We start from the raw sequence: 560561 nt of genomic DNA, 5'->3' as shown, positions 1-560561 counted from the left end.
AGTGGGGTTGGGATGTTCTACAATAACAGAAATAATGAACAATAATAATAAGCTGCAGAAGAGAACAGGTACTAGCATCAAAAAGCTTGTCCTTAAGGCAGTCTTGACTTCCTTCCAGTGAGACACATGTGGCTATGAAATGTTTGGGGAGCATCATGAGGGCAGTGCAACTGTTCATCTCCCTAGCTAACTTCAGCAAAAATTGTGGACTCTGTAGCGTTTTTCCTTGCATTGTTCTGCCAGCAACTTCAACTCCGGCCTTCGAGGGAACCTCTTAGGGATAAAGAACCCATTTCATCTCTGCTCTGCTCATTAGCAGGGGCTCTTGTGACCTGCTAGAGCTAATTGTCCGTAACTGCTTGTGGTAAATTTGTGTCGTCAAATAAGTTGTAGCCCTTGTGGTGAAAGTGGGATGCTTTGCCCACTTAGCTGTCCCAATATTTAATAGCAGTGATAGTTTTTAAGAATAAACCTGTTAAAAGGAATCCCTTATTTCCAATCATTATTCAGAGTTCTGTGGATGTTGGAGAGTTGATCAAGAAGTGACTGTGACATGAAGACCCCTTCAAAAACAGGAATGACTTTAAATTGTCAAGTGTATAGGTATTAACAGTCTCCATTGCTGTCAGAGAATTCCCGGAGGTGAGTATCCATTCAGGTAGCACCAGAAAAACCCACGCACCCAAGCCAGGAGGATTAATCAACTTTACAGGCCTATTAACTGAATCCTGAAAGGGCGGTCAAGGGCAGGCATCTAACAGCTGCACAGCCTATCTGTAAGGTAGAGCCACAGTGTGTCAATCAGCAGCACTTAAGCTTTTTCCTGTCCTTCTGGGATTTTTGTGGCACTGTCCCGAGAAGGACACAAAGCTACATTCCCAACTCCGAGACTTTTTTTAATATTGTTTACAATTCTTTGCATTCTCACCTATATAAAGACTAAAGATTGAGTCACCATCTTATACATCAGAACCACCCCAGTATACTAATTTGCACACTGAAGCATTTTAGACAGGGAAATTCTGCAAATGGTATGTTTGCCACTGTTATTGGGTCTTTATAAAATGATGTGAGCCCACCTCAGTGTGGGGGGACTATTTTTTTCTGCACTCAAATGGTAGATGGGGATGGGAAACATCACAGAGCAGTGTATCTTTTGAGCTGTATACAGAGAAGTATCAACACTGGGGCCTTTACCTGAAACTTTAAGTTTACTTAATACAATTATCATGTGTTAAGCATGCAGGGGGCTTGATGTTATAAAACACGCCGAAGAGGGCACAGTTCTGGCAGAAGAAGCATTCAGTATTATGGTATGTATAGGTGGACACCCTGCCCTGTAGTGGCCCCTGTTGGCCAGGTGTGGTTCTGCAGCAGCCCAGTCTGTATCTCTCCTTTCATGGGGTTCCTTTAAATGCCACACAGGCTTTGATTTTTTTTTCTAATGTCCCTTGTCCCAGTGTCTCTCTTATTGACCCAAAACACATCACAATGCTCAATCTCCCCCGCCCTCGCTGCCGCAGTCTCATCTCTGCAACTCTTCTCTGCTTTGGCAAGCTCCGCTCTCCGCTTAAGTCTTTTCTATTCCCCTGGAGCCTATTCTCCCTGGTTTTCAGGCTCAAGCACCTTCCCTGGTCAAGGTCCTTGTAGGAGATCTGAGTAAATCCTGCTCACGGCAGCTCTTCTAGCTATTTCCTTCAGGTCTCTTTCAGCAGCTCCTTAAATAATCCTTTCCCTTATTTCTCTGGGCTGAGAGAGGGGTACACAGGAAACCACTGTCTGCCCTTTGCCTGATTCATGCTTTTATAAGGCCCAGGCACCTCCCCTTAAGACCATGCAGTAAGGAATCAGTCCAGCTGTGCTGGCCCCTGCTCCCTCCTAAAGGGGCCATCATCCTGTGAGAGGGTATACCTACAGTGCTGACTCGCTGCAGGTTATGCTGTGCGCCTTTGCCCAACCCTCCCTATAATCCGCACTCAAAGCCCTCAGACGCACATAGGTGAACACAGAACCCAAGCTGGCATGCTCCTCTGGAGGTTAGACAAGCGAAACAGTTGACCAGATGATGGTCTAATCATAATGAGATACTGATATCTTGGGGGGTATCTTTGGGTTTTGGTGGTGAAAATAACCCATTACTAAAAGCCAATGCCAGGTCTTTCAGGACTATTTGCAAAGATGTTCAGATTCCTCTCCAGCTCCCCCAGCCACTTCGCATCACATCCATGTCCCTGCAGCCCCCCCACCCCACCCCCTTTCCCTTCCACATCTAATTATTGATCTGTCCCAAAATGTGATATTTATTGTATTACAGATTAAACACTTGACTGAGTGCAGTGTTGCCAGGTAGGGAATTATCAGAGTCCCTAAGGAGCAACATTGTCCATGTGATTTAGTTGAAGATCTCTTACAAATGAGCTGGAATGCATATTGCATTTGAAAACTGCAACAAAACTTTTTTGAATTTTAACCTGGATGTCAGGGAAGCAGGACAGGGCTGTAAGTGACTCCAGCCATGAAATATGAAGAGTACCATACATAGCAAACTTCCTGTCCATAGGAAAAGTGAACTCGTCCCTGTATCTGTTTGTATTGCATATCTATTTGTTAATCAAAGTCAAAAAGAAATATATAAAAGTCTTATCAAGGAACTATTATTTCTTAAAGCGTGAATTCACTTTAGAAAAGATTGCTTAGGCCTTTCTCTGGTTGCTTGCTCTATTATACCATCATTTTTATAACCGTAGCACTGAGCAGCTCCAACCAAGATCAGAATTCCCCTGTGCTAGGCACTGTACATAAACATGGCAAGAGAGTGCTCCTGCCCAGAAGAGCTTACAGCAGAGCTGAAGACAGACAAAAGGCTGGAAGAAAGCCAGGATTATCCCTCCCATTTTACACATGGGGACTTGAGAATTAGAGATACAAAGCTCACTGAAGTCAATTGTAGTCATTTCAGTGGGTTTTAGATGAGGTCCTAAATGATTTGCCCAAAGTCACTGGGCGTACATATACCCTTCAATTAGACACCTGTGGCTGGCCCATGCCAGCTGATTTGGGCTCATGCTAAGGGACTGTTTAATTGTGGTGTCGACATTCTGGCTTGGGCTGCAACCTGAACTCTAGCAACCTCCCAGCTCACTGGGTCCTACAGCCTGGGTTCCAGCCCTTGCCTGGATGTGTACACTGCAATTAAACAGCCCCTTAGCCTGAGCCCTGTGAGTCGAAGTCAGTTGTGGGTTTTTTATTGCAGTGTAAACATATCCTGGAAGAGTCTGTGGCAGAGCTGGAAGCTTTTGAGTCTCTGTCCGGTGCATTGATCACAAGACTATCCATCTCCAATTAATTAATCTGTTTGCCAAACTGAAAGTACTCCTGTTTTGACAATAGCTTTCAAATGGAGCTGCAGTCCTTTCTTCTCCTAGCCCTTTAGAAAACCTGTGTTGGAAATGGAATTCTTTAGTGTGTATTTTATGAAAGGCTCCTAATTCCAAAAAAATCTGTTTGTCACTGTGTCCCAAAGGGAAGCCTACTACAGAAATGAAGTATTCACCTGTTTGTGTGAGATCAGATTTGCATGTGTGCAAAATGCAACAGTTATCAGTCTGAAAACCCAATCCTGAAGAGGAATTATGAGGGGAAACGTCGGCTACAGACCAAAGATTCAAGTCTGGGCAAAGAAACTGATGTTATTTTAATAAGAAAACAAAAAAATGCAGATGGCAATTCACATCTGTGTGCTTCAAGACACTGAGTCTGACTACAAGGGGAAAGCAAAACAAATTAAAACCATCGGAATGGACGGGAGAGTGTGTGGGTGGATCAAAGTGTTGATGGCTTTTTTTTAAGTGAATGTTGTGCTGGAATGATACTGTAACAGCTGACTTAGGCCTTGGTTGACTGAGTCGGGTGATTCAGGTCCCCACCAGCACTAAGCCAAGTTATGATAGACCAGGAGCATTCGACCTTTCCTTTGATTACAGGCTGCATGACTTTTTGAGTTCTTGAACCTGGATACAAAGGACAACAGATGGGAAATTACTTTTTGTAGTGCTAAATAAGCCAATTCAATCATGGTGGATGAGTCTCATTCCCAAGAAGGTGTGAGTATCAACAGAGGGAAAATTTATTTTTTGTACTGACCCAGCCACTCCCAGTCTTTATTCAGAGTCTAATTTGATGGTGTCAAGTTTACAAATTTAATTCCAGTTCTGCAGTTTCTCGTTGAAGTCTGGTTTTGAAGTTTTTTTGTTGAAGAATGGCCACTTTTAAGTCTGAGTGTCCAGGGAGATTGAAGTGCTCTCCTACTGGTTTTTGAATGTTACAATTCTTGTTTTCTGATTTGTGTCCATTTAGTCTTTTGCCTAGAGACTGTCCGGTTTGGCCAATGTACATAGCAGAGGGGCATTGCTGGCAAAAAAGTAATTTTCCCTCTGTTAATATTCACCCCCTTCTTGTCAACTGTTGGAAATGGGCCACATCCACCCTAATTGAATTGGCCTAGTTAGCACTAACCCCCCACTTGGTAAGGCAACTCCCATCTTTTCATATGCTGTATATTTATACCTGCCTACCTACTGTATTTCCCACTCCATGCATCTGATGAAGTGGGTTATAGCCCACAAAAGCTTATGCCCAAATAAATTTTAGTCTCTAAGGGGCCACAAAGACTCCTCGTTGTTTTTGCTGATACAGACTAACTTGGCTACCCCTCTGAAACCAACCACCCACCTCTACGTACGAGTGGGGAGTTCAGCTTTCATGTCCATTTGTTCTCTGCTAAGACTGCCACTGTAGCTGACAGTTGTGATGGTAGTTTTGTGCTAAGGATGCCTTGGAAAATCTATCAGGTGCTTAAAAATGACCTGGTGTGCTTATCTTGATGGCTCAGTGTTGCTACAGGAGACAACTGGTTTGATTCTGGTCTTTATCATTCCAAAATGGCAGGGGCAGAGAGCAATGCACAAAAGTCAAATTCAGTTCTCAAGGGAAGAAATGCCTCTTGTTGCTATGCAACAACCCATGTAGTCAATTTAGCAGTAGCATTGTCACGCTCAAGAGGAAGTCAGTCATTTTCTTGAAGGTCGGTGACTCTGGCAATTGCACAAAGGTCTAGTTAGAAGTGGAGAAGAAAGGAGGCGCTTTCTTTTATTTCAAATATGCTCTCAGAGGAGATCAAAGCTTGTTGACTTCTGTTTCCACCCATTAGGAGGTCTGGCTGTTGTTTATCAGCTGATGTCAGAATACATCACGGAGTTACTGGCTAGATGTGATTAGGGTTTTAATACTGCAAGTTAAATAAGTAGCTAGAAAGTTCTGTTTCCTTACCTGATCTTATTTCCCAGCCATCTTGAAACAAAACAAATTAGCTAGAATTTATTAAGATATGAAGTTGACCCCATCCCAGGAAGGATCATAAAAATAGTGGATAATGGGTGTGCATGGTTTAAAAACATGCTTACTTCAAAACATGCCACGGTGTTCCTTGGAACACCACTCAAGTAACAGTGCATAACTTGTGGTACTTGTGTAACTCTTGGAATGAGGGATAGCAGTTTTAAACCGGATCATCTGTGTATAACCTCCAGATTATGTTTGTTACTCAGCATCACAAGACATTTTATAACTGAGAAAAACCAAGATGAGAACTATGGGCCTGGAATGTGAATTGGGTCATCATGCCAGATGGGAGGGTTTATGGTGGAGGACAGATGTTGCCTTCCTTCCCTGGATGCTCCTGGATTTCTGTGTAGGAGGCAGATGCACTGTTGTAATCCAGATAATGAAGGGAAAATAGCTTTAAAGGATATGTTCCTTTTAACCTTTTCTGTTGTATAAAGAGGGTAGCTATGCCCTTTGGAGCAGGGGATGGTGTAAAGTGCCTATAAATAAGAAATAAAGGTGGGCTTTTATTTATTCTCATTCTGTTTAGTTCGGCATGAAGGAAACTAGATTTTTTTTTTAATTAATTAAAAAAGATAGTCTGGGAATACATGGTGAAAGAGGGTCTGAATCATATTTGCCCTAAAGTCTATTTACACAGCTACTAGACTGGTGTAAAGAAGCCCTAGTGCAAATGGAAATGAGGACCGATGTCTCACGGTCCTCCCTGAGATAATTAACCTGGGCAGGCACCACACCTTCATTCAGTCTAGGATTTAGAGGAAGAGAGAGAAAATAAGTACAATGATCTTCTAGTCATTCTGCAACAGACTGTGTGGGGAGGTTCTAGTTCCAGTGGACTTGAATTTGAACTAGGGAACTGATCCTTGCTTTGAGCCAATAAGCCTTGGGCTTTGGGTGGGACTCCACAACACTTGTTACTTCACGGTTGTCTTCTTCCTATGGAAGCTGGGACTAAGTGGTATTGCAGTATGGTAACGAGCGAGTGTTGAGAGAATGCGGAATTGGTCAGTGTATACTTGGCTGATGTGGCAACTCATGGTGTCGGAAACTATCAGGTGGTTGAGGGACATCTACAGACAACGCATCACCAGACATTGGCAATACCAGGAGGGATGAGCTGGAGAGCCAATGAGAAGTGCAGTGGGGAAAGTAACTGAAATACTTTCCTCATGGATTGTATTTTCCAAATGGACAATCTACCCTAAATACTCAATTACTGAGGGACAGTCTACACTTGTTGCTGTATTTGCTTTCTACAACCAACTCCCTGTATAGCTTTTCATGAGAGATGTACCCTAGTATTCGGATTCTAATATATAAACTGTATTGTTAAATATATTCACCTTAATTTGGGTTATTGCTGATTATGCACTATATATATCTTATGACTTTTAAAAACAAACTCTGTATTTGTGGATAATCTAAGTACTATACCCAGCTGTACAGACACTCTTTTCTCAACCTATGTATTACATGATTTTTTTAACATTCGCTTTAATAAAGTGTGTGTGTGTGTGTGTGTGTGTGTGTGTGTGTGTGTATGTGTATATATATATACACACCCACCCACCCTCCATAATTAAGTCTATGAATTAGTCATGGGTATTTTTAGTAAAAGTCATGGACAGGTCACAGGCACTAAACAAAAATTCACGGCCCGTGACCTGTCCATGACTTTTACTAAAAATACCTATGATTAAATCTTGGGGATGTGGGTGCTGAAAGGGCATGGGGGGCGCTGCTGGGTGGGGTGCCCGGGGCCAGAGGTACCAGCTGCCAGGGGCTGTTAACTGTGACTGCTCTGGCTGGCCAGCCAGGGACCGCCTGAGCAGCTGACCCCTTGGGTCAGCCACACCGGACCCTGCAGAAGTCATGGAGTTTGGGGAAAGTCACAGAATCCATGACTTCCACAACCTCCATGACAGACATGGAGCCATAACCATAATTAAAAGAATTCCTTTAGATATCAATCATTTATAAAGATTGTCCTCCAAGTTTTCTAGTAGATATCAAAGGAGAGTAGGTCATGCCCTGATCTAGCCCAGAACCTGTTATTTCTACAAGTCTAGGTACTTAAATTCCCCCAATTGCTTTGCTTTGGTATCTGAGCACTTCACAAACATCATTAGCACTAGGATCAAATTGTGAATAGGGTGCTTTTTGGTTTCTTTTGGATCCCTGTCATAAATATAAAGGGAAGGGTAACCACCTTTCTATATACAGTGCTATAAAATCCCTCCTGGCCAGAGGCAACATCCTGTTACCTGTAAAGGGTTAAGAAGCTCAGCTAACCTGACTGGCACCTGACCCAAAGGACCAATAAGGGGACAAGATACTTTCAAATCTTGGGGGGAAGGCTTTTGTTGTGTTCTTTGTTTATGTGGTTGCTCTCTCTTGGGACTGAGAGGGGCCAGACAGAAATCCACCTTCTCCTATCCTAATCCAAGTCTCCAATATTGCAACCAGTATAAGTAAGCCAGGCAAGGCGGATTAGTTTATCTTTTGTTTTATGTGAATTTTCCCTGTGTTAAGAAGGAGGTTTACTCCTGTTTTCTGTAACTTTAAGGTTTTGCCCAAAGGGGGATCCTCTGTGTTTTTGAATCTGAATACCCTGTAACGTATTTTCCATCCTGATTTTACAGAGATGATTTTTACCTTTTTTTTTTTTTTTTTTTTAATGAAACCTTTCTTTTAAGAACCTGACTGATTTTTCCATTGTTCCAAGATCCAGGGGTTTGGGTCTTTGATGATTTTGTAACCAATTGGTTAGGATATTATTCTCAAGCCTCCCCAGGAAAGGGGGTATAGGGCTTGGGGAGGATATTTGGGGGGGGGAAGACGTCTCCAAATCGTCTCTTTCCCTGTTCTTTGTTTAAAATGCTTGGTGGCAGCATACTGTTCAAGGACAAGGCAAAGTTTGTATCTTGGGGAAGTTTTTAACCTAAGCTGGTAAGAATAAGCTAAGGGGGTCTTTCATGCGGGTCCCCACATCTGTAACCTAGAGTTCAGAGTGGGGAAGGAACCCTGACGGTCCCTATTTGTCTGTGCCATGAAATCAAGGCACAATGTGGCATGATTGACTGTCTCCAATAAGAACTAGACTGAGGAGCGCTGGCACAGATACTGATCTATGCCTGGATTTACCCAGTGCAAATAGCTTCTCACTTATACACATCAAAATCACTTAAACATAACAGGTGAAGTGGAGGGCAAGACATATTCAGACAATGAAGTCCTACGAGAGACTGTTTGCCCAGTAGATTGCCCATCAGGATTTCACAGATACTGGTTTTATAGATGTAGGAAAATGTCTAGACATATTTCCGTTTCTAGATCTTAATAAGATAACTCTTGCCTAGAGATAAAGTAAATCAACTTAAGGCATCCACTGTGACTAAATGTTTCTGCCAACATATCCATTGCTTCCAAAGAAATAATCAGGTAATAGGCAAAGATCAGAAGCACCAGTACATATCGGTAGAGAACTCGTCACTATTACAACTGTCAAAAAAAAAATCCATATGCCCAATACATTTTATTAATGAAAACCATTGAATGGACTTTCAAGGAAGAGAAGGGATTGAAAAGAGTAACAGAATGTATATTTTCCAAAGAGAAGAATCTTGAGTTGTAACTCGTTTGCTACATGGTATGAAGATTTCTCAAACACTAAGCCTCATAATAAACTTTGCTTTCTTAGCTCTAGAAAAGTTACACACCAGCAAAACTGACTTCAATTATAACACTTCATTACAACAAACAAAAAGCTCCATTCCCTAGAGAAGAATAACATTTTTGGGATGACTAGTTTTGTATGTTATATTCCCAAGTGATCAAGACTGGTCCAGCATTGAACTAATTTTTATTAATTTTTACTTATGAGGATTCATCTGTCAAAGGAAGTCCTTTTTTAAAAAACACTTTAAAAGCCTTGCCACAGATGGAAAACACAGCCATAAGTTCCCACTAGGCTTCAGACATGTCATCATGCAACCGTTAATAAATGCAGCTATTTAAGATCTTATTTGTACTGTGACCCAAAACTGCCTTTCATGGAAAGCAAAAGGTGGTGTTAATGCTGTCATTTATTTAACGTGTGGGGGGAACCCAGCCCCCTGCCTCTGTGAGCTTACCATCTAAGAGGCCAGGGCCTGCTCCTGCTGAAATCAATGGCTATTCCAGCACAAGGGACAGAGGATCCCATCAGTTTCCTGTTCATTATTCAAGAAAGTTAGGTGATCGGAGCTTGCTTTCTCTTACCCCAAGGAAGAACAGTCATAATCTGATATGATGGAGAGCCACACCATACTGCCTGGTCAGTTGCAGTTAGCATTGTGTCAGCTATCTCAGCTCTTCACAATCATGTTCAAATGTGATAAAATTTCCTAGTTAAGACTTGACCTTACTGAGACACCAGCAGTAAGTACAGGCACATAGTATGTAGGGTGACGGTTTATGTTTGGAGTGATGCATACATCTTTGAAGTAGCAAAACCCTTTTATAAATAAGCATTTTGGAACCTACTCTCCTGATTGATTAAGAAAATTGCATATGTCCTATTACCCCACTTCCCACCCTGTTCCCCTTGTTTGTCTCATTTATCTGTTATGTCTTGTCTTTTACATTGTAAGTTCTTTGGGGCAGGGACCATTTGTACAGTGCCTAGCACAATGCCCCCAGCTAGATGGCCTCTAGGTGCTATATAAATGTTAATAATAATAATAATAATGGCTTTATCAAATGGGATTGAGTTGAGCAGTCAATTATTGCTTTTGGAGTTCTGCATTTCTAAGCCACATTTTCCTGAAAATGTGAAGTTTTCTGAAAGGAAACACCCTCCTCAATGCATAAGGTGTAGCCTGAGGCAGAACAGAGGTAATTCAAAAGACACTTTAGCATTGGATTCTGTATAGACAGAACAATATGCTCTAAATATCGTTCTCCAGTTTAACACATGGCAAAAGGTCATCACACCAAATGGAATAGTTGGAGAATATTAGAATAAAAATAGCATTTGTATGGATTCCTTGAGTTCTCTCAAGGGACTTTTATTGTAATTCAGTTTGCCGAGCATTAGCTATTCGACTCTTATCTTGTAGTTGAATCCTTTCCCACTCTCCTCATCAAAATGAATGTGTGCTTACTGTACTGTAGCATACTCTCAGCACCAGTCTGTGTCAACTCACGATCCAGCCTTCCAAATCCATTCTCAAATTCATTTTAACTAAGTACCACACAACATGACAATCAGTAACTTTCCCTCCCATTATAATATAGGAAACTGTCTGATTATGCATGGTGTATGGGTATATATTAAACATACCTCTAAGCACCAGTGTAATTTATAGATTTGTTTTTCAGACATGTTGGCGAATGGATGCAACAGAGGTTTAAAAATTCCAGCAGAACGCCTCTTTCCTCCCCCCGCTCCCCAAGGTAAATTTCAAAACGGTATATACCCTTTTTCCACTTCAAGTTTAATATCACTGATGCAGTTCTCAGTGATTCTTTAAGTGCCAGCAACATTCTTAGCCTTGTGCAGAACAGAGGAAAACCCAATCCCTGCCCAAAGGAGTTTACAATTTAAACAGACGGCACAGATCAGACACTGTGACTGCACTGAGAGACCCAGAGGAAGGGTAGATCTTAGAGCTCTGATTCCAATTCCAAGTAATGATGACATCCTTGCTGGCAGTGATTTGTGGACTTCTTGGAAGAAGTGAGTCTTCAAGGGGGATTTGAAAGATGAAATTAGTGATCTTGGCACTGCACAATACCCCCTGAGGAGCTGCTCTGAAAGCCCTCCACATATGTTCAATGTGTGGGTAGGGACTGGAGACTGGATCATGATCTTTGTGTTTTAGCGCTTTAATACCCTGACCCAGCCATAGTCCTAAATACCACTATACCCTGGAAATGTCTGCTCCAGGCAAAAGATAATCTGCATAGAGGATGGAGGGGCTGTGTATGGATCATACCAGCCAGACCACAGAATTAATACTGGTTTTGCAGTGCTAGTGTACACCAATTGAAAGGGGTGAGATCTTAAGAGCACTGTGATTGGTTCTGACAAAGTTAATCCGTGCTCCTTCATTTGTAACTTTTAAGTTTCCTGTTGTATTGGTTTTTGACCCTTCTCATGATTTCTTGTGGTTTTTTCTCCTTCTATTTATACTCCATGTCACCAAACTGTGCATAAGTTTTGGTTTTCAAACCTAATGAGCCCACCAAAAAAGAAACTATCTTCCGAGGAAACAAGCAACTAAAAATAAACACATGCAACATTTTCAACAAAGGCTCAACCCACTGAAGTCAAAGGGAGTCTTTGCATTGACTCCCTTGGCAGTTACATCCAGCCCACAGCCAGTAAAATAAGGCTGTGAGTGAAATACGTAGTTTGCCATGTTTTCACTATCAGTGATATTTAAACAATCTTAGAAATATTCAGATCATAATGTGATGAGGGCTATGGAAGTACCTGGTTGGATGGGCTGATAGTTAAATAGATTTATCTGGTACACTGAATTTCATGGTAATCTTTCCCCACAACTCCGCTCTACCAGATGGTATTTAAGATGCCCTACCCACTTTTCTCATCTAGGAAATGGAGTTTATTCAATAGGGACGATACACTCTGCACTGTCAGAGGATCGAACAGAGGTGGACCAAGGAGGCTTGGATATGGTTTTGATTTTGCAAAATCTCATTGATCGTAGCTGGAACCCCAATTCTTACAAAATGTGGGGAGGATTTATAAAAGCTTCCAGTTTGGCCCATAACTTTTAGTATCCAGCTATTGCTGAGGCTAAAACAGCTATATATGTCTGTTGATCTCCAGTAATTCTTTGAAAAAGTCTTTTTACCAGACCTATCTCTTTCTGCCAGCACTGTATGAATAACAAACCCTAAACGTATTTTGTATTGCTACTGACACCCCTTAAAAATGTGACCCACAGCGAGAGAAATCAATTCCAGCTGCTTGCAGCATTTTCATAATCCAGAATCTCATTTTACTTCTTCCCAACTGCTCTGATACAACCCCCAGGAAAGGAAAACAATGTCTCTGTGTCGCCTTTCATTGTTTTCTTGTCTCCAAACATGTAACTCTCCAGTAACATCTGAATCACACCTGGTCTAATAAAATAAACAAGATATATATTTTATCTTTGTGTTTTGCTTCTGCCATCCAGCGTTATTTCATAACCCACTGAGTTTATTAGTTTGGTTTTTTTAATGGCATTTCTGGAAATTCTGATCAGATATAACTCCATGGGCCTCAAAGAGCTGTACAAAGTCAACAAATATGCCTACATCCAAGCCAAATTCTTGTCTGAGCAGATATGTTCTATTTTTGCCAAATACAATAATATAACATTTCCACTGTCTTTGCATTCCTCATACTTGGGGATCTCTGGCTTACAAAATTCTTAGTAACAAACTTCATTATTTATCCACTGTAAGTGTGTGGGATATGGATGACCAAGCCAAAGCTCAAGATTTAATTGTACTCAAGTTGCTGATTGATTGGAGGTTTTTTCTTTCACATTTAATTGAAACAAATTTTAAATTAAAGAAACTCTACCAACACAATCAAATTCAGCTGTGGTGTAACTTTAATGATTTGCACCTGCTTTTCACCTGAGCTGAATTTGCCCCATAGGGTTGATGTCCAAATTGATGCTCAGATCCTTTATTTCAGGGACAAATTTCCAAGACCCCAGTTTAACAGTCTGTCCTTGAAAGCCTCTTATACAGATAGTGTCAAATACTGCCCTCAGTCCATGGACACAACTTGCTTTTGATTTCAGTGAGAGTTGCATCCATAGATTGTGTAATCTGGGCCTAAGCATGTTCCTGATAAGTCATGCAATTATTTCTTTTTTTCATTTCAAACTACCTACATCAGTAACTATTTCATTCTGGAGGGTGTTGCATTTCACTGACGAATGAAGAAAACCTTCTTTGTAGTATCTATCTACATTTTCAGGTGTACGCTTTGGGATCTCTCTGGGTGAAAGACGTCAAATATTCTATAATTTATTACTAATCAATCTGTATCTTATGCTATAGAGCATGCTGCCTTTTTTCTGATAACTTAAGGCCTATAAGAAGCCCACTCTTTAGTTATAAATCAAACAGGCTTCAAAAGAAAATGAGTATCCTTCATTTATTGTATGAATGTAGTGCTTTGGGGGGGGGGCATGATAGATAGATAGATATCTGAGAGAGTCCCCTTCCCTGAAAGGCTTAGTCTAAATAGACAAGACAAAGATGGTAGGGAGGCAGAGCAGAGAAAGGTGAAGTGACCTGCCCCGGGTCACATGACTGGTCCATGGCAGAACCAGGATGAGAAGGTTGGTCTCTCAAATCCATCTCTAGTGCCCCAGCGCTTGACCTCCCACACGAGGTAAGGTACAACTCTCTAGGGGCTGACTCTGCAGCCCCTACTCATGTGAGAAATCCCATTGAAGCTGATGGGACTATTCACAAAACTAAGAATTACTCATGCAAGTAATAGTTTCAGGATCAGGCCCCTAGTTCATCCTCCTTTCATTTTCAATAAGGAGGACCTCAATATGCATTGAAATAATAGGACTTCACTGATGACTAGAGTACTGCATGACCATTTATCAAAATAGGAGTGCTGATGACATGGGAAGTTAGATGAAAATATATTTAAGCAAGGAAGGAACAGATTTTACACAGTGTAGTAGCATTGGTGGTATTTCTTTTTGTTCAACTCCTTTCTATTTTGGCTCTTATATCTGTAGGTTATACAATATTTAGTCATTCCCTGTGTTTTAATTTATATATCAGTATGCTAATTCTAATTTGCATTAAATTCATACTTATTCCTCCTATGGAGGAGTTGCTTCAAAATCATAATTCTGAAAGTCTTAGTACTTGCTCACCATTCAGAAAATACAGATTTTCCTTTTTTCCCCACATAGTATTATGAACGACACCAAGCATTTATTATAAGAAGTGCAAAGCATATCCCTCCTTTTTAGAATAGAAACTAAAATGGCAGTTTTCAAAATGAATTGGAGCACCGCCCTATGTATATTAGACACTTATAATTCATTTGTTCTTTAAAATCACTGCTTTGAAAAAGTTAGCATGCCTGAAACTGAAAAAGAAGCAAGAGGATTTTCAAGGAATGAAAATATTATCTTCCTATTATCATCGCTCTTCTGGCATATCAGAATGTTCTTTGCAGGCAATTTAATGTCCATTTGCTACTCTCTGTATTTGATCTAGTCTGTACCTAGATACACAGAATGCATTGCTATGTATTTGGGTGTTTCGAGGTAATTTGTCCAAGACTGCAACTTAAACCATCTTTCATTCTTGTCAAGAGCTTGGGTCTACCTGCTGAGAGGTAGGCGTATAGCAGGTGGACATACAGCTGCCCTCATCTTCCCATCACTAAATGCACTGACCCTCTAGTGCTGAAACCCTGGCCTCATTGTAGACAGTGGAAGTTTGCCATTGACTTTAATAGGCAGCAAATTTCCCCCTGAGACTCCATCACTGCATCTTTTTAATGCAATGACCTGGTAGTGTTTAAAGCATATGGGCACTCTCCAGTCAAAGGCACTCACAGCTTTTCAAGTCATGCAGTCTCTGGTTGGCTGCAACCATTGACAGGTTCTGCCTCAGGCTGGCTTACGCTACAGAAATGCTGCCCTGCCATGGAAGTCTAAAAGCAAATTATGTGCCTGATCCTGCAACCTTTACTAGTGAGTCATCCTTATTCACAGAAATAATCCCATTACAATCAATGGGACTACTCACATGAATAAAGACTACTTGCATAATTAAAAGATTACATCCTCTCTATGCCAGTCACGTCCAAACACCCAGGTATGGTGATGCAAGGAAGTGGACTCTGGCCTGTTGAATTCCTGAGGCTCCAGGGTTGATTGTATGGTGAACTGCCTTGGCTTAGTAGGCAAGAGCTGTCAGCAAAAATGAACAAAAAACATAGAATGGAATGGGCTGTCCGATGCCCTGTCCTTTCATTGCTCCCTCTTTTGATGTAGAAATCCACAAAGTAATCTAGTGTTGTGGGCTCTGCACCGACAGTAGGATATGCCTCTGGAGCAGGAAGGATCACACAATTCCGTTGTATAATGATTTAGAGGACAGAGGCCCCACTTTGAGAACTTCTGTTGATCCCAAGGGACTGATCCTGTAGCCCTTTCTTACATGAGCAGTCTTATCGATTTCACATGAAGAAGGGGCTTGGGCTCTAATACATTTGCCTCTAATACGTTTGCCTAGGTTTTGTTATTTGATTTCGATACAATGGTATGAAATCTGTGAGTGACATTCCTCAGGTAGCAATGCTATAATTTGGCACATCACACCCCTTTGCACTTTATTTTTAATGGAAAATTTTTGTGTTACATGAGCTGTAGAAGTTCACGTCAGTTGCTTTGAGACCTGTCTGTGAGGACTAGTACCAAATAGTCTTGAAATAGTGTTTAATGATGCACTCTAGATTCTGTGGGTCAGATTCTGATACATGTTGAGTAGAATCTTACTTCCTGAGTAGTTGATTTCAGTGAGTCAGCTCAGAGTAAATTACAACTCAGAATGAGTAATGGTGGCAGAATCTGGCCCACTGTATCTGTCATTTACGATTAAACTAACCTCCAATGCCCTTAGTCTAAATACTGCTGTCTCTGTAATTATGTACAAGTGATCCTGCCCATAAACTATACATATACAATGAGTTCCATAAGAACACCTCCTGTTTTTGATGAATGAGAGCCATGGGATCAAATGGATTATTCACATTTTATTGCTCTGCGTTGTTGTAGGGCACTGATTTAAAAACTGACGCTAACCCCTGGAATTAGAGAGCAGCACTTTGAAATCTAATTAAGATAGAAAAGAATATAAAACACAGAAGGAATGATTCTTGCCAAAACAGGTTGATTCACTGAGCTCAACTTAGATTTTTGATTTACGACAAGCTTGCCTAACCTCAGCCTCTATACTATCCACTAAAATATTAAATACAATTATATCAGATGTATCCCTTGTGACATTAAAGAAAATTGGGTCCCACACTGTGGCATACAGTTTAATAAATGTAATTTAAAGAACACTAAAACGATGGCATTTGTTTTAATTATGCCAAATGAAAGCTGGGGTGTACTCTTTTAGAGAAACCATTTTTCTTGTGAAAATGGACCTTTCTGATAAGGTGCTATATGTAATGTGCTGCTTTTAATTACATGGTCCTAAGTAGCATACTGTCTTTGGAAACTGAAAAACTACACCATTTGCTCAAGAAACTCCCTGAAAAAACACAAGAACAAATCCGATGCTCAAATAAATTTGTTAGTCTCTAAGGTGCCACAAGTCCTCCTTTTCTTTTTGGGGATACAGACTAACACGGCTGCTACTCTGAAACCTGAAAAACTAATGTTCGAGATCAGGAACATTATAATAACCAAACAGGCCGTTCATGCTGGTTTAAAACAAAAGCTCTAACTTTCCCAGGAAAACAGTGTTGTTTGTTTCTATTCAAAGAGACTGCATAAAACAGGCCTGATATCTTCCAAAAATAAACAATAACAAAATAAGAGAAGAGAATAATAAACGTTATTTTAATGGTCTGTTCCAGTCACTGCACAAACAACAACATTAAAACCAGAAAACATTAAAACATACAACCAAAAAACAGCTGAAACAAGATAAAAATCCCATAAATAATTACAGCTAACAGCTAGAATACATCAAAAGCTTTTTAAAGGTATTCATACACTCTTAAAAACAGACTGGACAAAAGGGACTTGGGTGCTAAAATTTTTGCCATATGCTTTTTAAGGATTCACTGCTACATTCCTTATTCAGGGAAATTGCCTATTAATTTCAGTTGGAGCATTACAAGTGTAAAGACTGGATGACTGGTCCCAAGCTTGGAAATTAGAAGTGCTATGTATAGTCAGGGCTCCCTGTTCTCTGCAGCAAGCTCAACCTAAATTCTGTGGCAGTTCTGTGGCAACCTTGTGTAATAGACAGGAAATTCTATGGCAGCTTAATTTAAATTTTAAAAGGAAGACCCTTAGTAAATGCAGGTGAATTGCACAATACATAAATAATGGGTGTATTTAGTTTGATTTTATTTTTGGTTTTTTACACTGACTCCGCTCTTTCAGTTTTTACTGAGTTACACTTATTTGTTATCATTACAAAAAAAATTATCGCAAAGTTGTCCCATGGAAGCTGGAGCTTTGGGCAAATGGTTATGCTATTTGGGATTGTGAGATAAGCGTATTAGCTGGTTGCATCTGCTAAAATAATCAGCTGTGACTCGGTTAATTCTGAAACCTAATAATTACAAATCAAATGTCAACATTGTTAACCCAGTGAGATTACTGGAGCAGCTCACACCTATTGGAGTAGAGTTGGTCAGAAAATAGAATTTTTGTACTATGGAAAATTCTGACATTTCAAAATGTGTTTTTGTTTTGAATCAGAGTAAGCCAAAAACTTGTAATTTCCTACAGAAAAAAATTCTACAGAAATTCAGTTTGTAAAACCACATTTTATGTTTGTTTTGTTCTGAAGGTTGGGAGTAAACAAAAGCTAATGCTACAGCTAGAGCTGAGTGGAAAAATTAAGGATTTGGTTAATGGCCAAGCTGAAAAATCAGAAAAAAATTTGCTTATTTTAAACTGAAAAGAACTTCTGTTCTCACCTAAACAAAAAGACATTTTGTCTGCACTGAATGAAAAATGACACTTCTAAATGAATGTCAGTTGGCAATGACATTTTGAAGTGTGTTTTTAAATGAAATGGTTTGTTTTTGAAAATGTTGAAACAGTTTAAAATGTTTCCAAAAAATTCCCTTTTTTAAAATGCAGCTGAAACTATTTGCTGAATTCAACTCTAATTCATGAATAGTTTCAGTTGCCCCAAAACTGCCTTTTTGGCAAATTTATTAGTCACTGAAAAAAATTCACATAACTCTCCATTTTTCTCCTCTACTCTTATTCCATGGCAGGACGGGGAGGCTCTTACTAAAGAAGTGGACCTTAAAAACATTGAATTGTGTTGTTAAATCCTGGTCCCATTGACTTCAAAGGGACCAAAATTTGGTGCTTAGGCCATGATCCAAGAAATCAGGAAATTCAGAGTTATGCTATGCTTACAGTCACAATACACATTATATATACTCTAGACCAGTGGTTCCCAAACTTGTTCCGCCGTTTGTGCAGGGAAAGCCCCTGGTGGGCTGGGCCGGTTTGTTTACCTGCCGCGTCTGCAGGTTCGGCCGATCGCGGCTCCCAGTGGCCGCGGTTCGCTGCTCCAGGCCAATGGGGGCCGCTGGAAGCGGCAGCCAGTACGTTCCTCAGCCCGCGCCGCTTCCAGCAGCCCCTATTGGCCTGGAGCAGCGAACTGCGGCCACTGGGAGCCGCAATCGGCTGAACCTGCAGACGCGGCAGGTAAACAAACCAGCCCAGCCTGCCAGGGGCTTTCCCTGCACAAGCGGTGGAACAAGTTTGGGAACCACTGCTCTAGAAGTAACATTGGTACTTTAAGAAATGTGTGTCTGTTTGTTTTTTAAATAAGTTTAATGGTAGTATTACTGGGTGCAGGCATTGTTGGTGTACGGTTTTGCATCTGGCTGTATGGTGCCAGGCAACGATTGACCTGACCCAATCAATATGACCTTGAGTTGTGTCATCAACAAACTGGTAATTACACAGATAGTGGCTATTTTGCTTTTATTTTGTGTAGCAGAAGATAAAGGTAAGTTGCCTTCCATTTGGGCATTTTACTAGCGTGTCTCTGAATTCATATCCTATTAATACAGGATCATATTCTCACCAGTCCTTCTTAATATTTAATGCTGGCCATAGACCACATGATAATGGTGAGAAGGTCTCTTATTGTGTCAAAATATTTTTCTTGACAATATGGTCATGGGAGACTCCTCCCCCTACCCCCCCCCCCCCGACACTAATCTTTTTTGTTACCCTGTAACCAGGGCTGCTCTGGGGAGGGGAGAGGATTGGCCTATCAAAAGATTTCAAGGGGTGTTCATTTTTCTTCACTGATTCACTGGGGAAATGTCGTGTGCAGTGGCATTCGTTAGCTGCCCAACTCTCATTTCAGGATGGGATTTTCAATGAGTTAAGACCCTAACTCCCATATTCCCCTGGGAGAATCCCGGTGGTTATGTTTAGTGCAGCAGTTCCCAAACCTTTCACCTGCATGACCCCATTTTCTGACTTATTGCTTCCTGCAACCCCAGACAGCGTGGTGGATGCCATTTTAAAATGGCGTCTTCCACATAGCCTGCTCTCGCATGCACCATACGAGTGAGGTCTCACTGCACGGAACACACCATTTTGCTCTACAAAATGGCATCCTCTGCACAGCATGACTTTGCATGCCACAACCCGTCCTTGATGATGCAACCCCACTTGGGGTCGTGACCCATAATTTGGGAACCCTTGGCATAGTGGGAATGAGAAGGGTACACTGGTCATTATAGCAGTGCTGACTATAATAATAATATCTAGCTCTAACAGAGCATTTTTTATCTGTCAATCTCAAAGCACATTATGAAACCCGTCAAGTATCATTAGCCCTGTTTTAGAGATGGGGAAACCAAGGTAAAGAGGTGAAGTGACTTGTTCAAGGTCACCCAGAAGGCCAGCAGCAGAGTTGGGAAGAGACCCTAATAAAATACTTTTTTGGGTGGTTTAGTGCCCCTCTGGTGCTTCTGCCATTGCCTGTGAATTTTAGAGCTATATGAAATTTTTGTGATGAAAGCTGAAACTATGTGGAAACTTGATGATTTTCAGGTTGCATTACAAACCCAAAGGTGTGTCCAGGCTTGCCTGAAAGATTTCATTAACCTTTTCAATCTGGGCCAATTATAATTTTAGTTCAAAATCAAGCAAAATTGTAAATCCTTGTCTTCTCTGGGGATGCTACCTGTTGCAGACAAGAGGTGTCAACAATGGATGCCCTAAACTAGAGCTGGATGTGATTTAACTGCAAATGTAGAAAGGGATGAAGTGCGTATAGAACCATTTCAGAAACTTCTCTGTGGTGCTGTGCTGTTGTTTAAGCACTGCATGGCAATATTTCAGGTATCTCCTAGTGCAAGGGTAGGCAAACTTTTTGGCCTGAGGGCCACATCGGGATTGCAAAACTACATGGAGGAACACGTAGGAAAGGCTGTGCCTCCCCAAACAGCCTGGCCCGCACTCCCTATCTGCCCCCTCCCACTTCCTGCCCCCTGACTACCCCCTCAGAATCCCTGACTCATCCAACCCCCCTGCTCCTTGTCCCCTGACCAACCCCTATCCACCCCCCCCGTTCCCCATCCCCTGACTGCCCCCCAAAAACCTCTGCCCCATCCAACTTCCCCCTGTCCCCTGCCTGCCGCCCCAACCCTCAACCCATCCAGCCGCCCCATGTTCCCTGACTGCCACCCTGGGACCTCCCCGCCCCTTTACCATGCCGGAGCCAGCCACACCACCACGCTGCCAGGCAACAGCGGCGGGCCAGAGCGCTGTCAGCGCGGCATTCTCAGGCTGTGGGGGAGGGGCTGGGGACTAGCCTCCCCAGCCAGGAGCTCAGGGGCTGTGCAGCATGGTCCTGCGGGCCATAGTTTACCCACCTCTGTCCTAGTGGCATTTATCCAATGCTGCAGTCTGCAATCTTTCATCACCTGTCTCCATTGACAGCGGTCATTGGCACAAATACTAGGGCTGTAATTCCAGCACAGGAGTACGTGACACAGGTATGCTCTCTGGCAGGTAAATTATATCTGTGTCCGACCATTTACTCGATATTATACCGAAGGGGGTTGTGTGTGGGATCTGCTAATTGAAATGGTTATTTTGAGATGTTTGTCTGAGCAATAGTTTATGAAATATCTAAAAGCTAGAATATTAGGTTGCAAAGCTGTTGAAATGAGACTTGTCACCTGAAGTGAAGTGGGGGTCTCAGGGCTAACAATCAATGCTGAGAACAATGGACATCCATGGAGACAGCACTTTATTTACTGTCAGTCCAAGTTGAGCTTTAACTGAGCCTTCTCCCTGGTCTACACTAGGAGTTTAGGTCGAATTTAGCAGCATTAAATCAATGTAAACCTGCACCCGTCCACATGATGAAGCCCTTTTTTTCGACTTAAAGGGCTCTTAAAATCAATTTCTTTACTCCACCCCTGACAAGTGGATTAGCGCTTAAATTGGCCTTGCCGGGTCGAATTTGGGGTACTGTGGATGCAATTAGACGGTATTGGCCTCCGGGAGCTATCCCAGAGTGCTCTATTGTGACTGCTCTGGACAGCACTCTCAACGCAGATGCACTGGCCAGGTAGACAGGAAAAGGCCCGCAAACTTTTGAATTTCAATTTCCTGTTTGCATGGTCACCTGCAGCTTGCCACGCTGGCCAGAGCTCATCAGCAGAGGTGACCATGATGGAGTCCCAGAATCACAAAAGAGCTCCAGCACGGACCGAACGGGAGGTACGGGATCTGATCGCTGTATGGGGAGAGGAATCCGTGCTATCAGAACTTCGTTCCAGTTTTCAAAATGCCAAAACATTTGTCAAAATCTCCCAGGGCATGAAGGACAGAGGCCATAACAGGGATCCGAAGCAATGCCGTGTGAAACTTAAGGAGCTGAGGCAAGCCTGCCAGAAAACCAGAGAGGCAAACGGCTGCTCTGGGTCAGAGCCCCAAACATGCCGCTTCTATGATGAGCTGCATGCTATTTTAGGGGGTTCAGCCACCACTACCCCAGCCGTGTTGTTTCTCTCCTTCAATGGAGATGGAGGCAACACAGAAGCAGGTTTTGGGGACGAGGAAGATAGCTCACAGCAAGCAAGCGGAGAAACCGGTTTTCCCGACAGCCAGGAACTGTTTCTCACCCTGGACCTGGAGCCAGTACCCCCTGAACCCACCCAAGGCTGCCTCCTGGACCCGCCAGGTGGAGAAGGGACCTCTGGTGAGTGTACCTTTTTAAAATACTATACATGGTGTAAAAGCAAGCATGTTTAATGATTAATTTGCCCTGGCATTTGCGGCTCTCCTAGATATACTCCCAAAGCCTTTGCAAAAGGTTTCTGGGGAGGGCAGCCTTATTCCGTCCACCATGGTAGGACACTTTACCACACCAGGCCAGTAGCACGTACTCGGGAATCATTGTAGAACAAAGCGTTGCAGTGTATGTTTGCTGGCGTTCAAACAACATCCGTTCTTTATCTCTCTGTGTTATCCTCAGGAGAGTGATATCGTTCATGGTCACCTGGTTGAAATAGGGTGCTTTTCTTAAGGGGACATTCAGAGGTGCCCATTCCTACTGGGCTGTTTGCCTATGGCTGAACAGAAATGTTCCCCGCTGTTAGCCATGGTGAGGGTTGAGGGGCTAGCCACGTGGTGGGGGGAGGCAAAATGTGGCCTTGGAACGAAAGCACATGTGCTGTGTATGTAATGGTAACAGCAAGGTTTACCGTGAAAGAGTGTAGCCATTGTTCTAGAAAATGTCTTTTTAAATACCACTGTCTTTCTTTTTTTCTCCACCAGCTGCATGTGTTTCAAGGATCACAGGATCTTCTCCTTCCCAGAGGCTAGTGAAGATTAGAAGGCGAAAAAAACGCACTCGTGATGAAATGTTCTCTGAACTCATGCTGTCCTCCCACACTGACAGAGCACAGACGAATGTGTGGAGGCAGACAATGTCAGAGTGCAGGAAAGCACAAAATGACCGGGAGGAGAGGTGGCGGGCTGAAGAGAGGGCTGAAGCTGAAAGGTGGTGGCAGCATGATGAGAGGAGCCAGGATTCAATGCTGAGGCTGCTGGATGATCAAACCAATATGCTCCAACGTATGGTTGAGCTGCAGGAAAGGCAGCAGGAGCACAGACCACCGCTACAGCCCCTGTGTAACTAACCGCCCTCCTCCCCAAGTTCCATAGCCTCCTCACCCAGACGCCCAAGAACGTGGTGGGGGGGCATCCGGCCACTCCACCCCAGAGGATTGCCCAAGCAACAGAAGGCTGGCATTCAATAAGTTTTAAAGTTTTAGACTTTTAAAGTGCTGTGTGGCCTTGTCCTTCCCTCCTCCATCACCCCTCTTGGTGCTTCTCTCCTCCACCACCCCTCCTGGGCTACCTTGGTAGTCATCCCCCTATTTGTGTGATGAATGAATAAAGAATGCATGAATGTGAAGCAACAATGACTTTATTGCCTCTGCAAGTGGTGATCGAAGGGAGGAGGGGAAGGTGTTTAGCTTACAAGGAAGTAGAGTGAAGCAAGCGGGGGGTTTCATCAAGGAGAAACAAACAGAACTTTCACACCGTAGCCTGTCCAGTCATTAAACTGGTTTTCAAAGCTTCTCTGATGCGCACCGCGCCCTCCTGTGCTCTTCTAACCACCCTGGTGTCTGACTACGCGAAACCAGCAGCCAGGCGATTTGCCTCAACCTCCCACCCTGCCATAAACGCCTCCCCCTTACTCTCACAGATATTGTGGAGTGCACAGCAAGCAGTAATATCAGTGGGAATATTGGTTTCGTTGAGGTCTAACCGAGTCAGTAAACTGCGCCAGCGCGCTTTTAAACATCCAAATGCACATTCTATCACCATTCTGCACTTGCTCAGCCTGTAGTTGAACAGCTCCTGACTACTGTCCAGGCTGCCTGTGTATGGCTTCATGAGCCATGGCATTAAGGGGTAGGCTGGGTGCCCAAGGATAACTACAGGCATTTCAACATCCCCAACGCTTATTTTCTGGTCTGGGAATAAAGTCCCTTCCTGCAGCTTTTGAAACAGACCAGAGTTCCTGAAGATGCGAGCGTCATGTTCCTTTCCTGGCCATCCCACGTTGATGTTGGTGAAACGTCCCTTGTGATCCACCAGTGCTTGCAGCACTATTGAAAAGTATCCCTCGCGGTTTATGTACTCGCCGGCTTGGTGCTCCGGTGCCAAGATAGGGATATAGGGTCCATCTATGGCCCCACCACAGTTAGGGAATCCCATTGCAGCAAAGCCATCCACTAGGACCTGCACATTTCCCAGGGTCACTACCCTTGATATCAGCAGATCTTTGATTGCGTTGGCTACTTGCATCACAGCAGCCCCCACAGTAGATTTGCCCACCCCAAATTGATTCCCGACTGACCGGTAGCTGTCTGGCATTGCAAGCTTCCACAGGGCTATTGCCACTCACTTCTCAACTGTGAGGGCTGCTCTCATCTTGGTATTCATGCGCCTCAGGGCAGGGGAAAGCAAGTCACAAGGTTCCATGAAAGTGCCCTTACGCATGCGAAAGTTTCACAACCACTGGGAATCGTCCCAGACCTGCAACACTATGTGGTCCCACCAGTCTGTGCTTGTTTCCCGAGCCCAGAATCGGCATTCCACCGCATGAACCTGCCCCATTAGCACCATGATGCCCACATTGCCAGGGCCCGTGCTTTGAGAGAAGTCTGTGTCCATGTCCTCATCACTCACGTCACCATGCTGATGTCTCCTACTCACCCGGTATCGCTTTGCCAGGTTCTGGTGCTGCATATGCTGCTGGATAATGCGCATGGTGTTTAATGTGCTCCTAACTGCCAAAGTGATCTGAGCGGGCTCCATGCTTGCCATGATATGGTGTCTGCACAGAAAAAAGGCGCGGAACGATTGTCTGCCGTTGCCCTGATGGAGGGAGGAGCGACTGACGACATGGCTTACAGGGAATTAAAATCAACAAAGGGGGTGGCTTTGCAAGAAACTGAATGGCCCCCTCAAGGATAGAACTCAAAACTGGGTTTAGCAGGCCGTTGATTTCACGGAGGGAGGGAGGAGAAAATGAATACAAAACAAATCTGGTCTATTTCTTCTTTTGAGCCACTTTATCTATCTTTATACATCTTGCTGGCAGCAGACTGTGCAGTACAACCGCTAGCCATCATCGTCTTCTGGGTGCTCGGCAGAAGACGGTGCAGTATGACTGCTGGCCATTGTCTTCTGCTAGCTGCAGATTAAAAGACAGTGCACTGCCGGTAGGACTGAATCGCCATGAAACGAAACTTAAAAGGGAAATGACCTGGCTGAGTCACTCCCATGTTTGCCCAGGCGCCCCGACCTCATTGAGGTCCGTTAAAAGAGCACCCTGGACTACGTCGATGACGGCTACCAGTCATACTGCACTGTCTGCTGCCAAAAGGCAATAAACTGTTGCTGTGTAGCAATGCAGTATCACATCTGCCAGCACCCAGGAGACATACGGTGACGGTTACCTGAGCGGTCTCCATGCTTGCCATGGTATGGGGTCTGCACAGGTAACTCAAGAAAAAAGGTGCAAAATGATTGTCTGCCCTTGCTTTCATGGAGGGAGGGAGGGAGGGAGGGAAGGGGGGCCTGACGATATGTACCCAGAACCACCCGCGACAATGTTTTAGCCCCATCAGGCACTGGGATTTCCACCCAGAATTCAAATGGGCGGCGGAGACTGCGGGAACTGTGGGATAGCTACCCACAGTGCAATGCTTCCGAAGTCGATGGTTGCCTCGGTACTGTGGACACACTCTGCCGACTACATGCACTTAGAGCATTTGTGTGGGGACACGCACAATCGACTGTATAAAAACGCTTTCTACAAAACCGACTTCTATAAATTTGACCTAATTTCGTAGTGTAGACATACCCTCAGACAGACAAACCCCAGGAGGGCTCTCTGAAGGAGGGGGCCCCTGAACTAAAAAACAATGGCTTGTTGTTTTAAAAGCAGAATAAATGGCTCAAGTTGTTGTTCATTACAAGAGGAGACTCTCCACCAGTGGGGGTGGGGAGGTCTCATGAAAAGTGGATCCCTGCTCTTTGGATTGGACAAGTGCTGCAAGAAAGAATCTTTTGGGGAGAGATACTTTCCTGTCTAATAAGGTAACTAGTTAATAAGTATAGACTGTAGTTTGTGTCTTTCTTTTACCTGTAACCTTATATTTCCAAACCCTTACATTTGCTTTTATTTGAATCTCTATCTCAGGCTCTGTTTTAATAATCTTCAATTTCAATTTACTATAAATCTGTCTAGAGCCTTGTGCTAAAGAAACTAAAAAGTGTTGAACTGAGATTAAATCAGTGTATTGGGGTGCATTGCTTCCCTGGAGGCAGTGGACTGGTGTACATGGAAGATGTCCAGGAGATAAAGGACTGGATACCGGAGTGTAACAAAGTGGGATGTGTAAATTGCCAGCCTGCAGAGCAGAGCAGAGAGAGAGCGTGTGTGGGCCTTGTGGAGCACAGAGTAGAGTGCTTGTGTTGTCAGCAGCTGGTAGTCGGGGAAGGTTTTCCCCTGGTGGTCACAGACAAGGCTCTCTTATGCTGTAAGCATGTGACAATGATTCATCCTGGACACCTCAGGTAACCCAGAAAAGAGTCATGGAGTATATGAGACAAGGTGGGTGAGGTAACATCTTTATTTGGACCAACTTCTATTGGTGAATGATACAAACTTACACAGAGCTCTTCTTCAGGTTGCACAGTTCCAGTGCAGAAGGGCTCAGTTGCCTAGCCAGAATACTGGGCTCTAATTTTCTCTCTCACACACCATTCAGCATATCAACTGATACATGGCAATTGTGACAGGAATGCACGTGTTTTCCAGGCTGAGAGGAGTACAACTGAATCCTCATCAGTGTCTCCTTTCATGGCTTTGGCCTGGGGAATTATTCACCACTTTTCTCCTGTTCTCTTTGTAGCTGCTTTCACCAGTCATCAATACACAAAGGGTGAAATTCATGGCTGTGAAGAGGTTCTACAAAAAGCCTATGCACCGCTCAAAATCCCAATTTGAGGGCTTAATTGGGACTTAAACAGCAAATAGGCCTTCTATGGACTCCCTGCTCAGAGGTGAGTTTCACCCACAGTGAGGAAGAGATACAGCAGTGGAGGAAGAGTGGGATCTTCCAAAAAGACATGTTGTCCCATGTGCCAATAGATAGCAAGGGAGATCGCTAACCTGCACATCTTCATTGTCACTCATCCACACCTGGCAATACTTTACCTATGGTAGCACACCATAATAGTCATCTGTGCAAAGAAGCAACAATCTTTTGGAGGGGAAATCAATGGGAAAAGAGAGAAGCCTACTACTACTTCCACTTCCACCCAAAGCAAATTTGGTCACATAATTTTGCCTCATTCTTTTTCCACAGAGATCTGTATGAACAAACCTTTTGTACCTATGAATGCTCTCAACAAGCGAATTCAAAATGTGTGAACGTGGTGAATCTAAATTCTGAGAGCAGGGCATTTTATGTAGTGATTGCTCACTCTTTCTTTGTCACACAGATTAATGCTGATACATCATTCACGGGATCTTTCTCTTATTCCCAAAGGTAATTATACAAACGAGCAAACTGTAGAGAGACTGTGAATCATCACACTAAGAGCTTTAAAATCATTATGCTGAGTTGTGCATTCCAGTAAGAGCAATGCATGATCTAATTTAGGTAAAAGTTAAAGTTTAATTAGTGTGAGACTGAACTAATACAGAGAAGGTTTTAGCTTTGAACTTAGCTAACATAATTTTGTATACGTGGCCATGTTTATAAATAAAAAAAACAACCCTGTCTCGAGGCTATCTGGAGATTTAAATAGATGTAAACAGTGTCAGGATGAGCTCCACCCTGACATCTGGTGGTGAGGTGTGGCAAGTTGTGGAAAAGAACTTCAGGGGCCGATCTCATTTGCATAGGCACACCCACCCCGCCTAGAATGAGGCCATAGCTGCCCAAATGGTCACTTTGGCTGCTGTGGGATCCCCAGTGTCTCTGTTATTGGGGCAGGAAGAATAAATTGTTATTACCCTGATTATGGGAACTGTGCTTGGAACTGTACTTGGCCTTTTGTTATGATGGAGGGACTCACCATCAACTAAGTGGCACTCGCTAGGCAAGGGTCATGGGTTCCAAAACTGTATGAATTGAGAGAGGCTGGGGACAAGTATTAATACTTGGTGGCATGGGCCCCTTGGTGAGGGCCTTACATGCTAATTGCACTTCCTCCTCTCTCTACTGTGGAATATCAGAGCTAATTTTGATTTCATTAGAAGCCTAGTTACAGGCTGCTGAGCTCACTTTGGGCTAACAGTGCACCAGCACTGAGGCTCCCCTACTACAAGCTGAATTCACCAAAGAGCTGAACTGACTAAGAGCTGAAATCACTGAGTGTTGTGTTAAGTAGTGGGGGAGCCTGAAGATATATTGTGGAGCAGTTTGCGGGACGGCTGGAGTGCCTTGTGGACAGGCTGGTGGAGCAGTTTGCGGGACGGCTGGAGTGCCTTGTGGACAGGCTGGTGGAGCAGTTTGCGGGACGGCGGGAGCTGCTTGTGGGCCGCAGAGCGGAGCGGAGCTGAGCGAAGGAGTTCGTGGGGCGGCTGGCTGAGCGGAGCGGAACAGAGCGAAGGCCTATGGAGCTGTGGGGCGGTCAGCTTCAGATCATGTAAGGTGCCTCTTACCCCCGTTCCATCTCCACCCAGGTTGGGAGGTAAAGCTCCGCAGATAAACTTTCGAACTCTGGGGCTGCCCTGACCAGGGACAGAGACTTTTGGGTCATTGGACTTTTGGGACTTTGGGTGATTTGGGGTTGCTGGACTCAAGAACCAAAGGGAAAGGGGCATGCCCCAATTTGCTTGGTGTGGGTTTTTTTTTGCTCATGGGTTGTGTTATGAATCCTGTTGGTGGTGTTTCCCCAACATAATGCCACATTGTTTCTCTCTGTTATTAAAAGGCTTTTTGCTACACTCAGACTCTGTGCTTGCGAGAGGGGAAGTATTGCCTCTTGGAGGCGCCCAGCGGGGGTGGTATATATTTGTCCCAGGTCACTGGGTGGGGGTTCGAGCCGATTTGCATTGTGTTATTGGAATGGATCCCCTAGATATTGAACCCGGCCCTTGTTGCTGCCAACTCTGACGGGCAGAAGGGTTACATAAAGAAGAAAACATTATCTGACCATATGTCCAGCTATTAAAATATTCAAGATGGTGGTTCTTATTTTGTAAATGGAGATGAAAGAACCATAAAGCGTATGACTGGAGATAGTCCATTTAAAGCACATAAAAATGAATTATGAAATGAAATTCCAACATTTAGAGATTATATTTTTGAACATAATTAAACATATACTGTATGGTCATTAAGCCATGGTTACACATGCACATTTTGTCAACTTCAGAAATGAAACTGGCAAAGAAGCAATTCAAATATTGTGTGCAAGCTCATAAATGTAAGGGTCTGCTAAGAATCTGCATAGCCTCTTAATCATTGCCTGTAGAATCAACCATAAACTTATCAACAATTATTAGACAATTAAGTGGATGTGTTCTGTTCTGTTTTAGGATTCTTTTAAACTCACTACCTTGTGGAACTGTGTTTTTTAAAAAAGAAAGAGTGAACATATTTGATTAAAAGAGAGGTTATTAGACAGCTACTTTCTTCCCATTCTTGCTCTTTTATCATGTGCTCTGTGTTAAACTGAATGGTGTAGCATGACTCAGACTCATCATAACTTCTTCCCTTTTTAAAGAGAGAATTGCCTTTCACATCACCTAGGATTGTGGTTGTTTCAGTACTTTTAAATCCAAGAGATTGTTCAACCGTTTTACTCTTATTGCAGTTATGATGCCCAGCAAATCTCTCTGAAGAGATAAAGAAAACTATGCAAATCAAATTGTCTATAAAATTCATTAAAGTGTTCTTCATAAATTCTCATTTCAACAGAGCAAAATCCTCCTGTAGCTTGGCAGTGGTATTTTTTTTAATATATCAAAATAAAATAATGCTTTTCAAATGGCATTGCCATAAATGTAAAACTGTTCCAGTTTATGGTTGGTTTTATTATGTCAAACAAAAATCCGTCTATTGTGGGTTACAGACAGATTGACTTATAGAAATATGCTTGTAAGCCAAGAAAACGAGAACTAGTAAATAAAATAGTTTTCTCAAGATGTGGAGATGTCACAACTATGTAAATATTCACATTTTGCTACAGTCACAGTCTGTGAAAAAGCAGACATGACGCTGGCAGAACTGGTGCCAGCTCTTGCCAAGGCTTTAGGCTTCAGACAAACATGGATGAACTCATTGCTGGAAACCAGTCTGTTTCACCTGTGTGTTAGTAGGATTAAGGTGGGTATTGGACTTACAATAATGTGGTTTTCTGTTTAGACTTACTTGTAAGTTGCTGCATGCATTAATTTCACTTATAATATCTTTATCGCATTTTTGCTTTGTAATTGTAAAAAATGTTTGTTCTGAGGCCATGAACCTAGTCAGGAGGGATCATCTCCTGCCTATCACGAAGGCCTATCAAAACTAAATGGGCCATTGTGGGACATCACAATACAAAGATTTTAATTGCCCCATCACATCCATGAAGAGGGTACATGCAAAAGGGCTCATCCCATCAGCTTGAATTCTGGAAGAAGGAAATGAAAAATGTTCATCAGCTATTTTTATCTTTTTGCAGTTTGGACTCTCATGGGGCTGTAGCTATGAAACGGAAGGAGAGATCCCCAGGGTCAACTTGAGCTAGCCCTAAAAGACATTCAGAGCTAACAGATTACTACAATTCTGTCACCTTTTGAAACCACAAATGAGTTAGTCTATCTTTGCCTGCTTTAACCTTGTAATAACTCTCATTTTGTCTCAGTTAATAAATTCTTAGATAATTTACTATGCAATTGGCTACAAGTGTTGTCTTTGGTGTAAGATCTAAGGGGTCTTTGATTGACCTGGGGTAAGTGACTGGTCTCTTGGAAATGGGAGCAACCTGAATATTTTGTGATCTTCAGTGTATAGTAACCAACTAACGCTAAATCCAGCTTACCTGGGTGACAAGATAGACTGTAATGTAAGGGGATTGTATGTGACTACATAGTAATACTGGCTATAGTGCTTCAGGAGTTCACATTTGTTTCTGAGTTGGTGAAATCTAATTATAGAACATACTACCAGTGTGAAGTATCTGCCCTGCTTCTTGACAGTCTGCCCTGAGGTTGGCACTCATGGTCATGAGCCACTCCAGACAGCATGACAGCAGGTAATGGAGAGAAAAAAGGGAAATCTGTAAAATGTTAGTGCAGTTCCACTCTGGGCAGTGACCATATACAAATGGTACTTTCATTCTTAATAGGCCTCCCTTTTTGTATTCAGAGTTATACGTCAGCTGACTTAAGTTGTTACTCCTGTTAGTATTGCAGAACTAGTGAGTTAAATGGGTTCTATTATGACTTAAGTTGCAAGTATTCTCTACAGAATTGTTAACTATAAGCTCAGTCCTGCACCACTGAAGCTAATGGGAGTCTGGCCATTGATTTCAGTAGGAGTTGAATCAGGCCCTTAGCCCTGACTGCAGACAGGGACAAGATTTTCAAAATGGTCTAGTGATTTTTTGGGGTACCTCAACTTCTGTGTGCCCAGCTTGACATACCTTGTTATGGGGTCTGATTTTCAGAAGGTTCTTCATACCCTCCATGTGAATATCAGGCCTCTTTAAGGTGTTTCATGTTGAGCTCCCAAAAACCTTTGCCTCTTTGAAAAACTTGGCCAGGCTGTCTACTGTTGGTCATGTGTGAGTCCAAAAGAATCCAGGCTGACTTTCAGATTCCAAACTGAATTTGCTGGGCCAGCAGTTTGACTAAGTAGTATTTTTTAACTGAAAAGCATTGAGAGATATTGAATATGCAGCCCCATGTTACCATTTTTCAAAGGTTTGAAATAGAATTCCATTTTAATATGGTACATGAGTCTTTACCTTTCCCTCTAATTTGCCTTTGCTCCAATCAAGGTTAATTTCCTAACATTCCTTGGAACTTAAGGTCCTATGGTACCATGACACTTCATATTTTACAGTATTTGAATGGAAAACTTGCATCTGTTGTCTCTGTTGTGGCTGTCCTGATCATGAAACAGCAGAAACTCATTTATTCAAATGGAACGACAGACATGGCATTTTTAGGGTAAAAGGGGTTGCATATAAAAGGGGGTTTTCAGTTCAAATGATGCTATTTTAAAACTGAATTTTCAGGAGTGATAGTTATGGGACGGCTTGGAAGGATTAGATTTTTTTACTGGTAAATGTTGATGTGATAGGGTAGACTAGATTTGGAGGCCCTCTGCTGGAGGTCTTGTGGCCCTGCCTCCCCCTGCTCCAGAAAAGAGGAGGGGAGAAGTCCTGCAGGCAGCCTAGAGTAGGGCTAAAGGGGAGCAGCCAATCAGAGGGGTTTCTGGAGCAACCAATCAGGGTCCAGAAGGGCCATATAAAAAGGAGCAGCAGAGGCAGAGCAATCAGTTGCTGCTTGGAGCTTGAGGAGGGAGAACTGGGTTTCTGACTGGCTAGAAGAGCAGCAGAACCATGGACAGGTCAGTGCAGGCAGGCTGAGCTCAGAACCTAGCCAGACTGGGTGAGGGTACAGTGATGGGGCCTGCTGGTCTGGCTGAAGACTGAACCCAGGGAGGGCTACCAAAAGGACACCAACTGAGGGTACCCAAATGGGCCCCTGTTGGGCTGTTAAAGAAAGCAGTGTCTCCAGGAGGGAAGCCTTGGTGCTATGGCCCCATGCCAGGGCCATGAGAAGGAACTAGAAACTGTATACCTGGAAGCAGGGGACAGTGTGTGTGACTTGGCTGGAGGGCTGAGTCACTAAAGACCTGCCAAACAACCATTGGCCGGGGGGGCACCCACAAGAGGTGGGTGCTGCCTCTGTTTAAAACTGAGTGATTGCAGGCATGTATTGGCCAGAAAGGCGGGTGCCAATGCTGCTATGGTCAATTTCACTATACACACACACAAACTGATGAAAAAATATTTCCATTGATGCTACCCATTAAGGTGGGGGGGGGCGAGAAAACAAATCTAATTTCTTAAGCCATCTAAAAGTGGATGAACAATTGCCTCTTAAACTAAATTCAACAAGTCGTCAATGCTTTTGCCAGCAAAAGATTTTTAGAATCTTGTTTTTGCATTATTGTATGTAAATTGCAGCAAACCTCAAGCACACTACAATTTTTTTTATTTGACAGACTTGTTCTATTCCTTATATTCAGGCCTTATTTACATGGGGTAGAGTATCAAACACACAAACAGTACAAGCTCTTTTAATATGCTCTTTCCAGGACAGTCAGAAATCTCATGGAATATTATGCAAGGACAGAGCAACACACATGAATGGCTTCACTGGTTTACTAATCTCTGACCTTAGGTCTATTATACATGCATGTACAGTAAGATAGGATAAAGTGTTGTCAAATAATTCTGGTGTCTTTTTTGGCAACTTCCCTGTCTGCAAAATTGGGATGATAATACACATCTGACAAGAGTATTGTGAGGCTTATTCCACGAATGTTGGTAAAATGTTTTGAGATCTTCAGACTAACACAGCTGCTACTCTGAAAGAAGGCACTGTTGTAATGCATAATATTTTTATTAGAAGTATGGCATTATATTTAAATTACACTATTATAGACTAATCCCACAGACACTTAAACATGGGTGTAATTTACACATGGGAGTAGCTCCATTGAGTTAATGGGATTGCTTCCATGAGTAGAGTTACTTGTGCTTATGCATGGGATTTTCAAAGGAAAATGAGAGAATTGGGTGCCTAATCTCCTTAAACAGAACTAGGTCCTTAATAGGATGCTTTCCCACTAAGATATGGTTTTAGAAGTCCTGTAATCAAGATGATCTATAGCTGCAATTAAATATTTTTCTATCATTCCCCATAATTAAGCTGTATGAAGATAAGCCATCATCACATAATTCACCATGCTAATTAGCAAAAACCATTTTTGAATTGAAGTAAATTAAATCCAGTTCACCTTTACTTTCAGTGGAGTGAGACATTTACAAATTAGGAATTTCTGCAGTGCAACTGTACCTCTGTGGCAGCAAGTGACAGCCACTGTATAAGGCAATATTTAAAAAAACCCCTCTCAAGTAAAATCTTAATAAACCATCAGTAGACCGAAATTTCTACTGGAAGCACTTTCTCAGGCTGGAACGTTTTAATGTCTCTCTGACAAAACTATCTGCAGGAAATGAGGAAACGTAGTCTCCATGCCTTCTTATCTTTATGCCAATTTGCATCTTAATGGCTGAACTGTTTGACTACTCATTCAGCAAAGGAAGGGACTGATCCTGCAGCCTTTGACTGTGCGTAGTTCCAGTCAAAAGGACTGCTCTCCTGAATAAGGGCCTGAAGCTAGTGTAGTTGTTTTGTATCGTGTGACAACTGAATGTTGCAATTTGAAGAAGTTTAAATCACTTTTGGGGGCTGGAAGGCTGGTTTAAAGTCTCTCTGATAGAATTATTTCATGCTTTGCTAATCTAGTTACTGTGCTAGTCAGTGTTGTCAACTCTTGTGATTTATCACTGGTCTTGTGATATTTGGTGTTTTATTTAAAGCCCCAGCTCCTGGAGCTGTGTGATTACATGAGACCCTCAGACTTCCTTTTTTTTTTTTTTTTAAAGCAAGTTTTTAGCCTTCACGTTTGCAAAGAAAAGCTTGAAAAAAGCTTGATCTACATACACCCTAAAGGACCAGAAAGCAAATACCCTCCCCCCACCCCACCAAATGTATAATTTTTAAAATCTCATGATTTTGGTGGCCTGACTCGTGATTTCTGAATGTTTGAAGCTGGTAATACTCCCTGAGCATGAAAAATTAAAAAAAAAAAAAAAAAAAGAGATGCCAATGGGGTGCACCACTGCAAGCGAATGCAGTAATTGACAACATTTGGCATAATCATTCTCTCTCTTCTTTCTGTTTCCAGTTTGAGATTTACATCTGTGACCAGATTTTCCAAAGTGCGCAGCACCCAGCTCTTGGCATGAAGAACCACAGCACCCCTCTCCATCATCATTCCCTGGGAGCTGAGCATTTAGGAAAATCTGGCACAGCTATCAGGGCAACAAGCACAATGGAAGGTGCACTTATAAGGGTGACAGCCTGCCTTTATTTGTGCCTATGGCATCTTGGGCAGCTTTGCCCAGAGAGCCTGAGCGGTAAGGACAGGTAATGGGATGACAGGGATACAAGCATTTGGAGGCAGCTGTGAGAGGGGAAAGGTAAAGAAAATGGAAGAATTTGGAGATGGGAGAGAGGCATTTTCGGAAAGAGAATTAGGGTGAGTTTGGGGTTAGAGAGAGAGGAGAGACCAGAGGCAGAGTAAAGGTGAGAAGGGACTCTTGGGATAAGACTGGAATTGATTAAAGAGGAAACTTGGGAGAGGAAAGGGGGTGGTTGTTCAAGGAGGAGACATTGGAGGAGGCTGTGGAAAATAAGGGAGTCTGGGAAGACTTTATCTGGAGAGAAGTCAGGAGGAGAGAGGACTAGTGGGTTTCAGAGACTGGCAGATGATTGCTGCAGTGCAGAACAGGAGACAGTCTAAAGCCAGATCTACACTACTACTTACTTTTGTATAATTTATGTCATTCAGGGGTGGAAATAAGCCACCCCCCTGAGCAATGTAGTTACACTGACCTAAGCACTGGTGGGGACAGCGCTGTTAGCGGGAGAGCTTCTCCTGACGACCTAACTACCACCTTTTGCAGAGGTGGATTTATTAGGCTGACAGGAGAGCACTCTCCTGTCAGCATAGAGCATCTTCACCAGAAGCACTGTAGTCGCACAGCTGCATTGGTGCAGATGCGCAGATATAGCACTTCTAGTGTAGACTAGCACAGACTTTACCGTACAATAAGAGACAACAAGAGGCCAAAGTAAGTATTGAGGCCCTTTCTCAAGGGAATTAGAAGAAAGGAACTTATATTGGGACACTTCAGGAATGGGTGAGAATCATAGAAGATTAGGGTTGGAAGAGACCTCAGGACGTCATCTAGTCCAACCCCTGCTCAAAGCAGAACCAACCCCAGCCTGCACCCTAGCCAGGGCTTTAAAAACCTCTAAGGATGGAAATTCCACCACCTGCCTAGGTAACCCATTCCAGTGCTTCACCACCCTCCTAGGAAAAACTATTTCACTAATATCCAACCTGGACCTCACCCACTGCAACTTGAGACCATTGCTTCTTGTTCTCAGTGTTGGCAGATTACAGAACAGCTGAGCTCCATCCTCTTTGAAACCCCGCTTCAGGTAATTGAAGGCTGCTATCAAATCCCCCCTCATTTTTTCTCTTCTGCAGATTAAATAAGCCCATTTCCATCAGCCTCTCCTCATAAGTCATGTGCCCCGGCCTTCTAATAATTTTTGTTGCCCTGCTGGCACTGCTGTAGTCTGCTAGACTCTCTCCAATTTATCCACATCCTTTCTGTAGTGGGGGGGCCCAAAACTGGGCCTCACCAGATGTGGCCTCACCAGTGCCGAATAGAGGGGAATAATCACGTCCCTTGATCTGCTGGCAATGGTCCTACTAATACAGCCCAATATGCCCTTAGCCTTCTTGGCAACAAGGGCATGCTACTGACTCATATCCAGCTTCTCGTCCACTGTAATTCCTGGGTCCTTTTCTGCAGAACTGCCGCTTAGCCAATCGGTCCCCAGCCTGTAGCAGTGCATGGGATTCTTCCGTCCTAAGTGTAGGACTCTGCATTTGTCCTTGTTGAACCTCATCAGATTTATTTTAGCCCAATCCTCCAATTTGTCTAGGTCACTCTGAACCCTATCCCTACCCTCCAGCATATCTACCTCTCCCCCAGCTTAGTGTCATCCGCGAACTTGCTGAGGGTGCAATCCATCCCATCATCCAAATAATTAATGAAGATATTGAACAAAACTGGCCCCAGGACTGACCCCCGGGGCACACAGCTTGATACCGGCTGCCAGCTAGACATCGAGCTGTTGATCATTACCCGCTGAGCCTGACTATCCAGCCTGCTTTCTATCCACTTTATAGTCCATTCATCCAATCCATACTTTTTTAACTTGCTGGCAAGAATACTGTAGGAGACCATACCAAAAGCTTTGCTAAAGTCAAGATGCATCACATTCACGGCTTTCCCCGTATCCACAGAGCCAGTTATCTAATCTTAGAAGGCAATCAGGTTGATCAGGCATGACTTGCCCTTGGTGAATCCATGTTGACTGCTCCTGATCACCTTCCTCTCCTCCAAGTGCTTCAAAATGGATTCCTTGAGGACCTGCTCCATGATTTTTCCAGGGACTGAGGTGAGGCTGACCGGTCTGTAGTTCCCTGGGTTCTCCTCCTTCCCTTTTTAAAAGATGAGCACTATATTTGCTTTTTTCCAATCGTCTGGGATCTCTCCCGATTGCCATGAATTTTCAAAGATAATGGCCAATGGCTCTGCAATCACATCAGCCAACTCTTTCAGTCCCCTCTGGTGCATTAGATCTGGCCCCATGGACTTGTGCATGTCCAGCTTTTCTAAATAGTCCTTAACCTATTCTTTCACCACTGAGGGTTGCTCACCTCCTCCACATACTGTGCTGCCCAGTGGAGCAGTTTGGGAGCTGACCTTGTCTGTGAAAACCGAGCCAAAAAAAAAAAAGCATTGAGTACTTCAGCTTTTTCCACATCATCTGTCACTAGGTTGCCTCCCCCATTCAGTAAGGGTCCCACACTTTCCCTGACCACCTTTTTGTTGCTAACATACCTGTAGAAACCCTTCTTGTTACCCTTCACATCCTTGCTAGCTGCAACTCCAATTGTGCCTTGGCCTTCCTGATTACACCCCTGCATGCTCGAGCAATATATTTATACTCCTCCCTAGTCATCTCTCCAAGTTTCCACTTCTTGTAAGCTTCCTTTTTGTGTTTAAGCTCACTAAAGATTTCTTTGTTAAGCCACGCTGGTCGCTTGCCATATTTGCTATTCTTTTTTTTGCACATCGGGATGGTTTGTTCCTGCACCCTCAATAAGCCTTCTTTAAAATACAGCCATCTCTCCTGGACTCCTTTCCCCCTGCCATATTAGCCTCCCAGGGGATCCTGCCCATTAGTTCCCTGAGGGCGTCAAAGTCTGCTTTTCTGAAGTCCAGGGTTCATAGTCTGTTGCTCTCCTTTCTTCCTTTTGTCAGGATCCTGAACTCGACCATCTCATGATCACTACTGCTCAGGTTGCCACCCACTTCTATTTCCCCTACCAATTCTTCCTTGTTTGTGAGCAGCAGGTCAAGAGGAGCAGGGCCCCTACTTGGCTCCTCCAGCATTCTCCAAAAACTTCCTGGATTGTCTGTGCACTGCAGAGAAGGAGGGTGGTCTCACAGAAGCAGGAGAATGTCTGTCGCCCACCCACCTCAAAAAAAGAAAAACCTCTCCAGGCAAAATCACTCCACTAGTAACAACAGCAGAAAGACCTGAGCCTTTAGCGATCACCTTAAAAACTCATTTAGAACTGTATGTGGGGCAAGGGAGGCAGGGTGTACACCACAAATAGGATCAGCAATTCTTACAGGTTGTACAAGGAACAAATGTGAAAATAAAACTGAGTGTCAGACTATGGAACTAGGAGAAAATTGTGTAGGTTTCCTTTACATGTTGGATACCTATTGCTTTCCCATCATATTTTTTTCTTGAAGAGTCAAGAATTGATTTGTTCTACACAATAAAACTCATACTATGGGAAGAATAAAAGCAAAGACTGGCCAAGATTTTCAGAAAGTGACTGGTGGTTTTAGATGCCTCATTTTCTGAGTGCCCGATTTGAGACACCACCCTGTGAAAACCAGGCTGCTCTAAGGCATCTCAAGGTGGGTGCCCAAAATCACTACTCACTTCTGAAATTCTTGGACAAAAGTCATCCCATTATACCTGGATATTGCACATACCATATGCACAACAGAATGAGTTAAAGCCTGAGTTTTGGTGTCTATTCTGAACTTCTTTGCTTTTGTGGGTTTATATGTTCACAACAGGGTCTGAATATACACCCGCTTTATCTCTCTATAACATGAAATACATTTTTAAAAATTATGGGAATACTTGCCAACTTTTAAAAACTAAATTTGCATTTGAGTCCTTGTGACTGTTTTGTTTCAGCTTTTGGCAAAAAGTTCAAATCCATTTTTTTAAGCATGTGCTACTGAACCTCCATTTCCTTTGTTCATTTTCCTTCTGTTCTGACTGTGTTTCTATGTTTAAGATTAAACCAAGAAATATTTGAAGAATTGCTGTACAACCATGGAGACAATGGGTCTAACTAAAAATAAAAATCCAGGTCACATCTCAGGCTCTGACCATACAGCTAATTTTAAAACTGAAAACACGGAGGAAAATTAACAATCTGAAAAGGATTCATACCCTTCAGCTGCATACAAGCTTCTTAGTCTGATTACTATCAATAGGAACAAATATAATATATGCCAATCTTCTTGAATGATGAACCATGATACTAGAAACAGTTATAAATTTGAACATTACTGAGGACATCACAGATGTCTTTTGGATAGTAGGGCATGTATGAGTTGTACTCTGTAAGGTGAGGATGCCCCTTTCTTATCAGAAAACTACAATCTTGCTGGAACCCCTGAACCGATTATTTTAATGTGATTTTGCTTATTAAGTGTGATACACACATTTTGGCAATTTATATATATATAACTTCTGTTATCCTGTAGCCTATGTCAAACATTTCTGTTACAAAGGATAAAAGTTATGGCACCTTTTTAAACTTGAAAAACAACAAAGGAAATTGCAATACATCAATGTGCAGAATAATAGTTAAATGCACAAGATCAAGGAAAATAAGAATAAGGCTGTCTAATGTTCCTGGATCCACTTATTTATGTTTGAGAATGTGGGTAGTGTGTAAGACTGGTTCTGGCAGAGTAGTATGTAATTCATGTGAATGTTCTGCTTAGACTATAGAATGGCAGATTCAGCTTCTGAATTCTTAAAGCTTTTGTGGGTTTAAATGTGATCCTTAACGTTACTTTTAAGGAAGATTTTTGTATTTAATATATTTCCATTCAAGGCACCGTCTCCTCCATCTTAATCCACAAAATAAAAATAATATAGTTAAGCACGTGGAAGCAATGCTATTGCCTTTACAGTACCTCTTTACAAGGTATATTGCTCCTTTTAAGCTCTATGTATTGAACATTTAAAACAAACCATCTTATATCTCACTATTAAATCCTGTAAATTATTGAAACAGAAAGCTTGAACCTGGAGTTAAAGAAACCTTTAGATATGTGTTAAAGAAATGAAGCCCAAAACAACTCCTGCTTCTTTACTTTACAGTAAACTAAAACTAAATATAGATTTCCCCCATCCGCCACCCCCCCCCCCACACACACAGTAAAAAAGGCTAGTGGAGATATATCTTTATGAGGTAATACCTCCAGTTAGGGCAACTTTTAAAACCATCACCCTCTTTTTGCAGAAGGATTGTGAAGTGTATATTTTAGTGAGACAATTAAAATCTTCCTCCTCATTTAAAAACAAAACACTACCACCTTCCCCATCTCTACCTTTCACTCTCATACAGGCCATTGAGAATCTTTCTCTCTGTTTTACATAGGCCAGCCAGCATCTCTTGCACAAGTTAGATAGCAGCTCTCTTTCCCCACAGCCCCAAACACCACCTCTGCACACCTCCCCTCACTTCCCTCTTCCATACCTCTCATTTTCTCAATCCACATGATGGCATTTCAGACAGCAGAACTATAACCACACAGGTATCAAGGACACACTTTCAAGAATCAGGAAATCATGTGGCTCAGATAACATACTGAATAATACATAAAGTTATTCTAACCTTTTAAAGTTATTTAATCACCTGGGCTATGTCTTGACTAACAAAAATAGTGTGTTTTTACCATGGGATTAATAATATGCAAAAGCTATCCTGTTGTAAAATCACAGTGGAGACAAGGCACTCTAGGTAAACTAGGTGTGGTCAACCATGGTCATGGGGGGGTGTTAGTGCTTAGCTGTCTCAAAATAAAAACTACATCTGCCTTCTCTCCACTTGAGAAGTTTAAATCCTATGGGGGGGAGGGGAAACCAACCCCCATTTGTCAGTGAAGATAACCCCCTTCATCCTCGAACCTGGACACTTCCTTGAGAAATAGTAACCAATTCACAAAAAAATGGGGTTGCTCTAAACCTATGATTTACTGCTAGATCTAATATTATCACTTGCAGGGGTCAGCAACATTAGCTTCCTGGAGACAGGTGCAAACACCCCCCTCCCAAATTGAAAAATGCTTAAGACATTATAGCAGGGGTGGGCAAACTATGGCCCGGGGTCTGCATCCGGCCCTCCAGATGTTTTAATCTGGCCCTCGAGCTCCCCCTAGGGAGCGGGGTTCGGGGCTTGCCCTGCTCCGGCACTCCAGCCAGGGGGCGGGATCAGGGGCTTGGCCCACTCCACATGGCTCACGGAAGCAGCAGCATGTTCCCACTCCGGCTCCTACGTGTAGGGGCAGCCAGGGAGCTTTGCACGCTGCCCCCGCCCTAAGCGCCTTCGGACAGGGCAGCGTGCAGAGCTGCCTGGCTGCGCCTCCACATAGGAGCTGGAGGGAGGACATGCCGCTGCTTCTGGGAGCTACTTGAGGTAAGTGCTGCCCAGAGCCTGCACCTCTGACCCCCTCCCGTGCCCCAACCCCCTGCCCCAGCCCTGATCCCCCTCTCACCCTCTGAACTCCTCAGTCCCAGCCCAAAGTACCCTCCTGCACCCCAACCCCTCATCCCCAGCCCCACCCCAGAGCCTGCACCCCAGCTGGAGCCCTCACCCCCCTGCACCCTAACACCCTTCCTCAGCCTGGAGCCCCCTCCCGCACCCTGTACTCATTTCTGACCCCACCCCCGAGCCCACACCCCAACCCCCAATTTTGTGAGCATTCATGGCCCGCCATACAATTTCCAAACCCAGATGTGGCCCTCAGGCCAAAAGGTTTGCCTACCCCTGCATTATAGCAACTCCTAACACCCCTGTATAAGTGTCTAGAACTGCCAAATCTACAAGAATAAGATAGACTGCTACCGCTCTCTGTATAGAATTATCACACTATTACGCTCCGTCACTGCTTTGAAATGTGCAAAGCTAATACAGACTCTTCTCTAATATGTTAAAGGACCATAAATGAGAGGTGGAAATTGAAAGGTGCTCTGTGGATTGCAAACTCAAAGAAGAGTAACTGCGCAATCAGTGGGAGAGAAAGGAAAGACTAAGGCACTGTACATAAGAACAGCCATACTGGTTCAGACCAATAGTCCATCTAGTCCCTTCCGACAGTGACCAGTGCCAGGTGCTTCAGAAGGAATAAAAAGGCAATCATCGAGTGATCCTTCCCCTGTTGTCCACTCCTAGATTCTGGAAGTCAGAGGCCAGGGCCACCCACAGCATGGGGTTGCATCCTTGACAGTCTTGGCTAATAACCATTGAGGGACCTATCCTCCATAAACTTTTCTAATTCTTTTTTGAAAGCCATTATAATTTTGGCCTTCATATCATCCCCTGGCAACGAGTTCCACAAGTGAACTATATGAAGAAGTACTGCCTTTAGTTTGTTTTAAACCTGCTGCCTAATAATTTCATTGGATGACCCTTGGTTCTTGTGTTATGTGAAGGAGTCAATAACACTTCTTATTTATTTTCTCCATACCATTCATGATTTTATAGGCCTCTATCATATGCCCTCTTAGTCATCTCTTTTCCAAGCTGAAAATACCTCAGATCATTTTTGGTGTCCTTCATTGTACCTTTTCTAATTCTAATGCATCCTTTTTTGAGATGGGGCAACCAGAACTGCACGCAGTATTCAAGGTGGGGGTAGGGTTGCCAATTCTGGAGGTATTCCTGGAGGTTTCATCACATGACATAATATTTAAAAAAAATCTTTAATTCCTGGAGACTCTAGGACAATCCTGGAGGGTTGGCAACCCTGGGGGAGGGGAGGAGGGTGGATGGGTACCATGGCGTTATGTAACAGATTATGATATTTTCTATGTGATTCTCTTTTCTAATGAAAAGAACAGGAGTACTTGTGGCACCTTAGAGACTAACAAATTTATTGGAGCATAAGCTTCCGTGGGCTACAGCTCACTTCATTAGATGCATAGAATGGAACATATCGTAAGAAGAGATATATATATATATATATATATATATATATATATATATATATATATACACACACACATACAGAGAAGGTGGAAGTTGCCATACAAACTGTAAGAGGCTAATTAAGATGAGCTATTATCAGCAGGAGAAAAAAAATTTTGTAGTGATAATCAAGGTGGCCCATTTAGACAGTTGACAAGAAGGTGTGAGGAGGATACTTAACATGGGGAAATAGATTCAATATGTGTAATGACCCAGCCACTCCCAGTCTCTATTCAAACCCAAGTTAATAGTATCTAGTTTGCATATTAATTCAAGCTCAGCAGTTTCTCATTGGAGTCTGTTTTTGAAGCTTTTCTGTTGCAAAATTGTCACCCTTAAATCTTTTACTGAGTGGCCAGAGAGGTTGAAGTGTTCTCCTATCAGTTTTTGAATGTTATGATTCTTGATGTCAGATTTGTGTCCATTTATTCTTTTGCGTAGAGATTGTCCGGTTTGGCCAATGTACATGGCAGAGGGGCATTGCTGGCACATGATGGCATATATCACATTGGTAGATGTGCAGGTGAACGAGCCTCTGACAGTGTGGCTGATGTGATTAGGCCCTATGATGGTGTCCCCTGAATAGATATGGGGACACAGTTGGCAATGGGGTTTGTTGCAAGGATAGGTTCCTGGGTTAGTGGTTCTGTTGTGTGGTGTATGGTTGCTGGTGAGTATTTGCTTCAGGTTGTGGGGCTGTCTGTAAGCGAGGACTGGTCTGTCTCCCAAGATCTGTGAGAGTGAAAGATCATTTTTCAGGATAGGTTGTAAATCTTTGGTGATGCACTGGAGAGATTTTAGCTGGGGGCTGAACGTGATGGCCAGTGGTGTTCTGTTATTTTCTTTGTTGGGCCTGTCCTGTAGTAGGTGACTTCTGGGTACTCTTCTGGCTCTGTCAATCTGTTTTTTCACTTCAGCAGGTGGGTATTGTAGTTTTAAGAATCCTTGATAGAGCTCTTGGAGGTGTTTGTCTCTGTCTGAGGGATTGGAGCAAATGCGGTTTTATCTTAGAGCTTGGCTGTAGACAATGGATCGTGTGGTGTGTCCTGGATGGACCCTGGAGGCATGTAGGTAGGAATAGCAGTCAGTAGGTTTCCGGTATAGGGTGGTGTTTATGTGACCATCGCTTATTAGCACAGTAGTGTCCAGGAAATGGACCGCTTGTGTGGATTGGTCTAGGCTGAGGTTGATGGTGGGATGGAAATTGTTGAACTCATGGTGGAATTCCAATGGTTCTGCACAGTGTCAGCTCTTCTTCTGACTGCCGCGGCCCATTGCCCGGATGTTTTCAGAGCTCTAGCCACACGCACCATGACTGATTTTTCAGTTCCACGGAGAGGACAAATCATCCAAGCAGAGAGAGAAGGAAAGACCGGACTCAGGCTGCGCAGCAACCTGCTGCTTTGTCAGGAAATGGGCCCCGGGGAAGCGGCCCCAAGCCGGCCAGCTGATTCCCGCCTGGGCCCGAGGCTAGCGGCCCCAGCGCGGTGTCCCTTCACCCCTGGGACACACCTGTAGAGCCGGGCGTCCCCGCGCCGCGCTGCCCGTGAGCGAGCCAGGCTCGGGGGGCCAGGCAGAGGGCAGCGGCTTCCCCGTCCCAACGCACATGTGCGGGGCGGCCGGCACATGCTCGCTACGGCCGCCCGGGGCGTTGGAGCATGAGCAGAAGCGAAGCGGGAGCATCAGACATCTTGCAAGGTCCGCTTTGCGCAGGGAGCCGGAGCGCCAAGGCAACAAGCAGCCGCCCCCCCCCCCCCGGTCCCCAGGGCGCTGCGCGTCCGGCCCTTTGTGTGGCTGGCAGCCCCGGGGCTCGCTCCTCCTCCTCCTCCTCCTCCTCCCCCGTCGGCCCGGGCTGCCTAGAGCATCGCCCCCCCATCTGCGCCCCCCCCCCCCGCTTGCATTTATCTTAATTCGCCTCCAAGACAAGATGGCAACGCCGGCGGCTGTAAATCCTCCCGGTGAGTAGCGGCGGCCGCCCCCTGCCCGGCAGGACATCGGCGCCGCCCGCCCCCGCGGCCCCTCCGCCCGCCCCCGGCCCCGCACAGACGCGGGTGCCGCCTGGCCGGGCCCTGGGCTGGGAGAGGGACTCGGGGGAAGGAGGAGCAGCCTGGCCGCTGTCACCGAGCCCGGGCGCTACCGATGCGCGGTGCCCCCCCGTTGCCGTAACAGGGCTAGGTGGGCGGGTTGTTCGCCGAGGGGGCAGCGGCCGCGCAGGGGTAGGGAAGGGAGCGGCGTATTGTCATGTGGGGAGGAGTAACCACTGATCAGGCATCGCAGGTCCCGAGGTTCAGCATCTCTCCCACGCCCCCTTCTCGCCTGGGATCCAACAGCGCAGGGCCAGCTTTCTGTGTGGTCCCGTGTGGGCATCTTCTTGGACCCAATTCACCGCTGGGTGTATCTCCATTCACTTACTTGGAATAAGGCCAGGGATACGTTTGGCCCTAAGTTTCCAGAGTTTTATATGGTTCCAAGGCCACTCCCCTGGATGGAGAAAGAGATCACTTATCTCTCTAGAATTGTAAAAAAGAGCTCACTGTTGGTGGATAACAATGGTGGAAAGTTCAGGGATGTAACAGAGCCTGTCTGTTTCAGGCACAGAGCCATTTTCGCTCCTTTAATTTTGATCATAAAATAACATTGAGCCAAAGTGTTTCCGAGACCAGTGGTTCTCTCAACCTGTGGCCTCCTGGGAGTCCCCAGACTATGTCTTAAGATTTTCAAAGGGGTCCTTGCCTGCATTCAAAATGTTTTAGGGGTTCACAAATAGAGGTTCCTATACAGCACTGTGTACCTCTAAAGAGAATCTTGTTAGTTTCCAGTAGCCCATCTACCTAGAGCTAACTCAGAATGCTTACATTGACTTTCTTGGGTAAATGGTGACAAAATTCTACATAAACATAAACAATCAAATTGGGGGGGAAAGAGAGAATATGGGGTTATAAGCAGAAAATAGGTTTGAGTAATATAAAATGAGTGAATTTCATATGAGATGCAATGTAAGAGCAATACTGTGTGTTGTTGAACAGCCCTTCCTTAGCCATACTATAGATAAGGATATCAGAATTTCTACTGTTTTTATATATATATATATAGAGAGAGAGAGAGGGCAAGTTGGGAGGGTGAATGTATAACTGAGCTGTAAAACTTTTGCTTGGAGTCAAAATATTGAAGACCTACATTTTGGCCAATGTGTGTGGTGGGTGGTTTTTGTGTGAGGGTGGGTTTTTTTTTTTTTTTTTTTCCTGTGCAAGTGTAGCCATACATTTCTTAACCGTTTTTATCAATAGAAGGAACTCAGAAACATCTCCTGTGTTGGATTTTTGTGGGGCTCATTCTTAGGAGCATTACTGTAGATCAGGGATCGGCAACCTTGGCACGCGGCCCTCCAGGGAAAGCTGCTGGCGGGCTGGGCTGGTTTGTTTACCTGCAGCGTCTGCAGGTTCGGCCGATCGCAGCTCCCACTGGCCGCGGTTCGCCGTCCCAGGCCAATGGGGGCTGGGGTAAGTGGCGCAGGCCGAGGGATGTGCTGGCTGCCCTTCCCGCAGCATTGTTTAAATGAATGCTCAAAATTGCTTTAATACAGGATGCGAAGTGTCAGTGTGCATTTTATAAAAGGGTGCTTTGCTTAATTAAAAAAATCCTTAACTAAATCGTAATGGGGCAGTTGAAATTCTATTGGGCTCCAAGCAAATGAGTGGCAGGCTTACAAAAATATACAGTGTTGTGATTCTAGTTTTTGATAGTTTAATAATATATGACCAAATTCTTGCATCTTCAATGTGGTTTAGTTAAACGCTGGTTGGAAGCAATAAGAGTTCTGCTTGATTAACGATGGAAGAATTTGGTCCATATTCTTGGGACTGAATGCTACTCTTATTCATGTGTGTATTCACACTGAATTCAGTGGAATTATGTGAGCAATGAATTTGGCTCAGTGAGTGTTTGGTTTCATGTGTTAGTAGAGTAGACTGAGGCCCTTACCCCTTAAGATTAATTTTTAATTTCAGAATTCCAGTGAAAATAGTCAGTGAAAATAGTCAGTGAAAATCAATATTTGATGAAAGGTTATTAAGTGAATGTTATTTAGCTCCCAACCTACAATATCATACGTGTTAAAGGTGAAATTCACTTCACCCACACAGAGTCAGAGTAAATGAGCTTTAGCATATGTGAACTGAAGTAGAATGAGCAGTTGAAATCCACCTTCCCCAATTTAGGGTCAAGGGTGCAAGATTGCATCCTGCCTCCTAGCCACTGTATCAGGCTACATAGTATAATAGGGACCACAGCTTCTCAGTGCTACTTGTACCATTTGCTGGGGCTACTGCATATTTGGCCGCTCCCTCTTCAATACTCTCCAAGCTGACCTATCTGTGACTATCACAAAGTTTCCTGGGGCATGTAGATGTGGAGTCAGGCCTGAGAGGCTGCGCTGTCTTAACATACATACCCTATGTAGCCACAACATAGGCCATAATAGGTGTAGAGATCCTTGTGTTGTACCTCTGTGCTGTGACTGATGGTTACCTATAGGAATTTTAAATATACTTTGTTCATTTTGGGACGCATTCTGGATTTAATTTTTAGGAATGAGACAGGCAGGAGGCAAACATAATGAAGGTGTACGTTGCTTCCTAGGAAGGTTTACAATTACCTATCAAACTTAATTTGCCTGAGCAGAGGTTGCCAGCCATCCTGAAGTGTGAAGAATTGTGTGGTGGTTTTGTGACGTGAACCAGTATGCCCCACTGATGATGCTGAGATGACAGACACCTTTTCACTCGTGAGCTAAGCACAGACCTCCTGAGCTGAAAGGCACATTTACCAGCTGCCCGTTGTAAACTACACCCCCGAATTCTCAGTGTGTGAAAGTTACTGTTGTGACTAGTAAGTCTTTTTAGAGGCATAAAGATAGAGAGCTGCAGCACCATGTTTGAGCTACCAAGGTTTCCACTGTAGCCGTAACATAATACAAGCCACAGAGAATAAACGTGTTTATAGGTATACTGCCAAGCAGTGAAGGCAAACTGAAATGAAAGCCATTGCAAATTTGGCAGTGTGTTGTGGTAGCCTTAGTGGTAGGATTTTATGGCTGTATTTGTTTGGAGCCAGATCCTTAGGTGGTGTAAATTGATGGCAGCTCCATTGACGTCAGTGATAGCTGTGCCAATATATACCAGTTGATGACCTGGCTCATTGTGTTATGGAAGGACAATAGAGCTATTAATTTAAGAGCCTTTAATCATTCTAATTTCTAATTTGAATAGCTTTTTATTCTCATAACAGCTGATAATTTAGGCAGGACATTACACCACACATATTATATGGTAGCTGTAGATTGGTCAAATTCTAGGTTAGTGGAAGAAAATTACCATGATATAGGGAATGTAACATCAGAAAAGGAAACACTCGGTGTTCTGTAATAGTAGATACATCTGACTTTTAAAAAAAGAACAGGAGTACTTGTGGCATCTTAGAGACTAACCAATTTATTTGAGCATAAGCTTTCGTAAGCTACAGCTCACTTCTTCGGATGCATACGATGTAGCTCACGAAAGCTTATGCTCAAATAAATTGGTTAGTCTCTAAGGTGCCACAAGTACTCTTTTTCTTTTTGCAAATACAGACTAACACGGCTGTTACTCTGAAATCTGACTTTTAAATGTGATCTTAGCCAGGAATCTACATTGGGATCTAATAGTACAGAACCTTGTGTCCATGCAGAGTGTGATCTTCCACAGAAGATATCTGGGAAAGGAATACATTCTGCCACTATATTTGCTTTTATGTGGCCTTTTTTTTTGTAGTGGGGAACCCCCCCTTAAGGAAGGTGCTGGTGTCACGGTGTCTGGAGTGGCTCACAACTGTGAATGCCAATCTCACGTCAGACTGTCAGAAAATAGGACAGACATCCAAACTGGTGGTATATTCAATAATTAGATTTCACCAAGCCAGTAACAAGTGTGTCCTCTTGGATCACTGTATTCGTCTTACCATGGAGTCACAAACAGTCCCCTCAGGTTTCTAGCCTACCTTGCCACCCTGACAAACTGGACTTTGTGATACTGGTTGCTATACCAAATATCACATTGCATTAGGTTACTCACAGCCCCAAGACTCACTTACTCCAGCGCAATGGATACTCTCGATCTCACACCAAAGACAGCGTAGGCAGCCAATTTCTCTAATTAACTAACTAACGGTTTAGTAGCTAAGAAAATGAATTATGGAGAGGTTAAAGCAAGTAAAATACATTAACAGGTATTGTAAGTCCAAAATAATAGCAGAGCTGTGGTAATCTGCTGGTTTTCCATAAGTCTTTCAGAGTTATCCAAAATAACTTTGGGAATCTCTGTCTTGCATCTGGAACGCTTCCCTGTGAGTGTCCAAACAACAGGATGCAGGATCATTCCCTGACTCCATAATTGTAGTGTTTCCATACAGAAAGCAAGCTGTCAGTGCTTTTACCAACCTGTGGGTTTCCTTGTTGACGGTGAGCGAGGAATGTATCTTGAATCTTTGACCTCCAGTTATTACACCAATGGCCACTTGCTTTGAAGCTAGCCTCTTCTTTATTTGCATCCCCCAAGGCTTCATCTGCATTTAAGGGTCATTTAGTTACATCATGCAAATGCCTGCCATTAAGAGGAACAGATAAGTGAGAACAATACAACTAACATTCCATTATTTTTCATGAAGTTTACATGTCAAGTAAATTCGCATCTTAATACTAACATAAACATTTGATCTACGGTTAATTCAGTACATGGATATACATAAGGTAATGTGTTAGCATTCAACAGGTTATAGATAAGTGAAGACAATATGAGTCACATTTTCTTTGAACTAAATTAACACTCGAGTGAATTAATACGCTTAACATTTCTTTGCTGTTCACACACAAGCGAATTTGCCTATTGCTGTAACCTGAGCTAGCCTGTCAGTATCACAGCTGGAATTAGCAGCAGCCAAGAAACCTTGATTATAGTTCGAATGGGACTAACTGTCCAGGGACGCAGGCTTCTGCAGGGATTCCCTAGGCTCTGTGGGTATGTCTACATGGCAATTAAAAACGTCTGGCTGGACCATGCCAGCTGACTTGGGCTGGGGCTGTGGGGCTGCTTAATTTCAGTGTAGATGTCCAGGCTCGGGCTGGAGCTCAGACTCTAGGACCCTGTGAGGTGGGAGGGTCCCAGAGCTCGGGCTGCAGCCTGAGCTGGAACAGTTACACTGCAATTAAGCGGCCCTGCAGCTGGACCCCATGAGCCCAAGTCATCTGACACGGGCCAGCCATGGGTGTCTAATTGCAGTGTAGACATACCCTGTGAAGCTTGGGAGCCAGACCTGCTCATTCTGCTATCTGTATTTCTCTGTGTAACTATACACCCCACTGACAGAACAATGTGGGGGAAATTTCATTAGGGGATCCTCAGGTTTTTGTGTTTTTCCACCCCTCCTGCAGGTTTTACCATGGGAGAGGGAAAACTGGCCCTAGCTTATAGGTGTTTTGTTGGCTTGTCATGGTCTGGATGACTAACTGAAGTATCTAAAGCTGTGAAACAGGCTGCAGGTGTGTGGGAAGCTCTTCTGCATTGTCACGAAGAATGAAAGATAATTTATTTCCTCCTAAAATATGGTTGACTTATTAAATGAAGACAAGCTAAATGGGACCTAAGAACCAAAAATTGTGGCAGTGAAGCAGGCTTTTCATAAAATGGTGCTCGCTGTGACGTTTGAACTTAGTGCTGCATCTGTTGGGTCTTTTTTTAAATGTATACGTTTTTGGTATACTGGCTTGTCCACATTGTTGCTTTCAAATAAAATTTTGCTAATTAACCAGAAGTTAAATTCCTGTTCTACTGATGTTTGCTGTCAGCCCAGATACTGTGAAAATATAAATTATGTAATGCAATAAATGTTTGCTTTTTCTGGAGATGGAGTGAGGTCTGGATCACTCGGGAGATTTCAGTTGCAGTTCCAGTCTTGCTCAGTTTGGTAGAGACTGAAAGCTGTAACGTGTTTGTCATCCTGTGTGAAATGTGTTGAGCAAGCCAATTCCTAGTGGCTTGAAATCAGTACATTTTGAGGGTCTGAGCCGAAATGTCCATGGTACAAAGCCACCACCAAGGCTAGCACCACAATATTACCACTTATAAATTTTCAAAACTTCATGAGTCAGGCACCCCGCCCCCCATCACGAGATTGACTTAAAATAATAAAATTAAAAATAAATACATAATAATGTGAGGGTTTTTTTTATTTGCCTTCTGGTTTTTGATCCTTTAGGGTACACCTGAGTTATGTTTTGAATTTCTTTTCAACCATGAGGGCTAGAATCTTAAATATGGTTTATTTTTTTAAAAAGCTCAGTTTCTCGTGTAATCACTTGTTTCCAGGAGCTGGGGCTCCAAGTAAAACATCAAATATCATGAGACTCATGATTAAAATTGTGAGAGTTGTCAACACTAAGGGCTTGTCTAGACAGAAGGTTAGTGCATGGCAGGCTGGGGTGTAAATCTACCTTGCACTAGCCTGCCATGAACTAAGAGTATGTCTACACAGCCACGTAAGCCTAGGGTTAATGGGACTCAAGTCAGCTGACCCATGTTGGGGAACCTTGGGCTTGAGCATCTACATTGCATTTTAACCCAAGTTAAGAATTTTCTGACCCGTGCTCGAACCTCGGTCTCTGGGGTCCACACTGCACCGCACTGCACAGATCTGAGTCAAAGTAAATGCATCTCAAAGTGCCTAAAGCACCCCCCTCCCTCATGTCGACACTCTAGCCCTAGGAATGTGGTGCACTGTGGGGAAAACTCTATTGCCCACCTTGTTTCCTAACTGTGGCAGTGCTCTTGATGGGACTCAGGTGCCATAAGGAGCACATAAACCACATAATTAGCTCCTTTGGTGGCTGTCTCCTTAGAATGACTGTAGTTTGAGAAGGCTTTATACTGAACTATCATCTAATCTGAGAGTTGGGGGTCTCCACCTCTAGGCTGAGTCACAGTGGCAGGAAAATGTCCACATGCACCTTTTCTGAGGCTAATTAGGACATCAGGGGGCAGGGCTGTCAAACTCTTAAAACGAAACTTTGCAGTTCTTAATTGAACATCCTGTTTAAAATATTAAGGTGTTTTGGTTTGGTTGGGTTTTTATTTATTTTTGTCTGTCTGTTTTGAAGTTTATCATAAAATGAAGGTATCAGAGGAGGCACGCACGCCTAGCTGCTGCTGGCTGTGGAGCAGGGAAGTGCATCCCCAGGGCTTGGGGTGCAGTGTGTTTCAGCACCCCCCAGGGAAGTAGGGATAAGGGATCCCCAGGAGGCTGCGGGGAAGTTTTGAGGCTAGCTCCCACTCATCACCCTGACAGTGTACACAGCCTGGGCGTCTGTGCAAACGCAGCCCCTGGGAGGGGGTGGGGGGAGAGTAGAGTGGGGACCAAGTGGCTGCACTGCAGGAAGGGGGAGCAGCCAGAGTGCCGGGGATCATCCCTTCCCCCTCCCCCCCCCCCCCCCCCGCTGTGCTGTCCATGTGGACTTTCAGCACTAAAACTTTGTGTGTGCTTGGTGCTCAAAGTGGGGTAGCTCAAAGCACACTTGGGAGCTTTTAGTGCAGAGCAGCCTGGTCCACTTCAGTTAGTGCATGGCAGGCTAGTGCTGGGTAGATTGACATCCCAGAGCTGCACGCTCTTTGTCTAGACAAGCCCTCCAGCTCTGTTACTGGAATTCTCAGCAGAGAGGCCAAGGACTGAAACTGTGGTGAATAAAGTATTATGTCACCCACATAAGTGTTTTACCTGTTCTGTGTTGAAAGTGAGGAAGACTGGACTTGTGATTAAAGCACTGGACTGGGTATCAGGAGATCTGGGTTCTGTTCCTGCCAGTAGCTTATTGAGTGTGACATTTGGCAACTTACCCTCTGATTCCTACTCTATAAAATGGAGATAAATAATATATCCTATCTCATTATTAGCCCTCCTAATGATCCATTAGATTTTGATCTACTGCTGTTGCCTCTTCTGTAGATGTACAGAGGCTGTTTATTTTTTTTTTTAAGCTGTCCATCTGGCATCTTTTATGAGCATTAATTTTGCCTTTAAAAATTGTTGATTTTTTTTTTTGATTAACCTACTCCAGTGTATTAGGCTTCAGAAATCTTTGAGTCTATATAATACCTTTGAACCTAAGCCCTGGAACCTCTCTACTTTATTGCTACAGTAGTAACACCTTTGCTCTGACTGTAGTGTAGACTAGTCAGTAAACTCCAAAAGCAATTTAACAACATCCTTGGGAATAAACAGAGTGTTATAGTGATGGAGACTGTAATGGGCTTTAAAAGTATGTGGGATGCAAAGAAATTGTGTCCAAGATAATGTTAAAACAGAGATCCTTATTCTCAGCATGCATTAGCTAATATCAGGCTTAGTTAAACTGAAGATCTTTTTCTCCTGTGATATTCATAGCTTTCCTACTACTCAATTGGTTCTTAATTCAGTCATAGTACAATGTATTATTTCAGCGCCTCTTGACTCAATTCTGTGATGCAGTTTAATTTTAAAACTGTCTGCAAAGTAATAACTTATATTAAAAGCATATATTTTTCTGATATTTCTAAATTAAAGTCAGCGATGAATTTCAGAATATAATTTTGATCTTGGATATGTTTGAATATGCATATGAAAAATAATATGGTTAGTTTCAAATGATGCTTCAAGCTTTAATGTTTCACTACACTTCTTAATAAAAAAGACACTTTTGCTGTAGAGATGATATTGCTGATTTTTCATTTCAGTAAGAAAAATATTGTAAGGCTTGGGTAAACAAGGAAAAACAACAGTCGTTCTAAAACAGTCACATGCAAAATAAGGTTATTGATGTAGCCAGTTGCTCGGAGGACAGATCTGGCATTATTTGTCGTGATGAAGACAAATTCAACTCTTTTTTACTTTAATAATTTGTGAAGATAAGGTGTGTGTGGTAATGGGTAACTTTTTAGATTTAAATAATTACAAAGTGAAGAGCATAGTAAATACATTAATTCAACACTAACTTATGAAAATTAGCATGCTAATAAAATCAATGCTAGTAAGGTGAGAAATGATGATCTTGTATTTAAGTCACTGGACTGGAACTTAGGTGATCTGGGTTTAATTCCTGGCTCTGTGGAAGATTTCCTGTCTGACCCTTGGAAAGTCAGTGAATCTTTCTGTGCCTCTGTAAAATGACTCCCTTTTTCTCCCTCTTTGTCTATCTTTTTAAATTTTTATTTAGACTGTATGCTCCGTGGTGCAGGTCCTATCTCTCACTATATGTTCTATTCTCCTTGTCCTCAGTGCAATGTTGCTTATGCAGTTTGGAATTGTTTTCTTTTTCCTAATAATAAATGTAAATGCAACAAATTACACTGGAAAAGCTAGCAGACTAGCAATCCATAACAAATGGAATGTCTGCTTCTAAATATCAACAGGGACTTGTAAGGCCAGATCCTCAGTGGAAATTGGGGTAAATTACATCAGCAGAGGATCCGCCTATTAGAGTATCATTACGAAGGAGTTTCCTAGCTGTGTGGATTGCTGAAGGCAGCCAGTATTCAGATTATACATTGAAAGATAATCTCCAGGTATCTATGAGCCCCTTTTTGAATCCAGGAGAAACCAGTGTTTCTTTGAGAAAGAAAGTGCATACAAAGGAAAATCCTTTGCATTGTAAGTAGGTCTAGATCTAGTACTGCTGAAACGTTTTCATATTCCGGAGGTCTAGGAAGGCCTCCTTTTATTAACCTATTTCTGCAATCCCATCTTCCTTCTCTTTCGTTTGCTTTTTCCCTTTCTTTTCTTTTCTGTTCCCCTGGCCTTTTTGTTCAGATCACTCTCCTTCTTGTCTCACTTTCCTCCTCACTACTCAATTTCCTTTCCATCTGGTACAGCCACTTTGTCAGAGTTAACTCTGGCACTGGGCTCAGCAGCATTCTTGCTTCTCAATTACTGTTGTTTAAACAAATGCTAGTCTTGTACTGTTGCTTCTCTCAAGTGCTAAGACAGCATTTAAGAAAGTCCCATCGTTATTCAGTAGGTAGAGCCAGCAGCCTTCCCTAAGGGAAGGTGAGGCTTTCTTGTTCTAACCACTAACCACACTGCCTTCCATGGAAAGCACTGTTTAAGTGCAGAGTATTATTTTTATTAGTTGGCTCAAGATTGGGAACGTCTGTTAAGTTAGATGTGCACTCCATGAACACATACATTTTGCTGTTTTGCTCAAGGACAGGTCACAATTTTGCACTTTTAAATTACAGATTTGTGCTGCCAGTCCTTCCCTCAGCTAAACTTCAGACACATCTGACAAATAAAATCATATGCAGAAGTTGTTGTCTTTCTCTAATAAAGCCAGAGGAGAGTTGAAGTGTTTAATTGCTGACTCTACTTGTATACATATTGTAAGGCTTTTAAGGTAAGTTGCTCATACAGAACGCCTGGAACAGATAGTAATTAACAACTGGATCGTCATTCGTATGTTAATTACCCTATAATTTGTCTGTTTTTCTTTGCTATTGGTACATGTGCTTGTTTAAATGTTCCTTTACACTTTACCAGTAATATTTGCTTACGGGCAGACTCAAAATGTATCTGTAGAGTTTGACTGTCAGTTACATGCAAATAGTTTATGGGCAGAGACATGCCAACAAATGACTGATGCTGCAAAGGCCTAAAGTACTGCACTGTTATATTACGGAGGATAAAAAACCAAAATCCCTTTCTATTGGATATACAATAAATGAAAAATCTGTTGACGAAAAATGGCCTCCAATTTTGATCCCAGAAATAATTAGGAACACAATTTTGGGGCACAAATAATTACATGTGCATTTTATATCACCTAGATATATTACTGTCTAGGTAGATGGGTAGCTGTCTGAGTGCAGTAAAATGGGCTTGCAGTGCTGTGTGCTTGTAAAGTTGCACCCACTGTTGTATCTGGGTGCAAAATCAGAGGCTGAGGTCCGGCCATATTTAAAAATCAGGGTCAAATTGTTTCAGGATGCAGGGAGAAGTAAAGTAACTTCTTACGATCGGATCATATGACGATTGGGATTAGGGCCTCCAGATATTATGGCAATATAAAATAAGAAATAATAACTGGGTGAAACATCATTGACTGTGTGATCCAGTACAACACCTCCCATCCTGAAGAGGGGCAGTGTAATAAAGTCGTGGCACACAGGAAGGCTGGTAAGAGACTGGTATTTTGTTTTCTATCCCCAATCACCTGACATGAGTCTGGGTTACAAAGCTCATACATTGTCACATGGCAGAGGTCAGTATAGTCCACTGACTAGCTGCTGCATGTAACAGTAGCCACTGGAAAGTGGTTACAGTCATGAAAGTAGCTATAAAAATGGCATTTAGCTACTGCTTCTAACTGTACTCTTTGTGACCTCTGAGTCACATTTGTTTTGTTTACTGACAAAAACAAGTTTTACTCCTCTCAGCACTGCAGAGCCGATACAGCTGTGGAAATAAGAGCTGGATTTTATTTTGTTTCATGCATGCTACAGGATCTTTGTTATTGGTGGTAATGTGAGAACACTGCTTAATTGTCAGAAAGCAGGTTGACCATAAAGTGCTGTCAGCTAGAAAAATCTTGTTTTGAAATGGAAAATGTCTAAGTTCCTAAACACTAAGCAGTAACACATGTAACCGTAACCACAGAAGTCAGTGGATGCTGACCCGTATGACTGGCCAGGAAAATAAATTTCAGCCTGATGAGTGCTGCTGACAGTCAGTAAACCTGGACACCAAGATGTTGTTTTACAAAGTTCACTTTTGAGAGTACCTTTGTGATGGTGCTTGAAATTTCTTGACCGACTGTGTCGCCTTGAAAATGTTCCATGAGTTCTATGGCAACTACTGAGGTGGACAATAGGAAACTAGATTCCGTACCCCAAACTTACACTGACTTTCATGGGACTTTTGGGTGCTGTGAGAATGTGCACCAAATTAGCACTGTTCAGCTAATTTGCCCAATTGTTTGAATACGCTAACACTTTGTAATAAAGAGATGTGTATTGGGCAATGTACAGTAATAGCTAATATAGAATTATAGCTTCTCTGTACAGGGGACACCTGTTCAACACTTTTGGAGGAGCTATTAAAAGCATTAAGTGTTACAGTAACAGAACTTGTATTCTAAGTTAGTATAGAGTGTCAGGAGGTGTGTAACACATTAGCCAAGTGTACTGTGTCCTGCTCTAGTGGCTAGGTGACATAGAGTATAATAGCCTATTACTGCTACCAGCTGTTGAGTTTTTCTCTTTTAGCTTAAATAGTAGAGGCACATGCTTTTAATGGTGGATCCTGGGTACAAATGACTAAACATGGGCAAAGTTAAAGGTGCTAGGTAGGAGCAAAACAGAGCTGCTTTTCTTCACCCTCAGTGCCTTTTGTCTTTCCCCCCACCCCCCAAACTGCTCATGTGGTGGTGATGGTAATAGCAAGAGAGAGAGAGATTAATATAAAATGTGTCGATATGAGAACTCTGAGTGATATCTCAGTTTGCTTTAATAATGAGAACCAATTAACTTCCTCTGTCTTTGTTTTATCATTTCAGCTGCCATTTGTAACATTCAGCTGAAAAACAAATAAATACAGGATTTCATTTTACAGTCATGTAACTTGCAGTGCTGCACCTTGACATTATTAAAATCCCGGTCATGCAAATGTACATGAGATGAACTCAGCTGAATTTTGAGTTTTCATTCCTTGAGTGTGCCTTTGTTGTTTCAGAACCCATTAAGATCAAGAAATATAGTTCCCTCCTTTAAGTCTTCTGCAACTGGCGCGTGAAAAATGGAAATGGTTTTGAAATTGATGCAGTTTTGTGATGGTAGAGAAAACATACTGTAATTTTGAAAAATTCAGAGGATGTTGCTGGATCTGAGTTTCCCAGACATTAAGGAGTTTGCATGCCCTACAGAGAGTTAGGACCCCATTCCACCAAGACTGAGAAGGGTAAATCCTCCCAGAGAAGAGTCCTGGGGGAATGTATGTATGCATGTGCATAATTATAGTTTGCATTTGAACTTTATCGTAACAAGTATTAATAGTTTGAGGGGAGAAGGAAATACTGAAAGCGTTGTTGTTGAAAGTATTCACAGTTGTTTCAAGGGTCATAAACTATAGCAGCAATTGGCAACCTTTGGCCTGCGCCGCTTCCCACCACCCGCACTGGCCTGGAGCGGTGAATCGGGGCCAGTGGGAGGCGCGATTGGCTGAACCTGCGGACGTGGCAGGTAAACAAACCGGCCCAGCCCAACAGGGTGCTTACCCTGGCGGGCCACGTGCCAAAGGTTGCCAATCCCTGAACTGTAGTGTATTCATATAGATAGATTTAGTGAACATTTTCCTTTAGAGATTGTGTGCCACTCTCCTTTTATCAGATTAACTCTGCATTATATGGAAGTCCTGAACAGACCTAGCTCTGGTCTCTATCACAGCAGAAAGGTAAGCTGAGGTACAAAAAAGGGAAAGAAATGCTATACCTGATGTTACCATATTGCCTTCTCCAAACCCATTACACTGGTACAGAATTTAGCCTAGTGGGGCCCTGTTTTGGTTGAGCCCTTTAGGTATGACAGTAATACAAATAGTAGTCTAAGGCAGCGCTGCTGTAAACTCTCTTGTGTAGCCGCTCTAAGCTGACGGGAGAGAGCTCTCCTGTTGACTTAAATAATCCATCTCCAATGAGCGTTGGCAGCTGTGGCAGGAGAAGCTTTCCCACTGACATAGTGCTGTCCACACCAGTGCTTAAGTCGGTATAACTTACATCATGCGGGGGGGTTGGCTTATTCACAAATGTCACTGACATCAGTGACACCGACATAAATGATGGTGTAGACGTGGAGAAGTTTCAAAGCTGAACTTTACTTTTAAGGGAGAGATGTCAGAGAGTCTGGACCTGGAACAAACAGTGTATCCATTTTTTTCCAAAGTGATGGAACAAAATTATTGATATAAAAATTATTTATATTCAGCAATAAGGTGAAGAAGCCTGTTCCACAGCATGCTAATATTTAGAGTGATTGGAATCTTTCCTATGTGGAAACCAGGGTTGCTTTTCACACGTGAACTCATCTGAATCCTTCCCAGACCATGAAATGTTGCTCAGGGCACAAACAAAACTCAGCCATCCATGTCTGTTCTGAACTAGTCTTTGCTAGCCTTCTATGTATGTTATTAAGTTCTACAAGTTTTCCTTCTCTAAGTACTTACAGTTACCCAATAGCTCAGTTGCAGGATTGATATTTGAATCACAACAGTGAAAGCATGACACCAATTGTATCTTTCATTGGTTATCGGTTTTTTGCTGGAGCTTAGGGAGAAAAGATGTAGGTGTAAAACTAAAATCTGCTACTCTGGAAACAACAAGTATCCTTCGTTCCGGGGACGTTAGTTGTTACATTTAGCATATTCACATTCATCACTCTGTATGCTAGATATGTTAGCGATAAGGCAAAACACATATCCTTTAATTGTCTTAACAAAATATACACCTAGGCAAGGGAACACCACCAGTGATCCTTCGCTACTAAACTGCTAGAGCTCCCATGTCTTTTCTAGTTTTAATATGTGTCTTGCAACTCGCTCTCTGCCTACTCATTCTGTCAGCTGCTCACTGCTTTTGAAAGCATTCCAACCTGTTATTCAGTTGTTACAATTAGATTTTAAAGTGAGGGTGAAATATTGAACACACACATACAACATTACCAAGTGGTTCAATAATACTTAAAATACACACACACTTAAAAAGCCGAAAAATGGCACACACGTCTTTCAAGCGTTTGTTCATCTTTATTGTGGAAAGCATGGGATGGCTTGCTAGAGGAGGGAAAACCACTCTGTTTGGTGTGGTTGTGTGATGTATAAACTGTAGAAGACTGCTCCTTGAAATAGGTGATTTAGGCTGTCTTTACAAATAAATAAAATGAACACTGAAAAGGGTCCCATGTCAAGCAGTCTTTCTTCTTGGTGTTGGCACTTAATATTCTTCCCATAGCTCTTTCTTATAAAATATAGCTGAAAACTACAGGTCCTTTGGTATGTAGTTATGGAGAATTCTGCTGTTAGCTAGCACTTGATTGCCAAATCTGACATTTGGTGTGATTTCATGTTTCCTTCATGTTTACATATGTAAAGGCTGTCTTGCTGCTCTTCCAGATATAAATGTGAAAAATTCAATTTTGTCAAGGCTTGTATATAAACATCTAGCTTGTTTGTAGAAAATTTTATTCAATAACATTCTTCGCTTCCAAGTTCAAAGCATCTACAGACTGTCTGTGTACTTCTGGGAACAAGCAGCTTCTAGTGAACGTGACGTAATGTTTAATCTGAATATTTCTCGTTCCATGTTCCCTTAATCTTCCATTATTTTAGATCTTCAGTTGTTTAAAAAGTCAGGGAAAGAATGTCTGCTTAGTGGTTCCGATGGTAAATTGCTAGTGAAACCCTGTGATTGTAATTCTGGAAAATGCAGTAATAGTGGTCTCTAAGGGTAACAATCTCCTTCTGAAAACATAGGAAAGCTTACTTTTAATTTACTTTATTTTAATTTAGATCAGAGTAAACGTTCAGAAACAGTTCTTTGTGATGAAGTTAAGCAGGATTTGAGATTCTCAACATTTGTAGCAAATTCTTGGTAAAACGAATATTTCCCCGGAGATTCTCCTATAACAAGGCTGGCTGAGTTGTGTATTTACTTATAAAGCTCTCCGTCATGTCTTATTCTGAGGGTGTTCTCTTTGGGGCACCAGTTGGAATGAAAGATTTTTACAATCTAAAAATAAAAAAAAAAACCCCCACCCCACCCCTACCATTACCTTCGGAACTTCCAAAAACGGATGGGTTTTTATTTGTTCCTCTTTACTCATAGACATAAAGGGTGTGATACTCAGACAGCAAGGGGGAGAGACTAGCATTCTTAACAGCATAATAAATGTCACTGGTGCAGCAAAGGGCAGAAAAATCATAATCTTCCTTTGGCCAAATTTTTTCAACTGCAGAAAACTTCGACCTTTTTGCGATAATTTTGAACGACTGACAAAGACTCTGAAAAGAGTCAATACGTGAGATGTTAGAGCACTTAATTTTGTAGAATGGAGTGTTTTGGAATCTCCAGTTAGATGTCTGACTGAAAGAATCCACTGCTAAATGCCAGCGACTGCAGTTTTGGGGCAATAATGAAATACCCTTTTTAGGTGACATGTCCAAGCATCAGTCATATCTGAACCCATGATTTCCTGGTTCCCAGCCCTTTCCTGCAGCCTGTAGACTAGACTTTACCGAGGCTTGGTAGAATTCAATGCTTATATAAATTCAATGGATAGTGTTAATATTTATTTTAAAGCATTTTTTCAGTGCTGGATTCTTTTCTGCTTCTTGCTTCATTAATAGAAAAAAATGCCCTCTAAATGCTAATCAGAGGGTCTTTATTTACTGGTGGTGATGTAGGGGGCAAAAGGACACAACTTAATGTCTTGAACACAGGCTGAGTTTGCAGAACTGGAGTTTAAAGCGCGGGGAAGGGCGTGGGAAATCTTTGTAGACTAAGGAACCTCAAACTGGAAATCAGGGGGAGAGACTCAATAAGGAACTCTCATATGGTCATTTTTACGGAGTGACTTTTCTGGCAACTGCACTTTAATTTTCTCTTCAGTTTGACTTATGATGATGAATAGGGATTTGGAAACACACAAAAGGTCAGTTCAGTATCATAACATTAAATAAATATCCCTTACTTGCTGACCAAACAGGATTGCAGACACGAGTGCAGTCAGTAAAATATTGTTTAATGATACAGTAACTTTTGAATACAATAGACACTGGTTAACTAAGCATGCCCAGTGATACCCTAAATATACTGATAATTAAGTATTTGATAAACCCAGCATGATATTCTGAATGAAACTTAAAAGTTGTACATCCCTACTGCATCACAATTTTTTTATTATGCAGATACAACGAATAAGTTTACAAAATCATTTGAAAGATGCAAGTAAGTTATTTGCAATGAATAATTTAAGTGGTAAAATTATTAAATTTTTTGCTTGATCAGTTGCAAGTTGATTATGATTTCATCAAAACTACATGTTCAGTTGTTCGATGAAATTTTGAAAATGGTTTAGCTTTATGGATTATCAGTATTTCTCTGAGTATTTGACGTTCAGTATTCACTATGTGTACTCTGTTCTATTTGATGAAGTAAGTCACGTGATATCTTTTGGTTGTCAGAATGAATTAGTGATTGAGCCAAATTTAAAACTTGGTGTCTACTATACTTTCTGTGAATATTTGTGCCAGTAAAACTGGACTGCAAGGATGCTTATGCAAAGCAATTATAATTGGAGGCCAGGAACGATGAAAGGAAATTCATTTAAAAACACGAATAATTATCAGCAGAAATCTGCTGGCAGTATTCTCCAGCTGAAAGTTAAAATTAGAAAAATTGTTCTGACTCCAGGATCAAGATGTTTTGACAAGAAGTTTGTACTGTATGCAGTTGGCTTAACAGAAAGTATGGGCAGGGATTGTGAACCTACTGCATCTCCAATCATGGAATAAAACTTTCATATGACTTTGGTATCTTGATGGGTGGAGATAACAGCTTGGGGGAGCAATGAAAAGGTTTGGCTACCCAGGAAGGCTGAGTTACTGGTATCTTGCTGCAGTTGGTTAAAATCAATCCCAGTCAACATTTTAAGTTGATTTAGTATCCATTAACTTTAATTCATTGTCTGTTCACTACTATTTACTATGCTTTATGGAGTTAATAGAAATTGAGGGCACTCAGCACCTCTCAGAATGGGATGCTTTGCCATCTTGCTGTGATTTAAACTTTGGAACAGCGCTGAATAATATTGATCTGGCTTATTTTTTTCTTAATATAGCACCATAAATATTCTAAAGGCAACTGTAAAATAATTCTTGGAAATTGACAGCTGAATCTTTTGTATGAACCATATGGCTCTGGATTCTAATGATTAAAAATTGACTTTTGGTAGAGATCTAAATCGACTTCGGTTGACCAAAGTAATTAATACTGACCAAGATGTAAAGTTAAAGGACAGAGATTGATGATGGTGACACTGAAGTTAATAGTGAAGTATTGATTTTTAATAAATAATTTAAAGATGGGTGGATTAAAAAAATAGTCTGTAATAGTGAATAATAAAGTGTTGAACAGTTATAATTGCTTATTTGTTACAAAGCCCAAACGTTTGCTAGGCATCCTCCCAAATGGATAAAAAGACACAATTTCCCAGAAGAGTCTACAGGTCATCTCAAACATGATATAATAGGGTGGAGCGATGTAACAAGACAGTAAGGTGGGATTTGGGGAAGGAGAACAAGTAATTACAGCAGGTAAGACTGGAGATAGAGAGCCTAGAGGAGAATTTTGCTATCTAGACAGAAAATGTCAGATCTTAGAAATGTTGTGGAGGAAAATGCGACAGGATTTGGGCACAGTCTGGATCTCAGCAAAGTACAGTAAGATAATTTTTTTGCTCACACTGAGACAGACTCTGAACTCTATTATACAAGTATAAATCCAGAGTAACTCCACTGAGGCTGTTTGTGTACTGGTGGGAACAGAGACAAGAATCTCACTCACATCATTTTCAAGTAATAAATAATGGTGGCCTCTGGAATCTGTGTGTAATTTTTTAAAATCTAATGCAATATTATTATGTCTAGTTTTAACATATTCTTGTGTTACAACTTCCACTTTACCTCCTGGTGTTTTGCTGTATGTCATCTACTAAGTGTTCCATTTTAAAAAGGAAAACACATTTCCTGTACATGAATTTCTGGTGGAATGCCAACCAAAATAAACTAAACAAACTAACTAAATGAAAACTTTAAATGATGAGTTAACGGATTAAGCACAATCTATCTTTGAGAAAGTTTGAAGAAGAGTCATTACACTTCCTTAGTTTTCCTCTTTGTGCTTATGTGCACAGTTTGGATGTATGTTACATTGCTTCAATTTGTATGTTAATGGATAAAGTCATTACATATAAAATTGAGATTCTATAGATATGGTGCTGCATGAATGATGGAACAATCCTATATTGCATTTGTTAGTTCTAGTAGAGTATGTAAAATTTACGAAAAAAAATTATTAGAGCAACTTTTTCTTGCTGCTCTTGCACACAGTTTATACTTATGCCGTTATTTTAAGCACATTCAAAATATCATAGGGGGAGGGAGAATGATAATTTCTTTTAAATGGAAACGCTGCTTTGTGTGGGAAGCCTAATCTTGTGATGGAGAACATTTGATTAATACTTATTAAACGGGGGAAAATTGATCAAATGATCTCGAATGTCTAAACAACAAAACAAGGACAAATTAAAATATGCATCCCTAAAGATTCCTGTTGTACCTATGTATGGCAATATATTCTGTGCTATGTGAGGGCCTAGGCCAGCGTATCTCAAATGCAGCCACCAGGGGCTTTTCTTGCAGCTACAGACTCCTGGGCAGTGATTGGGGGGACAAAGCAGTGGTCCCTCCCCAAGGGCCACCAGCAGGGGTTGGACCCTGCCCCCTCTGGAGACTCAAATGCTGGTGAAAGAGGCAGCTAGTGAGTTCCCCACCTTCCTGGGGATGTAGGGTTGGGCTCCAGCCCTGGTGTAGCGGGCAGCAGGCTCTGGCTCCGGGGCTCCAACCCCTAGCAGTGGGGCTCACCGCCCATTGTCCCTGGCTCCCGCTGCCTCCGCCAGCTCATTATGCATTCCCCCCTGTCCCCCACTTCCCCCCTACCGACCTCCCCATCCAAGACTTAATTTGTCCCCGAACTTGCCAGGACTGAGTAAGTCTGCTGCTGTGAAAAGTGATATTTGTATGTTTGTTAATATCACTTTTCGCAGCAGCAGACTTACTAGCTAGCAAGTCTTTTTAAAAAAGCAACCAAAAAAAGGAAAAGACACAAGAACAAAAAAGACAATAACCTGCAGAGCGCCTTATTTGTGTTTCTATTCTGTTTAGGTCCAGTAAAGAAGAGAGACAGCTGTATGTTATTTTTGTTATTGAGTCTGCAAAAAAGATTCAATAAATTACAATGATTTGGACATGTGTATGTGCATATATATTTATTTTTCCTAAAGTAAATTAAGTATTTTAGGAAAAATTGTCAGCGTAATCCCCAGCAAGAGTTGGTGGCCGCACTTTGAGGCCACCAAAAAATTTGTTGTGAGAACCCCTGGCCTAGTCCTAGATCCTCAGCTGGTGAAAATTGTCATAGCTTTGTTAACTTCAGCTGAGCTATGACACTTTGCCCAAGTTGAGGGTCTGGCCCCTGTTGTTTAGATATTCCATCAATTCCATGGACAGATTTTCAATGTCAACTTTGAAGCCTCCGCAGATTGGCCAGTGAACTTCACATGAAATCCTTACTTTTGAGAATGCAGATTGGGCCGTTAGCTATGTGACTACCCAATTTACCCATTTGTGAGTGTAACTGTGCCTAGATATTTGACATTCAGGGTATGTCTTCACTGCAGAGCTAACCTGGCCTCTTATTCGATTGCTGAACTTCATTATGCTCCGACCCAAGTACAAAAACCGTGATCCACATTTTGCACTGCTTTCTGAAGGACTGCTCCCATTCTCCAGAAAACAAAACAAAACTCAGAATTAAGACTGAGGGTATGCAGAGTTATCTCGGGCAGTCAGCATCAGGCGGGTCTGAGCATTTGGGTTAGCCTAGTCCAGGTGTGAGTAGCTCTACTCGAGTTACTGTGTCCTCACTGATGCTGCACTCCCCCATGTCTGGGACTTCTGGGGGCATACCCCATGGTTCTTACCACTGGCCAATTTGCAGAGAGGCTGCAAAATTGGCTTTGAAAATCTGTCCCTGGAATTTATGGAATCTTTTAAACAACAGGGGCCAGACCCTCCACTTGTGTCTAGTGTCACAGTTCAACTGAAGTTAATAGAGCACTAAGGATTCTTCTTTATCCTTTGCTCCTTTGAACAACTGAAGTCCAAGCAAATTCTCTTTTAACCATGAGGGTGGCTCGTTGGAAGGTGTGGGCAATGCCCATTGTACGTGTCTGCTGGAGCGTGATGCAAGAAGCGCCTCTTTTCCCAAGCTGGAAGCTGTTAGTATGCTAAGAAGAGAGGGATGAAAAAAATGGGAATGAGGAGAAAAGGATGGGAATAAGAGAAGCGATTAAGGTGAATCAGCGATGAACCATTCGCTGCGGAGGTGGGGAGGAGTCAGGGAGCAGGAGCATATAGAAGCTGGTGCCTACATATTTGTGTGCACATTTTGTATGCAATAAGGTTGAATTTTCAGCCTTTAATCATCACAGATATGTTGGGGATGAACAGAGGGAGTTTAAAAACCAGAAGACGGCCCCCCAAAACCATGATTTAGTCTTTTGAAAGATCCTATGAGTTTTAGGACACAATCATATTTATTTTGGTGGGAGCTGGGTGAGGGGGTTCTGACTCATGATTTTTAAACTCCTGGCATTGGCAATACTGCTCAGCTTCTGTGGTTGGCAACTTCCCCAGTTTACTCAGGTGTTTCTCACTCATCAACTGGGAAAAGAAACCACCCTCTCATTTCACTTCGTCACCAGCACTGATGGCTATTACCGTGGGCTGAATCAAACTGTCACTGCAAAATGTGTTTTTTGGCCAGGGGTGCACTAGAGCATGTTTGGCAGTATAAATCAGGTTCCCAAGTGAAATAAGCTAAATGGTTAGAGGCACTTTTATGCTGGTCTAACTGTGTCTGCAGTAGGGCTTTTGCTGATATAGAAATGTTACAAAAAATCACACACTTCACCAGTGTTACTGTATTGATAAAAGTTTCTAGCATTGACCTGGCCTTGAATTATGTAGTTTTGAAAACTCTGGACTATTACTGTAATTAAAACAAAAATTAAAAATAGTTCCCAGTTTAGAAAAGAGAACTATTTAAAGTTGTGAATGGCCTTTAGTACAGCATGCTACAAATTGCACAGGAAGCAGAAGTAGTACACTTAGAGAAACCTACAGTATGCACGTTTATTAGCACAGGTCACTGTTGCATAGACAAAGGATGCATTTTTAGGGCCAAATGTGGGACAAAATGAGGCCTCAGGCTGCATACAAAAACGTATGTGCAACGGTGGAAATTGTGTGAGCTAATGTAAGTGTAGAATTGCACATAGACCCATTTTATTAAATTTGGCACCTAATTTCCCAGTTTACATTACAAACATCTTTTCTAAAAATGCACTAAAATATTTAATTTCCTTTGGGACAGTTACTTAATGTACACTTTAAGTGTTAGATAATTATTTTTTATGGTTTTTTGGCAATCTGCTGTAATAGTTGTAGAATAATAAAATTTATAACTTCCTCTGTCCTTTTATGAAGCAATTAAAGCAGTTTCTTATCTAAAATTGCTGTTTCATAAGTGAAGTTTGTGTTTCTCATTGTAGAACTTGGCTCTGATACACTGTTTATTTGGTATCCTATAATATTCTAGATTAGTGAGCTTTTATTGGGCCAGGTTCTGCCCTCGGATACATATCCATAACACTTATTGAAGTCAGCTGGAATAGCACGTTCCTATCCAAGGTCAGAAATTGCCATGTAAATAGCTTCATGCTCTGATAATATGGGTTTTGTTTTTAATTTTAAAAGTAGTATTTCATATCCATGCCTCAAAAATGGAGTATCCTTTCACTTGATAAATTACAATTGTAGGCCAAGATTTTCACAAGAGATTAGTTATTTTTGGGTGCTACCGTTTTTGGGTGCCCAGCTTGAGACACCCTCCACCCACCCTCTGAAAATCAGGCCCTATTGATATGTCTCAAGTTGAATACACAAAAATGGATGTACCCCAAAAAATAGCCTAAAGCTTTTTGGGGGCAGGGACTCTTTGGGGTTTCCTGATGCTGCTGATCTACGCTAATGATACTCCAGCTCTCCTGCACTCTTATTAAGGTTCCAGGACTGCACATACTGCCAAACATGCTGTAAAAACAGATCCATTAAGAATTACATACGCACTTGCATTGTTTTACATTTTTCATATGCAATTAACATTCACCTGTGAATCCTAAAGATGATAAAGCTCTTACTTTAAACTTCCCTCAAATGTCCCTTTAATAATTTTATATAATAGAATATGTCATATTATGCACAATAGAATAACAGGAGAAGCTCCATAAAGTACAATGCATCTTGCTGGAATGAAAAATGTAACAAAATCGTGTCCATATTATATACTTAATTTTAAAAAAAAATGTATTAACTATTTTCCAGAACCTATGTGGTTAATTTAGAAAATGTTAGTAATTTTGCTGCAAATAAATTGATCAGTATGCAAGATGGTTGTTGCTGGCTGAATCATGGTCCACAGTTAAGGTAAACAGATCTGTGATGACATTTTCTGAGCAGAATACCAATGCAGTTGCATTTCTTCCCAGAGGTTTCTGATGTTTCTCATATGCGGATAAAATTTCTTTCAAGAAGGTTTTGGTCACAGGAAGGAAATTCTTCTGTAGAGGTGGGATTTATTATATTTATGACTTATTTGATATGATAATTGTGCTGAGTTAAGAGCATTTAAAGGTTATTGCTGCTTTTGCATATCCTATGTAATGATAAATTTTTCTGACCTGTTGTCTATTTAACCTACCTATTAATGGTATGTATGTATAATAATGTTAATAAAGTTGTAAAATAATTGTATTTTAAATTTGTACTGCTGTGTGGAATTTCTCTGGGTTTTTTCTTTCTCTGTAATTAACATGCCAAAGTGATGTGACTAAATTTACAATTAGATTTTACTGTAGGTGTTATGAAATATTCTTCATGGTGGCTATGTTTTCACCTGCCAAGTTCTGAATTCACAAATGTGATTTTATTTTGTTCCTCTTAAATGTGCCTATACTAGGTGGTAAAATCCTTTGTGATCTGTTAGTGGTTGTATATCTTAATTCTTCATGATTTTGAAAACTGTATTTGTCCATTACCTAAAGAAGTTTTTAGACTTTACCTTTATGGAACATCTAAAACATTTTTATCGGTTTCTGTTCAAGGGACAGGGCACGTGTGTTAACCTTAGACAGATTTACTCTGAGATGATTGCCATTTCAGTCAGTTTGTGGACTGGCAGTCAAATCTGTAACATTTATATAACTGGCATCTCTCAGGCATAGGTGCTGGAGCTGGGGGTGCTGCCACATCCCCTGGCTTGAAGTGTTTTCCATTATATCCAGGGTTTACAGTTTGGTTCACTGGCTCTCAGTACCCCCACTATAAAAATTGTTCCAGCACCTCTGCTCTCAGGTTTAGTCATGCACTGATATTTAGTTCTAATGTAACCTATCATATTACAATGACTTGTAAAGGGTTAAAGAATACTGGAAAGAGCATCCTCAATGGTCCCCTAATATTTACTAGCAAATATTGCGCTTGTCACAAGATTTGAAAGTTAAAGCGTTTCAGAGCCCGTTGAAGTCAGTGGAAGGATTGCCATTGATTTCAGTGGGCTTTGGATCGGGGCCAGCATTACCTATGCAGATCATGCATGTCTTGGTCTGAAGCAAAGACTGTAATACACTGACTGAAAGTAATGTTGGGTAATGGCCATTCTAGACGGGAGAGAGCGTGTTCCTTTGGGAGTTTCACAAGAATCAGAGGTTTCTGACTACAGTAGCAGAATCTCCCCCGCAGCTGGATGACACACACTGTGAAGATGTGCAACTGGTCAGTTGTGCTCCTCTGAAATCTGTGTCTGTCTAAAAGCCGTAAGCATGTACTGTAGTAGAGCTGAGATAAAGCTTCAAAATTCAAATCCAGATCTGGAGTCTGAATACTCAGAAGCTTGGGAGGTGTTTTGAATTTGAAATTTTGGCTTAGGGGCCAATCTCTGGTAAGTAACATTCAACTAAAAATAAAATAAAATCAATATTTCCCCCCTACAGTTCAATCCAGTGATCTTACTGCATTAAGATTGCTGAGGTTTAGCCCCTCAGTTGTTGTGTTGTGTTGTACACACTCAGCAGTACAAAGAATTGAAACAGGTTGGTGTAAAAATCACATACATATATTTACAAATCTATTTAGAATAAACCTTGAGACCAGATTTTACCTGATGTTGTGTTTCACTTTGTGGAGTAAATGTAACTTAAGTTACATAGACCTAAAACTTTATTATAAAGGCCAGAACTTGGAGCTGGAATTTATCGATACTTTTTTTTTTAATGTACATTTGTAAAATGTCCTTCATTTCAAAAGATTCCAAAGCACTCTGGCATGACCTACATGCGACACCAACGAAATGCTGCCATATTCTGTAAGTGGGGAAGTGGCAGCAAAGAGGCCCACAGCCATGAATATAATTCTAGACACAGACTCACAAGGCAGATTCTGTCACCCTTACTCACATCGAGTAGTACCGTTCTTCTTGAATTCACGGGACTACTCATGGACTGATGTACAAGTCAACATGAGAACAGCTAGCGGGATCAGGCCCGTGGATGATGGAGATAGAAGAGAAATCTAATCTGTCACTGGAGATTATTCCCTACCGAATGAGTGCTTTCTTGAATCCTAATTTTAAGGCATTTTGATGCTATTTGGCTGATTTTTGGATTACTTTTCTTTTTGTACCCTGTTAATGAAATAAATACCCTGTGAATTTTCTCCTTTTTTTGTGATTAATTTTTATTAATTTTCATAAAGAAATAAACAGTAAAAAAAAAAATAGAAACAGGTAAATGACTCACAGCTTGTCTATGTTACCAATTACCATGCATTTCACAGGATATCCAATAAAATTGTGTAGTTAAACAACTTTACAACTTGACAAAGCTGCAGGACCAGACAGTACAAAATCAGACAATGTTACACAGACATGATGGGGTAACAATTTAAATAGAAGGGTGGAGATAACAGGCAAAAAAGGAAAGAAGCGGACTGAAGGGGGTGGGAGTGGGAAGAAGGAGGGAAAAAGTGGAGCGGTCAGGTGGAATGAAAGTCTGAGATTATTTGAGCTGTCTCAGCATTCTTTATCCTAGAAACTGGGTCCAGATTTCCATTGAAGTTATGTAATTGCTCTCTATGTCAATAAGTTATTCTCTGGCTTTGCTGCTAACTCAGATGGGTCTGAATACCATTGGTCTTATTGGGCATAAGCCTGTTCCTCCATTTTTTGTAACCCTGTGATTTGCAATGCAAAAGCAAATGTCTTACCTTTAAAAAATAGTTTACAACTGAGAAACTTTCTTGTAAAAAAAAAAAGCTATTTAAAGTATTTGCACAGATATTTTTCACTCTACTGTGTCCACAATGTTAGGCAACATTTATGGTCAAACTTCATCTACAAATTTCACTTTGACCATTACTCCTTCACACTTTTAAGTGAGGGTTATGTATGCTTGATATGCCCTTATTTTTGTTTGCAAAAGAAAAGAGTCTTCCCAACCTAAGTAAGAGCCCAGCTCATTTCTTAATACCCGGTGCTGATTAAATACTTCTGTTTGAGTTAACAGTAGCAACAGTGTATGTGGTTGTGTATGAGCCTGAGAGCTGTATTTTTCTGGCACTTTATTGACAAGTACCACACATCAAGCACTTCCATTCTTCTTCGAGTGCTTGTTCATGTTGATTCCATTCTAGTGTGCTGGCATTCTACATAGATTGACCAAAGCCGTTCTGTAAGTCCACACAGTTGTTTGTTGCAGTGACAGACAGGAGAAAGGTTGTCCAGTGTCTGCTTACTGCCAAAGCCAGCATCGTCTCGAACTTGCTGAGTCGTCATGTAATGCGACGCAAACGTGGACAGACAACCAGGTAGCGGCCCGACAGATCTCTGGGGTTGGCACCTATGCCAGGAAGGCTGCCAATGATGCCTATGCCCTTGTTGAGTGTGCCATCATGATCGCCGGCGGGGGCACCTTTGCCAGCTCATAGAGGTAGCGGATGCAGGCCATAATCCAGGATGAGATTCTCTGAGCAGACACTGGACAACCTTTCATCCCGTCTGCCACTGCAATGAACAACTGCGTTGACTTACGGAATGACTTCATTCTATCTAAGTAGAATGCCTGCGTCCTAGAATGGAATGGACATGAACAACAGTTCCAAAAAAATGGGTAACCGTTTTTTTCACAACCAAACAACCAATGCTATAACTGCCCATGCACTTTCAGGCTTTGGTTTTATTACACCAAAATAACTCAGTTTACTCCCATGGAGCTGCTCCCCATTTATACTAATGTAATTTAGATCACTGGCGGGTATCCCCTTCTGATTTTCTGGTGTCCTTTTTTTCTGCTGCACTCCCTCTTCCATACAGCAGAGGGCTCCTGGCAGCAGTACTTCTTGTGGCCTGCTTGTCACATCATTTCTATTCTATGTCTGTAGGTTTCCCTTAGTACAGTACTATGTAGACCTCTCTGAGCCTGTTAGCTTCATCTCTGGTGTCCTTCAGTGCCAGCAGGTCCAGCCTCAGAGAAAGCAGGCTGTCCAGTCACATTTTCCTTGTGACTGTGACTTCCACAGACAAGTACCTCATTCTGTGAGGCTGCATGTTTCTGTCCTCTGCTTCTCTGATCCATCCAACTTCTAATCACCCTGCTCCCCACGGATCTCTAGGATCTGCTTTCTAGCATGTGAAGGAGAAATTATATTGAGGCTCTGATCCTGCAGGGTGACTGTTGGCAAGTCAAGATGGAGATAACTGCTTTGAAAAGGAGTTCAAATCTGAACCAGTTTCCTAGTCAGACTCCCTGGAATCTATAATGTATAGTTTGGCCACATTCTGGGTGGATTTTCCGCACAGTCGGAATCTGGAGTGCATATTTTTGGGGGAGAACCTGATCTCAGCAATGTAGCCTTCGCTCCGCAGGATATTGTGACTCAGTAGTAGTGCCCCCTTGTTAGATGTGTAAACCCTAGTTAACCCTGTATAGTAATGATGCTGTCATTAGGTAGTGAAAGCTCCACTCTGAGGTGTGTTTGATATCCCAGTCACGGCCCTTAGAAGTGCTACCGTCGCTGCATTTATTATACAGCTGGACAGCTAGACCTTACCGTCCCCCAGGATTCAAGATCTGCAGAACTCGCCATGGGTATTTAGGGAAGGAATTGAGTATTGGACAGCGAGCTGCTTTAAGCTATGATGCATCCTGCATTCTAGAGCCATGGTGAAGTCCGTAGTGGTCACGGTCATAATGTTTTGTGTGTGTATATAATGCTGTATTGCTATGCATGCAAGCATATCCTGTCCACAAGCTGTTCCCTACAGCAGGTTTATTTGAGTTGTTTTTATGAGGGGCCTGAAACTCCCCTCTAAGTTTTCAGTTTTGGTATATTGACTTTCTGGGGTTTGACGGGCTTTTGCTTTCCATGCTCATAGTTTCTTGAGGACATGCATGAAAAATTACATGAAATCTGTTGACTCTGGAAGTAGCTCTTTGGTGTGTCTTGTTGGAGATTTAATCTTCCTAGTGAGCAAGGCTCTGTTCTTACTGTTTTTCCTGGATGGATGTGAGTTTCAGGTGCTTCAGGAATTCCTCTTTCAACTGGTTTTGGACTTCTATATGAACGAGTCCATGATTGTGCCTAACTTCTAACCAAATCTCTCCTTTTTTTTTTTTTTTTTTTCTTTCCCCTGGAAAGGATTCAATATTTGGATGAAAAGGTAGCTGCTAGGGTTAATCTCCATTGTACATAGCTCTTTAGAAGGACAAATAGATGTCCATTTCAAAGACCTGAAATACAGGTCTCTACCTACCATGCCTTAAAGTCGTTTGGTTAAAATCATGTATTATTAACGGATGATCAAGATGCCCGCAAAAGGCCATGATGCTTGATGAATTTCCACCACCTGAGCTGAGTGGGACAAGTTCACCATGCTGGAGACTTCAAGGCCATGTAGATTGTCCTTGCCTCACATTTCTGAATGCATTCCTGTGTGGTGATAGGCAGAAGAGACAAAGTTATCCAAGTTGCTTCTTAGTGAGGTCCGCTTCCTCTTAGGGTCTGCTAGCTACATCTGCTGGTTGTTTGGAAACTTCTGCCGGATGGAGAGGACAGTGAAAAGTGATGAGCACTATTTTCCTTCTCTTACATCACCCCCTCCCACTTTGTATTCTGAGGGATCCTCTTTAGGTTGAATGTTGTCAGGTTTAAAAATATCTGAAGGGCTGAGGAATCTACGCTTCTCTATCTTCTGTCTTCCACTAGTTTTTGCTTCTTGGTGGAAAGCACTGTAAGGCTGATTGCATACAGTCTTTCCTAGGATGGGAGAAAATGAAGGCCCCTACAAACTAAATTCCTTGTGAATTATTTTACCTTAGCTTGAAGCTGAATGCTCTTCTCTTTGCATCCTGAGACCCTTCAGCAGTGAAGTTAATGCTTGGAACAACTCATGAGGGGCAGTTACTGCTGATTTTTTTCACATGTGTAATCCACTAAAGTCAGTGGGACTCCTTGAATAAGCAAGGTGAGCTGGTTGGAATGCTGTCAAGGGTGGAATGTACTGTTGGAGCAGTGGCAAGTGCATTTCATAGAATCATAGAATATCAGGGTTGGAAGGGACCTTAGGAGGTCATCTAGTCCAACTCCCTATTCAAAGCAGGACCAATCCCCAATTTTTGCCCCGATCCCTAAATGGCCCCCTCAAGGATTGAGCTTTCAACCCTGGGTTTAGCAGGCCAGTGCTCAAACCACTGAGCTATCCCTCCCACCCGCTGTCTTGTTAGTAGAAAGACCATTCATTAGATGATACTTATTCTATAAATTTTAGACTCTTTTGGGGTCTAATGTGCCGAGTCCATTCTGACCCTCTTACCTTCAACATGTCATTTCAAGGTACTGTATGTGCTTTATTTTGTATCGAAGGAAAATAGTGCTGTACAAACGCCTCATCACACATGAGTGTTCATGTTTCTTTTCTGGTATTAAAAAATAATAAAGGACACTTTGGATTTATTTGAAATTCTGTTAAAATATCCCTTTTTGCTTTAGGGCTGCGTGCTGGTTAAAAGAGCAGTCCTCTTAGTGGTGTGTATTTCAGTGTTTCTCTTAGTGAGAAACACACTGTAAAAGCATACTTATTAGTGTTTTAAAAGCTGCTTTAACAAACGAATCAGCAGAGCAATTGAAGATGACTTTCAGCTATATGTTTCAAATGTGAGGTGATTGTCAGTGTATTTCAAAGATAATTTATTTTCAGAAATAGCGGTTTAGCTTTTATGTTTCCGTTCTTGTGTAACTCTACTATGTCTGTCTTAGGACAGTGTAGACACATCTTTTTTTTTTTTGTTGTTTTAATCCTTGAATGCATTTTTGAAGCATATTATTTTAAGTTCTCTGCTCTGTTGCTTCTTGGCTGAAAAGAAGTTCAGCTAATAAAATAAATGTGCTAGAAGAAATTCCTAGCAGCAGTGAACGGAAACAATGGGACTGAAAATGTACATTTATTGAATAAGGGATTTGAATAAAATATGTCAGGAATGAAGTGCTCTCCAAACATGAAAGAAAATGCTGTTGAAAGAGAGTGGGTTTCTGCTTCCCCGTCACAGTTGGGTTTTTGTGCTAGTCTGTTGAGAAAAATAACGGGATTTCTCGAATAATTTGCTTTCTGTTAAGAAACTTTCGTAGGCCCAGATTCTTCTCTGTTTTAGGGTTGACTTATGGCACGTCCCTGAAGCTGGTGTAGGCTGCTCAGTCTAATGGGATCCGTTTGTGGAGTGGAGGCAGCGTAGCAGCTCTGACACCTTCCTTATGCTCATCTTCTTAGAAGCCCCTGGTTTCACCTCTAGAGTTACTGGTTTGGTTCTCACTCTGTTACGGAACATCGTGGCTATGGCACTGAGTAATGAAAAATGGGAACAACCCTCAATCCCTGTTCCCCTAATCAATAAACTTCCACTGAAGACCTTAAAAATGTTGCTACCAGGGATGGACCAGGTGACCAAAGATGCCTTTGCCAACCCTGATATGTGTGGTTCTAAATGATATTTAAAAAAACCAAACCCCATTACATTTTAAAATACCGGAATTAATATTTAGGGTTGAAGTTTGGAGGAGAATGCATTGGGGGGGAGGGGAGGGAGGGGTAATGAGATGCTGTATGTGTATGTGAGGGAGAACACTTTTTTTTTTTTATCATCCAGTCTCTTTTTTTTTTTTTTCTCTTAATGTGTGCTCACTCTCAGCAGATTCCTCTCCATCCTTCCACAAGCTCCAGCCTACCAGCTGTTTTGGGGGAGGGGAATAGTAATAATATACATCCAGTTTGCACAATCCTTGTACAAAGAAAAGGAGTACTTGTGGCACCTTAGAGACTAACCAATTTATTTGAGCATAAGCTTTCATGAGCTACAGCTCACTTCATCGGATGCATACTGTGGAAAGTGTAGAAGATCTTTTTATATACACACAAAGCATGAAAAAATACCTCCTCCCACCCCACTCTCCTGCTGGTAATAGCTTATCTAAAGTGATCACTCTCCTTACAATGTGTATGATAATCAAGTTGGGCCATTTCCAGCACAAATCCAGGTTTTCTCACCCCCCCCCCACACGAAAGCTTATGCTCAAATAAATTGTTTAGTCTCTAAGGTGCCACAAGTACTCCTTTTCTTTTTGCGAATACAGACTAACATGGCTGTTACTCTGAAACCAATCCTTGTACAGTTTAACAAAACATTTTTGGGTTTTTGTTTTGTGACCACTAGACATTGTGATCTTCGGTTGGTAGTATCTCAGCCACATGCTACAGCAAATGGTCTGTGAAATCTCTATGCTTTAGAGGGAGAGAGACTTATCATTTCTTAAATCCTATATAATGATTCCACAAAGTCCATACATATACTTAATCTATGGGATAGAAAGAAGGGAAAGAACTACATTGTTCTGTTTTTCTAGAGTGTGTTTCATTCTGAAGTATAATAAAATGTTTCCCATCCAGTTGCTGTCTTTGGAAAATAAAAATGCCTTTTAGTTCTGTGATCTCAACATACTTTACTAAGGTGAGTGTTGATATCCCCATTTTACAGATTGGAAAAGTATGGCATAGAGATCGGATTAGCCTGATGTCACACACTGAGGCACTGACAGAGATGTGAATAAGAGCCTAGAGTGTAAACTCTTCCTAGCACCTTGCATATTGGGATATGAATTCTGATTAGGGTCTCTAAATGCTACCAGAATGTAAATAACATCTCCTGAGGCCCAATCTCCTGCTCTAGCCACTAGACCTCATTGCTACCCACAATTACCAGCATATAGGGTTTGTCATACTTTTTAATATTGCATTTGAATATATTTTAAAATTTTGCCTGATCTGGATAAATTATGCCCCAGCACCTAATTAATTTCAGTAATTCTGCATTGATAAGCTTCCTCGCAGGGTATTTTTTAGGTGTTGTGAAAGACTGCTAGGCTTCATTGGCAGCTTCCGTACAGTAGGGAACAAAAGTACAGGGAGCTAATACATAAAAGAAATACACAGGAAGCTGTGTATGCTGTGATTGTCTCTCCAATTGCACTCAGGATATCTATTGACAAAACTGAAGCTATTGCAAGAGTGTAATGAATTTGCCATCATTTGTACAGTCCTTTAAACCACAAAGGATAGATTTATCTTCTTTTAGAAATAAAAGGAAAGATCACTCTGCACTGAGTGTTTTTAAAAGAGCCTTCTGTACATCATTACCTTTCATAGTGGATAACATGATTTTCATTCTGTATTACAGAAATGGCTTCAGATATTCCTGGATCGGTGACATTGCCAGTTGCACCTATGGCAACAGGACAGGTGAGAATGGCAGGATCCATGCCTGCTAGAGGAGGAAAGAGGCGTTCTGGGTAAGTTATTTCATTTTATCAGTGGTGAAACTGAAAACTATTTGCATTCATAAATTAAATGCGTACATGTACTAATATACGTCACAACACTGGCTAGTTGTGTTTTGGTTTTCTTTTCACCATGTATGTTGTAAGACTGAACTTGCTGCTGTGTGTGTATTTTGTTTAGTGATGGGCAAGCCTCAGAAGGTTACGGTGTTATGGATTGGCTAAGCATCCAAAATTCAGGGATGTGGTCTTGAAACCAATGTAAGCACATGACACTTGCTCAGATGAGTAATCCCACTGGTCTCAATGAGATGTCTCATGCGAATAAGTGGAGCAAGATGTGATTCTAGTTGCATAAGGAAATTTATCCAAACCTGCTCGGTCTGAAAATTGGGCTTGGAATCTCCCAACTACATATTTTCTATTTGAATTTCTAATACATTATTTCCATTTTCTGCCGTAGGTGCAGAAACCATAACTACAGCCTCTCTTAAGGTATTTTGGCTTGTCATATCCTGGGCCTGATTGGAAACCAGAAGTTAAAATGTCTTAGTATCTGAGAGAGGTTTGGTTCAAGTTTCCTTTCTTAACATGGCTGGAGGTTTTGCTGGGGAAGAGGAAATTCTTATTTTATCCAGACCATTTTTGCTCATTCCTCACATTGTGTCCATAAGCAGGACAATATATATATATTTTTTAATCACATGTAGTTCTGTGGCCTCTCTCATTGTAATATCAGAGTGCCCTCAACTTGGACTAGAAGTACCTCAGGGTTTCACAGGGGAAAAACGCTTTCTTCCCTAGAAATAACTGCTTTCATAGGCAGATGAAATCCAGATGGTGGTCAGGAGATCGCTTTCCTGGAGATTTCACTATTCTGTTAGGGGAAGGCATATACGCACGCAGATGGGTCTGTCTTACATTTGCCCCTAAATATGGCCATAACAGGGCTCATCAAGAGTAAAGATCGTTCAACTGAGGAGGATTCACTGAGAGAACCCTGACCCAATTCCTGTGAGTTCTCCTCTTGTGATTGCCAGCCAAAGTGTTCTGTCAATTTTAATGGTCTTCTAGGGGAATACAAGAGACAGTAGCTAGGACGGCTGGTCCCACTCCATATGTGAATAAAAACAGGAGGATCTGGACGGTGTCTTAGACCTGGAATTAAATTGGCAGCCAGATGAGGCGTGTGGAGCGCTGGTGTGATATGTTCCTTTGATCTGCTTTACCTCTGAAGTAGGCTTCCACATGCTGAACTAACTGTATGCAGTTGATCTTATTAAATCATGAACTATCCCTTTTGAAAAAGCTACATTTTGTGTTAAAACTGTTGAACACAAAAGCCTTTTTAAGCTTATGCTAAAAAAACAAATTTAAAATCAAGATTGCATATTTTTCTAAAGGATCTGCTCTTAGGACTTATTTTGGGGAAGTTCCATATGGCTTGCATCTACAGGAGGTCAGACTAGATAATCACAGTGGTCCCTTCTGACCTTGGAATCTATGAAAAAAAGAGAAAGCTTTAACATCTTTTTAATGGCTACTTTACAAAGAGTCTGACTTTAAGTCTTGGACTCTTACGTGACCAGACAAATGATCTCACTGCTGAGCAGCAGCCAGGTCAGCTGCTAATACTAATTACTAAGTAGTGACTGCCAAGGATTGATGTTGCTAAATGTGAAGTTTGCTGGTTTTACAAAATATTGACTTGAAAGTTAAATCAAAATGTTGTGGTCCTGAGTTTTAAATATACCATTGTAAGTATCTTTTATATGCAGGAGAATGAGATGGGGGGGAGGTAAAAGTGAGTTATTTAAAAATGTATTTAATTTAAAAATTCTCTGAATTAGATATTGTAGGTTTGCTGCTGTACAGAGGGCACTTTTGTATCAGTGAATCTTAGTTCTAGATTAGAAAGCCCTCCCTAAGGTGGTGGAGAGAGAGCATTTTATTCAGTCTATGTATTCAGACCTTCAGGGAAAGAATGCCTGGTATGTCTGCCTGCTGTGTCTAATGCATTGTACTTTCTCTTTGAACAAAGCTGTAACAAGCATTTAGTCCTTTCCTTACTCTGGTGATGCATCTTTGTACACTTAACTCCTTGGGCACTTTAGAAATGAATGCTTCTGATCAAACACAAAGGAATGCAGCCAGCAACATGGCTTTCTTTCCCAACTTTGGTATCTTTTTGAACATTGTTTTTTGCTTATAATTGCTGATGCACTCTGGCAAAATAATTGTTGTACAGGCTTAAATATATGCCAGGTTAAGCTCATTGTCTGTCCAGAAGGTGTTTCTGCAAGGTAAGGATTCCATTCCATCAGCAGCTAGGAAATATGTTTTTCCTCTCTGTGGATTGTGCCAAACGTTTTGTGGGGAAGAAAAAAAGGTACAAATGCGTAAGATATTCCATTGATGAGGGCAGTAAGAGTATGTAGACTTATTTAATTTATTTTTGTTGCTTATGCTGATTTTTAAAGCCCTTATCAGTGTAGGTACTGGCTATATTTCAGGCCTCTTCTGGGATTTTTTTGGCTGGGTGTCTGTTTCTTTTAGGGCTCCATTGATTTTTGGCCTTAGGTCAGCAAGTGTTTTTGCCTTTGCTATGATGGGCCCTACGGTGTGGAACTCGTTTTCTGCCTGCACCCTCATGAATAGCTACCTCAAACCATCTCCCCAATTTTTAAACATTACCTAAAATCCATTTTCTCCCATCTTTCCCACTCAACCTGCCCCCATCTCCTTTTGTGTTTCTTGCTTGAACATGTTTTTAACTTAAAATGTTACCATATTTCATAATTCGTATATAATTTATGGCACCCAAGAAAGCTTTTGCATGGGGCACTTTATAAATATAATTATTACTATCTGGCCTTTTCACAACAGCTGAATACTGTGTGAAAGAAGAAAACAAGATTTATTCTTCTCTCTTCAGTATGAGAGCCCAGGATAGCATATTTTTAGTTCCTTTTTAAAATGGGAATTTTAAATGAAGACAAAAGGTATTGTTTCTGAAATGATGTCATTTGTCTTCTGGGAAGTTACTTCTGCTGTATTGCTGACATGCAATTTACTCTTTCTGAATAGAGGATCTTATCTGTTGGGGTAAGGTGAGTTTGTTGGAATATTTTTTTACATGCTGTGCTGTGTAATGCTAAAGGTTAAAACTGATTCCTTATCCTTCTGGGTTCTGCCTCATTTTCAACAATATATATTAGTGGAAGGCAACCAGTTAGCATCTCTTACTTTTAAACCCACTGGCTTTTTTTTCAAGATGATCTGAGTTTTTCCATGTCATATAATTAACATATCTCTGCTTTCCACTTCTTCCTTTTTTTATCTTAAAAACAAAGACCAGAGCTGACATTAATTTTGTGCCACATTTTTACAAGTGTTCTATGAAGTTAGTTTAAGTCCTTATTTTTAAAAAAAGCATTGTTTTACATTTGTAATAAAAATGCAATTACTGTGTAGCCTAACAAAGTGATATGTATATATTAAAGTCCAGTATGTTAAAGCCTGATATCACAGTTCTAGGCACTTAGATACGCATGGTATAAATGTCTAGATTTATTTTCTATTTGCATTCCAGTCTCCCACACAATGTGGTAGGTGCTGCTGTACATATGACTGACTGGCAGTCTTAACTCCAAAGAGTTTTCAGTTTAAGAAACTCAGCTCTATCTAGCTGGATAAATACTTGCATGACTAGTTTCACTTATTCCATTGGGATGAGTGCCATGAGTAAGGGCTGCAAGACCAGGCCCTAAATACACTGTTATCAAGTGTTGCATATTCCAATAATAATAAACTGGACCAAACATAATAAAGCTGGGATGTTATGCTCATGGGAAGATCCAGCTCTCAACACTCCCTCCCCACCCCCCCGCCCCGTGTGTTTTGGCTGGGATCTGGAAAAACCCCACCAAGGAAAGAGCCCCTTTAATACCTCTCCACACAGGAAAGGATGGAGGCGCTACACAGTAAAGCATCTCCAGCCCTGATCCAGGTCTCCCCAGCTGGTTTCCCCCAGGGCAGGGGATGTGTAGCACCTGCAGTAAACTCTTGACTCTCTCCATTGCGCTTCAGTAGCCAGTGAGGTTAGGGAAGGATTTGCTTTATAGACAAGGGTCCTGCAGTTGAATCTTCATAGATTGACCCCTGTGCCTGTAAAGAGCTCTTTTGACTTCAGTGGCACCAACGTAGGTGAAAGTGTCCAAATCTATCTCATAGAGCTGGAAGGGACCTTGAAAGGTCATCAAGTCCCGTCCCCTGCCTTCACAGCAGGACCAAGTACCGTCCCTTATTTTTGCCAGATCCCCAAATGGCTCCCTCAAGGATTGAACTCACAACCCTGGGTTTAACAGGCCAATGCTCAAACCACTGAGCTGTCCCAATCAATTGCAGGGACAAGGATCACAGGAGAATTTCAACAAGATAACATGTACATTGTTAGAAATATCTCCCATGCAGCTGGTCTGAGCAAATTCAGAATATTTGGAGAGCCCCCTACTGAAAACAGCATTGTTATGGAAGAGTAGATTGGCCATGAATTAGCCATATATATCTCTGTACAACTAGCCTCGCTGGCCACTGGAGGTCACTGTTGCTCCACAAAAATACAACTGAAAGGCCATTCATTCATCATATAGAAAGTATCGGGGGTAGCCGTGTTAGTCTGTATCCACAAAAACAACAAGGAGTCCGGTGGCACCTTAAAGACTAACAGATTTATTTGAGCATAAGCTTTTGTGGGTAGCCACCAGACTCCTTGTTGATCATATAGAAAGTGATTCTGAAACAGAGCTTGGTAATGAGCAGAAAAGCGCAACATGATTTGCAGTGGAAACATCGATGATGAAATCAGACTTCAACCAAACTAATACAAAACCACATTTTTTTTTCTATGAGACCTTTTAGGAAAGTGGTTTTCCTGACCACTTCCTTTAGAAATGAACAATCTCTCTTACCGTCTGGAAGTATTAATGTGTCTTTTCTAATGAGATTTTCAGTTCTTGTGATTATTTTCTGTTTTTGTTCCATTTGTACATAGATTACTACCATCCAAAGAAATCTTTTAGAGGGCATCTGGTCATTTATATAAAAATTAAGAAGTAAAGTAATATACACTGATGGAGTCTGGTGCTTACATTGTGTAGTTGGTCATTTATATTTTGGTTTTTAGTTTCAAAGAAGTTATTCTGTGCCCAGAACTCAGTGTAGTACTATTCTTTAATATATGTTTTAATTTAAAAAATCTTTTTTTTAATTCAGTGAAACATTTTTTAATATGAAGACCTAAATTGTCTTTGCAGTTTTCTTTTGCCATAGCTATAGCTTATTGCATTTATGATTATAAAAAACTTGAGGGCGTATGGAATCCAGAATTTCCTTAAGTCTTATTGCAGTCAGAAATTTTAGAAAACTTAGAAGTGTTTGTGTTGCCTAACAAAAAGGATTAAAAAAAATAAAACTCTGATTTGTTAATTGAAAGGCATGATAATGGAATACCTACCGTGGATAAGACACTTACTTAGGGCCTGAATCAAATCTCACTTACATTTTTGTAAATTGGGTCTGATTATTAGAGTAAATAAGGTTACATCAGAAAAATCATTGTGCAATCAGAATCAGACACTTAGTGTCTCATTATGCCAAAGGTTCCCCATCAGTAAAGCTCGTATAGCAATGCTTGCCAACCTTTATAAAGTATAGAAATATAGAGATGTAAAAATGCTGTCTGTTTTAAGTAATAGTGTTATTACATGGCTTTGTAGTGGCTAAAAGTCACTAATTCATTTAAATCTAGGTCTGTAGTGATTGAAAGTCATCAGCATCTAAGGGCTGACTGACGTCCTGTGTGAAATGAGTTGGTGATCTTGGTTTCTAATGGACAAGTCCAAAAATCACCACAATTACAATCATTTGGGACTAATTGGCAGCCAATTTTAGCAGAGGCCAAGAAACAATTAGATGTAGAGATTGACCTGTTGCTCCCTCTCACTGTTACATGTGAACTCTCCAGACCTGGGCAAAAGCATGTGGGCGGGATAGTGCGGGGAAGTCTGTATGACTGTTGCCCCCATCTGTATTACGTGGATAACAGAGAACTTCATTATATATCGGCCTGACCCAAAGAAGGTCACTGAAATACATGGAAAGACTCCTGTTGATTTCAGTGGGCTTTGGATCAGGCCTGAGGGCTGCTAATCCAGCACACTTCAAAGGAACTACATTCACTTAAAATTAAGAAGAAAATAGCAGCAGTGCAGATTTTTGTTGACAGAATATTTAATTTAACTCTTGGCTTCTTAAATAATGATTACTTATTCAAAAATTTTGCTTTTTCAGAATGGACTTTGATGATGAAGATGGGGAAGGTCCTAGCAAATTTTCAAGGTGAGCTTTTATAAGTACCTGGCTAAATGATTGGCTTTTTCGATGCAGGAAGACAACTAGCAAACTACTAATATTGACAAAACCACAGTCACATAGGCTGAAATGTGTTTGGTGTCTCCCAATGCTAACGGGTTGGGTTGAATTGCATTGGCAACATCTTCTGTGTCAGCAAATTAGGCATACCACATCCTGGCACATAATAGCCAGTAACTAGGTTGATATCCACTAGATCTCAGCCCATAGAGTGTCAAGCCCTGCAGGAACTCTTTGATGAGCAAATTTTTTCAGATGAATCTGCTTACTGTAGTTGTCGGCTCACAACACTCAGAATGCATTTTGCATCATCATATGAAACGTTACATATATCACAGAAACAATTTCAGATAAGGACATTTGTGACTTTTACTTACAATATTCCAACTTTGAGAGAGAAGCTCTCATTATTCTTGGTTGCTGAATTTGTCTTTCTGCCACTGAAAATAAGTTTCCTATTGGTTGAATGAGTTTTATATTGCTTATGATAGTTCAGATTTTTTAATTGACGATTCAAATATTCTGCCAGATCTTACTTTAAATATTGTGTGTGTGTCTTGAGGAGTAACATAATATTCCAATAAAGTTAAAACAAAAGTTAAGTGACATTGCCATCCTTCACCTTTCATTTCACTTTTGGTTACATTGTTTGCAGTTTCCCATTAGAAAAATATGGTGGGACACACCGTGTGTACTTAGAAGCCCACCACTATTACTCACATTGCAGTTGGAACCATGATAACAGCCATGTTTAATCACAGTTGTCATTAATAGGGTTCTAGAATGGTTTTCCTGCCTAATATTGACAGTGATATTGTGTTAGAACCAAGTTCTAAAACCATGTCATGACTTACCTAGTAAGGTCAACAGTAGCTCTGTTTAGCTAGTGCTGTTCTCAGAAAGGATATCCCAATCCACCTTTTTGAGTGGTATTTTAAAAATGTGAGTGTTAAAGAACTTCACAGACTTTAAGTGCCTCTGGCAGCAGCTACAGAAGTAAAATATTATTATATTGAGCTGATTTGTGCATGCAGATGTCTGTTCACATGCGAAAATGTAGGGTTTTGTAGGCATAGTGTTACATATGCACCTTGCATGACACCACCCATTGCCAGAGCCTTTGAAAATTTGACCCTGTGGGGGTCCTGTTTTTATTTTTGTTGAAGCCAAATTCTTATCTAATGTTAAATTCAGGTGCTCATGTATCTGAAGACAGAATTTGGTGATTAATTGTTTTTAGTGCTCTAGCACCTTAACTCTGTACTCTTTTGAGGGAAAGTGCAACATATTACTTTGTTTCCATCTAATAGTATACACTATTTAGAGACACAGGCACTCTCCATTGAGCCGATCCTTTTCCTTTATGTTTTCAGGGCATGACCACATCCCAGAAGGCAAAGTAAAATAGAGGAAGTAGCATTTTATCCTGTAGTCAGTACAAAATAAGGGCCTGATCCTGAGATTATTGGCGTGAATGGCGACTACAGGTTGAAAGGCTTAAGGCAAAATGCACCAATTCAGTCCTACTTGAGCTCTATTTTGAGGATTTAAATATGACTCCCTGAAAAAGGAAATGTGACTGTAAGACTGAAAAAAACTCGCTGGAGGGCTCATGAGAAAATTTATTACCTACAAGTACTTTTAACTCACTTTAAAAAATAAAAAATCAAGTTAATGGTGACCCTTTAAGTTTTCAAAAAAAAAGAAAGAAAAGATTTTTATTTATACTGTACTTCCCATGAAAGCTTTAAAGGATTAAAGACACTAGTAAATAAGCTGTGGTGCCTTTGTACTTATCGTGGTAAAGCAGCAATTATAATATAGAAAATCAAATGGCTTTTCTTGAGAACTAATGCTCTTTATTTTCAGAGAAGCATTTAGCGCTGTTATTGAGATCTTGACAACCCATAGTTTTTTGTTTATTTGTCTCAACTTTTCAAAAAATAAACATTAATTGGGACCAGGTATTTTGATTTATTTCCAACAGTAGGCTCTTCTTTTAGATATTGTTTTATTTCGTGTCCGCATTAGGAAATACTGATTCCAAATGATGAATATATATTTAGAAAAGAGAGCGAAAAAAAGGTAACATTTTATAAGTAATGTTGCATGCCCCTGACTGCTATTTGGAGAACACTACAAAAAGGATGAAGTCCTAGCTCCATTTAAGACAGAAGTGAAACTCCCATTGACTTCAGCTGCATTGGGATGTCACTCAAAATATTTAGTCTAATTTAATTTATAATACATAACATGATGTGATTTATTATAAATTCCTGCTACCTGATTGACCATATTTCAGTCCTTTCATATAAGAGAAAATAAGAAGTTTTATTGTCTGTATTTGACACTTGAGCATAACTCTATACTTGTTTTAAGAACTCTCACACCTAGTAGGCGTCTATACAGTTTTGCTTTATTTCTCTATACAACCCTCAGTTTATCTGTCCAGATCTTTTTTTTTTTTTTTTTTAAATAGGCACTGTACATAAAACTGGTGCATTTACACCAACTGAAGAGCTGGCCCTGTGTGTATAACTCATGAGTATAACCAGATTTTGGGAGCAGGGGGAGTTTCTAGTGACCTTAGCAAGGGGTCATAGCTACACACATGATCATTAACCACCACCTCTATGGAGAAAGATACTACACTTTTTTGCTATTGCTTCTGATGCAAAAGCAGAATTCCACTTTGTTGGAGGGCATGAGAAGGGCACCAGATGTGGAAGGCAACTTTGCTACATCTGGAACAGAATAGAAAGCACATAGATATGCACTGACACATGTGTTAACGCCTTCATTTGCCTAGAAAATTAAAAGGGCTGTGGGAGTTGGGAGGATATCTTATGCAACCCACTTTAAACTGTTATTTTTCTTTCTTATAACTTTTGGCATGTACATATTTGGGTCTATGTGGAAAGTTAACTTTGCAAGTGTACAGAGCATTGTAGCATATTAACAACTTTTTATTAGTGAAATATTCTCTTTTTATATAATAATCTTTGAATAGGATTAACTGAAAAGAAGGTTTGCACTTTTAAATTGCTCAGGCAATAGACAGAAAAGATTCCTATTTATGTATGATTGATTAATCACGGTAGTAACCCATGAATACTCCTGCTTGTATAGTAGGTTTTAGGCTTCTGTCCTCTGTAGGCTGCAACGGCTAGAATGCAACAAATTATACACGCTCTAGGGAGGTTAGTATCTGCTCAGGTGTAATAATATTTAGCCTTCTGAGATGTATGCACAAGGAAGTAGGTCTGACATTCAATCCAGAAGACGTCATTGGTGATACCTATGCCTTGTGAAATGAAAGACACTTGCACCAAACACAGTATGTTATTTCTAATACAGAGAGGCAGATCGCCATTGACTTGAGTGGAGATATACTGACTTACGCCAGCTGACGATCTGGCCCAGAATCTCATAAAGAATATTTGGTGGAGTGTACAGTGTCTGTATTAAACCTTTTTTCAAAGGTGTCCATAAAATAATGAACTGTGTTTGGATGTCTCTGTCTTTCCACAATTTATATGTCATCACTGCCCTCTGAGTGCCATAGCTAGTGGATGCAGCCTGCTGAAGATGTCCCTACTACAGCTGTGCAGCCAGGACTATTTCATGGGTTACTATTAGTAACAGACTAATGGCACTTTGTACAGCTTCCTCAAGCAATATACAAAAAGGCTCTAATATTTTAAGTGAAACCAGTGGGTCATATTTTGACCTTTTTCATATTAATACACAAAGAGAGTTTTTAACAACTGGTTCCTGGTCATTCAAAAAGTTTCACCAGAGTCCCCTTTTCCTTTCCGTTCCATCATTCCCATAATATCATGCTTCTCTTGGTGTAATTTGTAGTAGTTTGCAATTGCAAGTGTTGTCTTCACCTTCTGCTTTGTATTGACTTTCTAGTTTTGCATAAGCCTTTTGAATTTACTTACCGTATTTTGTTTACAGGTATGATGATGATCAAATCTCTGGTGATAAGGAAAAATTTGCAAGGTAGGCGTGTTCTGTAGAGATCCTCTGCTGAGAGAAAAGAAGGGGGATAGTCGTATCCAGAAATTCTCAGTCTGTGTGCCTTAGCTTAGAGAGCTGGTTATTTTGTTTCCAGGTGGGAAGAATATCAAAGTACTGCTGATTCAGGGAGGATGGCCAGGTAGGAACAAGGAAAATCACATACGTTTTGACCCTTTTATTTTATATGATAACATTCCGACTGATCACAAATTGGTAAGGTTCACTTATCTAGAGCCTGATCCAAAGCCCATTAAAGTCAATAGGAGACTTCCCACCTACTATTGACTTTGGGGACTTTGGATCAGCCCCTTATGGCCAGATTTTAATACCCTCAAAAACATTCTTTAAAAACCAGTTAGGAATTCTAAATCCAGGACTCCATCTTCTAAACTTGTTCATGAAGTTGCCAGGATCTGTGGTCCCTCTTGCTATCTACTAAGCTCAACTTTAGTGAGTTCCAGGTCAGTGTCAGATTTATTTCTTTGGCAGGCCCTTTAGTGACCTATGGATTAATGTAATAATTTTAAAGTTTTAAAATAATAAATAACATGGAATGTTGGATTTTGTCACTGTTTCCATGCAGCAATGGTCCTGTTGTCCGTTGGTTACTCTGTATGGGATTGTTTTTAACTATGCAGCGTGGTTGTAGCAATGTCGGTCCCAGGATATTAGAGAAACAAGGTGGGTGAGGTAATATCTTTTATTGGACCAACTTCTGTTGGTCAGAGAGACAAGCTTTCGAGTTTACACAGAGCTCTCATATCTAACCTCTCTCTAGTATCCTAGGATCAACATGGCTACACCATCTCACTCACAGACAGTTGAGAATCTGAAACAGGTCCTTCATTAGGAAGAATGTGATAAACAAAGTAAACGGTAACCTTAACAAAAGAGAGAGGTTGTAATTTGTTGAACCATTAAGGGCTGACATTGCAATACACTTGTTTGAATTGTATACTCATTGATGCTTTACTCCTAAGTAGGGCTGCGTGCCTGTCATGGAACTCATGGATTCCGTGACTTTCGTGACTTCTGCAGTGGTCTGTGGCTCAGGCCAGCAGCAGCAGTTTGGGTGTGTGGGAGGCGGTTGGGGCAGGAGGTGGAGGTATGGGGTGGCGCTTACCGGGGCGGGGAGAGGGAGGGGTCTCCAGCTCGCACCAGCATGTCCCTGCAGCACCTAGGCAGAGGGACCAGAGGGCTCTGCGCACTGCCAGCGCCCGCAGGTGCTGCCCCTGAAGCTCCCATTGGCTGTGGTTCCCGGCCAATGGGAGCTGTGGAGCTGGCACTTGTGGCAGGAGCAGCGTGCAGAGCCCCCCTAGCCACCCCTCCCTCTAGGAGCTGCAGGGACATGTGGAGCCGGTAGGGAGTCTGCGAGCCCCGCCAACCCTCCCCCCAGCACCAACAGGGGTCCTGGACTGCGCGCTGCAGTGCACTCCCCCTCCGCCCCCCAAACCAGCAGGCGTCCCAGGCCGTGCGCTGCCGCCCGCCTCCCCCACAGCACCAGTGGGGGTCCTGGGCCAACCCCCCAGAGCACCTGCAGCTCCCCAGCCCAAGTTTTATTTAGGGGTATATAGTACAAGTCATGGACAGGTTCCAGGCCGTCAGTTTTTGTTTACTGCCTGTGACCTGTCCATGACTTTTCCTAAAAATACCCGTGACTGAAACGTAGCCTTACTTATCAGGTCCTTATTGATATCAGTGGGAATTGTGAATGTGGAGACAGAACTCTAAAATGTGTTGATTCTGTTACAGTGACTCCAACATGTAATACCTACATATGATACCCTGCACATATGATGCATCTTCTAAAGCAACACAAGCCAATGCATTCCAACTCTTCTAGGTGTTCTATGATCTTGCTTATTTGCTAGAGTATTTCAAAGAGATACATGTTGCAACTGGGATCCCGACCCTAAATTTAAAAAAAAGCTTAGTTGTGAAAAGTGGGTGAAAAGTATTCTGATCTTTGCTTAGTCCACTTCCACGAGTCACTCCCTAATTATTCAGCCCTGAGTTATGCTAAATCAGAATAAATTAATCTCTTCCAATACTGCATGTTGTACCTGTCAACATTACTGGATTCTCCATGTGGTAATCTGCAATTTCACATCTTGTTGGATCAATCAGTTATCCCTCAAGAAAACTCCATACACAGCTCATTGAAATCAGTGGAAGAAGCTGCTTTGACATCTGAAGTGGCAAACACCTGTCCTGGGCATGCTTGTAGGTAGCTACCGCTTTACAGGTACAGTATGTTGGTGCCATGTCAGAAAATAAAGAAATGCACCTCTATGATGCAGTGTAGTTTTCTGGGTTCGGTAGGTCAGTTCCTCAGCTGATGTAAATTGGTTCAACTCCATTGACTTAGATAAAGCTATTTGATTTGCACTAGCTGAGGATCTGGCCCACAGATCCTAATTTATATACAGTATTGACAGCTGGTAATTGAAAAACCCTGAAATGCAACTGGCCAACTCAGTAATATATTTATTGTTATGTGCTGAGAACTTTGGAAATAAAATTTAAATGAGTCAGTGATCCTCCTTGTTGTAGGGTATGGGGAAGTGTGAAGTGGAGGGAAGAAATTTAATTTACTGGATACTTGTTTTTCTTAATTTGATAGGTGGACTGAGTGCAATGTTTTGCCATGAAAATTAATGTCTGTAGGCTAAGGCTGGGGTTTTCAAAGAATGGAAATTATACATCTAACTCTGTTAGACCTCTTTGAAAATCACACCCTAAATCCTGGAGTCTTTACACAATTTTTAACTCAATTATTTATCAGGTAAAATTCCGAAGAACTTTAATGATAGTTTTGACTGAGTAAAAACTTTAAGATGTGGCGTTTTATAATTATAAATGTTGTCACTCATGGAAGACAAAGTAAAACCAAAGCTTCTGATAATGTTTTCTTTTGAATGTTTTTTGAGCACAGTATTAGTATTCAGGAACTCCGGAGTTCTAATCCCAGCTCTAGCTTTCTTTGGCTTCCTCAGACTTCCTTTGTAGCTATAGTCAAGTTATTTAACCTCTGTGAAACAGGGTTATTGTGAAGATGCTCTAGGTATCTGTGAAAGTCTCATTGAAGATAAAAAGCACTATATTAGGGTTGAATATTGTCATAGTTATTTTCTCTTATATAATTACCTGTTCAGTGTCTGGCAAGTCAGGACCTACTTTACCTTTAATATTTGGTTTAGATATTGTATTTACTTGTTATACAAAATATGGTCCCAATCTTGCGCATCCAAATATGGTCCCAATCTGATCCCTGCATCCATACATAACCTTATTGAGGTCTTAGGAGCGGGCGGCAGCACAGAGGTTGAGGTCTGCTGCATAGGATTACAAGATTGCGGTCTATATCGCCATTACAAAATTTTAGTCAGAGCTGTTGCTTACTGTGAACCTGAAGTCCATTGAGGGGCTCCCATTGATTTAATCAGGAGCTGGATCAGGATCTATATTAATACAAGGAACACCTCACTAATGCCCTTATGCTAGGAGGTACAGAACATCTCTTGAAAGGTGGGACTTCCCCCGGAGTTGACAGCCCTCAGCACCTCACGTTCCTTTTTCTGTCTGGTGCTCTAAACCAACTGAGGTAGAATTTCTAGAGGATTAGAGCCAGGAACTGGCAGTTCAAAAATCTGGATTCTTTTCTCTGCTCTGCCACTGACTCACTGTGTGACCTTGGGCAAGTCATATTTAACCATCATGTGCCTCAGTTTTCCCACCTGTAAAATGGGGGATAATAATGCTTACATCTGTAAAGCGCTTTGATCACCTTGGATGAAAGATGCTACACAAGTGCAAAGTATTATTATTATTATTATTATTTTATTATTTATTATTTATTATTATACCAAATGAAAATTCCTATACTGATCTTGTCTTTGCTTTTTCTGTTGGCTTGATCTTTCTTTAAATGTTTAGGGAGAATCACAGTGAAATTGAAAGACGCAGGAGAAATAAGATGACACAGTATATCACTGAGCTGTCGGACATGGTGCCCACCTGCAGTGCATTGGCCCGTAAACCTGACAAGCTGACAATTCTGCGTATGGCTGTTTCGCACATGAAGTCTATGAGGGGCACTGGAAATAAATCTACTGACGGGGCATATAAGCCTTCTTTCCTAACGGAACAGGTAGTTGCTTCATAAATGTTATTTCTTCCGGACTAAATAATCCTATTATTTTGAGAGGTGGGATAGAGAGGTCAGTAGGTTCTTCACATTGTTTTCCTTGCTTCATTAATGAGAGGCACACAATCCCAGGTGTGAACACAGACAGATTTAGAGAAAATTCAGATTTGGATCTGAACTATATGGCTAGCCCCCATCTGTAAAAACTCAGAACTGGAGAGCTTGGATCTGAACTTATGAAACTCCTCCTTAGTTTTCTTTTGGCTATAGGGAAGAAGATGTAACTGGTATTTCAAGGGAGCCCAGGTTCAATCTTATCCACTGGAAAGTCCTCATGCCTGCTGGTATTTTTGAACCCAGAGGGCTGTAACTGATGCACTTTTGCTCTTAACAGTAAAGTTCTTACATATGTAAAGAATGGCTTGAAGCAATGCATATTTCTGTTAGACAGATACCAGCAGCTGCTGAGCTTGCAATGCTCATATCTCTGTGTACTTTTTGTGATGGCTTTGGCCCCTTTGGGGTGTCACTGAGACAGCCTGTTCTGCCAGCCTGGGTCCCCTTTACCTGGTCTTGCTGGGTTACGTTCACAAGCCTCTTCCAGGCAAGCAGACAGGCAGGGCCACACCCAGCTGGACAGAGAGACAGAGATCCGCTCTGGAAAGATTCAGCCTTAAGGGCTTGCCCCAACACTCTGGTGTCCACTCCCTTTAAGGGGGACAAACCCAAAGGTTTTATGAAATTCTCTCCCTCCCTCAATGTGGAGGGAGATATTCCTCCCCCCCCCCGTTAGAAATTACATAAACTGGGTTATATTATAAACAAGCAATAAGTTTGTTAACTACAAAAGGTGAATTTTAAGTAAATATAAGAGGTAACAGAACAAAGCAGATTACTGACCAAGTAAAGCAAAATACGCAAGCTAAGCTCAATATACTTAAACAGGTTACAAAATGTAAATTCTCACCCTAAATGTTCTTTTAGGCAGGTTACAAAGTTTGTGGTTCAGAGTTCCAGTTATATTTCTTTTCAGACTGGACCCCTGTCTCAGTCTGGACTGCACCCTGGCCTTCCCTTCAGTTGGTTTTAGCAGTCTTTCTTCTTGGGCAGACAGGCCATGGAGAGGAGGAGTCCCGTTTGCTTTCCTCCCCACCCTTAAATAGGATTTTCATAAGGTGGGAATCCTTTGTTTCCCAAACTTGACCCCCTCACCCCCTCCCTTCCAGTGGAAATTTACAAGAACTCCCAGGTAATGTTTAGTATCAGGTGACAAGACCACCTGACTCTGTAGTATCACAAAAAGAAAAGGAGGACTTGTGGCACCTTAGAGACTAACAAATTTATTTGAGCATAAGCTTTTGTGAGCTACAGCTCACTTCATCGGATGCATTAGCTCACGAAAGCTTATGCTCAAATAAATTTGTTAGTCTCTAAGGTGCCACAAGTCCTCCTTTTCTTTTTGCGAATACAGACTAACACGGGTGCTACTCTGAAACCTGTAGTATCACAGCATCCATGAGTCAGTGGCAATATGGAGCCCCACAGGAAAGCCAAGCCTTTTCACAGTCCATTGTCCTCGCTGATGGGCCATCCGCCCTGTCTGGCTTTTCCATTGTTGTACCTGAAGTGTTAGCAGTGGGCATGACCCAAAGTAGCATAATTGAAATACAGATACATAGTCAATATTCCTAACTTCAGATACAGAAATGATACAGGCATACGCATTGGATAATCACATTCTGTAAATTATAACCTTTCCAATGATACCTTACAAGACCCATCTTGCATAAGGTACATCTCAGTTGTGTCTTATTCTTATCATAAGCATATTTTCATAAAGAATATGGAGTGAAATGTCACACTTTTATCTTGGGTCTCTCAAAATTTGCTTCTGGGGGACAGCAAATGTTGTCACTTGACTCGTTGTCTTACCTCTGTGTAAGCTTGAAAGCTTGTCTCTCTCTCTCTCACCAACAGAAGTTGGTCCAATAAAATATATCACCTTACCCCCCCTAGTTACTCTTCTTTAGGGCAGACTAGTCACTTTTCATTGTATCATTTTTTATTTTTTATTTTGAGACTTACAGAATGGCTCACACATTTTTTTCTTTTTCCAACTGTGTTAATATTGGATTTAAAATGGGGTCATAAATCCTCCAGAAGTTGCAGCTAATATAGAGGCAGGTGGGCCATTTTAACAAAATCATCCTGTTTTTAGCTGGTGTTTCAGAAATGGATACACTGACACTGTGGTGAAAAATAAGATACATGTCAGCAGAAGCATGTAGTTTATTAGCAGTATTTCTGATAGCAGTTACAGCTCTTTAAGGCAATGGTATCAGTTTACCAGACTAAGATCTCTTCCTTATCACCCAGTACCATCCACCTTCTGTTCAATTTTGTGCACTCCAACCCACAATGGAGCTTGGAATGTCCCTAAACTGTATCTTGCTATCTAAGGCTCCATTGTAGGTCAATGTGTGATATTAAACGTGAGATGTACAGTGGGTGGGCAGCAGGGTCTAGCACAGACGTGCATTGTTTAGGCACCTGTCTCCACGGTAAGTAATAGTCGCAAAAGTTTGAAGCAGCAGCACCCGGAGACCCTTATTTAAGAGACTAAAATATTTAATCAAAACAATAAAGTGGACAGTGAAAGAGACTGGCTTGAGAAACCTCGTTTGTTGCTATACATGTTTCAGTTGCAACAGATTTGGGTGGGTGTTAAGAAGGGAGTCTGAGTAAACAGAAATAAAAGATAGGGCCATGTTTTTCACTCCTCATCAACCATTTTTGCACAACTGATTGCTTCCACCAAAATTGCTACACATTTTTTTTTTTGATACGTGCAAAGAACAAATTGCGCACGCCGGTCAAGCTGTTGGGAGACTAACGGCCCAGGTTGTGCATGCAGCAGTGAGCATTATGCACACAAAAAAGGTAGGTGCTCTTTAACAGGAACACTGAGATCTGTGCATAAAAAGAGGCTGTTTGGAAACTGGCCCTTAGCATTCAAATGATTCAGGGAATGGAAAATGTCAGTAGTGACCCTCCTTTCCTATGTGGAAAAGTTCTACAGAATTTAATAGAGATTAATAATCTTTCAATAATTTTTTTTATTATGTCTTTGCTATAGATTTCTATTGGAAAGTTTAAAAAAAAACTATTAAAAGAATATCATTCCTTATGAGATTTTACAGATTTGAATAATAGCTAAAAGATCATATTACACTTCAAAAGAATCCTGTTGATTTTAATCTCTGTTAAATCCTATAGAACATTTCAATAAGGATGGAATTGCTGTGTTATCTTTAGCATGTCATTCCCCTGTCTGTGCCTTTCTTTATGATACCCACTTCAGAGGGGAGTTACGAGGCTTAGTTAATTTTTCTAAACTGCATTGAGCTCATCAGATAAAAAATGTTGCTGTAGTTACTAAGATTAACAATTTTTGTTTCATTGCAAAATGGGATGCATTGTTATATCAGTACCACATTGAAAATGTGGTTCACTTATTATTTGACCAGCCATTCAAATCACAAAAAAGTGTTGAGTTGAGGGTGACAGATGTATTCTTTAATTCTCTCTTCTTGGTCGCCTTCTAATTAAATCCTGTCTTTGCAAGGAACTGAAACATCTTATCCTTGAGGCTGCAGATGGGTTCCTGTTTGTAGTTGCAGCTGAGACCGGGAGAGTCATCTACGTATCGGATTCCGTTACTCCAGTGCTGAACCAGCCACAGTCAGAGTGGTTTGGCAGCACGCTCTATGAGCAGGTTCATCCAGACGATGTGGAAAAGCTGAGAGAGCAACTGTGTACATCTGAAAACTCTATGACAGGTCAGATATGTCTGATGTGTGCTTCCTTGTATTATGGTTCCCTTCTGAGCTCAGCTGAAGTTCAAAATCCCGATTAAAGCCTAGGTCAGTTTAGCCTTTTTTATCTATGAATAACGGCAATTCAATTCAATGAGATTAGGCTGCCATTGTTTTGCTGGCTGTGCAATGATGGTGGTGAGTTTTTTCATTTATGTGTGGTGTTAGAATCTGCTCCCCACTTATTTGACTTCAGGTTTGGCTTGTAGACACCGCCCCCCTCCCCTCCTTAACTTAGCTGTACCTTCACATCTCTGGCTTACCCAGGTGTGGATTCTGCATTGTTTTCCTTCCTTACTCTCTGATCTTTTTATCTTCTTCACAAATATGTGTTTTCTTTATGCCTGTGTCTATTTTGAAACCTGAAATAATTTTCCACACTTCTGTGTTTTCTAAAAGTTTCATTTGGTCTGTTAAGAAAAACCATATGCAAAAGATTTAATGCTTGGCAGCTCAGAGTCACATGTGGCTTTTTAACAAGACATTTGCTGCTCTTAGCTAGTGTGTGATTTATAACATACTTTGTGGTTTTCTACTTTTCAATTAAAAGATGCATATCTTTATCTTGTAATTGTGGCATGTAAAGCCATCAAGGCTGAGTACCACCAATCGGAGATGTAACCTTCGTTAATAGGGCATAGGCTGTGTTAGAACTAGCAAGATGGAGCTAAATCCCATTTTCACTGAAACTTGTAAAGTAGAAAACCAGAATTACTTAAAGAATGTGTAGGCTTGTTCCTTTTGTCTAGCCATGCAGTATGTGTATATCTGAGGAATACTCAGGCTAAAGAAAAATACTAGAGCTGTGCAAAAACAAGACAAAACTCACATGGTTTTCACTTCCTTAGGAACTCAAACTTCTGACCTTGTTTGCTGGAAGTTTTTCTGTGTTTCATAACTGAAAGGCCTGTGACCCTGTTTCAAGTGAACCTGGGCACAATTTACAGCTTCCATCTCAAAAGAGTGCCAAATTCATGGTTCCATGGGGTTTTGGAGTCATGTGGTTTTGGCAAAGATTTGCTTTATTCAAATCAGAAACTCAAAGCAAAACTCAACTGTGAAAATCCATATGGATCAAAACCAAGAGAATGTTGAGAAGAACCTGGGCAAACTGCTGAGATCCACATAGCTCTAAAACTTTGTGCTTTGTTTAATAAAAATATAGCATACACGCTCCCATTGCATATAGCACTTAATACAGAGCATTCCCTTTTAAGAAGCAATTATCCCAGCGACTCACTTAGCGCTTAGGGGTGGATCTTCAGAAGCGCTTAGCTCTGTTCAGACTGGAGCAAGGTTAGATCAATGCTGAGCACTTTTGAAAATCCAACTCTAAATATATTCATTCAGTTTTAAACTTGTGCAGCTTTTTAGCTGAACCTTCCTTTGCATGGAGAAAAAAACCTTCAAAAACTGAAAACATTTGGGGTCAAATCCTCTCCCTGAAAAAGTCCCTTTGAGCGACTAGATCAGCGTAAAGGGATTTAAATCTGCCCTCAATGGATAGCTGAGGATTCCCCAAGTCCAAGGAAGTTTTCAGCTGGTATAAAATCTGAATAGTTGTCCCTACGCCAGCCCCTCCTGCTTCACCCCGTGGTGTAGGGGCCATGCTGGGCATGGGAAGGTACTGAAGGCGCCGAGTCTAGTGCCAGTACAAGCTGGTGCAGACAAGAGGAGTGCAGGGAACAAGTTTGTCGAGACGTTGTGAACCCGGTTTCTGTGTAGCATTATAGAGAGCCAGTACTTCACCCTTCATATGGCCAATTAAATATCTCTCCAGCAATAAATGCATTCAGCAGCCTGATTTTTACGTGCAGTGCTGGGAATTGCATGTACACATTAGACATGTACTATCACACGCGCACATACCGTTTATGTGCATCTCAGAAAAAAACAATCTTTTAGGGTGTCTCTGGGATCTTAACTGGAGTTTGTATAAGATTAGTCTAATTGTTTTCCTGTATTCCCATCTGTCTGTAGCCATCTGCTGTCTCTTGTCGTATACTTAGATTATAAACTCTTTGGGGCAGGGACTATTAGTGCAGTGTGGTCCTGGTCCATGATTGGGGTTCCTTGGAGCTCTGATAATACAAAGAATTAATGCTACTGCTAATAGTCTAAAGTAAGTGACAATCCTTGTCAAATGTTCTTATGCTGCAGTTTGAGTCTTTCTTTTTAAAAGAAGACACCACTAGTGAGATTTACATACTGTAGTGTTAGTACAGACAGCAACAAACAAACTCTTGAAATTCAGTTTTAAAGTTAAGTAGTTTGATTCTGCAGTCTACCATAAACTAAAATTAGGTATACTCCTTTCAGACTGTCAGATCAGTTTCAATCCATTTGTAAGATGGCATGCTATGGTACTCCAACAGCCATTTTATTGCCCCTTGATCTCGCTCATCCGATGAAGTGAGCTGTAGCTCACGAAAGCTTGTGCTCAAATAAATTTGTTAGTCTGTAGGGTGTCACTAGAACTCCTTTTCTTTTTGCGAATACAGACTAACACGGCTGCTACTCTGAAACCTCTCTGAGTAGTGTGGCCATATATATTCCAAAGTGCACCACACCTAATCTACGCAGTAAGACACCACCTTTTCTCTAGCATGAGCCATGCTGAATTCAGCAGCAGGTTGTAACTTCTACATCAGTGTAATGAAATAATATAGGTAAATGAATGAATTAATTTTTTTTTAAAAGAACCACGCAGAGAAGTGTTTGCCTCAAGCTAGTATTTATCAAACCATTTGGGCAGTCCCTAAGCCTCACTCTGTTTTCCAAGATTACTGTTTTATACAGAACAATGCAAGGCTTGAAAGAGAAGCAAACTGCAAGCCAGCCAGCTGCTTGTTTGATTTTTCCTGCTAAAAGTACGGTTCACCACAGGCAGCAGGAAAATCCCACATCCTTCCATGGTCACCAGCTGTTGAGCAGAGGGGCCACACAGGGAAACAAGGGGATTTTTCAGGTGAAAGTTCAGTTTAGAAAAGTTAAGATTTTTAATATTCTCCCCCCTTCTAAGTGTACATTTCCTAATCCCTGTAAAATACCCTTTTCACCTGTTGAGGTTTGGGAACAGACACAATAGAATTCCACAGAAGCAACTTTTACTGTCCTGTATCAGGTCACATGGCGTAAGCCTCTGGTATGTGCATGGCACCAGGATATGAATGCTCAGTATTATTATTACATTGCTCTGACTTTCCCAGTTAGCCCCTACTGTTAGTGATCCCTGGACACAGAGAGGCTGTTGCACATTGTGAGCGTTTCTGGGTCTACCGTTGGCAAGTACGATGTACAGACAGTGAGAGAGTAAGCTCTTTCTCGCATTTCTGCACCCAAAGATGAAATAAATGAGGGTGAGACTGGGACATGGATGCACAATCCCATGGACCTAAACTATTGATCCTGTCTGCCCAGAGGTAGTGAAAGGCGGCTTCCATCCTGATCCCATGCGAAGAGGAGAAATGTGCAGTGATTTCATTGAAGGACGGTGAATGTGATACAAAGAAATTGTCCTACTGTTCACGACACAAGACGAGACTCCTCAGAAGGCCAGTGACAGTCTGAGGAGAAAACCAAGGCCCAAACCAAACTATTCTGGGCTTCACATCTGGGACATCAGCCCGGTCCCTGGCCAGAAAGTGCCTTCCAGCAGAAGGGGATTCTGAAACAAGGATCCAATCTGCCCAGCTGCATCTTCTCTCCATTACTGTGAGGGCAAGCGCAGCCTCATCCTTGCTTACCTGTGCCTCCCTCGTGTGCATCATGGAGTCTGTACTGTTAGCACTAAATGTGACTAGCAAATATCTTGTGAGGAGTCACTAGGGAAAACAGAGAGGACATGAGATTTCTGAAGTGTTGAGTTTTTAACCTGGTCTAAGTTAGATCCTGCAGCAGTTTAAAGGCATGAAGTTGCAGAGAAAAGTGGGGACTTTCCACCTATGTTTTAGATGACTAGTGACTTCTTCTCAGTGGTTGAGATGGCAGGTATGGAAGAGATAAGTGTGACTAGAAACACACGCTTACTCAGCCCTTGATTCACTTTGTCAGGTCAGTGGTGGTATTTTACAGTCTTCCAAACCATGGGAGGGCAGTGGGCTTGTTGCTGATCATGTAGGCAAATAACTATATGCAAAGGCTCATTAATGTAATGGTATTAGAGCTGCTACAGATATTGCAGCAATGGGCATAATAGAAGTGTCTAATTAAATAGGCAAAAACAAGTCCTAGAGGTAAAGAGGGTCATCTTCCCCTTTTGCACTTCATTTTCCTAGAGTTAGTTGAGTGCTGTATCTATTTTTGGCTAAAGGGAAAATGGTTGATTTCTATGTTGTTTCATATCCATGAGATTTTGGGGGGGGGTCTGGGGATGGAACAGTTGTCTGCATGTTTATTGTAGGGTAATTGATAACATATTGTAGCACCAAGAAAGTATGGATCAAGATGAGCTAGGAAAGGCGAGGACTGAAATGTGATAGTGACAAACAGTGCTCCTAAAGAAGGTGTTTACATGTGCTAGATGAGTGAGTACATTCTGAGAAGGGAAGAAATTCAGGAGAATAATCAAAGAATTTTTCTTTTTTGTTCTTACAAGTATCCAAACAGGAAAAATGACTCTTAACTTAAAACCTAGTTGGTCAGAACTGTGCTCTTGGAGAGTTGTAGCTGATGATACTGTACGGACGCAGGGGACTGTACTATCTGATTCCGGTGTGGGATCAGGGACTACGTTTGTAGTATGTTCATATAGCACATAGCGTAATGGGGCCCAGATCCTCACTGCGATTGTTTGCTATTGTAATAATGCAGGGGGAATCCTCAATTAGCCAGTTAAATTGTCTGTAAGGGGGATGAGATTCTTATCCTCTGAGACTCTAGCACAGGGGTGGACAAACTTTTTGGCCTGAGGGCTGCATCTGGGTATGGAAATTGTATGGCGGCCTATGAATGCCCGGTGGGGGAGGGGGACTCTATGGAGTGTAGCATGGGGGGGCTCTATAAGGGATGTTACCGAGGTGGAGGGAGGGCGGGTTCATGGGATGTGGTGCAGGGAGGGGCTCTACAGGGGTGGTATCAGGGATTCCTAGGGGTTCTGCTGGCAGTGACACCAAGGTGGCACCCTAGCTGGGACGGGTGCAGCCCCTGGGCGGTTTCAAGACTTTCGGGGGGGGGGGGGCCCGTAGGAGACCAGGAAGGGATTGGGCGCACTGATGCTTGGGAGGGGGCTGCCATGTAGGGGTGGGGTTCCAATCCTGGAAAGAGCGCGGTGAAGGCACACCTGCACAGTGTGGCTCTGTGTGCCAGAAGATGGTGCTCATCAAGGGAATTGTGAGTTGGGGGCTGGGGAGTGCCGGGCAGGCAGAGTGGGGCTAGCCCCCGACCCCACTCCCTGGCGGGAGCTTGAGGGCCAAATAAAAACGTCTGACTGGCCGGAAGTGGCCCGCAGGCTGTAGTTTGCCCACCCCTGCTCTAGAAGCCACGTTGAAGTCCTTGAAAGCTAGAGGGATTACTGTCTAAAAATATCCATATGGAGACAAAAGATTACTGCCTCTTTGGAGGCATTTTAATAGAGAGGAATTTCTCTAACCATATTCCACTTGTTGGTCATTTGGTCTGAAAGGGATGCAAACTGATACGTTCAGTGCATTGGCGTCACAGAATGAGCACTGAAGTTTGTGCCTCACAATTCTTCCAATATGAGATTCACGGGCATAGCTGGAGGAAGTATGGGCGAGTAGACTGAGGAGCCTGGCCATCTATTCCTCTTCCTAAATTTGGCTCCAAACTTGTGAGAGAAGAAGCGGAGAGAAAATCAGAAAAATACTAATAATGGCATTTTGTTTTTGAAAAATAAAATTTGTGTGCTTCAAGTTTTTTTTTTTTTTTTTTTTTTTTTAACTTTAGGAGATCAGATCCTGAGCTGTGCATTATGTTTCATAAAAGAGGCAGTTCCCCTTTATAAAATATTCAAGACTTTTAAATACACTGGGTGCCAATGTTCTGCCAAGACTTTAATATAAACTCCATTTGCTTTTAACTTAAAAGGAGGTTTCAAATGATGCTTTTCAATCCAAGTAACTCCCTCATCAGCACTCAGTTTGGTATATAGCAAAGTTGAGATGCAAAGTAGCTATTGTTCATGTTCAGTAACATCTTGTCCAAGAAAAACTAAAGGAAGAATTCTGCTCCCCGTCAACACTTGCAGCTCCGTTTGTTGCAGCATCAGATTAGCATAAACTTCCAGGTGATATCAAAGTGAATCAAGGGCAGTCTGTGATCCTACTTAATTGTTTTAGGGCTAAATTTACAGCCTGTCTAAAAGACCGTCTCTCCCATATTTGTGCTCAAAACTACACCTATAAAATTGAGTGTACTCCCATCGTGAGCACCTGAACTGGTTGCATACACCAGATATGTATCCAATCTTGCACATATCAGTTCTACAGAGAAAAATGATACTATCCAGATATCCAGAAGCTGGAATTAAATATTAGGCTGATATAATGTTTTTATTTAAAAGGTGTTGGGTGGGTGGGAGAATACACCAAAACTGAGTAGGCCCCATTCTTTCAGAATGAGGCTAACTCTGATCTCTCATTAGTGTAAATCAGGAATAGAACTTTGTGAAGGTCAGTGGAGTTATATCAAAATCAAGCTCCTGGTTTGAAATATTTCGTTTTATGAATCATTGATTTGAGTTGCAGGAAAACAAAATATCAAAACCAGAAACTTTTGCACTCATGATTTAACAGTGATTAAGTGAATTTGGTGCTAACTTCTGCTCAGAGAACTCATGTGCCAAGTTTAATCTTGGCACAAATTTTTATAGCTAAATTTTATAACTAGAAGTAGGGCTTCATAACGAAAACAATGACAGACTCTTTAGCTATAGTTGACCTGATAGGTGCCTTTATAGAATTAAAGAAAATATTTTCTATGACAGCTTTTCACAAAAATATTTCTTTAGTATTGTGAAAGTTTATTTGGGGGATAGACGTATGGCTTGGGGAACCTGCCTTACAGACTCTGAAATGGCAAGTTTACCATATGATGATGGCTTCAACAGAAGCATTCCTTTTCAACTGGACATGAAATTGAATATGATTCTGTTACCTGGCTTGCGTGCGCATCTGTATGCAGTCCTGGTGTTGTAGACAGAGTCAGATTGTGAAAATAAAAAAGCTAAATAGTGGCAAAATCAACAGAAGAATACTGTTTGCTAGAAGGCCAACAGAGAGGTGGTAAGGAAGATGTTTTGTACAGTACTGAACACATGGTCAGTGCTCAACAGACAGTAAATAACACCATCTGAGAGAAAAATTCAGGAATAAGTATTCTCTTTTCGAGAGAAAAGGTAGGTGAGGTAATATCTTTTATTAGATCAACTTCTATAAAGTTTAAACTTTACCTTACCTCCTCTCTGTTGGCCTTCTGGCAAACAGTATTCTTCTGTTGATTTTGCCATTATTTAGATTTGAAGTTTAAGCTTTCAGTTATGTTACCTCACCCACCTTGTCTCTCTAAATGTCTGGGGCTACATGGCTACAACAATGCTACATATTCTCCTTTAGATCAAATACTTTTTTTCTGAAAACTTGTGTCAGGACTTTGTGTCAGCTCCTTTTTCTACTTAGTGTCATCTTTCCTGCTCTGTCTTCTGGCTTTGTACACCTATTTTCCTTTGCCCAGACAAGAATGTGTGAATGCAGATGTGGATGTTGTGCATGTTCCTGTTTGTAGACTCTGACTTGATCCAATTCCACTGATGTGAATGGAGAGATTCCTGCTTACTTAAAGGGGAGTTGGGTGAGACCCCTATTCAGTTGCCTGTGGCAAAGTGGGGAAGTACATTTGGAGACCCCTTGAAGCTGTTTGAAAACTTCATGCTGGAAAATCCCGTTTTGTTTACCCTCTCATGGTACCATGCCAACAGTAATAAAAAATAATGATCGATGAATGAAAATGAAAGTCAGTGAACACATCCACTGAAAACAAAATGTAAGAAGTTTAATTTACAGGATGTTTTCTACCATAACTGGAAGGGATCTTCTCTTGGTCCAGTGATAGTTTAGAATTGGCTCAGATTCTTTGGCAATACAAACTAGCCTGCTAAAAAGAAACTCCAATGCTTAAAATTCAGAGGAAGCAAAAAGTTTTCTACTAGAAAGTACAACATGGTGGGTGCCCTTGAATGTCTTCTTTGAATGTTATGGGAATTAGAAGTGGCTCCAGAGATGGACTCCCTTATGGGTTTTATCTGGTGTGGCCAAAGATAAAGCTTTTCTAGATTTCCTTCTGCTTTTAAGTGTCACATTGATGTTAGGGAAACGCCTTAAAGGAACCAAGTTCTGTTCTGGTCAGATAAACATGCTATTGTAGAGATTGTAAGACAATCAGCTAAATCAAAAGCGGTATTGAAGCTGCTTTGGGAATCTCTTCTGTAGCATTTGGTACCGTGGAGTACATGTTTATCAGGGCTGGTTCCGTACCAGAGAGGTGGTATAATGCTGGCAGTGTGTAATCTTGTTTCTAGGGACAATGGTTTATTTCCTTTTTCGATCCTGTGACTGTTTTATGTATACTGTGAAACTCTGAGGCTCCATATACCTTTGAAAGGTTCCCAGGCTTTGCAGCCTGGGAAGTGATGGAGAGTTGAATCAAATCCAGATCTCTCTACTTGAATCATAGATCCTTATCACAAGGTGGCTGGCCTGACCTAATGACAGTATTGGCCAGTGGGCAGATAGGGAGAGCTAGACTTTGTCAGTAACTAATCGCGAATTGGAAGTTATAGTAGTTTACATTTACATAATGCTTTTTACCCGGAAGTAAAGCCATCATTCTTCATAAACTATTTTTATACAATAACAGTGAACTGCGGCCACCTCTGCAGTGGATGCTGGCAACTAAACGGTTAATTGCATGCTACCCAAGAGGAGGAGAAGGGGAAACTTACATAAAGAAAAACACTCTCCTTATGAAAAGTTTCATGAACTCTTTCATGTCCAAGCAGAGCAGTCAGAACCTCAACTCTTTAAATTCTCATTCAAAACACCCCTATGCGTGTAGGTACTCAGTTTATCTTCTTTGGAAAGATGAAGGGATGAGCCAGCCATGCCAGGATTCCAGCCTGTGATTCCAGGGAACTGAGATATTTAAGAGCAGAAGTTGACACACTAAGACATCCCCTCTTGGTCAGGATGTGGACTGTGTTGGAATGCACAGTGGCCACATTCTCTCAGAGGGCAATTACAAAAGTGATTACTGTGAACACTGTGGATTCATATTTCAGCCTGGTTTTGCTGTAGAAGTGTCCAATCCTGGCAAGACATTCTATCCTATTTATAAGTGTGAAATCTGGGGGAGATTTGGCTCATTCTAGCGACACTACCAAATCAGCATGTGATACCTGTTTTTCAGCAAACTCGTGGGTTTTATGAGCCTCGTGGCATATTGTATAAGTAAAGGAATGTTAAAAGCAACAATTTCCATTCACACCCGCCAGTTGCCATTGCTGCTGTTCCAGTGAAAAAGTTGCCTATGGCTTTGTGAACTATTTGTTCTTGTAGCAGGAAAGTTGCTATGGTGCAGATCGCCTTTGAATTTGCATCTTTGGTTAGTTTCAGGTATCAGAGTTAGTGCCTTCCAGATTCACTATGCTCAGTGGTAAGCTTTCAAGTTTAGGCTAGAGAAATGAGGCATTGTCACTTTCCATGATGATCTCAAGCAGATGAATGAGAACAGCAGATTATGTATGGTTAGGCAAGAGCATAAAACAAGAAGTCTGTGCTCTTTGATATCCCTTCAGAAACCATTAGAAAAATGAAGCTCAAACCTAAATATTTTCAGGTGCTGTTCATGCATTGATTCAGCTAGAGCAGCTTGCTGTCCCAGGTGTCCAAGCAGCAGAGTTAACAGGTGAAACCTGCCTCAAATTTTATGATCAGACTAGGATGCAACAAGCAGGACAAGAAAGCTTTTGAATATTCTGTGCCTCAAACTGTAAGTTGTCCATATGTCCTGCCTAACACGCACACTGTAAACCAAATTCTGCCTTCAGTTACTGCCATGTAGCCTCATTGACCTCCAATGAACTTGCAGAGATGAAACTGAGGATAGAATTTGGCTGTGTGTGTGTTGGGTGTATAGGAAAGAAGACTTAAAGGTCTGAAAAAGGAAAAGTTTCTAATTTCCTTGTAACCCAAGAGGACGTTCTACGTGATCACTGCCATGTAGAAGAAGCTAGTCTGGTCTCCAAGAGAAAAGAGACCCCCACAATAATTGACTTTTCAAATGATTGTAATTTAAATGTATGGAACAAGGAATTGTTTGATCTCATTAATTTGTTTGAAGAGAATTTTGTGTTGCTCTGGTCTCTGGGGCTGTTGCTGGAAAAATAAAATTCCAAGTGTTGGAACAAATTAGCTGTGGATAAATCTGTTCATTAAATAACTCCTACACAAATGTAGTGGTCATCCCCATTGCTGTGGGTTTCAGTTCAAGATGATATCACGATTGGGCTACAAGTGTGAAAGGAAAAATGATGATGATAAGTTACATTTTCAAAATCACTTGGCTAATTCTGACATTTGGATGTAAAGGTAGCTAGATGAAGTAGCTTTAACTGAGTCCTCAGAGAGAGCCGCATTGCAGTTTAATAATTTGAGGTGTCCAGCAAATGCATTTAATATGATTTTTCAGAAGGTGTTGAAGGTATTCATGTAAAAGTGAACATAAGAATCATGTGGTTGTTATTTCTTGGTAACATTCACAGCAGATTTCCCACTTGGAAACTGCAATCTATTTGTCTGTTATCACAGATGTTTAAAAGGATCAATTTCAGCTTTTGCTGTTAAATATTTACTCAGACTGCTTTGTTTTGCTTTACTGTGTTCATGGCATGATGAAATATATACAGTTCAGCAATCTTCTTCCTCCTTTTTATAAACTTCTAATGTTTCATGAATACTTAATAGAAATGTCTATCTGAGTTCACTTTTCATTAACCCATTGCAGATAAAGCAGTCAAAGTTCTCCTCCCAGCTCCTTATGGCAGAACTCACCTTCAATCCTCTGTAATCCCTGTATGCTCACTGCTCTCCAGGGGTGTTCCACAGATATTTGGAAAGTGGAACGTTGAACTTGAGATCTTTCCTGTGGAATGGGGAATTTTCTCTCAAACTAACTTCCGTTTGGTACCTTCTCAATGTTGATTATGCTACAAGCTCAGTGTGTGGGGTGGCTTGTTGGTGCACTGACCCAGGAGCAGCCCCACGAAGGAATGGTGCCTCAGTGTGGCACCTTTCCATCCCTAGTCTCCTCTTGTTCCAGAGGAGTAGTTATTTGCTGCTGGTCCCCGCCACCACCTATCTCCCCACTGGCCGGTGTGCTGGGATAGCAGAGGCAAGGTTCCATCCACTCCCTTCCTTTCCCCTAAACTCCCACAAATACCTGCTTGGGGTCTTGAAATAGCAGGCACATAACACCCATTAACTCCTACATGGGATCCTGCACGGGGGCACATGGTGGGGAGAGTTCTTAGTCACCCTCATGTGCCTTCACAGGCAGGTAAGGCAAGTCAGTGTTGCCCAATGTCTGGCTTCTGAGATCTATATATTTTCCTTTTTTCCTGTTGGATAATAGTCCGATAAATAGTAGCCAACATGGATTTATCAAGGAGAAATCATGCAAAACCAATCTTATTCTTTCTTCAACAGGGTTACTAGCCTAGTGGATGGGGGTGAGTGAGCTGTAGACATGATATATCTTGATTTAAGTAAGGCTTTTTACACATTTCCATGTGGCATCCTCATAGGCAAACTAGGGAAATGGGGTCTAGATGAAATTACTATAAGGTGGGTGCACCACTGGTTGAAAAACTGTACCCAGAGAGTAGTTATCAATGATCTGCTGTCAAACTGGGAAGTTGTATCTAATGGGGTTATAGTGGATCACAAATTGAATATGAGCCAATAATGCAATGCAGTTTTGAAAAAGGCTAATATCATTTTAGGGTGTATTAACAGGCATATCGTATATAACTGCTCTACTTGGCATTGGTGAGGCCTCATCTGGAGTACTGTGTCCAGTTTTGCATGCCACACTTTAAGAAATATGTGGACAAATTAGAGAGCATCCAGAGGAGAGCAGAAAAAAATGATAAAAGGTTTAGAAAACCTGACCTAGGAGGAAGGGTTGAAAGAATTAGGCATGTTTAGTCTTGAATAAAGAAGTCTGAGTGGGGATGTGATAAGTCTTCAACTATGTTAAGGGCTTTTATAAAGAGGACGTTATCCATTGTCCTACCATCAGTGGACATGGAGAATAAGAAGTAATCAGCTTACTCTGCTTCAAGGGAGACTGAGGTTAGATTTTAGGAAACACTTTCTACTTATAAGGGTAGTTAAACTCTGGAATAGGCTTCGAAGGGAGGTTGTAGAATCCCTATGATTGGTGGGTTTTTAAGAACAAGTTAGACAAACACCTGCCAGGGATGGTTTAGCTATACTTGGTCCTGCCTCAGCTCAGGGGGCTAGATTAGATGACCTCTCGAGATCCCTTCCAGCCCCACCTTTCTATGATGCTATGTGAAGTATAAAAACTCTCTGGAGGCAGACTAGAAAAACAAGCAGTGTTTTAATTAAGGGAGATTATTTCAAACTAAGCTCAATAGAAGCTGCATAAGAAATGGAGTCCCTTTCTAAATTCCACCCGCTAAGCTCTCTTGTAGTGCACAGAGTGAGACTACTCTCACAATAATGAAACACATGCTAGAAGCATTACATCATGACAACAAACGGCAGATAGTAAGACTGAGGGGGAGACACTGTGACCTTACACTTTCTATGGATTAGTTTAGAAGCTTTTTTTTTTAAACTCTGTTTCATGAGGAAAGAATAACACAAAAAATAGAGCCTGATTCTCCTCTTGCACCAGTGTAATTCCACTGACATCAGTTGAGTTACAGTGTAAGTGAGAGTAGAATCAGGGCCAAAACATTTTATCTTATCTGTCCAATTAAATTTGCCACAGACTTCACATCTGAAAAGTTGACTATAGCTGTCCAATCTTTCACCACATGTAAGATCAACCTTCAGATAAAGTGGGAGTAATAACACTTCAGTAATGCAGAGGCATTTTAAAAAGAGATTTGCAATAGAAAGGGCAAACTGAAGTTTACGTTCATTAAATGGAAACAACAGAAATAACATCCTCTGTGGGTCTGATGCTGCAGCGCCTGGTGCTACAGTTGCTTTGCATGCACTTTAAAGGGAATTCTGTGCATGGAGGCGGTGTAGCATATCATTGTGGAAACTCTCCATTACTACTAATTACTTCTTAGCTGCCAAAGACAGAGCTAAAAGAACAGTAAGCATTCATGGCAGATTCTCCTCTCACCATCCTGTTCTACAGCGTGCTCTGTCAAACTTAGCTTGTTCTGAATTTTTTTTGATGGAAAATGAATGCCACTGTACAGTAGAACCTCCTAGTGTGGTCATTCCCTCATTGTGGCTTGGTGTCCCCCAGCAATTAGTTTGGAAATCATTAGAGGTCATTAAATCTAAACTTGGCTCATGTTGACAGAGAAACCACAGATAAATTCTGGTACCAGATTATACTTTATTTTATTTAATAGAATTAAAACCTGTGAAAATCCTGTAGCCAGGGAAATTACTTGTGACATGATCTTGATGACCTAATAAGAGCAGCATCAGGAAACTGGAGCTCATTTAGCAGCAGTATTTCTCAAGAGATCTTTAAGCAGGCAGATAAAATGGAGGTTGGTAGTATTCATATTAAACTATTATTATTTATTTTATTTTGGTGGTGTAGGAATGCCCATGCAGTTTATAAAACTGAATGTGGTTCACATCTTGTTCTTTGGTTTAGGTTTTAATCTGTGAGTTACAGTATTTTTATAAAGTTACTTCGGAGTGTTCTCCCAGCATGGAATTCCATGTTGAGAAAGCATTTTGGAGTAGCTGTTTCCGTCTCTGGGTTTTGGGTTCCATCTCCAGCTCTGGAAAGTCTACTCTAATGTGGACCTACAGTCATTCATGCCTTGCTCACCTACAGGCTGGGCAGTTGTAATTTTCTCCTACTTGGACTTTCCTTGAAATTCATCTGGAAGCTGTAACAGAACACACAGTACAACTGCCCACCTCATTTTGTATAGGGGAGATGGAATTATTAACCCCTATTATTATTTATTTGTATTGTGGTAGGACCTAGAGCAGTGGTTGGAAAACTGCGGGCCGCACGCGGCCCATCAGGGTAATCTGCTGGCGGGCCGCAAGACAGTTTGTTTATGTTGGCACAGCCACCCACAGCTCCCAATGGCTGCGGTTTGCCGTTCCCGGCCAACAGGAGCTGTGGGCAGCGGCGGCCGGCATGTCCCTGCGACCCATGCTGCTTCCCGCAGCTCCCATTGGCCAGGAACGGCGAACAGCGGCCACTGGGAGCTGCGGGCGGCCATGCCTGCAGACGGTCTATGTAAACAAACTGTCTCGCGGCCCGCCAGCAGATTACCCTGGTGGGCCGCAGGCTGCCCACCACTGACGTAGAGATATATACTGAGATCAGGAGATCTTTTGCTAAGCACTGTACAAGCCTTTAGTAAGTTACAGTTCATGACCCAAAGAGTTCATAGGTTAAATAGCCACGACAGACAAAGAGAAGGAAAAGGAAGGATTACTATCCCATTTTTACAAATGGGGGACTGAGCCTTGGAGAGTTTAAATGACTTGTTTAAGGTCACACCAATATACTGCTTAGCATAGCTTTTGTTCTTCCTACATAAATGATATGATCATTACATAAGTGGGAGTTTTGAGTATACAGTAATGCAGAATTGCCCTTAAAAGATCTTTATTCTCCTTTTTGTTATTTTGTAACCTAATTAGCTTTAAACATGTGATTTGAATCATTTTCTTGTTCCTTTTCAGTTTTGACAGGCTTTATCTGCAGCAAAGCTCACATGTGATAAGTAAAACTAGCCTTTTAAAAATAACGCAGTTGCAAGACTCAAAAAGCCCACATAGTTTCCTTTTTAATTTCATTGTGATGATGCACGTTTGCCCTACACTGTGGAGAATTACGTGATGCAGACTGATTAGTCAATTTGAGGGCAGACATAATGGAGACCTTTTGGCCTTATGAGCTTTGTAAGAAGTTAAATGAGGAAAACATCTGCAATATGGGCTGTTTTACTTCACTTAAAAAAATCCTTACAGTTCCCTTACCACAGCTCAGCTCTTCCTCTTGCCAATAGAAGAAAGAAAAATTTACAAAAACCGCTACATTTCAGTCATATTACTTTTTATTTTTTTTGCTTTTAATTGGTGTTGATATGAATCCACACTTCATTCTGTTGTAAGAATGTCATAGCATGACATTAATTCTTATACAACATCTGTCACAGTTAAATGCGGTAAACATTAACAGCCATACAGAGCTTAAAATAATTCCACTGAGGACTGAGCCAGTGAAGAAAACCAGCTTTTGCTGGCTTGCATTTACATTGTCCATCATGTAGTGATAGATAGTTGAGGAATTTTTCAATTAGTACAGCGGAAAAATGTGCAGTATAGAACAGTGGTTTTCAAACTTTTTTCTCTGGCGACCCAGTTAAAGAAAATTGTTGATGCCCATGACCCAACGGAGCTGAGGCAGAGGGATTTGGGGTGTGGGAGGGGCTCAGGGCTGGGGCAGAGGGTTGGGATGCAGGAGTGAGGGCTTGGGGTGGGGCCGGGAATGAGGGATTCAGAGTGTGGGAGGGGGCTCAGGGCTGGGGCAGGGGGTTGGGGTGCAGGAGGGAGTCAGGGCTCTGGGGTGGGGCCGGGGATGAGGGGTTTGGGGTGCAGGAAGGGGCTCTGGGTTTGAGGGGGGGCTCGGGGCTGGGGCAGAGGGTTGGGGCGCAGGCTTACCTCTGGCAGCTCCAGATCAGTGGCGCAGCTGGGGTGCAGAGGCAGCTCTTCCATGGGGCCCCCCAGGAGCCAGACCTGCTGCTGGCGGCTTCTGGGACATAGTGCAGTGTTGGAGCAGGTAGGGACTAGCCTGCCTTAGCCGGGCAGCACCAATGACGGGACTTTTAACGGCCCGGTCGGTGGTGCTGACCAGAGCCGCTGTGACCCAGTGCCTTACATTCCACGACCCAGTGCTGGGTCACGACCCACAGTTTGAAAACCACTGGTATAGAGTATATGCTCATTCTAAATAGCATATTTAATAGCGTGGATGTTTGATAAGGTGAGATTTCTTTTCACTTATTTGGAGCTAACAGGTTATAGTTGCTCCACTCATTCATTAAGATACCATCTCTATAGTTGTGAAGAAAAATAAATCAACAGTACAGCCTGTATTCTTTATGTATCAAGTAATGAGCATGTGTATTTCTTACTTGTGCTATTTGTGTACAGAGATGGCTATAATTCATCAGGACTCTTTGTAAATCATAATGTGTTAGGCTATTGGGAACTATTATCTGCAGTCATAGAAACTCACTGTGTAATGAGATCTTATGATTTTGTAATGTACTGTGTGCTGTTACTGCTGTCTGCTGGACAGAACTCGAACCGTTAAGCTGTTTCATAGGCCCTATACTGCTCACAGCTGAAGAAGTGTCTCACTTATGTAGTAGGAACCTCTGATTTTGAAGCAGAAGGATATGAGCTCTCTCTGTGCTGCCCCCATGTGGTTCTGAGTTGCCATGGCTTGCAGTACTTTGACAATTGTGCAGTCATACGTGGTCACGGATTTGTTACAATCTGAAGAAAGTTGATTCATTTTGCATTTGTATTTATTGGGATGAGCATTTTTATATTATACACACAATGCTATGGTCCTTGCATCTAACACTTTTCACTAGCTATAATTTTTCATCTTCTTTTTTCATTTGTGTGCTCATTTAATTCTCGGGAAAATGAGAAACTAATAGCATTGGCAGGAGTCAGGCATTACGCCAGTCAAGTTCTACCCTCCTTCCCCCTCTGCCAGTACACTTCAGGGCTGACCCGAATCAACCCATCCCTCTCTCACCTCACCACCTTCACTGTTCAATTTTGAGTCTTTTCTGAAGCAGGGATTGTATTCATGCTGGTTATGGTGGCCAAATGCAAGCATGGGATGAGGCTGTCCCATCAAACTCATTTTACTCATAATCTAAACTAGAATTTGAACCGGCACCTATTGTACTACCCAGAACCTCTTTTTTTCTCTGAATTTAAAATGTGAATGTTTCCTAGAAATAATAATACAAAATAAATATTTAAATAGGCAAAAGCCATCAAGCCCATCTGTTCTGCATGATATATCAATTACGTGAGGCACAGAATACTAGCAGCTCTACATCATGTGCATGGTATGTCTGAATCAATGGAAAGTGGATATTTCAAAGAATGCCACTCTCATCTTGCAGAAGTTGTGTGTGGCAGAGGTTTGCAGTGAGGAAGTCAAGCATAAAAGGTTAGCGCCCGCTCTCTATCTCTTCAGCTTGTCATATTACAGTGTGTGTTGAATGTGTTTTTCATGCCCCTCCCTCCCCCCGGCCCATGTATTTTAAACATAATCAAGAATTCATGTAGTTTTGTCAGAGATTAAAGAGAGAAAAGGGGACACCAGCTCAAGAGGGAGCATAAAGGGGTAGTGGTATAATGAAAAGAAGATTAACAAGGTTCTGCCTGAGAGATCTGTGCCATGACATTGGTATTTGTGTACAATACAGACAATTGTGTGGCTATGTAAAACTTGGGCTAGTCTAAAACTCACCCCAATGTTTGAATGCGTAGCCTGGAGTAAAAATGCTGTTGCTCTTCTTAATTGTACAGTGTTATAAGTCTCTCTTCATCTCAGTGAGGACCAGAGATGAACATTTCTCTTGGATTTATTTTATTAGTTTATTATATTTTTAACATTGTAATATAACCCAATGTGTACTGCTGATATTTGATAACTTTCATATTCAGATATTTAAGAGCTTGCTTGCTTGTTGGTCTTCCTAGGGCCCTATCCTGCAATTGACAGCATGCAGGCTCTGTGCTGCATCCACAGCAAACCCTGTTTCAGTCTCTGGAGCTCCTTGTGAGTGCAGCAGTCAGCCTGTGCACTGTCACCTGCAGGATTGGGGCCTTAGAGTGTAAGTAAGGGTAGAGCCTGTGTCCTCCTGCAGGTGTGCAGACAGTACCTAGCACATGGTGAACATTACCTGCCTACAAATATTAAATAACATACTAATTTCAGGAGCACAACTGATGTGAAGGTGACATTTTCTAAAGGACCATCCTGTTTCATGTGCTCATGGCCATGTATATGTTTCAGGGAGGAAGGAGAGTCACAGAGTATCGTGTTTTTCTTCCCACTTAGGTTAGGAATATATTACTCTTAAGCCAATTTGGAAACACCGAGGATCCATGGGGAAGATGTAAATATATCCTGTTGTAGTAACTTAATATAGCTTAAAGCCCTGGCCGAGCTGCCTTAATTGTGTGGTGGTCTTTACGAATGATTTTAAGAGCGTAACATGTAAACCCTCATTTTTTTTTCCTTTTGATTTTTGTATTAATGCAGTAAAATGATGATGATGAGTCAGAATTAGCTTCTTAGTATCTGATGGTTGATTCAGCTATAGCTGAATCAATCAGATTTAGACCATTTGATCTACCCGTTTGAAACATTGTATTTATGCATTTCAGGCCATATGATCCACTGGTGTAAATCATCACAGCTCTGTTGATTTCAATGGAGTTATCCCAATTTACACTAGCTGAGATATGGCCTTTAATATTTAATACCAGTCGGTGAGTGTGGATAGAATGACAATTGAAAAGTAAACTGGCGATGAAATACGTCAATGAAGAAATAAACTTAACTGGTGTATATCAGAAATCCTCAATACAGTTTGGATTAAGTAACCAAAAGTCAAATTAAAATTGCTGAAATCTAAATTCTGATGTCTGTCACATTTCTCCATACTAGCATATAGTCAACTAAAAGAAAATCTTCTGTTCTGATTGCTCGTCAATGCTCCCAAATTCAGCTTTCTGGAACTTAATTGATCACTTATTCAAAATCAAGAATGAGTAACTGTCATGTTACAGGTCTGATCCTGCTCCCCATGGACTTCAGTGGAACAGGAGCAGTTCTTCTATCACGTTGTCTCCATCCAAACCTTTCATGTTCTTTGATTGAGCTACCGTAATAGAGATAACTTTGTAACGTGCACTTCATTTTGTATCGTGCTCTTGAAATTCTCCCAAGAATTTACTTAGGTTGTAAACTCTTTGGATCAGGGAGCATCGTTTGTACAGTGCCTAGCACAGTGGGGACCTGCTCCTTGATTGGGGCCAAGTGTGCTACTGCAATACAAATATAATAATAATTCATTTCTGACCATTGCTGTTTAGCATGGTAGGGTTGCAACTAGTTTTATTTGAAACTACTCTCCATGCACATAATCTGTAAGATTGGCTCTGTTACCTTTTAAAAGTATTAAAATTCTAATGACTCGCATCATTGTAGAATAGTCTTTTGTCCAGTGACCCTTAAATTCAGCGGTCAGCTTATATTTGGAACCACATCAGATAGCATCAGTCACTTGACCATTAGTTTGCTTTCATTGTTAATCATTTCCTCTTGTTTTCCTGCATCCCTATCCTGGTTTGCTCCTTTTTATTATACCACAATAAAGATGTTTTGGGTTTTCATAAGGATTCTTTTGGTGCAGTATTCCTGTGTTCTATTTGTCTTCCCTGAGCAGCATGTGGAGTATTTTCAAGGAGCACAAAGTCGTCTTTTGTTATGTTGGCCAAACCAAACTTTTAATTTTGTCATTTATTTTATCTTTACAGGGGAAAAAAAAGAATATTTAGAAAATAAAGGGGCTGAGATTAATTGTAAAAATGCTAACTTTGTCCTTTAAAAATGAGACTCTGTGGCCTACTATGTGAAGCTTGATATTTGCTGTTAGTGATGATGTCCAAGGGAGTGTAAGATTTACTACCAGATCAGACCATTGTTCTATGAAGTCCAAGATTCTGCCTCTTGCATCAGCCTATCCCTGATGTTTCAGAGTTAGGTAGAAAGCCCCATTATGCACCTTGCCAACTGTACAAACGAAATCTCTCCAGGCTTAGAGAACAGGAGGCCTTTTGTTTCTCAAGAGGGGTATTACACTGCCATGCAGCAGACCCCAGTCTGTAAGTTGGTCATTGTGAAAATAATGTTGTCTGATGGTGATAATTTTATCTTTGGGAAGAAGGGCATTTGGAAGGAAACTGGACTTGAAGGACGCTCTGTAGGGAGGATTCCTGAAGAAGTAAAGCTGTAACTATCTACCCTGCCATACCATTCTTTTTTGTCCTTAAATTACTGCCTGTAGGAAGAGACACTGTAGGAGCGAGGAATCAAACAGAGGAAAAGAGCTTGCTATGGAATTAGAAATTAGGTTTAGCTGTCTAGTGGGAATCTTATCTGTCTCTCAAACAGAAGTTGGTCTAATAAAAGATATTACCTCAACCACCTTGTCTCTCTCTCTAGGGGGAATCAAATTCACCAAAGAAAGAATGGGAAAAAAGTAAGAAAGCATAGGTTGTGTCTGATTATCTGCTTATAAAATTTTGCATGCAATGTTTAAACACAGAGGGCCAAATTTTTGAAAGGTCTGCAGCTATTTCATAAAGATAGGCTTGAGCCAAAATCCCAGCTTGGAAACCCAATGAACATTGAGAAACTCCAGACTTGGGTCTGAACTTTGTGGCGTAAGTCCATCTCAGATATTCTGTTGTGAAAAAAGGATTGGAGTATCAAAATGGAAAATGAGCTGCTACATACACAAATACCCATTTGCACATGCAAGGGTCAGGTTTTTGTCCTTGTATACAGATGCACCTGTGATCATTATGGGAACATTTTTAGAACCTGATTGAAAATTTGTCACAGTATAGGAGCGTCTGTGGCCTGTATCATCACTGTTTTGGATTGGTTACTTGCCATTCTTATTAGTGGTGAGATCTTTGCATGGCTCTTTCTAATTTTACACAGATAATTAATCTTCTGAACCCTGTCCCTCATCATGCTTATTGACTTTGGCAGCATCTAACAGCAATAGCAGCTGACATCAGGAGCCTGGATTGTATTGTGGTTCACCTTTCGGTATTCTGCTCAATTTTTCATTCATTCTTCCTCTGCAAAGCAAACTACAGTATAATTTAAGCTCTGCAGATACTATAATGATGATGAGGCCCAAGTGTCATTCAGAGCAGTGTTGTGGCTGGGAAGTGGGCACTGTGCTTGCTAGATCTGGAGCAGGGGAAGGATTTAGTTTAAAACTAAAATAAACTACACACAAAATAATCAGTTTACTGCCAAAGCTGATCAGTGATTCAGATGATAATGTTGATGTGTTACCTGTTTTGGACCTTTTCTCTTAAGACTGATCTACGGAATATACTAGAAAAAAAGAGAAGATGCACATAATGTGTATAGTATTATATTACAGTAATTTGTATTACTATTCCACAAAATTTTCTTATTAATCAGAATATTGTTGCTGGCATCAGAATCGAATGTGTTTTGCACATGTGTTTCCTGTGGAGAGATTTTAAATCAACGTATATCACCAGCGAAACGGTATTAGTGTAACAGATGCAGAAGCACACAGAGGGATGAATATTTTATGATCTTATGACAGAATTATCATCAGAATATAGATCTTAGCTGCTCATATGGCATGCAGCTGTGATTTATTTGCTCTGTGCTTGATTGTAATTTGGCATACTCCAGGGTCCACCACGTGAGCAGCTGTAGCAAACTGTAGTTCTGGAGATGATAAAGCAGATGTCCGTCTGTGTCACTGATCCTCGAGCCGTGAGCAGATCTTCAGAGTCCTACATGTGACTATGAGAGATTCATACTTCTGATAGGTACTTGCTCCCAGGTGTAGCAACAGTGACTGGTGATCTATCCAAGCTGCCTGATAAGTGTGTGCCAGACGAAGTGGGGAGTGCCGAGCAACTGGATCCAACAATGTAAAAAATGCCAGGACCCTCATTTCTTAACCCAGTGCAGTTAGGAATGGAGCAAGCCACGTAGTCAAGAATGGAGTGGTGAGAGAGAAGGGGATGAGGCTGTAATGTGGCATTGGTACCTGGTGATGTTGTGTTGATGCAGTCCTGTGTCATCACACTGATAAAATATCATGACAGACATTGTGATACAGCATTAGATCAGCATTTTGTGGCTTTCCAGACCTCATTAGGAGTGCAGATAAAGGCTGAAATCCTGTTTTTTATTTCCTCTAGTGCTCTTGAAAAATACATTTTGCTACACACATCATTCTATCTTCCAGCCTCTTTTACAGTCTTAGGTTTACATCAGTGGCAATCTGAGATGCATGTATCTTAATTGGCACCATTAGAAATCAGGACCTCCCTCTTATAATTGTACTAATGGTGTCTGTGTAGTACTGTCAACATATATAGTACACCGGGGGCTCCAAATGCTACATGGTTCATGTTTTTAAAACTAGCCTCTAAACTTGTGTCCACAGATGTTCCTGCACCACTGCTTGTGTGTACAAACACATTGGTATATGCAGGCTGGGTAGGGAGGCATCTGCCCAGTTTACAGTCATGCATACTCTGCAGCTCTAACATCGCTATAATGATGATTATTTTATTTGTATTACAGCAGTCCCTAGAGGACCCAGTCCTGTAGGAGACAGTTCTTGCCCCCAGAGAGTCTATATTCATGAGCACAATGCTGGAAACTAGTTGAAGGGCAGCTGAAAACTTGGCCTTTTATCTGTTTAATTAGTATTAACCCCCCCCCTTCCCCTTTATTTTAATATTATATATTTATTCATAAACTGTAATAATAAACATTGTTCCAACTATGCAAAGGCTAATAAACATTTGAGTGACAATTGAAACAAACTGCTTGAGAGCTGTGTCATAATATCTATTGCTCAAAACAATTTTCTGACTCACTCCCCATGCGTGTCACTGAGGTTACATGGGATGTAAGTCAGGGCGCGATCTGGCCCATTAAATATTATCTGACACATCTTCTGAAGACATTACAAAGTGAAACGCCAATCTTAAAATTGTGACTTTCAGGTAGCATGCTTTGTCAAAGCATTCAGTGCCAAAGGAACACATATGGGCAATTTTAAAGTTAGTAGCTACCTAGTACTGTAGAGGGTGCTTATATATTTTTGGTATGCTGCTTAGTGATAAAAGCAGAAATATTTCTATTACTTTTTTGAAAAACATTTTTATTTCTGGTTTTTACGAAAAGCTTCACTGAAAGCTCATGCTCAAATAAATTGGTTAATCTCTAAGGTGCCACAAGTACTCCTTTTCTTTTTGCAAATACAGACTAACACGGCTGTTACTCTGAAACCTGGAATTTATATTGGCTATTTCAGTTTAAAAATATTCTTTTCCTTGAAAGCAACTTTTCTCCTCCTTTTCGTGTACAGGGAAGTGTTTTGCTATGAAGGCAAAAAAATCCTAAAGTTGCTTAACTTGATTTGTCTGATGAAATGGATGGGAAATTGTTCTCATATTCACATGTTCTCTACAGTATCTAAAATTAATTATCTGCACTCTCATGTATTGTTTTTTCATCTGTGAATCAGTTTGACTCTTGTATAGAGATTTTTTCCCTCTAAACTTTAGTTATTAATTTGGGGGGGGGGGGGGGGGGCCTAGACTTTGGCTTGGAAAACAGGCCAGTGCAGAAAGAATGGAGAAGTGAGAGACTATCCCCACTTATATCCCTCTGCAAGCTACCTGGACTGTGGAGAGCGGTTGAGCCTTGGCCAGTCCCTCTAGCACATTGGCCAGCACAGCTGAGCTGGGGGAGATGGTGTCATAACTTGCTGATAGCACAGACCTGCATCCTGTGACCACCGCAGGAACTGAGAGGGAATTGTGCCTTAGAGGGGTGTCTCCAAATAACAATGCCTCCCAGGAGTACATCTGGGCTAGTGTGGTTTATGTACCACCCCTTGCTCAAGGCTGTGAAGGCACAGTCCAGCCCTTGGTTAGTAAGAATAACATTCCTACAGCACCAAAAACCTTTGATAGTCAAAAGGGAATTCTCTTTGCTACTTAGTTCTGTTTTTAAAATATTCAATTTTAAAGTGTTTTGTAAAGATTTTACTCCCATTCAAGGATGTGCATGTCTTCAATTAATTCCTGTTCCCCATGGGAATAAAATTATTCTGTGAATCTAAGTATCTGACAGTAATTTCAGGGCTTAATTTGTGGGAATAAATTTATTTCCAAACTAAGTCATTGTGTATTTATGGGGAGACTTTTTTATATTCTAGGTTTTCCATTCATTTTAATACCAACCGAGCTGCATCTTATTTTACGCTAACTAGGTTTGTTGCTACACTATACCAAAAAAAAATGTTGATTTTAAAAAAATAGCCTCTCTATTAAAATTATATAGCCTGTATTAGTGAAAGCTACTGTTCTCATTGAAAAAACTTAGAGGGAAGAGGGTCTTGCTTAATGCTATATGAAGCATTTCTTATCCAGATCGCTGGTTCATTTTCACATTGTGTTAATAATTTCCAGAATTTTTTACCTATCGGATGGCCATTTTGGGGCCCATGTAAAATTAATTTGTGTCAGTTCTTAGCAGGCAAAAGGCAAGATCATGAACTGCTCTCCTTGGTTTTTCTAGGGCGAATTTTGGACTTGAAGACCGGAACAGTAAAGAAGGAAGGTCAGCAGTCCTCAATGAGGATGTGCATGGGATCAAGGCGTTCCTTCATTTGCAGAATGAGGTACACAATTCTCTATTCCTTCAATACTCTTTTTCCTTCTCAGACCTCAAGATTTTGGCCCATTTTGTCACCTCGTTTAAAAATCTGAGATGTACTGTCATATGCTGATTAGACATTTCCAGTGTGCTTGCTTTTGTATTTAGTATCAATTTGCAATCTGCAATTCCTGTAATTAACAAGTAAGTCATTAAATCATAGCTGTACTAGTGTGCTGTATTGTACGCTTTTCCAGAGAGCCTCAGACCATCTTAACCACTGGAGAGTAAGCCGTTGTCTCTTAAAATTTGATTATTTAAATCTAAGCTTCTGGAAAGAAGCCTTCAGAAGTAGACTGGAAACTTGGCTCTGTGGGTTCATTTTTTTTTTGTTTTTTTCCCCAACAAACCAGTAATACTAAAAATAGGTTGAAGACGAGCAGGAATTTAGTTATGGAGTTAGCCAGCTATGTGAGAATTAATCAGCGATCAACTAGTTAATTCTAAATACATGAGTAAATGTTAGATCTGGGGGGGCTGAGGAGGTGGGAGTTATTTCACAACTTTCAAACTTCTGGTAAGTTTCTGTGACTGTTCCGAGGTTTGTTTGCCAAATAACACGCAAGAAAGTGATTAACAGGAGCCACCTGCACAAGGGAGCCTGATCCTGAATGTGGCCTCTTGGTGTCCCTGTAAGAGAAATGAATAGTTGTAGTAGCAACATTAAGTAGATATAATGTGGTGAAAGGTCCATCAATGTGACTTTGAGGGGGACAAGCACAGTGTCGCATTTGCTTCCTGGTTCCAATTTGTATGCTGAGAATAAATTATGCAAAAACACAAACAAACCAAAAGGTTTGAAGGTCAAATCAAGCCCAAGACCAGCCTGTTTGATTAATTTGTATGTGCATAATGTTTTGAACACATAAAGTGACACACATCCTAATTAAATATAATTATTAAATCTAATCAATTCAAGTGTGTGAAGCTGCTTGAGAGCCTTCAGTCTGAGGGTGCTTTGGAAGTGTCATAGTAGTGGTGGTATAAATGTAACAGTCGCTTGCTTACTTTAGACAATATTATGGCTGGCCCTACATGGGTCCTATGGAGGGGTGAAGAAACACTACCACCCCTGCTGATCTACAGAGGCGGCAGCTCTAATTTGGCTACTCGCATAGAGAAGCACAACAGGGAGACTCTAGCTGTGGTGGTAGCATTGTCCAAACAAGGGGCAAATGTCAGCATGGCAGCAGAGTGATAGGACAGGAGGCTGCTCAGCAAGGAGGAAGAGCAGGTTCCAGCATTCCTTTCAGTATAGCAAAACCCCTGCCTGTTTCCTTTAAGGCACTGTCATACCAGCTTCTCCCAGTGCTCCACAATGCTCCAAGCTGCAACTTAGCCCCCTGGTTATAGGGCTAAGCAACAGGAATTACATTTGTGCTTTGGAATCATGAAACCAGTATCATACCCACATCCTCTCATGTACTCCAAGAATATTTTCTTCTATTATTAATTTGTAGCTACATAAAATTCATTAATTCAGGCAAATATTGACTCAGTAAGAGTATTCAGTCTGCTGTTCGTCATTTAGGATGCACCTCTTTATCCTCTGGCCCATGTTTACCGATCATGTGATGAGGTCTTTGACCAGACAGGAGCCAGACGTAATATCTAGTTTACAATTGTTCCCCAGCTTTTCGAAACAGCCATCCAAATCACAGTTACTTATAAGGCCCTGATCCTGCAAACACTAATGTGCGTGAGTAACCTTACACGCGTGTGTAGTCCCATTGTGTGTCTAATTCTAAACTTTTTTTTTTTTTTACTATTTCTTTCTCTTCCTACTTCCCTGGCAGTGACTAGTAAAAAAATCTTAGTGGGGAGGGAGTCTTCGTACCTGAACCCCAATACATCCTCAAATATTGTGAATTATTTGAGGTTGCCATGTTTGCTGCATGATTTCTTCTTTCTTTGCCATATAGTTCCTCCTCTTTGATGAAAATAAACTCAGTTTTGTCTTTTCAAACCATTTATTTGGCTTCAAAGGGATAGTTGCATATGGATGCGCAATTAAAATGCAGTTAGACACACAATTGGAAATACAAATAAATATACTCTGGTATGCAGATCAAAGTTGTAAACAGAAAGTTACTTGGTATCATTAATAGCTGTTAGCCAGGTATTAGGTAGTCAAAGCTGACTTCAGTACAAGTCAGCTGGAACTAGATATGGTCAGGAGTTTTCCAACAAAATGTTTTTTTATTGGAAAATTCCAGTTCATCAATACCAAAGCTTTCTGTAGGAATGTTCTAGTTTTGATAAAACTTCTGTCAAGTTTCTCAAGTCCAGGATGGAATGTTAGGGGGAGAGGGAGAGGCAGAGGGCGCCAGCCACAGACCAGAATAGTTACTATCCCAGTAGTTAGGACACTCCTCTGGGATGTGGGAGACCAAGGTTCTAAACTAGGGATCGGCAACCTTTGGCTTGCCGCCTGCCAGGGAAATCGACTAGCAGGCCGGGATGGTTTGTTTACCTGCAGCGTCCACATCCCACAGCCCGTGCCACTTCCCGCAGCCCCATTGGCCTGGAACGGTGAACTGCAGCCAGTGGGAGCTGCGATCGGCCGAACCTGTGGACGCTGCAGGTAAACAAACCGTCCCGGCCCACCAGCAGATTTCCCTAATGGGCCGCATGCCAAAGGTTGCCGATCCCTGTTCTAGACCCTGCTCTGCCTGATTTGGAGCAGGGACTTGAACCTGACTCTCCCATATTCCAGGTTAGTGCCCTAACCAATGGGCAATTGGATCTTCCTGTCTTTCATGTTGGAACTGTTCCATTCTGTATAAATAATGAAATAATTCATTGGGCCAGAGAAAGAGATTGACACACTAGCCCAGTGTTCAAAACATTCACATCTAAAACCCAGCTTCAAGTCCTGGGGTCTCCCACATCTAAGGTGAGTGACCTAACCACTGGCCTATTGCCTATTCTTGGCAGAGAGGCGGGTGTCTCTTTGATTTTTGAGATTTTTGAAAAGTCAGTTTCATCCCAATGCAGAACAGGGAGAAACTTTGAAATCTCAAAGTTTTGTGAGATGAAAGAATCTTTTTCTGCTTAGCTCTGTTTGGAACACAAGTAGCAGGTAGTCAGATATTGGGCCAATATATATGTACAAATTTCTGGTTTCAGAGTAGCAGCTGTGTTAGTCTGTATCCGCAAAAAGAAAAGGAGGACTTGTGGCACCTTAGAGACTAACAAATGCTCAGATAAATTTGTTAGTCTCTAAGGTGTCACAAGTCCTCCTTTTCTTTATACAAATTTCTGTGACATTACATGGATAGTATATAAGTAGTTTAGGTTTTGTAGATATTTGATGTACCTATTTTATATTCCAATAGAAAGGGTTATACCACATGTGGGTCAGCATTGTGATACATACAATGTACATACAAATGACTAGTGTCTAATACATAAATAATTGGTGAATACACAAGTGTATAGTATGCGAATTCTCTGTGCTAATAAATCCTCTGGAAGCTGGAATTATTTTTGGATGGTTTAGCTGAGGGCCGAAATCGTATGTTTGTCTAGTTTTCGTATTTGTTTTTAAAGGGTTTGTGATCTGCTGCAGCCCTTTTCTGCTTAAACCAATCCTGGGATTCTCTGCTTCGGGCTGTGTTTTCTTCTTGTATTTCTTGTTTAGCCTCATGTTAACTATAGGATTTTCTTTTGTGAGTCAGTAGTTTTCTTAGTGTTTTTTTTATTATTTACACCTTGAAAATAGTTGGGGCACTAAAAAGTAAAACAAACAAACAAAAACCAACGTGGCGGTTATAGTAATAGCAACTTCTTAGGCCTTGTTTACAGTACGGGGGGAGATCGATCTAAGTTACACAACTTCAGCTACGTGAATAATGTAACTGAAGTCGACGTACTTAGATCTACTTACCGCAGGGTCCACACTACGCAATGTCGACCTCTGATCGTTCTACCGGTGACTCCCCTTGCGTTTTTCATTCAGGTGGAGTACTGGAGTCGACCGGAGAGCGATCTGCGGTCGATTTAGTGTGTCTTCACTAGACCCGCTAAATCGACTGCCGATGCATTGATCGCTGCACATCAATCCCCCAGTAAGTGTAGACAAGCCCTCAGAAAATACTTTTCTAAGACACGCAATCAAAAACAAACGCAATATTACTTGAATATATATCCTTAAAAGGGGTTCAAATTGGATTTTTTTCCCCAGGCATTTATATTATCTTTCAAATGCTGGCTTGTTTTTAGGTGTGGAAATGCCCCTTTGGATCATTTACCTCTGAACAGAATAACCACCATGCGAAAAAGATACAGGTGAGTTTGTTTCAGTTGCCACTACAGTGTATCATAATGAACTTTTCTAGTTGTCCATTTCACTAGCGCTAAATCTCCCAGTTTTACCCGAACAAGTCTTTGTATATCAGAATCTGACTCACGCTTCACAAATAGCATGAGATCCCATCAGAGTGGAGTGAGCACAGCATTGGGAGCTCACCACTGAGTTCTAATCCTGCCTCTGTCACTGACTCCTTAGGGTGTACCTCATCTGTAAAATGATACTTACCTATAATTAGATATGGTTTATACAGCACTTGAGCTGTTGAACATTATGTAAGAGCTGTATTAAGTATTATTACTAGTGTAATTGGTAAATTTGTATTAAAAATTGGTACTAGTACAAAATTCTATTGGCTATCAAACATTTTGTTAATATTATTGTTTATTCTCATGTAGGAATGGCCTAGGCCCAGTAAAAGAAGGAGAAGCACAGTATGCAGTAGTCCACTGCACTGGATATATCAAGGCCTGGCCACCAGCAGGTAAAAGTTCCATTAAGGGCAATATAGATAGTACTATGTACAAGACCAAACTGATCTCTAGAATCTATTGACCAACTTGCTAGTTAGACATCTGTGGCTGGATTTTCAAAGGAGACAAAGGGAGTTAGGAGCCTAAGTGCAGTGTGATTTATGTACCTATCTCCCACAGGCTCCTTTGAAAATCCCAGCCTCAGTCTGATAAACTGATAATCTCAGCCAGGTAGCTCGTTGTGTTCAACTTGATTGTGCAACTTTTATTTACTACACTTGCTCGGTTTGGCTTACCAGATCTGGCCAACGGGCCATCAGTACCCTGTTTCCTACACTCGATGTTTCAGAGGAAGGTGGAAAGAACCCATGAACACCTGACCAGATTTGCTCCCTGTGGTGTGCAGGTGATACCCTAGTGCATGTGGTTGTATTATGATATTCTAAAGTTAGCATTGCTGAGAGGTACAGAAAAACTGATCAGACTCTTTGACTGATTTCAGCTGGTTAGTCCATGTACATTTTCCTGCAAATCAGAAAGTCAGTCAGCGTCACTTTTAATGCGCATCCATATTCTCCTCAGTCTTTCAATATACTGCCCTGGTTCTCCACATACGACGGCCATTGATGTACACTGGCAGAGTATCAACTGTCATCTACAAGAGTTGCACTCTCAGAATGAGGGTGCCATATGACTACAGAAGTATAGTCCACAATTTTCAAACTTAGGTGCCTAAATAAAAATGGCTTGATTTTCAGAGGTTTTGAGGACCTGCAGCTCTCATTGAAGCGGTGGAAGCAGCAGGTACTCAGCACCTCTGAAAAACTGGCCAAAGCCAGTGCCTATTTTTAGACACCCATGTTTGAAAATTTTGGCTTCAGTTTAGGTAACAGTACACTCACTTACAAGTAATTTACTGAGTGGAGAATATTACTATCTCTGCATCTTGATTAAGTTATTTTGTTTTGAATGTGGGTTTTTGGGAAATAAGTCTTTACATGCTACTTTGAACAGCAATGAAAAAACCACTCACCTACTGTAATTCAGTATTACAAATGAGAATATTTACAGATGGGAAGAGTCTGAACACAAAGGGAGACTAAATGGAGACCAGTCCAACATCATGAAGGGACAGTTTGACTGGCCTTAGCATTTGCAGAAGTTGAATATTTTAATATTCTTTTTAATATGTCAATTCCTGTTGAACAAGAGGTCTTGCCCTTTTGTGGTTATAGACTGAGTATACCACAAACATTATTCAGGCTACTCCACGGATTAGGAATGCCAAAAATCCCATTACACTAAATCTGTAAATTGTTTGTTTGTGCAGATTTTAACATGCAGCTTTATATTTCTTATTGATTCTGTGCAGATTTATATTTTCAAAGGTTATATAATTATCTCACTCTCTCACACAGAGAGAGAGAGAGAGATACTTACAAAAATTAAAATGATGCATGCTTTTGGAATTTTATCAGCCTTCAAACAAGCATAATTCAGACCACATGTCATCTGCCTGTACTTTGGAACCACAAAGAAGTGTAAAAGTCCCTCTTTGCATTCCTAATGGCTGGTAATAAGATTGCTAAAGCTCATACAATTTAAATTAGTGTACTGTAACTGTCAAAATGTTTCAGTCATTTTTATCTCCAGACAGAGTAAACAGAGGTTTTAAGTCCTGTAACAAAATGTACTTTTTTACTTTAAGCAAAGTTCAGTTTTTAGAGTTTTTCTACTGATACTTTCAAATGCAAGTGAATTAAATGGTCATATGCAAAATGGATACCCAAAGAAGTACACCTAGTCATGCTTAATGGGTTACTTGGGTGGTAAAGATGGTTAATTGGCACCCATCACTGCAGACCGTACACTGGTGAAAAACACTCGTTGAAGTGGACCACAGTGGTAACATGGAATGAAAGCAGGGTCAATGGAGCAAAGTGCAGTCAAATGCAGTACATGGCTTAAAGTAACCTAACAACAATGCGTTCTGTACTGCTGAGGTTATGGGGCAAGTGATGCTGTTTGTTCACAATTTCAGCCTGCGGAAGCACTCTATGTAGAAGTCCAGTCTGTCATTTCGACCGTCAGGAGGAGACCATGCAGAATTCTTCTTCTTGTGTGTTGGTAGAAGGGTTCCTGTGGGTCAGTGCACTGTTCAGTTGTGTGTTGAAAATATTCCTTAAGTTGGAGATGACAAAACTAGGCCACCCTATACCGGAAACCTGCTGACCGCTATACATGCCTCCAGCTTCCATCCAGGACACATCACACAATCCATTGTCTACAGCCAAGCCCTAAGATACAACCAAATTTGCTCCAGTCCCTCAGAAGAGACAAACACCTACAAGATCTTTATCAAGCATTCTTAAAACTACAATACCCACCTGGGGAAGAGAGGAAACACATTGACAGAGCGAGACGGGTACCCAGAAATTACCTACTACAGGACAGGCCCAACAAGGAAAATAACAGAACACCACTGGCCATCACTTACAGCCCCCAGCTAAAACCTCTCCAGCACATTATCAACAATCTACAACCTATCCTGGAAAACGATCCCTCACCTTCCCAGACCTTGGGAGGCAGGCCAGTCCTCGCTTACAGACAGCCCCCCAACCTGAAGCAAATACTCACCAGCAACCACACACCACACCACAGAAACACTAAACCAGGAACCAATCCCTGTAGCAAACCTTGTTGCCTACTCTGTCCCCATATCTACTCTAGCGACGCCATCAGAGGACCCAACCACATCAGCCACACCATCAGAGGCTCATTCACATCTACTAATGTTATATATGCCATCATGTGCCAGCAATTCCCCTCTGCCATGTACATTGGCCAAACCGGACAGTCCCTACGTAAAAGAATAAATGAACACAAATCGGACATCAGGAATAGTAACATGCAAAAGCCAGTAGGAAAACACTTCAGTCTTCCTGGACATTCTATAACAGATTAGAAAGTAGCTATACTTGAACAAAAAAGCTTCAGAAGCAGACTTCAAAGAGAAACAGCAGAACTAAAATTCATTTGCAAATTTAACACCATTAATTTGGGCTTGAATAGGGACTGGGAGTGGCTGGCTCGTTACAAAAGCAGCTTTGCATCTCCTGGAATTGACACCTCCTCATCTGGTATTGGGAGTGGACTGTATCCACCCTGATTGAATTGGCCCTGTCAGCAAACTTGTGAGATAACTCCCTTCTCTTCTTGTGCCAGTATATTTATGTCTGCATCTGTAATTTTCACTCCATGCATCTGAAGAAGTGGGGTTTTTACCTATGAAAGCTTATGCCCAAATAAATCTGTTAGTCTTTAAGGTGCCACCGGACTCCTTGTTGTTTTTGTGGATACAGACTAACACGGCTACCCCCTGATACTTGACACCATGTAAAGTATAAAGGAAATTCTGATAACGAGACCTGCTTCTTCAGTTTTCATTCGAGCAAAACTTGCCGCTCAAGTTAATGGGGTGTTTTATCTAAATAAGGACTGCAGGACTGGCCCTCAAGTGTTGATTTCCAACATGAAATAACTATACTCTTCTTGTGCCTATATGGTCTGTCAGACCCCAAGTCTTTTTTTTACTTTCAAAGAACTGTTAGACTTACATATTCTCTCAGGGTCAGACTGTCCCTAGCCCTTACATGGGTGTGGGAAGAGAAAAGGAGGTGTTCCCACTGTACCCCACACAAGAGCTGGGGACTTCCGTAGACCTTGCATGTGGGCACTTCCAGGAGAAGGCAAAGCTATGGCCCTACATCCACCCTCTTCACACTCTCTTGGAAAGGTGGCCAGGCACATTAGGAGGTGCAGGCTGTACAGTCCCAAAGTGTGGAGCAGCTTGCAAACTCCATGTGCTCTCTGGGGTTAGGGGGGAACATGGTAGTCCTAACTAGAGCTCCCCATGGGGCAATGCAGCACAACACGAACCCTCAACTGGGTAGGATCACAAAGTACATAACCTGGCCATCAGGCTTTGCTTCTGGGTAAGTAACTGTAGGGGAAATGTGGATCTGTTTTTAGGAGCAAGTGGAATATTGGCCTTGTGCAGACTGTCTGCACAGGGGGTGGATTTCTCAAAACTATTCATTTGTCAAAAACTAAATGAAAAAGTTGGTTTTGGAAATCCAGACTCTTTTCCAGGGAGTTATATTATTTGCTTATTGTATGTGATGATGTTTTATTAAACAATGAAATACAGTGCTAAAATATTTTCAATATGGGGAAAAGACTCACTATTTGAAACAAGCTGAGTACCCATTCCAGACTTTGATCCTACATTTGTTTTGTCTGCTGCCAACTGGCTATAAGAACCTGTGCTTCTGATTGCATGAGAAGTGTTGTAACTAATAACCAAACGTACAAAATATACCAATTCTACTTTTTTCCAATCTGTTATTTTAAAATTTAATTTAAAACAAGCATTTGCCTTTTTTCAATTAAAGCATCATATTCCTGGAAGGAAATGAGTTTTATGCAGTCCACGTGATGTTTTCGTAATAGTTTTATTCATCACATAGCAGTGGATGGAAATATTTAGTTGAGAGAAACTACAGTATGTCAGCATGTTACTGGTTTTGCAAAGAATAAATCAAATCCAAGGCCAATATTTTTTCCAAAGGGAAACTACAGGGAAGTCATTGTCATCAGAAGGATCAAATAGATGGGTACCTTAAGGCACTTGAAGATTGAAAATCCTAGTAAACAAAGTTTCAAATAATACAGAATTCTGTATTTCTTTTGGGTGATTTTTTTGTGGGGAGTTGTTTTAGTTTTGTCTTTAGCTTTTTGTCTTGCAATTATTGATTCATTTCTAGTCTTCCAAGTCAGACTTACAGTAACTGTTTAGCCACAAAATGCCAGAGTAGTTAGGTTATTTTAAAATTTTGGCCTGAATCAAAAAGTTTGTGCAAAACTGTTCCTTTTAACCAAACAAAACAAAAAATAGTTGCTTGAATACTCTTTACAGCACTGTAATTGTTAATGCTTATTAAAAAAATGACTCCCTCTTCTTTGGAATTTTTCACAAGTACTTCTTCCCCCCGCCCCCCCATTTTAAGACCCACTGAAATTTTTTTTGGTCCTTATTTTTTGAGGACTTAGATTCCTGCATACACCTATTCAAGAGGTATTATGATCTTTTAAAGTGCCATGCACATGAATGGTACTGTACAGATAATAATAATTGATGGAGGTATAAAATAATGTGTAGCCATGCAATGGTACATCATGTACGTTTTAATTCCACTTTTATGAACAGTCATAAAATATCTATTTTGCAGTTTAATATAGTTGCAGCAGTTCTCAAACTGTGGGTCAGGACAGGGGTCACTAGGGCCGGTTTAGACTTGCTGAGGCCCAGGGTCAAAGCCCAAGCCCGAGGGCTTCAGCCCTGGGCAGCAGAGCTCAGGTTACAGGCCCCCTGCCTGAGGCTGAAGCCCTTTGGCTTTAGATCCCTGGCCTGGGGAGGTGGGGCTTTGGTTTGGCCCGCCCCTGGGGTGGCGGGGCTTGGGCGGGCTCAGGCTTCGGTCCCCCATCCTGGGGTCCTGTAGTAATTTTTGTTGTCAGAAGGGGGTCGTGGTACAACGAAGTTTGAGAACCCCTGATACAGTGAAACCACAAAATCCACAAAGTCATTATTCTGCACCTATACATACACATGGAGTACAGGATTGTGGGGTTGCAGAAGGACAAGAGATAATGGCATTCTGTTGTTAGGACCAAGTTGGAAATTCATCAGGGACTGTTTAGAAAGTCACTTCCTTATGTCCACTGAAACACATGCCTTTACCTTATGGGAAACTGCTTGTTAGCACACAGTGATACTGTTAAATTAAACGTGGCCTCTGGTTGCACAGTGTTCTATTTGTGGTTCATTTTCATGTTTAGCTCTGTTGATGTTAATCGGGACAAACGTAGTGCTACATTTGTTTATTAGTCGTAGCGTATGTTTTGGTGTTGAGAAATAAAGTTTTCTACTGGCTACATGCAAGAATGTGAATAATGTGTTTTTATTCTGTTGATGTTATTAATAGGCCAGTTTCATAGCCTTTCTCCTGGGTACAAATTTTTGGAACGCTTTTGGAATTACTAATTTTTAGGCAACTGCAGATTCTAACAAATCACATTGTGTTAAGAGTTAGATGAAGTAGTGATAGTACCAGTGCATAGATCTTGTTTACCTATCCTTATGAAATCTATGTACATTTAATAGGGAATATATTATAGGGGAAGTACAGATCCCCTACGCACATTCACAGCAGTGTAAAATAGCATCTTTATAACCATCAGCAAGAGAATATGGAAAACAATTTCCATTCAGAACAAAAATAGACTGCATGGAATCCTACCAATAATAGCACCTAAATTACTTTGAGCAGGCAAGCAGGTAATCATTTTGGCATATTTTTTGCTCTAGAAGCTTTGGGAAGGGTTAGCAATTCACTGGGTCATGTACTGATTAATTCCAGGCAGTGAGATTTTTATGCATAGTGTGTCTTGTGGGATAACCCAGCTAATAAAGTTTCCACTGTGTTGCACAGACTTAATGTAATCCACCTCGCAAACAAAAAACCAAAAAAAGTGAATTTTGGAACAACAGCTCCCCTGGCCAACCCTGAGCTCAGTGAGGAATGGCATTTCTTTGCTAGGTTTAATTCTGGAGATTGTTTATGTTGCTTTGGGTTTATTTGGGCAGTCGTGGACCTGAACCAAGTTCCAAAAAGGGAAAGTGTTATTGAACACATCAGCAAAAAGATTATGAGAAATGGAAACCATCCAGCTGCTTAGCTTTTGCCTTCTTTTGTGGTATATTGTGTCTTTAAGGAAACTGTAAGAAAGCTCAGTGAAACTGAGGGAAAATACCTTAAAAATGTTGGTTTTAGATTGAAAACACCATTATAAAAATGAGACCCTTCAGCTAACATTATCCAACCTGACTGCCTAAATTTAAGAGCTTAAATACATATTTAGGCCAAAAATAAAAGTTGTCAGAGGAGCTAAGCGCCCTTAAATCCCATTGAAGTCAGTGGGGAAAAGCGGGTCCTCAGCATCTCTGAAAATTAATCCCCTAAACACCTCAAGGCAGAGGTGCCTCATTATATTTTTAAAAGTATTGGCGGTGGGGCATGCAGCTCAAAATAAGTGACATTGTTGTATTAATAATAATCGTTGAGACCAATAGCTCCTCTTGCTATTTCTATTTCTTTCTTTGTCCATCATGGCTTTTACATTTGTTTTTCCTGTATACAATTCTATTTTCAGATTATTGTTCACAGCATTATGGGGGAGGGGATAATGGATTCTGCTTAACATCTCTGCGGATTGCACACAATCCACAGGTGGACTACTTTTTGCATCTGTGAGGAAATACAGTGTGCGCATGCAAAGGATTTTTATATGTTTTTGGAGCATGGCCTCAACTAATAGCCTGATTCCAGAATTTTATTTGTCAGTGTACAAAGCTTTAAGTACGTATGCTTGGTCCTCCTTTTTCACGATACAGTTACCTCCATTTTCACAGCAGGTAGCCAGATTTTGTCCCTGTGTGTATTTTTAAGCTGCTTTATGCCTTCAGATGACGACTAAATTCAGTACTTGAGAAAGACTTCCACTGTGCATAAACACAGCAGTGAAAACAAAACCAAAAACCCTACACCGTGCCTCTGTAGCTCTTTCTATATTGGTGCTTTATTTTATCCTTGATGCATTCGTGTGTTAATGTCTTTCATTTATGTACAGAGATGAATATTCTTTAGGCAGCATGGGATGTGTAGTTGTAATAGAACAGAGATTGTAATTATATTTGTTATAGTTGGTAGTCATATTTGTTCTACTAAAGGTATTACTTTTTAACTTAACTGTTTTATGGGCCTGATTCTTACTAACATTAAGACCCCTTTGAATCCCGAGAGTGTAAAGGGGCCTTGAAGGAGGTGTAACTGTAATTTATGTTCATGTTAAGAGTTCTCTACTTTGCCAGAGTTGTGTAAGGATCCTTAGTGAAAATGAGACTCAAATCCTGAATTATCCAGGGATCACCTTTTCCAAGTCTGCAAAATAAACAATTTATTTGAAAAATAGTATGGACAAGTGGAACTCAATGTATTTTAAAACTCTGTATTTAATGTGTGATTCCTTTAAAATTTACCCTTAAGTTCGTATACTAGCTTGGACTGTGCATGGGTCAAAGGAAGTGTATGGCTTTTATTCAGGGACATCAAAGAGCTTTACATGTAAAGAAGCTCATTAAGGGCCAAATTAGGATCTTTGCATGCATTAAGAGGAAGGGCACCACATTGGGTAGGAGATGTGGATTCTATTCCCAGCTCTGCTTTTAACTTCTTGTATGAAGTGTCGTAGCCGTGTCAGTTCCTGGATATTAGAGACACAAGGTGGGTGAGATCATGTCTTTTATTGGACCAGCTTCTGCTGGTGAGAGAGACAAGCTTTCGAGCTACACAGTTCTGTCGCGCTCTCCTTCTCACCAACAGAAGTTGGTCCAATAAAAATTATTACCTCACCCACGTTGTCTCTTTAACTTGTGTAACTTTGGGCAAATCACTTTTGCCTCACTTTCACCGTCTGTTGAAGGGGAACAATAAATCTTTTTCTCCACTGTAAAGTTCCTTTGAAATCTACAGGTGAAATCAGAGCTAATTATAATTATCTGAGAGTCAGAATTTGGGCCTCAGAATGTAACCTTTGCTATGAGCAATGAACAAGATGATGACTGAGTATATTGCACAAAATACTCATTATTTTCTTGCATATTCATTTATAGTTTACTATATCTTATAACTGTGAGAAAGTGGAAAATACTGTGTAATGTTCAAAAACTGTGTGATCAAATAACACTTCTTATTAGTAGGAACAGTTTATCTGGAAAACCTCGTCACTAAAATTACCAGTGTTTTTAGGGTTTTTATCCCACGTGCATCATGTTTAAAAAGCTATATCTGGTTCTCCTCTAAACAGTTCAAGATTCCTTGCAGTGTGATTGACTTGTATTAGGAAGTATAAATGTCAGAGGATAATCTCTAAACATGATTGTTGCTTCATAACCGGTAGCTGACTTCGCAATTAACTTCACTAACACATTAAACTGCTTTTTAAGTAATTCATTCTCTGTTGTGTCTTAATGCCAAGAAACATTGGGAAGAGAGCTTGTAAATAGTTTAAAATAAATCAACTGTGTTACCAATAGAAGAGTTTTTCTAAAATGTATCACAGGAAGTGGATAACTCAAAACTTAGATTGAGAAATCTACTTACTAAAGGCTTAACCGAATAATATCTAAACAACACTCATGTAAAGAGCATTTCTGTTTGTGTAACACAAGTCGAAAATAGCCTACACGTATGCTTTGATTTTATTCACGTCTGTAATAGTTAATCCCATTGAAAAACTGAAAACAAATAGAGTTTAATGAAATCCCTATGTTTTTCAATCTCCTGTTTCCTTTTAGCATAACAAAGTATGCTGGATATTTTATAATAAAGGAAACGAATCCATTTAATTCAAAGGCAGGTAGCCAGTCTAAATGTTGAAGTTGGTGTGTAATCCACATTGTACCTTTCTTTTAAAGCTGATATTTGGTGTATGCTATACCAAAGAAAAATGCATAAATTACATCTTGCAGTAATAACCTGAAAAGAAATATTACTCAAAATATTATTGCCGGCATCAGAGTCTAGCGGCTGTTGTGTATGTTTCCCTTTGTCTAACTGAAGCCAGAAGATAGTGACTAGTTTCGTTTGTGAAATTGAAACCATCTATGAAAAAAGGCAAGTGATTCTGTTTTTTCACCTTTCCTAGCAGTAACAATGGTTTTGTTGTTGTTGTTGTTTATTTTAGGAATGACTATACCAGAAGAAGATACAGATGTGGGTCAAGGTAGCAAATATTGCCTTGTGGCAATAGGGAGGCTTCAGGTAAAGACGCTCCTTTATTACATCCACTGCTGCTGAAAATGTTAGTCAATGTTGTAGTACAGTTTTATATCAGATTCTGACAGGGTCTGGTTAGAAGATTAGGGTCTGTACCATGCCACAAAAAGCACAAGGCTATGGTGTCTGTGCCCAGTCAAGTGACTCACTTGGAGTTGGATGGGCTGCAGAAATGATTATTTCTGGAAGTTTCCTGGGTACCTGACGAGGGAAACATCGGGATGGAAATTGTTGTGAATAGATTTTCTCCAGTTGCTGATTTAAAAGGCTAATTAACTGGCTGGAAAACCTGTAGTTGCAAAAGCTCGTTTGAAAACAATAAAATTAATGCAGTCAAGAGGGGCCTAAGTACTTAAATGCTTTACAAAGCATAACTACACACACAAGCACTTAATATTGCTGAAATATTATATGGCAGATCCATGCACAGAAGTCCATTGAAAGTAGTGTAAATAAGATTTTACATCTCATTTGATCAAAACATCCAAATTTGAGGCATTCTATGTGTACTGTATTTTTCCTCCCTTCATCCCTTGCTAATGGAGTCCTAGTGGATCAGAGTTTTGATCTGGACCTGGAGTAGCAGTGGTGAACCTTTTCAATCATAATAAGGAAGCCATTTTTATGTTCCTGTCTGGGAATCATGCCATTAGTAAAAACGTTTGATCCTAATGCATGGTTTCTTGTTGGCCTTCACTCATGCCCATCTGTTAGGATGGCATTGTTCACTCTTAATGGCAGAATGACAGTGTCATTGAAGTGTAGCTGCCAAACCAATATCCGTTCAGATGAGCATCATACTGGAAACGTTACCACTTCTGCAAATAGTGTCTCCTGTGTGATACAATATTTTTGTGGCATTGCTATGACATTTTTCACTTAATCACACTTATGTTCAAAGATAAAATACCTAAATGGTGGACAGAAGGAAATTACGGAGTTTGCAGATGTTACAGCTGCCAAAATAGACTCTTGCCCAGAAATCCCATTAATAACTTGTGAAGTGTCAAAACATCTGTTCCATAAGAGAATAGCCAGCAGGCCCTCTGTGAGTGAAGGCAAGGTCAAGCAAGCAGTGGCTCAGGGGACAAGTTTAATCACAAAGAAATCAAGGTGTACAAATTTTAGAACTGTGCACTCCAAACAGTAAGCCATAAAGTGACAGCTAATCACCTCCCTGCTCTGTTAACTGGTGTTTTGATGCTATTGTGCTACAGAGCAGAGAGCAAAAAGAGATTTTGTACAGATTGCCTTGTGCCTCTTTAACAGACCTGGTTGTTTAGGATGAAAGAGAAAGTCAAAGCAAAGAATTTTCTCACTCTTAGCCCGTGTAGAAATGGATAGAAGTAGATTAACTTGCCTGGCTGCATAGATCTCAAGTAGGAACCTAGAAATGTTTCATTCTTTCTGAAGAACCTTGATGAAAATTTACAGAAAATCTCTGTTTTTCTTTCAACGGTGATATCTGCTGTGCTAGCATTATGCCCTTAACGTTATGTCTGTGCTGAAAGTGAAGGTGTGATTATAGCATGGGGAGGCATACCTGTGTATGCAGTGTAGACATGCCCTAAGAGTCCAATGGGAGAGACCTATGTCACAGTTCTTTGGGAACTTACTTGAGTTAGCTGTTAGAACCTTCTTTGTGAGGCATCTTTGATCGGCTTGTTTTCGTATTGTTCGGTGAGTCCAGGGTGCATGTAATGGAGCGATGTTTTTGTGCTGTGGACTAGACTGAAGCCATTTCAGTTTCATTTTATTTGTGTCCTTGTTTTCTTTATGAACCCTTTAAATAGTTGACAATAAACAGATTGTGTTGTTTTAAATGAAAAAGCAACCTCTACTTATGGTGACTGTTCCTTTTCCGAATTATATTTATCTGATTGTTTGTCCTAGGTAACTAGCTCACCTGTGTGCATGGACATGAATGGAATGTCTGTTCCTACCGAGTTCTTGTCTAGACACAACTCCGATGGAATAATCACATTTGTTGATCCAAGATGTATCAGTGTGATTGGCTACCAACCACAGGTCAGTTGCTAGTTTTAAAACTGAGAGATTGGTGAGAAGTAATTAAGGAAATTCTCTCTCTGTGTTTGCAAATAAAAACGTAACTTCCAAAAGATGCGACAGTTCAGCAGATCTCCAGCTGTCTGTATTCTATACCTTATCACAGTCTGATGTTGTGTCATTTATTTTGCCATACTGTGCACACATCCTTAGAATTAAGAGCTTTCCCCTTAATTACAGGGGATTTCATTGTATCCTTTTTGGATTCATTGGTTTTTAGCACTGAACTGGTTCAAATCCTAGGCAGCTTTCAAATTTTATTTTTCAAATTAAGACATTTCTCTTAAAGCAATATAAATTCTGCTTTGAGAGATTGTTACAGTTGTCAATTTTAACTTCTCTACCAGTTTATCGAACAACAAGCAGACCTCCATTATGAAGCTTATTTTCCTTGAGGCTCATGTCTGCTCCTTTGAATAAATATTAAGGTAATATAATTGGATACTAAATGAGCTCTATGTGATGGCTTTCTCACAGATAACAGCATGTTATCTTTTAATCTCAAAGAAAACAGTTTCCATATGTAAACATTTGTTGTTCGCAGGCAAGACATTTTGTCCTTATCTGATCAATTTATTTTCATATTGATTTGAATTAGCTTTACTGTAAATTTGTCAAACAAAACAGTATATTAAAGTGAATGTAGCTGGATTAATAGAGGATTTCAGTGTCCTCAGGGCTATCAACCTGGCACCTTTTAACAAACATTAAAAATTCACTTAAAACTGTTTTTAAAGGAAAGATATATGTCTTTGCAACAGCCTAAACGCAATGTAGGGCACCAATCCTGCAAACCCTCGCTCAGGTGAGTAGTCCAATTGAAGGTAATGTGACTGTGTGTGTGAGCAAGGATTACTCTCTAAACTAAAACCTTGTAGGATCAGCACACAGGTTTGTATTTTTATAGTTTTATATTGTGCTTTACTAGGATCTTCTGGGAAAAGACATTTTAGAATTCTGCCATCCGGAAGATCAAAGCCATTTGAGAGAGAGTTTCCAACAGGTACTGTCCTACATTTTTTTTTTCTAGTTTCTATGCAGAACCTAACGTTCATTTCTCAATACCAGGGGTCAGTTCTGATATCTACGAGTTGAGGGTGAATCTCATGGGGTAATTCCTATTAATATTAATGTCTGTAAATCCAGTAGTTTAAACTGGATTATACACACATCTTCAAGGTGCTATATTTTCAGAAAAATGGCATTGTTTTAAATGTTCTTTTCATTCTTATTTCTAAAATATAAATGAATATTCAGGGCATGTTTAGAGCCATAGTGTGGCTCCGGACTTGCCTGCCTAGAGCCCACTGATGTCAATGGGAACCACAAGGGGTTGGTTGTCTTCAGCAAGAATATGGTATTTTGAGTTGAAACTGGCTCCATTCCCGTGGTGTTTTTTTTAATTTTTTTTAAACCAAATATTTAAGAGGAAAACATTAAAACAGCAAATCAGAAACAGATACAGGCACACACATATCCAGAGAGAGGAATTGTCACATACACTCAGGGCTGGCCTAACTCCGGTCCCAACTGGGAATGTTACCATTGACTTCTACGGGAATACACACAGGCCAGCGCTGAGTGCTTTTGAAAATCCCATCTGTAATAGGTCCTGTGGTCTAAATTCTCCACTGGTGTAAATTGGCACCACTCCATAAACTTCAGTGGAGCAGTCCCAGTTTTACCCAGCTATGAATTTGGCCCTGTATAAATCATTTAAAGAAATTAAATACAGAATAAAGTAATAAAAGGCACACAACATATGGAAGAGGTTCTCAGTCTGGATTCAGGTTAGCCGTGGATTTATATAGATGATTATCTATTTAAAGCATGGCACAAAACTAATTAAACCCCATAAAACCTGTATGAGGAAGATAATTCATACAATATTATTCCCATTTTATAAACTGTAAATCTGCAACTCAGAGATTATGTCTGTGCTGCAATCAGGAGTGTGATTGCAGCATGTGTAGATATACCTGGGCTAGCTTTGATCTAGCAAGCTTGCTAAAAACAGCTGAGAAGTTCCAGCATCATGGGCTAGCCTCCCAAGTACAAGCCTGCCCAGGACCCTGGGTACATACTTGGATGGCTAGCCCATGCTGCTGCTTGTGCTGCTGCAGTTTCACTGCTATTTTTAGCAAGCGAGCTAGATCAAAGCTATCTTGGGTGTGTCTACACATACTGTAAACAGTCGCACATCTTGACTGCAGTGTAAGCATATCCCGAGACGCCCAATCCAGCTGCTATGGAAGTTAATGAATAGGCACTCAGTGACTTCAGTGGGAGTTAGATCAGGCCAAAAGGGTCTCCTGATGCTGCACTGTTGAAGTCAGTGGGAGTTCTGTCATTGACTCCATTGGAACTATTCATGTGCTTATGGTTATTCATTAGTTTTAAGTATTTTGATGGATCAAGGCCTAAGTGTCTTGTTCAGGGTTCACACAGCAAGCTGTTGGAAGAGCCAGAGATTAAAAGTGTGGAGTTACAGGCCTTGCATCCCAGGTTCAATCCACTAAATCATTTTGCCTCTATCTTCGGTGGAGAATTCCTTCTTTGAATATTCAGTACAGTAGCAATGCAATCCAGGCTATTTCCATCAATGACTAAAAGACAATTAAACAAGTTATCTGTACACCAGATGGTTTTCATTTCCGAAGAATCTTTTTGTTTTTTGATAGAGGTTAAACATTAGCTTTGAATCTTCTTGTGTTATCGTGTTTGTGTGCACTGTTTTAAGACAGTTCAGGTTTTTCCCACCAAAGACTTCCATGCTTTATATATTATTACAAAGTTAATATTTGCTTATTTCAGATCGCAGAGCAATAGATCATTACAGTTTGTTTTGTTATTGGTAGTTTGGCCTTAAGAATTTTTTTTTATTAAAATGGTAACTATTATTTCCAGTGAACTTTGTTTAAAATCCTCGGTAAAGTTGACATTTTTAAATTGCTGATGCTGTCAAAAGCAGGTTGGTGCATAGCAGAGTCAGAGGGATTTGCAGTTGTTGGTTGATTGCCAGAATCCATCTCAGAGCCTTTACTTCCTTGAGAAGATAAATTCATTCATCAGGGTGGGAAAATTAAGCCAGAATGATATGTTCTCAAGGCCAAGAACAACAAATAGAGTTCTGTATCAGAAGGTTCCAGAGGACAGCTATCTAATATCCACTAGGAAAACGTTCAGAATGGACGCTAACACAATTTCTGTATTCTTTACAGTGGGTGTGGTGGTAGAACATTTGTTGATAAAAGGATATGGTTTATTGGATTGAAACTACAAAAGGATGTATTTTAAGTAAAACATTAACCCTGAACTTTCAGTAGGATGAATAGGTTGTATTGTTCTGGGCATAGTCAGTAGGATGAATAGGTTTTATTATTCTGGACATTACTGAAGTTTGTGTCTCTTCTTTATGTTCTGTCTATGTAACCTGGGATCCAGTGGATCACTTTAAAATAGAACCTTTTGAAAAAGTCAGATTAGAGCAATTCTTCCTCTGCAACTGCTTGTCAGCAGCTACATGGAGTAAACACCAGGTTTCTTCCAGGATAACTCCTGTTAGCAAAGTCAGGCTACAGACTACTAATAAACAGACCAATCCGAATGGGTGAGGATTAGGATTCCGCTATGGAGTGCAGCGTTTATTTGCACAGAATCTTCTCCTTTCTTCCTGAGGCGTTACATGACCTAGCCTGCTGTAAAACTGCAGAAAATAATTGCATGTGGCCCAGGTAAGTTTCAGCTGAATGCCTTAGCCAGATTTCAAGAAACATAACATTTCTTCTGAATTAGACCCAGACCATCAGATAATGGACAAGACATAACATGATCACAGTGCAGCTATGTGAGGAAAGGTTCTTTAGACCAGGGGTTCTCAACATTTTCCTTTCTGAGTCCGCCGCGCCCCCTCCCCCCACCACCCCCAACATGCTATAAAAATTCTACAGCCCAGCTGTGCCACAGCAACTGTTTTTCTGCATATAAAAGCCAGGGCGGGCGTTAGTTAAGGGGTAGCAAACAGGGCGATTGTCCAGAGCCCCATGCCACAGGGGGCATCGCAAAGCTAAGTTGCTCAGGCTTAGACTTCAGTCCCACGTGGTGGGGCTCAGAGCCCCAAGCTGCAGTCCTGTGTGGTAGGGCTTTAGCTTTCTGCGCTGGGCCCTAGCGGGTCTAACGCCAGCCCTGCTTGGTGGCCCCCCTGAAACCTGCTCACAGCCCCCCAGGGGGCCCCGGACCCCTGGTTGAGAACCACTGCTTTAGACCTTATTTGTCTAGTTTATTTCTGTTTAAAAGTCAGTTGTACATGTCACATTGAGAGATGGGCCCAAGCCAAAAATTTGGATCCAGATCCGAGCTTTCGAGAAAGTTCATGGGGTTGGGATCTGGGATCTGATGGTCCATTCTGGGATCATCTGTTGTTTCGTCATCAAAGCCTCATTGTGTCCCCTGTAGGACAAAGTTCCACTCTTGTGACAAATTCTTCCTTTATTACACACACACACACACACACACACACACACACACACACACACACACACACACACACACACACACACACACACACACACACACACACACACACACACACACACCACTGACTTCAGTGGAACTTGTGCAGTCAAGGGTAGAATTTTGGTCCTGTATTACCAAACATCCCAATTCTGGTTTAGATATAAGCATGTAGGCCCTACAAACTATTAACTTGTTACTCCGTCTTCATCACAAATGCCTTAAGTTGTATTATAATAGAGCACGTATTCGTGGTGTTCATTCCACTATAAGCATAGCCTGTCTTCCACCCCTCCTCGTGAAATTGTTGGCACATTACCATGCCAATTATTCAGTCTTAGAGATGTCTTTTGTCTTGATTTATTGTTTTGCCTGTTTGTTTGTTTCCAAGTCTCGTCATAAGATGCAAGTCGTACCAAAACCCAGAGAAGCTATATTTCTTCTTCGAGCGGTTGCAGACATATTTTCCTCTCAGTTGTTCATGCCTAGCACACCGGAGACAGACATTTTTCCCTGCAGCAGTACCAGTCGGGGCAGTGTGCTCACCCTATACCTCCTCGTGGTTTTTTGTCTCTGTCTTTCACTTTTCTGTAATTATTTTATCTTGTCCCCGTCACGTCCTTCCTGTCTTTTTCTGGATCTTCAGTTAAACATTTTCCTCTCTGTAGTTTTTGTTCTTAGTGCTGGGTTTCTTACTCAAGGGTTTTCTTGGTAAAGTTTTGTAATGTTCTTCCTGATTTCTAATCTCAGCTTTATTCCTATTACTTTGTGCAGGTTTAAACAGTACATTTTATTTCTGCATTCAAATCTCGTTTGTTTCTTTTTCCGCCCTCTGGAAATTGTCGCACCTGTTTAGTGGGATGACTGTGGAATTTCATCATCTTTATCCTGGCCAATATTTTCCTGCCGGTGCTTATTCATGAGATCAGTGTTTGAATTCTTCCTCTTGGGATTTCTTCAAAGCTCTTAATCATTTATTGGAGAATTGTTGTGTTATATGGGAGTTTAAAAAGCTGGATAAATTCAGTGCTGTTCTATACCACTTTTTTTTCTTTCTTTGTTTGTAAAAATGATGGTACAATGGAGACAAAACCTGAAATAAGCTAATATTTTTTTTGCCTACCTACATGCAGGAAAGAGATAATAAGAAATAGGCAAAATTTAAAAACATTCACTATCACTGCTAAGAACAAGTGAAAGAAAGTCCAACGGAAGATTTGGCTATACAAGGAACACAGGAGCAGAGCCAGATCCTCGGCCCCAGCTAATGAGCAGAACAAAGGAGACTTAAAAATGCCCTAAAGTTCAGTTGACTTCAGTTGATTTTCCAGCTTAAAAAGTGACCAAAGGCCCTGTGGCTATGTGTTCCTAAGTCCCTGTGGTATGCTCTTTCTCGGTGCTCAAGGATTTATGCATGTGACTTCCTCACATGTTGAGATAAGAATGGGTGCTTCTTGAGAGAGGGAATAGATTTTTAAAGAACCTTATATTTGTGTGGTGATGTTCATGGGTATTGCAAGAGGGAGTATATAATGTGTTTGGCGCCTATAGATAGATTGTGTCCGAACATGTGAACATGAGAACAAAGAATCTTCCAACCCCGAAGATAGGCAGATATGACTTGACTGTCCAGACATCAAAAGACATGACTGTAATGAACAGTTGTATGAGCTCCAGCTGCTTTGACTGTGCTGTCTTTCAAAAACATCCAAGGAGAAAGGATGTAGCCTAGAGATATATTGATAGACTTTACCCAGGGGGATATGGGAGGTGGACATTCAGGAATTTAAATGGCCATAGACACACATTCAGACAGAGGTGCTTCAGAATCAGATGCTTTGGCATGCCACGTCTGACAGAAAATTTTAAACATTGCAATGGAAGCGTATCTGAGTTCTAGCATGTTTGAAGAAAAGCAAATTACATTTCCTAAGTATCCCTTCCTCAGAGTTTTTGCTTAGCTATGATGCTAAAGTGTGAGTGGTGCAGTGCAAATATAACAGGTAGCCATGCAGCCAAGTGGAATTGTAAGTGGTCAGACAACCTAATGAAAATTAATGTTTTCTCTTGGCATTTGTTTTGTACATTTTGTAAAGTTTGTTTTCTGATTATTTCTAAACATTCATCTGATAAAAGATGCTGTGGTTTTATTTCTCTCATAATATATTTTGATATATGTTCCACGTTAAAGCCTTGTTGTAATGCCTTCCCATTGGGATAAAGACACAGTCCATTGGTCTTTATATGTAAATTGAAAGAGAGTATTTTGTAATCCAGGACATGTCAGTTTTGTCCTTAGAGGCTACTTGAAAACACAGAATGGATTTGGGTTGTTGGGTTTATATAAAGAATACATCCAAATTGCATCTGTATCTTTGCACAGTTTCAGTATGAAATCTACTAGTTATTGGTGGTGTATTATTTGTTTCTACATCAGGTATCAGTCAGCTGTCTCTAACCTTTACAAAAACTTTTTTAGGTTGTTAAACTGAAGGGCCAAGTCCTGTCAGTGATGTATCGTTTTCGTACCAAAAACCGGGAGTGGATGTTAATCAGGACCAGCAGCTTCACTTTTCAGAATCCTTATTCTGATGAGATTGAATACATCATTTGCACCAACACTAACGTTAAGTATGTGCTTTTCATGGAGTTTGAAATGCCTTTTTTTTTTAAAGAATTTAATCTAAAAACATGCGGTTAAAACCAATGTAAAAACTCAAGGTCAGGTTCTCGTGGTGGCTTATTTCCAGTTGCATTCATTTATCCTTACCCCCAAACTATAGTCGGGTTGTCTACAATACAAGTTCTCACAAATAAATGTTTCTGTTTAACATATATTGCCATATATTATGTGTCATTAGCATATGGATGCAGCACAGATTAAAACAAATAACTATAACTCGTGAAATCAGAAAAGCCCAACAGGCTTGATCCAGCCTCCATTGAAGGCTAGGATAAGGCCTCCAGCAGCACAATATCTGCCAAGAACAGGATAGCTTAGAGAATTAATAATAAGGGTGGCGATTTTCACCTCTTGGTAGCTAGTCCAAATCCAGTTCAATTCAGTTGTGAGACTGGAGAAAAGTTAGCCCAGTTCATAAGGCCAAAGGGAAAGCTGCAGAGCTGCTTAAAGGAATGGCAAGCTCACATAAACAAGTTTCCTGCCTCTTGTGTGCTATAACTGTGTACATGTCCTAGACCTGTTCCTCCTCTCCTTGACTCATCCCTATGACCTTGCAGCCAGTGGCAGTTTGCTAGAGTAACTCCTGAACGGACCATGGTAGGAGAAGACTGGCACTTACTTGGTGTTGGGGGTAAAGGTTACAAAGATGAACAGCTCCTTTGATTGTTTTCTTTGGCAGGCTCACATCAGCAGCTTGTGTTAGGTTGGCATCTTAATGCCTCCCTGGTCCTTTAGAGCCATGTGCTCAAATAACTGTGAGTCTAAATTATTCTGGGCACAATCTGTGACTGTACCCATGAGAGAGGTTTAAGATGTTTAATCCCCAAACTGGTATTGTAGAGTCGCTTCCAAAGAAGTTCTCCTAAGAATCCAGTGCAGCCTAATTCACCGCATAACCTCATAACACAGACTATCAGAGCCAGCAGCTGCAGAAGCTAACGTGAGATGTTTTCTTCTGTTATGGATCTTTTCCCGACAAAATAATAATCTGATATTTTAAAAAGTGCTTTGGACTAAGCTGGGTGGGTTTTTTTTAACAAGTTTAAAACTCAAAGGGAAAGTTGAGATCTATGTTACAGTCCTGTTAGAATGTGTTATGGAGATCTCAAACAGGCACTTAACTAATGTAGATGGGCACTGATAATTTCACTATCACAACCAACTCTCCTCTGGCCTTGCATTTTATAAATATGGTAAGTGTTCTTCCTCTGTTTCAACTATCACCCTATATTCTATCTTGTTGCTTAGGAGAGCGTTTTGACAATGACACAGACTTGGACACTAAGGGTCACTTGAAACCCAGCCTCACCCTCAATATGCCCATTTTTGCATATCCTACCTGTTAGCCTATGCACCAGAGTTTATAACGCTTGTAACTTGGTTATGAGTTAAACTCCCATAGTGCCCTGGGAATCACGCTGAGAAGAAAAAATGCTAGTTTGCTCAGAATTACCAGAAAGATGTAACCTTTACAAGAATTGTTCAGGAAAGAATACTGTTTTTGTAGCGTCCTAACAAACAACTATAATGTTCGCTTAAGTCAGCAAAAATCTGATGTGCCAGACAGATAAACAGATGTTCAAACGTCCTGGAAATTTATGGGCAAAAATAATGTTGTTTAAAAATAAATTCCTCTGTGAAAAAAGAAGACATAAGTTACAATGAAAATATACAAAGTCCTATAAATGTACCAAATTGTAAGCTAACTTCAGAACGGTGTCAAACAGTGTAAGTTGTTTGTGATCAGGCTGCAAAAGGTGTTTGTTTTTTTTTTACAGATTGAGGTATGCACTGTTCTGTTATGCACTGACCTAACACTACTTAAAATAAATGGTTAAAATTGGCTCTGAGGTCTCTTTAGTTGCCAACTAAAACCCTTATTGGTAACATATCAACCGTGCCTGAAAAAAAGGACATTCTACCCATTTGGAGCAAATAAATCTTGTTTATTGAAATCAGGGAGCTGGTTATTCAGCTGCCTCATTTGCACACCCAAATATTTATGTATGGGGGTGGAAAAGATGCACACCCATACTTTTGCACGTAATCATTTGCATACATAAAAACAAGCGTGCAAAATTAGAGACAATTGCTGATAACTGGATGCCAACTGAAATAATTGGCTTTTATTTCCGGAGTCCAGAGATCTAAATTTTGACCTATAAATTAAGTAGTGTTGACTATTGTGCCATATTTTCCTTTTCAAGATACCTTGGCTCCCTAGCACAGACTGAGATGAATAAAATTGTGCTAGTATCTGGATCCTGTCATATCTATCCTTACTTGGTTTTAAAAACAAACCAGAGATGTTTCCCTAATAAGGAGATTGGATGCTGTTAGTTTGACAGATGATGTTTCCACGTTATCTCTTATACAAAATGAAATTGCTAAATATGTTTTGCCTTCCCTCCTTCTTTGGAGAGCTGTGACACAATAAAAAAAAGTCTGTTGGTTTGGGGTTTTTTTAAAAAAAAAAAAAAGCTTGTAAATTTAAGTACTAGATTAGAAGGAACAGAACATCTATCTAGGTTGTGTTCAACTGACTTATTTTTTCTTTTCCCATTTCCTCTCTCCTCCATACACACATGCACAGTGCAATTCTTACTGTTATGGCTCACTAGCTATTGCTATGCTTCACCTGTGTATGGATATATTATTTTCTGGATTCTTTGGGGAAGAGTCTCAGCTTGAGTAAATAGTCACAGCTCTACCGACTTCTGCTCTCTTGCCATTTGTGTATGTATATGACGCTCACCTTCTGAAGGGCAGCTTTTCAGAATTAGCCTCTGATTTGCATGCCCATTTTTTGCATGTCTAATTGTAACTGAATCAGTGGAGGTTCATCTCTTGCATGCACAGATGGTTAATTTGCAAATGGACACTGGGCCCAACAGGCTGATTTACTTGAAGACACAGGGGGTGCATATTCTCTTTTACAGATGCAGTCAACTGTGTATGCAAAATCAGAAACAGGTTTTGATTTGTGTATACATTTTATAATGCATCTAGCACCATAGTATATTGGCTCAAGATTGCTTAAAAATTTGGCCACAAGTATTTGTTTGAGACAAGGGACCAGGTAAACATATGTTTAATTCTATTCTATATTTCGACAATATCCCTTTTAAAATCCTAGTTTCTATGTCTGTCTGTCTATATCTTCACGCAACTGGATATGGCAGTTGTCCACGCAACAAATATTCCCCCTGGGCTTTCTCATTTAAGGAATATCTGGAAATGTTGAACAATAATCGGTTAAAAAGGCATTTACAACTCTGCATTTTCAAACTATGCAGATGGCTTACCTGGCAAGGAGGTATGCGAGTATTGTGAGACATAATTGTCTTTGTCTATGTAGGTCTGGCCAGATTGAAGATTTATACATGCTCTACTTTCTTAAAACCTCTGTGGTCACCTGAAAAATAAGTGGTTAGCCCCATTCCTGGCTCACATGCCTTTTACCTCACCAGCTTAAAAACTAGAATACTGGTTATGTAGTGAAAATGTTTTGATGGTGTGTGCTGTGGCCCTGTTTGCCTACTCAGCCACAGAAACAAGAAAAGAGTGTGTGACTTAGCTTAAATAGTATATTTCTAACCCTTGTTGTTTTATTTTTAGAATTTGCTTTAGGGTGATAATTTTAAAGCTCTTGGAGGAAGGGTTTATCTTGTGAGGCTTTTTTTTTCTTTTCTTTTTTTTTTTTTTTTTCATTTTAAAATTGGTATTCATTTTACTGAGCTGTTAGTTTTAAACCATGTATTTATCTTACAGGCACTCTGACCTGAGACTGATGCTATATTAATACGTTTGATTTGATATATAGATATATGTTGATAAATAGCTATCAGTTGAATTCAGAGAGAAGTCTGTTTTGCCTGCCAGTGATCTCTATTATTAGAAAGGTTTCATTTTGTGTTGCCCAGTGAATGCAGTTTGTTTTCCAAAGAGGACTGTAGAGGGCAGTGGTGGTCATGGTTGTTTTTTAGAATATTGTTTTGGAACTTGAAGCAGTTGACTTTCCCAACTTCGTTTCTGTGTTTAGTACCTTGCCAAAAAAAAGAGAAAAATTAGCTTGGTTTCTTTTGGATATAATCATCCAAAAGAAACTTCCTGCAGAGATGAAGTATTTAACGTTTAGCATTTGTACTGTGTTCAGCTGAAAAGGAGACCGCTACACATCACCTCACCACATCATCTTCCTCTTCAAGTTCCAGAAAAAATTGACTAACATTTATTTAACACACAGGTTGAGGTGCCTTTGAATGAGCCCATCTACCCTGAGATGAATGAACAGTTTCTTAATTTTGTATGCACAGAGAGAAGAAATGGGTTGTTTCCTAACCTTTAGAGATCTTGATGTTTTCATTTTTCATGAGCCTGATTGGATTATTGTGTGTATTGATGAATCCGGGACTTCTGTTGGTCTTGAAATATTTTAGTGGTAGAGTTGCAGTCCTCCGAAGGATCTGGTGCAGATCCTACCAGAGGCAGAATTCTGGCTGAATCAATGGACAGCTCTGGTTGATTACTGCCTCTGATTAAGGTGCAGTAGAGTAGACCAGTTGTGAAATCAGCTGTTTCAGTGAGATTCTATCCCATGATAGTGAAGATAGCCATTGTCCCAGTTACTACTTTGAAAATAAGGTTTTGCTATCTATTACTAATAAAAATGGACTAGGGGTGATATCTCAAGTCTACATCTACTCATTTCTCCCCAACAAGAAAACTGCCCACTCTAAAGTTTGAATTCTTCTTGACCAATTTGAAGCCAGGACAATAAGTTGGTGACTCCAGAGTTTATGCAGCGAGACACCGGTATTCAACTAGAAAATTCTCCAGTTTCAAAAGGAAACTTGTATAGAGTCTTTTATTCCAGTATTTGCTTAGATAAATCAATGTTGGCAATTAAATCCTTCAGGTTCACAGAATATCCTCAGCATAGTGAGAGGTTTTCACAGGGAGTCCCATCGTGAGCCAGGAATTCTAGCAGTTACCTGGGGAATTCTCAGTTGACCCAGACAATATTCCACTTGCTATGTAGGATATCATCTTTTGAACCAGAAAATTCATCTTTCATGGCTTCCTCTAAGCCGTGAATCCTAAAATCAAAAGCAGGGTCAGTTTTGGCTTTCGCTTGCAAACCAAAACAAGAGGATTGAATTTTTCCAAAACCATCCTGGCTTGTCCCATTGTTACACATCTGATCTGGAAATCTAATGACTAAAGGAATCTATATGTAATAATCATCCATTCAAAAGGGCAGCAGGTGAAAGAGTATCTAAACCAATCCCAACAACAAGATTCAACTGTGCCTAGTTTGGCTGTTCTCTGAAACATTGCATATTTTCTTAAAGAGCTAAAACCACATTTGATATTAATACTTGCTAAAAATGAGAGACCCAACCCACTTTTAAAATTAAATTAGAAGTGAGTAGTACAGTTCAATGAACTTAGTACAGTACAATGCAATGCAGAGAAGATGCATTTAAATATTTGTTCTTTATAGTAGTTGGATTTTGTACAGTTTGCCTTGTAAGCAAATATTGATCTAGTCTGGTACTTATTCTGTAGTGTAGGTTAACAAATGCTACTGATGAGTATCTTCAAATAGAGACAGGCGGAGGACTTCCAGGTTAGACAAGTGCTGGCAAACAAACAGAGCTAATTAAGTATGCTATTTTGTTTGACTCCTTTGTATATCTGTGGCTGAATCAAGAGAACACACTTTATACTTAATAGAAGAGACCTAAAGTACTGTTTATTGACACACGCACCATATAGTCAGTAATAAAAACAACTGAAACAATGGAATTAGCTTTCACGTTAACAACACAATTTAATGGGTTTTTATCGTCCAAAGAATGGTGTTTGGAAAAATTTCCCCATATATTTTCAGTGATTAAATTGCTTCCTGGAGTTTTGTTGGAAAAGCGTGTATTTGCTTACTGAATAAATAATCCCTTTGCATACAGTAGTGGGTTTTTTTAGACGTACTCATTTTCTGTTTGATAAACTATTAATGAAAATCCATGGTCCAAGGAATACTTGGGAAATACCTTTTCTGTTTGCGCCACCTGATACAAAAATGATTCTTTATTATATAGTGTATGTCTCCAGCTGTTTGGGATTTGAATCTCTGATTCAAGTTCTTGATAGTAATGGACAGCTTTAAAATATGGTTTTGATAAGGATCTAACTTTTTGGGCCATAGCCCAGAATTTATCCAGATAGTTGAGGTCCATCTCCCTGGTATCTTGAACCCCATTTTTTTCCACCACTACTACCCAATCCATCTGTAATATCTTCCAGCTTGAGGGAAAGGCCCAATGGTTTGCAATTCCTGTCTATGAAGCCTCGTTCTTCTTCAGGAGGAGGCCAGGGGCATGCTACCCCCAAAACACTGGATCTTATTTACAGGTGGCCTACTTTCCTATCAATCCAATTCTGGTCTTGCTGTCACCTCTATCTCACAGTCTTGATGTCTGTCTTCCTGTGAAAAATATCCCTGGTGGCTGGGTATAGGTCATAGTAAGGGTTAGACCACAGTGGATGGGTCAACTGCCTTTGAGCCCCTCATGCCATAAATAGCATCACTAGATGTGACCAAGAGACCAGAAAGGAACCATTAGCAGAACTAGTACAAGCCAAATTTGCCTCTAATTGTCTTAAGCCATCAGAAGCCAAAAAAATCAGATAAATGCTGATACTCTGTAGAAACAGTATTAATTTATGGACGGTTTTCAGCCTGCAACATTTGGTGTCATTGACAAATGTTCCTCTCCCGCCTTAAAGAGGCAAATGGTTAAAACAGAACTGCCCTGAGACTACTCAGGTCCTTCACCTCAGACCAAATCCAAATACTTGTTATGGGCGAGTGAAGTGTTCCTCCACCTCCAAAACCCTCACCTGAGAAATCCCCCAAGGCTCAATCTTCTTCCTTATATTATTCAGCATCTACATAAAGCAGTCAGCAGAGCCATTGAAACAACACAGGCTGAAATGACAGCAGCACCTGGACAACACCCAGCTCTGCGTCTCCTTTATGTTCAGCATAAACAGCACTTGTCTCCCAGCTTTCTCAGCCGCTAGCCAGAATCAGTACTTTGATAAAGATCAGCTGGCTAAAACGCGATCCTCCCACCATCAAGGGCATCTGCCCTCAGATTTTTAAGTCAGTTTGCAACCTTCCTTCCCATTGGTGTTAATTGATGCCCAAATAGCTGTGTTAGTAAAAATGCCCATTTCTGTCTGCCTGCAGCTGGCCCCCTAAAGATTGTGTCCCCTTTCTAATGGTCACAGCCCTGGCTCTGGTATTGCATGCATTTATGTCCTGCAGGCTTGGTTATTGCAGTTCATAACTAGAAATGAAGCCATTCACCTCGAAATAGTTCCAACTGGTACAAAACACAGCAGTCCATCTGCTTAGCCACATAGGTCACCAGAACACACCATCCAAGTGCTCCAGTTTCAGGACTAGCTCCTTATTAAATACAGGTGGCACCTTAGAGACTAACAAATTTATTTGGGTATAAGCTTTTGTGGGCTAAAATCCACTTCACTGGATGCATGCAGTGGAAAATACAGTAGGAAAATATATATACACAGAGAACATGAAAAAATGGGTGTTGCCACACCAACTGTAAGGAGACCAATTAATTAAGGTGGGCTATTATCAGCAGGAGGAAAAAAACCTTTTGTAGTGATAATCAGGATGGCCCATTTCCAACAGTGGACAAGAAGGTGAGAGTAACAGTAGGGGGAAAAAATTAGCATAGGGAAATAGTTTTTACTTTGTGTAATGACCCATCCACTCAGTCTTTATTCAAGCCTAATTTAATGGTGTCCAGTTTGCAAATTAATTCCAATTCTGCAGTTTCTCGTTGGAGTCTGTTTTTGAAGGTTTTCTTGTTGGAGAATTGCGACTTTTAGGTCTGAAATTGAGTGACCAAGGAGGTTGAAGTGTTGAATTTTTTTCCCCCTACTGTTACTCACACCTTCTTGTCAACTGTTTGAAAAGGGGCATCCTGATTATCACTACAAAAGGGTTTTTTTCTCCTGCTGATAATAGCCCACCTTAATTAATTGGTCTCCTTACAGTTGATATGGCAACACCCCATTTTTTCATGTTCTCTGTGTATATATATATATCTTCCTACTGTATTTTCCACTGCATGCATCCGATGAAGTGGGTTTTAGCCCATGAAAGCTTATGCCCAAATAAATTTGTTAGTCTCTAAGGTGCCACAAGTACTTCTCATTTTTTTGCTGATACAGACTAACACGGCTACCACTCTGAAACCTGTCATTAAATACAGAATCTAGTTCATGGTCTTTGTCCTAGTGCTCAAAGCCATCCATGGGATTGGTCCCTAATTATATGGGGGATCATGTCTCTCTCCATGACTGATACCTGCCCATGACAGCTACATTCTACTGGAATCATAAACTTGTCAACATATTAGACTTGTGAGCATAGCAGAAAAAAATTTATGGCAGCAGGACCTACATTATGGAACTCCTTATCCAGAGAGAGAAGAAAGGCCAGTAACCGTACCATGTTCAGAACTAAACGCAAAACTTCTCTTCAAATTGACTTTCCCTCAGTAAGCACCTCACACAGAAAACACACATACAATTCCAAAGATCTAGCCATACCGTTCATTCTGATTTTTTGGGTAGGAAGAGAGAGAGAGAGGTGTTGATGTTGCTTTCTTAATTCTTTGGAGATTCTCCTACTCCAGTCATGGGTGCCATGTAATAATTTAGAATAAGATTTCCAGCTACCTGATTTGTGGATGCAGACAGTTAGTTCAAAGTAAAGGCTTGTGTAAGATATATTTGAGAGGGAAAATCTTGATCCCATTGCAGTCTATGGTGGGGGGTTGCTGTTGGCTTTAGCAGGATCAGATTTTAGCCCTTATGAGGAAAAACTGATTCTGCAATGGCATTTTGCATTATAGTGGTCTGATTTCTGAACTTCTGGGTGTCATAAAGTATTAGCTAATGTAGCTGGCTCAAATATTTGTGAAGTTATTACTTAGGTGCCTAAGGGTTTATATCTTTTTTAAAAACACAGTGGGTAAAGATAAAGGTGCAGAAAATACATTAATGGCTATATTAATTTAAAATATAAAAGATCTATCCATTTCTATAACTACGTTATAGAATTTGTATTATGTATTTTGTAAAATGTTAGTAAGTAAGTTACACTTAGTTAATGCTAATAAGATTATATATTTATGTATTAGTAGTGTCCCTACAAGGCTTCATAGACAATAAATGTGTCTAATTAATTATAGTTTTCAACTATATCTGCTGGTATTTCACTAATTTGGTGTGCTTAAGTAACAGTGCCTGACACTGTGTTTCAGGGATTTACCCAGAAAATTTTGGTAGATTGTGCTTCTTCTTTCATTTTTATTGAATATATCTGAAGTGACTCTTATTCGTTTAAATTACTTATTTCCTTTGTTTTTCATTGTATTAAAAATTACTCTTTTTCTGCAGCATTTGTCCACACATTGATTCTATAAAAGATGTCTTCTAGTAAATGTAAAACTAATTTATTTCTGGAGACCCTCTGCTGTACAAAGCTTTGGGAAAATAAATAGAATCTGGATTGTGATGTAGAGGAGAGTGGAACCAAAATTATGCTGAATGGGGTGGGTTATTAAGAATGGTTTTATATGCAATACATTGTCCTTTCTTTTAATTATTTCCCTGCAAAACTCTTCACATCTCTAATATGGAAGTATCTGCTTTGATACACTCCTCCTCCTCCTCCACCCCAACACTCACATACATTGATATGTGACCAGGCAATGTAAATACCTTGGGGGGGAGGGGGTTATTTAGAGAGAAAGCACAGTCCAGTGGTTCAGGCAATAGCCTAGGACTTGGCAAACCTGCGTTCCATTATGTTCTCTGCCACAGACTTACTATGTGACCTTGGGCAAGTCACTTAGCCTCTCTGTGTCCCAGTTCAAGGGTATTGTGAGGATATATATACTAAAAGATTGTGAAATAGTTTGAGATCTACTGATGAAAAGCACTATATGAGTTATATAAGTAGTAGTAGTAGTATTTTATTATTATTTTGCCATAATATTGCTATAATCTGCACAGGAATCTACGAGATTATAAAACGAGGAAATAATTTTCCCACCTGTTGATTGCTGTGGGCCCGATGCTGCTCCCATTCAAGCCAGTGGGCACTTTAATATTGACTTCAGCAAGTCCAGGAACAGGCCATGCGTATTGCTCTTTGCAGATTAAAGAAGTCTAATTGGCATTTTAAAAATAAATGACATTTATGAAGAAGTTGGGTGTGTAAGGAATGCAGGATACAGCCCAAAACTCCTTGGAAGTCAATGGGAGTTTTGGTGTGCAAGGCATTGTTGATCCTGTTATGCTCAGCAAGAACCGTACTGTGTTTTGAGGTTTTCTCAGTAAGAAATCTTTAAAAATATTTTGGCTTTGCAGGAAATGGCTTGTCAACAAAGACTCTGAAAGCGGTTACATTTGCTATGGGAATTTAAAGGAGCGAGCCAAGCCTCCTTCTCGGTTTCTTAATTATATTTTTTGTAACTCTTGTCATTTCCTCTCGAATTTGCAGACAGCTTCAGCAACAGCAGGCCGAGCTTGAAGTACATCAGAGAGATGGGTTGTCCTCCTATGACTTATCTCAGGTGATATCTCTGGGTGGTTTTTGGTTTTTTTACTGGTTTCTCTGATCTTTGAAACACAAAGTGATTAAGAATCTAAACAAAACAAAAAGACACTGTGGCTATACTTGAGCTCATTGTGTCAAATATGGAAGGGGAGAATTACATTCTTTGCATGTGTCAACAACAGGTACCTGTTCCAAATATACCAGCTAACGTTCATGAGGGTGGAAAGCCAGTGGAGAAGCCAGATGCTATCTTCTCCCAGGAGCAGAATCCTAGGTTTGCTGAGATGTTTGCAGGAATAACTGCTTGTAAGTGAGAGCCTCTGGTATTTAATTTTTAATACTGTCTTTGTAAGCTGTAGTCATGACCTTAAGAACGATTACGTAATATGCAAGCCCCCCTTCATTTTCAGTTTAAACCTATTTTTACCGAAAAATTCCTGGGTTTTACAAAAAGTAGTTTTCCATTTTTTCTGATTTTCTACTTTTCTGTCATTCAAATTTATTTTTTAAAAAACGTTGTTTGGTTAGGAAAATACAATCCGTTGCATGAGATATATGTATTACGATAATACATTAGTCTCTGTGTGTATATACAAAGCTGCCTGTTAAAGGAAGGCTATGTATTAGTCTACAAGATACACACAATAAACAAACAGGCATGCGCGCAAGTTCTGAAGTACATGCACATCTGAACGTACTGATGAATCTCACGCCCACCCACATACACATTCCAAGATGTTAGCAGGTAATGGTTTAAAGATATGACACGCTACAATGGGAACAAAACACAAATCTGTACATTTCAGAACACAAAGTATTCTAAAGTTTTAAGAAGACAAAAGCAGGAGAAAAGGATAAAGCTGAGTGTATGCGCCGCAAGCAGTGTGGCCCAAATATTAAATGTAAATATATTTATAGGGGGGAGGGATAGCTCAGTGATTTGAGCATTGGCCTGCTAAACCCAGGGTTTTGAGTTCAATCCTTGAGGGGGCCATTTAGGGATCTGGAGCAAAAATTGGGGATTGGTCCTGCTTTGAGCAGGGGGTTGGACTAGATGACCTCCTGAGGTCCCTTCCAACCCTGATAGTCTATGATTCTATGATAGGGGAATAGTTCTAAGTCTACAGCAATAAACTATTTATTTATTCAAATGAAAAGTTTCATCTGGGGATTAGAGATATATTGTTTTCTTAAACTCAGAGGTGGCATTGTGTTTTGAGTTCTGTTTTAGTTCTGCAGAAAACCACATTGATGAACAGAATTCCCTGTCTTTCCATCCACAAAAATAAACCCAGATATTTACCCAGAAAAATTAAGTTTTTTGCACTGATTTTCACCTGTTTTTGTTGTTGTGATAATAAACACTGATAAATTCCCAGGCAAAATTAAATAAAATAAAAACTGAAAATGAAGGGCCCTAATAATATTAAACTGTTTTGAAAGAACAAAAAAAAGCGTTGTGGCAGAGAAGTCACTAGGCAGGTGAGTCTCAAAGAACGATGCATAGAATTTGTTGAAAACAGATATTTCCCCCAAAAAGGAAGCTGAACGAAACTGAGAAGGTTTGAGGACAGGCTGATACGCTGTCCAGCTCCACTTAGAAGCCACCCTCTATTCTCACTTAGTAGCCACATCTTTCCCATGCAGTTTTGAAGTAGCCATCCTTTTTTCAAAAAGAAAAGGAGTACTTGTGGCACCTTAGAGACTAAGCAATTTATTTGAGCATAAGCTTTTGTGAGATACAGATCACTTCATCGGATGCATAAAGTGGAAAGTACAGTGAGGAGATTTTATATATACACACAGACCATGAAAAAATATACATTGTAAGGAGAGTGATCACTTAAGATGAGCTATTACCAGCAGGAGAGTGGGGTTGGGGGAGAGAAAACCTTTTGAAGTGATAATCAAGGTGGGCCATTTCCAGCACATTTCCAGGAGTTAACAAGAACGTCTGAGGAACAGGGGGGGGGGGGGAATAAACAAGGGGAAATAGTTTCACTTAGTATAATGACTCAACCACTCCCAGTCTCTATTCAAGCCTAAGTTAATTGTATCCAATTTGCAAATTAATTCCAATTCAGCAGTCTCTCGTTGGAGTCTGTTTTCGAAGTTTTTTTGTTGAAGGATATTCACTTTGAGATCAGAAGGTTTTCTCTCCCCCCACCCCACTCTCCTGCTGGTAGTAGCTCATCTTAAGTGCTCACTCTCCTTACAATGTATATTTTTTCATGGTCTGTGTGTATATATAAAATCTCCTCACTGTACTTTCCACTTTATGCATCCGATGAAGTGAGCTGTAGCTCACGAAAGCTTATGCTCAAATAAATTGCTTAGTCTCTAAGGTGCCACAAGTACTCCTTTTCTTTTTGCGAATACAGACTAACACGGCTGCTAATCTGAAACCTTTTTTCAAAGACACACTTCTCAATGCAACTCATGAAAGGATGTAAACATGTTTAATAGGTCTTCCAGCTTCTAAAATTGGAAGTAACCGTCTTTCTCAGACAGTATATGTCAGTGTGGCTCATTGAGACGGATTGGAGTAGCAATGCTATGAAGACTGTGTAATATTGGCTTACAATTTAAAAAAAAATCTGTTTTTGTAGATGATGTTAGGTGTAATATTTTTCCTTGTTTGTTTTTTAAGTGTTCGCTGTTCTTAACCTTCCCCACTTCCCCCAGAATGAAGAAGTTTTATTGTTTTAAATAAATCAATGCGCAAGTGTCTTGCAGTGAGGGAGGAAATGACCCATTGTGTTTAACTACAGGGGTATAAGGAGATGACCTCACTGTATGAGTTTCTTATGTACAGCTTGACCTTTTCAAACTGTGAAGGCACTGTAACTTCAATATAGACGTGATATTCTGTCTCTTTGTTGCTGAGACTTATGCTATTCCTGTTCATCCTTGTCTGTTTACTCTTAGAGTGAAGTCAGTGTCTGGGGCCATAAAGGGGGTCTGCTGGAAGGTAGCAAGACTCCAACCCTAAACACTGGAACAATGTTTTCCAAGCGAGAACATCTTGCTTTCTGGCTGCTTTATTGGCTAATACTCAAACAGCTCTGAACTGTTTGTGTGACTAGGTCAGGGTTAAGGGTGTAGCAAGCTGTGAGGTGAGCTCAGGAGTTGTCTTCTTGGAAATGCCATTTCACTTTTCATTTTTATCAATTTACAAGCTGTGCTTTTTTTTGGATGTGCTCCCTATGTGAGTATCTCATGGGAGCCATGATCAACGACTCTTTTAATGATAAAAAGGGAGGGTTCTCAGTTAGAGGTGTGCTAAAGTGTCCAAAAACAATATTGACAAACTTGCATGCTGCTTGCAGACACTTGCTTTGTACTGATACTAGACTTCGTTCTGCAGTTTGGCTTATAAAAATAGTTTAGCGCTGACAAACACAGGATTTTTGGGTGCCCTGCATCTGTCGCACTACATCAGCTACATGTTTTATTAAAATAAAAGACCTCATGCTTTACCCATCCATGCCTTCTGAGCAGCAGCCATTTTGAGATACAGCACTGTTTAATGTGGTGCCACCGTTGATCACTAGTGAGCTTTGGGGCAAGTTGGGCAATTTACCCACTCAGTGGAGAGAAACAGGGAAAAGACGTCCCATCCCGTCCCTACCTCCCCCTACCTGTGCTTCCCGCCTGCTTCCTGTGGGAAGCTCCACTGTCCAGGCTACTCTGCTCCAGGCTGTCAGCGGCTTTGGCCCCAATCTCCACTGCCCAGTCCCAGTTGCCGCATCCCAGCTCCCTCTGTGCTGATCTGCCACGGAGCCACCCCCACCGGTCCCAGCAGCAGTGGGGGGAGAAGGGGAGAGGTCCCATTTCTGCTAGGAGGGGAGTGGAAGGGAGGGAGAGATCCTAGCCAATCCTGGCCTCTCCAGTGGAAGGAGTAAGAGTTCATGGTAGGATCTCTTCCTCTCCCTGCCCCATACTCCCCGCCCCCTGGAGGGGCTGGGACTAGGTGAGACCTCTCCCCCTTCGCTCCCACTGTGGCCAAGGAGGGCCTGCCTCTCTCTCCGCCCCCCTCCCGTCCATTGTGCCCCTCGAGTCTGTGCCAGTGGTTGGCCAGAAGTGTAAGGTGTAGAGTGCCCTAATGTGTTGCGCTCAGCTGCCCCATGTAAACCCTGCTGGTGTGCTCTAAAAGGTACCTGGTTTACCAGCATGGTCTATATGGTGCAGGTAGAGCCCAGCACTTGAGAGCACTCTATGGTTGCCTTGTGGCCTGGGTGATAAATCCAGCACCACAAACCCCACAGGGAACCGCTGCTGCCTCACCTCCTGCCAGACCTTGACTGCACAGGCTGCACGTCCACCACAGAGCTGGAGGAGAAAAATGCCCTGCTGCTAAATCCAGATTACGAATCCACCAAATCTACAGCAGGCTGCCCTAGATTTGCTGTGTTTGTGATTTGGATTTCATCTCTCTCCCTTGCTCTCTCTCACTCTCACATTATATATTAAACAAACAGGATGTGTCGGGTTCCCTACTTCGGCGGGGCAGTGCCCCCAGTGCCCTGCCGCTGCGTGCTGCGCCTCTGGTGGTCTGGGTATTGCAGGAGTCAAAAAGGGGGATGTAGGCCCTGGTTGGGGAAGAGTAAATGAGTAACTAGTGAGGGTATGGGGATAGAAAGTAGGGGGATTTTGAGCCTAGCAGACTAGAGGGCACCTGGCAAAATACAGTGGACAGCAAGGGTGCATTTATTGCTGTGCTATAAGGGAAGAGCTGAGAGGCAGAGGGGGGAAAAGACAAGAAGCAGAGGGCTGGATTCTGAGGTGTGACTAGAATACTCAGCAGAGTTCAGGAGGGAGCAAGGTTTCTGTTTAAACCACTCCCAGTCCTCAGTAGCTCAGCACCTGGAAGCTACTTTTAACTGCATCTTCTGTCAGTGGTCCCCAGAAGGTGTTTTGGCAGCTGGTGATAGCAGGAGCATAGGGATACCTTGGCCATCCCCTGTGCCACTCTTGTGCAATTCTGTGACACCTGAGGAATTCCCCTTCAGAGAGGGAATCCTCCAGCTGGCTGAGGTCAGCCAGTTCTAGAGTATCTGCTGCAGCACATCCTGGGATCCATCTGACCCACTCTTTCTAAATACAGAGAGGATGATCACCAAGAGAGGATCAAGTGAAATCAGAGGAAAAGGAGGGGCGTCCCTGGTTTATAGAGTTATCGGAGGTGTGTGGCAGCAGACAGTCATGAAAAGATCAGCAGTTTTTTGCACTTAAAGGTGATGAGGGAAGATAGAGAGGAGGTGGAGGAGGAAAGGTGGAGCAGGGCCTTTACGTTGTTAAAGGGGAATGGAGGGTTGCCAGTAGCTTTGGCAGTTGTAGCTGTATAAACAAGCATTGTAGAGGGGAGGTTCTATAGTTTACTGAGATTTTCAGATCTCTTAGTGGATTCTCAGAGCAGAGACCTTCTGTTCCTTCTCAAAGTACCAGCCGAGATAGTTAGCAAAATATAAATTCAAAGTTGATTCGTGCTTTATCCCAGTCATGGTACTATTAAGAAATCTACTGGTGAGTGTGTATGTTAGAGGGCTGCCTCTGTGCTGATCTGCAGAGGATATGAGTTCTTACATCTCCCCACTGGGGCGGGAAGATATTTTTTAGCTCAAGCTTTAGCAGCTCATGCCTTTAGTTCTGGAGGTCCCTGGTTCAATCCCTGGTGTGTCAGCTGTTAGAATTACACAAGAGAACTTCCTATTAAAAAAGTGAATGGCCATGTTTGCCCTGCATTGTTTTAGCAAATGAAGAGACTGATCACAAGAGTAAATGTGTTTATTACAGTGTAAGAACAGAATATAAAAGTCAATGGCATCTCTGTATGCGTCTCATTTACAGTGCCTTTGTATGATTATGCTAATCTTTCATTCCATTGGGACACAGCCTAGTTCATGGCCTGCTCAAGCCAGTTTGTTGTCAGAGTAAAGAAAGTAAGCTTCACTGTGTCCCGGAGAGATTCAGTTTTGCCTTAAATTACTGCTTACATATCTGATCTGCAGACCTCACAGAGACAAAATTCCTCTGAGTAAAGTGGGATTAATCTGTATTTAAGGGGCTACAGATCAGCCTGATTTGTGAGCAAAATTCCACCATAGTGCCTGGAAGAACCAGGACTATAACTCCCGCTGCTGCTGAGGGGAGTAGATTGTCAGCTCTTTGGGGAAGGTACAGCTTTTTGTTCCGGTTGTACAGTGCCGAACACAGATTAGTCTTAGCTGCTATAGCAATACAAATAGTTAATACCATATTAACAACAATAGTAGTGTTGTCTCACACCCGGCAGATTATCCAAGACCTGTGCACCCCGCTATAAAAAACTGAGGAGGCCTTTTCTTTCGAAGACTGTTTAAAAAATAAATAATAAAAATAGCTCTCCCATACAAGAAATAAGCCTCCAGTCACTGTTACTACAGATTTGTTAGCTCTGCAAGTCAGGAACAGACTTTTCAATGCTGATGTAACCTTAGACCACACTGAATAAGCCCGAATGTCAAAGAAATATCTGTTGTTTGCATCCAGAAGGATATAGTCTCTTCCCAAGGCAAATGTGTAACCTCCATTAACATAAATTCAGTCTCCTCTGGAAAAGAGTTAATGGAATTAATAGAAAATGGTTACCTTTCTGTAGAATTTTTAAGCCAACCTGTTGCATTCTGTAGCAGAGAGAGAGTTCATTATTACATCCTGTGGACTGATTTAAAAATTCCATAGAAAGCACCTTTTGACCTTGGTTTAATTTCCATACAGCCCTATTGGTTTCATCCATACTGGGTTCCATAGGGCCTTCCCATAAGGGATTAAAAAGGAGAATGTTACTCACACCATGTAGTTTGTATACATGTTATTTTCTGGTGAACAAATTGTTAATTTATTTCGTCCTCTCCTAAGAGTTTCTTTGATGGTTTTGTTTTTTTTATAGCGGATAAAAAAATGATGGCCTCTGCGTCCCCAGCAGGAAACCAACAGCTTTACTCTCAGGGGAGCCCATTCCAGCCAGGGCATTCAGGAAAGGCTTTCAGGTACAGTACCCGGGGCAGCACCAATAGCTTCCGTACACGAAAGGGAATGACATTTTGATTCTGTGGAGGCAGAATACAGGTAACGCTAACACATTTCCTGTACAGCGTGAATCATTCTTCCTTTGTGTCAGCTTGGCTCCCACACAAAAGTTCATCGGGAAGAATCAGTCTGTAGGCAAGACCTATCGTAGGTCATTTTCAAACGTGTATAATTTGGGTGTGTGAGTAGCTTCTGAAATATTTTTGAGTCTACTAGCTGATACTATAGGTTTGACAGACTACTTGAAGTTTAGGAATTGGCACACCCTTGAGATTTCTGTAGCCATCGTGGTTAGATTTACTTTAGTATTAGTCCTGTTTTAGTAAAGAAGATTTATGACTGTTCACTAAACGGCCTAGCTGTTAATGAAGCCTACCTGCTTGAAGGCTAATCTGTTCCTCTTTGTTCTCCTGTTGCTTAAAGTGACCGAAGAGAAACTGTCTTGAGCAACTCTATTTAATGAAATCCCAAGCTATGCATGGCAGGTAGCTGTTGTAAATGAGTTTGTCGTTAGGTTAATACTTTGGTCTAGCCAATGTTTTGAAAATGAAGGAACAACCATTCAAATGCAATAACTGTTGGTTATGAGGTCTATGAATTAGAAATTTAATACATGCTATAATTTTATAGAAATCAGTGTGTTCTTAACCTTGTAATTGGCAATGATATCACAAGTTTTCTTTAATTAGATGTTATATGTAAATTGTCAGTAGCCATCTTGACATGTGGCATGTTTTGTTGTTTTGATTTTGTTGGGTTTCTTGGAAATTTAACTGTAGCTTCATTGTAGCTTGTAATCTGCCCCATTAACTAGTGGCATAAAGACAAATGCCTTGATGAGCTTCCCTACTAGGACACCCAACTATGGATCCAGTGTAGCAGTCTGGTGCAGTTCTGTTGCCCCATCTCAGAAAAGATATATTCGAATTGGAAAAGGTACAGAGAAAGGCAACCAAAATGATTAAGGGTATGGAACAGCTTCCGTATGAGGAGAGATTTCAAAGACTGGGACATTTCAGCATGGAATAGAGATAAGTAAGGGGAGATATGATAGAGATCTATACAATCATGAATGGTGTGGAGAAAGTGAATAAGTACTTTTTCACACAACATGCAGTCAACCTGTGAAACTCATAGCCAGGGGATGTTGTGAAGGTCAAAACTATAATGGGGTTCAAAAAAGAATTAGATAACTTCATGGACGATAGGTGCATCAATGGCTATTAGCTAACATGGGCAAGGATACAATCTCTGGTTGCCCCTAGCCTTCTGTTCATTTCCTTTGAAGCACCTGGCATTGGCCACTGTTGGAAGACAGGATACTGGACTAGATGGACCATTGATCTGACCCAGTATGGCCATTCTTATTTTTTTATATCCCACGAGCTCTTGGCCTTTGGGGGCTGGGCAGAGTTGTGGCACACTGCCTCTATGGCTCTGGGCCTCTACTCTCATACTCCAGGTGCAGACCCCATGCCTGACACCCCTCTTGGCAGTGGGGATGCCATCGGATAGTTGCTTAGGCCCAGAAACTAGCACCAGACTCCCAAATAGTTGCATGCGTCTATAGATCCACTGAAGCTGTGAACCCTCCGGTTTCCTATTTCCCTCTTCAGGGACTATATGAGAGTGAAAGCAAGTAATACAGACTCTGCAAAGGAATTTCTAAACACACACACGTTACATTGAGATAGCACAAGAGATATTCAGATCTACAAAAAAACAACAAACCCAGCATACAAACCCCTGCCTCAATTTCTCTACCACTCCAAGAGCCCTTTGCGATTTGGTCGGTATCTTTTCAGGGAATCCAGAATTCCTCCTCACTTCATCCTGCTCAGCCTTGACTGCTTCTGGTCCTGGGTCTGCTCCCTGTCCCTCCTTTCCCCATCTAAAATAGCTGCAGTCCTGTTTGTCTGGTAACTTTCCTCAGTGACTTCAAGTCCCTTATCAGAGACTTCGTGGTTACCAGCTTACCTAGTTGAACTGATTCCTTTGGCTGCAGCTAACTCATTGTCTTATGGTGCTTGCATGTGAATGGGAAACAACCCTTGATTGCTCTGTATTGTTAGAGACTTCTTGGAATCCCAGTCCAAGATGGAGTAAAAAACAGTTTTATAATCAAAATGACATTCACAAAAGCAAAATGGAGGTTGTAGTTTGATACAGACATACATGAATCCATAACAGCAATCTATTCGTTTTTGTAAATTATTCAATAATTTAACACAGAAAGAGTAAAGGCAAAGATAAAAAATTACTACAGAGGCTCCCCCTTTCCACCCCTGGGCAAAACCCAACAACAAATCACTTATGAAGTGCAGTCCATATATGAGATCCAGAACGTTCTTTCAGATAAAATATTGGGATTCATGGATGTATATTTAAGTTTATGTATCAATATGTGTTTTATAGCTAGTATAGTCACTAGGTCCAAAGATTTCCATACAAAGAACACTGAACAAAAAAAAGTATAATTTTCATTATAAGGTTAAAATATTTCAAGATCTGGGAAACAATAAATTGTAACTTACATAAATTCTGTTAGGAATCATTTTTTCCTATTTGTATTTTTCTGCTTTTTTGTTCCAGGGCTCAAAACACTAGTTCGTTTGATTTGTAACTGTGATATCTTTTAGCACCACCCGGAGAAAACAAGAATTAAAAGCAGCTAATCAAACATACATCTTTGTTACATAACACATATTTTCTTCTTTTTACAGAAAGAATGCAACACTGACAAGAAACAGGTTAAAGAATATTTATGAACAGCATCCTTTCAGAAGCCTCGATTCAGGACAGCATTTAAGCATGTGCTTAAGTACCACTGACTTTAAGCACATGTTTAAAGTTAAGTACATACTTAAGTGTGGTCCTGAGGAGAGCTACTTTCCTGAATTGGGGGCCAAACCAATATGGAAAATAATTTAATTACACATCTTTCTAAAATCCTCCCCTTGGTTGTACTCATGCAAGCCCTTTGGATGAGATTGCATGGATCTAACTAAGAAGAATTTGGCGCACTGTGTCTGCATAATCAGTCTGATATTTTAGAATTTCAAAATACCTGATAGTTTTAATACTGAAGTCATGTCATTTTCATTTAGTCCTTATGCAGACAGTCTGGAACAACTTGCCTTAATGGGTTGATTAACAAAATTTCAGTATCTGGCATACAATTTATGCGTCATAAATATTGTATTATCACCTACAAGCCATTTTCTGTTCTTTCCCCTTTAGCTCATCTGTGGTACATGTGCCTGGTGTGAATGATATCCAGTCCTCTTCTTCAACAGGCCAAAATTTGACACAGATCTCTCGTCAGTTAAATCAGAGTCAAGTCACCTGGACAGGGAGTCGTCCACCATTTCCAGGACAGGTGTGTGTTTGATTAAGAGGTTTTTTTGGGCATTCTAATTAAGCAGATTTTACAAAAAGAACAAATCAAACTCCTTGATTAAAATTTGGTAAAATGTACCTTTTATGTTATTTTTTTTTAAAATGGTAATGAAATCAGTTCCTCCATTTCTGATTTATCTGGTCAAAATAGAAAAGCTCAAGGTTGGGTGCTCCTTTGCATAATTCTGAAGGAAAAACAGGGTTATTTGGGCAAATATTTTTGTGTGTGTGTGTATATATATACACACACATAGGGTGAACAGACAACAAGGGTGAAAAATCAGGATGGGGGTAGGGGGTAATAAGTACCTATATAAGAAAAAGCCCCAAAAATCGGGACTGTCCTGTTAAAATTGGGACATCTAGTCACCCTATGTATACATACATGGCCCCCACAGAAATCGCAGTTTAATCCTCATTCCTATATAGATGTGTGTTTTAAGTGAAATCAACAGGACTATGCACAGTTAAGCTTGGGCATTAAGTTTCTGCTGGACAGAGGCCTAAATGGGCATGTCTACACTACCGCTGGGAGCAAGCCTCCCAGCCCAAGTAGACAAACTCACGCTATCTTTGCTCGAGCTAGCACACTAAAAATAGTAGTGTGGATGTTGCAACTCAGACAAAGACTTGGGCTAGCCACTGAACTCAGACCTAGGGGCCAGGTGGGCTTGAGAGCCCAACCTGCCACCCAAACCACAGTCCACACCACTGTTTTTAGCATGCTAGCTCAAGTGGACTAACATGAGTCTGTTTACGCAGGCTGGGAGGCTCCCAGTTAAAATGCAGGCATACCAATTTGCCCAACTCTGCTATATACATCCTGTAGTACATACTGAGAATGACAAGTGATCTGAATACAGTACGATGCAGAAGCCAGTGTGTTAAGTACTGAGTAGCAACCCAATCATTAAATGCTCTTGTTTTAATCTGTTTAAATAAGACTAGTATTAATACTATTTTAATAATAATTGTTTGCATTCAATTTTCTTATATAGTCTATAAAGGCACTTTAAGGTATGCACTCAATCATTTTACCAGCAGCTTAATTATTTCCATATTAGTTTCCTAGTTTCACACACAGGCTGACCAGTCCTCAGTTTGCATCAGTTACTCTGCCATATCTATTCCATATCCTAAAGAAATCAACTTGAAATAATATTTTGACACATTTTCATTTGTATGCCGGATAGAAAGGACATTAATGATTACTGATCAAAAATGTGACATCTCCCCTTAACCTAAACGATCAGCCTGGTCAAGTCTGCATCACCAGAGTACAAATTTAGGGAACTCAGAATGTGTTTTACCATCTTAAAAAAATCAATAAAGTCTTACTGAAGACTGCTTTCATTGTCATAATGGGGACCTTCAAAGCTAAGTTACTTCTTAGCTACTAAGTAAACTGAAGACTTGTATTTTCATCATGTTGTTTGCCTGTTGGGATCTATTTCCCCCCCTCATTTGCCCAAGAGAATAGCTGCACTTCAGTGCATTGATTGCCTATAAGATGCACACCATTAAATGTATCTAGAGATGTTACTGCTTTTAATTTCAAACAGCAGAACTTGTTAAATGCCAGTCTTCTGTAGAGCAGCTGGGCTGGTTGATAGGGGAAAAGGGACTGCATTGTTGGTAAGTGGGTTTAATTACTGGCGCTATCTGCTAGTGTATTTTGTTACTTTGAGTGAGACACTTACCCACTTCTTGTCTCATTTTAACTATCTCACAGGGGTGTTGTACTATTTAATTATTTGTAACATACTTTGAGATCCTTTGAAGTCATTATAGAAGTGTAAAGTGTTATTGTTCTTGATTTAGCTGAACCATCCCCTTTAAGCAAAGTTTGGTTATTTTTCCCCTGCGGTAGTAGTGCTGGGCATCCCCACCAAGTCTCTCATGCAATTGCTGACTGCTTGCTTAAGGCAAGATAGAACATATCCATTGTGTTTCACGTATCCATTGGGCAAGCTGGTTTTCATACTCTAAAATCAGGTGAGAAAACCCAGCAGGCTTTTCAACCTGTGCGGAGATCCAGAATATTCACTTGGAAGCGTCTTGTGCCAGCTCTCCCAATTATCGAAAATCCCGATTATCTGAAGGTATGAGGTATATTCTACAAGGCATTCAGATAACTGGGGTAGTATTAAAAACAGGGCATCTGGCAAATAAAGATTCATTTTTGTATGTTTTTAATCTTTGCTCCTAGTTTCTATGCTCTAATAGAGGTGGGGGAAAACCAGCAGGTAATGAACAATAGTGATTCTCTTTCTGAATGCATGGAGGATATTAATCATCAGGAGAGCTGTTATATTTTCAGTTATAATCTGTTGCTTTCATTAACTTAAATAGCCATAAATCCATGTTGATGGAAATTGAATATGGCTGAGACAGGGATAATATGCCTAATCTCATCGGCAGTGTTTATTTAGCAGTTGATTTTACACTGTTAAAACTTGGGTCTATCATGCTGCTCTGCTGTTATGCCAGCAATGAAAATAACTTCTTCTTTTTCTCCCCCTCACCTCAGCAAATCCCATCACAATCTGGCAAGACTCAATCGTCACCCTTTGGAATTGGAACCAGTCATACCTATCCAGCTGATCCATCATCGTACAGCCCTCTCTCTAGCCCAGCCACTTCTTCCCCAAGTGGAAATGCCTACTCTAGCCTAGCAAACAGAGGTGCAGGGTTTGGTAGGTTTCAGATTATGTATCTCACAAGTGAACATGAAAGTGAAATGCTTGTTATATTTTAATTCTTCGGACCTGCTCCTCTATTCTGAATGTATGCCAAGGTTGAGATTGTCTCTGCCCTTGTGTGGGTGTGTAGGGATTGCCGGGAGGGCAAAAGAGAGGAAGCAAAGCTTCTTACTACTTGACACAATGGACTGAGATGAGTTCAGGGACCCCTCCCTCCATGCTCCACCTCCAGCATCCTAAAGGATGGATGCACTGCACTCCCTTCCTGAGGTAAAATCCCTCCCAAACTTCCTTTTGGGTGGCTCAGCTCCACTCTACTCTGACTCAGAAGAGTCCCAAAATGGCACAATCCAGAACAGGGACTTTTTTTAAACCAACCTGAATGTGAGAAATTGTGTCCTGTCACTGCCGTGTCAACTGCTCCTCTCCCAGGATACTTAATCATTTCTCATTCTGTGCAGATAACCTCTGTCACCCTCACTCTCAGTCACACGCAGACAATTACCTTTGCTATTCCTACTGTGAGGTTAAACAATTCGCTTTATAAACAGCTGGGGGTGTTTCAGTGTGTTTCTGAGCAGAACACTTTACGTTCACTAAGACTAATATTAATGTGAATTTTCTCAGCTACTGTCTAAAGCAGAACATGGCAATAGTCCATTTCTTGTTTTTATTGTCGCAGGAGATAGTAATCAATTAAAGGTCAAATCCTAATGTCTTCACTCATTACTTCTATTTACCCAGGCAATGCTCCAGTGATTTCAAGCTTTCAAGTTAAATCAGTATATTTCTTTCCCCTCCGAGTAAGGCATGGGTAAGAATTGAGTTAGAGACATTAGGACTTGGCCCTATGGGATATGTTCAGGAGCTAAGATATAACCATAGCTTTGGAATGTGTATTAGAGAACAGGGATAGCAAGGGCACCTCAAATTCTGCCTGGGCAGGATTATATCATCATGAGACAGACATTGATTCATTAAAACAAAAAAAAACAGCCTTTTCTATTTCAATAACAACAATTTCTTGTTGTTGTTTTAATTACTAATTAAGAACATAGAACTGGAAGCAGTCTCCTCGGTCATCAAGTCTAGCCCCCTACCCTCACAGGCAACGGCATCATATAACCCATTCATAAACTGATCTAGCTCCATCTTAAAACGAGTTAGGTTTCTTGCCCCCACTCACCTGTTGGGAGATGGTTCCAGAATCTCACTACTCTGATGGTTAGTAACCTTCTTCTAATTTCTACCGAAATTCACTTATGGCCAGCGTAGACCTCTTTATTCTTGTGCCAACATTGTTGTTTAGCTGAGATAGCTCTTGTACCTGCTTGGTGCTTACTCCAATGTATTTATAGAGAGCAGTTGTATCCCCTCTCAGCCTTCATTTTGCTAGGCTAAATAAGCCCAGCTCCTTTAGTCTCCTATCATGACTCTCCAATCCCCTGATCATCTTACTAACCCTTCTCTGTACCTGTTGCAGTTTGATTCTTTTTGATTATAATGGAGAATTAGAAGCACTTTATTGTACATTTGGTCATCTCCCAAAGCTATGGTTATATACAGTCAGTGGAGTGGAGTTGCATGACACAGATGGAAGGCAGAATTGGTGTCTTTATATTTAAAAACAAATAAAAAAGAATGAGTAAAGATATTAATGCCAATCCTTTCTCAAAACTCACTACATTGTTGTACAGTATGCTGCCTGTTATGGAATGCCTGGAAGGCTCTCTGTCTGTAATTTTAAGAAGGTAATGCAGCCTGTAATCATGCATGCTGATAATCTGAGGCCTCAGATATATTTTATACTTTGTAAAAAAATTAAATCTGAAAAAATCCAAGTGCACATTATACATCCTACTTCAGGAACATGAGTAGCATTAGCAGTGTCTTTGAAAGGGCCAGTGCCCATACACATTTATAGCATGCAAAACTTTAGGAGTGTTTTGGAACTGCTCAACAGCACAGCAAAATCAACTTTTTGATATTTTGGGGAGCTATCCAGCAATGTTATTGTTCACTGATTTATGCTATTTCCTTCACAAGCGTCATGGGTTCAGTCCCAATTTTATAGACGTACTTAGTGGTGGCTGGAAGCCCTCAGACTTGAGCCTCATCATGATCATACTTGGAGTGTGTGAAACTCCACAGTTGCTTACATTACTCCATAGATAGTTAAGTAGAATGGTTCAGGATAATTGTGCTGTCTTCAGGTTATGCCATTAGTATGAGCTGTTCCTGAGGCAGTGCTTGAACAGAAAAAAAAAAATCCAATAAGTGAAATGAGAGCACAAATAATGAAATACAAACACTTCCCTATTCCCTTCGACCTATACATCAGCACAAACCTCTAAAACAGTGACCTCAATAGTAATCTGCCTATAAGAATGTATGTAGTCAGCTGTGGCAATTAGAGAGAATATAAAATTTGGATGGATGCTGAGGCTTGAGTTAAGGAATTCTACAGCCAGCAAATGTAACAGCAACATTCCTAAATCCAGCGTGACATGCTGGTAGTTCAGGACAGTCAGTGAATCAGCTGCAGAAGTGTGAGGTAGGCTGCCAGGAACAAAAGGTGAAGAAAGAGCACTCAGCTATCCTTGGCCAAGGTCATATAAAGTTTTGTATACACACTAAGCAAAAGATTTAAAATCACATGGTAATCATAGTCAGTACCTTGTTTACATTAGGAACTGATCCAAAGCCTACTGACGTCAGTGAAGGGGTCTTTCCACGGACTTCCGTGGGCTTTGGATCAAGCCATTAATGCAGTGAGTTTAAAGAAAGTTCCACTCGGTTTCCTCAGCACCGTGTTCTGACTGTTCGAGGAACAAAATAAAAATAATGGCTTGTATTCCACTGAACTTAACTTTGGCCACCCCTTGCAGATATGTCAGGAAGCAGGAATAGCTGCTTCCCCTTACCTAGGTTATCATCACTACCACAGGTGGAATGTTAAAACACTAATTTTTCTTTTTGCCCTTAATGCTAATTTACTCACTCTTTGCTTTTCACTCAACATTGTGAATGAAATTAGACCAGTTTCATGTCAAGCCCTTTTCAGTCTTTAGGCCTCATTCACTAGCATTATGCTGCCTTGCCTGGACTCAGCAGTAGTGCAGTGGGATGTGTACACCAAAATGGCTAACGTCTCGTTGAGTTTATTCCACTGGGCTTTGTACGTTTGTTTATAAGACCTGGACTGGAGACCCAAACTACTTGGCAATGACTGTTCATCTGGTGGGAAATATTTCCTGATCTACATCAGTTTGAATTCTATTAATAAATACAGTTATTCCTTAAAGGAGCAGCCTGAACCTTCTGCTGGCAACCTCTGTCTTGCTGAGCAGAAGGCTCATTTGCCTCACTGAGTAAATTTTGGCATATCGTACTGAGCAAAACTGGTGCAGCTTTCTTTTAAGGGGTAACTTAAATGAACTTTGTTGTGACCAATAGTGTGACTGCAGAATTTCTGAGTCAGCTGAATTATTTGTAACAGTCAGCAAGGGAGTAGTAATTCTCCAGCCCAGATGTGACAGAAGCATGCCATTGCAGTTCATCAGTCTTCTGGGAAACTGCTTACTGTTTGTAGCTGATAGTAGAGAGAGACTGGAGTCAAAGTGGCGGCGTTTGCAATCTTGTACGTTATGGAGCAATGACAAACTGTGGAGTCAGGCATTTTGGCTACTTCCATTTGCCATTCTTTCCATTTTTCTGTGTGGAAATTTTGGTTTGTGGTTGTCAGGAGCCTAAGGCAACGTGGCATGCAGAACCGCATGCTTCTGCAGTAATGGCTAGGAAGTTGGCCAGTGGTTCTGACCTGCAGTAACCTGATCTACCAGTGACCCCCAAATTTTGGATTTGTGTGTCTGAAGGAAAAAAGGCAAAAACAGAAGCAATAAAAGGGAAGTGTTTTGGGAAAAATGGTTCTCAGGTATACTAGAAACATTTTTAATTCACAGAACAAGACATGCAACACCCACTACTGAAAATAAATACATGTAGTGGGCTATTCACTGAGAGATGAGCTATTCACTGGAGCTGTTCACTGGAGATGCACTTTCCCTTTCCTATCTCAGCGTAAGGAAAGCAATGGTGCTGTGCTGTGGGAGCGCCAGCAGTGGCTCAGACACCATTGCATAATGTTAAATTTTGCATTTCCTGGCTTGGCAGCACCAGCCAGAAACTCTCCAAAATATTTTGAAAGATGAAAATCTTGGAAAGAGACTCCACAAACAGCCAGTTTGTTGGTTCCAACGCAAAAGGAAAATCTCCTGGGTGATATCTTATATATTTAGGGCTAAATTCTGCCTACCAAAGTACAAAGAGAAATCCAGTTGACTTCAGTTGGTAAACATAATCCATGAACATACTCGTAAAAGGTGAAGTAGCTAACAGATGCAGAATGTGATATAAGTTTAAGTACCAGCAGAGAGATCCATAATCCTGAAATAGTCATTCTGACAACATTAGTCTTCTTAACATTAAACCTCTTTATTCCTTCAAAACCCAAGTGGACCCGCACTCTTAGGGAACCGTTGGCACCATGTGAACAGAGCAATTCTGCAGTTCTGAGACTAGAGCCGCATGAAGTAAATAGCTGCTATATACCTATAATAACGGAGGACAAAGTAGCTCACCAACCAGCATTCTAAACACATGACTTTTACACTTAAATAAGACAGCAAGACTGGCACCTGTTTATCTTACTATTTAAAAGGTCATGAAACAACAGATTTTGTAAATGGGGTGCTGACATGCTGCCTTTGAATTATATAATCCATCAGATGACAGTGCTCCTTCTGGTCCAGCTCTTGCTCCAAGAGTTTATTAAAGAGGAAGTGCATTAAAATGCCTATCTTGTCATTCTGTTTTTAAGTGAAATGGCTGGTACTTCCTCTCGCTATTAAAGAGAGGCAGGACTGGAGAAAACCCTGGCGTGGCCAGATTAGGTTTCATTACACTCTTCATTATTTCACTTTGTTCTTTACTGTAAGTAAGCATGTTGTCCCTGTCATATTGGTGCAGCCACAGTAATTCACCTTGCTCTCTTTGGTCACTATCTTGTTCCCTTGAGAGCAGTGTCAAAACTCCCCTTGACTTCACTCCCACCGGAACTGGTCCTTGCTGAGTATCTGTGCTATAAAATTTACTTCTGAACATCAAAGTTCTTAGAAAAAGTCTCAAAAAACATATCTGTGCCTTTTAAAGGAACTGTCTGTGTAAATCTGAATCTTTCAGCTGAGAGTGGCCAAAGCAGTGGACAATTCCAAGGGAGACCTTCGGAGGTCTGGTCCCAGTGGCAAAGCCAGCATCATAATCAGCAAAGCAGTGACCAGCATTCTCACCAGCAGCCCAGTCAGACTGAAGTCTTCCAAGTGAGTAGAGTCAAAGATTCATTGTTCTACAGTTGTCACAAGAAAGTCAGTCTTCTTACCCAAACAACAACCTTTGCCAATCATGCCCAGTGTGGAAACTGTGCATGACAAGCACCAACCTTCAGTTTGAGATATGCTGCCCTGGTGTTTATAGTGATGTTTGCTGGGATTAGGGTAGTCTTCGCTAGAACTCAAAGCATTTTTTCTGCCAGAGCACAAAAACGTCTGTGTTTTGAAATGTTTTCTCCTTCCTGCTTCCACAGCACAAGGGCTATGCATTTTAGGGAGAAATCAGTAGGTAGACAGTCCTGGCTAGAAGTCCCTCCTCATACCCTGGTCCAGATCTATAAATCCAGTCAGTTAAACTTCGGTCCAATTCCGCTTGAAAAGTCAGGAAGGAGAGTAGGCTGTTTCTTTAGAGAAGATACTAACTAACGATTTTTTTTTAAATGCTCCAACTATTGAGAAGCCATGTGAATGGCAAATAATCATCTTCAGTTACGTTAGTTATTTTGCAGTATTAATTACTGTTATAACGATTCATGATAGATGAGCATGGCACTTTACAAGCAAGCAAGTTGATATGGTCCTTTAGCCCTTTATAATCTGTTTATCATTTAAATTAGATCAAGAACCCAACCAACAAAAGAGGAGGGTGGATAGTTGTATGCAAGGGAAAAGGGAAAGACATAAGTAAATGAAAAGGCCAGATTCATTGCAAGGCCTTCACCAGTGTAATCTCTGGCGCAGGGCCTCAATAGCAGAAGTTCCCCAAAGGGGATGGAGATTTCAGCAGCACAAGGCAGCTTCAACTTCTCCTTCTCTGGGTGGCAATGGGGGATGAAAGAGTCCCGCGGGTGGCAAATGCAGCATTAGAAATGTGCAGCATTGACCAGGAACACAGGGCTGGCCAAGGCAGGCGGGATATGTGCTTCTTCAGTCCATCCCATCATCTATCTCCACTCTAATGGATCCCGCGAGTCCTCAGTTAGATTTAAAGCTTGCCCTCTCCTGGGGTAAATCCTCATTATGCTGCTCTTAGATGAGGGTAGTTCATCCTCTTGAGGGCAGATGCTTGGAGCCAATATGTTATCATGTTTCTTGTTTGCTATTTAGATTTTGTATTATTATGGTCCCTCTCTTGCTACAAAATCAAGTTCTGCCAGAGCTTGTTATTGTAAGAGCGGAAAGGACAGCATGATCGTTTTCCCAACAGGGGATACCTCTTCCCCAGGCTTTGTCCCTGACTGGGAAAAGGAGGTTCAGTATTCCCTATGCCTCCTGCAGGGACCACCTGTGACTCAGCAGATTTGGGAGCAGTTACCATGAACTCCTCTTATACCAGAGAAATGCTATCGACTTCCACTCCCTTTTTTGAAATACAAGGAGGCTCACTGACCTGGAGGAAAGACCTCCAGGATTCTTCAGCAGAGGTGCAGTCAGAATAAACGTAGCCCCTGCTTACAGCATGCTGTTCAGGAGGAAGTGGATCCTCCACAAATGTGTGCTGGTACCAGCTACATAACAACAGAACTCTGATGGCGAGACTCCCTCCAATGTTCCCAGCATAGCATGTCAGAAATTAAAGGGGGCTGACTCATATTAAGAGACACACAAATCACATATGCTTAATGGCCACTGCTTGCTCATCAGTTCCTTGGCTGCCTAGGTTGTATGAAGGGCGGAAGGGTGATGAGCCTGTGGAGGGCTGAACACCTCCTTAGCAGTGTTGAGCTTCTGCAACTGCAGTTGACGTCAGTGAGGGATGAGGGTGCTCTGCCCTTCTCAGAAGGGTCTTGGAACGTCTTTCTGTTTCACAACACACATTCCCATCATCTGTATAAAGTCCCTTAGTTGATTTTCCTTCATGCCACACTGAAGAATAACTGAGACATGTAGATAGAACCCACCAACACTTTAAAACCCTTCATGTCTTGGTTTCATGAAGGGATGTATGCTACCTACGCTGAGGAAGCATCACCAGGAAAGGCAGAGCAGCACATGCCTTAGTGTGTACTCTCTGTTTTGGTTTGAAATGTCTAACTTGTTGCTGTCAACAGCCACCAGGAAGCAACTGCTACTCCCAACGGCATCCTTGCAGTAGGTGCTATGATTGTCTCTCAGCAGTTGCTGATCCTGTGTCTTAGTATATTATCACAAACCATCCTCTGTAACAAATGGTGTATGTTTAGATCAGTGAAGAATGTGCAGTATGGGGGACAGTCAGACCTGTGCAGAGGCCAGCACAAAGCCTACACACTGCTTAAGTCCTGGTTCAGTCCTTGAAAGAAGACATAAATGAGACTTTAAACAGTACAGAGGGCTCAGGCTAGCCATCTGCATGGGGTGAATTTCACTTTATTTTTCCAGTCTTTGGCCTTTTCTGGTCTTAAGCTAAAAAGATGAACAAAAAAAAAGTTTGTCTCTCAATAGCATATAAAGTAACACTTCACTTTGATTTTCCTTATACAGGACATGCTGCCTATGCCGGGGGATCCAACACAGGGCACTGGCAATTACAACATTGAAGATTTTGCCGATCTGGGCATGTTTCCACCATTTTCTGAGTAATTTACAACGCAAACAAACCCAGTGAAATGAAGTTCAACAAAACCATTTCAGTGTGGTTTTGGTTCTGCTTTTCCTGTATTGCATAACCGTAGAATCTACTAACAAGAAATCATGTTTCTCATATTTTGGATAGTGATAATAGGAGTTTGATCTCTCTCCCTTCTGGTGTGTGAGTGCTGAAGAAGTTACACCACTTGGTGGTGGTCATTGACAGATCCATTTTGTATTTTCTTGTCATCTACCTCAGAGATGAAAAACTTTTGCTTGATTGTGAAAAATCTCTGAGTCCTAAATATCTCAATGTGAACAATTCCTAATGCTCCCTTTGAATGGTAAATTTAAAATAGATAATGAAGTAACAAAGACTAACAGAGAAAAGGTAAGGTGACATCCAGTTACAGGGTCTACTGTTCAGTTTCAATGTCTTGCTCTAATCTTAGGTTTCAGAGTAGCAGCCGTGTTAGTCTGTATCCGCAAAAAGAAAAGGAGGACTTGTGGCACCTTAGAGACTAACACATTTATTTGAGCATAAGCTTTCGTTCTCTGAAAACAGATTCAGTATTCTGATTTCTTTGATTCTTGAGAATTTTAGGTCAGTTTGAATGTGAGATTATACAGCATAATATAGTCCTCTCTGACCAGAAGATTCAGCACCTTTTTTCCCCTCTCTTAACCCAGTTAAACTTGAATATGTGTACATTTTAGTACTGTATGTATATCTTGTGCTGTATGATGTGATTTCCTGTATTGGTAGGGTTTTTTTTTTTTTAACATATGAAATGAGTCCATTCCAGAGTGTACTGAAAGGGGTGACAATGTATTGCAGAACTTAGATATTGCAGGATTCTGCATCACTTTACTTAGAAATAACACTAATTGGTTAATTCTGATCATTCTGATTTATGCCATATATTTACTTATGCAAGCTGTTGTTCTTTTTTTCATTGAATTTATTAAGTAAGACCTATATGTCTCTAATTTTCTCACTACCTGGTTTTATTTTATTTTTTGCCGTCTATTATTACATCCCCCAAAAGATCCTTTTATAAAATTACTGTACAACATATCAAGAACACTGTTTCAGCACCAGTTGCATTTCCTGTGTGTGAACCCCTTTGTTATATCTTGTGCAACGTTACATTTTGACAGTTAAAAGAGGTACCCTGTTACAACAGAATCATCTGGGCTCATTTACTGAGAAAAGTGAGCTAGTTTGTTTCATGTGCCAAACAATGTTGTTAAAACTAATTTGTAATAGGAAACAGCCAGTCAAGCCATTGTCTGCCAAAAACACAGTGGAGTTAACTTGAATTTTTGCTTGCATGCTAAATTGCTGAGCATCCACCTACTTCTGTTTAAACCCACTGTATAAGGGTTTCAGTTCACTGGGCATTTTGGAGACTCGGGCCATCCAGAAGGGTGCATGCTTTTCCAGGCTCGGAGTCTTGCTGCCTGGCTTCTCCATCAGAAACTTCTAGAATTTCTGTTCCTTTATTTCTTTTATCACATTAGTTGAGTTACAGAGATCTGATATAAAATGAAGATTTAGGGCCAAATAGTCCCTGCTTGGGGGGGAAAATCACCCATGGACAAGAAACTCAAAATTTCCACTTGCTGAGCTTCTTTGAAATCCTGTGAAGGTTGCAGCTCAGCCCCCTTGAAAAAGGGGAAGAGGGTCCAGCTGCCTAAACCTGTGGATGCCCTGGGATCCATGCAAATCTCTGGACACCTACAAGAAGCCACGGCCACCCACCCAGAGGCCCAGTGTCTCCACATATTGCCAACCTACATGCTGCCATTGCCTGGCTACTTGAAGCTACCTCTGAATTCAGAGGTGTCTTCCAGCAGGGAGGACTACTGGCATGCACTGTGTCAGCATTGTCTTATGTGGGTAATCACTGGGGGTTCCTTGGGTGGATGACTCCATTGAGAGCAGCCATCTCCCTAACTCATGGCCTGCTCTGACCATGTGGGTCTCATCCAGAGAGACTTCCACAGGCTGGCAGACCAAAGCTAGCAGGCCACAGACACACTGCGCCCAACCCCAATCGTGTGACTGGGGCTTTTCTCACCCTACTCTGCTTTCTGGCCGGTCACAGAGTGGGGTAAGTGGTCTTCAGTGTTCAGTGAGAGTCTTGCCTGCCATTTGTCTCTTCGCTTCATTTTCCAGGGCCAGTCCCTAGCCCTACATGCCATTGGAGGGATGGTTTGTGTATATGTGTCTTTTGCTTGTATTTTTTAATGAAAACTGAATCTAGTTCAAAGCTAGATAAAGAACTGCAGAGGCATCAGATCTCTGGACTGTACTTGTCTCAGCAGAGTCATCCTGTTTTAAAAATGGGCACCTCTTCCCCTGCCCCAGGGGATGAGGAGAATACTCAGCTAGCTGAGGAAACCATGCACTTAAACTATATTTATTTTAATACCTGGATATTGATTCTCTTGAAGCTGCCCCTGCTACCCTTCACTCCCATTGCGCGCACACTGCATGGACAAAGAACTGATCAGTGAGTGAGACTAGAAAAGCTCTGCTCCCTGTACTTAGCATGTCCGTGGAATTCACTGACCCCCCTAAAAGATGCCTGTATGGGTGAGGTGAGACATCTGGGCGATAGGGAAAGATAGTAAAAGGAGAGATGGATGATCCTGAATCTGTGACAGGTCTAACAACGGGGGAAGAAGGGAGTGGCCCAGCAATTTATAGCTCTTTATATACTGCATTGGACATGATACATTCAGGATTTTTTAAAATATAAAAATGAGGATTTCTGTAAAGTGAAAAATGGATTGGAAAATGGTGTTCCTATGTTGCAGTCTACCTGACCGGTTGCTCTGCGTGTATGTATACTTTACTTGTTGTTCCCGAATTCAGTCTAAAATAATGTGTTTATGAAAACCTGTTTTTTCCAGCCCAGAAAAGTTTCTCTACATATCACTGTCTTTTTATGCTATCGGTGTGTAGAAGTAGGCTTATCAGTCAGTATTTGGTAGTACAGTTCGAAGTTCTTTGTTAAAAGATATTCAAGCATGTCTATTTTTTTAAAATACAGTATTACTAGTGCCCAAGGCATCAGTGCAAGGTCTGTTTCTTGTCTTCTTCCTCCCCATCCTTGTGGCCATAAAAGGGAATTACTGTAGTGTTAAAGGCCAGTCTAGAAGAGTGCAAGGCTTTCATCCACTTCACTTTGGGCCACAGAATGCCCCTGTTTATGTTCTGATATCCTGAGCCAATCTTTCTCCCTGTTTCTCCGTTCTCCCTAAGCTCCCCTTCAGCTGATCCCCCGCACGGTATCTTTACATTGCTTTCCCTGCGTTGGAAGGGAAGAGGTGGGTGATCTTTTCTGAGGGTGTTGTTAGTTTCACGCCAGCAAGAAGGGAGCTCTTAAAGAGCATTATGGTTGGCAACCTTATTCCTGAGACCAAGTGAATAGTGCTCCGAGGGCTCCTGTACAATGTGCTGCCTCAGTGCCACTGGCTGACCCTTTTGAAATATCTTCCTCATTCTAATCCTTGTGGCAGCAACGGCTGTTTTAGCACAAGTGGAGCTATAATCTTTCTTGTGTGTCTTGATGGTAATAAAACAACTTACATGTATAATGACTGAAGTTGCTAAGTGCATTTGAAAACTGTCCTTTTTTTATTTGTGCAGTTAACATAAAGCCTGTGGGTCAGCTGCCAGAGTTTGCAGATTTTACGTGCAGATTTTTTTCTACCTGCAGAGCTGTTTTTTCTGACCAGATTGTGTTGCAAACACAGTGTTTCTGAAAACAGTGGGAAATACATAACTGAAGCATTCTGCTTTTTAAACCAAGTGTGCAAGAAGCTACAAATGAGAACGTAACAAGCTGAGGAAGTTACTTCAAGGAGTAAGCTTATAGACTGGGACAATTTTCATATGCTGAGGTATTTACTTGTTCATATAATCAATCCTGTTTCCTGACATTAAGTATTTTACAGGACTGATTGTATTGCATAACTTGTTAAAGGCACTAATGACAGTGCCAACAATTATACTTTAACCAGATGTGTCCATAACTAGCTTTGTTGCCTTCTTTTTCTTGAAGCCCAGTCTGAACCTGTAAATACTTTTTGCAGTACTGCCTTTTTTAACTCCTAATTACTTTTGGCACAGTGTTATATAGTGTTGGATTTACCCAATTGCTATAACATATATTTTTATACATAGGCGTACTCTTTTTCAAGAGTAATACAGCCACTTAATCATTAATGCCTTATCGGTGTCATAATGCTGTTGCTCTTCAGTTGGTTGGTTTGCAAGGTATCCAGTGGGTTAATTTTTAGGTCAGATATTTTCATTTTCATAGCAGTGCTCAAATTGGGGTATAGGGGATTGTGCTGTAGCCCCAGTTTTCACTGTTGCCGATGGTGGAGAGGGAGGTGCATGAGGAGAATGTCCTCCAAAATGGGGAAAAGGAGGGGGAAAAAAGGGAGGGCGTACCATGACTTAAAGTCTATGAGTCTATGACGTTTATGGGGTCACTCTCCTCCTGCTCCAAACTTTGAGCACATTTTCATGGGTTGACAGCTGCATAGATATGGACCAGTTTGCTTAGAGTCGTGCTCTTTTTTAAAAATAATAAACGCCAAAAAAATGGCTTCTGTTGTCAAGTTAGGCACTTGGTTACTTATCTGTTTAAACTCTTTATATTGCTGTGAAATTGTGCTGTGGATAAAGTGTATTTTGTACTTCTGAATGTTCTATATTTATGACTAACAGTTACCGAATCAGTTGTGTGTATGTATATCTAATAACTGCCTTTTTAAATTTCATTAAAATAAAACTGTCATGAGCTGTTATTAATTCATGTCATTATATAAGTAATTTTGATACACTGCTGGCACAAACAGAAGGCTATGATACATCTGGAGCTTTGATATTCATGCTTACAAATCAGATCTTAGTTTTATAATGCTCAGCATAGAAACGCATTTCATAATCCTAGATCAAGAAGACTTAAGCATGTCTTCCTTACATAAATTTTGGCCAAAAGCTACATTTTTCAACCTGTTCTATTTTTGTTCCCCTTAAGCTGCTGCAACTTTCATAGAGGACTTTCTATTGCAAGGGACCCCACACCAGTGTGAAATTAATCCAGCCCTTTGTGTGTATACATACTTCAGTCTCCCATTGTCTATTCACTTTCTTTATGAACAGGTTGGTTAAGCAAGGCTCAGAGTTTGTTTGTGCATTGATGGCACGAGGGAGCTGAGCAGTGAGTTAATGCAGTCATGAACTTTTCGAAAATCATTTGATGCTCATTTTTGTCTAAGAGGATGAGATGGCTCAGGAGATTGGTAATCACGGGTTACAGAAACTTATATCTATCTCTGAGTCACTAGTGCTATAGCAGTTCAGGTCAGCATTATAATGAGCAAAAGTTGTGACCATCAAATGGCTGTTCAGCGGGCTTTGTGAAATGAGTTTGGTGATCTCAGTACAATTCCCAGTGGGCCAGTGTCCAAACATCTCAACCACAACTGTCATTGCCTGGCCCTTTGGCCCACCAGAGAAAACAAGAAGTGTATACAGACTGAATTACCCTCTCACCACTTGGGTGGTCATCCCATGCGAGGGCTGGGGCATGTTGGTGAGTCAGCATAGAGAAGGGGAAGCTTGCATTGCCACTGCTGGTGTTATACCTGTTCTGGGGAAGAAGTGTCAGTAGGGGACCTTTCATGAGTGCGAAATTCACACATCAAAAAATGTTTGCTCAGTGCATTACATCACCTACTGTCATTTCTTAATGGGTTTACATAATTCTTAACAAATAGAAGTGCCTGAAAAGGAAACTTGCAAAAGGTATTTTCCTGGTAGTGGAAGTTCTTTGCTTGTGTTCTTGACTTCCCTCCATAAGCAAGGCTTTTATTTATGCATGTGAGGACTGTTTGCTCAGGAAGTGTTAGTAATGGATTTAGGGTGGAATTTTTGAAAGCATCTAAGAGAATTAGGCACCAACAGGAGTTGGAACCCAAAGCCCCTTAAGTGCTTTTGAACATTCCACTGTTAATCATTTTCGAGCATAGGCATGATGAATGGAGTACTTGGAATGAATGGGTAAGCAAGCGGATTCTGGTGTGGTTCGATTTTCCGATAGTTCCGCAGTAGCACTGATTTGGTTTTAAATGATATTCGTTTGAAGGGGTAATATAATCCACGTTCTTGTTGGTTTAGTCAGATTAGTTGGTCAGAATACTACCAAAACTTCCAAACCTGACTCCCAGACTCATATTTAGACACCTAGATACGAGTGACCTGATTTTCACAGTTCCATCAATATTGGTGTCATGTTTCAGGAAATATTAGTCCATCGGGTTCCCCATTCTCTTCTCCGAACTGGGTGTAACTGGGACAAATAAAGGGTGAATTCCTCCATCCTGTATGCTCCAGTAGTCTGAGCACCTTCCTGGTAGGAATTATGTGGCAGCATCTTTCTACAAGCCTCTGATTCTGTCCTATACTAAATAAAATGGAATCATTTGAACTGTATTAATGGACTTTCTATCAAACCCACAGGTTGATAGAGCATCCTTTCATTAACTCTATGCAAAAATTAACTATCTAATTGTGGACTGACACTAAACACTGGTAATATACAAAATGTGCCAGTTTTTTAAAGTGTCAGCCAAGGGCCCCCACACACAAAATGCACAAGTGTAGGAGTGCCATAGCTATTATTGCTGTGGCAAAATGTAGAGGTCTAAGTATCTGATTGTGCCCACATTGCAGCCACAGTTTGCATGTGCAAATAAAAAAATTAAGCTGCTGTTTAGAACGGTGTCCCAGCATATAGGAAACCCCCTTGTCCCAAGTTAGCTTTTGCGGGTAGAAGGTACTTCTATCCTAGCGCTTATCACAGATTCCCATTTTCAGCTAAGAATGTAGCTTTTAAATAACTGCAACACCCTCAAAAACCCAGATGGATTTAAATAACAGCAGAAAAGTTTGGAGAAGTTGAATTAGTCTGGTGCACCCGACCATCCCTCCCAAATTTGTGAGCTGTTCACAACATTTTTAACCTCATCAGGGTTGCCCATGCCTACTTGCTACTGGCTTCTTCTCCTTGCTTATGGTCCAAAACAGTTAGTTCCATGTGTGGCCTAACAGACAGATAGCTTTTGGTCTTCAAAATAAAATCATAGTACAGTAATTTCCACTTAAACCTGGAATTGCTGGCTAGACACTGAGATGTATTCTCTCTAAGGAACAAACATTTCTGCTACCACTGTGTTTGTGTGGCCAAGCAAATGACTGAGACCACCAGCTTGCAAAATAAACATACAGGAGAAAATCTCCCACCAACATAGGCACAACCCACATTGCCTTCAGAGCATGTATTTGAGGGCAGAAATTGTTTGAAAGTATTATGAGCCATACTTAGAGGTGGAATTTATGCCAAAGTCAGATCTCCTCTCCTCCTTCAAAACTCTCTCCGTTCTCATACCTTTCAACTTACCCAGGCCTAAATGTGGGACAGTGTGTGGCAGAGACCCAAACTGAGGGATACAAAAAATTTACAAGGGCAACAGACCTTAAATGTTGTGGGATTCCTTCCTTAGTGTCAAATGGTTGCTCACTCTGTCTCATGTCAGGCTATATCTACACTACTAGCTAGGGCATTACCCCCGTGGCTAGTAGTGTGTATGTAGCCTTAGTGTCGTGGTTCTTTATTTCTGGTATAAACAGTTCTCAAACCATAGACGCCAGCAGACACCAAGTTTGTGTGGAACTTGTGGACCATATTAAATGATGTTCCTTGAAATGAGGGATGCTTCAGAAGTATCTCTATCCCTCTGCTTCCTGCCTTCCTCCCAGAGCTACATGGAGAGAGATTCAGTGAGTGAAGATGTGGAAATCCTTAGGGCCATTTTGTGATTGGCCTTTGTGTGTGAGGGCAGGATAATAAGGAGCTTCCCACACTTCGCACACCTGACTTGAGAGCCAGTCACAATTGCAGCCTCTGCACTCATGGACATAAGAATGGCCCTACTGGGTCAGACCAAAGGTCGATCTAGCCCGGTATCCTGTCTGCCGACAAATGGCCAATGCCAAGTGCCCAAGGGGTAATGAAAAGAACAGGTAATCACCAAGTGATCTGTCTCATCACCCATTACCAGCTTCTAGCAAACAGAGGCTAGGGACACCATCCGTGCCCATCCTGGCTAATAGCCATTGATGGACCTATCCTCCATGAATGTATCTAGTTCTTTTTTGAACCCTGTTATAGTCTTGGCCTTCACAACATCCTCTGGGAAGGAGTTCCACAGGTTCACAAGGGCCTGACCCTCTCCATATGTGCTGTGGAGCACACACTGCTGCAAAGGGGGTGGCTAGAATAAGAGGCCGCCTGCACCAGCTGGCAGAGCAGGCCAGCCACAATCCCGCCCTGAACTCTCCCAGGGACAGTGTGGCTCTGCACTGCCCCCAATGCAGGGGCCTTGAAGACACAACCTAGCCCTTACTTAACCAAAAAAAACAAAAAAAAAAAGTGTTTTTGGACTTTTGCCTTACAAGGCCCAACTACTAACCGCCTCTCTCTCTCTCTCTCTCACTGATGCCCAAGCACAGGTGTCAAAATGGTTGGCCTTTCCAATCTGCTGGGACTTATCCCACGTGGCTTCCTCTAACAAATAGCACTTAATCATCAAACTCAGCCCCTGAAGATTCACATCTAGCCTGAAAAAGAAAAAAGTTTCTCCTCTTGCTGAAGGCTGTCTGGCCCAAAATGTTCAAGTGAAACAGGGCTGGTTTATTCCAGACAGCCCTGACACTAGAGGATTAAGGGCCCGCAAAGGAAGTTTCTCAAAAAGGATTTTTTTTGTTTCACTTTAGTTTATTACATTTTTCAACTTCTAAAAAATGGCCCTAAGGGTGCTTTCGAAACGATGGAATTCCTGCAAAACTCTTTATTTACTGAGACTCTAAAAAGAAAGATCAAAGTGGTGCAATGCCATTAAATTATAATTCTATTGATTACGTGAAGGTGCTTAAACTAAAGCGGTACTGAGATGAAATTTGTTCAGCTTCTTAACATATTCTTCATGGCCTTCGTGATCTGAGGTCAGTGACCTAATTTGGGAGTTAATGGATATTGTTGCTTCAAATTATTTTCGTTCTAAATATTCATCAGATTATGTTAGTTAACCTAAATTTGCAGATCCTGCTGAGGGAGTGGGGTTCTGCACTGACCTACCAAATCTGACCTGGATATATCTTTTGGCTAATGAAATACAGTAGTAAATTTACAGAAGCAAGTATAATTTGTAGGAATAAACCTAGAAGGAAAACCTAATTCAGCGTAGAGGAGATACTATCAGTTATAGAGTGCCATAGCTGTGCAGAAGAGCTCTGTGTAAGTTCAAAACATGTCTCTTTCACCAGTTAGCCTAATAAAAGATACCTCGCCTACCTTGTCTCTCTCTATATAGGCATGACACTTTTACAGCAGACTTGCAACATTCTGCATAGCCACTAAGCTCACTCAAGGAATTTCTTTTGATGGGCATGTAAAATTTCATTCATTTTTTCTTCATCATTGTGATGGTAAAGGGCAGCTGAGCAGATTTTGTGGCTATGCTGGTAAACTGTCACGATGATTTTGCAAGCCTGCTTTAAAGCCATACATTTTGCTGATTTCTACTGCATTGTATCATTGCGGAGATTACGCTGAGCCACATTAATGTTTAATGTCAGATATTTAAATGTTTAAACCAAGACTCAGCCATCATAAGGCAGCTCATTTTTAGTAGAGCTGGAAGTAACAGAAACCAGATTCTTATTTTGTCTTTCTCCAGCTGTAGAATTTTTTTTTCTACTTGCCCGTCTTCCCAGATTGTATGTTACAGAGCCATTCAAGAAGCTGGAGCTAAGCATCTAGCTACAAATCCATTAACAACTCCTGTCTTCCTGGATTGCTAAGACTGGGCTAAAGATTCCCTCCAGGCTAAAGCTTCCTTGCCATTCAGATCCACAGCCCAGAAGAAAATGTGTCTCTAGAAACAATGTGGTAAAAGGCTTTTTAGAGTTTTCTTATTGTTTTTAAATAAGTAAACATGAACCAAAAGCTCCATTTGCGAGGTTTCCGAAAAGCTTTGTTCATAGCTAACAAAAACAGCTTATTTCCTCTTGTAGACACCTAGAGATGGGGCTGAACCAAAATCCCACAACACTCGCATCATTTGGGCAATGGAGGCAGGGGTGAGGATTTGGAAGCTAGATATTAATTTCACAGCTGGCCTGTGGTCTTAACTCACACATGTGTCAAGCTGTTGATCAGCACAGCTGAGAGTGGTGGAGGCAAAACTAAACCACTTTGGGTATGCCTACTCTGCATGCTGAGCCTAATCTGTCTCAGGTTTGAGCCCAAGCCCCCCTTCTGTCCACACACACATCAGTCTGATCTGGGTCAGCAAGCACTCAAGACCTAGGTCCTAGGACCTGCTAGGAGACTGGGTCAGAGCCAAAGTATTGCTGTGACTTGGATCCAAGCCCTGTCGTTTCTGCAGTGTGAACATAGGTCAAGCTGCAGAGCTCAGTCAGGAGAGCTGCGCAGTGCAGTATGGATGCGTTAACATGGTTGTGAGACCAGGTCCAGCAATTGTAAGCAGTGCAGTGTGGATGCTCAAGCTCAGGCTTGGAAACATAAGCTAGGTCCCGTAGACCTGGGTTTATAATACAGTGTAGACATACCATTTTACACTCTCTCAGATCGTGAGCCAGGTGAGGAGGCTAAGCCATCTCCTGGAGCAAGTGAGAGCAGCCACAGGGCTGCTTAAGCATACACTGATTGGAGTGGACCCCAAAGGACTGTTCTGATGGGCAGGGAACAGCTGAGCACATCACATTCCAGCTCTGCTCCCTCTAGTCACTGTCATGTCCCTTTCCCATGCCCAGGTGTCCTTGACTCTCCTGGTAGTCTGAAGTTGGGGCATGGGTGGCATAAGGCTGGCTATGCTGGCTTTATACCATCCAAGTGTTCGCTCACAGCAGGGCAATCCTCTGAAGCAAAGTGACCTTACGGGGGTAGATGATCAGGCCCCAAATCCTTTAAATGGCCCCAAACAAAATCCCCTGGAGTTGTAGGGGGGTTTCTAATCCAGATCTGCATTTAACAGTCAAGGCCGATCCACCCCAATCTGTTTGAGTGGCTCTGCTTTTTTATTACTCTCCCAGAGAAGAGAATGCTTACGAAGAAGAAACAAACCAGCTGTAGCTTGAATTAAGTATTTTTCCTGGGTACTGTCCAATAATCCATCAAATAAAACCATTTTCACTGCACACTGAAAACACAAGTTTAGCAGTTACCAGCCCTAACGAGTGGGAGAAGAAGCAAACAATGAAGGTGATTAGTGGGTTAGAGAACAATTTAGCTGCCAGCAAGTGCCTCCTACAGTTGGATTAGTTTGATTAGCTGTACCCAGAAGCTATATGGATTGGTTTCCACACAATTATATAATACTGTCTTTCTGGCTCAAAAATGAAGCCTAATGAATAATCTCCATGCTGTGCTATGCAAAATGGAACACCTGATTCAAAGTTACGAGACTCAGAATAACACTATCAGGATGGGAGCATACAACCTCAGCCAATGTCATTCTAGAGGCCCAATTCAGGAAAGCTTAGATCCCATTGACCTCAATAGGATTTAGGCATGTGTTTAAATGCTTTTCTGAATCTGGGCCATAATTATTTATAAATGAGATGGGGCTCAATATAACCACAACTCAAATGCACTGGGCATCTGACATACCCGCTAGAGACAGTCATTCTACAGAGATCACAGCTCGGGAATGAATAAAGAGAATCACACTTGGTAAAAATCGGAGTTGGAACAGTCCAGGGTAGACATCTGTGGTCACTCTGTGGCTTCTGCACTCCCATTGCCTGACAAGAGTTTACTAGCTTGGGAATTAAAATTTCTAGCACCTTAGTGTGCATTTGTGCTTTTTTCCCTGTTCCTTTTGCTTTCTTTTTGTATCATGTGCATATCTAGGTTAAACGTTGTCACTGAAATGGGCTGGCTTTACAGTTCACAAGAACTTTGCAAAACTGCAGTGATTTTTACATTCTTTTGCTGTGAAGAGGAATGCAAGCATGTTGTGGCAAATGTCCAATCAATTATTTAAATTTGGGGCTCAGTTGGTTGGCTGTGATTGGTCATATATACATTATTTTAAAGTCCCTGTTCAGCTGAGTCCAGCCTATGAGAGGTGGGTGTGGAAAAGAATTAAATGGAGCCACAGCTGTCCTTCACTGTACAGATTTAGGGGTATACTTCTTACCCTGTGAACCACACATGGGCCCCACTAAGTAAATCCACTCCAGAAAGTTACCTATTTCTACAGCACTTTGCATCTTCAAAGCACATTACAGACATTAATCTTCACAACATCCCTGTGAGCTAAGTAGGTAAGTATCATTAACCCTATTTTACTGATAGGGAAATTGACATGCAGCGGGATAAGTAACTGGGCCAAGGCTACAAAGCAAATCAGTAGCTGACTGGAATTACAACTTGGGAGTTCCTGACTCCTAGATGTATATTCATTCTACTAGGCCAACTGCCTCAGAGAATCATAGAACTGGAAGGGACCTTAAGAGGTCATCAAGTCCAGTCCCCTGCATTCATGGCAGGACTAATTGTCTAGACCATTCCTGACAGGTGTTTGTCTAACCTGCTCTTAAAAATCTCCAATGATGGAGATTCCACAACCTCCCTAGGCAGTTTAGCCCAGTGCTTAACCACCCTGACAGTTAGGAACTTTTTTCCTAATGTCCAACCACAACCCCCCTTGCTGCAATTTAAGCCCCTTGCTTCTTGTCCTATCCTCAGAGGTTAAGAAAAACAATTTTTCTTCCTCCTCCTTCTAGCAACTTTTTACATACTTGAAAACTGTTATCATGTCCCCTCTCAGTCTTCTCTTTTCCAAACTAAACAAACCCATTTTTTTCAGTCTTCCCTCATAGGTCATGTTTTCCAGACCTTTAATCATTTTTGTCACTCTTCTCTGGACTGTCTCCAATTTGTCCACATCCTTCCTGAAATGTGTTGCCCAGAACTGGCCACAGTACTCCGGTTGAGGCCTAATCAGCGCAGAGTAGAGCGGAAGAATTACTTCTCGTGGCTTGTTTACAACACTCCTGCTAATGCATCCCAGAATGATAGCTGCTTTTTTTGCAATAGCATTACGCTGTTGACTCACATTTAGCTTGTGGTCCACTATGACCCCCAGATCCCTTTCTGCAGTACTCCTTCCTAGGCAGTCATTTCCCATTTTGTATGTGTGCAACTGATTGATTGTTCCTTCCTAAGTGGAGTACTTTGCATTTGTCCTTATTGAATTTCATCTTATTTACTTCAGACCATTTCTCCAGTTTCTCCAGATCATTTTGAATTATAATCCTATCCTCCAAAGCACTTGTAACCCTTCCCAGTTTGGTATCGTCTGCAAACTTTATAAGTGTACTCTGTAAGCCAGTATCTAAATCATTGATGAAGATATTGAACAGAACCAGACCCAGAATGGATCCCTGTGGGACCCCAGTCGTTATGCCCTTCCAGCATGACTGTGAACTACTGATAACTACTCTCTGGGAACAGTTTTCCAACCAGTTTTGCACCCACCTTATAGTAGCTCCATTTAGGTTGCATTTTCCTAGCTTATTTATGAGAAGGTAATGCAGGACAGTATCAAAAGCTTTACTAAAATCAAGATATACCACGTCTACCACTTCCCCACTATCCACAAGGCTTGTTAGCTTTCTTTGACAGGGTATCAGGTTGGTTTGACACTATTTGTTTTTGACAAATCCATGCTGACTCTTACTAATCACCTTATTATCTTCTCGATGTTTGCAAATTAATTGCTTAATTATTTGCTCCATTATCTTTCCAGAAGTTAACAGAAGTTAAGATGACTGGTTTGTAATTCCCTGGGTTGTCCTTATTTCCCTTTTTATAGATGGACACTATATTTCCTGTTTTCTAATCTTCTGGAATCTCTCCCGTCTTCCATGACTTCTCAAAGATAATCGCTAATGGCTCAGATATCTCCTCAGTCAGCTCCTTGAGTATTCTAGGATGCATTTCATCAGGCCCTGGTGATTTGAAGACATCTAATTTGTCCAAGTAATTTTAGATTTCCCTATTTTAGCCTCTTCTGATCCTACCTCATTTTCACTGGCATTCACTATGTTAGACGTCCAGTCACCATCAACCTTCTTGGTGAAAACCAAAACAATGAATTCATTAATCACTTCTGCCATGTCCACATTTTCTGTTATTTTTTCCTCCTCATTGAGCAATGGGCCTACCCTGTCCTGGTCTTCCTCTTGCTTCTAATGTGTTTGTAGAATGTTTTCTTGTTACCCTTTATGTCTCTAGCTAGTTTGATCTTGTTTTGTGCCTTGGCCTTTCTAATTTTGTCCCTACATACTTTTGTTATTTGTTTGTATTCATCCTTTGTAATTTCACCTAGTTTCCACTTTTTGTAGGACTCTTTTTTTTTTATTTTTAGATCATTGAAGATCTCCTGGTTAAGCCTGGGTGGTCTCTTGCCATACTTCCTGTCTTTCCTACACAGTGGGATAGTTTGCTCTTGTGCCTTTAATAATGTCTCTTTGAAAAACTGCCAGCTGTCTTCTATTGTTTTTCCCTTTAGACTTGCTTCCCATGGTATCTTACCTACCAACTCCCTGAATTTGCTAAAGTCTGCCTTCTTGAAATCCATTATCTTTATTTTGCTGGTTTCCCTCCTACCATTCCTTAGAATCATGAACTCTGTCATTTCACGATCACTTTCACCCAAGCTGCCTTCCACTTTCAAATTCTCAACCAGTTCCTCTCTATTTGTCAAACTCAAATCTAGAACAGCCTCTCCCCTGGTAGCTGTCTCCACCTTCTGAAATAAAAAATTCCAAGAACTTGTTGGATAATCTGTGCCCTGCTGTGTTATTTTCCCAGCAGACGTCTGGGTAGCTGAAGTCCCCCATCACCACCAAGTCCTGGGCTTTGGATGATTTTGTTAGCTGTTTAAAAAAAGCCTCATCCACCTCTTCTTCCTGGTGAGGTGGTCTGTAGTAGACCCCCTGCCATGACATCACTCTTGTTTTTACCCTTTTTATCCTTACCCAGAGACCTGTCTCTTATTTCCATCTCAATCTCAGTCCAAGTGTACATTTTTAATATATAAGGCAACACCTCCTCCCTTTTTTCCCTGCCAGTCCTTCCTGAGCGAGCTGTACCCTTCCATACCAATATTCCAGTCATGTGTATTATCCCACCAGGTCTTTGTGATGCCAACTATGTCATAGATGTGTTTGTTTACTAGCATTTCGAGTTCCTCCTGCTTATTCCCCATACTTCTTTCATTAGTATACAGACATCTAAGATACTGATTTGATCCCCCCCCGCCCCCCCCAGTTCTGTTTTGTCTCTCCTTTATCCCTGCTACAACAGCCCATGCAGGTACAAATACATGAAAGGATGGGGGGTTGCTTTACCAAGTGTGAGGTCAGTCTAACGAGATAAATCAATTAACAGCAGGATACCAAGGGAGGAAAAATAACTTTTGAAGTGGTAAGAGAGTGGCCCATTACAGACAGTTGACAAGAAGGTGTGAGTAACAGTTGGGAGAAATTAGTACTGGGGAAATGAAGTTTAGGTTTTGTAATGACCCAACCATGCCCAGTCTCTATCCAGGCCTAATCTAATGGTGTCCAGTTTGCAAATTAATTCCAGTTCTGCAGCTTCACGTTGGAGTCTGGTTTTTTTAAGTTTTTGCTGAAGAATTGCCACTTTTAGGTCTGTTATTGAGTGACCAGAGAGATTGAAGTGTTCTTTTACTGATTTTTGAATGTTATGATTCCTGATGTCAGGATTGTGTCCATTTATTCTTTTGCATAGAGACTGTCCAGTTTGGCCAATGTACATGGCAGAGGGGTATTGCTGGCACATGATGTCATATATCACGTTGGTAGATGTGCAGGTGAACGAGCCCTTCATGGTGTGGCTGATGTGGTTAGGTCCTATGATGGTGTCCCTTGAATAGATATGTGGACTGAGTTGACACTGGGGTTTGTAGCAGGGTTTGGTTCCTGGGTTGGTGTTTTTGTTGTGTGGTGTGTAGTTGCTGGTGAGTATTTGCTTCTGGTTGGGGGGCTGTCTGTAAGCAAGGACTGGCCTGTTTCCCAAGATCTGTGAGAGTGAGGGATTGTCCTTCAGGATAGGTTGTAGATCCTTGATGATGCACTGGAGGGGTTTTAGTTGGGGGCTGAAGGTGACGGCTAGTGGCTTTCTGTTACTTTCTTTGTTGGGACTGTCCTGTAGTAGATGACTTCTCAGTACCCTTCTGGCTCTGTCAGTCTGTTTCTTCACTTCACCAGGTGGGTATTGCAGTTTTAAGAATGCTTGATAGAGATCTTGTAGGTGTTTGTCTCTGTCTGAGGGCTCGGAGCAAATGTGGTTGTATCTTAGAGCTTGGCTGTAGACAATGGATCATGTGATGTGGTCTGGATGAAAGCTGGAGGCATGTAGGTAAATATAGCGGTCCGTAGATTTCCAGTATAGGGTGGTGTTTATGTTACCATCGTTTATTAGCACTGTAGTGTCTAGAAAGTGGACCTCTTGTGTGGACTGGTCCAGGCTGAGGTTGATGGTGGGATGGAAATTGTTGAAATCATGGTGGAATTGCTCAAGGGCCTCCTTCCCATGGGTCCAGATGATGAAGATGTCATCAATGTAGTTCAAGTAGAGTAGGGACGTTAGGGGACGAGAGCTGAGGAAGCGTTGTTGTAAGTCAGCCATAAAAATGTTGGCATACTGAGGGACCATGCGAGTACCCATAGCAGTCCCACTGACTTGAAGGTATAAATTGTCCCCAAATCTGAAATAGTTGTGGGTAAGGACAGTCACAAAGTTCAGCCACCAGGTTTGCCATGATAGTATCAGGGATGCTATTCCTGATGGCTTGTAGTCCATCTTTGTGTGGAATGTTGGTGTAGAGGGCTTCTACATCCATAGTGGCCAGGATCCATAGGAGCTAACCAGCTGCGTAAACATGTTGAGAGACAAACTCGAATGCCAAACTGCTAACGCTGTGAAGGTTGCTTCACATGAGTCACAGCCCATTTTGTTTTTAGCCAAAAATCCCTTCTCCCCCCTACATGATCATTTTGCAAATACATCCCAGGCAAAAATTAAAAAACAGGGTAGAGAAGTAAAGAAAGGAAAAACAAAAAAATACCTCTTTGGTATTCAGGGCTAACAGTGACCTCCCCAAGTTAAATTCCCTTCATCATCAGTCCTACCAGACTGAACTTTCTGGACTGGCTTTATATTCATGGATTATTTCCAGTGATGGATGAACTGATGTTAGGAAGGCAGAAAAGCAGTGCCTTTGAAAAAACAGACGGTCTCTGTCTTCTCAAAGCTTCGTGACGTATTCACCGTTGGTGTTGAGAAAACACAGCTCAGCTGATTTCAATGGAATTGTACTCACTGACTCATTCAATGGTGATTGGGGCTCACTAGTTCCATTTCAGGGGAAAAAAATCCAAGGCTAATCCATTTTTTCCTTTCTATTTTATAGTGTCTAAGAGCCCTCTGTTTCCACTTCTTTACAGGGGTTCAGGCGTGGTCAAATAAAGAAATCCCATTCATTTAAAATCGCTCACCATGAAAATTAAAGCAGTACACTTTTTGGAAGCTTTTTAAACTTCAACTTAGTGGTCAAATTTGAGCCATTCTGATATCGTATTTCTGTGCTTTGCTTACACTCTAGAAATACAAAACTCTGGAACATCCACCATGTGGCAAATCCTCCAAAACAAGGGAAGGGTCCTGTTCTGAGACCCAGTGAAGGGGTGGGGGGCTCACAGCTCAGACTTCAAACCCAATAGGAAGGCCTACTTTGCTATTTTTAGTCCTGTAGCTCAAGACTGAGTCAGCTGACCCAGGCTCTGAGACTTGCTGCCGCAAGTCTTGGGTAGTTGTTTGTTTGCAGTGTAGCTGTACCCTTAAGTCACCTTGTTCTGCCTATGCATTGCAAACAGCATGTCATCTTATCCATATGTATTGTATGTGGCACCCAGGTGACCCATTCCATATGTACAACAATAATCATGTATAATACAAGCCATATGTACAGTAACACCATAGCACTGGGAGGTAAACTCAGGCCAGAGTTTTAGCTTTGAATTGCATTCCTATTCTTGATTTAAATCAGACCCTAATATTTTCTAGTAGTAGTAATAATAATAAGAGGAAGTACAGCCAGTGCCATGAGTACAGTGCTATAATGTACACACATTACATATTATAATTGAATGGGGGAGAAATGGATATTGATATTCTTAATTTGCTGTTTTCTTGTTTTATTTGATGCCTTTTATGAGCATTAAAGCTCATTTCTCAATTTCAAACTATTCATATATAGGGAGAGACCCTTTCATCCTCGAGGAAGGTGCAGCCACTTCTGGGGTGGGTTGTGGCTATTACAAGAGTACCAAAAGCGTTGGTTTTTAGATAAGAAATGAAAAAGAAACGTACAGCTATTTAGGGTTTACCTCCGTGTCCTATGGGTGCTCCACTTTCCTTATTTTGGATATGTTCTCTCTTCTGGCCCTGTGAATAATCCAACTCAGTGAATTTAAACACATCAGAAAGCTGGCTCAGCTAGAGGCACGGTGAGCCCTAGCAACATGTTACAGACCTTGATTCAGCAAAGCACCTCGGCGCATGCTGAAATCCATCCCTAGTCAGCAAAATACCTCTTAAGAATGTGCTTAAGTTTTCAATGAGATTTAAGCACGTTCTTCATGGTAAGTGGTTTAAAAGCAACAAAGAAAAGAGCAGCATTATTTTTGCTTTAAATTCAAATTAAAATATAATACATGAAGGCAAGCAAGTGCAGATTGACAACACGTACAAGTGCTTATGTGCAAATGCTAGAAGTTTAACTACTAACTATATACTAATTATTGACTAACTATATACTAATTATTGGTTGAAACTGTAGTAAAGAACAAAATTATCAGACACGGAGATGAACACGATATGTTGGAGAAGAGCCAACATGACTTTTGTAAAGGAAAGTTGTGCCTCGCCAATCTACGAGAATTCTTTGAGGGAGTCAACAAACAGGCAGATAAGGGTAACCCAATCAATACAGTATACTTGGACTTTCAGAAAGCTTTTGCTTTCTTAAGCAAAGTAGGCAGTCATGGGATAAGAGGGAAGGTCCTCTCATGGCTCAGTAACTGGTTAAAAGATAGGAAATCAAGGGTAGGAATAAATGGTCGGTTTTCACACTGGAGTGACATAAAAAGAGGGACTCAGGCTATGCCATATATTCATAAATGAGCTGCAAAAAGGGGTGAACAGTGAGGTGGCAAAATTTGCAGACAACATAAATTACTCAAGATAATTAAGCCCAATGCTATAACTGCAAAGATTTATAAAGGGCTCTCACAAAACTGGGTGACTGGGCATCAAAGTGGCAGACAAAATTCACTGTTGATAAGTGCAAAGTAATGTATGTTGGAAAGAATAATCCCAACTATACATACAAAATGAGGGATCTAAACCAGTGGTTCTCAACCAGGGGTACGTGTACCCCTGGGACGTGTGCAGAGGTTTTCCAGGGTGTACATCAGCTCATCTAGATATTTGCCTAGTTTTACAACAGACTACATAAAAAGCATTAGCGAAGTCAGTGCAAACTAAAATTTCATACAAACAATGATTTCCTTATACTGGTCTGTATATTATACCCTGAAATGTAAGTACAATATTTAAGAACATCAGAACAGCCATTCTGGATCAAACCAAAGGGCAACCTCGCCCAGTATCCTGTCTTCTGACAGTGGCCAATGCCAGGTGCCCCAGAGGGAATGAACAGAACAGGTCATCATCAAGTGATCCATCCCGTCGCCCATTCCCAGCTTCTGGCAAACAGAATTGATTTATTTGATCCAATTGATTTTATTTTATAATTATATGGTAAAAATGAGAAAGTCAGCAATTTTTCAGTACTAGTGTGCTGTGACACCTTTGTATTTTTATGTCTGATTTTGTAAGCAAGAAGTTTTTAAGTGAGGTGAAACTTGGGGGTATGCATGACAAATCAGCCTCCTGAAAGGGGTACAGTAGTCTGCAAAGGTTGAGAACCACTGATCTAAACTAAGTGTTACCACTCAAGAAAGAGATCTTAGAATCACTGTGGATAGTTCTCTGAAAACAACAGTTCAATATGCAGCAGTCAAAAAAACCCACAACCCTTAACAGAATGTTAGGAACCATTAGGAAAGGTATACATAATAAACAGAAACTATCATAATGCCCCTATATAAATTCATGGTATGCCCACACCTTGAATACTGCGTGTAGTTCTGATTGCTTGAGCTCAGAAAAGTATATTAGAATTGGAAAAGGTGCAGGGAAAGGCAGTGCAAATGACTAGGAGTGTGGAACAGCTTCTATACAAGGAGAGGTGAAAAAAACAGGGACTGTTCAGCTTAGAAAAGAGACCACGAAGGGGGGATGTGATTGAGGTGTGTAAAACCATGACCGGTGTGGAGAACGTGACTTCACAGAACACTAGAACTAGGAATCAACTGATGAAATCAACAGGCAGCAGGTTTAAACAAACAAAAGGAAGTATTTCTTCCCACAGCACAGTAATCCTGTGGAACTCATTGCCAGAAGAAGTTGTGAAGCTCAAAAGTATAGCCGGGCCCAAAAAGATTAAGTTTATGAAGGATAGGTCTGTCGATGACTATTAGCCAAGATAGTCAGGAATGCGATCCCATGCTCCAGATGTCCATAAACTTCTGACTGCCAGAAGCTGGGACTGGGCAATAGGGGATGGATCACTCAAAATTGCCCTGTTCTTTCCTTCTGAAGCACCTGGCACTAGCCACTTCAGAGACAGGATACTGGGCTAGATGGACCATTGGTCTGACCCAATATGGCTGTTCTTATGTTCTTAGTTCACCTTTGAATGGCTTGCCCTCGGTCATACTGCAAATTAGAACCAAGGTTGCCATTTTTTGCTCCTACCAGTAGGCATTACTGTCTTAAACGAAATAGAATTTATAATCACTAAATGTATGGGATTCAGCATATATTATCAATGCAGTTAACAAGTAACTGAGTTTCAGTGATTGTGCTATGTGTATTCTGGCTCATCTAAGATAGGTAAGTACATTATCCACAGGAGCAGATTGCCACCGCACATTTCAGCTTTTGGATTTTGCTAGCAGTCATGTTATTTTTTATGTTGTTTACCAATGTAGCATAGTTCACCTAAATATGATGTTGAGGTCCCCCTCTACTTATGAGTGGCTTGGTTTCCATTTGTGTTCAGTTTCTATGCTGTTGATTGGAAGGTAAAAATAAGTAGCAATCTTCCTCCATGTAATTTACAACTGATCGGTATTTGTCAACATGGGATTCTCAGTGCTCACTGGGGATTTTTTTCAGTCTGCAGTCAGAGAGAGAGAAAGAACCAGGTGAAAAAGGAGTCAAGTCCAAGCAACACAAGAGTGCAAACAGTGCTGATTCATAATAAAATAAATGGTGTCCAAAATGGCAGGTGTGTAAACAAAGCAGCAAAACCTGATGCTCAAGGGAAACATGTTAGGGTATAATATAGTGAAAGTAAAAATAAAAAGTGCCAGACCTGAGAGCAGATTGTTTTCTCACAAAGCAAGGCACAGTTAGGGAAATCATGTGGCTAATTACTTTGTATCTGGGTTTCCTGCTTGGGTCATCCCATCACTTACTCATGGTTTACCTCCCTCATGCCCCTTTTTCTGATTTCTCATTGCCCAACTCTAATTCAAACAGGAGTTAATTCCGGGAAGTCCTGTGGTGTGTGTTACACAAGAGGTCAGCCTAGATGATTACAATGGTCCCTTGCCTTATGAATCTATAAACACAATGGATATAGAATACACCCCACCGGAGTGCTGTGAGGATTAATGAGCTAATAATCTCTGTTTACAGGGAGTTGAAAGGGGAAATGGAACTATAATGCCAAACAGTATTACCACTGAGACTGGACAAACTTTGCTCCCCTTACCCAGCTGAGCAGCCCAGTGGATAGCAGTAGGGTTGTTCAGCTGAGTCAGGCAAGTAGGATAGGGCCCCTAGCGTATAGATACTTCACAAGTGTAGAGGGAAGTAGGCAGAAGTCACAGATGGGGGCTAAGGAAATTGCGAAGTGTTTGATTCCCAAAATGACTCTGTAACAAATGGATATTTATTGATGGTTTTAGCTGTTGAATGACACTCATGCATATAACTGCCCTCCACATAGTGTATGGACTTTTTTTTTTATTTGCTATAATATCTGAATAGTCAAAATAAGAGACCATATTCTGCTCTCAGTTATTCTGGTATAAATCCAGAGGAAGTGCATTGGGCCAGATCTTCAGCTGGAGCTATGCTGATTTATGCTGGCTGAGGAGCTGGTCCTGTGACGTTAGCCGAGTAACTTTGTGAAGCTCTGTGATGGGGAGTCCACCCCACACAAGCCATGAGCAGGTTGATGTGGGCCTGACAGGGCCAGGTAACCTTAGATGGCCACCTGGAGAGGAACTAGGGCTTGATAGGATCTAATGGCAGATGAAGTGCACCGGGGGGAGGAGCTAGGCTAGGATTATGAGCCAGGAAGAAGCTATAGAGAGGGAGTTGTCAGTCACACTCTGGGAGTAGAATGGTGGTAAGGAAAGTATTGGGAGGGGGATACTAAATCCTGGGCTCCTAGCCCTGAAAGAATGGTCAACTCAGAGAAGTTATGGGGGAGAATAGGAAGAAGCCCAGGGAAACAGCAGTGATGAGTGGGACTGGGCAGACCTTAGCTCCTGGTTATAAGGTCCCTGGGTCCCTCAGTGTAGAGGGAGGGCCTGGGTACTCCTGCCAGCCACTGGGAAAGTTGGGACCTGGAGATGTGGAACAGAAGACTGTCTGAGGCAGCATTTGGACAGTTTGTCTAGGGGGACAACATAGTGATGTGACTGGAGGGCTGAGTCACAAAGAGGGAGTACCTTGAGTCACAGAGAGAGAGAGGGAGAGGGACCACAGTGCCAACAACTGATGGAAGGTAATGCCAGCTAAGGCAAAATCTAATTTCCAGACCTGGCCACAAGGAGGCGCACCTGAGGTGAGTGGACCCCTTGACAAGCCCCCATTTAACAAAGTACTTAGTGTGTGTTTAACTGCAAGCAGTGCTAAAGTCCCACTGAAGTTGACTTATTGAACTTGGGCCTGAGAAGAGGAGGCTTTGGGCCAATGACTCCAGTGTGTGTTTGTTTTGAAAATGTGACTTCCTGAAGGACTAGATGGGATGGGAAAACTAAAAAAATCACAGTGCTTTTTTCAAAGCATGACGTTTAAAAAAAAAATCCCCAAACTAAAACTTGGCTACTGTAGTAGAGCAACAAATGCTACTGAGGGCCTGATTCTTGGCCCAGATCCAGTGGCAGAAAGGGGATGAAAGGCTGGCTTGAACAGCTAGCTTGGTATCCCTCAAACAGCCCCAGGCCACCCTCTTCTGGACCCCAGGCATATGGTTCTATCTAGGGTGGAAAGAGTCAGGAAGCGAGGAGGTGATTTCCGGGTGCTGTGTGTGTTCCAATAATCTTATTCCATTGGCCCAACATGTACAAGTTAGAGCAGCCTCAGGGCACTTCTGTAATACAAATAATAATCAGCCGTAATAGGTAATATTGTCTTTCTATAGCTTTTGAGAAAATATGTGGGCCAAGTTAATGGAGTTCCAAGAAGGATGAGTTTGACCATCTGTTCCCTTCATGTGGTGTCACAGCCTGTGGGCTGTGCATGTTCTAGTGACAAGTGAACAAACACAAAGTCCCTGATGTGATGTTAAAGGCTCATTTGATTTAATTAAAAACAGAAACTGGCTATAAATCATCCTCTATCCCTGTCCCTCATTAATTTTGTAGAACAGTGGCAACTTACTATGAGTATATTAAACCAGTTAGTGGAATTCCCAGTCCTATGGCTGGACTTGGACCACAGCATAGATTCTAGCCAGAACCCACTCAAAGTGACTTCAAAAGAAGCCTCCACAATCAAGCCGGTAGCAGCTATGCTAAGGCTTTCTCCAGCTGAAATGGATCCTACGTACATTAGCTTCCTCCAGCTTTGGAAAGAGTCCTTGTGAGATGCTGTGGAGCCAATCCTTGTCATCGGTGATACGGCTGGGACAACCACATGCATAGACACTAGGGAGCCACTAGATTTAAGCTTTCTTTATTACATATTTGTACAAAAGCACTTGAGCTCTAATTAGAGGAGGCTAAAATATCCACTGTGACAGACCCAGACCAGTGGGATACAGGAGTCTGGTAGAAGGCAAATATATTGGCCACTGGGTGAACAATTTTCTGTTCCCTGAGTGACCAGAACAATCAGGAACTTGCCAGAACCAATTAAGACAGGCAAGCTAATCAAGACACCTGGAGCCAATTAAGAACTTTCTAGATTCAATTATGGAAGGCAGGCTAATCAGGACACCTGGTTTAAAAAGGATCTCCCATCAGTTAGTAGGGGGCGCACTAGGAGCAGGGAGTGAGAAGGTGTGCTGCTGGAGGAGTGAAGAGTTCAAGCATGATCAGGCTTCAGGAGGAAGATCCTGCAGTGAGAATAAAGAAGGTGCTGGGGGGAAGGCAATGGGGAAGTAGCCCAGGGAGTTGTAGCTGTCACGCAGCTGATGCAGGGAACATTGTGGACAGCTGCTATCCACAGGGCGCTGGGCTGGTACCTGGTGTAGAGGGTGGGTCCGGGTTCCCATCCCCCCCAACTCCTGATCAGACACCGGAGGAGTTGAACCTGGTCTGTGAGAAACACCAGAAGGGAAAGTCTAAATTGGAAAGGGATCTGCCTTGTCCGCAACCCACTAGGTGGGACACAGAGACTGCGGAGATTGTTCTCCGTTTCCCCCATGCTGTCCAGTGGTAAGGTTAGCTGAGTGAAAGGCAGGTTTGAGCCACTGGCAAGAGTGGCCAAACTGAGGGCTGCGGTGAATCTCTGAGGCAAGCAAATCCTCCAATAAGCGCAGGACCCACCAAGGCAGAGGAGGGACTTTGTCACACTGGTGTGAGAAGTGGGATCGGGTGTATCGCGTGGCGGAAGAAGGAGGGTGTTTTTTAAAAAAAAAAAAAAAAAGAGGGAGAGGGTTTATTTTATTTTTTTCACCACAATGGAGGACGTAGTGCGGGCACTGATACAAGCCACGGCTGCCCAGCAGGAGGCTACCCGTGTCCAGGCAGACACCCAACAGGAGGCAGTGTGGCTGCAGCAGGAGACCAATCGCTTGTTAATGGACCAGGCCGCTCAAGACTGGGCTATGTTGCAGGAACTGGTAAACCAGGTGAAAGCTCTTACAGAGCTAAACCGCAGCCATGATGGGATGCGGGTCATACGGGCCAGCAATTGGCTGCAGAAAATAATGCGGGAGAATGACATAGAGGCATACCTCCTGGCCTTTGAGAGGACAGCCATACGGGAGTCTTGGACCCGAGAACAGTGGTCTGGCATCCTTGCCCCATTCCCGTGTGTGGCCTATTATGATATGTCTGAAGAGGCTGTGGCAGACTACCCCCAGCTGAAAACAGAGATCCTGGCCAGATCTGGGGTAATGGGCCCAATGGTATCACAAGTGGAGGTACCAGGACAACAGAACTTTGCGTTCCCAATTATATGACCTCATCCATCTTGCACAAAAGTGGTTATGAACCGAGTCTCGGAGTCCAGAAGAGATACTAGAGATTCTGGTCATTGACCAGTACATGCGAGGACTATCGCCAGACCTTCGCACCTGTGTAAGCCAGAACGACCCCTCCACCTATGACGAGGTGTTGCACTGGTAGAGAGGCAAAGGACGGCAAGGGAACTAACCCGAACAGTTAAGGAAGAGGTGCCCCGGGTTAAACTAGTGGCACCGACCCCCCAGATCTCAGGCAACTGAGCCCCGAGGAAGGCCCAAGTGGAAAAAGAGAGGGACTGAAGGCCCACCGGAGGCCACCAAAAGTCAAAGCACTGAGGGCGAAGAGGATCGTGACGTTAGACTGACCAAACCGAGAGACCGGGGAACGCCTAGGGCCCCATGTAGATGTTACGCTTGCGGGAAGTGGGGACACATAGCTGCACAGTGCCCCAATGCTGAGGAGTCTATGCAACATAACCTAGGCAACCAGGAAAACCCATGCTCCCTAATTCACATTGTGGGGCTTGCACTAAGCCCCCACAAATATACCAGGCCATTGAGGTTAAATGGAGTAGAGACCACAACACTGATAGACTCGGGGGGCGCCATCACGCTCATCTCAGGAAAGCTTGTGAAACACAGTCAGTTACTACAGGCAAAACGCACAGGGGTGACGTGCCTCCATGGGACAGTTAGTTACTACCCCACCATCCCGGTAAATGTTGGAAATCCAAGGGAAAGCTACAGAGGTAGAAGCAGGTGTAGTGCTGAAACTCCCTTACCCATTGCTCATAGGGAGGGACTTCTCAGGATTTGATGATTTACTCCCAGTAGGGGGATTGGAGAAAGGGGAGGACCCTGAAGCTAGTGAGGCGTCCACAGTAGACTGTCAACTCCCAATTTTCTCCGAAATTTCCCCAGACATTTTCTCCACTCCCAGGTGGGGCAGAAAGACAAAAAAAAGACAGAAGGGCAGCTAAGGCCTTGGGAATCCAAATACTGACCCAAAGCCAGAGGGTCGCTCTCATAGGTAGGCGGACCTGGGCAGTTGAAAAGGAGGCCGTCCAGGAGGGAGAAGCACCTGAGCCAGACCCCAACCCTAATGCGTCCGAACCAGCAGAAGCAGAGACCCATCCCCTAGAACTCGGGCAGACCAGCCCCGGGAGGGAACATTTCAAACGGGACCAAGCTGAAGATCCAAGGTACGACAACGTTAGGAAGGAGGTAACAGATAGATGGGGTCCCCGTGGAAGGAAAAACCCAGGGACCCAGCCCCTACTTCATTATAAAAAAAGGATTTCCTGTACCGGGTTGCACCAGTACAAGGACAGAAGGTAGAGCAGCTCCTAGTGCCTCACAAACGCCAGAAGGCCATATTAAGCCTCGCGCATAGCCATCTTTTTGGGGGGCATTTAGGGGTAGAGAAGACCCTGGCAAGGGTCCTATGAAGATTTTTCTGGCCCGGAGTACACGAAGAAGTGCGGAGATACTGTGCCTCCTGCCCAGAGTGTCAGCTGCACAGTCCCCCAGGTAGATTAGATCTACTCCATATTAGTCCCATGTGAAGAGGGGATGCCCCCAAAGACTGCCTTACCTATCAGAGGATGTTCAAAGAGTGGTGTTGCTCACGTTCTTCTTCCTGGTCAGTGGCCAAGTCCCCTCTAGCAGGCCAAGTGGTGGGAGACCTCAGCATAATTAGTCATAATTCATAGACTTTAAGGTCAGAAGGGACCATGACCATCACAATCATCTAGTCTGACCTCCTGCACATTACAGGGCACAGAACCTCACCCACCCACTCCGGTAATAGACCTCTAACCTCTGGCTGCATTACTTAAGTCCTCAAATCATGATTTAAAGACTTAAAGTTACAGAGAATCCACCATTTACACTAGTTTAAATGTGCAAGTGACCCATGCCCCATGCTTCACAGGAAGGCAAAAAACCACCACGGTCTCTGCCAATGTGACCTGGGAGAAAACTCCTTCCTGACCACAAACATGGCAATCGGATAGACCCTGAGCATGTGGCAAGAGCCACCAGCCAGACACCTGAGAGATAATTCTGTGTAGTAACTCAGAGCCCTCCCCATCTAGTGTCCCATCACCAGCCATTGCAGATATTTTCTGCTAGCAGGTGAAGATCAGTTACATGCCATTGTAGGCAGTTTCATCACACCATCCCATCCATACATTTATCAAGCTCAGTCTTGAAGCCAGTTGGGTTTTTTTTTTTTTTGCCCCCACTGCTCCCCTGAGAAGGCTGTTCCAGAACTTCACTCCTCTGATGGTTAGAAACGTTCATCTAATTTCAAGCCTAAACTTGTTGATGGCCAGTTTATATCCATTTGTTCTGGGATCCACATTGGTGCTTAACTTAAATAACTCCTCTCCTTACCTGACCTTTATCCTTCTGATGTGTTTATACAGAGTAATCATATCTCTCTTCAGACTTCTGTTGGTTAGACTAAACAAGCCAATCTCTTTGAGTCTCTTCTCATAAAATAGGTTTTCCATTCTTGAGATCATCCTAATAGCCCTTCTCTGCACGTGTTCCAGTTTGAATTCATCTTTCTTAAACATGGTAGACCAGAATTGCATATAGTATTCCAGATGAGGTCTCACCAGTGCCTTGTATAATTGTAACAACGCTTCCCTATCTCTATTGGAAATATCTCACCTGATGCATCCTAGGACTGCATTCGCCTTTTTCATAGCCATATCACATTGGCAGCTCATAGTCATCCTGTGATCAACCAATACACTCAGGTATTTCTCCTCCTCAGTCACTTCCAACTGATAGGTCTCCAGCTTATAGCAAAAAATCTTGTTGTTAGTCTCTAAATACATGACTTTGCACTATTAAATTGCATCCCATTTCTATTACGCCAGTTTACAAGGTCGTCCAGCTCATCTTGTATGATATTCTGGTCCTCCTCATTGGAAATACCTCCCAACTTCGTGTCATCCACAAATTTGATTTGCACACTCCCACTTTTTGTGCCACGGTCAGCAATAAAAATGTGACATAAGACTGGTCCCAAAACCAATCCCTGAGGAATTCCACTAGTAACTTCCCTCCAGCCTGACATTTCACCTTTCCATCTGACTCATTGTAGTCTCTCCTTTAACCAGTTTCTTGTCTGCCTTTCAGTTATCATATTAATCCCCATCTTCTCCAATTTAATAATTTCCCATGTGAGACTGTATCAAATGCCTTACTGAAATCCAAGTAGATTAGATCTACTGCACTTCCTTTGTCTAAAAAATCAGGTATCTTCTCAAAGGAGGAGATCAGGTTGGTCTGGCATCATCTACATTTTGTAAAACCATGTTGTCTGTATGTTATCCCAATGACCATTCACCTGCATGTCCTTAACTTCTTTCTCTTTCAAAAATTTTTTCCAAGTCTTTGCATACAATTGATGTCAAACTATAAGGCCTGTAGTTTCTTGGATCAACTTTTTCCCCCCCTTTCTTAAAAATAGGGACTATATTAGCAATTCTTCAGTCATAGGGTATGACTCCCAAGTTTACACACTCATTTAAAAATCTTTGCTATTGGGCTTGCAATTTCATGTGCCAGTTCCTTTAATATTCTTGGTTGGAGATTATCTGGGGCCCCCGATTTAGTCACATTAAGCTGTTTGAGTTTAATTTCCACCTCAGATGTGGTCATTAATTCTACCTCCATATTTTTGTTCCCATGAACCGCCCTGCCAATACCTCTAAGCTCTTCATTAGCCTTATTAAAAACTGAGGCAAAGTATTTGTTTGGGTGTTGGGCCTTGCCTATATTATCTTTAATCTGTACCCCATCCTCGGTGCTTAGCGATGCCACTTGTTTCCTTGTTTTCTTTTTATTTATATGGCTGTAGAACCTTTTACTATTGGTTTTAATTCCCTTTGCAAGGTCCAACTCTGCTTGGCTTTTGGCAGTTCTCACTTTATCCTTACACTTTCTGACATCCAACAGGGACCTCGCCTTGCTGATCCCTCCCATCTTCCATTCCTTGCAGACTTTCTGCTTTCTCTTAATCACCTGTTTGAGATGCTTGCTCATCCAATCTGGCCTGCAGCCCTTCCCTACATTTTCCCCCCCTTGCTTGGGATGCAGGCTTCAGATAGTTTCTGCAGCTTTGACTTAAAATAATTCCAAGCCTCCCCCACATTCAGATCCTTGAGTTCTTCAGTCCAGTCCACTTCCCTAACTAATTCCCTTAAGTTTTTTAACATTAGCCTTTTGAAATCAAGACCCTTAGTTGCAGACTTATTTTTGTTTATCCATCCATTAGCTCATGATCATTCAAATCAAAGTTGTTCTCTACAGCCAGTTCTTCTGTGAGGTCCTCACTACTAACTAATACCAAATCTAAAATGGCATCACCTCTTGTTGGTTCAGTGACTATTTGGTGAAGAAATCTATCAGCTAATCACATGCATCAGCCAATGTATATTACGCGTGTTGCTAAAACAAAAGTTGGTGACAAAGCAAATACCTCAGGATTGTGTGAAAATGGATTTCCCCTTGGGAAATGTGAATGTATTAACCCAGCTGAGGTAGAAATGGTCCTAAGCCACCATTTTGATCCAGATCCGGGTCTGGCTTTACATCTCCAAAATTCCAAGGATATTCAGAGCCATGCCATCAGTTCAGCTCCTTATGGAAATGAGGGACAGCGGCAACATTTGGCTTCAGATCTGGATGTCCCCAAAGTTCAGGCTTATTTTGCCCTAGGATTTTGATGTGGGGCCATCTCTCACCTAAATCAAGGCAGATTTGATTTCTTTCTCTTTAAGGTAAAGAGTGGGTAATGTCTGTTTATTTTACTGGTTACAACCTATAGCTGTAACTCAGGTAGGCATATAAGCAACATGTATAGTAAAGCATCTCCCATTATTTACTAAAGTCTGGACACAGTGAAGGAGAGCTGGGGACTCCTAAGAGAAAATAATACAGACATGAAGTTTTATTTCATTGAAATGATTACTATCTGCTGTCTCAGCCTCAGGAAACTAGGTGGTGACTCCATAAGAAAGGCGCACAAAAAGAAAGGATAAAATGGCATGGCCCAGGAAGGAAATTGGATACATTCCCTGAAAAGTTGTTCATTCAGACTTTGTTCAGACCTCATTACCATCTGACAGCCCCGTGCCCTGATCTTAAACTGCAGTAGCCCTAAAGCTGTCTAGTTTTGCAAAGAGCAGGTAAGTTCCAAAAAGTGTGAATGCCCCTTTTGGATCTCAAGCCATTTCTCACTCATGAGTGAGCGATTGTTGGTAACAGACATTACAAAAGTCATCACACACTGGATGTCAAGTATAGTATAAATTATAGAGGGACCTGATGGCCCATTTATTTCACTGCTCACTTGAGTGAGGTTGGCGGAATCTTTCCCTTAGTTGGTGTAGGAACAAGTTTGCAGATTGGCTGACGAAAGGACAGTACTTAATATCAATACACTTTTTGCAGGGGGTTTTTCCCTAAAGGATATTATAACGCAGTTGCCAATGTTCACAAGGGTAGTAGAAGATGATGGCAATTATTCATGTTTATCAGGGCATATAAACCCTGGAGCCCTATTCTCCCTCCAGAGGATGCAAGCTCAATGGGAGTTTCTTGTATCCTGAGAAGGCTTGAAACTGATCAAATTCTAGGCAGCCCCCCCCAGCCCTTTCAGAACTTTTTGTACCAATTGATTAGTTTTCCTGAATTAAGCAACCGTTTAAAAAAATGCAGCAGTAAGAGAGAAAGAGGAAATTTGGAGGAGAGGATGAGGCTCAGAGAAGAGAAACATAAGACAAAGAAGAGCCAGGGTTGGGAGATCCAGCCAAGCCAGTTGTAAATCCAAAAACATGTTTTCTTTATTTTACTCCTCACAAACAATTAACATCATCTATTTATTTTACAAATATGTTTCTGCTGTATTGAGTCATTTCATTGGGGAGAAAAATAGGGGTTTTTCCCCCCCAGTGTTTTTATAATGAAATATCCACATTTTTTTTAAAAAAAAATTAAAAATCAAGAGATTTGCAAACTGCAAGCTTCCTCTGGATTCCCTCTTTGATCATATAAACAGGTGCCCATATTGGGTGGCCTATGCAAACTTGCAGAGAAAGTTGTAATACCCGCCAAAGCATTAAATGCTGATTGCATTTTCACTGTAGTTACACAGGCAGACTGATATGTTTTCCAGCTTCTAGACGTCACTTGTATCAGTGAGACATGCCTGTGTGCTTGCCAATGCACTGGCCTTTTGCCTCGTTTACACACAAACTGTTTGGCAGCAATTGCTAATTTACTAAGCTGCATGCAGTTACAGTGTGGTGTACTGTGGGCAATACTGGCTATCTGCCCCAATGCCTGAATGTCATTGATCTTGGGAAGGGTTCTGGTAACTAGAAGATTGGAGCTCTTTATCTCTGAGCTACAAATGAAAAGCTGAGAATAAAACATTTGAACCATGATCTTTGGCGGTAAAATTAGAAGTCTGCAATGATGCCAATTTACTAGACCTTAGTGTATAATCATAAGTAACAAAAGAAACAAGGAGCCATGTCAGAAACCGGGCCAAGAAATGTGCCGTTCAGTGCAGTAAAAATGTGCAACATGGTGTGTTAAGTGTGCTCTGCCTTTTTAGAATTATACAAAAACCAACCACGTTAGTGGAAAAATCAATAACAAGACCTTTGAAAATCCCAATTCAATCACTCAAAATCATTGCATATGTTCCTCCTCCAGTGGCAAAACTTCCATTCACCTCAATGGGGCCAGCTTTTCACCCAGTGGACCTTGTTTGTTGGGAAAACATTCACATCCTGGATCATTCTACACATTGTTCTCCAATGTACAAGTGTATCTTCAGGAGGAGTTTGTACACTGTGTGGTCTGGTACTTGTAGCCCACAGTGTATGTAAAGTGACAAATTTGGCTTTTGAGTACAGCAGTGTACATTAGCTTAATTCCAATAGAGCGAATGGAGTTACTCTGGATTTATATGGGTTTATCTCACAACAATATTTGGCCCCAAATAATCATGCCACACAGTAATAATGATAATTAACTCAGTGGGTGGAAAAAGAAAGGAAGATCTCACTGTGTTCTAATAAATGGCCTGATGAACATCAAAAGGAAGCTACTGCCCCAGGAGACTTTTAAATGATGTGCTGTGCCATGCATGACGTATGCGTGCCCCAGTTTTCTGTATCACCTTCCTTTCTTTTGTATCCGATGTTGACTGTGCTAACAATCAAGTATACTTTGACCTAGAGTCTTGTGCAAGGTCTGGTAACATCTGGAAACAAAGTATCATCATGCTAGTTAAAATCAAATAATATTCTGAAATGCTAACCTTGAAAATTCAGCCAGGCAATTCATCAGTCAATACCAGACATTTGGACCCTGCAGTCTGTCTTACTGTAAAGTGACTTAATATCAAAATACAAGAACCCATTATCAACTAGTTCTAGTGTTTTGTGTGTTACTTTTTAAAAAAATACAGTACACTGGTGAGTAATTTCCTCAAGCTATGACATCAAGTGGCTGTTTTTCTTACACGTTGTTTGTTTTGATGAGTAGCCTTTAGGTGGGTATTCATGTATCAACTATTCTCTTCCTTTGTGAATTGTGGTTTTTTGCCCAGCAGTAAATCCAATTTCCAGAGGTAATCGGGAAACAACTCCTTCCAAACTACGCAAAAGATCTACTGCGTTTCCTGCACCCTTTATGTCTCTAATGCTAGGGGTTGAGTAATAGTTGGAGACATCAGTGTCTTCCATGTGCTGACAATTGTTGCACAGAAGTTCATAAATTAACCTTTTTTAAAAAAAAAATCTGTTGTGATTTGTATGAGACTGTAATGAAAATCTCTTCCACTAAAAGCTTATTCTTTATAATAGCAGGATGCATTCTGTTTATGCATGTAATCATATTGTTTTCCAGCCGCAGCATATGCTGTCCTTCCTGTCAGTATTGCACATATAACTAATTCATTGTTTATTTACAGATTTCATATACAGTATAGACTTTCTGATAACTTCTGTGTAAAAGAAAAATATCTCTGCAATAATCTAGCATGATCTGTAAATTTACTGGGTACAAGCACTAGGGTGAAATTAGGGAAAAGTAAATGATAAAAGATGTATTGTTCTATTACTGTTGGCAAAGCAATGTATATTTAGGGTCACAGCATGCCCCTGATGGATGTTCAGAATGTCTCTTGACATCAAATTTTGGCACAGGTTCTGCAATCTTTTCGCTAACAAATTCCCAGTTACCTAAAAGGTAGTCACATGGAGCAACAGCAAGATTTAGCCCACAGGATTCTGGCTGTGGGATTATGAGATTATGCCCCCTGTTAATGATCTGCTGGAATTCTGCCATCCTCCAAAATATAAATATGGCAGCATTAATGTTGATGACTGTGGCTACTTCCCTACCTAGATTAATTTGTATATTTCATGGCTGTCTTCTTGTCTAGGTACGTGGATTTCTTCACATCAGGCTGTACTAATGAATGTGGAACAGATTCTGGGCTCATTTACACCAGGGTCAACCCAAAGTAACTCTTCTGAAGTCAGTGGATTGGATTTACACCAGTGTAACTGGGATCCAAATGTTCCCCAGAATAACTACCTTTGGGTTCCCCCCAACCCCAGGTCAGGCAAATGCTGAGCTGACATCGTCCTAGAAGCAATTAGCATTTCAATCATCTTTGTGTTTCAAGAATGTGTTTCCTTTAATATTTAAGCTGTAAAAGATGACAGGCGGTGCCAGGTGCATGGGATCATCTCATGCCTCAGGATTTTGTGAGGCTGTCAGGAGAAGCTGATAGCCTCCCTCATGACCTAAGAATGGCATTATCTCAACACGACTTTGTTAATAAGGGACTGGCAGGGGTTGGGGGCACACAGCACTGCCAGTGATGTCATTGGGAATTGCACACATAGACCAAGAGCATGATACGGCCCAAGTAAATTCACTGTGATATCAGAGGTTTCTATTTGAAAACAGTGTGTATGGATTTTGAGCTTCATTTCTGTTTCATTCAGCCACTAGAAGAAGCCTCAGTAACACACCAATAGCCACACCCTGTGAGGTTACCATACTCCATAAACTGAGCTGTCAGGCTTATTTTAGACTTTCTTGAGCGATACCCACCATCAGACACTATGGATCAAATTCTGGCCTCAGTTACACCAGTGTAAATCTGAAGTATCTCCACTTCACTCAAATGAAGTTAGTGGTAAAAGAGAGATCAGAATGGGCCAAATACATTTAGGTGGAAGCCGCTATAGCTCCCATTAAAGTCTTTGGGTCAAAATTCAGAGGGGATATAACTAGTGCTGTACGGTACACATGCAGGGGTTAGGGAAGACTAGTGAGTAGCAAAGCAGCAAATCTTTTACCAATCTGGCATTCAGTGGGTATTGCAGAAAAAAACCCTGACGGGATAGGGGTATGTACAATGAGGCAACCCTTCCCATCCCATTAATTTACATGCTGCTGTTGTTTTCCTGATATACCACACCTTCCCGCTTGAATATAAATCACATCCATTTTGCACACCCACTGCATATCAGATTGGTGGACATTTCATTCCTTTACCACTTACACCCATTTTCCACCTTCTTTACACCCTTGACCTGATCCTTAGTAGGTATAAATCATCAAAGCTTCACTGACTTTAATGCTGGTTGAAGTTCTGGCCTCCTGTGTGTAATTTACGCACCATTTAGGTCACAGATGGGCTTGATGTTCTTCTTACACTGAGGACAGTGGGTCTGAATCTCTCACCCCAGGTTATGGTTGACTTAAATGAGAATTACTTGCTGGAAGGATAAGGAAGGCTCAATGGAGTTACATCCATGCAAACTCCTAGTGTAAATGAAATAGGATCAGGCCCTGTGAATTTGCCCCATGCTGCTTTAACTCAGATTTTTTGTTTGAAAAGCTTTTGGAGTAGATGAAAACAGCATGTCATAGCCCTGTAAAGATGGTCACATGTTGGCTGCATCAAGCTTTCATGATACACCAATGTGGCCAAGATGCAAAAATAGTCTTGAAAATTACTAAGAACAAAACAGCTGCAGATTATGCCAAAGTGATGGAAATTTGAACTGTGTGAAATCATGGAATTCCCACCCCATAAAATTTGCCTTCCTGCCAAATTCTATTTGCTTGCTTGTTTGCTGGCTTGTGCCTCATAACCAAGTTCATGTTTTGCAAACGTTTCCATTCTGAAACCACTTTCCCTTCAGAATGGCTAAAGTTTTGCTCAGAGTTGTGATCGCTGTCATGTGACTAGGTCTCAAAGTCCTGATCCAGTAAAGCGCTTGTGCAACTTTAACTCTGTAAACAATCCTCTTCACGTCAATGGAACTACTTAAATATTTACAGTTAAGCACATGCTTAAGTACTTTTCTGACTCAGAGCCAAAATCTGGCCAATTTCTGCAAGTAAAATGCACAAATATCCCTAATTTCAACATTGTAATGGTGTGTAAGCATATGTATAAATTGCAAGCCATTTCCTCATTTGAAGTATGAGAAGTAACAGTGATTTGTGAAGAAAGATCCTTCTGTGGAAGGGACACAGGGGACTTGAACTTGAATGATGAGGGTCAGTCACAGAAATTGAACACAGTAAACACATACAATATTTAGTCCATTCCCTTTCCAGTGCAGGATTAATCTCTACAGTTTATTCTCCAGTGCTTTGTTCAATCCAGTGTAAATGACTCAAGCAAGTGGGCTTTCTCCATTTCCGTTTGAAGACCAACCCATGTCCAGCAGAGTTTACTGGGAGGAAAACAGTGGGTTGACATGGTACACAGGGGTGTGTTCAACTGTACAGGAAGAAGCAGTCCTGAAAACGCTGGGAACGCAGTAGAGGGTTTTTTTTTCCCACATTGGGAAGATAATGATTATTAGAATGCAAGGAAGGAAATTTGGCTTTATCCTGCAGGCCTGTACTTTGATTTCAGTAGGCCTTTTAACACGAACATGGATTTGCGTGATAAGGACTATAATTTGTAATTTAGAATTATTTGTGTTCAAGATATATTTCACAGCTATTTTTTTAGAAGAGAGAAGAGAGGGAGAGAAGTGAGGTGATAACAGGCCAGAGCATTGTGTAAATTAATATTGAAACTAGGCAGTTTTAAAATAATGGAAAGAGAATTATCTATGGTGACATTTCAAGATCTGTTCCATGGATTGATTTAATTTTATCATCACTTAGTGCAACCAATAAGTGCATTTGGAGGCATGCAGCAAATCAGTTGTAGTAGTGAAATTCTTTGGGGTAGTGATCTTTTCTTTTCTCTCTAACATATTGAATTTTGATTCTACAAGGGAGAACATTGGTGAGCTAAAAGAAAGTGGAAATCTTAGTGGAATTAACATGTTTTCACCATCCATCCCCAGAGTTATAACATAGTATTCAAAGAAGATTACAAAGCTTAATTCTTCTTAAACAATATTCTGTAACGGATCCTATTATTTTATTTAAGAAATCAGGGTGACATTGTGCTAGCTGTTCATACATATAGCCATACAATCCCTGCTTTAAAGAGTTTGGGGGCTCAGAAGAGTTAATTGGGACTACTCACATGTAAAGTGAAGCCCTGATATGTCTGGAGCAGAATCAGGCCTCGCATATGTAAGTGTTTGCAGAGTCTTAACCTCAGTGCACAGGCCCGATGATGTGCAGTTCAAGACCTGTGCAATGTTTACATTTGTCTTCACTATTCCATGAGTGGAATCCTGCCTCTTTTATGTGTCCTCCTGATTTTGTCTGACCTCTTTTTCTCTGCTTCCCGCTTTTGTGGTACTTTCCCCTCGAGCTGGAAGGGAGGAATGTACAGTAAGTGCAGCCAAGTCATAGAATCCTAGAATATCAGGTTTGGAAGGGACCTCAGGAGGTCATCTAGTCCAACCTCCTGCTTAAAGCAGGACCAATCCTCAACTAAATCATCCCACCAGGGCTTTGTCAAGCCTGACCTTAAAAACTTCTAAGGTAGGAGATTCCACCACCTCCCTAGGTAACGCATTCCAGTGTTTCACCACCCTCCTAGAGAAAAAGTTTTTCCTAATATCCAATCTAAACCTCCCCCACTGCAACTTGAGACCATTAGTTCTTGTTCTGTCATCTGCTACCACTGAGAACAGTCTAGATCCATTCTCTTTGGAACCACCTTTCAGGTAGTTGAAAGCAGCTATCAAATCCCCCCTCATTCTTCTCTTCCGCAGACTAAACAATCCCAGTTCCCTCAGGCTCTCCTCATAAGTCATCTGTTCCAGTCCCCTAATCATTTTTGTTGCCCTCCGCTGGACGTTTTCCAATTTTTCCACATCCTTCTTGTAGTGTGGGGCCCAAAACTGGACACAGTACTCCAGATGACGCCTCACCAATGTCGAATAGAGGGGAACGATCACATCCCTTGATCTGCTGGCAATGCCCCTACTTATACATCCCAAAATGCCATTGGCCTTCTTAGCAACAAGGGCACACTGTTGACTCGTATCCAGCTTCTTGTCCACTGTAACCCTTAGGTCCTTTTCTGCAGAACTGCTGCCTAGCCATTTGCTCCCTAGTCTGTAGCAGTGCATGGGATTCTTCCATCCTAAAGGCAGGACTCTGCACTTGTCCTTGTTGAACCTCATCAGATTTCTTTTGGCCCAATCCTCTAATTTGTCTAGGGTCCTCTGTATCCTATCCCTACCCTCCAACATATCTACCTCTCCTCCCAGTTTAGTGTCATCTGCAAACTTGCTGAGGGTGCAATCCACACCATCCTCCAGATCATTAATGAAGATATTGAACAAAACCGGCCCGAGGACCGACCCCTGGGGCACTCCACTTGATACCGGCTGCCAACTACACATGGAGCCATTGAGCACTACCCGTTGACCCCGACAATCTAGCCAGCTTTCTATCCACCTTATAGTCCATTCATCCAGCCCATACTTCTTTAACTTACTGGCAAGAATACTGTGGGAGACCGTGTCAAAAGGTTTGCTAAAGTCAAGGAACAACATGTCCACTGCTTTCCCCTCATCCACAGAGCCAGTTATCTCGTCATAGAAGGCAATTAGATTAGTCAGGCATGACTTGCCCTTGGTGAATCAATGCTGACTGTTCCTGATCACTTTCCTCTCCTCTAAGTGCTTCTGAATTGATTCCTTGAGGACCTGCTCCATGATTTTTCCAGGAACTGAGGTGAGGCTGATTGGCCTTTAGTTCCAGGGTTCTCCTTCTTCCCTTTTTTAAAGATGGGCACTATATTAGCCTTTTTCCAGTCGTCCAGGACCTCCCCCGATCGCCATGGGTTTTCAAAGATAATGTCCAATGGCTCTGCAATCACATCCGCCAATTCCTTTAGCACTCTCGGATGCAGCGCATCCGGCCCCATGGACTTGTGCTCCTCCAGCTTTTCTAAATAGTCCCGAACCACTTCTTTCTCCACAGAGGGCTGGTCACCTCCTCCCCATGCTGTGCTGCCCAGTGCAGTAGTCTGGGAGCTGACCTCGTTCTTGAAGACAGAGGCAAAAAAAGCATTGAGTACACTAGCTTTTTCCACATCCTCTGTCACTAGGTTGCCTCCCTCATTCAGTAAGGGGCCCACACTTTCCTTGACTTTCTTCTTGTTGCTAACATACCTGAAGAAACCCTTCTTGTTACTCTTAACATCTCTTGCTAGCTGCAACTCCAGGTGTGATTTGGCCTTCCTGATTTCACTCCTGCATGCCCGAGCAATATTTTTATACTCTTCCCTGGTCATTTGTCCAGTCTTCCACTTCTTGTAAGCTACTTTTTTGAGTTTAAGATCAGCAAAGATTTCACTGTTAAGCCAAGTTGGTCGCCTGCCATATTTACTATTCTTTCTACACATCGGGATGGTTTGTCCTTGTAACCTCAATAAGGATTCTTTAAAATACAGCCAGCTCTCCTGGACTCCTTTCCCCTTCATGTTATTCTCCCAGGGGATCCTGCCCATCAGTTCCCTGAGGTTGTCAAAGTCTGCTTTTCTGAAGTCCAGGGTCTGTAGTCTGCTGCTCTCCTTTCTTCCTTGTGTCAGGATCCTGAACTCAACCATCTCATGGTCACTGCCTCCCAGGTTCCCATCCACTTTTGCTTCCCCTACTAATTCTTCCCAGTTTTTGAGCAGCAGGTCAAGAAGAGCTCTGCCCCTAGCTGGTTCCTCCAGCACTTGCAGCAGGAAATTGTCCCCTACACTTTCCAAAAACTTCCTGGATTGTCTGTGCACTGCTGTATAGCTCTCCCAGCAGATATCAGGGTGATTGAAGTCTCCCATAAGAACCAGAGCCTGCGATCTAGTAACTTCCGTTAGTTGCCGGAAGAAAGCCTCGTCCACCTCATCCCCCTGGTCTGGTGGTCTATAGCAGACTCCCACCACGACATCACCATTGTTGCTCGCACTTCTAAACTTAACCCAGAGACTCTCAGGTTTTTCTGCAGTCGGAGCTCTGAGCAGTCATATTGCTCTCTTACATACAGTGCAACTCCCCCATCTTTTCTGCCCTGCCTGTCCCTCCTGAACAGTTTATATCCATCCATGACAGTACTCTGGTCATGTGAGTTATCCCACCAAGTCTCTGTTGTTCCAATCACATCATAATGCCTTGACTGTGCCAGGACTTCCAGTTCTCCCTGCTTGTTTCCCAGGCTTCTTGCATTTGTGTATAGGCACTTGAGATAACTTGCTGTTTGTCCTGCTTTCTTAGTATGAGGCAGGAGCCCTCCCCTTTTGCATTCTCCTGCTCGTGCTTCCTCCTGGTATCCCACGTCCCCACTTACCTCAGGGCTTTTGTCTCCTTCCCCCGGTGAACCTAGTTTAAAGCCTTCCTCACTAGGTTAGCCAGCCTGCTTGCGATGATGCTCTTCCCTCTCTTCGTTAGGTGGAGCCCGTCTCTGCCTAGCACTCCTCCTTCTTGGAACACCATCCCATGGTCAAAAAATCCAAAGCCTTCTCTCCGACACCACCTGTGTAGCCATTCGTTGACTTCCATGATTCGACGGTCTCCACCCAGGCTTTTTCCTTCTACAGGGGGGATGGACAAGAAAACCACTTGCGCCTCAAACTCCCTTATCCTTCTTCCCAGAGCCACGTAGTCTGCAGTGATCCGCTCAAGGTCATTCTTGGCAGTATCATTGGTGCCTACATGGAGAAGCAAGAAGGGGTAGCGATCTGAGGGCTTGATGAGTCTCGGCAGTCTCTCTGTCACAACGTGAATCCTAGCTCCTGGCAAGCAGCAGACTTCTCGGTTTTCCCGGTGGGGGTGGCAGATAGATGACTCAGTCCCCCTGAGGAGAGAGTCCTTGACCACCACCACCCACCTCCTCCTCTTTGGAGCGGTGGTCGTGGAAACCCCATCCCTAGGACAGTGCATCTCATGCCTTCCATTCGGCGGAGTCTCCTTCTGTTCCCTTCCCTCAGATGTATCATCTAGTCCACTCTCCGCATTAGTACCTGTGGAGAGAATATGAAAACAGTTGCTTACTTGTATCTGCTCTGCTGGTCATGGATGCTCCCCTTTCTTCTTCTGGCAGTCACATGCTGCCAAATTTCTTTACCATCCTCCTGTCCCTGCTGCGCAGCCTGCTCTGAATCTTCAGAACATTGTGCCCGTAGAAGCATATCCTGACGTCTGTCCAGGAAATCTTCAGTTTCTCTCATGCAACGCAGGGTCGATACTTGTTTCTCCAGACCTTGAACCTTCTCTTCCAATATGGAGACCAGCTTGCACTTTGTACATACAAAGTCGCTTCTGTCCTGCGGAAGAAAGACAAACATGGCACATCCAGTGCAGGTCACAACACTCCCCATCCATATTACCTTCCTTCTACGAGCTTCCTCAGGAGTTGTAGTAACTACTCAGAGAAGCTGACAAGATCTAAGCCTCAGCAGGCTCTCCCTGGGTGAACTCCCAGGCAAACTCCCTCTGTTAGCCTCTCTGCTGTTCACCGCTCAGCTGGTTCGTAGCTGACTGGCTTTTTATAACAGTCAGGCCCACTCAAGGCTCACCTGGAACAAAGCACTCCCAATTCATACTTTTCAAACAAACAACCAATCAAGCACACTGTCAAAGTGTCCCCAAAATAGACATTCAGATACTCACCAACACAGCCTCCCTAATGCAGTCCTTAGAGTACCTCCTCTCTGACAGATCCCAGGCAAACTCCCTCTGTTAGCCTCTCTGCTGTTCGCCGCTCGTCTCACATTAATAATGTTGTTTGGATTGACCAAGCAAAGGGTGCTCAGGGGAAAGTACCATTAGTATCCTCCAGCCTCTTTCCAGCAGTGTCTTCGCTGCCAAACTTACATCTCCCCATGATACCGCAACATATTGCCATTAGACCAGAATTCATTTTTGCCAATTACTTCAGACACCAAATGCCCAACTTGACTCAGATCGGTCAGATTACCTGTGAGAAGGAGGTAACTCATCTTGTTAACCTGACCAAATTGGTCCCAGAAAGTCTGTTCTGCAAGATGCTGAGAGACCTCATCTCCCATGGAGCTTATAGGATCCGGTCCCCTGTTACCTACTGATTGTGACTTCAAGTGCCAGTGCAATCTATCTGTTAATTGCCCTCAAACACAGTGTAATCCTCACAAAATTCTTGCAATTACTCTGGATTCATGGGTGGAGGTCAATAGCAGACAGATACATGCTTTGGATTTCATCTACTTGTACAAATCACTAATCTCTTCTCAGTAAATTACCAAGTAGTTTATCAGTAACTTGGCATTAGTCTTAAAAACCTCAAGACTCTGAACTGAAGATGGTTATTTCTATTTGTATTTCTGTATTTGTTGTTACTACTTTATTTAGCATGCTGGCAGGTTATCAGAATTAGTTTTGTTTGGCAGAATCTGTGGGTTCTAAGCACTTGAGGAAAAAATAATCACACTCCTTACGTGATGCGTTTCAGTAAACAGTGATTTCAAAGAAGCAATAGCAAACCCTTTAATAACACCCATCTGGCATGAAGATGCAGAATAACTATTAAGCTGATTTTTCTCTATTTCCTCTTTCACTCATTTTGCCTTGTCTGGTTATGTATTTAACATTAATCCATTATCACCCCAAACTTGGATGATTTTTGTGGCTGTTTGTTATCTTCCATATTGCTGTTGTTTAATTTCATTAACGTTACTTCACCAGCAAATGACTGTGAACATCTCTATGTTAGCATATCCACTCACATGACAATAATGTGACTCAGAACACTGAATACCACACTGTATTTTACACTTCATTCAACTGCACAAACTCCAAAAGACAATCCAACAGAGTTACACAAGGGTTAAATTTGGCCCTAACATCTTCTAGGTGAACATATTTTTCCTCCCAAGATTTTCATGTAATAACAGAAATAATGACAGACTTCCCTATCCTTCCATGATTATAGCAGCCTGAATATGGCACTATTATACCTTTGTTTTAATAGCAGAAAAGAATCAGGCTCACTCTCTGTAAGAGACACAAGTCTTACTACAAGCTTAAGCAAGGGAAACAGTTTGCTTATGTGTTTTAGCAAGGTCTTTCATTGTTTTCAGCCCTCAAGAGACAGTAGGTTCAGAAAATAGAAAAGCTACTGGCACCTCCTACCACTTTACACTAGATTGGGATAATTTGTTCAGCTTTTCCAGCAAGTCAACAGAACAGTCACAGTTGTACCAGGTTAGAAGTCCTTTCAAATAAGGACACAGGACTACCCGGTCAAACCAGTGGTCCACCTTGTTCAGTGTGCTGTCTCTGACAGGGACCAGTACCAAATGCTTCAGAAGAAGGTGCAAAAAAACCTTGTAATGAACAATTTATTGACTAGTTTACCCACACAGGAAGTTTCTACTAGTTTCTACCCAGACAATTTAAAAGTTCTAGAGGGTTTGTATCCTATCTGATTCAATAGTGGCAGTTTCCAATATCCATATAAATGTCTAACTTTAAAAAAAAAAATCATTCTAAGCTCCTGGCCTCACTTATATTGTTATAGGCTGGGTTAAACCTTGCTGAAAACAGTGGGTGTAACCACCCCTTGTTACTGATAAATTTAAGAAACAGTTAAGTTTCTTTATGGACTCTGAAACAATAGCAGCCTCCACCCCAAACACATGCATGGCACATGTGAGCAGAGGGTTTTTTCTAGATATTGGTTTGTGAAGGTTTATGTTCCTGTAGAAGAAAGATCACAGATGGAGACAGAGACGGAAGCAACAGATACATAAAAGTACTTTGGCACCTAAATCCAAGTTTAGGTTCCACTGAGAACCATAAAACTCCTGCTCGGCTGCTGTCTAATTCTGTAGGCACCTAAATTCACTCAGGGCCGAAAATGTGCTGTAAAAGTTCTAAAGGGACCTAAGTTTCTGCCCCGGGCATGCACACTGCTGCCTCACTTTAGATAGCCAGGTGACTGTCTTCCCTCAGGCCCAGAGTGATCCAGGAACCTGATAGAGGGAAGATAGAGGAGCACATAACTTGCCGATGGGGCCCAATCTGGAAGGCAAGCTCGGCGGCCCCTACTGGATCAGGTCTCATTCAAAATCTGGCTAGAGCAAAGAGTCACTGGAGTCGGATGAAGGGACCTAGGGTTACCAACTTTCTACTTGCACAAAACCAAACACTCGAGCCCCACCCCATGCCCCGCCCCTCTTCCGAGGCCCTGTCCCCACTCAGTCCATTCTCCCCTCCCCCCCGAACGCTCGCTCTCCTCACCCTCACTCACTCACTTATTTTCATCGGGCTGGCTCAGGGGGCTGGGGTGCAGGAGGGGGTAAAAGTGCTGGCTGGGGGTGTGGGCTCTGGAGTGGGGACAGAAATGACAGAAATGAGGAGTTCAGAGTGAGGGAGGAGGCTCCAGGCTGAGGCAGTGGGTTGGGTGGGGTGAGGGCTCCAGCTGGGGTGTGGGCTCTGATGTGATGCCGAGGATGAGAGGTTTGGGGTGTATGAGGATGCTCCCAGCTGGGCCCAAGGGGTCGGGAGGGGGATCACGGCTGGGGCAGGGGGCTGGGGCGTGGGGGGGGAGTGAGGGCTCCAGCTGGTGGGTGCGGGCTCTGGGATGGGGCTGGGGATGAGGGGTTTGGGGTGTAGGAAGGTGCTCCGGTCTGGGACTGAGGGGTTTCTTCAAGGGCGGCAGGGGGGATGGTAGGGGGTCCTACCATTCAAGAGGCTCCTAATTTCTCAAGTGGCGCAAGGGGTTGGGGGATGATAGGGGATCAGGGGTGTAGATTTCAGGAGGCGCTTACTTCAGGAGGCTCCTGGCAGCAGCGGCATGTCCTCGCTCTGGCTCCTACACGGAGGTGTGGCCAGGCCGCTCTGTGCGCTGCCCTGTCTGCAGGCACCACACCTGCCGGTCCCATTGGCCGCAGTTCCCAGCCAATGGGAGCTGCAGGGGTGGTGTTTGGTGCAAGGGCAGCATGGAGAGCCCCCTGGCTGCCCCTATGCCCAGGAGCCGGAGGGGGGACATGCCAGCTGCTTCCTGGGAGCCATGCGGCACGGAGGCTAGCAGAGAGCCTGCCAGCCCTGCTGCACAGTGCCACCAACTGGACAGTCAAGAGCTCGGTCAGCAGAGCTGACCAGAGCCACCATGATCTCTTTTCAACAGGGTGTTCCAGTCAAAAACCAGACACCTGGTCACCCTAACGGGACCCTGGGTCTCCAACCTTCCAGGTGAGAGCCCTAGCCACCAGGCTACAGAGTCATCCTTGGTCTTGCCTAGTGACTCTTAGTAGTTAGCCAAAGTGGAACAGCTTCAACAGAAGAGATTGGTGGAGCCCCACAGCAGAATATTCCATAGCTAAATGGTTAGCATATGCTTCTGAGTGGTGGAAGACCCCTGTTCAAATCCTTTCTCTCTACCAGACAGAGGGGGGAATTGAGTCTCAGTCTCCACATCCCAACCATTGGGCTACAAGTTATAAGGGTGATAGAAGCAGCCCCACCTCCTCCTCTGGCCCTCTTGTGCAGAGTGATGCAGGTGACTAACTCGTTCTCACAAGAAACAACTTAGAAGCCTAAGCCCCCTGGCTCTGGGAGGGGGGTTCCTGGCCGTGAAGCACAAGCAGAGCTAGGCACCTCCCAGCAACCCATACTTAGGTGTCTATCTCCAAGAGAGAGGAGGTGCTGAGGACACACTCTATGCACCCTTATCTCCGATTGACTAGTTTAGGTGAAACTCTCCACCTAGTGTGCTGGTTTTTGTGGCTAACATTGTAAGGTGTCTGTCTTTCCCAATTTATTCTGTAGGAAGCCTAGGAGCCCAACTCAGGCTTTATGAATCGCATTGTTATTCCTGTGATTTTCTAGGCACCTAAAAGTTAGGAGTTGTGATGCTGACACAACACCTAAATCCCTTTGTGGAATCAGGCCACAGTCACAGAGGCACTGATAGTAAGATGCTGAAAAAGAGAGAGAGCTTTTGGGTTAAGTACTGGCGGAAAGAGGCTTGGAACTGTGAATGAAGAAACTATCTCCTGTTGTTTGATTCCTCCTGTATTGAAGGGAACAGGACTTCGTACATCCTTCATAAATAGGATTACATCAAATAAATACCTGACCTCCTCATCAATTTCTCCTAACAGAAACAACCTGCAGGTCTCTGAATTTTGGTTAATCATTCACGTCAAAAAGGGGGTAACGATATTTTGTGGAAATGAGTTTCACAGGCTAATTGTGTCCTATAGAAAGCATTCCTTCTTATCAGTTTTAAACTTGTTGCTAGATGTACATAATTTGTAAAGCACTGGAGATCTTTCAGGTAAAAGGTGCTATTTAAAGTGCTATTCAGGTAAAAGGTGCTATTTAAACTATTACTCCCTTGATGTTTCATAGATCTATGGATCCATGAATTCATAGGATCCTCCTGAGCTGTGGCACAGAGAGAAAATGCCATCCATCAGTGCTAATTCTCTGCTATAGCAGCCACAATGCTTGAGCCAAAGAAGCTGTTATTCAACCCACTCATCCCACTCACCCGTGATCTATGAAATTCCTAGGATGGAGGAAGCTACACTAGGGACTTAAAACTGCAGTCAAAAGCAAAAAGTGTGTTGTGGTATATTTAGCAAATGGTAATGCTAACCAGAGAAAAATATAGAGAGCGGGTAGAAAATGAGGAGGAGGAGGTGAAAAATCCATTCATTCAGTGGGAAGTTATCTAGCATTTAAAGACATAAACAATCTTCCCTGAGTGTGAGCCAACTCAGATTCTGTTGTGTAACTGTATAACAAATATTGTGGCTGGAGGTAGATGCAACCAAGTGTCTAATACTCACTCTGTGGCTGCCTCCACATGTAAACCCTACAATAAGCTCTTGTGCTTTATGACAGCTCTGGGGTGCAGCTCCTCAGCTGGCGTGAACTATCACAGCTCCACTGAAGTTATAGGATCTGCTGAAGTCAATGGAATTATGACAATTTACACTAACTGAAGTTCTGCCCTCGGTCTGTTTAGCTGGTCATTTGGTGGAGGAAGAAAAAGAGAGGCAGGAGATGTTTGCACGTACCTCATAGTTGTTAATTAAACTAGAAAGACACCAAAAGCTGCAAAGTTTGTCTCCAGATACAAACATCCCCATAATTAAGGGATCTTCACATCTGGATTTTAGTTTGACCTATTATATAAAGATGAGAGTCAGAGGATGTTTGGATTTGGGGATTTTGGTCTAGCTCCATCTCTGAACTAAATAGCACAATACAGAACAGAACGTATGACCTTACTACTTGAAACACTGGTCTCTACCATTTGAGCTAAAGAAGAATCCCCAGTACAGTGAAGTAATAGGGCTTATAGAGCATCCTGTTTGTAGGCCTGTTTCTAGGGTCAGCCAGCTACAAAAACTTGGGCAAGTCTCAAATTCCATCCATCCAATGAAATGTTAAATGGGGCATAAACAGACCAGCCTGGAGGCATTACACAACAGTGTAAGACATTTTCCATTTTTCTCCTCCCACATCTCAGGCAGACTCATTGAGTTAGTCAGGTACAAGACTTATACGGATTCTGCAGAGAAACTGTAATGCAGGTTCCCTTGTTCTATGTGTGGGGCTGCCCCTAGTGTAAATTGGGTGGTCTTGCACTAGCCAGTGCGGGTGTGTACTTGTCACCACTGTCCTCTATGTTATGTTCATGACATACACTCAGAGAAGTTAGATAAAAATGTAACGTACTCTTGCTGGAAGGTTGCAACGTAACACAACTTTATTTCTTAGAATTCAGAAGAATAACACACAAGACACCCCCCCCCCCCAAAAAAAAAAGAGACAAAGCAGGGTACTCCCTAAAAGAGAGGCACAACTTACCCCAGCTTACTCTGGAGTATTTTCAGACTGACTGCTGCTGGGCCCAGATCCTAACCTGCGAGCAAGTTCAGGGGAAAACCCCTGAAATTTAAAGGGACAGCCTACAATTGTAACACAGTTTTCAAAACACCACACACTACAGGATAGAATGTAAGGTAACTCAAGTTTCCGTGAAACACAGAACCCTCTGTTGCCTTATCTGCAAATAGGCTAAAAGCCATATAATTGCTGATGGCAAACGATTCTTCTTTAGTTCAATATTCCCATGCAGCGCAGAACAGCATCAGAGATACACAGTGCAGATTGGAGCAAAGACTTTCACCCTAGCATGTGTTTAGTTGTGGTTTCCCCATATAAAAGAGAAAACAAGGCTGGCACTATCATTTGAGCAAAACCCTTTAAATGTCTGTGTCATTCAAGCAACAGTAGGATGAACTCCCAAGTTACTTCAGGTCAAACAATTCCATATTCTGTAACGGTTTGCAGACCTGCTGAGGAGTTAGCGAATTGTATGCAAAATGCTAGGAAGGACTCAAGGCTTTCCAAGGTCCGGGGCAAGTCTGTGAAATTTTTTGTGCTTTTCAAAAGCCAATTCTAGCAAGTAAGCCCATTTCCCCTAAATTACCGCACATACAATAGCAGATGTTGTACAGCATGCTCTGGGGGGGGGGGGGGAGTAATTTCCCCACTACTTTCCCATCTGATGGTAAGTAATATTTGTTTATTTTATTTTATTTTTGTGTGTGCTGAGATGAGTCAGAAAGAAGAGAAACCTTTCATCCCTTTAGGAGAGCATCAGTATCAACGTCTGCCATTCTTTCTGTAATCAATCAGCTCCTGGAAACTGGGGGGAGGAGTTCAGGAGCTGAATTTTGCTGTTCAATAGTGACACCTGCTGACTGCCCGGGAACACCTTATTGGAGGTCTCAGAAAACACAGTTCAGCCCTAGTGCGTGGCAGACAGCCATGGTGATGTGAGTTGTGTCTACAGAGGTGTGTGTGTGCGTGTGTGGGAGGGTGTTGAATAATGAGCATACTAAGTGCTTGATAAAAGCACAGAGCTGATAAAAGCCCCTGCAATCAGTGCTGTATCTGTTTGCAACTCTGCATGTGCTACATGTGTAAACCATATTGCGTTGCTCCTCTAGACATTAGGGACCATAGCTGGAGGCCCTTACTCAGGCAAATCTCCCAGGACTGAGTAAGGACTTCAGGATTTGGCCCTGCGCAGAATGCACAATTGCAAAGATAGCGGCTGGGAATTCAAACTTCTACAGCAAAACAAATGGTGAGACAGTGCAGCTCAGCATCCACTGTAAACTGCTCTCGGTTGTTCAGAACTCACACAAAATCATTCCCATTACTGCCAGAACTTCCTCTCCCTCTCGCCTACTGCTGCCACAACTTCTGTCACTGGGGCCAGAGGGGAATTGTTCAAATGTTCAGCAGCTCTCTACTCCTCCCACCCCCAGCAGCTGCTTCTCTCACTGGGGCCAGGCTGCTCTAGAGTAGCTCTCCAGGCTCTCAATCCTCCCCAAGCCTGTGTTCCCCCTGGGGATGGGGAGATTTCCTGCAGCAATTCTTCTCTCTTGGGCAGTCTGTCCTTTCCCTTCAGACTCTTTTTGCCCAAAAGAGCATTAATGGCCTTCCTTTATCTGCTCCCCTTGAGCACTAAAATGGAGACTCAACAGGAAGGACAGCAGGTCATGACTCCCACTGAGGCCCCTCTTGCAGCCTGCCACAGAAAAGGCTGAGGAGGAAGGGGGAAAGGGAGGGGAGACAGAAGCTGGGAATGGGTGACAGAGGGTGGATCACTTGATGATGACCTGTTTTGTTCATTCCCTCTGAGGCACCTGGCACTGGCCACTGTCAGAAGACAGGACTGGGCTAGATGGACCTTTGGTCTGACCCAATATGGCCGTTCTTATGTTCTTATGAGACTGACTATCACAGGTCAGAACGAGAGTTGGTGATGAAAGTCTGTCGGGCAGCACACGTCTTTAGTGTGAATCTGGTGAATTTGCATCTCAGATATACTTATGTTTCAATGAGTCGAGCAATTGTCTTTTTATTAGTAGTAATTGGTGATTTTCTGTTTCTTATTTGAGGAATCTCTAGTCACCAGGTTTTCAGTTATTTTGGGAAGAAAATATACACATTTTTTAGACTAGAAAACCCCCAAATCTACTTTTTTTTTTTTGCACACACTTTTTAGAATAAAACTTGAGTTGATGACAGTAGATTTACACCTAGCAGAATTTGGCCTAAAGTTCAAATGTGGAATCTAATTTTCCTTGCTTTTAAGCATCTAAATGTCAGTGCAGCTGTTTCCACAAGAGTCAGCAAAGCTTTGTTGAATCTTGATAGACAGGAGTCTGCGTAAGCCTAAATGCACACTTCTGTTTAAATTACATGACTGTAACATATGAATGGAAGCCCGAGACTCATCTCCACTGACCGTAAAAACCTCCTGGAGCTGATTTAATGATGAAATGAAACAGAGTTATTCAGCATTTTCTAAGAAGTGGGGGAAATGAAATGGTGCAAAAAAAGGTAAGCCAATTGTTGTCTCGATTTTCTCATAAAAACAATGTGACATATGAATGTGACTTCCACAGTTCTAAGCAATAAAACAACCCATTCTCCTAGTTTTGTGCTCTCAACAGGTAGGGTGTTGGCTGTTACATGCAGGTACAGAGATCGGAATCTGGTCGTTGAGATCCACCACATATATCTAACAGAAAAAGGTTTCCCTATTTTTATGTGAGCGCAAGCTACACTAACAACAATTCTGGCTGTTGTTGACAAATCAGGCCATCCCCGATAACGAGCTGACATCTAGATCTAAGAGTGCTTTTAGTTTTCACTGTGGGTTTGTATTCTCTAGGGACTTAATTCAGGACTTGTCTTCACGTACAGTGCTACAGCGGCACAGGTGCATGGGTACAGTGATGTCACTGGAGCACTTTAGTGAAGACGTTATGCCATTGGGAGAACCTGAAGTCTTTAAACCATGATTTTGGGGACTTCAATAGCTCAGATATGGGTTAGGGGTTTATTACAGGAGTGGGTGGGTGAGATTCTGTGACCTGCATTGTGCAGGAGGTCAGACGAGACGATCATAATAGTCCCTTCTGACCTTAAAGTCTATGAGTCTATAACTTCTCCCATCAGCATAGTTAATTCATCTCCCCAAGAGGCAGTAGCTATGCCAAGGGGAGAAACCCTCCTGTTGACATAGTGCTGTCTATATGGGGGTTAGGTTGGTATAACTACATCACTCAGGGGTGTGGATTTTTCACTCTCCTAAGCAACATAGTTATACTGATATAGGTCTGTAGTGTAGACCTGGCCTTAGTCACAGCCACAGGTTTCCGCTTAATGTGCTCTGTGTTCACACATCCATGCGCCTCTGTCAGTGTTACACTGCTTCATTGCCACCACTCCTGAGCTGTGGAGCAGGAGCAGAGGTAGCTATTAATGCTATTGACCCCGTGGTAACTGAAGTAAAGACTTGTAGCCACAGGCACTCACAACAATTGAGACATGATGGTCCTCCAGTTCCTTCCCCTAGGCCTTCTGATTGGACCTGGATAGGGCCCTACCAAATTCATGGCCATGCAAAATGCGTCACAGACTGTGAAATCTGGTCTCTCCTCATGAAATCTGGTCTTTTGTGTGCTTTTACCCTCTACTATTATTAGTAATTATTTACCCTCTACTATTTCACGGGGGGAGACCAGCGTTTCTCAAACTGCGGGTCCTGACCCAAAAGGGAGTGGCAGGGGGGTTGTCAGATTATTTTAGGGGAGTCATGGCATTGCCACCCTTACTTCTGAGCTGCTTTCAGAGCTGGGCAGCTGGAGAGCAGCGACTGTTGGCCAGGTGCCCAGCTCTGAAGGCAGAGCCCCGTCAGCCGCAGTACAGAAGTAAGCCTGGCAGTAGCAAGCATGCCAGCCTTACTTCTGCGCTGCTGCTTTCAGAGCAGGGCAGCCGGAAAGTGGTGGCTGCTGACTAAGGGCCCAGCTCTGCAGGCAACAGCCTAGAAGTAAGGGTGGCAATACCATACCATGCCATCTTTACTTCTGCGCTGCTGCTGGCGGTGGCTCTTCCTTCAGAGCTAGGATCCCAGCCAGCAGCTGCCTCTTTCCAGCTGCCCTGCGCTACCAGCAGCAGCAGCATAGAAGTAAGGGTAGCAGTACTGCAACCCCCCCTACAATAACTCAGCGATCCCCCCACAACTCCTTTTTCGGTCAGGACCTCTGAAATTACAACCCCATGAAATTTCAGATTTAAATAGGTGAAAATAATGAAATTTACAATTTTTGAAATCCTATGACCATGAAATTGACCGAAATGGACCCTGAATCTGTTAGGGCCCTGGACATGGACTATCAATCTGCCTCCATTTAGCTCCCCCCTCCTCTCTGCTCCGCTTCCTGCTTGCAGTTTTTCTTGCTTCACACATCCCCAGTGTTTGATACAGCAGAACAATATCCACTAACAAGCCACGTATCAGCATGCAGCCACCTGGCCACACGTTCAAGTGGGCAGACACATTGTCCCACGACACCCTGAGATTGAAGAATGTGTTGTGCTGCTATGAATCTTGGGATATGTGCCCGGGTAGCTGCACTGCTTGTCCCGGCCAGATACAGCACCAGTGAGGATGCAGGGCAGGACAGCACGGTAATGTGGTTGTGTTATTGCAGGTTAGGCTACCATGGGTTGACGTACCCTGTGGTTGCTTACCCCATGCTTAACATGCAGTGAAGACATAGACTGTGCATTCTCGCTCTCCTGAATCTACATTCTACATTCAGATCTATTTATTTCTCACTTCTCTTGTTCTTGAGATTTTCACAAACACTTCCTCCCAATTCTTCTCAGTCTAGCCTATAGATTTGTAGTCCCTTAAGTTTCATTTCCAACAGCATTGCCTACATTCTTAGGTCTGTCCTTTGTTGCTAGGATGCACGGCCATCCTCTCTCACCACCCCTGAATTACAATTGTGTAGAACCAGGGCATGACTCCAGACTGCTGTTCTCTTGAGCACTAAGCCAAAAGAGCAACTGCTTTGCTAGACTGGGGCTTATTAAACTCTTAGCTCCCCTGCTTGTTATGGTATGTGGCCATAGGCTGTAGGTACTAAGGCATGCTGCCCATTTTCAAAGGTGCAATGAGCTATACTGCCGGCAGAGTGCATTGCCCCAGGCCCTCCTAAGCTATCTTGTCCTGTGTCAGCAAGATGCCTTAAGAAGACCTCTCTACAGAGCTAGTCCTGCTCCTCCTCCCCCCACCCTGTGCAGCTCAGTAGAGCAAGGAGAGGATTTTGCTTTAATTGAAATTCCTGTCATCAGTACAGATAACCTGAAAAAAGATATTGACATGAAAAAAGCAATCAAGAGCCCATCTTTAAAATGCCAGTTTGCCTGTGACAAGCACGAAATGCAGTCACTGCAAATCAAGATCTAAACCCTATTGTATATCACACAGCTGGTCTTTCCCCCTCCCCCACCTCTCACTACAAGTTCTAATGTTTGCACATCTTTGTCTTCCCGTTGACATTCTTCTCATACTGTATTCACAGCAAGTCTGAGGATAGCTGGGTTTTGATTAAGCTCTTGCAAACCTCAGAGAAAGCTCTTTTAAGCTCCTGAACAGTGTACTTTATCTTGGACTTCTACCCTTGAAAGAAAACAGTTATACAAATTTTCTAAATAGTTTTTCTAGTATTTTTTCCTATTTAACTCATTCAGATAAAGTGTGCTACGCACTTCTTTCCAAGTAGATGCTTGACCTTAGTGTTACATGTATTTACATTGCATCTGAAGATAAATCTCTGTGATTTTGTAAGAGTCCATGAAGGAGAAGCAGGAGATGCAGATGCCCTCTCCTGCCACAATCCACCTATAGCAGGGATTCTCAAACTGGGAGTCGGGACCCCTCAGGGGGTCACAAGGTTATTACATGGGGGGTCGTGAGCTGTCAGCCTCTCATCCCAAACCCCGCTTTGTCTCCAGCATTTATAATGGTGTTAAATATATTAAAAAGTGTTTTTAATTTATAAGGGGGGGGGTCGCACTCCGAGGCTTGCTATGTGAAAGGGGTCACCAGTACAAAAATTTGAGAACCACTGACCTACAGTATATACTCTAAGGACAACCACTAAAATTTCTAAAGAGTGGCTATGTTTTAAAACCACATAAAGTCAAACTCATCCCTAGGGTGATTGCATTGAAACTCATCTAGCATTACATCATGGGTGAATTTGGCTCAGAGAAATGGTGGCATCCCCCAAACTAACTAAGCATCTCTCTCTAGTGGTTGCTCAGCAACATTTCTTTTGCATTATAGGGTGATCTTGCCTCTCCAGACACATTTAAATTGCATCTCTGCATTCTATTCCCACTGACTCAGTGCATGAATATAGTACTGGTCCTGTGTTTTCTGTCACTCCACTGCATCCCGGCTTTAGGTTTTTGCTCTGGCAAAATAACTTGCAGAACACTACACAGTGGGAATATTGGCATTTTTAGGCAACTGACTCAGGAGTGGTACCGAGTTGCTTGTAAGCCTGAGCCAGGAGCTCAGATGTTATGGTGATGGGAAGCACTTTAAAAGAGAACAGATTACTTCACTCATTCTTGGATGGCAGTGGAAGCTGCACAGAAGGGGATCTATTTTTAATGTCTGCCATTATTGTTTATTTTAATATGCTTTTTTTCTTTCATAATGCTTTCTTTCTTTTTCATAAGAAATCAGCAGATTCAAGAGAATCACACACCAAGGCAAACCCCCACGAGGTCTGTCTCTCTTCACATGATTCTATCAGTGCAGTGCATTTCTGTCTGGTCTAACTTACATCCCTCTTTTTATCAGATGGGCTTGAACCGTGAAGTTTGGGTCCAGATCTGAATTGGACACAAATGTTCATGAAGGTCCAGAGTTGGGATTATAGCTCAGACCCTTCAAGATAACTTTGCCCCATAAAGTTCTGATCCAGATTGCGCCTTTCACAGATTTTAGGCGTTCGCATCCAGCATTCTGGATGTGTCCATTTCTATTTTATAGCAGAGCTTTTAAAACTATCCAGTTCATGTCTTTCACTTTCCTTCTTCAGGGAAGATATTGACTTCCTACATTTCATTCAGATCTAGTCTATGTGGCCTACATTTCCAGAAGTGACTACATTTCAGGTGCCTCAATTTTGGGTGCCCAATTTGATACGCTTTAAAGGAAATGGATTATTAGAAAGTGCTGAGCACCCACACTGGAAAAATCAGACCCTTTTAATGGTTAACACATTTTAGTTCTGTCTTTGTAATGTGTCCAGAACCATGGAATCTAGCAACTAAAGTTGTGTTATACACATTGGTTTAACTTAGTTTGAGGTTAGAAGAGTGTTTTCTTTGGTTTCAGTTTGCATGGGTTCATGCAGCCTGAGTTTTGTTTTGGGGATTAGTTGAATCCTCAAACTCTTAAAATGAAGCTCATTGGATACCTGTGCTTCCCATTTGTGTAATACAATTACAGTCTTTTCACCATGAATTGGCCAAAGTTCACGCATAAGGTTCTCAAACTTCAGAAAGCACCTAATCCGCATTTCAAGTTCGTAATAATTGAAATCAGCTGTTACCAATCAAAAAAGAGATCTTGGAGTCACTGTGGATAGTTCTCTGAAAACATCTGCTCAATGCTCAGCAGCAGTCAAAAAATCTAACAGAATGTTAGGAGCCATTAGGATACTATAAATAAGACAATAAGTATCACAATGTCAATAGTTAAATCCATGGTAGACCCACACCTTGAATACTGCATGCAGTTCTGGCTTCCCCATCTCAAAAGAGAGAAATTAGAATTGGAAAAGGTACAGAAAAGGGCAACAAAATGATTAGAGTTATGGAACAGCTTCCATATGAGGAGAGATTAACAAGACTGGGACTTTTCGTCTTGGAAAAGAGATGACTAAGGGGGATATGACAGAGGTCTATAAAGTCATGAATGGCATAGAGAAAGTGAATAAGGAAGTGTTATTTATTCCTTCACATAACACAAGAACCAAGGGTCACACAATGAAATAAATAGGCAGCAAGTTTAAAACAAACAAAAGGAAGTACTCCTTCACACAATGCACAGTCAATCAGTGGAACTTGTTGCCAGGGGATATTGTGAAGGCTAAAACTATAACTGGGTTCAAAAAAGAGTTAGATAAATTGATAAAGTATAGTTCCATCAATGGGTATTAGCTAAGATGATCAGGGATGCAACCCCATGCTCTGGGTATCCTTAGCCTTTGACAGCCAGAAGCTGGGAGTGGATAACAGAGGCTGGATCACTCAATGATTGCCCTGTTATGTTCATTCCCTTTAGGGCACCCGGCATTGGCCCCTATCGGAAGACAAGATGCTGGCTTAGATGGATCATGCATAGTCTGACCTAGTCTGGCTGTTCTTATGTATGTGACACAGTTTTGGGTGTTTGATGTGAACTGTTTGCCCAGCTCTAACAATTACATTCTTTTGCTGGGACAAACCAGGTGTGATTATTGTGTACGATAAATATTCTACACATTACTGCTGCCAGGCATCTTCTCTGACCTCATGTTCACTGTTTCTTTGCCTGATCTTTCTTATATCTGATGTTACGAGAAAGAGGAACGGGAATGGCAAGTATTCTGCCTTTGTAGCTGGCAGGACAGGACCAGAGGAACACAAAAGAAATAATAAATATCTAGATAAGAATGATGTGTTCTATTTGTTACTAAGGGAAGTAATGTAACTGTCCTGTTGACAGCTGTTTGGGGGGCTCACCTCCACTCTTCCTGTGGCCTTTTACTGCCACCTTCACCAGTAAATAAATCTGACAGAAGTTCCGCAGACACAAATTTTCCAGTGGGCTACATCCCATCTCTAGGGGATTTAAACAGCTACCCAGTTATTAAACCCCAGCACATATCACTGCTGCAGGTCAATTATTAAAGTTCAGCAACGAAGCTGTGCTCTTTGTTCAGTGAATCTTAGTGTCGTGCTAGTTACAATGCGCAGCAGTGGGAACATCTTTATTTACAGATCATTACAAAGACAAGCTCTGCAGTAACAAGCAGAAATATTTGTTTTTCTTGAGTGTTTTCACAGTATTTGGTCAAGTAAAAATTATGCAGACGCCTGCTGGGTGGAATATGAAAGAGAAAAGAAACAAACCCGGGCAAAGGAAATGCTGAGGGAAAAAGAGAGAGAAAGCACAAGAGGCAAACTGCTGAGCTAATAGTACTAAGAGGAATACACAGAGGAAAGATCCAGTAAAGCAGCTCTTCAAATAACAATTTCAGCTTTTGAGAATTGTAAATGTTAGCAGGGCACCCCCTGCCCATCACCCTTCTGCCCCTGACACCAAGGTGGAAGTGCAGGAACTGGTGTAGCCCACCCGCTGTATGCTTTCTGGGGACTCCCTTGCACGAGGGAATCTCCAGCATGGGAGATGCAGATAGTTTCTGCTCCCTTTGCACTGCCTGAGCTCTGGTGTCATGAAGCAACTTTAGCACCAGCACAACCCCAGACGGGGAATCCCAGTAGAGTCAGTGTAGGGGTTTTTACAAGAGAGCTCTATATCTGTGTATCTGGAAATAGTTAATGGATAAGCTGCCGGTAGACGGTGCTCATGAATATGTAGTGTCGTTTCTGGATTTTGTGGGACCAATAAAACTTTTTCTTGGGCCTGCAAATGGTTTTCTCTGTGCAGCTCTTTATGTTGGCTCTTAACAGAGGGTGTATCATAGGCATAGCTTGGGGTGAGGGAGCATGGCCACAGCACCATTGTACTCTGGCAATCCCAAACTGCTAGACTGGTCCTTTGGGGCCTGTTGCAGCCTTTTTCAACTTAGAGGAGCTTTGAGATGGCTCTAAGTTGTGCTGGAGGCCAAACCAAGCCGCAGTTGGCCTAGGATTAGGTAGGGGTGTGTGTGTGAGCCTCAATTATGCAGGGTGCTGCACAACCCTCTCAGCATTGACTGCTATTCTGGGAAGATTAGGGTCATAGCCACATTTTGGCCGGGTGAACAGGTGCACAAAGGTGTGGATTAGGGTGTCCCTTAGTCTTCACACAACCATTGTACATGCATGCAAGAGAAGCTACATGTCTCTTTTAGAAACTCAGGAATATTGGTTATTTGCCAAGTGAGTGATCAGTTTAAGTCCCAATCATTTTATTCCATTGAATGTTATATTAACTTTATCCTGTGCATACAGCTTGATGTAATATCAGCAGTACAGTTTTCAGAGTAACAGCCGTGTTAGTCTGTATTCGCAAAAAGAAAAGGAGTACTTGTGGCACCTTAGAGACTAACCAATTTATTTGAGCATAAGCTTTCGGGAGCTACAGCTCACTTCATCGGATGCATACTGTGGAAAGTGTAGAAGATCTTTTATACACACAAAGCATGAAAAAATACCTCCCCCCACACAAACCCACTCTCCTGCTGGTAATAGCTTATCTAAAGTGACCACTCTCCTTACAATGTGTATGATAATCAAGGTGGGCCATTTCCAGCACAAATCCAGGGTTTAACAAGAACGTCTTGTTATACCAATAAATTAAAAACCAGCAGGATCTTATTAAAGGGAAAAAGGCAAAATACCACATTTATTGTGAATACAGAAAGAATCATAGTAAGCAGTTAGTTATAGCTATAACATTCCATTCAATCTCATATTTCTTCACACATTCATTCATATACACACACACACACACACACACAGGTTCTGCAAGGTTGTTATCATAGTTACCAGCCTTAGAGTTGCTCATGCCAAGCCACTGGCCAGGTGGCCTGGACATGAGGAGGGAGCAGGGCCTTGTCAGATGCTCATCTGATGCTCCTGGAAGTTGGTTTGCAGAATCAGACCCCAAAGTTCTCACTTTTTTAGAGTCTATTTTTATAGGAATTTCTTCCTATGCCAGTCTATGGGAATTGCTTCATCATGCTGTTGCTGAATCAATCAGCAGATAGCACATTCCTGACGGCTCCGTGCTGCTAGATGTTATCTTGTTCTTTGGTTCTCCCATTCTTGAGGCTGTTGGGTGGATTCCAGTCTGCCCTCCGGGGTCCTCTGGTTATTTCCACTTGACGCCTTCTTCAGCCGATGGACACTGGATTCTTAGGCTGGCACCTCCCTGATCATTCAGTTCTTATCCACACCAAGCATCCATCCACATCCATCCTCTATCTCTATTTTAATCACAGTTGTTAATACAACAAAAGGGCGGGGAGTCTCTGGGTGCTGTGTCTGTTGTTAGAGTATTGCTTTGAGTCTCTCTCTGTGAATTGCTTTGAGAACAGACTCTGTCTTAGAATGTACTAACGCAATTAGCAGCTTGCAAGTTTCACATACAGAGGGAGAGAAACAGTACCAAAAACCAAGAGACCTCTTAATTAGTAATACCCTGGAATTTAAACTATGGGGAATCAAACTCATTTGTGATTTTAATACAGAACTTCTTTAATATGATCCAACAGTCTGGGGAGGGGGGGAGGGGGTGTTAGGAAAAAACAAGGGGAAATAGGTTACCTTGCATAATGACTTAGCCACTCCCAGTCTCTATTCAAGCCTAAGTTAATTGTATCCAATTTGCAAATGAATTCCAATTCAACAGTTTCTCGCTGGGGTCTGGATTTGAAGTTTTTTTGTTGAAGAATTGCAACTTTCATGTCTGTAATCACGTGACCAGAGAGATTGAAGTGTTCTCCGACTGGTTTATGAATGTTATAATTCTTGACATCTGATTTGTGTCCATTTATTCTTTTACATAGAGACTGTCCAGTTTGACCAATGTACATGGCAGATGGGCATTGCTGGCACATGATGGCATATATCACATTGGTGGATGTGCAGGTGAACGAGCCTCTGATAGTGTGGCTGATGTTGTTAGGCCCTGTGATGGTGTTCCCTGAATAGATATGTGGGCACAGTTGGCAACGGGCTTTGTTGCAAGGATAGGTTCCTGGGTTAGTGGTTCTGTTGTGTGGTATGTGGTTGCTGGTGAGTATTTGCTTCAGGTTGGGGGGCTGTCTGTAAGCAAGGACTGGCCTGTCTCCCAAGATTTGTGAGAGCGTTGGGTCATCCTTCAGGATAGGTTGTAGATCCTTAATAATGCGTTGGAGGGGTTTTAGTTGGGGGCTGAAGGTGACGGCTAGTGGCGTTCTGTTATTTTCTTTGTTAGGCCTGTCCTGTAGCAGGTGACTTCTGGGAACTCTTCTGGCTCTATCAATCTGTTTCTTCACTTCCGCAGGTGGGTATTGTAGTTGTAAGAATGCTTGATAGAGACCTTGTAGGTGTTTGTCTCTATCTGAGGGGTTGGAGCAAATGCGGTTGTATCGCAGAGCTTGGCTGTAGACGATGGATCGTGCAGTGTGGTCAGGGTCAAAGCTGGAGGCATGTAGGTAGGAATAGCGGTCAGTAGGTTTCTGGTATAGGGTGGTGTTTATGTGACCATCGTTTATTAGCACTATAGTGTCCAGGAAGTGGATCTCTTGTGTGGACTGGACCAGGCTGAGGTTAGTACCTCAGTATTACTGTTTGCCTTCAGAACTGCTTTCTGCTCCTTATTCTCTACCCTTCCCTTTTCAAGGTGATTTCCTTTTTTAGCTCCTTTTTACTAGTTCCTTCACTCGCCCAGCCCTATGCAATTGTTGTTTTTCTCTCGGAGACACCCACAGTGTAGGAACTACTTTTTTTGTACAAGAGATAGAGTGGGATTATCCTAAATGGTAGAGAATTTACAACAAGAACAATGAAGAACTACTAATTAATTACATGTACACAGACAAGTTCAGTGGAGGAGCAAATTACATGACACTTCCCATTTAGAAGAGGACACTTGACTTTCACTTTTATAAATATGACCTAAGGAAGGACTCAGGGTGGAGCGTGGGAAATGTTAGAGAAGGTTGGTGAGGTAATATCTTTTACTGGACCAACAGAATTTGGTCCAATAAAAGACATTACTTCACTCACTTTGTCTCTCTAATTTCCTGGAATCAACATGGCTACAACAACACTGCATATGGGAAATGTTGTCTCTTTAATTTTCTTCTGTTTGCAGTAGTAATCTATTTATGATGTAAGTTCTCAGCCTTTGCTGCCTAGTTCCTTGCATGTCATAGCCCCTTTTAGATGTTTTAGTGATATGACGTGGTCCAAGAAATTTTACACTGACTTATCCCATGTAGCATGCCTACAGCTTAGTTGGAATCCAAACTTCCAACTTTTACCCTAGTTTCGGTGTCACTCTAGATGTGACACAAAAAGGCATTGCTAGACAGATTTCACCTTATTCAGAACTCAGCAGCCAGGTTACTTATCAGGGTCTGATGAGCCCACCATACCATCTCTGCACAAGAATATCTGCATTGTTTTTTTATAGGGCTTTGTATTATGAGATGCTGCTTATAGACTTCAAGGAACTGCACAGGATAGGTGCATTTAGTTATTCTGAATTTGCTAAACCCATACAGTACCAGCTATATACATTCTTCAGAGCAGGAGTTGCTTTTTATACTATCATTTAATAGCTGTCCTGAGTCTGGAGCCTGGGCTCCTGTGATGAAGCTGGAGCCTGGACTCACATGCTGCTTGAATCTCTCATTGTCTGCAAGATTACACTGAAGATTATTTGGTATTTATTTGTTTCAGAGTAGCAGCTGTGTTAGTCTGTATCCGCAAAAAGAAAAGGAGGACTTGTGGCACCTTAGAGACTAACAAATAAAGCTTATGCTCAAATAAATCTGTTAGTCTCTAAGGTGCCACAAGTACTCCTTTTTTTTTGGTATTTATCGTTTGTGGTTCTTTCATTCTAAAGGCAAGACACCTTTGTTTACATGTTTTAATTACATTTCTTAATGGAAATAAAACAAAACACCCCCCCCCCAACACTGCAGACTTCCCAATAGTCCCAGATTTCGCAAGACTGTCCTCCTTCGACCCACAAACCCCCATCCAGGTTGAAGCAGAACATTTCCGGTATTCAGGGTGGCCCAGAGGTTTGGCCCATCCACCTCTCCATAGATCGGTGTCTGCAGCCCAGTTAGCCACTTGAAGGGTTCAGACGTGTATGCCATTGACTTCTGCCAGAGGACTCGTGTACTTAAAAGTTGAGCATGTGTGTAGTATTTGTGGGGAGCTTTTAGAGATGATTTAAGGGCCTGTGACCTACAGTATTTTCTTTTCAGTGTCTCAGCCTTAATTGCACGTATGCAGGGGAGCTGGAACAATTTTTATAGTGGGGGTGCTGAAAGCTACCGAACCCAATTGTATACTGAGCATATGCTGGAAACCACTTCAAGCCAGTTCCAGCACCTATGCATGTATTTATTACTGGGCTTGTGGGCCCTGGTGAGAGAGTCCAGAGGCCGCAGCTTCACTTAGGGGGATGGGGCAAACTCTACAAGCAGGAGACCAGGCAAGAGCCCTGAGCAGGGGCAGCAGGATCTGGGCGAAGCAAGTCAGCCCTCTCCATGAAGAATCCCAGCGAGGGGAGGGGAGCCGCCGCCCGGACTGGGGCAGAGCTGCTGCCCGAAGCACCCATTCTCCAGCCGGGGTGGGGGGCACACGCCAGCCTTACCGCGCATGCGCAGAACGGATGGGCCGGGGGCGCGAGAGAAATGGGGGGGGGCCTCGCACGTGACGGAGGCTCTCGTGGGGTTCTCTTAAAGGGCCAGGAGGCGGGTCCGACGCTCCCCACGCGGAGGGTCCGGGTTCTCCCTAGCGCTGCGGCGGCTGCTCCCCCGAGTCTGTGCCCTCGCGCTGGGTTAGGGGGCAGCAGCGAGCCGCGCGGCGGGGCCTGTGGGCGGCCGGGGCCGGGCGCCGTGCCCCGCTGGTGTGCGCCGCTCCGCAGGTACCGGGGCGGGCCGGGCGGCCCCTGCCTAACCCGGAAGCGGTGAGGGGAGCCGGGACATGGCCGCTGCCTGCTACTGTCTCCGCGCCGCAGCCGGCGTGGCCCTGCCCGGGGGGAGCCGAGGCTGAGCCCGCTCCGCGGCCGGGCGCCGCCTCCCAGCGCGGGCGGGGGGGGCCCCCTTCAGCGAGGGTCTGCCTGGGGCGGATCCGCTCGGGGCTGGGGGGGCGACCGGTTGCAGTTGGTCGGTGTTTGGGGGTGGGGCTCCACTGAGGGGCTGCAGGATTGGGCCAGGCGCTGGGTGCAGAGCTGGGCGGGTGCACTGGGCTTGGGGTGATTGTGAGGAGTTGCGTTTGGTGTCTGTAGTATTATTATTATTGTTTTTGCGGGGGGGGGATCTTGCATTTAGTGGTGTCTGGGGGAGTTGCATGGGGGGGGCAGATCTTATTTCAGGGGGATTAGTTTTTAATCTTTGGTTTTGGGGCACTGAGTCAGATGTAGATTTGGGGGGCTTGCTTATTTATTTATTTATTTTTTAGCTGCTCCAGAGTAACCTGGGCTGTGTGAAAATGACTAAGTGATTTCAGCCCATTTGATGGGGTTGGATTTATTGTAGGATTAGTAGTAGATTTTGAAGGAGAGTTTCTTGCACTTGAGAGATATTTTGTATTCCTTTCCCCACACACTAGGTGGATTTCTTAGATTTGGAGGGCTGGATTGGTTTTGGTGGCTTACAGTTTTGGGGGGACAGTTGCATTTTGGGGGTATTGCTCTCATAAGGCTGAGAGTGGGTTGCTGTGGGTGGACTCTGAATTTCCCTCCCCCCCCCAGTGTGGGTAAATTTTTATCCAGCGTCGCTGATGCCAGAACAAGGCCCCAGAATGAACGGTTTCTCTCTGGGCGAGCTGTGCTGGCTGTTCTGCTGCCCACCTTGCCCTAGCCGCATTGCTGCCAAGTTGGCTTTCTTGCCCCCGGAGCCCACGTATACCGTGCTGCAGTCTGAGCAGCAGCAGCAGCAGGAGGCTGGGGCTGCAGCAACAGGGTCTGGGACTGCAACAGGGTCTGGGACCCCAACAGGAATGGGCAGCTGCAGTCTGCATTTGAGTGAGCGAGCGGACTGGCAGTATTCACAGCGGGAGTTGGATGCCGTAGAGGTTTTCTTTTCTCGCACATCTCGGGATAACAGGCTGGGGTGCATGTTTGTGCGCTGTGCCCCTGCCAGCCGGTATACGCTGCTCTTCTCGCATGGCAATGCTGTGGATCTGGGCCAGATGTGCAGCTTCTACATTGGCCTTGGCTCTCGCATCAACTGCAACGTCTTCTCCTACGACTACTCTGGCTACGGGGTGAGCTCAGGCAAACCCTCTGAGAAAAACCTGTATGCAGACATAGACGCAGCCTGGCAGGCCCTCAGGACAAGGTAAATTGGTGTTGGGGACAAGGTACCAGGGCATGGCTCTTGGCCTGCTAAGGAATATGGGTATTTCTGCATACAGCTCTCACCCTGTTAAACTCAACATCTGTATACTTAACCTGCTAAGGGGTGGGAGGAAGAAGTCTGTATACACTTCTTAATCTGCTAAGAGGTGTCTGGTTGTTTTTGATGGCCTCTTCAGGGGTACTAGCAACAGTTACATGAGGAACTGCATGGCTTGGATTGGTAATGAGATTTTGCTTATTGGGTCTTCTCTATATGTGAGATTCAGTCATCAGTAGCCAACAACCAATGTCGCCACACCACTGCCTATGTCCATTGATAAAGGAACCTGTGATGTGCACTGGTTGAGCTTATCCCACCTTGACACCAGGTTGAGCTTAGTGGCTGCAAATCACAACTTTGTCTATGATTGGGGTTTGCACTGGTGCACTTACAACATTTGTTGGCCAGCAGTGGCTGAATTGAGGCTAATCCCACATATAGACAAAGTTTGGGTAACAAGTTTGAATGTAGATCAGGTTAGTGATGACCAAAAAAACAGTAACCATCTGATGGGAATTCGAGGTTGGGAGCCCCATGTTCCATGCAAACTCTGTAACACAGGCCTTCCTCTTTAGCAGTAGGGCAGGAGAGAAGAGGAGAGGACAACTCGTAGCAAAATTCCCTGCCTGGCATCCTGAGGTCTTACAGCCTGTCAGAGCAACCTGGCCAGTGTGAAATGAGTAGGTGGTTTCAGCCTATTTCCTGGGGGCAGGTGTCCACCTCACAAACTATTACCAGAATTGCTACTGATTGGATCTCCCTGTTTGCAGATGGAGCATCCAGGGATTAAATAGTCATAGAGTCCAAACTATCCTCTTGCCTCTGGCAGTGACCTGTCTTGGTCAAGTTTTAAGCATGCTGTTGGGTGGGAAAGTAGGTGTAGGAAAGCATACTCTTTTGCTGTATGTACTGTAGCTGTTGTTTGGTAGGTTAACTGAGTTGAGTTCTCTTGGGCAACTCTTGAGAATACTGAAACTGCTTGAAAAATTGAGTTAGTTAATTTGTAAAGAACTACTAGGGCATGTGATGTTGCCTAGTGTAATGAAAGAAAGGATCAAATGTGTTGTAATACTTAGGCACATGGTGGATAAGATCTAAGGGAGGAGAAGTGCTATATAAGAGCCAAGTGTTAAGGTGACTGTGGTTTGTTTTCCCCTCTCTAGCCCCACCTTTAATATTGTCTAAATCAGACTTGAAAAATTGCCATGAAAACTTACCAATCTAAGGACACATTCTCTTTGTCCATTCTTTTAGATCGTAAGACTAAATATTTTACTTGCCACTTAAAAATGATTTGGTTCAAGTGACTAGAATTTTACAAGACTGATCTAAACCTGTTTTGTGGCTTTATTTTACCCACAGGTAAAAGTGCTGCTTACTTACTTTATTTCCTAAGGCAGACAAGGTGATACTTGTTCAGTGAAGGAGGATGCTCCTTGGTGTGTGTGTGTATGTTTCAATTCTTAACATTACATTAACAGATTCAGACTTTATAATTGTCACGGCTCTCAGGAGTCAAAATAAATGTTATAATCAATGAATTTGGTGCCTTATTGACAAGTTGATTCTGGCCATGGAGATTTACATGATTCTGACAGAGATATGTGTGCTTAAATGTGTGTGCATGTGTGTACATTGAGCACTGCTGGTGAGGAGGAAGTTTTCTATAGTAAATGTATGTACAGTATTGATGCCAGCTAAGGGATCAGTTGCTACAGAATGTAAGCTTTTATCTTTTTAAAAAATCTCTGGCTTCCTAGTTGTAAAGAAAATCTTTTAAATATGAACCAGCACAAAAGTGTCTTCCTGAGCCTGCAGACATTTCCTCATATATTTTCTAAGCAGCATATCAAAATTAACAAGATTCTGGTCAGTTTCACAGCCACTATTCAGAATTTCAGGCAGCATTACAACTGAGACACACTATCTGTAAGAGCTTTCATTATAAAAATGCAAGCCTGACCCGTAATATGTTAAAATACATGTGTTATACTTGTGCACTATACCATTACAGTAATAGTTAAGGCTCATTTGGACCTGGTTTTGTGTCAGTAAAACTGCTCCAATGGAGTCTGTGATTTCCACCTCAAATTCACAATACTTAGACATATTGTAATGAAGTGCAATGCTAACTTAAGTCATGTCCTGAAATATATGAAAAGTGCCTCATGCTAACGAGGCCCCGGGAAGCATTTAGGTGTCCCTATAGGTTCTTCTGAGTTCACCAAAGACACCCTTAGAATCTTCAGCTTGAAATGTTACAGATCTGGACGAGTCATTTGTTGTCTATGACTGCCAGTGTTGGTGGCATCCAAGAAAGAAGTATTCAGGATGTCTCTAATTAGCCTGAAAGGGTAGATGTGAAACCCAAAGATGATTTTGATGCTAAAACCAAACATTTTTGCTTAATCACTCAGGCCCCTGCTTGGCTGCAAGAGGGGAATGTTCAGAACATTTCTGAATTTTACTCCATCTTAGTTGCACAGTTCCCCTGTAAAGAACTACTAATTTTAGTAAAGTTAATACTGATTTTTATCAATATATATTTAATATTACCATCAGTAGTCAGGCAAGACTGGCATTAATTCTTAATTGGAGTGTGGGGGAACGCTTCTCTTTACCCCTATGTATTTGTACCATGTTCATTGAGCTGTTGAACGTGTATACAATGAATTTATGTTAACAAATTGTTTTTTAATATTTTGTCTGTAATAGGCAATGGATGGAAAATAAACCATATAAAAAGTAGTTTTAATATGTGTTCACTAGCCGCTATTTGTAAATATACAGGAGTTCCTATAGTGAGTGTTGCAACTGTGCCCATTGGGGTTCCCAACTATATAATAATTTGAATAATACTGGGCCTGATCTTGGAACACAAACCTGTCAATTCTGAAAGTGATAACTGGGAATTCTTAAGTAATCAATATAATTAATCTATAGATCAGGCTACGTAAGCACCTCAGCTTTTATTAATTCTTTACTCCATATGTGAACTAGAACAGTGTCTCTCAAACTGGGTTCCGTGACTTCTCGGGGTCTGCAGGCCCCGCTGATCAACTCCTCCCCCTCCCTCCCAGTGCCTCCCTACCTGCCCTGGTTCTGCGCCGCTCTCGGAAGCGGCTGCCACGTCCTGCAGCTCCTAGGCGCATGGGTGGCCAGGGAGGCTCCAGGCGCTGCCCAAGTGCCGGCTCTGCAGCTCCCATTCTGCAGCCCAATCCCCTGACCCAGCCCAGAGTCCCCTTCCACACCCAAACGCTCTCCCGGAGCTTGCACCCCCCTCAACCTCCAGCCCTGAGCCCGCTCCTGCACCCCAAACCCCTCATCCCCAGCTGCACCCCAGAGAACACACCCCCAGCTGGAGCCCTCAGCCCCCCTGTGCCCCAACCCCCTGCCCCAGCCCAGAGCCCCTTTCTGCGCCCCAAACCCCTCATCCCCAGCCCAGAGCCTGCACCCCCTGCTGGGGCCCTCACCCCCCCCATACCCTAATCCCCTGCCCCAGCCCTGAGTCTCCTCCCGCACCCCAACTCCCTTCCAGAGCCTGCACACCCTGAGCTCCCTCCTGTATCCCAAACCCCTCATCCTTGGCCCCACCCCAGAGCCCATATCCCCATCTGGAGCCCCCACCCCAAGCCCCTTCCCCAGCCCCGAGAAAGTGAGTGAGGGAGAGCGAGCAACAGAGGGAGGGGGGGATGGAGTGAGTGGGAGGAGGGGTCTTGGAGAATGGTCAGGGCAGGGGCGGGGCCTTGGTGAAGGGGCAGGGCAGGGGTCCCCAACATTTTTAATCAAAAATGGGGGGAGCCTCAGGTTGGTAAAGTTTGAGAACCGCTGAACTAGAAGATATATTAATCTGTCATTTTTTAAAATATGAAGTGGTCTATCTCTGAGTTGGAGGTAAGCAAAATATGGTGGATAAAAATTAGAAAGTGGATTTTTTTGTTTAAATTAAATACAGGTTTTTAAAAATAAACCTATTTAAAATTAAATTAGAAATTACAACAACCTATGTTCATCCTAATCTTATTATAATCTATTAAAATAATTTATATTAAAATAATCATATTAAGCTGTACATGTTTGCTGAAGTTTTAAAGAAAGTCAAAGCACTGAACTTTTGGAAGTCAGTGGCTAAGCACCTCTAACCATTGTTACAATTAAAGATCTGAAAGGATTTCTATTACAAACTCATTTTAAGGGATTAATTTATTTTTAAACATCTGCAGAGGCTGAAGCATGGGTTTTGCTGTTTGTAAATTTATAAATGGAGAAAAATTGATCAGTATTTCCAATTATTTTGCTTCAGGGTGGACTGGTTTAAATGAAAGCAATTTAAATCACTGATTTTTAATCATGATTTTAATAATCAGTTTTAATCTTGTTTTGTATTTGTACTTTTTAGGTATTTTCCTAAAGAGAGGCTGATTCTCCCTTGTCGGTAACCATTAAAACATGTTGATTTGCAACTAAGTATAGGCTTTACACTAAACTTGGTGCTTTTTTGCTAATAAGAATACACTATCTTGATGCACATTTATTTAATCAACTATATAGCTTAACTGAAATTTGTATAGATTCTTAATTTTTACGTTTTTTATTATGTTAAAAAATGGTGAACGATGCAATTCTTACTAGATGACTGATTTTTTTTTTCACTTGTGATTTGTGTCAAGTTTGTGTTGGAAATTTGAATTCAACAAACAGTGCACAAAAATGGCATTTTAAGATTGTTTATTGAATAAAACTACTTCATATGTGCTGGATACATAAAAAAAGTTTATCAAAAAGTACTGTACATGAAAACATATTTTGCATTTTAAATTAACTGATTTATTAAACAAAGTATTATCCATACTAAGTGAATTGAACAGATTGTTTTCTGGTCTCTGTTGTCCTATTAGAACTAATGGATCCTCTCTCACCTAGTTTTTATTTATAGATTGGAGAAGAAAAACAAGTCTTCCTGCTTTTTCTACTCCCAACTGGTTTGTTAACTTTGAATAAACCAGTGATTGATCTGAACTAATTGAATAAGCTGAAATGAAGAAAATATTCTCTCTGCATCTGTAGAAAAGACTACTTCTGTCCAAAGCTAGTTCAGCACTTTAACAAACAGTTGTTTGCTAGAGCCCTTATAATTACTGTGTGCTCATAAACTGGGGAGTTCAGGCTGAGATCAATCTGCTTCTAGTTAATTAACACACACCCCATCAAGCGCCTAATCATTTTCTATTGGTAATTCTTGGATTTATAGGTCTAGGTGACTTTCTGTGAGTTAGATTCTTTGTTTCAGTTTGGTCCGTCTATTTTGCTTTAATTTGTTCTACAAATAGAACTGGGCTTAATAGAAAGTATTTGAGATCCTGTGTCTTTTATGTCAAGATCTAATTGGGGTTAATGCTCTTTGCGGTGATATGATTAACTTTTATCCTAATATTTGATTGACTGAGACAGTGGCTGATTTGTAGGATTCGTATAGCTCAACCCCCCCCCCCCCCCGAACTACTTGTGCAAGATTAAAAACATTTCAACAATCCTATATTAAGGTGAATTCTGTTAGCCTTATGAATAGGATACACATTTCCAATCATCCAGTTTGCGTATTCTGTTTAAACTCTTGAGCATGACCACAAACATTTTTCCCATCATTATTCTTTGATATTTTTCCTACTTTCCAACTTCTATGTTGCCTATACTCGAGTCAATTGCAGATTGTGTGATGCTTGGAAGACTCTGGTAATGGGTATAGTATTCTCTTACTGTCATCATGATATTTAATTAAATGTCTTTGTTAAATCTGAGTTAAATTCTACATACAGTTTCACTCAATAGAAAATAAATTAGATAAAATCGTAAACTGATCTCCTGGGCTGTGTGCAGTTATTGATTGGAGTTGATGGGAGTGAGTGATGGATAAATCAGAGCCCCTCCCCCCCTTCATATTTTTTAGCTTACACTGGTGTGCTGATGTGCTTCAGACATGTAGGAGTGATAAAATCAATGTATGCATTCCCTAAACTCTCCAGGAAAGATTTGTGAAGTGATTTTAAAAAATCCTGCATGAATGAAAGAAGGCATCACTTCACTAACTCTTTGACTCTGAAATACAGTATCAAAGTGCAACTCCTCAGTCTGCTATCTGGATGCTGTGAAATGGATGAAGAATTTGTAGCTGGTTATGTCTGAATCCTTGAAAGACTTGAATATGAAAAGATCTACGGAGTAATTTATTTAGGTATGACCTCTCAACGCATAACAGAGCATCAGAACAGTTCAACTTTGATTTATACTTCATAGTCAGTAGAGATCTGCTAGTTGTCTCCATTGATTCACCACCACTGAAGTAGTCAGACTTCGATATTACACAATAGGATCCAAGCGTTTCTGGTGGGAGATTATTTTCCATTGATTTAGGATTCATGATGAATCAATCCAGGAACTATTTTTCCCCAAACCATGGGGATTTTAAAGATGTCTCTTCTATTCTGAATTGTCACTTTATGCAAGCTACATTAAGGGGAGGGGAAGGAATAGAAGTATCTATTTTGTTGGTGTTTTCTTCCCACACCCCATTCCCACCCAGTACAATTTTCTTTGCCAAACTTGGCCAAAAAAAAAAAAAAAAATTACAGCTAGTTTTCATTAAAGTCAGAGCGCATAACTGCTTGAATTCTTGCAGGGAGGGTAACTAGTCACCCGAGGACGTCCTAGCACTTTTCTAAATCAGAGTGGTGACTGTCTGAGTAGAAAGGTATAGCCCATGTTAATTAGTATATTTTTTCAGAGATGAAAATAGTAGTTACTATTTTTATCAAGATATTTAAACTGCCACTTTAATTTTCTTTGACATAATCTTGCTTGCGCAGCCCTCTAGCACAAAATCTTGTTCCAAAGAATTCAGATCAAATCACTCAGTTGAGTTGAATATTTGAACAACTGACTTGAGGTTTGTTTAATTAGCATAGTCTCTAAAAGAAAGGACTTCAAGAGCATCAGCCTTGTACTTTCATCTTTTTCAGGAACCAGTTAGTTGAGCAATTTATATTATGTACATTTGAGGTGAAGGGAGTTAAGATTCTTGAAACTCCTCAAACCTTCTCCCAAATGTATCTCTCTTCGGAATAATTTATGTCCGGAGTAAACTCCCGCCCGAGATACACACACATGCTCAAACAGTATGATCCAGGTGTGACCTACTAACTGGTATAATTTATCAGCACGTTTCCATTAATTTTTTTGTGTAATAGTTCTAGCTACAGATCACATTGTACCTGTTTGTATCCTAGACTTAATTAGATGTGCATAATGTAAGAAAAATGGACCAGTTAATAATGTTAAGTAGCTATTGCTGATTTTGTTCTCTACCAATGTAAATCTATTCAGTATAATAAAAGAATGCGTTTACTGTACAGTACTTCCTCATTTTTGCTGTTTCACCTGATAGGCAATTTTAGTTCTAGTTCCGTTTAAGCTGCAGATATTGTGGTTTTTCAAAATAGCATAGGAAGAGAGAGACTCAGAAAAAGATTCCATATTAGTATGATGTTCCTTCATTCCTTAATATGGTTTGCAAAAGTTCAAAAACTATTTTTTGCTGGCTCTTTTGGCATCTACCTGCTCTGCATACACTTCCTTGGAATCTGACTTCATAAACTGGAGTCTTCATAAATTTGTTTGGATTTGGAATTTTTCCCAAGCATTCTCAGCGTGACTCTTTGGATTTTACTGGGTGGTATTTCCTATTTTTGGCCCTTTTAAGGAGATTATGGTGTGAGGGCTGCAAGTGGTTATGTAATGTACACTCTTTATTTTTGGAGAAATGGTGGGGTTTTTTCCCCCAAAAATTTTGAAAGTATGCCCATATATCCTGGTGAACAGTGCAATTAGAATCACATGGAACGCAAATTTGATCAAAAATATGATTGCAAAATAGGGTAATGTTACTTTGTGCAGGAATGTATTATACAGCTAACTGCACAACGAACATATGTTAATGCAAATGATTACCATGCCACAGGCAAATAGATAGCTGCCTCTGGTATTCTGGTAAACATTTTTAATAACTTTGTGCATCAGATTTTGGTGTCATGTTATGTAGATTGCTTTTTGTCTTTAGTAAAATTGTAACATTTAGCAAAAATTGTCACTGATGTCAGGACTGTAAGACCAAAGCAGACTTGGAAGCTAAATTTCCATATATTTCATTGCCAAGAATAGTTTTAAATTAGCTTTGTTTTTAGCTACTCTTGGTGATATGGACAACAAAATAAAATTTGACTTTTGTTTTTTAGTTGTCTTGGGTGTAAACAGTCTTAAAATTCAGCTGTCCAAACTTGGACATATCAGTTTTTTGTTTACCTTCTCATCATAAAAGGTTCTGGGGTATAGTTCTGACTTAATTACAGCACTGGATATAAAGAACTCTACAGTGGAGGCTGGGTGAATGCTCTTCTCAAGTTGGCATGGTAAAAATAGCAGTGTGGTTATTGTGGCATGGGTGATGGCATGAGCTAGCTGCCCAAGTACAAACCCAGTGGTCAGGTGGGTTTATACTAGAGCGGTTAGCCAGTGCTGCTGCTCATGGCACAATGTCCATACTGCTATTTTTAGCATACTAGGTCGAGCAGAGCAAGTGTGTGTCTGTCTACTCAGGATGGGTGCTCACTTCCAGGTGCAGTGTAGACATACCCTAAGCGGTCATGAAGTGTGCCCACATCCGTGTTTAGGAACTCAAGGTATTCTTCTGCCTTCAGTGCCATGTAGTAGATTAAATACCATGAGATATTTGAGAAAGGGAAAGGCTAAAACCATTCTTTCTCCTTTTCGGTGGTACGTGATCTCTCTGGATACTTTTCTACCTGCCCATTACCTGCCTTAAAGATGCTCGCTTGCAAGATCTGATGTGTGCATACTACTGGAAGCATTTAGATCAGTGTGAAGTAGGCACAATTGGGTGTTTTTGTTGTTGTGTTTTTTTTTTTAAATATAAAAGTGCACCCCTCAGCACTCCAAGTTACCATGGTGTGTCTTTAAGTGCTAGGCTAAGTTTACAGTAGCTCGTTACTTTGTGCACTCAAGTAAAACACAATTAGTAATGTTATCTGGGACTTCAGGGAACCAAGGGTATACATGTCATGAATAAATTATATGGGGGGAAAATGTTACAACTACAACAGAAATATGGGTCAACTGTCAGCAAACTTTGTGGGCAAACTTTGACACTGTTTGAGTAAATGGACTATAAAAGACTGAGTAGACTAAAGGAAACAAGTTTATTTTTTCCCCTAGTTAAGTCTATTTCAATTCTAAGATTCTTCCTTGCTTAAGTATACAGTAGTTTAAAGGAGATGTTGATGGCACCTGCCTTGTGGAGTCCAGCTTGCTTTCATTTCTTTTGTTTTAAATTCTGTTTTAGATTGCCACTGGAAAGCCGGGACGTGAGGTTATGGTAATTTTCACCTTAAACCCTTTTGCAAGTTTGTTTTAAGAGGATCAGCAGAAAATTAGTCTGTAAAGTTTGAGTTACACCCAGCAAAGAATGTACCTATCTCAGAACTGTGCAAACACTAATAAATGGGTGGTTAAAGAACATTGTTTTTCTCAAGCCAGTGATCCATTTAATGAGTAACCAGCACTTCCTCCACAGGTAAAGATGAATCGTTTCAAGGCAGTGTTTGGGAGAAGTTGAGAGAGCTCATGAACGAAGTGATTCTTGTGCCAGTTTAAATTAACATACCAATGCCCATACTCGGCATTGTTTGGCCTCTGAGTCACAAAAAAACTGCCTTTTTTTTTCTTTCTGGATGTTGAGTAACTCTTGCGATAAAAGAAAAGGAGTACTAGTGGCACCTTAGAGGCTAACCAATTTATTTGAGCATAAGCTTTCGTGAGCTACAGCTGAAAGCTTATGCTCAAATAAATTGGTTAGTCTCTAAGGTGCCACTAGTACTCCTTTTCTTTTTGCAAATACAGACTAACACGGCTGCTACTCTGAAACCTAACTCTTGCGAATGTCCTTAACTGCCATTGAGTCCAGAGATGTTGAAGGCACTCATCAATTTGCAAGATTAGGCCCCATATGTTTGACAGAATCTCTTTAGCGTGGCATGTACAGTTCTCACAATTGAGTACAGTGTGTATCTGTGGCCACTTTACATTAACTTCTTGAATATATTGACTGCTGATTTTATCTTTAGGATGTTCTGAATAAGAAAGGATGGAAGATCTAGACTTATAATATATATGTGTGTTTTATGCATTTTGGAAAAATATCATGCTACTCCATGGGAAAAAATTTTTCCCCAAATTTGTCAATCAGTTAAAATCAAACTGCTGAATCCCTGGAGCAGCTTACAGGTATCTACTACTTATCTGATACATAGCTGAACTAAAGCTCTTCATTAGGCATTACGTGGGGAATTGTACTTAAGATAGTACAACTATCTGTCTCATGGCAACTTCAACATCCTGCTGTATGATGCAAAATATTGAGTGACTACTGTAAAAAGCTCATTAGTTGAGTGCTGTCAGTGTACAGTCCTTTGCCTATGGAGCTTGCACAGGTTGCAGAACACTAGCATGATGCACAAGATGATCAGGTCCAGTGTCTGGAAAATCTCCAATGCTAGAATTGTGGAATTTACATATTAATTAAAAGGAGGGATTTGAATGGAGAGGATGGTTGGAGGGATAGGAAGGGAGCGGTAGAAAGAAACAAGAAGAATTTGGGAGGAGTTCAGGCAGAGGGAGGAGGGAATCAATGGAGATGGAGACCAGGTGGACAAGTGCAGGGCCTTGACGTGAGGATGAGAACTTGAACTTGATGTGAGAGCGGAGGAGAGAGTAGCAAGTTTAGCATTCCAGTTGTGATTAATTGTTGTGCTGAATGGGAACTGTTTGTGAATAAGCAATTTTCAGGAGCAGATGGTGGTTCTTTCATCTTCTGTGTTGACTGTTGCTCTTTGCTTTTTAGATTAATGACCAGAGACTTTGAGGCAAATTAACAATTGTAAGTGATACAATGTGGCATCAGTTTTCTTAAGTACGTGCCTCTTCTGAAAATTGCTTGTAAAAAAGGGGTATGGGGCAGGGTCTGTATGTCCTTGGATCAATTACAGCCATATCAGATTTGTTCAGTTAGCAAGAGAAATGTTTCCCCTGACTGTCAGTCTGTCCCTCTCAACCCGGCATCTGATAGTCAAACCGGGGTTTTGTTGTTCTTACATGCAAAGAACCCAACTTGATTTTCAGCTTCCAGGTTGTTTGCAGGGCTAGCAGTTGAAGTGCAGGATTTCTGTCAAGTTTGCTGAGTTTACAGATGTAATTTGAGGGACAAGAAAGTTGCTTTTCAATATAGAATTGCCCAGTGGGAGGAGCGGAACACAATGCAAGTTTTAGGTGCTGGGAAGAAGCGTAAAGCTTGTATTACCCTGTTCCTACGGCTGCTGTTGGCCAAGCAGGTCCCTTGGGCATTAAGTTAAGCTGCCCTAGTTTTGGCTGGCCGCAAACAATCCCAGAAAGGTGCACATGAACAGATGAGTTTGTGTAGCGCAGTGGTGTCCTGGTGATGTCCCTCTTTCACATCCAGTGCTTAATTTGTAATGAAAGGTGCTGGGGCTCAAGCAATTTTTCCCTTTCATAATTGATGCGGCAAACCCAGAGGTACCAGGGCTATGAACTGCCAAGTCTAGAAGTGCTGGGGCTCAGCCCTGGCAAGCCTTGGCACAAATAAGCACTGTTCCGAGCTATGTAGGCAGTAGTATATGGTGGCGGGAAGGGGCGGGGGGTGGGAGAAGAGTGGCATAAGAGATTCTAAATTGGCTTTATAGCACCAGAAGGTCTTCCCTTTGCACTGGAGTGAGCCTCCTAGGGCTGAATATGGCTCCTAGGGCTGAATATGTGGGCCTTAAGACCAGATCATGCAAAGGCAGAAAGTAGTTGTACTAAAATGGCAAAATCTGGCCCAATAACTTTATTCCTTGCAGTACCGTAGCAATTAGCTGAGATGAGCATTTGAATGTGGGAGAATCCTTGCAGTTCATGAAGTGTTTTTGTAACAGTTCAACAAAATAATTATTTGCAAATTAGGAAACTCCCACATGGGTTTGAGTCCAGATGAGTTCATTAATTAAGAATACCTCAGACTGCAGAGGGAAGAATTTAAAGTATCCTTAATCTCAATGCATTTTCTCTTGTAAATTCTTACTGTTCAAAAAGAAAAGGAAGACTTTTGGCACCTTAGAGGCTAACCAATTTATTTGAGCATAAGCTTTCGTGAGCTACAGGCATCCGATGAAGTGAGCTGTAGCTCATGAAAGCTTATGCTCAAATAAATTGGTTAGTCTCTAAGGTGCCACAAGTCCTCCTTTTCTTTTTGCGGATACAGAGTGCTACTGTGAAATCTTACTGTTCAGTTTGTTATAAGCTTGGTTTTTTCACTTTCCTCTGTGAAATCCATTGGATTTTCTTCAGACACCTTGGTTTATTTGTGAGGGGGCTTCTGTTTCCAGGAAGACTTTGGGCCAGCAGAATGTTTGAGCTTTACTTGTTGAAATTCTGCATTAGAAACTTTGACCCCCTTGTATGAAAAGCATGGTAAATTGAGGCTCATTTATCAGCTGTTTGCTGTGACATGCTGCATGCATCTGTGTCAGGCAAGCTTCCCTTTGCAAGGCATGCATAGTCACCTAGGAACTCTCCAGTGATGACATTTTTTTAACAGAAAACTACTTCAGATATTAACATGTTATGACTGCTAAATCAAATTCACTGTTACATGGTAGATCCATTTTATTTGTATTTGCAACAAAATAAAAAATAATTTGGATTGCTGTGTAATGGGACACTCAACTTGAATCTTTTGAAACTAACTTCCAAAATCTTTTTTTTTTTCTGACAGAGCACCCTTTAAATGGCATGTTCTGAGGTTTTTTTTAAAAATTCCTTTTTAATTTTAAATAGGATTGGTTGAAGGGGTTTTGCTCACATCATAAGACTTTCCTCCACCTTCCCTTTCTCTCTGCACACAACTGCCTGCTTCTGGATCAGGTTCTGTTTAGCTATTGGTGGTAAACACCTTCTTGAAGAACCTGGGGGAGGGAAGGAGTCCGCCAGCAACAAACAGTGAAACTATGTACAAAACCCTGTCCAGTGCACAGCCTGGAAATAGACACTTTGAAAATTCTCAAAAAGAAAAGGAGGACTTGTGGCACCTTAGAGACTAACAAATTTATTTGAGCTTAAGCTTTCGTGAGCTACAGCTCACTTCATCAGATGCATTCAGTGGAAAATACAGTGGGGAGATTTATATACATAGAGAACATGAAATAATGGGTGTTACCATACACACTGTAACAAGAGAATGATCACTTAAGGTGAGCTATTACCAGCAGGGGGGCGGGGGAAACCTTTTGTAGTGATAATCAAGGTGGGCCATTTTTAGCAGTTGACAAGAATGTCCGAGGAACAGTGGGGGGTGGAGGGGGTGAATAAACATGGGGAAATAGTTTTGCTTTGTGTAATGACCCATCCACTAACTACGGAGTTATAGTAATCTCAGGTTTCAGAGTAACAGCCGTGTTAGTCTGTATTCGCAAAAAGAAAAGGAGTACTTGTGGCACCTTAGAGACTAACCAATAACCAAGTGGTTAGTCTCTAAGGTGCCACAAGTACTCCTTTTTCTTTTTATAGTATCTCAGGAGTTACTTATAGAAAGAATGGGTACAAAAGTTTCAGAAGGAAATAAAACCTTCTTTCTCTCAAGTGGAATGTGTCTCTCTTGGAGTACTAGATTGTGCAATCCATTGCAGATAATGTAATATGAAGGGCAAAAAAAGCTTGAGATGAATGGCTGCTTTCTAAATTCTTCCTCTTGTTTCTCAAGCGTGACTTTAGAGGGCTTATTTGGAAAATTCTGCTTCGGCATACTCTTCATTCACTATGGCTATGTCTTCACTGCCAAAAGTGTGGCTTTACATTGAGATAGCTAACTTGATGTAAAATCCTTGAGACTAGGGAGAGATAGCTTTTAGCTCAGTATAACTAATAGGGGTAAACCCCAGGTAGGTGGGGATTCTGGGTTGAACTCAACTAGCTACACCATGGTAAAATCTATCTGTTCCTTGTCTGAACAACTATTTTACATCAAGTTAGTTGTCGTGATGTAAAAACTCACTTATTTTTTGTACTGAAGTCAGAGCCTTAATGTTGCTAAACTTGTAGCAGAACTCTACTGTTGTAGCAATCTAGGTATGAGTGTTCTATTTCAAGTTTAACTTCATGAATAGCTCTCTAAGTTGTTACATGGAGAGGTCCCTTTGTTTCAACACCAGTTCTGCTATTTTTATGTACACTAGTTATGTGCATATGACCTTTGCCTCAGACTGGTTAATAATTACACTGTGACTCTTCATACGTTGCAGGAAACTACTGACACTAGAATCACCCTTTGAGATGTCAGTAAGGTAGTTAAAATAGCAAGTTTTGGCTTGTCTGGAATTTGGCCAGTATACTGTAAGGTTTACATTTACAGTAAACCTGTAGCCACTTGTTACAGTTTCTAATATGGTAACCCTCTGACCCCTTCCCTGAGCTCCCTCTGGACAATTATTTGAAAAATGTTCATTTGAAAAGCCCCTGACCTGCAAAACCAATAATATAGGAGTTTTACAGCCTCTTCTTAAGATCTCTACTAAAATGTAGTACAAATGCAGAGGATCCTAACTTTGAGGGAATACAGAATCAAATACAATTGCTTCCTCTTAAATAAAATTCCATCAGAATTCTTTCTTGGCTTGAAAGCCAAATGAGGTGGCTTAAAAGAAAAATGTGGCCTTCTTTTGAATGTCACTTATCTGAAGTTTTATGGTCAATGTTAGGATTTTCACAAGCACTCAGTATTGGCCGAGCTTCTGCTCCCATTGAAGAGGGTGGGCATTTTACCATTGACTTCAGTGAGTTCAGAGTTACGCCACCACTGAGCACTTTTGAAAATGGTAAAGGAGAGACCACCTTTAGGAGCTGAGACTGTTGTTCAGTCTCTGTGGTCCTTTACTTCTGTGCAGAAAATGCCAACAAGGACACCAAGGACACTTGTGCCAAATACAAATTTAATTGGGCACCTTTCCACCAGAGCAGACCTGAGACCTCAAATCCGTTTCACATAGGCCACTGAGTGCACACTACTGACCTAGATTGGAACTGTCCAGCTCTCTGTCCCACTTAATCTTTCCTCTCCTCCCAGAAAACTCTTCTTAAATATGCTTCAATTTAACAACTTTCACAATGAATAGAGGACTTTTGGGTATGCATCTGGGATGCTTTTCCTCTGGATCCAGTTCTAAATCAGTCATGGGTCAGCAGCTGCAGGGACTAAACCCAGGATGTTCTGTCTCTCTGATGGGACAGTCACAATAATTCTCACTAATGGGTTTTATTCTGAAAACAGTGCTAATTCAGGGAAAGGAATCTGTTAAGTTAAATTTAGCTCTTTTCCTTTCCCTACTGGAATTAACCAGCTATTCTCCCCTCTTCTTTCTGAGTTCTGAGGTAAAGCATAGGCACACTGTATACATCTCTGCCACTCATGGTGTTGTCTGTACAAGGAGATGCTGTTGCAACACTTCCATTGTGCCTTTCACCCTGAAGGCGCCCATTGTGCTAAGGGAGGAAAGAAACAGTTCTTCACCCATCACTGAAATTCAGCCACCTCTGGGGTTAAATGTGTGCACAGCAACAGCTTGGCTCTAGAAGTGAGTCCATTATTTAATGGAAACCACAGAGAATATGCATAGGCAGAGTGTATTTCCCCAAGCTGGAATGTGGCTATTTTGTGGACATTAGTGCATATACTCTTTCAAAAAGTGACATGGTATATTTCACTTTTAAAAAATTATCAAGATTTCAATTTTAGTTCTTATTCAAGAGTTGGTAACTTCTAACAGCCCAAGGCTGCTTAATGACCTGCTGGTGTAAATGAGTGGTACTTGAATAGAACTGCTAATGCTAGCTTCTTGTAACATCCCGTTGTTGCACAGAGATGCCCCACCCAAGTACTAGGCCTGTTTAGATTGTTAGAATCACAGCCTGCTGGGATCCTAGAAATGGGTGGGCGGAGCCCACCCACTGCTAAAGGACCTTCCCCAGCCTAAGGGGAGGATCCACAAGGTCTGGGATCTCAATTAATTACGGGGGATAACTAAAGATATTACAGGGACAGGAGTGAGGTGACAGGGCTAAACAAAAGTAACCTGACGAGGACACCAAGCAGAGATCCCCGGAAGGCATCAAGGGAGCCAGCGGACGCCGCGCAGAGGAACTCTGCCCGGATGCATGAGACCAGGGAGGAGTGGAAATAGGCCCCAAAGTTGCAGAGCACCCCTTTGTCTAACATCCTCCTTCTGGTGTTGTAGATGGCTACTTTGGCTAGGGCCAGGAGGAGGTTGGCGAGGAGGTCTCACGATTTAGTGGGGCCACCAATAGGGCGTGCAAATATAAACAAGTATGGGGAGAAGTGCAGCCAGAACCTCAGCAGGAGGTTCTGGAGGAGCTAGAATAGGGGCTGCAGATACACATGCACCAGGGTCTCCCTCACGCCTCAGAAGGGGCAGGTGTCTGGGATGGGGGTGAATCGCGGCAAGAACATGCCAGTGCTCACGGCTCCGTGAAGGAGCCACCAACTGATATCCCTGGTGGGCTTTAGGACCAGGGTGGAATATAGGCTGGCCCACTGGGGTTCCTCACCCTCCAGAAGTGGTAGGAGGTCCCGCCACCTTTACGAGGGTGAGGATATGAAGGGTGTGGAGCACGAGCGTGTACAGATGTTTCCTTGGCGCGGTCCGGAAGGGTGAAGGGGTGGGATGGCTGGGTGGGTCCCCGGGGCAGGGGCCCGATGAAAAGGTCCGGAGGGCCTGGGGTGTAGGGTGGGCTGGGGGTGCCCTCTGCAGGACCTGGTTGAGGTAGGCCCAAGCAGTGGCCAGTAAAGTGGCCCTCGCCTCCTGAAGTATGCGCCAGGGAGTATGAGGGCCAGAGAGCCCCATGTGCTGAGCAAGCGTCAGGGGATCCAGCCAGTCTCCTCGGTTGTAGTCCAGGAGGTCTTTGAGTCTGGTGACTTCTGCCAGGACCAGCCTCTGTCACACCGAGCGGGACTTCGCCACCTGCACATGGAGCTGGGGGTTGTGTAGCAGGGGCTCCACGAGGAGATCCGCCCCTCGGTGGCCGCACAGGGCAGGCATATAGGGCTAGAGGGAACACCAAACAACTTGAAGCTGCAGAAATCTGCTGCCATTCCTTCTGTTCCATGCTAGTGTATCTTTAAATGGAGAGCCTTTGATGTTATGCCCTCCAGCCCTCCTGACTAGCATCTGTTGGAGTGCACCACTTAAGCAAATATATTAATAATCCTTGAGCGAGAGCCAGACACTGCTGTCGCTACTGGAGTAGCTGCATGATAATTGGTAGACATGCTATTATCAGAAATTTGACCAGTGAAACCTTTCACCAGTTGCTTTCAGAACTAACGGCAGTCCTGTTACCTAGATACAGTAGCTGCAGGAGGAGTACATGGTAGGCAGCATAGCTATTTGACCATTTAAACCCCCTTTATTTTTAAGTTATACTGGCAAAATACCTTTTACTCAGTAGTAGCTCAAACAGTGAAAAGGAGCTGTAACTGGGGACAGAGAACAAATGTACATGATTTTGTTTTCGGACTGAATTTTCTTACCAAGAAACATAGTCGCTTTCTAAATTTATAGACCAGCATATTCCAGCAAAACGCCCCTCACCCCGCCTCCCAAACCTGCTCCATGCCAAAAAGAAATGCTCTGTTGATCACTTCTTTTCTTAATTAAACTTATATTTCTTAGTTTAGTATCTGATATTGTAATGTAATTATATTATTAAACTTGTGGTATAAAACTTGTTTGCCCAGCAACCAAATGCAAATGCTAATCCCGTTGGCCTTTTAGTAACTGATTTGTTCTGTCCAGTGTTAAGCTGTCATGCGCCTGGAGAGCACAAAGCGGTTTTCAGGAACACTTTCATTTGAGCCAAGCAACTTGATGTTAACTTCCTAATATTCACAATTCCAAATATTAACTGAAAGAAACAGATCAGTTCCTGGGTATGTGAAGATAAACATTTTGCCTGGAAAACTTGATTTAAGCTCTGAACCAGTTATCCAAAGCCTGCTGTTTGTTGCTAGAACATCTGGTGCTGCTAATCCTGCTGATTCTTAATCTAATTTTTAATCTATCTCACTTTTGTATGTGAGTGTAACTGGGGCCTAAACATTTAAGATGCCAAGAGGTCATTAAAAGAACCAGTGTAGGAAAGAATGCTGCATGGATTAGCTTAGTGGTCTAAAGCATTGGCTTCATATGCTCAGGCTCCCTGAGGCCATGGATTCATATTCTGGCACAGGCAAGATAACCCATCAGCCTTCCAAGATAGTAAGAATAGAATATTTTGCAATTCCATATATGCAGGTTTTTATGTTGGTTCCCATCACTATAGTAGTTGAACATCTCCCATGAGTATATTTGAGCAACAAATATGTTTAATTTCCTGCTGGCAAGAAACAGGTTTAGATTGTTAGTATGGTTGTGTATTATAGCTGGGACTGGTAGCATGGACTATAATAAAGGTTGTCAACATTTTCCATTCATGTTCCTTGTTTTCAGTTGCTTATAACTTGTCCTAACTTAACTGTTTGGGCTGAAATTTTCCATTCCGGTGTATGCCTGAAGCTGAGTTTCTTGGGAAAACTTCAACCAAAATGATTCCCACATTTCTGAGAATGAGGCTTGGGAAAATATTATATTGCCTATGTTAAATACCCATGGCATTTTTTTGTTTTAGAAGCTCTGGCACCTCCATGATTTGGAGCAGTGCCTTGATATTTTGCAGGGTTGAGAGGGCCCTTGTGTCAAGGGTGTGCCTTTTGCCATATGTAGCCAAAGAATAAGCCTTTGAAAAACTGCAGATCGCACCTGCTCAGCTAAATTCCCTGGAGATTCTATTACTCATGGGGGAATTCTGCACCAGTGCACATGCACAGAGTGTATGTCCCCCACAGATTTCTTTGCTTCCCCACAGAAAAAAGTGACTTTCTGACTGGGAAGCAAAGGGAAGCCCCAAGAGTGGTTATGCGACCGTCCCCAGCAATATGTTTTGGGTGCCCAGGGCAGCCGGCAGAGGTAAATCACTGTGGGGCAGAGGGTGGAACTGGGGAAGACACAGTTGGTGACTCCTACCCTGTGCTGGGCTCAGCTGCTGGTCCTGGCTGGGCTGGGGAGTGATAGGACTTCCTCTTTCCCCTGCACGGCATCCGGCGTGGGGTCAGACCCACCCCCAGATTTCTCCCGCAGCTGCAGGAAGCTCTGCAAACTCCCCTCCCCCCCAGTTTCCTGCATCTATCGCTCCTCAGTTGCAGGGGGAGGGATCCCTATACAGGGTACTGCCCCCCTATCTGCCCAACCCCCGTGCATCCAGACCCCCTAATACTCAGATCCTCCCACCGAGCCTCACCCCTCCCTCGCACTCAGAACCCCCCCGATGAGCCCCATCCCCCTACACCTGGAGCACCCTGATGAGCCACCCGGATCTGCACCCCACCGACCCCCAACCAGCTGCACCTAGATCCCCATCCCACTGAGCTCCCACTTCCCCAGCATCTTGATTCTCCACTGAGTCCCCCGCACCCAGACCCTCCCTGCTGAGTCCCAACCACCTTCACCTGAGTTGAGCCTTGAAAGACACCAATGTGAGGGTCCTGGAGGTGGAGGAATGGTTTCCCAGAACAGCTTGGCTACTGTCTGAGAAGAAAGACCTGGAAGATTTCTGTTCATTCCTGTGCCTTGATCTTCACGTTGTCAACTCCCATACTGTCATGTCTCCAAGTGCTGTTCTCAGTTGCCTACTTTTCCTAAGCAAGCTAAGAAATTGGGGTTTTTTCCAGCTGGTTGCTGTCAGGTGAGGGTTTCATTTAGTATGGCTTGGACAGTTTTAATAACAGAAATGTAGGGCCAGAAGGGATCTCAGTAGGTCATCTAGTCCAGTCCCCTGCACTGAGGCAGGATGAAGTGTTATCTAAACCAGTGGTTCTCAAAGCCAGTCCGCTGCTGGTTCATGGAAAGCCCCTGGCGGGCCGGGCCGGTTTGTTTACCTGCTGCGTCCTCAGGTTCAGCCGATCATGGCTCCCACTGGCCACGGTTTGCCGCTCCAGGCCAATGGGGGCTGCGGGAAGGGCAGCCAGCACATTCCTCGGCCCGCGCCACTTCCCGCAGCCCCTATTGGCCTGGAGCAGCGAACCATAGCCAGTGGGAGCCGCGATTGGCTGAACCTGCGGATGCGGCAGGTAAACAAACTGGCTCAGCCCGCCAGGGCTTTCCCTGAACAAGCAGCTGACCGGCTTTGAGAATCACTGATCTAGACCATCCCTAACCTGTTCTTAAAAACCTCCCATCGTGGCAGTTCCACGACCTCTCTAGGTAACTTGTTCCTGTGCTTAGTTACCCTTACAGTTAGAAAATTTTCCTAATGTCTAACCTAAATCTCCCTTGCTGCAATTTAAGCCCATACTTTCCCCCCTGTCCTCAGTGGATAAGGAGAACAATATATCACTCTCCTTTTTCTAACAACCTATTACATAAGTGTAGATTTCCCACATCAAAAGAAGTGTTGCTCATATTTGTTAGAAAATGCAATAGCTGCTTACTATCAGGAGTGTTAAAGCTCTTTACAAATACTAGTGAATTAATCCTTTCAACTTCCCTGTGAGCTAGGTAAATATTGTCCCCATTTTATAGTTGGGGAAATAACCCAAACGTTAAATGACTTGCTAAAGACCATATGGTGCACTGGTGGCAGAGTTGGGACTACCACCCAGGAATCCTGATTCCAGTACTGTGATAAACTGAGTGCTGTGTAGTTTTCATTCTATCAGATGAGAACTTAAAAACCAAAGACCTCTCTCTTTTCCATGAGAATTAAAGATCCGACTGTCCACTCCATACGAGCAAGAATTTGTCCCGGTGTCCTTTCCCAAAATTTCCCCTCCTGCTTCTGTTGTGTAGCATGCACTTAGTTGATTGCTGCCTTCCACCATAGGTGTATGTAGAGAGAATATTAAGAATTTTGGGATGCTTAAAGATGAAATATTTTACGTTTAATAATATTTTACATTGATAAAAGTGATGCAGAAGGCCTTCATGTCCCAATTTTTGCTGTAGCTATCCTTGTTACCTGCTTTGTGCTTCAGTTGTAGATAAGCACCTCACCTACAGTTAATACAAAGGAAGGGATCTTCTGCAGTTGACCTCGTATAGGGTGGTTAAGATCTGTCAGTGGTAGGTTTTGCATCAAAATAAGATGAATGCTTATTTGTCCATTTGTTTGTAAAGACACTTTAATCCACTATTTGTATCACCTTTCCATTTTAATGCTTCATTTTTATGGGTTATAACATGGCTATAAAAACTCACTCTGGGTGAAATTCTGTATATAAGGATTTTAGCATCAAAACAAAAGATTCCTAAGTCAGATAACTTGGACTTAAATGTCAACATAAAAATGGGGGAAGGAGGGAAGAGAGAGACAGAGAAGTCACAGCCTTAGGAAACTTCCTTGCTACCATAAAGGTATAGGAAAATCCTTTCTAGTTCTCCCCAATCCTGAAAGCTTGTTTTCCCAGAGTTGTGAATTCATCTGGCTATCTTCTTCCTTTGGCAGTATCATTTACATGTTCTGTTTGAATTTAATCAATGCCCTAAAAGGAACAAGCTGGGAAAGGATAGCCAAGAAAAGGCAGGAAAGAATCACAAGGAGAGTGGCTGTGTTCCCCTGTTAGGCTCCGAATATTTTCCGCCTCTTCCAAAGCAAACGCTTGTGTGAACAGCTCCTCACTGTAACAAAGTTCATTGTGTTGAAGTACTTACTAAAGTTTGTTCTTTTTCGCTTTTAAACCACACGTGAGTAGTAATGTACCTGGATAGAAAAACCCGATTTACTATAAGGAGATTGTAGAGTGCCTTTCATCTAGTGATACCAAAGCACTTTAGATGCAAGTGATTATACCTCAACCCTGGGGACTGGTGAAACATTATTTTACGGGTGGGGAAATGGAGGTTAAGTGACTTGCCCATGGTTCATATGACAGATCATCACTGAGGCAGATTTGGTTCCTTACTTTAATCACAAGACGACAGTACCTTCCCACTCCAGTTCTTGGGATACCTTGCACGTTCCTTTGATTTTTTTCTATAACTTGGTTATAGATTTTAAGGTCAGAAGGCACTATTATGATTAGCAAGAATGACCTAACCCAGGTCATAACATTTCACCAAGTGGCTTCTGCATCAAGCCCATAAACTTGTTTCAGCTCCAACGTATCTTTTAGAAAGAGATCTAATCTTATTTAGTAACTTTATTTGATCTTGTATTCATGTGTATGTATAATCTTGTGAAAACCTAATTAAAAACTTGCTTCTAGTTGGCTCACCATGTTCAACAACCAGTGTTGGCTGATTAATCAATCCCCAATATATTAATATTTTAAGTGCATGCATCTCTTAACAATTAAGAGATGAATGGTTAGGCTAAATGCTGTACACATAGGCACCGATGTCACATAAGGATCCACAAGCTCAGACCCTACTGATTTATAGTATATTTAAGTACCCTTAATTTTAAAATCTTTAACTGTTGGTGAGCCACAAACCATGAGCTAACAGAGCTGCATTGATGCTTTTGGATGGAAGGAGGCCGTGTAGCCTATTTGTCCACCTACTTGTAGAACTTTTTCTGATTCTGGCTCTGATATAGACCCATCTTATTCAGTTTCTCCAGCTGCATATTTATTATTACATTAGTGCATAAAGACCTACTTCACTTAGTTTATTAATGTTTATAAAGGACTTTTAAGTTAAAGTGCTGCATAAGTGCTAAATATTTCAAGTTCAATAGCCTGCGAATGTCACCGATAAAATATTGCTAAAATAATCAGTTAGCATTATTTATCACTATTTCTTTCATCACATCCTAAAGTTCATTATGTGATTTGTAGAACGTTTAGAAGAAACATCCCTGCCTTTAAGACTTTACAACCAAAATAAAGGCCTGACGTAACAAACAGGTAGAAAGAAAAATGAAGAGTGAAAGGAAGGAAAGAGTTCCAAACGACTGTGGTTTCTTTTGAGTTCAATGGAGACTGCTTATCTGCATAAAGTTTAGCACATGCATAAATCTGTGCAGGATCAAAGAGTAATATGCTCAACTTGATGGGTCTCAAGTTAAGTGTTCTTGGAGAATTTAAATAAAACTGGTTATTCATTACTAGAAATGATGTACACACTCATTTTACAGATTTCAGTCTACATCTTCTGTGTCCTGTGGAATGATACATTCCAGATCGTGGGCCTTATAATTGTCCTATAATAGGTGGAGATGGGAAATAAAAATAACTTTGTAATGTCAGCCCCTAAAGGGTTAGTTCCAGTTAGGCAAACCATTTAACTTCTTATGTCTGGCAGGTGGAACAGCTCTCTGCTGCTGAACTGGGCTTCTGACAGTCTTTAGTTTAACATTTCATGCCCTTCATTTACAGTTTTTACTTGGCAGGAGATAGTCAGTCATCCAAGGAAGGATTTTAAGTTTATTTTTGTTTCTGTCCCTTGCTCCATGAAGTGCTCATACGCTTTTAGTTCATTGAAATTTAACACATACACACTAGCTGTACAAACCTACAGGCTTGAAATTTCAAATACATTTCAGAGTTTAATCGAAACTTCCGTCCACTGTGACGGTTGAATTTCACTGTTTAACATTAAAGCCTAGCACTACAGTTCACAAGGAGTAGATGACTAGTGTGCTTTGGCTAGCTAACTTCATGACTTGGCCACTTACGCCCCGCCTTGACTGGCAAAAAAGGTTGTTGTAGGTTTTTTTCCCAGTTGAGTCAGCATAACATATGAAAAGCCCTGTCAGAATGCAGGCTGACATGTTGGAAGTTCTGTTAGCTGTGTGTTAGGGTATGTGTTTTCTCAGGTCTAACTCAGATTATACATCTTGAGTTAGCCTTTCTTGGCTACACTGTGAAATAACACTCGAGCTGCTGTGTCCATACTGATGCTGCCTCACTCATGTGTAGCACTAAGATGGCAGAGGCCAGACCCCATGATTCTTGGTGCTACGGTAGGATGAGTTGCACTCTGAATTATTTTGCATTGTATTGTGGGAGAACTTGTCTGTCCTTTCTGCTCACTTGTGGGGGAATTGTGAGTAGGCATTACTCTGTGTCCACACTGCAAAGCGGTCATGTTAGCTGCTGACAAGTGGCGCTCACTTGAGCGCTGGCCTGTGCTCCTCTCGGGCTGGCCAATTTGAGTAAAAAGCACAACAATGCTTTAGTTAAAGATTTTTTGTGTGTGTCAAGTTAGATACAAGGAGTCAAGTTAGAGTCAACACGCGAGTTAACTTTTCAGTGAAGAGAAGCCCTTAGGCCTGGTCTACACCTAAAACTTGGGTCAATCTAGCTATGTTGCTCAAGGGTTTGAAAAATTCACAACCCTGAGAAACAGTTAAGTCAACCTGCACCAATGGTCTCTGCAACAGGGCTTAGAAGCCTTCTCTTGACCTAACCACCTCTCAGAAGGGTGGATTAACTACAACAATGGAAAAACCTCTTCTCTTTCTATAGCTGTGCTGTTGTAACATCTGTGGTGTAGACATAGCCTAAACCTGTACCTTGGCAGAGTCTTTCTGTTGTGCTAAGCTAACTTGGTTGAGCTAATGCAGTTGAAAAACACACAATCTTTAGGCCTACCAAGACAGGCCTAATGGTAGCCTAGATAAAAGCTTCTGAAAGCCCAGCACCTTGCCAGAGTGAATAATTAATTTAAGCACCCAATTTGAAATGTCTAAATACCCTGGGACCATAGGTTCAAATTGCAGCCAAATTTACAGGTTTCAGAGTAACAGCCGTGTTAGTCTGTATTCGCAAAAAGAAAAGGAGTACTTGTGGCACGTTAGAGACTAACTAATTTATTTGAGCATAAGCTTTCGTGAGCTACAGCATCCGATGAAGTGAGCTGTAGCCCACGAAAGCTTATGCTCGAATAAATTGGTTAGTCTCTAAGGTGCCACAAGTACTCCTTTTCTTTTAGACAAATTTACGTAAACCTACGTTCTTCTCGAGCAATTTAAACTGCATTCAGTGCAGTTTAATGGGTGACTTTTTTCAGGTGAAAACTTAAAAGATTCAAAGTCCTGTCCATCTTTCCTGGACATTAAAGATGACCTACTGTGTTACGTAAGAGCAGGGGTCTAATCTGATGGCTTTGACCAAAAATTCTCTTGCTCTGTATGCAATAGGTTTGGTGATCACATTCTGATCCCAGTGGACAATGTACACAGTACAAAAAACACTTCCACAATTAACACTCACTGAAGCCTTCAACAGAAATGAAGAATTCAGTGAGCAAGGAGACTGAGTTACGACTCATGCCTAGATCAGAGTTGAGGTACACTGAGTAAGTGAAGCGTTCAGTGCCTGTTTTGTAGACACATCTGAAGATTATAGTCTCCAAGGCTGTTAATCTTTTTTTCGTGAGCACAAAATAAAAAAAATGCACTTAAGAAATTGACTAGACCTGGAAATCCTAGAAAAATGACTCTGGTGCCCATGATTATTGTCTCATTAGTTGTTTCACAGTATCACGTATCTTGTAGGTCTTTAATTTTATTTCTTGGAATAGGGAGCTCTGCTTTCCTCCACCCAATCTTGCAGGTGGGCAGTGGGAGAGGAACTGAGAAAAGAAACTTGGAACGGATATAACTTTTGACGTGAATATTTCAAAATGTTATCCTTTCTTGTCATTTGCCCCTTCCCCCATATGTTCTAGCCTTAACCTTGCCTCAGGTTTCCACTCTCCTCACTGGGGAGAGGGCTGCAGCTGCTGGACTAGGTGGGACCAAGACTATCCCACGTGTTTCTTTCTCTGGGAGGGTCTCCGTGTTCTGTGGCATAGTTTCCTGTCTGTAGGGTAACCCCAGGCAGCAGAAATGTAGACACAAAAAGTGATCAGGATTTCTGGAGTTGTGCACTGCTGGGACATCAATAGGATAGTGAAATGTTGGGCAGGGCCTACTTCAGTCCCCACCTAGTGATTGTACTTATAGTGAGCTGTGTGGAGTCACCCACCTGTCTGGGCCTGGCTGAGATCTTTCTACAAATGAGGAGGCAAAGGTTGGTTGTTGGCACAGAGGGGAAACCCTTGGAAGAACTTGTTGCTACAGTGCTGGCTCCACCAGCAGAGGATCTGTCTCCACACAGTAAGCCAGGCTATAGTTTAGGGGTCACTTTTTAGACCAGCGGTTCTCAAACTTTAGCAACCTGAGGACCCCCATTTTGATTTTAAAAATGTTTGCGGACCCCCCAATCCACCCGCTCAGCCCCAGGCCCTGCCCCCGCTCCACCCTTGCCCCTCCTCTTCCACTGCCTCTTTCCATCCCCACGCCTCCCCCTACCTCCCAGCACCTCTTGCACACCAGGGAACAGCTGTTCCCTGGTGTGCAGGAAGCACTGGGAGGGAGGGGGAGGAGTTGGTCAGTGGGGCTAGCGGCCCTGGACATGATTCTGCCCCCTCCCCTGAGCGGGCCTCATCCCCACTCCTCCCTCTTCCTTCCTCCCAACACCTCCTGCACGCTGGGGAACAGCTGTTCCTCAGCGTGCAGGAGGCGTTGGGAGGGAGGGAGGGAGGGGGAGGAGTTGATCAGCAGGGCCCACGGACCCCCTGGAGTAGTGTCTGGGGACCCCAGTTTGAGAAACTCTGCTTTAGACTTCTGGCTGATGCTGGATTCTCACATAGCAGTATCTGCAAGGAACCCATTTTGCTCCCTCCAAATGCTAGAAACTCCATCCCATTCTTGGCAGTGAAGACCTACCCTTGATCATGCATATTTTTGTCAACTCCAGATTGGATTATTGTAATGCAATTTACTTGTGCTTTGAAACCATCAGCTGTGTGTGTGTGGGGGGGAATTACATGTGGTACAGAATGGTGCAGCTTGCCTCATCAGCAACACAGGTTGCTGAGTGCATACTACTGCTGTGCTCTGCTGGCTCCCTACTGAGTCTTGTCAGACTTAGCCTTGGCCTTTATTTTTCAAGCTTTCAGGCTTCCAATATAAATTCAAAATGCACTTCTGCCTTGCTTTCTCTTAAAACGTGTAGTGTATCTGTATTCTTGAGAAGGAAAATGCATTGTTTTACCTTAGCAGAACAGTGAAGAGGGAAACCCCACTTGACAGATGTTAATCCCCTTTTTCAGTTAATTCTCTAAGCACCCAGATACCCTGATAAGGAGAGTGGAATAAGATTACTTATTGAATAATGTAGTGCTCCTCTGTAAAGGTGCAAAGGGGCATCGGGATTTCAGAGAGAGGGGAGACCTTTATTCCTGCTGGCCTATGAGCCTTCAATCTCCCACTACTGAGCTGAGGGTGGTAGGCAAGGGGATACCCTGAATGACCAAGGCAGCCTAACTTTGAGAAACTGAGCAAGAATGTTGTAAATACCCTGGCTCAGCATAAAGACTTCCAGCCTTTGAAGTAGGGTAGGGTTCTCCCACTTTGAAGTGACTGAAACTTTAGAAGTGGCTATGAAAGAGTACATCTGGGATTGCACATGCAATGTAAAGCCTTATATTTAGTTTGTTACGATTACCTTCTAATGTTGTTGGAGGGATACGGCCCACTTGCTTTTCCTGTAACAGTGTTCTGGGATGCATAGACTTATTTTGACGTTGTCTAAAATCTGTTTTTATAATATACAGCATTTTATATCGTGGCATTAAAAGATCATTGACATATATAAAACTCCCTTTGTTTTCCTTAATAGCCTAACAAACTTTTTATAAGAGCTAGTTTTTTGGAGACAGTAGTTCATCTCATTTTCTCTTGGTTCCTGCTGCTGAGTTTAGGATTCAGAGTATTAAAGTGAAGGCTTTCTGCAACAACAAAAGCATTGTCAGATTTCTAATTGTCTGGCATTGTAATCGGACACCTTGTGAGGAGTGTACCAGAATATTACTCAACTGTTTTGTATTACACAACGTTCAATGCAATGTGTGCAGCTCGAATAGAAATAAAACAGGATAAGGATAAGAGTATTAAACTGGGAATGGAAGTAATGAATTCCTCATTCCAGAAAGCACTGTAGGCTTTGTTCCCTGTGAAAGTAACATCATCTCCTCTGATGTCTCAGATTATTTAAATGTACTCCAGAGACTGGGTTGTATAGATTTTGTACACCGCTTACAATAAAGCGTATATAATGGAATGTAGCTGGCTGGGTTTTTGTGAGTTATTAATGCTGTGGTCAGTGAAGATAATTCTTAGCGGCCAATAAAGGCTTCCTGTCTATGATAAATAAAACGTAAGATTTCTGTCATACATGTTCGTGTACTACAGAGCACCTTAATTAATTTTGGAGTTACTTAAATGCAAAAAGTAACTCCAAAGCTCTAGTTTTAAACAAACCAGTACAGAACAGATAGAAGGTGGAATCTGGCTATCTCATTGTTAGTCTTCCTATATTAAGTCCAGAAAGTGTCATATTCTTCTAAAACAAATGCTAATCAAGCTTGTATTGCAAAAGACGACAAAAGGACTTTTTACTCTATAGGTTCATAAATGCAACGAGTATTCCAGAAGTAGTGTGTATTTACTACTAGTTCAACTTTCCACTTCTGTTTGCTTCTGAGGAGCCGTCATAGCAGCACTTCAGTTTTCTTCAGAAGCCAGTTTTCAGTTGTCTCCTTCCAGAAAATCACTGTTCAGACCTCTTTTCCACTGAGTTGGACTCACTACTTTGTATTTCTGTGCTCATGTTCTGTGACCCTTCCCTCTCTGCCTGTACTGTACAGAATGCTTGGGAAAATGGGTGCAGATAAATGCAGTCTGAGAGAAAGCATAGTATGCTCTCGTTTGAGAATAAATATATTATAAACTTGTTGAAAATGGATAAAACACTGGGATGGGTAGAACCTAGAGCACAAGTAATAGAAGACAGTTTTTAGAACAGAACACACTGCCTGAGGCTGCTTGGGATGGCCTATTAGCCTGGCAATAGAATGTTACTTAAAATATGTGGAAAATCATAAAAATCCCTACAGGAAAGACAAGAATGTCAGACATGCAGTCTGTATGTGATCTGAATCCCAGCGTAATGAAGTTTGCTGGGGGAGGGGAGGGAAGAGAACCACATGTATATGAAGATAACTCAGGGTAGCCATTGATGCTGGGGAAACAGGTATGTGGTTTGTTTGTTTGTTTGAGACCAAGAATTGGAGATTATTCTTCTCCCAGTCTGGTTTAAGGATGTTATGTTTAGAGGTGGTACATGTTTTTTGCAGTAGCCTGATCCTGATTCTGAAAGGCAGATAAGTATAGAATAAGCCATGAATTATTTGTGAAGAATGAGCTAGAGTTTTAGTTCTGTTCCCTTCTAAGTTTTAGAAGAAGTGAATTATTTAATTTTTGCGCTTGGATCTAGAAATTTTGTGCCAGATATTTTTAGGAATTACATATATAGCTCAGGGTATGTGCATAGAATTTATAATTTCACGTTCTTTACAGTTTGCCAAAGTGTGCCAGCACTGCCCCAGTAGTAAGTGTTTGTAGGTTGAGACCCTTAATTAAGAAAATACTTCAGTACAGTCTTAAAATGTAAGAAACCAAAAACTGTCAACTGAGAGAAGCAACCTCTCACCTACTAGCTGTGTAACAAATGAGATTTCTGTTCATGTCCTAACATCACCTCTCTCTTGAGGCTAGGAGTACTTCAAAACTCCAGCGAAGTCCAGCTTTGCAGTGCAGAAATGAAACACTTGAAATCTAGGTCATAGTTTCATCTTGCCCTGATAACGCCCTTGAGCCAAGAGGAATGGCAGATGCTCAGGTACTGTGATGGTGAGACAGCATATAGGTACCTAGATGGAATTTCCACTAGGAGGACAGTGATGCCGCATTGTGAGTCCTTCAAAATTAATATTTAAAAGGATGGTTTATTTTCATCATGTGCATGCACAATTAGAATCTGGAGGGCATTTCCTCACCAGATTTCAAAATTCAGGGTACTTAATTTCATCTTAAAACAGTCGGATTTTTCTCTTTAAGAGTCTAATCCTGCAAATGTTTGTTTATTAATGAGTATAATACTTCCTAATATGTTGTGTACGGGGATTTATCATCATGGTATTTGTTTGAATGGAGTAGCCAACTGCACTGCTTGCAGTTGGGTTAAATTGGGGGTGGGGTACAGGCAGAGGCAACACGTGGGGTGGGCGTGCAGGATCATGAGCCCCCCCCCCAGATTTCTGCCAGGCTCTGCTTGCCCCACTCAGTCACATGGTGCAGCTGGGCCCCCTCCCTGCGTGCCAGCTGCCTGAGCCAGCGAGCTACACCCCGGGAGGAGAGGCAGGAGCAACAACTGGGAGCTGCAGGGAGGGGGCCGCTGCTTTTGGGGAGGAGAGACTGAGGGTAAGGGAGGGGCCTGTTGGGGGTGGCGGATGACTTGAGCTGTTCTGGGGGCAGCAGAACCTTTAAATTGTGCCCCCCCCCCCATCAGCAGGTATGGGTCATCTATTGGTGGAGGTGATTCCAAGCTTCACTCACATGACTTGCCAAAATAAGACACCGCTTACAGTAAATTGTGAAAACATTCATAGTATATGTGCCGCTTGTCTCTGCTGGGCTACGTGGGTACTCTCCCCATTGGTGCAGCTTTTATATGCCCATGGGTTCTGCTCATCTCTTTTGACTTGGCTTCTCTTGTATGCGGGAAGGGGGTGAGGTGGGGAGAAAATGGTCATATCTCCCAAGCAGCACCCACTTTGCGACTCCAAAATTAGACTTCACTCAGAGTCAGTTGTATAGCGCTGTGATCCTCCCCGTCTGCTCTTAAATGAGGGATGAGATAGGTAACAATAAAATTAACTCTGCTGCCCAGTGATGGTAACATCTCCCTGAGGGTTTGTCTGTCTACATAGCAGCTCGGAGGTGTGATTTCCAGCTGGGCTAAAAACAGCAGTGTGACCGCAGCAGCATGGCTAGCTGCCCAAGGGGTCAGGTGGAATTTTACTCAGCTAGCCTGAGCCACTGTCCTTGCTGCTGTGACTGCACTGTTATTTTTAGCCTGTTAGTTCAGTCAAGCTAGCCTGTGTATGTCTGCTCTGCCTCCAGCTGCTTTGCAGTAAGGTAATGGGCAAGTCACACCTCCATTGTTCCAGGCTGTTTGCAGACCTCTCTGCATTGGTCGGCTCTGTTTGTTTGTATTTCTGAGATTTTTGTCAGAACTATTAACAGCCAGAGAGTGACTCTTAAACCACAACTATGCTACCGGGATTATAGCAGCATGGCTACAGCACCGGAGTTAGGATAGCATCATCACTTAGGCCATGTCTACACTAGCGAATGTACAGCTGCACAGTTGTACTGATGCAGCTGTCCTGCAATAAGATTGTTCGTGTAGCCACTCTATGCTGAGGGGAGAGAGCTCTCCCGTCAACATAATAAAACCACCTCAATGAGCAGCGGTAGCTGTGTCGGTGGGAGAAGCTCTCCTGCTGACATAATGCTGTGCAAACAAGCGCTTATGCCAGCAAACCTTCTGTTGCTCGGGATGGTTTTTTTTACACCCCTGAGCGGCATAAGTTTGCTGACATAAGTGGTAGTGTAGACGTGGCCTTTGTGTGAATGCAATCTACAGCGACAAAAGGGATTTTTCCATTGCTGTAGGAACACTATTTCCCGGAGTGACAGTAGCTAGGTCAACAGAAGCATTCTTTCATAAACATGGCTGTGTATCTAACACAGGTTGGCATAGCTACGGAACTAGAGGGTTTGGATTTTTCACATCTCTAAGCACCATAGCTGTGTCAACCTACATTTTAAGTGTAGACCAGGCCTTAGATTTTTAAATGAAAGTTCAAAATCCGGACAGCAAGGTAGTAGCTTCAGAGAAATTCCAGGATGGTATATGGGCATGTACACGCTGTTTCCAAGCCCTATTTATGGTAGTTAGCATTATGCCCAGTATTATGCTTTTGCAGGATTGGACTCTAAATTTGCAAAAATACTGGCTTCAGAAATTGACAGTCCTAGTTCTTACACACCTTACGAAGACCTTTCTTAATGTTGTGTGTAATCTTACCTACAGTTAGAGTGAAATGTTTGATACTTGTGCATGCTTTCGCTTTATCTTTTTGCAGGGGAAGATGGTGAGCAGTGAATATAGTCTTGAAATATATAACTTTCTAATGGAAATCACTGGTACATACATGCTTTTTTAGAACTAAATTTTAGACTAATATGGGAGGGTCTCTGAAAATATATATATGTAATTATAAAAACTATTGAGTACATATCCCATAGCTGCTTCAAAGACTAAACAAGCAGATGTTGTTATTAAAAATAGCTTTATTATTCTTAGGTCACAAATTTTGACCAGCCTTACAAAATTAAACATTCTTATGTTAGTGTGGACTATCCACTGGATTCTGAATGTGGTTAAAAGACCTGCAAATACAAGTAAAGGTTCCATCAACTTTGGAAGAATAATATTCTTTTACATAAATAGGATATAAATCTAACTTTAAATGTAATGTACTGCAAGATTACACCAAAAACTCCGTAAAATGTCCTTTTCTTACCTAGCCGGGCTGGGTAGGGCAAGCTCTATACTGCTTAGTTACTCACCACTCCATAGATCACCTGAAGTTTTTCATTGTTGATTTAACAAAATAAATAAGAAATAGAATCCATTGTCGCAGTTAGGGTGAGATTGATGAACTCAGCCCTGAGGATTTGAGGACGTGTAGCTGTACTACCACAAGGAGTTGACTCCTCTTGTCCTGAGGAAGAGTGAGTTGCTGCAATACTGAAAAGAGTGCTGCTTTCCTTCCTACGCAGTGGGCTGGTAGAGCCATGGCTCCTCCCACTTCCCGTCCATTGCCTTGTGGAGGGAAGTAACTGGGTGTATCACAGGGGACTAGTGCCATAATCCAGGCAGCCCGAACAAGACCACATGATCTGGTGTGGGGCCTCGCTCCCTTCTCTACTATGCTGCCTAACTGCATTAGGATTGGACAAAACTAGCCCTTGGGATGTAAACAGTCAGTATTTTATTCTGTTTCTCCAGCATGTAGCAAGATCTATCATATATTGTCGATTACTTAAGAATTCCCAGTTATCGCTTTGAGGATTGACAAGTTCTTGACCCGAGATTAGGCCCAGTATTATTCAAATTATTATATAGTTGGGAACCCCGATGTGCACAGCTGCACACTCACACTATAGGAACTTTTCTGTATTTACAAATAGTTTATTAATACATTTAGCATAATCACAAACACCCCAACTCAGTAAGGTAGATAAAGATACTACAGAATGTACCTCTGCACACCCATATACTCACACCATCCCTTGTAGAACAACCTGAAATGTTAGCCGTCGTCTTCCTCATCACCATCACCTTCCCCCTCCTCACGAGTGGCCATCATTCTGGCACCTCCCGAGGACTGTATCTCCTTCTCCTACTGCCCCGAGGCTGGGATGTAACTTTTATAATATGATATGCTGAAGCCACTACGCTTGCATATTCAGTAGGGGTATTTCCCCTTTTCCTTATTTATATAGCCTCACCTTACTAATGTTACTAAGGTTAGTAAATGTCACTTACTAAGAAGCATGTGCTTCTCTTATAGGTTAGTACATGAATGGTTTCAACTTATAATATACGTCAATTCATTACCGTGACCCTCTTGTGGTTGGGTATCTGTGGGTGTAGCTCATGTACCTGTTATGTACATCATGACACTCTTGTGGCTGGACTCTTGGACACTGTGGTTGGTTGTTCCTGTGGTCAAAAATTCCCCTTAAACACTTTATTTTCAGCTCTCCAGTACTTGGGGTTTGGGCTGTTTTATCTGTTCAAAGTTTATTTTGGTCTCAAGCCTTATGCTAACTTGCTGAAGCTAATGTCTTACAGGATACAAACCCATAGGTTCCTTGCATTACTGATTAATATAATAGAAGTAGCTAAATATAATGAAGGGAAGGCAGTGAATATATAAAGGCAAGCTAGCAGCAATTAATTATTCTCTTTTCAGGGGCATAATAAAGGGAACGACATTTATTTCCTACTCCATTGGGAACACAAGGGTAAAGATCAACTTTTCAAATGGAAGAGAATTAAAAATTTTTAAGCTTCTAAGAAATCTTAGAAATAAGAGAGCTTCCAAAATAGCATTTTGAAACGGTCTCTAAAAGGCTAACATGTATTAACTAATACTACGGTTACAGTGTGTGTTAATGTTAATTAGCATCGGGATTTCCCAGCACCATAAGTTAATGATAAATGGCAATTTTATCAAATCATCAGAAATAATCTAGGCTTAGTGAAGTCAAACTGTGTAAGATCCCTTGATTTAAATATTTCTGGCCTCTGTTTGAATTATTCCAAGTGTGAACACATTCACATAGCAACGTCTTGTATTTTGTTTCAACTGTTGTCTACTTTTTGTCTGCCTCTGTTTCAGTATGTTAGGCTATATGCCAAAAAAAAACCCCTAACCCAACCACCACCGTTTGGTCATTTTTCATATAACTTCATAAACCAGGCTATTGTGCAAACATTTTTTTGCTCTTACTGCAGTGGAACAGTAAAAGTGATGAATTAGTGCAGCCCTAGGTTCTATGGTAGCATACACTTTCCATTACAATGAAAAAAAATAGCATAGCATAATGAGAATCAGTTTCCATGTTTTACTATGCATGTTAAGGCTTTTTAAAGTGAAGTCGAGGAATCTTCCACCAGTGACTGGCAAAAAGGATATTGCTTATGTACTGCAGTTTCAGGTTTTCTGTAGTGCTCAACATATTTTAATTTTCTCATTTGAAGATTGATACCTTTATAGTGTGGCATCCCACCCCTTCCAGGCTAGAGATTTCTTGCAGTGTCACTGTTGGCATCTGGTAAGGGACTTAAACCTGTGGTATTCTGGTCTAAATGCAAGAGAGAGATCCGCTGAGGCATGACCTGAAATGCAGTCTTTTTGTGTCCAATCCTGCAAACACTCACAGACTTCAAGGCCAGAAGGGACCATTGTGATCATCTAGTCTGACCTCCTGCATGCTGCAGGCCACAGAATCTCATCCACCCACTCCTGTAGTAGGCCCATAGCCTCTGGCTGTGTTACTGAGGTCCTCAGATCTTGTTTGGAAGATATCACGTTACAGAGAATTCACCATCTTCTCTAGTTCAAACCAGGAAGTGATCCTTGCCCCATGTTGTAGAGGAAGGCGAAACTTCTTCCCCCCCCCCCCCCCCCCACTGCCTCTGCCACTCTGACCTCAGGGAAAACTTCCCAACCCCAAACACACTGCCTGGCGTAGTATTTATTTAGTGGTATGAGTCCTCTTATTGAAGTTCTCTGACGTAAAAAATAAAATAAAATCAGTGGGACTAATCACGAGTCAGCCCAATTCTGAAACAGAAGTCAAAGGTCTATCTCTTCCCCCATTGTAAAAATAACTGACTTCCTCTGGATTTCTCTCTAGACTGGTGAGGCAGTTCTATAAAGGATAACTCTAGCCACCAATTTAATTTTTTTTATAAGAAATGGAAACATTACCTAAGTACTTCCAGATTCTGAAATTTAGAGCTGATCCAAATCATCTGAGTTTTGAATTCCATGCTATCTATTGACCTTAGGTCTTTATACTAGTTTGTACTGTCTAAAGATCCTAGATGCTTTTACAAAAACTCAGAAATTTAAAAACAAATATGCAGGATAACTTTGTTCTAACTTTGTAACATGAGACATATGCTCCTGCAGGCATTCTGTTTCAAAAACTTAAAAATTCTGCGCATAATATTTTAAAATTCTGCAAAATGTGTGTGTCAAATGTGGAAACTCCAGCATGGCATTGGGGAGCACAGACTACTGGCTGCACAGAGTGGAGGATCACTGTGAAATCCCCCCTCCTTCACCCCCTCCCCCACAGACTCAGTGGTGAGGCTGCAGCCACCCTGACACAGCACAAGGGCCAGCCCTGCCCCTCCATACCAGGTGCACCAAGCGTGGGCAGGCAGGCTCAGCATGGCAGGATCCAAGTGTGAGTCAAGAGGGTTTTGTGTGGGTTGAGAAGCAATCTGGGTGCAGGTGGCTCAGGGATCTGGATGCACAGGAGCTGTTTGTGGGGTTCTTGGTGCAATGGTAATGGGACTCTGCAGGGGAGTCCAGGTGAAGTTGATTTGGGATCAGCGGGGGGGGGGGGGGGTCTGGGTGTGTGGGGGATAGAGCTCAGAAGGGGGGCTGGGTGTGAGGGGCTCAATGGGGGGTTCAGATGCTGGGAGAGTAGGGTTCAGTGGGATGGGGATCCAGGTGCAGCTGGTTGGGGATTGGTGGGGTGGGGATCAGGGTGCGGGTGGCTCGTCAGGGTGGTCCAGGTGCAGGGGGAGTGGGGCTCTCGGGGGGGTTCTGAGTGCGGGGGGGGGTGAGGCTTGGCGGGAGGGTTTGGGTATGAGGGGGTCTGGATGCATGGGGGTTGGGCGAATGTTGGAGCAGCTCCCTATACCGGGATCTCTCCCTCTGCAGCTGAGGAACGATGGATGCAGGATGCCAGGGGGATGGGAGTTTGCAGAGCTTCCTGCAGCTGCAGGAGAAATCTGGGGGTGGGTCTGACCTGGCCCCAGATGCCGTGCAGGGGAAGAGGAAGTCCTATCACTCCCCAGCCCAGCCAGGACCAGCAGCTGAGCCCAGCACAGGGTAGGAGCCACCAGTCAGGTCTTCCCCAGTCCTGCCCCCTCTCCCACAGTGATTTACCTCTCTGCCGGCTGCCCTGGACACCCGAAACATACTGCTAGAGAGGATTGCATGACTGCTCTTGTGGCTTCCCTTTGCTTCCCTGTCAGAAAGTTATTTTTCTGTGGGGAAGCAAAGAAATATGCAGGGGACATAAATTCTTCACATGCGCAGTGGCGCAGAATTCCACAAGGATTTCGAGTAGGCATAGCAGTTACCTTGAAAAGTAGGTGCCTTGAAAGGATCCATGCCAAAGGTTTAAGTTTTTTATATAAAGGGGAGCAATAAAGACTTTTAAAAAAGGAAGTAGGTTATGAGATGTTTCGTAGGTTAGGAGATGTGCTCTAATAAAAATGTTCTAGAAATCTGTAAGCACCTCTAAATATGGCCAGTTTGTCTATTTAGTTGAAATGTGCTGGATTTATTTTACATATGTGCAGACTAAATTATTTAGTGTTACTTGAAAACGGTTTACTGGAGCTCCCCGTGAGAGATGGACACATAATGCCATCAAATTCCAAAATTGTTCCTTTTGAAAGGGACTTACTGTTCTATACTTCTGAGGCCCTGGAAAAAAAGCAGGGCAGCCTCTGCTTACAATTCAGGCACTTCCATTTCAAACTGTCCCTAGATATAGTAAATATGAAAGCTAAATGTTGGGTATGAGAACGGTGGGGAGGGACTAACCAAAACTGGTTTTTCAAAGAGACTGGCCCCTCCTAAAAATAGACATGTTGAGATGGCCTGAGTCTCTGTTTCAGAGTTTGACCTATTGATGTGTCTGGGAACAAGCAGAGTAGTCACAAAGTTCAGTCTGTTTGTAGCCAGCAACTATGTCCTCTCAGCAGTGGTTCTCAACCTTGTTGGGCTCAGGACCCATTTGTAAATGTTTATGGCCTGTCATGACCCAGTAAATAGTTTGGTGGTGGAGACCCTGGGGTGGTTTCAGGTGGGTCCTTCCCCCTGGGGGTGTTGGATCCTGCACGGCATTCACCCCACAGTGGCAGCTCCTGTGCTGTGGGCCTGGCTCGGCTTGGCCCTCCACTGTGGGCATTGTGACCTAGGGGATTGCAGTGCCACTCAGTTTTGGCCCCATCCCCCAACTGGACCAAATTTGTGAGAGTGGCATTGCCACTCAGTCAAATTTGGCCTACCTGGGCTCCTGGCGTCATGACGGCTGGGTCAAACCTGAGTGACGCTGGAACCCCAGAGGTTTCAGTCCCTGGAGCAGGGAGGCAAGCCCAGCCAGCCCCATGGGACTGGAGCTGCCACGCAACCCTTTGAAAAAACTCTGGTGACTCAATTTTGGGTCCCGACCCATGGGTTGAGAAACCATGCTGTAGTGGGTATATTGTGATTGCAAATACTTGTGAACCTTTCCACCTATGAGTGGCGTCAATAAAAAAAAAAAAGTGTTTGGTTATTCTCGTGCAGAAAGATGCTATGTTTTGCAGCTGTCAACCATTTTTAAAGTAAAAGATGTGGTCTCTTTGTTTTGTATGTGAGGCTACATGTAGTCTTTCTTGTGCCTATGTAACTTTTGTAGATGCTTCAAGATTTGCTCCTTTCTCCAAATTGCACTGTTCTCCTGCGCCGCACTCTTCACCCCAACGGTTTTGAGACTTACAGGCAGATAAGATGACCTCCGTAGGAGCAACACAGTTGCATATCCACAATTTTTAACTTGGGTCTTCCATTCAGTCACATGGACTTCTGTTTCCACAGAGACCAAAGCTCACTTATTTCATGGAGGATATTTTTAAGAGCCATTCTTTAGGTGGTGGACTAACATTCTTCCTTTAAGAAGGAAAATGAGTGGTGACGGGATCCTGAGGAAAAGAATTAGTCTTTTCAAAATATGATTTTTTTTTAAGCTTTCTCCCCTCCCCTGCTGCACTCTTTCTTGCCAGGTTGTTTTCCTCACTCTTCCTTTCTTCTCTTCATGACTCCAGGTTCTACTCCATCTGCTCTCTTTCCACCCATGCATGTCCTCTCCTGTGTTTCACTTTCCACCTGACTACTCCCTTCTTATAAAATGTTTAATATTTTAAGGAGCGGAGACATCACGCTAAACCCAGGGTTGTGAGTTCAATCCTTGAGGGGGCCATTTAGGGATCTGGGGCAAAAATTGGGAATTGGTCCTGCTTTGAGCAGGGGGTTGGACTAGATGATCTCCTGAGGTCCCTTCCAACCCTGATATTCTATGATTCTGTTAAATCAAAACTTAAAACTGCAGGTGTTTAGATTCTGTTTCACCTTGGACCTTGCTCTTGGATCATCAAATGCCCTTTGGCCCCGCAGTAAATGTGCAAAATATAAACACGAGTGTTTTGTTCAGCTGTTCGGAGGTGAATTTGTCTGAGAGATGTGGCACTCTTCTGATCAAAAGGAGCAAGGGCAAAGGGAAAGATAACTTAAACTAGTTGTAGGAACTTCCACTATCTCATTGCTTGATGCTGATTAGCTAGAAGTGATGTAGAAATGACAACTACGTAACTAAAACAATCTTTAGTTGCCCTTCCTGCTTTGTGTCAGTGTTAATTCTGGTACCAGTTACACCCTTGTCACTTGACTCAGTGCATGTTTCAGCACGTTTCACTGTATACCTTAAAGGACAATATTAGTCTTAATTCTTTAAAGACAAATATAGCAAAAATGCCACTTCACAGCTATGATATAATCAGAACTAAACTTTTAATGGCTCTGATACTTAGTCAGTGAAACAGGGCTGATTGCAATGTAGAGATCCCCAATGTTTATAGCACTTCACACGGCATCCTACTTTAACTGATTTGCTTCCTGCGAAATGCAGATTGTACCTTAACTTTTTTGTTTCTAGAGGGCCTATCACTGTGGTAGCTATGTGCTTTGCTGACAACACAAATTACATAAACCACTTACAGAAACAAAATAAAACCAAAAGTGGTGAAAATGAGCGAATGGGGAAAATCCTAGTCTCTGGGCAAAGACAGGGTTGCAAAGCTCACACTCTAGGGAGCAGATCACTGTTGCATTGTGCTTCTCCTTCATCTACCTGCTGTTGTCTTCACATATGCTTAGATTGTAAACTCTTTGGAAGAGGGACATCTCTTCACTGTATGTTTGTACGTTGTCTAGCACAGTGGATGCCTGACTGGTGCCTCTAGGCCCTACTGTAATATTAATAATCTGTGGAATGCTCCACACACACCCTCTCACACACCCACACCACATAGTGACTGCGGCTACAACTTTTAGGTTGTGGTGGTCTCTGCTCCTACTGCACCTATCTTTGAGTAACAGGGTGAAATGGCTGCTAGATGGATCAGCATAGTTAGGTGCACTGCTCCCAAATCTCTCGGCTACACTGTACCATGAAGTGAGTGCAGATTCTTTTCAAATGACTTCTGGAGAGAAATCCTGCCCTCCTTTAAGTCGGTGGGGCCAGGATTTCACTCCTCGGAGTCTCTTCCTGTGCAACAACCATACAGGGTTTCACTGCATCCAGGACCCTCTCTGCTAGCCAGGGAAAATTTGCCCTAAATGAGCTTTACATCTTGAAAGACGACAGACTCTGGCTGTGACAGACCACTAAGAGGATAGAGTTCACTCCAGGGACAAATTTTTATTATAGTTGCTTACTCATGTTTCAGTAATGTTACACTGTGTTGAGCATTGCACAAACATCTGGGAAGGCGCAGTCCCTGTCTCAAAGAGACTACAATCCAAATAAATCTTGCTCCATTATAAAATTAAATATCGTACTGTAACGTGTCCTAGGATGATTAGTACTGTGTTTCCCCTTCTCAGTAACTTTTCTTCCCTATCTCTTTTGCTGCTGCCATAGGAGCAGCTGATTGCTTGCTGGTGGGTTTCTGGTAAAGCAGCCAGTCACGTGTGCACCAGGCTGCTATCCATTTCATATCCAAAGGGACTGAAAACCTGCCCCATACCACCTGGTGGAATCCCAGCTGTAGGTTCTGACTTCCAGTGTCATGGCAATTGCTGTATTAGTGACAATGAGGCCCATCATCATTGGAAAAATGCACTCTTACAAACCGATTAAAAATATTTCCTACCAGAAGCATGCATTCCTCTGCAGTAAATTATTTCTTTGTGCCTCTTGTAATAAAGTGACATTGAAGATCTGTGGGTAATATCCTGTGACTCTCAGAACTGCAGCTGTAATTTGTGTTTTCAATATTGTGGTGATCAAATATTGTTTATCCTAAAAACTTTAGATTACCCTGGAACGTAATTTCATATTTTAAACTAACTTTTTGATATTTCTGAGTATCTAACTAAGATTGTGATATTAGTGATACTTTGTAGCAGCAGATTACTATACATCAGTCTGTAACTTGAGCTATAAGTAACGATCTGAAAACTATACAGCACACCAACTAGGATGCTAACAGAATGGATGGGAATAATTAAGATCCATCCATCTTACATTTACTAAATATGTAAATAAGGCAATTGTACTTAATTTCCAGTTTGTTTGATCGTGATTATATCTCCTCTTGGGTTGAATCCGACTGTTTTTATAAAACAAAGAAGTTGTTTTTTTTTAAACAGGAGACTGAGGGTCAGCGTTAAGAGAGCTTTTTTTCAGTGTCAAACACAGTTTACTGCACTGTGTTGTGGAAGATAACTTAGATTCCTGAACATTCACAAGTATGGTTGGGAGTAACAAGCATGCCGATAATCCTGAAAGTGTTCTAATTACTACATAATACTTCGATAATGATTTACTCTATTACATACAGACTTGATACTTTCCTATATACTGGGAGTAGATTTTGGAGAGCTGCAGTGGGTAGAATGTGTGTTTTGTTTCTGTTGCTGTTCTTCATTTGATCAAGGTTGTAAAAAAAAAAAAAATTAAACGATATATTTTCTAATTCTCTTTGCAGGTATGGTGTGAGTCCCGAGAACATAATTCTCTATGGTCAGAGTATTGGAACTGTCCCGACAGTGGACCTGGCATCTCGGTATGAGTGTGCAGCTGTAATCCTTCATTCTCCTTTAATGTCTGGATTACGGGTAGCTTTTCCTGACACCAGGAAAACATATTGCTTTGATGCTTTCCCAAGGTACGTGCAAATATTGCTAGAGGGATTGCTCTATGGTCACCTTAAACCTTTCTATAGTGTGTTCTTTTATTTGTATTGTGATGTGCATCTTGAGCTTTGGACAGGCATATCTTATAAATCAAAACAGATAATAAATATATTCATTTGCCACTGAGTAACTTGTAGTCTCAAACTGGCATGCTAGTTTGCTAAATAAGCAAATAAAGAAAACCCTACAATCTTCACAGCTATTTATCATTTCAATTTTTAGTGCTTGTACACAGTCCACCGATCCTGTGTATGTTAAATTTAGACTGGTAACTGTTAGCTACGGTTGCGCTGTCAAGTGCTTTTAGCTAAAAAGTAACACTCCTTTAGAAGTGTACATTGTTTAGCCAATTCTGATTTAAAAGGTACGTGGTGTCAACAAATATAAGTGAAAGAATTTTAGGCTTCTTGTTAACTGCTGATACTGCTGTACAAAAACAATAGACTGAAAGTGCTGGATAATGTCTGCTACTGCATAAAGGAAGAGAGGAAGGATGGCACAGTGGTTAGGGCGCTAGCCTAGTACTCTGTGACCTGCTCTGCCACAGGCTTCCTGTGAGTGTCTCTGCCTCAGGTCCCCATCTGTAAAATACTTCCTTGTCTCACAAAGGTGTTGTGAGGATGAAGGCATTAAGATTGAGGTGCTCGGATACCACCATAATGGGGGGCACCTAAGATCAATTGATGAGACATGTGGCACACTTCAGTTGTCGTCTTTAAAATGAGCTTAAAATCTTTAAAATGCCGCATTGAAAGTTTAATGTGATTAGTTTCCGGATAACGAATACGCTTGTCTATATTGTTGGGCTTTTACATTCTGTTTTAGGAGGTACTAAGATATAAAGAGAGACCAAAACATTTGGATACTAACAGCTGTTCCAGGAATCCTAAACTGTATCAAACACTGAGTTGTAAAAGCAAGTGAAATTTACATTCTAAGAGTGAAAATCAGTGACCAGAGAGCACCCTTCAGTGTTGCAGTTGTTTTTGCAACACTTCCAAATGTTTGTAGGTGGGATGTCCACAAGGATTCCATGTTCAGAGCAGAAACTGCATCTTACAGAGCACAATCATTCTTTTTTTTTCCTGAGTGAGGGAGAAAGGTGGAGGCCCAAATTCCACACATTGGAACCTCAAAGAATCAATTTTGTGGGGCTATTGTGACAAAGAAGCCAGATGTATTTTAACTTCTACTGCTTTAATAATTAAAACTTCATACCAATGAACACACTTCATCTAATTTGCATCTGAAAATTGCTTTAATAAACCAGTACATATTACAACATTTTGATATAGTTTTACTACACTTTTAAAGATGTAAGTGTAAGAAAATATCTTAAACTAGTGACTCTCAACCTTTCCAGACTACTGTATCCCTTTAGGAGTCTGATTTATCCTGCGTACCCCAAATTTCATCTTACTTAAAAACTACTTGCTTACAAAATCAGACATAAAAATACATGTTACTGAAAAATTGCTTGCTTTCTCATTTTTACCACATAATTATAAAATAAATGAATTGGAATATAAATATTTTACTTGTATTTCAGTGTATAGTATATAGAGCAGAATAAACAAGTCATTGTATGAAATGTTCATTTGTACTGATGTCACTAGTGCTTTTTATGTAGCCTGTTGTAAAACTAGGCAAATATCTAGATACGTTGATGTACCCCATGGAAGACCTGTGCGTACCCCCAGGGGTATGCTTACCCCAGGTTGAGAACTACTGTCTTAAACCACCTGCTGCTTATTGCAGTGACTGTTAAGTGAGAAGTCAAATTTGCTTTGACTAATAAGCACCAGATTCTCGTTTGACTTCTCTGGGAGGCATCTCTCCAGTACAAATAGTTCTAATCCTTGTCTAAATCTGAGCTGTACAAGGCCATGTGGTGGAAGCGGTATTGTTTAACATTTTACCACTATGACGCTATGCTGCAGAGTGTACTTTGCAGCTACAGAAGCCATCCCTGATTCTCTAGTTACTTGAGTGTCTGCTATTAAGTATTCCGTGCAACTTTCTCCAGAAAAAGGTTCCTCATTTGAGCTTAGAAGTCATATATAGTAGCATTGTCTTCTGAGACGGTCATGAAGTGCTAGTGATACTGATCTTCTGACAATGATGCATGCAAAAGTCTGAGAGGAGAAAATACCCCAAGTAGTTTCCTGCAGCCAGGGAAGGGAGAAGACGAGCAGGCTCCGTAAAGGCTTGTGCAGAGTTGAGCTCTGTGACCTGCTGCAGACTTTGGGTACATCTACACTGCAAAAAAAAAAAAAAAAAAAAAAAAAAAAAATGGCACAGTGAGTCTCAGAGCCAGGTCAAGTGACTTGGATTTGCAGGGCTCCCACTATGATGCTGAATTGGCCGTGTACACGCACGTTCTCACTCAGGCTCTGAGACCTGGCAAAGGGGGTGGGTCTCAGAGCTCAGGCTCCAGCCTCAACGAGAATGTCTACGCTGCTGTTTTTAGGCCTGTAGTATTGACCTGGGCTTGCTGCGGGGATGGTGGGAGGAGGGTTCACCACGTAGGCAGGCCTTTTGCAGCTAGGATATAGCAGTGGAATTCATTCTATTCATTATGTTTTAACTTGATCGTAAGAGCTAACATTTAAAGAGAGAGTTTTAGGAAGACCGTCTGTAGCTAGTGAGACAGCTGCTTCTTAAAATATATGATCTTCAAGCTTATAGTGCTACAATTTTTTTGTGAAGTCGTCATCCTTAGTACACTTCTCAGAAAATTAAAATACGAATTCACTGAGGGTATATCTAGTAGTTTAAAAGCTCTTGCTCTTAAACTTGTGCATCATTCTTCTATTAGAGTTTTTAAATATCTAATATTTATGATTAAAATTAATACTTCTAGAGGAGAAAAAGCTAAGGTTTTTAATTACTTTATTTACAGGATTGTGTAGCAGTGATTAGATTGAACGAGCCAAGTCAAACAGTTTAAAAAATAAATAAGTGTGTATGGGGGAAGGGGTGTTTAAAGCTTGACAGCAGAGATGTTGTACGGTATTTTTTTATTACTCTTCTACTGATCTGTTCATTGTTCTGACTGACTTCACTTAAAACAAGGGAAATAAACATTTGTGCATTTTCATTAATGTGTACAGCACATCTGTCTGCCTTCACTGTAGGAAACAATGTTTATATACACTTTTGGAGAATGGCTGTTGTGTGTGTTTTATGTTGGGACCTCATGAGAATGTAGTCTCTGTAGATTTCCTAGATGCAGAGTGGTGTGGCTGAGAATACCAAGTAGGCTAATGTGCAGTTTAAATACTGCTTTACAAGTAGCTGAGTTGGCAATGGAATGCTGTCCAATTTTTTGCAAAATACAAATATTTTTTTCTTTAATGACAATTCTTCATCTGTATTCACAGACTATTAAGCTAGTTACCTGAATGCTGCAATGATGGGGATTTCCCAACTTTCTAAAATATATTAAAAACAGTAGCTAGCTAATAAGAGTGATATATAAAAAGACTTTTGTGTACATAACTGCACATAGCTGACATGCCTATTATGAAATCTTTACTCAGTAGCAGGCAGTCCATTGGGTTTTAAGACTTTAAACTAAATTAGTCAATATTTTGCTTATTTCACATTGCCATTAATTATCGTACTCTTCACCTGGGGATGCAAATAAAAACTACAATTGTACATCTTATACTGACAGTCTCTCTTAAAGTCCTTATCTGTATTCCACATGGAAAAAGCTAAACCCGACTAGTCCATATTTAATGTTTTCCTGCCAGAATCTAATTTTAAAATCAAGTCTTAACTTTTTACTGTTTTAAGCTTGTACAGTCTGTTTTGAAGAGATACTGGAATGTAGAGAGACCAAAACGTTTGTTTAGCAATAGCTGTTACCTAGAATTCCACAGTACACCAAATGCTGAGCTTTTACACACGTGAAATTCTTTGTTCCAGTTCACATTTAAATTTTTGAATGGAATTATCATTATTTTCAAAATGTTGTATTTATTTGTAAATTGTCACATTGGCTTGCCTATCTTTTTGTTTTTTTACTCATTTTGAGTGACTGGATAGATAGTTTCACTTTTGTGTTGTCACTTTCACATCTAGATGTTTCACTTTCTTCACTTTCTCTGAGAGTATCAAAATCCTGACTCCCTTTAATTATTGTTCAACTTTATTTAACAAATCGTAGAAATTAGAGGTGGGAAAAAGTTGTCTAGTCTAGTTATTCTGTCCGTTCAAGATTGTTCACTACAATAGATCTTCTGATGTCTTATTTCAGATGTCCAAAGCGATGGAGTTCTCACTACCTGGGGAACTGTTCCACAGTGTAATAGATATCACTGTTAAGAAAACTTGCTAACAAGCAAGCCTTTTCCTAATTTCAGCTCCTTATTTCTAGTCCTATCCCCTTGTACCACCCTAAATTGTTCCTTTCTTTCCTTGGTGTTCACACCCATCAAATATTTGTAGATTGAGATGTATTTACCTATTATGAAAAGAATAGTATGTTTAGTTCATTCTAGTACTTGACGGGGAAGCAACGAATAATTCTATATGTAAACTGTTGGCTAAATATGGTATATTGGAGCTTAGAAAATAGAGTCGTGAGAACTACAGATACTGTAGTAGCTTAATCATTGTCCTTTCCTCCCACCCTGCTCTCCCAAAAACAAAAAGTCCAATAGAAATACTGTACTGCTAAAGGAAGCTTGCATCTAAGCTGAATGTTTACTTTAAGGTCAAAATTTCCCCAAATTTAGGTTGTGAAAAATAAGCCTTTTCCAAACCCAAGATGCACATAAATGTTTCCATGAAACAAATCCTATGTATGTTTTTGTTGTTGTTGTTGATTTGCAGTTAAATATGTCCCTTTCGTATTTTCAATCCTAACATTGCAATATTGTGCTAGTGCATATGAGAACCTGGAAGTGAAAATGACTGACTAAAAGTATAGTATAATTGTAGCATAACCCTATTCTTTTTTTCATGGTGCGAGCAGAAATGCAAAATGAAAACAGCCAATGTAAATAGAGAAAATTATATTTTAAAACTAATCTTAAAATGAATTAATCCTTTTAAATAATCTGTATTAATCTCTGGGGTCAATAACATAGATAAGAATGCTTTCTAAATGATTTTTCAGTCAAAGGGCCATAATGAATTAGGGAACTGAATGGCTCTAGGCTACATTGGTCACTAGTTCAAATTCAGACATGGTGACTTAAGTTTCATCCTCTGTGGGAATGCATTGGTGGGCTCAGGTTGGTTCTGAGGTAGACAGCTGGTATGATAGGCACTAATAAGCCAAAGATTTGACCAGGCAGGAGAGTGGACAGACTTCTTGCCATTGAAGAGATTGGTAGCATGATGGCAATAAAAGAGGAGCTTGCACTGACAGTTATCTGTGCCTGTTTTGTGGATAAGTCAGTGGGGCATCAAGGGGGGGGCATCCATTTAAAAAAAATACAATATTCCTTAAATGTGTTTAGTAATTAATTCAACTTTGTTTTCTTTGGTACTACAAATGTAAAAACTAAAAGCCTGAGTAACTTCTTTTTCTTTTCCATCCCCCCGCCCAGCATTGACAAGATATCTAAAGTAACCTCTCCTGTGTTGGTAATTCATGGTACTGAAGATGAGGTAATAGATTTCTCCCATGGCCTGGCAATGTATGAGCGATGTCCACGAGCAGTGGAGCCCCTCTGGGTGGAAGGGGCTGGGCATAATGACATAGAGCTTTATGCACAATATCTAGAAAGACTAAAACAGTTCATATCTCATGAACTCCCCAACTCCTGAAGAAGCCTACTTGATTTTACCTCAGTTACTGTGAATGGAAGAAACTACCTGTTTTTTGCACATGCTTTAACTGGATAGCTGTAATAGCTTTATACTATGAAGAAATACCTGTCTTGAGGGTGTTCTAATCAAACATCTGATGAAACTTGTCTTTTATATCTGGAAATTATTCTACTAATGCACACAATATGGTCAACTACTGTAACTCCAATGATTTTTAGTTTCATTACTCTGGAGGACAAGGGGATACTAGCTGAATATGGGGACACTTTTAATCTAGTGCTGTATTAATATTCTAAAGTCAGTTTTCTCTACCGTCTGATCATTTATAATTCTGTCCTATGAGACTTTTTTTCAATATTCTCAGTATTTGGAACACAACTGTTGTGAACTACAGCTTGTTCTTAACAATCGATTCATGGGTTCAATCTAAGGGAGTACTTTCTTTGTAAATTTCTAGCTGTGGTAATGTAACTGGCAAGTTATTGTGACGAGGTCTTTCCTCTTAGTGATCTTTATTTAACTTACTAATCTTCCCAAGTAAATTTATTTAAGATGTCCTACTCTTTCCTGGAAAAAAAAAAAATTTACTACATGGGGCTAAATTCTGTAACAACCTCTCAGCCATTTTCTGTATAAACATAACTGGAATATTCTTAAGGAAAAATTAACTGAATTGTTTTTGTTTAATAAAAATAAATGTGTAAATTCATTAATAGAAAACTCCTTTTAATATTCAGAGCGTCTGAATAAGAGCCATAACATTTCCTTCTGTAAAGCATTCCTGTAGACTTTTTAAAAGTACTGTACATATTTGAATTTACATTGTGCATAGATTCTTAATTGGTAGTTTTAATTTAAGTCTAATTACAATAAACTGCAGAATTCTGGTTTGTATATGATTGAATACATTTTGTTAAAATATGTTTTTATCCCTATATTATTTTGCTATTAAAATTTTATAAGATTTCCAGGACAAAAAAATTAACATTTTATGTTTTGATGAATTTATGTAACTAAATTTTCATTGAACTAATCTTTTTAGTTTAGAAGTAATTTGATTCTTTGACACTGGAATCACACAGAATATGCATCAGAAATGCAAGACACTTACAATTGTTACACTACTACCATAGGTCTAATTTTTTCCAAATTTAAAGGCCTTAAATGTACTGTAAGCCTCAGATTGTTGTAAACATTGATTGCGGTTGATTGCAGTTTGTGTACTGTTGCTAGAATGCAACACAGTGGTTGTAATGGAATAAAGGATGCATGGATTAGAGCATATTGAATTGTGAATCTCATTTGTACTGTCGTTTTCATACAAAAGCAGCAAACATGAGGTATGGAAAAATTATATTTTGGAAGGAGGAGAAAATACCAAATAATCTGATGGCCTAACCTTGCATTTTAATGTTAAATATTTACAGAAAGGCACAAAATAATCCTAAAGAGCAAACCTGCCATTCTGCTCAATATTTTATGTAAATGGAATGTAAACTGGTGTTGTTTGGTAAGGATTCTTGACTTACTGTTTAAATATTGAAAATCATGGCTGGGAACAATGTTTGAAAATACGGTCATCATGAGATCTTGTGACAAGAATGCAATTAACTAACGTGAGCACAGCAAGTGTGCATGCTGTCTCTGAGATTGATTTAGAGCGGTAGTGCCCTAGTAATTAAAGTAAAATTGACATTTTCATTTTTATCCCTGAATCCTAGAAATTAAAGATAGAAAAGGTCAGTTAGATCATCCAGTCCCTCTCGTCAGTCCAGGCTGGTTCTTTGCAATAGACCTTGTGCAGTCAGATTTTAAATAGCCCAAGCAATGGGGCTTCCAGCAGTTCGCTTGGTGACTATTCCACATGCTGTCAAGTGAGTTTTTGCTTAATCTTCATTTTAAATTACCCTTTTTGTTTCAGATGACTGAGCTTTGTAACTAAATGATGTGTGTTCATGTCATCTTTTCATCATATCCCTTTTATACAACCCCTAAGAATTCCTTTCCATCTCCGAGGACAGCAGCTCCCATTATTAACATCTGTGGGAGTTGTTCTGACCCTGTGATGAAAGAGTGGGGCCCCTGCTGTGCATACTCTGTTTGTAGATATAGGCCTATGCCTTCAAAAGTGACTAGGGACTTTCAGTTTCTCCAGTTCTGAGTGTCCAACTTGAGACAATTTAGAGGCCTGGTTTTTCAGGAAATGCTTACCACTTTGTCACTTCTGAAAATTTAGGCCAGATTATCTCTTCCCCTCCCCTGCATAATGCAGTCACTTTTAAATATTGCTTAGACATGTTCCACTTAGCTCTTTTAATCTTTCCTTTATAAATCACTTCCCCTAGCTTCCTCAATCACTTGATACAGTAGTCATTGAATTTGGTCAAATTTGTCACTATCCTTCTAGTAGTGAGGTGCCCAGAGCTGAATATAGTTCTCCAGATGTGGTCACATCAGCCCCATATAGTGTTGGAACTACTTACTATCTCTTTGCTGCTCCTTGAAATGATGTGTACCTATTCAGCCCAACCTTGCAATAGTATTTTTCACTGATATTTGCTATTGCATTGCAGACATGTCCTGGGTACCCTCACCACTAGATTTCTTTCAGCATGGCTGTTTTCCAGATCTTTCTCCAACACTTCCTTCAGATTTTTTTCCATTTACCCAAACTTTCTGCCAATTTTTAATATGTATAGGTCCCTTGATATTTCTCTGTTCTGGTCAATGTCAGTAACTCCTTACAATTCCATATAATCTGAATTTCATTAACATGTTTTAAACTTTCCCTGTCATCAATGAAAACATTAAATAATGATCCTTGCCATGACCCTCTATGATGTTGCCTTCTCCCTTCAATTCAATAAATTTACCCTCAAAGAATTTTCAGTGCATTCAACAATGTTCCTATCCAAGCATGCTTGAATCAGTTCTGTGAGTTGTGTGATGCTATCAAACTCTTCGGTGAAAAAGCATATATAAAATATATTGACCTCTCTCTTCATTCCAGTAATTTTGTAATGATCATTCCCTGACTTTGGGCATTTGAATATTTCTAATTCATACATTTAAAAATCTCCCACCTGTTTAAAAAATTGATTTATGGGATGTCAGAACTAAATTTTGATTAGAAATCCATGACTGACTCATGGAACAGCTTAACCAAGCGCAAATCCAGGACACCCTTTATTGAAAGAGAATAGTATTAGCATAGGACCTTTTGTATCAAGAGGCGTAATGGAGTGAAACTATGGGAGAGGGGCTTTGAACTGTTGTTTAAAATGCTCTGGGTTTGCAAAAAATGTAATCAATGGGACTTTTGCTAAATTCCAGCTGACAAAACAAAAAATTTGTAATATAATTTTGTTCTTAAATTTAGATATGCCCTTACCATAGTGTAAGCATGTTTTAGAGCTATCACGATGTCTCTGAAAATTAATTGCTGTCTATATGCTGTTTTGTAAACCGTGTTGCTGGAGTACTTAGGTGGTCTTTTAGGGTGTAATGTTTCCTAACTTTTTTTTTTTAGGTGTGTATGTTGCTTCCATTTATTTTTCACTTGGGACAGCTGTGAAAGCTTTATGTAGTAGAAATTTTGGGGGTAGAAAGATGGCATGGAGCACAACTGTACATCTACATTTTTTTTTCTTGACTTCTCAGTTACAGCTGGTATGGCAGCATTTGGGAATCTGATACACACTGTTTACATTTCTAATGTAGTCGTGGTTCTAATGTTGGTACCCTATCCCTTAATTTTCAGACTCTTCCCTATATATCTGTTATGTTATACCCCTTCCACTGCTTAATTACCTACTGTGATATAGGCTAATTAGACTTATCTTCCACTCTTGGGAGATTGTTACTTTCTGCTGGAATTTGTCCAGGCCCTTCCCCTAAATTGGGGCAATCCTACATGGGGTACTGACTTGTTAGCCCCCTAAATAAGCACCAAACTCTGTTTTCAGATTAGTGCTTTGGATCTGCAACACTTTCTATTCCTTATTTTGGAGGTGGAGGTGTCTCTTTACCAGGCAGGTGTGGTGTGGGGGACTGGCCAGTCTCAGTGAGAACCTAACTCCTTCATTTTGGATTTCCCTTGAAGGCAGCTTTAGGAGCCTCTTCCTTCCGCTGCTTCTTGCTGCCTCTTTTCCTAACAGCCGTGGCTTAGAAAATAACAGCTCGAGGCACCTTTGCTCTTGATCTACCTAGGCCCGGGGCTGGGGGAGGTCCTATGCTGCTGCCTGGCAACTCCACGTTCCCGAAGACTTTTGGGGGGGATGGGAATAGGACCTCCAGGGCCGGCCTGAAGTGCCTGGTGGTGCATCCTCTCTGCGCCCCGCTTCAGCCACTCTGCGCCGGCCCGCTGCATCAGGGCCGGCTCGGGGCACAGCAGGGGCCCTGGAGGGGTGGGTGGCTTTCGGCAGGGGGTGAGTGGTTTGCATTGGCTACTGTGCCCCGTGCGCTGTGGACGCGTTCGCAGGGAAGGCGGCTGGGGGCGGAAGGGAGTCCCCGGGAGCCGGGCTGCCAGGTAAGAAGCGCAGAGCAGCGGCCGGGGGAAACCCGGCAAGCATCGAGCTCGCCCCGGCTCCGTGCGCTCCCAGTACTACCCTGGGCCGCGGCGGCAAGGAACCGGGCTGCTGCCCCCTGCAGCCCCGTCCCCTTAGGCGCCGCCGGGAGAGGTCCCTGGCGCTTCCTGCACGGAGAGGGGAGCTAAGCGCAGCTGGGGTTGCGGGGCTGAGACGTGGCCTGGAGGTGCCAAGCGGACTGCAGGGGGCATCGTGCGCGCCCCAGCCCGGCGCTGCGGAGAGGGGCTCCGCGGCCAGGGGGCTTGGTGCAGAGCGGAGTGGCCGGCTGGGCGGAGGAGAGGAGCCAGGCTCAGCCACCCAAAGGCCCCGGGCAGTCCCGGGAGGCTGGTGGGTTGCGGGCCGGGCTGGTGCGTTGGGGGTCGTCGGAGCTCTCGGGTTCCCCAGCTCGGTGCTTGCTCGCAAACACCGCCCGGGCTTGTGCTGCGCGGAGTCCCGGCGGGGGCGAGCGGGGCTGCAGGGGAGGACAGCGGCTGTGCTGTGTGGGGGAGAGCGCGAACGGATGGAGACCCATCTCCCCTTCGTTGCAGGTTTAAAATCCCAGGCCTCTGCGCCCCTCCCGCCTCCACGTCCCTTCATGCAGCAGCGCCTCCCATTAGCAGAACTGCCAGCTCGCCTGCCGCCATGGCTTCAAGGTCACCTCCCCTGCAGCCGGAGAGCAGATCAGGGGGGCTGCAGCCATCTGAGCGTCGCCCGAAGAAGAAAGCCAGCAGCGGTGTGCGTCTCTCTGCACCCAACCCCCGTGCCCTGGTACTTGCCAACCTGCTGCTGCTCCTGTCTCGTTGCCCAGGTTCTCAAGCGACAAGTTTAAACAGTTAGTAAAACGTTGTCTGGGGCTCCCGCAAGCGCTCCGCAGTGGGTTGGTTAATGTAGCATTTTGGTGCAGCTGACGCGTGAGGTTGGCTAGAGTGACATGAGGACCAGTAGTTTGCAGCTCAAATTACAAATGCCGTGGACGGTGCAGAAGCTTTCCAATGGGCAGTGCTAGCAGCAAAGCTGCTTGCTTTATCTGGCTTTCAAGCGGAGGCCTGCAAAAGTGCTGAATCAGCGGTTCTTGGGCGTTTAAAACAAGAGAACCCAGAGTTCTGTCCATTTTGCCACAGCATGTTGAGTACACACTCCCATCTTTCCTGCTGTTTGGAAATTCTTCTGGACTTCCTCAGATCCACATTTCCCCCTCAATTCGGGGCCATCGGGGGTCCAAAATCAGCATCTAGAGCAGAATGTTGTGGTTTGATTCCATGCCACCTCCTTAACACATACTACTTTAGCCCCTGGGAGAAGGACCAATACATATAATACTATTATTTGATGTTTCTCTTGCTGGTATTGACTTACATTTATCTCCTGTACTCTCGCCAGAATCTGAGTTGCATTTCTCCCTCCCCAGCCCAAAAGTGAGCACTAGTTGGGTTCAAGCATGTACACACAGGTCATGTGCAAGTTTCCATTACACAGCTCTGCCCCTCGATGCACCTCTGCCCCTCCACTTCCAGTCCTGGATCTCTGTTGAGTGGAGAGAGCGAACCCTGTTGGTGCTTCTTCCCTTTTTGAGTTACAAGCAGGCCCCTAATAGGACCTTTAGTTTATCTTTCAGATGATTGCTGGTAATAATTATAATATAAAGATAAAGTCACAGTCGTAAATACTTTATCTTTAACTCCGATGCTTAGAACACATGACATAGTGCAAGGTTCATTTGAAAAAGTTAGCAGATATATGTATTGTTTAAAACAAAATATTGCTTATTATTAGTACATATAGTTAGGAAATGTTTTGAGTTTTCCATGGGGAAAAATGACTAACGTTTTCTACCAACACTTTTTGGGTTTTCATTGGAAAAACTCCAAACCAGAAATATTTTAAATCTACAAAGTGTGATGTCATGGCTGCAGAATGCAACCTATTTAGATAGTGTCCCAGAGGTTTTGATCCAAAGCCCATTAAAGTTAATGGGAGGCTTTCCATTTACATCTGTGAGTTTTGGATCAAGGCCGTACTGGTTAGAACAGGAAGCTGGATTCAGGACTCGTAGGGACTAACTGTCTAGTCATTTGATTTCAGGGGGAGCTGTGCACACAGTTAATAGGATAGTTAGGCCCCAGCTGAATTCTTTGTTCCTGGCTCTGTGACTGGCTTTATCATCTAATCTTTGGCAAACCTCCCTGTGCTTCAGTTTGCCCATCTGTAAAATGGGCATAGTAGTTATCTATGTCACAGGGGTGTAGTGAGCTTTAATTTAACAAAGTTTTTAAGTGCTTTGAGATCCTCCAGATGAAAGATTCTATAGAAATGCAAAGTATTGTTATTTACTATTATGACATAATAATTCTGAGATAGTTATACATTCCCACCACGACCTAATAAAACAGTCATATCACAGCTATGGTGTAGTAAAAGGTTATTTAGCACAGCTATGAAATTATGGCCCTGGATATGCTTTTTTGAAGTTTAAAAAACCCAACAATTTTATAGAATTTTTACTAATAGGATTACTACATGCAAGTCAACCTTCTGATGATTGGCTGAGTTTAATGTTGCCATCCACCCATCCATCCAGCAATGAGCTGTTAACCATTATCTTCAAATCAAATACATTTGAAGCTTCTAAAACATGCAAGAGGACAGAGCCATTTTGGTAAACATAATACCCCTTAAAATCTTGTCCTTTCCTTCAAAAGCATAACAGAAAGGAAACTGTGGATCAGGAAGGCTCCATGTTTATATCTTGATATTATTTAAAAACCTATTTCAAAGGCCTTTGGGGTGGCAGAGCTGGTTGGTTTAGTTTTCTTATTCCTTTTAATTATTTCAGTGATCGTGTCTGAGATTTTCAGTCTGATAAGATGTATTATTTATTGTAAAGACAGAGGGAATTTAATTACATTTAACTGTTGTATTTATTATTGTTAGGGGGCTAGATTGAGCCTTTAGGACCAGCCTGGAGTACAGGGTGGTATGTAACTTGCTCTGCCTCAGGAGAAAACCTGGAAAGTTTCAGGGAGTCATGATTCCTTCCCTGTCTCTCTATTGCTCCAGGGAGAAAGTAGTGCACAGATTCTCAAAAGTATTTATGCTCCAAACTCCCACAGATTTCAGTGGGAATTGGGCACCTAAATACCACTGAGGATCTGGACCTAAGTGATTGCAGCTCTTGAAAAGGTGAAGCTGGACCCTTGCATATGGCAAGCAGAGGATAGTGGGGTGGAGCCAGAATGCTGCCCACTTACGCACTGGGAAAACATTCTAGAGCAGAGTTGGGCAAACTATGGCCCGCGGGCCACATCCAGCCCGCGGGACCCTCCTGTCCTGCCCCTGAGCTCCTGGCCCGGGAGGCTAGCCCCCAGCCGCTCCCCCACTATTCTCCCTCCCCCGCAGCCTCAGTGTGTCGCACCACTGGCGCAAGGCTCTGGGGGGCCGGGCAGCGCAGTTGCAGAGCCGTGTCCTGACCCGGTGCTCTGGGCGGCGCAGCTGTAGCGCCGCCAGCCACCGGTGCTCCAGGCAGCGTGGTAAGGGGGCAGGGGGGGTTGGATAGAGGGCAGGGGAGCTTGGGGGTGTGGTCAGGGGTTGGGGATGTGGATAGGGGTCGGGGCGGTCAGGGGGCGGGGAACAGGGGGCTTGGATGGGGCAGAGGTCCCGGGGGGGCAGTCAGGAATGAGAGTGGGGGTTGGATGGGGCGGCAGGGGACAGTCAGGGGTGAGGGGTCCGGGGTGGTCAGGGGACAGGGAACAGGGGGTGGTGGATGGGGCAGGAGTCCTGGGGGCGGGGGGAGCCATCAGGGGACAGAGAACAGGGGGTTTGGATGGGGCAGACGCCCCAGGGGAGCTGTCAGGGGGCAAGAAGTGGAGGGGTCGGATAGGAGGTGGGGGCCAGGCCATGCCTGGCTGTTTGAGGAGACACAGCCTCCCCTAACCGGCCCTCCATACAATTTTGGAAACCAGATGTGGCCCTCAGGCCAAAAAGTTTGCCCACCCCTGTTCTAGAGTGCGAGGGCGAACTCTACAGCAGGGGCCCTATCCAACTCTCATTCAAGTCTGTGTAAAGATTCCCATTTACTTGAATGAGAGTTGAATCAGGCCCCAGATCTGGGCCCAAGAGCTGAGTAGGCTAAGCAGGGGGAGTGAAAGGGGCCTTTCCCCCCTCTCAGCCAAGTCAAAAAAAGGGCCAGTCTACCACAAAGCCACTCAATGCATGTGGGGGTTGATGGGGCGACAGGGGACAGTCAGGGGTGAGGGGTCCAGGGGTGGTCAGGGGACAAGGAACGGGGGGTGGTGGATGTGGGTCAAATTGTGGGTCTGTAGTAGATACCACGGTGTTTGCTTGCAGACATTATACAGAACAGAATGCATTGTCATGATCACTAGTTCTTGTTAGTAAGAAAGATACTAATTTAGACCAGAAAATACCCAAAATGGGTTCTTAGATTACAATCTTTGACCAGAGTAAAGCACCAATAGCTAAAATACATGAGTCATCATTATAGTCTATTAATGTGGCTATTAAAACATACTGTAAGCCTGACAAAATACATTTATGGTGCAGTAAGCCAAAATATATTCAGTAATACAGTGAAACATTCTTAAATGTATACTTTTATAAATCTGGTAGGAGGAAATATGTTCTTCCCTCGTTATGCCTAATAGGTTTTTACTGTATTTATGATTATTTCAGAAAATAGCCTGAATCCCAACTGTTCTTTGTGGGATATGGATTATGAAGGACTATTTCACAGTGAGAAAATTCTCCCTGGGACTCCTGGTTCATATAAACTCTCCAGCCTTCTTAGAAGTAATGCTCTTGTAAGTCAAGAGGAAAGAAGAAGGTTGGTAACAAATCGGAACCTGACCCAGAAATCAAAAGAAGAGCAGGTATCCTGTGACATGCTCCTTAAGCTTTACAGATATGTTTTTATGGATGCCTTTGGACCTAAACATGCTTGGAGAATATTTCGATTTCATAACGGTGATAAGGAAGTCAACCCACCCAAAATTCAGATCAATCCTCTCAAGCTGCTGCAATCCAAACGGAAGCCACTGTTGCTATACCGCGTGCTTAAGCTCCTCAGCGACATGGGAGTATTGGCTGAAGCCCAGCAATCCAAAGCCTTCTCGCTGCTAAAGAAGCAAATGCTTAAAAGAAGGAGACTGTTGTTTAAGTCGGAAGTGAAACAAAGCGGTAGGTATATAAGGAGAATGCACGTTTCCTGTGTTCTTGACATTTTCTGCTTGCATCTATGTTTACCAGCCTCATGTGACCAATGATGTTTAATTGTTTCACCGATGAGCTTAAGGATACATGTTAGAATGGTGGCTTCTAAGTGCTGGTGCTTCCAACTTTTGCCATTGATTAGTACTTGGTTGCCCATCTTCCTCCCCTGTTTCCATTTACTCCCACACTATAAGGCCCGATCCTGCAATGCTTACTCGCCGGCTTCAGTGGGGTTAATGGCAGGGATTATAGGATCAGCCCCTCAATGAAAGGCTTGACGTTCTGCCTCTGTTCTGGCACTGCTGCCCGCTTCTCATTCCCTTGTCTGACCTATAACCCACAGTGGAGCATGGGCTGCTGTAAACCAGCCTCCTGCAATCTGGCCTGCTGTGCTGATAGTTTGCTACAAGCAGACAGGATCATGCAGAATCCAGTAGGAGAGGGTTATAGGAGTCTCACTGCGGCCCTGCAAAGCCTTGACCCAGTGTTCATCACTAAACCCCCAAACCTGCAAAGTGCATTGCGAAGCATCTCCTGCGAAATGCTGATCACCTGAATTTCCATATTGACTTTAGAGGGAGATGAAGGTGTTCAAAATCTAGTAGGAAGGGATCCTATTAAGGTAGGTAGGAGAAAGGAGAATTTGCTGGCTGCAGAGTAAGGGATGCTAGAAAGATTCTGGATGCAGAATGTAGAGGTCAATGGCTGACAGGTTAACTGGTACAGTTGCCTGGAAAGGTTGAGTACCATTCTGTTAGAAGACCACCTCTGAAAGTCAAGAGCCATTAAAGGGAATATTATGGCTGTGCAGTGTCCAGCACAGTACCTCCCCAATTCTGTTGCGGGTCTCAGAGTGCTACTTTAATACAAATAATTAACAATAATTTGTTGTATATTATACAAAGCATTTCTGGAGGAGGTTGTACTAAAGGTTTTAAGCCATTAGAACAAATTGAAATACTTTGATGTATTCTGATTTTCTCAAGACTAAACTGAATGTATTTGCCTACAGAGTGATGCAAGTAATATAACTTTTGTTGAGAAAACAAATATCAACACAGAATACTCAGTAGCATTTGCAGTTGGGAAGAGGCAAGTTTTATATTTAGTTATTGAAAATATGTTGTGTTTTAATGGTGGCGTATAAGTTGGAGCCTCATGTTATCCATTTTCAGGATAAAGTGTCACATTATATATGAATTCATAAGAAACAGATTCCTGCTTTGACCCATTCCAGCCTAAACCAGCAGTCATAGCAGGTATAGTCGTTTAAGTGATCCTTGCAAGCAGTTAATTCAGTACAAATCCTGGAATAAGACTTAGTCAGTATTGTTCATGAAAAGGACCCTTGAGAGATGATCTGAAAGATATTAGGACGTGAGTATGCTAATCATGTGCAAGGGTGACCCCTGTTGGTAGAATTTAAAACCAGATGTGGACAAATCTCAATTACCATCCCTATCTGGTAAACCAGTCTATTGGCTTTTCTGTAGCTTCTGATTTTATATCTATGTAATTAAGAAATATTAAAAAAGAATCTCAAAACAACATAGAGATCAAAACACTAATTCTCTCTCTCCTCTCCCTCTCTCTCCATATGTATGTGTGTCTATGTATATATGTAATGTGTATGCATAGATACATACACATATGTCGCCCAAACCATTTATATAATTTATGCTAATATGTATCTGTAGTGTGTGCATTTGAAAACAGTCCTGAGTATCCAGTTTTTATTTGAAGTAGACAGACTGGGTTGTGTTGTAGAAACAGGGACTGCTTTAGGAAGGGTACTTTTGTTCAAACTATGCCATGGGAACTACTTAGTGAAAACTGACCCTGGTTTTCCTTCCACCCTCTGCACAGTATTAAGGAAACAGGATATCATTTACAGAGGGAGTTTACCAGGGAGGAAAGCGCTTACACAGGAAGTACCATCCCTTTATTCCTGTGTGAATTTTGTGTCTACTGCCAGAAGAAAGTCAGGGTCATTGTGGGAACAAACTATTAGTCAAATTGTCTATGTCATGAATCAGCTATTTTTTGTCATTCCCTTTAAATGAGACCTCACTAGATCCCAGTCAATCCAATTAAAATTTTAATGCAAAATATTACATTTATTGCAACATGTTGGGGCTTGAAATGTTAAAGTTTCCTAATATCAGGGAGTCCATTAGGAAAGAGTGGCAAGACCCATTTTGTTTTTGATTAGCCTAAAAAAAAAAAAAAAAAAAGAGTAAGAGTAACAGTAACAGCAAAATGAGGTCCTTTCACTAGGAAAGGCTGATGAGACAGATGTGAGGATGTTCACATGGTTGGAAATGTTCTTGTGTTGAGAAAGCATCTTGAGTAGTTGAAGAGTATTGTGCAAACTTTAATTGGAGTTTATTTGAAAAAGAAAAATAATCCTGAAAATGAGGTTTGTCAAGGGTGAAATCAGCCCCATTTCACCTCTTCAGTGTCAGCTCTCGGATGGTAATAGGCCTCAGCTCATTTTCCTAAATATTCCTGAAGTGGATTCTTATAAAAGCATAGAGATGTTTCTAGTCTAATTTGTTCCACAGTTTTGCCCATATGCCAGTTAGGACCTTTTCAATGCTGGGAGAAAATTACCTCTAAATTGCTCACCTCAAGGCAACCTTTTCCTCAGGAAAAGGATCAAATCACGATAGCTGTGCTGCTACTAACACCACAGAGAGAGAGAGAGAGAGGGCTTTTGGAAATTACTTAAATAATATAAGAATCTGGAGATCTCCGCAAGCATACGGATAAAGATTTAAAGGCTGAGCCTGCAGTTCTTCCTCTGGCAAAAGTCCCACTGAAATCCTGTTGCATAGGACCCTAAGGCAAGTGCAGGCTGGGGGGGTCTCATTTAGTGATAACCCAAGTCTTGAATACATTTAGTTCTAGTATTGATGTATTAGCGTAATACATACAGCTTGAATATAATTTCTCAACCTGTTGTTTTTATCCAGTCTATTAACCTTTATTTTCCTCTAGAATGAACATTTTAGTTGAAGGTGAATAAGACAGTCAGGGGATGCAACGGACATTTGGATAAATGCCTATGGAAAATAAGTTCTAGTTCTCTTATACCTGAAATTCTGCACATTTACAACAGGTGAATTCAGACTCCAGAGATCTACAAACAATTTAATTGGCCCTGACCCCTCCCTCAGAAGAAATCTTGCCCCAGAATAAAATTGAGGCAACAGATTGAAACAGTGTGACCAGATGATGGCACATGAATGTATCTCCCTTCCCTTGCTGTTTGTGATCAGCAGCACTTATGGCTTTGCACAGTGGGCTCCCCTTTAGCCTAGGCTCTGTGTGGTATCTGTGGCTGGTATATTTGCCTCCTCACTTCCAGCTGTCCCTCTCCTCTGGAGTGAGGGTTTTTAAATGGGTAGTGTGGGATTTGATGAGGGAATGAATCAGCTCAGTGGCCACAAATCTGTGCTTTAATATATTTATCCGTCGCCTAGCAGAATCTCTGGTCTTTCATGCTGCATTTAACAGCATAAGAAATACTGATAACTTTGATTCAGAAAAAAATTGGAATCTGAAATGGACTTTTTATTCCAGTCTAAAGACTACTGCAGTCAATGGGAGCAGGAGCAGACCATTTAAGAGCAAGGGACCTGATCCAAAGCCCATTGGATCAGGCCCAAGACTTGTTGGAATACCCCCTGAAGCTACTTTTATGGCATTACAGTGACTGTTGTGGGACAGATGACCTCTCCATGGGTGTCTCAGCCTCAGAGCAGTGGTATCCTACCTCCTGTGATTTTCATGCATTCTTGTTCTCATGTCCTCCCCATCAGAGTTCTTTAAACAAATACTTGTTCCCAGCTGCCCTCCGGCTACACATCCCAGAGAAAAGGGTGAGGCTGATTTAATTAGACTGATTTTGCAAGATTGACAAATGAAGAGCTCTCTGTAAGCTCCAAAACTTTTCTCTCACCAACAGAAATTGGTCCAATAAAAGATATAACCTCACCACCTTGTCTCTCTAAATTATCCTTAGGCATCCAAATCTGGTCCTAGGCATTTCCACCTACTTTGCCCACAACCTTTGCTTAGGGTAGAAAGGGGAACACACCTCACTCCTTAAGCATGTAGCGTGGGGCACTGGGATTGCCCAGCCTGTGTGCCTGGCAACAGCTTTCCCTTTACTGCTCACCTCCTCTACCAATTTCCCTGCAGAAAGTTTAGCTCCCTGCCGAGGATCTGGGGCCCCAGATAGCTCATGCCCCCAGTAAGGGGAAGACTGTACTTTGCAAAGGACAGAGGCAGTCCAAGTCCCCGTTCCCTCTGTTGATCTCCAGACCTGTGTGAACCTCACAGAAGGTAGCAGAGGCTGCAGCTGCAACCCGTAGGGGACAGTCTGATGTTAACAGGGACTGTGCACCCCTCTCCCACTCCCCGGGATTTCAGGGATTTCCTTCCAGCCGCCTGACAGGTCCAGCCACGTGCGCGGCGAATGCCCGGCGCGCGCCCCCTCGAGGCCCCGGCGGGCCAGGCGGGGATGGATGCTCGCCGGCGGGAGCTCGGCTCGGCTCCTTGCATCTGGGCGCCAGCAGCTGGGGAGCCGCACGGCGGGTCCAGGAGGAGACGGCGTCACCGGGGTGGGCGGAGCCAGCGGCTCCGCGGCTGTAAACAGCGGGGGCAGCGCCGGAGGCCGGGAGATGGGCTATAAATAGGGAGGCTGGGGAGTGGAGAAGCAGCCCGGCGCTCAGGAGCAGCTTTCACCTTAGCGCGCGCGGGCTCTCCCTGGTCCGGTGCCGAGCCCCGCGTCTCCGAGGGGGGACTGCCCGCGCCTTAGAGCAGCGAAGGGAGCCCTGCCTAGCCGCCGTGGCTATAGCACCCGGGGATAGGTAAGCGGCTCGGAGCCCGTTGTTCCTCTGGCGGCTCTGCCCCGCGGCGGCCGGGCTGGAGCCGGGTTCTGCCGGGGGACGTCGCTGTGTCTGCGCCGGAGCTTTTGCCCCCCGCCGGCGCCGGAGCCCACGTGCCTGCGGGGCGGGGAAGCGTTTACCCAGCGCCGCTTTACTCCACAGGTGGCTGCAGAGGGCGCGCCCCGCCTTGGGGGGCCGGAGAGCGGGGGCCGGTGGGAATAAAATGCTTTGAATGACGCGTCTCGGGGTGTGTGTCTCTCGCTGGGGCTCGGAGCGTCCATCGCCACGTGCGGGGCCATCCCAGCCGGTGTCCCCTTCGCCTGGGGGATGCTCCGTCCTGGGCAGCAGGTGCCTCCAGCTGCTGCTGCTGCTCCGGGCTCAGGCCGGCAAAGCCCCGCCGCGAGCCGGGCAGCGCTCCAGGACCGGCCGCTGTGGCGGATGGAACCGCTGCTCTCCCGGGGCGCACGAGTCCGAGAGCGACCAAGGAGCCCCCGGGGGCGTCTCGCCAGTGCTGCGGCATCCTGCTGCCAAGGGCTTTGCTCCCGGCCCGCCTCCTCGCCTGGGCCCGGCGCCCTCGGGAACCGGAGCCCCCTGCGAGCTCCAACGCAACAGGTGCGTATCCTCTGGGCTGGGAGCTGGGCTGCGGGCAGAGCGCGGCGGGCTGCACTGAACCGGCGTGTGCGCCTGTGTTTGCAGGCCCGTGTCCCGAGCGCGCCCCGCACCTGGCTCCCTGGCGTCCCGGGCACAACAGCAGCCGCTCCGTGGTCATCGGCAGCGGGGCGGCCCTGAGGCTGGAGAGCTCCGCGACTCTCCACTCGCTGCGCATTCAGGACGGAGGTAAGGAGCCCCCAAGGGCTGGGCGCCCGCCTTCCTCCTGAGCCTGGCCGGCCGCTCAGAGCCTTGTCTGGGGGGAGAGCTGCAGCCGGGCATGGCCAGAGCCTGGGAAGGGAGCAGGCACCCCCAGGGAATCGCAGGGGCCTGACCCGCTGGGATGATCTCCTCAAGGAAGGGGGTGGGTCACTGGGCGCTAAACCTGGGCGCCCCCCGGCTCAAGGCCTTACCCGAGGTCTTCCGTAGTCTGTATGTGGGGGGTGGGGGTCAGAGCAATGTCCTGGCATGTCGGGGAGATCTGTAATGGTCCCGTCCGCTTGCAGCCTCCATGATCCTGTGTGCCACGCCGGGCCTGCCGGTGGCCAAAGGGGGCTTGCGCCCTGCTAGCCAGGCTGCCCTGTGGCCAGGAAAGCGGGGCACGAGTCGCTGGCGTTACGTGCGAGTCTCCCCACTTCCCTTTCAGGGGTGCTGGTGTTTGCAGATAGGCAGCAGCCCATCGCCTTAAGGGCCCGCTACATCCTCATTCAGGATGGCGGGGCGTTGCACATTGGCTCCCAGCGGTGCCCCTACAGCTCCCGGGCCACCATCTCGCTGTACGGGAAGGCCAACGAGGGGCCGGAGGTGGAGAGCTACGGAGAGAAATTCATCGGGGTGGACAGAGGGGGGACCCTGGAGTTACACGGCAGAAAACCTCGCTCCTGGACGCTGCTGGACAAAACTTTGTACGCGGGCGGGCTCCGTTATGGATCCTACCAGTCCGAGAAGCGCTGGAGCAGCCGAGGCCTCAACATCCGGATCATTGATGCGGACACAGCCCAGGTGGTGGCCGCTGGTCGCTTTGACACGCACCTGCTGGCCGATGAGAGCAGGCGGCTGCGGGAGTTTCTGGCCACTCAAGCTCCGGGCAAGGTGGTGGCAGCCGCAGTAGGAGACTCGGCAGCGAAGAGTTTGACTCTGGAGACCCGCCTCCTCCTCAAGGAGCTTCTTCATAGCAAACACATCCTGCATCTGGGGTACAGGTGAGACGGGGGGGGGTATTCGCGTGGGGATTTGCTCCAGTCCCGTGCAGAAATCCTGCACGAGCCCAAAACCTTCACTCCTCGCCCTCTGGGCAACGAATATTTAATCTGCTGTAGCCTAGTCCACGTGCCCACGTGGGATCACAACATAAGCTAAGCGCAAACTAGCCCCATGTTTGCTCATTCTGCGGGCGGTCCGCAGTAGTGTGTGACAGCCAAAGAGAGGGGGGACACCGGGCTAGAACTAACTTTTCTAGTGCCCGGATCAGGCTTTTCCAGTGCGGACAGAGACCGTGTTCATGTCCTTGTGGAGAGTGTATGTGTTCCAGGGCTGAGCTTTTATTATTGGACATGTGGCAGGAAGGCGTTGGAAACCTGTAGCACCACCATGGACAGCTCCTGGGCCTCTTTCCTAACAGCTGACAGCTGTCAGCTCCAGATTGTAATAGTAACTCCCTATCATCTAAGGGGGTTTTCCAATTCAACATTACTTTTAACAAGCATGATCACCAAACTATATATAAACTCATACCCATGTGCTTAGTGTACTAATAAGATCAAAGCAAGCAAACTTCTGTAAATAGGAAACATTCATATTTTTCAAGCCACTGGTGTATAAAATAAAACCATCATTAAGGGAGCTGTATAAGAGACTATTATAGAATCCAGGCTTGCTTTATTTTAAGAATACTTTCTGTAACAGGGACTCTACATACAAAGGATCTTTCAAGGTTGTAGGGTACAGGGTGTATTTCTGTCAATATGATCAGACTCTTCTTGATCTTACTCAGGCAGCCCTGGGCTCTGGTTGGGATCCTTGGAGGTGGTCAGTTTTCAACAACAGAAGATACAAAACCGTATCCAGGGAATGGAACAACTGAGCTAGCAACAGCGGGAAGAGATTTTCAAACCTATGAAGGAATCCATTTTAGAGTCACTGCTTTCAGTGGATGGGAAAAAGGTGTAGTGTACTTTTTTTTTTTTTTTTTGCCATTAAAATCTGAACTAATTTAGACTAATATTATAGAACTTGGTCAGATGCATGGGGATCATAGACCAACATTGTCATGAAATAACAATTGGGGACAGTCTTTATGTCCCATAAAAGGATATGAGACCTTGAATTATTTCATTAAAATTGGTTGAGTAGGTACTCTTTGCAATTATCCAAAATGCACTGGTACACAACATAAAGAACTACTGACTGTCTTAGTTTTTTTTTCTTTTTCCCCCTAGGGATTCCTCATAATGGATTTAGAGTGAAAGTGTCCAAAGGCATAATTCTTAACTTAGTGGATGAGGTCACAAGTTGGTTACCTGGTGATAGGATAGTCATTGCTAGCACTGACTATTCCATGCATCAAGCTGAAGAATTTAATCTCCTTCCTTGCCCTGAATGTAAAAGTAATCAAGTGAAGATTGATGGTATGAAATATGTTCTTAAGCTATTTTCTGTGCAAAAATTATTTTTCACTTTTTAACTCCTCTTTAGCTGAAGTTTGCAAAATTGGGGCCCAGTCCTGCAAATACTTTAGGCATATAAGTTTTTAAACAAAAGAGTGTTGCCCGTTGACGGCAATGAGACTACTCAACTGTGTTTGCTGGCTGGTTGCTCATTGATTTCAACAGAAGTGCTCAGCACTTGCAGAATCAGACCCTTCACAGTTGTGAAACACACAGAAATTCATTATAAGTAAAATGACTGACTGAATCTTGTTAGAAACTTGTGTATGTGTTTAGAACTGTGTGGTGAATGAGGATCATAAACTTAGTTACATTTAAATATTTTTTTTTCCACAGGCAGCCCACTTTATCTTCATATTGGGGAAGTTGTAGATGGCATAGACATGAGGGCAGAAGTTGGTCTCCTGACTAGAAATATACTTATTCAAGGAGAAATGGAGGACTCTTGTTATGGACAAAATCAATGCCAGTTTTTCTCCTATGACACATTTGGAGGACAGATTAAAGTAAGTGGCTTGCACGCGCGCACTCTCTCTCTCTCTCTCTCTCAATTTCAGATATCTATTTACTATCCAACTTTATACATGAGTAATGTAAAATGACAGTTACATATTTTCCCCAGGTTCAGCAAGTATGTATTTGTGTGTAATGAGAGAGAATACTACAAAGGTTATTGAGCTATTTGCAAAACTTGATCCACAATGAAATTACACCCTCTTGCTCACCTCTAATATAAAGGTTGAATATACACTTCTGTCCTCCCCTGGGTTAGTTTGTTTTTTGTAAGCCATAGGGGTCATTGTGAAGTTACACGACCCAAAAAGGAGACTTTACTCCCTCCAGAGGCACAGTTTGCTTTATTCACTGCTTTCCCCCAGGGCATCAACCCTGCTTCACAGGCCCATGTGGTGGTGAGGTGGGTCATGACTCCACCTTCATATCCCTCTTCATTTTCAGTGTCCTAATCTCTGTAGGATAGCAGGAGCAAGCATTCCCTGTGTTTCCCAGAACACAAGGCCTACTATCGTGAGCGATCCCTGGGCAGCTGTTCAAGGGAACAAGGATCATGCTAGAGCTTTACCTCTGTGCAGCCACGCAGGTCCCACTCACAGTCTGGGCCACTGTAGTTTTTTGAGAGGTTTTTCTCTTCCCCCTCCCCTAAAAATAACTGGATGGACCCTCAGCTGATGTAAATCAGAGTAGCCTCAGTGAGGTCAGGTGGTGAAATTAATGGGGCTAAGCAGAAAATGAAATGCTATTGGGCTAGATCGAGATGTAGCTACCAGGAAATACAGACTTTTGGTGGCACCATAAAGATGTTAAATATGACTCTTTGCTAGCTGGCAGTAGTATTTTTTTTTCTCTCTAGCTATTACATAAGTGTGTATATTGCCAGGAATAAATGCGATAAATGGTTCATTACTGTTCCTTTTGGACACCACTACCCATTCGGTATTTGGGAAGTTGAGACATATGTAGAAAGATGCAACCTTTGGGCCTAATCCTGTACTGAAGTCAATGGAGCAGATTAGCACTTTGCAGGATCAAGCACTTCGTTACTTGTTTGAAAATTGTTTGTTTTTTGCTGTCACACTCTTGTACTGCAAATTTTTTTTCCTTAGGTCTATGTTTGTCTCAATAGATACAAAGGAATTTTACCTCCGTTCACATGGCAGGAGTGGAATTAAAAAACATGGGGCAGCAAATACTAGGCAGCTATCCTGTTCATTTTCACTTGACTGGAGACGTAGATGAGAAAGGAGGATATGAATCGCCTACTTACCTTGATAATCTGGCCATACACCACTGTTTCTCTAGGTGTGTTGCCATACATGGAACACATGGCCTTCTGGTAAGAGATACATTTTACTGACAAACTATTACCTTTATTTTGCTGAATGTTAAAAAATGTGTAATATGTCCTGCAATGCTTGAACACCATACAATTAAGTATTTTGAAGCATGACTCTTTTTTCTAGTGCATCTGTTGGATGGATACCTTGAAATAGTTCAGTTTTAGAATTGACATTGTAGTGGCCCTACGAGTCGAAAGAAATGTCAAGTTCTGTATATTATGTTTATAATTAAGCATGATGAGATTGTTCTGAGCAATCTGTGATAGCGTGGAACTTTCACCAGGTAGCTGTTGTCTTCATCAAACACATGGTGAAGTTACCAACCTTGGAATCTGCAACAGAGATACAATCAAGAGCTATAGTTAAAGCCAGGAACAATGTTAGACTAATCCAAAGATATTCATAAAGCCAAGGGGAAAGACATGTGAGCAAGAAGGGCCCAAATGCCTGCTGCAAAGCCAACAAAGCTAATGGTAATTTTGGCTTTGGGTCAAACTCTCTGGCAGAGGTCATTGTGGAAAGGGGCTCACCAGAAAATGTGTGCCCAACAAAGAAAGTACCAAGATTTGTTCAGGAAACCTCTCCACTGCATCTCCATGTTCTCCGTATCCCACCCATGAAATGGTATGGTGTGCTGAAGTGAGGCCCCACTGGCAGGGAAGTACTTGTGGGTCATGTTACCCGTGTTTAGTCATAATCCTCCCCAACCCTGATCTATCCATGACCCATATGCACTCTTCATGAAACGTTGTTATTCTTGCCTCTGTACATAAAGCTGCTGCCAGCTAGAACACAGGTATATATTCGTACTGCTTTTGCAGTATGTGCCCATTTCGTACTGTACTTGTAAGTGTGTAAGGGACTGAAGGTACCCTCTATGGGCCTGAGGATCTGTTTGCATTGTCCAGATCTCCTTCAAAAAGGGCTGATTGTCACTTCCTGATATCTTAAGTGTTTGTGTTGGCAGAACCTCCAAAAGTTGATGGAATAAGTAGTGTCTTCCTTTTCCGTCCTCACAAAATGATCATTTATTTATATTAGACCTTTTGAATCAGGTGAACAATCAGAGAATAAATTAATGTTGACCTAACTGGAACAACTTGTGCTCTTGAGACTTGTCAAAAGTGTAGTCAGACAGCTCCCTACTGACTATGAGATTCCACATATGTCAACTAAATTTAGAAACTCAAATGCAAAATCTAGTCCTGCAGGGGACAGCATATGGGTTTGCAAAGGCAATGAGTCCACAAATCAATGAGTAGATAAATGTACTAGCTGAATCTGTGAATGAAATCATTTTGTTGCAGTGCAGTAATTAAAAATAAATCTGTAGCTAGTCCTCTCAGACCAATCTGAGATTTCATCAGGGAACATATACCTCAGTGCATGAACAACTGAGTAATATGTTTATATAATATGCATGTTAATTTGGCCTTATGTTGTGATGCTTCAGAGTTCAGAGCAGAGAAACTTTGATACAGGGTTTTTCCCCAGTTTTATGCTACTGTGAATGAACAAACTGGATCACTTAACAAAATATGAGGTGGGATGCAGCATTTTGTGGCGCAACTGTGTACTTGTCAATGAGGTGAAAGGCACTTCAGATATCGGCCTTTGTGTGTGCCATGACTGTGCCATGTCACAAGTCAGCAGCCTTGCAGCACAGTTTCGGTTACTTATCACAGCTGAAAAGCAGGTTGTGACATGCCTGCTGCTTCACTGACATGCACGACACATGCCACCGAACCCTGTAGTCATTACTGTATAAAGTTGCAGTACATGAAGGTCACTTATATTGTATTGCTGAGCTATATATAATTCAGTGTTTTGGAGGCATCCTAATTATCTGATATTGGAAACACTACTGGAGCACAAGGCTGCTGAGTGGACAGAGTTTCATTCCTAAGCATACAACACTCTGCTACCCCTAATATCACAGTGTGATAGGTAGTACTTCTTTTCCAAACCTTTGGCTTCTCTCTGTAATATATGTTAATGGCTACACCAGGGTAATCAGTCCTGCAATCATAATTTTGGCCTATTTTGACCCTGATTTTTTTTCAGTGCAAATATAAATGATCTTTAAACCGTGCTATTCCCAGTTAGGTGGGTGGTCAGGGTCCTTTCAGATATGAAAGTTACTAGGGAGCTCCTGTCTCTCTCTCTCTCTCTTTTTTTAAAGCCAGAACAAGTCACCTGGATTAAAAATAAAATAAGACCCAGGGCCAGCTTTTGGCTCCTCATTCACCATGTTTCTAAAATCCAAGTTTGCAACCCTTAGCCAGATCCATGAGAATCCAAGGATGTAACTGAAATTCTGTCTTTCTGGCATGGAGAGATTTAGTGTTAATCATTATTTTCTTCCAAAGAGGAGTATTTGGTCTTATGTGTTTATTCCTTAGCCCACTGCTGATTGAAAGCATCCTCAGCACTGCTCCTGCCCATCACACTAAAGGACATATTTAGATAGAGCATTACCATTCTTAGGAGGTTGGCAAAGACATGTGACATTGTTAGCTCAGAAATGGGTTTAGCTGTCTCTGTTAGCAAGGCTGAACTGACCAGCACACTCCTCAGTGCCACTGCTTCTAAATTGGTCAGGCTTGTGGCAACTGACCCTCTCAGTCTGAGCATGTGCTCCCGAATTCTGAGTGGGAATATTTTCAGTGGACTGCAGTTTTTGGAAGCCAGTAGATTAGTGGGGTTTTCTGTTGTTTGTTTGCCTGTATATTAAGTGCTCTCTAGACAGCTCATTGAAACAGATACAAAAGCTGCTGATTCCAATTTAGAGAGTTGATTATCTGGGGAAAATAAATGCCAGTGGGAATTGGCAATACGATACCCATACAGACTGTTATACGTGTGTACCATACAATTATCATATTACTTTCCAGATTCATATACTGTAAGTATACTTGTATACAGTAGATGAATACTGAATACAAGTATACTTACAATGATAATCATCCTTTTTCCCAGATTCACATACTGTATCTGGTTTAACTAGCCCTCTGTACCTAGAGGAAACCAAGTAGGTTCATATTATTTAGTCTTGCAGTCTTTACATGGACATTACTCAAATTGATGTCAGTAGGAATTTTTGCTTGTATAAGGAGCAAGTAAATGTGCTGACATCATTTAAAGTATAGCGTTAGCTTAAGTTTTATTGAAACCTGTCAAATAAGATTTGGCAAAAAAGACTCGGTATTTTAACTGGTCTGATTTAGTATTTTCAGTTATGAAGACAAATTTTAGAAATCCTCACTGTAATGCTGTACATCAAAGCAGGCTTATTATGCTAAGTCCCTTCGGTCAAAGTATGTTTTAATGAAATATTTTTGTGCATGTGTCCAGTTCTTCTTAAGAAGGTGGAGAAGATGGATTGCAACCTCCATGCAACCTCTGCAAATATTAGGAGAATTAATAACCAGAGAATGTAGGCGAAACATCTTACTGAATTTAGTAGTGCAAATTATTCTGCAGTAAACCACTGAATCTCTTTCTCTCCCCCCCCCGTCCTCCCCAATTTGAGAAGTATCTCAAAGAAATCGAGAGTATCTATGAATAACACACTCGTGCTGATAAATACCACAATTCTGTATCAAATATTCTCACATAGACTCCAGTACAGTTTCAAACCTAGAATTGTATTATTTTCTATTTAATTATGCATGTGATCCTACTCAAATTAAAGTTTAATGGGAGTTTTGCTGTTGACTGCAATGTGAGGAAGATCAGGCCCTGAATGTAGTAAGGGCCAAATTAGTTCACCCTTACTGAGTATACCTTACTCTGGATTTAGTTCCAGGACTACTCGCAGATAAAAGTACCATTCAATGTGAGTGAGGGTGGCAAAATTGGTCCTTAAGGTTTTTGAAGTTTATCAATATTAAAAACCACATCTTTGTTTGTAGTTAACATGTAACCCATGTTTTGTATAATTGGTTCAGGTGAAAGATACTATTGGCTATGATACTTTGGGTCACTGTTTTTTCCTTGAAGATGGGCTGGAGCAACGCAATACATTTTACCACAATTTGGGTCTCCTTACCAAGCCTGGAACAATCTTGCCTTCAGACCGCAATGAAGCCATGTGCCTCGCAATGCGTAGCAATGTCTATGGGAATTATGTACCTATACCAAGCACCGACTGCATGTAAGCCCTAAATGAGTATAATAGGTCTTCACTTTTATATAGCATCTTGCATCTGGTCTTGAAAGTACTAAATTATGATACTGAGGTGAAACTAAGGTGTTTACAGAGTGGGTTTGTTTTCCCAAGTTTGACACATGCTGCTGCTGTTGGGATTGTGACAAATTTTAGCTTCTGCTGTAACTTTCTATTTTTTTAAATAAATATTCGCTACTAGGTAAAGTGTGTTGAGGGTGAAGGCTCATGGAGGTCTCTGCTAATAGAGACCTGAATCTCAGTCAATTAATATTTATTGAATTCCATTCCTGTCACGGTTTTCTAGTGAGAGAGAGAGAAACACAATATAGTATCTTGCTCGTCTCTGAATCCTTTTTAATTGGGATAATCAAGGCTCCATGAAATCTGTCTGATAAATGGGGCTCACTTCAGCCTGGCATAAGCAGACATAAATCCCATTTACTTCAAAGGGAGTTTTTTTGACTTCATGGATGACTTTGGATCATAGCGTCTAGAGTAAATTAGCCATTAGCACATGAGTACATTAGGGGATCAAATGTATAGATTAGCATAAATTATAATTAGCCATGTTTAGTTACACTTTGCTCAGAGGGGAAAAAATCATTGTTACTGGTGGCTGGAGTACACCTCCAAACTGAAGAAATGGTCCGTTGTAATATGGGTACTACTATGATCCCATTGACTCAGCTAGGGTTGCTCATGAGAGTGTAGTTTAGCCCAGGACCCCGGTACTTTTCCAGGATAGAATTTAAGGGCCACATCTTGCTAATTTTTACTCACATAAGTAATCCCATTGACTTCATTGGGATTACTCCTGTGAGTATACTAAGGCTGCTTTTGTGGCTAGCACAGTTATATTGCAGGTATCTGGGCCATTCCTGCAAACCATCAGATCCAATAGGATACTCATGTTGATTTAGGATTGTTCCCATGAGCATGAATACACTACAAATGTAATAGGATGGTTCAGAAATAAATGTTTGTTAGAATTTTCTGATTAAAAATGATCAAATTAGCCGCTATGAGTAAATAGGGAAAAAAATTAACAGAACTCTTACATGTGGTGTATATTGTCCATCGCAAGTTATTTTCTTAAACAATAATTGCATAAATATAACTAGCTTTTGTCTGTGCCACCATAAATCCTCCTGCTTGATAGTGTCCTTAATTTGAGCAAAGGAATTAGTATCGCTCTTTAATCCCATTAATAATCTGTTAGCAGTTTGCACAGAATACTTATTCTGGTATCCTTCTGAATGGATCATAAAGCTGTAGGGAGTTAGACTTTCCTCCCTCACTCCAAGCTCTATAGAGGAACAGAAGGTCTTTTTTTAGACATTTTCCATAGCTATTTAATTCTGTCCCTAGCAAATTCTTGAAAAAATGACCTCAGGTTTACTTAACTTGCTTTTAACAGAGCACAGATTTTTGTGAATAGTCTCATATAACTTAACACTTCTAGTATGTGTCTCCATAAATGAACATGCCTGACATCATTTCTTTTATTTTTCATGAAGAGTACCTATGGAGTTTTAAACTCAAAGGGAGTGTGGTGGCTGCAATGCAATGCAATGCTATAAAAGCTTAGCCCTTCCTGTTTTGTTACTCCTTAGGATCATTTTTTAATTTTATTTTATTTTTCATTTTCAGGGCTGTCAGCACATTCTGGATTGCTAACCCAAACAACAATTTGATAGAGAATGCAGCAGCTGGTGCTCAGGTAATATCATTAAACAGCAGGGGCCATATATCACCTTCAGTCCACATGCATGCACCACTTTCTGATGCCATTGGTGTGGAAGGCATCACGTTTTTAATGTATCATAGAATCTAGGTGCCTATTGCTGCATAAGGCCAAAGGCAATTAGGTAGTTATTGGCCTGGTACAATATGACTGCTTGTGAACTGGAATGTTCTGTTTGTGTCCAGAGATCATCCATGTGCACAGAATTGATATGTGATACCAGAGTTTCCCCTTATGTAAAACAGGAAAAAAGTGTGTGGGGGTGGGGGTTTTGGCAAATGTTGACTCTTTAGTGGTGACCACTGTGTTTAATAATAATTAATAATAATGTTTACTATAAAACTGGAACCCCAGCTATACATGCAAATCATGTGTATGATTAATGGCATGTTCCCTAAGCCAAAATTTCATCTACCCTTCTCCTTCATACCCCCAATATATGTGCATGCAAAATCCACAGGTATGTGCCCAGACGAGCACTTGTGCATGCAAGTGGAGTAAGCTTGTGTAGACAGATGTGTTGGTTTTGTATGCACAAAGTGGTGCATGCTCATTTTGCAGACTGTATAAGAAGTTTCTTTGAAAATTTGTTTCCATATATTTAGTTGGTGCCCCTGGCAAAGCTAAATACTATAGAGTCTGGGAATTTATTGTACTGCCCCATAGTCTCAACCTGTTTGTTGTGTTTTAGGATGTTGGGATATGGTACATCTTCCACCGGCTTCCAACCGGACAGTCTGAGGGACAATACCCAGAGGCACAGGCGGAGTTCACTCCCTTGGGGATATTTTACAATAACAGAGTCCATTCTAATTTCAAGGCATGTAAAAGATTTTCATACATTTGCACAAATGTAATAAGATTTAGCACTTACTGTAGGTAGCTCTCAGATCTCATGGGCTAGAAACACTTTCATAGTGCTGTTTTAACATTGACTAAACAGTTGTCTCAACATCTCTGCAATGTACATGGGTGGTATTATTCCTATTGTACAGATGGACAAACTGAGACTGTGGGCAGTATGCTGCTCTGTGCCACACAGCAGAGGAATGCATGCGGCAGTAGATGTTGTGTAGACATAGGGCACATAGCAGTAGATGTAGTGTTACTCTCTACTGCAATAGTGGGTGGGTGGGTGGGTATGGAGGGGTGTGGCCAGAGCCCTGCAAAATAGCTGGAGTAGGGCCAAATCCTGATCTGCCATTTTTTTTCAAAATAATTGCGATAACTTTAATCTCACTTTAAGGTAATTCCATGAAAATATTTTCCCTAAATGCACTGTAGGCATAAAGACTGAATCTACAAATAAGAATCCTTTTTTCATTATTGCTCAGGATTCCAGATGGAGAGGAGGCAAATATTACTGTATCAAATTGGGGACGTTGTTGTTTTTGTTTTATTAGGATATACTTTAGTAGATAAAGAGAACTTCGTACAACTTTATCTTACTCTATCCATGTATGTGCTGGTTCATCTCTGCAATAACACTGCATCGCAATCTTTAAGTTCACTACACTGGATCACGTTCTGCTTTGATTGTAGAGAAATTACAAGTCCAAGAGGAATTAAGGCCTTATCTCTCAGCAGGAGCACTGTTCCCTCTCTGCAACATTATTCTTTCAAATTGTCTCCCCGGGGCCAGCAGGAATGCTTTATTTCCTGGCGTGAGGCAGTTTAAATTCTTTGCTCTGGCTCAGAAGCCAACTTAAATGACTATGTAAAGGGCATAGCACTGTAGCATTCTGCCCTGACTTTGACGTATTACACGAAGGCCACTGTAATAATATGACAACATCCAAATGGCACCGAGGCCAATACTTGGGATGGAAAGCACTGGCATGCAGAGGGCTTACAGTCCCTTAAGCATGGGCAGCCACCATGTTTGTGTTCCATTTATAATCTTCTTTATAGCCCTTTGATCTTCTTTAGCTTGTGCTGTGTGGTCTCCTTGTTCAAATAATTGAACTCCTACGTATTTTTCAGGCTGGCTTGTTTATAGGAAAAGGAGTAAAGACGACAAAAGCTAGTGCTGAAAATCCTCGAGAGTATCTTACTGTAGATAATGCCAGGTGAGTAAATACTGAATGGATAAAAGTGTTTTCAGAACCCTGCAGTATACTCAGCAGGTTGCTGGACCTTGTTATGGATGGAACATCCTAGGAATATAGACTCACAACCTGGGATATAAAGAGGCAAATATTTCAGAACTCTGTGCTGATCATTTGTAGGATTGCTTAAAAAATGCTAAATGTGCACTTGGAGCTCCTCCTTGGAGCTGCTAAATGGCAGAGGAGTCCGTGAAAAGAATGGAATTAACTATTGTTCTCAATGACTGAGTTGAAATCTAGATGATAAAATCCATTTCACAACATAATTTGTACCCAAAATCATAGGCACTATCTCCGCCATCGGTTACGTAATCTGTTTGCAATAATCTTCACACATGGGTGTCTCCTTTTGCCTATACATTTATGAGGGGAAAAAAGCTTCCAGGGATTCATGTCACAGAGAGGGAAAGTGAGTACTTAATGTCACTGGCTAACCCACTAGAATCCTGTGGGCTTATGTGGAGCAATGCTGCAGAGATCAGCCATTCTCTTCTGCTGTGTCCTGGCTAGTCCCACCTCACACGTACATTGTGAGCTACACAGAGCACTGATAGTCTCCCATGGAGTTGAAGGATAGGGACCACAATGCAGGAGAAGTGACACTTCCCCTTTCTGTGGCTTCCCTCCTCCCTCGGCCCCCTTATTCTGGAAGCAGAAGAGACAATACAGCCCCATGAGTTTGCAGAAGGATGAAACCGAACATGAAGATGGACTGGGGAAGAATAAGGGGCTTTGTTTTGTTTCTCCCAAACTTAGCAGTGTTCAGTAATCAGCAAGTGTGGCAAGAAATATTCTGAAAGTGATTGGAAAACGTATAGATTCATGCTTAGTGAAGCTTTCAGACATGGGAGTCCCACTTTAAGACTGAAATGATAGCTCATGCATGTCACTTAATTATCTTCAGTTGGCATCTTGTTCTTGCAGGGTGGGAGTTTCAAAGCGCCAAAGTGATTTAGGAACATAAGTGCCATTGAAAATCAATGGGGCTTGTGGGTAGGATTTCTGAAAGCAGCTAAGTGACAGGTGCTTTTGAAAATGTTACTGTGTGCTCCTAAGTCTAGTAGATCCTTCTGAAAATCCATCCTGAGAGAGAAGTCCTGGCTCCATTGAAATCAATGGGTGCTTTTCCATTGACTTCACTGGGGCCGGAATTTCACTCTTAATGTTTATTCTGTGTTAGCCTTGCAATAAGATGCAGTACCAAAATGAAGCTATTGTTTTGAATGTGATCCAGAATACATAAGTTCAGCTGAAAATAGAAACAAAATGACTTCTTTTAAACCCATCAGTTCAGTATGTGGAAACCATTAGCGGTGACTGACAGGACCTCCTGTGTTTAAGGTTATTTCCCATTGCTCTGGTATAATAACTAGATTCCTTGCTTCAGGTTCCGCCCACATCAGGATGCTGACCCTGTAAAACCACGAGTTCCTGCCTTAATTGATGGCCTCATCGCTTTTAAAAATAATGACCATGGGGCCTGGGCCAGAGGTGGTGACATTATTTTCCGCAACTGTGGGTAGGTGAATGTAATTACAGTTTTTATATCATTCTGCTCATTACTGACATAAGTGGGTCTGTAGGACAAATTAACATCAGACATTCCTAGTAATTTGCACATTCGTGTTTCTTCTTTTCTAGGTTTTCAGACAATGGAATTGGACTCACTCTAGCTAGGTAATTTCATTTCTCTCAATATGCTGTGTTTTTCAGGGTTCTCCACAATTTAAAACGTTAAAGAATGGAAGGTGAGGAGAGCTTCCCTGCTGATCACATTAAGATGCAAGAAAATCTCACATGTCCTTCCCAAACCACATCAGGTCTCTCCCATAATAGCTATTAATGAAAATGGCAATATGGCATTTCAATTTCTTTGCCTTATCATGTCTGGGAAATATGTCATAATGTCTGATTTCCTTTTGGGCTGTAGATTCTAAACCCTTAGACTAAACATTCTGGTGTATGCTAAGGAGATTTGTATTCATTCTAGTCAAGGCAAGACCAAAAATGTCCATACCTTTGGTATATTTCCATGCAGAAGTGGCAGGAAAAGGCCCTCGGTGTGGTTGTAGAGTGGTTCTTCTGACCACATTCCTACTACTTGCAGGTAATGGAAAGGTTTGTTCTGTTGTAAACCAGAAACCTCTCCAAGATTAAATGTGATTTAAGAGCCTAATCCAAAGCCAGTCACAGACAATGGGAATCTTTCCATTGACTTCTGTGAGCTTTGGATCAGACCTTGGCTGTGGGGTTTTTTTGTTTTTTTTCTCTTTTCAAAGAATTTGTAACTTTCTAATTCTGAACTAGAGTTTGGCTCATGCTTTGTAAAATGCTTTAGGATGGAGGAGGCTATATAAAAATCAGACCTAACTGTAGTTGCCTGAACCACTGAATTAGCATTATTACTGGTGTTTAATACTAACTTGCTGATTTCTAAAGACTATTTTTTAATTCCTGCAGATGCATCTCTTCAGATTAAAAATGACCGTTTCAGAAGTGCAATTAAAAAGTTCTTTCAAATTATTCCTTAATTATTCTTTTGAACTGTGTCACATAGTTACCTTCCATTTTTCTTTGTCTGATTCTAGTGATGGAACTTTCCCAACAGATGAGGGTTCCAGCCTGGAAGTTGCACATTCCATCTTTGTCGGAGAAAGCAACAACATTGGCTCCCAGGGAGGACAAAACAGCTACTGGGGTAGAGGGGCAAATGGAGAATATAGAACACTACCCAGAAACAAGTAGGTTATTCATCTAGCATTTATCCTTGATATTAGCATAAGAAAAATGTGATAGAATAAAAGCCTTTGAAATGAATGTGGCTACTAAAGGGTAACGTAAATGGATGTTTAAATTTATTATACAGGCCATAACCAATGAATATCCAAATAAAACCCATTCTCCAGACAAATGCGGTGAAAGCTTTAACAACTGGATGTCTTTGATGTAATTTTTCTGCCTAATTTATCAGTCACTGGAGAGTGGATTAGAAAGTTTGAAAGAAACCAAGAACTATTTTTCAGGGCTACAATCACAGCCAGTGTCCGGGCTGATTGGCTCTCTTGGTGGGACACTAACTCAATTGTAAATATTGTTCTGCACCCAGACATGCCAGTGTGGCATCAGAGGCAAAGCGGGATAATTTCCATTTGAAGTGAAGAGGTGGGGAGACAAGGCTGCCTGTACACCTTCGCATCCAACTCCAAAGAGACTTTAGCGCGCATATTTGATCTCCCTTAGGGTATGTCTACATTGCAATTAAACACCCGTGGCTGGCCTGTGTCAGGTAACTTGGATTCATGGGGCTTAGACTATGGGGCTCTAAAAGTCTGGTGTAGATGTTTGGGCTCTGGGACCTCATGAGAAGGCCCAAGCCCAACCATCTATAGTGCAATTTTATAGCCCTGCAGCTTGAGCTGGAGTCAGCTGACGTGGGCCAGACGCAGGCATTTAATTGCCGTATAGACATACCCTTTCCTGAGTCAGCACCTGATTCTTCATTCCTGACACAGGCAAAGCTCCCACTGAAGTCCCCAAACAAAAGAAAAATAGTATCCAGTTCCTTGATTTTTCCTTTTCTAGTGGGTGTATGTTTACTTTCTTTCTGTCCGAACAACATATGACCCAGTTTGGCAAAGAAAGCAAAAGAAAAGTCACTCAGGATCTCACTTCTCTTCCTAGGACTGTAAGTTAGCTCCCTTTACAGGCAAACAGCCCCCTCTTCAACAGTCAGTGCACCCCCCCCCCCCGCATATTTCTACAATTTCTCACGCCTTGAGCAAATAGAAACTCCAAAACAATTGTCATTCATGACAAACCTCTATTAAGGAATGTTTTAGAAAAGCAACAAGTAACAATAGATGGAGTATTTGCTGGTTGGTTATAACATGCCTTGCATGCAATTAGCCCTTAGACCTGTATAGCCAGGAATCTCTTATTGTTATGAAATTGAATCTCTGCAGAACACCCTGAATAATTAGAGCCACTATTATTATCAGGCAACTATTTGGAATGCTCCATTACATTTCAGAGTTCACCTTTTAATAACCTGTGTTTACTGGTAGGAACTGGAAAGAAGGACTATTGCTACCGGACACAATGTCTCATCTTTAAATAAAATACAATTCTAACCCTAAAGCGTATTTAGTCCCATCTGCTGAATAGCTACAGCACAGGCACTGGCATTGTAAAGGCCTGACCCAAAGCCCATTGGTTTCAGTAAGCTCTGGATCAAGGACTAGGGTTTCCCACATGGCCACCACATGTACCTCTGATTTCCCATTGCACTATATGCTAGGGTGCTATTTTTTTTTATGTTTTAATTTAGTGGGTTATCCCAGGCTGTAGGTGCTTTAGACACTTACAGTCAAATTCAAAGAGAATCTCACTCTTGCATCTCCCTGTATATAATACAACACTGCATGCAGCTGTGGAGTCCATAATCGATAAGAGGGTACACGTGTGCGTCCTGTTTCTGATGCTTGAGCAATCCAGCTTTACCTAAATTTCTGAACAAATTAATTGCAAACATGTATCTAATGGCCCCCTTCGTTCTCTTTTATGAAGGTACTGTAGGCCATTCATTAATCAAACAGCACCTGGGTAACACAGAATTCAGTACTGTAAACAGGAAAAAAGGGGGATCAAGACTCACTTGAGACCCCAATGGCATCTTCTAGATTTTTGACATCCTGTGCAACATGACCATATTCCACAGGCCAGCCCTGAAGATGTAATCTTACAGCTATAAAATGTTATGGGCCATATTCTTGGGGATGACCATGTGATGCCTGAAGCAGCTTGTGGGGAGAGGAAAATCCAAGTTGTTCTAAGTTGAATCAGCTGGTGGCGGCCATTACAGCAGTGGGGGATCAGACTGATATAACAGTCCCCCAGCTATGCCTATGGCTGGGCTGGGCTGGAGAAGTAGCAAAGGAGACACTACACTGGCCCTACAGTCCCTGGGGTTTCTCTGACCGAAGCTGTTGAAGGTGTTTTGCCCCTGCTGACTGGCCGTAAGGGGCCATAAGGTGGGTGAGGCCAGATCCTGCTCTGGACTGGGATTTTGTTTCTGTGATCACTCACTTAACCACTGCTCCTCTTCTGAGCCTTAGCTGGGGAGAGCTGGGTGCCTCTTACAAGGGGATGAGGCTGTTCAGCACCTCATGGCCTAGAGCAGCGTGATCTTGATTTAGGCAACGTGAAGAGGGTGTAACTGCTAGATACAAGTGTAGTGTCTTTCTGTGCTTTTGGAGGAAAGCACTGATCTAGCCCACATGTCTAAAATGGATTTCTGTTCATTTTGAAACTTCCATAGGACGTTCCCTATCCGTGGCTTCCAGATTTATGACGGGCCTGTTAGGCTGGTGAAATGCACTTTTAGAAAGTTTACTCCCACTGCGGACCGATACTCAAGCGCCATTGGCTTCTTCATGAAGAATTCCTGGCAGATAAGCCCTCAGAACAACGTGTCCCAGATCAAGATGGAGAGAAACGTAAGTGAGAAAAATAGGAGTGCGGGTTTTGGCTGAGCTTGTCTGACTTGCAAAAGTCTTTAACAGTGCTGAGCGGTTTACTCAAGAGACATCTTACTTCCGGGTGACCAGAGATGCAAAATCTACATTGGTCGTTAACATAGAGGCCCAGATCTCAGCTGACGTAAGTCATTCATAGCACTATTCACCTTAACGGAGCTATGCTGATTTACTCTAGTTGAGGATCTGGCCCAGTGTTTGGGAGCCACACAAATCAAACTTCAACAAGCATGAGTGCCAGAAAGTTGTAGTACAATTCTTGGATATACAGAGAGAACCTTGGGCCTGATCCTGGGGTCTTCACTGAAAGTTCTATGGATCACAATGATGATTGAGCCAGAGTAAGGACTGATGAATCAGTTCCAATATTTTTGTGCTGACAGGAGCTGTAAAATGGTTTACCTGTTCTAGCCTTTCTCTTGGATTCATGTGGCAGTCACGTCTCTTCGAGTTTGGCTTTTGAGGTTTTTGGTTCATCTGAGCCCGTAAAACTCAGAACCGAACTCTCACACAAAATCACTACAAGTTGCCTGGGTTGGGCTGAAACCATGAAGAAAAATTACTGACTTCCAGGTGGCTTCCTTCCAGGGATCGTAACAAGGCCCAGGCCTGCCCGTAACAAGGCCCGGGCCCTCTGTGTGGTTCATGAACCTCTATAACCTTAGCTCAAGGTTTGGGTTTGTTTGTAGGGAAGTTTCCACGGCTCTAATATTGACAGACCTCATTTTCTTTGGCTTAGCAGGCAGGTTTTCTGCCTCTCCTCCATCACGCCTTATCCGCACAACAGGAGCATATTTTATGTAAAGGTTGTGTTAGCACAGTCACTCCTGTGGTGCTATTGTGAAAATATAGTGCACTTCATCCTTGTGCATTTAAATAAATCTAGCCCATGTATGTCACACCTGAAGCCAGAACGAGGGTAAGGGATAATTTAATTGTACATTCTTTTCATCCCTCTGGAGAACTAGCCACAATGAGGATGCAACATTCAGCATGGAATGAGGAGTGTGCTTAGAGGGAAACATAAAATGCACAGGTCTGATCTTGCAGTGGATCTGAGGAGAGTGGGAATGTAACCTGAGTAAGGGCTGTCAGATGGGGTTTTTTAACTCCAAATGCATGTGTTTGCAGGCACGTTAGTGAATCATTACCTGTGGAAAAATTTGAAAATGCAGATATGTAAAGTTGTAGCACCTTTTGAGGTCTCTGAGCCTGTTTAATGTCACTGCACCTTTTCAGGTCTGGGAGACAGTTTATTACAGCAACACCTTTAAGATCTGAGGTCTGCAAGGCAGAACCTCTCAGAGGAGTTATTAAATGCTGCTGCAATCTGAATTAAAGACAAACATGCTTAAATAACACATGCTAAGTTTATTATAAAACATTTGGTTACATTATCCAAGTAATTACTTCCTGTTTATCCATTCCCAACAAATGTCTCTTTACTATTCTAATATTTTGCCAACTCTTTGCTTTAAAAAAAATTGAAAAAGTTAACCACCTCTGCCATAGCAGTAAACAATAAAAACAGCTTTCACTTCGATTCTGCTTTATCCAGATTGAATCCAGATCATCTGATCCTGAAGTAAAACTGTAAGGGCTTCTTGCATATTGCTATGTGGCCAATTGCTTTATTGGATAACATATAATTAACATAGCGCCCCTAAACTGTTTATTAATTTTCATATTTAGGCTTCTTTTTATTAATTTTGAAAAGTTCCCTAAGGGATGGCTTATTTTTACAGTCACTTCAGAAGATGCAAGTTGCATAGTGATATTAAAGCTATTAGTCATGCTGGGTGCATAATCATATTGACTGTTCAAGCTAATCAGCTCACTGATTAGATGACTAAATAATAAAACTAGTCAGGTCTTGCTTAATTACAATATAAAAACAATTGTTAAGTGGAACAGAAGAGCTAAACATTACACTCTACAAAAGTATTTTATTTACATTTCTGTTGACAAACACAATGCTTGCATATGAGGGAAGGAAAATGTGTGCATTTACAGATAATAAAATGAATAACAAAGCCTTTTAATAACACTTTATAAGCAGTCTTCAAAACAGTCATTGGTCCTCTGCCTACACAAGATTCAGATGGTCATGTAGTGCCATGGGTTTGTGTTAGGGTGACCAGATATCCCGATTTTATGGTCTTTTTCCTATTACCCCACACCCCTTGTCCCGATTTTTCACACTTGCTGTCTGGTCATCCTAGTTTGTGTGGACATATCTATACTGCAGCTGGGACCAAGCCTCCCTGCCCAAGTAGACAGACTTACTTTAGTGGGACTTGAACTAGTGCACTAAAAATATCCATGTGGATGTTTCAACCTGGGCACTCAAGCCTGAGAGGCTGAGTTCCAGCCCAAGTTGGAACATCCATGCTGCTGTCTTTAGCACACTAGCCTGGGTCCTGCTAGTGCAAGTGACTCCCCAGCTGGGACATTTGCTCCTAGCTGCAGTGTAGACATACCCTCCATGTCCCATAGCTAGAATCTAGACCGGTAGGAGGAAATATCATCTTTAGGTCATACGCAGAGTTTGTGCATAGTTTCCTAGGAAAGCTTTACATTGGACTATTCATAAATGGGGGGAAATTTTTTAATTAATAATAAAAATGTCAGCCCCAGACTTTGGGTCTGTCTGAGCTGTGCCAGCTCCTGGGGGAGACAGATGGTGGTATGTCACCATTTGAGCTCAAATGATCGTTCGGTAGCCCAGGACTGGTTCAGTCCCCTGAGCATGTTCTAATTTTGACTGTTAATGGCTCCTGTGGTGGTTTTTCCAGCTCCCAGGAATAGCTGGAGTTTAGAGATGGAGCTGGGCCCCTTTACAGCAGGCTGTGTCAGCTCTTTACCATCTATGGATTTGCCCATGCTAGGCGAATCCCCAGCTATCTGTTCAGGGCAGCTTTATGTCTCTTTGCGTTGCTGGAAGTGCACAGATGAGTCATATTTGGAGGAAGGGCCTGGATCCAGCCTAATGACTCCCCATTATCGCGCACAATTGCTGAAAGGGAGTTTACGCTGGCAGGATTCATGTAGCCATGTGGATAAGAGGGGAGCACTTCGTAATATAAGCAGTTGCCTTTATATTTAGACTATTCCGTCTTACCATGGTGTTTCCTGAGTGCCAGGCAAAACAGAAGTTTTCATGCACTTTAAAAATTGCAATTCTGGTAGGGTGGATCCAACCAGACAAATCCAGATCCAAAAAAACCAGACAAAAACCAGGAAGATAAATGTGTTGCCTCTTTACTTCAGTGGGATCTTTATGTTGACTCCAAAGGAAGCAGAACTGAGCCCTCAACTCCACCGAGTTCAATGGGCTTTGGATCAGACCCCATAGAAACTGATCCCTTATGTTGTCAGCCACATTTTTCTATAATACGAGAGAGATTGTTCCTTCTTACCTGATTTGGGTCCCAGTCCTGCAAGCTGCTCCATGCAGGTGGACCCCCACCCTCTAAAGCTACAGTAAATTCAGGGGGGGCTCTGCATGGGTATTAGGGTCTGCCTGCACTGATCAGTTTGCAGAATTAGGACCTTTAATCTCTGCTTCAAAATGAGAGTTGGGAGTTGTGACTGTAAAACAGGGGTAGGTCCACACTGGTTGACAAATTTCCCTAGTACCCTGGCAACCCACTTCTGTAAAAATATTAATGATTATGACAACGATGATGACGATCGTAGTAGACAGGGATATTATTTCTAGGTGTTTTGAACCATCCCATAGAATTCTGTTGAAAAGATGCAATTCCTTTTCAATTCCACTAGTTAATTTGACAAAAATCTATAGAAAAGAGACAATTTTCTGTTGAAGCCTATAGGGCTTTTCTATCAGGGTGTGTAGGTGCATGTTCATTCATTCGTGTGTGTGTGTGTGTGTGTGTCTGTGTATACTGTATATGTGGAGGTGATATCCATGTGATAAATTGGAGAGGCATTTGATGATTAAATTTGTCACATATCTGTGACTGCATCCTCCGCCTACTAATCCATCTCCCTATAGTTGCTATTCTAATATTCCAAACCCTTGAGTAAAGAGATTTTTATACCTATCACCCACCATGTATTCCATATAATTTATCACTCTAAATAGTAAATATGTATGTGAAGATCTTCAAAACGATATCCAACTTCTATAGTCTTCACTTAGACAGAGTTCCCACTAAAGTCCATAAGAGTCATGACAGCTAGAGATAAATCAGTCTTGTGCTCTTTATCCCTGTTCCCAAAACTTTATATCTGGAAGCTGATGCCTTTCTGTGTCTACATCTTTTTACAGTACAAAAGAAGGTATTTCCCAGTGTTGGGCCATAAATTAATACTGACCATTTCCCAGTTTACAAGTTTAGCAGTGATTCTTTTGTCAACTTTAGTGTAACCTTTAATTTGAATTTTTAGAATAGCCATTTTATTTCTCATTCTCAATGTTTACAGGAGAATGTAGGAGAAAGATTAGGGTTTAAACAATAAAACCTTCTGTGTTGTGTCTGGAAAAACTTAGTGTGCTAATTAAATGGAAGCTGTACACACTGTTCTTTGTTTTGAGGCCTCTTTTCTCTTACCATTGGAGTGTCCATATTTAAATCCAGGAATGCACTGGTGCAAGGTATTTATAGTAGAGCTTTGAACTGTAGTAAAATGTAAACATTATCCTGATGTTGCCTCTTTTAGATATTACAAAAAAAGTACCCATCGGGATCCTTCTTCTTTGCCAAATAGCTCCTTTGGCAGAGGTTTCCAGCGGGGAAACAAGAACGTGGAAACTGCTCAAAAACAAAGATTAAAATTCAGTATGTTTTGATTGGTTGGTGGTGGGTTTTTTTTAAAGGACTGATTCAGTAAGAGGCTAGGAGTTAGACTAGGAGAAGGAAAGAAAAGTGGTTATAGGATTTGATTTGATTGTAAAGTAATAGGAAAAACCTAGACTAAATAAAACATAGTTTAAGGGCCCATTCCTGCAATCTTTACTCATACAAGTAGTTGTTACCCCTTTGAGTAGTCCCATTTAAACAATAGGACTTCTCATGTGGGTAAGGATACTGGCAAGCTCTTATCCAGTGGGCATTATAAAATTGAGCTTTCAAAGACCATAGCAGATTTGCTGCCTTACCTGCAAACCCTAGCTCAATGAGTAATTATTTCTTACTCATGTGAGTAGTCCCATTAAAGTCAATGGGACTAATGGAAGTAAGATTACTTCCTTGGGTCTGCATGATCAAGCCACTATTGTCTTGTGTAGCGCACATTATTACTCAGGGATTCAGCAAAAAATACCTGACCTAAAACACTTACCTTCACTGTCGCCTTGTGACCTATTAATTTGCTTTTTCTACAGACACGAAAATAGTCAACACCTTTTTGCTTAACGTCCGCAGGTTCCCTGCTTTGTTGTATTTTTATAACCGGCCTTATGCTCTTGCTTTGATGTTTAGCCATTTCAAAAACTGGGGTTACGCATAGGGAGCGCAATTGAGGTTTTAACTTCTGTTTTGTTTTGTCTGCTTTCCAAAAAGATGTGTCCAAATAATATACTGGAATATCTACAAAAGGGAATTTTGAAAAGAGCTGCTATTTCACACAGTTTTATGAGATTAAGTGGGAACATTTTAAAAATGTACTTTCCTGACATTTCCACGTAAAGGATGGTTGTTCCTTAATCATTTCATAGGCTTCCAGTGCCGCTTTATCCCCTTACAGTCACATTCTTCTGTTTATTACTTCAAGGAGTAAGCAGCAGGAGCAGATGAACATCTAAGAACCAAAGATCCTGTTTTCATGAAAACATCCCTCAGCATTAAGAAACAAGGGAAGACAAAAATCCCAGTAAATAAACTTTATGCTGACAAAATTGTTTCTAAATCCAGGATGCATCAGTAGCTTAAGTCTTGGTGTGGTGATTTGAACCCATAGGACTTTCTAGTTTAAAAGTGTTCCTGACTGAGCTATATTAACGTATGTCCCATCTATCCCCAATAATCAGTTATGGCTACACCAGTAACTTCTTTTTTGGCTCTCTCTCTTATAGGTAGGACTCAGGGTGTTTTTTGGCAAATCAGGCCAGTGGTTTGGAGACAACGATAATGATGGTGACAAAGTTTCTATTTTCCATGACCTGGATGGTTCAGTGACGGGATATCCAGACACCTTCATAGGGAGGGCAGACAACTACCTGCTTCGTCATCCAGGATGTCTTACTGTCCCACGGTGGAATGGAATGATATGCCGAGGGAAATATGCACAGGTGACACTGGGAGATTGTAATGGATCTGGAGCGGTTGGGAGAGGGTGTTTTTACTAATGGTCTGAATCAGGGCACTAGTGGAAATGAAGCATTTTACCGTCCCCAGTGCAATATTTCAGATCAGTCTTGCTGCAAGCATTAGTACCATGGATCTGGTTTAGGTAGCGAGAGGAGGTAGCTATGTCAGCGGGAGATTAACTCTCCCGCTATCTACACCAGCTCTTAGGTTGGCATAAGTACGTCACTCAGGGCTGTGGATTATTCACACCCCTGAGTGATGTTGGTTATACAGTAGTAATTCTGTAATGTAGACCAGGGCTTTGTTTAATATCTGGGGAAAAAGAAAGCAGACTCTCTATCCATCTCTCCATGCCCCTCCGTCGCCTCTAGAGAATATTTTTACAGCCATACAGCAAAGTATATAACCTGCTTTAAAGTTAGTAGAAAATCTTGCCCGGGCCCTCATGCTGAGCATATACACCCTGGTATGTCCTGTGACACCCAGCTAGGGTACTAAGGGAAAGCATGGCATTAATAATGTAAAAAACTTGTTTAGGTTTGGACTGGAAGCCAGGATGGAAGCCAGGTTTGGACTGGAAGCCAGCTGTCTAAGAGGCCTTGACTTAATCACTTAGTGTCACATGGTGCCCAATCCTGGAGCCCTTGCTCCTTGTGAATGGGGCTCCAGAATTAGGCCCTTGACTTCAATTTCCCTATCTATAAACAGAGGCTTAGTAGTACTTATTTGCTTCTATAACAGGAAGATTAAAACGCTCATTTAGTTAGTATTTGTAAAGAGCCCTGAAAACAAGAAGGCCTGTCTTTGTGCTAAGTAGTAGTATTAATCATATTTGACCTAAAGAGAAAATGAGAGAATGCAATTTGCTTTATATTGCCATTTCAGTGAATACAAATGTATGGGTTATGAGGGGAAATCACTAGTTTCTTACATTCCTAGGGCCCTTTTGACTAAACACATTAGTCACCCCGAATGTTGTCATAGTTATTATTTACATGGCAACTATTAGATGCTCTGCAATCACATGAGAAACGGAACCATGAGGCAGCAGATGTACCTGGCATGGTGTGGGTTGTGTTTATACAGCTGGTATCTGAGCCCGTAAGATGAGATGTGGCTCTCGAAAGGAGCTGTAATATTCTCCTCTCCACTTATGGGGAGATGGGCACTTCATTTCTGCAGTGGCACAGTGCAAAAGAGACATGCCATACGCAAGAAGAGTTATACTGAAAATGCCTGAGCCATTCATTAAAGTGACCTGTTCTTCAGACAGAATATCTTCATTTTGAATTATCAAAAAATGTGATCAAGACTGCCTCCCCTAGTGTTCCCCTCTCCCAAAATAAACTGATGGATATAAAAGACAGGAAAGTATATTTGGGAGGTGGGAATAAGGTCTTACAGTCCACAGTATGTACTGTGAGGACACATGTTTCTTTAAGAAGATTCTTGTATGTCTGATGGAGAATACTGCACATGCACGTCTCCTCATGCATTCGTTAGTCATCACGATGACAGCCAAAGTACAGTATAGTCCAGAACAAAATCCTGCCAAAGTTATTCAAGACTGTGCAGTGTTAGAGGTGCCCCCATACAGCACTGATTAATCAGGTTTGTTTTGTCAGTGGAGAGCACAGCTATTTGAAAGAATAAGCCTGATCTTGCCCCATTGAAGTCCAGTGAGAGTTTTTGTTGCTGACTGCAGTGGAAATAGGATTGGGCTCATATGTATTAACCCCATAAATCAGATTTACTGTGTGTGTGTGTGTGTGTGTGTGTGTGTGTGTGTGTGTGTGTGTGTGTGTGTGTGAGTGGCATCCCCATCTCTGGTGACTCAAGGGTTAAATTCAGAATGATAAACAAGTTGGAATCTATATTTTTATTTCTATTTATACTCTTCCCATTATGACAGGTTTCAGAGTAGCAGCCGTGTTAGTCTGTATTCGCAAAAAGAAAAGGAGGACTTTTCTTCCCATTATGGCACTCAGGGTGAGGTGGTTTTTCCACCATAGAAACTTTCCTTGGCTGAGTTCAGGCAAGAATAAACATTCACTTCCCTGGGATCTGTCCCTTTACCAGCTCCTTTCACCCAATCAGCATCCAGTTGGGTGAATAAAGTACATACTAAAAGCTTCACTTTATGAGCCCTTAGGTGGGGAAATAGATATGAATCTGAAATTGAAAGCAGCGAAGATCATTGGTTCTACATAATAGGAACTGATTTAATTTGCAGAATAGTCATTTGAATACTTTACTGCAACACCAGAGTTGCTGGCTCTGATGACTTGTGTGTGCTAAATCTGGCACTATATATTTCAGTGCAAAAGAGTAAAAGAATGAACCCAATCATGGAGAAAGATGAGGAAGCCTTTGGTTTACTTTAATCTTAGAAACGCCATTACAAAATGTGCTTTTCTTTCCCCTCCCACATAGCTCTCAAAGACAAGACATCCTATTCATCCATGGCATAAGCAGGTGAAAGTGCCATTTCAGTCACAGCTGAACAGATGAAGGTATTTAGCTTAGGGACATGCAAGCTAGGTCATATGAAATATGAACCAAACCCTTCCTTCAGAGCTTAAGCCAAATATTTTTTTGAGAAAGTTTTGATAGTTCAGTTCACTGCTTTTTTGTTTGGCTTTTCCCCCCTTGGCTTTGATGAGCGCCCGAAGTGGAAATACTATAGAAAAGTCCATTCCTTCTGCAGTATTTCTAACTCAGCCGATTTTGAGGACAACCTGGAAGCTTTTCATTCCTGAGAGTTCTCTGGTCTGATTCTCTCCCCTCATGTTGCTTTTCTCTAGCCTACCTGACGCATCACTGTGTGAATTCCAGAGCTGTCTTTGTTCCTAGATTCCCTTACTCCCACCTGTAAGCAGCCAGCATCACAAACCCTTCCTTGGCCTGGTTTCAGATTGCTGCCTGGAGAGGGCTGCCAGCAGGGGTCCCTGAGGAGCACCAGCACTTTCATTTCCAATATTGCCAACTTCACATGCTCAAAAATCATGAGATTAAAAAAAATGCTGGAGTCTTTTATTTGCTTTTTAAGTTTTGAGCCTTTCGGAGTCAATGTTTTCATGCTTTACTCTGCTGGAAACCTCCTTTCTGTTTTTAATGAAAACTAAGCTTCTCCGATAATATGATTCCATGAGCTAGGGGTTTAAGAAAACTACCAAACCTAACAAGACTCTCAATAAAATCATGAGTGTTGGCAACTCTGAGTTTCCTACAGAGTCTCTAGGACACACTCAAATTCTGTTGGTCCAAGAGTGACTTGGGCGCTTTAAAATTGTTAGACGTTGTGCCTGCCCAGTGCCACGCTGACTTCAGCTGAGCAGTTTAATCCAGGTTTTTATTCTCTTCTCACATGCCTTCCAAGCAGCACCTGAGGAATTAATCAGAAGAAGCTGGGAAACTTTTTTTTTTTTAAACTACTAATTTGGCAGAATAAGCTATTTTCTGATGTAAGCACTAAAAGATAGGGGAATGCAGCAGAGTTGAGGCAGTATAATTTATGGGTTACATTAAAATAGATGTCCTGTTATAAACATTTAGAGCAATTATTTATTTTTAACAAATTCACCCCACTTGGTCCATTTTTCTTCATTCTGTTGGGGTACTCATCTAATAGAGGCAGGAAGTCGTTCCATCTCTCTTAATGCTTTTATTTTGTCAAACACAATTCTAGAGTGGATATTTGCTATTGCATCCTCTGATTAGTTATATATATATATATATTTTTCCACTGTCATCTGCTGACCTATTCAAAACCTAGTTATCCAGTTATGACTTTGATATTTCCATCATCATTCCTGAATGCATACACTATAAAGCAGCCAAGAAATATTGCAGGTAGCTGCTCTCAGAATTTTTCTAAACCATGCTAGGAAAGGTTGCTTTTTGAGGAGATAGAGAAGTCTGTAGAATCCATTAGGGCTCAATATGAATCATTGGGATTTGAGGAGGCTTAAAACCGCCCAGGGTTGAGTCCTTAGAATGAAAAGTCAACGAGCTCTTTCTAAGCTAGTTTGTGTCTTAAGGTTCAATTAAGGGATCCCATTCTGATCTCAGTTACACACCAGTGTAAATGCAGAATAACTCTGCTGACTTCAACAAAGCGCCTCTGGAGTCATGCTGGTGTAATAGGTATCAGAATCTGTCGCAGCATGTTTTATGAACTAAAGAGATCTTCCAAAGGAATATTGAGGTCTTCAGTATCACTGGCCATTGCAAGCTGTATAACTCCGTAGACTAAAATTCTTGTCAAGGGAAATAGCCCTTCATTTGGAAGTTGCATGAGCCTGGGAAGCTGGTGTGTAGGGGTCTGAAGAAAAACTGCACCTTAGATCTGACCCAAGGTTTTGCCCTTAATTTTGAACTTTGGATTGAGGTCTGATGGGTTTGGGCATCAGTCAGCACTATACCAGGAATAAAAACAGTGGCTGAATTAGATCATTAGAAAGGAAACAGATCTTGCCTCAGTCCAGAAGTCAAGAATTTAGTGTGTGTGTGTGTACCTTGTATGTTGCTTATCTTCACACTCTTTACCCAGATGGATAATAAATAACGTGAGTTGTGAAGAGAATTTCTCAATAATTTCACAATCTACTAAGTAATCTCTCAATGTATATTGAGATGGGACTAAATCCTTCTGGATTAGACTGTTAGTCACAGCTAAATGAGTCATTTTAAGATTCTCTTTGAGATTCTTCTTACAAAATAGCTGCCTCTTCCCCTTGTGCTAGATCAGGTTCTCATCACTCCTCACATTTTAAAATATTTTGCCCACTTCACTTCCTGCTGTTGGATTTTTTTGTTTGTTTTTGTTTTGTTTTGTTAGCTGTAAACATATGCTGGAGCGAAGGGAAGCTGAGTTTCTATTATTCTAGAACAAAGTTCTCTTGCTATGTCTCTTCTTCCTCCTTGGAGAGAGATGATTAGTTCACATATACCAAAGTTCTTGCTCCAGAAATGTATGGAAATTTTTTTTTTTTTCAGTTTCAAGAGTTGAGAGTAAAGATATCCTGGAATAAAGAACTGAAGAAAAGGAAAGGGACTCTGTCATGACACTATAAGACGAGTAGGCAGATATCTGTGTCTATGTCAAGTTTTCAGGAGACTGGCTGCATTGGGTAATGATATGCAGTCTACAGATATGTCTACATGGCAAAGAAGAACCCAGGGCTGGCCCGTGTCGGCTGACTCCGCCTCACAGAGCTCAGGCTGTGGGGCTGTTTCCTTGCTGTGTAGGCTTCCGGGCTCAAGCTGGAACCTGGGCTCTAGAACCTTTTGAGGTGCGGCGGGGTTCCAGGGCTTGAGCTCCAACCTGAGCCTAGAAGCCTACACAGCAAGGAAACAGCCCCCCTCCAGCAGCGTGAGTCAGCTGGCATGGCCCAGCAGTGGCTGTCTAGTTGCTGTGTAGACTTTTGACTTCAGCCAGCTCAGTAGTAACCAAAAGTAGCAGTAGTTGTTGTTGGCTATTTTGGGGCTATATAAAATGGACTAAGATCAGTCCACAGAGAACAGGCTTCCAAATCATGAAATCACCGCTGGAACTAGTGCTCATCAGCATCCTGGATGGCAGACTCGGCAAAGTCAGGGATTGAACAGGCAGAGACTTAGGTTACGTCTACATTACAGACCTTTTGAGTAGCACGGCTGTACTGCTGTAAGGTCTTCCATCTAGCCACTCTATGCTGACGGGAGAGAACTCTCCCATCGGCATAATTAAACCACCCCCACAAACGGCAGTAGCTGTGTTGGCAGGAGAGCTTCTCCCACTGACATAGTACTGTCCACACCAGCACTTTTGTTGGTGAAACTTATGTCAGTCGGGGGGGGGGAGGGAGGGGGGCTTTCACACCCTTGACCAACAAAAGTGCCAGTGTAGACATAGCCTTAGCTCCCGTCTTTTCCCTAAGTGTGATCTATCCCTCCAGGTCAGGGATGAAGTCCACAGACAGGGTGGCATGGGGAAACTTACCTTGAGGCTTCTTATTCAGTCTTGTGGATAAAAAGAGGACTCGACTGTGAGTCTGAGACTTTAACTCCTGTGCTGCAATAAACTCCCCATGGGCTGTCCCCTACACCTGTGTTGAACCCCGTTGGCATCAGTGGGACTGCACATTAGTGCCAGGGTCGGTCTGCATGGATTTCATTGCTGGATGAGGACTTTCAGCGTTTGATAATTGAATAATAAAAATGAACAGGCAAGTTTCAAAGTATCCAGCATATATAAACTCTGTCCTGTGTAGCTAAAAAGATAATTGATTACAATTCTGGAAATCCTGCATGTGTTGGCTGGAATGGGAAATGAAGTAAGTTTACAAATATTTGTAGCTAACCACAAGGCTTGCATTTTTATTTGAGAATGATACAGTGTTTATAAAGCAACTGTAATTATTATACTTTTAGTTAAGCCTATAACTTTGTCCCAAGACATTTAAGAAAATTTTACTGCCAGATAACTTATCTGACACAAGATGATAAAGAACATATTTTGGAACATATTGTAAACTTTCTTGAACCCATTAACAGTAAGTGCAGTGGACAGCCTAGTTCACAACCCTTGACCACTTCTTTTCAGCAGTTAAAGAATTTAGGATGCTTTTCTTTTCCATCCTGGAATGTAAGGATTTTCTGCCTATCCTTGAATGTATTTCATTGTTTGGAAGGCTTATTTTGTTACCTTAATTTTTGATTTTTCTAATATGTGCACTTCAGCTACTACCTAAATATTATCTGATTGCCTGAGACATGTATTTGATAGGGGGAAAGAGCATGGAATATAAAGATTAGAATGACATGATGAATACTACTGACTTTCATGCAGAAAGAGGTCTAGACTAGTATTATTTTGCAGCGTCAGACGTGATTCCAACATTCCTTTTCAGAAAAACACCATTCAGTTCAAGAATAATACACAAATTCAAAGACTCTAAGGCTAGAAGGGCCCATTATGATAATCTAATCTGACCTCATGTAGTGTGGGTTCTACAGAATTTCAATCTGGTGGCAGTGACTGTGATCAATACTGTTTTGACCTGATGATCTGGGGCTTGTATGTAAAGGGAAAGTGGATTTTCTTTGGTTTCATAAATTAAAAGTCTTTCATTTGAATTTAAAAACCATTCTTTTTTCCTTGAGCCGTTGAGGAGTGAGCAAATGTGCTTCACTTGGGAAATTATTTTATTAAATGATACGATTTATGGTTTCAATAGTGAGGGGGAGGGAGAACGAGTTAATTCTAATATTTGGTCTGATCCTAAAAGGTGCTCGGCCCCCAGTGGTACATCACGTACCGCCAGGACCAGGGATGTAATTACTATTACTCTGGAGCAATCCTATCCAAGTCAATGTAAGTGAGAGCAGGATTTGACAAATGTCTAAAAATTATGGATCAATTTTTTTTGAATGATCTCTTGTGACTTTAGGCCAATTTTTTCAAACTTAGGTGCCTACAGTGAGGCTGCTAAACCCATAGTTATACACTTAACCAAATGTGGTCTTATTTTCGGGGGCACTGGGTAACCTCAGCTTCATTGAAGTCAAGAGGACCTGCAAATGAAAATCAGGCCACTTTTTTTTTGTTGTGGAGCTCAGAGTCTATCTATAGACACCCAGGCATGAAATCTCAAGCTGAGACACTTCCAAAAATATCATGCCACAAAGCAGACCAGAGGTTACATAACCCCTGTGCTGGACACCCCACCACTGTCTCTTGTCAAATCAATTTTGTTGTCACCAAGAAGTTAGATTCCAAGAAGGAAGCAGCAACTGGTTGCAACATATTGAGCTGTATGTTATGCCAGACAGAAAAGTGAGGTGCAGGCCACAGCCAGTTTCTTGGCTATGGTTCTTCACGTAGCCTGTGTCATGTCCGTGGAGCAACTCCTTTTAAATATACTAGGTTCTCTGTTGAAGAATTGTTGTTGTTATTATGTTAGGACCTAGAGATGAGATAAGGACCCTGATGTGCTTGATGTTGTACGTATTCCTAGTAAGAGACAGTCCCTGCCTTCCTTGAAGAGCTTACAGTCTAAATAGACAAAGCAGACAACAGATCGGAGGGGAAAAGAAGAGGCACAGAAAGGTGAAGAACCTCGGATCTCACAGTTGGTTAATGGCAGAGCTTTGATCAGTATCCAGGTCTCTGACTCCCAATCCAGTGCTCTGTCTACTAGTCTTTGTTGGCCCCCTCACATTCTCCCCAGTGATAGTAAAAGCTATTGACAGAAGACTGCCTCCATTTTGCTCTTCTTAAGTGTGAAATCTTTGTTTTAGAAAAGGTAGTACTAAATGAATTTTCTTGTAGAAACAGAAGCGTATTCATGTGTGCTTTTTTTTTATTTAACATTTTAAAGTGCTCGTCAGCTGAAGATGGGTGCACTTTCCTTTTGACTGGTATATGAGATAGTGAAGCAAGATTGTATGTGTCCCAAGCTGCTCCCAATTTATTTTAAATCTTCCAGGGAGTGTGGCTGCACTACACAATGTTTTAAAGTGCTAACATTACATTAGCAGATCCGAATATACATCTATTCAGCTACTGCCTTGGTATTCCCGATGTGGGAAGGCTGCTGTACATTAGGAGTTCCACCTAAAGGCTAAAATAACTTTTCAACAAAAATTGGCCTTCACTTGAAGCTAGTGTCAGGGCAAAAATTCATTCTTAGGAGTTGTTTCAGAGTAGCAGCCGTGTTAGTCTGTATTTGCAAAAAGAAAAGGAGGACTTGTGGCATCTTAGAGACTAACAAATTTATTTGAGCCTAAGCTTTCCTGAGCCGATGAAGTGAGCTGTAGCTCATGAAAGCTTAGGCTCAAATAAATTTGTTAGTCTCTAAGGTGTCATTCTTAGGAGTGTGCTGAGGCAATCCACATCCTGATCCCTGTGAGGGAGGGGCACACCTGTTAGGCTCAATGCAGAAGAATAATGCTGTGGATTAACACACGATTTGGAATGTGGAAAGAGTGGAATAGAGATGTGGATTCCACAACAGATTATGGGTCTGATCCAAAGTTCATTGAAGTCAATGAAAGACTTCCAAAGACCTCAGTGGGCTTTGGATCAGGCCTGTGGCCCTTCATTTAAAATGTAATTGTTTTGCATTTATAAGGAAATAAGCACCTAGTAATATTTTCTGAATCACCCCTTTTCGCTTAGAGTTTGAGTTGTAAACATTGGTGCTCTGGTCCTTTTGTACACCATGAAATGACATGCAGACAGCTACAAAATCTGGTTTTGATGTACTGCATTATTTGAGTCAGAAATGCTTCGGTGGCTTGCAGAATGTGCTGATGGAACGTTCAGAAAAGCCATTTAAAGGAAATGATGATCAAACACACATGTTAAGGTGAGACCCGGATGGCTTAATGAATGTACGTTTGTTTTTTTCACCCCCAGCTTTATATTCAGGCCAGACGTCCGGAGAATCTGACCTTATCAATTGCCAGAGCGACATACCACTCTCATCCCCTGAGGCTGCAGGGAGTGAATAGAGGAGTACCATATCAACAGTACCAACCTGTAGTGATGCTGGAGCAGGCCTATACCATTCACTGGGATGGGAGAGCACCCGAGGATGTCATTCTGTACCCAATCAACTTCAACAGGTACCACCCAAGATTTCTTTTGAGAGTGTTCTGTCTCTGACATGAGTATTACTATGATGCTTTTCCAGGGTCCTGCTGATTTTCTTTTGGCACAATATCAGCAACTTCTGAGAAAGCTGCAGTAAGTTGTTTATGACGGACACAATTACAAACAAACGCCTCTGTGTTCACTTTACTGCAGCCTTTCTGATGTGCAGAGACTTTTCTCCTTCCAGTAAGTTCTGAAATAAAATCCAGTTTACAACGGGCCTGCTGTCCCTGAAATCGGATCAAAAGGAGCCCTCATGTGCTCTCTCATTTATTCACTCTAGTTGCTGCACACCCAATTTGTTTCCCATAAATATGAAGTGTAGAAATGTATTTGAATGGAGAGTCACATTTTCTCTTTCCTAAACACTGCAATTTCATTCTTTATTTGTATCAAGTTTAAAAATACCAGGAGTCTGCTGAAATATTTCAAAACTGATAAAACTCTATTCTGTTCCAGTTTCCATGTTTTCTTGCACCTCCTCTATATAAAACTGGGACATATGCACTTTAGACTTATTTTTCCCCTGCAGGTTGTTCCTTTTTTTTAATAGATCTTTCCTGTTTTGACTATTGGGTAAAGGGACTGATTCTTATCACATATACACGGGTTTTACATTGGCATGCTTCCATCCACTTCAGTGCAGTTACACCTGATTGGCACTGGTGTAACTGAGAGGAGAGAGAGAGCCTCACAATATGTGAGGCATACCCATTATTTACATTGTCAAAATAGATACTTAGGTACTATAGTGATAAACAACATAGAAAACCCAATAGTAGACACACAGGTTCTTTAGCACATATGACTTCTTGAGTCCTGTTACGATGATAAGAGCAGAGTTGTGCAAACAAACCCTTTCATTATTACATGTTGCCTAATCACATAGGGCAAGAGTCACAAAGTATTTAGGTGCCAAAGATGCAGGTAGGCATGTAGTGGGATTTTCAAAAGTCCATAAGCAGGTTAGCAGTCTTTGCATCTTTAGGGGGTGCCTAAATACCTATGCAAATCGAGCCCATAGAGAATATCTAACTCAGCTCTTCCAAGACAGTTAAATTGCAAAGTTTTAGCTGAAGGGAGCATTTTTGGCTCCGTTTTGAATGGTGTTTGGTTTCCTTTCATTTTTGTGCTGAAAATTTTGTGGGTCAAATTCTGCCCTTCGTTACACATGTGAAACCCCACTGATGTCCATGGAATTGTACGAGGGGGAGGATTATATCTTCTTTTTATTCCTGATGCAGTGGTTAGCACTGGAAATGTATATGACGCTGTACAGTGGGTATTCCACCAGACAGACATTCTGAAGCAGATCTGTTTGGTGCCTCTGCTTTGGTTCCTTGGGACTCCTGGGTACGGGTGAGATTTTTTTTTTTTTTTTTGGTGGGCAATGCTTGTACAGCAGAGGTGTTTATCCTTTGCCCAAACAACATCCATTTTGAATACCTGCTGGTAGCTTTGTCCAAATGGCTCTCTGCTGCTGCCAGAGAAGGACGTTCCCAATCTCCAGCATGGAGATGCTGCTCATAGAGATCATGTATCCCAGCATGAACTGCTCCATCGTAATCCCAGCAGCCTGCCCCCATGACTGTGCTGAGAAGGTGAAGGTATAGGTCTCGGGGGGGGGGGGGGGGGGGGGGGAAATGCATGTCACACCTTGCACACTCTCTTGCCATGGAGGAGCTATTAATATGTCTAAGAGTTTTCAAGGTCTTGTACTTTCACAGAGAAGAAAAGTCAGTTTGTCATCTGTGGACACAAGCCCTAGTTCTGTCATTTATTTTCCTATTTTAAAAGTAATTTTCCTTGCAGTTATAGAACTAAATCCTCCGCTGGTGTAACTTGTGACTCTAGGGAAGCCATGCCAGTTTTTACTCCAGCTGAGGCTCTGGCCCACAGTATTAAAACAGATTCAAATTTATAAGCAGCCCCTGGGTCTCTGACAAAACCCAGCCAGAGATCTGGGCCTTTATTCTGGCAGAACATAAATGCATCACATAATCAAAACCCTACAGTGTGGTTGATTTCACAAAAGACAACAAGAAAACCACAATCAAATCATTTGAATGGGGGAAAGCTGTCTGGTTTGAAGAAATACATAGAAAGAAAACCACAATTTTGCTTCATATAAAACTTCTTACTAGCAAGAATCTAGAAAGAAACAAGTGCAGCAAGTCCCTGTTTGTTCTGAGTAGATTAGACCCTCTAAGTAGGGCAAGAACTCAAATGATGTAATGGGAATGATGAAGAGTTTAGGCTGCACAGGGGAAGCACTGAGAAAAGAGGCTCTCATGGAAGGGCAAAGTAACTGAGGGGAAAAGAGGATTTTGATTAAAAACACTGTCTCTTAAGCATTTCCAAAGTGACCGTTACTTCAGCACAGCATTCTTATTATTTTTGGAATGGAAGAAATAACAACTTACCAAGATAGAGACAATCCAAGTTAGACCCCTTGGGAAGTTTTTACCTGCCTTAACAGGTCTTCCTGTTTGTGTGTGTTTTTTAAACACACAGCACTGTGAATAATCAACCAGAAAATGAACACTCTTGACGTAGTGAAGAATGTACAAACTGCATATTGAACAAAACCAAGAAGAATGATTGATAAGCTTAATAGCAGTGTCTTGGGAGTAATAATTGCAGTGCAGCTTTATTAAATCATTAAATTATTTTTACCTGGCATTGGTAGAGCGGTGGATAGCTATATCAGGGATACCGATATTTCAGCTAGGCAGCACTGGTGTTTCTGGAATAACTATTTTGAGTTGGCTAAAAGAAGGTCAGGGGGGAAATGAAGAATTTGACAGTGGGATGTGTATCAGGATTTGGATTAATAGTTACACTGAATACTTGTATTGCCACCAGAAGTTCTATTAGATCCCAACAGCGGTAATTTACATTTAATTCAAACATCTGTTTAAAACAGTGATACTTAGACCTCGGTGGTTCAGGAGCCAAATTAGTGATCAACACTGCCCAAAAGAGCCACAGTAGTGTGGATTCATAGTTTCATTTTGTGTGTGTGAATGAATGAATGTACTCAGAGCAAAATGACTGACCAGGTATTCTACAATTGGTTAATAACATAGTAAAAGCATCCTGATTGGCTAATAATTAAATCACACAGTGAGTGGCAGGAAACAGAGTAAAGAGCCACTTGCAGCTCCTGAGCCTCAGTCTAAGTATCACTGGTTTAAAAGACTGGAGCACTGAAATTCACTAGGTGGTCCAGAGGCATAAATTGACATGCCTCAGTTGGAGTCAATGTGAATTTACTCCAGGTGAGACTCTAACCCAGTGTGTCTAGCAGCACTGCACAAGCATGTATCTAGGATGTGATTTGGAGCACAAGCATTTAAGAGGAGCCCTTCCTTTTATCTGTGACTAACTGAAGGCATATCATGGATGTACCTATTCAGTACTGATTTCAATGGTTACGTGAGGATTACAGTAATTGTGACCCCCACGCACCCTCAAAATTCCTTCAGTTTCCACTAAAAGAAATAAAATTGGATTAAGGAAATCAAATACGAACTTGACCTCTTGAACCACCACTTGCTGCATTTATGGCTCTGCTGTGGAAACTCTTGTACGGGCATTTTGCGTGAAGAAAACTGATTTCCTTTCCAGTGAGAAGTACATGTGACTTATTGGGTATGGCAGTTGATTTGATATAGAAAACCAAAGTCATTAAGGTCTGCAGACTGAGCTTTAAATTAGTGGTGCACATGTCCAGGTTGGCTCAGAAAGGAACATGTATGTATGTTTGTTTGTTTGTTTGTTTTTCTAGTGCATTGGGTTGTCAGATGGATGTGAGTTTTATTATAAGGATAAGATGAAGGTGTGCTATTGAGGTCTCTTGAAACTGTTAACATAGGACCTGGTAACTTGTAAACATTTTGGCAACGAACAGAAACAGAATACCAACTGGAATTTTAATTATAGGGAATAAAGTCCTGTAGAACCTATCAAAATATTCTGAAGCCTGTTCTTGTCAAGCATAAATTGTGTGTGAAAGTTTCATGAACGGAGACCTAAGACCCCTCCACAATGTGTCTCATCTCTCTGTTGGCCAATGTTCTTCATCGAGGCTGTTTCAATGTTCCCTTGGTTTTTTTGTTCTTCATGGAGGGATGGAAATTATCTGTAAAAACTAGGTTAAGGGCTCTGCTCATTATGAATATCCATTTGTGAAGCACAAAGAACCACAGAGAAGCTTGTTAGGTGAGGGAAAGGGAGGGGGAGAGAAACTGGAAAGCTAGGTGGAGAATATAGGGAACATTGTGTGTCTCTGGTAAGTGTCTCCTCTCAGACTCCGGAGAAATGGTCCAAAGATTGGCACTTCATACAGTAGTCAAAGTCCTTCAATTTAATGACCTAGCCTTTGTCTGTGTGCAGAATCTCTAATCTTGGAAGAGGCTAAAGCAAAGATGATTATCAAATGCATGGTGCAGTGCAGTAAATCAGTAGGGTTTATTTGTGTTATCAGGAAAATCTAAAGAGGGCTCAAATCACCTCAAAGTAAATGTCTAAAGCATCATGTGGTAAATTGTACTCTGGAAATAGCCTGAAAAGCAAGAGCAATTAGGCTGTACGTTCAGCATTACTAATGAGCACCAGCTCATACCACTGTACGTGGTCTGTTAACGCTTAGAGAGAAACACTTTTCCCCCATCCGCTGTGATTCAGCTGACTGAGAGAAATACCAGGGTGTATCTGAATAACAGACAGACATAATAAATTGATGAGGTCATTTATAGTCAAATCATCACAATCCCCCACAAAACCTCCCTGCAAATGCTCTGATCTGCCTTACTGCCACGGACTGTGGAAACACGCATGGCAGTCTTCATAATGCTTTATTCACCGGTACTGTCTTATGGCCTGCTGCTAAGTGCCCACTGAAATTAATAGAAGCTGATGTACTCAGCACTTCACAGGAGGTGCTCAGAACTTCGTTGCACCTCTGCAAAGGTTTTAGTGGTGGGGAAGGACTGGAGAGCTTTGGTTTTGTACTATTCTGATTGGAAGTGAATGAAATTGGATGTATTCATGTTTTCTTTGCACTCATACACTGGCATAGGGAAGGGCTGAATATTTACATTTCTATAGAAATGGGCACAGGCGGCCGTGTTTGGATTCTCATTTGTATTAGACTGGGGTCAGAAGGTCGGGTTCCAGGCTGTACCAGAGCTAGGGTTTGTGACCATATTCAATAGCGTTGAAATCTTCTGAACAGAAACCGGGGAAAAAAGAGTTATTTTGAATCTGACCCAGAACTCAAACCACAGAGGTAGGTTCAAATCTCCTCTACAGCTCCCTCCCCGCCCCCCATTCTCCATGCCCCAAATTTGAGGTTCTGATTTGGGCCCATTACTAACTTCTAGATGAAAAGGTGGCACTTTAACACTTTCTCCATGTTTAGCAAAGTGAGATCTGGATGAGTGTTTTGATCTAAATGCCCTCAATTATCATCATGTGCCCTTCAGTATAAGCAAACTATCTATATTCTCCAGTTCCCCAAATGAAACTCCAAGGCACTAATAATATTTGGCTTTGTATGAGCTGGTTTCAACTTTGAGGGGATTATTGTCTACAGCGACTTTTTTTTTTTTAATATGATTCATGCTTGTAGCTACTTATCTTGTGTACAATTAAATTCTTTACCAGTGATGCAACCTGGAGGAAAACAAAGAAAATAAGACCAGGCTAGAATGAGCCTGTTGCAAACATCCAAGCTGATGGAGACATTTTTTAAGTTGTGGTTTTATTCTTTTATATATTAACTAGTATATGAGCAATACTTTGCTTCTGCCATTATTACCTGGACTGATAAATATACAGGCAGATGAAAACAACTTTTCTGCAAATCAAATTGCTACTGGCAGCCTGAGGGCTGCAACCATCTTTTTGTTTTTATATATATATATAATATATACACACACATATATACAGTAATTAGCACGATGAGTCTCTGATGGCTGGTTGGGGCCTCTAGTGCAGCCAGGATACAAATAATAAATAATAATGTGCTATTAAATGTGAGTTAGGGTATCCTAAATCTGGCCCTAAATATGCTGATTATATCCCAGCTCAAATTCAATTATCCAAATTAAATATATTTACTAATTTTTATGTTAACTCCCTGTGTCTCAAAAATATTTTTTCCTACTTATCTTTGATCCATTAGGTTAATCAAATAGATTGGAGCTGTAGTGAGATCTTTTACTGTTAAGAAAGGAGCTGAGATGTTTACTGAAACTTTGGAATGCGAGTTGCTTAGCTGTAGTTACATACGACTGTAGTAGCATCTGTGGAGCTGGCACTAATGTTTTTGAGTAAGCCTGTGAAACAGCTTTTGTCACCCTCTGTCCCCAAACCTGTCCACTTCTATGCTCAGGGCTGGCCTGAGGATATTGGGGAAGGTTCGCGAGGTGACTCTTGACTGACTCCATTTTACATAATAACCCTATGGAAAGAATGTGTGGCTCAGGCAATCTGTAGATCCATCCCCACCCCCAGCCTTCCATTGCAGATGCAGAACCCAGCTGCTTGTTCTTTTCTATCCTAGCAAGTGATTTACTTTGGTTTAGTTTGGGTTTCATTTTCAAGGCTGTCTCCAGGAGGAAAAGGGCTAGACATGTTACTTTTCTCTTCTCACCCACTGGAAGCTGAGATTTTTCTTTATTTTTTTTTTTCTCCCCTTCGCCCAAACCAGCGGGTCTTGTGACTGTGAATTTCACAGGGCCCACAGACTAGTTCTCACCATATGTGTATGTGACATGTTCACAGAAAAAATAGTAATACAGTACTGGATAAACCAGTTAAGGAGAGAAAATTGGGGAAAAAAATGGCTACTGTCAAGAAAGCCAGTGTGTTAAAGAAAAAATATGATGTCAGTGAAACTCCTAATATTACAGGATTTGTTTTTAGTCTGAAATGTAAGGTTCTATGAGCCAAATACTGTGCTGACTCCTCCTCCATGCATGGTAGCTATCACCAGTAGGGTTGGAGCTTTAATTTGTTGGACCTCAAATATAACCCCCTTTGCCTAAAGTGGCATAATTGTGAAAATGAAACTGTCTGTGTGAATATTAACGATCTCTGCATAGATAATTGACAAATTTAGGCTCTCTTAGCCTCCAGAAAGGCCATTTTAAGTTTGGTTCACACCGCTCTGGTAACGTAACATGCTCTCCATTTGTCACTAGAACTGTAGTGAGTTGTTTTCAGAAGTGGCTAGTCTTAACAAGGCCTTGAAAAGGAAAATTGCTGGCTGTTTGCCTGGTAGCTGTCTTGTCCCTGTGAGGACTTGAATGTGCTTAATGGACTGGAACTGAAGAAAAAGCCTGAAAAAGAAATTTGAGAGGAGTGGGATGGACCACTCTAGTGAGCCAGTGGGAAACATGGACTCAAGGCCAGTCTGCTGAAATGTAAGGGGTTTGAACTGGGAGAGGGGTGGAGGGGGGGCAGTGAAGATACTCTCCAGTTTGTTCTCAGCCTTTTTTCCAGTCGTGAGAGTGGGGAATACATCACACTCCCCTTTCCAAGTCAAGCACTGGAGTGGAGTTAGCCTTCAGGAGATGGCTGCTGTGTTGTTAACTTGGCTGAATGTGAGCTTTTGGTGGACAGATAACGAGCCTGCAGCCAGACAGTTCACTGTATCTGAAGACTCCTAGGAGACGTGAACTGATCACTCAAACTGCCTTCTCACTGAGGTCAATGGGAAATGCAGATGCTGAGCACCTCTTGGGATTTACTGCTAAAATGGAATGAAAACTTTGAGTATGATCATTTTTTAGTCTTATTCACTTCAGAATTCTCTCTGTGAGATTGGTATTACCCATTGGGATATTAACTTTCACAGGAGTGCGTGAGGATTTATATGTGAAATTTTCCTATTGATGTGACTAGGAATCAAATTGCTAAGCCCTTCCACACGCTTTGAAAATACATTTAATTGTGCTTGTATAGGTTTGAGGGAGTGGGGAATTAGAAGGCCATTTTTAAATCAGAGTAGCAATAGTTTGGGGAAAACTGACCTAGTGAGCAAAAATCTCCCATTCTCCTAACTTCCATATTTTGGAAATCAATTAATCTTTATTAATTCCCAGCATGTGCTGCAGGCAGCTATAACCATTGGATTTTTTTCCCTCTGATATTTAGGCTATGTCTACACTACAGACCCTACAGCAGTATAGCTGCAGCTGCACCGCTGTAAGATCTCCCGTGTAGCTGTTCTGTGTTGCCAGGAGAGAGCCCTCCCACCGGCATAATTAAACCACCGCCAACGAGTGGTGGTAGCTATGTTGCGGAAGAGCGTCTCCTGCCAACATAGTGCTGTCAACACCGGTGCTTTTGTTGGTGAAACTTATGTCGGTCAGGGGTGTGTTTTGTGTTTTTTTGTTTTTTTTTTCACAGGCCTGACTGACAAAAGCAGTACCTTTATCAGTCAAAGTGTAGACATAGCCTAATTCTCTAGCCACATTCTGTTCTGCACTGGTGTAGAGTTACTCCAGATTTACACCAGTGAGATCAGAATTTGATTTGTAGATTTCGTAGTCATCAGCCATAGAACAAGTCATGTCAACAAAATTTTCATGGTTGTTTTCAGGGGCAGAACTCTGCACCTTTAGAACCTCCAGTAGCTAGGATAGTATCAGGGCTCCTTATGTTCTCTGTAGGCCAGCAACTATGGCTATGTCTGCACTGAGCAGCTTATAGGGCACAGCTGTGCCGCTAATGCCATGCTGCTGTAAGATATGCAGTGTAGCCACTCTTTGTTGGCAGGACAGAGCTCTCCTGCCGACCAAATAAAACCACTCCTAACGAGGGGCTGTAGCTTTGTCTGTGGGAGACGCTATCCCGCAGACAAAGCACTGTCCACACCAGTGCTTTTTGTGGGTAAAACGTCTTCTTTTTTTTTTTTGGTCAGGCGGGGCGGGGGGGTGTGCGTGTGTGTGGGTGGTTTTTTTTTTTTCCCCTCCCTCCCCCCACCCCCGCCACCCTTGAGCAACCAAAGCTTTCCTGATGAAAGTGCACTGTAGACATAGCCCCAGGGACATGTTCAAACACATGCTGGTCAGGTCTGACATTCCATCCTCTAGAGGGCAATGTTCCACCTAAACCTATATGGTGCAAGAGCTTTGTAGGAGAGGGCAGCAAGCAGATGTACACTCCTGTTAAACTTACTTTGCCGAACCTCTTGTCTGTACCACTCCAAGTTATACCATTCTCACTTCAGAGGCAGATTTATCATCATGCCACAAAAATCAGGCATTACTGTATTTCCTTGTTTATTCCTAAAAACTACTGGCATCAGAAATGCAAAATCTAGAAACTGTGAATATAAAATACTTTGTGTGTACTAAGGGAATATGTCAAACTTTTTCCTCTGTGTATTTCATTTGGGGCCTTAGGTAGTCCTCTGGGTCTTCTGGAGCTGTGCTTTGGACTCAGCTGTAGACGGAGGTTCAGCTTTTGCTGGAATTACTATGGGACTCAACAGGAGTAAACTATAGATCTATCATGTGTCCAATAACAGGAAGTCTCTGAACAGCTTCTCTTTCCTTCTTCCACTTCCCCCTTGTTGCTTCCTGTAAATTTGATCAAAAAATTCAGCAACTGGCAACAGCCAAGAGAACTTTTTAAACATTTTGGTATTTTTGCTTCACTTGGGGAGTCAGAACAGCAAATGTCAATATTGCAATAAAAAAGGGCCACAAGACCGCCATTTCCAAGAGAAAATAAACAGTGCTAAGCAAACTTATTAAAAAAAAAAAAAAACATGAAACACACTGTGTGGACTGTTGAATGACAGTAACACAGGAGCAGAAGCTGCAGCGTTGAGATATGCCTGTGCCAGTAGACATTTTAAATATTCAGTTTAGTATTTGAAAATATTTGGTAGGACTCAGTAAACCTTGACTTTGTACCAGTTCTTATTTAGCTTTGCTTCTTCAGGTGCCAAAAGTCTGGGGAAAAAACAGAGAGGAAACTGACCTCCCAAAAAGTTTTTTTTTTAAATCCTCTACTATGAGAATGAATGGAATAATGTCACTAGTAAAGGTTGTAAACACAGCTATTTTCTCTTTCATTAAAGCTTCTAAAATATGAATTTGATTTTAATTTCATTTTAAAGGGTCAACTCCAAAAAAATCAGACTTTCTGCTTGAAAATTGTTAACCCATTGTTACAAGTAAATCCCCATAACTGAAAGAAAAAAAAATCTGTTTACTTTCTACATTTGACAGCATTTTATCTACAGTTAGTTTCACTACTTCCTTTTGTACAGTCTGTTAATCACCATCCCCTTTTATTTTGATCTTTCATTCAACATGAGGGAGTCTAAAACTGCAGATTCTCGCAGGTGAAGTACCAAAAGATGAATTAAAATCAGTGGCATCCCTTTACAGATATAAAAATATAATATTTGTAAATGTTTCCCTTTATGATAACCAGAGCAGATCAGAAAAGTGATGGAGGAACACAAGCCCTATTGGCTTTCAGTGGTCACTTAGTGGCTTTGGAAAATCCCAGCTGATATTGCTTACATGTTAGGAAAGGTGGAACATGGCCCGTTTGGCTCAGAGATATATGCCAGTCTAAATTTAGCTTGATCCATCTGTGAGTTCTAGCTGTTACTTCTCCAGCTGAAAACGAGAGTCCAAACAGAGAGGTTTAAGTTCAGAAACACGGAGGAGCCATAATTTAACTGCTTTCTCTCTCTCTCTCTCAAAAAACAAGGGGGGGGGGGGGGAGAGAGTAAGGTTTCCTGCAGCTAAAGTTCCAGCCACAAGGTTCCCTACATTCAACACTCCACAGTGAGTAGGAATAGCTCCCATCTTTTCTTTTGCGTGCAGTCATCACAGCCTAAATCTTCTGCTGACCCATTAAGCTATCTTGTCTGATTGTTTACAGCCACTGTATCAGGAGGCTGCATTTCCCTTGCAGTCCAGGCAATGGTTGCAGGGGGGCTCTGACCTTGTAAATCAGAGTATAAATTTCTGCTCACCAAATGCAATGCAGGGTCCTACATATCCTCTTCTGATACCCTTGTTATCACTGCTTTGCTTGTCCTGGGTGCCACAGACAAGCAAAGCAAAATGTCTGGATGATAGTTGTCAATGACTCCTACAAAACAACCACCCCACCCCCTTTACAAAATAGCCCAAGTAGCTAACATGAGAATTAAAAACAAAACAAAACTAGGATTAAATAAGAGGCTGTTTTATTGCATGCTGTTTAAATGTATTTAATCAGTTGTTTTTGTTTTTATATTTGACGGACGACTCCAGACTTTTCTTCCTCTCCCTCCCCCTGTTCCAATGCTTTGTTGTGGTAATATCCTTAAGGCTTATGTATGCCTGTGAGAACATTCCAAAAGAGAGGTTTGTTTTCATGAAGATATCTCACCCTCAATAAATTTCTTCCCAAAATCCAGTCAGCCCCGTCATGTTGGCAAAAGACTTTAGCAATTATATTCCAATGTGCCCGGGGACACTCAACCGTCTCAGCTGTTCTCTCGTGTGTCTTCCTTCCCCCTTCGCTTTCTTGTTTGTATTTAGTGCTTTTCTTCCCCATGGGACTGTAACACTGCACAAGAGTCAGTTCCCAGCCTTTCAAGGAGGTGTCAGGATGTTTCTGTGGCAGCATCTCCAGGGAACCCAAAGTGCCAAAGCAATGCAATGGGGTGTGTGTGGGGGGGGAATCACCCTTAAGAAACAGCTATGTGTCTTGGGACACTATCGTAAAAATATTCCATGAACATGGCTCTAGTGTAGCTCCTCTAGTTGGAGGCCAATATGTCTGAAAATATCTCTGGTCTCCAGTTTTGCTGAGTTGTGACACAGCTGGAGTTGCTTAAAATCTAGAGGGCAGTATTTGGTTCAGGTTGATGGGGCTTGTGTATAGGAATGTGGCTTATTATTCTAGAACAGCTTGCCCTCTATTCCACCTTGTAATGTGTGGTGTGTGTTTGTTTTATACCCATAGAGCAAGATGGAAAAACCAGGAGGAGCTTGAACAGAGCCAATGGGATTGGCTTTTGCCTTCAGTGCAGCTAATGCAGAGACACTTAGCGAAAGCCTTGGCTTTTAGATTCCCAGAACTCCACAACCCAAATCCATTTGCCTCCATTTACTGTTACATTTGCATGGCTAGCTGGCAACTCTACACTGTATAAGCCATAGGGCCCTCAAAGAGCAGCTGAGTGGAATAATAAATTTGTTTCTACTCCAGAGTTGTATTTAGTGCTTGAAAAGACACTGGAGGATATGCAGAGTTTTCTCTGTCTCTGAACCACATCCCACCTTCTAAACAGGAATCCAAGTATTCTTAAAAATATTTAAAACATCAACAGACACAAATCCCAGAATCCCATCTTCTCTTTGGGACAATCAGTAAAGTTAACCACAGAAATGGTTCAGATGCCTATTTGTGGCACACTGAATAGGAGAACCAGAAACAATGAAAGCTACACTTTTTTTTCTTCTGTCTCCCCCGCTCCCTCTTATGTAACCTTTCTGTGACTTTCAGCTTCTTTCTCTTGTTCTACAAAAAATTCTCTAGGCTAAATGCATCTGGAAACCAAGCTTTGTTATGATTTGCTGGAAAATTCTCCCCAGTCAGTTTCTGAACTGTACTGTAACACTTTGCATGGCCCTGCTACTTGTAACATAGGTATACAGGTTTGAACCAGTTTTCCTCTCAGCAACAGTGGCGGTGGAAATAGCCCTGGTAGAGCCAGGGTGTAATGTCAACTCGAATTCTTCTCAATTGGCTGTCATCAGCACATTGCTGAAATTCTGGAAGACAGGAGTTAAAAGACCCTCTGACTACAGCCCTATTTATTATAAGTTTAGTATTGGAGAGAGGGATTTTAATGGAAACCACAATAATAAACTTTGCTATAAAGTGGAAGAAGCAAGTCTCTTTAAAGTATGGCTCTGGTTCAGCTCAGAGATTTCGATATAATTCCTGTATCCGTGCCCTTGTTGAAATGTCTGCTTGAAACCGGCTCCTCCTGCTAGATGAACAAAACCAAGCCTAATGGCCCTTCAGGAGATGACAATGGACATCCTGAAAAGAAATTCTGTTCTCCAATAAAGCCTTGGAGAATTGCTGTCTCCAGGCCATGTTGGATGATGAGAGCAAAAAAAAAAATTTTTTTTAAGCAGTTCTGGAGCCCAATTCAAAGCCCAGTGAAGTCAATGGGAGTCTTTCCTGTGGAGATAGCGATCTTTGGCTTGGGCCCATAGTGATAAGAAGCAGTTGCTTCCAAACAAAGTGAATGCACAAGTTAGTTTGGCTGGGCTTTTTCAAAAGGGGAGGGGGTGTTGAAAACAAAGACACTTTCTACCCCTTGAATATCAGGCTTGCAGCAGGAGACCTTTTCTCATTTCTTTTCAAGTCCTTGAACACTTACAAGCATATATTTTATTTCTTTCCCCTCTCCCTCGTACCATTTTGCCAACAGAGGAGACTGGCTGCACGTTGCATTATGTTATCCCAAGGAGGCGGTTTTCACCATTGTGGCAGACGTCTACCAGCGGCAGACGGGGAGAGTGCACAGTGTAAAACACTACCTAGCAGCCCCTTCCTGGCCAAGCGTGCTCAACAGGACGGGCGAGCGGCTCTTCTACTTTGACAGTGCATTGGGGTGAGTGGGACTGTATAACTGACTCCTAACCACAGGCCCCAAGACTTGCCAGGACAGCCATCTTAAGGAAAGAGCATCCCACATTAGGGACCCTTCTCCCTCATCTGCCTTCCCTTATCTCCCATTGCGGCCTGCTCCCTCTGTGTTCAATGCTTGGCTCCTCACTCTAATGTCTTTCAATCATGTTTCTGAGAGTAAAGAATGTATTGGTGATGAGCAGCTGGGCATCACTAGGGTGAGGAAGTGGGAAGTTGGATCGTTAATAAGAGTAGGAAACTGAAATGGGGGTGGGGGGGAATGGCATCAGTCCTGTCAGCCATCCATCACCCTCCAAAAAAACTTCCTCAAGCTTCTGGGCAGAACTTGGCAGCACTAAGTTACTGCCGTTTGATTCTCAAAATTTGGCATTGATTCCAATAAGAACCAAATCCCAAGCCAGAAGTTTTACAAGCTTATCTGCATTCTCTGAGCTTATATCCTGCCAGCACAGTCTATCTTGTGCTATTTTGGCTCTCCCACTTCCAGTTGGAAAAGGGAATTCTGGGTGCAGAAAATAACCAAGCATCTGCAAACTTCTAAACTAGTTAGTCTTGATTAGACTTTTGGGCAAAGTTTCAGGGTGTGTGTGGGTGTCTTGTCTTATCTGACCTCCAATGCCCAGGTCTGCAAGTTGTATTTATTGAGGTGCTATCTGCAGAAGCAATATATTTTAGCCTTTTGCTGGAATTGACAGTCAAGTGATCTCAAAACATAAATATTATCATTGTGATTTTTAAATGGTTACTCAGACTGATACATGACAGACACCAGTAGTGTATATATCTCTGCCTGACACCATAAGTGTTCCATCTTCACTCTGCAAACCTTCTGTGCTCCTTCCAAAAGAAAATTTAAGACTGGGGGTCAAGCTATGCTCTGGCGTAAATTTGGAATAACCTCTTGGAAGTCAAGAGTTGCTCCAGATTTACACTTGTGTCAGAGAGAGCACAGTTTGGCCCATTGTCTGTATTAAAGGTATATAAAATGCAGGGTTATCAAGAGCATCTTTGTGACAGGCTGTGAGACCTTGAACTGTCATTCATGAAAGCAAAATTAAAGGGAAAACATGAACACACAAATTGTGCTGAAATTCTACTGCTCAATGATTTCCCCCCCCCCTCCCCTCCCATTGAGAAAGTTGCTTCTTTCTCCCCTAAGCTTCAGACTCTTTGAAAGTGCTGGGGACTACATCCCCCACACTGGTGTCCACATCACTAGAGTGGTGGTCACTGTGTTGATATACATATTAAAAGCCATCACACCTCAACAGACTGACTATCTGGAGCGGGTGACCATCATAGGGTGGTGATTCCAGTGCAGTGTGTCTGAGAGACTTAGAACTACCTTTCACAGTCTGTGTGCCTGAGCTGGTTAAAAAGGGGAAGCCCTGGATAATTCTTACATTTTGACAGTGTGAGGCAAGCCTTAAAGAAGAGGCAGAGTTGCCCCTCAGGTATCTTTTTCAAAAGAAATTCTAGGGGCAGACAAAATGTGTTCCTGAGCCCAAATCCTCCCATCTGTTTATAACCGTGTGGCTCCCATGGCTGGCAGTGGGGTTTCACAGGTACGTGAGAGGTTTCACAGATGTGTGAAAGCAGAATTAGGCCCCCAGTATTGAATTTTGCAGAGCAGTGCTTGTGGGAAACAAAAACAAAAAAAAGTGAATTAAAAACAAAACAATGAACAGAAACAGCATTAAGAATCACAGGGAAATGCAGGATCTCAACAAGTCCAAATGTTATAACCTCCCTTACCCTTCTCCACTTTGCTGAAACTCTTCCGAGCCGCTAGACTAATATCCTTGGGATAGACATGTTTTGTGCGTAAGACACTGGATGGGGGACTCAGGTGATCTAGGTTCTAAGCCCAGCTCTGCCACTGACTTCCTGTGTGACTTTGGACAAGTCATTTATGCTCTGATGCAGTTGCCCCTCTATTAAATGAGGAAAATAATCCTTTGTCTTGTCTATTTAGATTGTAAGCTCTTTCGGGCAAGACCTCTCTCTTACTGTGCAGGTATAACGACCAGCACAATGGGGCTGCGATTTTCGAGACCTGTGGGTTCTACTGTCGTACAAATAATGAATAGTAGTAATATTAATAAGATCCAAATACCTTCCATTAAAGAAAAATAGAGAAACCACAGCTTAGTGTTCTGCTAAAATATTTGCAAAAAAGGTACAATGTGTGCCATACGCATTGCCCATTGTGCCGAACCTACCAATGCAACGAACACTGAAGTCAGGTCAGACATGTTAGATTTTAAAATAAAAGCAGAAAATAGTCATTCATTCAAACACTATATGTGACCAATCAAATCCTGGAGTGTATATTGTGCCATGTGGGACTCAGCAATGCTATAAATGTGGTCTCATGATAGGAACTGTGAAATAATTATTTGCTCATTTGTTCTCCCTTTCAATCTGTACAACATGTTACCCAAATGGTGCAAACAGTTTATTTACCAGGGAAGTGCATGCTAAAATAGTTACTCATGAGGGTGTGCAGGGGACAGCCATGAGCTGCCTGCTGTTCTTTTCGACTTTGAACACGCAGATTGATGGGCCCTGACCTGACTTGGTTCTGGAACTATAGGGCTGTTTGTTTTTTATTTAGCGAAGCTTTGCTTTTTTTAGACTGACTGAAAATAGACATTGAGTTTTTGGAGGCTTTATTAGCTTTTATTTCATAATCTGTGGGATGCTCCCCCTTCTCTTTTCAGCCACGTGTGCTAGATCTCTGGAGATGAACCAAGTGTACTTATTTGTTTTCATTTGCCTAGAAGAAGGAGTATTAAAATGAACCCTTTTCAATAAAGCTCAGGTATTTTCCTGATACTGTAGCTGAGCTGTTTGTCATTTTAATCCAGCCTAAACTACAAAATAGACAAAGTGAAAAACATACTTAGAACTGCTAGAAAAATGAGCCTAAGGGTCAGAGAATTGGTACAGTGGCTGCTTCAAGTGTTGTTTCTGCCCACTTTGAGATGAATTTTGCCTGGAAGGGACGGTCTGGGATGAGGCAATGCAAAGGCAGAGAGCCCCAGTGGGAGCTGCTGGAGTCCTCTGCCAGGCATAATACCTCCAGGACTATAGCGAGAGCATGGCTGCTACTCCATTCTCTGGCCAGATGCAGCCCAGCTCCTAGCCCTTTGGAAGGGTGGTGGCTGGCTCCCTCTAGGCAGTCTAGTGGTAATGCACTTGGAGTACAAATTCTACACAAGTATAAGGACAGCAGTTGTTCCAGGCCTCCACACCAAGTCCCCATGACGAGGAGCTGTTTGCACCCTCGTGCAGAACCAGGCATAGGTGCTGGACCTAGGGGTGCTTACGGTGCTACTGCACTCCCCTGGCTTGAAGTGGTTTCCATTATATGCAGGGTTTACAGTTTGGTTCAATGGCTCTCGGCGCCCCCACTAAACAAACTGTTCCAGCACCCTGGGACCAGGCAAAACCTGACTTGCTGGTTTGTCCATAGTGTGTGCTGTATTATGGGTTACTAAATAGGATGAAGGTGTTGCTGAAGTAACTTTCCTCAGAAAAACATTACAAGGGGGAGTTTCATGCAGTACAGATCCTGTCTCTTGCCAGATACTCCTCTGATGGCTCCCCGGGTAGCTCTGATCCTTTCATTCGTTTTGTAATGGTCTCATTTGCTAGGTACCTATTTGTCGTCCTCCAAGCTCATGAAGCTCGAAAAGGGCACAGTTATTGCTCTCAGCGAGGCTGTGAACGCATTAAAATCGTCACACGTATGTCCTCGAAGGATTCCTGGAGTTGTGCCCTTAACCCTTTTTTGGAGAATAACAGGAGACCAGCTACACAGCACTCAATGTCTCAGCGACTGACTGTGCCTTGCAGCCAGTGTGGGGCCCCACAGGTACAGAACTGACTACTTCTTTGCAATGCCAATCAGAACTTCCTCTGTAGAATGTAAGCATCTGTAGCAGGGTAGTTACCTGCTCTGGCCTTGACCCTGACAGGGATGAGGCCAGTCCTGGGAGAGGGCGGGGCTGTGGGGAAAAAGCCAGGCTGATTAAGGGAGCAGCCGCAGCCGTGGCCAGCTCAATCCGGCCCAGCTGGCCCCTGTAAGAGTCCGTGAGCCAGGAGCCCACTCAGCCTCTCTCTGTCTATAGAGGGAGAAGGGCTTGGCTGCAAAGTGCTGAGCAGGACACCTAGATTGGAGCAGTCTGGGGAAAGGCCAGAGGAGCTGGGAGCTCCAACCTGGAAAGCCTCAGGCTGAATAGGTGCAGGGTTGCAGAGGGGCATCCCATGGGTAGGCGGAGGCAGCAAGTCCAAAACCCCCTTGCCTGCGATAAGTGGTGTATACACTACAGTCTGCCCCTGATACAAGGGGCTAAGTGGGGTGTGGCAGTAGCCCAGACTGAGGCAAGGTGGGGTTAGAGGGTGGGGAGACCCAGAACCTGAGAGGTGGGGGTACTGCCAAGGGGGCAGCACCCCCAGAGAAAGGGGCCCTGGGCCCTGGAAGGGACATGGGGGCCAGCGGTAAGGCACATCACTGGCCTGCAGAGGGTGCTCTTGTAGCTGGAGGAGCTAATTCCCGACGACTACCAGCAGGAGGTGCCGCAGGGGTGAGTCCGCACCATTACAGCATCTTTATAAGAAGGTAATTTACACAAGGTATGCGGAAGGCCCTTAGGCAATTCCCTCTGCTCCTGAACATGACCAGAAGGTAGGATAGCATAGTATGAGGGTCTGGTTTTCTACAGCATTTTATAGTATGCTGCAGAGACAGACAACTTCTTTGAGGTCCGTTAACTGGAAGCAAATGAAGCATATATTTGTAGCAACTCAAGTTGTCACTGGGATTGTTGAGATGTATTTTAGCTTTGAATTTAAATGTACAATATATATTGTTGCTGTTCTTCAAGCCAAGGCATGATGATCATAGTCTATCTGTATTTTAAATAAATTAATAGCCATGCAAATTCTGATCTCGCTTACTTTGGATTTACACCACTGTAAATCCTGTGAAGTCATCCCAGATTCACACTAGTGTAACTGAGAGCAGAATCTAGTCTATAATGCACAAACAAGGCATGTGCATCCTTAACGCTAAGATGAAGACAATGTCATATAGTCAGTTATTAGCTAATGTGACGAAAGTCTTTTGAAAAATGACTGTTGCCCAAGAGAAGTATACGATTCAAGTATACTTGAATCAAGTATCCTGATTCAAAAATACAATGCAATTAATTTCAGAATCAGCCAAGCAGACCAGTTCATAGATTATGAAGCCAGAAGGGCCCATTGTGACAATCTAGTCTGATCACCTGTATAACAGTCCATAGGACTTCCCTGAATTAATTAATGCAGGGGCACTCCACGCAGATCGCGGACATTGTGGTTTTCCAGATCTTTTGGAAATATCCCTTCCAGAAGGTGGTAATTCCAGGACACTAATCACCATGTTGGCTAGTCATTGTTACGTGATCTGATTCCTGGAAAAACCTCTTCCGTTCATGAATGGTACCTGTAGAACTGACTGTTTCTAATGAAACATTCAGAGGCTCAATATGTGATCTAAACATAAGATGCAATCTGGATGGCTATGCCTTACTTAAACATGTAATAGTGTAGCCAAAAAATGTACAGTAACTCAATTCTACTTTCTGTGGCATCTTTAGATTCACACTAAGTAGTTCCTCATACCATGATCCTGCAAACACCTATGCATGTGCTTATCTTTTTAAATGGATCTAGAATTTGCAAAATTCAAAGGCAATGCCATTATCAACACTGAAAATTAACAAAGGATGACATATTTTTACAACAGTGATTGAGTTGTTTTTTGCCCTTCCTTTTACCAGAGTTGCCCCCTTCCCCCCCCCCCCCCCCCAAAAAAAATTGGCATTCAAAATGTTTGAAAATTGTCCCATTTTCCATTCAGTTCTAGTACCTTTTACTCACATAAGTAAAATTAAGCATGTGCTCTTATGCTTACTCTGCAGTGAGTGCCATTGAAATCAGTGGGGCTGCTTACAGAATAGCACTAATTAATAGGTATGAGAATGGTGGAATCAGGCCTGTTGTCAGTAAAAGTCAGACATATATGGTGCTGGACATAAGAGATGAATCAGAATGAAAAACAAAGAAAACAGCAGAGGGTTAGATTATTGAATCAGTCCACTCCCCTTTGCATATCTTTCAGCAACAAATGATCAGTTTTCTAAATACATTCTTATTCTGCACCAAGTTTCCATACAGGAGGATGAGAGGGTAAGAAAGAACTGGAGTTTATAGGCAAGTATAACCATGGTATCTAGGCACTGCCAATCCTGTATTTGGAGGTATTTGCTCTCAATTTAGATTGATTTTGAGTAACTCTTATCATTTTTATCCTAATCTCTTCCTATCTAGCTAAATGGATAAATTCATGGAGGTTAAGTCCATTAATGGCTATTAGCCAGGATGGGTAAGGAATGGTGTCCCTAGCCTCTGTTTGTCAGAGAGTGGAGATGGATGGCAGGAGAGAAATCACTTGTTAGGTTCACTCCCTCTAGGACACCTGGCATTGGCTGCTGTCGGTAAACAGGATACTGGGCTGGATGGACCTTTGGTCTGACCCAGTATGGCCATTGTTATGTCATTATGTTTAATGAGCTTTACATTGTTTGTGATTAAGGTTCATAACCTGCAAAAATATACACTTTGGAGTATTTGCAGGATGGCATTCCAGGGGTGCGTGGGGGATGGAATGGGCAGTTGATACAATTTTTTTTGTTAATGAACAATTGTTTGTGAGCCATTTTTCCCCCCCACCCCAAGCTTCTTCCCTTCATATAATTACAGGTTGCTATCACTAGTAAACCCTCAATCAAATATGTAAGAATCCAGATCCAGTCTCCCAGTAGAGCTGACATACAGAGTCACTTGAAGTCAGCTTTCATTAAGGTATGCTTTCTACCAGACTTGAATTAGTGATTAAATAGGGGAACTCCCTTTCCTGTAAAAGTTACTGCAAAATCTTTAAGACCGTGAAAGCAATAGAAATGAGAAGCTAGACTAGAAAATTCATATGCGTTGTTTCTCTTATTTATAATTATGGGGACTAGCATTTGGCTCTAAATAAAATCAGTGGGAGTTTTGACTGTAATAGGACCAGTATTGGGGACCTTAATAAAGAAGACTTTTTTATTGGATTAAAATCCACCATTCTGTTTTTGAGAAAGTAAAAACAAAAACCCAGGTCACTCTTTTGTAGCTGATATAAAGCAGATTACCATTTAGAACTGGACAAATTTTCACACATTTTCAGTGGTTGTTTTTTTAAATGCAGATTCACTTAACAAAATCATGTTTTTGCTGAATTGTTTAATTGGAAATGTTTTGACATTTCCTAACTGAAACCTTTTGATGTAGCTTGAAATTTAAAAATTAACTTAGAATTTATTTTTAAATATTTTAAAATGATTGAAACTGAAAATAAAATTGACCCAGACTGAATTCACTTATTACTAGAAATTTTTCAAAATTTAATTTTCCATTATGACCCCAAATTATTATTGTATTACTATTATGCCCAGCTCTATTTAGTACTCTGGGGATTTACAGCTATGTGGTCATATCTGCACATCTTTCAAGTTTTCCTCATTAGACAGTATGCTTGCATATGTACTGTCAGAGTGTACCTGTGCATTTGAGATGCTGTTACTGCTAATGAATGCCGGCTCAGGCAGTGTGGCATTCTTATGGATTCAAAGTAGCTGGGATTTATTGTCTGCTGCATTGGTTCCTCTGTCCCCCTGCCCAAAAAAAGCAAGGATGAGTTAACTGAGGCTGCATTACCAGCTGTACTGAACTGTAAAATGCATGTATGTATGTATAAGGTGTTCCCACACAGACCTACTTAGAGATGATGGGAGAAGCCAATGGCATTTCGTAAAACTTTAGAGTTTTCCAAAGCTTTAATTCAAACCATTACTTTTCAAAGGAAATTTAATTGTGAAAACATGTATATGGAAAGCAGTGCTGTGCAAACAGTAAGGATTCCTGCTTGCCCTGCTTCTCTAAAGGCCTAGAGAATTGGGGGGAAAACACCCAAAAGAACAAGCTATGCAACAGTCCAGAACTCTTGTTTTACCAAACAAAACTCAACCCTCAAGTGTGGTTCTTAATTTATAACCTGCTGTTTCCAAATTTGGCAAAATGAACTCTCTCAGGTCTAGGAAGCTGACACATTCATCTGTGATTTGTGTCAGAAAAGTCTCAGTTCATATTAGCATCCTAAACAGCTTCTCTCCACCATTCCATGACCCACAATTAATTCTTACCCTTGACCCTGTGTTGTCCTTGCCTTTCCTTTTATTCTGTGACCCTGCAGTGGCCCTTTCCCAATTCTTTTTTCCTGTTGGAACTCCCTCCTCCTTCTACCCCTGAAATCTCTCTGTGCTCTTAACTTTGAATATCCTGTTGCAGGGAAAAGCAGCCCTAGCAGTCTTTGTGCTGGGTTTTGGCCAATGTGTATCCAGGCGCATCCACCTTGGGTCTGTATTCCCTGGAGAGCACACATCAGAAGCATGAGATTTGAACTCATTGGTGATTAGGGTTGCCAACCCTGCAGGATTAATTCCTGGAGACTCCAAGCCAAAGATTAATCTTTAATTAAAGATTGTCATGTTGTTAAATCTCCAGAAATACGTCCAACCAAAACTGGCAACCCTATAATGGTGATAAGCATCCAGAAGGTTTTGAACCATCTGAGCACTAGATTCACCTCATGCCATGTTATGCCTCTTATGCAGAAATCCTAATAAAAGCTATCAGGCACTTGCTGTATTGTTTTTAAACCTGACTTTAAGAATAACATTGAAGGAGCAAAGAAATTTAGAGTTAATGCTTCCATTTCATCAGTGTGCCTAGGTATCTAATTCCATAAGGTATTAGTACCGAAGGTCACCCAGAGTTAAGGTTACAATTCTGTCACTGAGGTCACAGATTCTGTGACCTTCTGCGGGAGGTGTCAGCCCTGGGGCTGTTGCAACAGCAGCCGCCAGAATAGCAGACTGGCGACCAGCCCCAGGGCCGCCAGAACAGTGGCTGGGGCTGGAGCAGTTGCAAGCCCTGGCAGCATTCCCCCAGAGTATTCTTAGTGAAAGTCAGACAGGTCACAGGCCTCCATGGATTGTTGTTTATTGCCTGCGACCTGTCCGTGACTTTTACTAAAAATACCCATGACGAAATCTTAGCCTTACCCATAGTTTATACAGCTCCCTGATGGAGAACTACATGAGCTTCAATGCCATGCCATGATATGGAGTAATCTTAGTTCTGAATTTCCGTTGAGGAGAACGGGAGCATGAGATACCTGAACTACAACTCCCATGAGGCCTGGCGGCAGCATTTCCCAATCAAAATACTTCAGTTTGACAAATTTCTTAGTAATCAAATTTCCACTGAAAAAATTGCATTTGTCCAGAGAGAATCATTTTTTAGAGCCAGGAACTGAGACATCTAACTGACCTTAAATGCACCTGTGTGAACAGAGGCTTGATTAAAAGTAGGCTGAAAACATGACCACCAGTGGATTGTGTTTCACAACTCTACTGTTTTAATTTAGAAATGAGGCTCTTTGAGGCACAGACCCTGACTGCCTCTATTTTCATATAGCACACAGCTCACCTTAAGTGAGCTCACCAGACTTAAGTTCAACTATTATTCATTATCTCCAGTGATGAAAAACCTCTTCAGGAGTTGGTACCTCTTACATATTAATTATAAATGTTATATGGAGTATAAATGCTTGATCTCGCCTGCCTGTGAGAAGGGAATTACAAAACACAGGAGATAGGCAGCTTTAAACTCTGGTCCTATTAGTCCACAGACTGTTTCAGCTAATCCTAACCTGTATTTTGGTTGCAGATAAATGATGAAATTTTCCTGTTCAATAGCCGGGGGATATTCTTCTTGGTGCTAGACGCATGTTCAGGAGCAGTCGTGAGTAGGCGGCACTTTGACACCGTGAGTGCTATAGATGCTGCCAGTGCAATAACTGATTATGTTCAAACATCTATAGAAGAGAGGTAAGCAGGGTGTTAAACTTTAAGTTCATGTAGCAACATGTGGGTGATAGACGAAGAGGAAAACGACCTACTTTTCATAGCTGATCTTGTGCCTGGTGAAATCTGACCGATTGAGGCTTTTCCAAAAATCAGATTTTCTCCAGAAAATAAAAAAAAACCCCACTATGCTCTCCTAGAGGGTTACACAGACTGCAGACGGAGACACATTTTCTGGAAAACTGGCACTTCCATTTAAGTTAACAGTTTGTTTTCCACCCTGAGATACATAAGGCCTTTTGCAATGACATTTGCAGTTTTATTCATTTACTCTGGTGTCCAACTGAAACGGCAGCAATTTCCTGGCAGGGGATGACTCATTTTTTTTTTCCATTGCTGAAAAGGGGGAGAGTTTGTTTATTCTTGCTGGTGGCTGGCTGTTTGCTTTTTTTGATGGAGAAGAATCAGAGGTGTGCCAGACTCTCCCGCAGGACTTTTCTTGGGCAAGCCAGTTAATTGACCTGCCGGCTCTGTTACCTTAGATGTGCTTCAGCAAGGAGCTGGACCATCTCTGTGTCTGTTCCACATTCCTTGTGGTTTTCTGTGTCACCACATAAACATGGAACAGCAGAGATTTATAGAAAAATTCTTGGCTGCTGGTAAAAGCAGGTCAAATAACCAGAAAACAGACTTTCACTCCAAGGCATTTCTGAGCAGTTCATGACCATGGATACAAACACTGCTGAGCTATCCCATGTGTATTGTCACAGGAGCCACTCACTGCTAGGGGTGCCATCTCCTGGTCCCTCGGGGGATTAGCTCTTTCCAGGTGCTGTGCCCTCCTCTAAAGGTCTCTGTACCCATCATTCTCTCTCACCCTGCAGCCCCACTCACTCCAGCTTCCTCTTTGCGACTTGGCCCTCTGGCCAGGTCACTATGGTCCTCCCTTCTGGGATATCAAAGTCTTCCCATGCAAACTGTCCAAGGCAGTCTGTTCTCCACTGCCTGCTCTGAGCCACTTCCCCAGTGGCTGGTAGGAGAACCCTGATCCACCCTCAGGAGTAGAACAGTAGGTTCCAACTCGGACCCTCTACTCAGCAGCCACGGTCTGGTCCCTCCTGGACCTCACTGCCTCTCCCTAAGCCTCTTCTGGCTTTCCCTCCTTTTCTGGGCTTGCCAGCCCCTCACATCTCTTTTCCCAGGGAGCAACTGCAGACTGCTGCTGTCAGCTATTAGGCTTTATAAATGCCCTCTTTTTCCCATCTAGCTGAGCCTTATCTAATTAATCCTTGCTCCCAGGCTCCTCCTCCAGGTGCAACCTGAGGAGTTAATTGGCCCAGGTAGCCACCATAACCACTCCAGAGCTTGTGTGGGGTGGACACCCCATCATATCTATATGTGAATGTATGAAATAATCTATGCACACATACCCACATAGATACATGCATGGTCTGGGTTCATATTTCACAGGCACAAACAGTTAGTCAGTCACTTGAATGCTACCAACTGTGCCGATAATTCATTGCAGGTGCAATTCATTGTGGGCTCAGAATTGCATCTGTGAGGTTAGAAGCCAGCCTCTGGCTTGACTGAGAATCAGATGCAATATGCAGGTGGTATGAATGTGTGTGAGTTTGGGACTATATTTTATTTCAAGTGAATTTTTTCCTGGGGATAAATATCGACACCCTATGTAGGATATGCTTTTTCAATCATTTTTGCTTTGTTTTGGCTCAGAATGAAATGAAGGTGACATTGACAAGGTAAAGCCTTGATTCAGGAAAGCGTTGGAGCATATGCTTAACTTTTAAGCCTTGTTATGCGAGATTGAAGTCAATGGGACTTAAGTATATGTTTAAGTGCTTTCCTGAATTGGGGCATAAAGATCCAACAGACACTTAGCAAGAATATTGTGCGATAATAATTGTCCTTCTTTTCAGCTCAGTTGTTCTTGTGTGCTCTAAAGACGGTTCAGAAATGATGGGAAGCTCCGAAATGTCTGTTTTTACAAGGTTAGGTTCTGCAAAGCCTATTGTCTTCCACAAAAAAGGTGACTATATTTATGTGAATTACACTGCCGTGCCTTCTTTGACTAAAACTGAAAGTGCATTTGTCTAGCAAAAATGTGCAAGCACCACCTTCTGAGTTTATAAATACATACTGTGCTATAAAAGATACCAATATGATCTCAGGAAAATTGTTGAAAAGCTTGAGCCTCAGAGCTAGGTGGAAATTTGAGGAATTTTTACCCTTGTTACAAATCTAAAACTGAACCCATCTCACCAACAAATAGCCACATTTTGTCCACTTTTCACTCCAAAAAACAAAACAAAAAAGCCCCGTTTTTCCAATGGAAATGAATCTGTTTCTGAACAAAGGATAGACTCCAACTTTAAAATTCAAACATTTTCCAGAGGAAAAAACAGCCATGAAGTTAAGTTTAATAAAAAAGAAAAATACCCTGAAATGAAATTCAGATGAGAGCAAAATGTGGATCATGATGATGGGGGGAGGGGGGAGAAATCACCAGTTTTGGATGACCTTACTTATACTTGATTTTTTTCCTGCAAGATCATTTGCAGTAGCAAGAAATTTTACAGTGATCAACTAATCTATAATGAAGTGCCCCTTCAGTTCAGATAAAAATAAGAAGCTGAACCTTTTTCTCAAAACTGAAATGAGATAATTGGTTTTAGTGTGTTCTTGCAGCTCTGCACTTTCCAAGACTAGAAGCAGACATTCCAAAATACCATAAGAAGGGCTTTTCTCACTGTAGTCACAACCCGACTGGGAGATGAAGAAACCCAGATCTCAAAAGTTTTTTCCAGGCTTATTTCTAGACCAAAAACTTGAGATAATTTTGGATGAACTAGATTGCAATCTGGAGGAGGGGTTTGTCCATCATTCCCTGTAATGGAGGTTGCTAGCACTGTCTTTGCTGGGGTACCTATTCCACCCTCATTACCACTTCAGTTTCCAGTCAGTGGATTGACTTCTTCTGCAAGGAAGGTGAAGTGCCTTTTGGTTGGTTGTCCAGAGTTTGTTGCCCTCCCGGGATGGGACCTCATCCAAAGCCCACTGCAGTCAATGGATTTCTTTCCATTGGCATCTGTGGTTTAATCAGGCCCATCTACAGTTTCCTTTTTGCTCCTTTACAAAGATCTTTATTGATTTTAAAACAAGAAAGGGAGGGGATATAGTGATACAAAACTGTGGCCCAATCCTAATACCATTAATTGGTCCTTAGGCAGGCGAAACACCCGCTGTCTTCAGACTGAGAAAACATAGCAAGGTCAGAACTTCTTAAAGTGCGCTAATGCCGGACCCTGCTGCTGCTGCAGATAAAACTCCCATTGACTTCCATGGGAGCAGAATAATCAAATGAAGGGACATCCAGATTTACGTCTGCACTTCCGTCCTCCAGATCAAATTCTGCCCTCAAGTGCACACAATTCCCCTTCAAAGGGAGTTGCACGTACTCACCTAAGGACAGAATTTGAAACAGAGTACCTACCAGCACTACCGAGTGCTGAGGAACTGCATAGCTCCAAGAATATCAGAGGTACTTGATTATGCTGTAGTGCCCCCAGACCAACGGACTTAATCTTGAATTTCCTGTCTCTTGTTGCTTTTAGCTGAAATTCTTGTCAAAGGTTTAGTGTGAATGTAGCAGCCATGTGCACGCTGTACTGGCTGTGCCATATTTCCATACAGTAATCCTGCTGGAAGATAGAAGGTTGGCCAAGTACCACTTTTGTGGAGTAATTCCTTTAATTGATAAGAAAATCAGCCATCCAGCCATCTGTGATTCAGTTTGATACCTCTTAAGCAGAGGTCAGAAGTGGAGTTGGCTGTATTTTCAGTCATGCTTCTTTCTTTTGGCATCTGTTTACATCAGTGAAGTAACTTATCCAGAAAAAAAATATTTTAAACTTATTCCGCCTGGTTTAAGTGGCCATGTTAGCTCACTCATATTACTCCTGAAAATGAGTGGAGAGCATACACTTCAGATCAAGGAGGGCAGGTTTGCCTTTGTGCTCATTTTAGTTACTGAGCAACTGTGTTGTTTTTTGTTGGTGGTTTGTTGTTTTTTTAAACTTTGCAGAAAATAATTTTCATTTTTAGCCATTGAAACACTAAAAAAATCAGTCTTTGGCAGAAACCAAAAAGTTTTCAGTGTTTTGATGAAAACAGACATTTTTGAAGAAAGTTCAAAACTTTTTGTAGTCTTCTTGGGATCTAAAAACCCTTCCTGATCAGCTGCATTCAGCGTACTTTATATGCATGATTCTGTCGTCCACCATGGCTCTCGGCATCACTACTTTGGTGTAGAAAGAAGTGGGAAATGCCTCACACAGAATACCCCCATCTTAATGAAAATTCATGTTGCTGCAGGAAGCAAAAGGTGCTGGTAGTTTGGTTGGTAGCATTCTTTGAGTCAGTAATGAACTAATACTTTAGCATGATGCTAGGCGACAGTGTGCTGCTGCTCTTTTGGATGAAATAAGAAACCAAAGAACTGGCTTTTCAGAAGCACCAGGGTGTTTGACCAGATGTCCATGACAAAGTTGAATCTGGGTAATTCTATTAAAATTCCCCCTGAGGCTTCAGTTGTATGCAGAATTTGACTCCACAACTCTGACGTTGTCTGGTCCCTATTTTAACAGTGCACAATCCACTCCAGAGGTGGTTATATGGTAATGAGGGTTGAAACATTTCCTCTAAATGTACGTGGTTTGATCCTGATGGCACTGAAGCCACTGTCAAAACTGCCATTCACCTTAGTGGGAACCGGATTGGGACCTTGTTGCCTGGAACTGCAACTCTTACTCCATGAAAAGTGTTTACATTAATAGTCCTGTTGCATGAGTAGGATTGAGCCCATAGTTTGCAAATAGCCTTGAGATCATTTACAACAGAAGGTTTCATACAAATGTAATCTATTATTAAAATGCAAAGCCACATATGACTGTGCAGCACAGCCCTATGGGAAGTCAACACAGGGAACAACAGCTTAGGCATAGCCAAGAAAACTGATCTAACCTAATAAAATAAGGATTCGAAATTCCCTAGCCATTTTCATCCAGTCAGATATGAAAAAATAACAGCATTTAAAAACAAACAACAGAACAATAGTCCCACTACCTCAAACCTGGGACCTCCCGTCACAGTTAATTGAAATTCCTGAGGACAGTGCAATCAAAATCCTGCTTCAGTGTGGCTTATCTCAGGCATTGTTACCCTCCTTTATCCTTCCTTATGTTTTATAAAACGTTATGTTACTGTAATCCAAGCAAAGAAATGGCTAGAATGTTTCCTTGATCTGTGCAGTGAGTTTGTGTCATGACAATAAATGGTTATTCCCTTAACCCAGTGATACAGATGGTCACTCTTTTTGTCTCTCCTTTTCAGGGAGTTTTGCTATGCTTGGATATAAAGGACAGGCCAGACCCTCCTGGATTAAAATCCTTAACCAAGCTGCTAATCAGAAAGCTGCTTTTCTACAGCATTATGTTCCCTTGATGTTGAGAGAATACAAATGTTCAGCTAACTCTGCAGAGTTTTAGGATTCTTTCTGTATCTGAACCACTTCCAAAACAACTCCAGAGAGGCTAGGGAAATCAGACAATTTAATCTTGCTACATTGTTGTTGGCTTAACATCAGCCAGGAAAATCCTACAACTCACAATGTAACTTTGGATGGTGGTGTTTTTATGGGTTTGTATCAGGCTGATGTTTTTTCACTTGTAAAAAATACAACTAATAAATATATTCTGATCTTACAAAGTGTGGGTAAAGCTTTGTTTTTTCAAGCAATGTGTGGATGGAATAGTTTTGCTGGGTTGGGAGATGGTTAAAGGCTACTTTTTCCCAAGGAAACCAGAACATACCTGCCATTTGGTACAATCTGGTGCATTCCAAAAGTGAAAATTTTCTCCTCAGAAGCATATAAGCCAGGAATGAAATTTGGCAAAGAAAAGTTCACAGTATCCAGGGAAGGAAGTGGACCCCATCAGAGGTAGGCAACCCTTACCCTTCATTCTGCCTTTAATTTGCACTCAAGAATCCAATGACTTCCATTCAAATCTAGGTCTGCTTTAAAAACACAACTCAAAACAAACAAGAAAAAACATCTCCTGCAGCTCCTTGGATGAACTGAAGTTAATAAAATCAACACACATCAACAGATAAGCTCCCAATAATCTTGTAATAATATCTTCTTTCTCATCAGGCTTATTATATACAACTGTTGTGCAATTGTTTCTATCTGTAGCTAATGACTGGTAAAATCATGTCTACTCTACTGGCAAGAAAATTTGATTAAAGACTCCCAAGTATATGAATTGAGATAAGTTGTCCTGGTCTGGTAAGGTAACTTCCTCAGGTGATGCTCACATGGCCTTTTCTCCTGCTGATGTCAATAGCAGTTTGGTTGAGTAAGGCAGAGTATCTGGGCCACTGCTGGCACATACAGGCTCTTTCTCTGTGGTTTTTCTTTAAATTGCCTCTTCTTGCCGTAATTAAGACATAATAGCATTGACTGGAAAGTGGGGAACAACTGGTATTGACAACCAGCTATTGACTTATCCTGTAGTGGCTGCACTGAAATTTTGGTTAACATTATGCTATCGATAATAACAATAAAGGAGAGGTCATTTTGAAACCATGGAGGTAAATATCTGGTTTTGACAGGTGCAGCAATCCAAAATGCTGAGAATTTTAAAAAAACATTGGACTAAAATGTGAAACATATTTGGATTTGGCTGACTGCTAATAATGACGGGATTGTCTGTAAAATGTTCTCCAAAATCCTTCAGGGTATTAGACCTCTATTAATTAAGGACACATTCTAGGTGCTTCACTGATCTTGGTGATGGGCCTGATTTGAACAGCAGGTGTGTGGATGCAACAAGGAAAGGATATTATTTGGGAGAAGGGGAAAAGGTAAAATCCTGCTCCCATTTGAAGTCAATGGCAAAACACCCATTAACTTCAGGGGGCCCAGGACTTCACCTAAAGACTCCTGGGTCAGCTACTAACTAGAGTAAACGAGCAGTGTAAACAAATGACATGATGATTTTGTTAGTGTTATTACTGAGGAGTTGAGGGAATGGACTTATCTGAGATTTTTACACTGTGCTGGATGTCAAAAGCTGGACAAGGGCTTTTATCATTTTAAACTGAAGTTAGTGTTTCCTGTGTCTACATACCACAGAGTGCATGGAGAGTTAGGTGCCAGGGGACTCTTTTGATAACCTTTGCACCCCAAAAAATAAATCAATAACTTTTTATTTGATTTCTTTTTCTTTGTTTATAAAATGATTTGTTCCTCAGTGCGTTTTCTAGGAGGCAGTTGTTCGTAGAACAATCAGCAATACAACTAGCACTAATTAACAACTTTGTTAGCAGTTTTGGCTGAGGCCAAGAACTAATGGATTGTCTCATCATCCAGAATATTTTCTCACCCCTGGGGGTTATCCTTCTAGTTCCAGATCATTGGCAGGTCAGTGATGGGGAAGGTTGCAATACTGTTATCTTTGCTGTATGGATAGAGAGTGCTGGTCTCCTCAGCTGTCAATCAACACTAAATTCCCAGGAAAGATAGATAGATATATGGAAAAATTTCAATTACAGGTAAACCTGTTCAAGTAATATGTCCTTATTGTGAATTAAAGATCCTGAGATCCTCAGATCAGATCAGAGAAGTAACATCCAGTGGCCTAAATACTGTAATAACTTAAATGCATCCTAGGTGCAAGCAGCAGAATCGCTTCTCATTCCCATTCGATCTTTTCCAAATGAAGCTCTGTCACTGCAGTTGATGGACACAATTTACGTGTTTTCTAGAGATGTGAAGATGCACTCAGCATGGGTGGGTTTTTTTTAAATGCATATGATGTGGTTCAGTGGTATGAATGAGGCACTTCATCTGTTGTGGAGCAGAATGAGTGCATTGAGTGAGAGCAGCAAGAGCTTTCCCATAATTCAGTGGGGAAAATGGGACTTGCTGTATCACAGGTGTTTGTCAGTGAACACTGCTAACAGCAATTTTTGTCTTATTAGTGACACACAGTTAAAGTATAGGTTGTTTATCTGTTTATATTATCTTCATCATCATGGTATACGAGCTCCTGTCCTATTGGCCCAGATGATGCCTAGGTTGGATAGAAAGACTTAGCAAAGGTGCAGCATGTTTCTCAGCCCCATTGAAACAGTTAATTGTCTGTCTAGCTGCGTGACAATTTCAGCTTCAATGAGGGGGTCTAACAGACTGAATGGAAGGGAAGATAGTTCAGAATGAAAGGCCAGACCAAGGGACTTCAAACTCTTCCCTTATGTGGTGGTCATGACTCCGTCTTGCTTTGGCATCTGCCTTGACTGAGACTGAAGGAGGTGAGTGAAATTCTGACTCACATGGAGTCAGTCCTATCAGAAATGTTAATGCATAGATGTTGACATCGTTTTTATACTATATGTATAAAAATTTTATACATGTATGTGAATGTAATGTCTATAAAGTGTGTGTAAATGCATGTCAATAGATACCAATTTATCCAAAATAAATTCTATGAGGCTAAGTTTTTACTAGTCCTTCTGTAGAATTAACTCCACTTCTTTCCTCAGTATATTAAGTAACGGGAGTCTTGCATATTAACGCTAAGCCTTATTTCACTGGGTAGACCCATATTCTACACTACAGCTTTGTTTCTCCTTTTTGAATTTTTGATACACGTGCACAAGTTATTTTGGCCAGGGAGGTGAGGGCTGCATTACTAATATCTCTTCTGTGCTTTGAAGACCTCACAGCTGAAACAACCAAAAAGGTTTTTACATGTTGAGGTGAGTGTTCTGTTGGCTAGATTCTTGCTCTCTGATGAATGGCTTGCCCGCTCGCTGTCCAGTAACACCATGCCATTGACGTGGGACCAAGCCATTGTGCTACAGAGCTGATGTGATTCAGAGCACTCTGAGTGACTTGATCCCTTGAGCCTTTGAGGTAGGAGACCTGAGGTGGTCAGAGAGAAACTGCCTGAGGAGAGGAGTGGAAAGTGGATTCGTTGCCAAAACAGGTAACAGTGTTTTGTTTTGGTGTTTGTTTTTTTTTTTCCTGGATCATTAGCCAGACTGAGGAAGACCTCGATGAGGTTCAAAAGATAATGTACAAAGTGATGTGATGAACTTTATGGGCCACTGGAGAAAAAGGAAGCAGGATCAAGCTCTATATGACGGGGTGCTTGTTCTATAAAAACCGAAATAAGATGGGGACTGAACCCTCCAAGCAGCACTGTTAAGTCCTTTTGAACCTCCGGTTATAACATAATTCTGTTTTCTGAGGCCATAAGAGCAAGAGCTAATTGGCTGTGAGTTTGAGCCCCAACACTGGAGCAAATCACTGATGGTTCGTGCTCTTTATTATCCTGGAGATGTATTTGATCATATCAGATGGGTCCAGATCCTGAATCCTAGTAGTATAACGCAGAGTCCTAAACCCAGTCTAAGGCTAACAACTGGTGAAGGAGAAGCTGGGGAAAAGAGTCGTGTACCCAGCCTTCTGAAGAATACCTTTCCTCCCAAAATTAAGCCAAGTGGCAAGTGTCCAGGAGAAATGGGCGAGAAGCTAAGGTGAGCCAGACACACAGAGTAAAGTGCCACAAAAGCAAAAAAGAAAAATATTTGTGTCCCAGTGCAGAACCCTGGGTAGTGGTGTGTGACTATCCCGTTGGGCTGCTGGAAACACTTTCCTTCCAGTCAGGGTAAAAGAGACCCCCAAAACGATGAACATTCAACAAAGGACACTATTTCCACCTGGACACTCAGGATACTAGAGACCAATGTTTCAAAAGCTGCTTCTGAATGTCGGTGACGCAGGTGCTAAAAACTGCGTAGATGAGTGTGCAGGTGTAAATGGAGACACTGGCTTAGACCTCTTCAAATCTTGGCCCCATTTGGTCCAGGGCACTTAGCAGTGTTTGCAAAAAATGCTAGGCTGCATCTTAGCAAATGGGTAAACACACCCACCTCCAAATGCAGCCAATACGTGCGTTACAGGATGCCACCCATTGCCAGTCTGAGACAACTGGCCATCTTCCTGAGTAATCCACAAAGGCTTTTCCTTCTCCTTTATTGGCAAAGGATAACAAATTTTAAATCACCAAAGTCTCGTTGACATGACCTAGGTGTTTTGAAAAATGCTACCCAAAACTTTAGAGGCCTGCAGGTCTGATTCTATGAAGTGCTGAGCTCCTTCAACTTCCACTGAAATTGGTAGGAGATAAAAGCACTCAGCACCTCCCCTGGGTCTGCCTGGAGGAATAAGAATGAAAACTTGCAGCAAGTATTGCATAGAGAGGAACTTGACTAAATCCCCTTCCCAGTAGAGGAAAATGTTAGATAAATTGATAGGGAATCCAGGTTCAGAGAGAGCAGTCAGGTTCTGTTTCAGGCTCCAGTATTAAGACAATTGTAAAGAATGATTACTTCAACTATTCTACTTCCAGAGCATCATCTTTCTTGGTTACCTTTTCCCTTGCCTCACCACAAAAATCTGGCTAATGTGCAGATGGCAAAAACAACATCAAATGCACGTACAGTACCATTTAAGATTTAATGATGCATTTATGTCACTGGGGCTAAGGTTGTGCAAACATTTGAATTGGAAATCCCTGGATATCTGTTTGCATGATGACAGGGCTGGATCAAGGCTTTTAAATAACTACAGACATGTACTAGCAGCCAGGTGTGCAATGGTTCACCCTAGTTCAGGAACGTCAGTGTAAAGAAAGGTAGACACATCCAAGGTGAAGAAAGCCAAATGTACTTGTCAAGTCAGTTTTCCCAGCTTGAGTTAAGATGTGAAATGGCCTGTTACAGGCACAGAGCAATATTCTCTCAGCATAGGGAATGTGAACTCATCACAAGTGTGATGGCAGTAAAAGGACTGCACGGGCGCTAATTAAACCTCCCATTCCTTCCTCAGAAATCAGTTTCCTCATCAGCCCAGAGCGCTTTGCATATGAACAAGGACGCTTCCAATGCACTTTTGAACTGGTCACCAACAGCACTGAAATCTAAATATGGGCTCAGACTAATTTTCCTAAGTATAATGAAAGCTCAAGTTTTCAGAGTAGCTATCTACTTTCCCATGTCCATTTTCCATTCTAGTTTATAAAGGTTCTTCCTCGACTTCAGTGTGAGAGGGCTCTGGCCCATAGGCCAACATTTCCATCAGTGACTACTAGTGACTTCAGGTGTCCCCAGCCATTTTTGGATGCCTAACTTGAGACACCCTAAAGGAGCTTCATTTTCAGAAAGCGTTGAGGGCCTACATTCTAAAGGTCAGCACCATTCAAGGTGTATCGTATTGGCTCCCAGAATCTGAGGTATCCATAATCATGAGTCACTTTGGAAAATCTTGGCTATGGTGTCTAGGCTACTAAATAACAATCTACCTGTCTTGGTACTTCTATCGCTTCAGCACTTCAGTAATATCTGAATATCTCATAATCAGTAATGAATACTATCCTCACAATACCCCAATGAGGAAGGGAAGAGTCCTTTATCCCCATTTTACAGAGGGGAACTGAGATACAGAGAGACCAAGTGACTTGCCCAGGATCATGTAGGAAATCCGTTACTGAGTCAGAAATTTAACCCCAATCTCCTGAGTCCCAATCCAGCGTCCTATCCCTTATACTGTGAGAGGACAGAGAAGAAATGGAGTTCTCCTGTTTAAATGCTTGCCGTTTCTGCCCATTTTCCACTTTCCAGTCACTGTGGAGATTACAGGCTTCTTTCAACTGAGCATGTCCCTCTACATTGTTACCCATTTAATAGCACTAAAGACCTCTAACGCGAAATGGCTTGCAATGTTATTTGCAGTCATCAGTCAGATTGGGCTATTACCGTGACAACCACGAGATGTACCAGTGAGGAGAAGAGTAATTCTTCCCTCCCCTACCCCCACCCCACTGACTGAGGAACTTTAGGGAGCCCACACTTATGATTTCATTATGAAATTTTTAAAATCTCAAGCTGTCTTTAAATGTATGTTTACATTTTCCCCCCAGCACCATCTGTTCTCTGTCTGCTTCAGCATAAAACTACAAGGAACTAGCTAGATCAGGGGGCTCCTTTTTACAGAATCCTTTAATGCTTTCTAGTGCATTATGACCATTGACACCTGCAGTAGCAGCTGTCTAAGGACTGACTAATGGCTTCCTGTATCTACTTTTAGCATTGTCTGCTAATATTCACTCTTTTTGAAATGATTCCCGGCTGTTGGAGCCTTCCAAAGAGTGTGTCTTGCCAGACTTAGGGATATGAATCCCACTCTCAATTGCCAGGTGGCTTTTAACAGCTAAGCAAAAATGCTTTTCTCACCCAGCAGAGAATTTGCGGATGGAGTTTGAGAAACATTAAAGATTTATTTAGGATTCTTTCACAGCCCTTACACACAGAGCATTTCAATATATATGGCCATTTGTTGACAGAAATTATTACATCATAGTTGAACTTAATAATATGGCATCTGTTCAAGTAAGATGTAGCTTGACTGCTTTATCCCCACATGACTCTAAGCTAACAAAACAACCCGTTTTGTAGCAGGTACTATTCTGAAACCCTCCCGCACGGAAGGTCATGAAAAGAGTCATTTTTCCTCTTCTTAAATTTTTTTTTGTATTGTTTGACTCTAGCACTTGTGAAGGGTGTTGAACTGACACCCACAGAACCTGAGATCTTCTGTGTATCCCCAGAACAGGAACTGTATTTTTCCCACATGGCTCTGTCAGTATAACTCAAATCTGGCCCAGCAGAGGCACTGCTCGTAGTGGGAGCAGAATTCATTCTCCTTGGCCTCTCTGGGACATGCAACAAGGATGCCCTTTCATACTAACCGTGATAGTGAACACGGGGAGCTGAACTGAGCCCCCCCCCTTCCATTTAGCCAGAAAACAGGAAAGAGCTTGTTTTAACCACTGCAGTTTAGATTCTGCAGAAATTATTTGGGCCCAATACAAAAGTGGCATCTTCCAAAAATATCTACATTTTAAATGTTGGGTTTTTTTTTTTTTTTTTTTTTTTAAGTCCACACCATGTTGCACAAGCTTGAGGACAAAGGCATTTGGCACTGGCTGGCAGTAACCCATAGCTGTTGTCTCCAAAGGAAGCAATGGCCACAGGAAGTGACAACTGTCCCTGCATTCTAGCAAAGAAATTTCTTTACTACCCAATAATGAGATAGAAAGTGCACCCTATCACTGTCAAAATTCATACCTTTTTGTACCTAACCAATGTGCTATAAATGAAAGACCAAACCATTCGTTTTAGAAAGTATATGCCTTCAAACAAAACTGTGTCTGTCATCATTACAAAACAGCTTTCACGTGTACTGCTCTACCACGGTATCACAGAGGCACAGTTTGTGCTTCTACTTAAAATAGACAATAACTACCCTACTTCAGATCCGATTGTGTCATAACAGTGGGCAAATGTTGACTTTTTAATGGTTGCTGTTGTACTTCAATAACACTTACTATGACATTGTTGGCTTATAAAATGTTGACACTGTTAAATGGTCAGACACGTGCTGCTTAGTTCTGACCCCAATCCTATTGAACGGTTACTACTCGCTGAAAATGTACATCATTCAGAGATTAAGCCATTACTGAGTAGAGCTAGGCAGACAATAGATTTCCCATTTTGCAGCAAATTCCATGATTTTAAAATTTCACCAGTTCCAAAACAGAGTGAATTTTTTTTTTTAATTTCCAGAAAAATGAAATTCTGAAAAATGTCATGTTTTTTAGACACCTGGGACATTGTTTTAATAAAACGGAAACATTGCACTTTAATTCTGACTATTTAACTTTCTTCAAACTGTTTTTATATAAAAACACTATTTCATTTGGAAAAGTCATTTTGAAATGAAAAATCAAAGTGTGTGTTTGATACTGAAAATACCCAAACGGGATGTTTCAACATTATTGAAATGCTTCATCTAATCTTTTAAACAAAATTTTGTCAAAATTGGCATGTTCTTCAAAGCATTTTGATTTTGATGAAAATGGCATTTATTTTGGGGGGGGGCATGGAGGAAGGTTTACTATTACTATATATATTGCTTTTTCTCTACTATCCTGCAATATCCTTTTTAGCACTGAGTATCACGTGGCATGCTGTCTGTATTGTCACATGGATAGAATGTTGCTTTCACTCAGTGGGCATGAGCCATGTGACCAGCAATCCTAATGCCACTGTGCCCTACAACTGTACAAGCAAACTTATTTTCTGTTGATGTTTCTTGACAAACTTGGTTGTAATGCTACTTTTAATATAATGCCCTAAATTTCATGGCAATACATTTTGGGTAAGTAGTTGTCATTTAAAATTGTACCATTTACATGCACGGCGTGGACACCTCCTGTATTTATTTCCGCTGTGGAATTTGTTCCAGACTAAATCTTGGTGTTTTTTTTAATTACAAGAGGATAAGTACAATTGAAGTTTTCTTAGGTAAGAAATTGGAGCTCCCCGGAGTTTTTTTCTTTTACCTGTTTAACTCCAAACCAATGCGATTTTTCTAAACAAACATTTGACACTCCATTACTTTGCAATATGAACAGGTTCCTTGTGTCTGCATAGGGAGGTTTATTTAATTTGGAAAAGAACCTAATGGTCTCATTTGCAACCAAACGTGTTTGAAAAGACTGCCCTCAAGATGCTCTCACAACTATCGGTGACTTTAAAAGCAAACATATGTAAATACGAAGAGGAGCCTAAACTGGTGTGTGTTGACATGTAGAAGAACCCTGTGGATATAACAATCTGTCTCATCATATGCTGACTCCGTATTATGTTATAACCATAATATGGCCATATGGATTAAAAACAAGTTTCTTTAAAAGTCCATCACTACAGAATTGCATAATGAAATGTAACGGCTCCAAATACTACACTGGATAAAGAATACGAATTTTAAACAAATATACAAATACATACGAGTGAACATTTTACATAAGTAGTATACACAGAAGTACATAACCCTTGACCTCCATGGGAATATTCATATCCATGACCTCTCACCACCGTGAAGCAGAGTTGCATAATCAGACCTGTTAGCATATGGGCTGTAATCACAGTAATCCTAGACACAGTGGGATTACTTAAGGACAGCGCTCCAGCCCACTCCAAATCTAAATTTATGACACTGAAGCTAGGTCTTCAGGGGGGAATCTCTAAAAGCAGCCTTTAGCTTTGCTCCCAGAACTGCAATTTGGAGTGGCTGAGTGACTGAGCACCCAAAAGTCCAGAAGGTGCAGGTTCAAAACAGCAACTGTGAGCACAGGTCAGAATTTTGGGATGCACAGAACATGGTTGCCAAAAGTTCACACCCAGAACACAGGCATACAGTTTAGGGTACTCACATTGAGGCCACTCTGAAAATTTGATCCTAAGTGTTTTTATTTGGGAGGGAGGAGAGGGTTGGCTTTTTGTTTTTTTGTTTTTTGCACATGTGAGTATGCAGCCATCCACTGTCCTGATACCATATGTGTTTTATAGTGCATTCCTAAGAAGTTTCCTGTCCCATGTTGTGATTTCCTTCTGTGTACATGTTTGAATATCTGAATATTAAACCTAACAAAGGGGAATATGTTGGGTGGGTGGGGCAGGGGGGGTGTTCTTGTTTTTCTGTTCTTCTCTAACAAGTCGGGAAGGGTGAAAAGTGAAGGCCTACTTAGTCAGAAAACTGGATGTAACCCTTTCTCTGTGTCATATGTAACTTTTTTGCTTAAAATATACTTGAGTTGACAACGATCTAATTCCTGCCGTGGCGTTCTTTGTCACAGGTCTCCACAGAACTAAGAATATTGAAAGCAGCCTCCCTTCCCAGGATGGACCTGGTCATCAGTTTTTTTTCTCTTCTATTTGTAATCTCTTTTGTACGCACAGGTAAGTTTCCAGCCAACAGACGGTATATAAATAACAGTATTTGTAACTCGGGAAAGTGCAACTGTAGGTCAGGTGTCTTTTTAGCCCTTAATCCAGTGTCTGCCGGGAGTTTATAGCACGAGCAATGTGGGGAAATAAATAACAGGATCCATTTCCCAAGTTCCCCAGCCTCCCTAGTTTAGAGCAGCTTCGTTAAAGGCAAAGGGGGAAACTACTAAGCAGTTGAAAATGCTATGTGAAGTGAAGAAGCTGAATAAGACAAGTTTATAAAATAGCCCAAGAGCTGTTGTTCTGAGACGTGCTTTGAGCCTTTTATTGCATTGTCCTAGCTCTGCCCTCACGGATAGAACACCAGAAATTATGGGGAGAGCAAAAAAGCCATCCTGTCCCAGGATGCTTCCTCGGTCCTTCTCTGGGTCTTGCTGGTAAAAGCAAAAGCATTTCATGCATTATGTTCAGCCTCTCCAAGCTACTTCTCTCCTCACTGTGCTTTTCTCTCTATTCTATGTATGGTGGATTTGTTTCTGACTTTTTTTTAGTCCCCCCCGCCCCCCAATTTAACCCCCAAAGCTATCATTAAGCAACAACATGAGGTACACTGTCATTGCTGTGCTTAGGGAATTTTAGGCACAAAAGAAAACTTAGCTAATTCTGCAGAGTGCCCTGAAGGGGAGCTGGCATCTGAGTGCAAAAAGACCAGGAGATTCATAGATAAGGCTGAAATTTCATCTGTGATGAAGTAAATGGGTACTAGAGAGCCAGTTAACTCTTTAGCTGTTTCAGTCCTTCTGTGGCTGACAATGGATGTCTTGCTGGAGAACACAGACTAGGATTGGACTGTAGAGTTTCTGCACTGCTCCTGGAATGAATGGGTTAAGAAAGGAGCTTGGACCTTTAACTCTGAATGATCTTGGCTTTTGCTAATTTAAATCCAAGTTATAAGAGTAAATCCCCTCCCCCTAACTTCTGTCTACTTCTCTGCCTGTCGTTAGACTATGAATTCCTCAGGGCTGGCGTTGTCTTTTCTTGAATGTTGGAAAAACACCCACGATAAACAAATAATAATGAGCTGGCTTCAACCCATCCAACTTAGCCTGTTTGGAAGTTTTATACCTTTAAATTTGACTCAAATGTCAGTGTCTGTGACTGATTTTTATAATCTCGATGTGAGCACACTTCCAATTCTTGTCCTTCGTAGAATCCTTGATCATTTCTTTTGACTGTTGTCTATTCAAATTAGTGTTGTTTTCAGGCATCTGGTTACAATGCAAGTTCCATTTACCACCTGAATTATTTATCTTTTTCAGTCTACTCTTATTGATTCTACATGTCTCCCAGTAGAGATCAGGAGCCTGATTCTGATCTTTTCTTCAGTGTAAATCAGGAGGAATACCATTGATATCACTCCAGTTTGAAACTGGTGCACATATCTGATTTGAGCCCTGGATATTTTTCAGTGTTTGAATCACTGCTCAACAATTATTGGCATTCTTTACATAGAAATGCAGTGATCAAGTCAAAGAACTCCTGTAGATCCAGGACACATGTTGCACACATGAAATGTCACTTGCTACCCTGGGTAACTGGCCCTTTGGAATCTCAATAGAGGATGTCCTTAAGAGACACCAAACCAATGGCTGATCTAATTCTATTGTTTTCTTAAGAGTTGGAGTTGATTTGGAATCTAACAGGAAACTGAATGCAGATGGACAGATTTTGTTCAGGATGTTACAGAATTCTAATTGTCCTTCTGGTTTTCTAGTGGCAAAAGAATACAGGATATATAGCTCCCTAATTGTCACAATATTTCTTGATGTCAGCACTAAAACATCTTGACAGTGAGAGAGTCTTAAAACTGATCCACACTGGCTGCTTTGTTCATCAGTTGGAATGTATTTGTATCCATTACAAAAACAAAGACCTTCTCATTGGTCTAGATGCCTTGCAAGAAGTCCTGAACCCCTTGAGATTTGCCATTGACTTCAGTGGGGCCAGGATTTCACCCCATATCCATTGTCCTAGATATTCTGTGGTCTTGCAGATTGATCTATTACCTCAACAGAGTTGCATTTTTTTTTTTAAAAAAGGAAAGAACGACATGTGAATCGCACTGGGCAAAGTACCAAGAGCTGATGAGAACCTGCAACTCCCATTGATGGGAAAGGGTTCATTGTTCAAACTCCCCATTGTCCTCAATCTTCTTTAATTAGGAAGTTTGTAACAGTCATGAATATTCTCACACACACCCCTCTCTTGTTGAACTAGAATAGATGTGGGGCTAATGTGTTGGGTAAGATTAAAGCAGAGAAATATTTTATCTTGTAACATGAGATGCCCTTGGATTTGGTGCATGAGCACAGTTGAGATGTATGTGTGTGGAGACCAATGATATGCAATTCTTGAGTGGGTGGATCCTTCTCTTTTTTCTGAAAGATATAATGAAGCCAACCATTCTCTCATGAGATTTCTAGCTCTTCCTGGCTTTGGCCAGACTTGAATCTCCCTGAGAACTATCTTGTTATGGTATTTAAACCACTCATGCTTCCTGTCCCAGCTGAAGAGCAAAGACTGTAGAAATGTATGGCTTTTTTCCCCTTTAAGTTTACCAGACCTCACAGGTACTGTTTTGGCATTAGCTTGTGTTTAGGTGACTGTTCAGGTTGGGTCTTTTCTCCTTTTTCATTTGCTCCCTAGAGCAGACACCTTTTGTGCAGCTAGTGACAGACTGCCCACATTATAGCTGGACATTGACAGGCAGAGCTGTAACATTAAGGGCAAAATCCTCCCCTTTTCTCTACCACTATCTTGATGCGGTGGGACCAGTGATGTTTTGCTGTGCAGGGTAGTAAGGTTTTTTGTGCTTTGAGTCCAGCATAGCATGTTCCCAAAGATATTGTTCATTTGCCTTTTTATCATGACCCAAATACAGCCCAATCAAGGTGGGACATCTTTGCATTTCAGGGAAGAGGCATCCTCTTCTAATGTAATTTATCAAGCATGACAGTGTCAAGGGCATAGATGTGGCATTTTCTTTCTTGAGTGAAGCCAGGATAATTTTATCTCCCTTCATCTCTATCAGCAGAAGCAGCCTCAGCATGTCCTGATCAGGATCCTGAGCTGGAACCGTGGAATGCTGGTCACGATGAAGATCAACACATTGAAATCCGCAAAGGGAGGAAGCTCCTTCTCTCTTCCTCTGCAACCGTCCACTCTATCCACATTACAGATGGAGGTAAATCCTTCTGCCAGCCTGAGAGCCAAGCCAGGGGATGAGGACTCTCCATTAGGTCTACTTAGATCAGCACATATTGGTACAGGGACAGCTTCCTGCAGGGTGCTCTGAGTTAGAGCAAATATTGGATAATGCCAGTTCAGTTTCATACCAGGGTGGGTGGTGGTAGGGATGATATCCGCTCTGGGCAACTAAGAGTAGCTTGTTTGTCCTCTCTGGAGAATTGACAAAAGTACATCAACTTGCTTAATAGTTCTAGTCCTGCAGTTTCCTTTGTAAACCCTATCCTAGTAATTCGCTGTACAGATAATATCCTAATGAAGCAACGATTTTCTTAGGATCTCAGGACAAGTCAGATATGTGTTTACTCTTTGTCTGGAAGGACAGTATCCTATTTTGTTTCTGATGACTGCTAGCATTAACCGCTTTTATTGAGCATTAACTCATAAATCCTCATGCAGTCTCCTATTCAGTCCTTCTCCATGCAAAACTCCACTGACTTCAGTGAGTTTGCCTGAGTAAAAGCCAAATAAACACTTTAGGATCTGGCCCTAAAGCAGTTTTGGGGAATATGTTTGGCATTTCTCTCTCATGTAACTGGGAAAGCTGGCCCTGCTTTTTGCAGTCGCACCACTAACTCTGATGACTTGCTGTGTTTTAAAACTTCATATCATTATTTTTTCCTTAGGAAAGCTGGTGATTAAGGACAATACACAGCCTATAGTTTTGCGAACTCGACATATATTGATTGAAAACGGAGGAGAGCTACATATTGGCAGTGAGCTATGTCCATACCAAAGTAATGTGGTGGTCATCTTATACGGGCGGTATGTACCTAAAGAACATGAATCCCCTAATTTAGTGCTAGATCTCTATATTACAGGTTCCATTTCACAATGCAGAGATACAAAATAATAATTGCAATTAAGATTTCACTGACATTAAACATAAATCACCCATGCAAACAATGCTTTGTGGGAGGCTTCTTGGCCTATTGAGATGATTAACTTTACAAAACAAAAGAGAAACTTTGGGACCTGGTTTTGAGTCCTGTTTGACACATCACAAAACTGCCACATATTTCACAACCAATTGATCTCATTAGCTGTCTTGCTCAAGAGATTTTTGTAGCCTATCCATTCTTTCAAATATTTTAAAGTCCCAGGAAAAAAGGCCCAACATTTCCATTATTTTCTTGCAGTTACCTTGGTCTGAAAATGTTCATGCCTAAATGGGACGGGGGGAGAAAGGAGGGAGAGACGCAGAGACACAGACAGACACCCTGATGTAGCTCAGGAATTGTCCAGCACTCAAGTGCACGCCCACTCTGGAGTGTAAACCCAAATTTGTATTGTCTTGCGCTGCACAGAAAACTGTACAGTTTAAGCTTGTGAAAGTGTCTCCCTGCCTCAGTGTGGAGGAAGATCTGCACAGCTTTTTGCCCCCCAGTTATGAATTGCACAAACTGGTTTATAGAAACCAAAAACAAATTTATTAACTGCAAAGGATAGATTTTAAGTGATTATAAGGCATAGCAAACCGATTAAAGCAGATTACTGAGCAAATAAAGCAAACACGCAAACTAAGCTCAATACACTAAAGAAACTCGCTTCAAGTAGTAATTTCTCACCCTAAATGTTTTAAGCAGGTTGCAGAGTTTCTTATAGACAGACTGATCTTGCTTGCAGTTTAGAACTCCAGATATTCCTTTCACAGACCTGACACCTTCTAGCCTGGGTCCAGTCCTTTCTTCCCCAGATCAGTTTTAGGAGTTTTCCAGCAGTTATTTTAGGTAGGTGTTCACTGAAGAACCGACTTAGATTAACTCACTTCCCTGCCTTAAATGGGACTTGCATATGGTGGGAATCCTTTGTTGTTTCCCGTTAGGTCCCCACCACTATTAGTGGAAAAATACTAGTAGGTCAAGATGGGGTCCAGTACCAGGTGACATGATCACATGACCCTGCAGTGTCAAAGCAGCATCCCAGGAAGCTTCTCAGGAAGGTGGGAGATCTTCAGAGTCCTATTGTTCTCCCTAATGGCACATCCAGGCTGATTGCCTACTGTCTGGTGGGCGTTCCCCAGGTGTCAACACAGTTGTAGTTGTTACATAGGCAATATTCTTAATTTCAGATACAGAAATGATACATGCATACAAATAGGATAATCATAGTCAGTACATCATAACCTTTCCAGTGATACCTCACATGATCCATCTCGCATAAAACATATCTTAGTTATGCCATATTCATGTCATATAATATCTCGATGTAGAATATGGGGCATAGTGTCACAAGAGGTAACTCGGTCAAAGAAATACTCTTCACTTTTGTGCAAAGTGCTCTAACGTTTCAAGTTGGTCAATATTACTTTCTATTCACTCAGGCCTGGTTGATACACCACTTTTGTACTGATGTAACTACTTCAGCTAGGGATGTGGTTTGCTTTATTTAAAAAAAAAAAAAAGTTATACAGTTACAACCTCTAGTATGCATGCAGCTATACCAGCATAGCATATTCCCCTTCCCATATGGGAAAAGCTATCCTTGTGTAAGCCCATTTATACCGATATAACTGTATCCACAAGAGGTGTTGTACTGCTTTCCTACCAGTACATCTTTTGTGTGTCGACAAGCCTCCGAATGTAGATAGTAATCTAAAAGAACCACAAAGTAGTGATGATGAGTCAGCTGCCATGTCTGTCCTAAATTGTCTCTGACCCCTGTTGTTAGTGGTATTTCAGACAAAGAATTTATTTTCTATAGAGTCCCAGCATTTTGCATTCCTTAGGATCTCTTGAAAGAAATACATTCTAAACCATGTTGCTTCCTCTCCTGTTGGGCAGTACCAGCACTTGGTGGGAGGCTTCTTGTTGGCTTGATAGTAAAATATTCTGATTCATATGTGTGTGTATTTTTTACCCTACAGAGCAGATGAAAACATCCAGCCAGATGCTGAGTTTGGCCAAAAATATATTGGGGTCAGTCGAGGTGGAACCCTTGAGATCCATGGTGAGAAAAAGTTGTCCTGGACTTTTTTAAACAAGACTCTTCACCCTGGTGGAATGGAAGAAGGTGGCTACTACTTTGAGAGAAGCTGGGGGCATCGAGGTGTCATTGTCCATGTTATTGACCCAAAGACAGGGGCAGTCATCCATTCAGATCGGTGAGTCAGTTTAGAGCCATCAGTATCTGGGAACTTTTGACATTACCTTGAAAGCAGCATCACCATCAGATCCAAGACTGGCAAAGGCAATTTCCAGTGACATATTTATGTAGGACTCATTGTATGCCTCACTATAGCTCTTCTCAATTCCATAGGCTCCATAACCAAAGTAGGGCCCAATCCTTCAAGATGATGATTGACTTCAACTCCCTGCAAAGTCAGCAAGAGTAGATGGTGCTCAGCACCTTGCAGGATCAGGCCCTTAATGTGGTTCAAAGACAGTTATACCCAGGGCTTTGGAGCGGAGCCTGGAGCTAGAGCGCAGAGCAGCTCTGGAGCTGCAGGTTTTTGCCTGGAGCTGGAATGGAGCCAGAGCACAGCTCCAAAGCCCTCGGCAGTTTACCCAGAAACTTCCTTTCTCATGGGTCATTAGCAAGTACTAGATTTATTACATACAAAATCATTATTTATTTCTTTTTGTGGTAGTTCCTAGGAACCTTAGTCGTGAACCAGGACCCTATTGTGCTGAGAGCTGCAAAACACAGAACAAAAAGATGGATTGGGCCCCAGCAAGTTTACAATCTAAGCCAGCTAGTATCCGAACCAGGTCCTGAAGAACTGCCTCAGACAAACCTCTCTTTGACTTCAAAGGGGATGCAGAGCTGCTGCCTGAATTCCAACTGAAGCAGCACTGTAGTCTTACACCAAAAATAAGTGATGCATTTTTCATTGTGTTCACTTCAATCAAACTTGGGTCCCTTCTCTACGAGAATGTTACCACGAATTAAGACAATTAACAGTTTTAAATACTTGAAGCTTTAAAAATGTTTATGAAGAACTGCTGATTGTCGGGGGTTTTGTCTGAGAGCTAGGTTTTTTTTTAAGTGCAGGCGTGCATCTTATTTCTAATACAGTGTCACAAAAGGAAATGACTGCACAATAAATAATGTATTACTCAGAGTGGCACGCTTTGTTTAATTAGGATAAAAAACAATTGAGCAAACAAAAAGCACCCAGCAAAAACAAAACACCATCCTAGAAATTATATCCGTAAGGAAGAAAAAATCTTTATTCTCTCTTCCTACATGCTTACCTATTTTCTTACTTTTTTCACCTGCCACTATTTCTCAAACGAGACCATTATTGTTACAGTTTTGCTGTTTCATTATCTAGATCTTAAGCAATTCTCTGAATTAGTTTTATGGAAAACCATAATGTATTCTTTTAAACCAAACCAGTATAATCATCATTCCATTTCACTATACTATTAAGTAGCACTTTTGCAAGGGATGATATCTTTAGCAATACAAACCTGTAGATCTTCTATAGAATACCTATAGTGTGGTGCTCCCTGGTGTAAATGCTTCTTTTCTTTTCGTTTAGGTTCGATACCTACAAACTGAAAGGGGAAAGTGCCCGTCTTGCCCAGTATTTGAGAGCAATTGACAATGGCATGATCCTGTCAGTAGCAGTGAATGATGAAGGGTCTAGAAACTTGGATGACTCGGCCAGGAAAGCAATGACCAAACTGGGCAGCAAGCATTTCCTCCATCTTGGGTTTAGGTATGTTCCTATCCTGCCAGTTCTGCCAGCACAGAGCCCTTATTATGCTTTTCATGTACCCAGATAATTCCACTCCCTCAAAGGCACAGCGTTCTTTCACACTGTGAAAAGTTTTCCTTTTTTCTGTGCGAACTTTTAGCAGTTAATTAAATAGCCTAAGATGCATTCAGTGTCTATATTGGGCATTTTTATTAGGAGATTGAGGAATAACACATGATTCATGTTAAAAGGCATGTATTTTTTCCATGATAACCCCATAAGTTATCCATTCCTGTTTGTTTCCATGCCATACCCTAGGGATTTAAGATGTATGTATAAATATATCCAGTGTACTGTAGATACATATCGTTCTCTTGGGTAAACAAACTTCAGGGCTAGTGTAACAGCCATATAGCCCTGGCTAAATACATAGACATTCTGGAATATATATATATATTTTTTTTTAACTAAGCAAATGTATATTTGGGATTTGTGCAGCACATAATTTAGTATGCATTATATTTAACCTGTAGACTGTAAAACTCCTTTGGCCACTATACAGTATATGTTGGCACACACAGTGCATATTCTCTAAAGCAGTATTTGCCCAGTTGGAGTCCTAGTTTATCATGCTGCTCTGCATTTAGGCACTTTTTTAAAAGTGGTTGTTACCCAATAGGTCATGGTCTATGTCCAGTCCGGAGGGGTCAATGTGGACCATTTTTTAAAAATCCTTCAAAAACGAAGCCAAAGGCCAATCGTTGTGAGCATGTGTGTGACAATTAGGAACCTGCAGATGGAGAACATGTTCAGTGTGGTGTATAAGGAAACTTAGCCGTGAGTCCCTTATCTGTTATAGGGACTTGGATGCTCTGTGTTGAGAATTCCAAATGAAATAACCTCGTCGGCAAACACAGGACAGACTGAACAAACAAAAACCCCCGTATTTCCTCCCAGATACCCAGAGTCCATGTGATGGCCCAATGGCCTGCCAGATTTCTGCTTCTGTAATTCTAGTTTTGAGACCCAGAAAGATACTTTGAAAATCCTACATCTTTTTTCCAGTCCTGCAATGGGGAAAAAAGATTTTTTTTTCATACTTTTTTGTGAAACTGCTTCTAGTATTTTTATCCAACAGTGGCATTTTAATGTTAGTTTCCAGCTCCTTTACAATAGGGACTTATAATGGGAATGCCTAGAGAATCTGATTCATCATATTATGACTCAGCTCTGCCATGAACTAGCAGTTGCCATCAAAGAGTTAACACTTGCCATGCTGCTACTTGAGCTACTGCAGCATTCCTCCATATTTTGGAAGAGGAAACAGTGGTGCCAACCCAGATATTTCTTGAGTAACGGGGCAACTTCTCCTCCTCCCCCCCTCCCCCGCCCCACTGGCTGGAACTCATTCCAGTGCCCACTCGTCCCCCGCACAGGGACCCTGGATTTCCCTTGGCTGGGGAGTCTCCCCCTCTTACCCACACATTGCACGAGTCAGTGCTGCAGGAGTCGAGTTCTCAGCAGGCTCCCCTGCACTCCACCCCATAGGAACGGACTCCCCGTGCACCACATTGCAACATCAGTTGGCATGGATGCCCTTCCATCTGGATAAGGGGGTGGCCAAGCCAAATTTGAGTGGCGTTGTGACCCTGTGCACCCGCCTGCAATGCCGCTCACTGAAATTTGGCCTGGCCACAGCTCTGTCTGTATAGAGGAGCAGCCAGGTCAAATTTCAGTGGTGTTGTGACCACGCAGCCAGAGTGCTGCTCCGGACCACTCAGGCAGCAGCCTTACTGATTTAGTATAGAACCACTAAAAGTTGTCTGGCCACAGTCCCCCCCAGTTCCATTTATATATGTAATTTTGAGCAAGTGCAAAAATCTGGAGTGTGTGTGGGGAGAATGCACTTCTTCTTCTTGACCGGAAATTAAGGTGACATCTTGGGTATTATGATGTAGTAGTTTTTGGCAAATGTTGGCCCTTTTAGGGTGACCACCACTGTGTAACATACAGGTTTGTAAAAATACTTGCATCCCTGCGTACTAGTTAGGTGCATCCGCCGCTTTTGAAAACATCACCTCTGAAGTCCCCAATGACTTTTTTTGGTCTCCTGTGTCACTTGGGGCCAGATTTATAAAAGTATTAGGTGTCTAAAGATGTAGACAGCTGCCTAGTGGGATTTTCAAAACCCACTAGGCACCTGTCTACATCTTTAGAAACCTCACACTTTCAATGGGAGTTAAACACCTAACTTACTCAGGCACTTTTGAAAATGTTATTTTAAAAACAGATCAGGATAACAAACTAGCAAAGATTCTCTGTTCCAAATTATAAACTAGCAAAGCCTGGAATCCTTACTCAGGCAACATTCCGATTTGAAGTCATTTATTTACTGAGGCCACTGTTCTGAATTTTTTGTCTGAGTTAAGGATTGCAAGGTTTGGTCCACAAATAACACATTACCCACAAACACCCTGAAGCCTGGGGATGCTTTTGTTACAATATAGTGGCCTCCCCACCCCCACCCCCGGAAAACCCCTGGGTAAGCAGTTTAGTATATGTAGTGGAGTGGATTGTGGGAAGGGTTAAAGGTGTGAGTGGGGAGTGAAAGGTTTTTTTGCAGGCCAAAGAGGCCAAAGGGGGAGGAAGGGAATGGGTTAACTCGATGCTTTATTCAGAACCAGATCCCAAACTGCGTGACTGGCTCCTTTCTCTACACCAGGCTGAACCCAAAGCCTGAACTGGAACACCCTCATTTGGTTCTGAATTCTGCAGCTTGGACCCATCTCTACTCTGAGCAGAAACTCAACTGCAAACATATATTTGTACCAGAATCCGATAATAACCAAGATCATCCTATCTGACCCCTTTCTCCTTTGCAGTGCAGTCGATAGTGAGGGAACGGCACTGGATGTTGTTTTTGTTGTCCTTTTTGAACCTTTGCCTGGATACTGCATATCAACAGCTACATAATCATCCAAGAAAGTCTGAATGCCACGCTGCCTCGTGTTGGGTTTTTACTCTGTAGTAGAGTTAGTGATTTTCAGTGCACTGTACACTTAAGCACATTTTTAGTACTGTTAAAGTAAGGGCCTGTCAAAGGTTAAAAAGTCCCTGCTCGTTCTGGACAGTATAAAGAACTGTAGCTTTGTAAAAATTACTCTGAGCAATTTGCTAGATTATATATCCACCCTCTAAACTACACTGCAGAAGAGGAGTCAGACAATGGGCAGTGGATTGATTTGCTCTCTCTGTCTGATCACCCTAAAACATCTGTTGGCTTGATGACAGGCTGACAATACTAAATCAAACACCTGTGCCAGATCTGCACAGCACCATGTCCGTTGCTGATGACAGCTTGTGACTGTTGCTGAGACAATAACTGGTGCAACCCCAGCTAGTAATTTTTGGGTCAGATATATTTGTTTCACATTTTTGAAAGTGCCAAATGAGTCAGGTTACTCCGTCACTGCCTGGGTAATTTTCTGGTACTGCAGGCTACACAGGGAGATTGATAGATAGCGAGAAACCATCTGTCTCCCACTTCTGTCACACTAAACCAGGTCCTGAGCTGCCATAAATCAGCATGCTCCATTAAAGTCAAAGGAATGATGACTTACACCAGCTGAGCATCTGGCTCACAATGTCTGTTCCTGTTGCCCATTTGCTGAATCCAGAAAAGTCAGAATGAATAGAAGAGCTTCCCCTTCCTTGTCTCAATGAGAAATGAATGTGCCCTTTAAATAATGAGCTTTTTAAAAAAAACAAAATCAATCAATCAAGACAGTCTTTCAGCACTAGCTGCTGACAGTTCTAATCAGAACCTCACACTGGCATCTGTGGTGCTACTCTGGGCTCATACAGATGTAAAAGAGTGAAATTCAGTCCTCACATTTCACACCATCAGGACATGTTACGTGTGGCCACGTGCATTAGGATGAACTGGCTTAACCATGCTGTTAACCATAAACGAACGCGGGGAACCAAATACTGGAAAGAATGAAATGGGTGCAAATATTAGTTTAAGAACAAACTGAACTGTTCTGGAAATATTTTTGAATGCTCTTGGCCTTGTTTATTTTTTTAATCATATTTTTGTCATTTGTTTTTATTTTTAACCAAAAAAAAAAAAAAAAGGAAGTGGGGAGGGGAGTCCGTCCTGCCTGCTGAGTGATCAAGTGTCATTTCTTCCACCATCCCACCTCTCTTTCTCTTTTGGATGGAGATCACAGCACTCCAATGCCTTTGGCACTCTGTGTGCAGGAAAGTTTCCAGCAGGAGCATCTGGCTCCCTGGCAGACGCCTCAGGCAGTTGTGTTGGCAGCTTTTCAGCTTCCCCAGGGTCTGTCCTGTGGTCAGGCCACTGATGAGCAGCTGGAGCTGCCTTGATTTGTGAGAAGCCATTTTCTTTAGATTAACAGGGTGTATATGTCACCCCCATTCTCACCATGGGACCATGCCTACTAAGAGTCTGCTCCTGCTGAAGTCCAGGAGAAGTTAGCCAGTGACTTCAATGGGAACAGAATTGAGCCCTAATAAAGGTGAGATGGCTGGTAATACCTAGTGTGTTTTTGATAATTGGCTCTTAGCGTCCATATATATTTTCCATAGAAGCCTGAGGGCTGGTTTTAAAGACACCTACATTCCAGTTACCATCAAATGCAATGTGTGAGGTACTGGCTTGGACTCCTAGCATGAAGTCCTGACTTTACTGAAATCAGTGGAAGTTTTGCCAAGAGACAGAGGATTTCTCTAACCGGGTTTTTATTTGCTAAATGTTGGGGCCTCTCAACTATAGAGAGAGTGCCACAATGCCCTTGTTGTTCTGTTGTGATGCACGTGATTAATAGCATTCGTGGCTGATGTCTATTTAGTCACATAACAGTAAATCACAGGCAGCAGTAGGACAAAACTTCCTGCTCTGACCCATTAATGCCCTTCTCTAGAGGGTCCATCTCCAAAGTGAGAGGGCAATTTACTCTCTATTCCCCAAACCAGTTCAGTTCACATGCTAGTGTTTCTAGCCTTGCTGATAACTCTCTAGTAGATACGGACAGATTCCACCTGTGACCATCAGATAGTAACAAACTCTTATTGCTGACCTGGGGCTGGAGCTGAACCAGTGATCGTGGCTCATAAACCCCCATTCCTGATCAGTTTGAAGTGAAGAAAAAATATATTCTCGTAGCATATCTATGTACCTTTGATAGCAGTTTTTGGCAGAAAATCAATAAAACAGAGTTCTTTATAAATCCCCACAGCTCACTACAGGCTGAAACCTGACCTACAACATTTCAGCACACATTCAATTTGCTTAACCAAATTTGGCTGTTTTAAAGTTCTTTTGGGGGGGGCGGGGGGGAACCTTTACAGCCACCCAGAGACATTGCCAGTGTCCCATGTTGCTACTACACAAAAGCCTCTTTAGATAGTCAATAAAAAGTGAAGTCCACTGGTGACATTTATACAACACTATGATTAATTATTTCAAGAAGATATTTGTCTTTTGAACCTCATTTCTCTTGTTGCATATTTAGCAAAGAAATAGAAAGTGTTAAGATATTGTCAGTGTAAAGCAAACTGCAGTGTCACATAAATCTGTCTGTTTTGAAGATGGTGCACCAGGGAGGAGAAAACAAATGATGCATACAAGTGCCAGATGAAATAATATGATCATTTCTCATTTTGATTTCTCAGGCATCCTTGGAGCTTTATTACAGTAAAAGGAAACCCTTCCTCTTCTGTTGAAGACCACATGGAATATCTAGGTAATGCAGAATCCTAGAATATCAGAGTGGAAGAGACCTCAGGAGGTCATCTAGTCCAGTCCCCTAAATGAAGCAAATGCTTGCTTGGAATTGCCTGGGCAAGTTCCTCCCTGGTATAATTCCATGGAAGTCTGTGTAATTACATAAGGGATAAACTTGTTCCTTGACATTTGTACTGTCTGACACTACACTACATTGAAGCTGTGAACAGGAGTCTTGCCCCCTTACATTATCCCCATGCTGTGATGCAGCTGGATGGGATCTGACACAGGCCACTCGTACACAGACATACAGGACCAGATTCTCAGCTAGTATATACCAGTATAGCTCCATTGAAGCCAAATTATGTATCCACCTTTTTGACATAGTTCCACTGATTTATCTCCATCTAAATCACTACAAAAGGTTCCGCCCACCCCACCCCCGCTCTCCTGCTGGTAATAGCTCACCTTACCTGATCACTCTCCTTACAGTGTGTATGGTAACACCCATTGTTTCATGTTCTCTTTGTATATAAATCTCTCCACTGTATTTTCCACTGAATGCATCCGATGAAGTGAGCTGTAGCTCATGAAAGCTTATGCTCAAATAAATTGGTTAGTCTCTAAGGTGCCACAAGTCCTCCTTTTCTTTTTGCGGATACAGACTAACACGGCTGCTACTCTGAAACCTGATTTATCTCACTTAACATGAGATGAAAATCTAAGACATGATATTGTACCATGATAGTCAAAACCTTTCAGCCTATGCTAGTTTTTGAGGCTATTTGCTGTGGAATACCATAGTACAATATTGTCTAAATAAAGATAATGACCTGGTTTGTCACAATGTAAACTAGCAAACAAAAATGCAAAATAAAACAAAAAACATGATTTTCTTAATTCACTTTTTTTTTTGTTTGTTTGTTTTTTGTTTTTTTTTGTTGAGAATTCCTCCTCTACAAAGGCAAAGTCTGAGCAGAAGGAAAGAGTCTGAAAAATCATTCCAAGAGCAGGCAGGACAATTTTGCTGGAAATTTTGCAGGCAATTACTGAATCTGCTCTGGTCTCCCAAGAGACACAACCACAGGCTTGCTCCATTGCCTATTAAGTCTTAACTTCTACCACTTGCGAACCATGAAATTGTTGTTAATTGTTTTACAGGACACAAAGGATCAGCTGTGGCCAAAGTATTCAAACTATTCCGGGCTGAGAATGGAGAGCATTTTAATGTGTCTTCAACCAGTGAGTGGGTTCAAGGTGAGACCTCTGTTTGTGTGCTAGCACAAAGCTTAAACCATGCTAATCGCTTTTTGAAATATTCCTTTTTATCACACCAATCACCATTCCTTTGTTTAGAAAAAGACGGTCTGATATCTAAGGTTGCTTTTTAATCCAAACAAGAACACAAGCAGCCTCTCTATTTCCAACCCCTGCAAGACTCTCTCTAATTTGAATCCTTTCTTTTTTGCATTGAATGTGACCGTCCACGGGTTAAGATCAAACCAACATGCGTCCTCTTATTTCTTTTGATTATGTGGTCACCGCTTGTCAGAATGGTGTTTCATTCATTGTAACAAAAACCCCCTGATTGCAAGCTGACTTGAATACATACAGAGGGCTCGAGGGAGAAGGGCACAATTCGAGTTCCATAGCTGTTAGAAATGCTCATGCTACATACTCAAACCATGTAACTTTTAAATAACTCCATGCTCCCTTGCCTTGCTACACTTCATAGCATCAGTAAAGCAGCTGCCAGACTGGCAAGGAGAACGAGGAACTAGGCAGTTATTGAAGAAATTTGTTAATGGTATTTGAGACTAAATTCTGGTAAGTGCATTTTTGCTGCATTAAGCATGGCTTTCTATAAAATGACCTTTCCTGTTTGTCTCCAGATATAGAATGGACAGAGTGGTTTGAGAAGCCCAAAAAGGCAAGATCCAAAGACACGGAGAAACTTTCTGACCTCAGAGCAGCAAACCCAGGCAAAATCTGTAGTCATCCCCTTGCTATCCAGGTAGGACAAACTCCCCATTTTCCCTATAGATTAGCTTGCCTGATGTGCAATAGCAGTATAGTAAGCAACCAACTGCAGCATCAAAGTCAAGAAGGTTCTAGTAGACCTCAGGCCTTCTTGGTGACAGTGTTGTGAGGTGTGAATGCATTTAGTTTCTAGACGTCTCTTCATGCTCTTGCACATAGACTGGCCACAATGTTGGCAAATGTTTAACACTAATGGGAGACTCATGAGACCGAGAAACTATATTCCTCATTCTGAGTCTGATCTTGCAACCCTTATTCACACAACCAGTCCCAGGTCAGTCAATAGGACTACTGGTGTGAGGAAGGCTTGTAGAATTGGACCATTTTTGCTGTCTACAAAATATGTAGTTTCCTATAGGAAGATTAAGAAGGGGGTGGCGGGGGAAGAGAGGATGTACATTTTCCAAGGGCCTAAAAGGGCCTTAGAATGGAAGCTGTCTGAAAAATTAAGCACAAAATGTGACCATAACATTAAAACTACAGGTTGCATTAGGTTATGGGGGGAAATGTCTTTGGGCTTGCAGTCATTTTTTTCAAGTCCATTGCTTTTTCTATTCAGTGCGAAACATGTAATTAAATCCTCGAATGCACATGTTGAGGGGAAAACATACACCTTGTTATGACTGCAAAAGTTACTTAATGTGTGAAGGAAAAATTGCTTTTATTGGCAAATTCCTGCTGCATACTTAAATGTCCAGTGGATAAAATTCTGCTGCTCAAGTGCTGCTTAACAGAAGACCATAAAATGATTGGTACTGTGGGGTTTTTACAGGGTTGACTTGAGCATTAAGGCATGTGGGAATGGATCCAGCAAACTCTTACTCACCTGGGTAGCCCTTGCTCACAAGAATAGTTGCATTAAATTTAATTGAACTACTCATGCAATGAGGATTGCCTGTATGAACAAGGGCTTCCAGGGCTGAGTCTTCAATTTAATCTCATAGTGAACAATGAGGGGGGAAAAACTGTTCCACAATTACTTGCCAGGTCAATGGTAAAGCTGACTCCACATGCGTTTCAGCTTTTGTTCATGCGTTGGAAGAGGGATTTCAGTTCAGAACACGAGAGCCACTAGGCCAGATACTAATTTAACTAATAGTTGCTTTTGTTCATGTTCATATGTATTAAAAGTGAAACAAGAAACGCAATATTTTTCTGTTCCTGAAAAGTTATAAATCATGAGCGTCTAAATCCTCGGCTGATGTAAATCCGTGTAGCCCATTGACTTCATCAGTTCATGCCAACTGAGGATATCGAAGAATCAAACTACCCTGCCCCAACGATGCTAAGCACAAGAAGAATCAAAATAGAACAAGAAATTTTGTAGCCAGGGGCACATTTCCCATCGATTGCAGTGAGCGTGCCTATGAGTGATAGGAGTTGCAGGATCAGACCCCTAATTTAGGTGGTGACTCCTTTTAAGAGCCTAGTGCCTTTTTAAAATGAAGGTTATTTCGCTGGTCCTATGCAATGCGTAGCATTTTTATGCAGTGGCAAGAAGGGTTGCAAACCTGAGGTCTAGACTGTGGTATTGAATCCCAGTCTTGCGGGGGGGATGGGATGGACTGCACTGCCCCAGGAGGAATGCATGCTGGACATGTTGAATCATCCCTTGAGGTGGTGTAACTTGATCCCCTTCCAGCATACCCAGCCAGCTCCACAGGCTGGTTTGCATGTGGGAGAGCAGAGGCCCACCTCCTCTTGCCCCCTTTGGGGCAATTTGTGACCTCAGAGTGAATGGGGGAGGATTCCTCATGCTCCCTGAGTATAGAGATAGCAACTATCCCTGGCCCTTGTAAGGGAGGGAGAGAAGACTCCCACCACTTTCTCCTGCAAGGAACAGACACAATCAGGCCCCAGGTAATGAAATGAGCAAAGTTAAGATGCTTGAAAGCCATGAGTTTGTTTGGGCCCATCCATCTGCATTCAGAGTTTGAATCTGACCTCAAACTAGTGAGATCTAAAATCAAGGGAAACAAGGCAAGGTTAGCAAAGCTCAGAGTACTGTTTCCAAAAAAACAACAACTCTGAGTCCTAATATAGATGTGGGAGTGACACGATTCACTTAGTGATAAATCCATGTGGTCTGCATATAAAAAGCTATTGTGCATGAACCAACTAGAATGTATAAATGGATTCTACCCATGATCATTCATCCTGTTTTATTACATGATCATTGTGCATCATCTTAATGCTAAGTGATCACCCTCATTCCATGCACAGAGAGAGTAAGAGGGTGTGAACGCCATTCATGTTTTAATGCCCACCCCATGTGCATTTCTATTCTCATCCTAGGCAGCTACGCTTTCTGGAGCCAATTTAACAACTGAGGTTTTCTACAAAAGCGGCCATGATTATAGGTTTATGTGCCATGGTAAGGATCAGACAGACGAAGGCTGCCAAAATTACCGAGTGCGGTTCCTGTGTGGCAAACCTGGTATGTGACTCACTTTTTAACGCCCGTCTGCCATGTCATTCAGAGCAGAAATCCCATTTTGAATTTTCCTCCTCCTGAGCTGGCTATTTTATAGGAAGCAGAAATCTGATACCAAACACAATAATTCACTCGGGAAACCCTTTGATTTCTGTGTTGCATTCTTTGCTTTCTTCTGATGTCCAGCTCCCCTGAGTTCCCCTCTCTGAGCACTTAGCCACAGGTAGAGAGGATGGGCCAAACCAGACCTGGTGGAGCACCTCCTACTGATGTCAATGGGAGTAACCTCTACTTACTGTAGAACTGAATTTGGTCCAATGTAGTTCAAGCTGAGGTTTGGCTGGGATATTGGGGTGAGCCCAGACAAGTCTTCAGTAGAGTATCTCAAGAGAGATTCTTGAGCACTAAGTGGAATGTTGTGATGGTGTAACCAAAACCCAGTAATACTGTACAGATACTTGGCAAGACCTGTAACAATCTCCATGCTTTCTAAAGCATTTCAAGATGGGGCAGGATTATTTCTTCAGCAAGCGAGGAGACTGTGTTTCCTGCTAATGCTGTTGAGAAGCAACGTGTTTTTCAAAGTAATTATTTCTTTTACAATTATTCATTTAGCAACCTGCCCTCATACTGGTCATTACATGTGATTCTTTAACAATCATTTAGTAGGGAGATAAAGATGGAACGCAGTTATCTTTGTTGGGGAAAAACAGTCATCATGTTAAAGACCACTTTTGGGAGGTTTATTGCTACTGTAAATAACAGTGCAGAGCAACACTAACTCCTGGAGCTAAGTGAGTGTGGGAAGTTTGAGCCACTAAGGGCTACATTTAAATTTAGTTAAATGGCTAGTGAAAATACACTTGCCAATAACTAATGAATAGGCCTTTTTTTGTTTGTTTTGATTTCACAAATCAAACCCAACCAAGACCATACTTGGGATAGCTGTATCATCTGTGTTGGATCAGTAAACTGCTAAATTTTGTTGGTAACAAAAATGCCCCAAAAAGTTAGCGGACAATTTAAGGTTCAGTGAGCTGAATTCTCTGCCATCCCCTTTTTTGCTTCCTAGTGAGACCAAAGCTTACTGTAACCATTGATACCAATGTGAACAGCACAATCTTGAGGCTGGCAGACGATGCACGATCATGGAAGGCTGGAGATAGACTTGTTGTTGCCAGTACGGATTATTCCATGTACCAGGCGGAAGAATTCCAAGTCTTGCCATGCAGAGCCTGTGGGCCTAATGAGGTCAAAGTATCAGGTGAGGATTTATCTTGTCATTCGCATGTTACTGTGGGCACATTCTTCTCTCCTTCATACCCAAGCAGCTCCATTTAAATCAAAGGTGTTGCAGAGATGTGAATGAGAGCTGAATTTGGCCTTCAGTTTGATGCTATTGTGAAATCTGTACCTTTTGCTATCTGAAAATCACCTGACATCTGTAAGTGATGATAGTGCCTTCTGGTTTATCTGTGGATTTTCCATCTTTCTTCCCTAGCATCCCGCTCTTGAGCTTATCTCCCAAGCACTTTGCAGAGCAGGCCTGAGTTTGTAGGATTTGAGGGATGCACATACTCTAGAAGAGGATCACCTTCTGAAAAGCATAGGATGAAGTCCTTTCTTATCAAAAGGAGAGGAGGAGCAGGTCATGAGATTTTTAGGGTTCTGTATTATTGTAGAGCTGGTTATTTATGCCATGCAGATATATTTAGGCAGAAACACAGCATCACATTTATAAAATACTACTCTGTTAAAACCATCTGTTTTTAGTATCTATATATAGAGCACATGCCACAGTGGAGATGTGTTAACTATAGATCCCTACAGTCACATGACCAGCCATAGAATCTCAAACCACAATGCTTGAGTAAACCAGAGTTGCTGTAGAATGCTGAGTGAATTGATCTGAGACAGAGGAAATGGGAAGATGGGTGTAGCGATAATAAGATACAAAGTTTTGTTGGTTTTTTCTCTCTTCAGGAGGACTAGCTCAAATCTAGAACAGGCTGCTGGCAGTGAAAAATCATTGCTGTCTAATTGTTCTTCAATGGTCTTTGTTCTAAATCCAGTTAAAAAAATACAGCCACCACAAAGTGACCCCTTATTGTCCATTTCAGCAGAGAGGCAAAGATGTCAGGGAGAGATTTTCCAAAACCACAAATGGCTTTTAAATCTTCCCCTGAGTCTGTGAGGTCCTCTTTTTTCCTTCCAGAACTTGGTTTCAGTACGTTGATGGGCAGTATGGAGAAATAGTGCATTAGCTACCCATTCTGTCAGTAGGTGGAGGACTTTCCAGTACTGTCCTTTACAACAACAAAAATTCATATAAAATATGCACCGTAGCTGATTGCTTATGGTGGTAATTCAGACATGTTACATTGCCAATGAACTGCCAGCATTTAAATAAGAGATAAGAATGGTGAGACAGATTAATCTGAGGAGAGATTTTTAACATACACTTAATGTAAATTCATTTTGAGAAAACATACTCCGACTTAGAACAATCAGTGCACCAGACAGTTTGCTTAGCTCTGCGACATTAACTACTTCATGCACCATTATCTTTGATGCAGCCCTTTCTGAAGGATACAAGTGTTTCCTCCTGCACTGGTTTTTTGGAAGGACTCTAGTCATTCATTGTTCAACTGGGAAAAAGAGGGATACTGGTTAAGCCAAAAAAAATATTATTCTGACTTTGAATTCATCATAGTCTTATGACTTAAGATGACAAGCACTCTCCCAGAGAACTCAGCTACCAACCGAATATTATTCTCGTGAAACACTTGAGCTATTGGAAAAACTGCATCAATGGTACAAATGTACATTGTGAGAACAATCTTGGAAAATAGTCAATAAAAATGAAGACCATAGATTAGTACATTTCTAAGACTCTCCTTGTATCTTCCTGGATCTCTCAAATGTTTATAATTTAGATTCATCTTCTACAACAATTTCCATTTGAGTTAATATTAGGAAAGTGAACAGACAGGGAAAAAAAAGAAGCCATGTGATTTCAAGTAGAGATCTAAGTGGAAATACTTAAAGTATTTGTGCTCTATGTTTCCAATTAGTTGTTAGGAGAATTTGGACATCCCTTTTTATTACCACAGATGACACACACTGGGGCCAAAGTCTGGCCCCCCCCCTTACATCCCTGCAACTCCATTGACGTCAATGGGATTTTACTGGTTATATAAGTCAGGACACAATTTGACCCAATAATAACTGCATCCAACTTTCTTGTAGCAAAATCCCACACACTAAAAACAAAATGGAAGAATCCTGCATGACTGACATAGTTCAGTCTAGTTGAAGGGAATAATGTGAAAGATTGAAATCTCCTCCATCCTCATAAGAAGACAAGTAGGTCAAGGGAGTGTCCTGTATACAATCAAGTTGAGAGCTCCAAAAATCTGCCCATTGGAAATAACAAACGATTATAAAAATAGTTTTACTGATAATAGGTTTTGTCCTCTTTAACCAGTTTGGTTTGTTGGGGTAGTTTAATTTTTCTCTTCTTTTTTTAACTAAACATAAACTAAACAGGACTAAACTACTCAAGTGTCCATTTAATAATATGGCAAAAAAAAAATTCTCATGCTGTAAGGATTTTTGTGGAACATCCATTTGGCAGAGCAAAAGTCTAATTATCATCAATGTTCTAATGTTTTAACAGATACAGCTTTGGATATTTTGCCAGATAATTTAAACTAGTTAGCCAACTCATAGACTATTTATATTTGACACTTCCTGCTGAGAAATCACACTTGCTTTACTGACTAGAAGTGGCTTAAGTAGCAGTAAAAAGATGAATATTAGAGCACTAAGGCTGAGATTTTTAAAAGAGCCTAAGGGAATTAGATAGGCACCCAAATCCTATTGAAATCCAATGGGAGTTGGCTAACTCTTATGGTCCTTTGAAAATTCCAGACAAAATAGCTAAAGCAGGCACCTAAGGAACCATTCTTGCAAACGCTTACTTACTCAGGTGAGTAGTTGTATTGATTTCAGAGTTGTTGCTTCCATGAGGCTCAAACTCGGAGGTCACCAGTCCCAGTAAAATGGTCATTTATTGAAATGGAACTCCTTCCCCCTCCCTCCTCCTTTAACTGTCTTCACTTGTCATTTTTATGTCTAGATTATTTTCTGTGAGGGCATTGATTAAAACTGTTTGATGTTTTATCTCTGGACTCTGCAAAAGTGGGGGAACACAGTGCAAGTCAGAGGAGGGAGAGGAGGAGGAAGGAAGGGTTGTGTTATTACAGTAGGATAGGATGAAAGATCAAGTATTTCTTGTGGTTTTCCCCAGGAAACCAGTCTTATCTGTATCTTTTTGTGGCTGTATATGAAGTTACTAACAATGCTGATAAGTTTAACCATGGATGGAATATACATAATGAAACAACCTTTTGTGCATATACTGTACTTGATAAAGCATGATTTTAAAAAAATACCCTACTTGTGGTTGGCCTAATAATTCAAATTATCCCACCCATTAGTAAATCTGTGATTGCAACTGCATCACACACACATCTGGAATCCAACTGGTACAGCTGCAGAGACTGCATAATTGTGGAGCGTTACTGAGTTTGCTACCTGGTAATGCTAAAATATGTGAGAAAAGCTTTAGAATTAGGAACTTAGCTAAGAACAGATGTGGGGACAATTTCTCCATTCCAGCTCCTCCATGTGAGTTGGCTTATTGATCTCTTCTACACTAAGCTAGTAGGAAAATTCTTGATCTCTTGTCTTCTAAAATATGCCCGATTCAGCCATCTCCTCAAAAAGTATTGAGCTGGATTCTCCATTGCAAATATTTATACCATGGCAAAGAGTGTAAAATGCTACCATTCTTGTTTTGGTAGCGCTTAGTACTAGCTTTGCCCTGTGAATGACTGCACAAAGTGCAGGGCAATGGAGAGTTGATGTCCAGGTTTATTATATGCACCCAAAAGTTTAGGTGCTGATTTTAAACTCTCCATACCTTCTAGAGATGTGCACCGTTTAGCTTGGAAACCTCAGGAGACCATGTTTGTTGTAGGATTTCTGGCACTGTCTGCTTTGGGTCAGGCAGGAAACATCACAAAAAAGGCCCTTTCCAGCCGTCTTTTAATGCTTCTTCCTCTAGTCCTGGCCATTGTCTGGCAGCATGTGTAAAGAAAACACCCTGAATAAATGTTAACGCAGCATTTCAAAAAGGGTGGGAAAGGTTTGATTTTTAGAAATGGGGGAGAGGGAGAAATTCTTTAATATTTCTCAATCAAAACTCTATCTTTTCCACCTCACACTCCCAATGCCGGGTGCAAGTGTCAAGGGGAATTAGAAAAACGCAGGCGGCCCTCAAGAGGGAGGCATATTGGGTCATGGACAAGTGCAGGGGAAAAAACCTAATATTTATAGGAAGAACTACCTTGTCAGATTTATTAGCTAGAGCAGAAAGTACTAATGAACAATTACAGGCAATGAGATGAGCACCTGCACACTTAACCCAACAATTGAAATTAATCCAATTTATTACAACCCTCAGGAGACTAAATTATTGTGTGCCACTGGCAGAGAATAGAAGGCTCTGAGGTGCACCAGTGCCAGAGGCCCCTGCAATGTCAGGGAATTGATTAAGTGAGAGATTCCCAGATGATCCAGGCCCCACATTGCAGAGGATGGGGGAAAAAATCCAAGGTCACTGCCAATCTGACTAGGGGAAAAATTCCTCCCCAACCCCGAATATGATGATCAATTAGACCCTGAACAGGTGAGGAAGAACCATCCAATCCAGAACCTGAGAGAGAGAATTCTCTGCACCACCTCACATACTGCTTAATTGGTGCGAGGGCTTTCCACGGCTGAGCCCCAGTGTCTCTAGACTTGGCAGTTCATAGCCCCGGCACCTCTGGGCTTGCCACGTCTGTTATGAAAGAAAAAAAAAAATTGCTTGAGCCCAGGCACCTCTCTCTCATTACAAATTAAGCACTGACCTCGCAGCACTGTCCCAGTGCCAGCTGTGGCCATCTCAGATGCTTCAGAGGAAGGAGATTTAAAAAACAAAACAAAACAACAGATACACTGGGTGTGGGGAGGGAAGGATCCCTTTCTGACCCCCGCACATGGACAGCTGAAACCCAGAAGCCTGAGATTTTAGGAACATAAGACATGAACCGTAAGAGACCCGCAGGGCTGCTGAGCCCTGCCCCTTCCCAGCACAGGCAATTCCATCCTACAATCCCACTCATAAATTTGTCAGGCTCTCTCGTAAAACTAATTAAGTGGCTGCATTCTGGGTGTGTGGTTCAGGTGAATTCTCGGCTGGCCAGCTACAGCCAGAATAAAAATGGGAAACCCCATCAATATATTGCAGACTAGTGAGGATTCTATAGGAAGATGGATAGCAGGAAAGAGTGTTTGTTTGCCATTAAACATAAGCAAAATAAAGAAAATGTGGATCCAACAGGCAAGATGGTGGGCAGCATTTGCTTTATGGCTGTGTCTACCCTTGGAGCTAGGGGTGTGATTTCCCAGCTCAAGTAGACATACTCACACTGGCTCCTACTGAGCCAGCAAACTGAAAATAGTAGTGTAGCCACGGCATGGCAAGCAGCGGCCCAGGCTAGCTGCCCCGAGTACAAGTCTGCCTGAACCTCCTGGGCGCGTAATGGGGCGGCTAACGTGTGCTACTGCTCCCCGCTGCCTGTGCTAACACAGCTCTGTTACTATTTCTAGCACTCTAGCTCGGTGAGCGCTAACAAGTGCATGTCTGCTTGAGCTGGGAATTGCTCCCCTTGCTCCAAGTGTAGGCACAGCTTAAATGACGTAGCAATCAATGGGAGCTGTTCCGTTGACTCAGTCTGGCTTTGGATCAGGCCCAGGATATGTGCAAGATTAGATGTTAAAAAACCAAATATTTTGTTTGAGAGAAGAAACAGCCAGGAGCAGCCTTGAGAAATAAGATCTCTGGGAGGGCGTAGAATGCAGATCTAGAGGAAATCAATTTTTAATATTGTTCTGAAAGAAATGACAATCCTTTTACATCTGGATGATTATAAAACGTGGGAAGTGGGGAAAGGCTTTCGGCCACATTAGAACAGACTGTAGCTAATGTTGTGGTTGTAGGTGCTTTGCTTGAATGCTAGAAAAATGAAGAATTTAAATATTCCATGGTGCCAATGGTGGGGCGGGGGTTTCCCCAAAAAACTGAAAAGCAGGGAGGCTTTAATCCCCCCCCCAAAAAAAAATCTATGAAAATGAATTTAATTTGAATATTGGTTAATTTAAATAGCCAAAAATGGCAATATGTACATCAGTGAAGTATGTATTTTACTGATAGAGAGGTTGATGGAGAGACCCAAATGGAAAAAACAGGCAGACAGATCAAACACTGTCTGAGGCTGCGGTGTTTCTATCAGATTAAGGGTACAATTTTCAAAAGCACCTACGTGATTTAGGAGCCAAAAATGCCATTTTCAAAAATGACTTAGGGCCAGTTGTCCATAATATCTAGGCCCCTAAAGATCCCATTGGGAGTTAGGTGCCAAGGTACTTTAGAAAATCCCACTAGGTGCCTAAAAATACATTAAAAAAATCTGATCCCCAGGTTCCTTCTGGTTTTGATTTGAACCCAGAATCAAAGCTTGAGGGTTATGTTCTGATACGAAGCTCTGAATATGAACCTCCATAGAATTTAGAGTGGTTCTGATTTGCAGTTCTACTTTGGCTTCTGTCTGGCCCTGATGCAGCAAGCCATGCCTGTTCACCAAAGCACATGCTTGCCTTTAAGAATGTGCTTAAATCCTTTAATGGAATTTAAGCACATACTTAATTTTAAGTGTGTGATTAATTGCTTTGCTGAGTAGGGATGGACTTAAGCAGCTGCTTTGCCAAACCGGGGAGGGCCTCAGTTAGATAGACACACAGACTAAAGTGATTTATTTCTGTGTACATTTGTATTTTGTTAGTTTAATTCTCTAGCATGATGGCACATGATAAATCAAGCGAGTTTTTTATTCTGCCACACTGGCCTATTACATAGAGATGCAATGTGACTGACCACATCGCTCTGGTTATGAAAATAATACGGCTCAGCTGCTGAGTGCTACTGGTGACAGCCATCTAGCTGATACTTGACATCCCTCTGTGAGTGATGCCAGCAATACGGAGCCCATGAAAACTGATTGTAAACTGCTTTGCATCTGGCTTTGCTAATTTTTGGACAATCACAAAAACAGCTCTGGTGTTCAAACAATAAAGACTATGCTACAATATTCAAAGCAGTAAAGTTTTCTCTCTTCTTACCAAACCCACAGTGGAACTGGTTTGCAAGTCACTGACACTGGGCTTTCCTATGGCAGGTGTCACACATGTCACTTGTCCGCCATCTGCCTACTAGAGAGCTAGCAACTCTCAGCAGGCCGGCTGTAAGCAACAACTTAATTTCAAACTCAATTTACAGTGCTATAGAGTGAGACGTTCTTGTCTCCTTGTGAACTCTCGAGCAGATTTCTTTCACATCTGTCTCTGAATGTGCCCCATGAGCTGCTTGCATACCAAGCATTTAATGGGAACCAGCAGTAAAGTCCCCATTACTCTGTGCCTGGCTTTGTTTTCCACATGGAATTTACTGTACATGAGGACTTTGGAGCAGTAGTCTCCTCCATGAAGCAGGCCTACCTTTCCTGCAGTATAGCCCTACTATTACATTGTTAAAGGGGAGTTTGAAGTTCTGGCTGCTGTTACAAGAGGTGGTTTGTTGTTGTTTTTCAACAGCCCGTTAAAGGCACCATTTTAGAACTATTATGTGAAATACACTTACATTTTAAAAAGAGACTTAAGGCAATTTTCTTATCTCACATCAAGCCAAGTGAGCAAAAGCATACACCCAACAAAGTTCTATTTAGAAGCTGGTTAGTGAATATTTAACATTCTTGTCAGTGCTTAAATTTTGTGCATGTCTGTGCTGGTATTAAATACATGTAATCATGACATTTATTATTCTAGAGCTCAACACTCTCTCAGATAATAAAACTGTCTGTTTTAATTCCAGTACTGCAAATCCAAGAGCTGCTGTTCAAAATCAGATGTTCTTATGATTATCTGAACTTCTGTTTGTTTCAGTGAGCAAGGGAGAGGCCAATTATGGGAGATAACTGAAAATAGCATTCAAGAAATCAAGGGGCTCCCTGGATTTGCAGGGTCTCAACCATCCACCATATAGTCTCCTTGTGCAGGGGACAGTGACAGTTCTGTGCATTGACTGATGTGCACAAACAAGGGCAGTAACGCCCCTTTTCAGTTAGGGTGTGCCTGCTCCAGCTGAGTGATCTTGTGAGGCTAGGGGGGCCCAGACTGATCATCTGCAAGAAAACACTCAGCCCGTGGCCTTGTGACAACACAAGAGAACTGAGGCTAGGGTCCAAGCTTGGGCCCTTAATCCTGGTCTGTATAGTCTGGGAACACTGTAGAAGCAGCACATTCATCATATGGGTGGGGGAATTACCTTAGTTTGTTCTCTAGCAACCCTTCCAGCTGACTCAAGGAGCACTACAAATGGGCTAATCTGTTCCACATGTAGGCCTACCACTATGATGCAGATTTGAAGGGGGTAATAACTGAAGGGTGAAGGTGGTTCCTTTCTTTCTTGGCTAACATCCCGTCAAAGAATTAGTCCCTCTCAGTGTTCGTCTACACTTCCTTTTTCCTCTGAACAGTGTGTAGTTGGTCCCATTCTTCACTAGAAGATTAATAAAGTTACTAGACATAATGGGTAAAAGAGATGCCCTTCTTCTGATCATCAGGAAGCCTGTCCTGTGTCTGTCATTCTAATGCTTCTGTGTAATAGCTTAGCACTTTTCATCCAAGGATTTCAAGGTGCTTTACAGATGGGGGAAACTGGGGCAGAGAGAAATGCAAGTAATTTAGCCAGTGTCAGAGGCAGAAAAGAATGTAACTCTCCTTGCTCCCAGCACAGTGCCTTATCCCCTAAACCATGTTACCTCCCACTGGAAGGCCAAAGGAGGATAACCTGTATCAAACTGGTGTCTATTTATCTTTACTATTGAGTGAGAACATCCTGTTTCATTTAAAAAGAGGCCATGTCAATATTTTTTAAAACTCCTCTTCCTGCATGATGGTTCTGCTCAAACAGAAAGTGCCTCTCTGAGATCTCTCAGCATCAAGCCTGCCCTTTGTTTCTACTAACTGCTGTGTAGGTCTCTGCTGAAATGAAATATATGCCAGTGTAACATTCTTTATAGCACAGTGTTTACTGAACGAGTTTATTCCCTATTTTTACTGGAATAATGTGAAATGTAGTCAGTCAAATAAGCCTTTCCCGCTTTTTTCTTCAAGCGAGCTGAGCCAGGAAGAAGGAGTGCATCATGCATATGTTTTAATGAAATTACAGTGCTGAGATTATTTTGCTTTCTTGTTGTTCATGGTGGCTGGAATTCAGCCCCTTCTGGCCAGCCCACGCAAAGTCTTTCTTTAATTTCTTGAACCCTCAAGGTAGTTAGGTGCAGCATGGCCTGGCAGGGGGGCCACCGCACTTCTGCGTGCAGAGCTCCCCACCAGTTCGGACGAAGCTGGCACAGAAGGAAGCATTGAGTGTGGGCTGAGGGAGGGGCCAGTAGATCAGCATTTACATTGGTCAAGTGGCTTGGAAACCACATGTGGGTTCTTCTAGCCCATCCGCTGGATTAGCAGCTGGGATGCTCACATGCTGCGGTTTATTCAGGATTTCTGCACAGAGTGGCCCAGTCTGCTCCTGATGAAGGTAGCAGTAAAGCACCTACTGGTTTCTGTGGAATTTGGCCAGCCGTGGCCCAGGAGCCATGTCATACACCCCGAGTCTTTCCCATGTCCCATAATTATAGATACAGCTATGAAAAACTAATTCTGTGCTGATACAGTGGGAGGATTCCCAGCGTTCAATAGGTCTCAGACACCTCGTCGCTTGCAGCTAAACTTTTCCCGATGCATCAGGCTACATACAAACCTAGCTGTGGTCCAGGCAGTGTAAAAATTTTTCTTTTTAGGTTACTGTAGAGTCTCTCTTGAAGGTGGCGAAATTAGGACACAGTTAGCAGCAGCTGTTACTTTAAGGCCTACTGAAGTGACCCAAGCAAACCCCACAAACCCTACATCCTCTGTAGAGGATATCTCCATCGGCCTTTGTGACTCTTGTGCTCTGGGCTTCCCCAGCCTTGAGGTGCCTGCGACAGCTTTTGTGGACTCAGGTGCTTAGTTCATTACTGCCCCAGCCCCCACCAGCAGTTAGTCAGCTGGTATATGCGGTGTTTACAGAATAAACATGGAAATGCATCTTGTTCCCTTAGGGAGAGCAGCCTACCTTCACACAGGAGAAGTGATCGACGGAGTGGACATGAGGGCAGAAGTAGGGCTGCTAAGCCAAAACATAGTGGTGATGGGAGAGATGGAGAGGCAATGCTATGACTATAGCAATGGTTTATGCACCTTCTTTGATTTTGACACCTTTGGCGGACACATCAAGGTATTGTATAAGTCCTTTACTGATACCCTTCTACACAGAGCCAAACAATATTCACCTAGTAAGGGGGCCATGGCAGGGCATGTCCGGTGAGTCGAGGCCTGCAACGTAAACAAGCCCCTCCTAGAGTAGACCATAGATTCACCTCCTGCTTCTCTTTTTTTCTTTGCAGGGCTCCCCCCCACCCATTCAAACATTACCTTGCTAGACTGGCTGGGGCTCAGCACTCACAGGCTGCAGAGTTTGGATCCAAAATCCAGCTTCCTTAGGGTTTGGTAGTGCTCAGATCTGGGGCTTCAGTTCAAGCCCATCTTCCCACAGGATTAAATCTAGCACAATTGCTTTATGAAAAGCATTAAATGCAAACAGGTTTGCCTGAGTTTGCAAACTAGGAAGCATCTGCTGTGCAATGGTTTACCCCCTCTGTCAACCATCATAGTCTAAGACTTGCTCTGCCTGACTAATATGAAACAGAGAGACCAGAGGGGTGAGGTAATATATTTTATTGGACCAACTTCCGCTGGGGAGAATGGCAAGCTTTCGAGCTTACACAGTGCTTGAAGAAGAGGTCTGTGTAAGCTCGAAAGCTTGTCTCTTTCGCCAACAGAAGTTGGTCCAATAAATGATATTACCTCACCACCACCCCCTTGTCTCTCTAGTATCCTGGGACAGACACAGCTACAACACTGCATGCAGCAGTGAATAATATGAAACAAGCCACCAGATGTTCCTATGGCCACTTGACTAGTGTTTTATTTGTTCTGCAGATTGGTCTTGGTTTTAAAGCTGCCCATATTGAAGGTTTAGAATTGAAACACATGGGCCAGCAGAGAATGGGACACTATCCAATTCACTTCCACTTGGCTGGGGATGTGGATGAGAAGGGAGGCTACCACCCTCCATCCTATGTGAAGGGCGTCTCCATTCACCACACCTTCTCGCGCTGTGTCACAGTCCACGGCTCCAATGGCTTGCTGGTAAGAAACAGCGGTTTGATGACTGCCTTCCTGATCAAGATGTCATTTGATCCCAGCCCAGTTGCTGTCCCTAATATCATGAAAACGATTCTGAGCCCCTGAAACAAGTCTGATTACTGATAGAATTGTAGAGTTAGACCAAATGCTCTTCTCTTTTGCCCCGGATTTATTGAGTGATATTAATATGAATATATTTCAACATGTGTCTAAAACACAAATCCAACATAAGAATGTAAAACCAGGGGCCAAATTTTATACGTGACTCAGAGCTGACAGGGCTTTTGCAATGCCATTGTATTCAGAGATTCCTGCAGACAATCCCATCTATAATGGGTTGTTGAATCTATCTATAAACAAATAGTTTACTGCTAAAGAAGGTAATCACCAGAGCTAAGGTTACTTCAATTTGCTAATAAGGACTTTTGTTTGAAATTCCCATTCACAACACAAGCAGTCAGAGACCTCTGATTTAACCGAACTGTTTGTCAGAACACTAAGGTTATCCTGTAGGTTTCCTATAGTACAACAGCTATTTATCAGGTAAGTTACAATACAGGAGAGCACGTAGCGACAGCAGTAAACTCCCTGCACCCCTGGGCACTCGCTCTACTTCAGAATAAAGAACACAATGAAAAACATTCTCACATTTTCATAAGACTCCATCGGTTCTGCTTTCCTGGGGGCATGAACAGTACGTGGACTGGAGCTGAGTTTAATTCAGAAAGGCTTTGATCAGCAAATGCACACATTCTGTATCATTGTTATGCTAGCTCCGATGGCTATGTCATGGAGCACTGTTAGTCATCTTAGTGCCTTCTCAAATAGACGCAGGTTCTGTTGATCACATTTTCCTTTAGTGTGTTCATCAACTTTAACGTTCTGTTGTTTTTAAGAATATTTTGCAAGCCGCGCACGTTAGAAATTAGAGCTAGGACCCCATGTCCACTCCACCCAAGTGCTTGTGTACTTTTTGGCCTTGGGCCTAGATATCCAATTTGGATGTTAGTACTGAAACCATATAACTAACCACCATATACATTCCTTTTGTGAATGTGAGAAAGAGAAACCTTGGCCCACGTTCAGAAAAGGTTCAGAAATGTGTTTTGAAAGCAAAGCTTTTAAAAGCATGTAACAAACATCAGAACTGACTTCTCAACTTTTCCCAAGCATCAATCCAAAACAGTGGCCTCAACATGCCTGTTAGCTCCTCGGGAATCCCACATTTTTCCTGTGTTGGCACCACATGTGAAAAAAAGAATTGGAGTCAACATACAAAAGTGTTTTTAACAGGTCTCTAACCAGCCAAGATCTCAACCCTGTGCATAAGAGATCAGTGTTTTAATATGAGACCACCAGCATGCCACGCCACTGGCTGTGTCAAATGATGGCAATTGAGCACTAGGAATTCTCCCAGTATATCACTGGTATTTTAAAAACACCTGCACTAACTTTTCATTGAACCATTGTAAGAGCTTACAGTGTTCAAGCTCAACATTTTTCATCCCTTATTTTGTATTCAAAGGGATCCTAAAATCTGCTGTCGACTTGGTTTCTGAAAAATCTGTTCTTCTTTACCTTATCTAAATTGTATTAGGCATCCGGAGATGTATGACTGCTTTCCAATTTAAAGCCATCCATGTCGCAGCTCAGTGTAGCTAAGAATGTAAGTAAAAAACAGCCTGGAAGAAGAGAATTGCCGGGAGTCTTTTTGTCAAGTAATGAGAAGGTTCCTAATAATGGCACCATAAACACATCCTCTAGCTATGTGGCGGTTGCACAGCTGTTGATTAGCAGAGGGCTGACTAAAACCTCAGCTCTGATTCTAATTTTAAACCCTGTGTCTTGATTTATTGATGCTTGCTCTTACTGCCAAACCAAATACCCAGAGAGTGGTATTTCATGGGTCAGCTGGGTGGATTTATACTGGGTATTTGGAAATTTTCAGTCCCTTGTGCCTTTTCCAAATGAAAACCATGTCATTGTGACTAGGAAATACTGTAAGGATCCCTGTTCTCAGGCTTTTCCATCCAAGACAGCAATGATGAAATGCAGACAGGCTGATATGATTGAAGAAAACTGCTTAATTCTGGTGGTGTAACTCAACAACTGCAATTCTTTGAGGGGCCTTGGAGTTTGTTCCATGGCAAGTTATTTAAAAGAAACCTCCACTAAAAGAGAAATGCAACTATAATAATAATAAAAAAAAAACTACATTGATAACTTAATCTGTTTATTGTTTTACTTTTAAAAATGTATAATTTACTAATCTACACTCATTACCACCAAAAAATTGATTTTGCACATTTGATTTCAGCTGCATGTTTGTTGCCCTCTGTTGAAATGAAATGCCCAGTGAAATAAATTCCATGCTGTGCAGTCCAGCTGTTTGGCCCACTGCATCAAAAAGAGGATTTCTAAACGTTTGATAAACTACACAGATGTAGTTCATTTCAATTAAAAATGCATTCAATCTTATTACCTATAATTGGACGTATACCCCGAGCAATTCCTCCTTAGCTGATCCTGCAGCGCGCTCTTCTGCTATGAAATCTAGTTTCCTTTCCCCCTTGAGATACTACGTGAAGTCACAAAAACACAGCCAAATCTCCAATGAGGAAAGTACTGTTGTTATTACATGTACTTCTAAGATGGTCTTCACTGTAGTATCTGGGCACCATTTATTTAAGTTTGCTAAGTTCTCCTCACATATCATTCAATGCCTCTGTGAGCAGATAGATCCAAGGAATAACCTGCCAGGAGACCAGTTGCCTTGGTGATCTTTGAGTGAACTAGCCTCTTAGTAGACACACACACACACACACACACACACACACACACACACACACACACACACACACACACACACACACACACACACACACACACACACACAATTTGCTGGAATATTAGGCCTCAAACCAGCAAAGCACTTGATCAGATGCTTATCTTTAGGTATGTGAGTGGTCCCACTGACTTCCAGTATTTCCATTGGTTTCAATGGGACAACTCACAGGCCTATAGTTAAGGGCTTGCTTAATGCTTTGGTGAATGAGGGGGGAGGCACTTGGGTATTTTGTAACAGTTAAGTAATTGTTAAAGCAGCTTAGAGATTCTCATGCAGGCTCCTCACTGGGCTCTCAGGTTACTAGTGTCACAAATTATTTTGCTTTTAGCACTCTTGGCAGCAGGCTCAGAAATGTCAACGCTATAAAATATTAGAGTTAAAAAATAAACAGATGTCACTGTTTGCTCCTGGTGGCAGAGTCGTCTTCCTGTGCATTTACACACTGTTGCTGAAAGCCTGTCTCTGGACAATAAATAAATAGCTATGGTTGGCTCAAACCAAACATGTTCTATGCTTGTGGACAAGCATATGTTCACTTTAAGGGCATAGATGGCCCTTCTCAAACCAAACTGCTTGAAATGGCCTTGTTGCCGTAATTACGTAATTGAAAATGTCCATGATTGCTGCAATACGCTGGCCAACTTTCCCTCTCCATTATACCACTGCAACCCCATTGATCAAATTTTGCTGCTACTTATACCCTGGTCAGAGCCCCTGAACTGGCCCATAATGTGTAGGCTGAAATGGAAGTTGTTATCAAGGATGGACATTAAATGAAGGCTGATAAACTGTCTGCCAGAACTTGAGAGAGCTGTGCTGCTGGGGATAAGCAGTAGTGTTCTCTAACTGCTATAGTGATATCTGCTCTTAGTAATCCAACTGCGCTACAGGGCAATTGCTTTATTTAAAAGGGCACTGTCAAATCTAGCCATATATTACAGTTAAAATAAGCGTATAGACTAATTGTAATGTTTTTGTGAAATTTAATTTTTTCCCCCCAATGCATTTTTTAACAAATAAACCTTGTCCAGCAGTTCCCAAACTTTTCAGCACTGTGCTAGTGCATGAGAATCTGAAAATGAAACAGTTCCACATTTGTCCGTTTCCAGTCTGAGTAATCCCAGGGGCCAGAAATAGGAAAGATAATTAATCAAGTAAAGGGTGGAAAGTAAATCAGCTGGTGTAAATCAGTGTAGCTACTTTGACTTCAGTGGAGCTATTCTGACTTACACCAGCTGAGGATCTGGCCCCAGAGCCACAATCCTACATTAGGATATCTGCCAAAGGAGATGATACAGTACAGCATTCCAACCTGTGCCAATATATTGGCTTCCCTCTTACATTACTGGCAGATGTTTTCTACAATGGTACTGAACCTATACAGGGATTTGTTCCCTAGCCATTTTCTAAGTAATACCTCAATTTTTCACTTTTCAGTCCTGATGTATTACACCAATACAGATCTAGTTCCAGAGTTCACTGGCGTAATGAATTGGTGTAGCAGGTAGCTGAGGAATTGTCTGAGATGTCACTTGTCAGCTTTCAGCAGCTAACCGCTCCAGAAACAACATATATGTATCTCTAAAGTACTGCCAGTATGCTCAGGAAAAATAACAGATTTACACAGCTGGCCAGTTGCAGTTTTGGCATCCCTGTGACTAAAGGCCTCGCTGAGGTAAAGGTGTGGTGATGCTCTTCAGGAAAATGAACCATCTTCAAGAGATGTTCTAGTATCCAATAGGTGTTTCTAAGTGCAAGGCTTGCAAATTTCATGCTTTTCAAGATGGGATTATTAAAATAGCGCAGCACACTCATTTTACACTGAAATACTGATGGTGTCAGACTTGCATGGCTATCTAATTGAATCGAGAGAGTTAGCAGCAAATTTCGGAGAAGTAATTTAATAGAATGTATTGCACCGCATGTCATTTTAACAGTTTAATTTACTGTGATGATTTGTGTTCAGAGGCTTGAATATTTACACTGGACCATGGTCTATGCATAATACATGTGTTTGCAGATGGCAGTGTGAAATAGATCTGGCAGTATTCTGTCTGAGTGTATATATTTAACCATTTCAAGTTCAGCCCTGGAAATTGATTCCCCTTGGCTGTAACCTCTGAGATAAAGATCAGAGAACACTTCAAAAGTGCCTACATCCATTATCAAAAGTGACATAGGTATTTAGGAGCCCAAGTCTCATTTAAAGTCAATGGAACTTGGACTTCCAAGAGCCTAAATCAGTTCTGAAAATGGGTCTTAGGTAGAGCTGGTTGCAAAGTTTTTAACAAAACTTCTTCCTACTGGAAAAACTGTTTTGTCTAAACTGAACTTTTTAGTTGAAATGTCTTGGTTTCCACACAAATCTCATCAGGAAGGTTTCTCACATCCAGGGTGGAATATCTGGCTAGAGATGGCAACCCCAGAATAATCAGTAGCCCAGGGGTTAAGGTACTCACCTGACATGTGGGAGAACCAGGTTCAAATACCTGCTCTGAATCTGGCAGAACAGATACTTGAGCCTGGGTCTCCCATTCCACTCTCTAGAATTCATTTCAGTGTCTCCTGTTTGAGCTGCTCCACTTTGTGTAGACAAATGAGTATTCATTGGGCCGGAGATTGAGAGCAGGGATTTGACTTTGGGTCTGCCACATCCCACGGGAGTTTTCTAATCACCTGGTTGTTGAGAGCAAGAGATTTCTAGAACACTCTTCCACTGTTCACAAAGAACTTTGAAAGGTCTCAAGTTTGTTCCACATCAGAACAAAAACCATTTCTGAAACCTCAACATTTTCCATGAAACGGAAATGTTTTCCACCCTGCCCTGGTTTTAGGTTCCTAAGTCATTTAGTTGCTTCTGAAAATTTTACCTCAGATCTTCAACTGGGGTAAATCAGAATAGCTTTGTGAGAGACAATAAGGCTGCAATGTGAACTACATGTGAACTGCAGGGTTTTCAATGGAGCTACACTGATTAACACCAGCTGGTTTGTTTCAATTTCAAGTAAAGCTCTTGTCATCAGTTGGAAAAAGGGTCAGGTCAGACTTAAAACAACCCAGCCTGTCCAGTAAACAGCTAGCAGCATCTCTGATAGCCTAGAAAAATTTTTTTTTTTTCACTTCAGGGGATACATTTTAGTCCATCAACTTTGCTGTTTATGTAACTGCACAAAGATGAATAAGCCCAGATGTGGCTTAAACATCTGATGTCCCCGTCCCCCCCATTCCTGTCTCTTCGTCTTTTGTCTTTATTATAATATTATCACTTGCTCAACATGCAGATTACAGCAGAGAGTGATTAGCATTTCATATGAAATGGCAAATTCTAATTAAATCCTAAAAGCTTACACTATCACTTAGTATGTAAATTCATTGGGGCAAGGACCGCCTTTATGCTGAATGTGTTTGTACAGCTCCTGATACAATAGGGTCCTGGTCTCTGACTGAGGCTCCACAGTAAAATAATAATAATTAATAGCATTATTATTATTATTAATTATTATCTCTAAGTGTCTAGAAAACTAAAACTGAATGCAGCTCCATTTTTGTACATGCAGATTAAGGATGTTGTGGGCTACAACACCCTGGGACACTGCTTCTTTACTGAGGATGGGCCAGAGGAACGCAACACATTTGATCACTGCCTTGGACTGCTCGTTAAACCTAGCACTCTCCTGCCATCTGACCGAGACAGTAAAATGTGCAAGATGATTACAGAAGGGGCATACCCAGGGTACATCCCCAAACCCAGGCAGGATTGCAAGTAAGTGGGAAATCTTTTTTGTTTTTTGTTTGTTTTTTTCCCTTGCCTTGTAGGATTTGACTTTTTTTTTTATCCATGAAACACAGGATTGGGTGTATATAGTTAAGTACGCTGCTTTCAGGAATATGGGCCATGTGCTCAAAAAGATAGGGTGGCTGTCTCTGCAGGATGTTTCCATGCTATTTATACATTTACACATGCAGGGTATAATTTTGCTTAGTATTTTTAGTGTAAGGTCAACTAAAGTGCTTGTTATCGCAGATATTATTGCATGCATCCCTTTCAAAGTGCAATATGAAGACAAATGGCCCTGACACTTCATTGCCTTGCATCTCATTTATACCACCAATATGTGCGTATAAAATGCTATTAAATTCAGAATGGGACAGACTCTGCCACCTTTATTCATATTGAGTTGTACTTTATTCTGCAACTAGTCCCACTGATTACAACGGAATTCCTTGTGGAGTAAGGGTACTACTCAACGTGAGGAAGGGTGGCAGAATCTGTCCCAACAGTTGTATTTTGCATCCACTTGGCATATACTGTACAGGGAGTAAACTCAAACCAGAGTTGAATTCAATGTACTTCAGCAAGACCTTTGAACATGACTATGGAATATCAAAGATTGCCTAAGCATAGAGTCCCGACTACTAATCTGTACATAAGTGAGTGCATGAAAGTTCTTAAAGCCCGTTTCTATTTGAGGCAAACTCTAAGCCCAGCCTGGCAAACCGCTGAGTGCCGACTAGAAGGTGCTAAGCAACCTCATCTCCCATCTTGCAAGATCCAATCCTCTAATATGCCTTTTCAGATCCACAAAACCTCAACAGATTTATGGAATGGATCTCGGTAGTGGTTGAAATGAAAAGGATTTAGCAAGAGTTCTTTTTGCAGTTTATCGCATTACTCTGTAAAGACAGACTTAGGTGAAGTATAGGAGAAACATGAACCCCACACAATCAATGCACACAGTCTGGAGCTAGGGTTTTACTGGTAACTACTACTAGCTAACAGCAAGTTGTAGGCCTTGTGACATTGGAGGGCTAACTCTTTTTTTTTTCTTTTTCTTTTTTTTTTCCTTCCAGCTTCTTACTGATTTTTTAAAATAAAATTATAGGGCCAGGTTCTGTCCATTTTTACCCATGTTGCCTTGTACCTTACTCTGTGAATAGTCCTATTGATTTCAGTGGGAGTATTCAGCCTAAGGATGGATATGAGAATCTGGCCATGGATTGAGAAGCCAGTGGGGGATGGTAGTGAAGCACAGTAGCATGTGGAAAGAGCAGATGCTAGGGGGTTGCTATGAAAAGCCCATAGAAACACTTTGTCAAATCCCTGGCTAAACCAGTCTCCAGGGAACCTGGAGCCCCATTGTAGGGTTTTTCTTGTCCATGACACATTCACCTTATCATGAAATATAATTGACAGCTAACAGCTTCACACCAGGTTTGGGATTTCAGTAGAAATTCTTCATTTAATTCCTGAGGTCTTTAAAGATAAGACCATTTTGCTGCATCTGCAGATGATGGTAACAGCTGTGATATGATGAGAGAAAAAGAAACCCCAGTTGCTACACCCCGTAGGGCAGTAGCTTATCTGCTCTGTGATCTGACCTGCCAGTACTGTATGCACTGGAATGCTAACTCCTTTGTGTGCGCTTCAGGTGTCATTTTCATGGCCATCTTTGTTCCCCATCTGCAGTGCTGTATCCACCTTCTGGATGGCCAATCCGCATAACAATCTTATAAACTGTGCAGCTGCAGGATCCGAAGTGAGTACAAAGGTTTCTTCTTTGGGAAAATTCAGAGCAACTGTAGTAGCCCTGCAACTTTTGGTTCTCGCTGTTTCCACTGCTCAGGCCATATATTGATGCAGCTAGTGTTTCAAATGCAATCTCCCTCGCCTTCACCTCCCCACTTCTGGTCATTTGCTGTAGTTCGGGCTTGCAGATCTGGATTACTTTTAACAAAATTCCCAAACCAGAGCCAGTATAAATTAAAGACCGAACCCGCCTACTCCCATTAGGTCAATGGCAAAGCTCCTATTGACCACAATGGGGACAGGCACAGTCCTAAGCCCAGTACATGAATGGTATGTAGGGCTGTGACATTTAAATCCATCCTAATGGCAAATCTACAGAAATTCTAACTCAACTCAATTGTCTTTATTTTTTTCAATTACAGAATAAACAAACCAAAGTATTTGGCCCAAAGTTTCCAAATCTCCAGGCTTAAATGTAGGCACCTATATCAATTTTGGGCACCTAAATAAGTGGCCTGATTTTTCAAAGGTGCTGAGCACCTGAAGCTCTCAATGACATAAGTAGGGTTTGTGGGTGCTCAGCACATCTGAAAATCAGGCCAGTTTACATTTAGGTGCCTCAGTATGGATGTTGGAGGCTAACTTGAGGTGCCCTGAAAATGCTGGCCCTAACTGCTTTCATATATGTGTGTGTGTGTGGGGGGTGTCTTTTGCATATAGATACAGAGCAATACCAGCTACTGTTATGTGTCCTGAAATCTGCTGGCTTTCACCTTGCATTATTTCCTGGTAAGCCCCCGTACTAATGTAAACCTGTAAAGTTCAAGTGAAGGCTCACGCTGTGTATTCCCTTTTGCAGGAAACAGGGTTTTGGTTTGTTTTTCACCATGTGCCTACAGGCCCCTCAGAAGGAATGTATTCTCCAGGCTACACTGAGCACATTCCAATGGGAAAATTCTACAACAATCGGGCACATTCCAACTACCGAGTGAGTCTGCACGCAATGAAAACTATCTTCCTGTCTAAAAACACCACTTGATCTCTCCAGCTTTCTGAGTCTGCAAGCTATTAAGTGCTGTGATTTCTGATTCACTACAAGCAATTGCAAACTAATTTTCAGCATTTGTATCTACAAACAAAGTGGCTTGTTTGCTGGGGTAATAGAATTACAGATTCTGTTTACATTGGATTCACTTTACTATTCTTGAGCTAAAGGCTAAAATTTCTCATGGGACGTTGGGAGATAAGAGGGTCTTACTTTCACTCCTTTCTACCAGGTCATCTGTCTGCTTTCGCTCTTCTAAAATGGTGCCCCAGCCGCATCTTTTGGCAGCTTGCCTGATTACAGATCACTGCTGCCTATGTTAGCCATTGATCAAATAGCATCTGGTACATAAAATAATATAAGATCATTCTAATCACTTCCTAAATCTGTTTACTTATTCAGCCCAAACACATTACCCTGGGAAACTGTACACTGAGCTCCTGAGCCTTCATCTATTACTTAATGTCTTTAGATTGCAGCACGTATGTAATTGGCTAGTGAGATGGGCTGAACAGGTGCTGGAAAACACAAGGGGCTTTTTACGGGGCTGCAGACAGAAGGTGGTAGAGTGGACAGTCCTCCTGTTTCGCATGCCACTTGCAGAACCAGTAACCTTGAAAGTGGTCCATGCTTAAATGATGCATTATAGGACACAACGAGTGGCTGATACTATGACACAATTCTCAGATGCACGTCTTCTAGGGGCAGCACTTCTGGGCAGGATTTCGCAGCCAGGTTTCTTGAGTATCAATGGGAATGGATTTTTACTTAGCAAGGGGCTGGTATTTCAATTCATCTTCAACTGGAGTGGTAACAACTCTACAGAAATACAAATATTTTTCTGGAGAGCCATGTTGTTAGCTAAAGATTCTCCAAAAGCATAAGGCACCTGGATTGGTGCCCAAGTCAGAGAGAGCTAGTGACTTTGAAGAGAGTGACGTTTTGCTTAAATGATCAGGACTAGTTTAACAAAAATTCTGATCCATCTCAGAAATCTTTGCCATGTACTTTAAATGCTGCTCCATCTTTCACTGGTGTTGGTCTAGGTAGTGTTTTAAATGTAGAAGGCTAGATCCTCAGCTGGTGTAAATCAGGATAATGCCTTTGACTTCAAAAAAAACCCTGGTGTTTTACAACAGCTGAAAATTTGGCTCAGAAACTTTAAACTACATCATAATTTTAAAGTGCATAAATACATCACAAAGTTTCTTTTCCTCCTCAGGCTGGCATGATCATTGATAATGGAGTCAAAACCACACCAGCATCTGCTAAGGACAAAAGACCTTTCCTGACACTGATTTCTGGGAGGTAATGCACTGTCCATGTTTTTATTTGGAAAGTTATGTGTATAACGCAGTTTGAGGGCTGGATCCTGCCCCCCCTGAAGTCAATGGGAATGTCTTCATTGTTGTCAGTAGGTGTTGTATAAAGTTCTTAATGAGCAAAAGGCTCCACTTTCTCCTTGCCATTGATGGGGTGTGGCCTACCTGTACCGTTGCAGTCCAACACTCTCCATGAATCTCATTGGTGGGTTTGGTACTTAGAATCATAGAATATCAGGGTTGGAAGGGACCTCAGGAGGTCATCTAGTCCAATCCCCTGCTCAAAGCAGGACCGATCCCCAATTAAATCATCCCAGCCAGGGCTTTGTCAAGCCTGACCTTAAAAACTTCTAAGGAAGGAGATTCTACCACCTCCCTAGGTAACGCATTCCAGTGTTTCGCCACCCTCCTATTGAAAAAGTTTTTCCTAATATCCAACCTAAACCTCCCCCACTGCAACTTGAGACCATTACTCCTTGTCCTGTCATCTGCTACCACTGAGAACAGCCTAGAACCATCCTCTTTGGAACCACCTCCCAGGTAGTTGAAAGCAGCTATCAAATCCCCCCTCATTCTTCTCTTCTGTAGACTAAACAATCCCAGTTCCCTCAACCTCTCCTCATAAGTCATGTGTTCCAGACCCCTAATCATTTTTGTTGCCCTTCGCTGGACTCTCTCCAATTTTTCCACATCCTTCTTGTAGTGTGGGGCCCAAAACTGGACACAGTACTCCAGATGAGGCCTCACCAATGTCGAATAGAGGGGAACGATCACGTCCCTTGATCTGCTGGCTATGCCCCTACTTATACATCCCAAAATGCCATTGGGCTTCTTGGCAACAAGGGCACACTGTTGACTCATATCCAGCTTCTCGTTCACTGTCACCCCTAGGTCCTTTTCCGCAGAACTGCTGCCTAGCCATTCAGTCCCTAGTCTGTAGCGGTGCATTGGATTCTTCCGTCCTAAGTGCAGGACCCTGCACTTATCCTTGTTGAACCTCATCAGATTTCTTTTGGCCCAATCCTCCAATTTGTCTAGGTCCCTCTGTATCCTATCCCTACCTGCCACCGTATCTACCACTCCTCCTACTTCCCACACAGCCAGGTACAACCAGAGTAGTTGATTTTACAAGACAGTTGGTGAGGAGTGTAAGCTCAACCCATTAGGATGATTGTTTTAAAACCCCTGACAATACCTCAGAATTCTACTGAGAACTGTTCTACACTAGAAAGTTAAGGTACCCGAGTTATGTCGCTCAGGGATGTGAAAAAATCGAGGAGGAGGGAGAGAGAGAGAAAAGCTGACCTAAACCCCAGTGTAGACCGTGCTAGGTCTACAGAATAATTCTTGGTCGACCTAACTACTGCCTCTCAGAGAGGTGGATTTACTATAACGACAGAAGAACCCCCTCCATTGCTGCAGTAAGCATCTACAGCAGAGAGTTTGATATTGCCTCTTCCTATACCAGAATATGTGCCTTGGAAAACTGGCTGTGGCATATATGCACAGGAGCTGATTCCAAAAAGTTTGTGCCTTCCAATTTGGAGGCTGGAATGAGCCCTAAAAGCTGAGCAATTAAAGGGTGTTGCTGAATGACCATCAGACATCCTGGGACAGATTCTGTGCTGCGTAGAACTGTTGTAAATTGAGAATAACTCCATTAACTTCATATTCTGCTTTCTGTTACAGAAGTATAAATCCATGCTAACTCCCACTTCCAAGAAAGTTATTCCAAAGGGTAGGAAAAAATGGTACATTTTCAGAATGGAGAGGGGTAACTAGTGGTGTTCCCCAGGGGTCAGTCCTAGGACCAATCCTATTCAACTTGTTCATAAATGATCTGGAGAAAGGGGTAAACAGTGAGGTGGCAAAGTTTTCAGATGATATTGAACTGCTCAAGATAGTTAAGATCAAAGCAGACAGTGAAGAGCTTGAAAAAGATCTCACAAAACTAAGTGATTGGGCAGCAAAATGGCAAATGAAATTTAATGTGGATAAATGTAAAGTAATGCACATTTGGAAAAAATAACCCCAACTATACATACAATATGATGGGGGCTAATTTAGCTACAACTAATCAGGAGAAAGATCTTGGAGTCATCGTGGATAGTTCTCTGAAGACGTCCAAGCAGTGTGCAGCAGCAGTCAAAAAAGCAAACGGGATGTTAGGAATCATTAAGAAAGGGATAAAGAATAAGATGGAGAATATCTTATTGCCCTTACATAAATCCATGGTACGCCCACATCTTGAATACTGCGTACAGATGTGGTCCCCTCATCTCAGAAAAGATATACTGGCATTAGAAAAGGTTCAGAAAAGGGCAACTAAAATGATCAGGGGTTTGGAACGGGTCCAATATGAGGAGAGATTAAAGAGGCTAGGCCTTTTCAGCTTGGAAAAGAGGAGACTAAGGAGGGATATGATAGAGGTATATAAAATCATGAGTGGTGTGGAGAAAGTGAATAAGGAAAAGTTATTTACTTGTTCCCATAATATAAGAACTAGGGGCCACCAAATGAAATTAATGGGCAGCAGGTTTAAAACAAATAAAAGGAAGTTCTTCTTCACTCAGCGCACAGTCAACCTGTGGAACTCCTTGCCTGAGGAGGTTGTGAAGGCTAGGACTATAACAGGGTTTAAAAGAGAACTGGATAAATTCATGGAGATTAAGTCAATTAATGGCTATTAGCTGGGATGGGTAAGGAATGGTATCCTTAGCCTCTGTTTGTCAGAGGGTGGAGATGGATGGCAGGAGAGAGATCATTACCTGTTAGGTTCACTCCCTCTGAGGCACCTGGCATTGGCCACTGTTGGTAGACAGGATATGGGGCTGGATGGACCTTTGGTCTGACCCAGTATGGCCGTATTTATGTTTTTATGACATACACTGATGTAAATGAGACCGAATCCATCCCAAAGTGAATGTTTGTTAGCGTCTCATGAATTCACCAGGATCTGTGCTTTCATCATGAATACCAAGTGACTTCATAATGATGAAGCTGGCGAAGTGGTGTTCATTTGCTGGAACCTTATGATCATTCTGCTCAATTTAGGTTGTAGTGATGGCTTATTAAGTGAAACAAAATGCTGTTGAATATCTGTTAATGATTTGACAGCTTGGCCTCGCTCCCCATTTCTGACCCATGAATTTTAATCTCGGTGCTGCCCATTGCTGGCACCGACGGGGATGCTAATCTGCCAGGTTTTTCTGAACTGCATTGTATTTGACAGAAGACACTTAGTAATGATAAGGATAGTTGCCCCCGAAGAGCAGGAATAAATGACACCCCAACATACAGTGTCATTGTTGCCATGTCAGTCCCAGGATATTAGAAAGACAAGGTGGATGAGGTAATATCTCTTATTGGACCAACTTCTGTTGGTGAGAGAGATGAGCTTCCCAGCTACACAGAAGTTGGTACAGTAAAAGATATTACTTGACCCACCTTGTCACCCAACTTAACATCTTTCTATCCGGGCTTGCACAGATGCTGTCACCCAAGTGCAGGCTGACTGACAGCAACTGTGGAAATGCTTTACTGCCGTTTCCATTTATCTCTGCCTTTTTTCCTCCATGCTCACCAGGCCATCATTTCATCATATGTGAGAGCTTGTGAGCTAATAAATCTCATTATTAGTGGCCTGGGTGACATATGGTAGGGGCAGCAAAGATATCATCATGGTCTCCTCAAAATGCTTCCACACAATGTGTAGTTAGCCTGCGGAACTCGCTGCCACAATATATCCATGTGACCAAGAGTTGAGCAAGATTAAAGGAAAAGAATTGGACATTTGTATGGATAATAAGAATATTCAGAGTTATAGTAGGGAGGATTTTAAATAACCCCAAGAGTTTTAGAAAGGATACAATGTCATGCTTCAGGACATAAACTAACATTTAACTCAAGGAAGAAACTTTTCCTGGGACAAGGTTATTTCACGACTGACTATTGGAGCATTTCTTGCACATTCCTGGTAGCTGGTACTGGCCACTGTCAGAGAGAGGCTACAGGACTGGATGGTCCATCGGTCTGATCCAGCCTGGCAATTCCTGAGTTTAGCAGAAATAATCCCACCAAATGTTTAACAAGTCAGTACAGCAGTCGAATCTCCCTGGGGTAGACTGCCTTCCACTGACAAGTTTCTGCTCTTCTTGTGTTTACAGATACAGTCCGCACAAAGACGCTGACCCTTTAAAGCCTAGGGAACCTGCGATTATTGAGCACTTTATTGCGTACAAGAACCAGGATCATGGGGCCTGGCTGAGGGGTGGAGATGTATGGCTGGATGGCTGCCAGTGAGTTTTGCCTTATTTCAACCCTAGAAGTTCAACTCCTAGTTTATGGCAAGCATAGTTGTGGTTAGACTATTTATATCGCTTTGCACCTTGCATATGGTCATGATTAAAATAAAAATGAAACATTAAGAAAACACAGGCATTATTTTACACAAACCAACCCTGTTTTGTCCAAAGCAAAGAGTTTGTTGAATTGTTTTTGAGTGTGACTTTGTCCAGATTTTCAAAGCGGCAGCAAAAATGGACTCAAATAAACCATTCTACGTGAAAAATGAAGAGCTTAAAATAAACAAAAAAACCCATAAGTTTAACCAGCCTCCACGGCTAAGCTTAAGTCATGGTTCAGTTTTATGTGGTTCAGTGTTGTGCTGAATAAGCCAGTACCAAGGAAGCAGACACAAAACTATGCATCACAGGAGGAAGGGAGAGGAATTGAGAAAATGCACATTGTACACCCTTTGAAAGTAGTTTCCTGTGCTGCTCAGAACAGACTCTCTTTGCACTTGGGATACTCTTCTGATCCAGTATCTTGATAGCAACCTCAATTAACCAAGGCAAAAAAGTAAAAAGCTAGTTTACAGGGTACAGTGCACTACGCTAGTACAATTGCCTGCCCGTATGTGGTATCCAGTTGCCTGCAAAAACTGCCTTACCTTAGAATAATCCAAGCCTTTTAAAGTGACCACTGGCTATAAACTGGCCTTAGTGACTCAGTGAGATTCGCAAGAATGAAAGTAGGTCAGAATAGACAGAAATATAATATCAAGCCTTCTTATTTGTCTTTATGGACTGTGTTAGCCAGAAATGTTTAACATTCCTGTCTTTTCAGATTAGTTGCATGTTATTTCGACATTTGCATTCATTACTGAGATACCATAGTTTCTAAATACTGCACAAGTTTCTCCATCTTATCAGGTTTTGGCAGTGTCCTTTTGAGTGCATCTGAGGCTGCAGTCCTCAAACTGTAACTTGTTTTTATTGCCATAATCAGAGTTAATTTTCATTTCTGTTGCTACAGTAAGACCTATGCATTACATTAACAAAACAAATGCTAATGTGGCATGCAGTACATAAACTACAATGAACATTTCATGGGGCTGTAAGAATAATAAATGAAAAGTAGATAGCATGTAATATACTACCACCTACTGACTCAATCAAGGAGATTGCTTTTGTTCTGTTCCTAGCTTTACATTGATTTTTGTCTTGTGCGTGACAGTTTAAATCCTAGCACCAAGTTGTAACTGTGATGCTTGTGTCAGTATACAGTAGAGATGGGCTCAAACGATAACATTAATCTCTGCATCTGGATTCTATCATCCTCAAAGTTTGGGAATGTTTGGAACTGGCATTCTGGTTTGACCCGTTATAAAAATAGGAACCATTTGTAAAATTAAGATCCAGGTCCAGATTCGGAGTTTGAAGCTCAGTAACATTTTGATCCAAAGTTTTGATTCAGGTCTCCTTCTAATCTGGATCTGATCACTGATGAAACAGAAGTCAGAGCCTTCTACCCCCTTTTTAAGCTACTGCATAGAAAGGCTATATGACTTGAGTAATAAACACAGAGCTACATGAGGGGGAAATGTGTGTAAGGCAGAGGATTATTAAATAACAGAAAATAGTTTGTGAGAGACAAACAGGACCTCCTTAAATAACTTTGAAAGGATCATGGTAGACAGAGATGGGGGTGGGGGGAAAGACTTATCACTATCCAATAAGTAAATCCTTCCCCCTACAATGGCAGGATATAATCCCAGTTAAGGATCTATCAAACTACCACTACACTTGAGCTGTACACCTTATGAGCCATGCTAGAAAACTTTTTTTCACAAACTGCAATATGAACGAAATTGCTAAAGCTTTTAGTTGGCCTCACCCTCCCACTTAACATAAGGGAGCTTAATTTTGTTAATTAACCCCAGCCCTCCTTTTCCGTATCCAAACCAGTAAGGATTTTAATATCTCAGTTTGGCATTGCCTACCTTTGGGAAAGCAAAGGCTCTGTATTGTTGCTTGTGAAGCATCTCCCCACTCTTTTCTCTCATTGCAGGTTTGCTGACAATGGCATTGGCCTGACCTTGGCAAGGTAAGCATTATTCATTCCTAGTTTGCTATCCTCCTCCTTTTGCCTATGATTCCAAGACAGAGTTTGCCATAAGCAACCCCTTTAACATACAGTCTTGCCTCTCCTAGCGGTGGAACTTTCCCACATGACGATGGTTCAAAGCAAGAAATAAAGAACAGCCTGTTTGTCGGTGAGAGTAAAAACGTGGGGACAGAGACCATGGACAACCACATTTGGGGGCCCGGAGGCCTGGATCACAGTGGAAGGACTCTCCCCATAGGCCAGTAAGTTTTGCCCTGCACAAGTGAACAGTTCCCATCCCTTCTGTTTGTTTCATTTTACATATTTTTTCAGCACTATTTGGTGTAATTTAAACTGAAGAAATTATACACAGAGGATTTTGTTTCATGTCTCTTGTTCCCAAGGTCCTCATTGTGCAGCTGCTGCTGGCAGGCATGTGCTTGCAGGCTGCCAGGACAACATCAATACCCGCTTCGTGAACTGGGCTGGGGGGATGGCTAAAGTAGAGGAAGAGTTTGCTAACGGGGCAAGCTTTTCAGCTGTGTACATGTAGTCAGCAAGGATCGGGCAATGCAGCAATCTCCACCCGTATCAGCTGCCAGTCACCAAGGAAATCTTTCAGGACCCCTGCCAGGGCTTTGGACCAAGCAGAGTTGCTGCTGGGTTCGCATGATCTTTGTGCCCTTGTTAAATGTTTTACAAGCTGCCTGAGAATTTCGCGGGTGACTTTGTCCGTGATCTTAGTGCTCTGAGTTGGTTCTGCAAATGCAAATTCTTGTTGTTTTTAAAAACGTAACCACCCCAAGAGAAGCCTCCAGTGCACAAAGAGCTTGAATGCCGTATCTTTCTGCATGGCATTCCCCAATTCTGCTTGTCAATGGAGGCACAGTAGGCCTATCCTATCCAGTGAAATGATGTTTTTAGTACCCCGTTCTACAGTCCTTTGTCTTCAGTGGAAGTTGTGTGTAAGAGCTCCCAAAGGCAAGGAGCACTCACTTGAATGGGAAATTCTTGTGTGAGGAAGGACCACTCATGTGAGTAAGGGATTGTGGTCTTGTTTATTATGAGCAATCTTTGACATGTTTTATCCAAGCCTGTTAAAGGGTTAAAACGTCACAGTCCCTCAAATCAGAATGTGAAAAAGCATGTGTCTTCTCTACCTTTCCACTGGTATCTAAATGATCTCTGGGTTAATGTGCTCTCGAGTGTGCCAGCTACCTTTAAAACTGTATCCTAGACAGTGCAAAAGTATTTTTGCTTCTTTAAAAGCCAGTTTTATTTTATTTGTGCCAAACGGCTTATCTCCATGCTCCCGTGAAAGCTGCCTTGGGATTTCAGCCCTGCAGTGATTCAGAATGAGGAGTGCAGATCTGATCGGTTACAGGTTTTGGGGCTGCTGCAGAACTTGTTTGTGACTGCAGCATGAATTTTTTCTTTTTAGGTCAATGCCTTGGCATTATCCAATGTTCCTTGCCTTTAGGAGTACAGATAAAGATGATCCGCTTAAACACGAGAGACCTTGACTGAACTCCTAAGAACTGAAGGATTACACAGGCTAAAACAAAAGCAGCACTAACTCAGAGTTATCCTGCTGGCTGGGCAAAATAACGTCCGCTACACAGCAAGCATCGTGTAGCTATCCATTATCGAAGATACAGACTGATGCCTACGGTAACTCATATCTGACCAGATCTCCCTCTCTCTCTCTATTTTTCAACTATGTTTTAGGAATTTTCCAATTCGAGGGATTCAGTTCTATGATGGGCCAGTCAATGTCCAAAACTGTACATTTCGCAAGTTTGCTGCACTGGATGGTCGCCACACAAGTGCCCTGGCATTCCGGCTCAACAACGCCTGGCAGAGCTGCCCCAATAACAATGTCACAGACGTTCTATTTGAAGACGTTCCCGTGAGTTATTCCTTAAAATGGGCTCCTGGTCATTTGGTTTTGGACTTGAGTGTGATGGTGAAAAATGTGATTCAGGGAAATGGCCACTGGGAAAAACCAACATCAGAATTGGAAATCTAACAACCTAGTCCCAGTGATTGCCACCTTTTTAGCAAATTAAGTGTAAATTAGGGATAAGAAAACTGGTTTGGATAAAAAAAATAAACAAGCCCAACTTTCTCACAAACTCAGAGCAAACCAGAACCAGACCTATTTCCCCAAAAGTTTGTTTCACATATAAATAAATAGCATTTCTATTTCTGTGAGCCTCTGCACTACCATAGGCCTGATTCCATTCCCATGTACAAGGAGTAATCCTACTGAAGTTAATAGAATAAAACCAGTATAGGTGAAAAGAAAGTAAGGCTCCTTTGGTTCCAGCTGGGGTAAGATGTTGAAGTGCCAGCATAGAAAGGCGGATCTTATAAAAGTTCCAGCCCAATCAGAAGGAAGAAATACCAAGGAACATGCCTGTGAGCAGAATCAAGGTTGAATTCTGTTCTTATTTACATCTGGTAATTCCATTGACATCAGTTTCCCAAATGTAAATCAGAGCAGAATTGAGCTAAAAAGCTTCCGATCTGCTTTGAATAAGCATGTGAACTTTTGAGTGCTTGTTTGAACCTAACCAAGTAATTAGAACTAACCCTGGTGAGAAAGAGAGTGACAGGTATTTTTGCATCTGCTTTTACAAATATATGCCTGCTGCTCCTGAGAGCGTCCCTCTTCCTGATGAAATGTACCTAGCAGCTGTGTAATCCACTTAACAAGCCTTGCAACTCTATTTACAGACATCTGTGTATTGAACGAATGATTTTGATTGCCTCATGTTTACTAAATACCAGATATGCTAAAATTTCATGAGAGAACTTGATTAAAAATCCTTGGCCAACTGTCTGGTAGGGAGAAAAAAAATCCCCCAAAGTGTCCAACCCAGCCTCAGCCACATTGCATCAGGCTGGTTTTTGACATTCAATTTATTTAACTTGGATAAGAACCACTGGTCAGAAGTCACTTAAGCAGCCACGTCCCCTGGGAGTCCGCTGATTGTTCCCAGTGTAAGTGCAACTTTATGTAACATACAAATTTTAAAAAAATGAAGAAGTAGTAGGAACACATGAACTGGGTCAGATAAAATAAAAACTTCCCTGAACCTCCCTCCAAAATGTGAACCCCCCACCCCAGGATGGAGGCCAGGAGTAGCATGCTGGTGGTTTTGTCCTCTACCTTTTCCGTTCATGGTCAACAGGAAAGGGCTTATGACCAAGCAGACTTTTGCTGTGCATGATTTAGCTCTGCTTTAGCCTCAAGCACTGACCATGCATGCAGTATGTAGACAAGGAAGGGGCAACTCAAATATTCTAGCAAATGTCACTGACATTCCTGCTAGCTGACAAGACCAACACTGCCAAAAGTGGCCATGGATTTTGGGTGCTCCTTTTTGGGGGGCACCCAGCCTGACTTACTCAGAGCCTGATTTCCTTCCACAAGTGCTGAGCACCTAGAAGCTCCATCGACTTCAGCTGGAGTTGTGGGTGCTCAGAGCTTCTGAAAACCAGATCTAAGATGTCTCAAGTTGAGGACACAAAAACTGAGGCACCCAAAATCAATGGCCATTTTTTAAAAACATTGGCCCTAATGTACAATTAAGTTTCCCCATCCCTACAGTGACTAGCAAATCCAAATGCAGCTTCTTGTCCAAACTATTTTACAGTGCTAGTTAAAATCAAACAATTCAAGCCATTCCAACAACCACAGAATTGTCCTTCACTTAAAATGCTAAGCAGTGAATTGCTCCTCTGGTATGTAAATCTATGTCACTGTTCTGTTTAGATTACCTCAAGAGTGTTCTTTGGTGAACCTGGACCCTGGTTCAATGACCTGAATATGGATGGTGATAAAACATCAGTTTTTCATGATGTAGATGGCTCTGTGTCAGAATATCCCGGCTCATACCTTATAAAGGAAGATAACTGGTTGATCAAACACCTAGACTGTATTGATGTGCCAGACTGGAGAGGTGCCATCTGCAGTGGGCACTATGCACAGGTACAAAGAATTTACATTACTCCACTGGCATTGCATTGGGAATACAGGAGTAGAAGGTGATCGGTTTATAGCTATTTTAAATTTCCCAGTACGGTAGGGCTTAACGTCATCTTGAACTCAGAAATATGCACTTTTATAGGACACTCAGGGTGTCATAGCATTTGGCAGTGCATCTGCCTGAATGGTTTTGCACACAGAGATGAGTTTGCCTGTCAATATTATGACACATTTTCAGAGGCACTTAAAAAATTTAGGCCATGAATATGAAACAATGAAAAGAACACTGCACTTCTGTAGCAGCTTCCATCCAAAGATCTCCAAGCATGTCAGAAGCATTCATAAATTAAGTTTCACAGACTGACTCTAAGGTAGGGAAGTGTTATTTTCCCCATTTTTATGGAGGAAATTGTCACAGCTGAGTTAGGTGACTTACCCACAGTCTCATAGGAAGTCTCTTGTAGAGGCCAGATAGAATCTGGATCTCCTAACTTCCATTCCTGCGACTTAACCACAAAACTATTCTTTCTCCCACAAAAGCACCTGGTATCACGGTCTAGAACCAGTCCTTCACTCTCTATGTGCAGTGACTTTTTTTAGCTTTGTTTTAGGCACTGCAAGTGTCCTCAGAGTAACATACTTAAAGCCAATTTGTAGCCATCTATCTTATTAAACTGATTGTGACTGTTTCCCTAATCTAGATATACATCCAGGCCTACAAGTCAGCCACCCTGAGAATGAAAATAATCAAAAATGACTACCACAGTCATCCACTCTACTTGGAGGGGGCTTTAAGCAAAAGTTCTCCTTACCAGCAGTATCAACCAGTTATAACGCTGCAGAAAGGTTATACCATCCATTGGGACAAGACCGCACCTGAGGAACTGGCTATATGGCTCATCAACTTCAACAAGTGAGTGATCCCTCCAAACCCTACCCCATGAAAGCAGCGTCCCAACCCAGTAAGTTAGCTGTAAATGTTTAAAGAGTGATGTTACTGAAATAATCATGAGGCATTCTTTCCGGGTTGACATCATTATTCCATGAAGACCACTCTGAACTGCCCCATCTTTTAATTTGTCATGATTACTTATGTCCCCCCGGATACATTTTTTTTTAGATGCCTAGGATCAAATTAATCCCTGGTGAATAGATGCCAATGGTGTTAGATCAGGGATGAGTGTAGCCCATATTGCTTAAGTACCACATAGATGTTCTCTTAAAGGCTAAATTATGTTGACCAGCCAGGAAAAAATTGTTACATTTCAGAGTGAACTATTTAACTTGGCTGATGACGTGCCCAGGAAAGTCATAGTCATGTGTCTATTATTTGTTATAATGTGGCTCTTTGTTATTTTAGGAATGACTGGATCCAGCTAGGGTTGTGTTATCCTAAAGGGACAACATTTTCCATTCTCTCAGACATCCACAATCGTCTCTTGAAGAAAACATACAAAACTGGGACCTTCTATAGGACCTTGCAGATGGACAAATTGGAGTACAGATATCCTAACAAAGGATACTATTACTGGGATGAGGACACTGGGTAAGGAAATAGCCCTTGGTCAACTAGACAGATATGAGAGAGCCATATGAACCAGAAAGTGGTTTGGCCCAGACCAACAAACAGACTCCTTGAGACCTGATCAACTTTTCGTTTCCTTCTGACTTATGGTGGCTGCCACTCATTCGTGTGCTCCCAGCCACAGCCACTTGCCTCCGATGGCTCCCAGTGCCAAATGAATGCACAGCAGGGTAAAAGGAAAAGCAGAAAGAGGACCCAGTTCATAGCACTGAAGTTACACTAAACAAAAAGCATAAAACCCTTCTCATTTCAAAAATTTGATCTAGGAATCTTAAACCACGATCATTTATGAGCATCAGAAATATTTGATGCATAGCTGCCTAATGGATTTGAACAGGGCGAATTTACCCCTTGGGAGATAGGACTCTTTCTTATAGGAAATTGAGGCTGCTTTTTATATATATAGAGAGAGAAAATGATGTATATTTATAATAAATACAGGGAGGCTAGCGCTCCCTCAATGGATATGTTCGGGGAGGGGGTTGTGGATCTATGTTTCCATCCCCACAATATTTCATGGAGGAGGGACTGGAGTGGCTGTGGTGCATGAGATTGGACTGACCACAGGGGAGCAGGAAGAACTCCTTGGCCCAGTCTGGTGCCACCTTCCAGTCACTGTGAGTCCCAGTGGAGACACCTGGCCTGATGGAGGGGCAGGAGAACATGCACTAACTGCCAAGGTGGGGTGGAGGATGGCACAGGGGGCGACAGCGCACATGGTGCCAAGCACCTGGTGAGGGTTGGAGGAGTGCAGGGCACCAGACATGGAGGAACTGCTGTAGGAATGGCCGTCAGAGCTACTGCGAAGGCCCTTCCCAGCCTGGATGGGCTGCCCACCTTCCCCTACCCCCCCACTTCCATTCTCAGTACAGTAACTCCCTTTTGCTCTCCCTCCTATCCCTCCACCCCTGATTCACAGGGAATATCCTCCCCCTCTGAATAAATATATATACACACACTGATTTATGTAAAAATAACGGACCTCTAGAGCTATATAAATACACAATGTGTGATGTGGTATAAATATTCTATTAGCATCAGTCTAGGATGGCTGTCTTACATATTTGTTATCACGAAGCACCGAGATGTACTCTATTATAACCTGGACCTATTCGTTTTGGTGTGTAACACCCCATGACTGGTGCATTGTCACCCCCGATCTGCAGGCTGCTGTTTCTGAAACTCAAAGCCCAGAATGAGAAGGAGAAATTTGCCTTCTGCTCGGTCCAAGGCTGCGAGAGAATAAGGATCAAAGCTGTGATCCCAAAGAACGCCGGAATCAGTGACTGTGAAGCCATGGCCTATCCAAAATACACGGAAACTCCAGTAGTAGATGTGCCAATGCCTAAGAAGCTCTCTAACTCACTACTGGTAAAGTACCTTGGTTGCTACTACATTTCCATTACCATTGTTCTGTTTCCTTGTAAATTTACAAGCTTTATCATGCATCATTCCACGTAGCTGTGGAGACCATCTCTATAAGAACTACTCTACCCTGGGCATAACTTCCTGAATGGTCCAGAAGTGTAAAGCAACCTAAACCAGCCACCAGCTAGTACAGAAAACCCAGATTCATGAAAGGAAAAGAAACATAAAGCTGCAGCAGGTGTTCCCTAACCGTTACTTTTTGATATGATATGCCTTCCTCCTAGGTATAGGTGCTGGATACTCATGGGGCAATGGGGATAGCTCTGGGGTACTGAAGACTGCATTTCACAGTAAGAATTTGATCTCCTAATGGTCAAGCGTGGAATGCTGTGCACAGAAACACAACACACACAGTGATGAGCAGGGCAACAGGTTGCTCAGGAGAACTTGATCCTGCTCTGATGAGAGTTCTGCTGCATGGCTGCCAGCCATGCCTGCCTAATAGCAGAAGCCATGCCAGAGGGGGGAATGCATAGCTAAGGGTATGTCTCTTCTGCAAAGGAAAACCCGTGGCACTAAGTCTCAGAGCCCAGGTCAACTGACTCAGGCTCACAGAGCTCAGGCTGCGGGGATGAAAATAGCGACGTGGACGTTTGCACATCAAGGATTGTGCTGAAAGACAGATTCATGTTCTGCACCCAGCCCAGCCCTTTTTGACCTTTCTCTCTTGGAACAGGCATGTAGGATCAAAGCCTCAATGAACTACAGATCACTGCACAAAACAAAAATTTCCTTGTTGTGAAACTAGCAACATTTAAATGTTGACAGGATCAGCTCAAAGGTTAAGATTTTTCCCAGATTTCTTAAACAATGTAATTTGGCAAGTGTCAACATATTAGGTACATTTTTATTGTTGATTAAACTGCTAGGAAGCTCTTGGTTTAAAATAAATAGCATTTGGGGAATGTACAAAAGTAGTAAGCACCGTTTTCTATTTTTGAGCAGAAGAATAAGGACCATTTCCTAGAGCTGAAAGTAGAAACCTTCAAGACCAGATACTTCCACCTCAGGGATGACTTTGCATACATTGAGGTAAGCGGTTCCTTCTCAGCCACATTTGTTGGACTTTTAGAAATACATAGGTTAAGATTCTGGGGTTTCACCCAGAATTTACTGAGAAAACTACCACTGATGGTTATTAGGAATTAGGTTCATTCAGGCTATGTCTCTTATGAAAATGAGTAGTACTACAACATAATAGGCAAAGATTCAAGTTGATCCAAGGTAGGAGATAGGGAATCCTATTCCTTGAAGCAAAGGGCAGTTCAATGCTGCCATGCCACAATCATGAAGCTTCGTACAGTTAACTGTTATGAACTTGGATTTCTTTGGCACATCAAGAGTTTTTTCTCTTCTGCAGGTTGATAGTAAGAAGTTTTTCCTCGCTGATGATGGTATCCAAGTAGTTGTGATTGATGGGAAGCATGGAAAAATTGTTGACCGAATAAGTTTCAAAAACTCTATTCTACAGGGAATCCCAACGCAGATAGACAATTATGTCACCAACATCAAAAACAAGTGAGTAAATAATCCAGTGTGTAATAAAACTTTAGCACACAGGAGTGTTGCTGAAACACTGACCCCTTTTCTTAGCCCAGGTCACGTGATATGGCTCAGAGTTACAAAATCTTAATTGTCCTGTTCCATGATATGGTTCAGTATCAACCTCATCAGAATCCAAATGCTGAGTTTCAAAGTAGCTCTAAGGCATGCACGGTAAACCTGTGGAAAAAAATATTCATGATCAGTTCCTACACCACAGTGCTCCTAATCTGTTTTCATATTGCCGGAGTAATCTGTTAGTTCTCATCAGATGCCACTGATAAAATATATGCATGCTATGTGCATGTGTTCCATCCCTAAACACACGTGCAGTGTGTTTTGATTTCTGTAAGCATGCTAGCCAGAGATCCAGAGCAATGAAACTAGACTGTTGAGTACCAAACACATGTTCTGAGCAGCTGTATCCTGGAGCACAGTAGTCTAGCCAGCCTGAAATACTATCAGAAACCATATCAATGCTTCTTAAATTGAGGATTGTCTTCTCTGCTCGTATTGGTTTGTAGAGTATTAATACATGTAATTGTTGTCAGAGGCATTTATTCTTATCTTTTATCAAGTTACTGATCCATGAGAGGACCGTCCCTCTTATCCCATGACACCTTACTTTGCTTAAGAGCCATTGGTGAGGGCCCTTGTCAAAGTAGGTCTGAAAATCTAAGTACACTGTATCCACTGGATCCCCCTTGTTTACATACTTTTTGACCCCCTCAAAGAATTCTAGTAGATTGGTGAGGCATGATTTCCCTTTACAAAAACCATGTTGTCTCTTCCCCAACAAGTTATGTTCATCTATGTGTCTGACAATTTTGTTCTTTACTATAGTTTCAACCAGTTTGCCAGTACTGAAGTCAAGCTTATTGGCCTGTAATTGCCAGGATCACCTCTGGAGCCCTTTTTAAAAATTGGTGTCACATTAGCTATCCTCCAATCATTTGATACAGAAGCTGATTTAAATGATAGGTTACAGACTACAGTTAGTAATTCTGCAGTTTCACATTTGAGTGCCATCAGAACTCTTGGATGAATACCATCTGGTCCTGGTGACTTACTACTGTTTAGTTTATGAATCTGAGGTGTCCTTAGAGGAGGTTTTGGAACAATCTGGGACACTTCCTCAGATTTGTCACCTAAAAAGAGTGACTCAGGTTTGGGAATCTCCCTCACATCCTCAACCATGAAGACCAATGCAAAGAATTAATTTAGTTTCTCCACAATGACCTTATTGTCCTTGAGTGCTCTTTTAGCATCTTGATTATCCAGTGGTCCCACTGGTTGCTTAGCAGGCTTCCTGCTTCTGATGTACTTACAAATTTTTTGCTATTACTTTTTGAGTCCTTAGATAGCTGTTCTTCAATTTCTTTTTTGGCCTTCCTAATTATATTTTTATACTTAATTTGCCAGAGTTTATGCTCCTTTCTATTTTCCTCACGAGGATTTAACTTGCACTTTTTAAAGGATGCCTTTTGGCCTCTCACTGCTTCTCTTACTTTGTTTAGCGACTGTGGCTCTTTTTTGGTTCTCTTGCTTTGTTTTTTTTTAATTTGGGGTGTACATTTAAGTTGAGCCTCTATTATGGTATCTTTAAAAAGTTTCCATGCAGCTTGCAGGGATTTTACTTTTGGTGCTCTGCCTTTTAATTTCTGTTTAACTAACCTCCTCGTTTTTGTGTAGTATCTGAAATTAAAGGCTACTATTTTGGGCCACTGTGGTGTTTTCCCCACAGAGGCTCGTTTGTGGGGTTCCGGGTGCAGGGGCAATGGGACTCCTCAGAGGCTTCCAGGTGAAGGTAGTTGGGGTTCAGCAGAGGGGTCTGGGTGTGAGGGTCTCAACAGGAGTTTCTGACTTCTGGGCGAGTGGGGCTTGGTGGGATGGGGGTCTGGGTGCAGCTAGTTGGCTGTCAGTGGGGTGGGAGTCTGGATGTGGGGGCTCAGGGTGATGCAGGGGGTGGGGTATCAGTGTCGGGGTTTGAGTACAGGGAACTCAGTGGGGGTGGTCTGGGTGCGGGGGCAGGGGTCTGGGTTCAGGGGGGCTCCAGATGCAGGGTTGAGGTTCAGTGGCGTGGGGTTTGGGTATGGAGGGCTAGGGGGGTTGTAGATGTACCAGGTGAGGCTTGGCAGGGGTCTCTCAGTATGGGAGGTTGGGTGGATGGGGGAGCAGCTCCCCTCCCCCCACAGCTGAGGAGTGATGTGGGGAGGATGCTGAGCTTCCTGCAGCTGCGGGAGGTTTCTGGGGGTGGGTCTGACACAGCCCAAGCCACTCCTTGCAGGGGAAGAGGAAGTCCCATCCTCTCCTGCCTTCAGCCCAGCCAGGACCAGCAGCTAATCCTGGCTCAGGGTAGGAGCCACTGACTGGAGTGTCCCCAGCCCCACAGTGATTTACCTCTCCGCCGGCTGCTCTGAGTGCCTGAAATGTTGTACCTGGGTTGCTAGGGAGTTGTGTGTGACTGTTTTTGCAGCTTCCCTTTGCTTCTCTGTCAGAAAGTCATTTTTCTGCAGGGAAGCAAAGAAATCTGCAGGGGACATGAATTCTGTGCATGCGCAGTGGTGCAGAATTCCCCCAGGATTAAATTAAAGCAGTACAACTTGTGTGTGTGGGCAAGGCCTATGAACATGATCTTTGGACCTGCTGAGCCCTCAATTCCCATGGAAGTCAATAGGAGTGAAGAGCAACTAGCACCTCACAGATCCTAATTTTGCATAGGGTAGGAACCTTGGATTATTCTCCTGCTCTTCTGAAATGTTCTTTTAGCCCTTTACTCCATTCTCCTACCTGCTTTCTGGAAATGGGATATAGCCAGACATTTTAGCTATAGCTGTTAAACATACCATTTATCCAGGAAAGAAAAATGGGGTCTGCTGTGATGAATCTGTTTGAATTATACATTTTAATAGTTTTTTTTTTCCTGGAATGACAGAGCCTATTAGTTCACTCTAGGAATTTACTGCAGGTCAAGTGTCATATTTTGTGTATGTTCATACTTTTGTGATGAGTTTCCCAAAGCAAATAGATGGAACAAGTCGAAGCTATTTTTGAAAGCTCCAAGACAGGAAAGGCTTAGCTGAAATAAATGATTTTTTAGTAAAGTGAAAGAAAAAAAATCTAATATCAGATCAAGAATGTAACTAAATACATGCTGTAAACCCAATTAGTTTTCTAACAGTGCAAGTATTAAACGTAACATCTGAGGTTTAAGCTAAAAACAGACTAAAGGTTTGTCTGTACTACAATGGCACAGGTATGATGCACTGTAGTGTAGACACTTTCTACAGTGATGGAAGAAGTTTTTACATTGCTATAATTAATCCACCCACTTGAGAGATGGTAGCTAGGTTGATGGAAGAATTCTTCCATCGACCTAACAGTGTCTACACCAGGGCTTAGGTTGGCTTAACTACATCTCTCAATAGTGTGATTTTTTTCAAGTTTTAGGTGGAGATCAGGCCTTAGTGACTATTAACCCTTTTGTTCCTGGTTTTTCCTTGGAATTGCTGTATTGCCATTATCCCATTACAATGGATTTTAATGGAATTGTTATGTTAAGATGTAGCTAGTCCATTCAGCGGCACAGTAGTTGCGTTCTATGTAGTAATATCTGGAAAACAAGGAATTCTTGGGTGGCTAATTATAGTGACAGTTTGTACTACTGAACACAATGGGGCTGCATCTGTGCCTCATTGAAGTCACTCCCATTTTCTTCAATCGGGTCAGGATTTCTTGGTGCAGTCACTGGAGAGGTCTGGGCACCTTGCAGAAGAATAGGGGTGCTAATCTCATTAACCTGCCTATACTTCAGCTTGGATGGTTCTGTCTACAGAATGCCCCTTCCAGGTTCAATGTGATAGGGGATTTTTCTTCACCTTCTGCCCTAACCTATTTTATAGTGTTGCTTAGACAGTTGCTGAATTTTACCCCAGAGGCTGCAGATTTGTGATAGGTAAAATGATCTGATCCCTGAGCCATACATCATTTGTACTTCAGTCTGAGTTTATAAAGCACCCCAGGACTTTTGGAAGACATATACTATTTATAAGGACACTAATAATGCACTTTTGCATCAAACGTGCAGTCAAAGAGAAGGAAAATTGTCAGATCCTCTGCACAGATTCCAGGGAGGTGAATTTATTTGAGATTTAGTCTGTTGCTGATATGAAAACAAAGAGTTAATTGAGAATTGCTTAGTGCATCCCAGATGAAGTACATTCCACTCACTGAGTGGCATGTGATGGAAATGCTGATTTTGAAAATTTAAACCGCTCTAGAAACTCAGTGTAAAATGAGCAAATTAAATATGCTTCCTAATTGATTTTGCATATATGGAAAAGTGAATATGTGGCTAAGTCATTGGAGAACATCGATGACCTGGTTCGCAGGTGTCCCAGTGTCACACTGATGGCAGACACCAATGTTTAAATCAGACAAGTGATAAAGGTTTAACTATTGTTCATTTGTTTATAAATGGCTTTGTTTTCTTTAGTTCTATAGTAGTGATGGCATCCAAAGGCAGATTCATTTCAAAAGGACCTTGGACTAAAGTACTGGAAAAACTTGGAGTTGAGAAGGGTTTTAAGTTAAAAGGTAAGGAATTTTAAAAACATAAATACAAACTTTTGATTTGTTTACCTAACAAGTTAAAAACCTTTAATATATCAACTTCTGCTAGTAAACTGACCTTGCACAAATGAGTGGGCACTGTGCTTCTGAACTGGACTCATGTGTTGGTGAGAGAGATGCAGACCTCCCTTCTTGAGGACAGTTTGGGAAAGACCTCAGGATTCCTGTCACCCAGGCTCACTGTGATATCTATCATTGGGGGATATGGCATAAGGAGAAGCCACACTCTTACAATATCCTGGTGCTGCATGGATGCTAAGATGGCATCCACAGCAGCTATAGAGAAGGCAGTGCATTTTGGTTCCCTTCTTGGAAAAAGCGCCCAGATAGCGCCCTTCCAAGCGGTGGGGAGTGAAAACACCAAATTAAAGACCATCTGCGTGTGTCCAGGGGTCTCCTAAACATCCAGACTGTTAAACCAGAGTGCCAAGTATCAGTACAACTAAACAGCTATTTTAAACAAAGGCTTATTTAATCCTCCAAACTTCCCCCTGCTTTGCTTGCACATGCCTACTCCTTCCCTATCTACCTAACAATATTCTGTGCCTACAGTGCTACGATTAACACAGAATTGCTTTGAGTTCCCTCCTGAAAGTACATCCTCTCTAAGGCAATACGTCTCTGCACACTGTCACAGCAATGACCATTGCTAAAGGCTGTTCCCAAAAGTAATGACATAGTTTTAGAGAAAGTAGGGAACTTACTTCATGGGAGATGGAAAAGAGGTGCCAGAGCCATCTCTAACTTCTCTAGTCCTCTGATTCCACTAATGATTTCCTTTAAGAGGACCACTGGTTCAGAGAGAAATCATATATTCAAACTACCACACCTAGCCCCAGCATCCAATGTGTCGGTAACTGACTATATAATATTGTCATTGAAAAACTGTTGATCGATATCTGCTCTGGAATTGCACGTATTTACATTGCATCAAGGTGTGCACCAACCCCAGAGAGTTTACCATTGGAAGCTACTGTAACTTTAGCAAGTATTTTCTTTGAGATAAAGGAACTAGTAAGAGCTGAAAGTGGAGTCTCCAGCCAGAACCATTACATACAAGATGGTTCAAAAAGATCAGAGTGCATCTACAGACGAGAAAGAGTCCAATTGGTTTGGACCTAATTGTGAGGTTCCTGTTTTATCAAGAATCAAATTTACCATGTTGTTTTGGCTAAAACAAGTCGTGAGCAGAGCTGTGTGGAGGACAGAAGTTTTGTTTTGCAAAGAATTTCAAGATTTTCAAATTTGCCTTTGTTTAAGATAGGAATGAAAACTAAAAATTTCAAAATTCTCTGCAAAGGACAATTCTGAAAAGTGATATTTTGGGCCATTCATTTTGATTCTGACTTTCAAAATGTGTATTAGATTATAACACATAATTTCATACAAAATGTGAAACGAAGGATTGTTTCAAAGCTAAATGTTGAACCATTTTATTTGGAAAATGTCAAAAACAGGACCTTTCAACACTGTGGTGTTCTTCTCTGCATTAATTAACTGATAATAGCTCACATGACACACAGCAGAGTATGACCTTACAAACATCCAACACGTACAACAGAAAATTTTAGAGCCAGAGCACCCTCTTTAACACAGGTAGAGTGCATAGTGGTTAGCTCCACGAAGTTTGCATGTGTGTGAGTGGCATGAAAACAAAGAGAAGTTTAAGGGGTGACTTGGTTACAGGCTAGAAGTATCTACATGGGGAACAAATATTTAATAATGAGCTCCTCAGTCTAGCAGAGAAAGGTATAACACTATCCAATGGCTGGAAGTTGAAACTAGACAAATGCAAACTGGAAATAAGGCATACATTTAATGAGAGTAATTAACCATTGGAACAATTTACCAAAGGTCATGGTGGATTCTCCATCACTGACATTTTTAAAATCCAAGGTTGGATGTTTTTCTACAAGATCTGCTGTAGGAATTATTCTGGGGGTGTTCTATGGCCTGTGTTATAGAGGAGGCCAGACTAAATGATCTCAATTGTTTCCTCTGACCTTGGAATCTATGAAAGTGCTTCCGCTTGTCTGCAGTCAGCTGCACTACCAATTTATTGCTGTTGGTTTTCAGATAAAATGGCTTTTGTCGGATTCAAAGGCAGCTTTCGACCAGTTTGGGTGAAACTGATCACCGAGGAGGATGCAGCTAAAATCTATCAAGTTGTGCCAATCCCTGTGGTGAAGAAAATGAAATTATGAGGACACCATGCTTTGCCTTCCTGCTGTTAGCACTGCCCCAATAGAAAAGGACTACTGACTGCTCACAATAGGCACCATGCCACAGGTCTCCAGAGATGTAGCATTTCTTTGTTGTTGTACATGAAGAAAGCTTTATTGCAAGTGGGTAGATGGCCACATGTGACAAACAGCATTCCTTGTGCTGCACATCTTGATTGATCCTGCCCTATTGATCTGCTTGCTGATACCAGATTTACCTTTATTTTCTAAGCTAATATCTGGGGCAAAACTGTTTTCAAATAGTGGGGGGAAGGGTGTCCGTGCTTTTTACATGGCCTGGCCATGTTCTGCCTCTACATCTCTTGTGAGCCTCTCGAGTATGAATGTTAAATCTAATTGCCATACAAGGCTCAGAATTTTCCCCTGGGACTGATTGCATCCACACTCTGCTGTTTTTGAGAGTGCAATCAGCTGCTCGCACGAAACCAGGAATGCAAATTCAGAGGCTGGCTGAAAATTTGGATCAGAAATCATAAATTATAGTCAGTATCTAAAAACTGCAAAACATGGTCAAACAATGAGAATTTATTTGAAACCTTCTGCACTATTCTGTCAAACTGCTGCAGAATCCTGAGACTAAATTGTACATGCTGAACCACAGGGGAGTTATCACATTTCAGCTGATGGTACATAGTGGGGAAAGAAATGGCATAGGAGTGATTTAACACATTTTGATGCTTTGGGGTTCATCCAGACCAAGAAGGGGTTGTGTCACCACCTGCCCTGTAACCCTGGGTGCTTCTGTGCTATGCAGCTGTGGCTCAGAACTCTGACACCAGCAGCCTGCACAGAGCTCAGTGATCTCACCCTGGCTTCCACCTGCTTGATTACTCCTTGCCGGGGGACACCAACAGCCTCTTCTGTCCTGAGTCTACTCAAAACAGTCTCCCCTGCAGTGCTCAGCCCCTCTCTCTGTAGCATTCACCAAACCTTATCAAGTTTGCTACTCCTTTGGCGAAACCGTATGCAGCACCAGCCTGTTAGTGTGGTGGAGGATTTTACTCGTCCGTTTGAAACGCTGCACTGAGATGGTGGTGTACTAAAACAAGATTAAGTTTATTAACAAGGAAGTGATATTGAAGTGATACCAAGTAGACAGAACTGGGACCGAAATGGCTACAAACAAAAGGAAAAATACACTTCTAAGACTAAAACCTAGCTTAAACTAGAGTCTCTTGTTCAAAGTAGTTTTCTCACCATGGTTGTTCTTCCAGCATGGCTGCCCAGTTCTTAGCCCCGAACCAACACAGAGCTCAAAGCACTTCATTTCTTCGTCTCTTCAGATGAAGGATGCAAAAAAGACTTTTTCTCTCTGCTTATCTCCTCAGAGTTTTATCTTTGTTTTCAAAGTCAGGAAGCCCGCTTGTGGGCTCAGCTTGCTGTATCCATGTTCAGGAGCTGACACCATGTTCATTTTTGCAGTCTCCTCCTCCCGTCATGATAGTTAAGTAGCTGTTTCCTCAACTCATTAGTTTGATGGCTTTGTTTACCGTTTTTGTAAATGTACTTCCATTGTCTCTCTTGGCTCAATTGACATTGGAGACACATTTGTGCAGGCGGGACTATGTTCCTTTGTCAAGGGTGGGGTGACTTATGCCCTACCTGCCAAGCATGTTTTAAGAACATATTTCCAGCACACATTTGTACGTTTTCATACATCATGCATCCATGCACCAGCAATAATATTAATGACCAACTTGTTACCAGTTTGCCTATATCATCTTACATGGCACCTTTTAGATACAGTAAATTGGGGTACACTGAGCTGGTTGGGCCAGTGGAGGCTCACTACTAGAAACCAGGGCACCCCTTGTCCTCTGGCGTTGGGGTGCTCTTAGGGTCACATGTGCAAACCAAATATGGTCATAATGGAACCTGCCATTTCTGATCAATCCCATAACCAACAACTGGCATTCCCATGGTTATGCTTTTAAATAGCTGTTGTCATGATTCTGTGTTTTTTCCCAGGCAAGCAGCCACAGACTGGTGGAAAAGACCTGACAGCCAAGCACTACACACTTACTCAGACTTTCCCACACATTCCTTCAAATATAAATCTTCAGAGCCAGCCCAATGTGCCTACATGACATGCTACTGACAGGATCCACACTTGGGTCTCTCGCTCCCAGGCAGAGAATGCTGGGGAGTCATTTTACTCCATCCCTAATCAAGGGTGAGGATTCAATTGTGCTTCCCAGAAGACACCCCTCCTCCCCAGATAATGTAATCTTGCACATTTTTTGCCCCCTTTCCTTCAAAACATAACGTTCTAAGTTTTAAAAAATGGATGATGAGCAAAGCTGAGCGTACACCAGAGCTGCTTGCCAGCACACTTCATTAAGCTGGGAAATTTATCTTAACCTTATAAAAACACTGTATATTGTTCAAAAATGCACATGATGAATTGCTGTGTGTTTCCCAAAGATGTCATGCAGGTGTCTCAAGTGGCTTCTGTTATTCGGGTAACTTTCCGAAAAAAAAGTGGCTTCTTGAAGTAGGCAAATTGTCCATATGCCAGAGCATCTATGTTTCCCTCCCCTCCACTACCCCCCGGAAAACCATTGTTGGTTTCTTTTTAAATCGGTCGTCGTCTTTTTTCCGAGTGTCTCTTTTTTTCACTGTATCTGAAGTGTCAGCTCTGGATTGGAATGAAGCAGCCATGAATCTGTGTGTCATTGCGCATGCTGTCACTGTGCAGCTGTTGAATTCCACAAGACCTTTCTGGCACTGTTTTCAGACCAGGTTGCTGTGTGAGTCAGTTATGAGTGATGTTCAGGCTCTACTGTAGGTATGTGCCTCTCCAGCCCTTCCTGGATTTTAAAACTGGAATTGCTTTTCTCTATACTGTTTTTCTATACTGTTTTCCATTAGCGGAATTTCAAGTGTTGCATTTTTTAAAAGGATCCAGGGTTATTTTCCTTTTCCCTGGCTTCTTTACAGTCTATTAATGAAGGATTTCTCGTTCAAGCAAAGGAATGTCCTCTCTAAACCATTCGTGCCATTTGGGCCAATTCCACTGGATGCAATGTGAAAGGGCATAGCTCTCAAGCAATATACATTTCTCTGCCAATGTCTTATGATGATTTGGGTCCTTTCCACCCCCCAGATCACAACTATTCCTTAAAAAAGATTAGTCTCACTTACAGTTCAACCTCGATTATACAAATCTCATTTATCTGAAACTCCCTGTTAGCCAAAACAGGATCCTATCCCTTAAGTCTAGTAATTACATTTAAAAATCCTTGATTAGCCAGGGTTCTGACTAATATGAATGGATTCAGTGTCCTCCACAACATTCCCATAATCGAGGCTGTACTGTAGGTACAACTGCATCTATTGCTCTGTATTAGCAGATCATACGTACGATATAATGAATGAAAAATACTAGAAATGGGCCAAGACCAGAAAAAAAAATTTCTGAAGGTTTTAGGAGAGGAACCAGGATCAAAACACCTCTCAGTTTGGATTTGGTTTTCCAAAAACATCCTGTTTTTGCCCTTTGCTATTCTAGCTGACTAGGTCTTTATATTGGAGGAGCTAAGCACCTGTAGACTCAGTACAACCAACCAAATGGAGCAGGAGTCGAGTACTTTGTTTAACTAATACAAAAAGGCAAGTTGCATTTGTACTGAAGTGTAGCTTCTAATTTTCAAAATTTTTGGAATTCTCAGGGTGAAATCATAAGACTTGGCTCTAGGAAATATGCTTGTTTTTTAAATCACATCTTATCCAGGAAAAAAAAAGTCCATTTTGTTCTGTCATGCAAGGGTAGTCACATGAGCCTATTCTGGGGGAAGGGGATGGGTCTTACTCTGTAAATACTTAGGATAGGATCACTGCAACTTGTTAAGCCTAGACAGAGAACATGGCATGGCGTAATAGGACAGATTCTCTCCTGAAATGCAAGCAGCTCCCATTGACTCAATGGGAGTTAAGTGCATGGAACTGATGGTAGAATTTGGCCTAATATCACCAACCAATAGTTCTGATATATCATTTTTTAAATATTTGTGGATTCTAGAAGTTGTACATGTGCTCCTCTGCAAGAAGTGAGTTGACTGACTCCTTGTAGCTTGTACATTCTTTAAACTGTCCATTCACAAACTGCAAATATCCTGTCTATACGGTTTAATTGCTGCAAATATTTTTACATTAGCCTACATATACAGTTGTCATCATTAGGGCAATTTTGGGGGTGCATCAGTTCAAATGCTTGTTTTACCTGTTGCCGAAATAGCTGGTCCTTTTTCGGAATTAGATGTATAGTGTTTTGTACATTTTCCTATAGACTTCAAAATGAAAAAGATATATTTTCTATTTATTTATTACAAAGGCACTATGAGAACTAAATTTGCAGAGATTTGAAGACCTGTTACTGGATTTTAGCATTATCCAAGCTGTTAAGGAGGTTGGAAATATGTCTTTTCAGATAATCTGCTTTGCACTTGAAAGTTATGTCCACAGAATGTGGCAATGCATTGACTGTCTAGTTTATGCTGACAGAAGCTTTTGGAAGATTCATTCCAAAAGTTTTTGCTTACAACAGAATTAATATGTAGTAGTTTGGAATACAAAAAGGTTTATCAGAATAAATATTCAATGCCAAATTATGACTGTCTCTTGTACTCTTCATTATAACTTTATGGCAGTGAACTGGTATTCGTTTACATATCTTTTTGACTGTGTGCCTGTTTGTTCACACCATGCTGTTTGCTTGTTCTAGAACAGCTGATAACCCGCACCTAGAGTACTTTAGGTGACAATTATTTTTTACATTCGTGAAATGTGTGTGAGTATACAGCAGAAAAAAAATCCTGGTTTTATTTTTTTCATGAGTAGCCATGTATCCCTATGAGGTTCTGATAATCAGGGCAATCATTATATTTGCTTGTTACATTTTCCATTGTGGGGTTGAGCCAAACAAACTGTCTCTCTAAAAGGCAGCATTCCTAAAATTAGATTTTGGTGGCAGGAAATCAGTATTTCCAACATCCAAGTACACATCCAAGTCTCATGATAGTAATTAGCATTTTAAAGGACAGGGTATCACCCTCGTAAGTGATTCAGGCAAGGCAGCTACAAACTCACTCCTGGTTGAAATCAATGATCTGTGTGAAATCTCCAAATCGGTTACACGCAACAAATTGAAGATGAGCTCAAAGGCAACACTGAAGCCATAAGACTTCCGCTGAGGAAAAAATGCAACATGTTAAGATAAACTTGATGGTGACTATTGTAATCCCCTATGTTTTTTTAAAAACTTAAATTCATCATGGGGAAAGATACTGACTGCAACATGTGCCACCAGCAGGTATGGGCTTTTTTAAAGCCACGGCACTATCCTCTGCCACGTGAGCTAACTGAACAATGAGTAGCAGTAGAGGACTGTTCTCTTCTCTATGTGACAGGTCCACATAGAGAGACGGAGACACGCAACTTGCCAGTGGGTTTCAAAGCTATTTTCTGGACAACAAAGGAACATTGAGACTTTGGAAGAATGGGTTCCATTCCAGGTGTGGCGGGTGGGGGAGAGTCTTGTCTGGTAGGCTACACTTCCTTCTCCCTGATTACTTTCCCCATCCCCCTCTCGCTGCTTGTACCACTGTCCCCAGCTTCTGCTCATGCCCCAAATCCTGCTCCTATCCTCCCCCTTCTGCAGCTCCTGTCCCCTCCCTCCCTGTCTTCTGCCCCTCTGCTCCTGTCCCTGCCCTCATATCCTCCCTCCCGCCCGAGCATGTGCCACCATCATCCCGCATCTCATGCGGGAAAAAAACCCAGCACTGCCTTTCAAAAAAAAGCCCATTTCAGAGAGAGGGGAAGTGGGGGCAGTGCTTAATTAGTAATGAAAGAGGGGCTGTGGCTCAGCTCCAGCAAGCCCTGGTACAAATTAAGCACAGGTGGGGCAGCTGGAGAGGGGAGGTTGCTAGCCGGACAGCTGGAGAGGGGCAGCTGCTAGCCGGGGACGCAGCTCTGAAGGCAGCGTTGCTACCAGCAGCAGTGCAAAAGAACGAGTGGCGTGGTATGGTGTGTTGCCAACACACAGAAATTATCTGACAAAATTATATTTAAGAAAATTAATTTTAAGAAAATAATTTTAAATTATATTTAAGAAAATTAATTAATATACCGTTTGCTATGTAGGCTTGTATGCCAAGCCTACCTAGCAAACGGTATATTCATCACGTGATGATACAAAGTACATACGCATACCCTGGCGAATGAGAGGGAGGAGAATACGTTCCCTCGGGCTTGGCAGCAAGTGATTGGGGAGAACCAAATATCAGAACTGGAGGAGGGCTGGGGTGGCAGTCCCTTTGCTTTCCCTTTCACATTCAGTGACTTGCATGGCACACACCAAACAGGGCAGGCACAGTGAGAGATTTTCCTCCTCTGGCTTGGAAAGGAAAAACTCAAATGTTTGCAACAGGGTTTAACCAGGGCAAAAGGGGGGTGGGAACTGACACAAACGTCTTTCCAAAGTCAACAGCCAACCCCAGTGAGGCAAGATCTCTCTCGCCCTTTAGATTGCAAAGCCTGGCTGAGGACGAGCAGGGTGAACGCTAAGCTCTGCTAGCACACAGAGGGAGAGCCGGGGAGCAAGCAAGGGGCAGAGGACAGCACTAGGAAGCCAAGGGAGGCTGGGGAGGGGGAGGCAGTGGCAGGGGTCATTTGCCGGGTGACTGAGCCCGGCCAGCAGGCCTCACCTTCTGCGGTGCAGGGGAATGGAGGCGGCCGCAGTGGGGGGCAGCACCTGTCCCGGTTGGTGGTGGCTGGAGGCAGCAGCGGCTCAGCAGGGCGGTGGGCTCATGGACCTGGAGGTGTCTGGACCCCTGTGTAATGGGTAGGAGCATTCTGGGCTGGCCGCTCTACGCTCCCTGCAGAGAGGGTGGGGTCAGGGTAAGTGCCTGGCAGGCAGCAGGGGCTCGCTGGGCCCCTGTCCCGCTTTCTGGTTAGAGCTGCTGCTCTACCACAGGTCTCAGGGCCTATTGTGCCCTTCTGGCACTGCCCCCGCACCCCGGGGTCACCCCCTCTTCCCTGCGACCGACAGCAGTCTTCCGTACCTGGGCGTACGCTGCACTGGGGAAAGAGCTGGTACTTCACCCTGGTGCAAGGAGGAAGCATTCACATGCTTGTGCCCCGCTCCTGGGGCAATGTGGCCCCTTCCTCAGCTGGTTTGTAGGACCCTCTGTAATTTGCTAACCTTTATGCATCAGTCCAGCCTAAACACTGGGCCCAGTCCTGCACTCTGGCATATACTCCCTGAAATCAATGGGTGACTAGCCTGGGTCAGGCGCACCGGTGCCGGCTCAGTGGCCCCAGTACTACCTAACAGTTGGGTATGTGATTAATTTTAAGTACATGCTCAGTGCCGCTAAAATTAAGCATGTACTTTGCTGACTCAGGGCCATTAGGCCTAGTTTTGAAATGGCTATGGAAAGCCTTACCTCTGGCAGCAGCTTTGGGGGTATATCTGCAGCTGCCCATCACTAAGGTCCCAAATGAAGCCAGCTGGGTCACCATGCAGCACTAACTCCAAGTTAACCAGCCATTGGAGAATTCCCCCAGTGCAGGCGGGTCCTCGGGTGTGGTAGCGTTGCCATATCAACACACAGGCAATCCCGCTCTCACCCGTGGTGCAGGGGCAAAGTCATGCAAAAAGAGGTGTGGCTGGGGAATCCCTGCCCATGATCACTGTACCTGTCCCCGAATCATAGCATCAGGAGAGATGCAAAGAGGGCTTAAGGCAAGGGCACCGGAACCTTTGTAGAACCAGGGTGGATGGGGGGACACCAGAACTGGAGGGGGCCAGCATGCCATGCCCCACAGTTTTTAACATGGGTGTAGTTTGGGGGGGCAGGGGACAGCATTGCTCCCCCAAACTGCAGCCTTGGGTAGGCACGGAGCAGTGCCAGCGGGGTCTGTGCTTCTCGGTGATCAGCCCCTCCACCATGAAGCACGGCCCCTGCCAGCAATGCTCCGCGCCTGCCCAAGGCTTGCAGTTTGGGAGGGGCAATGCCCCCCTTCCTCCCCCCCCCCCCCAAACTACACCCATGTTAAAAAGTGAGGGGCATGGCCATTGAGGTTCCGGCGCCATTGTCTTTAGGCCATGTTTGCCCTCTGCCTGCAGGTGTGCCAAGCCCACCTTGGCTGGCTGAGAGAACTGGGGCCTTTATTTTTAATAAAAAATCTTTTTGGGCGCATATAAATAGGTTTTTCACTTTTAAGCAAAGCTGTTCCAGTTCAGACTCAGCTGAACTACTTGCCTGCTAATACCAACCTCACCTTGCAGTGTAAAGCGGGGGACTTCCAACGCCCCTAGCTCCTGGTGCCTGTCCTGGCATTTGAGAGCCTGGAAAGAGCCTTTTTAAAAAGTTGAAGCATAAAAAGGGCAGGGGCCTCTGGAGCATGAAAGGACATTGGCCTCTAATAACAGGCAGCTGGGATGAAAACAAAGCCGCCGAAGGCAAGTGGAGAAAGAAGGAACGAGTGCCGAAACAAAACCAGAGCCAGAAAGACTAGCTGGAAATGTACAGGGAAAAACTTGAAAGCGTTTGATGAAAGCAAAAGGCAGTACAAGATCCTGTCAGCAGGTCTAAAGCAAAGAGACCAGAAATAAGTCAGCTACTAGGCACATGACAGTGAAAAATTGAAGCCTCTGCTGGGAGAGAAGTAGACAAAGAAAGAAAATAAACCCCAGATACAATGGAGAACGGCAGGGTGCCAAATCTGAAGCAGAGCTGGAAAGAGGAGCCAGGCCCTGAGCATAATTGGAATCCAGAGAAAGGAGAAAAAAGGACAAACTGAAGCCTGGAAAAAAAAAAAACGGACTATATAAGTCTGAGTAGAGAGAAACCACAGACAACTAACGCACCAAAGGAGAAACGCGAGGCACTCTGGGGAGTGTGGACATAGCTGAACTTTTGAACTGAAAGTAGCTGAGTCTCCATTCTTGGAGGGTGGGACGGAGGAGAGATAAGTGCTACACTTAAGAAGCCTACACTCGCCCAAGGGAAAATGGAGATTTTATGAGAGTGTAATTCTGAGCCAGGACTACGGCTGGTGATCCAAGCAAGCCACCTACCTTAATCCTTCAAACTGTGAACAAAGCTAGTGACTGTGTTTGTACCACCATTGCCCCATCCTCCAGACATCCCCTCTTGGTTGATGTCACAATTTGGCTTACGCTCTGACTGTACGCTGTTCGGGCAGGGACTGTCTTTTGTCTGCCCTGTGCCTGGCAGAATAGTTGGGACTGCTGAGTGCTACAGGATAATTCTTACTCTTCATTTTTTGTTACGTAGACAACGGAGACATGCCCATGCTAGGGATCTTTGGAAGGCGTGAACAGTCTACGCCTCTACGAGGTGGATTCCGCTGCAAAGCCCTGTATCTTCAAGGCATTAGTTAACTGCTGCTCCCTATGAGGAGCTGCCAGGCAAGGCATGAGGTAAAGCTAAGGGATGGGGAACACCCCTGCTTCTAAAGCCAGTGGCACTGTAGCTCAGGTGGGACAGGTGGCACCCCAAAACCTTTAGCATGATAGTTCCCCTGCAAGATCATGCGAGGCTTGATTCTGCATAATCCCCAGCATGGAGTTTCTCTGAGCCCTGGCTTTGGATTCTGTGGTGCTCCTTTGTGTGCTCACAGGGTTGTCACTGCCATGCTCCTGCTCACTGCCAGACTCTCCGGCTGTGTCTACATGCCAAAGTTTGGCTGCCTGAAGTTATGTCCGCTTACAGCCGCTGATGTTTGTGTGTCGCTGGAGTGCATGCAGGCTTGGCTGTTGTGTCAGTACTGCCCTCAGCACAAGTCATAGAATCATAGAATATCAGGGTTGGAAGGGACCTCAGGAGGTCATCTAGTCCAACCCCCTGCTCAAAGCAGGACCAATCCCCAATTAAATCATCCCAGCCAGGGCTTTGTCAAGCCTGACCTTAAAAACTTCTAAGGAAGGAGATTCTACCACCTCCCTAGGTAACGCATTCCAGTGTTTCACCACCCTCCTAGTGAAAAAGTTTTTCCTAATATCCAACCGAAATCTCCCCAACTGCAACTTGAGACCATTACTCCTTGTCCTGTCATCTTCTACCACTGAGAATAGTCTAGAACCATCCTCTTTGGAACCACCTCTCAAGTAGTTGAAAGCAGCTATCAAATCCCCCATCATTCTTCTCTTCCGCAGACTAAACAATCCCAGTTCCCTCAGCCTCTCCTCATAAGTCATGTGTTCCAGACCCCTAATCATTTTTGTTGCCCTTCGCTGGACTCTCTCCAATTTATCCACATAAAGTGGTTGTGTCGACAGAAGATGTGGTGTACAAAGGGTACATAGCCCAGTGTGCCCTGGGCTGCTTCCAAGGCAAAACCTTCTGGGACATTTTTGAAGTGCTTTGTAGGCTATCAGCAATTTGCCCAGGGCTTTCTGGGAACTAGGGGTCAAGTGCCCATAATTTCACTTTCTCATCCCATAATGTTTATTCCAGCCCATCATTTTCAGGCCTCTTTTAAAATTCCCACAGTTCTATGCATCGCTTTTAGGTCTCTGCAATCTCTCCAACAGGAACCTGCACCCTGCACAGTGCAATTCTCATGTCACTTGCTAATACAGGATGCAGGTTTCTCCTGTGTTAGTGGAACGTCACCAACTACCACTACAACTGGTGGTGTGGTGACAAAGACGAGCTACCCAAGGAGGAGGAATGGCTGATGTAGACGGTGAATACAAATCTTAGGTTGAGCAATGTCACACAGTGGATAGGCACTTACAGGCCAGAAAAACGAGCACTGAGTAGTAGGATAGCATTGTATGGAGAGCAGTAGCTGCAGAAGTTTCGGATGCGAAAGGCCATACTCCTAGTTCTGTGTGTCGAACTCACCACAGCCCTCCAGCCTGGGGCACCAGAATGAAAGCGGCATGAACACTGGAAAAGCAAATGGCACTTGTGCTATGGAAGCTTGCAACACAGGATTGCCATCGGTCAGTGGCAAGTTTGGAGTTGGAAAACGCACAGTGGGGGGCTGTTGTCATCCAAGTGTGCAAGGCCATCAAGTGTCTCCTGTGGCACAGGACCTTGACTCTCGGCAATGTGCAGGAAACAGTAGATGGATCTGAAGCCATGGGGGGTCCTGCACTATGGTGGGTCATAGCCTTATTCTGGCAGCACCAGACCTTGCTAGAGAGCGTGTAAACCAAAAGGGGTCCCATGGTTATGCAAGTGCTAGTGGATCATCATGGATGCTTCACTGCTGTTAATGTGGACTGGTCAGGGAAAGTGCATGATTCTCGCATCTTTAACACACAGGACTTTTCCCGAAGTTGCAAGTAGGGCCTGTCTTCCCTGACTAGCATAGTACCGCTGGTGATGCTGAAATGCCCCGTGCTCCCACAGCTCCTGAACCTGTATGCTGGAATGAGAGTGCCACTTCAACAGAACCAAGGAACGATTCAATTACCGGCTGAGCAGATGCAGGATGACAGTTGAAAGTGCACTTGATAGACTTAGAACTCACTGGCAATGTCTCATGACTAGCTTGGATCTCAGTGAGACAAACATTCCTAGCATTACTGCAGCGTGTTGTGTTTTATTTAATATTTGTGAAGCAAAGGGGAAGGGTGAGATGGACTGGCTGCCTGCTGCTTTTGAACAGCCAGACACAAGGGCAAGTAGAAAAGCCAACTGTGAAGCTATCTGGCTGACAGAGGTCTCAAGAGATCATTTTAGCAGTTGGCCACAGTAGTGTCGTGTGATGCTTTTGAGCACTTGCTGATTCCGTGTAGAGAGACATTAAATATGGGGGTGGGGGGCTGATGGCTGTTATAAATCGTGTGTATGAGGAGGCGAGGGTGCTTTACAAACTAATAAATAAATGTACTCTGGCTTTCAAAAACTAAAACTTTATCGCGTGCAAATGAACAAGCAACAAACCTGAAGGGCAAATAAACAAGTTGAAAATCCATATTTGTAACAAAAACAAGTAAAAAGTACATAAGAAAACATCCGGGACCATACTAAAGAGCTTCATTCATGGTGAAAACAAATAGTGCACGGTGCTTGCTGGCTGATCCTGTGGGTATCACAGGTCAGTGTAGATGTAATCCTGGTTCTCCTTGTTCCCCCCTGCTGTGCAGTGGTAAGGGTTCAGGCCTCGCTGCCACCTGTTATGTGGCGGGGTATGGGGATCAGTGACCATGGCGTTTTCCATGGAATACAGAGGCTGCTGGGTTAGGAGTCATTTGGGTATTTAGAAAAAATAGAATAATAGAAATGTAGGGCTGAAAATGTCATTGAGCGGTCATCAAATCCAGCCCCCTGCACTGAGGCAGGACCAAGTAAACCACAGATGTTTGTCCAACCTATTCTTACCTCCGTTTTGCAACATCTGTGTTTCTTGCCTGAGCACACCCATAATGTGCTGGTGCCCTCCCGGATGCCACCTCTTGGTAGCTTTGCCCTCCTCCAGCATCTGCTCTCTCTGTTCCTGCTCTGGGTCATTCAGCCCCTGTGGTCATGGTCAGTTACTGCAGAGGACTGGATGAGCTCATAGAACATTTCCTCCCTGGTCTGCTTCTTTTTTGGCCTGGTCTGGCTCCGGCCTTCAGCAGGCATGGAAGGGCTACCTCTCCAGGGTGCCTCGGTGGAGGATGCTGATAAAAAGAGACAGATACTGTGTTAGATTTACAGGTATAACAGAAAAATGTCTCAACATTTCCTGACATTTTTCCCATAAAGATTTTCAGTAAAAAAATAAAAAGCAAAGTGCCAGATTAGCTTTGGAGCAGCTCGTTACAGCACTGCTCTACAGCTTACGGCATGGTGAGTATGGTGTAGCAAGGGTGGGGACTTGTTGCAAGGGAGGTTTAGATGCTGGATTGCCCTGCGTATGCATATACGGAACGTGCACTGAATATTGCCAATATTTTCACAGGCAGCCCTGATTTTGGCTGTTATCTCACTCCAGCGGGTGATAAAGGCCCAGAGAAAGCAGCTGCTACCGATGTGCCAACGCCACCAGGGCCTGTATGCTCTTGTTCTGTTTACTGTAATGGTGCCAGTGGCCCTCATTGGAGAATGGCATGGGAATGTCTCCTACTGTGGGGGCAGAAACCAGGCCACCATTCCTAGGAACATTTGGGAAAGGGTTGTAGAGTAGCTCCATGAAAGTTTCATCATGATTGTTCAAGGGGCTAAAAGGGACATCCCTGTTCATATAAATAAAGCACTCCTCTGGGGAGACTCCCCCCGCCCCACCTAGAACAACACACGCAAAGTGACCACCTCCTCTAGCTCAAGCTGAGCATCGGACAATGATCTGTATTGAACTGTGTAATTCAGACTAATCTACCCTAAGCTTTTTTAATGCATTTCCTAACATGTATAAGTCATTGCAGGGGCAGCTACACATGCCTGCCAATGTATTCATTTTAATTGTCTTTCCCCTGCTGTTTTCAAAGTGACCAATGAAAGGTCCGTACCTTTGTTCTCTGGAGAGCAGATGGGCACCATTTTTAAACAAGCGCGCAGGCAGCAGAAGGAGAAGACACTGAAAAGGAAACAAACATGCTGATAAGAACTAATGCCTCAATACACCTACCTCTGAGCTCCCTACCTCTTCATCCCCAGGCTCATAGACTATAGGCTCATAGATATTAAGGTCAGAAGGGACCATTATGATCATCTAGTCTGACCTCCTGCACAACACAGGCCACAGAATCTCACCCACCCACTCCTGTGATAAACCTCTCACCTATGTCTGAGCTATTGAAGTCCTCAAATCATGGTTTAAAGACTTCAAGGAGCAGAGAATCCTCCAGCAAGTGACCCGTGCCCCATGATACAGAGGAAGGCAAAAAAAACCCAGGGCCTCTGCCAATCTGCCCTGGAGGAAAATTCCTTCCCGACCCCAATAATGGTGATCAGCTGAACCCTGAGCATGTGGGCAAGATTCACCAGTCAGACACCCAGGAAAGAATTCTCTGTAGTAACTCAGATCCCACCCCATCTAACATCCCATCACAGGCCGTTGGGCCTATTTACCATGAATAGTTAAAGATCAATTAATTGCCAAAATCATGTTATCCCATCATACCATCTCCTCCATAAACTTATCGAGTTTAATCTTGAAGCTAGATAGATCTTTTGCCCCCACTGCTTCCCTTGGAAGGCTATTCCAGAACTTTACTCCTCTGATGGTTAGAAACCTTCGCCCAATTTCAAGTCTAAACTTCCCGACGGCCAGTTTATATCCATTTGTTCTTGTGTCCACATTGGTACTGAGCTTAAATAATTCCTCTCCCTCTCCGGTATTTATCCCTCTGATATATTTCTCAAGAACAATCACATCTCCCCTTAACCTTCTTTTGGTTAGGCTCCTTGAGTCTTCTTTCATAAGACAAGTTTTCCATTCCTCAGATCATCCTAGTAGCCCTTCTCTGTACCGGTTCAAGTTTGAATTCATCCTTCTTAAACATGAGAGACCAGAACTGCACACAGTATTCCAGATGAGGTCTTACCAGTGCTTTGTATAACGGTACTAAAACCTCCTTATCTCTACTGGAAATACCTCTCCTGATGCATCCCAAGACCGCATTAGCTTTTTTCACGGCCATATCACATTGGCGGCTCATAGTCATCCTGTGGTCAACCAATACTCCAAGGGCCTTCTCCTCCTCCGTTACTTCTAATTGATGTGTCCCCAGCTTATAACGAAAATTCTTGTTATTAATCCCTATACAGGATTAATAACCTGTACTCTCCTGTACTCACCTGACAGGACTGGCTCAATTCTGGCAGGATTTTGAAGCGCTGCAGGGTCGCCGCATTGTTTGTGTTCCCCACTATATCCCCTCCTCCTCCTCGCTGTGCACTGGAGGGGTTTTCTCGCCCAGCTATCACCAAGGGTCCGTGGTCACATTCAGGCATAGGAGCTGGAACTGGGGGTGCTGCCAGACTCCCCTGGCTTGAAGTGGTTTCCGTTATATACAGGGTTTACAGGCTCTCAGCATCCCTGCATCCAGGGTGTTGGTGGGGGTCCCCACCACGTATGGCATGCAGTTCATTGTGAAGTGGCAGGTAATCAGGGTGGCCCCAGATTTGTCATTGCCCTCCCTTGTCTTCTGCTATGCCTCCTGACATTCCCTGGCTTTCATCCAGCACTGAGTCTCATCTCTGTTGTGCCCCAGGTGTAGCATCCCCTGTGCAAGCTGCACAGTTATCTATAGTCCTTTGGTTGCTCTGCAGCTGGGCTCATACAGCCTTGTCTCCCCACAGGCTGAGGGGATGCAGGACTTCTGTCCTGTTTCAGGCAGGAACACGTCTAGGTGTAGCTCACTGTATGCATGCTCACCAAGGTGGGCACCCAGAAAAAGGTATTTCCAAACCATGCTGGGAATTTTAAAGCATGGGGGGGTTCTGTTGACTGTGACCTCTGGGCAGTGGAGTTCAAAGTGTGACTGGAGTGGCCCCTGTTGCAGGGCCAGGGCATTGTGGGACAGTTGCTGGAGGACTATTAGGGTTGATACGGGTAATGAAGTGTCTACACTGGCCCTATTTCGATGGAAGCAGGTTGACTGTGGTTCTGTGTCCTTCGGAGAGGTGGTGTTCTTGTGTTGCGTAAGAGGGTTGTTACATTGACAGGAGACACATTTAGGTGTGGGCGCATGCAAAAGGAAATCGGAGCATGTAAAGTTAGGTTGCCATAACTTTGTCGTGTAGCCCAGGCCTCAGGCAGCCCAGCATTTAACAGGGCTGCACTAAAGACTCTCACTGAAACTGCTTTATTGTTGAAGCATCATGCTCACCTACCCACAAGCACAAATCCCCACACCTCAAAGTGCACGTGCACATCCCTAAGCTGTACGTACAAACTGACCATCGCAGTGCTCATGTTTGGCAAGTGCCCTTGTGACCATTTGGGCCACTCATACAATGGAACAGAAACAGAGTCGATGTGATAAAAGATTGTCACAGGGCTAATAGCTCTTGATTCAGAAATACACCACTTGGTTTTTGCCTGCAACACATTTACTTTCCATAAATGCCTCAGCTGATCAACAGGAGACTATTATCCCGAGACAGCATTCTTCGCCTTGGGCTTTCCCTTGGAATTATAGACATGCTTTCATAGTCTATAAGCGTGTTAGACCTGGTAACAGATGTTCACACTTAGTCCGCTGATTTAGCAATTGCACCTCAGAGATTCTGCCTGAAATCAGATACTGCACAGGTACCCAGCTAAAAGGCTGACAATCTTTGAAAAGTTACCAGTATTTCTGCAAAGCATTCATACAAGACAGAGATGCAGGTTTTTTTCCCTTCTGACTGGCTATGAAAGCTAATGGTTCACATAAAGCAATCCTTTAAAAGTACAGTAAACAAGGTAGGGTCCTAACAACTCATGACTGTAGAATTAGACGTCTGAGAGCCACGCATAATCAGTTCAGAGACATCTGGTACAGTAATCTGCTTTTGAAGTTTTTCCCTTATACTTGGCTGCCTTCTAGTGGCTATTTAATGTTTTGTTTAGGCAGTTCAAAACATTATTTTCCAAGGGTTTGCAGGGTTACTCTATCAGGTGTCAGAGAAGCAGCCGTGTTAGTCTGTATCCGCAAAAAGAAAAGGAGGACTTGTGGCACCTTAGACACTAACAAATTTATTTGAGCATAAGCTTTCGTGAGCTACAGCTCACTTCATCAGCTTATGCTCAAATAAATTTGTTAGTCTCTAAGGTGCCACAAGTCCTCCTTTTCTTTCTATCAGGTGTAAATATTTGATTCCTTTAATAGATTACAAGAAGAAAGAGAAATGAATAACTATTACCTGTTTTGAAATCCCTTCTGTAGCAAGAGAAAGTGCTACACTGATGTCTTTAAAAGAAACTGGAAGTAGGGGTAAGTATAGTTTTGTTATTTATTATGTTCTCAAGTGTTCCCTAAGCTTGGGATATCATTATGTATTTATTACTCCATCTGTAAAGATGAGTGAGAGTGGTGGGCTTAAAGACGCTGACATTGGAGTCATTTTAGTATGGTCACATCCACCTATTATTTTCCTTCAGAAGGGATGCAGTCATGCATCAGTCTTGAAGAACATTCTTCATCTGCAGTGGCGTTAGCCTTTAACTCCCCAAAGGAAGAAAACACTCAGTGGAACCTGAAGCATCTTTGGGATTTCATTCATTGATCTGGATTGAGAGACTGATGCCTGCAACGCAATATGAAAGCGAAGGGGACGTGGATGTGGGACGGCCATTGTGAAAAGTTCTGCACATTTCACACCCTGCAGCAAACTGTAGCCTGACTTAATCCAGTTTTGGGGAAATGAGCACTTTGTAACACTTCACTTCACACATATTTGTTGAATATTCCTAATCTCACATGTTGCACTGTTTTTGTTTACTGGCAGCATCTGCCTTTTTTAAAAAATCCCACTTTCTAGGGTATTTGTTGTTCTTTGAGGTTTTTCTTATGAAATGGGAAAACAAAGGGATTGTTGGCAACTTGAAATGAAGGAAGACAAGAGACTGACTAACTGATCCTTGACAGAAAGGCAAAGAACTATGCCCTTACAGCAAGGCCTCTTTTAACCCCCTATGACAATAATGGGTTTAAAACTGCTCACAATCCAGCATCCTCTGTGAAGCGTCACTTTCAGTTACTGCTCATTCGGAAGTAACTTCACTAGCAAATACAGTAAAGGTATTTTTCCTTCCTTGTAACACAAGCCAACAAAAGGGCATAACCCGCTGGTTTCTCTTCAGTACGACCTGGTTATTTTGCTACTCCCTCCTGCCCAGAGTTCCTTGGGCAAAGTTTATTGCCCATGCTGCACTTTGTACTGCCTACTGTGTGTGTCATGTTTAACAAGACTGATATGCCAGTGGAATTTGTACTGGCTGCTTACAGCCCCAAGGCACCAGTCCAGCAGCTGTGGATTGCCGAAACACAGGAAGCTCTGCTGTGCCCCCTTTCCTTAACGCCCCTGTGTTGGCTGAAGGACTGGCAGGAGCAGTGGTGTAGAAGTGACTACAATGACTATGCCCCCGCCACCTCACCCCACGAGCTCCTCTCTACACTGGGATCTTCCAGGAGCCAGGTAAGCTGGCTTCAGGACAGCCTTGTGTCCCAGTGCAGCTCTGGATCTAACTCAGAGTGTTCTGCCTAGAGCTGGACATATGCTAATGAGACTGAAATTGGTTTTATCCCATCACCTGTGTATATAGAACACATATAGTTGTAGCTACACCTATCGAATGGATGGTAAGCTGTTCAACCAGGGCCACGTCCAATCCAGAACCAAAACACTGCTGATCCAAGTCGTCGAGCTTCAGTATGCTGACAATGCTGGAGTATGTGCTCACTCGGAAACAGAGCTTCAGGTGATGATCAATGTCTTTGTGGAAGCACACCAGAAAATGGGACTGACACTCATGATTCAGAAGACAAAGGTTCTCCGTCAGCAAGCTCCTGGTACATAACTTCCAACACCAGCAATGCAGCTCCATGATAACCTTTTAGAGACCCTTGTGCATTTCCCATACTTTGAAGGCCACTTGTCACAGACAATTGATATTGATGAAGAAATCCAGTACCGGCTCAAATGTGCTAGCTGAGCTTCTGGCCATTTGAGAAGGAGGGTGTTTGACGATTGCGACATCAGAATTAAAACCAAACTTATGGCTTACAAAGCCCTAGTGTATGGGACTGAAATGTGGACAATAGAGAGGAGACATCTTAAGGCATTGGAGAAGTATCACAAATGCTGTGTGCATAGATGCTTTGAATTAAATGGGCTGATAAATGCATTAACCTCAGTGTCCTCTTGCAAGCCGATATCATGAGCATTGTGATGATGATTAGCTGTCATCAAATTCCCCGGACAGGTCATGTTGTCCGGATGCCTGATTTCAGACTGCCAAAACATGATCTCAATTCAGCCAAGGCAAATGTGCTAGAGGAGGGCATGAAAAGCACTACAGAGAGGTAATGTAATATTGACATTGTCAAGGCTGATTCCCCACTCTGGCACTTCGAGTGCAGAAGGTGGGGGCCTGCAAGGATTCAAAAAATTAATACTGGCCACTACAGGCTTGTATTATACTCCCAAGGTTCTTTCTGACCTTGGACGGGTAGATGCTGCCACCACGCAAATGCAAACCCCTTGGAACCCAGGAAGGCGCACTTGGGAATTCCTTTCTGTGGGGTACCCTCAAGCCCTTTCACAGACCCCTCTGGGGAAGAGCTGAGAAATAACACGAAGGAAATTAGCTGTTGCCCCCAGCTAATTAAACAATATGCACAAACCTCTTAGGACACTAAAACTCCCCCATTTAAAAAAGTTCTAGCCTTCCCATTGGCTCCTTTGGTTAGGTGCCCACTCCCTTTCCTTTACCTGGGGGACTTCGTTAACCCTTTACAGCAGGGATCAGCAACCGTTGGCACGCAGCCCACCAGGGAAATCCGCTGGCGGGCTGGGACGGTTTGTTTACCTGCAGCGTCTGTGGGTTCGGCCGATCGCAGCTCCCACTGGCCACGGTTCACCGTGCCAGGCCAATGTGGGCTGTGGGAAGTGACGCGGGCCAAGGGATGTGCTGGTCGCCCTTCCCTCAGCCCCCATTGGCCTGGCACAGTGAACCCCGGCCAGTGGGAGCTGCGATCGCCCGAACCTACAGATGCTGTAGGTAAACAAACCATCCCGGCCCACCAGTGGCTTTCCCTGGTGGGCCACGGGCCAAAGGTTGCCAATCCCTCCTTTACAGGTAAAGCAAGCAGAGAACGGCCACCAAGAGGGACTTGATAGCTAACTGGCTAGCTGGGTGTCCATAAACGGGAACTATTGCCCCCCCCACCTCATTTATCACCCACATTAATTCATGGGAATGTATATCCCAGAACCAACAACCCTGGAGGAATTGCTTGAGGCAGGGATCTCAGCACTCTGAGAACCAGATACGACTACATGTAGGGGTGAAACAGGAGCAACAGAAAGAGCACACCATGGCTCGAACTAATATTGCAGGTTCACCCATCCTGCTCGGAAAAACATGCCTGCAATGTGGTAGCAGCCATCAGTGGACCCACAGTTAACTTGAAATGGACAAGCCATGAAAGCCAATCATCTTTGACTTCGAGGGATCGCTGATGATGAGTTTTAGACAATATGGGGCCAGATCATCAGCTGGTGTAAATCACCAGGCAAGGGGGAAGCAGTGCAAGCAGCTGCAATTGGTTCCAGATGTAATTCCCTGATTCAGAAGGAAATTACAGAATCATAGAAACGTAGCACTGGAAGGAAAATCAAGACCTCACCTAGTCCAGCACCCTAGAACCTAGACCAGTGGTGGGCAACCTGCAGCCCGCGGGCTGCACGTGGCCCGCAGGTTGCCCACCACTGACCTAGACTGGTGTTTGTTTAGCCTGTTCTTTAAAAAACCCCGCCAATGACAGGGATTCCACATAATCCTGCTCATTTTAAAACATAAATCAATAGCTTTGCTGCTTTGCCAAGATGTGCAAATATAACACTGACAGACCCCGGACGTCGGCAGGTGGGATTGAATGTGGGACCTCTGGAGCTTAGTGCATGAGCCTCTATCACATGAGCTAAAAGCCAACTGGCTCTTAACTAAGGCTGTAGAACAGACTCATTTAACACACACACAAACACACTCTCCCTTCCCCCCTCTCATCCTCCCCCCCCCACTCATTTATTCTTTGTTGCTGCTGTGCAATGGAATACAACAGGGTGGGGAATTATTCTCACTCAAGAAATAAAGAGAGTCCATTTTAAACTGAAAATGATGGTACTTCATAGAAAGGAGACTTATCATTGCTCCAGCCTTTTGTTGGTAAACATTTCAATTCTCCCCTTTTAATCTCAGTGAGGTACCTCTCCAGCATTTCAATGTACAGCTAAGGTCAGAATCAGACCTGTCCCGAACACTCTTCCATGTTAGAACCCCAGGTTGACTTCCTCATCTCATTGCATGAAATAGGCTGAGTTTATCACTACTGCCATATTATAGCACCTTTCACATTGACATCTACTCCTACAGACCTAGATGCAATTAAGGCAAAGGATTACATGGGGTTATCTGAGGGTTGGTCAGCATGGAGAGGGACATATTTCTGTAGTTTTTATGACTTTGGACTTACTGGCGGCAGTAAGTGCCCTTCTGTGATACAGTCACATTATACACCCAAATAGTTTTACCCCCATCAGCCCATTTCCTGACGGATGCTGAACCTAGGAATAGACAATGTACAGAGGGAAAACACTTCTTCTATTTACAGTGCAGCATCATAATCTGTCCCCTGCTACACTACCTGTAACTGTAAAATGCTTAAAGGCCTTTCATTCAAGATCTAATGATCTGGCTACAGTCCCGGTCCTAGTTAAACATTTTCCTACTGTTCTGATGAGTTCGTGTAACATTTTACCCAAAAAGGGAGAAAAAACACCCCTTACTACATAAGAAGGTGCTATACATTTGCAAGTGGAATAGGGGAATGTCTGCCTTTTCAGTGGTAAGTTGTATTCAGAATCAAACACACTTTGTAGCCAAGCTCATTTTATGGACATGGGACTCTTGGCAATCCTTCATTTCTCCTCCACAAGCTCTTTGTGTGCCCCCCCTCCCATCCCTCTCTGTTTCATGGTCTCACTGAAATGCCCCCATGCCTGCTTGGTGGGGGTTTTGTGTCACTTGTCCATAGCAGAGTCCCCCAACACCCCTGACCCACCAGGGGTGCTGTAAGCCCCCATTCTCCCATATCACGTGCTCCCTCCCTCCCACCGGCACAGCAAGGTCTCCCACTCTCCTCACTATGCCAGGGACTCTGATCCTTTTCCAGCAGCAGGGGCTCTGTTCTCCACCAAATCCTCCTCCCCACCTTATCAGGAGATCTGTGTACCTGTCAGGTATCTTTCTTCCCTCTGGTTTGGAAAGGGTGGGCTCAGGCTGATGCCCTCTGTCTCTTCCCCCACCACTGAACAGACGTGAGGAGGCAGGTTGCGAGGAGGGAGGCAGGACGGAAGGACTGTTCCTACTGGCTGAGCTGTTTGGTTGCTGCGAGCAGGGCATGCATTTAGCTCTCTTCAGGTTGTGGGTGGTGGTATGTTTGAAGCCATTAATGGGAGCCATCAATCAGTTTGTTATTTAATTTGCTCTCTAGAGAGTTGCAGAGCTGCTTCACCTGGTCTGTGCTAATCAGAAGGCAGGGGCTTGAAAGCGCCTCCCCCTCCCCCCCCAAGTACCCTGCCCTCCCCTCCTCCCTCCCTCCCCCAATCACTAGGGTTCTGGCCACTGATGACGAGCATATCCTCTGAAATTTTGGACTTGATGAGATGTGGCCAGTCAAGAGTTGACCAGTACATTACTGACACATGCAGGCCGAGGCATGCTGGCCAGTTGAGTGGAAAGCCTTGCAAGCTCAGCCAACAACATGACTGGAGGGCATGGCATTTGACCCTGCTAACACAGGCAAAAAACATTGTGTGTTAGACTTTGGCAACACCATTTTCTAGAATGTATTTAAAAAAAAACTGTTAGCTGGCTATAGTAAGAGTTACAGGACTGGTGTGCCATATACTTCTGTGAACTTTAGCCACTTGATTAGTTAGGCCTGGATTGTTTGGTGCACCCAAGCTGCACATGAAGTTGGCAGGAAAGCCACAAAAGTGACTTTACACTTGGCTGCTCTAAGTTGTATTCAGCTGCCCAGGGCCCTTTGGAGCCGTTCGGGTAGCTGGAGATTTGCTGGAGTTTAGCAGTGCATCACATGCTGGTTTCCTCAGCCATGCCCCCTAGTGGTGGAGGACAAGGCCACTGAGCTGCTACAGCAGCTGTATGCCACAAGAAGGTTTCCCCTGACCCCGGGGAAATCCTTAGAAGGCTGGTTAGGCAAGTTTTACAGCCCTTTCGTTTCTCGCAGGTATGCCTACCCTGCATACTTCTTTCAGCAGCGTGCGGCATACATACCCGCATAACTCCCCTCCCCACCCAGCCCAGGTATAAATAAGAAAGATGTACGTGAGTATATACCCTACACAGCTCTCTGCTCACCCAAGTCATGCCTCCCCAGCTACCCTGCTATGCTCCCCTCCATAGGAAAAGACTCACTTTGCAGGGAAAGGCTGCGCCAGCGCCCCACTGCTGGAGCCCGTCCCAGGCATAGGGCAAAGCTCCAGCCGCAGAAGGACAGTGGGGAAAGGCTCCGCCATCCTTTCTCTGCTGCCTCCCGCCCTGGCAGAGCCTTGCCACAGTGAAAGGCTCCAGCAGCTGGGAGCTGGTGAAGCTTTTCCCCACGGTCTCTCCCCACCAGAATTTTTCACAGAAGCTAGACACAGAGCCGGCATAAGATTCATTGGGACCTGGGAGAGAGAGCGAGACACACACACTCTCTCTCTCTCTCTGCCCCCTGCTCCATCCCCCACAAGGCCCCGACCCCTGGCTTGGCCAGAAGCTGGAGCTGGGCCATTGTAAGAGCTGCCCAGGGAGCCTGGGGCCGTTGTGGGGAGCCCTCGACCCTCCACCTGCCCTGGGTGGCAGAGACACAGGCTGGGGGCTGCTCTCAGGCTCCCCAGCCCCTCACTCAGGGCAGGTGAAGGGTCCAGGGCTCCCCACAGTGGCCCAGGCTCTTAAGTGGGCCACAATCTCAGCATGTCCCTTTCTCTGGCTCTGGAGGCAGGGGTTAACTCAGTGGTTCCCTTGCTTAAAGCAGGATCAGGGCTCCATCTCATAAGAATACACAGATAGCAGAATAAAGGATGGTGCCTACTCCAACGAGCTCCAATCATTCTTAAAAGTGAATGTGATTGATGCCAGGAGGCTAGTGATGTGGAACCCTTGCACTTACTGAGCCAAATCAGGTAGTTGTAAAAAAAAAAATCACGTTGTTAGTGTTTGCTATAAAACCCAATCCCCGAGACTCCCCCAAGGCCGCACCCAAAGAACAAGTGCCCCTGGGCTTGCTGCCCATTATTTTTAGAGCACTTATTTTCCCATTCTGTACAGATTCTCCTCATTAGGGTCCTTTAACCAACGTCATTAATTACCAGCTCTTCAGCCCCACCCCCACCCCCCACCCAAACCGTGCGCCAGTCACTCGGGGTGTGTACTCCCCGTCTCTTCGCTGCTACACAGGGGGGGGGCCAGGATGGGTTCATGAAGTATAGAGCATCCACTGATGAGTTATGGAATGCCTGCCTTGATGTCCCCACTTGTGAGGGTGCTAATGGGAGCCTGCCTGGTACCTAACTCCCTACTTAGGAGCCTGTCACTAGCGACTTCCTTATCTTATGTGGAAGGCGCTCAGCTACTATGGTGATGGACAGCAGGCCAAAACCCTGTGATAGACAGCTCCCCAACCCAGGCGTCAATCTCCCAACCCTACAAAGGCACTCAGAGTCTGGACATGCTGAAACCTAAGCAGGGGGCGGGCCTCACACTAACAGGAACCTCCATGTAGAGCTGCTGAGAGGGGATATGGGGCTACCAGGGCCCCAAAACACCTGGCATCACAGAAAGGCGGGGCGGGGCTAGAGGTCAGCTCTGTTACCAGTTGCAGTTAGCAGCAAGAAATACATCTAGCATAACAGCCCCTTTATGCTGCACAGACTGCCCTTTGGCGGTAATAGTCACCGCTCAGGGAAACAAACCCTCCTGTTAGCCATATAGACTCAGCCCAGTGATGGGAGAGGGAACCAGAGGCTAGTCTGGCTCACACATCCCCAGCAGGATGGTTAGCTGAGACAAGTGCTCTTAGTCATGAGCAAGCTAATGAAGGCAATGGGATTAGGGCTATGTGGGGCTCACCTCGGGGCAGGACCCAAAGGTGATGGGTGGGGAGGGGTGGCTGCACATGGATCACCTGAGGGTGTGACCTGAAGGTGACAGGACAGTTGGGGTGGGGCACTGCACCGAGCTCAGGATGTGGCCTGCTGAAGCATTCCTTCTGGTGATGCTACCAGGCTAGGAAGACCTTAGCTCCTGGGGCATTTGAGGCATTTATGTGGCTGAGATGATGAGTACAGGGCCCCGCGAGGTGAGTTTGACAGTCACACACTAGAGCAAAGCTGCGCTGTGAGTCACCATTTGATGGGGCGGCCACAAGGTCCTGCTCAGCTGGGGCACAAGGAGGGCGCTTCAGGCCCTAATAGAGAATACCGAGCAGGGAAGGGGCTAGGAAAGCCCTTGCAAAGGTTCCTCCCCACCCCAATGCTGCTTGTTCTCATCCTCTGTACGAGCAGCTTGTGCCCAGATGAGGTGCCAGTGCCAGGCTATGGCTGAGCACCGCCACAAAGAGGCAGACTGTGGTTGCTCATGGCACTCACAGCTTCCAGTAAACCCAAGGTAGCAAGTTTGGGACCTTGGGGAGGGAATCTGAGCCCAGCGTCCCAAGAGGATAATGGGATGAGCCTGGGGTGGAGGGGAAGGTATCTAGGCTCAGGGGAGGGACGCCTGGAGGGTGGGGAAGAGGGGCTCGGGAGGGCTCTGCACGGGGGCGGGGGAGGTGTGCTCAGGCCAACTTGGGGTGGGGATTTGGGTACCCTACCTACCAGAGTCATAACTGGCTACACACCACACTGGTATCCCCTCCCCACACCAGATTTCTCCAGTATAAAAAAAGTTAAGGGGGGGGGAGGGGTGCCCATACAGGCTGATTTGTCCCAGGCCCTGCTGTTCCCCTGGGGAAGGCTGTGAGAGACAATGTGGGTGTGCTAGTATCGTTTATTGGACTATCTTCTGGTGGTGTAAGGTACAAGCTGTCGAGCGACACAGAGCGCAACTTCAAAAGTGAAATGCCACCCATCTATAAAGAGGTGCCAAAATGGTCTATACTGCATGTATACATTTATGTTCCTAAAACCATATTTAGCCATCTAAATATAAGGACCTCCAATTTTTTCAGGTAAGCTGAGCATGCAGAAAGCCTATTGAAATAGATGAGAACTACATGGAATTTGTAAGCCGGAAATATTTACATGTACCATAGCTTTGAAAAACAGATTATTTGTATGTAGGTGCTGAGAGATGGATTCAGGCCCCTCACTGTCGACAAGTGGGTGTGAAAATTTGGGGGCCTTTATTTTTATAATGCAAGCAATCCTCTTTCAGGGTTAACTATCAGCAAATGGTGTTTAAAAATACATCAGGCTGAACAGCATGAATCCCACTACATTATATATATAAATATGCAGTTGGCAGTAACTACATTCCGCTCTATACTAGAGCATGACACCCATGCTATATTCAGTTTCAGCTAAAATTCAAAATGGTGGACTCAGACAATTTAGCATCACTAGTGGTTGTAAAATTTAAGTGTCATAGTTACTTCCGCACCCACTGATATGTCTATATGAAGCAGCTGCTTATGTTCCCAAATGCATACTGCATAAAATATTTGCTAAGCATCAATCGTTAGAAGCACACCACAACCTATTTGAAGCAAAAGAGCCAGAAATGTCCAATATAGCCTGAATTCATCATGTATTACTAAGTAAATTTGTTCAGAAAGCCTTTTATGGAATTCAGATTGCTACTGGGCCCACTTCTGATTTTACATTGATGTGACTCCATTGACTAAAATGGAGTTACTCCTAATTTATGCCCATGTTAAGGCAGAGTTAGATACAATATCTGGTAGATGAAATTCAATGGTGATAAATACAAAGGAATGCACACTGGAAAACATAAGCCCAACTATACACACAAGATGATGGAGTCTAAATTAGATGTTACCATTTATGAAAGAGATCTTGGAGTCATTGTAGATAGCGCTCTGAAAACATCGGCTCAATGTGCAGCAGCCGTCAAAAAGTAACAATGTTAGGAACCATTAGGAAACGGATAGATAATAAAACAGAAAATAATATGTCACTATGTAAGTCTATAGTGTTCCCAAACCTCAAATAATGCATGCAGTTCTGGTTGCCCCATCTCAAAAAAGATGCATTAAAATTGGGAAAAGTACAGAGAAGGGCAACAAAAATTATTAGGGAGATGGAACAGCTTCCATTTGGGGAAAGATTAAGGAATCTCTTACTGCTCAGTTTAGAAGAGACTCTTAAGAGAGGATACGTTAGAGGTCTATAAAATCATGAATGGTGTGGAGAAAGTGAGTAAAGAAGTGTTATTTCCCCCTTCACAGAACCAGGGGTCACCCAATGAAATTAATAGGCAGCAGGTTTAAAACAAACAAAAGTACTTTTTCACACAACACAGTCAACCTGTGGAACTCATTCCCAGGGGATGTTGTGAAGGTCAAAACTATAACTGGATTTTAAAAAAGAATTAGATAAATTCATGGAAGATAGGTCCACCAATAGCAGTCAGCCAAGATGGTCAAGGACACAACCCCATGCTCTGGCTGTCCCTAAGAGCTGGGACTGGATGACACGATGGATCACTCAATAAATTACCCTGTTCTGTTAATTCCTTCTGTGGCATCTGGCACTAGCTCTCACTGGACATTAGGATACTGAGCTAGATGAACCACTGCTTTAACCCCACTACAGCCACTTTAAGTTCACAGACCATCATCACAGGGCACCATCCAAAGCCTGATGTCATTAGGCTCCTCCAAATCTTTGTGAAACATTTGAGCTTTTAAGAGTTTAATTTTGAAAGTTTAAAAATGGAAGATAACGTTTAGAAAATATCTTTTGCATCTGCCACTGATAAAGTCTTTTTGGGGGGCAGACACCAACCTTACTCTTTGTAGAAGAGATATAAGATTCATCTGTTAAAATACAAAATATTATTGGCTGTATAGTTTTAGGTGTCCCATAATGGAGTTAAGTCGAGTTTTTAAAATGTTTTTATTTATACCACTAGATGGAAGCGTAAGGAAACGCATAAACAAGCTAAATAGAACTTACTGAAGAAATGGGAAGTCACCTTCCTTGTCTGCAAGTGGTTTGTAATAGTAGAGTACTGTGCAACACCTAAGGAGAGAAGTAATTAACGGTAGTTTTACAGTAAGTTTTATTTAAATGATTCATTATATTGTTGAAAAATTATATACAAATGCTGCCCTGGAAATATTATTTGTGTAAACACTACCTCCACCTACTTCTCCATAGGCAATGGTGTTTCAGCATTATGCTGAAGTCTTTCTCTAAAAGTTCAGCCTCTGGCATTCAATTCAGCTCCTGTATTCAGCATTTCTTTTGTGTAAGGCGAAGGGCCCCAGTCCTGCTCCAATTGAAGTCCATGACAAAGCTTCCATTGAAACCAATGGAAACAAGATCAAGTCCTCTGTCAATGGAAGTTGCATCATTGTACTGGACTTCTAACCAGGAAGTTTCAGAATAATGATGATGCTCACTGAAACAGATAAAACAGTTCATCATTGTGTTTCTAGAAAGTACTGTAAAAATTCATTCCTATATCTATCAGAGATGTAAGTGCTGACTATACAATTAGAACTATCAATATAGCTTGGCTGTAAAGGTTCTGTAACAAATCTTTATGTAGTATAACCTCAAAGTTGGCTAACTTAGGCACGACATTTAGCTTTTGTAAAACTTGCAATCCACAGAAATAATTTATACTCGCATGTTATATCTTCCAGGAAAACTTTTTGCAGTATTACTGCTACAGCATGTCTGCTACAAAGGCAGGCAGGCACCAATTTAGCTTTGATGAAAAGCACAGATTTGGTTTTATGCAACTGTGTAAACAAGAAAATAAGGGGGTGGGGAAATCAGGATACAGAGTTCTCTCTAAAGTGGCTCACTGACATACATATTACATCATCCATTTGGCTGTACAGGGAATATTTCCAGACAAGCTATGCTGGTAGCCAAAACCTGCCAACCTTGTCTCAGACATCCATTTAAGCTTAAAAGCAGCATATCAAATGCAGAATTGCATGTTGGGATCCACCAGTTGGCTTGGATTCCTGCTTCGTTCACTGCTCCCCAGCATCTTCACTGAGGATATTCAGCCACTGTTGTAAGTTGTCCCTTCATTACACATATTCTGCTCATTGTTCCAAGATCACATCTGATGCAAAAGTATCATCGAAAGAAAACATACACGTGAACTGTGTGCAAGAACTTAAAATGGAATTAAAGAAAATGGATGTCCAGAACACATGCAGGACTCTCACAGTCTGGCAGGACAGCATTCAAAACTAAAAGTACTCAGCTCTCTCTTCTTCCTTTCCGATCCCTATACCTTTGTTTTAGAGATACTAGTTAGGATACTAACAATTGAAAGGTTTCAGAGTAGCAGCCGTGTTAGTCTGTGTTCGCAAATAGAAGAGGATTACTTGTGGCACCTTAGAGACTAACAAATTTATTTGAGCATCCAATGAAGTGAGCTGTAGCTCACGAAAGCTTATGCTCAAATAAATTTGTTAGTCTTTAAGGTGCCACAAGTACTCCTTTTCTTTTAAAATTGAAAAAGGAACAGTCAAGAGAATAAACAAAGTGACAATTTCCTGTGCTTTTAATAGGATCATGGCATTCATAACAGATTTAAGAGGTGCAGTGAAGTAACATTAATAGACATAACACTATCTGTTGGCCCTGGAATGAGTGGGTAGGAGAGAGTTAAGAAAAATGGAGTATAGGAGATCTGGGTGAATGTAATACCATATACTTTTCTAATTATTTGAGGATCAAAAAGCATTAACTAATTAATAGTCAGCTATATGCCTATTAAGTGTGTCTAGAGAAAAAGAGATGCTTTTTATATACCTAAAAAACCCAAAAACGAGCTAGCTAACATGGATTTGAAACACTATTTAGCACCTAAAGCTGACAGTAACAGCTCATCTCTAAGTAAGTGTTGTTTCAAATTATGTTAGCTAGATCAGGTTTAAAATAAAACAACACCTTTTCCCATTTTAGACAGATCCCTGCTGTTGAGTGTTTAGCACTATTGAATCAGGCTACTGTTATTTACCTAAATATGGATTTAGATATTTAACTTTAGATATCCAAATTTTAAAATGTTGGCTTAAGTTTCATTTGTAAGTTGTATTTGGATAGTTTTAATTTTTAATGATTTCCCCCCGCACACACACAAAAACTTAGTTGTTTTTACAGTGTCTGTAATATTTTTAAAATTTACATTTTTGTGCTTATACTGCATAGTTTTTGTCAAACTGGATAAAGTGTTTTGTATGCATCTGGTATATATTATACAATTGAAACACTCCGTAGTCTCCTCAGAGATTAGAATAGCCATGTTAAAAGTCTCTATATCCATACTAAAATATCCTTCGTTTCTAAAGGATTCAAATCCTGTGTTAAGAGAATTCTATAATTTACAAGGTAAATTATAACTTGTTTGTTATACACTAAGAAACATTTTGGATCTTACAGTTTTTCACTTCAGTTTGCTTGTGATTCTTTCCTGAAAAATGATGCAATACTCCAAATAAAGGCAATGCAGAATGAGTACTTGCAAGCAACAGATCAATGATAGATGAGACAACAATGTGTTTACAAGAGCAGAAAACATTCTGAATATCAAATATCCACAGAGTTGTCTGAACTGCTCTGTATCTTTGCCGTGAATAGTAGCATAGAAAAGCGGTATAATTAATCCCCAAGACACAAATGCTTTATAGCTTTTCACTCAAAGTATTGTGCAGATATACATTTACAGCAATCTTTTCTAATGCAATTCACAACAATCTAATCTTTAATTCACACAAAGACCTGCAAGGGGAAGAGTGAAGATATACATATTAATACCTGCATGTTTCATCAACATAATTTAATCTTCATTTGTGAGTAATTACAGAAACCAGAGAGGGATTAGCCTGTGGCCCAAAGATAAGTTTACTGAAATTAACATATCATGCCCACAATTGTAAAAGGTGAATTTTGAAACAAATTAAACCAGGTTCTATTTGTGTACAAATTTAGTTACATTCTTATTCTGAAACAAACACTCACTAAGTCAACCACTTACAAAATACTTGAATGTAAAAAGACTAACCATTATGGTTCAAGTTAGGACCATTTAGTTCTTCAAAACACATGAATTTTGGCACCTTAAAAATCAAAGAAACTTTATTTCACTAATATCAAACATCTAATATTGTGCCTCTTATCCTGAAATCAATGTGTGCTCTGGGTCATTATGCATGTATTCCTCAACATATTTGAGGAAAAACTTCAAAAGTCATACATATATGCGATACAGTTAGAATAAAAAACTTTTATTTAAACAAGTGTCTTTTGAAGAGGATTTAAATCCCCCACCCGCAATCAACTTTCCCAGTATTTATGGTTATTGCAAAGGGAGACTGATTTAATTATTTTAATGAGGAAGTATTCAAGTAGACTGGGCTAAGTATTAAAAACCAACAAATGCTCCCCCTAACTCATTTTAATGGGAGCTGTTAGCATGTAACTGACAGAATGGTCAGGGCCTAGATGGCTAGTAGTACATCAATTTTCCTCAGCACTGCAATTAATACTTAGAGAGAGTTATAAAAGCTCTCAAACCAATAAAAAACAAATTCAGAGTTAAGGCTGCTTCTCTTAACTTACTTGTCTTTCACTCTGTAAGAACTCTGCTTGCTGAAACAAGAACTGGACTGGCAGTTTACACACCAAGGCCCAGATCCCCCAACGTATTTAGGCATCCAGCTCCCACTGAATTCAATGGCAGTTAGGCACCTAAATATGTTTGGGGAGTGGCCAAAGGCCTATTCTTCTTTCACTTAGACCATTTTCAGACTGGCATTGTAACTCCATTGATGCCCATAGGGTTATGCCTCATTTACACAGATACAGATGACCAGAGAATCGGGTCCTGAGAATCTCCTTGCTTTCGCCGATTCAGAGTACAAACAAAACAATCATATATTATGCATCCAGGCACCTGTTTCAATGCCAGCTGGGGTACTTTGAGGGTATACTCTGCCTGAAATCAGAGTACAATTCATTAAAATCATAGCAAATATTACTCACTGAGCAGAGTCTGTATAATGGTTGCCAGGAACATACTGTGCCAGTTCAGTCTACTACCTAGCAGTGAATCATTGATATAACTGACTTACCTAGTCACAATGGCCAACTACTACTAAATATGAACTTTGGTGCACTGTAAGGATCGCAATTCTTTTTCCTTTCTCGTTATATGAACAAAGTCCATAAAATTGGATGCACTGGTGCCTATTTTAACCTTAAACCAATTGAGTAAAACATAAAAATGTTGCAATCTAAAGTAGGCAATCCCAAGACAGTAAACGTTAACTTTGCTGTTACTAAGTAAATGCCCAACATTAATAAGTAAATTGGTGCATTTACACATACAGACTCTTAAACCCAGTAATCCTTCCTCTTCTTATTCCCACCCCTGCCCCCCTAAAGAGCCAGAAATTGTACAGGTAAGGCTGCAAAACAGAGACAGTTAGTTTCCTCTGTGAACAGCATAAAAGTGTTGATTTACTATATTCAGTATGGTTAATTTATTTGTCATAGATCTTCTCTCTGTTTGGTAGCTCGGTTGTCTTCTTTGAGGGGTTTTGATTTCTTGACTGCATTTTTTTTCTTGTTAGTTTTCTCTGGTTTGGTTTTATTTTTTACTCTTTCACTTTCTTCTGCTCCTTTCCCAGGATACACTTGACCTTCTAGAGTTACATCTGCACACCTCTCCTGATTTACCAGAAAGTCTTTGATCTCCCACGCATAGCTCCCATCACGTAGCATATAGATGGCACGATTTGAGCCAACAATAAACCTAGATGAAAAAATACTGTCAATTAGCATTAGGTCTTTGAAGTGCTAAAAACATGATGTTTCATTTAGAGCAATTCCAAGAGTAGGGTGCACTTAGTAGCATTAAGTGGTACATCTGCTTTTTTAAAAAAAAGCAGACAGTGCTCAACCTAAATACACGCCACGGCAGCAAGTACAATTTCTTATTAGTCTCTACAAGAAATTTGCTGTTATACAACTATGGCTATTAGCTACACATAAAAGTGTTGATATCTTATAATTAAGCCTGCGAGTTTATCACAGAGGTCACGGATTCTGTGACTTTCCATGATCTCCATGACTTCTGCAGCGGCCAGTGTGCCTGGCTCGGGGCGGCTCAGGAAGCTCCTGTGCCAGTCGCATCGACCGCTGCTGAGGCAGTCTGGCCACCATGTGCCCAGCAGCAGAGTTTGGGTGTGGGATGGGGCAGGAGGTTGGGGCATGGGACGGGGTGAGGCAGATTCTGGGCAGCGCTTACCTGGGAGGCTCCCCAGAAATGGTGACATCCCCTTCACTCAGCTGCTAGGTGGAGGCATGGCCAGGCAGCTCTGCGGGCTGCCTCTGCTCAGAGCGCTGGCTTTGCAGCTCCCATTAGCAGGGAACCACGGCCAATGGGATCTTCGAGGCCAGTGCCTGCAGGCTGAGGCAGCAGGCAGAGCTCCCTGGCCCCCCTGCTTAAGACAGAGCTGAGCGAGGGGGGTGTCACCGCCACCAGGGAGCCCCCCAGGTAAGCACCGCCCAGAGCCTGGCTCACCCCGTCCCGTGCCCCAACTCCCTGCCCCCTCCCACATCCAAACTGAGTCTGCTGCCGCTGATGCTGGGAGGGGTGTGGGGAGAGGCGTGGAGGCAGGTAGGCAAACCCACCCCCGCAAGTTTTAGTCATGGGTATTTTTAGTGAAAGTCAGAGACTGGTCACGGGCCATGAATTTTTGTTTACTGCCCATGACTTTTACTAAAAATACCTGTGACTAAAACACAGCCTTACTTATAATAAATACTCATTAATATGTATAAAACAAAGCAAAGAGGAAAGTGAAGAATATAAGCTCAAAAACTAAGTAAGAACCAGGACATTAAATTATCTAAAGTTTGTGGCTGTATTGAGACTTGGTGCCTTGAAGGAAACCACAGAAAGACACATTTGCCTATGTTTCAAAAATGTGTATAAAACAAAGCAAAGAGGAAAGTGAAGAATATAAGCTCAAAAACTAAGTAAGAACCAGGACATTAAATTATCTAAAGTTTGTGGCTGTATTGAGACTTGGTGCCTTGAAGGAAACCACAGAAAGACACATTTGCCTATGTTTCAAAAATGTGGTTGATGAATACTTAAGAATATATGAAAAATATTACAAAATTCCATTAAGTAGCTCATAAATAAACTGCCAACATGCATTAAATCTCTTTCACATAAAAAGAAATAAACAGTATTCCATTACTGGTTGTAAGATCAATATAACAACAGAACTTTGTCTGCCTCCTCATCAGCACAGGCAATCTATCATCTTTCTATTTCAAAAGGATCTCTGAACGTTTATTTTTAGTAAAAGGAATTAAAAGCTTAGTGGTGACACAGACTTCCAGGTGCAATGCTTTCCCATCAAGCACATAAACAATTACAATTAAAAAGACAGATGGCTGGATTGAGTTAGAAAAAGGCTAGGCCATACAGACACTATGACTAAGGGCTGGTCTACACTATACAGTTAGGTCGACATATGGCAGCTTATGTCAACCTAATTATGTCAACGTCTACATTCCAGCCTTCCTCCCACCAATGAAAGTGCCCTACCACGCCAATATAATAACTCTACCTCCATGAGAGGTGTAAGGCTTAGTTGGTATAGTTAGGGCAACACAGTGTCTGTGTAGACACTGCGTCCCTTACACTGGCTGTCTTGTCAATTTCACAGCAGGCAAAAGAACCCCCCCCCCCCCCCCCCGCAGAGCTGGGCGGCTGGACCCTGCCCCCAGCTGAGAGCCAGGGCAAGAAGCCCAGGTGGCTCCCTGCCCGCTCCTGGCACTACTGGCAGGAAGCTACCAGCGGAGCTGAGAGACTGGGTTCTCAGGTCCCCACACTGCCCCTCTTAGGTTGGTGGAAGCGCTGCTGGTGAGGATGCACACCACTGACCCAAGGAGGGTAGTGTGGACATGTACCACCACAGAGATTACTTCGGTGGCTGTAAGTCGACCTCATAAAGGTTGACTCACGTTTATAGTCTAGACCAGGGATCGGCAACGTTTGGCCCGCGGCCCACCAGGGTAAGCCCCCTGGCAGGCCGGGTCGGTTTACCTGCCGCGTCCGCAGGTTCAGCTGATCGCAGCTCCCACTGGCCGCGGTTCGCCGTGTCAGGCCAATGGGGGCTGTGGGAAGCGGCGCAGGCCAAGGGATGTGCTGGCCGTGACTTCCCGCAGCCCCCACTGGCCTGCAGCGGCAAACCGCAGCCAGTGGGAGCTGTGATCGGCCAAACCTGCAGATGCGGCAGGTAAACAAACCGGCCCAGCCCGCCAGGGTAACGCAGGCCAAACGTTGCCGATCCCCGGTCTACACATACCCTAAGTTTTAAAAAGCTTTGTATAACTGACCACATTACTACCAAGGAGGCTTGAAGGAAGGTTAAAAAGGTATAAACAGTGATTTAGGAGAGCAAAGGGACTGAGAGAAACAGAACAGCTTTGAAGAACACTCTGAGAAAGAAACATCAGGGTCCTGTCAAAGCAATACAGAACTTTGAAGACAATTGTTTACCTTTGTACATCATAGTTTGCATTGAAGAGACTGCCCTGCCACAGGCTGGTAATTTCCTCAGTCTCCTTTTCAGTGGGATTTCCTGACACTGTGACAAACATCATAAGAGTCTTCCCTTTTTTGGTCATTTTCAGGATACTTTCAGGCTTGCTTGGATCAATTTCGGAGAAGTCTATCGGTGCTGATGGCCTTTTGTGTTCAGGAAGATCTCCCTCTTCTATGTCATCATCTTTCTGTTTTGAAACAAACAGATTTTAAATTACACATAAAACTTAAGATGCCACCTCGATATTAACTCCAACCTATTGCAAAACTATTCTTTTGATATTTGTCACTGTTTAGCTTAGAGAATTATTAGACGCTGCTTGTGATAAAGAGAACGTTGTGTTTGATTTAATGATGAGGATTCCAAAATAAAGACAAATATAGCAAATTGCATCTCCTGAACTCTTTACTAAGAGACTGCTCCAACTCTTAAGCGATATTTACTGACCTTCTGTGAATCCTTCCCTTCCCTCCCCCATCACCTTATATATGCCACATGCTTAGGGAAGAATTCTGCCCTTATTCACACCCCTGAAGTCCCACTGACTTCAATAGGGATACAAGGGTAAAAAACTACAAACAAAATGACACATTCATTGCATACTACATAAGAAATGTAATTTAATTGGCACCAAGACAGTTACGTCATCCACATGTTCTATATACTCATTTATGCAAGACACAAAGAAGCAATAAACACTTCAATGCATCTTGTATACTTTGTGGAACAAACAAAGGCAGTGTTGCAATGTACATGTACACCCCCCCCCCTTCAGGGTTAGTAGCTCTTTTTTTTTTTTTTTTTTAATTTAGGTCTCCTGTACATTTACCTTCATTTCTACACCATGCCCTATACCATCTTATGTATCAGGTATTATCCTCTGATCACAAGATGGAGACAGGTTTCAGAGTAACAGCCGTGTTAGTCTGTATTCGTAAAAAGAAAAAAGAAAAGGAGTACTTGTGGCACCTTAGAGACTAACCAGTTTATTTGAGCATGAGCTTTCGTGAGCTACAGCTCACTTCATCGGCTGCATAGCATATCGTGGAAACTGCAGAAGACATTATAAGTGAGCTGTAGCTCACGAAAGCTCATGCTCAAATAAACTGGTTAGTCTCTAAGGTGCCACAAGTACTCCTTTTCTTTTTTCTTTTTAAGATGGAGACAGGAAAAGACAATGCAATGTATCTTCCCCTTTAAAGGGGCTGGTTCGGATGAATGAGTGCAGCTGTTTTCCTGTCTGGAACAAGTGGAGTTTGCTTTTTTACTGATTGACCTAAGTTTTTCAATTGAATCTCTATCACAATGTTGTTCTCCAGGCTTTTACTTTGGGGAATTAGAGTGTCACTTCTTAAATAGTTATTTAAGCTTTTCCTTCTTCAGTGCTTGCAAACTAGTTTTGATTGAACTTTTGTGAGTTGTGTATACAAAGCATGGCAGGAGGGAGGAGAGAACAGTTGCCTAATGGATTGAGCTCAGAAATTCTAACTGTGTTCCCAGCTCTGCTACCGATTTACTGTGTAGCCTTGAGTAAATCATTTATGATGGATTTTTCACAAGCATCTAAGTGATTTCATACCACAAACCCCATGGGAAAAAACAAAAAAACACACTTCTGAAAATCCCATCTTTATTCTCTCCGTCTTAGTCCCCATTCCTGCAAATTGGGAATAGCACTTTTTTGGGGATGCTAAGAAAAGCCATGTTTGTAAAGTATTGTGAAAGCATAAAGCATATTACTGAGAAATAATTTTTAGGAAACAGAAAAGCAATTCTCAGTACTATTTTAAAATTAGCTTAAGCCCCACAAATGTAGCTTATTTTGTACTTGTGAAAAGGGGAGCTAGGAATACAAAGTTTCAGCTAATCCCTATACATTACACAAACTGGCTAAGACTGCAGTAACAACACATGCCTGTTAATATCCATTAGCTGAATGGCTGTGAACATTTATTCGTTTTCTCAAAGTAGTATTGCTTTGGTTTGAGTAAGTATAACCTTCCATCAAAAGGAGTGATTGACAGCTTCTCCACATGGCACTTCATCACTTGAAGACCTCTCAGAAAGCTTTATAAGAGATACATATTACTGTGTGAAGTCCAAAACTACTAACTGAAAGAAAGACAAATAAGTGATTTTCAAGTTTAAAATGAATACGTACGTCTGCCAGGCAAGTATGAACATGAAGTTTCACAAAGAAAATACTAAATGGATTAAATGATACACATTCTTCTTTATCTGTTTTCTCCTCACATACCCCTTCCTAAAATGAACTCTCTCTGTTATTGATTTCCACATACTGTATTGTATATATTTCTGTTACAGAATTAGCCAAAGAAACGACGATGATTTATGAATTTAGCTCTGAGCCAAGTCTGGGGAATGCCGAAGTTTAAAATTAGTGCAAGAATAAATGGTTTTAAAGAATATAGGTTTTAGCCATGGAAAGAATTCTGGTGCAGATTTTGGCTCCACTTCTAGCTCTCTTATGCTCTTCAGACTATACAAAGTAGAGGGAAAGCAACCATGGAGGGGCTGTTAGAGATTACCCTGACATTTTGGAATCCTTGGGTGGCATAAAGAAGATGTAGCGTGCTCTATGCTACTTGCCCCCCCTAGTATAATGGGAAAGGCCTGAGCACAATGCGTGCCGGCCAATCACTGCCCTCTTTAACTCCCCCTGGAGCCATTAAAAGCATAAATTAAAAACCCTTAAATTCCTTTAACTGTTACATGTCTGGTTCAGTCCCATGTGCTCGCAGGTTTGAGACAGGCATAAAGGGGGCTTAGTGGTAACTTTGCCTTCCTCATCTGTGTCAAGAATGAGTTCAGAACAATTGAAGATTATGCCCTGTGTATATAAAAAGATATATGGTAGATTATTTTAGGATGAATACAAACTTTATTTAATAATCAGGAATTAATCCTCAACATGCCAGTGAGACCGGCAAATATTCTCATTATACAAGTGGGAAAGCTGGGGGTGGGGGCCATAAAGTAACTTGTCCAAAGCCACCCAGTAAGTTAGGAGGAGTCAGGAAGTATTAAAATTCAAATCCTGGCTCAGCTAACACCACAACCGTTCTTCCATATGGTCTCATTTTTATCAATCACATTCTCTGTTATAACGCTCCTTTTCTTCCCTGCCCTTTATCTGCCACTTCCAGTTTCCTCATCCCACACATTTACAACTACTTCAAATTTCCCTTCCGACACCCAGAAGGTTGGGGGAGGGGGTGACAAAGGCAGGGGGACATGAAGAGGAGGAGAAGAGTGCACATATAGCCCTCTTACAAACTCTTCAGCCTCGCAAGGCCTGTGTGCTCTTTTGGCTGCCCCCTGGGAAGGCAGGGTGTGACTCCCACTTTCCAATCCTTGCTGTTGGTTACCATAGAGATAGGAAACACTAAAAAAATAAGGCTGTTCACAAGGAACTATATTAGCTAGTCATGATTACCATCATTTTAAACCAAGGGTTAAATCATGTTTTAACATCATTTTAGTTAAAACATATTAGGTTACATAATTTCTAATGCAACGCTTTTTTCCTGTAGACAAGGCCTTAGTGCCAGTTCATAGAACGAGAAGTCCAGAAGCTGTTCAACAAAAATACTCAATTCAGCAGAATCAGGTGGCTTTTCTCTTCTCTGCAAAAATCTCCTGTGTGAAAGGCACATGCAAAAACCAGTTCCCACACTTTGACTTGGAACCCTGTGTAACTGGGTACAGACAAAAGTGATATATTTTCACCACTGCTGTTTTCAAAAACTGAACAAAACATTCTGGATAAGAACCATAGGGGAAGGAATGGAATCAGAAGGTTCTGTGGCATTTGGGAGAGGCAAATAGAAAAGACAGCAGATGGGGAGGAAAGAAATAGAAGAGTGTGTAGCAACAGAAGGATCCATGGGGAGACAGGGAACAGGCAATAAAGGAAAGTTAACAGAACATAAGAACCATCTGACCTAGTATGGCCAATGATCCATCTAGCCCAGTATCCTTTCTTCGTATAGTGGCCGATGTCAGATTCTTCAGAGGGAATGAACAGAACAGGCAATTACTGAGTGATCCATCCCATTATCTGGCAGTCATCATTTTGTATGTATAGCTGGGATTATGTTTTCTAGCGTGCATTACTTTGCATTTAACAGCATTGAATTTCATCTGCCATTTTGTTGCCCAAACCACCAAGTTTTGTGAGAGCTGCAGCTTTGTAACTCGCTGCAGTCAGCTTTGGTCTTAACCCTAACCAATCTGTCTTGAGTAATTCTGTATCATCCCCAAACTTTGCCACTTCACTGTTTACCCCATTTTCCAGATCTCGTATGAATATGTTTGAACAGCAATAGCCCCAGAACAGATCCTTGGAAGACACTGCTATTCACCTCTCTCCATTGTGAAATATCATTTACTCCTTCCCATTGTTTCCTTTTAGCCAGTTACTGATCCATCCCTCTTAGCCCATAACAGCTTAGTTTGCTTAAGAGCCCTTGGTGAGGGACCTTGTCAAAGACTTTCTGAACGTCCAAGTACACTATATCCACTGGATCCTCTCAAAGTGACTCTTCCCCAACTAGTTGTGTTCATCTGTGTGTCTGATAATTCTATCTTTTAGTATAATTTCAATCAATTTGCCTGGTACTGAAGTTAGGCTTACCAGCCTGTAATTGCCAGGAACACCTCAGAAGCCTTTTTAAAAAAAACTGGCTTTTACCAGCTGACTGGTGGATAGCTAATGTAACAGGCTAATTTAAGCAATAGGTTACATACCACACTTAGTAGTTCTGCAATTTCATATTTGAGTTCCTTCAGAACTCTTGAGTGAATATCTTCTGGTCCTGGTGACTTATTACTGTTTAATAAATAAAGTTATTAACATGTATGAGTTGTACATGTCTGCAAGATTGGGGCCTCAAATAGGAACCAGTTTGAAAGTCAGTCTAGTTGGGAAGAGACAGTGGAGAACAAAGTGGGCTACAATTAGTTGAACTGAGTGATATGTGGTACCTTAATTTGTGCTCTTAACCACAACTACCTAGTAGAAGTCATTTATCTGTTCATTCAATCTCACAAAGTAACAATCTACTTGCTCACAGCAGAGCTCTCAAGCAGGGAGGGAATCAAGTACTGGCCATGGTGAAGTGGAGAGGGCTCAAACTGCTCACTCCCAGGATTATTTGTACTCAGCCCAAACTGTAACTGGGGGTTTCAGGAAGATGAGGGAAGGGGGGTCAAGGGTGACTAGGGTCCTACCTATTCCATCAACACCCCCCCCCCAACCTTTTAACGCAACCACCTGATGGAGGTGGAACATGTCACAGCGGAGCCGAACCCCTCGGTCAGCAGGGGAACCCCGACGCCACTAGCACAGTTCGCCCCCACCCCCTTGCCAGGGGAACCCCGGCCCGTTCTCCCCCGCCCAGCGGCGGGAACTGGCCATCGCGCTCCCCGCCCAGGCGGACACCGGCTCCAACAGCGGCTTTGCGGGAAGGGCCCCGCCGCCCGTTGGGGCAGGAGAGCGCCCTCCCATCGGCCGCGCCCGAGCTGCGCGGAGCCCCGGGACGCGGGCGGGCAGCGAACAGCGATGGCGGGGGGAGGATCCGAGAGACCGGAGGCGGCCGAGGGGCCAGCGGGGAGCACACGTCAGTTGGGGCTAAGCGGTGGGGGGCGGGGAAGCTGAGCGGGGACGTGGACACAGGGGGAGCGGTGAGGGACTGAGGGGGGCTCAGTGACGGGGGCACCATGTGGCCTGAGCGGGGCGCCGCGGGTCCCCGGCCCAGCCCGTACCTCCCACTGCTCCAGCAGCCGCGCCATGTCCGCATCGTTATAATCCCGAATGTCCTTCTTCTTCTTGGCGGGCTGGGCCCGCCGCTTCCCCTCCGGCTCGCCGGCCCCGGCGGCCGCGACCAGCAGAAGCACCACCAGGCCCAGGCGGGCCCAGCTCGCGGCCGCCGCCATCTTCTCCGTGCGGAGGAGGTGTCTCCTCCGCGTCCCGCCTCCAGGGGCGGGGGCAACAGCGGCTCGGCCTCTGCCCGGGGGCCCGGCCTGAGATCCGGGAGCGGGAGGCGGCGGCGGCCGGCCGGCCGGAGATGGCGGTAGGGCAGCAGCTGCCCCCGGCCTGCGTGGAAGCCCGAGGGAGCTGGAGCAGGGGCTGGCCGTATAGCGGTCAGGGATGGGAAACCCGAGGCAGGAGGCCCGCCCGCCTCACCCTTATCAGGAAGGGGTCACGCCTCCATTCCCAGCCGGGCGTGACACTGGGGGCCAGCCTCTGCACGCGTAGGCCCAGCTCAAGCCCTCCTGGAGGTTGAGGGACTGCCTGGGCGTAACCCAGGGCGGAATTTGGCCCGGTCGCTGTAATGAAAAGACACCCAAGGTTTGAAAAGACCGTTCAAAAAGTGATGTAAACGTTTAACGTCTTTGAGAGATTGCTCACCGCTCTCCTTTCATTCAGCAGGGTGAACGGCTGCCCCAAATGTTCAAAAGTCATGAGTCAAGCTTGAGATTGGCTTTAAAATCATGAGACTATGTAAAAATAATAGCTGTAGTGTTTTTATTTGCTATCTGCTTTTTGAGCCTTTTAGACGCACGGGGGGGGAGGTCACATTTTAAAGCTTTCTCCACAGCCACAAGGGCGAGAAATGTACTGTTTCCTTAAGAGCCAAGGCTGACATCATCACATATCCACTTGACTCCAGGAGCTGAAGCTTTAAAGAAAACAATAATTATCATGAGACTCAGGACAAAAGCATGAGAGTTGGCAATACTGCAAATGTGTTTAGTCTGTGCTGTAAGGATTGGCTCCCAGTGTTGGAGAGCTTCTGGAACTCGTCCCAGAGATCTCATGCATTTGTAGCAGAAGACTTGCTTTAACTGACATGTAGTCTCTGCAGGGTGAAACAGTAATCAATGGAGGGGCCATAGCTTCTAAGGCAGCTTGGAGAGGGCCAGCACTGCTTTCAGGACCTTGGCAGGTGGACTGGAGTCCATATGACAGGAAGGGCAGCTGGATAGAGGATGTGTCTGAGTGTATGCCCAGAAGTCCAGAGTTTAAGGAAGAGACTGGCCTCTGTTCCAGAGCCAGCAAATCTAAGAACCCATGGGATCCAAGGCTTGGGTCTGGTACAGCTGCCTTGGTCTGCCAAGGTGTGCTCAGCTAGGGCTGTAAAAACCATATATGTGATCATTTTCTAACATTTTTACTACAAATGTGTAGAAGAAACAGGAAACTGTTAAACCATAAGCCTATTCCTGTAGTTTGTTAAATGAACAGTAACCAAATCAGTGTTTTAATTAGCTGCCATTTCACAAAGCTGTTCCATAAATTATTAATTTACATATTTGTTCAAGGATTTGGCACTGTATCTAATATCTGGTCTGGTATATCAGATTGCCATAGTTAATGTTGCTTTTATTAAAGATGATTCTGGTAACATTTTTATTGCTGGAAGATGTTTACATTTACTGAAAACATTCACATTTACAGACTAAATAGTCAAAGTTTAGAAAGCTGGATCTCTGTCTCTGATTTTGGTGTATGTTAATAAAAAATACAGTCCACTAAGTTTCTAATTTGAAATATTGTCTCTACTAACACATTCTCTCTCATAAAAACAAAAAAACCCTCTTTACTTTGTCTTCTGTTGCTCCTATTCCACATACAAGTTCTGCTTGCCTTACTCTCATGAGTAGTTCACTTTACCTAAATAGAGCTACTTGTATGAGTCAGGTGAGTAGGTGGTTCTGAATATCCTATAGTGCACAATATTATGCATTTCTTCTAAATGTACTAAAGCTTTTGTATGTTGTATTCTGCATTTCAGGGAAAGGAATGTTTCTTATACAAGGCTGGGATCTTACAACTGGCTCCGTGTGGGCAGAACCCCGCTCAAATCAATCATGGCTTGCATGGAGCCATTTGCAGGATCAGGGCCTTAGCAAGGGAATGTTTCTGAGCTTTATGGTTCTTCCTACCCCAGTGATACTCATGGAAAACAAGAATAATGCAATCCTAAATATATACCATAGAAGATTGATGTGCATGTAAATAACTGATTAACTTCTAACTTCATTTATTTTTACTCAGGAATAAGTTTTTTTATTTAGTGAATTGGTTATGTTCAGCAAATCACATGGATTTATAAAGAGCACTTTTAAAAATTAGGCACACTTTAAAATCTAAAAACGTTCACATTACTCGAAAAGGCTTTTTAAAAACTTTCACTTACAGTCAAGTTGCCTACGCATTTTCTCTGCAGATCACAGCAAAAAGTAAGGCATTCCATCTCCCCAACTGAAGATTCAGTGGTCTATCCAATGGCTTAGAGAACTGTCCAGATGCAGTCATACCAGACAACATGTGCAACAGGTTACGTTTACAGTTAGTGTAAAGCTATGGTAGAAGGTTACTAGGACTGTAAATCTATGCCCTCCTGTTAATGTAAAACAAAATTATCTACTGTGGGCTGGTCAGGAAGTGGACCTTTGAGAGAAGTCAGGATGTTCTTAAATTTATCCCTCAAGAATCCCAAATTGGGTTTTTCTTTTTACTTGATTTAAATTGGTATCTATATTTTTAACTCTCAAATTATTTCCCATGTGCAAAATGTGTTGCGTATACCATGTTCCTTTGGAACTCGGAGATTAAAGAACCTGGTTTTTGGCTGAAGAAAGACTCTCTGTTTTTTCTGTTTCCTAAATATTAGAAGGAGGAAGAGGCGGCAGCTGGAGGACATGCAACTGGAGGTCCAGCTATGCTGCAAGCCAGGACCTGTCTGAAACTCCACCACAGGCCAGTCAGTCCTGGCAGTCGAGCACAGGTGAGTTTGATGCAGGCGAAGGAAACTCGAGCTAAGTGTATACGAGTAGTTCCCATTACAATGATGGTGTCCCCAACTTAATAGGACGCAACTATCGACATTTCATTAATTTGTACTAGAAAAGATAGCAGTACAACAAAGAGAGGTAGAGTTGTTATCTGCTTCTATTTCCCTATAGATTTAGGCGAGTGGGGGGAGATGTGGAGCAGTTTGTTTATGTACACAAGGATGCCCCTTGAATCCTGAGAGAGCTTGATGAAACTTTCATGTTCTCTGCAATCCTTTCACAAAGGTTCCTAGGGATGGCAGCCTTATTTTTTCCTCCGTGGTAGGATGCTCTCCCAAGCCAGTCAGTGATAACTTTGGAAGGCACCATTGCAGTAAACAGGCTAGCAGAATATGAGTCTGGGTGGCTTCGGGATGCCAGCAGCAGCTGTGCTCTCCATACCTTTGTTACCCTCAGAAGTGAGATATCAGCTAAAATCACCACTGCTGGTGGAAAATGGTGCCAGTATTCAATGCCATTGCCCTATACTCATAGTTTTATGCAGTTGAACAATTCCTTCCTCATTTCCCTTATCCCTGGCGGGCCATACTTACCATGGCTGGTGTTGTGAGTGGTGTCATGCAAAGCGTCAATAGGCATGTATGGTTAAAACTTTAGGGGACCAAGGGAAGGGAGTTCTGAATCTTAACTTTCACTTTCCATTGTGACTACACTGACAGTGGTACCTTTCTGTGTTTTATCTGTAGCTGCTGCTGTAGTGGCCTTGAGGGGTTCCCCCTCCACACCTCCTGGAATGCCTGAGCCAGATAAGGAGGAGAAAGAAGAGGTCTTGAGATGACATGTTGAGCAAGATCCTACAAGCTGGTGCTTCATCAGACCACGAGCAGGGGGCCTGGAGGATGAATCTTGCAGACTATATGGAGAAGGAAAGAGTGGACATGAGAGAGGCCCAGGAGTTCCAACAGGAAAAGGAGAGGGAGATTCACCAGGATATAATGGGGTTTTTCCAGCAGCAGACACAGATGCTGCAGACTCTTGTGGACCTACAGGTTCAACAATCATGGGCTCGCCCCCCCCCCTTTGCAATCCCTGGATAACTCAATTTTAGCACCTCCCTACATCCCCCTCAGTATTCCATGTGGCATCAGGGGTTGCATCCCTCTCACTCCATACTGGGAGACAGTTAGGACAACCACAGCTTCACACATGTTGACCGGTGAGAGCCATGGTTGCTATAGGGGTGTCCCCAAAATGGATGTTTCCCCTTGTTAAGTTCTGTTCCATGTGCTGCAGAATGCCTGGTGGTACTGAAAGCACCCATTTACGCGTTATTGTACAGTATGACAACTCATAGGATCAGTGACAGTGTAATAATCATAAATGTACAGTGAGCACCACAAAATGAATAGGTGCACTGACTGTGTTATATTCATAGATGCACACCAAGCACCACACAATTGCTAATAGCCCTCAAAACTGCAGAGCCAGGTAGATCACAGTCCACCATAACACATTACTGTGGCTGGCTCTTAAAGTGCTCCTTCAAAGCCTCCCTGAGCCCTATAGCTTTGCATTGAGCTTTTCTAATGCCCTTGTGTCAGGCTGTTTGAACTCAGCGTATAGCTGCTTCACCTGCGCCCTTCTCCCCTTTGCTTCACAAGATACTGTGCAGGACACAACTGGTAGCTATAACCATTGGGATATTTTTTTCACTGATATCCAGTCTTAGGAGTAAACAGTGCCAGCATCCTTTCATTCTACCAAAAGTACATTCAACTGTCATTCTGTCCCTGCTGAGCTGGTCATTGAATCTTTCTTTGGTGCTGTCGTGGCAAGTATATGGCTTTATGAGCCAGGGAAGCAAGGGTAGACTGAGTTCACCAGGATCACCATTATTTCAACATTGCCAATGGTAATACACCGGTTGGAAAAGGAAGTCCTGGCTTGCAGCTTTCTGAACAGTTCTGTGTTCTTAAAGATGCAAGTATCATGCAGCTTCCCTGACCAGCCATTACTGATGTCACTGAAGCATCGCTGGTGATACACCAATGCTTGCATAATCATAGAAAAGTAGCGCTTTTTGTTGACATACACTGAGGCAAGCTGGTCCAGTGCCAAAATAGGAATACAAGTGCTGCCTGTTGCTCCACTGCAGTTCAGGAACCACGTTGCTGCAACTCCATCCACTATGTCCTGCATTGCCAAGAGTCACACTGCTGTATAACAGGAGACTTTTAATGGCCCCCACAATGGATTTCCACTTCCAGAATGTTTTCCCACTGACCAGAATCAATGCAAAGTTACAAGTTTCCACAGTGCAGTCACCACTCAATTCTCTATTGTCAATGCAGCTCTCATTCTGGTGTCCCTGAACTGGAGGGCTGGGGTGAGTTTGGCATATAGATCCAGGAATGTGGCCATGGAAGTTGTGCATCTGAAAGTTTTGCAGCCACTGCTTGTCGGCCAAAACCTGCATTACAATGCAACCCCATCAGTCAGTGCTTGTTTCTGAGGGACAGAAGCGGCACTCCAACATCTGCAGCTGCTCTGTGAATGCTACCAACAACCTTGAATTGGTTTTCACTATGTTCCATAGCAATGCTGGAGGATCGTGCATCCTGTGTTTGCAGTGCTCACGAGCTTCTGTTAGAGATGGTGGACAACAAGCAGGGTTACATGGATGTGCGAGATTTCTTTTTAAAATGATTGGATATGGATGATATTATGGGATGGAGAAAGTTGCTTGCTGGGAAGTTAACCTCTAGCTCCCAGTCCCCCCTGCACGTTTCTGCCCCACCATGCATTGCCAAAACATCCTAAAAGACAATGTGTTGAACATAGACGAGTTGCACACTGGGATACCTACCCATGGTGCATCAACAAAAGCGCTCCTGGTGAGTATGCACACCATCAACATGGGGAGCCAAGTATACATGCACACAAGCAATAAACTAATTGTGGTTGCTTTATGCCCATATAACTTGCAACAGCAAACGTTTGTAGTCTAGCCATGACCTCAGTATCACTTCAGGAGCCTTGAATCCATTTCACTCATGAAGTGAGAATACACACTAAGTAGATTGGTTAGGTTTAGAGAACAGATATGTTGTTTGCCACAGCTAGCCAGAGCCCAGATATAGGCTCAAGCTGCAAAATTCAGGACTGAATCCAAACTTCTTCAAAGTTAGGGTTGGTTGGGATCTAGGTCAAAGTCTGAGCCAGCCATGAAGCTCTGATTCAGCCACTGATTTCTCCAAAATTCAGGGCTATACTGATCTGGAGTTTAGACTTGGCCATATCTTTACAATTAACCATACACATACATACACAGTAATGTATTTTATATATATAATGACACTAGGAATTAACTGCATCCTTACTGATTAAGCCAAGCTTTTGAGGGAAGTGCTGTGCCAGTTTTGTTGCTGGAATCCATTGATTTCACCAGTTGGCACAAATTCCATAGATATAGATTCTGTCCAAGTGCTGCATTATTCAATCAGCTCCAGTAGGGCTAGACATTGTTATCTTTAATCTCTGCAATGCTGTAGAATATCCATGTTAATGTTAGTCTCATTGTAAAATTTGCTTTTATTTCAACTGCAAATTTTCACGGATTATACCTACATATTGATCACGTAGATTCTGATTATCATGTTAGGAAAGAATTAGGGGAAATGAATGTTGGATGAGGCTCATGCATCTCCCCTAGGGACTCCAGTTGTAGTCTAATTTCCCATTCCAAGTTAAATTAATTTTAGAGTCTCAGTTTGGTTTTAGGTTATTTACAGCCCAGTTCTGGCACCCTTACTCAGAGTAAATAGTACTTTACTTTGCAAGGAGTCCCATTGATTTTTAGTAGGACTACTTGCAGAGTAAATTACTACTAAATGGGAGTTAAGGTGCCAGAATGAGGTACCTCTAATTATTAGCAGCTCTCCTTACAGAACACACACAAAGTGGGGAGATTGTAGGATTGGGGAATTTCTGCAATGATAACATGAAAAACATCTATTAAAGCAGGCTGATGATATACATTAAAAAAAACAAAAGCCTTTCAGAGCTGTACAGCTGCAGGACACAACCCATTTACCAAAAGAGCAATCCAGGAAGGGTGGGCCTCTGCACATTTTGTAGCGAACACTTTGATCTTAACAAAAACAGACCTAAGGGTTTTAAGGGAAGGTCTGGGATTCCTATTTACGCTGGACCATTCTTACCAATCTGGTATTCACAACTGTATAAAGTGCTTTGGAATTTCAAACCAGTCTGTGTCTACAAGCATGCTAGATTGTGTCTGGCCCTGTTTGGGTGTGCAAAGAGAAGAGAGAGGCCACAAGGAACCACTTTGCCCTCTGCCTACCCCTAGGTGCTAGCCTCATGAAATGGCTTGTAGGGAGGGAAGATGGAAACATGAGGTGGAGGTCATTAGAGCTCTCAGATTGGGCCAGCATAGAAAATGTATGCTGCAGCCTTCCAAAGAGTGGCAGAGCAGTTTTAGAGCTACATTTTCTTTTTAATTAAATGTTTTTCTTTTCTCTGTTGCTGTGTGAAAGACCCACACTAAGAGTAGGGGGAAACTGACTATATATGGGAAACAGTGAAAACAACTATACACAAAGTTGTGTCAAATAAACAAAGAGCACAAAATGAAAAAGTTTTTTTTTCTTCCGATCTCTTTCAGTTTAAAGTAATCTTAGATGTCATGTGCAGCAACAGGAGCTAAACATATTTCAAACATAACTGTGATGTTTAAGGTGCTGGTATTTTTCTTTAATTGTATTTTTCTCATGTCACAAATAGAACTTTTGATTATACAGCGTGAAACTAAAGTTGCTCAAAATGTGAAAAATCAGGTCTTTTTTTTTTTTTTTTAAAGAACACTGCTACTATGCCAAAAACTAAAGACATACAATTATTTTAGAATATGAAAAATCAAACTTGTGCAAAGATATAACATTTATGTTATTTGTATTTTGCTGACTGTCACAGTTACCAGTTTAACTGGGTCCCTGACTCCTCCTGGTCTCTCTGAGTACACCCCCAATCCAGGTCTCAGGACTTGGGCCATCATGTCTCATGGGATGAAATCATGGGATTCTCCTGCTCTCAAACCAGGCTTTGGGTTGCAATCCCTGGTGTATCAACCATGATTACTTCAGCAGATCTGACTTGGGCTTTGACCCTGCCATTATGTTCCCTCAGGCTCAGGGAGCAATGACAGTTGTAACCAGTGACCAGACAGCTTTCTTAAAGTAAAGTATTATTTATTTAGAATCAAAGTATGTAAAAGAAAACAGATCTTAAAAACAAGAAAGTAGTCTACACACTTGCCTGTGTTTCCCTAAGGCTTACCATTTCCTGGATCTAGGAAGATCCAATTTCTTTCAGACTGCTCTGCAGACCCTCTCTCTGTGTCAGTTAGCCTGTCCTTCTGACAATTCTCTCTCTCTCTCACGCACACACACACATGCTCCTGTCTTCTTCTGAAAAGGGCTTTTTAACTGTTTAATGTCATTTTAATCTCTACTTCCCAGCCTGGCAAAACAGCTGTATAATTTCAATCTGGATCCCAGTGCCATTGTCTTGTAATTGCCACCTCAAGTGTTTTGTCAGAGGTTACTTATCTGGGGAGCCATTGTGTTGCCTTCCTATTTCTTCTTCCCACAGGCCCCTATTAAACTATCTGAGTGCCTTCATTCAGGAAAATCTTATAATCTATACCCAATTTATAATACCCTCCCCTCACTGACCAGGGAACAATTCATCAAATTGTTATATCTCAATATTCTTAGATTATTAAATAGCATCTCCATATCTGTCACATTGGAAAATCAATCTTTCTTTCACATTTCTATAAAGCAATAAAAAAGTTCAAGTTTCTGCAATACGGAAGCCCAAAGTGATCTAGAGAAATTAACTTTATAACATGATCGAAAGACTCAGGAAACAAAACTCCACCCAGCTAGTTAAAGCTTTTCATTTTTGTTGTTGTATTAAGCACAAGGAAAGGGAAGCATGAAAGTGGCCAAAGAGAAGAGCTCACACAAGTGAGTCAGCCTCCCACACACTGCTAATCCATATTAAAAAGCATTTTTAATCCCTTCCAGTGTAGCTATGCAAGCAGTTATTAGCCTTGAGAGTCGTTTGAGCCTCGTACGTGCTCAGTGGAATCTCTCAAGCACTGCCACCTTACTTCCATGTCTGATAATCAAGCTAGGAAGCACAAAATAGGAGGTATGACATCTTTGTTGACCAGTTTGTCAGATGGACTATTAAAAAATGTCCTAGAGTTACTCTTTGAACGCTGCAGCTGTGGAGCCCAGCAGATCTGCAGAGGCTCTCTTTGGAAGAGAGGTGCAGAGATATTTCTAAAGAGCCCATACAGACACTATTGAGTCATTTAAAAGTTTAATCTTAAACAAGGTAGATACATCTATTGGATCCTAAAAATGTACGGAGCAGATCTTTAGCTAGTGTAAATTGGTGTAGCCCCACTTAAGTCACTGGAGCTAATCCTATTAATACCTACTGAGAATCTGTCTTAAAATAAGACATTGTTTAAACTCAAATTATGACGTTCCCCAAAACTACTATAATAACCAGCATTGTCACTATGAAGAGAGGGTGCATAGAGGGGTGAAGAACTGCCATATTCTGGACCCACCCAAAACACGGTGTCCACGTTCCCCCACCAGCTCTGAGGCAACACTTTCTTTGTTCAGAACGGTGTGCATCCTGCTAACATAATTGCTTTCAGAATGGTTGTTCATCCTGCTAACATCACTCTCAGATAAAAATGAGCAGGTGAGTCAAAAAGGCCAATAGGGCATTCAGTCAACTGCTGAAAATCTGAGCAAACAAATCTGTTGCAAGATCAATCGAAATCTCTGTCTACAAATGCTTGCACTCTATCTGGCTTGTGGTGCAGAATGTATGGTGCTTACAGAGGCACTGATGCAGCACATCAATGGGAAGAACTCAGTAGCAGATGCTTCAAGAGATTTATGCATGTCCTAGTATAGAAATTAGAGGAGACACTAAACAAATACTCCCAGCTCTATGATTAGCAATAGATCAAATCAGATCATGGTCATACATGATCATTAGGTCATGGTCATACATTTCAATTGCAGAGGAGCAGAACATCAACTGTCACTGGGGAGGAAAAATACACTGTAAAGGACAGATGGTAATTTGGAGACAGAGTATCAACAACACATTGAAGGGCAACATTTGCTATTTTTGCTCATCACCAATCCTGAGGCTAGTGAACAGTGGTCCAGTCTTCTGGGGCAACTTAGAGAAGCCTAAAGGTTGTCTGCTTTAAATTGTGTGGGTTGCTAATGGCCCCATGGGACATTCCAGCAGCTAGGAATCATCAGGATTATAAAGATCAGCCATGTCCCTTGTGCTGGCAGCTGGGAGGAAAGGTGATATAGGAGATGGTACAGAGATTCTACCCAACCCAAGGATCTGTCTGCTTTGGCCCAGGAGGAATGGCACAAAGCAGACTTAATATAATGCAGAAGACCTAATAGGTCATCTACTAGTTCTTTCTGCCAGTGCAGAGACTAAGCAGCTTCCAAGATGACCTTTCAAAGTCTTCTTCATACTTGGCCATCCTCAACAATTAACTAAGTTCATATTTAAATAATAGGTCCCCATCTTGGTACATAAAATATATGGTTTTCCTTTAAGAGTATGGCTGGAAATATTTGAAAATATAAACTAATTCAGAATCTGGCCATTGATTCTTATTCTTCAGACTATTTTGAAATCAATTTTACAGAGCAGGGGTGGCCAAACTGTGGCTCCCAAGCCACATGTAGCTCTTTTACAGTTAAAGTGTGAATCTTGTAGCCCCGCATGCCCCCCCAACCCCCATTCTCCACCTACTAGACCGGGGCGGGGGAGGGCACTAAGGACCTCTGCCTTGCAGCAGCGTGGTGAGATAGGGGCTGCTCAGCAGGGAGGGGAGGTCTCAGGGCTTCAGCCGCACAGGGCTGAAACCCTGAGCCCCGGCAAGCGCCTCCTGAGGTCCTGAAGCCCCGACTCCTGGCAGGTGTGCCCTGGCTCTCAAACTTCTGAAGATTGTCGTATGTGGCTTGACAGGTCAGTAAGTTTGGCCACCCGTTATAGAGCTTTTCAAAAAGCACTAACTGGCAGTTGGTAAAAACTGCTGGGTCAAGAATGCAGATGTACAGCATGGGCCTGATTTGCCTCTAAACCAAGGACACACCACTCTGGCAGTATAAATGTAAAGGACTTCAGTCTAAATGACAATCAGGCCCTATGTATTGAGTTAGACTTATGTATCTGGTAGCCTTCGTTACACTGAGAAATAAATTATACACATATATAACAAGGAGTTTGACTTATAGGAAAGTCAAAGTGATATGAAAGAAGTCAAAAGATTAATATTATCAGTTAACCCTTGCTTTGCTGAGTTAACAGCAGCAGCAAAATATATAAAAACATAAGCTGTGGTCACACTTTGGGCCTGAATCTCCATTGCATTACACCAGTTTTATGCCGGAAATCTAGTCACTTCAACAGAATTACACTAGCATAAAAATGGTGTAATAGCTGAGAATCAGACCTATGGACTTCAAATATTTTGCATCATTCATCACCACTTCATTAAAACGTAAATTTTCTATGGAAATGTCCCATTAAATATGACAGTTGTATCTTTAAAATAAGTAATTCTCATTTCATTCTTATTTAAGACTTAATTCTATTGCCTCCAAAACTTTCTTGTATTGGATGAGATGTTATGCCAAGAATCTTCTTATACTGCCCTTGATAAGTTCTGGAAGGGAAATCAGCCAGAGAAAAGAGGTTTTTTTTCTCACAGCCCTTCCAAAAACCCTTAAAGTCATCAGAGGCAGGATCCTGCCTTCCCCAGTGAAAAAGTTCTGACAAATATCAACAGATCTTTAAAATGTGATGTGCACATATGTAAGGAGAACAGCAAAATTCATTTTCACACCAAACCAAAATAGGATTCAAACTTGTCCCTGCCTCAGCCAATGCACAAGGCCACTGCAAACAGTGCAGGGGAAGTTTAGATATAAACAGAAAAAGGTAATAATTGGCATTATAAATACAGTCTATTTTTTCTATTTATATTTGGTTTTACAACACCTACCTTTTATAAAAACTACGTTTGGGTCCTAAACTGACTTGACAGGGTCCAACCCATTACAACAAAATAACCCAATGAAAAGTTTTGAATAAATTATTACAATATTAACTGAACTATGAACCAGATTCTTCTATTGCAATTTACTAATTCACAAATTGCATTCCATATTGCAAACCTGATATACTATTAAACTTTAGACCATGCTTGCGCAAAGTATTTTACTTCATTGTATAATGCAGAACACGTTGTGATAATGCTGGGAATTTAATGGGCATATCAAACTCCCACTAAAAACTTCCTACTCAGAGTAGCAATACTGTAGTTGCAGATAGAATGAATCACTCCGCCATGGAAATCTGCAGCAAGGGAACTGTACATGTACCTGTGGCAGAGCCTTTGCTATATTCATCTGACACAGTCGTCTTTGTGAACTGGTCAATTTGCGTGTGGGTGTGGGAATGTTTTTTTCTATCAATTGTCTTTTTTCACCATAGTGTCTTTTCCATCTCCAACTAATATGACTGTCTTGCATGTTGTGTGCTTTCACCTAAGAGGTCAGGGAGGAACCATAAGCCAATCCATACAGGCTGATCTCATGAGGCAAGCCCCCTTTCCTTGTGTATTTCATTTTCCTGCTGTTCTGCCGTCCCTGTAATCTCCTCCCTCTTGTGTTTATTTGAGCTTGATTAATAAATTAAGAACGACCACCTCCTTTGTAATCACCTTCCCTAGGGATCGCGTGAACCTGCTTCTAGCCAGGAAAGCTCCTGATGCACCAGCGACAAGACCCGGGCGGGGGGATGCTAAAAACAGCAGCGTCTGGAGCCATTGCTGTGCAGAGCGCGCCGCCGGGGCAGCAGCCGGGCGGATGAATGGGATGCGGCCGGCCACAGCAAGGCGCTGCTGCCCCCTTTCCCTGGGAGGAGCGTCAAGCAGCGGGCGGGGAGAGCGCGGAAGGGGGGAGGGCAGGATTTGAACGAAGGGCGGTGACACCGCACCAAAGATTTCTATAGGCTGAAGTGAGGTTACAGCAAAGGCAACGGGGAGGGAGGCAGAGGGGGAGGAGTGGGCGCAGCAAGCAGCCTCCCTGAGAGCCATGCAGCGTCTGGCTGGCAGATCCGCCGCAGCCGCCTCTTCCCGGTAGTTTGTTTTAGGGCCCGGGCAGAGGAATCGGCGGAGAGAAGGCGGCCGAAGGGTTGTTCCCCCCGCCTCCTCCCTGGAAGTTGGTGATTCCGCCAGAAAAATGGCAGGAGGAGAGCGAGGCCGAGCGGGTCGCAGCATCTGCCGCTGCTGCAGCCCGGAGCCACCACCCTTGTTTGCGGGGAGAGTCTAAGTTCGTGCCGCGGCAGCCAGAGGCCACCGGGGAGTCGGATCGGATGCGCCCACGTCCGGAGGGCCCGCGGAGAGGAGGGGATGGAGCCAGGCGGCAGGGAGCGAGCTCGGGGCGGCTGGATGCATGAGCAACGGAGGAAGGCGTGAGGCAAGCCACAGAGGGAAGGGGAGAGGATCCCTCCCTTCCCCGCCCGCAGCCGGATCCGGTGGCTCTTTGGCTCCCCTCCCCCGTTGCACCGAGCTGGGGTGTGTGCACTGCGAACGGTTCGAGATCCCAGCGGCGCAAACACTAAGTCTGTGCCCGGCTCCTCCAGGGCTCGTGCAGAGCGACCGGGCCACACCCTCGGCTGCGCTTCCTGATAGCAGGAGATGCGGGTCTGCCGCCGCCTGCGACTGACTTCTCGGGGGCATGTAAAGGAGGAGCACATGGTCCGCAGTCACCTCCTTTCGGACCAGTGGGGTTTTTGTTTTGAAGGAGTTAAGCGGTAGTAAGTTGGATGTTTCTTGTCTAATTCATGTAAACTGGTTTGCATCCGTAATTTATTCACCTGGAAGAGGGAACTTTGCAAAATCCCGCTGCCGGGAAGCAAACCAACCCCCACAGCACAGATCAGCGTGCAAAATAAAATTAAAAATTAAAAAAAAAATAGATCATGCCGGGAAGGGACCCGGTGGCTCCCCCAGAGCAGCAGCCCGCCGCTGGCCCGGAGGTCTAGCCAGTGCATTGCAAAGGGGAGAGGCTGGGGCTTGATCAAGTGGGGAGGATTTTGTTTTCCACCCACCCACTCCCAGCAGCCCCAGCCCCGGCGCCCAGAGGGTTTTTTTTTACTCGTGGAGATTAATGGAATGATGGTGCGGAAAAGGCAGAGCGATCCTGCCGGGCTCAGTCGGGACTGCTCGGGCGGCGGGAGAGGCGGTGGCAGTGGGGTCGCAAGCGGCATGCGAGTGCCCCCCCGGCGCGATGGCTAGCGGTGGCTCTGGCAAGTCCATTAGCGAGGTGTCCAGCAGCGCCGTCCCCAGCAGCAGCTCGCTGCAGAGGAAGAAACTCGTCTCAATCTGCGACCACTGCAAGATCAAGATGCAACTGGTGGCGGATCTGCTCCTGCTGTCCAGCGAGACCAGGCCGGTGAACACCGAGAGCCTCTCGGTCTTCGGGGAGTCCTTCGAGAAGTGCAGGGACACGATCATTGCCAGGACCAAGGGGCTCTCCATCCTGACCCACGATGTCCAGAGCCAGCTTAACATGGGGCGCTTCGGGGAAGTGGGGGACAGCCTGGTGGAGATGGGGGACCTGGTGGTCTCCCTCACTGAGTGCTCTGCCCATGCTGCCTACCTGGCTGCCGTGGAGACCCCAGGGGCTCAGCCTGCCCTGCCCGGCTTGGTGGATCGCTACAAGGTGACCAGATGCAGGCATGAGGTGGAGCATGGCTGTGGGATCTTAAAAAACACCCCTTTGGCAGACATGAGCCCTCAGCTCCTGCTGGAGGTTTCCCAGAACATGTCCAAGAACTTGAAATTCCTGACAGACGCCTGTGTCTTGGCCAGTGAGAAATCCAAGGATAGGTTTGCCAAGGAGCAGTTCAAACTCAGCGTCAAGTGCATGAGCACCAGCGCCTCTGCCCTCCTGGCATGTGTCAAGGAGGTCAAGACTTCACCCAGTGAGCTGACCAGGAACCGGTGCGTCTTGTTCAGTGGACCCTTGGTGCAATCTGTCTATGCTCTGGTGGGCTTTGCCACTGAGTCCCAGTTTTTGGGTAAAGCTGCCACCATTAATCCAGAGGGCAAAGCTGTGCAAACTGCCATTCTAGGAGGGGCCATGAGCGTGGTATCTGCTTGCGTGCTCCTGACCCAATGCCTCAGGGATATAGCCCAACACCCAGAAAGTAGCACCAAAATGACAGATTACAGGGAAAGGTTGAGGAACTCGGCTTGCGCCGTCTCAGAAGGTTGCAACCTGCTATCTCAGGCACTAAGAGAACGATCTTCACCCAGGACTTTACCGCCAGTGAACTCCAATTCTGTGAATTAACCTCCACCCCGGTTTAGATCTCAGTCATTGCTAAAGGAAAATAATATCCCACCTCCCCAAGCCCTAGTTTTTGTATACCAAAGAATTTGCTTAGATGAGCCCAATCCTTTGATTTTATGTGGTGAGGGAACACAGCGGCAACATACTTTAAACTATATATACACAAGAAGATGTGGTCAAAATAATTAGTGGCCAGTTTAGGGATTTTTGTAATTGAGTAATTATTCACAAATATATTTCCATCAGTCAATAAGGTCTATATACAAACAAAAGGTAATCAAAAAAGTTTTATACCTGAGGAGGTGGGGGAATCTAAAAAGCTTTAATCGCGCTGGGTGCGGTTTTTAAAGTTTGTCTTGTCTTGTCTTCCAAAATTTCCCTTCTAAATTCCACTGTTCAGTTGTGCAGGAAAAAGAAGTTACCTCAGTTTTCACGTATTAAAAACAAAAACAAACCAACACCACCTAGATGATGGATGTAGCTACTTTTGGGGTGGGAGTGGGGAGAATGGGGGATCTAATTTCTTTTGAATCAAGTGTTAGGTTAGAGAAGTGCATTTGGTGTGCAGGAGTGGAGATTGTGATTATGTTTTCCTTGTGTTGATTTCCAAACTGGGGGAAAAGCTACTGTGAGTGTTTAAACAAACAAAAAATTACACTATAACTAAAATGATTTTTAATTTTTTCCAATGTCAGTTTTTATCTTGCATGTACTGGAGTATTTATTTCATCTATTAAAATATTATGTTTCTCAGATGTCTTTCTGTGAATCTCTTAAAACCTGAATAATTGAACAACTAGGCCTGTTTGCATTGTATGTCACTTTCCCCAGGGAATGCCTGGTACAAATGCAACTGTAATTTAGACAGAGCAGCATGCAGACTTGAATTCAATTATTTTATTCTAACAAATACTTTTCTTCCTCTGTTTTCCCCACTCCTGTTCCTCCCCTCAAAAGAGAATCCATTGAATTAGTCTGTTTTTTTAAAAGCTGGACTGTACTATGTGTAGAGATCACACACTTGTAAAGAAGTGGTTGTTGGTTCTTGGTGGCACAGGGAGGGTTTGCAAATCTATATTGTCAAGTTAAGTAAATTTCATGTAGTCTTTGAGAAGTTTTACTGTGTATTTTAGCTTTTGCTGGTATTATGGATTCTAATGTGTTAAGCCTGTAAGTTTTGGTAGGAACACATATTCCTGCAAACTTTTACCTGCACATGAAGTCCCATTGATTTCATTGGGCCTGCTTTGTGCATAAAGGTTTGCAAGATCGGGCCCTATGATCCCACAAAGAGTTGCATTTGTAATTCTTTGACATAGGTCATGTATAACAAGTTTGATAATGCATGTACAATTAATGGTTCGCTTACTCAGAGACCTACGCTAGGCCTGGTCCAGCAATGGAAGTTAGACTTGGCCTATAAACAGTACTGTAGAATTTTACAGTAATTGTCGAAAACTGGACGTTAAAAATATGACTACCATGTTTTGGACCACTGCCATAGACTATTGTATTTGTTTAATAAGAAGTAAAGCTGATGTCTGCATTAGAATATAAACCATCCTAGACTATTGAAGTGTCTTCCTATTACATCACTGTTTAAAGGCTGGTGGCAGATATGGTGCTTTTATTTTCCTAGCTTCAAACATAAGAAAAAGATCAGTTGATTCACTAGGCCCTAACAGTTTGAGCTTTTTTTTAGATGAGATTATATGTATCTGTTTGTACAGCATTTCATTGGGTTTGGAAGGATGCTTGCTATAGTTTTCTCCATAGTGAAATTCAGTGGATCCTGAAATTAGGGTATTTTCCTCATTGAAACTAATTTGAATTCAGCAACCTTTGTGGCTAGGATTTTTATTTTTGGAGGAGCAGCCCTGAGTTTAATGTCTTTGTGTGTTCCTCACTAAGTTACTACTTTATTTTGTGTCACTTATGCAACACCGGTATAGGTGACTGCAGCTATATATCTCTCGTGTAAACCCTCTTAATGCAATCTGATGGTTTCTTCAGGCGTAACTTTCTAATTTTGGCTCAGATAATCCTCTCCCCCAGGAAGAGCCCACATGAGGAAACTCCCTTGGGGATTCCCTCAGATTCCCCACATGCACATTCCCATTAGGATGGCAGGGTTTGTCCTTCTCAGGAATGGTTTTGGAGGCCCTGGGGAACCCACAGCAGGCCAGCAGCATCTATATGGAGTGCTATGCCGCTGCACTGTCAGTGATTTATATGGCCCTTCCTTCCTTGTCTTCATAGTAGCCTGCCTCCATTAAAACTAAGCTACTAGGGCCTCCCGCTGATTACAGCCACCCTTAGGGCAGAAGGAGAGATGGTTCAGGGGAAAAGATAAGTCTCAGCGGCTATTATCTTTTTTGACTAACTTCCCTGAGGAGGGATAGGGGATGAGAAGTGGGCGCCACCCTTTTCTTTAGCACAGACCCTTGACCAAGTGAGAGGTGACTGTAGGATCTGTAGGAATGGTGCTGTGAAGGCAGTAACCGCCTCCAACCTGCTTCTCCCTCCCACGAGACATCTTTCAGAGGGTCCCCTCTGTGCATGTGTCTAGGTGGTATCATCTAGCTCTAATTTATTTTAATTTGCTATGACCTAAATTTCCCAGGCCTGCTTCCAGATATAAAAGCCAAGGATTCTGAAGGGCAGCTCTGTAGTGTAACTGACAGAAAAGTAATGTCCTAAAGCATCTTTTTATGTGTGAACTTAATAATTATTGGCATTGCTGTATAATTAGACTCATTTTGATGCATTTATATGTTGTTAGTGAGGTTATATGAAACACAGTAAAGCCTTCTTATTACCTCTGAATATGAAAGGCAATATATTTATTATTAATCACAATAGTGTCGATTTTGTTGTGGTAAGATTTTTTTTTTTAGTGGTTTAGTATATTACTTTAGTTTTAACAGTAATGCCGCAGAGTTTTCTCCACTCTCTGTGATGTACTGATGTAACTTACTTCAGAATTTAGTTTTTCTAGACGTTCTGTAGTAAAATGTGCTGCTCTAGATTACTTTTTCTTGTGAGGCGTGAATTATGTTTCACTGTTAAATGAAACCTGGGAATAAAATCTGAGAAATACAGTTGTCAGGGTCATGATTTTCATTAGTGGAGATTTAAAAAAAATGTAATCAGTAACTTGGCAAAAATAATTTACCATAAATTTAAAAACTAATTATTTAAACACCTCTCAAAATACTCAGGGTAGGCCATGTACTAATTTTGTTCCATAGCAGAACGTCCCCTGATGGCAAAGGGAACTGCATGCCTATGGATTGAGTTCAGAGTATATCCCTGAAAATGGATTCACATACTTGGAATGTAAAAAAATTTTGAGGGGGTGGGGGGGAAGACTTTTGATATGAACTGATACAAACAGATATTTTTGTGTATGGAGTTAATGAGGAACCAAAAAAATAGCAGCTTTTCAGCTGGAAAAAGCATGATTTAATTACAAAGCAAAAAAAAAAAGATTTAGTCTCATGTTTACAAAAAAATTAACATATATTGTGATAATTATCATGGAATAGTCAAGTGTGGTATAGGAGGAAGTATTCCAGCAATGTATTTATGTTGTTGATACCCTTTGGATTTTCCAAGTCAGAGAAAATGAGTCATAGAAGGAAGTATTTCTATATGGGTGTGTGTGTGTCTGTGTGGTGAGGGTGATTTAGTTTGGGTTTTTTTCCTTTCACCTTTGTAGGTAGAGAGCCATTATAGAGGGTCTTTGATTATCTCCTGCTTTTGTATTTCATACTTGAGGCCCCAGTCATCCAAATACTTACTCGTGTGCTTAGCTCTATGCAAACAAGTAGTGCTGTTGATTTCATTGTCAAGTCAGGTGTGTGAGAGTGTTTGCTGGATCAAGGCCTTAATGTTATTTGACAGCAGCAAACTTAATTTTTCAGGCAGTTTATGTCCCATTTATAGCAGATCTATTCTACTAGTACATTGAGTAAATGGGTTAACCCATTTTTTTGAAGCTCACTGTGCAAGGAATATCATGTCAGCCAAAAAGAACGCTATCGCCACCAGATGAAGATTCAATTTATTTTAAAAAATAGAGGGTTTTTTAACGGGGGAAAAAGTGCTTTCATATTGTCTGTAGGTTGACGGTTACCTTGTTTGTTTCTCCATTATAATGCAGTTTGACTAAATGAGTAACTGAAAGGGCTTAGAAGTTAAGAGCAATTTGCTTGTTGTTTTCAACAAATGTAAAAATTGCAGGAGAACCTGTAAACTAGCCACAAAAGTATCAATGAAAAGTAAGTAAGGTTGACTATTTAAGGCTATCCTTGCTATTTGCAAAACTGGGGGGGAGGAATGGGTCTTACCATCCCCTTCACATTTTGCTACAGGAAATGATCAAAGTGGCAGAAAACCTGGTCTTATCCAGACTTCTGTCAGACGGAGAAGAAGGGGTTGAGCCGTCATGGTGCCTGGAGCTCTGTAGCGTTAGGGGGTGTGCCTGATTAGAGAGGGGGTGGAGCCAAGAAAGAGGAAAATGCTCCGCAGGGGTAATATCTCTTGTAAACCACCAGGAATTTCACTATGCTAGCTAATGCTGGGACTGATCCAGTAAATGATACGGATGCCCTTTCCAAGCTATCAGATTGCTCTCTGTATGGAAGGATTGGATTAGGTACATCCTGGCTGCTGTTGGAATCTGTGCTGCCATAGGGAACAAGGGGCCTGTAGAGTAGCCGTGAGGCATTTGTGGAATTTGCCTCAGGATATCCACAAGTTTGTGAGGGTGGCAAACACTGTTACCCTGACAGGACGATTTGTTAGAAATTGTAGTCTTTGCTAGCCTACCTTTGGCTCTCAGGGCTTTAGAAGTGGAAGGGTATGAGAAGGGCCTGTGTCGTAGATTTCTTTAAAATTTTATGTTATCTTCGTGCCTGTGAAAAATGATAGATTTACAGCTAGGAAGACAAAAGTCCCCTTCCACAGAACAGTGATACCAAACCCTAGACCTCCTAGATTGGTCTCTGGTCCATTCAGTTAAATCCTTTGGCTCACTGCTGAGAAGCCAGCAAAGACTCTCAGTGGTGACCATGGACAGCTGTCTATTGGAAACTGGACTGAGACCATCCATTCATTTTATGTAGGCCACCAAACATCTATATTTTTGGGTAACTCCCACTCGTGGCCAAAAATCAAACTGGCCAACTACTAAGTGAACGGCTTTTTCTTCCATTATAGATCCCTTAAGAAATCAGATTCCCCCCCCCCCCCCAAATTTCTATGATTTATTTGTAGGAAGTTGTTGACTCTGAATAGATTGTGTAAAGAGTTATTCTATAAGACCTTTCTGAATTTGTATAAATTGGCCTAATAATCAGCATAATTATAAATGCTTTTGAAAGGCTTCCTATGGGTATTAAGGGCCTGATCCGTAGCCCATTGAAGTCAATGTCCATTGATATTCTTAATAAAATAATGTTGTTTTCACAAACTATGTTAAAATAACATCAAGATTCCGACTTATATTGCCAACTCGGAAATGTATGGACACAGATTCAGACTCACATTAACAACATGCTGTAGTCTATCACACAATTGCAAAGTTCTCTGAGCAGTAAATAATTTTTACCATACAATACACTACATGGTACTATATTTAGGCACAGTCAAGAAAGGAGTGTCAGCATTAACTCAGAATTTCCTGGCTTTTTGGTGGTTTGCCAGACCCTTGATACTGTTCTAATTTAATTTTTATCATTTCTCTTTTATGTTAAAGGTTTCTCCTGGCTGTAAAAGTTGTGATTGTCATACTGTATCGAAAGCCTCACTTTTATGTAAATACCATTTAATATATTTTGAAATCCTGCTGGTTGCCAGATGCGGCTCTTTTGGTTTGTGTTGTTAAACGCTTTTGAAAGCTAAATATTTTGAAGGTTTTTTTTCCAGACTATCAAAAGTGATTATTACTAACAACGTGCTTAGTTTTATTTTAAAATTGAATTAGTTTGAGGTGAAATGATTGAAACCAAGGATGTCTCAAAGTAGTTGTTTTTTTCCTGGGTTTTTGTTTATACACAAATATTTGATAGTTGTCTTTCAGGTATGTTTGTTTGGAAGGCAGGGAAACGGCACTTCCTAACACTGGTCTAGTCAATAAATATACAGAATCCTAAAAAGCACAGATCAGGGACAGTCCTGCAACAAGATCCACATGACTGGACCCCTGTGCCCATACAGAGTTCCACTGAAGTCAATGGGACTCTGAAAAGGCTCAGAGATTTCCCAGCGCAGATCCTGTTGCAGGATCAGGGCTTAAAATGGAAACTCCAGTACAGTCTGGACTATAGTGGCTGCTGGTATTGCTCTAAATAATTCATAGGGCCTGATACATTGGTATGTTAAGCTGCATGTGCAGCTCCAGCATCACAAAATAGTCCTGAATTAGCTTAATTAGCCATATTGGATGATTTAGAACCTCCATGGCAGGTCCTATGTCTTCCACCTTCCTCGTTGAAGGTTTGGGGTATGGCCATTATAAAGAAGGCATAGCCTGGGCACCCCCATTCCCCAAGATTCCCAGGTACCAGAATCGCCCCTGGAGGCCATTTGTAGTGAGTGTAATTTACACTAGAGAACAGACCAGTGTCTAGACAGCCCTAAAATCAAGGGAATTGAAACCACCTTTACCTCCTACACTTTCAAATGCTTATTTTTTGGCATGATCAGTCCTTCAGGACCACAGGGTGCACTAGTGCAGTGGATCAGCAGCAATAATGCCAGACCAGTGTTAATTTGCCTTTGTTTAGCTTTTAGTGGATGGTACCTTTTTCTTTATATGGGTATTGTTAGCTTGGTTTCTGTTTGGTTAATATTCATTCATTAGTGAAGGGGTGTTGATGGTTCCTAAAGCAGCAGGACCTGAGTGGGTCTGTTGAAGGGTGTTTAATGGCTGTGGAGTGGATGTACTGTGGGACTCTCTGCCCCCAAACAGTGGAACTAGGATCCCCACATAGAAACGTAGGGCTGGAAGGGACCTCGAGAGGCCATCTAGTCCATCCTCCCACGCTGAGCCAGGACCATGTATACCAAGACCATCCCTGAAAGTTGTTTAGAAGGTGCTAGGGAAAGTTATAAGAGGATGACCACTGGATCCATTATGATGTCGATCCATTGGCCATGAATCATCTCATAGGTGTTGCAGCAGGTACGTGGGTCCCTGGGATCATGTTTGTAGAGCAGCTGCAGATGCATCAAGTAAAAATCCGCCATTTCCCACAAAGACTTTTCTCAGTATGCTAGGATTTTAATTTGTCCACATTACACGTGGACTCTCTCTTGAATTACTAGCCCAGTGGTTCTCAAACTGGGGGTTGGGACCCCTCAGGGGGTCGTGAGCTGTCAGCCTCCATCCCAAACCCCGCTTTACCTCCAGCATTTATAATGGTGTTAAATATATAAAAAAGTGTTTTTAATGCATAAGGGGGGGTCGCCATCAGAGGCTTCCTGTGTGAAAGGGGTCACCAGTACAGAAGTCTGAGAACCACTGTACTAGCCAATGTAACCTTAATGTGTCTGGGGCTCAGTTTTGCACTCTGAACATGCACTACCGGATTGCCTTTTAGAAGAGTTGCACAGAGCTGCATGTGCAGGGAGGGAAGTTAAGATTACTATGGGAAGCTTAACTTTTGCATATCCTGCCTGTTGTGTGCTTGAATCTGTAACCTTGATGTTAAAATTGATCTCATTAAAAAATTTACCACAGAATAAATTTGACTTTACAATATTAGTCACAGTAGCAACTCCATAATTAAAACTGAAAGTTTTAATTTTAGGCCATACTTTTGACTCCTTTTTGCTGTCTTGAGACACCTGTAAGAATGAAACTTCTCTTGCTATGTGCCTGGCCAAAAAAAAAAAAAAGTGTGAGCCCTTTTTTATTTTTAAGTTGGAAGTTAATTGGACAAATCACTTCTGAATTATGGGACACAGAAAAATAGGGGTGTGTTTTTGATGGGAAAGTGAACTATTGTTTCTTGTAGTTTTTAAAAAAATGGTTACTTTGTAAAATTGAAATTGGCCTTACGCATAAGCCCTTAAAGAAAACTTGTGCACTGGACCAGTATTCTAAAGTTACACATGTTCAGAGTCCTTTAATGTTGGGAATTCTGTCAGGCACTTATACAGGGATGTATTGTAACTTCTATCAGAAACCTGGTAAATAAATCCTGTGAACGCCATGTTAGAGGAGCTTATCCCAACAGTCTATGCCTGTGGAGCTTGTGACTTCATGGGGTGTGTCTACACTGCAGCTGGGAGTGAGCGTCCCAGCCTGGTCAGAAAGACTTTCACCAGCGTGGCTTGAGCTAGCACACTAAGAACAGCAGTGTGGACATTGCTGCACTGCTGGAGTCTCAGTCTAGCCACCCGAGCTCTGACCCAGTGGGGCCGAGCTTGGGTGGCTAGACTGAGCCTCCATTGGTGCAACAACATCCACACTGTTGGTTTTTGTGCACTAGCTCAAGCCCTGCTAGCAGGAGTCTGTCTAGCCAGGTTGGGAGGCTCACTCTCAGCTGCAGTGTAGACACACTCAGAGAGGCCTGAAGAGTGGTACAAGCTCCAGAGGATTGGCCAGTGAAGTTTTGTGAAATCACGAGAATCGCATTTGAAATGACACCAGTTTAAGTTCTGCTGGCTATGTCACTGGAGTCTGTAACATTCGTCAGCTCTAGTAATGAAAGACAGGTCTGAAAAAATCTTAACAAGCAAGATTAAGATGAAGTTGTTTGAGATCAGTGGGCATGGGAATGTGATGTGACTATTAAGGAAGAAAAACTATGAATTCTGTGATAAGTTTGACAGTATGTGGGTTTTAAAAACAAAAGTTAACAGAATGTTGTGGTAAAAATAAAACACTACAAGGTTGTGTTGCAAGTGCAATTAAGGTTCCATTGTAAACTACCCTTGTATTCCTGCCCACTATCCTGGCTTTCCAATATGGGGTCAGTGGCACTGCCCCTGCCTGTGCTCTGTTTCTGGCTGACTACTCCACCCAACTTGCTTCTCATGGTTCACATGCCAGCACCTTGCATATTACATTCATTTATGAGCCAGAGGCTTCACCTCCTCCGTCTTCCATGCCCAGTACAACACCCTGATGTGGAACAGAGACTCCACTGTACTCCATGCACTCTCCCTATATTGTATGCTCCAGGGTACTTCATTTCCCCTGCAAATTATGGTCTGACACTACACCATCCAGATCAGGCTGGAAGTATACCTCTGCTCCATATGTACTGGTTCCAGATTCCACCTCATGCATCCTTCTACAATGCAGGATAGAAATTCTCCTGTAGTCAGTATACCCTAGATGTGTGCTTTATGTAGTATGTCAACAGCCAATAACAATGCAATTCCGATACACAAAGCAGACTTACATTTCTTTTATGTGGCAACTTTTTTGCTGTTGGCTCATCTGTTTTGCAGAGGAGGTAGTTTGGGATTGGCTCTTTAGCCTGCAGGTGGAGAGAAAATGGGTGTTAGTGACTAAATTAAGGTTGTTGATGTTGAAGCTTCAAGTGCAAATGTTCAAACTATGTAGCATTTAGTTTTTTTGTTTTGTCTGTTTAACTATAACTTTACACACACATTTTTAAGTGGCTGGGTATCCTGAAAAGCTTTTTGTCTTGGCTTGATCCTGAACTTTGGATTTAGTAATAGAGAACCAGTGCCTGGATCCATACCACCTTGTAAAGTCTAACAACAGTTTCTGTTTATTGCTGCATCTCCTAATAGATCTCTATGTTGGGCTTGAAATCTGCTTGCTTTGAGTTTGGTTTTGTTTTAAATCTTACAGGAGCAAAAATTCTTAGCTCCTGCCTTTGTCGTCATCTTATGGGATTTCTAGAGTAGTTTTTCAAGATTGTCTTCATTTTTTTCCAATTAGGAAAAAAGTGCTTAGTGTGCTTTAAAGACTGGTAGGGAAATGGATAATTACACAATCATCATAAATAGCCCCAAAACACTTCCTTTTCATTTTAATTTTCAAAAGCCCTGCGTGGAGGTTGTGTAGGGTGTCTGTTTAACACATCTATTGTTTGGATATGAAGGGGAAAAGTGCATGTTATTTACTATACAGGATTTAGTTTATTTGCATGACACAACTAAAAATCAGATGGGCTGCTTGGATTGATTTATGTGAGGCTAGTATTATAATCTGCAAAAGTGTGTTGTGACTTCAGTTGGTTTTGTGTGTGGGCACAATGGGTCTTTCTGTGCAGATGCAATTGTATGTACTTGTAATACTGAGAACTTCCATCCATGGATCCGATCCTGCATGCTTTACACAGACAAAATTCTTCATTGACTTTAGTTGAAAGTTTTCCTTGAATAAGGCAAGAAGGCTCAAGCCTGAATTATCTGCTAATTGTTTTATAAGGTCTCGCTCATTTGATAAAGGAAATGTTTTAATTACATCCTGTATTCTGTGCTATTCTATTCTAAAACAGAGAGCACGTGCTACACTTGCTCTGTAGTGATGGGATGAAATAACCCACTCAAATATCTCTGAAATCCTTTGTCTTTTCCTTTTATTTGAAAAATGACAATGCAGTCTGTGAATGGCTCTTTGGGGGATAAATATGCTTTGCAGCGTAGCACAACATGGGGCTGAGTGGTTTGCTGAGTAGAAGTAGTTTTTTTTAAACCGATATACCCATCTAATAAAAATATGAGTTGCCAAATAGTGGATTTTTCAAAGCCTTTCCAGGAATATTATTTTAGCGATCGCTTCTTTGTTGTGCTCATTTAACTTAAACTATGTTTGATATTTCCCTCCCCGAGAGACTGTTATAGTAAGAGTTTGTTTTACTTAAGGAAAATTTATACATTGTAATCATTGGCTCACATTATATCCCTTTTAAATAACTTACTCAGGGCCCTATCCTACAAGGTGCTGAATATCCTCTGCTCTCATGGGAGCCTTTGATGTTCTGGTTGTTTGCACTGTTTTTAAAATGAATCTAATAATTCATGGTACCACGGTACAAACAAATATAGACAGGGAATAAAACATCAAAAATATTTTAGGACAAGTCTAAAAGAGACCCTTTCAGATGCCCCAGTTCAGATGTTTATTTTATTTATATAGAATACCTTTTTACTCCTACAGAATAATTAAGTTTAAAATACTGTAAGACCTGGATTCATCCAATCTTTTTAAAAAATAAATGCAGCTTTTTCCATATAGTGTGATTATGTAGGATCAGAAGCAAGAAATGAGCTGAAGGGCTGTTTCATTACCATCTCTAGTCTAGACATATTTTTAAATACAATTTTTTCATGTTTTCTCTTTATTTATTTTTTTGGTGCCAGAAGTTGGAAGAAAACCCATTGCCAGTTGTAGTGGGGAAGCATGATCAGTGAGACACTCCCTCCTGATCCCTCAGAAAGAGCAAAGGGTTCAAATGTAATTAATACCCCTTTCACATACTAGAGGCCATATACTTACAGCTTAACTCCACTTACTTACTGCACTAAGATAATACTTCCTTAAAGTCATTTTCCATTCATTCCCCTTTCACTTATATCTGTCCCCTAGTTCCAGTCTGTCTGCTGACATCAAATAGATCACCTGGCTTCATTTTCTAAAAAGTCTTACCTAGTTTAAATACTTCAGTCACATCCTATCTGAATTCTCTTTACTCATGACAAAATAACACCCTACCTAATCATTTTTATTAAGATTAATTCTGGGGGGGAAAATTGCCCAGGTCAGAAGATGAGAGGTTTAGCTTAATAATTGTAATGGTAGTTGCATTTGTAGAAGCTTGTTTTAGGATTTTTTCAAGCCTGAAGCAAATTATTTTTAAACTATTTCCTTTTGCCACAACCTCCTGAGAGTGCATCATTGTCTCATCCCCCACTCTCCAGCTATTTAGGAATTAATGTTTAGTGGAGTATATTCAGTAAAAAACAAACAAACAAACAAGTCATTCTGATCTAGTTTGCAGTGGTTTCTACCTAGAGTTATTCTGTTTTGGACAGATTTAGTGTGTGTAGTGTTTGTGTTTAATGTTGGATAAGGCATTCTGCATCTTATTGAGATTGATTGAAAAATTCCATGTGTCCCAAAGAATTCCAGACTCCTATGCTTGTAAGAGTTTCTCTCAACCTCGTTACCCTTCCCCATCTGTTTGTGGAATTATAAAATGCTCCTGGGAGCTTTTTGAGTGGGGGTGTATATTGTCAAGGCCAGTCACTTCCCCTTGTTAACCCTTGGCATTACCTAAACAAAAATTAACTGTCTTGTGCCTACATGATAGTCTTGTACCCATTGAAGTCAATGCAAAACTTTCATTTGTTTTCAGTGAGACTGGATCTAGCCCAGATGTCCCCAAACTGTGGGGTGTGCCCCCCAAGCTGTTCAAGGGAGGCATGGCTGGGCCTGGGCCAGCCCCCATGGGGGACAGGGAGGGAGTGCCACCCAGCCCCACTCTGCCCCCAGCCTCAGCCCCGTCTGCAGCTCCGTTCCTACTCCCAGCACCAGCCCCACCCCCAGTTGCAGCCCCATCCTCGGCCCCTTTACCCCGTCTGCATCCTCACTTCCAAGCCATGGCTCCGTGCGGACAGGATGAGGGAGGCGCAACCCTGAAAAGTTTGAGGACCAGTGATCTCGCCCATAGTTTTCACCACCTTCAGTCCTTACTGGTGATGTTGAGATGGAGGATGAGCTTTGAAAATGATTGGCTTTGCCTACGATCCCAGCAAGCAGAGTATAGGCAGGGGTTCCACTTAACTGGCATGGGACATGGAGGAATCCAGTCAGGAACATTTTGGGCTGCTGGGGTATTGTGGTCCTTCCTGTGGCATGTGATTAAAGCTTCACTCCCCACACCTTTGTGGCCCCAAAAGGGTACCTTCTCCCTGGGGAATAGCAGATCCTAGGCAGGAGGGATAGGGACCTTGGCTGGGCAGGAAGCCTGGGATTGGTCAAGTTGTCCATAGAAAATGTTTCTTAAAAAGACAGAGTAGAGAGAGCCAGGTAAAATTGGCAGGACTTTTCATAATCCTCCATTATACAATTAAATAGACCCTTGAGAATTGCTCCTGGAACGTGTGAGAAACATGTAATTTTAAGATGGATTAATGTAGACCTGGAGATCTATTTGTCAAAGGGAGTTTAACCCCTTCAGCAGTACTTAATCTAACGTGTTTTGTGATAGTTCTCTCCAAATATGTTGAATGAAAGGAAGGGCTGTCACTCATTCCAAAGCCCAGAAATCACGTCTCCTCCACGAGACCCAAAAGATCCAACAACTGCAAGGCAGGGTTCTGTATCAGGCAGGCAGCCCTTGTGGCAGTCTACTCAGTTACCCATGAGTGGGAGAACTGTGCTAAAGGAAGCCCAGGAAGAAGGGAGACAATGGGGAAACTATGACATGCTAAAAGTATGACTTTACATTAGCAGTAGACTGAGGACTTCTGTGCATAGGCAGAGCGTTTTGAAGAGGCAACTCTAGTAATAACATGTATGGTCTTTCTCAACATGTCCTGCCAGAGTCTTCAACCGTAACAAAGAAAGACGGTCTGTGGCTGTTAGGAGAAAGGCAACATCTATGCTGATTTCTTCATGGGCAGAATTAATTTGTGTGTTAACTCTTGTTATTCATTGTGTGATCTAGAGCTGTAAATTGGAGACTCAGTGCTCTTCCAGTGTTAGCTTGGATCAAGATGGTACGCTAAATGCTGGGATCTGGCATAAGTTGAACAGGGAAATGTGGCCCACAGCTGAGCAAGGGAACTGTACTGTAGAGCTCTGTTAATGTTGGTTAACAACACTTTTAGTCAAACTTAACTTAGAGTCAAGAAACTACCTCACTGACTGGAGTGGAAGTTTCACTGGTGAGCCACTACTGTTCACCCTTAGGCCACATGTCTTATCCTTTTCAGAGGTAAAGGGTTCTGACCATTGTTTAAAATGCAGGTAAAGAAATGTACATCTCTCTCCTACAAAATAATCGAGGCTAAGTGAAAAAACCGCATTCTTTTCATTGACTTGCTCCTGAGCATGGTAGTATGTAATACATCCCTATGACGGTGGGTTGCGTTGTGTCTTGTTTTTGGTCACTAGGATGTTCCTTGGTGTGTGTTGTTAGATTAGAAGCCATTCCTCACTTCTGCTGATTTTTTTTTTTTTTTTGGTTCCTTTTAATGCTTACGGTTTTGTCCAAAAATCATTCTTGCTGGCTTACAAAAACAGCAGGAACTGCAGCATCACTCCATTTTAAGCCTGATTTGTGTTAGCCATTACATTGGTTCCACATGCTGCTAGGGTGGAGACATCATTTAAATTCCCAGCACGGCCCGTCAGGCCAGGAATTGCAACCCTGTGGTAAGTGGCAGTGACTTTCTAGTTCTTGATTACGTTATGCTAGAAAAGAGGATTGTTCCCGGAGCAATTTACCCAGAAGAAATCATGGAAATAGAGTTCGAGGATGACCTTACACCCCAGTGATCTAGTTGGCTGGAGTCAGTTATTACTCAGCTTCTCCATCATGGAGACCGCAGTCGTCTCATGCTTTGTCATCACTACTATGTGGGTAGATTTTGAGCTCACTGAGCACTTTATATGAGGGTATGCGTGTGTATGGCAAGTGAGAGAGGGGTTTATGAATGTGAGCAGAACAAAATATGCATTTTATCGGAGACAGGTTTTGGTCCTGTTGGTGCAGATTTTAAACTTGCTGTCTTTAGAGCTTTCTTCCTATCTCTTTTTGTTTCAGAGCCACTGATGCTGGGGTGTGTTTTAAAGGAGTTCATCTAGGGCAGTATAGCCTGGGATCCAGGGAAGGAGTGTTGTAGAAAAACCTCTGTAGTGAGACAGTCCTGTAAAATTCTGTTTCATTTCAGGACACAGAGCTTGAAAAGTTTTTCCTAGAAACGTGCAATGGGTCTGTCAGACAACACACCACTCCCCTTCCCAGTAGTTTCCTGCTGAAGTCATTTAAGGCATTTTGCTGCTTTCATCCGTGTATATAGCGAGTAGTTGTGGGCCAAGTTTTTTTAATGGAATACAAGTAAAAAATTTTGCTCTTAAAAATCATCAGTGAAGAGAGTTGGAAGTTGCTTTGTATGCAAAATTAGCTCAGCAACTTACCAGTTTCTCATTTCCATTCTTTCCTCAATTGCAGTGAAGTGGAGGTGGATGTTTTTCTCCTTTAGCTACTGCTAAGAGCATGGGTTTGCACTACCTTAAGGGGTTGCGCGGGAAGTTGTTCTATACATCACTTCAGGGCTGTCTGTTCAGGGCACAGGAGGTGACTTGGAAAGGCGCATGAATTCCATTTACTGTGCACTCAGACCTGAAAATCATAGTAAATTCAGCCTACACTATTTGCTCTGTAGGCCAGAGCTGTAGTGCAGTGGCCTTTTAAAAATCTTTCCTCTCCAGGAATTGGCAAGCAGCCCTTTTACAGTTACATGCGTTTAACCGAGTTTGTTCCAAGTTCAGTTCCTTATGCCAAAGGAACAGTAAACTTTTGTTATATTGCTACTTTATTCACACTTCAGTCTAGACCATAAAAATAATGTAAGGATGAAATTTACATCAGCGTTGAGGGACCGCACCCCATGTAAACTCTTTATTAAGGGTTTAAGTGGGAGCTATGTGGATTTAGGGCCTTGTGCACTCCATCTGTATTGGGTGAATTTCATCCTCCCAGCTTTCCCTCTTCTCTCCTGATGTTCTTATTCTTGCACATGTATACTAAATAGTGCTTTTTGTCCACAGATCTCAAAGCATTTTACAAAGGTAGTTGGACATTATATATTATACACACATTTTAAAATGTAACTGCTAATTATCTAGTGTGGCAGTACTTTCCTCTTTTGGTCCATTGGATTGATATGAAATTTAAAATATGTATTTGCATTTACTATTAAACTGTTCACACCTGATGCATATTTTGCTGTGTCTGCAATGCATGGTTTAGTGGATTGGGCATAGGACTTCGAGTCTTGAGACTGGCTCAGCCAGAGACTTGCTGAGACTAATCCATCTTTTATGAAGTGCTTTAAGAGCCACCGGTGAAAAGGGCTTTATACAATGCTAAGAACCTCTGCTTGACAGTAGGGTAGAAAAAGTTCTTGTCACCTTGGAAATAGCTCTGAACTGAAGTCAAATGCCATAGGTTCAATATAGCTGTGTGATGGGGAAGGGGCTGGTGCACTTCTTGAAAGACTGACATGGGACTGTTGGAGATCGCATTCAAGGATTTGACATCTGATCTCAAGAGCTTTATGTTTTGTGTTAAGTGATCATAATTTTTTTTCAGCTAGTCCTGAATTCTTGTGGCATCTCATATCAAGGCTGCCAATCCCTGTTTACTTTTGTGGCGAGTTAGCAGCTGGAATTAGAGGTGCATGGTTTGTGTTCATTGTGATGTGGATACCTTGCAGGAGCCAAAGAACGCATTAGTGATTGGTTGCCTATGAAAAGCTCAATTGATCAGTTCAAAATAGAGGTGGGGTTTAATCCTGACTCTAATATTTGAACGGACAGGATGTCCCAACAAGGGGAAGCATGTCAATCAAAGGTTGCTCTCTGTCATGATTTCTCTCCCCCTCCCCCCAACTTCAGCACAGGATGTCCTACGGCTATTGCAGTAACTGACTAATTTGGCATCCGTTTCTGTGCATGCCTAGCTTTCTAAATGGCAAGCACACACAGCTGGCTGTTTAAGGCATGCAATGTACAGAGATAGCAATAAAACCAGTGAAAGCAGTAAAAGGCTTTCCCCTCTCACAATAAAACCTTCACAAAGTTGTTGACTGAGGGCGATAAGCGGGTCAGTGGCTCAGTGGCTCTTTAGGTTAGGGAAGGATTGGGTGTGACCAGCAGCAGGATACTGTTTGTTTAGGTTTTGTCCCTTGGGAGTAGTTCAATATTTCAGGCACACTGGGGAACTCCTCCTCCCCCCCTCCCACTTCCAAGAAGGCTGGGATCAGAAGTAGACATGGGAAGATTTGAGAGAACAAGACTAACAAAGCCTCAAAAGTGCTTACTTATTCCATGGTACCAGCCTTTTCTGGATAGTTACATAGAATCTAGCAGCGCTTGCTTGCGAATTCTTCAATATAAAATATACAAGAAGATGGCTGTCCCCAGTTGTAGATGCCTGAAAAATATCAGAGTTACAGCCATAACAATAAGATACAATGGAAACCGTCCCAGTGCACGCCGTCTCCTGGGGAAGAGATGGGTAGTGTTTTACACATAACTCTCCTAACAAATACTTTGCCTTCCCTAGGTGACTGTGTGTGCGTGCCTATGCTTAGTTTGCATGTACCCTCCAGCAAATGGACCATGAACACTTGTTTCCTTTAGTTTGTTGGCTGGGGCGGGGGGGGAAGGAGGGTTACTTAAAGAGGAATTGGGTGAGTGACTTTGTCAAAAGTATGATCAAAAGGTATAATTGTTATATTTAAAACTATTAAAAGCAGATGAGAAACAGCCACGAAGAAGGAAGGGGGATATAGTTTTATAAATCAATACTTTGAGATCATGATGCAAAAAAAGTCTGACAGTAAGAGCTAGTAATGGACTAGGAGAATGGAAATTGTTAGAAGAGCAAACAGGAGCTGCCAGAGTCATTGCCACAATAATTATGCCATCTAGATGAAAAACAAGGGTGACAGCAACAGTACACGCAGAGGAGCCAAATGGCAACACCTAGAGGTAATCCATATAGTTGTCTAGCTAATAGTGCCCCTGAAGGCACTAGTTGTCCCAGAGGATCCAGGGATAGCTCAGTGGTTTGAGCATTGGCCTGCTAAACCCAGGGTTGTGAGTTCCATCCTTGAGGGGGCCATTTAGGGATCTGGGGCAAAAAAAATTGGGGATTGGTCCTGCTTTGAGCAGGGGGTTGGACTAGATGATCTCCTGAGGTCCCTTCCAACCCTGATAGACTATGAGGTCTCCTTGGTGGATATGCAGGGAGTAACATACTGCATTTTCGTAGGCATTCTGAGTATTGAGCCTCCCTAGGATAGTCCTTCTCAGAGGATGATAGGCAGCTCTGCACACCCCCTTATTGTGTCCATCAGGCACAACTGAGCCCTATGTGCAGCTGTTGCATGGTGCCATTTAAATAGCGAAGGCCATGAACGCCATCCCTGTGGTATGCTGCACATGCAGAGGATTCCCTCCTCTGGCCCAATGGGAGGAGGGAATCGGAAGTCAGGGACTCTCTCCTCTGAAAACTTATTACTGGCTCACGTAGCTTTCCTTGCACCATAACGTGCTGCAGAATATTATTGCAACGAATACTTGTAGTAATATTCAAAGGATTTGACCTTTATGTGAATAAGACCAGAGGCATCTGAACATTATCACTAGCAATAATAAAATAAAGGGCTGTTGCTACCTGTGCATCAGGGCATAAACTGCTGACCAGCTGGGGTCAAGGAGAAATGGCCCATCCCTAAGGGTACAGTATTTCACATGCTGTAAGGCTTGGAGGGGTTGGCAAGCGGTTGGCCTCCTTTACAGCATGTGGCATTGGTCAATATCAGAGACAGGAAATGGGAGTAGATGGAGCACTGAGCTGTTCTCATACATCAAGCTCTAGGATCTGCAGCTTTCTATCAAAAATTCTCTCCCTCAAGACAGCATTAGAAATGGAAGGCAAAGTGACTGAAGTTTTGGCTTTGAAGTCCTCTTGTGAGATGAGACTATCCAGGCTCACACAGGAACAGCCGCCTTTCCAGGTACAGCTCAAATAGGACTGAAAGCTAAAGTAGTTATAAATGCCATTCAAGGCCTAATGTAAAGGTCAGCAGAAGAGGCCTTTTGTTTTAGGCTGCAGTTCGTCATTCTAGTTCACACTGGGATACAAAGCAGCCAAAGAAATGTAGAGTTAAACAAAACAAAACCAAACCCAGTTTGAGCTTAAAAGGCAGAGCAGTACATGAATGGCTAGAAAAATTCCCCTGGCTTTTTTTCACTTTTATAACAATCTTAACTTTGAGGTTATTGTACTGAAAGTCACCAAAGTGACTTTGATTTGTTTTGAACGGTGGCTAACAAAACATTAACATTTACCCACAGACACCAGAGTTTTTCTGTATGCTTATTGCCTGTTCTATGTTACCACTCTATTCTATTATTATTATCTGTTCTCAAATACCACTCTTGTGGTGACTGATGGCAAAAGCTAGGGTTTCTTTTTAATGGCACCCATTGTAGCAATCGAACCTCTCACATATCCTTGAACAATACCTCAGAACCGAAAACGTAGCATATGCCAGTTATATTATTAACATAAAGGTGGCCAGATACAGTTCTTACTGTTTCTCCTGTTTAAGTAAACTGTTAAAAGGAACACAAACCTCCTATTCAAAATCCAAGTGACGTGACACTGAAAACAGTGAATCACAACATATAAACGAATGCTTTTCAGCTGAAGTCTCTCACTGTTGAGCTGGAGCTGTGTTGTGCTGCTGTTTAATCTCCTCAGCTACAACAAGTACACACAAATGAAAGGACTGGTTTTAATACATTTGAAGGAAGACTATACAGCTAATGTAGACTACTGCAATTTTACTATAATGGAGTTTAAATCAACACTAACTTTACAACATTTTTATAAAACTTATTCCCTCCCCCCCCCCAAAAAAAACCATACTCAAACACTATATGGTTTATTCTTTTACTTTTGTTGTAAAACCACACCTGTCATCTACATTGATGTTCAAGTTTTACCCTATTTACTAATCAATCTTTAGGAGTACTGCAATAAACATACATCAGAACAACTTTGAAATTGTCATTTTATGTACGAATACATATACAGGAATTACTTGACCTACCACTGAAATGCAACCAACCTCGACGGTGAGCAACAGAAATTAAACACCATGTAGCAACACTAAATAAGTAGCTACTTAGGACAGGAAGTGAAGCATACTGAAACCGTATGGGGACTTTCAGCAAATAGAATGTATAATTGCGTGATCTGGAGTTTGGCCAGGATGTTGGATTACATTCCTGTTATTGCAGAAAATGACTTAGGAACTTTAAGGACTGCAAGTATTGAGGACCTTGAGATTTGTCTTATCCAAAATTGTCAACACCATTTTGTGCATCCACCTGTATTTTTCATGAAGATCTCTTATATGAGTATCAGACAAGTCCAGCCCTGATGCAATCAGTCTGAGATGGTATAGCACACTTGAGAGTGACTGGTTGTTTGTGGTAGATTTGTAGCTACGTTGAGAGATATAAGAGAGACAAGCCAGGTGAGGTAATATCTTTTATTGGACCAGCTTCTGTTGGTAGAAGGGACAAGCTTTCAGGCTTCACAGAACTCTTCCTCAGGTCTGGAGAAGGTACTGGAGGTGGCCAAGTGAAATACAAGATGGGGGACAGATTGTTAAACATAACGGGTTCACAGTTGTAGGAGACCACTTTAAATGAAGTGGGCAAGTAACACCCTGCACTCATAGGAAAATGGAAAGGTAGTAGTGGGAGGGTTAGACAGTGGAGGTAGCAGGGTATGTTACAGATTATTGAAATGGGCCATAAAATCAGTGTCTCAAGTCCATGGTTTTTAGTGTCCAGCAATTGTGAATTTAAGGGCTTGTCTACATTTGAAATGCTATAGTGCAGTTTTGTACTGGTGACCCCTTTCACATAGCAAGCCTCTGAGTGTGATTCCCCCCCCCCCCCCGCAATAAATTAAAAACACTGTTTTATATATTCAACACCATTTTAGATGCTGGAGGCAAAGCAGGGTTTGGGGTGGAGGTAGACAGCTCGTGACCCCCCATGTAATAACCTCACGACCCCCTGAGGGGTCGAGACCCCCAGTTTGAGAACCCCTGCTATAGTTGCATAGCTACACTGCTCTAGCACTTCAATATAGACACTACCAATGCTGACAGGAGGGATTCTCCCATCAGTATAGGTAATCCACCTGCCAGAGAGGCAGTAGCTAGAAGAATTCTTTTGTAGACCCAGTGCTGTCTACACCTGGGAGTTAGGTCAGTTTAACTGCTCTGTTCAAGGGTGTAGATTTTTTTCACACCCCTGGGCGATGTAGTTAAGCTAACTTAATTATCTAGTGTAGATCAGGCCTAAGTTCCCATGCTCATCTCTTGAAGGTGTTGCACAGGTTTCCTGTGAGGATGAAGACTGAGAGGTCAGATAAGGAGTGATCGCTTTGTGAAAAGTGTTCTCGCATGGGTGATAGACAAAACATGGCGTTTTATCATTTTTTTCTGAGAGTTCATTTGAGAGCATAGTGATTGGTTTCACCCATATAGTTGTTGTTGGGGCATTTGATGAATTGGATGAGATACACCACTTATTGTGATAGGCATGTATAGGACTTATGGATCTTGAAAGGTGTGTTGTAAAAAATTATAAATGACAAAAACACCATATCACCCAGGAGCAAACACTTCTTACAAAGCAATAACTTCATATCTAACTTCTCAGTCCTCATCTTCAAAGGAAACCTGCACAACATCTTCAAGAGACAAGCCTGGGAATTTCAATTCATAACTCTGCTGGAAGTAAAAACAATGGACTTAACAGAGACGCCGGTTTTATGGCCCATTACAACAATTTGGAACACACCCTGTTACTTAAACCCCTCATTATCCTATGACTGCAGAGATGTTAATTGCCCACTTCGTTTTAAGTGGTCTCCGACAATGTGTATGAACCCCCTATTCTTAAACAGTCTGTCCCACCTTGTATTTAACTTGGACATTCTTGTTCCATGCTCCAAAGCTTGTCCCTTCCACCAACAGAAATTGGTCCACTAAAAGATACTACTTCACCCACCTTGTCTCTCTTATGCATAACAGTAAGCTGTATATAGATGTATCACAATTAGGGCTCAGTCTATATCTAAATTTATGTTCAAAATACACTCAACCAGATCAAACATTATCAGAGAACGAAAAGGAGTACTTGTGGCACCTTAGAGACTAACAAATTTATTTGAGCATAAGCTTTCGTGAGCTACAGCTCACTTCATCGGATGCATCCGATGAAGTGAGTTGTTATCAGAGAGTAACTCTTGGTTATCAAAGTATAGCTGAGTGTATAAATAACATTTGAATTGAGCACCTTTTTCTGCTAGTGGATTGTCCCACAAGCACCGTAAGATTTTCTCTAGTCTATTCATTATTTGAAATTATTCACCATATAATTTGTGCAAATAATTCTGAGTCTGCAGATTGCTTGTCAGCCATTCGCTACATCTGCTGTTCAAAATTTCAGTTGTACTCTTTAATACTATGTAGTTGCATTGATACAGTTTGGAAGTGTTTGAGATCAAAATTTGGTTTCCGTGAATATTCTTTAATATTAATGTAGAGGCAGCTGTTGATATCCTTACTTATGTTGAGTAGTGCCTTACTTCACAAAAGAGCCAATTACCTTCAGTAGGATTATTCATGGATTCACTATTCAATGTGAGTAAAGGTAACCTCAGATAATCTTGCCACTGAACTCACTTGTTAGAATATTTGTTGAAAGCAAACAAATTGGGGTGTGGACAAGGCTGAGTTCAGTTCAGCTGTTTTATTTGACCAAATATTCATGGAAATGATTCTGAAAGTATTTACTTTGCCACTATTGAGTTTATTTAAGAAATACACCTGGAGATTGTCTTATCTAAAACGTTCCTTTTTTCACTCACTGTGTAAGGGATCCTTGGAGAAGATTTCCTTAGCAAAAAATCTCCCCACTTTCCTTTAGTGTTCATTTGCAAGTTTGGTAGAGGTAAGGTTGCTCCTTAGTGCTGTAGTACTGACAGTGTACCTTTAGAAATATGTAAAAATCAACAGCTTTGATACATAGCAAACAAAACCACCAAGGGGCAATTGTTTTAGCCAGTTTCCAATTTTGTGAATGCAGCTTTGCATCTGCAACTGACTGTGTTTGGAAAAATGTAGACATGTGGCGCAGGGGGAGGGGGGCGCGCGGGGGAATGGTGTGCAGTCATTTTGCACATGCCAATTCATGTTTTCTTTAAGTATGGGGCAGTTACCTGGTACAACTGGTTGGGCATGAAAAATTTGAAACTGGGATGCTGAAAATTTGGCTTGTTATCTAAAAACCTATCTGTACAAGATTAGCAATTTAAAAAGATCTAAACACAATTCTTATTTCTAAAGATTCTTAGTTCTGTTGTCTCAAGACTGCAAACCTCAGCTCTACGGTCTTTAGAGGAGTTCCTTTTGTTTGTTTATTTTCCCTTAAAAAGAGAATGAAGTAACATTTTAAAGAGAGTTGTTGGATAGCAAAACACATTTGTTACTACTCAATGGCAAGAGTTCAAATGATAGCAATTTTAAATTAATATATACTCCTGCAAATTTTGAGAGAACATTTCCATACATAGTGTACAAACAAATGTCCTTAGGTGACACCAAAATGAAGGAGAGCCACTTTTGACAGGCCAAAGGCTAAATGTGGTTCTGGTTCTTGCAGGTGTGTTCTCACAAGGCTGGGAAAGTCTTTATTTTTGGGGGTTTCTATGGAAATGCTGGCAGTCTGAAATGGAAACAAAAATATTTAAAAGGAGATGTTTTTAAAAAAAGAGCATGATTCAAAGATGACTGAAGTTTGTGTTTTTTTTAGAGCAGAAAGCAGAAATGTTGTGGTACATGGATTTTGTAGATCTGTCTTTAGTAAATCCAAAAGGAAAGCGAAGGCACATTTTTACCAACTGTTGCGCGTTTGGCACCATAAAAACAAACAACACTTCTGGAAAGTTTGTTTCAGTGTCAGCAAACATGGATTCGCTCTTTTAATTCATTTTAGTTCTGTGAAAGAGGCAGTTTTCTATAACTGAATTTCCACACAATCAAAATAATGCTTTCACAAGGATGAAATTTGTGACCACCAAATATGACCACCAATTATTTTATGTCAGAGAATCTGCTCACTTATTTAAAAAAAAAGTTTTGTTTAAAGATGTACTTTGAGACAATTTTTCCTGATTTTATGTCCCTTACTCATAGTTTAATTAAAGTGCAGTCCTGTGAGAGGCCTCAGCTCTCATTCAGATAAGCAGGATTCCAATGGCTCCAGAGGGTGCTTAGCACCTTACAAGACTAGTCCCGAAAGGGAGAAATGGCCCCTGTACTGAGGCTATTTTGTACTAGCTATTTTGCTGCAGCAGGGTTAATAAGGCTCTGGAGTATACCCCTGACAGAGGGAGCCTCTCTGGCAGGTTCATAGCCAGCTGTGCATTCCTCCCTTCACACAGGACCCTTAGTTCAGTTCAGGAGGCTGCTGCACTGCCCATGGGGCTAGGGTAGCTTAGGTAAAAGTTAGGACAGCCTTCAGAGATGCCTTAAACAAGCACTGGAGGCTGAACTAGTCCGCAGTATCCCCAGTATCAGCTCCTCCCTTCTGTCCCTGTGATGAGCTCCCAAGTAGCCATCCAGAACTAGCTGATCCTAGGCAAAACAAAGGCCATGCACAACCCCTTTCTCCAGCCTCGGAAGACAATAAGTAAGGTGATCAAGTGAGGAGGGAGCCATTAGCAGTGCTAGTTATATTACAATTGGAAAATTGCATTTGCAAGTGCCTCAGTTGTAGGGTCCCACTGAAAGAAGAAAAAAATCCAGCATCTGTGGAAACTTCCAAAAATTGCCTCTGTGTGGAAACCGGATGTATATTTTGTTGAATCAGGCTCTTAATTATGGAGCATACAAAGGGATTTCTCCCACAGTATACTTCCTTTTAAACAATAGTGTCACACCTGCTTCTCTGACAAGCCTGGTAGCACTTGATGTATTGTCTGTTTCCACAGCAACGTCCTACTAATCAGCAATTGATCCTCCTCTTTTCATTTTAGTGTCTCTGCTGCCCAAATTTCTTCCAATTTACTTGTCATTAAAACAAGGATCTCCAAGTGACCCCCAATCATCTGCCCTTCCTGTCCATTCCTGGTTATGCCAAAAACTGTTAGTTCACAACAGGAAACCAATAGCTTGTGCTATCAGGAGACATTTCCTTCACAGCACAAAACGTCTGAGTAATAATTTCAAGCAAGGCTTCACCCATTTCCTGTAAAAGGAGGAAAGTTTGCCTATCCCAGTCCTCAGAGCTCTCTGTTTCCATCCCTTCTGTGATGTAATGCCTTCTGTATAGGGAAGATGGATCATTTTCCCTTAGCAGTACTAAGTTCAATATTCTGTATAAAGATTTGGTACAGCTCTTTCAGTGATGAAATGTGTAATGTTTACAAATAATTAAGAGATCTGCCACAGTTTATACATGTGGCATCCCCTTTTCAAAATAAGTTAAGGTTCTGGAGTCTGGGGAGAAAAGCTACGATGGAAGTAGAAGGCTTAAGATTCACACATGTTCTGTTTTATGAAGTGTTTTGCTTGTAAAGCGGAGTGTTAGCATTACAGCTGTAACTTCTGAACATCTTTCCAGTAGATGTGAGGGCTCAGCTAGTTATCAGAACACTTGCTAAATGCCAGAACACTAAGGATTGGAGTGATAAGTACTGTATTGATTAGGTATGTTACTCAAATACATCAGAGAGAGAGAGAGAAAATACCGTCTTACTTGACTCAACAAGTCACTTTTGCACATGCTTAAGTCCCTCCGTACTTAGCAAAGCGTTTAAGTGTGTGCTTGCTTAAGTGTTTTGCTGAATTGGGATTTAATACAATGTTAAGGTGGCACAGTTAAAAAAAAAATCAAACTATCAGGAACTACAAAAGTTAAGGTTCCAGAGGCAGTAGACGTGTGTTTTATGATGCATGTTTTTAGACAGCAATGTATTAAGCTATTCCTTTAACAAGCAAAGTAGGGATAGAAAATACATATGTTCAATGGGGCTATGTTATTTTGATTAAACCTAATTTTGCATTTCTTGGCCTTTTTATTCTTATTAAGCAACTGCAACATTGAATTAACACATTCTTACCCAACTTATTTGCTAGAGATTTCTTTAAAGAACCAAAAGGCTCGTGAGTGGGATTTTTGTTTATCCCATATAGGCAAAACATGCCAAAGCCACTTCATAGTGGGAAAAAAAACAGTGAAATCTGTATAAGCTTTTAAGCTGGTTCAAGTCCGGAAGGCTGACTGGTGCTTAGAGACCTACAGTAATAAGTGTACACTTTGGGGAAGATGTATGCACAAAATACATATCCAAACTCAGAACAGAGTCGTATTACATACAAATCCTTATGTATTTCAAGGATTTATAACTTCTAACCAATTTTTAATCAAAACTTAATCCCTAGTGACCACATCCATACCAAGTTCCAAACTTCTGCTGCTTTTAGTTATCTGTGTAGAAGAGTGGGTGGCTATCTTCACTAAAGGAAGAAAAAGTCTCTTCCCAATTCACAATCAGCTACAGCTATTTTGCCCAAACTTTCCCTAAAAAAAAACTCAAAAAAACCCCACCACTTTTTGGATGGAGACCAGGCATCTCAAAAGGAGAATCTGTCAGAAAGTTTGAGGATTTGAAAATGGTCTTTATCACAATTGTTTCTCTGTTACGAACTGCAGCATTCCTTACTAAGAAAAAGCTATAATAAATAGCCGTCAATTCTTTTGAAGGCAGAAAACCTTTTATTATACTTGTGTCCTCAGTCTCTCTCTTTTATGTTATCTGAGCCAACATAAAAACACCACACGGCTGTTGTTTGAAGTCACTCATTCCAATCAAGATGCCCAGCACACTTAATCCTATATTTTATGTTTTGTTTCCTTTTCCTTTCTCTTTAACAGTCTCCATCTGTGGTTCTCTCTCTGTCTCTTCCATCAGCTAGAAAGCACACACCAAATATACCACCACATGTTCCTCAGCACAGACTCTGGTCATGTCTACAGTAGCTAAAGAAACCGTTTTAGCACCTCTTGGCAAAATGGGGCTTAAGCATAGCTTTGTGTTTCAATTAGCTCTTGCTTGAAAGGGGTGAATGTGGTTTTCCAGGTGAAAGTAGACGGGACTTTAATGCTTTACATTTCATAGTCTGCTTCTAAGCCAACACTTGCCAGTTAGTGGTACAATGCCGTGTGGAGTTAGTGCTATTCTCAGGAAATTTTGCCTAATAAAACTACAATCTTAACAGCACCCAATGCCCAGTCTCTAGGTCAAATACAGTAGATAATAGATACATTGTCAGTCTCTGAAGACAGCCAGTTTTTTCAGTGGAGTGAGGGCAGCATTTATCCCAAACTATCATCATCCAGCAAAAGAGTCACGGGGGGAAATTCCTAGAAAACACTATTCACTGCTATTTCTAATGCTAACATACAACTGAACATTGTGGATTTTTTAATTTCAGTACTTTTTCTTCTGAAACTGACAGTGCATGGCAACTTGTTATTTGTCTTTCACCATTGGGGCTTATAGAGCACCTTTCATCAGATTATCTGACAATGTTTTATTAAGGTTAGAAGAGCTGAATATAGTTAAGCTGAATGACAAGGAGGAAGAGTATGTCTTTCCAATACTTGTATGCAGACAGTTACCACCACAAGAAAAAATTATTATTTAGGGTGCTTACAAGGGCATAAGTGCAACAGGATGAAATTAAGGGAAAATTTAGGCTGACCATCAAGAAAAGTTTCCTGCTAATGTTCTCTGTTAGTTCAGAGGATAGTCTTCTATGGGAAGTAGGAAAAGCCCAGATCAATTAGGACCTTTAAACATACACAGATTAAGCACTAGGGAATAACCTGAATTGGCAGGGGATGACCTTAAAGTTCCCTCCCCCATCTCTAATTTGTGTAATATTATATAATCCTGCAGAATTTAACAGAGAATGAGAACTTTTGAAGAGAATTTGTAAATCATCCGATAGAATGTATTAGAGAATTATATCCCTCCTATAAAATTCATAGGTAAATAGTGCTTAAACTCATCTTATTACTCGATAATCAGAGGTTAGAAAGGTTAAGGATATATCTGTACTGCAATCATGGGTAGACACATCTACACTCGATTTAATCTAGCTAGCACAAGTACAATGAAGCCTCAACAGCGTGGACTTCAGAGCAAACCAGCGGCTTGGGTATGTGTCCTGGGTGGCGTTGTACAGCCTACGCTGAAGCCCATGTTGCTGCGGCTTCATTACTATTGGCACTTAAGCTAGCTCAGGTATGTCTACGCATGCTGCAATCACTGTGATGGGTTGGATCCCCCCTTTCTGGGGTGCCACCTGATGTGCTGGGGTCCCACTGAGCCTGCCCATCTCACCAGCCCGGGTTTCCCTCATTCTGTGTTGCTGTGACTGGCTCTCAAGCCCCTTTCCAGCACACACACAACTAGGGACATACCCAACTGTAGACTCACACACAGTCTGCGATCAGCTCTCTGTGGGAGGACTCAGCTAGGGGAATAGGCCAGCACTCCTATGCACACCCCCTCTGGAGTGTAAACCCAAAATTATATGGTCTTACACTGTATAGAAATCCATATAGCGTAAGCTCCTGAAATTCACCCTCTCCCTCAGTGTGGAGGGAGATATGCACAGCTTTTTGCCCCCCCCGATATGAATTGCACAAACTGGGTTTTGGAATAAACAAGAAATAAGTTTAACTACAAAAAGGTAAATTTTAAGTGATTATAAGGGATAGCTAGTAGAACAAAACTGATTACTGAGCAAATAAACCACACAAACTAAGCTTAATACTATTTGTAATCTGTTTCTTGAGTTTAATTTCTCACCCTAAGGCTATGTCTACACTGGCAATTGAACAACAAAACGTTTGTCTTTCAGAGGTGTTCACATCCCCCCTCCCTCCGGAAGACAAAAGTTTTGCCGTGACAAGTGCCAGTGAGAACAGTGCGCTGTCGACAAAGCTGTCTTTGGGGGTGGACGGTTTTTGTCAGCAGGAGAGCTGACACTGCACAACTTTTAGCAGCACGGTTGTGGTGACTCAGCCATGTCGCTAAAAGCTGTGTGGTGTAGACAAAGCCTTAATGTTGTTTTAGGCAGGTTGCAGAGTTTTTGCAGCTCAGAGTTCCAGTTATGTCTCTTTACAGGCTAGACCCTTGTCTCAGCCTGCACTCAGCCCTTGCCTTTCCCCTGCTTAGTTCCTTTGTTTCTTCGGGTGTTTTTAGCAGTCTTCCTTCTTGGGTGGGGAGGCAATGTAGAAGAGCCCTGATTGACTTACATCCCAGCCTTAAACAGAATTTACATAAGGCAGGAATCCTTTGTTTCCAGTGGAAAAATACCAGCAGTGTCCAAGGTGGTATTCCGTACCAGGTGACATCATCACTTGACCCTGTCCTGTCAAAGCAACATCCCAGGGAAGTGGGAGATTAGTATCATCAAAGTTCTATTGTCCTCCTTAAATGGCCCATTCAGGCTGCTTGTCTGGTGGGTGTTCCCCAAGATATACACCCAGTTGTAATTGTTACATAGTCAATATTCTTAACTTCAGATACAGAAATGATACATGCATACAAATAGGATAATCACATTCAGTAAATCATAACCTTTCCAATGATATCTCACAAGACCCATATTGCATTAAATACAACTTAGTTATGTTATATTCATATCATATTATTTCTATGAAGAATATGGGGGTGTAACATCCCACACACATCCTGATTGCAGTGTAAATGTACCCTAAGATGCTTACTCAAAGAGACACAACAAATCAATGACAATGACAGGACTGATGGATCCTTTACGCTAACCACTTACAACCACACATTCTAAAATGAAGCTTCTTCTCATGTACATTGAATAATGTCGGATGGCAAGTGATTCTAGACTCACCATTGTTATACAAGTCAAAACTGGTGACTGAGGACCAGAGATCTCACTAAGGTAGCAAGATGTTTTCATAGATGTGTTTGGGGGGAGGGTGGAGCTTGTGTAACGAGTCCACATGTAGTGCAATCCAAATACACTGTGGGATGCTGGGAGCAAGGAATGGCTGAGTATCCCCACTAAATTCACAGAGATAGGAAGTAGCTAATACCTGGCACTTTTTAACAATGGTCTTTTCAGGCAAGTCAAACCAGAATGATCAGAGCAATGATGTGAACAATATTGCATATATAACTCTTAGCTTCATTCAAGTTACGTTAGGTTGCAACACAGTCTTGGAAACTGGATGTGTTTATAACCTATATTCCTTAACTAAGTGAAATCCTTCTAACACCTTTCATGCCAATATTTCTTCTACATGTTGTTCAGACTCTCATTATGTTTGACATTTTATTTCCACTATTGCAATGTCATCTCCTTGTTTTGCTCATTCTTTCAATATATGTTGGCCAATCTACAAAAAATGTAATGATGTTTTAGACTAGACTAACATCATATTTTGACTACATCCATTCTGACACAGAGGGCTGCAATGCAACCAGCTGTTCATGATTAATATGTTAAACAAAGTCCCCAGTGAAAGCCTATATACTAACTATATGATGCAATGAAACTTTGGGTCATGTGAAAATTCCATCATCATATCACCCAACATTCCCCTGATCTGTAAAACGTCAACTAACTCATGAGAAAAGTCTCATTAACATGTTATTTGGAAGTGTAATTGGCGAAACTGATACACTGCATGTTTTATATCTATGTCCTGTGTGCTACTGTAGTAAGCTCTCATTCCCTCTGTACTATAGGAAATGGCTCTATGGCACTTGAAATAAAATTGAAGACTGTTTCTTCCCACTTCTCTCTCTCTGTGGTATATGTTTGTAAGGGCTATTTCTGATCAACTCTCTGTCTGGGTGCTCTTATTCCCGAATAAGAGTGCTTTATTCTGAATTAGTTTAATCCATTTTGGAAGTGGATTAAAATTCCTCTTTGAATTCATATCCTACTTTAATCTTTAATTAACTTCCTTGTGTAGACAAGCCCTAAGAGAAAACAGGGCAGGAGAGGCCATCAGTTACAAAACCCCCAATACAGAGTAATCCAGAATGCTGACAAGGGGTTATGATAAAATTGAGAGGGGGGGAGGAGGTAAAAAAATGCAAAGGGTAGGACAGCTAAGAAAAGAAGGTGAGAGCAGTTTATTGTAAATGAAAACAACCCCATTGCCGACACAAATACCATTTCTGACAGACCTGAAGAAGAGCTCTGTGGAATTTGAAAGCTTGTCTCTTGCACCAACACAAGTTGGTCCAGTAAAAGATATTAGCTCAGCCACCTTGTCTCTCCCATCCCAGAACCAACACAACTGCAACAACACTGCAGACAATCCACAGTTGACTGTCGCACACACGGAGCCAAGTAATGGAATTTACACCCACTTCCAAATTCAGCCCTTGGGTATCACAGCGGCCAATGTTCAAATTTGGGGATTTAAGTTAGGATGCCCAGTCCTGCATTTGAAAACTCACCTGTGCTGACTTAAGGGCTTTAATATGGAACTGGCTTGGAAATTGGACCCCGTGGGCCTGATTTTCAGAAGTATTGAGCGCACGCAACTCCAGTGGAGGTCATTGGGAGTTGCTAGTGCCCAACACCTCTGAAAATTAGGTCCCATGTGTATATAGTGAGCTGTATCGCATGTATTTATCTCTGACATATTTGCTTAACAACATACTACGTATACCGTCTCAGTTGACTGACAGCACTGAAGTAAATATAAGTAAGCTAAGGCTGGACTCATTTATATGTTTGTCCTGACTTTTATACATTATGTAATGAATCTGCTGAGCGGTAATAGGTAGTAGCAGCAATGGGGTGAATCTGCTGCTACTCTCTGGCTCCTGACTGGGGGATAAGTAAGCCAGGAGGGAAGGTCCAATGGCAGTTAGCAGCGTAGTTGGAGCCTTGGGGGCACAGCAATGGAGGCACCTGCTCCTGGTGACTGCTCAGAGTGTCCGCTCAGATATCCAGAGCTGCTTGGGTGTGATCGGTTCTATCCTGGTTTAAGAACAACAGGGCTTGTTTACATAATATGGCTAAAAACATGTACACAGTGCAAAAAAAGTACACAATACATGGCTCTGTGACATAGTTTCTCTCAGCAGAAACTGACTTGCTGCAAGCCCCCCCCAAATCTACCACTGTACAGTTGAGGGGCACTACTTGTGTTAAAAGTGGGCTTGAGTTTCCAGGGAGAGGAATTGTGAGCTGGTATTCCTGGTGAAACAAACAGCTGAGGTGTGTGCAGAAATCAAAGTTGCCCAGGAGGCACTAAACGTGGGGAAGAACACCCAGAGCAACTAGAAGGGGGCCATAACAGGGTCTGGAAGCTTCTCAGAAAGGACAGATGACTTGAAAACTGGCAAAATCAATTCGGCTGGAAATAAAAACTTTATTGGGACAGAAGCTACAAGATGTCCAAACAGATATGAAGCCCAGCTACAAAATACTGGGGTTGGCAACGGACTGAGGAGGTGACTGGCAGGTTGGCCAGCATGGACCGTCACATTTTCCAGGAAACAGAAAAGAACCAATGAGTTTTGGTCAGCTTGGAATGTGCTAACAGAAATTAACTGCAGCAAGATCTTAAGGAACTGGAGTACTGTCTAGACAAGAAAATCCCAGAATTGAATCAATTTCATTTCTGCATTTATACTTATGTACTGACTTACTTATGCATACACTTCTCTTCAGGCAGCAGTTAGCTCTTTGTAGGCACTACTATTATACAAACAACTTTCAGACACGTTTTGCTTCAATAGGGATTTCAGCTTTGGGGCTAGCTTCTCATCTGTGTTAGGACAACTTTATGCTACCTCTGCAAGTGGAAAGCTATCCTAATGCTACAGGAGGATCCCCATATAGTAGGGTCCTTGAGTGGTACAGGATGGGGCTGGGGTGTCCCTGCGTCCCAACAAACCCCAGTCTGGGCTCTAGAGACCAACGGTAGTCCATACAAGTTAGAACAACCTGGCCCAGCTGTGCTGAGTGCTCCAAGGCTGGCACCGAGAATAGAAGTCACGGTGCAGGATGTGAGCTACAGTTTTATACACATGCTGTGCTTAGCTCTGTTATCACAGAGGAGTCATTGAAAAAAAATCAATGGACAGTGATGGGGGAGGAGGGGAGGAAATATCACATGACTTATCCACGTTTACATTTCTTGACCATGATCCGAGCTCAACCTCAGGATGACCTTGAGCCTTGCCGGCTAAAAGAAATAGTGCTGGTACAGCTGGAACAGGTGGGTAGACCACATAACACAGAGAGAGCAAAATATAAATGGTCTTAAATAAAGAAAAAAAGTCTGTTCTATTAATCTGCATGTCCTGCCCTAACAACAGCACCTCATTATGATTCTGGAGGCTTTGGAAAGGCTCCAGTGCAGTATCTTCAGCATAAAGTTATCATGCATTTCAAAGGCTGAATGCAAAAATCATACACAATCCTATTGTCCAAATGCTTAAAAAAAAAAATGGTACAAGTGTACACCACTCACCAACTAGTGAAACATCCTGTGGCTCCTTGGAATGCCATATACCCGTTGCTGCAGAGTCCACAGGGTTTGAATGGGCTCCCCTCAATCTGCTTGATCTCAAGAAGAGGAGAACGGGGTGGTGGTCACAGTAAGACTGGCTGAGATGTACAAAATAGTGCATAGGGCATGAAGCAAATGGACTAGAGCCCCTATAATCCCCTCAGCAGCAAAGTGGAGGTGTGAAGGAAAGATGGTGTGAAGGCATGGTGTCAAAACGAGCCAGAAAGAGCTGCAAATGTTTTCAGCATGTATCAAAACCATTGTCTCATTCTAAGGCAAACCAGGAAGTTGAACCATGGGCTTTCAACCTTGAGTGCTCCAGACAGCTCCAGGCTATGTCATTTGGGTGAGCACTGAGTGGACACTGTATAGAGGTGTTTGTAAGAAGGGCCATTTTACTTGCAGTCTAATTTTCTGGTCTGAATGTTTGTATCTCACATAAACAACCAAGATGAATCATAAAAGGTTAGAGACAAGATGCTAGCTAGCATGTAAATACACCAAACCTAACCCAGCCCCCAAGCTCCTCCCAACACTCATTCCTGGTACATAAAGTCAAAAATAATCTTACAGGTTTATAAAACCAGGGTTAAGACACTTATCCCTTCCCCTCCCCTTGGCCCCTGCACCATCCTCCAAGAACTGGGGCCAAATCCTAGTCTCTTGGGGAAAGCCTGAATAAATAGGCTTTGAGCTGTGGAAAGCTGCCTTCTTTCTCCCATTGCTGGCCACAAAGCACTCCTCCAATAATGGAGTCACAGACCCTCTAGTCAAGACCCTGTTCCACCATAAATTTCCCCTCCTTGCAGCTATAGAGAGAGTTGCTGAGAGGAATAGGGACTGCAGAGTCCTACTATTCAACTTCGCCTTGAGGAGCAATGTGAAGACGAGAACAGAGCAGACTCTGACTGCTATTCAGGCCTGACATGGCAATGGTGAGGTGGGATTTCCCCCTGAGTAAGAACCACAGGAGTTGGCCCTTAATGTGGACAGACCCAAATGACATTTATAAATCTGGGGAATGTGACTGGCTCAGTCAAGTGGGCTTTGGAATCCTGAGTCTGAACTCCGCCCCAAACTTTGGGGAGTTATTTAAACTCCGTATCTGAGCCCAGACTTGAACTTTCAGCTCAGACTTCTTTCTGTAGAAGGATCTGAAACCTCCGAACTCTTCATACCGAACATGCCCAAATTTGGGGGGAAGTTCAAAATCCAGATCCCAGCTCAGATTCAGATTTTGGCCCAACTCTAGTTCTATCATTCTCCTTACAAACAGGAATATTTGTTTAGCACACGACATAATTACTTTTCTCCAATAAATACGCTCAACAGGTCACAACAGTTAATGGAATTTCATGGTGGAGTTACACTACTTTGCACAAGGTTTTGCTGTTCTTTTGTAAGGCTAAGCCTCCTTTGGGCTAGTAGTCCAGCTGAAAGAGTCTAGGCAATTAATGGAAGGGAATGCCCATAAGCAGTGGTCTTCTTCTTATTAGGTAGGTAATTACACTTAATGACAGTGGCAGCAGTGACTCAAATCCAATGATAAATCTGTATTAATGTTGATTTTCAAATCCTAACACTAAGTGCAACATTTTTACTACATTTTTTAAGCCTTTATATTACAATATGACCTTCATTAATTTTGGGACAAATCCCCCTCCCCTCTGTTCAGTGGCTCAAATGTAGTGAGACCAGTGCAATTCTGCCACAGGCAGGAAGAATTTATGGAGTCCATGCTGGGATTATACATCGCTGCATGCCATGTTGTCCAATTCCAAAGGACTTCCTGTGCACTCTCATACAGGAAGTGTCTGGGGTACTGGCAGGCCGGGGGAAGGAATGGAAACAGGAATGCTGTATTCTCCGAACATTGCCTCTAGCAGAGCACCAGGAACTACTGCAGCCCCAAAGTATTGGAATGGATCTCCAGGCAGCTCCATGGCTTGGGCTCCCCCTTCCTGGATGGAACCCCAGCACACTGCCTTCTTTGCAAAGGATTTATTGACACAATGCTAACACTGCTACCATCCTACCTACTCTAGGGTGCCTATTAGTGCAGCTGAACCAGTGGTAGCCCTGGTGGGAATTTTGTACTACAACTCCCTAGAGTAGTAAAGTTCTTGGACTACATTCTGTTGTCCAGGATCTGGGCCATTACCTTTAGAAGTTTTCTTTCTTTTCTTTTCTTTTTTGGAATAATTAGCTGTATAAATGAATCAATGAAAACAATTTTTCACAGGGAAAAATAAAAAAAGCAACAATGAAGAAGTTTTTAATTCCAAATGTATCCTCAGAGATAGCCTATCTATGAAATAAATGTCCTAGACCGTCTTAATTTCAGTTCACTTCATTTTTAAATAGAGAACTGAAGATGGATAACACTTTATGGAGTATTTTGGCAGAAAACGCAGATTATTGTATTTATTGGCAACATTGTTGTTCACTGAAGTAGAAAAGAAAAAAAAATCAAAGTTATTAAAAGGGGTCAAATTCCAACCTTCTCCCAGGAGTTAATCTCAGGTTTAAAGTAATTTTTCAAAAGAGGTTTTACACTTATAAGGTTAATTGGAAACGGACTCAGATAATCTTTGGTTTGATACCCTGCCACAGCACATCACTTCTCTCTTAGTGTTAGTTTTTCTTAACATCCTTCCCTTACCACACTAGTAAAAGAACAATTTTAGCATTTTACAGCCTGACGCCCTGATTTTCTATGGCTAGGATGCAGCAGCACTCAGCAGTCCTAAAACCAGTGTAACCAATCCCAGGAGGATCAGCCAAGGTAGGGAGAGCCTCAGGCAGCATAGAGCCTTTGTAATGCTTATGCTTGTTTTAAGGAGTGTGGCTGAAAAGAAGGGGGACTCGACTGAACCCCAGTGGTCCCTGGCTGCTGTAATGACATTTTGGAGCCTTTGGCAGCTGGCACAAGTTAGAAGAGAAGCCTTGAGGTGGGTTTGGATTTTGAATATTCTCTTAATTTGGGGCTGTTTGCATCTCAGATTGGGGAATACACTTATGATACACACTATGGAAAGCAGGCCAAGTCAACAAAAATAGCGTGAGTTCTTTCAGCTTTAGGTCACTGATCTGTGCGTGACTAAAAGTTGGGACTGTTTGAGAACCGTTCGGTGGCTTATGTGAATGGGTTTGGTGGTTTCAATGTCGATAGGCATCAGCCTCACAAAGCTCTCTTTCCCAATTCATAGAATCATAGAATCATAGAATATCAGGGTTGGAAGGGACCCCAGAAGGTCATCTAGTCCAACCCCCTGCTCGAAGCAGGACCAATTCCCAGTTAAATCATCCCAGCCAGGGCTTTGTCAAGCCTGACCTTAAAAACCTCTAAGGAAGGAGATTCTACCACCTCCCTAGGTAACGCATTCCAGTGTTTCACCACCCTCTTAGTGAAAAAGTTTTTCCTAATATCCAATCTAAACCTCCCCCATTGCAACTTGAGACCATTACTCCTCGTTCTGTCATCTGCTACCATTGAGAACAGTCTAGAGCCATCCTCTTTGGAACCCCCTTTCAGGTAGTTGAAAGCAGCTATCAAATCCCCCCTCATTCTTCTCTTCTGCAGACTAAACAATCCCAGCTCCTTCAGCCTCTCCTCATAAGTCATGTGCTCTAGACCCCTAATCATTTTTGTTGCCCTTCGCTGGACTCTCTCCAATTTATCCACATCCTTCTTGTAGTGTGGGGCCCAAAACTGGACACAGTACTCCAGATGAGGCCTCACCAGTGTCGAATAGAGGGGAACGATCACATCCCTCGATCTGCTGGCTATGCCCCTACTTATACATCCCAAAATGCCATTGGCCTTCTTGGCAACAAGGGCACACTGTTGACTCATATCCAGCTTCTCGTCCACTGTCACCCCTAGGTCCTTTTCCGCAGAACTGCTGCCTAGCCATTCGGTCCCTAGTCTGTAGCGGTGCATTGGATTCTTCCATCCTAAGTGCAGGACCCTGCACTTATCCTTATTGAACCTCATCAGATTTCTTTTGGCCCAATCCTCCAATTTGTCTAGGTCCTTCTGTATCCTATCCCTCCCCTCCAGCGTATCTACCACTCCTCCCAGTTTAGTATCATCTGCAAATTTGCTGAGAGTGCAATCCACACCATCCTCCAGATCATTTATGAAGATATTGAACAAAACCGGCCCCAGGACCGACCCCTGGGGCACTCCACTTGACACCGGCTGCCAACTAGACATGGAGCCATTTATCACTACCCGTTGAGCCCGACAATCTAGCCAGCTTTCTACCCACCTTATAGTGCATTCATCCAGCCCATACTTCTTTAACTTGCTGACAAGAATACTGTGGGAGACCGTGTCAAAAGCTTTGCTAAAGTCAAGAAACAATACATCAACAGAAACAATTGATACTCGCTGAGGAGAACTGAATGGATGGGGCAACTGAACTCCTCTCTCACACAGAGGGTTGTTTACTGTTCACTTCAACAAACACCTGTGATTAACACTAGGTCAGTATTATTCATCTGTACGTTTTCTACAGAGTGGAAAACAACACACAAAGTTATTTCATTTTCAATGAATGAAAGCATAAATACAAAGCGGCCACCCACACGCCCTGCCCCTATTCAAAAATTACAAGAATGAAATGCAATACAATCAGTGCACTTCTTTCTACCAAGTCCCCTCCAGCACATATTCAAATACTACCCCTTGTACGTTGGATAATATCCTTGGCAAAGCCCCGGTGAAACAAATGGAGTAACTGCTTTGTAGTTGTGTAAATAGTTTTCTGGATCACAGCGTTTCAAGCTGCTGCCTCTTAAAATGTGAGAAAATAGTTAATTTAATACAATGAATATCCCCACCCTAGAGTCTGTGGTTTTTCAAAACCACAAAATATGACTAGACATCAGCCAGGTTCTTTGGCTAAATTTTTTTTTTCTACACTAAAATACATACAGGCTTCTTCAATGCATAATGAATGAAATGATTGATTATACCTTTTACTCAAGGCTAAGAAATTAATACAAGCACATTTTATACACTCAGGATGTCTACAGAAAGCCAAGAACTTTGCAGAGAGAAATACCCTCAGAAAAGATCTTTGCTAAAATGGTTAAATATACTCATTATGAAACCATGCTTAATAGAAGACTTCTGCACGTTAGCTTGAAGCTACAGCTGTAAGCTGTGCAGAGGAAATGACGACAGGATATAAAGGACCAGGGAATATTTAATATTTACTAAACAAAGGTCTTAGTTTAATCATATATCCAGTCATACTGTAAGAATTTGACAGGAACTGCCCCCCATGCTTAGACATTTAGGAGCGTCTATTGCTTTCACTTTGACTTGCATGTGCACAAAATCACACAGCACTAATATTCTTGTAATAGCAAGGTAGTTTTTTCTCCCCTCTTTCTCTTTTTTCAAATGCAAATTCAATCCTAGAAAGGCACAAGCTAGCAAAAAAGGTGCAGCTAAACACCCAAACGGAGCCTAGAACAGCATTTTCTACATCTTTGATGGTTTTTTCCCCCTTAGACCTAGAATTATTTTGAGAAATTACTTCCAAATCCCAGTTGTTTGAGGAAACTCACTTTGGGAAGTTCTTTTTCTATCTCAAGTAGGCCTAAACTGGTGTTTAAAATTCCAGCAAGACAGTGAAAGGGTATTTTGCAAACTCATCTGACTCCAAACGGGCATTACATGATCTGCATTTTTATATTACTGGGGGTGGGAGAATGGGCCAAAAAGCATTGGGTTTTCCTGAAACACACATATTATGTACTTTGCCTGGAAACCAAAGGAAAGTAGTACTGGACAATCATTATTTATAATCTATATTATGGTATTTACATTATGATAGCACTGAGAGGCCCCATCAGAGGTTGGGTCACATTGTTCTAGGCACTGTATAAACATAATAAGAGACAGTCACTCTTTAGAGCTTAAGCTCTAAACAAACAAGACAAAGCGCTAGAGAAAGAAATTATTATCGCTATTTTAGATGTAAGAAATTGAGGCACAGAGAGGCTAGGTGACTTGTCTAAGGTCACACAGAAAGTCTGTGGCAGAACAGAGAATTAAGGCCAAATTTCCCAAGTCCCCGTTCAGTGCCTTAACAATGATGTAATATTCTCTGAATCAGCTCCAACTCCTTGTCCACTAATAAGTTTGAATTTTAATTAATGTATTTCACCCATTCTCTTGCTCCATTTGTATTATTTTTCTGAGAGCATTCAAGTGATCAAATTTTACTGGCACAAACATCTGGGGCAAATTAATTTCAAAGTCATATAATAGAATCATAGAATATCAGGGTTGGAAGGGACCTCAGGAGGTCATCTAGTCCAACCCCCTGCTCAAAGCAGGACCAATCCCCAACTAAATCATCCCAGCCAGGGCTTTGTCAAGCCTGACCTTGAAAACCTCTAAGGAAAGAGATTCCACCACCTCCCTAGGTAACCCAGTCCAGTGCTTCAACACCCTCCTAGTGAAAAAGTTTTCCTAACATCCAACCTAAACCTCCCACACTGCAACTTGAGACCATTACTCCTTGTTCTGTCATCTTCTACCACTGAAAACAGTCTAGATCCATCCTCTTTGGCACCCCCCTTCAGGTAGCTGAAAGCAGCTATCAAATCCCCCCTCATTCTTCTCTTCTGCAGACTAAACAATCCCAGTTCCCTCAGCCTCTCCTCATAAGTAATGTGCTCCAGCCCCCTAATAATTTTTGTTGCCCTCTGCTGGACTCTTTCCAATTTTTCCACATCCTTCTTGTAGTGTGGGGCCGAAAATTGGACATAGTACTCCATATACATAAACATTTACAGAAACCTTCTTCACTTGTCTAATAAGATAACATATAATTCTATGTGACTCATCTGACCAATCACAGCTCAAATTCCAAAGAGTCAAATTTGAAAAGGTATGTATTGGTTAGTTAATAAATTCAGGGAATTGTGATCTTTCAGTTATTCCAGGAAAGAATAAGAAGCTAAATTTGTCTAGTAAATTATTAGTTGCAACTTATTTGTTCAACTGCCCGGATAACTTTTTCCTCACTTTCAAAAGTGTAACCAAGCAAGGGGGCAAGTGTGGACAAAGTTCAGTTGATTGGCATTGCCTCTTCTTGTGCCTGTTTCTTCTCCTTGCCTCCTGGGGTCTTTGTTACATTTTGTCCCCTCCTCCTCCCAAAAGTGCTTTTTCATTACTTGGATGCACATCATCAGAGGTGAAAGTAAGCCAGGCCAGTCCAGCATATCGGCAAGAGCTGGTACGCCAGACCGGACCGGCTTCCCCAGACGGCAATTTAAAGGGTCTGGGGCTCCCAGCAGCAGCTGGAGACCCGGGCCCTTTAAAAATCGCCACCCGAGCCCCACTGCCGGAGCCCTGGGGTAGCAGCAGCGGGGCTCTGGCAGTCATTTAAAAGGGCCTGGGGCTCCCGGCCGCCGCTACCGCAGCAGAGCCTGGGCCCTTTAAATCACCGTCCGAGCCCCGAGGTAGTGGCAGCAGCTAGGAGCCCCCAGAGCTCCGTGGGTGATTTAAAGGGCCTGGGGCTCCACTGCAGTAGCGGAGGCTGGAGTCCCGGGCCCTCTAAATGGCCCCTAAGACCCGGAGTTCCCAGCCGCCATCGCAGCTGGTAGCTCCGTTGGTGATTTAAAGGGTCCAGTGCTCCCAGCTGCCACCACCGCAGCCGAAGCCCCAGGCCCTTTAAATTTAGATTTAAAGGGCCTGGGGCTCTGAAGGCCCCACCTCTCCTGATTGAGGCCCCGCCCCTTCCGGTCGAGGCCCCGCCCCCCTGCTCAGGACTCCAGCGTACTGGTAAATCCTTTAAGTTACTTTCACCACTGCATCCTAATGTAGAAATCAGTCAGATACGATCAACTCTCTCAGTCTCCTACCAACAATCAGACTTGCTACATTTCTCCACAGCAGGCTGAGGATATTTTTTCTCTTGATCAGGAGCTACAGGAACAAAGGGTTGCAAGGTTTAATTTCTCTGTAAGTGGTTAGTTCTAGCTCTCTCTGCAAAAGGGCGTGATCTCTTCCTGGTTTGATTAATGGAGAAGACGGATGGGGGAGTGGACCTACTTGTACCGTTCAGCAATATCCCTAATTTTCCCAGGCTGACAACCAGCACTGACTATATTATTTGTAGGAGGGTATTTACTTGGTAGTACCAATCCAAATACACAAGTTACAACAGCAGTAGCAGCCTTGTATTAACAATGCCTTCTATTCCAGATGTACTTACTGTTGCAAAGTGAGAATCATAGTCACCTCTGTGGTTATTAACTTCCTCTTTTATAACCTTATCTTTTCCTTATATCTGAAGCACCAGCTGAGCATTGTTCAAAACTGTTCCAAAGCCCAGTGAAGCCAATGGGAATTTTTCAATAGGCTTCAATGGGCTTTGGATCAGACCCCCTAAATGCCCAACTTGCAATAGGATGAAGATTTGAGATTACACTGAGGTAGGATATCACACCCCTCCAGCCCCCCACAACGTGTTAGGAAAAATAAAATGAAACAATACGTTTATGGAGTTAGCTTTTGAATAAATGGGATGTGCTGAACATCCTCAGACAAAACCCACTTAGGTATGGGGCTTGCTGCAACCAGCTTGTAGGGTTTTTGAGAAGTGGCTGTTCTGTTCCATGGCAGGTTAACTAAAATAAATTCCTAGCTTCAAAGTTGATGTAAAGCAATGTATATTTTAAATGGTGAGTCTACAAACACTCCACACAGAAAATACTCCCTTTTCTCACAATCAAATTCCTAATCTAGATAAGATTGAAGAAGAAGTCTTTTAAACAGAACCTTCTAGAACAGTAAAGAACATTGGCCATAATTTTATGTAGTTCTAAAATTTTTCCTTATGCTCTAATTCATCTTGAATCAGAACTAAATGAACAAACCCAAATAAAAGGAGAATTCAACAAACTAAGTGCCTGTTCCAGGTGACCTCATATGTTGGAGAGACAGTTCAGGGTTTGTGGGTTACTGGAAGAGTGGGTGGATCTATATGTGAGATGTTTTTTATATTTTTCCAGAATTAGGATGTCTCTCACTTCCACAAAGTTGATTTCAGGTCAAGCCATATGGTTTAGATCCTTAAAATCCCTCTTCAAAGAAATTTCAGGTCATTACCATTTTGTAAACTCTTTTCCAGGGAGTTTTTCATGTGCAAAATCTGCTTTTTCCATCTCTGACCTACCCACTTTCCAGTGAGTTTCTCTCAGCATCTAACTGCTGTCAAATGGGAGGCAACATTTTCTGTAAATAGCAGTCTTGTTCATAAACACCAAAACTGTCACAATGTCCAATTGAAGCGCAGCAAATTAAGCATGAAGCAGCAGCTTTCAGGATCAGCTTTAAGGGAACAGCCTCACAGGCTCCTTGGGGGAGGGGAAAAAAAAAAAAGTTTAAAGATCGTAAACTTTTTTAAAATGCAGGCAACAATTCTTAAGTTTTCATTCACAATTACTCAAATATTAAGTTAATTATACGAATAAAAAAAAATGTTTGGTTCAAGAACTATATTCCAAACCCTACCAACACAGTTTATTAATTTTATTCATTGTAATCGCTGTAGCCCCACCCAGTCTCAGGGTCTTTCAGGCCACACTGGTGTCAGATGTTTTTTTACTAACTAGACTGTGGAACTGGTAAGCAGAAAGCCTTCCCACCCTTCCCTTCTCCTAAGCATCTGTTAGTTTTAGAGTGGCCACACCCAGCTTGTTATTGTTGAAATTTTAAAGGTGGGTACTTTCTATATTTTTCTTAGCCTTTCACTCTGATTTATAATACAGTGTATTCGAGTGACATCTATGTACTGGCAACAACATCACACGAAGGAGCTTTCTGTAAATAATATCACTATCTTGAGTTGCCAACTTTACTGGACTTCCTGCGTGACAACGGCAAAATCAGTTGCACCCAAACTTTAAAAAAGTGGCCTCTTTGTTAATTAATGTTCATTTTTGAAGATGTGGGTTTTAATCTCTTGGTACCTCCATTTTTCATCTGTAAAGTGGGGATAATAATACTTAACTAGCTCACAGGTGCATTATGATTAGTAAATCATTAGTGTTTGTAAAGCCTGTTAAGGTCCTCTGATGGAATGTATCATAACAAAACAAAAATTATTATAGCTTGGCATCTTTGGCAAGTGTCGGAGTAAAGTAAATATTTTATCATGTTCCTCTGTTTTGAGGATTGGAGAAATATGAATATTGCACAACCAGGGGCCAAACTTTGAAAGAGCTACAGAAAATGTACCCATGTATGCACTAATTTGGGCAAAAACATGATATACATGGGGAGTGCGGATAGGAACAAAGAACAGAGAGAGTTATGGGTAGTGGTAATGGAAGCAAGTGCTTTGTTAATAATGGCCCAGAAGTGACATTGAACTCCTATGGAAAAGTCTGAGAGAATTTATTAGGAGATTATATTCTCTTGCTTTTTTGAACCACCCTGAAGAATTAAGAAAACAATGAAAATTATACCCTTTCTATATAAAGGGTTAGAAGAGACTCCAGAAAGGGTACTCTAAAAACCTTTGCAATGTAATACAAGGTAATTTCTATAGAACCCTATTCAATTTCTAGTTAACCCTGTTGGCTTCACAAACCAGTTCTCTCTCTGCTTCAGGGAAAGTCTCCTTTAAAAACGGCAAGAGTGTCTGCATACTCCGAAATAGGCCACTATGTCTTTTTCGTCACATCCCTTTTCCCAGAAACTGTCACTTTTTGACTGCTGATTGTTCGTTGATCTGTTAGCTCACAAAACAGCTGTGCAACTTCAGGCTGGAGTTTATGGGCCATTGTCTTGTAATTGCTTCCAAGTGTTTGTTCCGAGGTTACTTATTTAGATCCACTGTGTTACTTTCCTATTTGTTTTTCCAATGGTCCACTGTTACACTAAATCAATATGTTCATATAAGAATGTCTAATAAACCCATATAGTTAAACAGTAACAATCTCACTGACCAAGTCACATGCAGTATTAATATAATTATTATAGCAGTATTCTTAGATTATTACATAGCAGCATCACATCTGCCAGTCACAGTGTTGCTCTAATTAAATGTGTCATGTAACAGCTACAGAGATCAAACAAAACACATTTACTTACTCATGCAAGCCCCTGTTTGTGTCCAAAATGTCATAAAAGAACATACTTCCTTTTTTAAAAGCACAACATTGGAAATGAAGATGTTGAAATGCTTTAGTCAGATGCATCATATTTGAGTAGGCTAAAGCTACAGTTCTGTTTACTTAATAGGTCAAAAGAGGTCATCATATTTCTTGACAGATTAAATGGTAAATATGTAGTCATCCAAATCACATGGAAAAAACCAGGTATGCAGAGACATTGGAATAAAAACACAAACCTACCAGCATTCTAACCTTAAAGCAGATGGCTTTATCCATTAAATTGCACATTCTTTGGTTGAGGGTTATGGGATTTCGAGGTGTTTCAGGAGCTGTTGATATAACTGCAATAGAAACAAAGATATACAAAATTGTTAAAATTATATGTCAAAGTTTTGCAAATGTCTCAAACTACATTCTGAGTTCATAAAAATAGTGAAGCTTCAGAATCTGGTTATTCCGTAATTTAAATCCATATTTCTTTTAAAAAATGATTAGGTTTTTTTTTAGAAATACATTTTTTCTATTAACTGTGATGTCAATTAAGGGCACAGGCCACCCCCTAAAATCTAGGCTGACGCATGTATTTTTTTGCATTAAAGTTTTTCATTCTCCCTCTTTTCTCCTTTATACAGACCTCACTGGATTTGTTTTCCACTCTGCACTTTCTTGGCTCCATTTTCCACCCTTTTTCATTGATTTTTTCCTCTTTTCTCCCTACTGCCCACTTTCACAGTCTCTCCTAAGGAGAATGCAAAGCCACAACGTTCAAGCAATGGCAAAATGAATTTGCCCATCCTAAATGTAAACACATTCAATTCCCTGCTGTTATCTGCCACTCTTCCCTTCTGAAGATACCATTTAAAAGAAACAATACACACAAAACTACCCTATCCCAGAGTAACGTTTACAACAGTCCAGTAACACTACTGTAAACTGTAGAGTTTGGCACCTTTATTGTACAATTCTGTATAATTGTTTTTAAAATAAGGGGCTAAATAGAGGTTGGACACTTGCTGATATAAACCCCATGCTGATGAAAAGCCTGAATAAAGCAGAAGTTGGTAAACTCAGAGTCTCCACACTGATTGCTTAGGACTAAACCCCTATTGTTGGTTGAGGGATTATTACAGAACACGGGTGCCTGCAACCAGCACTTCATTATGGGTAATGGCTCTTCTGAACTGTATAGACCCAAGATACTTTCCAAACCACTCCTGTGGATTAAGCACACAGAAAAGTTTTACTGTTACAGTTTCTTATTATGTAAGGAAAAAGAGCACATAAAATACTGTAGGACAACTAAGCACTTATTAGTCCCCTATCACTGTAATATTTGAGTTGCTAGACAGCTTTGTTTAAAAATAGTTATTCTGTGATTGTGTGCGAGTATTTAGTTTACCTAGAAGTGTATTGAGAGAACATTGATGATAATAGCATTTCTTGGAGCACTCCTTAGAAATCTGATCATATAAGCTATGCCTATTGCCTTATCATACTGTACTCGACAGCATTGTGTTTTCTGTACTAGAAGGCAGTGGAAAAAAAGTCTATAATAACAAGACCAAAAAAAAATGAATAAAGCATGTTGTTAAGTAAAAGCAATTATATAAACACATTTCGGGTACTCATCTAAAACAATTTTAAAAATAGCCTTCATCCTATTGCAATGGCAATTCATGCTGCTACATGCCAAAGATGTATCCAGAATTTTACATCTAAAATTATTTGTGCTACTGATAGATGAGCTGAATTTAAGTGAAAAAGTTTTGGATGTCTTGTACTCATCTGTCTCAATACATGGAAGGTATTTGATTTCTTTTGCAATATTTAATTGCCCTTGACGCGTCAAGTCAGAACGTTTGGATTATCCACCAAAATTGGCACAGGAAGAAGTCTGTTAATGACAAAATTATGGTCTGGATGAGCTTCTTTGGCATTTGTAAACTCAGATAAAGCAAAAGGGAATTGTAAACTACTGTCTAATCACTCCAGGCTGGATTCAGGCCTGGTATAAATAGTTACTGGAGTTGCATCTTTTTACACCAGGTCTCAGTTCAACCTTGTGTTCTGGGTAGACAGAGATTTTGCATTTCACTCATTATTTATACCTGACATTAGTGATCTAGGTTGGAATACGACACCCATCTCCTCAGAATGAGAGTGCCTCTACTCCACAAGGTCAGTACACATCCTAAAACACAATGAAGAACTGTTTTTTGTTCTTGTCTAAGTATTGACATTTCCACAGTCTAGTGCCCGGACAAAAAGCGTAAAGATTTCACTTTACTGCATCACAACACACATACGATCAAGCTACATCTCAGCATCAAACTAGCAACACACATTTCTTCTTATATAGTCTACCTGTTGGGGAAGTCTCACCTTCCGTCTCCTCTATGCTGAGGGGTCTTCCAGAGGCTGGCTGTGCTAGCTCTCAGGCTGTTTTGTATCTCTGGAGCACAAGCAGATCTAACCCAGCCAAGAATCAGACCCATCGTGTCCTTTCCAAATCAATGGGAGTTTGGGATGCTCAGAGAATGCAGGATCAGACCCATAGACAAGGCAAATTGTCTCCCCCAAAGATCGTGCAGACTACATAAGAAAATCACTGAAGAGGAAATGGGCTGCTACATCCACAGTAGTAATATTTAAAAGTCCAGGGGAGAATTAGAAACAGGATTGAGTTTTATTAAGAAATGTACTTCTGGCTCATGGTTTAAACTGCATGAGCAAGCAAGGAGGGATGAATATTAGTTCCTTTTGTTTCCATAAACTCCAAGCACCTCCATAGGATACAAGTTACATGTATAGGATCATCAAAATAAGTTGTCATTGATTAATCGTATACTAAGGAAAACACTCTTACTAGCTTCTGGTGAAAGTTTTAACACCATACAGATGAACACTTTCTACAGAAATAAGTGGCTACCTTTTATCCCGATCTTACAGGTTCTGGTTGTTCTTTGGATTTCTCAAACAAATCAAAGGGGCATACACACACACTCCCTCAGTTGTTGCTCATCATTCTACCAATCAGGCAGAGTATTCAAAACAAAAGGAACTTTCTGAAGAACAACAAAATGCTAATACCAGCTCCTGAAAAAAACAACAAACAATCAGAATATTGGGTACCATCAACAGCTTATCATTGCTCCCTCTCCACTTCTACTGAATGAACTGGTAAAAGCCCAGACCCAAAAATAAAGATCTCAAGCGATTATAAACTCCTTCTCTATCTAAATCCTTCACTAACAGTCTGCTGCTTAGTTACCAAGTAGGGTTGGGTTTTTGGACAGTGAGTCGAAGTCAAGGAGGTGAGTAGGGAGGAAGTGAAACAGTAGCTCCAGCACATGTACCGAGCTTGTTATGGAGAAGGACAAGGACCACTTTCTGTTAAACATGGTGAGCCCTCCAAATGTTTGGCTGCTTGATGATTAGCTAGCAGATGCCAAGTTAAACACCTGTATGCCAGACAAAAACAGTTGTATGTGTATCACTGCCAGTCCATCAGCACAGCATGCCTCATGCTAGTGAGTTGGGATCTTTTAGAAAATTCACAGTTCAGTCATAAGAAGCTTTTTCTACTCATTGCTCTCCTTTATCTCCTCCGTCTCTTTTCAACCCATCTCCTTAATTATATCAGTACTAGTGGGACCTTACTGCCATCATTATTTAGACATCTGCACAATTGCCATTGGCTAGATGTTGTCATAGAGCTCTAAAAAGTCTGAACAATGTACGTGTATGAGCAGGCTTTGTCTACCACTGTTAGCCGATGGCCAGGGATGTTTGGTGAGGTGCCAGCTATGCCCGTTTATACCATCCGTGACTTTAACCGCTAGGACGCACTGTCCCTTCGCGGCGGGCAGCCCGGGCTAGGCTGACGGATGCCCCAAGGTCCTAACCACCCGTGACTTTAACTGCTAGAGCTCAGAGCTCCTTCGCAGCGGGCAGTCAACACTGACTGACAGGTGCCCCAATGGCAGCACTAAGAGCCTCTCCACACCCGTGACTTTAACTGCTAGAGCTCAGAGCTCCTTCGCAGCGGGCAGTCAGGATTGACTGACAGGTGCCCCAAGAGTTTGCCCCGTGGAGGCGGCACAACTCAACGCTAGGCTCTTAGTACTCTCACCTAATGGCCAGGCTTTATAGCCAAAACGGCTGAGGTTCTTTAATTGTGTTGGCTGCTTCACAGTAAACCAGAGAAACAAGTCAGGCTTATGCATAAATGGTTACCAAAATTTATTAAACTAGATTCTAATCATGTGGTTACAAAATTGCTAGTGCCTACTTATTTAAGTGTAGAGATGTTACACACACAAACAAGTTACAAAACTGAAGCTACAATCCCAAAGAAAGAAAACAAAGTATAGAGCTCTATTTCAAAATATGTGTACACTAAAGATAGGAGATCAGGTGTGGGTGCTTCTTCCCCTCCTTGCATCTCTCGATTCCAGCGGTGCCAAGCCAGGATCGGTCACTCAATTCCGCGGAAAGACGAATAAGGGACAAGGCTCAGGGACCCTCTTAGCTGCAGAAGCCTTGGGAGGCTGTCACTTATCTGACCAGCAGATAGATAGTGAAAAGCACACAAAAATCATGGTGCTGTAGGTCCCCTACTTATACCTCTGTACTCCTTTATTCTCTTTCTCCTTTCTATGCTAAATTGGGGCTGGTCTGTCGGGGTGACGCCAGCTCTCGCAAGAGTAGTTCACACTTGCAAGGGAGAAACAATAAGTTTCGACTACTGGACACTTCTTTTATCAGGGTAAATATTTTCCCACCTAGGATGTTGGTGTGTGTGCATCATGCTGTTTTAGTAGGGGCTAAGAGCCATGTCTGTCACAGCGCCTCTGCCTGCTGTGAGCCCAATTGTTGTATACGTTCCCAGAGGCACATTGTCGCAGCACACCTGTGCTTCTCTCAGCTTCAAAGGCTGTGCTGGAGTGCCCTGGTGTTTTGGCTCCCGTGTGTTTCCAGCAATGCTGGTCTGAGGGGGGGCTGGCTGTCTGGCTACAACCACCCACCAGCATACAAATGCTCTGTTGTTCAAACTTTTACTAACATGGTTAGAAATGCAGGACCAGATTATCCTTCCAGGGCTACAATCATTTATGCATATTCTCACCAGCAACAACACACTGCACCATAGTAACTCTAACTCAGGAACCAATCCATGCAACAAACCTTGATGCCAACTCTGCCCACATATCTACACCAGCGACACCATCACAGGACCTAACCAGATCAGCCACACCATCACCGGTTCATTCACCTGCACGTCCACCAATGTAACATATGCCATCATGTGCCAGCAATGCCTCTCTGCTATGAACATCGGCCAAACTGGACAGTCCCTACGTAAAAGGATAAATGGACACAAATCAGATATTAGGAATGGCAATATACAAAAATCTGTAGGAGAACACTTCAACCTCCCTGGACACACAATAGCAGATTTAAAGGTTGCCATCCTGCAGCAAAAAAAACTTCAGGACCAGACTTCAAGGAGAAACTGCTAAGCTTCAGTTCATTTGCAAATTTGACATCAGCAGCTCAGGATTAAACAAACAAAGCCTGTAAATGGCTCGCCAACTACAAAAGCAGTTTCTCCTCCCTTGGTGTTCACACCTCAACTGCTAGAAGGGGGCCTCATCCTCCCTGATTGAACTAACCTCGTTATCCCTAGCCTGATTTTTTCTTGCATATTTATACCTGCCTCTGGAAATTTCCACTACATGCATCCGACGAAGTGGGTATTCACCCACGAAAGCTTATGCTCCAATACGTCTGTTATTCTATAAGGTGCCACAGGACTCTTTGCCGCAATCATTTCTGCAGGAAATGTAGGGCTTAAGGACAGAGATCTTAGCAACAGGGATACCAACAGAGACCTCTTTTGGCTGTGTCCAGTCAGTCAACCAACAGCTTTAGGCCGTCCACAAAATGAAAATAAAAAACTTATTTAATATACTCTGCATATATTTCAGAAGGGATTGCACAGGTACTGTATTCAGGAAGGGAGAGCAAGGCGGGAAGGAATACTGAAGTTGCCTTTCATACTCCTTACAGACACTCAATATTCCCATACACAGCTTATTGACACTATTGGAAGTTATGTGCATATATGTGCAGACCCTTCTCTATGCAGAGATTTTCAGTTCACCCTTATGAATAATCCATTTCTGTTTCAGCAAAGGAAAGAAATGTGTGTGATTTACCTTCTAGTGTGATATGTTATATCACTAACACAAGAAACAGTAGTCCCAGAGAATGAACAACAGAGTCCCATAGAAATAAACCTTGTGAAGAGCATTCCAGTGACAGAAGACTGAAAATAGCATATCATTTGTAGGCTGGTTCCCGGTATACAATATTTTCCCCCTGTTGTCAAAGGGCCTGTCTTTTCCACCACAACTAAGTGAATTTCCCATCTGTCTTAGGAAGGCTCTCACCTCTCTGTCTGTGTTGTAAAAGACCATTCATAATAGTGCCTGGCATTATCAGCTACCATGTTTTCTTTTAATGGGGTATATCACAGTTAGACAGATTTGACCATATTTCTAGTCTGACTAAGAATGACCACGTAGTCATCTTCCAAGGATGTTCCTAAGATTGCTGCAAAGAAATTTCTTGCCACAATGAATTCTCTGCCTGTCTATTTTCAAACTGGTAAATCTTACCCAGTGCTACATAGGATGTGTCTGACCAGGGAAGCTAATACAAACCAGCAGGACACTTTCTGCACTGTGTACATTCTCTCTCTATGATGTCATTCTTATTGCTGACTAGGGGGAAAATACTTTTATATGATTTACTTTTCTAAAAACGTATAAAATATATAGTCAAAGTAGAGAAACTATTTGAAAGTTGTTAGTTTCGGTATATTTCAGCACCATTCACGGTACAAAATAATTTGGATGAGGTGGGTTAGATTTTATGCAACTCTGATTAAAACTTAAGTTCTTTTCCAGTGAGGAAACATTTGCAGTAAAGTTTATGGCTATCCATAAACTGTAATATAAATATGGAACTTTATCTTTTACTTCTAAATAGAGTGGTGCCAAAAATATTTGGAAGTGCATCAATGTATTACTTAAATCCACAGTCTCTTTTAAAATACGGCTATATTACTTAGTTTCAGTGTAAGTCTAGAGAGTAAAGATCATGTTTTTCTTTAGCAGGAGCGCAGTCTAGAACAATAAGCATGGTAGTGGAAGCCAGGAACTTCTCAGTTCTATTTCCTCCTCTGCTACTTTTATGCAAATCATTTAACCTGCCTGTCTCAGTTTCCCGGACTGTACCACGGGGATGCAGATACTTATTTACCTGCCACAGGAATAATTGTTTGTACCCTGCTTTGAAAATGTGAAGTGCTTCTATTTGATTATTTCTGCCAAGCATAAGAGTCAAAGAGGGTATCATGATATTAACAATAACTAGCATTTGTAATTTATATAGTTCCATACACGTGCATGGAGTTTTCAAACATGTGAGAAGACAGATCCCTGCCACAAAGATCTTACAATCTCAGGAGGCAATCCTGAAAATGATTACTCACACAACTGGTCCTTATCCTATTCTGTTTGCTTAGGTTTTATACTGCACCCATCACCCTCATATTTCAGTACCTATGCAAATATGAGTGTACCAGTATAATTTATTTGTATTACAGCAGTAGTAGTGCCTTGAGGCTCTAATAAGGAAGGAGACCCCCCCCACCCTTGTGCTAGGCACCATACAGCCATGAAGCACAAAGACAGTCGCTGCCTTAAGGAGCTTAAAATTTTGGTTTACAACAAAACGGAACAGGTGGACAAAACAGATGGGGTGGAGACAGGAGGACAAGGTGTCAGCAAAATGCTTACTGCACAGCAAAGCAGTAGTCACAGTGCATTTATGATCAGATGTCAAGTTTCCTAGGCATCGTGGCAGAAGCAACGTTTAAAGAGGGTTAGGAGTGAGGGTAAGGTAGTGACTTTATGGATATTTGGAGTGTGGGGGGGAATTCCTTTATGCATACAGGTATGACCTGGGAGAAGGCAATGAAAGGAGAAACTGATTGGTGGGTGGTAAAACCTGGGAAGGTTGATGGAGCAAAGGTGGCAGTCTACTTCAGGACAGATTAATAGTCCCATCCACCCTAATGGCCCTAAGTCATGAACGGCCAGAAAGGTAGAAGGAAGGTTGTATTTGATGCAGTGGAGAGTGGATAGCTGGTGAAGTAATGGAAAGAGAGTTGTTGAAGCAGTCAGAGTGATGAACCAGGAAGATGATCTTACCAGAAGCATTTTGCACAGTCAAGGTTGAAGAGAAGGAGATTGGAATAGATATGTAGAGATTTTGTCTCAGTGGAATTACTCATGTTAGCAAGAACTTGCACAAGCAAAGGTTTGCTGAGTTGGGCCCCAAACAGACAAATACAAATAGAGAAGACAGGGGACTGAGATTGGTATTTATGGGGGATTTTTGTTTTCTCATCCTCATCTGACTTCTCTTTTTCCTTGTTCTTAGCCCTTTTCTTTATTCCCATTTTGTTTTCATTTCTAACCTTTATCTATTTTCTTTAAAAGCCCTGTTTGCAATAATTAAAAGAAATCTTTTTATTTATGTTTTATAGAAAAATTACACTTTTTCTTAACAGTACAGTATTTTAGTACTTGTTATTAGGGGTGTAATTAAACTTGAATGGCAGAAGTTTCAGGCGCTCAGGTGTTCTCAAGAATTTTTGTCATCTTGGGCTGCGTCCGAACCAGACAGAAAATAAGCCCCTTCCAATTTTGGATCTAATTTACATCCCAAACTGTAGAGCTGAGCTCAGAGCCAGAGATTTGGAGCCAACTCTCTCCCATCCACCACTCATATATGGGGCTGAGGTGGTTTCATACTGGAGGATCCAAGTGAGGTCCAAGTTTTTAACTAAATCCTTAAACTACATGATAGTGTAATTGGAGAGGTTAGGGATCAAATGATGTATTTGTATCCAGTTCACCCCACTTTGTTCATCTTTCCTCAGATAATTCAGTTGTTAATCTAACCCAGGCAATAAAATTGTTCCATTTCCCTTAATTATTTTATTCTCTTCAACTACAGTTCTTTGGTTGGTGTTTGTTTTTGCAACCATAGTGATGAAATACATTTGTTGGCCACAGTCACAATAATTCTGAACAGTTTTCTACTGGTATTGTTTTATTTCAGTAAATCCAGACAGTTGCTTGATTTACACCTTAAAAGTAGGAATTTGGAGGCTATATTCCTAAAATAACTCTTGGATTATTTTTCTAACATCAGACCAGAAGTTTTTCATTCTGGGACATTTACACAAGAACTAAAGATGGCTCCCCACACTATTTCCTCCAGCACTTTGCTGTGAGTTTTGGATCTAGTCTGTCTTGTGAAATATTCTTTTCATAATTGTCTTGTTATTCTCTCCCCAAGGAAAAATTTGATACTATTTAAATCTATTTGCAGAATGACTGAATGATCATTTTCATCTTGAAAGTGCAAACTTTTAGAAAACTTTGTAGGGATCACGTGCTTTACACACAAAGCTCTGCTACTAGTTCCTTTGGTGTCAGATAAACTCCAAGATGTGATTTAATAATCTGATGACAAAACCAAAATGAGTGCGAAAGACTCTCAAACACTTACAGAAAAAAATTGACTTATACTTTTTATAGTTTCGTATTGCTCTCTGCTTCTTAAAGCCTTGTTCCTTGCTAGGGCTCAGTCCTATGTGAGCAGTCTTCCTCATGCATGCAGTCCTGACTCACACAGCCTTACCCTTAAATTTGTTTGATATCGCTCAGAATGTTTTGTGTTATTGATACGTATTCTGCTTTCCATTTTAATAGGACATATCTCAGATCCTTGGCCCCACTACCGCAACACAAAGAGACTGGAAACATGGTTAAACAGGCAGTTAATGAGTGTCCGAGTGAGGAGGAGTTCCTGAGTGGTATGGAACTGGCTATACTCTCCCCGGTGTAGGTCATGTGGCAGTTAACATCCTGGCCCCTGGGGGCCAAAGGCAACTGGTAGAGTTTAGATTAGCCCCGCTCAAGTTCTAAATTATACCAGGGCCTGAGCCAGTGTGGAAGTAAACCCAGGCTCATAATGCTGAAAAGAGCTTTTAGCAAATCTCCCACACCCCACCCTTGTCACCTGCTCTAAGCATTTATTGAAGCAGGATTCAAGGCTTAGTTTGAAGTCAGATGACAAAAGAGTTCAGCTGCTCGAACTAAATTACGGCACAATCCCGCTCTCAGAAACTGAACACACTAAAACACTCGCCTTTTGTCTCTGGGACTCAGTCTGAGTCCAATGTGGGAATGGAAATGATTTCTGGAGGTTTCAGCCTGTCCCCGATTGATGGATTTCCAACTCATTCGCTTTCCAGAACAGCATCATGAAGAATGTATTGTCACAACAACTGGAAGGAACCCTTTGTGTGGGGTAGACCTTAACAGTACGGCATTGTAAAGCAATTTGTTCCCCTTTCATTAATTAAAATGTACGGGTTATTACATATTAGTCTCTGACTTTCATCATTTACAGGCCTGTTTCACTTCAGTTAGAAGGGATGGCATGGTAATTGCTAATTTATGCAAGAGTTGGGATTACTGTAAGAACAGGCCATGTCCTTCAGGATGGGTGTTGCTACTGAGTATTATTGTTTAAAAATAAAAATAGTTTCTAAACAAAATGGTGTGGGAGGATAAAGATTCAGTTCAAGTTGGGCAGTGGCCAGCTCGGGTTTATGGAGTAATTGCTAATTGTGAAAAGCTCTGCCCAATGGTCTGTTTACCAAGGATGTTTTGCCCATTTTAGCTGAGGTGGGGCTCACTTCCTTAACAGACACAGAACAGAGCTGCAGTCTGCTCTGTATCCTGCTCCAACAGAGCATGCTCAGATCTTGAGGCATTCAAAAAAAGTAAAAGTAAAACCCCTGCTTCTCTGTTGCATAGCAGGCGTAGATTAAAGAATCAGGATGCTGTTCATCTGCAGTGTTTACCTGCTCTTACACGTACGTTTTAGTAACATCCTTGGTCAAGGATAATTCACCATTGTTAATTAATTATACAGTTAATCCTTCCTGTTGTACTCATTTATATATGCAGCATTCTGTGTATTGTATTTTGATCATTAATGTGAGTGAGCACAGACAGCAATTGAGTAAATTGTCTCAGCCTTTGTTTGATAATTCCTGTTCACAATTAACAGCTAAATAATGTATGAGGTATATTAATATTAGCAAAACGCAGTCCTGACTACAGTCAGATGAATAACAAAACATTATTTCAGGCAAAATCACAATTTAATGTAATAGCGTAAAATAAAATAACTGATAAAAAAATCACTCTTCTTATTTAGATATGTATAACGGTGCCCCTTACCTAGGTCCCTTGGTGGTTTGTCCAATCAGCTGAAAAGGAGCAGAACATAAAAGCATGTACTGGCTTGTTAATAAGCCTTCCCTCTTCCCTTATTAAAATTAACCCAAAGTTTTATTCAGTACCTTAAGTTCCTCAAATGTGGACTCTGAAGATCATCACAGAAAGGTTCAATCCTTGGACCAACAGCAAGAATAGACCAGGCGATGTTAAATCCTGTGCTGGAAATATTTGTAAGGATGGTCAGTGAGCTGCACCATCTACACTAATAAGAGCTGAGAGTCACATCATATTAGAGCAGTAATTCTTTCCCTGATGTGAAATATTCTTATAACCCCACATTCAACAAGGGCACTCCGAACTAGGGCTACCATTGCACCCCATTATGGCTGCAGGAATTGCAGAAGTTGGAGATCACTGTATGATTCTATGTGTCACATGTGCTCTCATACCTAACAACAGTGGAATGAGTTAAGGCTGTAGTGGCAGCTCTAACTCTGAATGTTTTTGCCTTTGCCAATGTAGATCGAAAACAGTGGTCCCCAAACTGTGGGGCACGCTTCCCTAATGGGGGTGCGGAGGAACACCCAGGTGGGCCAGGTCAGCCCCCATGAAAGGGTGGGAAGATAGCACCACCCAGCCCCGCTCAGCCCCCCAGCTCAACTCCAGCCCAACCTCTGGCTGCGTCCCCAGCTTAGCCCCCAGGCCTAGCTGCGTCCCTGCTCCCAGCCATGGCTCAGCTGCCAGCCACCACTCTCGGCTCCCGATCCACACTCCCAGCTGTGGCTCTGCTCCTGGTCCCGGCTCCACTCCCGGCTTGGGGGAGGGGTGGAGTGTGGACCCATTATATTACTGGAAGGGGTGGGGGGTGAGAGGAAAAGTTTGGGAACCACTGATCTAAAATGTGGCAATGGCTTTTGGACACATTTGCATTTGATCTCCAGGGACTTAATGGGAGTACGATCTAAACCTCCCTCACTTTTCAAAAATTAAGCATTAAAGGAATCAATTTCCCACTTTCTAACATGACACGGTGCTTGAGATGCCAATGGCTCTTTACACTAAGTGACTCTTTATACTGTATGCCGAGCACACAAGTCACATCATTCCCTTCTACAGAAAAATGCTCCAAAAGGAAAAAGTTTCAACAAAATATCAGCATGTTCAATGCAGCAGCAAATATGACACATTTTCTCACTCAGGAAGGAGGATTAAAGGTGACAAGGAAGGGAAGGAGTCATGGCCTTGTAACAGTTCAGAACCCCAAGATCTGTGAAGGACTCTGCATACCTATCCCTCTGCATATTGTCCTGGGCCCCCTTATTCCACCCATCTGCTTTAAGATTCCTGCTGTGGTTACGTCCAACAATGAGGCTGTGGTGGACAGGAAAGGGAGCTGTAGTGCAAAAGTTAATGCTGCTTAAAGCAGCATTATATTTCCCTGGGTTTACAGGCGCTACAATCTGCATCAGTTCTCCCGTGCGGGGGAGCGGATAATGTTGAGATAAATGGAACATGCCAGCTGTGTTAAATTTAAATGAAGCGAGAAAGAAAAGACTTCTGGAAAAATGAGTTTTGCTGATTTTAGAAGATTCCTTTGTTGATGTTCACTGTCTTCAACACACCCATGGCTAGGGATCTTTACTTTATTAGAGGGTTGCATATGTTGGGTGTGTCTATATTGCAGCTGGAAGCGTTGCCTCCAGCCCAGGCAGACAGACTCATGCTAGTTCTACTTGAATTAGCATGCTAAAAATAGCAATGTGGACATTGTGGCATGGGCAGTGATTTGGGCTAGCCACCCTGAGCTCACACCCAGGGGATAAGACATGAGCAGCTAACCCAAGTAGCCATGCGTGCTGCAACATCCGCATCTACCTGGGCTATGAAGGATGCTCCCAGCTGCAATGCAGACATACTCTTAGTTGCTACTATAGACCAAACTCATTGCACACACGAAGGCCTCCTGCCATTCCCCCTACAATCTCCTGGTGTGCCTCCTCCCAGTTCTCTCTATTTCAGAGAGTCCCTACACACCACTCCACCTTCTCCCTGATGCCAGGGGTTCTGTGTCCCCCGCAACCTCATTCTCTCCTGCCACATGCCAGGAACCTGATGCCCAAAACATTCCATAAGAATGGCTGCACTGGACAGACCACTGGTCCATATAGTCTTATGGGACTGGCCACTGTCAGACACAGATGTTTCTGGCAGTTGGAGGCTTAGGGATACCCAGAGCATGTGGTTGCATTCCTGACCATCTTGGCTAATAGCCATAGATGGACCTCTTCTCCATGAATTCATCTAATTCTTTTTTGAACCCACTTATACTTTTGGCCTTCACAACATCCCACGGAAAAAAGTTCCACAGTTGACTATGTGTTGTGTGAAGAAATACTTCCTATTGTTTGTTTTAAACCTGCTGCCTATTAATTTCAGCAGGTGACCCCTGGTTCTTGTGTTACATGAAGGGGTAAATAACATTTCCCTATTCACTTTCTCCATGATTATATAGACCTCGATCGTATCCCCTCCTAGTCCTCTCTTTTCTAAGGGGAACAGGCCCAGTCTTTTTAATCTCTCCTCATATGGAAGCTGTTCCATAGCCCTAATCATTTTTGTTGCCTTTCTCTGTACTTTTTCCAATTTTTTTTTTTTTTAGATGAAATCCCTAACATTTTTGAATTGATCAGATGCAGCATTCAAAAGCCATCATGTTGCATACAGATAAATAGAAACGTCATCAAGTAAGGCCTTTGGTTGCTTGGCCAACTATCCAAAAAATAATGTTTGTAAATGTACCTTAAACATGTAAACAAGGAGCATAAATATGGAAATAGAAATAAAATTACCCATAAAACAGAGAACGGAGGGAGCAAATTCTGCTTTCAGGTATCCCCCTGTGTAACGGGGGCACTCACCTTTTGAGCACCTCTTTGCAGCTGAGTGCAGTTCTGCAGTCCTTTTCCTGCTCCTGGTGCCCCCTGCGGTTGTCAGCTAATCTTGGTGGGGTCTTCAATGATTTAACCCTCAGCCCAAGTCACAAAGTCCAAATGAACCCCTTCTGGGATAATACAAGCCCAAAAAAACTATCTGCCCTCACCAGGGTCTTCAGCCCCAGCTTTGGGCCCTTTAAATTCAGCCTTTTGCTCAGGCATTCAAGTGACTCTGGTCCCCTTTTCAGGGTTTACATCACTTCACCAGTGGCTAGCGGGTAAAGTCAGCCCGCCCACCCACTCCTCTGGGTTCCAAACCAGGGATCCTATAAACAGAAGCCACATAGTGCTCACTTCAATTTGTTGCTGCTTCGTACCTGGGCCTTTTCTCACTTGGCCCGTTTATCTTCACCCCTTACCTCATGGTTAAAGCTCTCAGGTCCGGTCTGCCCCAGCTTACGCAGATGCAGCCAGAACTAAACTCAAGCTTCTTTGGCCAAAGAGTAGCATTGCACCACACCGCACCCTACCCCATCCCATGGTCCCAGCCAGGAACTGACCTGCTAAGGCCCTGCAGTTCCTTTTACCTGGGCCCTGGGAGTCCTCTCCAGGCAGGCCTGGAGGACCCACCTTTGCTGCTCCTTTTCTGGGGCAGGGTGTAGTAAGAATGTAGGGCCTCCTGCAGGGAGTAGCAAAGTCCAGGTACACCCCATCACACCATGAAAATACAGAATAACTCAACAGAGTTACTAAAAGAGCTTTACTATACAATGAAACCTTTATTATAACCTTAAACTTTTCTAATATCACTTTTGGTGCCCATGAATTATACAGAATTACACAGTGCACTATCCTAGTACACAAAAATAACTGCCATGTTCCTAAAGCTTATAACATATAAAGTTACATTCCATAATTACACTAAATAATAGGTTTCAGAGTAGCAGCCGTGTTAGTCTGTATTCGCAAAAAGAAAAGGAGTATTTGTGGCACCTTAGAGACTCACAAATTTATTTGAGCATAAGCTTTCGTGAGCTACAGCACTTCAGCTGTAGCTCACGAAAGCTTATGCTCAAATAAATTTGTTAGTCTAAGGTGCCACAAGTACTCCTTTTCTTTTTACTAAATAATACTTTCACATAAGAGTATTAATTTTAATGAAAACCAGTGATGTAACAGTATTTTGCTTTATTCAGACTTCACAGACCACTGGAATAAAAGGATTAAGTATTACAAATCCTGGTGGTACTCAACATTAACAAGCAACTTATAATAATTTATTCCACATGTCTGATACCAATGAAAAACGCTGGAGAACACAAAGCTAGTTGATGTCTCCAGGAAGTGAACTGCTCACTCTGTTCTAATATTAGAAGCAGACTACAGCAATGCAGCAAGAATCATTCCTTCCATACCCCCAAATGTTTTGAGCCTTTGTCCACACAAGTACAAAACAAATGTGAGTCACTGTCAGTGATTGGGTTAAAATGTCTGTCACAAGAATATTGAATGACCTAAGAATGCCAAGAACTGAAACAGCAGTTTTTAAAATAAATTGTTTCTACTTTCATACTCTAATTTAAAATATGAATTAAAAATATTTTCCTGCCTTGATTAAGTTGTTCATTTCTTCTTCTCTATATATACACAACATATGTTCCCCATGTTTTTTGTTGGTTTGTTTTTTAAGCTAGGTAGACATTCAGGTTAGACAGAAACAAGCAGGGTTCAGACAACCGAGACCATGTCCAGACCATAATGTAGCTCTCAGACATATTAGAACAAAGTGTGGAGTGGAAAACACCTCTTGCAATAAATTCTATAGATTTCCAGAAGGCCTTTGACAGCATACGTAGAGAGTGTTTGGAAAATTATGGCATACTACAGAATGCCAGCAAAAATAATAAGAATAATCAAGGATGTATAGCAGTATTACCCAAAATGTGGTACGCGTACCCCTGGTGGTACGTGAAAGGGTTTCAAGGAGTATGCGGCAGAATTTTTTATTTTACTTTATCATAGTTTTTTTTTTTTTTAGCAGCAGAAAATAATTCACTAAAATTTAATATATAAGAATGGTGTGCACTTGTACAGTAGAAATACACACAGGTTTACATTGTAAACTAATATGATGACGCGTTCAGTAACAACTAATAGCACAGCAGAGCTGACGCAAACCACGTGTGCGCGTTACCACCGCTCGGGCAATACACTTGCCTTTGTGGCATGCGCAGAAGTCATACTGACAGATAAAAGTGAATAAACTACTTGTAGTAATCTAAAGATCGTAGCAAGTACATACAAAATTTATACAAAATTTCTCTTTTTGTTAAACCCATTTACAATGGATCGCTGGCTAAAAACAGGAAGTTTGAAACGTACAAAAGAAAATTATGAAGGAAATACGAATGTTAGTGATAATTATGCCAAAAAATGCAGTGATATGGCTACATCAGACAATTGTGACAACAAAATTAGTGAACCGTGTGAACCATCTGTAAGTTTATTGAACGTATCAGCTGCAAAGAAAACGAAAAAAGCCTGCAACTATGTTGAAGAATATCTTAAACTTGGATTTTCGTGGACTGGCGATGAGGTGGAGCCTGTTCCACTATGTGTGATTTGTTACAAGACTCTCACAAATGAAAGTATGAAACCATCCAGCCTAAAACGCCATCTCAATAGCAAACAAAGAATATGAGGGAAAACCCGTAGACTTCTTCAAAAATAGGCCAAAGATCTCCAAAAGTCCCAGAAAACAATTTGTAATGTGATGGGAGGTGAAAATATGAAAGCGTTGGAAGCTTCATATAGTGTGGTGTACTTAATTGCACAGTCTGGAGCTGCTGAAGTGATTGGTGACACATTAGTAAAACCTGCAGCCAAAGTCATGGTGCAAGTGATGATTGGAGACAAGGCTAGCAAAGCTATAGATTGTGCTATTTTTAAAGTTATTG

General features: G+C 42.2%; 6 protein-coding genes and 2 long non-coding RNA genes across 10 annotated transcripts; 5 read left to right on the top strand and 3 right to left on the bottom strand.

Moving 5' to 3' along the window:
* Positions 1–45122: 45122 nt before the first annotated feature.
* Positions 45123–182261, top strand: ARNT2 (aryl hydrocarbon receptor nuclear translocator 2). 3 transcript variants are annotated; one of them, XM_074966447.1, is made up of 21 exons: positions 45367–45429; positions 78247–78358; positions 84698–84745; positions 88742–88786; positions 92741–92954; positions 96577–96790; positions 121523–121625; positions 125885–125950; positions 126371–126456; positions 136310–136386; positions 138295–138429; positions 139397–139471; positions 145460–145611; positions 156279–156351; positions 156518–156641; positions 163267–163366; positions 166130–166156; positions 166647–166785; positions 169336–169501; positions 174749–174885; positions 177358–182261. In XM_074966447.1, the coding sequence occupies exons 1-21, from the start codon at positions 45399–45401 to the stop codon at positions 177454–177456; spliced, it is 2223 nt and encodes a 740-aa protein (XP_074822548.1). In that variant the 5' UTR covers positions 45367–45398; the 3' UTR covers positions 177457–182261. The 3 variants fall into 3 exon arrangements, with proteins under 3 accessions (XP_074822550.1, XP_074822548.1, XP_074822549.1); XM_074966448.1 differs by lacking the exon at positions 45367–45429 and adding an exon at positions 68903–69038; XM_074966449.1 differs by lacking the exons at positions 45367–45429; positions 88742–88786; positions 166130–166156 and adding an exon at positions 45123–45169 and having other exon boundaries at positions 177358–182260.
* A 58608-nt stretch (positions 182262–240869) lies between these two features.
* Positions 240870–290943, top strand: ABHD17C (abhydrolase domain containing 17C, depalmitoylase). The gene is made up of 3 exons (XM_074966446.1): positions 240870–241849; positions 283665–283844; positions 289437–290943. Exons 1-3 carry the CDS (start codon positions 241290–241292, stop codon positions 289654–289656), a joined length of 960 nt encoding a protein of 319 aa, XP_074822547.1. The 5' UTR covers positions 240870–241289; the 3' UTR covers positions 289657–290943.
* A 3130-nt stretch (positions 290944–294073) lies between these two features.
* On the top strand, positions 294074–368429 carry LOC141995322 (cell surface hyaluronidase CEMIP2-like). Its single transcript, XM_074966444.1, has 25 exons — positions 294074–294187; positions 294773–295056; positions 298914–299417; positions 305042–305182; positions 305640–306195; positions 306987–307156; positions 307432–307620; positions 307996–308165; positions 309302–309511; positions 313466–313671; positions 315337–315406; positions 316122–316250; positions 317414–317499; positions 318926–319057; positions 319180–319215; positions 320127–320279; positions 322856–323033; positions 329113–329328; positions 338751–338959; positions 352465–352647; positions 356346–356565; positions 359499–359600; positions 362568–362728; positions 364645–364754; positions 368117–368429. Exons 2-25 carry the CDS (start codon positions 294867–294869, stop codon positions 368269–368271), a joined length of 4476 nt encoding a protein of 1491 aa, XP_074822545.1. The 5' UTR covers positions 294074–294187; positions 294773–294866; the 3' UTR covers positions 368272–368429.
* Positions 304151–446417, top strand: CEMIP (cell migration inducing hyaluronidase 1). The gene is made up of 29 exons (XM_074966445.1): positions 304151–304327; positions 378553–378655; positions 381735–381887; positions 382576–382714; positions 384816–385052; positions 386436–386615; positions 392292–392362; positions 393505–393600; positions 394236–394357; positions 396679–396820; positions 397890–398081; positions 408145–408320; positions 409085–409294; positions 415697–415902; positions 417607–417676; positions 418526–418654; positions 419934–420019; positions 424200–424331; positions 426385–426420; positions 426528–426683; positions 428149–428329; positions 430202–430417; positions 431116–431327; positions 431775–431960; positions 433166–433370; positions 434373–434459; positions 434788–434945; positions 439465–439565; positions 441678–446417. The coding sequence occupies exons 2-29, from the start codon at positions 378598–378600 to the stop codon at positions 441803–441805; spliced, it is 4065 nt and encodes a 1354-aa protein (XP_074822546.1). The 5' UTR covers positions 304151–304327; positions 378553–378597; the 3' UTR covers positions 441806–446417.
* Positions 446418–453851: 7434 nt separating this feature from the next.
* Positions 453852–463868, bottom strand: LOC141994560 (uncharacterized). Its single transcript, XR_012641166.1, has 3 exons — positions 463755–463868; positions 455319–455386; positions 453852–454490 (listed from the first exon to the last, which is right to left on the bottom strand). It is a non-coding gene; the product is annotated as an uncharacterized LOC141994560 (long non-coding RNA).
* An 8989-nt stretch (positions 463869–472857) lies between these two features.
* MESD (mesoderm development LRP chaperone) lies at positions 472858–483338 on the bottom strand. Its single transcript, XM_074966442.1, has 3 exons — positions 483153–483338; positions 477320–477552; positions 472858–474553 (listed from the first exon to the last, which is right to left on the bottom strand). Exons 1-3 carry the CDS (start codon positions 483321–483323, stop codon positions 474289–474291), a joined length of 669 nt encoding a protein of 222 aa, XP_074822543.1. The 5' UTR covers positions 483324–483338; the 3' UTR covers positions 472858–474288.
* A 13034-nt stretch (positions 483339–496372) lies between these two features.
* On the top strand, positions 496373–503239 carry TLNRD1 (talin rod domain containing 1). The gene has a single exon (XM_074966441.1). It carries the CDS (start codon positions 497633–497635, stop codon positions 498698–498700), a length of 1068 nt encoding a protein of 355 aa, XP_074822542.1. The 5' UTR covers positions 496373–497632; the 3' UTR covers positions 498701–503239.
* Positions 503240–540744: 37505 nt separating this feature from the next.
* On the bottom strand, positions 540745–554888 carry LOC141995321 (uncharacterized). The gene is made up of 3 exons (XR_012641299.1): positions 554794–554888; positions 543516–543616; positions 540745–541511 (listed from the first exon to the last, which is right to left on the bottom strand). It is a non-coding gene; the product is annotated as an uncharacterized LOC141995321 (long non-coding RNA).
* Between the last annotated feature and the right edge of the window lie 5673 nt (positions 554889–560561).

The sequence above is a fragment of the Natator depressus genome, chromosome 10 (genome assembly GCF_965152275.1).
Source record: "Natator depressus isolate rNatDep1 chromosome 10, rNatDep2.hap1, whole genome shotgun sequence".
Classification (NCBI taxonomy): Eukaryota; Metazoa; Chordata; order Testudines; family Cheloniidae; genus Natator; species Natator depressus.
The sequence above is the reverse complement of the archived record's forward strand: the minus strand, read 5'-3'. Positions and strand labels throughout refer to the sequence as shown.

Excerpts from the sequence above, each read along its gene's own strand:
- ARNT2 (XM_074966447.1), top strand. The coding sequence starts at position 45,399 with ATGGCAACGCCGGCGGCTGTAAATCCTCCCG. Across the intron at positions 125,951-126,370 it reads ACCATGCGAAAAAGATACAG|GAATGGCCTAGGCCCAGTAA; the intron begins GTGAGTTTGTTT and ends ATTCTCATGTAG. Across the intron at positions 163,367-166,129 it reads CATTCAGGAAAGGCTTTCAG|AAAGAATGCAACACTGACAA; the intron begins GTACAGTACCCG and ends TTCTTTTTACAG.
- ABHD17C (XM_074966446.1), top strand. The coding sequence starts at position 241,290 with ATGCCAGAACAAGGCCCCAGAATGAACGGTTTCTCTCTGGGCGAGCTG. Across the intron at positions 241,850-283,664 it reads TGGCAGGCCCTCAGGACAAG|GTATGGTGTGAGTCCCGAGA; the intron begins GTAAATTGGTGT and ends TTCTCTTTGCAG. Across the intron at positions 283,845-289,436 it reads TGCTTTGATGCTTTCCCAAG|CATTGACAAGATATCTAAAG; the intron begins GTACGTGCAAAT and ends CCCCCCGCCCAG.
- LOC141995322 (XM_074966444.1), top strand. The coding sequence starts at position 294,867 with ATGGCTTCAAGGTCACCTCCCCTGCAGCCGGAGAGCAGATCAGGGGGG. Across the intron at positions 307,621-307,995 it reads TAATCAAGTGAAGATTGATG|GCAGCCCACTTTATCTTCAT; the intron begins GTATGAAATATG and ends TTTTTTCCACAG. Across the intron at positions 320,280-322,855 it reads AGAACACTACCCAGAAACAA|GACGTTCCCTATCCGTGGCT; the intron begins GTAGGTTATTCA and ends AAACTTCCATAG.
- CEMIP (XM_074966445.1), top strand. The coding sequence starts at position 378,598 with ATGGACCTGGTCATCAGTTTTTTTTCTCTTCTATTTGTAATCTCTTTT. Across the intron at positions 394,358-396,678 it reads GTCATCCCCTTGCTATCCAG|GCAGCTACGCTTTCTGGAGC; the intron begins GTAGGACAAACT and ends TTCTCATCCTAG. Across the intron at positions 398,082-408,144 it reads TAATGAGGTCAAAGTATCAG|GGAGAGCAGCCTACCTTCAC; the intron begins GTGAGGATTTAT and ends TTGTTCCCTTAG.
- MESD (XM_074966442.1), bottom strand. The coding sequence starts at position 483,323 with ATGGCGGCGGCCGCGAGCTGGGCCCGCCTGGGCCTGGTGGTGCTTCTG. Across the intron at positions 477,553-483,152 it reads GGCTGCTGGAGCAGTGGGAG|AAAGATGATGACATAGAAGA; the intron begins GTACGGGCTGGG and ends GTTTCAAAACAG. Across the intron at positions 474,554-477,319 it reads GCAAACTATGATGTACAAAG|GTTTATTGTTGGCTCAAATC; the intron begins GTAAACAATTGT and ends TTTTTCATCTAG.
- TLNRD1 (XM_074966441.1), top strand. The coding sequence starts at position 497,633 with ATGGCTAGCGGTGGCTCTGGCAAGTCCATTAGCGAGGTGTCCAGCAGC.